Genomic DNA, 576,716 nt, shown 5'->3' with positions numbered 1-576,716 from the left:
TGTGTGGGCTAAGTAGAAAGACAATAGAGGTACAAGAAAAGTACGTGATAAGATTATATAAAATATATAATGAAATTGTATGTGTTCAGTTTTGTATTATGTAAAAACTTTATATAGAATTAATCAGAATCAGAATCCATAAATAAGTGCAAATGAGTAGAAGTTAAAGGTGATGGGGTGGTTGTGAAGAAAGACATTTTTAGGTAGGTCTTTTCCTGTTTCCAGCTTTAATGTCATGCTTACCTATTTGTTTTCTTTTAACATTTTTAGATATCTTCTTAAAAATAGTTCAATATTTAGTCCTTCTGAAGTTTATTTAGGAGGAGGAAGGGAAGAATCTAGAGTGATTTTTTTTTTCCTCTAAATGACTTGGTTGACTTACACTATTTATTGAACACCACCCAGTCTTCTCTCTGATTTAAAATTCTACCTTTATACTGTACTAAATTTCCATATATACTTTATTTTCTCTTCCATTGACTTGTTATTGGATAATAATATTATTGTTTTAATATACTTTTAAATTTTTTTAAACTGCTGGTAGGGTAAATCCATGCTTAATAGTCTTCTTTTTTGGAGTATATTTTTAAAGAATTGTTTTTTAAAAATATATTTGGTGTATATAAAAGAAAATTTTGTCATATATGTACATTAAAAAATATAATGTGAAACCATCGTAAGATCTATGAACTTGCATGAACTTGCATCAGTCTTTATATTCTTCCCATTCTACTTATGCCATCCTCTCCATAGATATTTCTTCCATAGTAACTTTAAAATTACTTTGTCAAATTTAAAGAGTTGTGATTTTGATTGGACTTGCATTAATTTTATAGATTAATTTAGGGGAGATGGGCATCTTTATAAAGATAATAAATAAGTAGTTTTTACTGAGTGCTTCCTTTGTGTTCATTCATTCAATCCCCACAGCAACCCTATTATCATCATCCTCATTTTACAGATGAGGAGACTGAAGCATAAAGAGATTGAATAACTTGTTGAAGGTCAAGCAACTAATTCAATTTAGTAAAGTCAAATGCAGGCAGTTTTGTCCCAGAGCCTGTGCTATTAACCCTTATGTTGTATTGCCTCTCCACAGTATGCAGTCTGCTCATCTATAAGGGACATGCTGTTCAATTTGCCTGCACCACTTCCTCATATTCCAGTCTGCATCTTTATCTTTTGTTAGTGAGCAGGTACCCAACTTCACCCTCTTCCCTCCCCTACAATAGCTGATTGGACCGGGAGTATGATTCAAACTGGTCCAATCAGATTCTCTCTTGAGAAATTTGCAATTAGTTTTACCTGGTGTCTTGACCTAGAAAGTGATGACACTAGTGCATAAGGGAGAGAGAGATGTCTGACCGACATGCAGGTGTATAGACCAAATAGGCCTGCAGAGAGCGACAGATAGACAGAGAGCGACAGATAGAGAGCAGAAGAGTTAGAAAGCTCTGGGTTCCCAGAAGTGAGTGGTAGGGAAGTTAGTTGCCTGGGGTTCTGGAAGTTTCCGGGTCCTGGTTTGCCCTACTAAGCCTATCTACACAAGGTACTACTCTTCAAATAAACTTCTCTTTCAGTTTAAAATCACCTAAATGATTCCTCCCTTTTGAAACCAAATATGCTGAATAGAAGTATGTGGCCGTCTGTTTACCCAAGTTTTCTTTTAATGTTTCCCAATGGCATTTTCTTCATAGATCCTATATGTTTTTTGTTCAGTTCATTCCTAAATATATTTAAGGTGTTTTTCCTCTTTACAGTGATAAATCTGTTATTGTTGTCCCCTTTTCATTTTAATCTACAAAAATTCTACTTTCATCAGTTGAGTCTGCCAAATGTCAATGACTTGTAAATGTGACATTAGCCTTTGAGATGCATTTCAAAATGATATGTTCCCACAAGACATTTTTTTTTAGTTCTATACTTTCAGTTGTGCTGGTGATGATTCATTTGAGGATGATGATGATTCATCTGATGGTAGTGAGCCACAAGGATCCCAAAGAAGTATAGAGTTTCCTTGATTTAAAAAGAAAGTATCATGTATGAATAGAAACTTTGAGTTCCCAACAGTATTTAGCTAATGTTAGATAAATGAAGAAACTTTCTTTGGCTGTTGCCATGCAGGTTGTGGGGTCTTAGTTCCCTGACCAGTGATTGAACATAGGCCCTCAGCAGTGAGACTCAGAGTCCTAACTGCTGGACCACCAGCAAATTCCTGAAAACTATTTTTCTTTTTTTTTTTTTAATTTATTTTAATTGGAGGCTAATTACTTTACAATATTGTGGTGGGTTTTGCCATACATTCATATGACTCAGCCATGGGTGTACATGTCCCCCGCATCCTGACCTTCCCGCCCACCTCCCTCCCCATCCCATCCCTCAGTGTCGTCCCAGTGCACCAGCCCTGAGCACCCTGTCTCATGCATCGAACCTGGACTGGTGATCTATTTCACATATGATAATATACATGTTTCAATGCTATTCTCTCAGATCATCCCACCCTTGCCTTCTCCCACAGAGTCTAAAAGTCTGTTTTTTACATCTGTATCTCTTTTGCTGTCTTGCATATAGTGTCATAGTTACCATCTTTCTAAATTCCATACACTTGCGTTGATATACTGTATTGGTATTTTTCTTTCTGACTTACTTCACTCTGTATAATAGGCTCCAGTTTCATCCACCTCATTAGAACTGATTCAAATGCGTTCCTTTTAATAGCTGAGTAATATTCCATTGTGTATATGTACCACAGCTCTAAAAACTATTTTTATTAAGACCAGTCTTTCAGATACAAAATGATAAAACAATCAGTTCAATTCAGTCACTCAGTCATGTTTGACTCTTTGAGAGCCCATGGACTGCAGCACGCCAGGCCTCCCTGTCCATCAGCAACTCGCAGAGTTTACTCAAACTCATGTCCATTGAGTCAGTGATGCCATCCAACCATCTCATCCCCTGTCGTCCCCTTCTCCTCCCATCTTCAATCTTTCTTAGCGTCAGGGTCTTTTCAAATTAGTCAGTTCTTCATATCAGGTGGCCAAAGTATTGGAGTTTCAGCTTCAGCATCAGCCCTTCCAATGAATGTTCAGGACTGATTTCCTTTAGGATTGACTATTTGGATGTCCTTGCTGTCCAAGGGACTCTCAAGAGTCTTTTCCAACACCACAGTTCAAAAGCATCAATTCTTGGCCACTCAACTTTCTTTATAGTCCAACTCTCACATCCATACATGACTACTGGAAAAACCAGAGCCTTGACTAGATGGACCTTTGTTGGCAAAGTAATGTCTCTGCTTTTTAATATACTGTCTAGGTTGGTCACAACTTTTCTTCCAAGGAGTAAGCGTCTTTTAATTTCATGGCTGCAATCACCATCTGCAGTGATTTTGGAGCTCAAAAAAATAAAGTCTATCACTGTGTCCACTGTTTCTCCATCTGTTTGCTATGAAGTGATGGGACAGATGCCATGTCTTAGTTTTCTGAATGTTGAGCTTTAAGCCAACTTTTCAGTCTCCTCTTTCATGTTAATCAAGAGGCTCTTTAGTTCTTTGCTTTCTGCCATAACGGCGGTGTCATCTGCATACCTGAGGTTATTGATATTTCTCCTGGCAATCTTGATTCTAGCTTGTGCTTCATCCAGCCCAGCATTTCTCATGATATACTCTGCATATAAGTTAAATAAGCAGGGTGACAATATACAGCCTTGACGTACTCCTTTTACTATTGGGAACCAGTCTGTTGTTCCATGTCCATTTCTAACTGTTGCTTCCTGACCTGCATACAGATTTCTCAGGAGGCAGGTCATGTGGTCTGGTATTGCCATCTCTTTCAGAATTTTCCAGTTTGTTGTGATCCACACAGTCAAAGGCTTTGGCCTAGATGTTTTTCTGGAACTCTCCTGCTTTTTCAATAATCCAACAGATGTTGGCAATTTGATCTCTGGTTCCTCTGCCTTTTCTAAATCCAGCTTGAACATCTGGAAGTTCACGGTTCATGTCCTGTTGAAGCCTGGCTTGGAGAATTTTGAGCATTACTTTACTAGCATGTGAGATGAGTGCAATTGTGCGGTAGCTTGAGCATTCTTTGGGGTTGGAATGAAAACTGACCTTTTCCAGTCCTGTGGCCACTGCTGAGTTTTCCAAATTTGCCGGCATATTGAGTGCAGCACTTTCACAGCATCATCATTTAAGATTTGAAATAGCTCAACTGGAATTCCATCACCTCCACTAGCTTTATTTGTAGTGATGTTTTCTAAGGCCCACTTGGCTTCACATTCCAGGTTGTCTGGCTCTGGGTGAGTGATCACACCATCATGAGCAGCGTGTGCATGGGACCTTTTGAAGGAGGTTGCCACTGCCATCATCTCATTACCTACATCATAGTTTGTTCCCAGATAAATAACAGGGAAGGAACACAGCCCCACCCATCAGCAGAAAATTGGATAAAACAATAGGGGACATTATTTGGATAAATATTTCAAATAGACAAAAATATAAGGGTTAGAGAAATTGACATCTCATTCTTAATACAGACATGTAAGTTTATCCAAACCCTCTGGGCCAAGTGTATTTCAGAACTCAAAATTGTTGGTATTTTAGACAGGAATATAGTGTATACCCCATATTTTCTGTAACATTTCAGTGGGGTCTGGAGTAGCATCTTAAACATAATCAAACATGCCACAAAAAATGCATTAGTATTAACTCTAATTTGGATAAAGTTATATAACCTATATAGTAACCACACATCTGTTCAGGTAAGATTTTGCTGCTAAATGATTTTGACTCAAACCTATGAAAAATTTTAGGTTTCTAGAGATTTTTTGGATTTTGGAATTTTAGTAATAGTCTATAGATCTGTACAAGTGAATATGTTCTGATTTCAACATCTGGTGAGCACTGGGGGTCAATTACAGCGTTCTTTGAAGTCCTGGCTGGGTTAGATAGTCTTGTGGTTTGGGTGTTTAGTCTGAATGCAAGAGAGTACACTTTTAGAAGAACAAAATACAGACTTTGAAGTAATTATTGAAAAAATAATGTTTAAAGTATCTTAACTTGCATTCTTAACCTTTGTCGTCAGTCATTATTTCAATGTGTGGTGTATTTTTTTGGTTGAAAAGGACTACAATAAACAACAATACTTTCTATAAAATCTTAATATTAAAAACTGCCTTAAAGGATCCTTGGTGTTTTCATCTTTTATTTCTAGCATATAGAAGCACTTCCTTCCAAATATCCTATGACTGTAAAGATACTGTTTCAGTTGAGTCTTTTAAGGTATCAAAATTAAGGAACCTATTCAGTCATCATATACATTAGTCTGAGTGCTTAGTCTGTATCAGACTGTACTAAGTGCTGAGGATATAATTTGGCAGAAGAGAAGCACACATAAATAGGACATTATACTGTCCTGTGATAAGTGATGTGATAGGGTAAGTACAGTGTACCATGAATACCATGTTCTAGGGTAATGGAAGGACTAAAAGTTAACCAAGAAATTAGGCACGTGAAATGGGGAGGGAAATTTAAAAATGTTTTAACACAGTGATTTTCCACATATAGTTCATCGACCAGCTGAATCAACATCACCTGGGAATTTGTCAGAAATGCAGATTCTCAGGACTTATTTCAGACTTCCTGAATTTAAAACTCTGAAGTTGGAGCCTAGCAGTCTGTTTTAATAAACCTGATCATCCCCATGATTCTGAGGTACACTACAGTTTGAGACCCACTGTTCTAAACAGTAAATGTGAAAAAAGTCAGCACATAAGTAGTCTGCTATAAATGGTAAGATGTTTAGTGTAATTGAATGGCATTATTCACTAGTGTATCTGGATGGGAGTGGTGTGGCAGCATGGAGGAGTCATGGAAATGAAAGATAAGCTTGGAAAGATAAGCATGCTTCATTTGGGTCTTATCAGTCATGTTAAAGAGTCTGGACTTAATTTATTCAACAAATATTTATTTTATATCTACACCATAGTAGAGTGTACAAAATAGCTTCTCTGCTCTCAAGAAACTTACCTTTGTTGTTCAGTCACTCAGTCATGTCTAATTCTTTGCAACCCCATGGACTACAGCATGCCAGGTTTCCCTGTCCTTCACTTAGCCTAATAAGCAAATAAAAATATATGTTTGTATATCAGGTGGTAAAAAAACGCCATGACACAACAACATGGATGAATCTCCAAGGAATAATGTTATGTGGAAGAGGCCAATCCCAAAAAGTTAATATGTATGGTTACATTTATATAACATTCTTGAAATAAACTAAAAATGAACAGGTTAGTGGTTGCTGAGGGTTAGAAGGGAGTAGAGGTTGGAGGGTCGTGGGTGTGGCTGTAAAAGAGCACCATGAATCCTTGATAGAACTGGAAATGTCCTCTATCTTGGCTGTATCAACGTCAGTATCTTAGTGGCAATATTGCACTGTAGTTTTGTAAAATGTGACCACTGGGGAAACTGAGTAACGGGTACATAGGATCTCTATTATTTCTTGCAAGTGCTTATGAATCTACAATTATTTCAAAATAAAAAAGGTTTTATGAATAATCAGGATAGAGTATCAAAAAGATGAGGGGATTTATTTTATATGGGATAGTTAGGAAAGGCCTAGGTGATGAAGGTAGAGCATTACATAGGAATACTTGGAGAATGTTAGAAATACAAAGACCCTGAGATAGAGTGTGCTCAGTGTGTGTGAGGAATAGCAAGGACAACATTGTGGATACGATAGGTGAGCAAGAGGGAGAGCAGTAAGAAATGAGATCAGAGTTGGTGGTGATGGTGGAAACATCATATAGGGGGTTATAGTCACAATTAAATACTTTTCATTCTGAGTAAAATGGGAAGCCATAGGAAAGTTTAAGCAAGAAAAGTAGCAATCCAACTTAACCTTCTAAATGCTTTGCTTCACAGGGTGAAAAATTGACCAAGTGAAGGGAACATGAGATTATCAAGGTTTGGTTCAAGGTGGCAGAGGAGGAGTGTAGTGAGAAGTAGTGAGACTGGTAGTGTGAATAAGTTTTGTAGTACACTTGACTGGGTGTTTAATGAATAGGATATGGGATGTGTGAGAAGGAGAGGAGTTAAGCGTGATTCCAAGGTTTGGGCCTGAGCGAGTGGAAGACTGCTGTTACTGTTTTATGAAGTGGAGAATTTGAAGGAAGAGCACTCTAGGGCAGAAGATTCGCAATTTAGTTTTGGGCTTGTTGAAATGCCTATAGACATCCAAATGGAGATGGGAAATAGCCTGTGGGATATGTAGTTTGCATAGAAGTTGGGCTCGATATATGGATTTGGGAGGCAGTAGCATGTAAATGGCATTTAAAGTCATGGATAGATGAAAACTTCAATGAGTGAGTGTGTAGATAAGGAAGAGAAGAAGTTTATGCAGTGAATCCTGGACACTCGAATTTTTAGAGGTTAGGAAGATAAAGGTGAATTCAGCAAAGAATGCCAAGAAAGAATGGCCATTGAGGTAGAAGGAGAACCAAAGAGGGAGGTGACTGGAAGATCTAGTGAAAAAACTATTTCAAGAAGAAGAAACCAACCAATAAATCAAATGCTAGTGTTAGGTGGTATGAGATATGAATTGAGATTTGTCCTTGAGATTTGACTGCATGGAGGTCATTGTTGAATTTGATAAGTGCTGTTTTTATGACACAATGGGAAGAAAATCTGATTGGAGTAGGCTCAAGAGAGAAAGGAGAGTCAGTAAAAATTAAGTATAGACAATTCTTTGGAAGTGCTTTGATCAGGGATAAGGAGGTGCAAAGAGAAGAGGCAGAAACTCTACCCTAAGAACATTGGGGAGTCTATGGAGAACTCTTGTTGTCTACCCTTTCAAGGACAATTTAAAATACTTGACATGACTGCTTTGTTAATGTGTTTTCATTAGTTATTACATGCAAGAAAAAGTGATTATGTTAGCTAACATCTTAATTTTATGTCCTATGAAACAATGCCATTGAAAGTGTGAAATTTGCTCAGCATTCAAATGTTCTTTTGATGAATTTGTAGGGGAGAAAGTGGTCTCCCCGTCCTATTCCTCCGCCATCTTGGCTCCTCCTCTGAAAGTGAATAACTCAAATTTTAAAGAATATTGGATATCAGGTTTGGATTGCTTTCAGTAATAAGAGATTTGTTCTATGCCTCTGTGTGTGTGTGTGTGTGTGTGTGTGTGTGTGCGCGCGCGCGCATGTGCAACTGTATATATACAGTTGATCCTTGAGCAACTTGGGACTGAACTGTGAAGGCAATTTAAACACATATTTTTTCCAAAAATATATTTGAAACTTTTTTAAAATTTGTGATAGTTTGAAAATAACTCAAAAATTGTGTAGCCTAGAAATATCAAAAAGAAGTAAGGTATGTCATGAATGCATAAAATATACATAGGTACTAGTGTATTTTATCATTTGCTGAAGCATCATTTACTGGATGGTAGTTCATAACATTGTGCAGGCGGTGGTGACCAAAACCATTCCCGAGAAAAAGAAATGTAAGAAGGTAAAGTGGTTGTATGAGGAGGTATTACAAATAGCTGAGAGAAGAAGAAAAGCAAAAGGCGAGGGAGAAAGGGAAAGATATACCTAACTGAATGTGGAATTCCAGAGAATAGCAAGGAGATATTAAAAAGTCTTCTTAAGTAAACAATGCAGAGAAATAGAGGAAAACAATAGAATGGGAAAGATTAGAGATCTCTTCAAGAAAAGTAGAGATACCAAGGGAATATTTCATGCAAAGATAGGCACAATAAAGGACAGAAACAGCAAGGACCTAATAGAAACATAAGACTTAAAGAAGAGGTGGCAAGACTACACAGAAGAACTGTACAAAAAAGGTCTTAATAACCGAGATAATCACGATGGTGTGATCACTTACCTAGAGCCAAACATTCTGGAATTCGAAGTCAAGTGGGCCTTAGGAAACATCACTACAAACAAAGCTAGTGGAGATAGTAGAATTCTAGCTGAGCTATTTCAAATCCTAAAAGATAATGCTGTGAAAGGGCTGCTCTCAATATGCCAGCAAATTTGGAGAACTCAACAGTGGCCATAATACAGGAGAAGGTCAGTTTTCATTCCAGTCCCCAAAAACAATGCCAAAGAATGTTCAGACTACCATACAACTGTGCTCATTACACATGCTTTCAAGGTAATGCTTAAAATCCTTCAAACTAGGCTTCAACAGTAAATGAATCGAGAAATTCCAGATGTTGAAGCTGGATTTATAAAAGGCAGAGTAACCAGAGATCAAATTGCCAGCATCCACTGGATCATAGAAAAAGCAAGAAAATTCCAAAAGAACATATGCTTCATTGACTATGCTAAAGACTTTGACTGTGTGGATCACAACAAACTGTAGAAAATTCTTAGAGAGATGGGAATACTGGACCACCTTACCTGTCTCCTGAGAAACCTGTATGCATGTCAAGAAGCAACAGTTAGAACTGGACATGGAACAACAGACTGGTTCAAAATTGGGAAAGGAGTACGTCAAGACTATATACTGTCACCTTGCTTATTTAACTCCTATTCAGAGAACATCAAGAGAAATGTCAGGCTGGATGAATCACAGGCTGGAATTAAGATTTCTGGGCGAAATACCAACAACCTCAGATATGCAGATGAAACCACTCTAATGGCAGAAAGCAAAGAGGAACTAAAGAGCCCTTTAATGAGGGTAAAAGAGGAGAGTGAATAAGCTGGTTTAAAACTCAACATTCAAAAAATTAAGATCATGCTATCTGGTCCCATCACTTCATGGCAAATAGATGGGGAAACAGTGGGAACCTGACAGACTATTTTCTTGGGCTCCAAAATCATTGTGGATGGTGACTGTAGCCATGAAATTAAAAGACGCTTGCTCTTTGGAAGAAAAACTTTGACAAACATAGACAGCGTATTAGAAAGCAGGGACATCACTTTGCTGACAAAGGTCTGTAGTCAAAACTGGTTTTTCCAGTAGTCATGTATGGATGTGAGAGTTGGACCATAAAAAAGGCTGAGCACCGAAGAATTGATGCTTTTGAATTGTGGTGCCAGAGAACACTCTAAGGAGTTCCTTGAGCGGCAAGGAGATCATCCAGTCAAAGCTAAAGGAAATCAACTCTGAATGTTCATTGGAAGTACTGATGCTGAAGCTGAAGCTCTGGTACTTTGGCCACCTGATGTGAAGAGCCAAATCATTGGAAAAGACCCTGATGCTGGGAAAGATTGATGGCAGGAGGAGAAAAGGGTGACAGAGGATGAGATGGCTGAATGATATCACTAACTCATGGACATGAGTTTGAGCAAACTCCGGAAGATAGTGAAGGACGGGTAGGCCTGGCATGCTGCAGTTCATGGAGTTGCAAAGAGTCACAGTTGACTTAGTGGCTGAACATACAACAACTATAAAACATATACAAATCTATTATAAAAAGTTCAAAATTTTTCAAAATTTACACAGACACTTACAGACCATACATGGCAATATTCCCAGTTAAGCAGAAGGTAAGCAAACATAGAGAGGCAGTATTAAATCATAACTGCATAAAATTAACTATGGCATATAGTTAGTGTACTACTTTAATAATTTCATAGCTACCTCCTGTTGCTATAATGATGAACTCTAGTGTTTCGTGTTTCGCAAATGCTATGTGACACTAAACATCTCATGTGAGCAGTTGTGTCTCTAGTAAATTCTATATTGCAGTAAAAAACAATCTCATGGTTTTTGAAGATTTTTCATCGTGTTTAGTGCAATGCCATAAACTTTGAATAACACCAGAGACCCATACAAGTGGTGCTAATGATCCTGGAAGTTCTTCCAAGAAGCAGAGTTATTATATTACAAGAAAAATTTGAACTGTTTGATATGCAGCATAGATTGATCTGTTTGATCTGCAGCTGTGGTTACCCACCATTTCAAGATACATAAATCCAGTGTAAAGACCATTGTCAGAAAAGGAAAATCATGAAACCATTGCTGCGCTATAGAAACTTGTAAATGTTGCAAAACTTTGCACTGTTGATGAAATGCCTTTTTATCTCATATTGAAAATGTAACCCTTTTGTGTGGGTGAAGTATTGCTATAAGAAAGACTTATCTATGGAGTCTAATATGATTCCAGAAAAAATGAAGTCATATGACAACTTTAAAGGAAAGTGAAAGACCTAAAGCTGGAAAAGTTAATGTCAGCAAAGAATAGTTTGATAATTTTAAAAAGAAGTTTGGCTTTAAAATGTCAAGGTAATAGGAGAAGAAGCTTCTGCTCAGCAACAGACAGCAGAAAAATTGTCATTAAAAGAATCGTTGAGGAGGAAGGATGTCTGCCTGAACAAGTTTTTAATGCAGACAAAAGTATTCTGTTCTGGCAGGGGGAGGGGTATGCCACAAAAGACATTTATTAGTAAGGAAGAGAAGTGAGCACCAGCATTTAAGGCAAGGATGACATAACTTTATTATTTTGTGCAAATGCAGTCCAGTTTATGATCAGGACTGCCCTTATCTATGAAGCTGCTAACTCCTAAACCCTGAAGGGAAAAGATAAACACCAGTCTTTTGGTTTTGCAATAAGAAGGTCTGTATTACCAGAACACTTTTTCTTGATTGGTTCCATCAATGTTTTGTCTCTAAAGTCAGGAAGTACCTTTGCCAGTAAGTAATTGCCTTTTAAATTTCTTCTGATACTGGACAATGCCTTTGGCCACTTCAGACCTCATGAGTGAAACACCAAAGGTGTTGAAGTGGTCGCTTGCCCCTAGACACAATGTCTGTAATTCAGCCTCTAGATCAGGGGTTCATGTGAAAGTGTTAGTTGCTCAGTCGTGTCTGACTTTCTGTGGCTCCATGGACTGTCATGGAGCATGCTAGGCTCCTCTGTCCATTGAATTCTCCAGGCAAGAATACTGGAGTGGGTAGCCATTCCTTTCTCCAATGGATCTTCCTGACCCATGGATCAAACCCATGTCTCCTGCATTGCAGGCAGATTCTTGACCATTGAGCCACCAGGGAAGCCCAGATCAGGGGGTCACAGGGACCTTTAAACCTCATTATGTATGGTACTTTATGGAAGAGATCGTCAGTGCTGTGGAAGAGAAACCCGATAGAACATCATAAAAGTCTGGAAGGATTAGACCATTAAATATATGCCATCACTGTTGTAGAAAAGCCCTGAAAGCCATAAAACCTGAAAGGATAAATTCCTGCTGGAGAAAACTGTGTCTAGGTACATGACTTCACAGAATTTACAACAGAACCAGTCAAGGTGATCATGAAAGAGATTATGGATATGGCAACAAAGGTAGCGAGGGAGAGTGAAGAGTTTCAAGATCTAGATCTTGGAGAAATTCAAGAGCTAGTAGACACCATATCAGAGGAATTAACAGAAGATGACTTGGTGGAAGAGTGCTTCTGAACCAAGACCAGAAAATGAAGAAGATGTAGAAGAAGCTGTGCCAGAAAACAAATTGACATAAGACAGTTTGGCAGAAAGGTTCCAATTATTTAAGACTACTTTCGACTTCTTTTATGGCCTCAGCACTTCTATGATATGGGCACTGAAACTAAAGCAAATAATGGTGGCTACCATATAGAAACATTTTTAGAGAAATGAAAAAGCAAAAAAGTCATTCAGAAATTACAGTAATTCCTTAAAGCTACACTGAGCATGCCTGTCTCTCTTGCTTCCCCTTCCATCTTCTCCACCTCTTCCACCCCTAAGACAACAAGAGCAACCCCTCCTCCTGCTCCTTCCCAGATTACTCAATGTGAAGACAAGGATGAAGATCTTTATGATTCACTCTTAGTGAGTGGTAAATCATCATGCTAATAGTATATCATCATTGAAGTAGTAAACTTATATATGTGTCTATGTGTGAAAATCTAAAAACTGGGGCAAGAACTGTATGATAGACTTTTTTTGTGTCTCCATCATTATTGCCTAAGTGTTCATTTTACAGAATATCATGTGTTTTGTGGTATATGAACATTTTTAGAGAAAGAAAAAAACAAAAAAGTCAGATAGAAACTGATGTATTTCCTTTGTGTTGCATTGAGTATTCCTGCCTCTCCTGCCTCCCCTTCTACCTCATCCACCTCTGCCACATAAGACAGCAAGACCAATGCATCCTCTTCCTCCTCAGCTTACTCAGTGTGGAGACATGAGGATTAAATGTAATAATGTACATTAAGGGTTTATTATAGAGCAGTAACAAAAGGTACATCTGATTGACTTTTTTTTTTTAGTGTATGTGCTGCCGAAGCAAGCGTGATTTGACTTTTTAAAAGCAAAACTACTAATTCTTTCGCAACTAGCTCAGTTCAGTTCAGTCGCTCAGTCGTGTCTGACTCTTTGCGACCCCATGAATCGCAGCATGCCAGGCCTCCCTGTCCATCACAAACTCCCAGAGTTTACCCAAACTTATGCCCATTGAGTCGGTGATGCCATCCAGCCATCTCATCCTCTGTCGTCCTCTTCTCCTCCCGCCCTCAATCCTTCCCAGCATCAGGGTCTTTTCCAATGAGTCAACTCTTCGCATGAGGTAGCCAAAATATTGGAGTTTCAGCTTCAACATCACTCCTTCCAGTGAAAACGCAGGACTGATCTGCTTTAGGATGGACTGGTTGGATCTCCTTTCAGTCCAAGGTACTCTCAAGAGTCTTCTCCAACACCACAGTTCAAAAGCATCAATTTTTCGGTCCTCGGCTTTCCTCACAGTCCAACTCTCACATCCATACATGACCACTGGAAAAACCAGAGCCTTGACCAAATGGACCTTTGTTGGCAAAGTAATGTCTCTGCTTTTTAATATGCTATCTAGGTTGGTCATAACTTTCCTTTCAAGGAGTAAGTGTCTTTTAATTTCATGGCTGCAATCACCATCTGCAGTGATTTTGGAGCCCCAAAAAATAAAGTCTGACACTGTTTCCACTGTTTCCTCATCTATTTCCCATGAAGTGATGGGACCAGATGCCATGATCTTAGTTTTCTGAATGTTGAGCTTTAAGCCAACTTTTTCACTCTCCTCTTTCACTTTCATCAAGAGGCTTTTTAGCAACTAACTGCTACTGCTGCTGCTGCTAAGTCGCTTCAGTCGTGTCCGACTCTGTGCGACCCCATAGACGGCAGCCCACCAGGCTCCCCCGTCCCTGGGATTCTCCAGGCAAGAACACTGGAGTGGGTTGCCATTTCCTTCTCCAATGCATGAAAGTGAAAAGTGAAAGTGAAGTTGCTCAGTTGTGTCTGACTCTTCACGACCCCATGGACTGCAGCCTACCAGGCTCCTCTGTCCATGGGATTTTCCAGGCAAGAACACTGGAGTGGGTTCCCATTGCCTTCTCTATAGCAACTAACTAGTTCACATCCAATGTTCCCATATATGTATATATCTCAAAAAGAAAACCTTTAATGTAGATTTACATGAAAATATTACTTAGTTCCAGAAAGAAATATAGAAGTAAAATCAGTTTTAGTAATTGTTTTCTAATTTAGAACATGGTGTTGGCTGTGATTCTGCTTTTAGTAAACTAGTCTCTTAAAGATACAGATGTAAAACCTAGAGATGGGGGAGGGGACGACCCTATGAGACAGGAGATTTGGACATCTCTGCCATGTGGGCTGAATAGTATATAAGCCAGTTTACAAGGAAAAAATTTGTATGGAACATTCACCAAGAATTTACTGTCAAACTACCAGGCTTTGCAGAGAGATAACCTGCCCAAAGCTCTGTAGTTTGTAAGTGAGAGAAGTGGGTTTTGAACCCAGACAGTTTACATTAGAAGCACAGGAACTTCACCACCACCCTCACAGAAAAAAAGGAAGAAAATTGAGATAAAGTGGAAGAAATAGAGATAACAAATGGCAAGAGTTCTGCTTAAAGTTGCATAAGCAGAGAGCAAAAAGGGAAGTTATTATGAAGACACAATAAACCTGGTTACCTCCCAGAATCCAAGGGCAAGTTCTCTGGAAGGACTTTGAATGATTCATCAGGAAGCAGGCAGGATGTCTCACTGAATGATAGACTTTATATGGTGTCTGTAGTATATGTTAGGGCTTCTATAAATAAAATCTTTTATTTTCAACTATGTTCTTTTCCATAAATGTGCAGTAGCATATAATATGGGTCAATAACACAAAAGCACAAATTTCCTTCAGGTATAAGAGAAGCAGCACCAGCCTAGGAGTCTGAAGATTTGGTTTTTGTTCATAAACGTTCATGGGACATAAATGTTCATGAAAACTTTGGGGAGTAATGGAGTACGCTTGATATGTTTAGTATCTTGGTGGCAGTGTTGGTTTCACAGGTATGTACATATGTCAAAACAGTGTACACTTTAAATGTGCAATTTATACCTCAAAATTGTTTACTCTTTTTTTTGAAATATAGTTGATTTACTATGTTGTGTTAGTTTCTGGTGTAGAGAAAAGTTATTTAGTTATATATATGTATATATTCTTTTTTCTTTTCCATTACGGTTTATTTCATGATATTGAATACAGCTCTCTATGCTATACATAAAACATTGTTATTTATCTATTTTATATATAGCAGTTTGTATTTGCTAATCCCAAACTCGTAATTTATCCTTCCCCCACCACCTTTCCCCTTTGCCAACCGAAAGTTTGTTTTCTATGTCCATGAGTCTGTTTCTATTTCATAAGTAAGTTCTTTTGTGTCATGTTTTAAATTCTACATACAAGTGACAATAATATGGTATTTTTCTTTCTTTCTGACTTACTTCACTTAGTATGAAAATCTCTAGAGCCATTCATGAATAATAATGCTGCAAATGGCATTATTTCATTATTTTCCATGGTTGAGTAGTATTTCATTATGTCTACATAGCACATCTTTATCTTTTCATCTGTCAATGGGCATTTAGGTTGTTCCCATGGCTTGGCTATTATAAATAGCTGCTGTAGTGAACTTAGCTGTGTATGTATCCTTCAAATTAGAGTTTTCTGCAGATATATGCCCAGGAGTGGAATCATATGGCATCTTTACTATTAACTTTTTAAGGAACCTGCATACTGTTTTCCATAGTAGCTGTGCCAATTTATATTACTATCAACAGTGCAAGAGAGTTCCCTTTTCTCCACACCCTCTCCAGCATTTGTAATTTGTAAACTTTTTATTGATGGCCATTCTAAGCAGTCTGAGATAGTACCTCAGTGTAGTTTTGATTTGCATTTCTCTTACAATCAGAGCACATCATGAGAAACTCTGGGCTAGATGAAGCACAAGCTGGAATCAAGATTGCCAGGAGAAATATCAATAATCTCAGATATGCAGATGATACCACCCTTATGGCAGAAGTGAAGATGAACTAAAAAGCCTCTTGATGAAAGTGAAAGAGAAGAGTGAAAAAACTGGCTTAAAGCTCAACATTCAGAAAACTAAGATCATGGCATCTGGTCCCATCACTTCATAGGAAATAGATGAGGAAACAGTGGAAACAGTGTCAGACTTTATTTTTTGGGGCTCCAAAATCACTGCAGATGGTGATTGCAGCCATGAAATTAAAAGACACTTACTCCTTGAAAGGAAAGTTATGACCAACCTAGATAGCATATTAAAAAGCAGAGACATTACTTTGCCAACAAAGGTTTGTCTAGTCAAGGCTCTGGTTTTTCCAGTGGTCATGTATGGATGTGAGAGTTGGACTGTGAAGAAAGCCGAGGACCGAAAAATTGATGCTTTTGAACTGTGGTGTTGGAGAAGACTCTTGAGAGTACCTTGGACTGAAAGGAGATCCAACCAGTCCATCCTAAAGCAGATCAGTCCTGGTTGTTCATTGGAAGGACTGATGTTGAAGCTGAAACTCCAATATTTTGGCCACCTCATGCGAAGAGTTGACTCATTGGAAAAGACCCTGATGCTGAGAGGGATGGGGGGCAGGAGGAGAAGGGGACGACAGAGGATGAGATGGTTGGATGGCATCACCGACTCGATGGACATGTGTTTGAGTAAACTCCAGGAGTCTGTGATGGACAGGGAGGCCTGGCATGCTGCGATTCATGGGGTCGCAAAGAGTCAGACACGACTGAGCGACTGAACCAAACTGAACTGCACTGAACAATTAGCAATGTTGAGCATCTTTTCATGTGCCTGTTGGCCATCTGTGTGTCTTCTTCAGAAAGTGAAAGTAAGAGTTGCTCAGTTGTGTCCAGCTCTTAGAGACCCCGTGAATTATGCAGTCCTTGGAATTTTCCAGGCCAGAATACTGTAGTAGGTCACCTTTCCCTTCTCCAGAGGATCTTCCCAACCCAGGGATCGAACCCAGGTCTCCTGAATTGCAGGCAGATTCTTTACCAGCTGAGCCACAAGGGAAGCCCAAGAATACTGGAGTGGATAGCCTATCCCTTCTCTAGTGGATCTTCCTGACCCAGGAATCAAACCGGGGTCTCCTGCATTGCAGGCGGAGTCTTTACCAACTGAGCTATCAAGGAAGCCCAGCTATTTAGGTCTTCTGTCCATTTTTTTTTTTAATTTGGTTTATTGTTGTTGTTCTTGAGTTATATGAGCTGTTTGTATTTTTTGGAAATTAAGCTTTCCCCGGTCACATCTTTTGCAAGTTTTTTTCCCATTCCATAGGTTGTCTTTTCATTTTCTTTTATGGTTTCATTTGCTGTGTAATAGCTTTTAAGTTTGGTTAGATCTTATTTGCTTATTTTTGCTTTTATTTGTATTGCCTTGGAAGACTAACTTAACAGAACATTTGTGCAATTTATGTCTGAGAATGCTTGCCTATTTTTTTCCTAGGAGTTTTATGGTATCATATCTTACATTTAAGTCTTTAAGTCATTTTCAGCTTATTTTTTGTGTGTGATGTGAGGATATGTTCTAAATTCATTGATTTATATGTCTGCCCAGTTTTCCCAATACCACTTGCTGTAGACACTGTGTTTTCTCCATTGTATATTCTTTTTCTTTTTTTTGGTTTTGAACCTTTAATGAGAAAAAAATATAATATCGAGCATAGTATGTTTGTTGTATCAATAGGCCAAGGATTAGGGATACACAGGATAGGACTAGCAAACAAGATACATGTAAACAAAGATACACATGATCATAGAGTGAAAAACTGGTGCCTGGCACAATTTTAAGTCTCAGTTTCCTCATCACAGGCTTCTCTGGTGGCTCAATTGGTAAAGAATCTGCTTGTAACACGGGAGACCCAGGTTCCATCCCTGGGTTGGGAAGATCCCCTGGAGAGGGGAATGGCAACCCACACCAATATTCTTTCCTGGAGAATTCCATGGAAAGAGGAGCCTGGCAGGCTACTGTCCAGGGGGTCACAAAGAGTCAAACATGACTGAGCAACTAACACACTTTCCTCACCATGCAGCCAACATTTTGGGGATCCTGTGGCTGATGGGGAATAGACATCCTGACTCTGGGCATTGCAGGATGCCCTCCAACACATTCACCTCCAGCAGCATATGGTGCCTCTTTCTCAGAAATTTCTTGTCATGCTTATATCCCTGAATCGTCTCTTTGGGCACCTCGATCAGATGCAGGCTGTTGGCAGCCTCCAGAAGCACTTCCCACTCCACTTTGAGTATCATACATGCTACGAAGTTTGGGTTGAACTCCACAGGGTTGATATAGACCTCAGTGGCCTGGAGATGCCGAGGGAAGCCACAGGGCCTCACTCCCCACACATGCAAGCTCAGCAGATTGTGGGTAAGCAGCTTCATGTTTATGTTACACGCTCCTGCAAAGCTGGAACCAGAAGCGCCATTGTATGTCCTTCCCTCCTATGTTGAAGATTAGTTGACCAAAAGGTGTGTGGGTTTATCTCTGGGCTCTCTATTCTGTTCCATTGATTCAGATGTATATTTTTATGCCAATACCACACTGTTTTGATTTCTGTAGCTTTGTAGCATTGTCTGAAGTCTGAGAGATTTATGCCTCCAGCTTTGTTGTTTTTCCTCTGTATTGTTTGAGCAATTCTGGGTCGTTTATGGCTCCACATAAAATTTTGAGTTATTTGTTCTAGTTCTGTGAAAAATGTCATGGGTAATTTGATAGAGATCACATTAAATCTATAGATTGCTTTGGGTAGTATAGCCATTTAAAAAATGTTAGTTTTTCCAATCCAAAAGTATAGGATCTTTCTGTTTGTTTGAATCATCTTCAGTTTCCTTTATCCATGTTTTGTAGTTCTCATCATATAAGCCTTTTACCTCCTTGGTCAAATTTGTTCCTAGTTTATCTTTTGATGTGATTTTAAAAGGGATTTTTTTTCTTTCCCTTTCTGATAGTTCATTGTTAGTGTAAATAAATGCAATAGGGTTCTGTATGTTAATCTTGTATCATGTTTTTGCTGAATTTGTTTATCAGTTCTAGTAGTTTTTGTGTGCAGTCCACATTTAGTACTGCAGAAACTGAGTGTCTGGGAAGTTAAGTACATTGTTCCAGGATATGTAGTAGGTAGTACAGTGAAGATTCAAACCCATGTCTTTGGATTCTGTGAATGGGGGTACTGTCTCCTTGTGCTTGTCCAGCCCCAGGCAGTCCCCGTACAAAGAAATACAAAGATGAGTGAGGCACAGTCCTTGCCCTCTAGAAGCTTAGAAGCTAACCGGTCAGTTAGAAATGTAAACAGATAGTTGAAGTAAGTTCTAACTCTGTGTACTAGAGAGTTATCCAGTCTCCTGGAGTAGCTGCAGCATAAGGTAGATGTCATATCCCAGGTCTCTTTTTTAGTCTGAAGAAGAAGTATTAGTCGCTCAGTTGTGTCTGATTCTTTGTGATCCCATAGACTGTAGCCTGCCAGGCTCCTCTGTCCATGGAATTATCCAGGCAAGAATACTGGAGTGGGTTGCCATGCCCTTCTCCAGAGGATCTTCCTGACCCAAGGATTGAACCTTGGTCTCCTGCATTGCAGAAAGATTTACCATCTGAGCCACTAGGGAAACCCTATTATTTTATTTTATAGTACTTGTAAGTTTTACTTTCTTTATAAAGATTAACTCACAATTCTCATTTAATAATGTTATGAGGTAGTCACTATTATGTTGCCATTTTACAAGTGAGAAAATAAGGTACAGGTAGGTTAAATAATTTATCCAAAGTCACACACTAGTAAATGGCAATGCTAGGATTCAAATTCAAGACGTCTAGCTCAAGAGTTTATATTTCCATCACTAGACTTCGTTGCCTCTAAACCTTTCTAGCTCAGAAAAATTAATGTTAGCATCCACCAAAGTCATCTGATTCTAGGGCGTTGACCCATTAGGTGCCATCTTGTTGCTTAACAATGAACAATGTAACTATCAAGGAGACTGGATACACTTGTTCTGTTTATTATGCTCTTTCTAGGCAGTTCTACCTAGGAAGGCAATTTACAATCAAAGGCTTGTTGGCTTGCTTGGAATCAGATCAAGGGGAATTACCTGGTTGATCTTAAGGACCTTCCGAGTCCATCTGCACCATAAGATTATGTCTGTGGCAACCATTTCCCTATACAATACTGAAGGCGTACTGCTTTTAAGATGTTTTCTAAACTTACAGTGATGACCAATCCTCCTCAAGGTTTGAAATACTCTTTATTTAGACATTGTGTTAGTCAGGCTTCCTCTGTTTGTAAGTGTGGACAGTCCCAACTCAAATAAATGTAAGCACAATGGAAATTTCTTGACTCATGTCCCTGGCAAGTTAAGAGATAGATATAGCTTCTCGTATTTTCACTCAAATGAAATCATCCTCCAGATTTCTTTTTTTATCTGTATCCCTCCCCCTCCACAACTCTTGGCTTTACTTAGCTCTGTGTGTTGACCTCATTCATTCCTAGATAAAGATACTACCATGATGAGTTACCTATCCTGTTTTGTATCAATCAATATGGTCAAGAGAATGAGATACTCTTGTTTAGTTTGGCTTGGTTTATTTGTCCATCTGTGTGGCCTTCAGGGTCTGAGTTTACTTGATAATCCCACCAGAAGAGCATGTTGGAGCGAAGAAGGCTACATTCCTCAAAGGAAGTAGGGATGATGTAAGACAAAAACAATAATATCAGTAAATCATATTGTAGCCTGAGACAAGAGAAGGAATTCATTAAAATAGATTCCGTCCTTATTTAAAATCTTGATAGGTTCATCATGGATTTTTTTGTATTAATTTTTATTTTTAAAATATTTCATTAAAAACTATTTATCTTGATTTTTCAGTTTTTTGGCATCACTTAAATTTTGCATTAAAGGCAGATGTCTCACTCGCCTGGCTTCCTGACCTTAGTCTTGACCCTGTTACGAGGAGTCAACTTACTTCAGAGGTTAACATGGTGTCTGGCTCAAAGTAAGTGCTCAATAAATGTTTCCAAAACAAATAGATTTATGAATAAATTGAAAAGCTTAGTCTCTGAGATATATGATGAAACTGCTTTCTTTCATTTTTTAATATCCAAAAGTACATGTTTTATAAAGTCATGTTAAGCAAACTCATAAGCAACTGAATGATAGAACATTAGCTTAAAAGTCTGCAATTAGAAATGTTTGAAAATAAACTTGGAGAGAAGGGTAGAGGAGTAGAAAGGTTACTAATGTTTGTTGTGCCCATGTACTATGCATTTTATTTATTTATTAGCCACTATATGAGGCATTTTGTGTATCATTACATTTAATACAAGTCTATGTGGCTGATATCTTTATATCGTTTAAATAAAGAAGCTGAGGCTCAGACAAACTTGCTCTATAACTAATAAGTGACAGAGAAAGGATTTTAACACATATCTTTCTGTGTGAAATGACCTTATTCTGGCTGCTGTGTATATTGGAGGCAAGATAAGCCAGAGTAGAAGAAAAAGAGAAAAACACAACTGTATCTGTCCACAGTGTCAAACCCATGTCTTACCTATAAACACTCAAAATATAATTATGAAACAAATGTGTAATAAGTAAAATAAAATTTGCAATTGGTCTAGATAAATTAGTTACTTTGGCTAGCTAAAGCATTATTCCCTTCTCAATTCTTTTTTTTTTTTTTTTCATTTAAACACAAAAAAGAAATAACTTACCTCTTCTCCACACACCCCAAGTCTTAAAGTAATTCACAGTTATGGATAGTAGTCTGAGAGTATTCATCTTATTCCTCTTACCTAAAATTCAGAAAGGTGTATGTGTGTGTGTTAAACACACTGAACACGTACATGCATTCATTCTTTAATGTATTTAAAATATACAGTATTTATTGGATACCTACTATTTCCACTGGACTGTTTTTCATTTCTACATGCTACACACACACACACACACACACACACACACACACGCACAGACACACATGTGCATGTCAACTTATAACAGCTTGGAAAAACAAGAAAGAGTTTTATCAGAAACATTGGGAAATTCCTACGAGATCTAAGACAGAATCACATATATATATATATATCTAGGAACAAAACTAAATGAAACCACAACCCAAAAACTTGCAGGAGAGGAGGGTTATAGAAATATGACTTTGGTGTCATACCAACTCTGGACTCAATGGATAAAACAAGTGAGATGGACAAGCCCTGGACATTCATTAAAGTGATTAATTGAGGGGATATATAAGTATTAACTAGGCTGGGGCTTCCCTGGTGGTCCAGTGACTAAGACTCTGCACTATCAATACAGGGAGTCCTGTTTCCATCCCTAGTCTGGGAACTAGATCCATTATGCTGCAACTGGGAGGTCTCAGGCTGTAACTAAAGATCCCAAGTGCTGCAACTGAGACCCTGCACAGCCAAACAAATAAGTAATGTAACTAGGCTGGTTTACCATCAACCTGTTTCCCACTCCTCCACTAAACAGCAAGTGGCAGCAATGCTTGTTTATTGGCTAAAGAAGTATGGACACTGAAGCTTAAGAGAGGGAGTGGTGCTCTCTGAGCCAGTTCCTACCCCCAAGAGAGACAGGAAATTCCTCAAAAGAGAAGTCATTAAGACACTCTTCCTAGTAGCATATCCCTTCCCTTTAGTTAAAAAAGGGCAGGTTATTATTACATATATCGAGCAGGAAATTAAGGATTAACAGGTACAAGATAAACATATAAAAGTCATCAAAATTTTGTAGAATATCAATTCTATGTAAGAAAACCACTGATTTCAACAAAGAGAAGAGCTAAACATTCAAGGAAAGAGTTTATTGATGATCTGTTAAAAGAAAAGAGGTAGTTGAAGGATAAATTAGTGAATGGAAGATAGAGGCTGATAAATTTTCCCTTTTTCATTTCAAAAGACAAAAGTTAAAAGATCTAGAAGATTCAATATACATGTTCAGTTCAGTTCAGTTGCTCAGTCATGTCCGACTCTTTGTGACCCCATGGACTACAGCATGCCAGTCTTCCCCGTCCATCACCAACTCCCAGAGTTTATTCAAACTCAGGTCCATTGAGTCAGTGATGCCATCCAACAGTCTCATCCCCTTCTCCTCCCGCCTTCAATCTTTCCCAGCATCAGGGTCTTTTCAAATTAGTCAGTTCTTCACATCAGGTGGCCAAAGTATTGGAGTTTCAGCTTCAACATCAGTCCTTCCAATGAATATTCAGGACTGATTTCCTTTAGGATTGACTGGTTAGATCTCCTTGCTGTCCAAGGGACACTCAAGAGTCTTCTCTAACACCACAGTTCAAAAGCATCAATTCTTTGGTGCTCAGCTTTCTTTATAGTCCAACTCTCACATCCATACATGACTACTGGAAAAACCATAGCTTTGACTAGCTGGACCTTTGTTGGCAAAGTAATGTCTCTGCTTTTTAATATGCTGTCCAGGTTAGTCATAACTTTTCTTCCAAGGAGGAAGCGTCTTTTAATTTCATTGCTGCAGTCACCATTTGCAGTGATTTTGGAGCTCAAAAAAATAAAGTCTATCACTGTGTCCACTGTTTCTCCATCTATTTCCCATGAAGTGATGGGACCAGATGCCATGATCTTAGTTTTCTAAATGTTGAGCTTTAAGCCAACTTTTTCACTCTCCTCTTTTCACTTTCATCAAGAGACTCTTTAGTTCTTCACTTTCTGCCATAAGAATGGTGTCATCTGCATATATGAGGTTATTGAAATTTCTCCCGGCAATCTTGATCCCAGCTTGTGCTTCTTCCAGCCCAGCATTTCTCATGATGTACTCTGCATATAAATTAAATAAACAAGTTGACAATATACTATACATCCTTGACGTATTCCTTTCCTGATTTGGAGCCAGTCTATTGTTCCATGTCCAGTTCTAACTGTTGCTTCTTGACCTGCATATAGATTTCTCAGGAGGCAGGTCAGGTGGTCTGGTAGTTCCATCTCTTAAGAATTTTCCACAGTTTGTTGTGATCCACACTGTCAAAGACTTTGGCATAGTCAATAAAGCAGAAGTAGATGTTTTTCTGGAACTCTCTTGCTTTTTTGATGATCCATTGGATGTTGGCAATTTGATCTCTGGTTCTTCTGCCTTTTCTAAATCCAGCTTGAACATCTGGAAGTTCACAGTTCACATACTGTTGAAGCCTGGCTTGGAGAATTTTGAGCATTACTTTGCTAACGTGTGAGATGAGTGCAATTGTGCAGTAGTTTTAGCATTCTTTGGCATTGCCTTTCCTTGGGATTGGAATGAAAACTGACCTTTTCCAGACCTGTGGCCACTGCTGAGTTTTCCAAATTTGCTGGCATATTGAGTGCAGCACTGTCACAGCATCATCTTTTCGGATTTGAAATAGCTCAACTGGAATTCCATCGCCTCCACTAGCTTTGTTTGTAGTCATGCTTCCTAAAGCCCACTTGACATTCAGTTTGTCAAGGACTTCACATTCCAGGATGTCTGGCTCTAGGTGAGTGATCACACCATTGTGATTACCTGGGTCATGAAGATCTTTTTTATATAGTTCTTCTGTGTATTCTTGCCACCTCTTCTTAATATCTTCTGCTTCTGTAAGGTCCATACAATTTCTGTCTTTTATTGTGCCCATTTTTACTTGAAAAGTTCCCTTGGTATCTCTAATTTTCTTGAAGACATCTCTAGTCTTTCCCATTCTATTGTTTTCCTCTGTTTCTTCACACTGATCGCTGAGGAAGGCTTTCTTATCTCTCCTTGCTATTCTTTGGAACTCTATTCAAATGGGTATATCTTTCCTTTTCTCCTTTGCCTTTCACTTCTCTTCTTTTTATAGCCATTTGTAAGACCTCCTCCGACCACCACTTTGCCTTTTTGCATTTCTTTTTCTTGAGGATGGTCTTGATCACTGCCTCCTGTACAATGTCATGAACCTCCGTCCATAGTTCTTCAGGCACTCTGTCAATCAGATCTAATTCCTTGAATCTATTTGTCACTTCCACTGTATAATCGTAAGGGATTTGATTTAGGTCATACTTGAATGGTCTAGTGGTTTCCCTACTTTCTTCAGTTTAAGAAGAGAGAAAAAGAGAATGCAGAGGAAAAAATAGTGGTAAAAGTGTATTTTTTGGAGTTTAAGAAAGATGCAAGTCTTTAAATTGAAAATATTAGCCAAGATGAAAGAAATAGAACCAAAACTTAGACTTGTCATGGTGAAATTTTAGAACACTCGGGATAAAGATAAAGTCCTAAAAGCTTCCAAAGGGATAAACAGGTTAAGCTCAAAGGAATGAGAATCAGTGTGGCATCAGATTCCTCACTGGCAACACTGCTGGAAGATATAATAGTGTCTTCTATGATCTGAGAAAAAACCAAGACAAACTAGCTTTCGAGTGAGAGTATAGAATATTTTTTCATACCCAAAGATTCAGAAATTTTACCCCTTGCCCCCCAGATCATTATTGAGATAAACATTTGGGTATGTACTCTAGCAAAATGAACAATAATCCAAGAAAAAGGAAAATGTAGGATTTAGTAACTAAAGTGAGGGGTAGACTGGGTAGGCTTGGGGTACAGTGTATTCTGGACTACTGCTAATGATCTTGTATCCTAGACCTCCAACACCACACCAAATAGGACCCACTCCAATTCTAGATGGTACTTCAGATTTTCATTACCAACAGGCTTCTCTTAAAGAAATATAATCATAAAATTTTGTTGGCTATAAATACCCAATAAAAAGTAACTTCAAAAAATTGGGCGGGGGGAGATGTAACAGAAAAGTTCTAGATAGAGGTGGACTTAGCTTCAAGCAAATAAGGCTTAAGTTTTAGGACCTTCAGTGACAAGGCTGCTAAAGGCTCAGTCAGGCTCCTTAGAGTGAGGGGAGGATGTTAGCAGCCCCAGCCCAGTGCAGGAATGCTGCCTTACCTGAAGTCACCTGCCTAGGCTATCTAATTCTCTTTCACCTCTTTATTTCTCTTTCTTCCCATTACAAAGGCTATTTTTAGATATTAGAAGAGAGCAGCCAGATTTCAGAACAAGGGTAAAAATTATTTCCATGGAAAGATCTCAGTATACTTCACAAGTAGGTAATTCCTGTTGTTCTGTTTTACTAGTGTTGAAATCAACACCCAGATATTATATGACTCCCTCAAGTCACAAAACAGCAGATAATAGCCACAGCAGCATACTAATAGAATCCCCAAGTCTTGTCTTACACTCCTGTGTCTAAGCACACTGGTATATCTCTTGGGCAGTTATGCAGGTCTGTGCTGGGTGATCATGCAGAAACTCCTGAGGATAGTGCCACTGACCGTGCAAAACTTGCCACATTCCTTTAGTAATGGATATGTCCTCAGGCCTTACCAGCTTGTGACCTCAGAACAAGGTCACACAGCTTAATATCCAGACTGCAGATGTGAGCCCCTGAAGTTGGGAAGTCTGTTCTTCTACTGGATCCACACGTTCCTCCCCTCCTCCCCCCAAATCCAAGGAGTATTTAGGAGTTACTTTTCATCTCCATCAGTCCCTCACTTGCATGAGTTTCCTCCAGGCCCCTGGGAGAAGCCCTGGCAGTGTTTTCAAAATGGGTGTATGTTTTTTATAAAATTTGTAAATATTTTTATAGCAGCCAGTTGACTTCTGTCTCTTTCTACTGCTTCCATTCCTTTACATTCTCCTGTTTATGGTGGTACTAGAGTAGCTGTGGGTCTTTTTATAGGATCTGGCTAAAAGGAGGCTAAATACTATATTATATATATATGTTCTTTAACATTTTTTAAAAAGAAAGATATGTTGGAAATATGCTATTTTTAGCAGATTTAATGTCAGATATTATTGACATACAATAAAGGCACATTTTTAAAGTGTACAGTTTGGTAAGTTTTGATTTATGGATAGCCTGAAAAATGATCACCAAATCAAGATAATGGATAAACCCATCACCTTTAAATGTTTCCTCATGCCTCTTTGTAATTCCTCCCTCCTGCCTTCACTCCCATCCCCAGGAAACCACTGATCTGCCTTCTGTCAGTATAAATTATTTTGCATTTTCTGTAATTTTTCTATAAGTGGAATCATACAGTATGTACTTTTTGTCTGGCTTTTTTCACTCAACCCAGTTATTTTGGGATTCATCCATGTTGTGTGTATAAATAAAATAGTACTCAATTTTATGGATATGCTGCAATTCTCTTATCCCTTCTACTGTTGAGAGACATTTGGATTGTTTCCAGTTTGGGGGTGTTACAAAGCTACACTGAACATTTATGTATAAGTCTTTGTATGAACATATGCTTTCATTTTTCTTGGCTGAATACCTGAGAATAGAATGACTGTGTCAGATGGTAGGTAAATATTTAATTTTTAAGAAATTTCCAAGTCTTCCCAAGTGGTTGTATCATTTTATATTCCCACTAGCATTGTATGAAAGTTTCAGTTGATCTATATCCTTGCTAATACTTATTATGGTCAGCCTTTTATTTTAGCCATTCTAATAAGGATAGTGGAATCTCACTATGATTTACTTTAATAGCTAATGATGTAAGTATCTTTTTATGTGCTTACTTGCCATCTTTATAGCTTCTCTATCAAGTATCTTTTCAAGTCTTTTGCCCATTTTTTAAATATTTGTTTGTTTAAATATTTGTTGTTTGTTTTCTTATTATTGAGTTTTGAGAGAGTCTTTATAGATTCTAGATAGTCTCAGATGTGGTCTGGTTCCATATAACCAGGATAAACCAATCACTATGGATGAGTGAATATTTCCCAAGCTGATTACTGAGTCTTAAATAATGTCACGTGTGGGACATTCTATTCCACCCTGCAATGTAGTCTTTACAGTACTGGGCCCGACCACTCTGTAGGGGAAAAACATTTGCTGTGTCTCCTTTCCTGTCACACTAGTGCCACACTTCACTTCTGCCACCAGGTGTGTAGCTTTTCCACATATCTAATAGTTCTTTGACACCAGCGGGGTGTCCCATAATTTAACTCAATTCTGACACTGTCTATTTGGAGATAGTATCATATGTCATAGGTTAAGGGCTCAGTCCCACAAGACATCTCCCCACCCCCAACACACACACCTTCAGATGCCAGATTGTCATCTGTGGTTCTGACTGATCAGATATAAAACTTATAGCCTACTCCTTAGGTTTTATTGTTTGCTAGAATGGTTCTCAGAACTAAAGGAGACATTTAACTCATGTTTACCAATTATTATAAAAGAATATGATGAAGGATACAGATGAATATCCATATGGTAGAGATATATAAGGCAATTTGTGGGGGGAAGGGCACAGAGTTTCCGTGTCCTTGTCAGTCATGCCACCCTCCTGGTATGTCCATCCTCCATGTGTTGACAATCTGGAAGTTCCCAGTACTTTGGGGATTTCTATGGCGGCTTCATCACATAGTGAAGACTGATCATTAACTCATTTTCTAGCCTCTCTCTCCTTCCTGAAGGGTTAGGGGGTAGAGGTGAAAGTTCCAAGTTTCTAATCATCACCAGATGGTCAACACCGAAATCAGACTGATTATATTCTTTGCAGCCAAAGATGGAGAAGCTCTGTATAGTCAGCAAAAACAAGACTGGAAGCTGACTGTGGCTCAGATCACGAACTCCTTATTGCCAAATTCAGACTGAAATTGAAAAAAGTAGGGAAAACCACTAGACCATTCAGGTATGACCTAAATCAAATCCCTTATGATTATATAGTGGAAGTGAGAAATAGATTTAAGGGACTAGATCTGATAGACAGACAGCCTGATGAACTATGGACGGAGGTTCATGACATTGTACAGGAGACAGGGATCAAGACCATCCCCATGGAAAAGAAATGCAAAAAAGGCAAGATGGTTGTCTGAGGAGGCCTTACAAATAGCTGTGAAAAGAAGAGAAGCAAAAAGCAAAGGAGAAAAGGGAAGATATTCCCATTTGAATGCAGAGTTCCAAATAATAGCAAGGAGAGATAAGAAAGCCTTACTCTGATCAATGCAAAGAAATAGAGAAAAACAACAGAATGGGAAAGACTAGAGATCTCTTCAAGAACAATTAGAAATACCAAGGGAACATTCCATGTGAAGATGGGTTCAATAAAGGACAGAAATGCTATGGATTTAACAGAAGCAGAAGATATTAAGAAGAGGTGGCAAGAATACACAGAAGAACTGTATAAAAAAGATCTTCATGACCCAGATAATCATGATGGTGTGATCACTCACCTAGAGCCAGACATCCTGGAATGTGAAGTCAGGTGGGCCTTAGGAAGCATCACTACGAACAAAGCTAGTGGAGGTGATGGAATTCCAGTTGAGCTATTTCAAATCCTGAAAGATAATGCTGTGTAAGTGCTGCACTCAATATGCCAGCAAATTTGGAAAACTCAGCAGTGGCCACAGGTCTGGAAAAGGTCAGTTTTCATTCCAATCCCTAAGAATGGCAGTCCCAAAGAATGCTCAAACTACTGCACAATTGCACTCATCTCACACGCTAGTAAAGTTATGCTCAAAATTCTCCAAGGCAGGCTTCAGCAATACATGAACCGTGAACTTCCAGATGTTCAAGCTGGATTTAGAAAAGGCAGAAGAATCAGAGATCAAATTGCCAACATCCACTGGATCATCAAAAAAGCAAGAGAGTTCCAGAAAAACATCTATTTCTGCTTTATTGACTATGCCAAAGCCTTTGACTGTGTGGGTCACAGTAAACTGTGGAAAATTCTGAAAGAGATGGGAATACCAGACCACCTGACCTGCCTCTTGAGAAACCTGTATGCAGGTCAGGAAGCAACAGTTAGAACTGGACATGGAAAAACAGACTGGTTCCAAATAGAAAAAGGATACATCAAGGCTGTATATTGTCACCCTGCTTATTTAATTTATATGCAGAGTACATCATGAGAAATGCTGGGCTGGAAGAAGCACAAGTTGGAATCAAGATTTCCGGGAGAAATATCAATAACTTCAGATATACAGATGACACCACACTTATGGCAGAAAGTGAAGAAGAACTAAAAAGCCTCTTGATGAAAGTGAAAGAGGAGAGTGAAAAAGTTGGCTTAAAGCTTAACATTCAGAAAACTAAGATCATGGCATCTGGTCCCATCACTTCATGGGAAATAGATGGGGAGACAATGGAAACCATGTCAGACAATTTTTTGGGCTCCAAAATCACTGCAGATGGTGATTGCAGTCATGAAATTAAAAGACGCTTACTCCTTGGAAGGAAAGTTATGACCAACCTAGATAGCATATTAAAAAGCAGAGACATTACTTTGCCAACAAAGGTCCATCTGGTCAAGGTTATTGTTTTTCCAGTGGTCATGTATGGATGTGAGAGTTGGACTGTGAAGAAAGCTGAACACTGAAGAATTGATGCTTTTGAACTGTGGTGTTGGAGAAGACTCTTTAGAGTCCCTTGGACTGCAAGGAGATCCAACCAGTCCATCCTAAAGGAGATCAGTCCTGGGTGTTCATTGGCAGGACTGATGCTGAAGCTGAAACTCCAGTACTTTGGCCACCTCATTCGAAGAGTTGACTCATTGGAAAAGACTGTGATACTGGGAAGGATTGAGGGCAGGAGGAGAAGGGGACGACAGAGAATGAGATGGTTGGATGGCATCACCGACTCGATGGACATGAGTAAACTCCAGGACTTGGTGATGGACAGGGAGGCCTGGCGTGCTGCGATTCATGGTGTCGCGAAGAGTTGGACACAACAGAGTGACTGAACTGAACTGAACTGAATCATGGTTTGGTCTTATGACTAGCCCCCATCCAGAAGCCGACCAGCCACTGTCTCAGAACATAGACACTCCTATCACTTAGAAAATTGCAAGAGTTTTAGGAGCTTTGTGCAGGGAATCAGGGGCAGAGACCAATAAATACATCTTCTATTATTTCATGCACTCTTGAATTCTTTTCACGGCTCTTTTTCTAGCATGAGAAGACAAGTTCAAACCTGCACAGTAACCTGCCTGCGGTCCAGCCTTAAAATCTCCCGAAAGCAAATGCTTTAACAAAAATACAAAAGAATCATCAGTTGCTGTAATTAGAAAAACAAAAAACAAAACCAGTTCTTTTACTGGAAAGCATATAGTCCTGCTAACATTTGCATCCCTGAATGACAGACTTAACATTTTAAGCTTTCACATGCTTTACAATTGCAAGCAGCAATCACAGCATCTCTAAGAGCAATTGATGGATTCCTGCTTGTCATTTCCATTTTTACAGCTTTTCCACAAAGCAACTCTCCCTTCTACAGAACTTCTATTATGGTGGGGGGTGAGGAGTCTCTGGATCAATGAATAAGCATTTTGGAGGTTTCTAATGCTCCCAAATGTGTGAGCCTAGCATCTAGTCATTTCCATACACTGTTAAAACTGATAGAAGAGTGAGAGTGTGACCCTAGATGGAGCCAAGAACTTTTCCCTGCTACTATAACCTTTAGTTATACAAAAACAAACAAAGATTTTATAGAGGGGCATGGAATAGTAAACCTCATGGAAATTAGAGCTAAAATTGTGCAAAGAACAGCTGTAGGTCACTAAAACTGATTGGAAGCCACAGAGCAGAAAAGGAGCTGAGGGAAGTCAGGAGTCTTGGAAAAAATTGGCAGTAGTATTAAAATTGGTTGTATTTCTGGATACCAGGAATATGAAAATATTTCCCAAAGTTTTACCATTTTTCTACCTTATCTCCCTTTTTGTTTGTGTTGCTTCTTGGTTTAAATGAGAAGATTCCTTAAGTCATCTTTAATCAGATTTTATTGCAGAATCTTGCAAAATTTTGGAAACTAAAACCAAGTCAACCAAAGGAATTTTTTTTAAATCACAGTTGTTTGGAAAGCATTTATTATGGGATCAAAAAGCATTATACCCCTCAACATCCTCTGACCACCTTATCATAGTCAATGTAGTCATCATCATCATCTTTACATAACTATTGTCTTAATTATTCAGTTCAGTTCAGTTGCTCAGTCATGTCGGACTCTTTGCAACCCCATGAACTGCAGCACGCCAGGGTTCCCTGTCCATCACCAACTCCCAGAGCTTGTTCAAACCCATGTCCATCGAGTTGGTGATGCCTTCCAACCATTTCACCTTCTGTTTTCCCCTTCTGCCTTCAACCTTTCCCAGCATCAGGGTCTTTACCAGTGGGTCAGTTCTTCACAATAGGTGGCCAAAGTGTTGGAGCTTCAGCTTCAGCATCAGTCCTTCTAATCATTATTCAGGACTAATTTCCTTTAGGATGACTGGTTGGATCTCCTTGTAGTCCAAGGGACTCTCAAGAGTCTTCTCCAACACCACAGTTCAAAAGCATCAATTCTTCGGCACTCAGCTTTCTTTATGGTCCAGCTCTCACATCCACACATGACTACTGGGAAAACCATAGCTTTGAGTAGATTGACCTTCATCAGTAAAGTAATGTCTCTGCTTTTTAATATGCTGTCCAGGTTGGTGACAGCTTTTCTTCCAAGGAGCAAGCATCTTTTAATTTCATGGCTGCATCATTATCTACAGTGATTTTGGAGCCCCCAAAAAATAAATTCTGTCACTGTTTCCATTGTTTCCCCATCTATTTGCCATGAAATGATGGGACTGGATGTCATGATCTTAGTTTTTTGAATGTTGAGTTCATAGTTAAGAATGTTGAGTCTTAACCATTAACCATCTGCCAGGCACCAAACCACATGCTTTGTACATAATATCTTTCAATATCTCAGAATAGTCCTATGTGTTAGATATTATCCCCTTTCCAATATTGAAAACCAGAGGCAAAGAGAAGTGACCCACTCACAGTCACAAACTAGTAAACAGTGAAGTTAAAAATCAAATGCCAACCCATTTAACCCCACTGTCAGGCTCGTAACTGGCTCATCATATTCACATTTTCACTCAGTGATTGGTACTTGATGGAAGCAGATTTACCATGATCTAGTGAAGCTTAGCTTTCAGGCCGTTTCATTTGTACAAGCACCTTCCAAAAATATGTCTTTGTAAAATGAACAGTCAGTTAAAACTGCTGTCTCTCAGTCCAACTCTTCCTCACATCATGGGGCATTGGAGTGGCTGTGGACATTTTTGGGATCCTGCTGAATTGGGAGCTGGAGGATATATTTAGTTTGCATTCTATGTGATATTTTATGTAGTTTACAGTCACTTTTGTGTACAGTTAAGCAACTGCTATCTATGTTGGTGTAGGAATGGCTTTTAGTAATTCTCTTACCACTGATTGTGCCAACTCACCAGGTGTTATGACAGTTAAACCAAGAGTTAAAAGGTGGTGGGAAGGAAGAAGAACAAAGAAGGGATTAGAGCAAATATTACATTTTTGACATTTTAAATTAAACCTGTTTAAGAATTCAAAAATCTTAAAGCTCCTTACTATTAGAATTAGCTAATTAAACCATTAATGAAATTAGGTACAGTATAATCTCTAATGCATTTTGGAGACATTTTATTAAGTGGTTTATATAAATGTTCATCATATTTTCTCAATAATGTGCTTGTATGAAGCAACTCATTTCCCTGTGGTACCTGATGAAGCATAAATTTGATGAGAAAGAGCCCTGGCATATGATCACATGTGGTGTGTGATAAATTTATAACATTGGCCCTCCCAGCTTGAGTTGTCAGATGAGCAGTGAGAGATCTACCTGAGACATAATCAATGAAGCATTTGTCAAGTGAATGAGCAAATGAATGTGTGAATGAATCATTAGATTTATGAGGTTTATATATTATCAGATTCACATATTATTCTCTAGATTGTGATCCCTGGGTTCAGAGAGGCTGAGTGATGTACCTCCTCACACTCAATGGCTTCCCAAGTGGTGCTGCTAGTGGTAAAGAATCTGCCTGCCAATGCAGGAGATACAAGAGACACTGGTTTGATTCCAGGGGTCAGGAAGATCCCCTGGAGTAGGAAATAGCAACCTGCTTCAGTATTCTTGCCTGGAAAATCCCACGGGCAAAGGAGCCTAGCGGGCTACAGTTCGTGGGGTCACAAAGAGTCGGACACAACTGAGCGACTGTGCAAACACACACAACACTCAATGGTAGAGTGAAGCAAGGACTCAGGTTGCCTAACTTTCAATCATGTGCACTGGAGAATCTGGCACACTAGGCACCTACTGAATTGTGGGGGACCCTAGAGGCAGTGGGGTGGGGCAGGCCAGAACTATACAATAGGACTAAGATGTCATCACTATTACCTATTTTATTCAGACTCCGTATACACGAAAGTTAAATATTTATAATACTGAAGTGCTATACCAAATAATATCCAAGTAGAATAATGAGTATAAAAGTGTTATATCCACCTTTTTATTAGCATTTCCCTACTGAATCTTTTCCCATTCCTTTATTTTTAACTTTGACAAGTTGTTTTAAGTGTGTCTCTTGTAAATAGAAAATAGTTATTTTGATTTGAGAACATATCAAAATGTAAAACAGTGTTTTGACTAGGAAGATGAGTAACTGTCAAGATTCTAATATGTTAAAGAAGCAATTATAAGAAAATACTAAAAAATATTAACTATATGACTGGATGGGTTAAAACAAATAGTTCACCAAGTAGCTTGAAATACAGCTCACTAAATCTGAATCTGTAAAATTGTAAGTGACCAGAAGAAAAAGAAAGGTGGGAGCATATAGTACTATCAGATCATATTGACCAATTCCAGATTATTTGGGATTTGACATACAGCTATTGTGGAAATTAAACAATGATTTTAAGAAAGATATGTGCTTCATCTATTTTAAAAGTCATTTGAGGCTTTGGGAAAAGGTCAGAATTTAGCTTGAAATTTTTATATAAGGAAAAATCTCTAATATCAATAACTCTACATCTTAACAAGATATTTGTCTTCTAGCTAGAAGAGTAAAAAATACTTTAGTCTTAAAATTCCTGAGAAAAATACTTGAACCATGTTTATTATATTTATATAAAAATACAGTATAATGGCTCCACTGTCAAGAATTCCAGGAATTGAGTGTAGTTTTGTTATTGTTTTCATTTATGTTATCCGGTAGCAGGATAGGTTTTGGTTGAAATGTTTGTGCTCTCTTACCTGATTTACTTTGTTAAGTCATAAAGAAGACTGGCAAAGGATCAAAACCAGGAAAGTCAACCTGCCCACACTGGTATCAAACTTTCAGGATTACAAGCATCTGGTAACTCTCTGAGTGGACCTACTACAAATAGCTGTGAAATATATTATGCATGCTGCCATTATTCAGGTGCTACATTTTCTGTTCTGATTATCTTTGCATAGGATAAATTTTTTCTGTTTCTGTGTTAACAGAAAGAGGGTTAAGATTGGATGGTTAGTGCGGTAAACATGGACTAACCCAACAGGGCCAACAGATATCAAGCAGAATCAGTTTCACTGCCAAGCTAAGCTAAAACTTAAAACAATCATTTTCTCAGGTAAGAGAGAAATACCCTGTGGACTATAGTTAGCTAATTTCAACAACAGCATTTGACAATGTATCAAAGCTCCCATACATCAGCCATAGTTAATTAGTATGAGGCAGCAATTATACTATTAATGTGGAAACACTGAGATACTATCTGAATGAAGTAGTAATTAGATTAGAAAGGATTTAAAAGATAACTCTTATTGGAAATCATGTTATCAAACTTATTGGAAAAATAATCATTGTTGAAACTAAGTTATACTTGGATGTTCTATTTTCTCTACTTTTGTATATCTTTGAAGATTTCCATTAAATAAGTGATAAGGAAACAAAAGTGTAAAAGAACCTGAATCACTTTTTTTTAACTCCTCTAGAAGTGAAAATAAAGTTTTAAGTGACAGGTTATGGAAAAAGTGAATGCTGCAATGAGTATAACTAGACCTTACCACAAATTGAAGGGCTTTGAAAAGACCAGACCACCTGACCTGCCTCTTGAGAAACCTGTACGCAGGTCAGGAAGCAACAGTTAGAACTGGACATAGAACAACAGACTGGTTCCAAATAGGAAAAGGAATACGTCAAGGCTGTATATTGTCACCCTGCTTATTTAACTTATATGCAGAGGGCATCATGGGAAACGCTGGGCTGGAGGAAGCACAAGCTGGAATCGAGATTGCTGGGAGAAATATCAATAACCTCAGATATGCAAATGACACCACCCTTATGGCAGAAAGTGAAGAACCACCAAAGAGCCTCTTGATGAAAGTGAAAGAGAAGAGTGAAAAAGTTGGCTTAAAGCTCAACACTCAGAAAACTAAGATCATGGCATCCAGTCCCATCCCTTCATGGCAGATAGATGGGGAAATAGTGGAAACAGTGGCTGACTTTATTTTTCTGGGCTCCAAAATCACTGCAGATGGTGATTGTAGCCATGAAATTAAAAGACGCTTACTCCTTGGAAGGAAAGTTATGACCAACCTAGACAGCATATTGAAAAGCAGAGACATTACTTTGCCAACAAAAGTCCGTCTAATCAAAGCTATGGTTTTTCCAGTGGTCATGTATGGATGTGAGAGTTGAACTATAAAGAAAGCTGAGCACCAAAGAATTAATACTTTTGAACTGTGGTGTTGGAGAAGACTCTTGAGAGTCGTTTGGACTGAAAGGATATCAAATCAGTCCATCCTAAAGGAGATCAGTCCTGGGTGTTCATTGGAAGGACTGATGTTGAAGCTGAAACTCCAATACTTTGGCCACGTGATGTGAAGAGCTGACTCATTGGAAAAGACCCTGATGCTGGGAAAGATTGAGGACAGGAGAAGGGGACGACAGAGGATAAGATGATTGGATGGCATCACCAACTCAATGGATATGCGTTTGGGTGGACTCTGGGAGTTGGTAATGGACAGGGAGTCCTGGCATGCTGCAGTCCATGGAGTCACAAAGAGTCGGACACGACTGAGCGACTGAACTGAACTGAACTGATGCTGGGAAAGATTGAGGGCAGAAGGAGAAGGGGATGACAGAGGATTAGATGGTTGGATGGTATCACTGACTCAATGGACATGAGTTTGGGTAAATTCCAGGAGTTGGTGATGGACAGGGAGGCCTGGCATGCTGTGGTTCATGGGGTCGCAAAGAGTCGGACACAACTGAGCAACTGAACTGAAGTGAACCACAAATTGAATTAATAGTTATTAAAAATTTTTGCATTGATTTTTGTGTGTATAAATGTGTCGGCTTCAGTGCTCATAATATATGTGGTAAAAGTGAAAGTGAAAGTCACTCAGTTGTGTCCAACTCTTTGTGACCAGACTACTGGAGTAGGTAGCCAGAATACTGGAGTGGGTAGCCGTTCCCTTCTCCAGGGGATCTTCCTAACCCAGGGATCGAACCCAGGTCTCCCTCAGAGACCTCAGAGACCTTGCAGGCTGATTCTTTACCAGCTGAGCCACCAGCGAAGCCCAATATATGTGGTAAGGTTGAGTAAAATGTTTTTTGTAAGTATTTTTGTAAGTCAAATTCATTCTGAAAATTACCAGTGGCCAATGTCACTGAAACTGATAGAGGGCAGCATGGTCTTGTGATTTTTAGCAATAGAGAAATGGGCTAAGATCCCAGTTTCGCTTACTAAAGAAGTAGACCAATTAAGTCATTAAGCATTAACATCATTAAGTGACATGAAATGTTCAGCACTGTACCAGAACACCGTGATGTAAGAGTTATGGCATAGTGGTAGGTTTGGAGTCACACATGGGCTAGTATCCTCATTTGGCCATTTACAGCCATGTGACGCTGGGCAAAATAACTTAAACTTACTGGACCAGGTTCAGCATCCTCTTCTCTGTAAATAGGAACAATAATAGCTAACTGAGAGGGCTGTTTTAAGGACAAGATGAAATATAACCCATTATGTATCTAGAACAGTGTCTGATGTGTATACAGTAAACAGTGGTTGTTATTATTACTGTCTGCTCTGTTGAGTATGATATAGTCTCTCCATAGTGATAGTAGAATATATTAATATAAATATCCTTAGTGCTAAGTAGAATATAGAGGTAGAAATATCTTATTGCACTATGCAGAGGTAGAAATATCTTACTGCACTATACATATGCAGGGTAGCCTAGCTCTTGGTTTGGGCAACATTATTCAGATGAAATTTTCTTGTATCAGTCTCTCAGGTTCCTTTACTTTAGGGGATCTAACATCTAGGTTTCTTGCCACCTCTCAAAGCTGATATTTTGAAGAATCAACCAAGAAGAAAGCAGGCCTGCTGAAACCTATTTCACCCTCTAACTTTGCACCCACTGTCTTCACAGCTAGACCTCTCTTCCAGGTGCCTTATTTCTAACTGATCTGACTCTAGGCACCATGGCTCTATGGCACCTGGCACCATGACACCTGCCTGGAACCCTGGCACCATGACAATTGCCTATCTTATCCTCAGATCAGACTGCCCCTTGCATGCCATTGCCTGGGTGGAGTTTAGCCACTCCCCCAGGCCTGAATGTTAAGACTTCTACGAACCTCCCCAGTTAAGAGTTTGTCCACCTTTTTAAGCAGTTGCTTTCTCACTGCTGCCCTCTCCCTGGCTCTATTTCTCACCCACCCCAACTTGTCCTAGCTTGCTGCATAACATGCATAAGTATCTAGTGTGTAAAGGATATTCACTCAATATTTTGTTGAATAAATGATGTTTACATTAATCATGGAAATGGGACTATAGTCAGCTAAGCATAGGCATGGGTGTGGGTAGTTCTGTAAATCATTGTATATTTAATACTCAACGCTGGGCCTTTTGTTGATGTCTTTCTATTCATTCTGATTGTCGGAAGCTCATTCTGTAACATACTTCTCAGGAAAGTCACATGGGAACAACATTTCCCTGATAGCAGTTTATTCGTGCCCTTTGTACTTGAGTCAGTTTTACCCTAAAACAGGTATTTCAAACTTTAACATCTCAAATTTCTCAAAACCCTGATCACTTCTTTCTGTCTTCTCATTGGCAATAGCAAACCTCACCTCCAACATTATAGAGGAAAGAGAAGCACCGTTTCTGAATATAAAGCAGATAAACCTACTTTCCTCCTTCCTGTTGTTAAAATTGAGAGCCTGTCCTTCCCTGGTGGCTCAGGCGGTAAACAATCTGCCTACAATGCAGGAGACCTGGGTTTGATCCCTGGGTTGGGAAGACCCCCTGGAGGAGGGCATGGCAGTATTCTTGCCTGGAGAATCCCCATGGACAGAGAAGCCTGGTGGGCTACAGTCCATTGGGTCGCAGAGAGTCGGACACGACTGAGCGATTAAGCATAGCACAGCACTTCTCATTTAGATTCCATTCCCTCCTTCTAAGGAACATTACACTGTCAGTTACAGTTTTTTGTTCTTGTATGTTTAAACTTTCTCTTTCTTGATTAGATCCTTCTTATCAAGTTTTAAATACATTCCAGTCATTCCCATTAAAAAAAAAAAGTCACTCAATTCCACATCCCCCCTCCAACTATCATCCTATGATCTTATTATCTCCTTCCCTTTGTGACACACTTTTTGAACACGTGATTTATGCATGCTCTGCAGCTGCAGTGGTTGCCTTCTCAACATCCTTCTCCCATTTTTCCCACAGAAGCTGATTCTGTCACGGCAGCAATGGGTCAAACTCAGTTCAGTTCAGTCGCTCAGTCGTGTCCAACTCTTTGCGACCCCATGGACTGCAGTACGCCAGGCCTCCATGTCCATTACCAACTCCCAGAGTTTACTCAAACTCATGTCCATTGAGTTGGTGATGCCATCCAACCATCTCATCCTCTGTCTTCCCCTTTTCCTCCTGCCTTCAATGTTTCCCAGCATCAGGGTCTTTTCCAATGAGTCAGTTCTTTGCATCAGGTGGCCAAAGTATTGGAGTTTCAGCTTCAGCATCAGTCCTTCCAATGAATATTCAGGACTGATTTCCTTTAGGATGGACTGGTTGGATCTCCTTGCAGTCCAAGGGACTCTCAAGATTCTTCTCCACCACCATTATTCAAGAGCATCAATTCTTTGGCACTCAGCTTCCTTTATAGTCCAACTGTCACATGACTACTGGAAAAACCATAGCCTTGACTAGAGGGACCTTTGTTGGCAAAGTAATGTCTCTGCTTTTTAATATGCTGTCTAGGTTGGTCATAACTTTTCTTCCAAGGAGTAAGCATCTTTTAATTTCATGGCTGCAGTCACCATCTGCAGTGATTTTGGAGCCCCCCAAGATAAAGTCTGCCACTGTTTCCACTGTTTTCTCATCTTATTTGCCATGAAGTGATGGGACTGGATGCCATAATCTTAGTTTTTTGAGTGTTGAGTTTTAAGCCAGTTTTTTCACTCTCCTCTTTCACTTTCATCAAGAGGCTCTTTAGTTCTTCACTTTCTGCCATAAGGGTGGTGTCATCTGTATATCTGAGGTTGTTGATATTTCTCCTGGCAATCTTGATTCCAGTTTTTGCTTCATCCAGCTCAGCATTTCTCATGATGTACTCTGCATATATGTATGTATAAGTACATGGGTCAAACTAAAGAGTTTTATTTCCTAGCCTCCCTTGCAGCTAGGAATGTCCACATGGCACAGCCCTGACAGATGATGTGAAGTCAGCTGTGGATTTACAGATGATGTTTGCTTTCCTGGTATAGGTATTAGACCTTTCCCCTGATGTTTCTTTCTTCCTTCTGTCTGTAGCAATGGCTTGATAGTGAGTAGCCATTTTGAATTCCTGATTGGAAAAAAAACAAAACAGAAAAAGCCACACACTGAGGATGACAGAACAGAAAGAAAGGTTCTAGGACATTAGTGACATCATGGAACCACTGCACCAGCCTGAATGTCACCCTCTGTCATTCTTGCTATGTGAGAAAAATAACTCTATTTAGTTAAGCTACTGTCATCAGGTTCCATTACATGTGACCAAATGTGATTCCTAATCTATACTCTTGCTCCCTACATTTCCTCACTGACCTTTGACTCACTCTCAAACCATTCCATTCTGGCTTCTGGCCCATCATTCCACTGGACTGACCAATGACCTGCAAGTTGTGAAATCCAGGGGACATTCTCAGTTCTCATATTACTTAACCTCTCAGCAACATTTGACTCTGTTGTCCATGATTTCCTTTTTGAAACGCTGTCTTCTCACGGCTTCTGTGGGTTAGTTCCTTCACCTCTAACTTCCCTCTCTGTCTCTTGCATGGATTAATCTTCATCTTCTAGACAAATTTAACATCTTTCAGCCTCTATAACACACCATGGCCTCAGCAACATGCTTTTCCCTCTATCTGAAATATTCTCCCCATCCCCCTCTTGCCAGCTAACTCTTCCTCATCTTTCAGTTCTCCATCCATCTTCACTTTTTCAGGAAGGCCTCCCTTGACCTCTTTGTGAGGTCAAATTTCCTTATTCTGTATTCCTTCATAGCTCTTACATAGTTATAACTTTACTATCTTAGTGTAACTCTAAGTTGCCTTTCTCTTCAGAACGTAGGCCCCATGATGGCAGAAACCAGTCTATTTTTGCTCATCATTATGTCTCCAGAACCCTAAATATTCCCCAACACAGAATATGTGCTCAAGAATTAGTTATTGGTACTCCCCTGGTGGTCCAGTGGTTAAGACTTCGCCTTCCAATGCAGGGGATGCAGGTTTGATCCCTGGTCAGGGAACTAAGATCCCACATGCCTTGGGGCCAAAAAACCAAAAAATAGAAAACAGAAGTAATATTGTAACAAGTTCAACAAAGACTTTAAAAATGATCTACATCAGAAAAAGTCTTAAAAGAATTAGTTCTTGGAGTAAATGGATGAATATGCAATTATATAGTGATATTTTATTGTCTGTGTTTTTCTAGCTCCATGAGAGAAGGAAACATCTATTTTATTCACAATTGGATATGCAATACCTAACATATACTACATGGCACATAGAAGGAAACATAATATATTAATTTTTAATGAATAAAAGAATTAATGGATGAGTATGGTTTCAAGATAGATATTTTAGTAGCTCCACCAGCAGCATGTCATTGTTTGGGTTTTTGTTTTTTGTTTTTTTTTACTATCTTTTGATTAAGTTTCTAGTTATGATAGAGCACCAAATATCTTTTTGTCTCTAGAGAACAGTCTTTTTGGAAAATATTATCTATTAACTTCAATATATCATGTCTAAAATAGGCTGTCTGTAAAGATCATGAATCTATACACTTCTCCCCCTCTTCACTGCTGTCACCCTCATCAAACTCACTATCATATTTCCCATGGACTAAATTGGACCACACACTTTTCCTTAAGCATGATTTATTAAGCTGTCCATAAACTTGAATAGTCCAGAGGTTTTATTATATCTCAGGACCAGAGATATATCTGTTTATGTTATCTCAAAAAAAAGTAGGCATGTATATACTTTTACCATAAAATATAGCATAATTTTTTTTTTTGTCCCAGAACAATGTGTTAATTTAATCAAAACTTCCAAGCTACTAGTTTAGCTTAAGGAAAAAAATCATATAACCTAACCAGCAAAGTCCTTAGCAAGCCACTTACATATTAATTTTTCAAATATACGTGTACATTTGACCCTTGAACAAAGCATTGGTTAGGGGCACCATCTCTTCAAAATCCTTATATAATTATGGAGTTAGCTTTTTGTATCTGTCTGTACTTTCACACTTGAGGATTCAACCAACTGTGGATCCTGTAGTATGTATTTACTGAAAACAAAACAACCCCCGCCCCCTGCAGTTAAACCCATGTTGTTAAAGGGTCAACTGTGTATTCCTAGCTGGGAACCCTCTAATTTCTGAATTCTGGAACAAATGAGCCATTGCCACACAGACTACAGCCTTTTCCCGGACTTTTTGCACAAAGTCCCCTCTTTCCCCTCCTGTGGGACTTCCACAAATTTCTACCAACACCTGGCATTCAGGGCATTGTCACCCCATAGAGCAATGTACCACAGAAAGATGAAGGCTGGGTGATTGGCTTAGCAGCAGATGAAGGTAGGCAAGTAAACTTGACAAGGTTAAGGACCTGAGTACAGATCCCCTTATGCTATTCAAGCTGTGGACTTTTATTAAAGTCTTCATGTTGCCACAGGGAAATGCACACCTTAGTCTAAGTCACTTCCTGATGCACTTCTCACTCTGCAAGTTTCCTCGCCTTTTTAAAGACACCAACTTAAGCCGTTTGCCAGGCTGAATTAATCAAACACAGATGTCCTAATTCCTCGCCCCCACCCCTAAGCTATGCAAACTGGGGAGACCAAGGACAGAAATAAGATGTACACAACCCCCACTCCATCTGGCAACATATATTCAACATGCTACATAAAGTATAATTTCCATTTTATTGTCTTTTCAGAGAAACCAATATTTCTTCAGTCTTTAAGGACTTGGATCCTTACATGAGCTTTGGTGGAGGACGTGGGGCAGCACCCGCAGGTCTAAATCCGGGTGGAGGTGTTCGCTCCTTCTGGGCTTCCCGAGAGCGATTCCTGACTGCCTTGCTGTGAATGGCACAACTCACGAAGTAATGTAGTTTCACATACAACTTGGGAAGTACATAGGCGTCGAAAACACTCACTTCAGAAATGTCCCTGACGGCTGCGGCCTCTACAATGTTCCGAATGACGAACTTCTTAATGGCCTTATCCTTGGGCACGCATCGGGCACAGTTAGTGCAGCGAATAGGCTGCACGTGGCCACGGCCCTTTTTGGCACGACCGTTCCTTCTTTTCTTGGTCATCTTGGAAGCATGGAGGCGAGAGAGCTAAAATATAGCATAATTTTTTGTTGTGGCAGAGGATTATTTCCATTTTTCATTCTGCAAAATATTTACTTAAGGAAAAGAAGTATTTTTAAGCTAGCAGCAAATCTTTGTTTTCAAATGACCAAACTGAAAACATTAAGTTTAAAAACAAAAACAGCCAAAGACCGTTTAACTGCCCCTACCTCCCTGCCCCATGAATTCTTAGCCTTTGAAGTGCCTGAGATGCTCAAGAAGATTGACAAGAAAAGTCAGTTAGGCAATTTTGACAGCCCTGAGAATACACCCAGTCTTGTAGTCAACCTATCTGGATCCTGCCTTTCCTCCAAGGTCAAGCTCCTGTCTTTCTTCCTCAACAAACCTTCCCTTCACCCACTCACAGCTGTGAGGCTCAACTTATTATTAATATCTGTTTAGTAAACATATGTGTATATGTATCCTTTTTCTCCGATCAGCCTGAGAAGGATGGAACACATATCTTACATACTTTTGTATTCTCAAAACTTAGTGCAAAATCTTCTAGGTAAAAGGTTTTTCTGCTGTTGCTTGTTATTATTGCTAATTAGATTTACCAAGCACTTGCTATTGTGCAAGGCACTGTGTTAGGCTAGTAGATCCTCTTATTGTTCCCTTTTAACACAGTGGGCTTCGCTGATAGCTCAGTTGGTAAAGAATCTGCCTACAATGCAGGAGACCTGGTTTGGTTCCTGGGTTGGGAAGAAGGGATAGGCTACCCACTCCAGTATTCTTGGGCTTTCCTTGTGGCTCATCTGGTAAAGAATCCACCAACCTGGGTTCAATCCCTGGGTTGGGAAGATCCCCTGGAGAAGGGAAAGGCTACCCACTCCAGTATTCTGGCCTGGAGAATTCGATGGACTGTATAGTCCGTGGGGTTGCAAAGAGTCAGACACAACTGAACAACTTTCACTACTTAACCAATGAGATTTTAATTAACTTGCACAAGTCATAACTAGTGAGCAGTGGACCCAGGATTCAAACCCAGTACATCAGATTTCAGAACTGGTGCCTTTAACCACTAGGATACCTTGCTCCTCATGAATATTCATAAGTATCAAACTCCAAGAAGGCTGCACATGCTCCTAAATTGATGCTTTTTAACTGTGGTGTTGGAGAAGACTCTTGAGAGTCCCTTGGACTGCAAGGAGATCCAACCAGTCCATCCTAAAGGAGATCAGTCCTGGGTGTTCATTGGAAGAACTGATGCTGAAGCTGAAACTCCAATACTTTGGCCACCTCATGTGAACAGTTGACTCATTGGAAAAGACCCCGATGCTGGGAGGGACTGGGGGCAGGAAGAGAAGGGGATGACAGAGGATGAGATGGATGGATGGCATCACCGACTCGATGGACATGAGTTTGAGTAAACTCCAGGAGTTGGTGATGGACAGGGAGGCTTGGCGTGCTGCAATTCATGGGGTCACAGAGAGTCAGACACGACTGAGCGACTGAACTGAACTGAATGTTGAGAGAGTACCCGATGACCAGCTTTGCTCATAACTGCATGTCTGCATCCTCACTCAGTCATGACCAACTCTTTGTGACCCCAGGGACTGTAGCCCACCAGACTCCTCTGTCCTTGGGACTTTCCAGGCAAGAATACTGGAGTGGATTGCCATTTCCTCCTCCAGGGGATCTTCCCAACATAAGGATCAACTCACATCTCTTTCATCTCCTTGAACTGACAGATTCTTTACCACTGAAACCCTTTACCACTGGGAAGCCCTTGCTCATAATTACTCAGAGACATTTCAAATTGTTTTCAAATAAGGTTGTTAGTCTGAAAATAATTAAGAAAGAAACCATTTTTAAAACAGCAGGAAGGGGTGATGTGTAGAGGTCCACTTTGACATTTTGATGTGCACTTAAACACATAGCTCAGGGCTATAAGAAGACGCTATGCTGGGAGAAGGAATGGCAACCCACTCCAGTGTTCTTGCCTGGGAAATCCCATGGACGGAGGAGCCTGGTGGCCTACAGTCCATGGGGTCACAAAGAGTCGGACACAACTGAGCGACTTCACTCACTTTATGGCTGATTCATGCTGAGGTTTGACAGAAAACAGCAAAATTCTGTAAAGCAGTTTTCCTTCAATAAAAAAAAAAAAAAAAAGACACTATGCTAAGACTGCAGAAGCATTAAATATCAAATTGCCTTATTAATTTTCTAGAGAACTGTAAATGACATCGTATCATCTCTGGGGAAATATTTCCCTAAAGCTCCAAGCCTCTTGGTGACCAGGATGAATAAATTGGTCTTCTTCCTTTTTGTTTCTGCATTTTCTGCTCTAGAGGGCCAAAAGGAAACCATCTCAATTTAAGATTTAAGCTTTATTTGTTGAAGTTACTAGCTAGTTAAACCGGAAGCAAGAAAAGCATTTTGTGTTGGCATGACAGTAGAAAGCCTTTAGCCACATTCCAATTTAATGATGGAAGATTAGCCAAGGTTGTTATTAAGTTTTAATCTCTTCATTTAACTAATAAGTTGGTTAACACCTTTCCTGTCAAAAAGCTTTACAAAGAGAGAAAAAAAAAAAAGCTTTACAAAGTCTTGACTGTTGATATTTTAACCAGCTTACCCTGTTGTATTTTGAGTAAAAGGCACTACATCACAGACCACAAAATTTCCTCAAAAGCTCCAGAGAAACAAATAGATGGAGAAAAAAAGTCCAAGGGTACAATAATCCAGAGACTTGAACCTGCAGCAAAATGGAGTTTTTCCAAATTAGGCAGCAGGAGAAGCAACAGATAAGATCCAACTGGCAACTGAAGATATCCTTGTTATTCCCTGGGCTAGAATCATGCTGGCAGAAGCTTTAACTAACTAAATTTACTTGCAAGTTCTCCGAAAGGAGTGATCATATTGCACCAGGGTCACTTTTTATAACACTGCTATTTTGCAAACAAGTTCCAAGGACCTTAACAAGTTCCTGGTAAAATATTTGACTTCTAAACCTCAATATAAGTATTAAAATGTCAGCATGTCCATTACATGTCCCAACTATAAAAGATGTGTGTTTAACTATCTACTGAAAATGGAAACTCCAGTAATTTTTATGACTTCTTAGAGCATACAGTCTTCATTTTGAAATACTAAAAGCCTCCAGGAGGTATTTATCCAAAATTAGCCTCCTTATGCAAAGAACTGACCCATTTGAAAAGACCCAGGGGAAGATTGAAGGCAGGAGGAGAAGGGGATAACAGAGGATGAGATGGTTGAATGGCATCACCAACTCAATGGACATGAGTTTGAGTAAACTCCGGGAGTTGGCGATGGACAGGGAGGGCTGGCATGCTGCAGTCCACGGGGTCGCAAAGAGTCGGACACGACTGAGCGACTGAACTGAACTGAACTGAACTGAATGACACCTTGGGATAGCCCTGTTCTGGCAGCACCTGTAGCCAGATCTGGTTACAGTTATTAAATCTAATGCTGGAGCTGCTGACCTCAGGAAGACAGGTGTCCTCTTCAACAGCAGGTCCCTATTCTGGTCAATAAAAAATATGCCCTATTTAATTGCCTTCAGGGCTGTTCTGTTTGCTCAGGTATCTGACGAGCATAGTAGCCTTGTCACAAAGTATTAATGGAGTTTTCATCTCTTCCCCAAATAAGTTGCTCTGTAGTTAATTAGCATTACATTTCCCAGAAGAAATACTCACTTGGCTTAATACACAATAACATTAATCAATTTATTGATTAACTAATCAAATATGTATTGAACATCTATTATATGCTAAACATTGCAACATTATGGAGATACAAAAATTAATGACAAGGAATGTCTTTCATCAATAAGCTCACTTTAGGAAAGGATCCAAATTAGATCCTCTATCTATATTTTATCCACTTAACCCAAACTTCAAAGCCTACTTCAGGACTTACCTCTTCATCCACTCATTTAGGAAAACTTTATTGGGTTCTTAAAATTGTGTTAGGTACTGGAATGATGAAGATGAAGAGAATATAATCCCCAACACCAGGAGCTCCCAGCCTTGCGGGGAGGTGGACAAAGTAGAAAGGACCAATTGTGGAAGATAGTGTAAGCCAAGGTAATCAAAGAGTGTGGGTTTTATGACAACAGTAAAGAGCTATTAGACAACCCTAAGGAAGAGAATTGTGATTAAATTTGCATTTTATTATAGAAAAATCAACTAAGCAATGACAGAGACAACGGATAATAAGGTAGAATGACCAGAGGGAAGAAACCAGAGGGGAGGAAAGTCCAAATTCCAAAATGATCTAAGAAGTAGAAATAACATTTTAATAACAAACTGAATGTGAAAACTTAGGGAGAAGATGAAGTCCAAGATGACTTCTATGATTCTGGCCTGAGTGGCATTAGCAGCAGGAGAAGGAAGAACAGGATTAGTGGGAAAATGAATTCAACCTTGAACATTGCAGTTGCCTTTGGAATAGCCAGGTGTCAGCATCAGGTTTGCTGTTATAAATATTTGTCTAAAACTCATGAAAGAAGTAAGTGTAGGAGGTAAGGATTCAGGAGTCATCACCTTATAGACTGGCTGAAACATGATTATGGATGATATTGCCAGTTCTGTAGACATCCCATACAATTCCCTAGTTCCAAATGCCTTTTACTCATCTGACATTCTTTTTTTTTTAATTGATCTATTATTCATTCATTAATTTCTTCAATACATATGGAACTTTGATATCATATTCCAGGTGATGCAAAAGACCCTGGGTGCATATAGATAAATAAGCTTTAAAAAAAAAAATAGCATATCTATTTGGCTGCATCGGGTCTTAGTTGTGGCATGTGGGATCTACTTCCCTGACCAGGGATCAAACCCAGCCCCCTGCACTGAGAGTGTGGACTCTTAGCCACTGGACCACTAGGGAAGTCCCAAAAGTTTTGATTCCCTACCCTAAAGGATAGGATCTCATAACCTGGCTGTCAACTATAAACTAACTCTCTAATTATGTGTGTGTCTGTCATGTCTCTAGGAAGAGAATAAACTCCCAAAGTTTATCCTCATAAAAAAAATTTAAAAAAAATTTTTTTTAATCTCTGTAAAAACCTAGCACAAAGTTCTGTTCATTGTAGATGCTCAGTGTGAGCCTTGAAAGATAGATTCATTACTTATTTTAAAACATAAACCAATTCATTTATTTTTAAATACTTTTTGGGGAAGAGATCTGACTAGAAAAGTATTAAATTTTCATTATAAAAATTTAGAAATGACATTAAAAAGATAAAACAATAATCATTAATATACTGTCCAAAGAGAACCACTATTAATATTTTATGTGAAATACCCATAATCCTTTCTCTAAGTATAAAAACATGCCTTATTACATTTTTGGTAAAAGGCATCATATTGAACATATTTTTGTGTCACTTTTTTAAATTAAAAAATGCTATATCACAAGCATACTTTAGTACCAGTAAATATAGATTTTCATCATAATTTTAAAACCATTTTATTATTCCATTGTATGACTGTCCTATAATTTATGTAGCAGGTCCTGCACCGATGGAAACTTAAGTTTCCTAAGAAAAGATACTTTTAAAAAATAGGATATAGCATATATTCATGAAAGTTCACAAATAAAAGCTGGGCTTGATAAAATTTTATAAAATGACCACACACATGAAATCCAGACTAAGAAACAGATCATTAGCAAAACCTCAGAAGTCCTCTTCTGTCCTCCAGTTACTACGCACCAGAGCCACTATCTCCAGGAAACTCCCAGTCTATTTCAGATAGGTGACTAAGCATGGCTTAGCTACGAGTGCCTGGACATTTCTGCCCAATGTTGGCCCACTCTGTGTGCTGGCCAAGATTTTGTCAAAGCCATACTTCAGTTTAAGACTCTTACTATTCTGTCCTTCTCCTTTCCAGGTGTCAGACCTGTATCACGCTTTAAAGTTTTATCCTGACTACTGCTCCTTTTCCCTTTTGTCCTTTAATAGATGCTATCAGCAATAAACCTCTTGAGTTTCTAACCCTGCCTTGATATCTGCTGTGCAGAGGACCCACCAACACAAGTGATTCTGGAAGTGGACTAAAATGACAAACTCAGTTTGAGGACTAGATCACATACCTCTGTGCTGTCAAGGAGGATTCCCCTGTCCAAGTGGTATGTGGTCATGGATAGTCTCAGCCACAAGTGGTAGCCCAGTTGCTAAAAATATTACCAGTAGTGACTTGAGAGACTGCCATCCCAGTGCAGAATGCCCTGGCTTGTGAGATGATTCAAGCCTTTTTAAATGCATGTGATCAAGCATAAGGGTAATGGAATTGGTCGGGCATTAGCAAGTTGCATTGACATCTTACAGAGGAATAATTGGAAATGGAGGGCAATTAACAAACAGTTACAGCTAAATACAAGAGCTAGAAGATCTCTTTGGTAGCTTAGAAAGTAGAAGAGCACACTGAGGAGTAAACTCAGGATCCAATAGTTAGGAGCCCCTCAAACAGTTGAATGCTCAGACATCGCAGGTCCATTATACTTGGTTGAGAAAACCTGCAGTCCTGAAACATGGAATGATAACATCTCAGTGGATGCCCTCAAAGACAGTGGCTCTGCAGAGTCTCCTGAGCCCCGCCTGTGGCCTGCACCTCCCTGTGTAGGATGGCACAGGCAACCGACACCTCCTCTGGCACTGTGCCACCTCCTCTTCTGGCTGCCAAATTGATAGTCGTGGTTAAATAACTTGACTGGGAGATCCTGGACCTACTAAGAGCAATAGTGTCCCTCCCTTAGCTCACCTCTGTGGCCAAGGGAACATCCAGTATGATCAGCTAAAGGAGGAGGAAAAAGGCCAATCTTGTTACAGATGGGTCAGCTCGATTGTAGGTGCAAGCTTTGTCGTTGGAGTTGGCACAATGGGCACATGAACAGAGTGGCCACGGTGGCAGAGACAGAAGCTACATATGGACCCGATGGCCTAGTGGGCTACAGTCCACTGGGTCATAAAGAGTTGGACACAACTGAAGTGACTTAGCACGCAGACATAGGACGGCCTCATAGTTACTGCCTCTGGATATCCAACCCATCAGAGGCCAAAGCCCAGCCTCTCATATGGCTTTCTTCTTTAAGGAGGCTGACCAGTTATAAGTAGAATGATCGGGCCCCTTGCATCCCAGAAGACAAGTTCATTCTCACATATATGGACATTCATTTGAATATGGATTTGCTTTTCCTAACATCAGAGTTGCAGCCATTACCACTGCCTAGGTATCCAGGGGCTTACAGAGTATTTGATCCACAAGCATAGAATCCCACACAACCTAAGATAAGACCAGGGCTCCAGTTTCATCCATCTCATTAGAACTGATTCAAATGAATTCTTTTTAATGGCTGAGTAATATTCCATGGTGTATATGTACCACAGCTTCCTCATCCATTCGTCTGCTGATGGGCATCTGGGTTGCTTCCATGTCCTGGCTATTATAAACAGTGCTGCGATGAACATTGGGGTGCACGTGTCTCTTTCAGATCTGGTTTCCTTGGTGTGTATGCCCAGAAGTGGGATTGCTGGGTCATATGGCAGTTCTATTTCCAGCTTTTTAAGAAATCTCCACACTGTTTTCCATAGTGGCTGTACTAATTTGCATTCCCACCAACAGTGTAAGAGGGTTCCCTTTTCTCCACACCCTCTCCAGCATTTATTGCTTGTAGACTTTTGGATAGCAGCCATCCTGACTGGCGTATAATGGTACCTCATTGTGGTTTTGATTTGTATTTCTCTGATAATGAGTGATGTTGAGCATCTTTTCATGTGTTTGTTAGCCATCTGTATGTCTTCCTTGGAGAAATGTCTGTTGAATTCTTTGGCCCATTTTTTGATTGGGTCATTTATTTTTACAGAGCGAAGTAAGCCAGAAAGATAAAGACCATTACAGTATACTAACACATATATATGGACTTTAGAAAGATGATAACGATAACCCTATATGCAAAACAGAAAAAGAGACTCTGATGTATAGAACAGACTTGTGGACTCTGGGAGAAGGCAAGGGTGGGATGTTTCAGGAGAACAGCATTGAAACATGTATATTACCTAGGGTGAAACAGATCACCAGCTCAGGTTGGGTATATGAGACAAGTGCTCGGGCCTGGTGCACTGGGAAGACCCAGAGGGATCGGGTGGAGAGGGAGGTGGGAGGGGGGACTGGGATGGGGAATACATGTAAATCCATGGCTAATTCATTTCAATGTATAACAAAAACTACTGTAATGATGTAAAGTAATTAGCCTCCAACTAATAAAAATAAAAAATAAGAAAAAAAAAAGAAAAAAAAATTAAACTACAAAAAAAAAAAAAGACCAGGGGACCCTGTTCTGAATAAAGGAGGTGTGGGTGTTTGGGCCAGGACCTTGTGGTTCATGGCAGCATCAGAAGCTGCTGAACTGATAGAGTGAAGGAATGGCCTGCTGAAAGCATAGCTGAAATGCTATGTTGGAGGCAAGGCTCTTAAGAACTGGGCATTGCTCCTGGATGCAGTATATGCACTGAACCAGAGGTCTCTATATAGTGCTGTGTCCCCAGTAGGAAGGACATCTGTGCCTAGGAACCAAGAAGTGGAAGCAGAAGTAGCTCCACTTACCTTCACCTCACTGGAGGATTTTCTGTTTCCCGTTCCAGCAACTCCGGACTCTGCAGGGTTGTAGGGCCTAGTCAGGGAGTGTACTATTGCCATTGAACATAGCGAATGACAGACTATGGATGCCGCCTGGGCACTTTGGATTCTTGTGTCTGAGGAGCAACAGACAGGAAGAAGAGTCACCATCTTGGGAGTGCTCATTGTCCCTGATCAGCAAGTGGAGGCAGGGCTCCCACTATACAATGGGAGAAAGGAGGACTATGTGTGGAAATCAGGGGACACACATGGGTGCCTCTTGGCAGTCTGTCATTGAACTTAACCTTAAGTGTTGCCCTAAAGGTCCGAGAGCGAGCAACAAGAATGGAAACAGAACACAAAATCTGGTGCAATGGGTCTCTGCAGCCTCTATTGGACTGAGGCGCAGAGTCCACTCAAGTCCAGCTTTTATTCCTGATTGCAGACTACAAAACTTTCTTTGACCTATCTTTCCCAAGACACTACATTGACATAGTCCAGATCTCCTTGTTTTTACCTCAGGCTCTTCCCTTCTGGGGTAGTCTCAGGAACAATCAGCAAGTGTGTAGGCAGTGCTCATACCTAATGCCGACCCGGAAGGTCCATGCTTTCACGATCCCAGTCATACTCCTTCTGGGTCTGGCCTTTGGGTTTGTAACAAGGCTATTATTCTAAGAAAAACATGAAAAATAATCATCAACACAGTTTCTTAATATATGCTGTTTTTCCAGGTGCTATTTCTGTGAAATTTCTCAAGGCTATGAAAGTACATTATTAGGAATTCCCACTACATCTCCCCCTTCTTGTTTTTGCAGTATTTACGCTATCTGAGCAACTTTTTTCTTCATCAGTTCTTGGATGGTTTTTCTTGTGCATCTGAGGACTAGACACAAAACAGTTAAAAATATACATCCTGATATTATAGTACCAAGTAATCCTCCCCCTAAAGTTTTAATCCACATCATGGGCTTAAGTTTATGTAAGCTTTCCCCAATTTCTTTAAATAAAACAGTTTCTGGAAGTAATTGTAAGTGAACATTTTCCTTATTAGAAATAGTAGCCTTGTAATATCTAAGGATAGATTATTACAAATGTTTCCTCTCAAATATTTAGATAATTGATCCCAAGTATATGTACTTTGATTTTGCTTATGTGTGACACAAAATGAGATATTTCAATCACACTTAAGATGAATCTGTAATTTTAAATTTTGCACTTTGTCCCCTAGTAGGAGAACTGTAATTTCTAAATCAAATCAGTCATCCATTAATTTTTTAGTCTATGTGGGTTTGACTTCCCCAGGCAGAACTTGCATTTTGGTGCCACTAATGTACAAGTGTAGTCGTTTGTATAGTTTGATGCAGTGCCACCCTAGCTCTGCTGCAGTCGTGGCTATAGTAATAATTCCCACCATAGCTGCTATAAGGAGTTCAATAAACCTTTTGGAATGTGGCAGTACTTTCTTTATAACCTTTAAAAGAGCATGTATTTCAGGGGAGCCTTCCCAAGGTCTGGTTTGATTTCCTGGAAGCCATATTCCCAATCTCCTTCTTTTTTTTTTTTTTCATTTATTTTTATTAGTTGGAGGCTAATTACTTTACATCATTGCAGTGGTTTTTGTCATACATTGAAATGAATTAGCCATGGATTTACATGTATTAAAAATATGGAACGCTTCACGAATTTGCGTGTCATCCTTGCGCAGGGGCCATGCTAATCTTCTCTGTATCGTTCCAATTTTAGTATATGTGCTGCCAAAGCGAGCACCCCAATCTCCTTCTTAATATAACTAATGAGTGATTAGAATTATAAAGTAAAGAATTTAAGCAAGTATATAATTTGCAATCCTGGTAAGAAAGTTCTTGTACACGTTCATTGATAGAAATTGTTCCTTTCAAGAGCACATAAGGATCTCTCACACAAGCCTAAATAGAAAATGTCCAATTTGTACTGGTGTTAAATATCAATGAATAATTAGTTTTATTGGAATAATGTCCATCCCAAATTTGGAATTTCTTAAGACTTAAAGTCAATTTCCAAATCTCCCTTTGCCCTCTTCCTTGATCCAGTTGTGGAAAAGTTGGGTGACATGTCATTACAATGCCATATAATTGGATGATCTGAATGAGTAGTAATATGGTAATATGGTCAAAGACTTTATGCACCTGCTAATGCAGCCTTTTGTGAGAATTGCAGGACTGATTTTGATGAGAGCAATTAGAGACTGCATACCCCTTAGAAGACCAGTCCCATACAATTCCATAGGAACCATAATCAAAATTACTCCCTCAGTCCCACGGCAATTATCCCACTGAATACGATCTTGTTTTTCAGTCCACAGCTTGTGATGCTCACATAAAGTTCTGTCTCATTTGCTGTCATTATTGGGTTCTAAGTCGTTGTAAGCAATCTTCAGGTCCTGGTATCCAGGAAGAGTCATTAACATAAACGGGGATCATAGAATGCCCCCAATCAATGGGTTTTAGTAATGGGGGGTTAATTATGTATGTCCAATAAGTATAATTCTTTGCTTTTGCCGAAACCAGGGGTATACTCACTGCGATGGTTATCAGGGCAAACAACCATGATGAGGTTGTCTGGAGTCACTGGTTGTTTCTGCCCAGTTTTACTCTACGAGCTGGAATCCACACAGGTTCTAGACCTTCTCCTGGGAAGATACAAGCAAACCCTCTTTCCCATGTAATTAGCTTTCCTGGTGATCAAGTATTTGTTAGTGGATCTTGCCACCAAATCACAGTCTTAATTGGATTTGTGGATGTAGACTGAAAATGTCCCTCAGTTGCAGTTTCCATAGTTTGTGTTGAAATATTCAAAAATTGAGAGTAAATAAAGCTTTATTCAATATTGTTTATTGTCCTATGTCATTTCCCCCTTTTTATTTTTGTATTATATGTTTAAGTGATTAATTAGCCCTCTCCATTATGGCCTGTCTTTGTGGGTTATAGGGAATGTCAGTAGAATGTTTTATAGATCAAATTTTAAGAAATTGTTGGAATGTTCTACTGGTATAAACAGGGCCGTTATCAGTTTTTATAGTTTTTGGTAATTTTATAACAGCAAGCATATAAATGTCTTCGTATATGTTTTGCAGTCTTGCTGGAGTGAGCAGTGGCCCATGTTAATTGAGAAAATGTATCAATAGTCATATGTACATAAGAGAGTTTACCAAAGGAAGATATATGAGTTACATCCATTGTAACTATGGATTTTATATGGAACTATATACCATCATTATGTCAGTGGCTCAATCACACATTTGATAATGTAAGGGACATTTCTTGAAACAGGCAATATAGAAAACAATATAGTTAACAGTAATAGTAAAATTACAAGTAAGAATTTAAGTCAAGAACTTTTATTAGGTATAGCCCAGTGACATCGTTAAGTCATCTGACTTAGTCTGTTAAATGACTATCAGTTCAGTTCAGTTCAGTCGCTCAGTCATGTCCGACTCTTTGCGACCCCATGAATCGCAGTACGCCAGGCCTCCCTGTCCATCACCAACTCCCGGAGTTTACCTAAACTCATGTCCATTGAGACGGTGATGCCATCCAGCCATCTCACCCTCTGTCGTCCCCTTCTCCTCCTGCCCTCAATCTTTCCCAGCATCAGGGTCTTTTCCAATGAGTCAACTCTTTGCATCAGGTGGCCGAAGTATTGGAGTTTCACCTTCCGCATCAGTCCTTCCTATGAACACCCAGGACTGATCTCCTTTAGGATGGACTGGTTGGATCTCCTTGCAGTCCCAGGGACTCTCAAGAGTTTTCTCCAACACCACAGTTCAAAAGCATCGATTTTTCGGCACTCAGCTTTCTTCACAGTCCAACTCTCACATCCATACATGACCACTGGAAAAACCATAGCCTTGACCAGACGGACCTTTGTTAGCAAAGTAATGTCTCTGCTTTTTAATATGCTGTCTAGGTTGGTCATAACTTTCCTTCCAAGGAGTAAGCGTCTTTTAATTTCATGGCTGCAGTCACCATCTGCAGTGATTTTGGAGCCCCCAAAATAAAGTCTGACACTGTTTCCACTGTTTACCCATCTATTGCCCATGAGGTGATGGGACCAGATGCCATGATCTTAGTTTTCTGAATGTTAAGCTTTAAGCCAACTTCTTCACTCTCCTCTTTCACTTTCATCAAGAGGCTTTTTAGTTCCTCTTCACTTTCTGCCATAAGGGTGGTGTCATCTGCATATCTGAGGTTATTTATATTTCTCCAGCAATCTTGATTCCAGCTTATGCTTCTTCCAGCCCAGCATTTCTCATGATGTACTCTGCATATAAGTTAAATAAGCAAGGTGACAATATACAGCCTTGATGTACTCCTTTTCCTATTTGGAACCAGTCTGTTGTTCCATGTCCAGTTCTAACTGTTGCTTCCTGACCTGCATACAGGTTTCTCAAGAGGCAGGTCAGGTGGTCTGGTATTCCCATCTCTTTCAGAATTTTCCACAGTTTATTGTGATCCACACAGTCGAAGGCTTTGGCGTAGTCAATAAAGCAGAAATAGATGTTTTTCTGGAACTCTCTTGCTTTTTCGATGATCCAGTGGATATTGGCAATTTGATCTCTGTTCCTCTGCCTTTTCTCCCATCCAAGTACTAACCAGGCCTGACCCTGCTTAGCTTCTGAGATCAGACGAGATCGGGCGCGTTCAGGGTGGTATGGCCGTAGACTCCTCTGCCTTTTCTAAATGACTATGGCTTGTTGTTAATTTCCTTGTTGTAGATCCTGGAGCATCTGATCTTTATTTAAAGACTGGTTACTGAGATAAGTTTTAGAAACAAACTTAGAGTGTCTTTTTTAATGAAGGGCCTTTTAAATTTAACTTAATGAATGTCCTTTTTAATTTAACTTAATGAGGCCTCTTAGCAATGTAACATAACCATAAGGAATTATCTAAGAAGTGAGTCTTAGTAAATACAGATCTTAATTAACAAAACTAGAACTTAAGATTCAGTGAAACATTAGATGTCATAGGCCTGACATCAGTTAGGTGGATATTTCTTTTAGAGCTCCCCAGTATACTCTTGAGATTTTTGTATATGTTTGGATGTATATTTTTTTTTCTTTTTTTTACTTTGATGAGACTGTTCAGAACCCAAATGTTTCCAATTTCTGGAGGGACGAGGCAGAGAGAAAAGAAAAATGTTTTAATTTTATCCACAGGTGTAAATCACTAATTTGTTTTAAACCATCAGTGACTTGAGGAGAAGAGCTTTTTTATATCTGAAAACGAAGATTATATGCCAGTAATATGTCAGACAAAAAGTTATGAAAATTGTAGTCATATTTGGCAATCTATTCAGTCTCATGTAATCAATCCCTTTGTTTTGAGGTCCTTGCCTGACGACCGAGGACGTAGGTAAAAACGATAGTCTCCAAGAAGTTTGTGAAGTTTTTTGTCAATGTCTATACGACCTATCCAGCAAAGTGGGTGTCCCAATCACTGGAGATCACGGAGAATGTATTTTAACCATTTTTTTTCATTGTGAGATGTTAACCCTACAGCCAGGAAAGGCTTTATCTTATCAAATAAAACAGGGTTGTCAGGGAGCCAGGAAAAGCCAAGGGGCCATCTTAGACTTTCCATAGCCCTGATTGTTTCATTTATAGCCATTATTTATCCATTTTAAATTTCCTGATGAGGAGCTAATTTTGCAGAAGCAGTATGAGTTTTGTCTATGTGTGTCATAGTCTCCAAAGATCACTGTGAAATAACACTCAGTAACAAAAGATTTTAAAAGCAAGTAGGAATCACTTAAAGACAAAGAAATTTATATAGTCTATTATCAAAAGCCATAGTCCAAGAAGACTTTGTTTTTTTTAACAGGAAGGAAAAATCAAATTTCAGATTGGTACCAGCTTATATTCATTGTGAAACAATAGCTATTAACTTAAAGTAACAGTAAAAGATTTCAAAGGCAGTTTAATGTCTTGGGAAACTTGTATCATGCATAAAACTCTCTTCCATTTGCCACAAACCTTTTTTACACTTTTGTATTCATCACTCTATTTGCCCATTCAGAGAACAGCCGCTTGTAAGTTTAGATGTACTTCCTTTTTCCTTAATAGAATGTAATTCTATTCCTTATACCTTTTTATTAAAAACACACATCTTACTTTTCTTTAGCAACCACAAACTGTCTCATATATTAGCATTTTATAGATTGGTGAACATAAATACCAGTTTAAATTTTTTAAAAAATTTGCTTTTTTGCTGTTTTTTTTTTAATAGAGAACATTTCAGGAGGCACCAAACATATTTATAAATAGTCCAAAATCTCTTTAGTTTCTCTGTAAGAAAAACTTCTGTAAGAGGAAGTTAGTGTTCAGTAATTAATGTTTTAAGATCTTACTTTATTTGGAAATGACCTAGCTATTCAATAAACTTTTATCATTTAGTTTAGTACAACTCTAGAAATTTAAGTTACCCCAATCCTAAGAAATTATTTTAGATAGACATTTCTAAAATATAATTACTTTTAATAGAGTTTATATAGATGTTTTCATCTTATTTATATACATTTATATATATAAAGAGTTACTTTTTTGTTGACTAATTTAGTTTACCTTAAACCTAGGCACAATAAAAGTATTACACAATGTTGATGACTTAAGACATGTCTTAATTAGATTAGCAAATAAACATTAATGTTAGATATTTAATATTGAATATTTTTCAGTTCATGTGAACCTGAATTTAAATAGAGCTCATTTATAAATTAACTTCATATTATCCAAAAACAAAGACACACACTAAGACACAGATAAATTTAGATAGATAGACATAGTTTTCCACTTGAAATTTAAAATATCTTTTTGCCCCATCTTCTTTTTTTGGTTTGAGTTCTACCAATTTGTTTATGACTGGAGTCCCAGATAGAGTGGGCTGTGTATCCCAAGGACATGATAAGAGTTAACTTCAGGCTTTTTCCCAGGCCTGTTTTTGTTTCCCAGGCAGAATTGGAGCTCCAAAAAAGTATTTTAACAAGTCAACTTTTTCCTAATTGCACGTGTAAGAAGAACCGGTTTTGCAATTTCAAAAAAAGATTTTATTTTAACCAGTTTTCTCCGGAGTCTAAAGAATATCATGGCCATTCAGTGTCAAAAATGTCATTTTTCTTTTTTTTAGTCACAGTATATCATTAATGATATATGCATGAGGGAATTGCTGTCACACTGGGTGTAAAGCCTTGGCTACAAAATTTTGACAAATAGTGGGACTCTTAGGCATACCTTGAGGTAACACAGTCCATTGAAATCTTTTATGTGGCTCCTTTAAATTCATAGAAGGAATTGAAAAGGCAAATATAGGTTGATCATCAGGGCATAAAGAAATAGTAAAAAACCAATCTTTGGGATCAATAACAAACAAATGCCAATTTCTTGGAATCATACTAAGATTAGGTAGACCAGGTTGTAAAGCACCCATTGGAACAATAACAGCATTAACAGCTCTCAAATCAGTAAGCATTTTCTATTTACCAGATTTCTTTCATATAACAAACACTGGAGAATTACAAGGGCTAAAGGACTCAATAATATGTCCCTTGCTAAGCTATTCATTAATTAATTTATGTAAAGCCTCCAGTTTTTCTTGTTTTAGAGGCCACTGCTCTATCTACACAGGCTGATCAGTTTTCCAATTAAGGGGTATAAGTGTGGGTGGAGGAAGATTAATAGGAGCAGTGGCCACTAGTGAAAAGGAAAAGTGAAAGAAAGTGAAAGTGAAGTCCCTTAGTCATGTAGGATTCTTTGCGACCCCATGGACTGTACCCTATCGGGCTCCTCCGACCATGGGATTTTCCAGGCAAGAATGCTGGAGTGGATTGCTATTTCCTTCTCCAGGGGATCTTCCCCACCCAGGGATCGAACCTACGTCTCCTGCATTGCAGGCAGACGCTTTACCATCTGAGCCACCAATTAAAAGGGGGGTGGGGAGATTCGAGATCTTGAGTATTCAAAGGATAAATTCTTGCTTGTTGATTTTTGCCCAGTCCCAATCTTGGTATATAACCTTGATTGAACATAATTTGGTGATTGGCCTCGCTATATTGATTTTGATGTTTTTCAAAAGAGTCATCATCACTTTCATCAAAAGAATCAGAAGTCTGCGAAGGTTCCAGTACTGACTTAATTAATGCCCATGTACTCCAAATATAAACAGGGAGTGGAGTTCCTTTTGTATGTTCTTTCTTTAACTGGGCTCCAACCTTTTCGCAGACTTTATTTTATTTTATTTTATTTTTTTTTTTTTTCGCAGACTTTAGAATCTAACTTCCCTATTGACGGGAACCAGCAGCAATATTTATCCACTGCTTGTAACAATTCTAATAATCGCCCTTCACTAAAAGACGTTCCTCTGGCTTTCAAGAGCTGTCTTAATAAACAAATATATGGGCAATAGTGTTCTGCACTCTCAACATTTCCCATTTTAACCCTGATTAAATGCCTGAAGACTTACCAGCCAGAATTTTCAGAGGCCTCTCCTTTGAGTCGCTGTATTTTCACTTTCTCTCCAGCCCCACGTTGGGCGCCCACTGTTGCCCCAAAGGTCCGGGAGCAAGCAACAAGAATGGAAACAGAACACGAAATCTGGGCAGTGGGTCAGGGCACCTACAGCCTCTATTGGGCTGAGGTGCAGAGTCCACTCTGAGTCCAGCTTTTATTTCTGATTGCAGACTACAAAACTTTCTTTGATCTATCTTTCCCAAGACACTACATTGACATAGGCCAGATCTCCTTGTTTTCACCCCAGGCCGTTCCCTTCTGGGATAGTCTCGGGAGCAATCTGCAAGTGCATAGGCAGTATTCATACCTAACCCCGACCCGGTGTTCCAAGGTCAGCACAAATGCAGTAATCCCACCCCGAGAAGGGTATGGTTAACAAAAGCTCAGACCCTACAGGATGGAGGAACATGGAGGAGCTACTCCCTGTTGTGTATAGAAGTAAATCCATGGCACAAGGGGTAAACTTTGGCAACCATGGATAGATAGGCTGTTTGAATGTCCCTTCAAGAAAACTTAGTGATGAGCTGCAATGGACGCAGTTAAATGACAGGCTCAATTTGCTGCAGTTTTTGAGCTGGGGCTAGTCTTTTCTGTGGAAGTCCCCAGCACACGTCTGAGTCTGGCAAGGGTGTGCTCAACAGTCTCCTTTATTTTGGGGAATTTCTGTACACAAACTCCAACCATTGGTTTTCCATGAGAGCAACTAGGCTCTTGTATGTCCTCGCTCCCACCACCAACATAGGCTGGTCTAAGGATGGGGACCTGACCTAAGCTAAGTCACCTATAGCGCTTTCCTTGAGTTATTTTTTTCAACTATAACTCAGAAGAAGCTCTCTCCAGTGGAAGAAATTGTAAGAGATAGTTTTGGGAGTTGTTGATTTCTGGCCATGTGAGGAAGCTCATCTACAGTTAGCAAGAATGAAATCAGAACATACAGAGGCACAGACAAGAGACAGAGAGTGCCTGCAGCATTCAAAGTTCTTGAGGTCCAGCTGTACACAGCTCCCTGGGGTCTGACTATTCTAACCTTTTCCTTCTGTTGGGTAAGATAGTCTAGTGTGCTTGCAATAATAACCAATTGGAATCAGATGTGATCACATATGACCACATAAGTTCTAGCACACAGTATGTGTGTGCTAGAAGAATCCTGTGCCTATTTTATATTAATAGTTAACATTGATTGAGTTGAGGGTTTATTATATTTCAGACGCTGGTCCAAGCACCTTGCATATATGAATTCATTTAGTCCTCTCAGCAACAATGTGAGTCTACCCAAATGCCCTCTCTCTATTGTTTTCCCCAAGGCTACATTGTTTTAAAATCAAAAATAAATAAGAGATTCTACTACATGTCCTTTTTTTTTTTTTTACTACATGTCCTTTTAATAGAGGCTCCAAAGAGCCAACTTTGGAGGTGTACATTTGTCAGTGTTTTATTCTGTCACCCAGAAATGCCAGCTATGATTTGGGGCTTTAGCAAAACAGGTTTGCAAGTACATGTATCCTGCAACTCCTCAGAAAAGCTCATTTTAAATAATAAAGTGGTATTATAGATAAGCAGAACATATAATTTCCCATAGATATGCATTTTGGAATTTTAAACTGGGATTCAAAGTTTGACAAGTGTGAATACTTACGTGGTCAGAACTTGTAAATCAGGACAATCTTGGAAATCCAAGAAGGATGCCACCAACACCTATCAACAGAGACTTTTAGAAGGCCAAATACCCCCTATCAGAGGCCTTAAATCCAAGTGAGCCACTTCTTTATGTGAAGCAGCTACATGACCTCTGCTGTCTTTTAAAATTAAATACTCTGTAGAGGTATGATTAGGTACCTAATCCCTTCCCTACCTCAAGGGTGTGAGAAATAAGAAGGATGGAGAGAAAAAACGAATGGAGACAACTAGAGTAGCAAAAGGTGGGGAAAGGCCTTCCAACCCCACCACTTGACTGAAGCTTCTGTTAGTACCAGGACCCTACACCTTCAGAGCAAAGCTGTCCAATGGAAATATAATACATACCACAGGCTCAATTAACATTTTTCTAGTAGCCACATTAAATTTTTTTCTATAATGAGGTGAAATTAATTTTAATATTGTACTTATTTAAACATATCAAAAATATTGGGGCTTCCCTGATGGCTCAGCAGGTGAAGAATCCACCTGCCAATGCAGGAAATATAGGAGATGCAGGTTTGGTCCCTGGGTCAGGAAGATCCTCTGGAGGAGGAAAATGGCAATCCACTCCAGTATTCTTGCCTGAAAAATCCCATGGACAGAGGAGTCTGGTGGGCTACAGTCCAAAGGGTCGAAAATAGTCAGACCCAACTGAGCAACTAAGCACAGCACAGTCGAGAATATTATCATTTCAACATGTAGCCAATTAAAATTTATGAATGAGCTACTTCACATTCATTTCTTTCATATGTCTTAGAAATCTAGTGTATATTACATGTACAACAAATATCAGTTTGAATGCTAACAAAATTTTTAATTGAAAAAGTAGTTTTATCCAAAGAATTGATGTTTTTGAACTGTGGTGCTGGAGAAGACTCTTGAGAGTCCCTTGGACTGCAGAGAGATCAAACCAGTCCATCCTAAAGAAAGTCAACCCTGAATATTCATTGGGAAAACTGAAGCTGAAGCTCCAGTATTTTAGCCACCTGATGTGAAGAGACAACCCAGTGAAAAAGACCCTCATGTTGGGAAATATTGAAGGCAGAAGGAAAAGGGGACAACTGAGGGTGTGATGGTTGGATGTCATCACTGACTCAATGGATATGAATTTGAGCAAACTCCGGGAAATACTGAAGGAGAGAGGAGCCTGGCATGCTGCAGTTCATGGGGTTGCAAAGAGTCGGACACAGCTTAGTGACTGAACAGCAACAAATACTGTTGTTCAAAATATACTTCAAAATTTTCAATAACTGAATCAGTTTTAAAATTTAAATTTAATTAAAATTAGGGACTACCATGGTGGTCCAGTGGTTTAGGAGCTGCACTTCCTATGCAAGGGGTGCCAGTTCCATGGGAACTAAGATCCTGCATGCCACGTGGTGTGGCTAAAAAATAGAAAATAAATAAAAAATTTTAAAAATAAACTAATTAAAATTAGCTAATAAACTAAATACAATTAAAAGTTCGATTCCTTGGTCACAGTAGCCTCATTTCAAGTGCTCAGTAGCCACATGTGGTTAATGGCTACTGTATTCGACAGCACAGATGGAGAACATTCTATGAGTGCAGAAATGTTGTGGGGCTATGCAACTCTAGATGTAGCCTTTGGTGTACAGTAAGCAACTTAGCAAGCATGCGTGCATGCAAACTTCACTCACGACTTGGCCAGCAGTGTCAGGGAAGTATGATATGTACATAAAACATCCCCTAACTATCCAGAAGCCTTGCCACACCTCTCCATTGACTCCCAGACTGACTTCTCCAGGTCCCCTCCCCCAAGCTGCCTCCCAGCAGGCCAAGGGCTGTGGAGTCATTTCATCACTTACTTCCAAAAAGTTAATTAACTTCTTTAAGCCTTAGTTTTCATATTAATGGACTGATGATATTTTAAAGGACTCTTGAGTAAAACAGGTGGGGAACATCCCTGCCATCTGGGCATTGGCTTCTGCCCCAACTCAGCCTTTATGAACAGTTTTTGCTGCTATTGTTGTCTTCAGCTCTTTTTTCCCTGCTTATCAGTTCGATGGCTTTTGCTATGGAACTCCAAGTCATACATGGCCCCCCTCATTCTGCTGTGAACTAGAACAAGTGATTAACCACACAAAACAGACACTGACAGTCTTTCCAAGGACATCAGTGACCTCATTAAGTTCAAGCCCACGGACACATTCTCCTCAACCTCTCTGCAACGTGTCACACTGTTGCTTCTCTCTGATTATTCCCGTTCTCCTCTAACATTCCTCAAAACATTTCTTCTTCCTTCTTTTGGGAAGGCAAACCTAGGCGCAAGCCTTCCCCAATGTATAGTCTCATTTACTCCTAGGCCTCAGGACTGAGCGCTGATGACTCCTAAACCTGTACCTCCAGCTCCCACTTCAGCTTCAGGCCCAACTCACTGCTCCCCACTGGCTTCTGCTCCTGCATGACCTACCCTGAATTCATCCTGTTGCCCTCAAACCAGGTTCTCAGGTTGCTCTGAGTTGGGTAAGGGAACACACACTTGACTCCAAGCTCCAACGTGCCACATCCTGTGTTAGGCACCTCATTTCATCTCCGCAACAGTTCTATGAGGAAAGAACTGTGATCTGCATCTTATAACTGAAAAAAACGAGAGGAGGAAACCAAAATCTAGGTCTGTCTGTATCCAGACCCCATGTTCTTTCTAATGCCTAGTACCACCTCCCATAATTCATTCAATGGGTGGATGCTGTCAGCCAGGAAAAATAATCTACTATCTACCCCCTACAGGTTTGCAGTTTTAGTGAGAGAAACAGGGAAGATACAGGTAGATGTGGTGGTGTGGTAAGTGCTATGATAGGGCCCTGTGCAAACACAGAACGAGCACCCAACACAGCCTTTGTGGTCAGAAAACACCTCTACCAAGGAGGAAACTGAATCAAGGAGGTATGCTGAATCAAGAAGTATTAATGGGAACTACAAAGAAGAGAATTGGGTAAGAGGGGTGATCTCAGGCAGAGGGGGCAGTGGCTGCAAATGCCTGAAAACAGGCGAGAAAGAGTTGGGAGTCTGTGAGCCGTTCCGTGTGGCAGGGGCCAGAGAGAGATGGCCTGAGATAGAGGTGAGCAGCCAGCAAGAATCCAGGTTGAGGGTGCATTGAACATTTTTAGCAGAGAAGAGGCTCGTTCCGATTTGCATATGAAAAAGAATCCCTCTGGAGGGCAGAGAGACCAATCAGCAGGCCATTGCCATAGTCCAAATAAAAGATGTCATGGAGCAAACTAAGGTAGTGGCCCCCTAGAAGAGGATAATGTCCATAATAGTCTCCATAATGGAGACTGTATAGAACTTAATGGATGCTTATATGTTGTTGGATGTGGAGGGCAGCTAAGGAATCAAGGATGATGTTCACATTTAGAAGTGGGCAACTGTGTGGATGGTGGTAGAATAAAGGGCAAGATGGAGGAATGTTGATGTATTTCACCTGGGATACATTGAGTTGAGATCCTAGAGGGACACACAAATCAGGATGTCAGGTAGACAGTGGTCTGTGGGTTTGTAGTTCAGGAGAAAGAACTGTTGGGATAGAAATGGAGGTTTGAGTGTCATCAGTGGTAACTTAAGCAGTATGAATCTATGAATACTCCAAAGGAATGTAAAGAGAGAGGAAAAGCAGACTGAAGAAAGAACTCTGAGGCGTACCTAACATTTAAGAGCTAAGTAGAAGAAAGTACCTTAAAGGAGGCTGACAAGAAACCAGAGAAGCAGGAAGAAAACCAAAACAGTGTGATCTTGTGGATGCAAAGGAGGAAAGGAGTGGCATTTAAGACACTGAAAGTGTAACCAGTTTCAGCAACAGGGAAATCATGGGTGTCCTTACTGAGAACTTTTGACTGTGGATCACAGCAAACTGGAGAATTCTCAAAGAGGTGGGAATACCAGACCACCTTAACCTGCCTCCTGAAAAATCTGTATATAGGTCAAGAAGCAACTGTTGGAACCAGACTTGGAACAATGGACTGTTTCCAAATTGGGAAAAGAGTACATCAGGCTGTATATTGTCACCTTGCTTATTTAATTTATATGCAGAGTACATCATGCAAAATGCCGGACTGGATGAAGCCCAAGCTGGAATTCAAGATTGCCAGAAGAAATATCAATAACCTCAGATATGCAGATAATACTACCTTTATGGCAGAAAGCAAAGAGGAACTTAAGAGCCTCTTGATAAAGGTGAAAGAGGAGAGTGAAAAAGCTGGCTGAAAATTCAACGTTCAAAAAACTAAGATCATGGCATCCAGTCCTATCACTTCATGGCAAACACATGGGGAAGCAATGGAAATAGTGACAGACTTTATTTTCTTGGACTCCAAAATCGCTGCAGATGGTGACTGCAGCCATAAAATTAATAGACACTTGCTCCTATCCTATGAAGAAAAGCTATCACCAACCTGAATAGCATATTAAAAAGCAGAGACATTACTTTGCCAACAAAGGTCCATCTAGTCAAAGCTATGGCTTTTCCAGTAGTCATGTATGGATGTGAGAGCTGGACCATAAAGAAAGCTGAAAGCCGAAGAATTGATGTTTTTGAACTGTGGTGTTGGAGAAGACTCTTGAGAGTCCCTTGGACTGCAAGGAGCTCCAACCAGTCCATCCTAGAGGAGATCAGTCCTGAGTGTTCATTGGAAGGACTGATGCTGAAGCTGAAACTCCAATACTTTGACTACCTGATGTGAAGAACTGACTTACTGGAAAAGACCTTGATGCTAGGAAGGACGGAAGGCAGGAGGAGAAGGGGACCAGAGAGGATGAGATGGTTGGATGGCATCACTGACTAAATGGGCATGAGTTTGAGCAAGCTCTGGGAGGAGGCCTGGTGTGCTGCAGTCCATGGGGTCGCAAAGAGTCGGACATGACTGATCAACTGAACTGAACTTACCCAGAGCAGTCTCAGCTGAGTTTGGGTGGCAAAAATCAGTTTGGAGTGGGTTGAAGAGAGATTGGATGGTAAACAAATGTGGATAGTGAACACAGACAACATTTTCAAGATGTCTAGGTACAACAAGTTGCCTGTGAAGATTAAATGAGATGATGAAAATAAAGCAGTGCTAACAATGATGGCACATAACAATGATTCAATAAATATTGGCTTTTATTACTACATATTAAGGAATATATTTTAAGGACGGAAAGAGCTAATGGTAACTATAACAAAATGTGAATTTATGGAGGGTTTTTAAAAGACCTCTATCTTTGTCATATTGAAGAAAAAAAGAAAAAACTTCAAAAACCATGTCAAGGACATCCCCACAAGTCCAGTGGTTAAGACTCCTCTTTCCAAAACAGGGGGTGCAGTTTCGATCCCTGGTCAGGGACCTAAGATCCCACATGCCGTATGGTGTGGTCAAAAAATTTTAAGAAAAGAAAGAAAACCACATCAAAAAATTACATGCAGTTGGTTCAAAAAAGCAACAATCCTCTGAGTTACCCTCCCCAGCCCAGAGACAACTACTTTGAACTACTTCTGTGTTGTGGTAACCTCCATATTGCTAATTAACCTCATAATATGACTATTTCTTGATTTACTTTAGACATTATCTATTAATTTCCTGATATGCTAAATAAAAATTTATTTCTCTTATACCCCTCTCATCCAAAGTGGTTGTATCACCATTCTATCTCTCTGCTGGCCACCTTCGCAACCTACTTATGCTCTATTTTTCATTCCTTTAATCATAGGATAGCTTGTGTTGGCCCCTTATATTTAAGGTGAGGATGTCAATAGCCTACTTTTCTCTCCGCCTCTCAAGGGGAAAGGTCTGTTTCTGTTTGCTTTATTTTGTTTTTAAAATATAGGAGACTCTTGAGTAGGCTTAAATGAATGTGAACAATTGAAGATAGATGACAAAACAGTTGTTGGCGTGAGAAGACGAGTTCAGAGCCCCGTATGGGACATCTCTGTAATGGCACCACCGGTTTCCTAACAGAAGCCTTGGAGTCTGGAACACGTGGAATTCCTTTGCACCCCGGATCCAATCAGCCATAAAATTCCATAGATTCTGCTTCTTCAGTTACCATCTTTTTATCCTTTTCTCTCCTGCACATGACTTTAGTTCAGACTTTCATTATTTCTGACTTAAACAATAGACCTCTAACCGATCTCTCTTTCTCCTCACTTTTCCCTTGCAAGTCTGTTTTACATTAATGCCAATTAATCTTAAAGCAGAGCTCTCATCATCTTGTTCCCTTGTTCAGAATGCATAGTCTGGCTTTCAAAGTCTTCCACAAGGTGATCTCCGCCCAACATGAGTTAAGGGAATATTCAATCAGTTAGGAGTGAAGTGGAGGTCGGAGGCAAGTGGAACATATTCCCAAGTAAGGCATAGTTTCTCAGGCCCACCAATTTAACATGAGCTTCAGAACCCTTCTGGAAGAGGTTGTTGTTGTTGTTCAGTGGCTAAGTCATGTCCAAGTCTTTGCGACCCTGGAAAAGTAAAGGCTGGTTAACCATCTCAGATGTGTCTATTGCAAAGCCATGTGCTCTGGTTCAGAAATTCTCCTAATATTTCCTTTGGAAGTTCACAAAAGAATAAATGCAAACAGCCAATAAACATTTAAAAGTTCAATGTCATTAATTAGAATATCAGCCATGAGAATAAGTTTGGGCCATTTTTTAAAAAGAGCTTATCCATTGTTACTAGTAGCTGGACAGCTTAGCTGGCATCTGTTCTCCCCTCCTCTCTGGTCTTAGTCCTTTAGGGAACTGGATAGGCCTGGCATGAGGCGCTAACTGCAGAGAGCATGTGAGGCATGTACCTCTGTGTCACGGAAGCTCTGACACTGAGCGAGGTTATTTTTAGAGGTGACCTTCTAGGTTCCAAGGAAAAGTAAACAGACATGCACATGATTTCCTCTGAGAGACTCGCGGTAAACAAATTGGCATGCACAGGCTCACTATTCTCCCCTGTTCTGAATCCAGGGCTCTTAAAGAGCAAGTTCAGGTGAAAAGCTTTACTTAAAGCTAGAACCAACCAGGATGAAGAAAGGGGTAAACTGAGTCAAAGTTCACAGCTTCTAGCTACTGGGTTAGAGAACTGCAGGTGAAACAACTTATCTATTTCAAATTCTTGGAAAACATGTTGTTTTAAATGAAGTTTCAGTAATCCCTCATGAAAATATTGCTAAAATGTTTTATTTATTGTCTCACCTCTCATTTTGTATTATTACATTTGTTTTATCTGTATTGTTTTTCCTATGTTATGTGTTTATTATTTTTAAGTGAATATTATAAAAAATGTAGAAAGAAAAAATCTCCATAATCCTGTCCCTTGTTTGCTGTGTATCCTTCAGGTATTTTTATGCATATTCTTTTTTTAATGCATATTCTTATATCTATATATCAACAACAGAAAAACATACTGTCATAAATTTATTTGTCATTTCATATTGTGTCTGTAGCATGTTTTCATGTTGGTATATATAGGTCTGTCTCATTCTATTGATGGATATTTAGGTCATTTCCTTTGTTTTACTATTACAAACAATGCATAAGTAAGCATCTTTGAACAGATATGTTGAGCACTTGCATGAAAGTTTCTGTTGAACAGTATCTGGGAAGAATTTCTGGATCAAAACATGTACATATTTTTGAAGACTTTTGTTTTGCTTTGTTTTTTGGCTGCACAGTGTGGCTTTGGCAGTAAAAGTCCTAACCACTGGACTGCCAAGGAATTCCCTAAAGTTTTAATTTGGTTATTACCAAATTGCTCTCCACCTGTTTCCTGGAAACATGAAAATAAATTAATTTCTCATGAAAACTTAGCAGCAAGCACAGTGCCTGACACATAGTAACTGTTAATTGCTAGTTAGATTAAAGCATCATAAATATTACTTATTGTTCTGGTTGTGACACAACTGAAGTTCATTGCCCTGCCTGCCTCACTCTTAATCATCCCAGACAACTGAGGTATTTAAGTGTAGTAACATAAATAGGTTCATATTGTAAATACACTAAAAAATAATAATATATACCATAATACATAGCACTTCTGATTTTCTCCTCTGTGACAAGATATTATCGTCATTTGAAATCATAGAATTCTAAAGTAGACAGGAACCTAGACATCAAATAGTCTGCATTTTTTTTATATGAAGAAGTGAAAGCCCAGAAAGTTAGTGATTATCCAAAGGTTTGAGAATTAATAGATTCTCCTGAAAACACCTCATATTTCTCACTTTCCTTTCTTGACTTGAATGCACAGATTTATTAATATTTTGTTTCATTTGACTATATAATATAAACAAGGCACATTGTTGACTGAGATATATTTCTTCAGGTCTTCTTAGTTCTGTCAATTTACCTGCCTAGAACTTTCCTTCTTGCTCTTCTAATTTTCTACTTGAAGTTGGCCAAGGTTTGAAAACAAGATAGCCAAGTTTATTAGAACTATACATCAAGTGATAAGATCTCAGAATGAGTCTAAGATTTTCCTATGAGTGAAACACAATAGTCTTAATAATTTTTTGTCAGTATTTTGGCTACTCAGGACAGCTTGTATGTGACTATGTGTATATGTATGTGTGTGTACATATGCATTTCCTAAGCTTTAGCTTAGGAACATGTTGCCATGTTGTGGATAGATGAGATGGTCCTATATATGTAAATAAACAGATATGTGTGTGTGTGTATATATATACACACACACATATGCTGTTGATCTTTGAACAACACAGAAGTTAGGGGCATTGATCGACTCTCCTCACAGTCAAAAATCTGAGGATAAGTTTCCAAGTCTGCCCTTGGAATCTGTGGTTCTGCATCTTCAGATACTACCAACCTCAGATTATATAGTTTTGTAGTAGTATTTATTGAAAATAATCAGTGTATAGGTGAACCTGCACAATTCAATCCCTATTGTTCAAAGGTCAACTGTATATAAAATATTGCTAAGACTGAAATCTTAAGGAAGGTATTCAGAACCTATTAGATTAAAAAATTTGCCCAATTCTAAGGAAACAAATAGTCAAAGGGTTTGTCTTTGATATGCTATCAACATTTGGCCAAGATCCATTTAAAGGACAGAGAAATAAGAATCCTATCTCCCTCCCTTTGCTGATATATAATGCCAACTTTGGTCTTATCATTAGTAATTTCAGGAACTTTCTGGGCAGGCAGAGTAACCGCTGCCCAAAGATGTCCACATCATAATTCCTGAAATCTGTGAGTGTGTTACCTTACATGGCAAAAGGGACTTTGCAGATATGATGGTGAGATTAGCCTGGCTCATCCAGGTGGGCCCAATGTAATTACAAAACTCCTTAAAAGTAAAAGAGGGAGGCAGGAGAGTCAGAGAAGGAGACAACAAGAGCAGAGGTCAGAGTGATTCAATTGTTTGAGGAACAAGCATGAGCCAAAGAATGTATGTAGCCTCTAGAGGCTGGAAAAGGCCAGGAAACAGATTCTGCCTTAGAGTCTTCAGAACGGAAAGCAGCCCACTGCTGATACTTTGATCCTAGTCCAGAGAGACAATTTTAGAATTTTCTCCAGAACTGTAAGATAATAAATTTGTGTTAAGTCACTAAATCTATGGTAATTTGTTATAACAGCAATAGGAAGCTAACAGTGTCTTACCAGAAGGCAGTGTAAGTTTGAGTTTTGGCTGAAGGACAGTTGTGTTTTTTTTTGCATTTTAATCAAGTATTTAAAGAATGTGAAATATTTAAAAGAAAAAAAATCTGAAAAAGTAACCACATAATAATAGTAGTTAACATCAATTGAGCACTTACTATATACCAGATGTTGTGATTTACATAATTTCATTCAAAGCTATGATGTAGAACTATAATCTGTTTATTAGCTAACAAAGCAAATATAAAAAAGGTGAAGAATTTAATAAGCAAAGAAATTAGCTGAACTCTCCTGTGGTGAGATGTAGAATATCATTCTCTCAAATCAAACAGGGAAAAGTTGAAGGAAGTTACTGTAAAAACTGGCTCCCCATTGGCTCAGCAGTAAAGAATCCGCTTGCAATGCAGGAGCTGCAGGAGATGCGAGTTGAATCCCTGGTCAGGAAGATCCCCTAGAGGAGGGCATGGCAACCCACCCCGGTATTCTTGCCTGGAGAATCCAATGGACAGAGGAGCCTGGTGGGCTGTAATCCATAGGGTCTCAAAGAGTCAAAGACACCACTGAAGCAATTTAGCACACGCATGTACTATAAAAATTAGGCAAAAGTGAATTTTGAATTCATAACCCCAATCTTGTCTTTGACTGAATACCTGACATCATATTACCAGTCCCAAACTACATCTGTTCCCCTCCATAAAAATGTCATTGGATAATAACTGCAGTCCCACATAATATAGACATGATGAAGCTAAAGGCAAAGAAGAAAAGGAAGGATATACCCATTTGAATTCAGAGTTCCAAAGAATAGCAAGGAGAGATAAAAAAGACTTCCTCAATGATCAATGCAAAGAAATAGAGGGAAACAATAGAATGGGAAAGACTAGAGATCTCTTCAAGAAAATTAGAGATACCAAGGAAACATTTCATGCAAAGATGGGCACAGTAAAGAACAGAAATGGTATGGACCTAACAGAAGCAGAAGATATTAAGAAGAGGTGGCAAGAATACACAGAAGAACTGTACAAAAAAGATCTTCACGACCCAGATAATACGATGGTGTGATCACTCACCTAGAGCCAGACATCCTGGAATTTGAAGTCAAGTGGGCCTTAGGAAGCATGACTATGAGCAAAGCTAGTGGAGGTGATGGAATTCCAGTTGAGCTATTTCAAATCCTAAAAGATGATGCTGTTAAAATGCTGCACTCAATATGCCAGCAAATTTGGAAAACTCAGCAGTGGCCACAGGACTGAAAAGGTCAGTTTTCATCCCAATCCCAAAGAAAGGCAATGCCAAAGAATGCTCAAAATACCTCATAATTGCACTCATCTCACACGCTAGTAAAGTAATGCTCAAAATTCTCCAAGCCAGGCTTCAACAGTATGTGAACTGTGAACTTTCAGGTGTTCAAGCTGGATTTAAAAAAGGCAGAGGAATCAGATCAAATTGCCAACATCCACTGGATCATCGAAAAAGCAAGAGAGTTCCAGAAAAACATCTGCTGTATTGACTATGCCAAAGCCTTTGACTGTGTGGATCACAACAAGCTGTGGAAAATTCTGAAAGAGATGGGAATACCAGACCACCTGACCTGCCTCCTGAGAAATCTGTATGCATGTCAGGAGGCAAGAGTTAGAACTGGACATGGAACACAGACTGTTTCCAAATTGGGAAAGGAATTCGTCAAGGCTGTATATTGTCACCTTGCTTATTTAACTTATATGCAGAGTCCATCATGCAAAATGCCAGGCTGGATGAAGAACAAGCTGGAATCAAGATTGCCAAGAGAAATATCAATAAGCTCAGGTATGCAGATGACACCACCCTTATGGCAGAAAGCAAAGAACTAAAGAGCCTCTTGATGAAAGGGAAGAGTGAAAAAGCTGGCTTAAAACTCAACCTTCAGAAAACTAAGATCATGGCATCGGGTCCCATCACTTCATGGCAAATAAATGGGAAAACAGTGACAGATTTTATCTTTTTGGCCTCCAAAATCACTGCAGATGGTGACTGCAGCCATGAAATTAAAAGAAGCTTGCTCCTTAGAAGAAAAACTATGACCAATATAGACAGCATATTAAAAAGTAGAGACATTACTCTGCCAACAAAGGTCTGTCTAGTAAAGCTTTGGTTTTTCCAGTAGTTGTGTATGGATGTGAGAGCTGGACCATAAATAAAGCTGAGCACCGAAGAGCTGATGCTTTTGAACTGTGGTGTTAGAGAAGACTCTTGAGAGTCCCTTGGACTGCAAGGAGATCCAACCAGGCCATCCTAAAGGAAATCAGTCCTGAATATTCATTGGAAGGACTGATATTGAAGCTGAAACTCCAGTACTTTGGCTACCTGATGTGAAGAACTGACTCATTTGAAAAGACCCTGATGCTGGGAAAGACTGAAGGCAGAAGGAGAAGGGGACAACAGAGGATGAGATGGTTGGATGGCATCACTGACTCAATGGAGAGGAGTTTGAGCAAGCTCCGGGAATTGGTGATAGACAGGAAAGCCTGGCATGCTGCAGTCCATGGGGTCGAAGACAGTTGGACAAGACTGAGTGACTGAACTGAACTGAACTGATAATATAGTTCAAATTATATATTTACAAGATATATTAACAGATTTTTAACTCACTGTGCTGTTTATGTGTTCTTTGTTTTTAAGATGTTTGAGATGTTTTAAAGAATCTTGCAAGTTGTATTAAAAATCTGACATTTTGAAGTGATTTTTCATTGAAATACTTGGGAGTTGACCAACTAAGGATACAGTGAATATTTTAACACTTGTGAATTTGATTTAATATATAGGTTTGATTTTTATGCTGTATAGATGCCTGAGAGAATATGACTTACTAGATTTACAATAACACATTTGTTGAGTGCTTATTACTTAGCAGGACTGTATTAAGTGCTTTGCATGTACTAACTCAGGTAAAGCTCATAACAACCCTATGAGTTTTTTATTATTGCTACTCCCACTTTCAGATGATAAAACAGAGGCACAAAGAGTTATGTGGCTTAACCAAGATCACACAGCCAGTTATTGGCACAGCAATCTAACCATTGCCCTTCCTCAGTGCTCAGGAAGACTCACAGAGATACTCTGTAAGTGCTCAGAACTGGGCAGAGAATGGGTTGAGACGATTTAGAGAGTGTAAATCTGCCTTGTTAGGAGTGTGAAGTACCTGAGACAATAAGGTACAGCAATTTGTGAATTTGACATATTTAAGGGAACTTAATAAATGAGATTTATTAACTGTGTAAATGTGCAAGAGAATTTGATTTGTTAGATTTGCATGCTTTTATGATGTTAATATGTAATGCCTAAGAAAATTCTATCCCATTGGTAAATGCATTTAAATGGGAAATTTAACACATCAAATTAATATGCTCACTGGGCATTAATCAAAGAACAGTTAAAGTGTTTTGTTTTAACATGAAATTGACAGATTTGTAAATGAATTTGAGATTTGTGTTTAAATACTTAATAATGACTAAATTTAAATTTTACAACTCAAGTAAATACCATTTAAAACACAAGAATTTGCAGAGAACAAACATACGAATACCAAGGGGGGAAAGGATGAGGTGGGATGAATTGGGAGATTGGGATTGACATGTATACACTATTGATGCCATGCATAAAATAGGTAAGTAAGAGAACCTACTGTATAGCACAGGGAGCTGTGCTCAGTGCTTTGTGTTGATCTAAATGGGAAGAATATCCAAAAAAAGAGGGGATATATGTAAACATATAGCTAATTGCTGTGCAGAAGAAACTAACAACATTGTAAAGTAACTATACTCCAATAAAAAATAAGTTAATTTGAAAAAAATAAAACAAGCAACTTTATGGGTTGCATGCACAAAGAATCCCCTCTGACATTTAAAATCTCAACTGATAATTGGTATAATTGTAGTCCTGTTTTGCAAAAGGAGAAACTGAGGGGAAGAGAAATAACTTCCCAAGGTGACAGAACTGGGAACTGATAGATGCTGCATTCCAGCCCAGGTGACACCAACCTGCCAAAGCCAGCATACTAACCACTTTCCTATACCATCTCCAGGTTCTGGAGATTCCATTTCTGTAGAATACAGTGTCAGTTGTTAATACATAACCTGGAGGAGTATACAACGTATAACAACACTAATCTTTCCTGGAATGGAAATTATGGAGGGCTGTTATTTATTTCTGTAACATTTAAGATTTGAGTAAAAGGAGTTTTCCCGCTTCACCCCATATTCCAACTAATTTCTCTGCCAACATTTTAAAATTAAGAGAATTCTGCACCACTCAATCAGTGTTTTGTAGTCATTTATTAATATCTATCTCATAAGCTTTTTTTCTTTTTTAAACATTCCTGCTTATGCTCAGATGTTTGTAATTCCTGGATGAAACCATTTATGCCCTCATCCCCACATGTCCCATAGAATTAGTCACTTCTTCAATGATGCTACTTTTGGATCTAGTATATGCTTTTATTAATTGTATGACACTGAATTATAATTGTTTTTCTATTAGTTATCTTCCCTATTAGAGTATCTATGTGATATATGACTTTCCCCAGGGTCCAGCACAGAATTTGGTTGGTTAAACCGAACATATTTTGCAGCTATGGAAGCTTAAGTATGTTTGGCATAGGCAATTATCATAGCTTTTCCTTTCTGTAAGAAGCTTATTTTCTGTCTTAACTCTTTGGTCTAGCACTGAGGTAGATGACACAATCAAGAGTCAAGTAGAAACCAAAGTGGAGGAATTCAGTTAAGTTATTGCAAAACTAGGAAAACTGAGTTCTCCGAAAACACGAATCATTTGCAAGGAGGAGTTGAGAGTGGAGCTATGTCACATATTAACAACTGGGAGGAAGGGAGAATCTTCTTTTGTTTCCCCTGAGGTGCTCGGTGTTCGGTTGCTCGCAGAGTAGCTAGGGCGCCACACCTGGTGTTTCTAAGAGTCCGGTTTTCTACTTTAAAAATAGAAGAAAAAGCAGTTAATCCCTTAATCAATAGAATAGTTTTAGATAGCTGTGGACCAGAAATACGTCAGTTATTTATCATGACCCCAGTACCTCTGCATTTTATCCTAGACTGCGTCTATTGCGGGAATCTCGGGGCATCATAACGTTCTGAATGGTGAGGCCCTGCAGACCACCTAACTCCTTGCCTGGGGTGGGGGCGGTGACACTGGGGCTGCCCCCCTTCCCCCACCCCCAGCCGCCCCCGCCTCCCCGCCACTTCCTCCCCTCCAAGACTGCGACCAGGGCGGGAAACGGAAAATGAAAACAGAAACTGCTCGGATTGCCTGCTCTCGGGCAGACGACCTGCGCTGGTCACGTAGGCTGTAAGAGGATGGGACGAGCCGCGAGATCTCGGCTGGCGACCCTGTTAAGAGTCTGCCTTCTCCGCTAGGGGAGGAGCGGGTTGGGGGGGGGGGGGGGGCGGTGCGGGGGGAGAGGGTGTGCCCTCCTTTCCTACCGCAAGCGGACTGGTGCAGCCCGACCCCCACTTGGAGGAGTCTCTGCTGCCCCGCCCCTCCTCTCTCGCGCACTTCCATGAGTCTCCGCCCCACGAAGCCCCGTCCTCCTTCCATCCCTAAGGCCACGCCTCCTGGGGCCTCAAGCCCCTGAGGTCCCACTAGGCTGGGTCAGCCTCGAAGAAGTTTCCTTTTCCTCTCCTGCTCCTCCTCCTCTTTCTAGTCCCTCCTCCTTCTCCGCGCTGCCTTGGGTCTTAGCATCCAGAAGTCCTGGCAGAGACTGGGCTGAGGCGAGGCCAGGGTGCTTTCTCCTTAGGGCTCTGGCCGTGCCTGGGGACCCCGCCGTGGCAGACGGCCTTGAGCCTGTCTTCTTTCAGCATCTTCTCTGCGTGAGACCCTGCTGGGGAGGGTGTATCCTGAAGATCTACTTCGGCTTTTCTTCCTCCTGGCTCACCTGTCCCAAGTCCCACAAATGAAAGAGATAGGAAGGGGAGCAGGTAGATTGTTGAAAGGTGAAGAATGCAGCCGAGTTACCAAGTGCCTGACCAAAGAAAAATCGCGGGCAATGACATGAGAGTACTAAAATTCGGGGCGTCGAATTTATTGTCAGTTAAAGAAAATACCAATGGCTAGAATCACCATCAAAGTATCACAAATTTCAAACTACCTTCTAATTAATTACAGTTCACAGGATATATCCTGTGAATATATGTCAATGACATCATCAAAGAATGATTTAAAGTCTACCTTCTGTATTTCTCTGTGTCTGACAGCAGATTGTAGTCAGGGAAAGTTATTCCCTGGCTGGTGTGAACTCTTGTGATTCAAATAAAGTCAGATGACTTAGCACATACAGTTGTTTGCCTGTGTTCTCAGACACTGAAGAACGTTGCTTTTACACTTGTAAGGAGTTTAAAGGGGGGTCGGGAAGGCTTCAAGTGCTTAGCATTGTACTTGAACAATTATAGATGCCATCACTTGACTTCTGTGAATTTTTGCCTAAGGAAATATGTAGTTGTGAGACATACTTTGTCACTACATAGTCCCAGTGAAACTTTGTCCTTTAGAAATTATTTAGCAGTGGTTGGTAGCAGAGTGAAAGGTACACACAATTATGTATGCCTGTCATTGCCGACAAGGACATACTGAAAATTCTGAGTTGTCAAACGAGATGTAAGTTCAGGGTGTTTATCCAGTGTTTCCTCTGCCTCTGACAAAGAATAAGTGAATGGTTAACAGTCAGAAGTAAGGAAGAAATGAATTCATAAATGTCTATTTTGAAGACCCCAGATAGAAATTTACAAATATGAAGTTTAAAAAAAAAAACTACCTAAAAACAAGAAAAAAAGATTTAAAAAAATTTTTAAGAGGAAGAAGAAAAAACAAATAAAAATCCTACCTAGTAGTGAAAGGTGAATTAAGAATAGGTTGTATGCTGGACACTTGCTCATTATTTCAGAGAACCTTCACAACTCTGCAATTACTACTATCCTCATTCCACAGAGAGAAGAATCTAGGCTTTGAGAAGTTAAGGTGACCTGCCCATGGTCATATGGCTAGTCAGTAACCAGTTTAAGATGGAACTCAGGTCACTATCTCTCCAAATTAAAAAAATCATGCAGAATGCATCAATAACCTCAGATACACAGATGACACCACCCTTATGGCAGAAAGCAAAGAAGAACTAAAGAGTCTCTTGATTAACGTGAAAGAGGAGAGTGAAAAAGTTGGCTTAAAACTCAGCATTCAGAAAACTAAGACATGGCATCTGGTCCCATCATTAATGGCAAATAGATGGGGAAACAATGGAAACAGTGACAGACTTTATTTTTTGGGGATCCAAAATCACTGCAGATGGTGATTGCAGCCATGAAATTAAAAGACGCTTACTCCTTGGAAGAAAAGTTATGACCAACCTAGACAGCATATTAAAAATCAGAGACATTACTCGGCCAACAAAGGTTCGTCTAGCCAAAGCTATGGTTTTTCCAGTAGTCATGTATGGATGTGAGAGCTGGACCATAAAGAAAGCTGAGAGCCAAAGAATTGATGCTTTTGAACTGTGATGTTGTAGAAGACTCTTGTGAGTCCTTTGGACTGCAGGAAGATCAAACCAGTCAATCCGAAAGGAAATCAGTGCTGAATATTCATTGGAAGGACTGATGCTGAAGCTGAAGCTCCAATACTTTGGCTACCTGATGTGAAGAACTGACTCATTGGAAAAGACCCGGATGCTGTGAAAGATTGAAGGCAGGAGGAGAAGGGGACAACAGAGGATGAGATGGTTGGATGGCATCAATGGGCATGAGTTTGAGCAAGCTCTGGAAGTTGGTAATGGACAGGGAAGCCTAGATTGCTGCAGTCCATGAGGTTACAAAGAGTTGGACATGACTGAGTGACTGAACTGAACTGAACTGAAGTGCATCATGATATACAGTTTAAACAAGGCTTTTTATCTATATCATACCTACCATAGTTAATTTTTAAAAACCATACAGGATGAGTGTGATGTTTTTATGATAAAATTCATCAAAGAAAGAACATTATTATCATTTCACATGACAGTTTTGGAGGAAAAAGATGACGCATGTATGCTATTAGGGTGCATACTGAAAGACTGGTGACACTACAGTCGAGAATTGTTCGTTCAGGTGACCTTCCCAAACTGAAGATACGGACATATAGAAACATCAACCAGGATGCTACCATGTTAAGAGGCATGCAAATCTCATGAAAATCAACCAAGCAAATGCAAAATTGAAAAAGACATTTAAAGTATATAATATCAAAATTGTCTAACAAAAATATGTCCCAAGTACTGGGCATTAAAAAGTCAGATACTTTTGCTAGTGGTATGCATTAAAGTCACATTTTCTGTGCATGAGATAGTATGTACTATATTAAGCATTGTGATTATAAGCTGTGCAGCAGAATTTACATGTTCTTTTCAATTAAAATTTGTTTGTACAGGTAGTCAATATATGCCAAGGCACCAATTGTCAATGCTTTTGTGTTTGAAGGCTGTATTTGGCTATTTAAAGATAATATATTGACTCCCTTTTCATTTTATTATGTTCCATTTTGAAATTTCACCTGTTTCAGAAACATTTTAAATTTAAAGCTTTAATTAAAAGTTCTTAAATATTTTGTGAATTGGGTATTCTGAATAATCATGGTTGCCCATATATATGTAGAAACAGGACACCAAATAGCTCAGGTCTTTTCACAAGTGCTCAAACTGGCTTTCTTAGAATGCTTAAACTGATGGTTGCTGTCCCCACCCAAAACAGATGTATCTGTATTGGTTGATTTAACAGCCCTAATAATGACAAACTCCACAAAGCCTTGTAATAAGATTTGACCAATGAGATTTCACTCTTAGGTGTTCTGCATAATCTTAAATTTTTCCAGAGAATATATTCTTCAGTGGTAATCATGAAGACATATATTGAGTGAAAAAGAAACCAACTGTGACAGAATTCATGAGTCTTAGGACAATTTGATCAGGATGAATACTTAGCATGCCTCTTGCAGTCCTAGAGGAAACTGACCCAGTGCTCCCTGTCAGGAGAGTCCTTTGCAAGTTTGAACATAACAACAGAAAACCACTACTCTTGGTAATTCCATGTAACCAGGATAGTGGGGAATAGCACAGAGTCTGAGATGAGATCTCTGAATAGGTACCTAACTTTCCTGCTGGTAGTTACTCTCTCTTCACTGTTTTACTTCTTTAGCATTTGTTTAATATTAGTGCAACTTGCTTGGCAATGAAAGCAGCTATTTCTTTTCAGACATGCATAAGGTTATAATTGACAGACTACTAAAAACATTTCCACTCCAACCAATTTCTAGTGTGGTTTTTTAATAATTTATTCTTTGAATTTATAATGATTCATTCCAGAAATAAACAATCTACTAGAAACTATTCTGAACCAGTGGAAGTAGTTTTATTATACATATCATGGATGTGTTATCCAGAATAAATGCACATTATTTCCTGTCCACAACTTATCACCTCTAGTCCTTCTATCTGCTTGATAAAAATTAAGATACAATTTCAAAACTATGTATCAAATTCTTAAGATACTTTTTGGGGAGGTATAGTAAGAAACTTTACAAAGTGTCATTTATAATGATAAAGATTGGAAAATCTAACCTAAATCAATCATAATAAAATCCTTTAGTAAATTGATATATTTATTTATGGGCTTCTGTGGTGGCTCAGTGGTAAAGAATCTGCCTGCCAATGCAGGAGATGAGAGTTTGATCCCTGGGTTGGGAAGATCCCCTGTAGAAGGAAATGACAACCCATTCCCGTATTCTTGCCTGGGAAATCAGATAGACAAAAGAGCCTGGCAGGCTGCAGTCCAAGGAGTCACTAACAGTCAGACATGACTTAGCAACTAAACAGCAACAACAACAATTTTATATATTTATATATATAGTAAAACTGTATGTGCATAGAAAAAAGACTAAAAGTAACTACTTAAAAATGTTAACTGTCATTATTACTGTCATTGTAGGATTATGGGCCATTTAAATTTTCTTTACATCTTTAAATTTTTTCATATTCTCTGTAATGAACATTACTTTTTTACTGTCAGGAAAACAAATGCTATTTTAAAAAATTCTTAGAGGACCTAGTAAACACTTGACTTCTCAACTCATAACTAGTAAAATGAAATATTAGTGCTAATACAGGGGAAATAGCCCAAAAATAACTCCAAACAATGATTACGATGGAAGTCAGCCAGTTTCACTCTGTCTCTTCCTTTCTTTCATTCTTATCCTTAACTAGTTGTTTAAAATGTTTCCTATGGTTGAAAGCCTATTTCTGCCAAAGGTGGATAGTATAAAATGAATTAAGTCTAAAAGCTTACACCTACATAAACCTAAAGTGGTAACATAATAATAAGAGGTTAAAATAATAATAATAAGAGGTTAGTAACACAAGTCCGAAAACAAATGTTAGGTATAATGACATATTTCTTTCTTCCCAAAAAAGCCAAAGAGCCCTAGGCCCTCTACTAAATACTTTAGACGTACTATAACTGGAGTTATTTTTCCTACTATGACAGTTTTATATATATGAGCATATATATATATATTGTCCTCGGAAAAGTCTGGAAGGCTACACCTTGATATTAAGATGTCAAGCTTCTGGGTTGGTAGAATTATTAACATTTCCAGATATCAGTATCTTTAGTGTATCTTTAGATTGTTCTAGAATGTACAAGCATAACCTTTTGTTAAAAAAAAAAAAAGAAAAGATGTTTTAATGTTATTTTGAAGAAAAAAAATGCTACCCAGAGCTGTCAGAATTATTCTCTCTGAGAACTTCCTAACTTAAAATAAGAACAAATTACCAATTACTCACAGTATGGAGTTTTTGTTTGTTTGTTTATTGGTTTTTATTTTTATTTTTTAACAGCAGGTCCTTGCTGGTTATCTGTGTACATGTCAATTCCAAACTCCTGATCTATCCCTCCCTGCCACAGTTCCTCTCCAGTAACCACAAGTTTATTCTCTAAGTCTGTGAGTCTGACTCTTGAGAAACCTATATGCAGGTCAGGAAGCAACAGTTAGAACTAGATATGAAACAACAGACTGGTTCCAAATAGGAAAAGGAGTACGTCAAGGCTGTATATTGTCACCCTGTTTATTTAACTTATATGCAGAATACATCATGAGAAACGCTGGGCTGGATGAAGCACAAGCTGGAATCAAAATTGCTGGGAGAAATATCAATAACCTCAGATATGCAGATGATACCACCCTTATGGCAGAAAGTGAAGAAGAACTAAAGAGCCTCTTGATCAAAGTGAAAGAGGAGGGTGAAAAAGTTGGCTTGAAGCTTAACATTCAGAAAACTAAGATCATAGCATCCAGTCCCATCACTTCATGGCAAATAGATGGGGAAGTAGTGGAAACAGTGGCTGACTTTATTTTGGGGGGCTCCAAAATCACTGCAGATGGTGATTGCAGCCATAAAATTAAAAGACACTCCTTGGAAGAAAAGTTATGACCAACCTAGACAGCATATTAAAAAGCAGAGACATTACTTTGCCAACAAAGGTCCATCTAGTCAAGGCTATGGTTTTTCCAGTGGTCATGTATGGATGTGAGAGCTGGACCATAAAGAAAGCTGAAAGCCGAAGAATTGATGCTTTTGAACTGTGATGTTGGAGAAGACTCTTGAGAGTTCCTTGGACTGCAAGGAGATCCAACCAGTCCATCCTAAAGGAGATCAGTCCTGGGTGTTCATTGGAAAGACTGATGTTGAAGTTGAAGCTCCAATACTTTGGCTACCTGATGCAAAGAGCTGACTCATTGGAAAAGACCCTGATGCTGGGAAAGATTGAGGGCAGGAGGAGAAAGGGACGACAGAGTATGAGATGGTCAGATGGCATCACCAACTCAATGGACATGGATTTGGGTAAACTCCGGCAGTTGGTGATGGATAGGGAGGCCTGGCATGCTGTGTTTCATGGGGTTGCAAAGAGTCAGACAGGACTGAGCCACTGAAATGATACAAAATATATGGTGCTAAGTTTTTTCTGGAAATTTGAGGAAAAACTTCCATTAATTCGAGTGCATATCTAACAAAATGAAACAAAACCATCTGATTGAGGCACTCTGATACACTAAAAAGCACTTTAAATACTGGAATGTACTCCCAACACTACTAGTAACTAGCTTGTAACTGTAGGGTTCATTGTCTTCTACTTTTAAATGAAATAATTAAACAGGATCATCTGTTGCCAAAATTTCTTCTGATTTTAAAGGTCTAAGCTCTGAAAAGAAACATAGGGAGATTCTAAAAGGTGGAGAAGAAGTCAACCAACTATGGATCTAAGGACCCAGGGCGCAACACAGGGATGAGTCCTCTAGGTCATCCTTCTGCCTCATCTATCCTAGACTCAGTATTGAAGAAACTGGCAACTAGAACAAATAAAGGAAGGTTCTAAAAAAAGCATACTCTCTTTAGTCAAAAGACTTGGAAAAGAGCAGCCTAGCAAGGCAGAACTTCAGGCAGTAAGTACTGTACTCTAGCCAAACACAGCAGATGAAAACTATGGCCCCAACCCCACCCACATGAGTAGAAGTCCAGTGGAGAGCTCATACTTCCACTTTTGTCAGGCTGTAATGAAGTGCCCCAACCCTCTCCCTAACTCCCACTACCACAGGTGTGGTATCAGAGGAAGCCTAGTGGTGAATCAGGACTTTGATGGCAACCTAGTAGTAATGAGGGCAGACAATATCTACCCTATGCTCGTGGCATTAGTGGAGTCCACCTGAGGAGCAATATTAAAGCACTCCTACCCTTCCGTACTAGGGAGATATCAGTGGAGGTATACTGAAGAACTGGAACTCCCATCTCCAACTATAATTAATGAAAAGCATCCACAGCTCAGGTGCCAACAGAGGCTGAGAAGAAGCTAAAAGAGTCCACTACCCATCTGGACTTCTACCCCCAACTGGCAATAATGAGGTAGACACTCTTCACCCATCCCCCTTCCTTCTCCTGCTGGGGCGATGTCAGAGGAAGCAAGCTAAACTAGGTTTAAATGAGATCCATATGGTCTCCTTTGAACACGAAAGGTTTTAATTTTGATGAAGTCCAATTTATTTGTTTTTTCTTCTGTTGCTTCGAGTTTTGGTGTCATATCTAAGAATCTTTTGTTAAATTCAAGGTCATGAAGATACGACCTTATGTTTTCCTATAAGAGTTTTATAGTTTTAGCTCTTACATTTAAGTCTTTGATCCACTTTGAGCTGATTTTTTTAATATGGCATAACATAGGGACTGAACTTCATTATTTTGCTTTTGGCTACTTATCCCTGCACTTGTTGGAGAAAAAAAAAATGATTGAGTGGTCTTGGTACTCTTGTCAAAAAATCATTTGACCAAAAAGAAAAAATCATTTGACCATAAATATATGAGTTTATTTCTGGGCTCTCAGATCTACTATACTGATCTATATATCTATCCTTGTGCCATTACCACACTGTCTTGACTACAGTTTCTTTGTAGTAAGTTTTGAAATCAATGTTATCTTCCATATAAACAAGCTAAAGAAGAAAAATTACATGATCATACCAATTAATGAAGGAGAGCATTCAACAAAATTCAACACTTGTTTATAATAAAAAAAACTGTCAGAAAACTAGCAATAGAGGGGAACTTTCTCAAATTAAGAAAGAGAATCTACAAAAAAAAAAGCCACTCTTAACATAATACTTAAATTTGGCCTTGGAGTACAGAATAAAGCAGGGCAAAGGCTAATAGACTTTTGCCAAGAGAACACAAACACCCTTTCCCAACAACACAAGAGAAGACTCAACACATGGATGTCACCAGATGGTAAATACCGAAATCAGATTGATTATATTCTTTGTAGCCAAAGGTGGAGAAACTCTATACAGTCAGCAAAAACAAGACCAGGAACTGACTGTGGCTCAGATCATGAACTGCTTATTGTCAAATTCAGACTTAAATAGAAGAAAGTAGGGAAAACCTCTGGACCATTCAGGTATGACCTAAATCAAATCCCTTATGATTATATAGTGGAAGTAACAAATAGATTGAAGGGATTAGATCTGATAAACAGAGGGCCTGAAGAACTATGGGTGGAGGTTCCTGACATTGTACAGGAGGCAGTGATCAAGACCATCCTCAAGAAAAAGAAATGCAAAAAGGCAAATGGTTGTCTGAGGAAGCCTTACAAATAGCTGTGAAAAGAAGAGAAGTGAAAGGTAAAGAAGAAAAGGAAAGATATACCCATTTGAATGCAGAGTTCCAAAGAATAGCAAGGAGAGATAAGAAAGCCTTCCTCAGTGATCAATGCAAAGAAATAGAGGGAAACAATAGAATGGGAAAGACTAGAGATCTCTTCAAGAAAGTTAGAGATATCAAGGAAACATTTCAAGCAAAGATGGGCACAATAAAGGAAAGAAATGGTATGGGCCTAACAGAAGCAGAAGATATTAAGAAGAGGTGGCAAGAATACACAGAAGAATGATACAAAAAAGATCTTCATGACCCAGATAATCATGATGGTGTGATCACTCACCTAGAGCCAGACATCACTCACCTAGAGCCAGACATCCTGGAGTGTGAAGTCAAGTGGGCCTTAGGAAGCTTGAATATGAAAAAATCTAGAGGAGGTGATGGAATTCCAGTTGAGCTATTTCAAATCTGAAAAGATGATGCTGTGAAAGTGCTGCACTCAATATGCCAGCAAATATGGAAAACTCAGCAGTGGCCACAGGACTGGAAAAGGTCAGTTTTCATTCCAATCCCCAAGAAAGGCAATGCCAAAGAATGCTCAAACTACCACACAATTGTACTCATCTCACACTCATCTCACACACATGCTCAAAATTCTCCAAGCCAGGCTTCAACAGTATGTGAACCATGAACTTCCAGATGTTCAAGCTGGATTTAGAAAAGGCAGAGGAAACAGATCAAATTGCCAACATCTGCTGGATCATCAAAAAAGCAAGAAAGTTCCAGAAAAACATCTACTTCCGTTTAATTGACTATGCCAAAGCCTTTGACTGTGTGGATCACAACAAACTGTGAAAAATTCTTAAAGAGATAGGAATACCAGACCACCTGACCTGGCTCCTAGAAATCTGTATGCAGGTCAAGAAGCAACGGTTAGAACTGGACATGGATCAACAAACTGTTTCCAAATCGGGAAAGGAGTACATTAAGGCTGTATATTGTCACCCTGCTTATTTAACTTATATGCAGAGTATATCATGAGAAACCCTGGACTGGATGAAGCACAAGCTGGAATCAAGATTGCTGGGTGAAATATCAATAACCTTATATATGCAGATGACACCACACTTATGGTAGAAAGCAAAGAAGAACTAAAGAGCCTCTTGATGAAAGTGAAAGAGGAGAGTGAAAAAGTTGGCTTAAAGCTCAACATTCAGAAAACTAAGATCATGGCATCCGGTCCCATCACTTCATGGCAAATGATTGGGGAAACAATGGAAATAGTGACAGACTTTATTTTCTTGGACTCCAAATCACTGCAGATGGTGACTGCAGCCATAAAATTAAAAGACACTTGCTTCTTGGAAGAAAAACTATGACCAACCTAGACAGCATATTAAAAAGCAGAGACATTACTTTGCCAACAAATGTCCATCTAGTCAAAGCTATGGTTTTTCCAGTAGTCATGTATGGATGTGAGAACTGGACCATAAAGAAAGCTGAAAGCCAAAGAATTGATGCTTTTCAACTGTGGTGTTGGAGAAGACTCTTGAGAGTTTGGACAGCAAAGGGATCCAACCAGGCCATCCTAAAGGAAATCAGTCCTGGGTGTTCATTGGAAGGACTGATGCTTAAGCTGAAACTGCAATACTTTGCCCACCTGATGTGAAGAACTGACTCATTTGAGAAGACCTTGATGCTGGGAAAGATTGAAAGCGGGAAGAGAAGGAAACGACAAAAGATGAGATGATTGGATGGCATCACCGACTCGATGGACATGAGTTTGAGCAAGCTGCTGGAGTTGGTGGTGGACAGAGAAGCCTGGCATGCTGCAGTTCATGGGGTCGCAAGAGTCGCACATGACTGAGCAACAGAACTGAACTGAAGTATTTTCCTCCTAGAATTCCAAACAAGGAAAGGTTGTTCAGTATTATTGCTCATTGATCACAGTGCTAGAAGTCCTAGCCAATTCAATAAAGCAAAAAAAAAGAAAGAAGGAAATAAGAAATAAAAAGTTTATAGATCAGAAAGAAAGGAATAAAATTCTCCCTATTTGCAGATGACATGATTGTCCACATATAAAATCCCAAGAAATCTACGAAAATAAAAACAAAAACCCTCTTAAAACTAATAAGTGAGTTCAGCAAGCTCACAGGATATAGGATAAACACAAAAATTAATTGCAGTTTTATATACTGGCAATAAATATGTAAACACCAAAATTTTCAACTCAGTACTACTCATAATTGATCCCTTAAAAATGAAATAAGATGTAAGTTTAACAAAACACATAGAGGATTTATTTGCTGAAAAGTGTTAAACACTGATAAAAGAAATCAAAAAGATTTAAATAATTGGAGAAATATACAGTGTTTATAGGTTGGAAGGCTCAACAAAGTAAAAATGTCAGTTCCCTCCTTAATTGATATATAAGTTCAGTGCAAGTCCTATCAAAATCCCTGCAAGGTTTTTTTGGTAACTAAACAAGATTATTTCAAAATTTATATGTAAATGCAAAGGATCTAGAATTGTTAAAACAATTTTGAAAAGAAAAATAAAATTGGAGGAATCAGTCTACTCTATTTCAAGACTTCATTACACAACTACAACAATCAATATTATGTATCTATTGATACATAGGTCAATAGAACAGAATAGAGAACCCAGAAATAGACACATAAATATGCTCAACTGAATTTTGGCAAAGTTGCAAAAGCAACTGAACTTAAAACAGATAGTCTTTCCAACAAAAGCTGGAATAATTGTACATCCATAGGAAAAGTACTAAATTTTTGTCTAAGTCTCACATTTTGTAAAAAATTAACTCAAAATAAATCTTGAACTTAAATGTAACACATAAAACAATAAAACTTTTAGAAAAAAAATAGAAGAAAATGTTTGGGATCTAAGTTGAGGCAAAGAGTTCTTAGCCATTCTATCAAAGAAAAAATTGGTGAATTGGATTTTGTATGTTAAAAACTTGTTTCCCCGCAAAAAGATATCCTGGTTCTCTAATTTTGCAAGAAGTTAACATTGGAGGAAACTGGGCAAAAAGGTCACAGGACCAATCTGTGTTATTTATTATAACCACATAAGGATCTACAATGACCTAAAAATTAAAAGTTTAATTCTGAAAAATCTATGGTCTGTTGTACAGATCAGTAAGAAAAGCTGAAATTATAATATTGTTGTTGTTTATATAAATAACTGCACTTTTCTGGTTATTGAAATTATGGTTTTTTTCCTTCATACTCTTCTGTGTTTATGATGTTTTCTTCATTGAGCATGCTTTACAGTTAAAATTAGTAAAGAAGAAGGAAGAATCAAGAAAAAAATTCTGTGACACACACTGTTACCTAGAGAGTCTGAAAAAGGAGATGGAGTATGGGTCGGAAACCGTCTTGAGCTAGAGTTCTTAGAATAAAGCAAAACTTTTTTGAATTAACAAATTCTATTCAATACTTGTGATAGTTCTGAAGCACAGATTCCTAAAAACATTATTTGCCACAAATTCTGTTTTTGCTATAGTTAGGAGGATCATATAATTTATTATTTAAATTGGAGTACTTTTGAAAGTAAAGGTGAATGTTATTAATTATTCTTGAAAAATTGGGTGAAAACTAGCACTCTCCCAAAACATCTGGTATGTATGCTTATCTTTGCTTTTCATCAGGCTTAATTCTTATAAATCCAGAATTTTTATATCAAAATTTAGCAGCCTCACTATATGGCATCATAGATTACATGTACATAACAATAGTGTTAAATACACAGGTAATCCTTCTCTCTTTGAAGAGCTACCTTCTTCACTTGGGTTCCAGGGCACCTATTATGATTCTCCTCCAGCTCCGAGTGTCCCAGGGTCCAGCTCTCAGCTCCCTTCTTGTCTCTTTGATGGTAACTTCTTCCACTCCTTCTCTAAGTAACTCCATCCTACCTTGTGGTTTTCTATGCCTTTGAAATACTGTTGACTTCAAAACTGGAACTTCAACCCACATCATTCCTCTGATTTATATATATAGGCTCTTATATCCAATTCCTACACAAACATCTCCACTTGAATATCTAATAAGAATCACAACTCTAACATGTCCTTTGAAGAATTCTCAATTCCCTGCACACCAAAATGTGTTCCATTACCAGTAGTCTCCATTTCAGTAAGTGGCATCACCATTCACCTAGTTATTTAGGCGAAAAACTCAAAGCCATCGTTTCCTGGCTTTTACTCACAGCCCACATCCAGGTCATCAGCAGGTCCTATTGTTTGTACATTCATAATCTATCATGAATCTGATTTCCCTTCCTAATCTCATCTTCCTTGTATGAGCCATCATCATCTCTAGGTTGCTTCCATATCTTGGCTATCATAAATAATGCTGTTATGAATACTGGAGTGCATTTATCTTTTCAAATTACTGTTTTTATTTTCTTTGGATATGTATCCTGGAGTGGAATTGCTGGTTGAATGTTCCTTTTTAAATTTAAATCAGTCATGTAGCTCCCCTACTCTCAAGCCTGAAACAGGTCCCTAGTGTTGTTATTGAGGTCTACAAGGCCTTCACCATCTGGTCTCCTGCTTTCCCCTCACCTTTTTTTATAACCTCCTTTCCCCATGAAGTTCCTCTGTACACTGGATTGCATACTGGCTTCCTTGCTATTGTTTATACACCAAGCATATTTGCATCTCAGAGCCTTTGTACTTATTGTTCCCTCTGTCCAGAATATCCTTCCCCTAGATATCTATAGTTTCCTCTTGCTTTCAGGTCTCTGATAAAATATGATGACTTCTGAGGGACCTGGTCACCCAACCACCCTAACAACCTAGTCACTCTCTAGCCCCTGACCCTTTCTATTATATATAGCACTTACCACCATTATTGCTATCTGTTTGCTTATCATTTGCTTCCATTTCTGGAACATAAAGTGTTTCACTGTTGGACTCCAAAACCACTGTAGATGGTGACTGCAGCCATGAAATTAAAAGACACTTACTCCTTGGAAGGAAAGCTATGATCAATCTAGCCAGCATATTAAAAAGCAGAGATACTACTTTGCCAACAAAGATCCATCTAGTCAAAGCTATGTTTTTTTCAGTAGTCATGTATGGATGTGAGAGCTGGACCGTAAAGAAAGCTGAGAGCCGAAGAATTGATGATTTTGAACTGTGGTGTTGCAGAAGACTCTTGAGAGTCCCTTGGACTGCAAGGAGATCAAACCATTCTATCCTAAAGGAAATCATTCCTGAATATTCATTGGAAGGACTTATGCTTAAGCTGAAATTCCAATACTTTGGCCACCTGATGCAAAGAACTGACTCACTAGAAAAGGCCCTGATACTGGGAAAGATTGAAGGTGGGAGGAGAAGGGGACGACAGAGGATGAGATGATTGGATGGCATCACCAACTCAATGGACATGAGTTTGAATAAGCTCTGGGAGTTGGTGATGGACAGGAAAGCCTGTCTATCAGGACTTAGTGCTGCAGTCCATGGGTTCGCAAAGAGTCGGACATGACTGGGTGATTGAACTGAATTGAACTAGGACATAAGCTCCATGAGGGCAGGGACTCTGTTCATTGCTTAATCCCCAGAGTCTAGGTCTGCATTTGGAACATTTTGTTGTTGTTCAGTTGCTAAGTCATGTCCAATTCCTTGAGACCCCATGGACTGCAGCACACCAGGCTCCTCTGTCCTTCAGTATCTTCCAGAATTTGCATCAGTAATGTCTATTGCATCAGTAATGCTACCTAACCATCTCATCCTCTGCCGCCCCCTTCTCCTTTTGTCTTCAATCTTTCCCAGCATTAGGGTCTTTTCCAACAAATTGGCTATTCACATCAGGTGGCCAAAGTATTAGAGCTTCAGCTTCAGCATCAGTCCTTCCAAAGAAGATTCAGGGCTGATTTCCTTTAGGATTGACTGATTTGATCTCCTTGCAGTCTCGAGAGTCTTCTCAAGTAGATGCTCAATAAACATTTGGCAAATGAATGAATTAAGATAATAGGGGAAATTGAACACTAGATTTTCCATAGTGATTACCAAGCAGAAAGATATAAGTAAGAATAATATGAAGGAAAAGTCATACTGACAGGCACTGAATGTGCTCCAAGGGAGTCTACTGCTGGCTGTGTATCAGAGTCTTGTTCCTGCTCTGCTGAAGATCTGGAATCACAGCCTGATAATATCTTTAAAAGAAGTAAGACAATGTACAGAAGTAAGATAATTTTGTGAGAAAAATATCTGTATTCATGTTTTTAATAAGTATTTATATGGAATTAAAAATAGAAAGGGATGGGGAGGAAGTTCATTTGGGGATCTTATAACATATAAGACAATTTGGGGTGATGCTTATGGCCATGATGTGCCATGAATTTTGGTCATTTTTTTCTGAGTAGCTTTGATTCCCTACTAAAGATTGTGAAAGCAAGTTTGACCTGGTTATTTGGGCTCAGCCAAATTTCCTGAGGCTACAGTAAGCTGCCCACTTCATAACCTACTTTCACTAATTTCTAGACAGGTAGATGTCTATTGCTGGTGATTCTTGGATATAGGATATTTATTCCAGCTCAGAACTATTGGATTACCCCACGGCCTTAATATTCATATTCAACCATGTAGTAAATGTCATAGAACCTGTGCCGAGTAGATTCAGAGCCAACCTGGTTTTATCTCAGCTGAGGAGTGTGGATAACACAGGTGGTTCAGCAGTATCTCTGTTTGGAAAGAGGAATTTAATCCTGTCCTTACTAGATTATGCAACTGTCCTTAACCTTCAATTGTCCATGACTGGTAAGGTCAAGTCTGAACTCCTCCAACATCAGGCTTGGTTGTACCTATCGTACCTATGCTTGGTAGAAGTCAGTGCATGTGTGCATGCTCAGTTGCTTCAGTTGTGTTTGACTCTTTGTGACCCTATGGACTGTAGGCTCCTCTATCCATAGGATTCTCCAGGCAAGGATCCTGGAGTGAGTTGCCATTTCCTTCTCCACAGGATCTTTCCTACCCAGGGATCAAACCTGTGTCTCCTATGTCTTCTGCATTGCAGGTGGATTCTTTACCCATGGAGCCACTGGGGGAGTCCCCTCTGGGGAGTGCATGAACAAATATATATGATAAGGTCTTGGCATTCAAAGAGCTTATTGTCTAATATAATATTTCCTAAAGTGTGTTCTTCAGAAGTCCTACAAGATGCAACTCAAAAAATAATGTTCTATTCTCTAAGACATGAGGGAGACACATTCATTCTGTAGGTGATTCATATTCTCATTGGCATATTAATTGCTCCAAGAAGGACCACTGTGGAGAAGCCCAGTGTTTACCCCAATGTTTTCCCTGAAGTATTTTACCACAGGACACTTTTAACACCTATTAACAACCCAAAGAACTTCTGTTGCATGGAACACCTTTTAGGAAACAGTGGTCTAGATAAAATGTATACCCAGGCTTCCCTGGTGGCTCACTGGTAAAGAACCTGCCAGCCAAGCAGGAGACAGGGTTCGATCCCTGGGCCTGGCAGATCCTACATGCCACTGAGCAGCTAAGCTCATGCCCCACAACTACTGAGCCTATGCTCTAGGGCCCATTAACCACAACCACCGAGTCCATGTGCTCTAACTACTGAAGCCAGTACACCCTAGAGCCCATGCTCCACAACAAGAAAAGCTACTGCAATGAGAAGCCTGCATGCTGTAACTTGAGAATAGCCCCGCTTGCTGCAACTAGAGAAAAGTTTGCGTTGCAACAAAGACCCAACACATTCAAAAACATATACATTTACTTTTTAAAAAAAAACATAACTTGGGTATATGGTATAGTACAAGTTAGAATGTCATATTTGAGAGCAAGTCCTTAAAACATGAGTAGGAAGGGGGAGGAAAGAATGGAAGAAAGGCAGAAGAGGAAACATAAATGAAGCATTTCAAGAAATAGAAAAGCAGAAGAGGTGGAGATAACAAGAGTTAAACTAAAGAAATAGAGAGCTGCCAACAATGTCAAGTGCTGCAGAGAGGTCAAAGAAACCAAGAAATGGCACTTGGGTTTCACAGCGTTGAAATCAGTGTCAACTTTCAGAACAATTCCAGGACAGTGATGGAAGCAGATAAGAAGGAAATAATGAGTAAGTAGAATAAGTATGTGACCTCCAAGGAAGCAGGGATTTTTGTCTCTTTTATTTACTGATGTTTCCCATCATGTAGAACCATGCCTGGTGTATGAAAGCTCTCCATAAATATTAATTAAATAAGTGAATAAATTAATGCATGCATAAGGGTGGTTACAAAAGAAAGGTCAGGTCAATGGGGGTAATAAAGGAGAGACTACAATAATGGTATAGTTGAGGAAAGGGGCAACTTGAACATGCTTTTAGGTATAGAACTCTAGTGGAAATCAAAAGTGCAAAAATAGGGGAAACTGATGGAACACTTACATAACTGGCAATTATGAGGATGAGAATAGAGTCATAGATAAAATAGAAGGAAGCAGGTCCCACTTAACATATAAAATGGAGTCATTCACAACTCTCTTCAAAAAAGTTACCCCTCATTATTGGATCCATATTCCCATTAACTGTATGTAAATCCACTCAAGCCCCCAAGCTAGAAATTCCAGTCTTCTTTATTACCTCCTTGTCTTCCATGTTGTATGCTCATTCACTCAGTCACGTTTAACTCTTTGTGGTCCCATGGACTGTAGCCCACCAGGCTCTTCTGCCCATGGGATTTCCCAGGCAAGAATACTGGAGTGGGTATTTTCCCCACCCAGGGATCGAACCTTCATCTCTTGCGTCTCCCGCATTGGCAGACAGATTCTTTACTACTAGTGCCACCTGGGAAGTCCTAAATGGAAAAAAGTCCTCAGTTCCACTCTTGTAATACTCTGTAGATTCATTTCCATTTTTCATCCCCATTGGCACTACCCTAGGTAAGGTGTTCATCATTTTCTTACCCAGAATGTTTTAATGATTTTCTAACTATACTCTGAATTTATTAGCTTTCTGCTCCTAGTCCATTCTCCATAATCCCGCCAGAACTGTGGTCTTAAAGCCTAGGTATGATTATACCATTTTTCTCTTCAAAAGAGCAGAAATGCATCATTCCTATTTACTACATGTCTTCATTTATTCAGTGCTTCATATGGCTAGGTACAGGAGATGCACTGGTGAGTTACGATAAAGGAAGCATTTCAAATTAGGGGCAAAAAAAAAAAAAAATCAAATGGCCAAAATAAAACGATGCTCAAGAATGAAATGTTTTGGTTTTTTTTCCTACCAGATTAGCAATAACCAATGTGAGAAAACAAGTGACCGCCTCCATTATTGGTGCAAGTATTCATAGATACAGACTTTTCAGAGGGCAACTTAGCAATACTTGTCAAGACTTTAATAATACCCATTTGCCCTAACAATGATTCTCTCTGGGGCTGTGGAATTATGAGAGGCTAACTTTCTATTTTTCACAGTGTTTTTCGTTACTTTTCACAGATTAATATTTATAATGATTTATTTTTATTTTTCAATTTGAAAAAGTGAAGACACCAAAATGGGGGGAAAAGTTATCTTTCTCTGATAGATTCACTTTTAGGTTAACATTCAAGACTGCTCAAAATGAGTCCCTAGCCCAGTTTCAGTCCCATCTTCTATCATTCCCATTCACCCAGGTAGTGCTTTTCACGCCTCTCTGCCTCTGATGTTCCTCTAACTGTAATGCCTCCTCTGCCTCCCACCTCTTCTATTAATCAGAAAAGTACTCATCTTCCTAGAAGAACTCAGAATCATTTCCCTGTCTCTGTGAAGCTTGTCCTCCCATCTGGTTTACATTGCCCATCCTTGATGCTAAGAGGGAAGTTTGTTTATACCTCTAGCAGGGCACAGTTGGCGTGCGTTGCTGTTACTTGTTTCTGGTGTCTGCCTTGCCATCATTTATTCTCAACTTCATCCGCTTTTTCTGTGAAATAAATGTTCATTTCAAAATATTTATTGAGAGTCTTGTATGTTCCATACCTAAATCCACACTTAAATTATACATTTCCTGAAGATACAAAGTTCAGGCTTGTGAACAATTACCTCCAAGTCACAAAATGTTATTTTGTATTAATTTGTATTTGAAGAGAGTGCAAGAATTAATTAAACATGTCTATGGATGCCTGGTGTTTATTCACTGACAATGAGCCGGAATTATTACCTCACTTTAAGCCTTTCTCTGGTGATTTGTTTACAGAGTTGTGCTAAATAGCTGAATTGTTGTCATGACCCTTTGCCTAGATCTTTTCAAAACAGTCATTAGACTTGAGTTTTACATAACAAAAACATGCACATAAAATCTCATAAACAGGAGAGATACTGAAAGCAATTCTTAGAATTTTAAGCTTGTACATGCTTTAAGATTGGGCTTACAGTGATGGGCATAGCCCACGATTTCGTAACTCAACAATAATTAAATCTGACCACTTGTAAGTGCTGAAGTGTGCATGGTTGCCAAACTATGATTATCTGTAAAATAAACTAATTACCTTAAATGAATTTGATCAATAGGGCTCCTTGCAGTAAATCAAATAATTTACCACTTTTTGCTGTTTCGGTGACTACATAGTTTCAGGTCCCCAAGGGGGAGTAGCTCTTAAAGCTAAAGTGGCAGCCCCATTATCATTTGTAAATTTCCACTAACAAGCCAGCCTGGCAGTGGCTGCTGGCTGCCAGGGCTGTGACCTTTCCAACAGCATAGTATTTGTAATTGTTTTGTTTATAAGCATCTATATATGCCATGGAAGTTCTGGGGAGAGGGTTTCAGAAAAAGAAAACTGAAACTAAAAAGGAAATCGAAAGCTAAAAGCCAGAAACTACTTCTTCAGCCCTTTCTTTGTGATCTCAGGATTTCAGGGACCTTGAAAGATTGATTCTGTCTCACTCAAGTTCCTTATAAAATTAGCTTTGGCTCATGCATCTGTAACACAGTAGTTAATTTTACAAGATAAGCAGTACAAGGGAAATGTGTCTGAGGGAAAATCCAGCGCTGGAAGCTCAAGAGACACTTACAAGGTCACAGGACAAAGCTGCCAAGTGAAGTGGTCCTACTAGAGACCTGCAAACAGCAACACTGCTTCAGGTTAATTTCAGTGTATCTTTCATCACATTTCACTTTTCTTCTCAGCCAGCATTAACCACAGGTGGGCCTTCCTCAGATCTATTCTGTGAGGGCCATTGGAATCCCTCAGCTGACTGTGATTTAAGTCATGAAATTTGAACATTGTTCGTTAGCATCTACTTCTCTGTAACGGCTCTGGAAGCTGTAGTAGCCACAGCAATGCCTGTATTAGCGAGTTCTTCCTGTTCACAGCTACTTATGCCATTCCTAGAGAACGAATGTGCTTTCAGATAAGCACCAAGGGCTCTCTGAGCAGGAAGGCAAATTACAGTCTTTTAAGTTCAATCTATCGCTTTATAGGAGGGTTCCCTGAGGCTCAGAAAGATCAAGCAGGTTCTTTAGGAGCAGAGCTGGAATTAGAACCAGGTGTCTCAACTAATCTAGATTCCTAATCTAGAGCTCTTTATACTCACAGTGACTCAACACCAGAATAATTTCTCACTTTTATAGTCAGAGAGTTTCTATGAATTAATTAATCTTTTTATTTGGATATGTTAATCTTTTAAAATATGCAGAAGACTCATTTAACTTCAGTATACATCGGTACTGGGAAAATGCTCACAAAGAAACTTCCCTACGAAGCATCTTGGAGATGTCTTCTAAAACAGTTTAATGGACTGGCTTGTAAAACTGCTCAATGACCCACAAGCTACGAATTTTCAAGAGAACACTAACCAGAACTATTAAACCTCCACCTGATTATCAAAGTGCTGTGGTAATCAACTTACTTCAACAAAACTCCCTTCAGGTCAGTCAAATCGTTAGGGCTCGTCTCTGTTGTGCTTCCTAGTGCTTGCAGCAGCTCAATAGGAGAGTTCAGAGGGGCACAAAATTCCTGTGGCATACACAGGGCTACTTCTCACCTCTTCTTGATACTTTTCCCTCGTACATAGACCTGGCATTTCCCAAGTGTGTACCTTTGAATGTTACCTTGGATTTGAAAAAAAATAGTTCCATGGTCAATTAAATTTAAGGAACATAGGTCACCTGGTTTGTTTTATTATGCTAATTCGATTATTATTCATTAAAAAACTTTTTTTCAGTACCTGTGTGTCAGGCACCATTTTGGCGGCTTAGGATATGTGGGTGAACAAAGTCACATATCTGTGCTCTCGTGGAACTTAATAGACAATACAATGAATGCAGCTTTCTCCTGTTGAATTAATTCTTAGGTTTGCTGTTGTTGCTGTCCAGTCACTAAAGTCGTGTCTGACTCTGCAACCCCATGGAACACAGACCACCAGGCTCCTCTCTCTGTGGGATTTCCCAGGCAAGAATACTGGAGCGATTGCCATTTCCTTCTCCAGTGGATTTTCCTGATCCAGGGATCAAACCCGCACCTCCAGCATCATAGGCAGCGTCTTTACTGCTGAGCCACCAGGGAAGCCTAATTCTTAGGGGAGTTCCCTCTTAAGAATTAATTCTTAAGTTAAATTTCCAGGAATGAGACAATGAATTGCATAATTAATAATTTGCAACAATAATAACCACTATGAAGAAAAAAATCCAAAGTGCTATAGGAGGATAAAAATAAGAGGATTTATTAGGAACTTGGTACCAGAATCTCTTGTGGAGGGTTGCTCACCTTGATGAGATTCTGAATCTGGCTTTGGGTAGGGAAAACTCGGTATGTTGAAATCCCCTCCTGATGCTTCCAGTTCCTTCCATTACCCTCTCTTTCTTTCATGAGAACCCTATACCATACCTCAGAGCTCCATTCCTGGGCAAAGAAAAACCCCACACAGCCAGGTACTGTGGCCTCAGGCTCTTCCTCCCTCCCTAGGAGTTCTAGATGAGCAGCAAGCCCCATTTGCCCTGAAAACAGAGCCAAGAGAGAGAAATTTAGTCAGGAGGAAGTGACTCAAGCCTCTCGCCATTAAAGACTATGATATTTCCTTTAAACTTGACAACTAAGTAAACTTTTTCTGAAATGTAAAAAAAATACATACTTTTGTACCAAAAACCATGAAAGTATTCATGATCTTTGATTCAACAATCCCCTTCCTGGGAATTCAACTTGAGAATTAATTCAACAGAAGAATAAGACTACATACACCAATTTGGTCACTGTAATGTTAAATACAATAAAAAGGGGAGGGGAAGCAAATAATCTAAATATTCTACAGTTGGTAAACTGTGGGGCTGTGGTATATTAACTTAGAATTATTAACTTGTGGCCATTTTGTCAGCTGTGGAGAAATATGAAGTATTGACAACAAGTGAAAAGGCAGAATACAAAGTTGTACACTGAAGAATACAATCTATATAAAAATAGGTATGCAAAACACAAATGACAAGATTAAATGGAAAAATGGAATCAATTTGCTAGGATGGTAAGAAACTAGGGTAGAAATCCATCATAAACTGGATTAATCAAAAAGGAAAAAATTCATTGGCTCCAATAACTGAGCCTTGGGTAGAACAGAGATGGCAAGGGATATCTTGAAAGAGAGACACAAATTACAGTCAGGACTTTGCTTCTGTCCTCACTTCTTTCTGCAGGGAGGTCTCTTTTCTCTCAAATTCTTTCCAAAATAAAATCTTCATCTCCATAAAGAGGAGTTTAGGACTTCCCTGGTGGTACAGTGGATGAGAACCTGTCTGCCAGTGCAGGGAACACAGCTTTGATCCCTGATCTGGGAAGAGCCCACAAGTCACAGAGCACATAAGCCCATGTGCCTCAACTACTGAACCCGTGTCGGGCAACTACTGAAGCCTGTGCACCTAGAGCCTGGGTTCCACAACGAGAGCAGCTACCACAATGAGTAACCTGCACACCCCAAGCAGAGAGTAGCCCCACTCACTGCAACTAGCCTGAGGGCAACAACAAAGACCCAGCACAGTCAAAAATATATTAAATAGTTTTTTTAATAAAGATGAGTTTAGATCCCTCTATATACAGATATAACATAGAGTCAAATTGTGCCCTCTAATGCAGTAGCTGCTAGTCACAGGAAATTTAAAATTTGTTTCTTGGGACTTCTCTGGTGGTCTGGTGGCTAACACTCCATGCTCCCAATTCAGGGGGCTTGGGTTCAATTCCTGGTCAGGGAACTAGATCCCACATGCAGCAACTGGAAAAAAAAAAGATCCCATATGTTGCAACAAAGATAGAACACCCCATGAGCCACAACTAAGATCTGGTACAGCCAAATAAATAAAAATAAATAAATATTTGAAAATTAATAAAAGAAAATTTTAAAAAATAAAATTTATTTCTTCAGTCACACTAGTTACATTTCAAGTGCTCTGTAGCCATATGTAGCTATTGGCCACCACGTTAAACTTTGGCAATACAAAACTTTCATCATAGTAGAAAGTTCTATTGAACATCACTGGTCTACACTGAATAGTTGTTTTCTTTTCCTCCATTCAATAAAAATCTATTTTACTCTCATGAATTTTGCTGCTCATTATTGTGACAGTGCTGGAAAGGGAGCCAAAAGTTTTAAAGGCTTGGATGAAGAGGATTGCCCTGTATCCAGGTTTCTTCTTGGAAATCCAAATAGTACAGGACAATCCTAAAATGGAATAAATATTTGTTGTCATTTCATACTGTTCCTGCCAGCTGGATCATCTGGTTGTAACCAGGACGGAAGGCCCTGGGCTTCTGAAGTGAACTCTGCCCCTAGCTTCCCACAGCCAGTGAGGCACAACTGTTCTTTTAAGCCTCCAGCTGTCAAGATTTAGACATTCAATAACCAGACTTTTCTTTTTAAAAATACCTCTGGGACTCCCCTGGTGGTCCAGTGGTTAAAACTCGGCACTCTATGCAGGGGGCCTGGGTTTGATTCTGATCTGGTAACTAGATCCCACAGGTTGCAGCTAAAGACCCCACATGCCACAACAAAGAACAAAGATCACATGTGCTGCAAATAAGGCCTGGTGCAGCCAAATTAATTACTTTATTCATTCATTCATTAAAATGCCTCCTACAATCTAGGCATTAACCCAGATATAATGTCTCTTTCTTTATCATTTTTTTTACCTGTTATTGTTATTGAAGTTTTTGAGCATATACAAAAGTAGCAGATTCATATAATGAATTCCCAAGAACTCACCAAGCAGTCTTAATAATGATCAACTCAGAGCCTGTCTTGTTTCATTTATTTCACTACTCACTGTCTCCATCAGGATTAACCCGAAACAAACTCCAGACACCGTATCATCTGTAAATATTTTCCTATGTATCTCTAAAAGATAAGGATGTTTTTATAAACTAATATTAACCACAATATCATTATAATGCCTAAAAAAATCCCCAACAATTCCTTAATATCTTCAAATACGCAGTCATCCAAAGAAGGTCCATACAATGCATTGGTTGATGTATCCTTGAAGTCTTTAAATCTGTAAGTGCTCTTCCATCTCTCTTTTTATTCCTCACAACATTTTGTAGAGGAAATCAAGTCTTCTGTTCTGAAAAGCCTTCCAGAGCCTGGACTTTGTTCATTGCATACCCATTGGGAATTTAACATGTGACTCTGTCCCCTTTACTTTCTGTAGTTGGGTAGTTGGACCTAGAAACTTGTGAGACATTTAAGAAACAATTATTTATTTATTTATTTATGGCTGTCCTTGGCCTTTTTGCCGTGAGGGCTTTTCTCTAGTTGTGGTACAGGGCTTCTCACTGTGGTAGCTTCTCTCGTTGTGGAGCACAGGGTCTAGGCATGTGGGTTTCAGAAGTTGCGTCTCCCTGGCTCTCGAGCGCAGGCTCAATAGCTGTGGTGCATAGGATTAGTTGCCCCATGGCATGTGGATCTTCTTAGATCAGGGACTGAATCCATCTGCTCCTTTAGTAGGGAGATTCTTTACCGCTGAGGCACCAGGGAAGCCCCAAAGGTATTTATAGATGTTGTGTTGTATCCTTCTATTCAGTTGAAGTATCAGAGAATGATGCTAATAATTGCCTAGAACCATTAATTCATCTTAGGCTATAAAACTGTGATATTCTATCATTTTCTTCTTTACTAGTTGGAATATATGCATTAAAAAATGGTACTACCTCTCATTAACTATTCAGTTATCCATAGGTAGAGGAAAGGCAGAATAAATGCTCAACTTTTTTTCTCTCTTTATTACCAGTTTTCAAAAGAGTGAACTGATTCCTTTCCATCCTCCAGGAAATTAACTGTGAGTTTTAATTTTTATTTTCTTAGCATCAGAAGAGGTAAACATATCTGATGTGTTTTAATCTATTGTAGTTATTTTTCTTACACAAATTATTCCATCTTTAGCCACTGGGAAAATCTTCAAAGTTGGTTCTGGAGCCCTCTAGTCATGATCTCAGTGGTCTTTGATAATTTCTTTACTCTCTAGTATAACAATATGTACTATGTACTCACTTTCTAATCTGTTTGCTTTGATATTATCCCATATTCTCCTGCAAATACACCAGTCTCAGGACCTGAGATATTTCTTATATAAGAACAGAGAGAGGCAATCCTTGTATCTTTAATACATTTTGAATAATTTATATTCATTTATTTACCTAACCAATAATTGTTGAGAAGTGGCAGTGCATTAGGCACTAGCATTATTCTCAATCCACCAGGAAAGACTGAAAATAAAGGTTCTATAAATAGTTATATGTAAATATGCTACAGTGAAAAGGATTGTAGAAGGAAAGGAGCGGGTGCGGTGAGAGTATGTTAGGTCTAACATGTTAGGGAAGGCTTTCCTGAGAAAGTCAGTGAGAAGTGCAAAATTCAAAGAGTAAGTAGGATGATGGAAGCAAAGGAGTAGAGACAGAGCAGGATGTGCAAAGTCTGCAGGTGGAAAATACTTATCACATTCAAGGAATTGAAAGGTCTGCATGAGCAGGACGGTGGTGAGGAAGAGAAGGTCCACAGTGAAGCTGGAAATGCATGAGTGGAGGTCAAATCATGCAGAGCCTTATGGGTCTCGTTCAGGACTTTAGGCTTTCTCCTAAAAGTGACAGGAAGCCACTGGAGTGTTTTAAGAGAGAAACAACACAATCAGATTTTTATATTTCAACTCTAGGTGTTGCGTAGAGAGTGAACTGGTCAAAGCAAGAATGAAAATGGAAATTGGGGGTTATTACAGGTGAAAAATTACAGTGTCTTGGACCAAGATAAACAGTAGAAATAGAGGGAAGTAGACAGATTCCAGAAATTTATGGACCACCAAAAAGCCAGCTTCCCCCTCAGTGGGGAAACAATGGAAGCATTCTTACTAGATGCAAGAGCAAGACAAGATGTCCACAGTCAACACACCTAATATATTCTAGATGTGTTAGTCAATGCATTGGAAGGAGGGAGTTAGTGACATCAAAACTGGAAAGGAGGAGTTATAAAGTATCACTGTTGGTAGATAAGATCATATATCTGGAAACCCCAAGAGTATCAAATGGCAAATCCATGATAAATAAAATAAGAATGCAATTAATGTATATGAATTAATAGCTTTTTTGTACACAAATAGCAATCAATTAGGTATAGTGGGAAAAACACTATTTATAGGGGCAACAAAAACAGATAAATTCCCAAGAACACTTACTAAGAAATACCCAAGACCTGTATGATGAGAAGTTTAAAATGTTCCTCAAGGACACAAAAGAAGACTTATGGAAAGGAAAATAGTGTTCTTGGATAGGAAGTCAGAAGACTCAATCACAAGATATCAATTCTCTCTACATTAGTCTCTGCATTTAGAAACAAGTACATATTTGATCACATTGGCAAACATAGTTTGGGTCACTCAATATGTGAAAACAGAAGCCAGGAGGTAGTGAGAGGCTGAAATGCAAAAGAGAAGTAGATAACATTAACTGAGTGTCTTTTTTTATCAGAGTACAGATGGCACATCACGTGCAAAGGTCTGGGGCTCCAAATACCTGTAATATTCAGGAACAGAAAGACCTGCACAAGCTGGACAGAGGGAGAATGAGAGCATGGGAAGAAGCTGGAAAGACAGTGAGTCCAGAAGGGTGACCAGAGAGTGAGGCAGTGGAGACCAGGGATGCAAGCAACTCTGTCAGAAGACTGGCTGCTCAAGAGGGCTGGTGCTGTTTCCTTTTCCAAGGAAGTATTCAGCCCCAACCTGGTTCTCTCCAAGTCAGAGGGCAGTACAGGGATTCTCCACTGTTACCTTCAGGGTAGTGCTGTATGCAAACCAGACCTCCGTAAATGCCTCCTGGGATCACTGGGCTGAGAGACCTGCCCCTTTCTCGCTCCTAGGCTCCTACTGGAAGGTGGTGACTTGGCAGTGCATTTTTCAGTCCTTCACTACATATACTGTTCTTTTCGCAAGACATCCCCGGACTTGACTTAATACCAGCAAGGGATGACCCTGGCAATCCAGGAATGGAACAGGGTTAAAACCTCTACTCTCTCCGGGCTTATCCTCCCATGGTGAGATCTGCAGTACACTGGCCTGAACGCCATTTTACCCCAGGGGTGTGGCTTATGGTGAGGAGCGGGGGAAAGCCAACCTGATATTTGAACAAGACCCTGACCCCATTTGCCCCTGTGTCCTGGCCAAGAGGGTTAACGAACGAACCACTAGGAAACACTATTTAACATATCGAACGAACCACTAGGAAACACTATTTAACATATCTGACTGATGCCTGATTTCCCAGAAGATAAATGTCCCAGAGAAGCTTGGGCCCTGGGAAGGTAACTTGAAGTCCATTTGCTGAACAAAGCCCCACAGCAGTCCTGCTTCATGAGCTGCCAAGTAAAACTGTCAGAATCTATTTAAGAAAACCAGGCCAGTCTGGCTGTGTTTATTGAGAATAGCTACATGAGACAAAGAGGAAAAGAGTTTTCATTCCATTCATTCACAGATATTTATTGAGTGCCTACCATTGGCCAAGTCTTGTTCTAGGTAGTGGGTATACAGAAAAGAGCCAACTAGATGAAAAACTCATCCATGAAAAGCTTACATTCTAGTGGCAGGAGATAGACGATAAAGATAAGAGACAAAATATGTATGTACTAGAGGGTGGTAAGTGCTACAGCTTCAGTTAGTGTAGAAAAATGTCTAGGACGTTTTTAGGACACAAATGGGTGTTGGTAGAGGGCAAGGGTAAGGTGGATATTAGTTATTATATTAGGTATTATGTAGAGTGAATATGGAAGAGCTTTCTGAGAAGGTGACATTTAAGCTGAATCATGAAAGATGAGGAGCCAGCCTTGTGAAGAGTGAGGGAGAGAGAAATGTTACAGAGGCCTGGTTAGGCAAGAACTTGGAATGTTCAAAAAGAAGAAAGAAGGTCCGTTTCTGCAGTGCGCTAAGCTAGGGGATAGATACTAAACACAGCTGGGGAGGCAGGCATGCCTTGATAAAGGATGTGGCTTTTTCCTAACTCACTGTGCTCATTACGGCACAATTATCTATTCCACTGTAACGCGCCCCACTCGGAACTCACTGAGTAACTCAGCTGCCTGGCTTTGATTCAGAGAGAGGACATCTTAAGAAACTCCCAAGAGTGGCCAGAACAGATATAATGAAGTCTATGCTCTCAAGCTCACACAACACCCTTCAGGGAACTTCTGGGATTTTCTCTCAGGTCCTTTGCTTTTATGTTAAATATCCTGTAAATAAGTTTCCTTAACTGGTTTTCAAGCCCATAGCAGGTTACAAGCAGTGGATTAGAAGGGAAGGGAAGGGCAGGCACTCTGTTCAGCTGACACTTTAATTCAGTGAGTCATTTTGCTTGGAAATCACCTTTCCTTGTGACTGTCTTCACCTGTACTGAAAGGACTCCAGGATTCCTCAGAACACCCTTACAACTCTTTTACTGTGTACCGTGATGAAGTGGCAAGAACACTGATACACAACAGTCCTGGATGCAAATCCTGACTCCAGCATTCACATTTCCATGTTTCCACTAGAATGACTATAAGGACATTGTGTCTTAGTCATCTCTGAATTCACTCACAATCTATGGCCCTGCTCCAAGCCGGGAATAATGCTAATCGTGTAATCATGCTTAATAAATGGATCTTGAATGAACAAATGAAAGCATGATCTTGGATAAATTACTCTGATTCTCAGTGGCTTCATCTGCAAAAGAAAATAGCATCACCACGTTAAGGGCTTGTTTGAAATGTTAAATAACACAATGAATGATACAGCACAATATACATGCAAGGTATTTTGCAACATGGGGCTGAATCAGAGGTGTCCTTCAAAGGGTCAAAGGATCCTTTAGGTCCTTGTGTCTACTACTAGAAATAGTTGCCACTAGATGGCAATGTTTTCTTAAGGCACATGAACGATTTTTCAGTTTACCCTTATGGGCCTTCAAACAGGATTCTCATACCACTGGGAGTTCAAAACTTTCCAAGACATGCTTAATTATGGATAGCCTTGAGGAAATCAATTTTCCCATCCTCAACTTGTATGTGACCTCTTTCCTAAAACTAACCTGCTTAGGAAAGTACCTGTGTTCACAATAATCCTTCTCTAACTTTTCAAAAAGAAAGGTGTACATATTATTCCTCCTAAATCTGATTTTATGGCACCACCAGGTGAATAATATCCTCTAGATCATCAAAGTCTCTGTCAATGATTAACAAGGAACCGATCTTTCCCTATCTTTTACATACCTCTGTGAAGAATGAAACGGCTTTAGAAATAGAGTATTTTGGCTCATGCTGTTATGGTCTGAATGTAATTTGAGGTACAGTGGGGTGGTGGGATAGCCTTCTTCTGTCTTCTAAGAATTAGCAAAGAAAGCATTTATTTTAAGGGGAAAAAGCACAGAATGCATCTTTTAAAAAATGCTAAACAGCAGTTTTTCAAATACTTTAATTATTTTTGCCTATTCTCAATCCCAAAGTCATGTCATTAGCAGGAAAGAAATATGTTGAAATGAAAAAAAAAAGACATATGTTGAAATGGCCAAAGTAGTTGATCATTTTAGATCAATTATAGTATTTTCTAGGATCACCAAATTTTTCATGACATACTAGCTAAATAAATCAAGTTTTTTACATGATCAAATTTCAGATTTGATATGTTATTCAATAAGATAGTTTAAAACTTTTTTATAAAATCATATAATAAAATATTTATTCCAGTTTTAATCAGTTCTCATCTTTCTTTCATCTTATTTTATTTAATATTGCAATTTATTTAATTTTATTTAATATTGCAATTGTATGTTACTTGCCAGATTAAATAGCTTTTACAGTCTATATCTTTCCATTTCATTAAATCATGGGGAAATTTTTATCATAATGTCTAATGTAATAATGGCACTACTTTTTTATATTTGAGACTTATTTATTGTCAAAAGCCGAACCTCAGAATTTGAAACAGACCTCAAAACACACATCTTTATAAATAGCTTATAATTTGGCTATTCATGACATTACATTATCACAAATTAGGTAATAAAGAATAACATATTAATTTATTACTTTGATTTCCTAACTTTAAAAATTGATTAATAGAAAAAAGAGAATTATATTAAATCTACCTTAAATTAATCTTGACCAATGTTATTATTATTATTATTATTTTGGCTGCAGCAAGTCTTCGCTGAGGCATGAGGAATCTTCAGCTGCAGCATGTGGGATCTAGTTCCCCAACCAGAGATCAAATCCAGATCCCCTGCACTGGGAGCACAAAATGCTAGCCACCAGACCACTAGGGAATTCCCAGTCTTGACCACTTTTAATCTTTACAGCAACCCTTGAAATAGGCCTTATTATTTCCCTCACAGAGAGGTTAAGTAATTTATTCACAGTCACAAAGGCCAAAAAAGGCTCCAAGTAAGCCAATATGAATGTCACCATGACCATGCAGTAAAACTTGGGCAAGTTAATCTTTATATGTCCAACTTTACACAATAAAATAAGCTTGATTATTTGATTTCCAAGTTCACAGCAGAAGAGAAGGAAACTAGAATGGAGAGCAGAATCTTAGAGGGACAAACATTTTGACACTAGTGTGAAATGATAGTCAACGATAGCTTAGAAAGCAATCCTCAAGATGAAAACTGGAACAGTTTTAGTGAAGGTGCTAAAAATCCTACCTTATATTGCTGTTTTTAATTAAATTAATATTTAACGTCAACATTATCACTGTAAATATTTTTGCTGAGTCACTCAGTATACAGTTATTTACCTTGGGCAACTTACTGTTTTCCCTGGAAGTAATAATTATCTCATTTTCTCTATTATTAGTTTTCCAGATACCTATTACTGATTAATTCTCAAGCTCTGACCTTACAGAAAAATGACTTCTCATGTTGTCACATATTGATACTTCAGATGCATTTTTTTCTTGGAGTCATCTTTCTGGAGCCTTTCATTCTCCTGCTTCAGTCTGGATAGTTCCTCTGTATGCCTGAGACTCATCTATCCTCCTAGTACTTTTCATCACTACTTTCCTACACATTGTTTTGTCTTCTGTGTTCAGCTCCTTGCTTCTTGGATTCCTTCTCTTTCTTGGTTTAATCCCTCAGTTTGGTGGGACACATTCTCTAATAACTTCCTGAGAAATGATAAGTGGGAGGTAACTTATTTGTAGCTTTCTATGTGTGAAAACAACTGTATTTTACCCTCAAACTTAGTTAATAGTTTAGCTGACTATAAAATTCTTCATAATTTTGATTGCATTTCTCAATTGGCTTCTAGATTCCAGTATGACTCTTAAATTTTAAAAGTCAGATGCTGTCCTGATTCTCAAGCCTTTAAATATTACCTGTTTTCTCTATGGAAGCCCCAGGGTTCTAAAGTTTCAGAATGGTGGGTCTTGTTTTATTGAGATATAATTTACATATTGTAAAATATACCCAATTTTAAGTATATAGTTAGATGAGTTTTAATGTATGTATATGATGCTGAAACCTCAGCTTCTCTCTATAGTGAAGTTGCTCAGTCGTGTCCGACTCTTTGCGACCCTTTGGACTGTAGCTTATCATGCTCCTCCATCCATGGGATTTTCCCGGCAAGAGTACTGGAGTTGCTTTTTCCTTCTCCAGAGGGTCTTCCCAACCCAGGGATTGAACCCGGGTCTCCTGCATTGTAGGCAGATGCTTTACCATCTGAGCCAGCCACCATACCGGTGCCAAAATCAAATCTCAGAGACAGAGTTTTGGGTGAAATAGAAAAAGATAGCTTTATTGCTTTGCCAGGCAAAGGAGGACACAAAGAGCTCATGCCCTCAAAACACTGTGTCCCAACTTGGGGAATATATAGAGACAAGTTTTATATTAATTGTCCAAATAGGCTGTGATCAGCTGGTTGACATTCTTCTGATAGGCTGGTGGTGAGGTAAGTAGAAGTCAGCATCATCAACCTTCAGGTCCAACTAGTCTGGGATCTACATGCTTTGGGGCAGCATAACCATTGTTAATTGTTAATTTCTCCCACATGGAGGGGGTTTCAGTATCTGCAAAATAGCTTAAAGATATTGTGTGTATCCCTTGATGGTGAAACAGGACCTTGTCTGACAGCTGCCCTTGTTCTCCCATCCCCTCCTTTCCCTAATTAACAACTGCTTGAATCTGCCCATTGGAACTCAGGGAAAGTCATGGGGACTGAATGAAGGCTGTTTCCTATAATCAAAGAAATGGGGGACACAAAGGCCTTGTGCTGAGGAGCCCCACGGTACCCTGCATAGTATCATATATAGTCATAATCTCTACCACATCATGATATAAAATATTTCCAGCATTCCAAATAGGTCCACCTTTGCCGATAACCTACTGCTCCCAACCTCTGGTGCCTGGAAACCACTGATTAGCTTTCCATCACTGTAGTTTTGCCTTTACTAGAATTCCATATAAATAGAATCATACCACATGTAGTCTTTGGTGTCTGGCTTCTTTCCCTTGGCATTAACTCTCTTGGGATTCATCCATTTGGTTGTGTATATCAGCAGTTTCTTTTGTTGTTGAGTAGTATTCCATTATATCAAATACAACAAATTTTTATCCATTCACCAAAAGATGGACACTTGGGGTATTTCCAACTGTTGGCTATTATGAATAAAACTGCTATTAACATTCATGCACAAATCTTTGTGTGAATCTGTTTTTATTTCTCTTGGATAAATGCTTAGGAATGGAGTTTCTAGGTCTCTGATAAGTGTGTATTTAGCTTTATAAGAAACTGCCAAACTGTTTTCCAAAGTAGTTATACCGTTTTGCATCCTCAGCAGTATTATTTGAGGGTTCCAGATGCTGCACATCCTCACCAATATGTGATGTTGCAATCTTTTAAGTTTTAGCCATTCAAGTGGGTGTATAGTGGTATCTCACTGCAGTTTTAATTTGCATTTCCCGGTTGACTAACACTAAGTAGCTTTTCACGAGCATTACTTGTCATCTGTATATCTTCTTTGGTAAAGTATTCAAATCTTTTACCCCCAGTTCTTATTGGGCTGTTTGTCTTGTTATTATAGGATTGTAAGAGTTCTTTATATATTTTGGATTCAAGTCCTTTGTTCCATAAATATTTTCTCCCAGTCTCTGGATTGCTATTTTTCCTTAGAAGTGTCTTTTGAAGAGCAAAAGTTTCCATTTTGTTGAGTTCCATGTAGGGGATTGAATACTGTTTCCTCAAAATTTATGCCCACCCAGAACTTGAGAAAATGACCTTATTTGGAAATAGGATCTTTGCAAATTTAATCAAGGTGAGGATTGAGATGAGACCCTATTGGATGGGATAGGCCCTAAGTCCAATGATTCTTATCCTTGTGAAAGAAGATCAGCAAAGACACAGAGAAGCCTTGTGTAGATGGAGATAGAGATCGTGATTATGCTGTAAATAGTTTCTGGTACCAGTCCATTGAGGGAGGGGTCCCACACCACCAGTTCTCCCACACCTGCTGGGTGTCCTACAATCAACTCAATTCTGACACTGTCTACCCAGAGATAACATCAGATTCTACCAGTTAAGGGCTCAGTACCACAAAACTGCCCTCCACCTCAGATGCTAATTACAAGCCCAGGTTATAACCTGTATTTCTATGGCTGTCTATAAATCTGAGGTCCCACAGATCAAACCCCTTCTTGGGTTTGATTAATTTGCTAGAACAGCACACAGAACTCAAGAAACCCATTTATTCACTAAATTACTGGCTTATTGCAAAGGATATTAAAGGATAAGGATCAATAGCCAGATGAAGAGATACATGGGATGAGGTCCCAAACAAAGGACTTTGCGGCCCAGCATGGTGGCTTGTGGAGGCATTCTGGTTCTCCTACCTAGAAGATCACTTTCTGTTTTTTTTGTGTGTGTGTGTGGAGGTTTCATTATACAGACATGATTGATTAACTCATTGGCCATTGGCAATTGATTTAACCTCAAGCTGCTCTTCTCTCCTTGGAGGTCAGGCAAGTGGGATTGAAAGATCCAACCCTCAAATCCTTGGTTCTCCTGGCAACCAGCCCCCTTGAGGGGGAGGCAGCATTCAAAAGCTACTTCATTAACATAACAAAAGATACCTTTGTCACTCTCTTTTCAGAAAGGAAATTCTAAGGGCATTAGGAGCTTCATGCCAAAAATGGGAAAGACCAAATATATATTTCTTATTATAAATCACGATATCATATGCTGCCACAAGCTGGGTGCCACCAGAAGCTAGACGAACCAAAGAAGGAGTGTTCTTTGGAGACTTCAAAGACTATACATGACCCTGCCACACATTTATTTTGGACTTCTGGCCACCAGAAGTGTGAGAAAACACACTGCTATTGTTGTGAGCCATCCTGTTTGGCAGCCTTAGAAATCTAATACAGTCTAATTTATCATTCGTTTCTTTATAGTTCTGCTTTTTTGTGTTCTATTTAAGAAATTTTTGCCTTATACAAGGTCACTAAGATTCTCTTTTTTTCTCTAAATTTTTATAGTTTTAATTCTTACATTATGATCAATTTCGCATTGATATTTTTATGCTATGAAGTAAGAATTGGGCTTAATTTTTTTTTATGTACATATCCAATTATTCCAGCACCAGTTGTTAAAAAAATTTATCCATTTGCCATTGAACTATTTAGGAATCTTGGTCAAAAATTAATTAGCCATATTTCTGTGGGCCTATGTCTGGACTCTTTATTTATTCTATTCCACTAATCATCATTCTTTAATCCAATTATCTGCTGATGGGTGGGGCTCTGGTCCCTCCCTGTTAGTTGTTTGTCCCGAGGTGACCCAGTCCTGTAATCTACAGGCACTATGGTAGGCAACTTGCAAGAAGACTTATGGCAACATGTGCCTTCCAGGACTGTTGCTACCTGTGCCCCGGTCTCTGAGGCAGACCACTGTCGACACAGGAAATCCTCAAACATTCAGAGGCAGGTCTGGCTCAGTGTCCTGTGGAGTCTCTGCTTCTTTCTCCTGAATTCTGGTGCACACAAGGTTTTATTTGTGCCCTCTAAGAGTCTCTGTTTCCCCTAGTTCTATGGAAATTCTGTAATCAAATCCCACTGGCCTTCAAGGTCAGATTCCCTGGGGATTCCCAGTCCCTTCGTTGGATCCCTAGAAAGTCCAATATGAAGCCTAGAACCTTTGCAACAGTGCAAGATACTTTGGCCACTTGATGTGAAAAGTCAACTCATTGGAAAAGACTCTGATGCTGGGAAATATTGAGAGCAAGAGGAGATGGGGGTGACAGAGGATGATTGGATGGCATCATTGACACAATGGACATGAGCTTGAGTAAACCCCAGGAGATAGTGAAGGACGGGTAAGTGTGACGTGCTGCAATTCATAGGGTTGCAAAGGGTCGGACATGAATTAGCAACTGAACAAATCATCATTCTACTGATATCACAATGTCCTGATTTCCACAACTTTATGATAAGTCTTGAAAATAGATACTGTAAGTCCTTCAACTATGTTCTTTTACAAAATTGTTTTGGGTTTTCTAGGTCTACTGTACTTTCATAAAAACTTTGGAATCACCTTGCCAATTTCCATAATTGAGATTTTGATTGGAATTGCATTGAATCATTGGGTCTTAACTGAAGTGTCTGGAGACATTTTGGTTGTCTCATCTAAGAGGTGCTATTGGAATCCAGTAGGCAGAGGCCAGAGGAGCTATTAAATATCTACCAGAGGAGCTATTAAATATCTTACAGTGCACAGGACAGCCTCTTACAACAAATGTCAGTTGTTCTGTGGCTAAGAAAACTTGCATTGAATATATAGGTCATTTTAGGAGAAAAGACATCTTAAATGGAATCTTTTGACCCATAAGACAGTATTTCTCTCTACTTCCTTAAGTCTTTAATTTCTCTTAGCAATATTTTGTAGTATTTGGTGTACAAGTCGTGAACATTTTATGTTAAATTTATCACCCTCAACCATCACCACTACCTAATTCAGAACGTTTACACCCAAAGCTGTACCTATTAGTCACTCCCCATCTCCCTTTCTCCTGCCTCTAATAACCACTAATCTGCTTTCTGTTTCTGTGGATTTGCCTCTTCTGGATATTTTATATAATGGAATCATATAATATGTGACTTTTTTTGTCTTACCCCTTTCACTTAGCATAACTTTTTTAAGGTTCATCCATGTTGTAGCATGTACCAGTACTACTTTACTCTTCTTTATTCTTTTAAGGCTGAATTATATATATATATATATATCACATTTTGTTTACCAGTTCATCAGATAATGGACATTTGGGTCATTTACACCTTTTGGTTATTTTGAATAGGGTTACTATTAACATTTATATATAAGTTTTTGTTTAAACAAAAACAAAACAGTTTTGCTTTTTAAGATTGTTTTGTCATTTCAGGGTTTCTTGCAATTGTATACAAATTTAAGAATTAACTTTTCCATTTCTGCCATTGGGATTTTTATAGGAATTGCACTGAATATGTAAAGTTCTTTGGATAATACTTCCATCTTAATGATATTAAGTCTTCTAAAGGGCTTTCGTGATAGCTCAGTTGGTAAAGAATCTGCCTGCATTGCAGGAGACCCTGGTTTAATTCCTGGGTTGGGAAGATCCTCTGGAGAAGGGATAGGCTACCCACTCCAGTGTTCTTGGGCTTTCCTTATCGCTCAGCTGGTAAAGAATCCACCTCCAGTGCAGAAGTCCTGGGTTTGATCCCTGGGTTGGGAAGATCCCCTGGAGAAGGGAAAGGCTACTGACTCCAGTATCCTGCCCTGAGTCACTGTATAGTCCATGGGGTGGCAAAGAGTCAGACATGACTGAGCAACTTTCATTTCAACTAATTCAGCTAATTCAAATCTGGGAACACAGGAAGTCTTTCTAATAATATATGTCTTCTTAAATTTCTCTCAGCAAAATTTTATACTTTTCAGTCTTGAAAATCTTGAACATTTTATATTAAATTTATCACCAAATAGTTCATTTTTTGATGTTGTTGTGATTTTTATTTTAATTCTTTGATTGTTGCTAGAAACAGATAGCTTTTTATACATTGGCTTGTATCCTGTGAACTTGCTAAATGCATTTAGCTTTTGGATTACTTTAAGATTTTACATAGATAATAATGTTGTACGTGAATAAAATGAGTTTTACTTAGTGGAAGAGAAATTTTTTAATTTGTATAATTAAAAAATTTTTAATTATTTTTATTTTTTCATTTTATATTTTTACCTTACTGCACTATGTAGGACCTCTAGCACAATGTTCAATAGAATTGGCTAAAGTGGACATCCTTGCCTTGTTCTTTATTTAAATTTTTTTTACATGATTTTATTTATTTATTTATTCTGGCTGTTCTGGGTCTTCATTGCTGTGCAGACTTTCTCCAGTTGTGGGGAGCAGGGGCTCCTCTTCATTGCAGTGTGTGGGTTTCTCATCGTGGTGGCTTCTGTTGTTGCAGAGCTCAGGCTTTAGGGCACGCACGCTTCAGTAGTTGAAGCACATGGGCTCAGTAGATGCATTTCCTGGGTTCCAGAGCACAGTTTTAATAGTTGTGATGCAATGGTTTAGTTGCTTCATGGCATGTGAGATCCTTCCAGACCAGGGATCAAACCCATGTGTCCTGCAGGCAGGCAGATTGTTTATCTCTGAGCCATCAGCTAAACCCCCTTGCCTTGTTCTTAATCTTAGGGGGAAAGCATGTTCTCTACACACAATGTCAAAGATCTTAACTGAAGACTGAACATTTCAATCTTCCAGGTATTTTCAAGTATCTATATTTTGTATTCAGATATATGTTTTAGCTTTAGAACATGAATGAAGATCTTGAGTCTCTGAATAAAATGACTTTTTGGTATTTGTTTCTCACCTGAGAATTAAAAATTAGCTCAAATAAATTTATTTTACTATACTGATATACAAATGTATTCTGAGAGGAAATGTGGTCCATGTTGCTCAATATCACTGAATATAATAAGCGTAAGTGGTTAGTAAGTGTGTAAAATTTGAGCCTCCTTAGAATCAGTCCCAAAGTTCTGTTCAAGAATATATTGAAATTAAATAGTTTTAGAGCTATTCGATGGAATACATACACTGTCAGTTTGGAATATTTTTAATATTGTACTAGGGATCATTATCAAACATCTGAATAAAATTATTGGCTTATTAAAAGTTGTCAACAGTATCAAAAAGCAAAGCAAAATAAAACAAGACAAATGAGAAAAGTGACCTGCTCCTCTGACAAAGCAGAGGGGAGTAACTGGAGGAAGCAGAGTTCTATCCTCCCTTTCTGTCCCCACAGCCAATATTTAATCTCTAATTTAGTTTGCCTTCTGTCCTTCAATGACTGGACACATTATGTGGTAAAGAGGGTACAGTGACAATAGGATTTTTATGTCATCAGGCCCCTGTGAAAACTGTTTCCTCCCACTGGGCTACCTGGGAATTTCAAGCCCTAGTTTTCAATATCTTCTCAATGTATGCTTGTAGGGCCCACATGCTTCATTCAGGCACAAGGCCTTTCCCTCGCAAACTGTAAATCTATATAGAAAACTGAGGGTTATAGCACCAGATTTCAGGAACCAATCATCAAATTTTGTTTCCCTCACCTCCCCGGGGAACTTTTGTTCTAAAATAACCACAGTTCTGGATGCACAAGACTAAATAAACTTCTAATTTATAATATCTCAATGATAATTCAACCGCTTGCATCTGGTGTTTTTTAAAATTAAATATTCTTGGCACATCATGATAAGCTTTATAAAAAAGACACAAAGAAAGTATTAGAACTTCAGTCTTATATTTAAGGCAGAGAAATGAAAGAAATATCCTTCATTTCTACCACAAACTTATGACAAGGTAGGCAGCGCTCTGCAGAAGAATTTTTCCTGAAGTTCCTTCATAATAATATATAGACCTGTTAGTGACTCCCTTCACATTCAATAATGTCACTTTGTGGACATGATTCAATGTGAAAAGAAGCACTCTATATATAACTCAAGAAGAATCATATATACATAATTCAAGAAACTTTTTTGTGAAAGGTAACGAAGTTAGGAACCAAGCCCCCACAAAGGGACCACTCCAGAGTGTCACTAAATTTTCCCCACCCTCACCAAGGCTAAGTAAGAAAGATCACCGACACAGGCTAAAAGGAGGAAACACAGAGATAAGAACATTGGGGAGGGAATCAGAAAATCTGAATGCTGGTTCTGGCTTTGACACTAACTTGTTGATTGAGTAGGAATTAAACTCCTTGTTCTTTTTGGTCTAGAGTTGCTCAGCTTTAAAGTTGGGAGATCGGATTGATAAACTCCAGCTTCCTGTGGCCTCCTCCCATCTGCTTCCATGTTTTCCATGGCTTTCCCCTGTCCATGTTCTCCTCTATCTCTGGTGTCTCTTTCTCCACCAGTTCTTAATCCTGTTGTCACATAAACGTAAGAGTCTCTTCAGTGAAGTGTCCTTGACTCTCTTTTTTATCTAATTTTCTCTTGAAATTTTTGTTATAATCCCTGCAGTGTTTACTGTTGTATCACTCCAATTCCCCCTACTGTACTGAAGCTTTATTTTCCCTAGCTGCTGGGAAGTTTGGAAGATAACAGCTCTCAGCTGAGTTCTTCTCTAGGCCTTGCTTTTATGCAAAGAAATCAGCCTCACCCAAGTTTACATCCCCTCCATGAGGAAAGCCCTCGTTCAATGTTTGTTCCATGTGGGAAAGAGAAGGGCCAGCCCTCTTGCCTCAAGGTGGGATATCTTTGAAGCACCAGTCATACCTGTTCTAGAATTCCCCTGGGTTGAGGGACTGGTTCACCCAGACCACAAAGGAAGCTGTTTAGACCAGCAGTGGTGCTGCCTGAGGGTAAGGGGACTCTGGAACGTGCAGTAGAAGAGCACAGTTGTGAATTTTATTTGCATCTGGAGACCACCTGCCATGGTGAGGGCTGAGTTCTTCCTCTTATAAGTTTTCCCCAGGAAAAGAGAGCAACCCAAATTCTGGGGAAACTAGATTTATCATAAGAAGCAAGTAGCTTTGAGTGGATAAGGGGCAGAGTGTCATGGATGCTGTGGTGTGCTGCCCTGTCCTCTGGTCTGGACCCAGGCACTCATTACCCCAGAGGCTGAGCATGTTGGTTACCAAAAACTCTTAGCTGAATCTTTCTCTAGGAATTACCCTCAGCTGATAAGTGCTGTGTGTGTGCTCACTCGGGTCTGATTCTTTGTGACTCCATAGACTATAGCCTGCCAGGTTCCGCTGTCCATGGAATTCTCCAGGCAAGAGTACTGGAGTGGGTTGCCATTTGCTCCTCCAGGGGATCTTCCCAAACCAGGGAGGGAACCTGCGTCTCTTATGTCTCCTGCATTGGCAGGCAGATTCTTTACCACTGTGCCTCCTGGGAAGCCTGCCCCAAATCCTTTTCCCTGCCTAGTTATAGAGTCCAGACCCCTTGCTCAAGATGGGACATCTCCAGGGGCCCATCCTGCTCCAGACCTCCCACTGGGTCAGCTGAGCACCACTGAGGCTCACTCAGTTCAGCTCCCTGGCTGCCCACTCCTCCTGCATTCACTCCCACACAGATGCTAATTCCCAAGGGTATTCCCCAACAAAATCCTGAGCACAGCGAAAATGGGATGTTTGTGTTTAATGGGTACAGAGTTTCAGTTCAAGAAGATGAAACATTTTTGAAGTAGTGGAGATGGTCACACAATAATGTGAATGCATTTAATTACATTGAGCTGAATATACAATTAAAAGTAGTTAAAATGGTAACATTTATATCATTTTTACCGCAATAGGAAAAATAACTCTGCAAGTGAATCTCCCAGTCTTTTTTTCCTAGGGAATTTAACCTAACAGCATCTATGAGCATGGCAAAGATTGCTAGCATCCACCAATATTCATTCTTTTTCTCCTTTATTATTGGCACTCAGCCTGAGACAGCCAGCAGTCTTGCAGCTGGCCATGGAATGCAAGACACGTGACTAAGTTTGGCCAGTCAGATGTGAGAATTTATATGCCTCACTTCCTGGTCATTCTCTTAAGGTAGTAGGCATGCCCTTCACTCCTCTTTGCTTGCTTCCTTTCTCCTATCTGGGATGCAGATGTGATGGCAGGAGCTGGAGCCAGAAGTAGAGGATGGCAGAGTCACCTTACCAACCCTAGACTAATTATCTCTGGCTGGTATGTGAGATAGAAATAAATTCCTATATTATTTAAGCCACTAAATTTATGATATCTTTGTCATAGCAGTTCAGCCTGTATTCTCACACATCAAATGACTCCAGGATCCATTTCTAATCCTAACAACTTTCACAAACAATTCATGTTTCACATTACCAGTTTTGAGATTTGGCATGCCCACAACACAATATATTAACATCCTAATGCTTTCTAGTTAGTTGCATCTGAGCCAGTGAAGAATCCGCCTGCAATGTAGGAGACTTCAGTTTGCCTTCTGGGTGGGGGAGATGTCCTGGAGAAGGAAATGGGAACCCACTGCAGTATTCTTGCCTGGAGAATTCCAAGGACAAAGGAGCCCAGCAAGCTACAGTCCACAGGGTCGCAAAGAGTGGGAAACTGAGTGACTAACACTTAACGCTTTCTAAAGCTTAAGCATCTTATTTCCAATAATACCCCAATTCTCCTATCTGTGAAAAAAGAGCCCTAAACATTCACACAGTGAGGTATCATTCAGCCATTAAAAGAAAAGAGGAAGAAACTCAAGATATACTGATATGGAACAATTACCAAGATCTGTTTTTAAGTAAATAAAGCCAGGAGCAGTACAGTGTCTGTAATGTAATGCTGTAGGTATGTAAGTTTTTGTATGTGCATAGAATATCTTGAAAAGGATAGTTAAAGACTGAGTCGCTGCCCTCAAATAGGATAGCCAGGGGGTAGGTCCCACCAGGGTATAGATAGCAGAGAAACTAATTTCTTACTATATACCTGTTTGAACCTTTGTGTACTGTACGCAGAGGGCCAACTGCTATTGTTGTTCACTATTCATATTCAATCTGGATAAATTGCACCCTTGGAGCTGTGCTGTGTGTGGCCTGGGCAGCTATACATATCCATCCTGCTGTACATGTTTTATGTACTAAAAAAAAAAGTTTAAGAAAATATATTTATTTCTGTAGCTTGGACAGAACAGTTATTCTCTGAAACGTCTCAGCTAAAATATCCCAAGATTTCATAGATATCTATATAGTCTGTTATTTGCATCTCAGTTGCCATCAATCAGAACTTTTCTTGTCATTTTAAAAGATTATTCACTCTTCAAACTTCCTTCGGTACTGAAATGACCAGTCAGCTTTGCCCTCCTAAGAATTCCACAATGAGATTGAGGGAGCCTCAACGGTGAAACATGCCCTTCTCCTGGGGTCTATCAATTATAATTTAATATGGACTGAGAACCTGAAAAGGTCCTTAATATTTGATCCTGCAAATTCTGCTGCTTGGATTTGCCACATTATCCTAAGGAAAGCATCGTAGCTAGATACCAAGGTATATATATCAGAACACTCACTGCAACTTATTACTCTTGCCCAAAAACATGGTCACAAACTAAAGAGTCATAAATATGGAACTAGCTCACCTAGTACAGTTCATCTAAGTGATGGAATTCCAAATGTTGGAAGAATAAAAAAATGGAGAAGTGACATCATGTTGATAAATTTAAAAAAGCAAGTTACAAAACAGTTCAGTTCAGTTGCTCAGTCGTGTCCGACTCTGCGACCCCATGATTCGCAGCACGCCAGGCCTCCCTATCCTTCACCAACTCCCAGAGTTTACTCAAACTCATGTCCATCGAGTGGGTGATGTCATCCAGCCATCTCATCCTCTGTCATCCCCTTCTCCTCCTGCCCCCAATCCCTGCCAGCATTAGGGTCTTTTCCAATGAGTCAACTCTTTGCATCAGGTGGCCAAAGTACTGGAGTTTCAGCTTCAGCGTCAGTCCTTCCAATGAACGCCCAGGACTGATCTCCTTTAGGATGGACTGGTTGGATCTCCTTGCAGTCCAAGAGACTCTCAAGAGTCTTCAACACCACAGTTCAAAAGCATCAATTTTTCGGCTCTCAGCTTTCTTCACAGTCCAACTCTCATGTCCATACATGACAACTGGAAAAACCATAGCCTTGACCAGATGGACCTTTGTTGGCAAAGCAATGTCTCTGCTTTTTAACGTGCTATCTGGGTTGGTCATAACTTTCCTTCCAAGGAGTAAGGGTCTTTTAATTTCATGGCTGCAATCACTATCTGCAGTGATTTTTGAAGCCCCCAAAAATAAAGTCTGTCACTGTTTCCACTGTTTACCCATCTATTTCCCATGAAGTGATGGGACCAGATGCCATGATCTTAGTTTTCTGAATGTTGAGCTTTAAGCCAACTTTTTCACTCTCCTCTTTCACTTTCATCAAGAGGCTTTTTAGTTCCTCTTCACTTTCTGCCATAAGGGTGGTATCATCTGCATATCTGAGGTTATTGATATTTCTCCTGGCAATCTCGATTCCAGCTTGTGCTTCTTTCAGCCCAGCGTTTCTCATGATGTACTCTGCATAAAAGTTAAACAAGCAAGGTGACAATATACAGTCTTGACGTACTCCTTTTCCTATTTGGAACATGTCTGTTGTTCCATGTCCAGTTCTAACTGTTGCTTCCTGACCTGCATATAGGTTTCTCAAGAGGCAGGTCAGGTGGTCTGGTATTCCCATCTCTTTCAGAATTTTCCACAGTTTATTGTGACCCACACAGTCAAAGGCTTGGGCATAGTCAATAAAGCAGAAATAGATGTTTTTCTGGAATTCTCTTGCTTTTTCGATGATCCAGCAGATGTTGGCAATTTGATCTCTGGTTCCTCTGCCTTTTCTAAAACCAGCTTGAACATCTGGATGTTCACGGTTCACATTTTGCTGAAGCCTGGCTTGGAGAATTTTGAGCATTACTTTACTAGTGAGTGAGATGAGTGCCATTGTGCGGCAGTTTGAGCATTCTTTGGCATTGCCTTTCTCAGGGATTGGAATGAAAACTGACCTTTTCCAGTCCTGTGGCCACTGCTGAGTTTTCCAAATTTGCTGGCATATTGAGTGCAACACTTTTACAGCATCATATTTTAGGATTTGAAATAGCTCAATGGGAATTCCATTACCTCCACTAGCTTTGTTTGTAGTGACAAAACAGTAGGTAAGGCATTATCCTTAGGCTTTCCCAGTTTGGTTTTTAAAGAAAATTGTATAACTGTTTCTGGAAAAGAGAATCACCATTATGTTAGTACTGCTTTTCTTTGAGAGTTGGGCTTATTACACATTGTTTTTATTTCCTTTTTTGTGGTTGCCTGTATTTTCCAAAGTTACTACAATTAACATGTTTTCTCTTAAGATTAAAAAAAATCACAACCCCCCCCCCCCCCCCCCCCCGCCCTGCCCTGAGTCAATGTGAGAGGTTCTATGGGTACTTCAGTTTGCTCCTCATTAGTCTCTGGTAGAACTCTGAGGCATGTACATGAATTTTAAATGAGAAACATCAATCCTGTGTTATGCAGAGAATTCTTCCAATTTCTACAAGAGGAGGTAAGAGTAGAAGGGTGGCAGATTGTCAGGGGAGAGTAAGACAATTTAAATAGCTTTGTTACCTTTGTTACAACTTTTCCTTCCAAAAAGAGTCATTTAAAGGTTTTCTAGCTAAATGAGCTATTTTACATTTGTAGAGATGAGAAACTTACTATCACCAGGGCCATATGCTTTTTGATATTCATAAAGGCTGTGAAGTCTAAAATATATGCTGTTTAGGAATGTTAGTCTAGACTAGAGAATAATAGCTCTCCGCTTAATAATACATAAGTACCTTTTAAAATTGGCCTTGGTGAGGGGAAGTTTTGAAAATAGAAGATGTGGGTCAAAATCAGTGTAGTCCTTGTAAAAGATTTATGGGTTTGCTTGAAGGGTTATTTTAGACACATTTGTGCACAGCACAAACACAAATTAATTATAAAAAAATTTAATAATGAAAAAGCCCTAAGAAGACCAGGTGGTGGCATAAATTATTTATTTAATCAAAACTGGCAAAATATGTATTGTAAAAGACGTTTTGCCCATGAAAAAAATTCTTGAATATTTAGACCAAAATTCCCAATTAAAGCATCACTGAAGAAGACAACTTAGTTATAAATAAAAAACTTCAAACTGCAGGAAAGATGGCTCTCAACCTGAAGCAAGATTATGAGCTGTATGCCCAGGACTATCATTAAACTGAAACACAAAAGACAACTTGTAATGAGAGCATCTAATCTCCATGCTCCACCCAGCGTCTTCAGCATCTCTGAGGTAGGAAGAGTGTGCTGACATCAGAGACTTAGGGAAATCATGTTTTCAAAAGTGATGTGAGTGTACACCTGTCCCATTAAACTCTACAAGAGCAACAGGAAGCCTCTCCTTCCTTCAATGCAACTGGAAGATTGGTCTCAACATTCAGTCTTTGCTGGGCCCTAGTAGGGCTCTACAGAGAAGGCAATGGCACTCCGCTCCAGTACTCTTGCCTGGAAAATCCCATGGACGGAGGAGCCTGGTAGGCTGCGGTCCATAAGGTCACTAAGAGTCGAACATGACTGAGAGACTTCACTTTGACTTTTCACTTTCATGCATTGGAGAAGGAAATGGCAACCTACTCCAGTGTTCTTGCCTGGAGAATCCCAGGGACGGGGGAGCCTGGTGGGCTGCCGTCTATGGGGTCGCACAGGGTTGGACACGACTGAAGCAACTCAGCAGCAGTAACAGCAGTAAAACTCTACGTAAGACATTAACCTATCAGATACCTGGTGGTTGCCTTGGATCTGAAATAAGATAGTTTCCCTGTTTACCAACATCCAACGAAATGGCAACAGGAAATGTGTGTTTTCACTTGCTTTTGTACCTGTTCCCACGGAAATAGCTCCCATCAAGAGATGTAGTTCCGCAGGTCTTGACTCTCAGTAGTGTATGGTGCAGACATAGAACTCTGTGAGGCCAAACGTGTCACCTAAGACATCTAGAGCAGCTTCCTGACCTGCACGCCTTAGCAGGAGAGCCAGGGACCATAGACTTCTCACCATGTGTTAGAATTTGGATATGTGTACCAAACAGAACAAACTGCACCAAGCTGTTTGTAATGCTTTCTCTGGATGGTGTGTTTATAGGAGCTTGTCTATTTTATGCTCACTGTTGTATCTTCAGTGGCTAGTCTAGGGTGTTATTGATGCTTTTGCCTTGTGGTGCTGGAGAAGACTCTTGAGAGTCCCTTAGACAGTAAGGAATCAAACCAGTCAATTCTAAAGGAAATCAACTCTGAATATTCATTGGAAGGAGCGATGCTGAAGCTGAAGCTATAAAACTATGTCCACCTGATATGAAGAGCCAACTTATTGGAAAATACTCTGATTCTGGGAAAGATTGAAGATAAAAGGAAAAGGAGGTAGCAGAGGATGAGATGGTTAAATAGTATCACCAGCTCAATGGAATGAGCAAACTCATGAATCTGAGCAAACTCCGGGAGATGGTGGAGGTCAGGGAAGCCTGGCATGCTGCAGTTCACAGGGTTGTAAAGAGTCAGATAAGACTTAGCAACTGAACAACAACAGCAAGAGTCTTATATATAGTAGGTGGTAAATAAATACTTTGTAATGTTTAAATTTTTTTGAAATGAGCCTGTTACTTTTGCAATCATAAGGAAAATAAAAGTTGTTTTTTTTTTTTCTGGCATTCTCATACTCAAAAGAGAATCATTCTTCTAGAGAATTTTCTCCTAGGTGAAAGCCTAATTGTTTTTCCTTCCAATCTTTATCTGAATGAATTTAATTCTTGAATGCAAATACATACAAGCTTGACAAAGCCCACCAAACTTAAGAGTATCTAAAACAGCTAACAATTATATAGATCACCAATGACTCATTTCAGACTTTCCAGGTATTCCACTATGTGTTTCAATAAACACACATTCCACTAAATCACTGCACTGTTTGCTTTCCTGTGAATGCCTTACACAGCTGCAATTCGATCCATTGCCTCTCGTAGTCCTAGTCGCTTCCCCAAGAAACAATACGGAAACTCAGCAGCTTTTTCTCAAGTGAGACAACCACTGTCCTGCTCTGTGCCTTGCAGATAATCCTCAGCTTGCATCCTAGGCCAGATAGTAATTGGAAGGCTACTGGGGTGGAGGGATGTAAAACAAAGCTTGCTTTAAAACCATGTGACAAATAATGGTTGGAGTCCAAGTCTACCCTACAAATTTGGATTCACACATAAGATAATTGAAACCATTCCAATTTTTGGTGTATAGATATAGTAGATACTTGATATGTATTTGTGGAATGAATGAATATTAATAGTGTTTCTTAGCAAGAGGAATTTACAGACTGAGACTCAATCTTACTCTGCATTGCCCAGGGAGGTACATTCTCTGCTTCAGTCACCTAGCAACTTACAAGTTGGGTGTTGGTAACTTGGGAAATGCTGCACAGGTATCTTAGGCAAAGATCTTCTGGTTGAAAGCCACTTGAGGGGCCTTACTTATTATAAGGGTACCAGCCTGTTGGGCTCATATCTTCTGGTGGGGCAGTTCTCAGAGAAGAAAAGCTGTCGGCTAGAAACAAAAGAGATAACTACTGTATTTGGTGTTTTAGCTTAGATTCATTTGGTTGCAGAGAATTGAGATTTGCTAAAAGTTAAAATAAAGGGGATTTACTATATAAGGCATGATAAAGGGTCTCTAGCATTAGTTCCAGAGGAGTCATCACCAGGCTTCCTATGGTTGGAAAAGAGGGTGGTTCTGGCTCAAAGCTGCTCAGGGGCCCTCAGCTGCAGAGCTTATTCATATGCTGTGACACATCCATGCTGTTCTAGCTGCCTCCCCGCAAACTGGCAGACTTACTGCATTGGGCAATAGGAGAAAGGTCATTGGTTAGCCTGAAGACTGACAAACCACCCTGGTGAATCAGCTGTGGCCCAGAAAGACAGGATACAGGGTCAATGGGGACAGATCATAGCTGTCTAGCAACAAGGACTAGATTTAGTAGATTTGGGTATCCAGTTTAAGAAACGTGGGTTCATTTCAGGCTACTATGGACTCAGGATTTCCCCTGAATAATATCTAAATAAGAAACTCCTTGGAAAAGGCAATGGCAACCCACTCCAGTACTCTGGCCTGGAAAATCCCATGGATGGAGGAGCCTGGTGGGCTGCAGTCCATGGGGTTGCTGAGTCAGACATGACTGAGCAACTTCACTTTCACTTTTCACTTTCATGCTTTGGAGAAGGAAATGGCAACCCACTCCAGTGTTCTTGCCTGGAGAATCCCAGAGACATGGGAGCCTGGTGGGCTGCCGTCTATGGGGTAGCACAGAGTGGGACACAACTGACGCGACTTAGCAGCAGCAGCAGCAGCAGAAGCAAGTTATGAAAAAAATTACTCAGGTCCAGGCAGCAGGCGGGAAGGCTGGCTGGCTTGCCGATAAGACACATGTTAACCTGCAGGTTCTGGAAGGTCAGGGTAAGGGTGGACACAGTAGCTTATTCCTTTCTGTACCTCCTGTGGTACTGAGCTCAGTGCCCCATACATACAAGCCAATACACATTTCCTGGAATACAGAACCTTTGACTCTGTGAAAATGGGGTTGTTCCTATAAAGAACACATTCCTGGGATTTCCCTGGTGGTGCAGTGGATAAGAGTTTGCCTGCCAATGTAGGGGACATGGGTTCAATCCCTGGTCTGGGACGATTCCACATGCCACTGAGCAACTAAGCCTGTGCACCGCAACTACTGAGTCTGCGTGCTGCAGCTACTGACACCCGAGGGCCCTAGAGCCAGTGCGCTGCGAAGAAGAGTAGCCCCCACTCACTGTGACTCAATGAGAGAAAGCCCACCTGCAGCAATGAAGACCCAGCATAATCAAAAATAAATAAATAAATAAACAATTTAAAAAAAAAGAAAGAAACTCCTTAGGTGAAATACATACCGTAGTGGGCAAAAGGACTTCCCGGGGCTAGTGGTAAAGAACCCACCTGCCAATGCAGGAGATGTAAGAGACTCGGGTTCAATCCCTGGGGTTGGGAAGATTTCCTGAAGAAGGGCATGGCAATCCACTCCAGTGTTCTTGCCTGGAGAATCCCATGGACCGAGGAGACTGGCGGGTTGCAGTCCATAAGGTCACAAAGAGTCAGGCATGACTGAAGTGACCTAGCATGAATGCATGCAATGGGCAAAAATTATGGAAGAATAAAAATTCCTATGGGGAGGGGACTGTGGTCAGGAAGGGTTCTGAGGAAGCAATTTCTCAGCTGAAACTGAAGGAGAAGCTGGAGTTAGCTAGAGGAGAACAAGGTGGGTAGAGGGGATAGCATGTACCAAAGCCCTGGGACAGCAAAGGGCTGGATGTAGTTAGGAAACTGGATGAAAGCTGTGTGCTGAGCAAGAGCACACAGCTCGGGATTCAGGATAAGGCAGTTGCTAATTCTTGTCTTTTTTCTGAAAGTATATTGTAAGGAATCCAGTCTGTTACTCTCCATGGGGAAAAAGTAAAAGTGTATTAAACAGATCTAACACTATACTATCCATATAGGCAGCTACTCTTTGCTATAGAATGTCTGGCTGATCCAAATTGAGATGGGCTATACATATAACATTGAGCATGGAAGAATTAATGCTTTCAAACTGTGGTGCTGGAGAAGACTCTTGAGAGTCCCTAGGACTGCAAGGAGATCAAACCAGTCAATTCAAAAAGAAATCAACCCTGAATATTCACTGGAAAGACTGTTGCTGAAGTTGAAGCCCCAATTCTTTGGTCATCAAATATGAAGAGCTGCCTCATTGGAAAAGATCCTGATTCTGGGAAAGATTGAAGACAAAAGGAGAAGGGAGTGGCTGAGGACAAAATGGTTAGATAGCAAAAAAAAAAAAAAAAATGGTTACATAACATCACTGACTTAACAGACATGAATTTGAGCAAACTCCAGGAGATAGTGGAGGACAGAGGAGCCTAGCATGGGGTCACAAAAAGTAGGACACAACTTAGCAACTGAACAACAACATAAATATAAAATACACTGGATTTCAAAGACTTGCTGTCAATAATTTTCATATTGATTACATATTGAAATGTTATTTTTGATATAGAGGAGTTAAACATTTCACTTTTTAATACGACTAGAAAGTTTAAAATTACATATATGGCCTGCATTACATTTCTGTTGGACAGCAGTGCTCTAAAATGTTTACTTAGATATGAAGAAAAACTACTTGACTATGATGGTGATTGGGTAATTTAGGAAGTGAAATTAAAGACTTCAATCTTAGGCTATCTTTAAAAACAGGGCAGCTAGCCAATTGCCTATGTTGAATGACTTAGGACTTTTGTTTTTATTGGCGGCAGGGAAGAGAAGAAATCAGAGACTCTTCAGGTGCCTTCCAAGGACAACAGAATCCACTTATTATCAGGTGTTAGTAGGCGTACAAAATTGTTGGGAGGGCTGGAGGAGCAGGTTCTAGGTGGAGCTTCTAGGAACAACCCTCAACCCCCAGAATCACACCGCTGCTTCTGTAGAGGGACAAGTTCTGCTGCCATCACAGGAAGCTGAGGACCACTGAGCACACTGTCTCCTTGGCTATATCCCTGCCAGAAATACACATGACTCTCTCCTGACTTTACTGAATTCCGAATTCAAAGTCTCACATTCGAGCAGCTGATTGGCAGAACATAAATTGGCGTCTAGCTGAAGGGAGCTCTGGGAAGTGCAATTCATCATATTCCAGCTTTTGCAAGAGACGGTGACACATTAGAAGGAAGTTGCAGTGGATACTGACTGAGCCAATCCACAGTAACTACCGTAAAGAGATAGCGATGTGAGAGAGCTGGCACATCCTGCCAAGTGGGAACACATCGAGTTAGTGAGAGAAATGGAAGAGGAATGACCATGAACACAGTGAACCTTGAAAACATTATGCTAAGTGAAAGAAGCCACTCTGAAAGAACTAAATATTGTAGGATTCCATTTGTATTAAACGTCCTGAGTGGACAAATATACGGACACAGAAAGTAGATAAATGGTTGTATAGGGCTGGGAAATGAACATTTCATAGAGCCTTTCAGCTGGACGAAAGACCTGTAAAGATCTCAGAGGTGTGCCTTGATTATCATAGCCCTAGAGTATTCAAGTCACACCCGCCCTGCCCCCCAGCATGGCAGTCTTCCCAGCTGAGGGCCCAGTTACCATGGAGCAGAGACAAGACATCTCTACTAGGCTCTACCCACATTTAACCCACAGAGTTTGAGAGCATAATAATGGCTATGGTTTTAGAGCACTAAATTTGGGGGTGTTTGATATACAGCAATAGAAACCAGAATAGGAAGCATGACACATTCAAAGAACCAAAGGAAGATGTTTCGGCAGATAAACGTGGGCTACTCCTAAGCACTTGAAGTAGCAATCATCTCTGTTGTCTCCACCATAAGAAATTGAAAGTCAGGTAAAAGAAGAAAAGGGGAGATTATCTGAGATAAGTGTGGTTGGGAAGATTATGGTGATGTGTCTTGTACCATTGTATAACCCCTAAACCAAGCAGAGCACATTACTCATTTTCAGTTTTTCCTGTTAATTACAGAGATAAACACAGAGGCCTCTAGCCTTACCTAGGTTTGCTTTTCATCAGGCTTCCTTGCAGAGCAGGGCCGAACCAGAGTGCTCTCACCTCACCCCAAGAAACAACCCTACAGACGTCTAAGCTGGCCCCCCACGTATCCCTGCTTTGCTCCTTGCTGAAGCCAGGCAACTGCTGCAAAACCTTGGGGTTGAAGCCATCCCACCTCCAGCAAAATCATCTTTCTGTTCAAGGCCCTAGTTGTTTGATCACTCGGTGGGGAAAAAAGCAAGAAATTCTATATAGTTTCTTTTGGCTCAGATATGATTCCCCTGTCCCCTGGACCATCTCCTACAATGGGCATCAGTTTCAAGGACACTGTGCCATGGCTCGCTTCATCCTATAGGATTGTGTAGCTTTACATGAATTCTAAATCAGAAAGCATTTGATCTTTAGGTCACTTGTGCATGGTTTTTGCTTTGGAATGCACTCAGGGTACAGGGTAAATGCCTGCTGACCCCATGTCTATTTTTTCAGCTGGTGATTGAAGTTCTGGTCCAGTTATAATAGATGGGAATGCTAATATTGTTTGTCCATTTTCAGCTTTATTGCAAATCTTGCATTGCATAAGGGTCATATTTCTACTCTCAGCATGTAAATAAAAGTAATTTTCATGTCTGTGTTTCCAAAGTAAATATCACTGTTTGCCACCCACCTCCACCCCACAGAACTATTTTAAAAGGAAAGACATGAGTATAGAAGAATAATATTCTAAGACTCTGGGGAAATATTATTAATATATGTGGTTTTTTTTTACATAGCCAGGACTTTTAAAAATATTTATAATCTATGACCACTATTCTGTCTGTAATATCTTACACCTCCTTAATGAATAACAGTACTCCTTTTCCTATGTTTATTTAATCATTTAATAAATACCAACTGAATGCCCACTGTGAGCCAGATATTGGGGATACAAGAGCAATCAAGATAGATAAAATGAGGTTCTCACCTTCATGGCACCTATATTCAGGCTCAGAGAGACAGTAAACAGATAAACAAATAAGTAAGGTAATTTCACATTGAGAAAAATGATTTGGAGAAAACAAGCAGGGGTAAGGAATAACTTAAGAGAAGTCATTCTAGGTAGAATGGTCAGGAAAGGCTTCTCTCGGTAGAACCTATGAAGGAGCCAGCCATGTCGAGGGCCTGGGAAAAGAGCTGTGGGCATACAGAACAGCAATGCAGAAGTTCATAGGTGGAAAGAGTTTGGAGGAAGTCGGAATGGAACTGAAGAGGGAGGCAAAGGCCAGATGGTACAGGACCCTATGGGTCTCCCCACTGAGGTTATTTTTACCAAAGGAGTCACATGATCACATCTATATTCTCTAAGTATCACAGCTTACTTTGGGTGATGTGAGGATTGGATGGGAGATGGGTTGGGGGTCAAGACAGGAAGCCAGAATCCAGTTAAAAGATTGCAACAAGGCTGCTGCTCTTGTGCCATCAGCAAAATGTATGTTTTAAATGTTTTTTTGGGGGGGGGAAATGTTCACAGATTTGCACTGGTTTATTCACATGCATTGTGATACAGTCAGCTGGTAGGTACTGAGAAGGTGTTACTTCCCTTCTCTTGACATCTTTGGTTCTGTGTCTCACTAGCTGAATGAATCACCATCTTCAATTTCTGAAAATGCAATAACATATTAGTTCAATGATACAAATGTTTTGAGCACCTAACATGTGTAAAGCACTGTATTAAGATCTGAATATTCAAAAATAAATGACACTTGGTCTCAACTCTCTAGGAAACTACAGTCTGAGAACAAGCAGGAAGTCTACCAGAAACAAGATGGTGCCGGGCTTATCTTATAGGAGTAGAATAAACCTCTCAGAGCCTTGGGAGCAGAATAATTCTACAGTCCTCTGGATAGGATTGGGAGAGAAGAATCAGAAAGACTTAGCTCACATCAGAAATGAAAAGAGAATTTGTATCCTCAACTTCATTTCATTTATGCAACCCTCCCTGGAGTGGAGCTTCTGCAACGGATTTGCTGGTATGATTTTCTTTTTACTTCCTGATATTTGGAATGATGGAGGCCCATGAGAAAAAGTGGCCCTCCGACTTCAAGGAAGGTTAGAATTATCTCATAAAAAGTGATTTCTCAATCAAGCAAAATATTTACCACAATATGTGTCCTTTCCTTGCCAAAAGACAACCAACAGGGACCTACCATATAGCACAGGGAACTCAGTTCAATATTATGTGGCAGTCTGGGTGATAGAGGAGTTTACGGGAGAATGGTTACATATATATGTATGGCTCAGTCCCTTTGCTGTCCACCTTCCACCTGAAACTATCACAACATTGTTAATCAGCTATACTCCAATATAAAATAAAAAGTTTTTTTTAAAAATGAAAACTTCTACAAATCATGACATTTAAAATTTACTTTCAATTTTAGGGAATTCCTTGGTGGTCCAGTGGTTAGGACTTGGTGCTTTTGCTGCCTGTGGCCCAGATTCAATCCCTCATTGGGGAAGTGACATCTCAGAAGCTGCACAGTGTAGCCAAAAAAAAAAAAATTTACTTTAAATTTTAAAATGTGTGGAAAAGTTCCTTTAGAAGAGAGCCGCCGCCCCCCCACCCCCCCCACCCCCCCAAGCCACAGCAGCAAGGTAGAAGCTGAGCTCTGTCATCTGATTTTGGTTAAAGCACTTCTATGTCCAAGTTTGTATGGCCAAACTGAACCTTGCAACACTTCTCAACCCCAATCACACACTGGATTCACCCAAGGAGCTTTAGAATATATTGATGTCTGGATCCAGTTGCAGAGATTCTTGTTTAATTGGTCTGTGCTATGTCCTGGGCGTCAGTATTTTTTTAAACTGCCTTCCAGATGATTCTAATGTGTAGTCAGGCTTGGGAACTACTTGTTTGCTAGCCCATTAAAGAGTTGCACTTGGGGTCAGGGACTTGATAGACTCAAAATATGGCAACTTGTTTCCATGGACTAGATCTAGTTTCACAACCATGCACTCCTATAGTTCCCTATGTTTTTCCTTCATGGGATTTAAATAGTTTGTAACTGTGTATGTGTATGTGTGTTAGCAAGAGAGAGAGAGAAATTGCTTGACTAATGTCAGTCATTTTGTTGAAATATAAGCTTCATGAGTGCAAGTCATCTTTGTATCAAGGTAATACAGCACTATGATTAAAAACACAAATTCTAGAGTCAATTTGCATTGGAATCCCAATTCTATCACTTGCCAGCTATGGGACCTTGGGTAAATTCCTTGACCATCTGTGGTTTCAGATGGTTTCCTCAGCTACAAAGTGGGACTGTTGCAAAATTAGGGTTGTTAGGAGATTATATGAGATGTGTGGTGGTTTTTTAATATGTCTGCAAATTCTTCAACACTTTTCCCTCCACGATATGCAGCTGAAGTTCTTTTCCCTTGAGTATGGGCAACTTAATGACTATCAAATAGAATATGACAAAGTGGTAGTGCCTTTGAGATTAGCACAGAAAAGGCATTGTGGCTTTGGATCATTCATCTAGGGGGAGTCAGCTACCTTGTTGTGAAAACAATCAGCTGATGGAGAAAGCAATGTGGGAGGAACTGAGGTTTCCTACCAACAGCCCTGTGAGGGAGCCAACTTGGAAGTGGATCCTCTAAGCCCCACTCAAGCTTTCAGATGATGGCAGTTCCTACCAATATCCTAACAGAAATCTCCTGAGAGATCCTGAACAAGAACCAACTTCCTAAACCACTCTGTAATTCCTTACCTGCAGGAATTGAGGTAATAAATTCTTGTTGTTTAAGCCATTACTTTTTAGGACAGTTTGTTACCCAGCAATGGAGAACTAAGGCAAGAGGATGATGTTAAAGCACTTAAAAGATACATAGTAAATCTCAGTAAATGTTAGTCACTGTTGTAACTGTTGTGTTCTCCTTTATGTCCTTAGCACCTAAGGCCTGCTACCTATTAACGGTCCAAGATATGCAGATGACACCACCCTTATGGCAGAGAGTGAAGAGGAACTAAAAAGCCTCTTGATGAAAGTGAAAGAGGAAAGTGAAAAAGTTGGCTTAAAGCTTAACATTCATAAAACTAAGATCATGGCATCTGGTCCCATCACCTCATGGGAAATAGATGGGGAGACAGTGAAAACAGTGTCAGAATTTATTTTTGGGGGCTCCAAAATCACTGCGGATGGTAAATGCAGCCATGAAATTAAAAGGCTCTTACTCCTTGGAAGGAAAGTTATGACCAACCTAGATAGCATATTAAAAAGCAGAGACATTACTTTGCCAACAAAGGCCCGTCTGGTCAAGGCTATGGTTTTTCCAGTGGTCATGTATGGATGTGAGAGTTGGACTGTGAAGAAAGCTGAGCACCGAAAAATTGATGCTTTTGAACTGTGGTGTTGGAGAAGACTCTTGAAAGTCCCTTGGACTGCAAGGAGATCCAACTAGTCCATCCTAAAGGAGATCAGTCCTGGGCGTTCATAGGAAGGACTGATGTTGAAGCTGAAACTCCAATACTTCGGCCACCTGATGCAAAAAGTTGACTCATTGGAAAAGACCCTAATGCCGGGAGGGATTGGGGGCAGGAGGAGAAGGGGACGACAGAGAATGAGATCGCTGGATGGCATCACCGACACAATGGGCATGAGTTTGAGTAAACTCTGGGAGTTGGTGAAGGACAGGGAGGCCTGGCGTGCTGCGATTCACGGGGTCACAAAGAGTCAGACACAACTGAGCGACTGAACTGAACTGAACTGATACAGCATTTGAGTGAATGAATAAATAAAATGGGCACAAAATAAAGGATTGTGGCAATCACCCATGGCCGTGGTTTCTGATGTTATTTGAACAAGTACACTTTCAAACAAAATCTTACCCATATTTTCAGTAAGGATTGAGCCAAAAAAAAAAGAAAAAAATAATTCCCCAAAATGACCTTAGGTATTTCAAAGAGAGGGAATCTAATACTGGTAATTGGTTACATAGGCAGTGGAAGAGCTTAGAAGCCAAACAGGAAAGAGTGAGGGAAAATGATAAAGCAAATGTAGTAAATATTAACATATAGGACATCTGGGGAAAGGGAATTATTTGTACTATTCTTGCAGTGTTTATGTAAGTCTGGAACTATTTCAACATAAAAAGTTAAAAATAAATGAAAATATCTTGGCTTTAAATTACATGTGATAGAGTTGGGGATGGTTTGGGAAAGAATAATTAATAAGCTAAGAAAGTAAAAGAAAGACAGATTTCTGGTCAAATCTGAAAGTGGGCCCTCATGATCTCTTTCGAGCTCTGACAAGTCATGTGGTGTCTGTAACTTGCAGCTGATGACCAGGAACCTTCCTGCAGGTGCTGACTTCTTCAGTCTCCACCCAGAAACCTGTGGAAGGTGAAGACAGAAATCAACAGCCTGGCAGGCTTTACAGAACATTCCAGTACTGTTAGCTCCCCTCCCTAATGGCAATCTCAAAATGAAAGATTCCAGACTGGGAGAAGAATTTTCAGAAATAAAGAATATTTGTAAATGTAAGAAGGTGAAGGAAATATGATTCACTTGGTAAGTGGGGGGTAAATATAAATTTTAAATGGCTTAGTAAATGTGTAAAAAGTGTGGAATGATGCTCAAAACTTCAGCACTAGTCTTCATTGAATTTCAAAGAGAACATCAGCATATTATAAATTAAATTTCCTAAGAGATCATCTGGGGTTAAATGAGTACCCTATATGTGAACTTCACGTAGGGGCAAAGAGTTGTAGATTTATGAGAATGATAACCCAGAAATTTTTCTCTAAAAATCAAGATTTAGTATTTGAGAGCAAGGCTCAAAAATTGTATCAAACACAATTTATCAGAAAATGATTGGCACCCAGGGGAAGATGTAAAAAGAAAATGAATGGCAATTTACTAAGAATAAATGCAAAATGCCAGAAAGATCTATATTTTTAAAACCTGCCTAATAAAAATAAATACAAATTTATGCAGCAATGAAGTATTATTTTTATCTATCAAATTGACAATTTTTTTTTTATTTTAATAGCAGTGTTAGTAAAGGTAGGACAAAGGAATGTATATATTTCTTACACCTATCACGGAGGATCATAAATGGTGCTTTCTAGAGTGTAATTTAGCAATCAATTTAAACAGACTTAAAAATACACATACTCTCTGACACAGAAATTCTGCTTCTAGGAGTTTACCTTATGGAAATAACCATATGGATCCCAAAAGATTTTGCCACGGGAATATTTATAAAATGGGAAAATTAGGAACAACCATATATCTACAGTTGGCTAAACCGAGGTGGATGCATAACACACAGAACTTTGCAGCCATGAGAAATGAAAAAAACAAATACTAGGTTTAAGAAAAGGAAAAATATTCTCATTATATTAAGTAGGAAAAAGTGGGTTATAAAACAGTAATGTCACATTTTTAAAAAAGCTTACTCGCGCCTAGTTGTAAGACAAAATGAATTGACACCAGAGTATTACTTTTCGTGATCAACAGGTGGTAGGATTATGGGCAATTTTAATTTTCTTCCTCTTGATTATCTATATCTTATAAATTTTCATCAATTAAAGGTATTTTCAAATGTAATTGGAGTATTTGTTTTTAGTTAGTCACACATGAAACTTACACAAAAAGTTTTTGGATGCTGTCAGAACTGTTAAGTGTCTACTCATTCTCATCCCTGTTCCCAAAGAGAAAGAACTAGGATGCTCCTAGGTAGTTTTAGGAAGCACAGGAGGGGGCCACTTGGGAAGCTCAGGTTCCAAATGAATAAAAGGATGTAGGGGATTCAGGGTTTGGACAATTGGGGAAATTCTGAGGACTTAGTGATTGGTAGAAGCAGGAAGTGCAGTGATCATAGAAATCCTGGGATGCTCCATGGTTTAAGAGAATGAAATACAGGTCGTGGCTTTTAAAACTGAAATCAGAGAAGAAAATGATCTTGAGTAAGCTGAGTTCAGATGTTTTCCTCTAAAATTTAGTTTTAAATGTGTTTTTCAGGAATTATGTTGATAAAGTCTGAAAATAAAGTGCTTTCAACCTAGGAGACTATTCACATGTTTAACCAAGAGATTATACTTAAGAAAATATAGTTTTTTTTTTAAGATTCATTTGAGTAAAATCAGATTTCAGGTAGTGCCTATTTATGGGGGGCTTCTAAAGGGCAGAGAGAAACAACATAATTCATCTATTCAGAACAGTTCTGTTGACCGTTCATTCTCTGTCTGGGCCTTTGGGAGACCCTAATTCCTCAAATTTCAGACTCTCTAGAAGCCATTCTTTCTCCAAATACTCAAAGGCAGGATGCTGAAGGCAGCACCTGTCTTACCCTCAGAACTTAGCCCCAGCACAAACCTCTGCTCAGAGTGAGAAATTCACATTCCAGTTTTGATAGAAAGATCTCCAACTTAAGTTATTTCTACATCCTGGAAGAGATATTTTGAATTTCCCAAAGAAATGCTTAAAGAAATCAATTTCTCAAAACTGAAATTGTTAACCCTCAAACTGGGAAATTTAATTTCATGCTTGCAATTGGAGATTACTGGCATTGCTTTGTTTTTCAGGACGTACATAGCTCTAATTATATGGAAACTGTGCACCAAGAAACCACATGGCAACCATCCTGCAGTTGGAGAGTAATTATCAGTTCCTTTCTGTTGTCTAAGCCTCAGCCACACAATAAAATATTAAAATGGTAAATAATATAGTAATGAATCTGTTAACTCTTTGGGCAGTGTAGTACTAGGTGTATATGCCTTGGGAGAGGGAAATGTTTAGTCATAAAAATGTCAAGTCTCAGTTTTCCCAAACAAAAGAACTTCAAAACAAAAAGAAAAAAAAACCGCTAAGACCCTACATAAGAATAAATAATAAAGGTTAATTTTTTTAAAAGGCTGAACTGCCTGTTTTTGCCTTAAGAAAACTGTAAAGTATTAGATATCCAGCTTTAGGAACAGTGGAGCCAGAATGTTAGTCAACCCCATTAATTTAACTAATTCATTCAAAATACAAAGGATCCTAACCTGTGAAATAGGATCAGTCAAAACTGATTTGACCATTGATGTGATTACCATTTAAGCCTGCCTCAGGAGGTTTTTCCTTAAATTACTTTCACAAGCCTCCAACTCTCTAGATCTTTGTTATTCAACAAACATTTGTATTAAGATCTTACTAAAATGTCAGGAAAGGAGACAAGAAAGGAGATTCTTTGATCCCTTCAATTGCCTAGTGCAGCACGAAGCACAGAATCAGGAGTCCACGGATGGGTCATGACGGGAGATTCTAAGATAACTGCGTAAGTTTCATGCTAGCTGTCCCAGGCTGATTGTATTAAGCAATCAGATTCCTACTGTGTGTGTCTCCCTGACCAAACACTGTGGACGACTGAGCCAGTTGAGTTGGCATGAGCTGTCTGGGATGTGGAGCTAAGAGAACCCTGATTTTGTGTTCCAGGGAGATAGCCTACAATTATAGGGCACCAAACTTTGCAGAAAGACCTGTACCACACACATTCAGGAGACTCAAGGGACTGAAATACATAATTCCAATGTTGTAAGAGATTATGTTTGAACTAGGGATTAAGAGTTTGGCTGCTGCTGTCAATTACATCTCAATTAGGGATTTTACAATTTTGCTCCTTTATTTCCTCATTTAATTTGGAGGAAATAATCTTGGAGATTCCATATCAGTATTTATGGGCCTTCCTCATTTTTAAAATTTAATTTTCTGATAAGAAATTAGTCACATATTTGAAAATTAATTTAATAATAAATTAAGTTTCTCTCTTACCCTTGTCTCCAATCACCAGGTCCTCACCTATGCCTAAGAACTAACCTTTATTATTTGTTCTTATATAACTTTCCAGAATTTCTTTGTTTATGCTTATAAGCCAGTGTATATTCTTTTATTTTCCTTATTTTTACACAAAGGCAGGTACTCTTCTAAACCTTCCATTTTTTTTTTTTTTTTTTTTTATTCAACAGTATGCCTTTGCAGAACTTTATATTTCCAGTTGTGGACAGTTTCTTCTTTTCTAATAGTTCACTAGAATTTGATGGCATACTGAATCATGATTTACTCGCTCTTACGAGTTGTCAGTAATCTTGTACTTAAGCAATTCTCTACATGTGCTAGTTATTTGTAGGTTAAATTCTCACAAGAGAAATTGGTGGATCAATGGTTATGTGTGCTTGTGATTTTGACTGACATTGTCAGATTGTCCTCTATATGGACTATACCAATTCAAGCTCCTAACAGTAGTGTATGAGACCCTGTTTCCTCATTCTCTGACCAATACAGGTTATTTAAACCAAATTTTTGATCCTTACCTATCTTATAAATCGAATATGATGATTTATTGAAGTTCTAGTTTCCATCTCTCTTAAGAGTGAGGATGAGTATCTTTTCATTTCTGTAGACATGATTTGTCTTTCTTTTCTGGGGGCTGTGTTTTTAAATTTTTGTTCATTTTCACATTATGTTGTTGGTCTTTTGATGATGATTTTGTGAGAGTTTTTACATGTTAGAGAAATGAGCCTTCATGCCATGCATTGCACACCTTTTATTCTTGGTTGTTGGTCATTGACTGTATTTATGATTTTTTCATGAATCATATTTTTATTTTCACATCATCAAATGTGTTAAATTTTTTAGAGATTCTGGGTTTCATGCTTTCACTAGAAAGGCCTTCTCCCCAGGAGCATATAACAGAATATCTCATATGCTTTCCTCTGTTACTTTCATGGTTTTATTTTTTTTATTTAAATCTTTGATCTAATTGGAACTTATTCTGATATTAAAAAGTTAAATTGAGATTAAACTTTTTCTTGAGATAGCCATCCCACTGGTCATAAAAATCCATTTTTTTCTCCCAGTTGAAGTGTTACTTTATCATATACAAAATTTCTATGTGTATTTGAACCCATTTCTGTACTTTCTATATTTACCCATTTATCTGTAGGTCTGCATGGGCATCAGTGCTATAGTTTTGATTATTGAAGTCTTGACCAGTCTCCCCTCAATATTCTTCCCGTTCAGAATTTCCTGTCTATTCTTGCCTGTTTATTTTCCCACATGAACTTTAGAATCAGCTTGTCAAGTTCCCAGGAAAATAATTCTCTTGGTATTTTTATTGGGATTGTGGTAAATATTTTTAGATTAACTTAGTTAGAACAGATATCTTTATGATGCTGAGCCCTTTGTTCCAAGAACATGGCAGAACTTTATGACTATCTGTTCATAAAATCTTTTGATTCTCTCAGGAGTGTTTTAAAGTTTTATTCAAATAAGTCTTGTACATTTATTGTTCAATTTTATTTTATTTTTTTGCTTGGGGAAATTATAAAATAATGACTTTTCTCCATAAGTACTAAATATTTAGGACACCTGCACATCTGGGTCAATATTTTCTAATATCAAATATCATATATTTCTGAGATAATGGGACATCAATGCCAAAGCACTCTAAGAATAAGCTGTAATTGAGTTTAACTTTTTAAAATCCCCACACAAAGACCTGTTGAGGATCTGGCTTTAAAACCTAGGTTGAAAAACAGCAACAAAACCCACTGTAGGTTAAAAGAATTAGTAAACTCAATGAAAACTTTCTTTTTTAAAATATGTTTTCACTACCATCCCTCCAGGCATTCCTGGAAGCAGGGATCTTCTTAAAATGTAAACTGGATCATCTGACTCCCATGCTTAAAACCGTCAGTGACTTCTGATTGCACTGTAAATAAAATCAACACCTAAACAGACAATCTGGACCAAAATCGGCAAGGAAGATCATTTCTGCTCCATGTGGCATCAGTTAGGCTGACTTTACTGAGGGGACTGGAAGGTACCCTTCAAGTTAGTAAGTTAATTCTGGCTGTCAGCTGGGGCTGTGGGCAGGCTCAGTTCTTCCCTACATGGACCTGTCCATAGGCTGCTTGGACTTCTTCAAGAGTGAATGTCTGAGACAGAAAGTAGAAGGTACCAGCTTCGTAAGGTCTGGGTCAAAAACTAGTGTGGCATCACTTTTACCATGTTCTTAATGGTTATGATTTGGGGAAGGGGATATGATCCTACTGCTTGACAGGAAAATTGCCAAAGAATTTATTACTAGCACATGTTTTAAAAGCATAGAATCCATCTAAATAGATTCTCTCTCTACTCCCTTTGCAGCCAATCTACCTGAAAGAGTGGTCTCCATCCACTGTCTCTTCTTCCTCTCCAGCTAATCTCTTCTCCACCAAAAGCAATCCAACTTCAGCCTCCACGATTGAATTTGCTCTCACCTGTCATCAGGCTTATCCAAGGACCCTTCTAGTTCATGGACTGAAGAATTTAAACCAGACTGGGAATTCTTAGCCTGAGGTCCAAGAACCTCTGAAACTGTATGTCTAATCAGGCACACCACTGCATTTTCCCCCTGGCAGTTGCCATTAAAAATTAGGATCATTGGGATTCCCTGGCAGTCCAGTGGTTGTGTTGTTCAGTCACTAAGTCGTGTTCGACTCTTTGTGACCCCATGAACTGTAGCACGCCAGGCCTTCCTGTCCCTCACTATTTCCCAGAGTCTGTCCAAGTTGATGTCCTTTGAATCAGTGATGCCAGTGGTTAGGACAAGGCATTTTCACTGCCATGGCCCAGGTTCAATCTCTGGTTGGGGAACTAAGATTTCGCAAGCTGTGCAGCACAGTAAAAAAAAAAAAAAAAAAAAATGTAGGATCATCTCAGCTTTTCAACAAGATCTGTATTTCAGAAAAGATTATTAGCCAGTTCGGGTTCTACAGGACCTCCGAACACCTTAGCTTAGGCTTCTTTGTTTATAACAATAGAGCCAGCATTTCTTTGGGAGCTTTCTAAGTGTCGGGTATTATTCTAGAAGGTTTATGTTCTTGATGTCATTTCATTCTCACAGTTACTCTCTGAAATAGGTATTATTACTATCCCCATTTTACAGATGATTAGACTGAAGCACAACTAGGGCTTCCCAGAGAGCTCATCCCCCTGCCAATGTAGGAGACACAATAGACATGGGTTTGATCCCTGGGGTCAGGAGGATCCTGTGGAGCAGGAAATGGCAACCCACTCCGGTGTTCCTGCCTGAAGAACCCCATGGACAGAGGAGCCGGAGGGCTCCAGTCTATAAAGTCGCAGAGTTGGACACGACTGAGAGACTGAACACACACACACAAACTGGAGCACAGAGATGTTGCTACAGGTTAACTGTGTCTTCCCCAAAACTTAAAATGTTGTGATCCCAGTGTGATAGTATTTGGAGGCAGGGCCTTTGGGACGTAATTAGGCCATAAGGATGGAGCTTTCAGGAACGGAATTAGTGCCTTTTAAGAAGCCAGAGAGCTAATTAGGTTTCTTTCCACCATGTGAGGATTCAGGTCGGCAGTCTGCCATTTGGAAGTGGGCTTTCACGGGAACTAGAGCCTGTTGGTACCCTGATCTCAACTTCCAGCCTCCAGAACTGTGAGAAATAAATTTCTGTAGTTTATAAGCCATCCAGTCCCTAGTATTTTGTTACAGCAGCCCAAACTGACTAAGGGTCAGCTCAGGGTTACGCATGCTGGTAAGGAGTAACACCAGGAATCAACCCAGGCAACCTGGCTTTGCAATCTGTATGCTTAACCCTACTCTGCACTGCCTCTCAATATATCTTGATTATTATTTTAATAGCTAAGTAGTATTCCAATGAGTTAATAGGCCACAATTTGGGTAACCAGCTCTCTATTATTTAAATCCCCTCATTTTACACATGAGAAAATTAGCTCTTATAGATGTTAACTAGCTTGTACCTGTAGACTGATGGTGAAGGATTCAACTCACAATAACAGCTAATGGCAGTAATTTATTAAGTGCCTTCTATATATGCCTGGCCTTTATTCTAGGCCCTTTGGATCCTTGCCCCTCTACGAGATTCAGTATTAGATATGAGGAAACAGAACCCAAAGGAGCTAAGTAATGCCTAAGAGCACTCAGCTGGCAAGCATCAGATCAAGGATTAAATTTCAGAACTGGTGCCCTTTCTCCTCTGCTACACCATCTCCAGTTAATCACAGGCACTTGCTTTTCAGTACTGTGTGAAGGGCCCTCTCTCACACATGCTGGTGAAAGTATAAATAGGTGCAATTGCCATGGAGGACAATTTGACAGTGTTTGCCAAACTGGCATATACATTCACGACAAAGCAAATATATGACACACTACTGAAGTGTACACTTGAGGATAGCTGAAATGGTAAATTTTATATGTTTTTTTTTACTACCGTTAAAAAAACCCCTTTAATCCAACAATATAATTAGAAATATGTCCTATTGATACACATATTTGTGGGAAATGAGGTGTCCTGAAGAATATTTATTACAACATTGTTTGTATTAACAAAAGATTAGATGCAAGTGACCATCAGAGGGAGACTAGTAAAATAAATTATGGTCCACTCTACAATGGAGTACCATGCCACCTTTAGAAAGGAATAGGGAGATATTTATTCTGATGGGGAAAGATTGCCACAATATATTGTAAAGTGAAAAAGGTGAGCAACTGTGTAAAAAAAAACAGGTGGTGGGAGGTTAGCGGATAGGACGGAGGGGGAAGATAACTTGTACCTGTTTGCTTATATACTGAGAGGCCATCTCTGAAAAGAAACACAAGAAACTTCCAACACTAGTTGCTTCTGAGATGGAGAGCTGGTGGCTAGGGACAGAGGATGGAGACTTTTAAACTTTTTGAATTTTGAAGTTTTGTGACCTTAAGAAATTAAATAAGGGAGTTCCCTGGTGGCTAGGATTTGGCACTTTCACTACCATGGCCTTAGGTTCAGTCCCTGGTCTGGGAACTGAGATCCATTAAGCCGCACAGCACAGTGTAAAAAAAAAAAAAAATTAATTAAATTTTAAATTCCATTGTTTTAGTATACGTGCTGCTAAAGTGAGCACTAAAATTTGGGTGGTTTTTTTTTTTAATATATTCAGAGAATTGAGAACTGGTAGAGATCTCAAGAAATCTAGCACTAGATATATCCAAGACAGCATCTGAAGCATTTGCTAGGCTCGTGATGAGACTCTGTGCCTCTCTTATTTACTGCTGTATACCCAAAGACAGCAGTTCTGGAGTCCTAGTGGGAAACAGAACAGCACTCTAAGAATGCTTATTAGGTGACTGAATGAATGAGTGAACAGATAGCTGGTGTTTACTTATCCTTTTACTTCTCTGTGATATAAGCTTTACACTCATAAACTCAAACATTTTTAGAGTCAATAACATTTTTCTTAGGCTTAACAAAGACCTATTTCATCTTGTTGCATCCTTTATAGAAATGACTAACAATTGGTTGCTGCTGCTGCTGCTAAGTCACTTCAATCATGTCCGACTCTGTGTGACCCCATAGACAGCAGCCCACCAGGCTCCCCTGTCCCTGGGATTCTCTAGGCAAGAACACTGGAGTGGGTTGTCATTTCCTTCTCCAATGCATGAAAGTGAAAAGTGAAAGTGAAGTTGCTCAGTTGTGTCCGACTCTTAGCGACCCCATGGACTGCAGCCTACTAGGCTCCTCCGTCCATGGGATTTTCCAGGCAAGAGTACTGGAGCGGGGTGCCATTGCCTTCGAGCAATTGGTTAGGGATCTCATTTTTAACCTTGTAAATGCTTGAGGTCATGTGTGACTTTTGGACTTCCCTTTAACCAATTCAATGGCTCCAATTCTTCTGGCAAAAACTAATTTGGCACCTGTTCAGTTATTCTATCTTCTCTGAGCTCTCCAAATCTTTCTTTAACTGCAGTTTTTCAGTTGGTTCAGGATACTCTAGTAAGGATCATACCTATCAAATATTGTGGATGGACTACTGACCAGGTTTTGCTATTTGTTTTGTTCAGTTGCTAAGTCATGTCCAACTCTTCGCGACCTCATGAACTACAGCCTGCCAGGCTCTTCTGTCCATGGGATTCTCCAGGCAAGGAAACTAAAGTGGGTTGCCATTTCCTTCTCTAGGTTTTGCCATTACCTTCCATTAACATTTGCCTGTGTTAGCTTTTGAAAGCAAATCTTTTTTCTCTCCAGAAGCAACATGGAGTTGAGAAAAGAGAACCAGGTTTCAAGCCAGGAGACCCAACTTTTGAATCTCTACCTCCACCATATACAGGCTGAGTGGCCTTTCATTCACTCATTTAACAAGTATTTATTGAGCCTGCTCATTGCAGGACATGGTTCTGGGCACTGGGGACTGAGTAATGAGCAAAACAAACAAAAACATCCCTACTCTTACGGACTTTACATTCTAGTGGGGAAAGACCACCAACAAACAAAATGAACAAGGAAAATGTATGTTATTTTAAATGGTAATAAGTGCTATGGAAAAAAATTAAAAAGGAAAAGAGGATAGGGAGTATGAGGGCCAGGGGGTACAATTTTAAATAGAGTCAGTAACATCTTTCTTGGCAAGGCCACACTGAGAAGGTGAGAATTGAGTCAAGACCCTAGGATTGTGAAGGCATGAGTAGTGTGGATTTCTGGAGGCAAATGAAAAGCAAATTTCATGGGCTTTTAGGTGGTCAGTGGGCTTGGTGAGGAACAGCCAGAAAGGGAAGTGAATAGACAGCAGAGCGGAGGCGGGGTTTGCCAGAGAGGGGCTGGGCAGTGACCTGTGACTGAGGAATTAATTTATGACAATTATAACAATACCTATTCTCTGAGCCTTATCTTTCGTATTATTTTTATATTTTTTGGCAGAGCCATGTGTCATGTGGGATCTTAGTTCCCCAACCAAGGATCAAATCCACGTTCCCAGCAGTTGAAACATGGAGTCTTAACCACTGAAGCACCAGGGCTGTTCCTTTCTGAGCTTTAAATAAAATAATATACATGAAAAGTGCCTGCCAAAATATGACATGAGTAGATGGAAGTAAGTTTAGTTGCAAGTCTGTGGATGTCTCTCCAGCTGCAGAATTGTTTTTTCTAACTGTTAGGTAGGTAGAATAGGAAAATGGAGTCCAGAGTAGTGGTGGCTAAAAGACAAGGAAGGGGAAAGCCCACAAAAATAGAACAAAGGAAGGTCCGAGGACCGGACTGAGGACTTAGGTAAAACAAACAGCACTCCTGGCTAGCCCAATTTACATAGGGCAGGCTCAGGGGGAAGAGAAAAAGAAACACAAAAAGAGGAGCCAAAACTGGGCCAGGGGGCCTCTTTTCTCTTTGCGTCTTTTGGGTCGGCATGCCCTCACACCTCCAGGATGTATTTTCCAAATAAAACTGAGCTGTAACATGGAGCTGTAACACTGATCCGACTGAGGGCTGTAATGCTGGTCCATCTACCACTTCAAATTTTTGTTGCAATGAGACAGAACCGAGGAAATTACACACTCCCCTGACATAATGATCTATACTCCCTGGGATTAGAGATATGTCTGTATTTTCTGAAACATCTCAAAAACAAAAAAACATGTGGTTAATGTCAGGTAAGGTGTTGGCTCACATCCTGGAGTTGATGATTTTTGTATCTAAAACATATCAGCAGATTACAAACCCACCCATTTGTGGCAGAGAAAAGGCTGCCAGGATACCTTCCTTTAACAGAAGCCGAAGGTGAGAGGCATCACTGGAGAATACAAACCAATTTAATTCAGCAGAACATTTATTCAATGCATGTATATGATGGATTTATTCTCTCTGCAAAGAGACTGAACACCTTTCCTGAGACTTGACTTTCCAGACAACATTATAGACTAACCAAAATGGGTTTTTCTCTGTGGGCCTTTCTGTTTCTTTACTGAGATACCAAGATTTTAAAGAAGGGGCATAGAGACAATATGACCCTTCAGCAGCTAATCTAGAGACATTTGTCTGAGAACAAAGGTGAAAGAAAACCAGTGGAGCTGCCTGTCCCCAGTTCCAGATTCTAGAGACCATAGTTCAGTTCAGTGCAGTTGCTCAGTCATATCCGACTCTTTGCAACCCCATGAACTGCAGCACGCCAGGCCTCCCTGTCCATCACCAACTCCCAGAGTTTATACAAACTCATGTCCTTTGAGTCGGTGATGCCATCTAGCCATCTCCTCTGTCATCCCCTTCTCCTTCTGCCTTCAATCTTTCCCAACATCAGAGTCTTTTCAAATGATTCAGCTCTTCGCATCAGGTGGCCAAAATACTGGAGTTTCAGCTTCAACATCAGTCCTTCCAATGAACACCCAGGACTGATTTCCTTTAGGATGGACTGGTTTGATCTCTTTGAAGTCCAAGGGACCCCTAAGAGTCTTCTCAACACCACAGTTCAAAAGCATCAATTGCTATCAATTCCTTCTTGTAGAGGTGCTTGCTTTCTGGTCAGTAGAATAGCATTGCTAATTCTGTTGACAGAATGAGACCTAGGTGGGTTGAGTTAATTTTGCTATCATCAATCCATATCATTCTCAGGTCTGTTAAATATTAATACCTCAGGCCAAGGTGACCTCATGTTCTCCAAGAGGTATCTAGGTAACACAGTTCAACTACATCAGCAACTAGAACTAACATAAACACATAGACACACAGAACTGTATTGACAGAGGATGAACTAAACTTAGTTGTATTAGGGAAATAAAATTATTTTATCCTATTTTTCAGTATAATACTTTTGAAATTTAAAAAACTACATATTGGGTTTTTGTAAATGTAGATCACCAAGAAGTATTTGATTAATTTGTGTCATAAAACCCTAAACAATATATCCTATAGAGGAGATTGCTTTTTTAAAAAAATTCAGTTCATCAATATAATATGTAGCCATTAAGATATGTTGTAGAGTCATTTGAATCAGTTCTAATGAGATGGATGAAACTGGAGCCCATTATACAGAGCGAAGTAAGCCAGAAAGATAAAGACCATTACAGTATACTAACATATATATATGAAATTTAGAAAGATGGTAACGATAACCCTATATGCAAAACAGAAAAAGAGACTCAGATGTATAGAAGAGACTTGTGGACTCTGTGGGAGAAGGCGAGGGTGGGATGTTTCAAGAGAACAGCATCGAAACATGTATATTATCTAAGGTGAAACAGATCACCAGCCCAGGTTGGATGCATGAGACAAGTGCTCAGGCCTGGTGCACTGGGAAGACCCAGAGGGATCGGGTGGAGAGGGAGGTGGGAGGGGGGACCAGGATGGGGAATACATGTAAATCCATGGCTAATTCATTTCAATGTATGACAAAAACCACTGCAATGTTGTAAAGTAATTAGCCTCCAACTAATAAAAATAAATGGAAAAAAAAAAAAGAAAACAAACAAACAAACAAAAAGATATGTTGTAGAGGACCAATGAGTGACTGAGAGAATGTTCAGGATACATTGTGAAGTAAAAAAACAATGAGTACTATACAGCAACATTAAATATTTTAATATATAAGGACAGAATGAGTATGAAAATGACTAACATATTAAGTATTTACTCTCAGAAGATAAAGTTACAGATGGTTTTAATTTTCTTTGCACTGATCTTTATTTTCAAAAACTTCTACAATGAATGTATATTATTTTTGTAATAAAAAATTATTTCAGTTTTGTGTTCATTAAAATTCAGGTGCCTAACAGTTCTAAAAGTCAAATTAAATTTTCTAATTAGGAACACAGATGAAGCAATTGAGAAATCTACTTTCTCTCCTGGAGAAAATGGCTTGAAAAAGGCACACAGTCATGAAGATTTGTGCCACTGCCATCTGACAATGACAAGCACTGATTCTGTGATAGGTAGAGTTGTGAGTGCATTGCTTGCATTGCCTCACCTTATCTGCACAACAACCCCATGAAGAAAGTCCCATTACGGAGCCCATTTTAGAGATGAGGAAACAAGAGCAGAAAGGATAAGTAAATTTCCCAAAACCAAAGTTAGGAAGAGGTACAGACCCCGGCAGTGTGGTTCCAAACCTGAGTCCTCACTGCTGTTGGCTGCTCACTACCCGTCTTTGCATCCAGGCAGCCCTCGTCACCTGTTTATCTAGTGGCCTCAACAGTTGCAGCAAGTCTAGCCCTCTCCTCAGAACCCCTGCTTCCCACCTTACGTCTCCCTTTCAGCATGTCAGGCGAGTTTATGCTCCTCGGCTCTTGTCTCTTCACACCAAGGATTTGGAGTGACGGACATTAAAGCCCCCTCGGCGTGTCACAGCTCTCGGGTCTTTGACAGACCGTATTATAGCTCTTAGACAAATCAGTGTTACAGCTCAGTGTTAGTTATATTTTAATTGGAAGATAGCAGGCCAATCCATCTTCAAGATGTGAGGGCACATCCATCCAAAGACGCGAAGAGAAGAGCGCCCCAGCACGGGGGATGGGGGGGCGGTGAAGAGCGCACGCGGGGGCAGGGAGGGAGCGAGAGTCCTTTGGCTCCTCTTTTATCTGTTTTTTTAATTCCCCCTGGGCCTGCCCTATGCAAACTGGGCTTAGTCAGGAGTGCTGTTCTACCTGAAGTCCTCACTCAGGTCCTGGCCCTTCCTTTGTTCTATTTTCGTGGGGTTTTCCCTTCCTTGTCTTTTAGCCACCGCCATTTTGGACTCCTTTTCCCTGTTCTAACTACCAAACAAGCAGCTGCTATCGTTTTAGAGAAGAGCAACTTCCTGGAATTTCCTGAGAAAGCACTAGATAAGAATCCACCTGCCAGCGCAGGGGACTCAGGTTCAATCCCTGGACTGGGGACGATTCCACAGGCCGCAGAGCAACTAAGCCTCGTGCCACAGCTACTAAGCCCGTGTGCTGCGACAACTGAAGCCCGCTTGCCTGGAGCCGATGTTCCAACAAGAGAAGCCATCACAGGGAGAAACCTAAGCACTGCAACAGAGCAGCCCCGCCTCGTCTCAACTAGAGAAAAGCCCACACAAAGCGATGAAGACCTAGTGCAGTCAAAAATAAAAGTAAATAAATAAGGAGCTTCCTGCATTCTCCCCTAAACTTATCTATTCTCTTTAAAAAGGAGCAACTATATGATTGCAATATTTGGAACATACTTAAAAAAAGCATTCATTATTTATCTGAAATTCAAATGTAACCGAGTGGCCTGTGTTTTGGGCAACCCTACTCAAAGATTCTCAACTATCTTTCCTCCAAAGAAAACACATCAAATCTTAATTCCTCATCCCTCTCCCAACAACCAATCACCAAGCCAGGAGATGCCTATCACATGTACCACACCCACGTCTCCCAAGGTAAGCTTTATGACAACAGACCACATCTGCCCTTGACCTCTGTGTTTGAAGCTGTCAGGATCTGGCCTTGTAGCTGATGGAGGCTGATCCAGGGGATTATTTCAACCTCCACTTCTGAACTCACAGCCTGTCTATTGTTCTAACCCAGTTGCAGCTGCCTTCTATTTGTGGCAGTGTCAATATCTCAGGAGACCTCTGGCCATAGGTTGCCCTTGGTTTCCTCTGGATATTTCAAACAAGGCCTCTGCCTGACTCAGTACTTCTCCACCATAACCCTGGCATTCCTTGCTGTTGTTCAATCGCTCAGTCATATCCGACTCTTTGCGACCCAGTAGACTGCAGCACACCAGGCTTCCCTGTCCTTCAACATCTCCCTGAGCTGGCTCAAACTCATGTCCATTGAGTTGGTGATGCCATTCAACCATCTCATCCTCTGTGGTCCCCTTCTCCTCCAGCCTGCAATCTTGCCCAGCATCAGGGTCTTTTCCGATGAGGCAGTTCAGACTGCCCTCCACCCAGCCCCACCTCCTTCCCGGGAGGTCACCTCTGCTGGTAATTTATTTGTATCTTTCATTTATGATTTTTGAAAGTATACATAAATCCTTTTGAGGTACTTGAATCTCTGTGTCTATTGTTAGTTGTAAAAGTCCCCACTGATCACATAAATACTCATTATGGGGAAAGGGAAGTTTTAAAATAGGGGAGCAATGGTATTTGTCATAAACTAGTCCAGCAGCAGGGAAAACCCCAGGCCATTTTTAGATTTCTGAGAGCAGGACAGGGATGACTTAAGGTAACTGGCCAGAGGCTGGGAGTGGACAAAGAAAGGAAGTCCAGAACAATAGGGTCACTCCACCTCTGCCCTTCTGGAGGTGGGGCTACTAGAGTCAGTGTAGAGTCAGCCTAATTAATGTAATTTAAGGATTAGAAAGTTACCAGGGTTAAAATATTAAGTCATTACCTTGAATTCTAAGAGAATATGGTGAAAAGAGTGGAAAAGTCTCTGTGTTGGATTCTTCTTTAGATCCAAACACTGAACTGGAGTTAGAAAAGGACAGAGAAGATGGTGCCACTTAAGTTATTTTGCTGCTTATAATTATAATAGTGATTAAAAACATATGGGCATCATAGAACCCTTTCATTTAGAAAGTTGCTTTCTGCATCATTTTTTATTATCAGCCTATTTTTCCAAAATATTAATTTATTCTCCTGATAGGGAAAAAAAAAGACTGAATTTTACCCTGTTCAAGCTAGGAGATGTATCTAGAGAGTTGGGAAATTCCTAATGTGGGCCTCTGATTTAATGGGGAAAGTCTGATACTGGGACTCTAGTCTTTACCGGCTGCTACATGATCTCTTACTTAATTGCTCAATGCTTCATTTGTCTCACCTGTAAAATGAGACTGTCGGTATAAGGGATTTCTATCATCCTATGGCTTGAAAATCTATTAGTTGAACCCATCTAGTTAATGTTAAGACTGTCAGCCTGAATCATACACTCAAAATGAAGTGGAAACTTGGATCAATTGTATGGATCATTCTGGGAAAAAATGAAAAGTAAATTGGACCTCAATTAGATATATTTCAGGCCAAATTGTTTATTCTGTTTTACTTTTCTGGGCCTATAAGACAGAATCCTACCAGATGGATCGAGGCAACCGGCTTTCTCAGATTCATTCTCAGCTCACCTAGGTGGGCCCCTCAGAGATTCAAACACTCATACCTAAAAATGCCAAGCATAGTTTTGCTCTCTAGGTGCTGGAAAAACAAAGATGTTCTTAAGATATCACACATAGTGTCTACCACCATTTAGCTAACCAGCCCATCTCTTACTTTATAAAGTGCCTAAAGAATCATGTGGAGACCTCTTAAAATGCAGCTTCTAACTCTTTAGGTCTGGGATGAGGCGCATGCATTTCTAACAAGCTCCAAGGTGATGCTGATGCTGCTGGTCTGTGTTTCAGACTTGAAGCAAGGGACTAAACCACTAGTCTCTTGCTGTCTTTCATGATCCTCTGTTTCAAATGCAAGCTATTTTTGATGAAAAATAACAAAAGCTTTAACTGACAAAACTAATGCTACTTTCAGATAGTATTTGTGAAATAAAGCCAGAATTAAAGTTATTCCTAAAATAAATGTGCTGGGTCTGGATGCCTAACACTTTGCTAATAGGTTAGGAAACTTGCAAGTGTGTTCCTTTTTCTTTCAATCTGTAGACAGACACTTTATACAAAGGCAAAGATTTATTAATAAATGTAAATCCCTTGACCCCCAAATCTTTTGACTCCCCTGGTGGCTCAGCTGATAAAGAATCTGCCTGCAATACGGGAGACGTGGGTTTGATCCTTGGGTTGGGAAGATCCCCTGGAGAAGGGATCAGCTACCCTTTCCAATATTCTGGCCCAGAGAATTCCATGGACTGGAGTCCATGGGGTCTCATAGGGTCGGACATGACTGAGCAACTTTCAATTTCACTTTCTGACCCCAAAAAAGATTTAAGGAAGTAAGTTGTGAGATAACCTGCATTAAAGTCCTTAGCCTCATATCTAGGACTTACAAGATACCTAACCAAAAGACACATAACCAAGCAAGGTAAAAGATACAAAGGTGCATTTCATGGATGGGAAATACTGAAAGATATAAATATTAGAAAAGATACATAACTTCATTGGTAATCTGAGAACTGAAAATTCAAACCACAGTGAAACACTACTTTGTAAATTTCAGATTGGTAAAAAGAAAAAATTATTTAATAGCACATGCTGGTGAGGATACATTTGTTATACACTGCTTACAGAGTTTAACCCCTTCATGGATCACAGCCTTGTTGTGGCAAAGAGGCTTGGGTAACTCAATGAAGCTATGAGCCATGCCATGCAGGGCCACTCCAAGATGGACAGGTCATAGTGAAGAGTTCTGACAAAATGTGGTCCGCTGGAGGGGGAAATGGGAACCCATTCCAATATTCCTACTTGGAGAACCCCATGAACAGTATGAAAAGGCAAAAAGATATGACACTGGAAGATGAACCCCCCAGGTTGGAAGAGGTCCTATATGCTTCTGGAGAAGAGTGGATGGCGATTATTAAGAGCTTCAGGAAGAATGAAGGGGCTGGGCCAAAACAGAAGCGATGCTCAGTTATGGATGTGTCTGGTGGTAAAAGTAAAGTCTGGTGCTATAAAGAAAAATATTGCATAGGAACTAGGGGTGTTAGGTCTATAAGTCAAGGTAAATTAGATGTGGTCAAACAGGAGATAGCAAGACTGAATATCGACATCCTAGGAATCAGTGAACTAAAATGGACAAGAATTGGCGAATTTAATTCAGATGACCATTACATCTACTACTGTGGGTAAAAATCCCTCAGAAGAAATGGAGCAGCCCTGATGAGAGAGTCTGAAATGCAGTGCATGCTAAGTCACTTCAGTCATCTCTGACTCTTTGCAACCCTATGGACCATAGACCACAAGGCTCCTGCGTCCATGGGATTCTCCAGGCAAGAATACTGGAGTGGGTTGCCATGCCCTCCTCCAGGGGATCTTCCCAACCCAGGGGTCAGTTGAATTCTCTTATGTTTCCTGAATTGGCAGGAGGGGTTCTTTACCATTAGTGCCATCTGGGGACTCCAGAAATACAGTATTTGGGTGCAATCTCAAAAATAACAGAATGATCTCAGTTCATTTCCAAGGTAAAACATTCAACATCACAGTAATCCAAGTCTATGGCCCAATCACTGATGCTGAAGAAGCTGAAGTTGACAGGTTCTATGAAGACCTACAAGACCTTCTAGAACTAACACCAAAAAAAGATATCCTTTTCATCATAGGGGAATGGAATGCAAAAGCAGAAAGTCAAGGGATACCCGAAGTAACAGCTTGGCCTTGGAGCACAAAAGGAAGCAGGGAAAAAGCTAACAAGAGTTTTGTCAAGAGAACATGCTGTTCATAGCAAACACCACTTTGCAACAACACAAGAGACAACTTTACACATGGACATCACCAGATGGTCAATAATGAAATCAGATTGATTTTGTTCTTTGCAGCCAAGGATGGAGAAGCTGAAGACAGTCAGCAAAAACGAGACATGGAGCTGACTGTACTTCAGATCATGAGGTCCTTATTGTAAAATTCAGGCTTAAATTGAAGAAAGTAGGGAAAACCACTAGGTCATTCAGATATGTCCTAAATCAAATCCCTTATGATACATAAATACAGTGGAGGTGACAAATAGACTCAAGGGATTAGATCTGTTAGAGTGCCTAAAGAACTATGGATGGAGGTTCTTAACATTGCACAGGAGACAGTGACCAAGATCTTCCCAAAGAAAAAGAAATGCAAGAAGTCAAAGTGGTTGTCTGAGGAGGATTTACAAAGGGCTGAGGAAAGAAGAGAAGAGAAAGGCAAGGGAGGAAGGGAAAGATACAGTCAACTGAATGCAGAGTTCCGGAGACTAGTGAGGAGAAATAAGAAAGCCCTCTTAAGTGTACAATGCAAAGAGTTAGAGGAAAACAGTAGAATGAGAAAGACTAGATCTCCTCAAGAAAATTGGAGATATCAAGGGAACATTTCATGCAAGGGTAGGCATGACAAAGGACAGAAACAGTAAGGACTTTACAGAAACAGAAGAGGTTAAGAAGGAGTGGCAAGAATTCACAGAAGAATTATACCAAAAGAATTTTTCTTAATGACCCAGATAACCTGATGGCGTGGTCACTCACCTAGAGCCAGACATTCTGGAGTGTGAACTCAAGTGGACCTTAGGAAATATTACTACAAACAGAGCTGGTGGAAGTGATGGAATTCCAGCTGAGCTACTTCAAATCAAAAAGATGATGCTGTTAAAGTGCTATACTCAATATGTCAGCAAATTTGGAAAACTCACCAGTGGCCACAGGACTGGAAAAAGCCAGTTTTCACTCCAATCCCAAAGAAAGGTTATGCCAAAGAATTTTCAAACTAACATACAACTGTGCTCATTTCACATGCAAGGAAGATTATGCTCAAAATTCTCCAAGTTAGGCTTCAGTTCAACTCATAACAATCACTCAGTCATGTCTAACTCTTTGTGACCCCATGGACTGCAGCATGCCAGGCTTCCCTGTCCATCTCCAACTCCCAGAGCATGCTCAAACTGATGTCCATTGAGATGGTAATGCCATCTAACCGTCTCACCCTCTGTCATCCCCTTCTTCTCCTGCCTTCAAACTTTCCCAGCATCAGGGTCTTTCCAATGAGTCAGTTTTTCACATCAGGTGGTCAAAATATTGGAGTTTCAGCTTCAGAATCAGTCTTTGCAATGAATATTCAGGACTGATTTCCTTTAGGATTGACTGGTTTGATCTTGCAGTCCAAGGGACTCTCAAGAGTCTTCACCAACATCACAGTTGAAAAGCATCAATTCTTCAGTGCTCAGCTTTCTTTATAGGCCAACTCTCACATCCATACATGAATACTGGAAAAACTATACCTTTGAGTAGATGAACCTTTGTCTCAAAGTAATATCTCTGCTTTTTAATATGCTATCTAGATTGGTCTTAGCTTTTCTTCCAAGGAGCAAGCATCTTTTAATTTTGTGGCTACAGTCACCATCTGCAGTGATTTTGGAACCCAAGAAAATAAAGTCTGTCACTGTTTCCGTTGTTTCACCATTCATTTGCCATGAAGTGATTGGACCAGATGCCATAATCTTAATTTTTGAATGTTGAGTTTTAAGCTGGCTTTTTCACTCTCCCTTTCACTTTCATCAAGAGGCTCTTTAGTTCTTTGCTTTCTGCCATAAGGGTGGTGTCATCTACATATCTGAGGTTATTGATATTTCTCCCAGCAATCTTGATTTCAACTTATGCTTCATCCAGCCCGGCATTTCTCATTATGTACTCCACAAGTTAAATAAGGTGATAATATACAGCCTTGACAAACTCCTTTTCCAGTTTGTAACCAGTCTGTTGTTCCATGTTCACTTCTAACTGTTGCTTCTTGACCTGCATACAGATTTCTCAGGAGGCAGATCAGGTGGTCTGGTATTCCTATCTCTTGAAAATTTTCCACAATTTGTTGTGATCCACACAAAGGTTTTGGTGTAGTCAATAAAGCAGAAGTAGATGTTTTTCTGGAATTCTGTAGCTTTTTCTATGATCCAACAAATGTTGGCAATTTGATCTCTGGTTCCCCTGCCTTTTCTAAATCCATGAACATCGGAAGTTCTCGGTTCACGTACTGTTGAAGCCTGGCTTGGAAAATTTTGAGCATTACTTTGCTAGTGTATGAGATGAGTGCAATTGTGTAGTAGTTTGAACAATCTTTGGTATTGCCTTTCTTTGGGATTGGAATGCAAGCTAACCTTTTCCAGTCCTGTGGCCACTGCTTAGTTTTCCAAATTTGCTAATGTATTGAGCACAGCACTTTCACAGCATCATCTTTTCAGATTTGAAATACCTCAACTGGAATTCCATCACCTCCACTAGCTTTGTTTGTATTCATGCTTCCTAAGGCCCACTTGAGTACACATTCCAGAATATCTGGCTCTAGGTGAGTGATCACACCATCATGATTATCTGGGTCATGAAGATTTTTTTGTATAGTTCTGTGTATTCTTGCCACCTTTTCTTAATATCTTCTGCTTCTGTTAGGTCCATACCATTTCTGTCCTTCGTTGTGCCCATCTTTGCTTGAAATGTTCCCTTTATACCTCTAATTTTCTTGAAGAGATGTCTAGTCTTTCCCATTCTATTGTTTTCCTCTATCTCTTTGCATTGATCACTGAAGGTGGCTTTCTTATCTCTCCTTGCTATTCTTTGGAACTCTGCATTCAGATGGGTATATCTTCCTTTTTCTCCTTTGCCTTTCATTTCGCTTCTTTTCTCAGCTATTTGTAAAGCCTCCTCAGACAACAATTTTCCTTTTTGCATTTCTTTTTCTTGGGGATAGTTTGATCACTGCCTCCTGTACAATATCATGAGCCTCCAGTCATAGTTCTTCATGCACTCTATCAGGTCTAATCTCTTGAATCTATTTGTCACTTCCACTGTATAATCATAAGGGATTTTATTTAGGTCATACCTGAATGGTCTAGTGGTTTTCTGTACTTTCTCCTACTTAAGTCTGAATTTGGCAATAAAGAGTTCATGATCTGAGCCACAGTCAGCTCCTGGTCTTGTTTTTGTTGACTGTATAGAGCTTCTCCATCTTCTGCTGCAAAGAATATAATCAATCTGATTTTGGTATTGACCATTTGGTGATGTCCATGTATAGAGTTGTCTCTCATGTTGTTGGAAGAGGGTGTTCGCTATGACCAGTGTGTTCTCTTGACAAAGCTGTTAGCCTTTGCCCTACTTCATTTTGTACTCCAAGGCCAAACTTGCCTATTACTCCACGTATCTCTTGACTTCCTACTTTTACATTCCAGTCCCCTATGATGAAAAAGACATCTTTTTGGGTGTTAGTTCTAGAAGATCTTGTAGGTCTTCATAGAACCATTCAACTTCAACTTCTTCGGCACTAGTGGTTGGGGCATAGACTTGGATTACTGTGATATTGAATGGTTTACCTTGGAAATTAATAGAGATCATTCTGTCATTTTTGAGATTGCACCCAAGTACTGCATTTCAGACTCTTTTGTTGACTATGAGGGCTACTCCATTTCTTTAAGGGATTCCTCCCCACAGTAGTAGATACAATGGTCATCTGAATTAAATCCATCTATTCCAGTCCATTTTGGTTCAATGATTCCTAAGATATTGCTGTTTACTTGCCATCTCCTGTTTGACCACTTCCAATTTACCTTGATTCATGGACCTAACATTCCAGGTTCCTATGCACTATTGTTCTTTACAGCATCAGACTTTACTTCCATCACCAGTCACATCCACAGCTGGGCACTACTTTTGCTTTGGCTCAGCGCCTTCATTCTTTCTGGAGTTATCCCTCCACTCTTCTCCAGTAGTATATTGGGCACCTACTGACCTGGGAAGTTCATCTCTTAGTGTCCTATCTTTTTGCCTTTTCATCCTGTTCATGGGGTTCTCAAGGCAAGAATACTGAAGCGGTTTGCCATTCCTTCTCCAGCAGACCACGTTCTGTCAGAACTCTCCACCATGATCCATCTGTCTTGGGTGGCCCTACATGTCATGGCTCATAGTTGCACTGAGTTAGACAAGGCTGTGATCCATGTGATCAGTTTGATTAGTTTTCTGTGATGGTAATTTTCATTCTGTCTCCTCTCTGATGATTAAGCTGTCTGGGTCCTGGTTTTGTCTGAACCCTCTGAGCATCTCTGGGGGGCATGGGGTATGATTGTATACTTGATTTCACCCCTCCTACCATCTTGCTGAGGCTTCTTTGCCATTGGACGTGGGGTATCTTTTTTTTTTTTGGAGGGGGTATCTTTTTTTGTGGGATCCAACATTCTCCTGTTGATGGTTGTTCAGCAGCAAGTTGCAATTTTGGAGTTCTCGCAGGAGAAGATGAGCGCACATCCTTCTACTCTGCCATCTAGGGCCCATTCTTCAACAGCATGCAAACCGAGAACTTCCAGATGCACAAGCTGGATTTAGAAAAGGCAGAGGACCCAGAGATCAAATTGCCAACATTTGCTGGATCATAGATAAAGATTGCCAGGAGAAATATCAACTACCTCACATATGCATGTGATAACACTCTAACGGCAGCAAGTGAAGAGGAAATAACGAACCTCCCGATGAGGGCAAAAGAGGACAGTGAAAAAGCTGGCTTGAAATCAACGTTCTGAAAACTAACATCGTGGCAACTTGTCCCATTACTTCATGGCAAATGGGGAAAAAATGGAAGCAGTGACAAATTTTATTTTCTTGGGCTCCAAAATCACTGTGGACAATGACAACAGCCATGAAATTAAAAGACACTTGCTCCTTGGAAGGAAAGGAGCAAACCTAGACAGCATATTAAAAAGCAGAGTCATAACTTTGCTGACAAAGATCCGTATAATCAAAGCTATGGTTTTGCCAGTAGTCATATACAGATGTGAGAGTTGGACCATTAAAAAGGCTGAGTAGGGAACAGTTGATGCTTTAGAATTGTCATGCTAGGGAAGATTCTTGAAGAGTTCCTTGGACTACAAGGAGATCGAACCAGTCAATCCTAAAGGAAATCAACTATATATTCATTGGAAGGACTGATGCTGAAGCTGAAGCTCCAATACTTTGGCCACCTGATTCAAAGAGCCAACTAATTGGAAAAGACCCTGATGCTGGGAAAGATTGAAGGCAAAAGTAGGTGGCAACAGAGGACGAGATGGTTAAATAACATCATTGATGCAATGAACATGAATTTTAGTAAACTCTGGAAGATAGTGGAGGACAAAAAAGTCTGGCATGATGCAGTCCACGGGGTTGCAATGAGGTGGACACGACTTAGTGACTGAACAACAACAACAAATAGAATTTAAGTTGGTATAATTAATTTGAAAACAATTAGGTATTATTTGAGAAAGTTGACAAATAATATCCAACCACCTAGTGATTCAAATCATAACTGGAAATCCGAGAAAAACTCTTCCACTATATACCAGTAGACATGCAATAAGTCCATGGTATCAATGCTCTTAAGAGTGAAAAATGGAAACAACCCAAATGCTCTTTCATAGTAGAATGGACAGGTAATTTTTTCCTGATGTGATGGAATACAGTGAAAATTAAGTACTATAGTTACATACATTATCATGGATGAATCTCACAATGTTGGGGTACATAAAATGTGAAAAATGCGATGAAAGCATGAGACATTTAATAACATATCTATGTGTCATAAAACTGGAGGAAAATAAGAGAGTGATGACTACAAAAATCAGAGTAATGATTATATTGAAATAAAGAGGAACAAAACTGAGATTGGGCACTATGAGAGCTTCAAATATTGACAAGGATTGATTTCTGTTTTTCAGCTCACTGATGAAATGTCAGTTATCCTCAAGGCTATCTAGGCAAGATCTCATTCCAGAATTCAGCTCCTAGTTACAGCACAATGACTCTCAAATCTCTGACTCTAGCACCTCTCTGTTGAGATCTAGATTTGTTTGCTTGGTTTTTCTTTGTTTTTTGCTTCTTCCTATCTTCATTATCAAAGGCAAAGTGTACAATATTAAAGTTACTACGGGATTTCCCTGGTGGTCCGGTTGTTAAGACTCTGCACTCCCAATGGAGGGGGCACAGATTTGATTCCTGTTTTGGGAAATAAGATCCTGTATGCTGCACGTCACGGCCAAAAAATTTTTTAAATAAAAGTTATTATCCTCACTTACCAATCTATGTTCCTTTCCTGTTGTCTGAGGCTGGACATTTAGTCATCCAACCTCTGTCTACATCATAATGATTTCTTGTGTTATCTGTCTCAGTTAAGGATGCCATTAATCCTATCACCCACACCAGAATTGTGAAGGTCATCTTTAATTCCTCAACCCTACCTCGACTCAAGTTCTCTCATCTAGACATCTCTCAGATCTCTGCCTTCATTTCCAAACTTATCACCACTAATATGTGTTATGTGCTCAATCTCAGACTATTGGCATCACTTCCTACTTTTTCTTCCCATCTCTAGTCTCTCTTTCTCCAATTTTCCCCTCTATCCTCTTTAGCCAATAACTTTTCTAAAATGAAATCCAATCTTGTTCCTTGCCTAGAAATCTTAAATAGCTCCTCCTTTTCAGGATGAAAAGCATACCCTTTGTCATTAAAGAGGGCATTTTAACCTTACAATCATTAATACTAGTAACTAATATTTAGTCAGTACTTACTATGGGTCAAGCACCAATCAAAATATTTTACATTTATTAACTTGTCCTCCCAGCAACCCTATTAGACAGGTATTTTTATTAAGTGCTTGGCCCATTGCAGCTGATCAACAAATACTATTGAATGAATGCATCCTTCTTTTACAGATGGGGTGACAAAGCTGAGGCTCAGGATGTTGAGTCATCCAAGATTTTATAGCTGCTGCTGCTGCTAAGTCGCTTCAGTTGTGTCCAACTCTGTGAAACCCCATAGACGACAGCCCACCAGGCTCCTCCATCCCTGGGATTCTCCAGGCAAGAACACTGGAGCGCATTGCCATTTCCTTTTCCAATGCATGCATGCATGCTAAGTCACTTCAATCATGTCTGACTCTGTGCAACCCCATGGACAGCAGCCCACCAGGCTCCTTTGTCCATGGGATTCTCTAGGCAAGAATACTGGAGTGGGTTGCCATTTCCTTCTGCAGATTTTATAGCTAGAAAATAGTAAATTAGTTACACAGGGCAGTCTGACTCCAGGGCCTAGATGTCATCCATTATGCCACAAGTATCTTTGAAATTGGGCTCTTTGGGTACAGACAGAGTGAGGGGAGGTGACAGGCAAGCACACAGCCCTAGCAGAGGCCCCACTGTCTTGTCTCTGGATTCCTTTGCTGGGAAGATGGGAGCTCTGCTTCACCAGGAAAGGGTAAGCGAGAACTCCAGGAAAACACACACACATAAAGTTCATTCCAACATTCATGTCTGTGCAGGCATTTGGTAAAGATCATCTGTAAGTTTCACAGTTCCTATATAGAGTCTTGCCTGTCAAAATCATAACAAGCAATACACAACCTTCACTTTGCAAAGAAAAAAAATTAATAATAAATAAATAAATAAAGTTGAGCCCTAACCTACTTTTCTGGCCTCATCTCAGGATACTTCCTAGTGTCCTTTTTCTATCCTAATGACTGTTCTCAGAATTTATGAATCCATGCTTGTCCAGCTTTATTCATTCAGCTCTTGGCTCTGGAAAACCTTTCTCTTCTCCCCCCTTGGTCAGGGTAGCCCTTCTCAACCTTCAATATCCGACTTCCTTCTGTTGTCCTGTGAGAAGCCCTCCTTTACCTGGAGGCTGAATTACTCGCTCTCTTTCTGCTTCCATAGCACTTTATTTGTGCTTTTAATTACAGACACTCTAACACTGTATTATGATTTATTTATGTGTATGTACCTTCCTAGGTTGCGTTCTCCTTCAGGGCAGGCACTGGGTTTCATTCGTGTTTGTATCCCTAGCCTGACATGTAATCAGGATTCAATAATATTTGTTAATGAATTAATGGATGTCTTTGATTTGACTTTACAAAAGATACAGGAAGTATTTCTTTGAAAAGACATTTCTTATAGTCACCTTTTTATAAAAGCTAAGAGTATAAGATTAAATCTTAATTTATCAAGGGCCCTTGGCAGGAAACTATTTCAATATCAACAACGTATCTTGCTTTTTGACATTACATAATATGAGAGTGCCAAGAAACAGTTACAAAGACAAATCATAAGTGTACTGTAATGGAGGGGGCTGAACAAATAAATAGGAATGAATTGCTGATACTTACAATCCAGGGAATGAAGCCTAAGGAAGTTAAAACCAAAAGAGTGTCAAATATTTTCACTTATTTTTTTTAAACTTTAGACAAAGGATTTAGGAATTAAGAAAACATATTACTGGGCACCCTGTGCTAAGTTTATTTTTATGATTTCCAGTTCAAAAGCCTTCTCAAAAACATTAAGGACTTCTAGTCCCTTGTGGATTATGTGTCATCTCTTCTTTGTCTATGAGGTGTAGATTACAGCGAGTTCAGTTTCTGAGACCAGTCATTTAGTAGGTTATTTGGATCCCTGGGTCTCTGAAAATTGTTAATTTCTGCTAACCTGTCTTACTAACTACTAGCTTCAAGAGAGATGCATCTGACTCATCAGCAGATCCAGAGGTTGGGCCATCCTTTTCATTGTTGTCCTGATATAATACTTGACAATTATTCCAATATTATTTTCAGTAATTATGTTAAGTCTTTTCACCTTCTCTCTCCCCACCTTTCTCTGTGTAACTAAAAGCATCAGTTATAAAAACTCTGAAAGGAACCTTCTCTCCATTCCATTTCACAAATGTGACCCAAAGCATAGTAATTTTAAAGTTTTTTTTTTAAAGCTCCAAAAGAACTATATGCATAGAGATTTCTTCTAGCTTTTTGTCCCTGCTTCTTTGGTAAATTTAAGTTGCTTGACAAAGGAGCCAGCATAAAGAAAAGAACATTTGGGTCCATGGGCCTAGGAGAGTCACAGAAGTGCCCACAAACAGACAGGAGACTTCATGGTGACTCAATCAAATTGTTGAGTTATAACTGACTGAATGAAAGGCTAGTAAGCCAGAGCAATTCAAGATTCAGAGAGAGAGGATGATTAATAGTGCAAAGCCCAAGACAACAGGAGTGGGGTGTGTGATCCACAGCATAGGTGGAAAAAATAGCCTTAATAGGTGGAAAGGAGGGGTGTTATTTTGGAGGCAGGAAGTTGGGGGAGTTCCTTTTAAAGCTTTCTGCTTTCACTAAAGTAGGAGGTGAGGTCATTCTTTAAGGGTGAGGCAGGAGGGTCAGAGATTTGTGGAGGTTTGAAAAGGCAGTTGTAGAGAATGGGAAACACTGCTTAGCCTGGCTGCCCAGAGGGCCCCTTTGCAGGTGGAACCACAAGAAGGCAAGGGAACTAAGAGCTCCAGGCTGAAACAGGGAGGAATGAAGGCAGAAAGAAATTGGCTCAAAGGGAGGGAGAGAAAGAAGAGGAGGTCAAAGGACTCACATCTGAGGAGCAACTGAGGAAAGGGCAGCGTGGGGGAAAGGCTTTGACCCAAAAGTGGGATCCAAATCATCATTATCATTTTAAGTGTAAGAAACACTATCAGATTGAAACAAAATTAAATACACTGTAATTTTATAATCCTGCATTTGAGCATTTGTTTTATTTGTAGATTGTGGTTTTCAAACATTTTTTTAAAAGAAATTTTATACAGACCCACTTGGTTGGATACAGAGTGGATGATCTAGAGCCCACCTGCCCTCTGCCAGCCTCATGCCCCCACAGCAGTCCCTGGGATGCTTTCACTGTCTCCCTGGACTCCTGAGACTATGGTTTAAATATCATTGTTATTCAAGTTTTAAGGCTGAAAAAATGTTTACATAGAATGAACACAATCCTGACCTCGTTCTGATAAGATGCTGGATCACATATTTACTGTCAAGTCATGATATCTTCTCAAGAGCACATTTCTATGTTTTCTGCAGTGGACGTGTGTTATACTTAGAGTTCATTTTAACTGGACTCAAATGGATTCTGGAACTTCCCTGGCAGGTCGGTGGTTAGGACTGCACGCTTCTACTGCAGGGGTTGTGGGTTCGATCCCTGGGCAGGGAACTAGGATCCTGCATGTGGCACTGCTTGGCCAAAAGAAAAAAAAGAATTCTGGATTCAATAAGGCATCAAAACCTACAAAAAGAATTAGTATTTGGGAAATCCTCCCCAGGTATGGAAAAATTCCTCCCCAGCTATGGGAAAGAAACAGGTAACTTCTATACTATTAAGTACTATCAAACAGAAAGTAAGTTTTCTGTCTGAACTATCTCCTTCTTATTTAAAATATTAGAAAATAAGACTAGTCCTTTACTTCCTATGTCCCAAATGTAAAATATGTTGCACACAGGTTAAAGAATTAAACATAAAAAGTTGTAATATATAATTAGGAAAAAAATGTGAGAAAAAATTTATATAAACTTATAGTTAGAAAGACCTAAAAACTTGGAAAAGTCAGAAGCCCAAAAAAGAAAATAACAGACATATATGACTACAGAAAAGGATGAATAATAACAATAATGAACAAGGCCCAAAGCCATAATCAAAATCCTGCTAAAAATATTTGCAACACTCATGGCAGCATTTTTGAACAATATTCTATCAATATCTATAAACTTTCTTAAATAATATTAAGTGCAAAAATATATTTTTTAATTTAAAAGTGATCAAATCTATAGAAAAGTTTCACAATTTCATTGCTAGCAAGATGTTTTGCCCTTGAATTAGAACAACAAAAAACACAGCAGTAAGGTGGGGGAGCAGACAAGTAAACAAACAAATAAGATGCTCTAATGGATTTAACCTAAGCAGGAAGTTATTATGAACACACAGAGGTGGAGAAGGTAAACCAGTTTGATCAATAAGGAAAGGCTACTCAAAGTAGGTAATAGTTAGGCTGCTCCTTACAGATGCGTAGAAGTTAGATAGATGGATAATATTCTAATCAGAGGAAGCAACATTTGTTCATTTATTTACTCATTCCAAGTTACAGGGCTTACTGTGTGCTAGTCAGTGGGCTCTGGAAATAGATCAGTAAACAGAGAGTCAAGTCTGTGCCCTCCTGGGGGGAAAGATAATTAACAAGTAGGCACATAAATGTATAAATGACAAACAGGATAAAGGATGAGAGAGGGTCTAGGGTGGTGTGTGCCGTTTTAGATAAGATGGTGAAGAGACGCACTCTAAGGAGATAACATTTGAGCAGAGACTTGAGTGAAGCAAGGGAGAAAGTGTGGAAGGAGGACAACAGCAAGTGCAAAGGCCCTGTGGCGGGCAGTGAGGACAGAACTGGGTGAGTGGGAGAGAAATACAGCAGAGGACTAAATTAGAGAAATATGCAAGGGGAGATCGTGTACAGCCTGGCATTCATCAGCATGGGACTTTGATGGGACCACCAAGGACATGAATCGAGTTAGAAGTCTCACAAGTGAGCTGGGAAATCCTAATATTTAGGGATCTGGAAAAGGAGAAAGACCCAGAAAAAGAAACTAAAATAAGAGAAAAACCAGAAATGAACGATGTTTCAGAAATTTAGTGGGTGTTTTAAGATAAAGTTATTTACTGTACCAAAATGTAAGGAGTGAGAAAGCCTAGAAAGTTCAAGGAACAGGGAGCAGATCAGGATAGAGGGACAAAATCTGGGCAGGGCAATGGCATGAGAGGATGGTCACAAAGCAACGTTCTCAGTCACTACTTTGACAGTAATATTAACAAGAAGGCCTTGAACATAATACAAAACAAATGTAGAGTAATCTTAAAAACGTGCTTTTACATACATAGGATGAGTTGGCTCTCTCAGCGACACTATGCAGGAAAACCTAAATTAATAGAGGAATTTGGGGCTCAAAGTCAAGGGAAATGTGACCATTTAAAAGATACAATGACCAATGACACAGTTAGGTCACCCCTTCTCTGATTCCACCTGTAGTGCCCTTTCTGCTACCGCTGCCTACCTCCTCTTAATGTTACAACATCCAAAGTAGGCATAAATCTGATAAACAACTTATTTTTCTAGATTTGTTTTTCTCATAAAAATTTCCTTAAACAATTCTATTTTTAAATCTATTAACAAATCAAGAATGAAATCAACCCATAAGAGTTCTGATACAGGTAAGACTGAAAGAGATGAATCTGTCACCATGAGGCTTTATTCATAGAGGCTAACTGGGATCAGAACCTAATAGATTCAGCAGATGGAGCTTTCTCTCTCTCAGATGTCATGGAAGTCAAAACACTCTACTTTTTCAGTGGGTTTTTACCATATATTTTACTGAGTTATTGAATGTTTTAGCAATCATAGACAGTGCTTAGAGACTTGAAAAAAAGTAAATTTGGGAATTCCCTGGGGGTCCAGTGGGTAGGACCCCATGCTTTCACTGCCAAGGATAGGGGTTCACTCCTTGGTCAGGAAACAAAGACCCCACAAGCCACCTGGTGAGGCCAAAACAAATAAATAAACAAAAATTTTAAAAATTAGAAAGCATGAATTTGATGTTCCCAAATATTTCCTCATTTATTGAAAATTGGATGAAGCACAAGCTGGAATCAAGATTGCTGGGAGACATATCAATAACCTCAGCTACGCAGATGACACCACCCTTATGGCAGAAAGTGAAGAGACGTTAAACAGCCTCTTGATGAAGGTGAAAGAGGAGAGTTAAAAAGCTGGCTTTAATCTCAACATTCAAAAAATGAAGATCATGGCATCTGGTCCCATCACTTCATGGCAAATAGATGGGGAAACAATGGAAACAGTGACAGAATTTCTTTTCTTGGGCTCCAAAATCACTGCAGATGGTGACCGCAGCCATGAAATTAAAAAGATGCTTGCTCCTTGAAAGAAAAGCTATGACCAACCTAGACAACGTATTAAAAAGCAGAGGCATTACTTTGCCTACAAAGGTCTGTCTAGTCAAAGCTATGGTTTTTCCAGTAGTCATATATGGATATGAGAGCTGGAAAATAAAAAAGGCTGAGTGCCAAAGAATCGATACCTTCAAACTGTGATCCTGGAGAAGACTCTTGAGACTCCATTGGACAGCAAGATCAAACCAGTCAATCCTAAAGGAAATCAACCTGAATATTCATTGGAAGGATTGACGCTAAAGCTGAAGTTACAATACTTTGACCACCAAATGCAAAGAGTCGACTCATTGGGAAAGAACCCAATGCTGGGAAAGATTGAAAGCAGGAGGAGAAGGGATGACAGAGGATGAGATGGCTGGATGGCACCACCAACTCAATGGACATGAGTTTGAGCAAACTCCAGGAGATGGTGAAGGACAGGGAAGTCTGGCGTGTTGCAGTCTATGGGGTTGCAAAGAGTCAGACATGACTGAGCAACTGAACAACCACCATCTCATACAGAATAAAAGTCCTGAGTATCACTTCTTTTCAGGCCATGCTGGGTCTTTGTTGTGGTGCGGGGGCTCGGTAGTTGTAGCATGCAGGGTTCTCTCGTTGTGGCTTAGTTGCTCTGGGGCATGTGGGATCTTAGAGCCCCGACCAATGATTGAAGACAGATCTCCCTTCATTGGAAGGTGGATTCTTTACCACTGGACCGCCAGAGAAGTCCCACTGATTATCTTTACTATTTCTGATTTTAACTAATGTACAAACCCACACCTAAGATCCTTAACAAAACTCTGAGTATGTTAGTGATGGGTTGGAGTTACTTTTTCAGCTTCGTAAATGCCTGGCTGTATATCCTTGTGAGAAAGGTGTTGTGGTAGGGATGTATGAGGAATATGTGTAGAAATTAAAAATAGATGAAAATTGCTGATATATAGATGTTAAGTTTACTAAAATAGTTTATATATATATAGTTTACAAAACAAAGTTTATGTGCTCATTACACTTTTCCTTTGGACAACCTTTATTTAATGCTATTGGCCAAACAGCCTGCTATTTTTAATAACTTCCACATGCCTGAGAATCTACATCTACATTGTCCCTAATTTACAGTACTTATCTTGTCCATTTTCACTCAGGGCAAACAGTAGGAGCTTAATAAATATGTTTTTAAGAAAAATAGATCATCAATGGCTGAAAGAAGAAAGAATAGATAATATATTATTTCAACTGGATAAACATGTGGGAAATAATTCATACATAGTCAAAAGATTTTTTTAAATTCAAAATATCCCATTTAATTTGTTCTTTTAATTATGAAAGTCTTATGCAGTTATAATTGCAAAAGACTTCAAACAAAACAAATGTAAAAGCAAAGCAAAGGAATCACTTGAGATAAACTGTATGATATTCTATAGCAGATTTTCCAACATGCATTATTAAAGTATTTTTGCTTATATTCTTATCATTTTACTTTTAATACATTGGTAGTTATCCTAGTTACAAATGATTGGGTCCACAGACTCTAAAGGCAAATTGTCTGGATTTAAGCCCTGCCCTGCCATTCTCTAGCTCTATGTATGGCCTTGAAAAAGTGACTGACCCTCCAGGTGTCTCAGTTTCCTCACCAGTTAAGTAGCATGGATCTAATAGGATTAAAAATAAAATTAACTGAATTGATATACATGAGGAATTTAGAAAATGCCAAGCAGAGAATATATACTACCTAAGCATTAATTCTTATTAAAATTATAATTTTTCTTCCCCAATTATGTTATGTGCCTCATGTTATTATACAGTCAGCCCTCTGTATCCATACACTCTGCATCTGTGGATGTATCATTTTATGTAAGAGACTTAAGCATTTGTGGATTTTGGTATGGGTCCTGAAACCATTAATCTCCCTGAAGTTATTGAAGGACCACTGTGTATCATCTACCTATTTCCAGCTGGATACGTTTCTGGATGACTGATTCATCTGTTTAATCTTGTCCTTACACCACACTGCTTTAATTAATATTGTACAATATATATTAACATCTGTTATAATATATGTTAACACAATGACTCCTTAGAATTAAAGCATATGTGTATATATATATATGATTTTTCATTTTTATACATGAAAATACTTTCTCAAATTTAAAATTATTTAGTTTTGTTTTAATGGTATTAAACCTATAAAATAATTCAGGTGACCTCTTTCAAATATGTAAGCTACTCATTCAATACATTAATCGGTGTTTTCATTTACTCAAGTTTTCTTTTTATAAAGAAAACAAATTAAATTTTATATTTTATTTTTATTCATATAGGTCATACTCTTTCTTTGCCAAAATTACTTCTAGGTACTTTCTATTTCTTATAGTTATTGTGAATTAATTCTCTTTTTTGTCATATTTTTATTATTCTTAGCATGTAGAAATGGTGTTAAGGTGTGTATATTCTCTTATATCTTCTTTTTGGATCCTCCAGCATTTTCAGCTTCCTGTATCAAAAGATATTCCATTAACTGTATTAATTTTTAAAGTTATCTAGCTATATAATCATGTTCAAATAATGATATATTGCCTTCTCTTTTTGCATATTTTTACATCACATCTAATACATGTTCTTTTGCATTGGTCAGAACTTCTAACACATTATTATAGGAAAGTGGCTAAAACTTAGATCACAGGTAAAAACTAATCTCCCTTATACAGAAAATGCTTCTGCCAAACCCAGAGAAAAAGACCAACCAAAGAAAAACAGATAAAGGATGTAGATAGTTCAGAAAAAAGGAGATATAAACTCATAAATGTTAAAAAAAAAACAACCCACTCAACTTCACATATAATGCAAAAAATGCTGTGCCATTTTCTACCCATTAGCCTGGCAAATAACCAGAACTTTGTTAACACTGTGTGTTGAGAGACCATGGGAAAACAGGTGCTCTCATTCACTGCTGGTGGGAATTTAAACTGATTTAATCCCTACAGAGGGCAATTTGGCAATATCTATCAAAATTACATGTGCATATGCACTTTGACCCAGCAGTACCACTCCCAGGAATTTATCCTGCAGATATAGTTGCACATGTGCTAACTGACCTATGTGCAAGGTTATTCATTGCAGCATTGTTTGTAATAGCAAAACATTGGAAACAGTCCAAATATCTATCAATAAGGAATCATTCAAATAAATAGCAGTATATACATGAAATGGAATGCTATGATGCCAAGAAAGAATGGTGTACTGACAATACAGAAGGATCTCCAAAATATAAATCACTAACTGAAAAAAACAAAGTGTGCAACAGCAAGTATGTATGCTATCTTTTGTGAGGGGAAAAATGGGGCAAATATTCTATAATAGCTATAAACAGAGTATAACCTTTAAAAATTGTACACCTATAACTTATATTATACATCAACTATACTTCAATTTTTTTTAATTGAAAATAAATTTAGGGAATTCTATAGCAGTCCAATGGTTAAGACATCACACTTCCTCTGCAGAGGGCAGAGGTTCAATCCCTAGTCCAGGAACTAAGATCCCACATGCTTTGCAGCAAGGCCAAAACAAATTAAAAAAATTTTTTTAATTTAAAAGCAAAATAAGAATATATATTTGTATCTGTATATTTATAAAGAGATTCTGGAATAATGCATAAAGTATAATAGGGATTAGTTTCGATAATCTAGGTTTGAGCTAATGGGAGATAGGATGGACAACTTTTTTATTTAAGTATAATTGATTTACAATGTTATTTTAATTTCTGCTGTACAGCAAAGTGATACAGTTATATATATATATGCATTCTTTTTTATATTATTTTCCATTATAGTTTATCACAGGATATTGAATATAGTTCCTTGTGCTATACAGTAGGATCTTATTGTTTATTTGTTCTATATATAATAATTTGCATCTGCTAATAAACTGTGGAAAATTCTGAAAGAGATGGGAATACCAGACCACCTGACCTGCCCCTTGAGAAACCTATACACAGGTCAGGAAGCAACAGTTAGAACTGGACATGGGACAACAGACCGATTCCAAATAGGAAAAGGAGTACGTCAAGGCTGTATATTGTCACCAGCTTCTTTAACTTATATGCAGAGTACATTGTGAGAAATGCTGGGCTGGAAGAAGCACAAGCTGGAATCAAGATTGCTGGGAGAAATATCAATAACCTCAGATATGCAGATGACACCACCCTTATGGCAGAAAGCAAAGAGGAACTAAAAAGTCTCTTGATGAAAGTGAAAGAGGAGAGTGAAAAAGTTGGCTTAAAGCTCAACATTCAGAAAACTAAGATCATGGCATCCGGTCCCATCACTTCATGGCAAATAGATGGGGAAACAGTGGAAACAGTGTCAGACTTTATTTTTCTGGGCTCCAAAATCACTGCAGATGGTGATTGCAGCCATGAAATTAAAGATGCTTACTCCTTAGAAGGAAAGTTATGACCAACCTAGATAGCATATTAAAAAGCAGAGACATTACTTTGCCAACAAATGTTCGTCTGGTCAAGGCTATGGTTTTTCCAGTGGTCATGTATGGATGTGAGAGTTGGACTGTGAAGGAAGCTGAGCGCAGAAGAATAGATTCTTTTGAACTGTGGTGTTGGAGAAGGCTCTTGGGAGTCCCTTGGACTGCAAGGAGAACCAACCAGTCCATCTTAAAGGAGATCAGTTCTGAGAGTTCACTGGAAGGACTGATGCTGAAGCCGGCCAAATACTTTGGCCACCTGATGCAAAGAGTTGACTCATTGGAAAAGACCCTGATGCTGGGAGGGATTGGAGGCAGGAGGAGAAGGGGGCGACAGAGGATGAGATGGTTGGATGGCATCACCGTCTCAATGGACACGAGTTTGGGTAAACTCCGGGAGTTGGTGATGGACAGGGAGGCCTGACGTGCTGCGATTCATGGGGTCACAAAGAGTCAGACACAACTGAGCAACTCAACTGAACTGAATCCCAAATTCCCAATCCATCCCTCCCAAACTCCCAACTCATCCGTCCCAACCTTCCTCCCCCGGTAACCATAACATTGTTCTCTATGTCTGTACTCTGTGTCTGTTTCATAGGTAGGTTCATTTGTGTTACATTTTAGATTACGCATGTGAGTGATATCATATGTTATTTGTCTTTCTCAGACTTCACTTAGTATGATATTCTCTAGGTCCGTCCATGTTGCTGCAAATGGCGTTATTTATTTTTATGGCTGAGTAATATTCCACTGTATATACATGTACCACGTCTTCATCCATTCATCTGCCAACGTCCATTTAGGTTGTTTCCATGTCTTGGCTATTGTGAATAGTGCTGCTATGAACACAGGGGTGCATGTATCTTTTTGAATTATAGTATTGTCTGTATACATGCCCAGGTGTAGGATTGCTCGAACATATGGCAACTTCATTTTAGTTTTTTGAGTAACCTCCATACTGTTTCCTTAGCAGCTGCACCAACTTACATGGAGTGGGAAACTTAACTAAATCTGCTTATTTTTTGATATGTTTGAATTACAAGAATGCACTGTCTATTCAGAAAAACATGTGGGAAAAACATGTGAATGTATTACATATTCAACATTTTAAAAATTTAAATCAATATTTAAACTGGCTATTATGGCCCCCTTTTAGATTGTTAACAGAGCGTGGTGAAGGGGCTGGACATATTCCCAGGGACTTATTGTGTCAGCTGTTGTGTTTCTATGTGTAGCTTTGTGCTTTGAAATTAGAAGACCTGGATAAGCTGGATTCAAATACTGGCTGTAGCCTTAGGCAAGCTATTTAACCACCATGTGGGGTTGTCATTAGAAATTGAATGAGGAATGTAACGTACAGGTTTTAGTTCAGAGCCCAGCATGTACTAAGTGGAAATGTTTGTTTTCATTTTTCTGAGAGTTGGTGCTTGTTCCTCCCTCCACCCAAGGCACCCAGTACCCACTTCCCTTCAAAGCGCTTATGCTCTGTGGTTACAGTTGTTTGCAAGTCTGATCCCTTGAAGACAAAAACCCTATTTTACTCAGCTCTGTCCCTGCAGTGTCCAACATACCGCCTGCCAGGTAATAGGCTGTAGTGAGCTCGTGTTCCTTCTTTCAGCAAAGATCTGTTGACCACCTACTATTTGGCCAGGTACTCTGCTTGCTGTTGAGCACTGAAGAGACCTGTGGTCCTGTTGACAGACATGCAATAGATACCGGACTGAAGTGGAGTGAGGATGAAGAAGAAACTGCACCTGAAGTGCAAGGAGACCCTCCATGGAGGGGTTGATCAGGGAGTGTCTTCCTCTGAAACTGGCTTTTAAAGTGAGAATTGAAGATAGATGGGATTTCTTTAGCCAAGATTATAAAGAATGTTGCAGGGGAGGGAACTGCCTCCTCAAAGAAGCGTTTTACGCCAATGGGGAGCCAAAAGATCAGCTGATCCCTAGGGAGGGAGGAAGAGAGAAACTTCTGCAGCAACCCTGGAGGTAGACTTGATAAGACTTGTTAACAATGGTGTGCTTCATGTTGAGAACAATGGGCTTCCAAAGAGGGTTTTAAGCAGGAGAAAGAATTGATTAGATTTGCATTTCTTCAAATCTTTCTGGTTGCTCTAGAAAAGTCAGGCAGAAGTGTGTGAATGAATGAGTGAAAAAGCTGGCTTAAAACTCAATAATCAAAAAACCAAGATCATGGCATCCTGTCCCAACACTTCATGGCAAGTAGATGGGGAAACAATGGAAACAGTGACAGACTATTTTTTGGGTTCCAAAATCACTATAGATGGTAACTGCAGCCATGAAATTAAAAAATGCTTGCTTCTTGGAAGAAAAGGTATGACCAACATAGACAGCATGTTAAAAAGCAGACATTACTTTGCCTACAAAGGTCCATCTAGTCAAAGCTATGGTTTTTCCAGTAGTCATGTATGGATGTGAGAGTTGGACCATAAACAAAGCTGAGTGCCAAAAAATCAATGCTTTTGAACTGTGGTATTGGGGAAGACTCTTGAGAGTTCCTTGGACTGCAAGGAGATCCAACCAGTCAATCCTGAAGGAAATCAGTCCTAAATATTCATTGGAAGGACTGATGCTGAAGCTGAAGCTCCAATACTTTGGCCACCTGATGTGAAGAACTGACTCATCCGTTCTTCACTCAACAGGAAAAGACCCTGATGGAAATACTGAAGGTGGGAGGAGAAGGGGATGACAGAGGATGAGATGGTTGGATGGCATCACCAACTTGATAGACATGAGTTTGAGCAAGCTCCAGGAGTTAGTGACGGACAGGGAAGCCTGGTGTGCTGCAATCCATGGGGTCGCAAAGAGTCAGACACGACTGAACGACTGCACTGAACTGAAACAATAATCCTTTGCTAATTATATTCAATAGACTATAATACAGATTTACTTGGTTTGCACATTCTTTTATATTTCACTGAAACTGTATCCTCTCTAGATCTAGGAATTCACAGATCTCTTTGAGCTATAGATTATTAACCATTTCTAGAGTGGTTTCCCAGGTAGGCCTAGTGGTAAAGAACTTGCCTGCCAATGCAAGACACATAGATACAGGTTGGATCTGCCATGCCCTGGAGGAGGGCATGGCAACCTACTCCAGTATTCATGCCTGGACATGGACCGAGGAGCCTGGCAGGCTATGGTCCGTAGGGCAGCAAAGAGTCCAGTGCAAATGAAGTGACTTAGCATGCACACAAGTGGTTACCGCTATAGATAGATTCTGCTATCTGTTTTTACTGTAGAGGATAATTCAACCTTGAAACTCTGAGGCGATCTCTTCTACTCCCGTGTAGGCAGGCCAACCCTTCCCCCTGCTCTACGTCAGGACAAACCTCAAGGAACTTGAGAAGAGAAATAGTTCTAGCAAAGAAGCAAAAGCAAATATGGAAACTAAGGAAAAGCAGAGTAAAGCCAGTTTGCCTCTTAATTAGTGTGATTTTTACAGTAACTCTGATTGCCTCAAGCATCTAGAAATGAATTTGGGTAACAGTTAAGGAAGTGGTGCTTGGAACTGTAGTATAATTAGGGAGCTTCTGGTCTAACAATAGCTAGCTAATATACTTGGCTAAAGTTAATCGATTAAAATGATGTAACAGAATACTCTGATTGTCTCATCAAAATAATAATAGTAATACATATAAATTGTATTATTGTATTACAGTTGTAATAATTGTAATACAATTTTAAAGTCGGGAATACTTTTATTTTGTTCTTCATCTTGTAAAGAATTTGACATTATTGCTTATATAGGTGCTAAGTGATAAAGTTCTGAATGTCTGTTTAGAGGGTTATGACCTTAGAGGAAATATATTTTCTTTTCCTCCTTTGCCATTTTTTAAAAAAGGGGAAAAAGCCATTGTTTTGTAATATAATTAATGATGTAGATATAAATTGTGGTGCTTTAAGCTTTTTAAATCTGAACGAATGAAAAGTCCAAGGACAACAAGCAAGATTTTAAATGTCTTGTAACAACACATTTCTTCAACAAAGGGAGAGAATACAAACACCATCTGAAAATGTATCTCAAACATTGGACTCTCTTTTCAGAGAGACTTGATGAGGTTGATAAGCACTCTCTGTGAGAAACTTATTCTTCAACTCTGAGGGGGTAGTTACTTGGTAATTATATAGAACATGATTTTTTTGTTTGTTTGTTTTAAGCCAAGGGAAACACTGTATTTTGAAGAAGTGACAGTTCTGTGTCTCACTGATACTTAAGTCAATTTGTCATGGTTACAATTTATCAATCAAATAAAAGATGAGTCATGAGAGCAGCGTGTCTTTGGAATACTTGAGAATGCCTGGTGCCATAGATTATACAGAGACATCAAGAAAACAGGTGACTAAAAAATAATAATAATAATGCGGTGGAACTGGATGCTTACCAAGTGGTAGGTACTTTATTCTCTCTTACAAGTACCATGCATATTAAAAACCAATTCTCACAACGATGTAGATCCTGCTCTTATCCTCAGTTTACTGGTGGAGAGGCTGGGTCAAAAGAGGATGGGAAACTTACACAAAATCCCAAAAGTAGAAGGCAGTGGAGCTGCCCCTAGACTCTTTAATTAACCATTATGGTTCCAAATAGGAAAAGGAGTATGTCAAGGTTGTATATTGTCACCCTGTTTATTTAACTTATATGCAGAGTACATCATGAGAAATGGTGGGCTGGAAGAAGCACAAGCTGGAATCAAGATTGCTGGGAGAAATATCAATAACCTCAGATATGCAGATGACACCACCCTTAGGGCAGAAACTGAAGAATTAAAGAGCCTCTTGACAAAAGTGAAAGAGGAGAGTGAAAAAGTTGGCTTAAAGCTTAACATTCAGAAAACTAAGATCATGGCATCCGGTCCCATCACTTCATGGCAAATAGATGGGAAAACAGTGGAAACAGTGGCTGACTTTATTTTTCTGGGTTCCAAAATCACTGCAGATGGTGACTGCAGCCATGAAATTAAAAGACACTTACTCTTTGGAAGGAAAGTTATGACCAACCTAGAGAACACATTAAAAAGCAGAGACATTACTGTGCCAACAAATGTTTATCTAGTCAAGGCTATGATTTTTCCAGTAGTCATGTATGGATGTGAGAGCTGGACCATAAAGAAAGCTGAGAGCCAAAGAATTGATGCTTTTGAACTGTGGTGTTAGAGAAGACTCTTGAGAGTCCTTTGGACTGCAAGGAGATCTAACCAGTCCATCTTAAAGGAAATCAGTCCTGAATATTCACTGGAAGGACCGATGCTGAAGCTGAAACTCCAATATTTTGGCCACCTGATGCGAAGAGCTGACTCATTTGAAAAGACCCTGATGTTAGGAAAGATTGAAGGCAGGGAGAAGGGGACGACAGAGGATGAGATGGTTAGATGGCATCACCGACTCAATGGACATAAATTTGGATAAACCCCCGGAGTTGGTGATGGACAGGGAGGCCTGGCGTGCTGCGGTTCATGAGGTCGCAAAGAGTCAGACACAACTGAGTGACTGAATTGAAGTGAATACTCTTTATAAAATGTGGGGTAACTAAAGCTGAGATTTTCAAACAGCAGGTCATAGCCTACTGTTTTAGCAAGTCCTTAAAACATAATTAGAATAGAACAGAAAATACCAGAGTGCATCGCAGTAATGTCTGGTAGGACTACTGTCCTGTTTCAGTCTTTTATGTACAGGCTTGTGGATTAGGTCATAATGTAAAATATATTTCTTACTGTGGGTTGAGGTTAAAAAAAATTTTTTGCAAGCCCACTAGCCTGAAATATAGTTGACAGTGTTTTGTTTTTTAATTATCAAATCAAAAGCATTGAATTAACTAGTCTTTTAAGTTCTCTTTATCAATTAAATTGTAAAAAAGTTGGAAAAAGGTCATTTAAATTTTATCTGTTATTTAAAAACTTGACCAACTAAAAGTTTTTAAAAACCTAGAAGTAAATGAAAATTTAAGGCAATAAAATTAATAGTATGAGGTCTTACGTGGTAAAACATCTATCTTTCAATTACAATTAAAATATGAACATCATAGTTCAAACTAGCCTCATCTTTGGTCCTCTTTATACTTTTCAATATTTTCAAATGGAACTTCCCTAGAGGTCTCAGTTCAGTTCAGTTCAGTTCAGTCGCGCAGTCGTGTGCAACTCTTTGCAACCCATGGACTGCAGCATGCCAGGCTTCCCTGTCCATCACTAATTCCTGGAGTTTGCTCAAACTTATATCCATTGAGTCAGTGATGGCATCCAACTATCTCAGCCTCTGTTGTCCCCTTCTCCTCCCACCTTCAATCTTCCAGCATCAGGGTCTTTTTCCAATGAGTGAGTTCATCACATCAGGTGGCCAAAGTATTGGAGCTTCAGCTTCAGCATCAGTCCTTCCAATGAATATTCAGGACTGATTTCCTTTAGGATGGACTGGTTGAATCTCCTTGCAGTCCAAGGAACTCTCAAGAGTCTTCTCCAACACCACAGTTCAAAAGCATCGTTTCTTCTGTGCTCAACTTTCTGAGAATTTTCAAACTCTCACATTCACACATGACTACTGGGAAAAACCATAGCTTTGACTAGATGGACCTTATGGACCTTTGTTGACAAAGTAATGTCTCTGCTTTTTAGTATGCTGTCTATGTTGGTCATAGCTTTTCTTCCAAGGAGCAAGCATCTTTTACTTTTATGGCTGCGGTCATCATCCGCAGTGATTTTGGAACCCAAGAAAATGAAGTCTGTTACTGTTTCTATTGTTTTCCCATCCATTTGCCATGAAGTGATGGGACCTATATTTGTTTTATGAATGTTGAGCTTTAAGCCAGGTTTTTCACTGTCCATTTTCACCTTCATCAAGAGGCTCTTTTGTTCCTCTTCGCTTTCTGCCATAAGGGTGGTGTCATCTGTGTATCTGAGGTTATTGATATTTTTCCCGCTAATCTTGATTCTGTAGTTTATGCTTTATCCAGCCAAGCATTTTGCATGATGTACTCTGCATATAAGTTAAATAAGCAATGTGACAATATGCAGCCTTGATGTACTCCTTTCCCAATTTGGAACCAGTCCGTTGTTCCATGTCCTGTTCTAACTGTTGCTTCTTGGCCTGCATACAGATTTCTCAGGAGGCAGGTAAAGGGGTCTGGTATTCCCATCTCTCTAAGAATTTTCCACAGTTGTTATGATCCACACAGTCAAAGGCTTTGACATAGTCTGTAAAGCAGAAGTAGATGTTTTTCTGCAATTCTCTTGCTTTTTCTCTATGATTCAGTGGATATTGGCAATTTGTTCTCTGGTTCCTATGCCTTTTCTAAATTCATCTTGAACATCTGGAAGTTCACGGTTCACATATTGTTAAAGGCTAGCTTGGAGAATTTTGACCATTACTTTGCTGGTGTGTGAGATGAGTACAATGGTATGGTAGTTTGAACATTTTTTGGCATTGCCTTTCTTTGGGATTGGATTGAAAACTGACCTATTCCAGTCCTGTGGCCACTGTTGAGTTTTCCAAATTTGCTGGCATATTGAGTGCAGCACTTTCACAGCATCATCTTTTCGGATTTGAAATAGCTCAGCTGGAACTCCATCACATCCACTAGCTTTGTTTGTAGTTATGCTTCCTAAGGCCTACTTGACTTCGCATTCCAGGATGTCTGGCTGTAGGTGAGTGATCACACCATTGTGGTTATCTGGGTCATTAAGTTCTTTTTTTGTATAGTTCTGTGTATCCTTGCCACTAGATCCTGGAGGTCTAGTGGTTGAGAAACCACCTACCAAAGCAGGGAACACAGGTTCCATCCCTGGTCATGGAAGATCCCACGTTTCCTGGAGCAACTATGCCGTTGGATAACAAGTACTGAGCCTGTACTCTAGAACTCTTGTGCCGAACTACTGAAGCTCGCATGAGCCCTAGGGCATGTGCTACACAACAAAAGAAGCCACATCAATGAGAAGCCCATGCACTGCAATAGAGAATAACCCCCCCACACACAGCAGTAAAGACCCAGCACAGCCAAAAATAAATAAATCTTAAAAATTTTCAAGCAAGTAGAGTTGGACTGATGTGTAGTTAGACTTAATCGTCTAGGTAAAAAAAAAAGATAACTGTGACACAGGCCAATAAATCAAAGAGGTATTGAGGCAAGGAATATGACTTTATTTGGAAAACTGGTTGAGAAGACTATTGTTCTTCGAGTTGCTAAGTCCTGTCCAACTCTTTGTAACCCCATCGATTGCATCATGCCAGGTTTCCCGGTCCTTCACTATCTCCTGGAGTTTGCTCAAACTCATGTCCATTGAGTCAGTGATGTTATCTAACCGTCTCATCCTCTGAAACCCTCTTCTCCTGCCCTCAAACTTGCCCATCATCAGGGTCTTTTCCAGTGAATTGGTTCTTCACATCAGGTGGCCAAAGTATTGTAGTTTCAGCTTCAGTGTCAGTCCTTCCAATGAAAGCAGACTAATGTCTCAAAATAATAATTTGTCAGGGTCTGGATGCCAGGTTCTTGTACAGAGATGGGGAGGAGTTGAGGAAGTAAAGACCATTATCTTGCAAATATCTCCTGGAGTAGGTGATGGACAGGGAATCCTGGGGTACTAGCGTCCATGGGGTTGCAAAGAGTCAGACATTACTGAGCAACTGAACTGAACTGAATAGCCCGGAATGACCAACCTCAGGGAGGGGATGTGTTAATCTCCTCAGCGGAGGGGCAGGGTTCCCTCAGGCAGCCCATTATGTATAATTATAATGACAAAAACAATGAAAAACAAAGGTTAAAGTCCAAGAAACAGATCCATCTTGGAGTCAGAATTGGCTTTTCCCTACAATAATACTGTCCCTTTTTGGAAAACTGATTCTGTTAGGTTCTTATCTATATTCAGGTATTGTAATGTACTTTTCCATTTGACATTTTCATGTTTTAAAAAATAATCTATGCTCCTTTCCCGGTTCATCACCAGGAGTATGAAAAAGATGGACTAGTCTTTGTGACTTTGTCTCTTATTTGTGTGTATGACTAATTAGGACCTGTTTGAAAATGTTTTTAACAGGATATTGAACTTGGAAACAAACTTTTGTCATCATTTCTTTGTGGAAATAAGTAAATGTTGACGATGAATCAAAGCATTCATTATGTAGGCTAAGTGTGTTTATTATGTTAATTATTAAGATTATTGCTAATTTCCAGTAATGGGTTATTGATTAATCCCCAACACATCTTTTTGTGAGCTGGTTTGCCCTATAACTTCTAGGATCATAGTTCAATATTTCATGAGTTACAAGAACATTTCTGAGGGAATCTGAAACGTATTCAGGATTTTTCTGTATGGAAAGCACAGAACATTGTTTCTGACATATCTTAAGTGACAAGATTTCTCCAAACAGGGGTAGCATATTATAACACACAATATACTTTTACATTGGTTGGACAAGGGATCTCTATATAATGTAATTCTAGGTGGCTAGTTGCACAGACTTTTCTCTTTGTACAAACTGTGTAAAATGAGATCGTTTTAAGCATTTGCTTTAGAATGAGTCTCCTTCCTTCGAGGAATAATAGAGGACTTTTTAAGCTTACTATATTTGTCTTTTTTGACAAGAGGAACAGTCCACTAAGCTAGCCTTTTCAGTTGTCTCTCAGTCTTTTGTATATCTAAGTTGTGTGAGTTATATATATGTTGGTTTGTTTTGAAGAGTAAGCATTTATCAGCTTAATCTTGTGTATAATTACAGTTTCATTCATTTATCTATCTATTAATTCAATAAATATTTATTGGACACTTAGTCCATAGGTAGGCACCATAGACAAATTTCAGTTCAGTTCAGTCACTCAGTTGTGTCTGACTCTTTGCAACCCTATGGACTGTAGCACACCTGGCCTCCCTGTCCATCACCAACTCCCGAAGCCTACTCAAACTCATGTCCATCACGTCGGTGATGCCATCCAACCATCTCATCTTCTGTTGTCCCCTTCTTCTGCCTTCAATCTTTCCCAGCATTAGGGTCTTTTCCAATGAGTCAGTTCTCCACATCAGGTGGCCAAAGTACTGGAGTTTCAGCTTCAGCATCGGTCCTTCCAGTGAATATTCAGGACTGATTTCTTTTAGGATGGACTGGTTGGATCTCCTTGCAGTCCAAGGGACTCACAAGAGTCTTCTCCAACACCACAGTTTAAAAGCATCAATTCTTCAGTGCTCAGCTTTCTTTATAGTCGAACTCTTACATCCACACATGACTACTGGAAAAACCGTATTTGACTAGACTAGACAGACCTTTATTGGTAAAGTAATGTCTCTGTTTTTTAACATGCTGTCTATGTTGGTCATAACTTTTCTTCCAAGGAGTAAGCGTCTTTTAATTTCATGGCTGCACATTGCTTGAATCTTTCCACTTCCTGTATCCTCAGTGCTGCTAAATTAGTTCAGGCCATCACCAGCTCCCCTTGGTTTTCTGCAATAGTCACTCTAACACATCTCCTCATCCCCTGTCTTGCTTCCTTCAAATCTATTCTTCACAAGTTTCTCTCTCAAACCGTAATCTAATTACTCCTTTTCCTAAGACCCCTTACATTACCGACTCAATGGACATGGGTTTGGGTGGACTCCGGGATTTGGTGATGGACAGGGAGGCCTGGCGTGCTGCAGTTCATGGTGTCGCAAAGAGTCGGACACGACTGAGTGACTGAACTGAACTGAACTGAACTTAATGACTCACTATTGTCAAATTATCAAACTGGCTGCATCTGTCCTTGCTTCTCTCTTTTGTCCCGTCTCTAGCCATTCATCTTCTACTATGTTTTCCATATACTCTGAATTCTTTCCAGAGACCCTAATGCACCATGCTCGTCTTTTCTCATGTTGTTCTCCCTGCTAGGAATGCCATCTGTAAATGTGTGCTCATTAATTCATCACTCAAAACTTTCATTAAGGGTATCTATGTGTCCAGCCCTGTACGTTGTCCTGAAATTTCCCTTTGTGGTCAGGAACTAGAAGTGTCAGTGGGCCGTTGTACTGTACTAGGTGAGTCCCAGGATGGGATGTAGGCACAGGAATTGTGGGGGTCATGGTGATAAGTGAAGGCACCAGAAGGAGGAAGAGGGTGAAGAGTAATCTTCATTGAAGGAGCAGCATGGATGAAGGCCCAGAGCAGAGAAACTGGGGAATGACAATCAGCATGCCCAGAGGGGACAGTGTGCAAGCCTCAGAACATGAACGGGACTGGGGGAGGCAAGGTCCAGTCACAAAGGGGATGTGCTGGAGAGCTGGGGTTTCTTTTCTTGTGAAGTAAAGGGTAGACACTGAAAGTTTTTTGTTTTGTTTTTAAGTGGAAGCAATGTATGGGGAGCTAGAGAGAAAGAAGAGTTAAATGGTCACAGATATTTTTTAAAATCAACTCGCTGGCAGCATTGCTAGAAAAAGTGACAGTTTGTCACAAATTGTCTAAATAAGAAAACACAGTCCTGAGTTGAAAAAAGAAAATCAGCTGAAAAATGTCAGGGGTACCTTATGAAGCTGGGGCAATTGACTAGTGTGATGAGAAAGTTTAAACTGCATGAGTGCAAACTAGTTTTAAGTTTTCATGCTTTTGTAGACCCAAGATTATGAGTCTTTGATGGCAAGACCTCTGCCTGTCTTGTTTTTACCATATTCTCACCACTTACAGCAAATCCAGCATGCACTAGATTATCAACAAATATTTCTGACTAAGTTATTATGAAATGTCTTTTTCTAAGATCATTCAGTGAAAATAGCTCCCAGGTATTAAAAGAAAGGCAACAGTGCTCCCCCAGTTGTTAAGGATAACATGTTCAAATTTATGAAGCAATATGTGATCACCTAGAATCTATTGTAGGCACAATTATAGGAAAAAATCACATTTGAAGAAAACATTTTTATCATTAGGTCTTTTTCTGTCCAGGGAAGTGAACAGTTTTTCCCATCACTGCATCCCCAGCCCCAGTACAGTACCTGTTTCATGACGGGGACTCAGAATATTAGCTAAATGAATGAATGTCTGAACAGGTATAGGGAATGTGTCTTTAAGGCACTTGTATTCACAAAATCGCTAGTAAAGATTTTTTTCTTCACTTTTCTTTATCAGCTTTAATCTTCCAGAAGAAAGCAATGCACAGAAGTTAGGGATTGTCTTTAGGCCAGAAAGGACTTTAGAACCTTTTAGCAGTAAGAATACTTCACGGATGGTGAAGAGCTCTGCCTGAGAACAGGGAGGAGAATTCAGCTCTCCAGATCCAAGACATTTTTCACTGTGTCATTTTGTAATTTCAATTTTAAAAGCTGTGACAACATTTATTAAAATACTGATTGATCTTGTGAAACTCACTTTTTTGGTACAGCTCTGACCTATCTCATTGGAGCTACTAGAAAGCCATGTATTTCCTGGAGGAGCAAAATTTTAAATACAGATGTGGAATTAAAAAATGAAGGTGTCTTTGTCCTTCAAGTATACCTCATGTGTTTTTCTCTATGCCAGTTATTTCCACAGTAAAAGTTGTTGGCTTCAGTCTTCAACAACCAAGGAAGTTTATGTTGTACACAAGACCTCAGGGATTTCATGTTTGCTGAAGCCAGTAAAAGAAATTCTCTCAATGCCCTCCTACCAAGAGTTCTTAATGACATTCTGCCAGTTGCCTTCTAGATTTGGTAGTGATTCCGGTTCTCTCTCTACATCCCAGGATGAAGCCCCATTTACTCTATCCTTTCTCACTGGGTTCCCATTTTGTCCCTTTAGTTTCCCTTGGTGGTCTTCTTTTCTTCCCTTAGCCACCGTGATCACACAAGAAATATGTTTTCAGATTTCTCACTCCCACTAGAGCTTTTTTTTTAATATCTATTTTTATTTATTTTTTTGGCTGTGCCAAGTCTTAATGGCAGCATGTGGGATCTAGTTCCCTAACTAGGGATTGAACCTGGGCCCTCTGCATTGGGAGAGCAGAGTCTAGTCATTGGACCACCGGGGAAGTCCCAGCTCCCACCAAAGCTTAAATGTCTGAAACCATTCTTCTACTCTCTCCACCCCGTGCCATTCGTTTGTGAGAAAAAACTAGAAGGGAGAAATAACACCTGCCGGTTCTTTGTCTCTAAAGGCAGGGACTAGAAGACAATTCTTTTAGGAGCTCCCCTGATGGCCTTAGGGCTGCCCACAGTCTTTTGGGTCCTCTCTGGAGAGGCCTGGTTGGAAAGTGAAGAAAAGCCCTGTTGGCCTATCTTCTTATCTTAGTTCCTGTCTGTGGAAGAGCATTCACATCTCCTGCCTTGAGGGTTCAGCCAGAGGGCCCAGAGGATCCTGCTCCTTAATAAGACTAGTAGGAGGCTGGAAGCTAAACAGGCTGCAGTCCACATTGTTGATAAGGTGTGGGTGATAGGTAAGTTCCTGTTGAAAAGATGATCTAGAGCTGTGTGAACTTCCAGCAGCCCCTTGTTTGTTTATCAGACGCTTACTTCAAGGACTAGCTTTTGTGTTTTCGTATTTTCTTTTAGCATCAGGGGTGACACCGACAAGACTGGACAAATTCTCCTGACACAATGAGTGACAAGCTCTACTGACTTGCCTCCAGTTTTCTCTAGCTGTACCAGAGGAAGCAAGGACTCCTCAGAAAAGTGAGGCCCTTTTGGGCCATCTTGGACTTTGAAAATGCTATAGTAGATACACCCTGGAGGGAGGCATGGCAACCCACTCCAGTAGTCTTGCCTGGAGAATCCCACGGACAGAGGAGCCTGGTGGGCTACAGTCCATGGGTCCCAGAGTTGGACACAACTGAAGTGACATACACAGTAAGTACAAGGCCTTGGGTGCTCTCCAAAACCCTGACTAATCTGGGTAAGGCATGAATTTCTTGGTCTCCTGACCCACTCTTTTTCTGACCAGAAAACTGAGACCTTTGCATGAAACAGGAAGATTTATATCCTAGTGATAAAAGATGAAGCTGTGGGACTTCCATGGCGGTCCAGCAGTTAAGATTCTGCACTTCCGGTGCAGGCGGCGTGAGTTTGATCTCTGGTTGGGGAACTAAGATCCCATATGATATGCAGAACGGCCAAAAAAAAAAAGATATTCTTGCCTGAAGAATCCCATGGACAGAGGAGCCTGGCGGGCTACAGTCCGTGGGGTCTCTGAGAGTCCAGCACAAGTGAAGCGACTTACCATGTGCACATACACTCGCCAGGAAACTAGATCCCTCAAGCCGTGTGGTGCAGCCCCCCACAAAATGCAGCTGAAACTGTTAATGCCCATATCCTTCATATGTCCCCCTCTTCCTTCCCCATAGCTTTCTTGAGTCTGTTGGTTTATTATTAAGATTATGCTTCTGCCACCTGGGTAATTAAGTCTGTGATCTTCACTGTCTCCTACCTCATTATCTCAGAAGGCCAACCCGCACTGATTTGTTGCTTCCTCAATCTGGCGAGGTTGTGGGCTTGTTTTGACTCAGCCTCATGGATAGCACATGGCTCCTGCTAAGGATGCACCTCCCAGCCTATGACTGCGCACCCACAGCCACCCTGCCAACCGCTGCAGCGGTCCCCTTGCTCCAGTTCCGCCACCCTGCTTCAGCCTCAGCTTCATGCACCTTTGTTCATTTTACTTGCTTACCCTGTGCTCGCCTTGTCTTTCTAAACTCATGCAAAACCCTCCTTGGGGAATTCTATTGTTACCCGGTAAAGAAAGAAGTGCTGCTGAGAAAAGGCTGTGTAGTGCATTAGTGATGAGCTCATCACTTTAGTTTCTACACAAAACCTATAGAAGAATTATTAGGAAAACCACATTCAGGGTGGCCTTTGGTATAATTTGACTTAGGTAGGAAAGACAAATATTTTCAAATACTTCAGTTTTCATAGATCTCAGAATAGATTCAAAACTTTTAAATATTAAAACACATTAAAATACTTCTTACAAAGTGTGTTCAATAGGCTACAGGTAAAAGATGTGTGAGATAATTATCTAGATAAATCAGGAAAAAATAATTTTACTTTGAATTTATAGTCATACATTTCCTGTGTTTATGGTGTTATGTTACAACCCAAATTTCACTGTATATAATGATTTTTAAATTTTGCTTTTTATTTTATTAAACATTCAAATATTTAGAAATTTGAATTTACTTATGTATTATTTCTAATTTATTTGTGACTTTCTACATGTACAAAGCATCTGGCAAATAGCAGATACTGATAAATGATCAAATTACCAAGGAATTTCTTTTCTTTCTCTCTTTTTTTTAACTGAAATATATTAATAGTTGATTTAAAATACTGTGTTTTATATATATATAACTAGTTATATATATATCTAGTTATATATATCTAGATACATGAAACTGAATATATATATATTCTTTTTCAGATTCTTTTTCATTATAGTTTATTACAAGATATTGAATATAATTCCCTGTGCTATACAGTAAATTCTTGTTGTTTATTTTATATATAGTAGTTTGTATCTTCTACTCCCAAACTCCTAATTTATCCCTCCCCATCCCTTTTGTAACTGTTAAGTTTGTTTTCTATGTCTGTGTGGGTGTGCATGCCAAGTTGCTTTGGTCGCGTCCAACTCTTTGTGAGCCCGTGGACTGAGCCTGACAGGCTCCTCTGTCCATGAAGTTCTCCAGGCAAGAATACTAGAGTGGGTTGCCATGCCCTCCTCTAGGGGATCTCCCCAACCCAAGGATCGAACCAGTGTCTCCTGTGGCTCCTGCATTGCAGGTGGATTCTTTACGACTGAGCCACCAGGGAAGCCCTCTATGTCTGTAAGTCTGTATCTATTTTGTAAATAAGTTCCGTTATATTATTTTGGTAGATTCCACATATAAGTGATATCATATGATATTTGTGTTTCTCTCTCTGACTTACTTAACTCAGTAGGAGGATCTCTAAGTTCATCCATGTTGCTACAGTGTTATTTCATTCTTCTTTATGGCAGAATATTATTTCATTATATATATCACATTTTCTATATCCATTCATCTGTTGATGGACATTTGGTTTGCTTCCAAGCCTTGGTTATTGTAAATAGTGCTGCTGCCAATATTGAGGTATCTTTTCAAATTCGAGTTTTCTCCAGATATATGCCCAGGTGTTGGGATTGCTCGATCATATGGTAACTCTATTTTAAGCTTTTTAAGGAAACTCCATACAGTTTTCCATAGTGGCTGCACCCATTTACCTTCCTACAACAGTGTAGGAGGGTACTACCAGGGAATTTTCTTATAAACAACTATTACTATTTAATTTCCAGTAAATTACTTTAACCAACTAGAAAAAACAGTTCAGTTCAGTTCAGTTCAGTTGCTCAGTTGTGTCCGACTCTTTGCGACCCCATGAACCACTGCATGCCAGGCCTCCCTGTCCATCACCAACTCCCAGAGTCCACCCAAACCCATGTTCACTGAGTTGGTGATGCCATCCAGCCATCTCATCCCCTATCATCCCTTTCTCCTCCTGCTCTCAATCTTTCCTAACATCAGGGTCTTTTCAAATGAGTCAGCTCTTCGCATCAGGTGGCCAAAGTATTGGAGTTTCAGCTTCAGCATCAGTCATTGGAGAAGGGAATGGCAAACTACTTCAGTAATCTTGCCTTGAGAACCCCATGAACAGTATGAAAAGTCTATGAGGCCAGGATAACTTCAAATATTTTATAATTACATCACAGTTTCTCAACCTCTGGACTATTGATATTTGGAACTGAATAATTCTTTGTTGTGGGGACCTGTTCTGTACATTGCAGAATGTTTAGCAGCATCCCTGGCTGTCACCCACTAGATATTAGTAGCACCCCAACAATGTCTTTGTGTTGTTAGGTTGGTGCAAGAGTAATTGTGGTTTTGTATTCTTGAACGTTGCCATTTGAAATTGGAATACATTCTTAAATAAATGTGTTATGTTATACATCATTTTAATGTACATTTCTCACTTTATATTTTTTTGTTAATGACATTACGTGCTGGGCTTCCCTTGTGGCTCAGCTGGTAAAGAATCTGCCTGCAATGCAGGAGACCGGGTTCGATCCCTGGCTTGGGAAGATCCCTTGGAGAAGGGGAAAGCTACCCACTCCAGTATTCTGGCCTGGAGAATTCCATGGACTGTATAGTCCATGGGGTCACAAAGAGTCGGACACGACTGAGCGACTTTCACTTTGACTTTATTACTTGCTATTTATTTTATATTTATTTTAGACTACAGAAATGAAAAAAAAAAGCAAATTTGATCAGTTTTTTTAATTTGAGTTAAAAATGGGTTGTACAGCAGTGGAGACAACTCAGAACATCAATGCATATGGCCTACGAATTGCTAATAAACATACAGTGCAGTGGTGGTTCAAGACATTTTGCAAAGGAGAGGATAACCTTGAAGATGAGGCGTGCAGCAGCCTGCCATCAGAAGTTGACAATGAGAAGAATCATCAAAGCCAATCTTACAACCACACGAGAAGTTACCAAAGAAATGAATGTCAGCCATTCTATGGTTCTTTGGCATTTGAAGCAAATTGGAAAGGTGAAAAAAGCTTGACAAACTGGTATGTCATGAGCTGACTGAAAATCAAAAAAATTGTCGTTTGAAGTGTTGTCGTCTCTTAGTCTATGCAGCAACAACAAACCATTTCTCAATCAGACTGTGACATGCAGCGAAAATACCATTCACCATTGCAACAAAAAGAATAAAATACTTAGGAGTATATCTACCTAAAGAAACAAAAGACCTATACACAGAAAACTATAAAACACTGATGAAAGAAATCAAAGAGGACACAAACAGCTGGAGAAACATACCGTGTTCATGGATTGGAAGAATCACTATTGTCAAAATGGCTATTCTACCCAAAGCAATCTATAGATTCAATGCAATCCCTATCAAGCTACCAATGGTATTTTTCACAGAACCAGAAAAAATAGTTTCACAATTTGTATGGAAATACAAAAAACCTCAAATAGCCAAAGTAATCTTGAGAAAGAAGAATGGAACTGCAGGAATCAACCTGCCTGACTTCAGGCTCTACTACAAAGCCACAGTCATCAAGACAGTATGGTACTGGCACAAAGACAGAAATATAGATCAATGGAACAGAATAGAAAGCCCAGAGATAAATCCACGAACCTATGGACACCTTATCTTCGACAAAGGAGGCAAGGATATACAGTGGAAAAAAGACAACCTCTTTAACAAGTGGTGCTGGGAAAACTAGTCAACCACTTGTAAAAGAATGAAACTAGAACACTTTCTAACACCATACACAAAAATAAACTCAAAGTGGATTAAAGATCTAAATGTAAGACCAGAAACTATAAAACTCCTAGAGGAGAACATAGGCAAAACACTCTCCGAAAAGTGAATTTTACATGATAACCAGTGACAACCAGCTCAATGGTTATTATTGAAGTCAGGTCAAGTCATCTTGTCTGATTTCAAACACTTGGCTCCCAAACTCACTGAGAAAACAAGTCAAAGCATTTTCAACAGCCTAGAGTAAGGCCCTATATCATCCAGACCCTTTGTTGCTATAACTGACTTCCATGGTATAAGTATTCCCATTATGGCCAATTTCAAGCTACCAGTGATTGTAACAGGTTATGAAGTTGTGAAGAGATTTGCCGTGGCACATCATTATACAGTATTTTCATTATGCAAATACCATTGATGTAGATAATCTCAAGAGCATGAAAGTGAAAGCTGAAAGTGTTAGCCATTCAATCGTGTCCGACTTTTTGTGATCCTATGGACTATAGCCTACCAGGCTCCTCTGTCCATGGGATTTTCCAGGCAAGAACACTGGAGTGGGTTGCCATTTCCTCCTTCAGAGGATCTTCCTGACCCAGGGATCCAACCCGGGTCTCCCACTTTGTAGGCAGAGGCTTTACTGTCTGAGGATAATACTAAAATGAAGTAATTAAGAAGTGATAAATTTTGAGTATTTATTACCTTTGTTTTTAATATAATTTATTTACTTAATAGTAAGTTTACATAATTTAACTTTTTAATAATGACTATGTTTGACAACCAGCTTGCAAAATTCTTGAAAAGTTAACAATTGGCCACCAGGAATCAGTTGAACTGGCTCTAACTCATAGTGTAAATAGAGTACCAAACCTGCACTTGCCTACAGGTCTTTATTTTTCCATTTTCTTATAAAGGTCATCTCCCAAAGACTTGCAAATACTTCCTCCTTCATTTCCTTCAGGTTTTTTATTGAATGTTACATTCTAGGTATCACCTTCCTCAATCACCCTATCTAAAATTGTACCATCCCTTGATTCCCTTCTCCAATATCCAGATTCATTTATTTTTATTTATTTATTTTTCTGTGCCAGGTTTTAGTTGTGGCATGTGGGATCTTTTAGTTGCAGCTGGTGAACTCTTAGCTGAAGCACATGGGATCTAGTTCCCTGACCAGGGATCAAACCCTGGCCCCCTGCATTGGGAGCATGGAGTCTTAGCCATTGGACCACCTGGAAAGTGCCCTAGATTAATTTTTAACCTTAGCACTTATCACTGTACTATATACCCTTTCTCTGACTTGTTATTTACTCCCAGTGTTCTGCATTAAATTCAAAGTTCTATAAAAGTAGACATTTTGGTAGAATTTGCTCCCTCTCAAATCATTAGCACTTAGGTCTGTGACCAGCAATTACTGGGACCTCAATATAATGTTGTTGAATGAATGGATCAGTATCAACTTTTCCTTTATTTTACTTCCTTTCCTGATTCTAACTGCCTAATAGTTAATGGTATGCTTTTATGTGAAAGAAATGGCGTCTTTCCAACCCATAGGTACCAACTTTACCTTCCCCTACACTGTTTGAGTTGTTAACCATAATCATGTTACTTTTTAAATTAAAAAAAATTTTAATAGAAATAAGTGACAAGTAGTGAAAAGGAATTTATGGGTTTCTGTTCCTCTTACTTTGGATGTGTTTTGTGATTCACTGTGAACCAGTAAAAAGAACACAAACATGGGTTCTAAATTGACTCAACTACTGTGGGGTCATATGTACGTGTGCATAAGTGTACTTGATAGAGGGAGCAAGAGTGGGATCTGAAAAAGACTCCTTCACAGGGTTGCTGTAAGAATTCAGTGAAATATTGTACGGAAAAGTCTCTAACTGCCTGCTACCTAGCAGGGAGACACTCAATACTAATTTACTTACACTTCCTTATTCATATCCCACTCCAAGGCTTGAAGCCTGTTTGATTCCAACAAATGAACACAATGAAAAAAGGATTAGAAATATGCCAAACCTTTGTTCTGAATTTGATTCTTAAAATACAGTGATCAAACATAATCATCTGCTCCTGTCCTTCTTGCACTTTTTGGCTAACTTTAGGCAAAAATAATGGGCTAAATATTTACATCTGATTCACTACTGTGAGACAAATATGACTTCCTAAGGGCTATGATTTAAACACGGGATTAAAACAGTCAAAGAAGGGGTCAGCAATAATTCGACCTTTACAATCCACAAAGTGCTTTATGGGTCGCACTGCTCCTTCACATCCGTTTTGATTCTTACATGGATGAGAGGCATGAATGGGTGAGAAAGAAACTGAGGCCCAAAGAAGTGAAGTGAGTTGCCCAAGATCACAATCTGAGCAAAGGCGGGTCTTAGGACCAGTCAGTTTTTATTCCTATTATTCTGTCATCTAAAAAAAAAAAAAAAAAAAAATCAGTGACCTGTTTGTGCTAAGAGCCGAAAACATGGAGGGAAAATTTTTTTTTAAGTTTTTATGGTAATAGAATGGAACTATTCCAAGTGATCAGTGTGTATATCATGTATATTATACAACTTGGTTTGATATGATTCAGTTAGGCAATGAATAAAAATTTTAGGTCTGAAAGGAATCCAGTATCATTTTGGTACATCTAGTGGAAGGCGAGGGAGTTATGTTTCAGTCCACTGTGAGAATTTGCTGAAGAAAATTGTGATTTAATAAACCATTTATCAACCTCTTGGTGGCACAATGGGCCTACTAAAATTTGGTGGGCTGCTTGCTATTTCTTCAGCAAAGAACAATCAGTAAAGTACTTGATGGGCACTTGGGGACAAGACAGGTAACCATGTGAAGGGTCACGTGCATGTGATATTTCATAGAAAGTACTATTTGGTGATAATGAAGTATGCAAAGGGCAGCTATACTGAAAGAAAAAACCTAGGGTAGGGGAAGATCAAGGGTGGTTGGCATGGAAGCTTACCCAGCAAAAACACGCGATGTTAAGCCAATTACAGGGATTACATAGTGTCTTAGTTTATAGGAAGGATTCCTTGTTGAAGAGACCATGTTCAGCCTGGGGAGACACCGAGGTAAATTTGAAAGACTTGGCCACGAACTATTTAGGTACCTTTTCTACATCTCTGAGAAAATTAGGAGGCGAAGAGTGCGCGCCCCACACCCCACCTCAAGTTCTCAACATTCTGGTCCCCAAACCAGGCATTTCAAATAGATTAGAGAGGTCTGGGGCCTACAGTTGGCCTCCACTGAGGTCTTTTTGCTCCTTTTTTCCACCCCACCCTTCCCCGATGAAAAACACAGTTGGGTGTGCCCTCTCTTTTAGGAGCGCAGCCCCCATCTGAGGGGGCGGGCCCGGATCTCGGCGGGCTCAGGCCCCGCAAGTTGGCGGGACCCAGCGGGGGCGGGCCAGCGCGGGTCTGAGAGAAGCCGAGAGAATGCTGGCTGGCGCGCGCCGCGCTCAAACTCGCGCCTCCACTAGCTCATGAGCTGCGCCCCACTCCCTCCGTCACCAAAGGCGCCCAGCCAATGAGCGGGCCGGAAAGGCCGGGCCTGCGGGCTAAGCAATGGGAGGGGGAGCTGCGGGAGGGGGCGGGAAGTTGAGGGCGGGCCAAGTTTGATTGACAGCTCGTTGGAACCAATCCTCCGCACGGCTTCTCTTCGCTCTCCTCTCTGCTCGGCTCAACTCTTCGTCCCACCTCCTTCTCCTCCACCCCCCTCCTCGTTCCTTTGCGACCCGCCCCACTTCCCCTCCCCCACTCTGCGGGCAAATCGCTGCTGGAAAGAGGCGGGGGCCGAAGCAGCGGGCTTGTGTGGCGCCTTGAAGTGGGATTGACAGGCAGCCTGGCCAATAGAAGGTACGCTGATGGCGCGGCTGTGGCTGGAACCGGCCAATGGGCGGGCGGGCTGGGGGCGGAGGCCCAGGTTCCAAACGCTCCGCGGCGCCATGGGCTGAAAACTCAACCGAGATGGAATCTCCCAGTCTGAACCGGTTTCAACCGGTTCCGAGTTTGAGGCACTAGGAGGAGGGGGAGAAGCGGCTGCAGCGGCCGCGGCAGGAGCAGCGGGAGCTACAGCATCAGCAAGAGCAACAGTAGCTACAGCCCGGGCGGCGGTGCCTGTTCCAGTCTTTGCTGCTGCAGTCCGTGCAACCACCCAGAGGGGGAGGGGGGAACCACCAGTCGCTGAGGAGCAGGAGAAGGGGGGAAAGTTTAGGCGAGCCTGGGTGGGGGGGGGCCAGCGCCGGAGCCGCGTGAGAGAGGGAGCCGTGTTTTGGTGGGGGGAAGTCGGACTGCAACTGGCAGCAGAGCGTCCCCCGGCCTTGTGGACTCTACAGCCCCTACTCCTGCCGCTCCTGCTGCCGCCTGTGGCTGGAGGGTCCCCCTGGGGCTGAATCTTTGGGACTTGACCCCGTTCCCCTCCCCCTTTCCTCACTCCCCAGCCAGGCGGGAGCATTTATCCGCAGATTAATTCCCCTTCTTTTTAGGGGGGGCGGGTGAGTGTGCGTGTCGGGGGGAGGTGTCCCTGAAATAGTAAATATTGTTGAGCTTTTTTTTTTTTTTTTGCCCTTATCCTCTTCGTTTGTAAATTTCTTTTTTAAGGTGGGAAAACTGTGAAACCCACCTTGATTTTCCTCCCCTCTTCCCCCTCCCCGTCCTCCCTTGCCCTAATACCCCGACAAGGAAGGAAGAAGCAGTTGGTTCAATCTCTGGGTAAGTCGACTGTGTCTTCGGGGCCGAGGGTCGGGCGGCGGCGCGGCTGGGCGGGAGGAGGCTGGCGTGGGGCGCGGCGGCGGCGGCCGCGGGAGGCGAGCCGGGGAGGCGGCGGCGGCGGCGGGCCCACAGCAGAGCTTGAGATTGAATGGAGCCGCTTCTGTTGCTGGGGGATGGAGGCGGGGAGGCGGCCGCGGGAGGGGAGCGCTGGCTGGGTCATTCGCGTGTGCGGGGAGCGGTGGAGGAAGGCAAGGAGCGAGATAGTGAGGTGGGGCCCGGCGCGGGGGTGGAAGGGCTTCCCCCAGCCCACTGGGCTGGGGAGAAGTTGGGGAGATTTCAGGAACATTTCTGTAAATTATTAGGAGTGGAAGTTTCCAGAAATATTTAGTGCAGCAGCATTGAAACGTCCGCCTGCATCACGTGGCCTTTCGGTGGAGAGCTTGGGATCGCGGGAGGGAGGGGCTGTGGAGTCCTTGCTCCTCCTGCAGGTAAACTCAGAATCTCTGGGGTTTTTACGAGTAGAATTAGAAGAAGGAAAGGTTAGTTGATTTTTCAGGGATCTGCAGATGAGCTTCCGTGCTGTAGTTTGTTTCGGGGGACTTGGGTGTGTTAAAAGTGATCGACTCATTTACTGCTCGCATTGTACGGTAGATAATACCCTGATTCTCCTTTATTCCGACGCCTGAGTTTGGGGTGGGTGGGAGGAGATGGTGTGCTGGAGGAAGTATTAAACGATTTGCCCATCGCGGACCTCCTCTGATCACGCAGAGGCCATGCTGCATAGAGAATGGGGCGGTGAACTTCAGGCGCCTGGTCTAAATGCCTCCTCCGAGTATGGGCGGGGTGAGAGCGTGCTCCAGTCTGCTATAGTTAGAAGTGCTGCACTTCGCTTCGGCTGGGAAGAGAGGGGGAGGGCGGGCCTTAGGTGTGTTTCTACTGAATGAAGCAGGCAGTTGCTCACACACCTAAAGTAGCAGTTTTTCCTTGTAGAGACTTGCTTTTTTGATCTACTATGTAGTTATCATAAAGCAGCGGTAATGATTTTCTGGTTTTGGGATGGGAACCCGCAATGTGTAGCTGTCTGCCTCTTCAGTTTGAAGTGGCAGTGGAGGTATTTTGGTAGTCACTTGTGGAGTCACCGCATGGCTGGTTAATACTTTATATTTACTATACTGTGAGTGGAATTTCGAATTGGATGTCTCACGAAGAAAAGGCTTTTGTGGTCTCTTACCTCTCCCTCTATGGCTTTTTGCTGTCTGCCTGATTGTACATCTTAAGCGTGTGGGACACTGCTGTTAGTGGAAAGAATGTTTTGGAAGCTATTTGATTTGGGAGACTAAATGTGCTTGGCATTGACCAGAAAGCCGCCATTTCTGTACTACTTACAGTTCAAGAATAGGTAGGTCATTTCGAAGATAGCACCTAGTTTTAAGGGTGGCATGCCCTGCTGTATTTAACACAGTCTTCTATTCTGAACCTGATTTTTTCACAGGAGTTTGTTTCAAAGGAATTTGTAAGGACAATGTACTTGAAAACTTTTTAAGAGTCACTTTTTTTTTTTGGTTTTGGCTATTGCATTGTGATAGGACCAAGGAGAATAAAAGTTCGTTCAGTATTTAACACCCCCCCCATCGAAAACTTTTGATGTGTAGAGATATCTTGGTTCTTTGTGGACTTTGCTTTTCAGCCTCAAATTTTTAAGATTGTTCTGATTTTTAAAATTGTATGGCACTCGAATGGGGGGAATTTACATTTGACATTTGTACAGTATATGTATTTTTATTAGTATTTAGATCAGATATTGTGTGTCCAGTATTTTGTATTTGAAATACATTTAATAACTACTGTAGAAATTTTTGAAATCTCACCACTGTCAATAGTAGATGGAAATACTTAATAATTCTTAAATTCATAATTCCTCAACTTCTACGTTATATCTAACCTAACTGATCCTTCAGACTTTTACTTTGTTGTAGCTGACATCATTAAATAAAACATTTGAGTTAAAAATTTAAATTGCTGCCGTTATTAAGAATGTTTTTAAACTGTTGTAAATTACCTAAGAAATAAGCCTTTTTCCTAACAAGCTAGTTTGTTCAGATACAGTGTAATCCGGTTAGCCACCCCGTTTCCTGGTCTTGGAAGGTTAAAAAGAGGGGGAGAAGTAGAGACGACCATATGACCTTGTTGGGTCTAAGTATTGTAAACCAGGAGTGCTTAACCCAAGGTTTCATGCGTGGCTTTCTGAGTATCCTGAATCGTCTGTCTGTGATTGTATACGAAGTTGTTTTTTTTCTTAATTGGCAAGAGCTGTCCTGTTCCGTTGATGTGAGGCATCTTGACCCAAAAAAGGTTGAGTACTGATTTAGCCAGACTTAAGCATCACTGACTTGGAAGAAAAGTAAAGGGAAAGATTTTTTGTAATGTTAGACAATAAAAATGTGCACGTGTGCCAGCCCCTTGGAATAGAATCCTCTTAAAAGGATACCATTGCATATGAACCAATAGATTTCAGCCAGTACATTATTTGAAGAAGCTGCTTTTTCTGTTATGATAGAATTTTTTTTTTTTTTTTTTTTGCAGGGTGGGTTGCCAGGGCATAGTTAGCAAGCTTTTTGCTTTGCTAGCGAATACCTGGAAATTTTTCTAAAAAATCTTTAGATATTACTATGAAGTTTTTTTTTTTCTAGACCATATATGTTCAAGGAGCTTGTGCACTTGTAATTTAAACCCCACGTTTATTCAAAGAAGAAACAAATGTGGATGGTTTCATTGTATGTAGAAGCTTAAATTCTACAGAAGTTAAGGGTGTGAGATCTGTTAGACTTGTGGTTCCTGCAAATCATTGCTATATATAGGAAAACTTCAATACTACATTTAGTTTTTAAGTGTCTTCGATATGTTTTGAAAATTAAAATAGCATGAAATAAGGAAAATTAACTTACTGAGCTAAAAGGCCCTGCTTAGGAAGGGGGGACATCCATTTGAACTTCGTCTCCATTTAAAAATTTGAAATCAAGACTTTCAATTGTATCAGGTTTTAGGGCCGTAAGTTCTTTAATAATGTTTTTTAAAAGTGTTAAGATAACTTTATATGCATGTTAATAGAACAGTACGATTTTTCTCAGGTCTAAAAGTAAATCCTAATAATCAATGCAGTTACAGAGTACCTAAGTAGCTTCAGGATTTGCTTTTACTATCTCAGTTGTTTAGGTAAAAATCTCCAAAATACAGAGTAAAGTATTTGTAAGAACATGGTGGAAGTGAAATAACTTGAGTAAAAACTTTTTGACTGATAATGTCATAGGTGCCTTAAACTTTTTTTCTTTATTTTCAGTAATCTATGCCAGCAATTATGACAATGTTAGCAGACCATGCAGCTCGTCAGCTGCTCGATTTCAGCCAAAAACTGGATATCAACCTTTTAGACAATGTGGTGAATTGCTTATACCACGGAGAAGGAGCCCAGGTAAAGTAGCTGACCAAAATATTATTGCAACGTAATAGTTGCTGCATTTAGAATAGAATTTGAAATAACCACCTTTTAAAGAAGCGTTCCATAGTTTGTATTAAGTTGGAATTATATGTTAACTCAGAGGTGGTCTGTAAAGTTGGAATTATATTAACTCAGAGGCGGTCTGTAAAAATAAATTGCATTATATTTTGAAACGGTTTAGAGTGGAATGTTTTGGAATATTGTTCTGTCCTTCAGCAACCTGTATCCCATTTACTAAAAGATCCCAATGTGTTAAATGTTTTGTAGATATCAAAGGTTGTATGTCCCCTATATATTGAAATTAATAGAGTCTTCTATTTTGAAACATTTAAATTGCGGAAGTACTTCACAGATAAAATTTATTTTAAAAATCCAACAATACCAAGTGTCTGAATTTTAGCACGTGTAAAAGTGCTACTGTTAAAGTAGGAGATTGTCTTAACATACAGTGTTTTGATAAGTTTAAGGCATTGGGTGTTTTTTTGGGGGGGGGGTGTTTAAACAGAAGTGTTTGTAAATTTAAACTTGTATATGTTATAAGAAACAGCAGTCTTGAGTCTTCACCCTGTGGACTTAATAATGTAAAATTTTATTTTATTTTTTTTAATAATGTAAAGTTTTAAATGAGTACAAGTTTTTGCTTTTGGGTTAAAAAGATCTTTTAAAGTGATGTGACAGATATCTTATTAGTAGAATTTTGTTGCCAGAAAGTACATTTCTGGGAGATAGTATATCTTTAAGATACTGAGTTATATTGAATATTTGCCTAATTAAACCCTGGCTACTTTCATAATTTTTAGAAACCTCTAAAAGGTGGACATAGTAGAAGATAGTCTAAAAAACATGGTACATAAATATTAGCAAGTATATAAGTAATTCTGTTCCATTCTGAAATCTAACATTGAAGACCATGTAAGTTGTATGAGTGGAAAAAATAACTCTTCAGTGATTTTTATAAGCTTGTTAGTGCAGTTTTACACCCTAGGGGCTTTTGATCAAGAGCATTCTGAAAAGTATTTCTGTTTACTACACATACCATGTAGTAGTTGTTTCCTGATGATTATATGTTCAACGTGAAGTTTTAAGCTCCATTTCATCCCAACATGAATGTATGGAAAACAGCTGCTTTGGGAAGAAAGTATGAAAGTAAGATTGAAATGCATGAAGTGAGGGGTATGGACTTCCTTGGTGGCTCAGTGGTAGAGAATCTGCCTGCCAATGTAGGAAACACAGGTTCCATCCCTGGGTCAGAAAGAACCCCTGGAGAAGGAAATGGCAACCCACTCCAGTATTCTTGCTCGGGAAATCCCATGGACACAGGGGCCTGGTGGGGCTACAGCCTGTGGGGTCACATGTTTATTGACTGAACAACAACAAGGTTGGGCTCAACTTTGTATTAGAAGCACAAGTCTGTAAGCCACTAGGAAGATTGGTGTTTAATTTTATCACATCATTAAGCTACCACTGCTGCTTAGTTTGTTTTTTTTTAACCTGTCTCACAGTGTCTAAAAGTATGATAACTAAATAGACCAGGGCTCTATGCTTATAATTGGAATAGTGATTATGAAGAATAGGGTGTAATACTATTAGTAATGTTTCATACTAATGTGTGGAGATACAGTGATTTGTTTTAAATTTGACTTCTGAATAAAGAGTACATTTAGAAAAGTTTTTACAAATATTTTCCCATTTATAAAAGCAAAATTACCTTTCCCCAAAGTAAAAATTTTATGTTTAGTTAGATCTCTCATAGGACAAATCAGTTGTATAAAGATAATCAGTAAATTGATAACTTGTTACATATTAGGAAACAGGCTTAGAGCCTAAAGGCAGCTAAGAACCCCTTTTCTGATTGGGGTGTCTTTAAACTTCCTTGTTCAGTCAGTTTTTTATATACCACATCTTTGGGGGGTTTTATTTGGGATAAAAAGTTTGGAAAGCATTGTTTTAGTGTTAGATGTCTTAATTTTATTCCAGTAAGGTTTCTGGTCATTCCTCTGGAGTCTCATCCACAAAGTGTTCCCTACGTTGGAAGAGACTAGAGGGTTAGTGATGAGGTTTTGTAAAGCACTTGTTACCAGTGACTGCTACTTTAAGGGTACTTTTGAAAGTGTAGTAAAGAAGATATGTGATGTAAATGCACATATGTGTGATGTGAACTCATTGTTTTAATATATGGTTTGATGGGGAGTGTTTGGTTTTGGTTTGTCAACTAGAAATTATGCTAATTAAGCTTCCAAACTCACCTTTATGTAGCCTAACTTTTAAAAAACGATTACGTAACTTTGGAGGGAAAGAAATTATTAGAAGGGTGTAGGTAGAACTTTTGCTTAGATGGGTAGTATAGTAAACTTTTAGCACTATAATATTAGGACTACCTTCTGTTACAAACATTTTTAGCCAAGTAAGCCGCCAGGAGAAAAAAAATGATAGAGTTGGGTATTTTCTTTAATTCTGTGTTAAGTGTCTTGAACTCTTTTATCTATTGCTTAGCAACTAAAATACTTTCACCATTCAGTTAGTAACACAGGGAGATGCCAGGTTTTCTCTTTGGTTTCCTTTTGTGTCTTTAACCCCTCCTGGGCTTTTAAATTAAGAAAAGAATGTTATATAAGGGGACAGTGGGATTAGGACAGTTTTTTTAAAGGATGCAAATACTAGAAGTAACTTTTGAGAGTAAAATTATGACAGAATGAATGACATAAAAGGAAGGAACATGATTTATGCAGAGTTTGAAATGGTAATACTGTGGAAAGTATTCATTTATAATATATAGAATGCTCATCACTTCAAAACAGATGAAGTTGTATCATGACCAAATAACTTGCTAGGCATGGATGTTTAATACACCTTATCCTCTTAATATGGGTTACTATATTACATTCAAGTCTTTATCTAGTTGGATATTCTTTCTAGTTAGATATTCTCAGGGGAAGAATCAAAACACTGCTAAAATGGGCTTTGACCCTAAATAACTCACATAACTATTTTTTCTACTTTTGTTGGTTGTTTATGATATAATACAGTTAGAACCCTTTAAAGCCATCAGTGCTTTAATGAAACCAAATTTTAAAATGTCTAGTTGTATTTCAAGACTTTACACTCTGGCTCTAACCCTGGACCCTTAGGGTGAAACCCAGGCACCTGATTTTTTCTTTCAAGTTCCACAGTGTTTCTGGTGTTATTGTCAGAGTACAGAACCGTTACCTAATTTAGTGAGTGTGTATTTGTCAGAGTTTTCTTTTAAACAGTTGTATTGCTAGTTGATTAATGAGAAAAAAATCAATGAATGTGATATCTGTTCCCTGAGGAAAAGACTTCTTTCTTAACATCAAAGCTACAAGAGAAAAACGATTTTTTTGTAAATTAAAATAAAAGCCAACTTAATATCATGAGGTGCCTCTGTCAGAGATGATTTAAATAAGAATACTTTTCTCCTCCCTTTTTGATGATTTCTTATTAACTACATAGAGTCAAACCCTTGATCAACTAAATGATATAATCGGAAGGATAACTGACTTTTTCTTTTTTTTTTTTTTTTGGTTATGACATGTGGTAGAAACAGGTAAAAGATAATTAGGATCCAGTTGAGCTACGGATCAGCCTTAAAGGTGAAACGGATTAACCTGTTGGCTTCTGGGGCGGGGAATCATTAGACTTCAGCCTTTGGTAAAGCATAGTGTTCATATCATATGAAAAACTAGCGGTTAAAATGAAGAAACTAGATATTGTCAACATGGCTGCATCTTTAAAACTGTCAGGTGTCAATCATAGCTCAGTAAAGCTGAGGGAAAAAACTGTCAAATGGAAAGAGCAAGTTGCAGAAGGATTTCCATAGTATACTATTAATATAAAATTCAGTAACCATACAATTATATTTATGAAATTCATACACATGCTGTGAAAATCAAGGAAAAGACACCAGATCATGAAAGTGATTGTCTAGAAAGAAGGAACAAAGAAAGGAAATGGCATTGAAGAAAGGTACAGAGTTCCATAAGTTTTAGATCTGATATTTAAAAGGAAAACATACAAGTGTACAGCAAAAATTGACAGGTTTTTTTTTTTAAGTTTTATTTATTTATTTTACTTTACAATATTGTATTGGTTTTTCCATACATTGACTTGAATCCACCATGGGTGTACATGTGTCCCCCATCCTGAACCCCCTCCCACCTCCCTCCCCATCCATCCCACTGGTCATCCCAGTGCACCAGCCCCGAGCACCCTGTCTCATGCATCAAACCTGGACTAGGGATTCGTCTCACATATGATAATTTACATGTTTCAATGCCATTCTCTCATATCATCCCGCCCTCGCCCTCTCCCACAGTCTGAAAGACTGTTCTATACATCTGTGTCTCTTTTGCTGTCTTGCATACAGGGTTATCATTACCATCTTTCTAAATTCCATATATATAGAATTGACAGATTTTAAAAACACTAATTTTATTAATGTTCTAGATGATGTTTTTGTAGGTTAAATTATTTCTGGGTTTGCATTTTAGAAATACAGAAGCAAAAAAGAAATCTCAAACTAGGAGTAAATATGTAAAATTAGAAGATTTTTCAGAGATAAAGCTGTGTTTACAATAAACTGAAGAGACTGTCTTAATGTTTTATATGTATCAACAGGTATTTGAGATTTGCAGACTTAGTTAGACTTAGCTTTTGTCTGTCTCCCGTGAAATGTAATTTTATAGATACTGTTGAAGGCATCTTGGTGACTCTTACAAACCAGAGTTTACCATTGCAGTTTATCTACGTAGATGTGAATTTTTCTGTGTTGCTTTTTTGTTTGTTTGTTTTTGGTTGATTGTGTGCTGAGAACCCCTTTATGTCAGTAGCTCTTTGTTAGAATTGATAGAATTTAAGTTCAGTTTTGAGAATACCAAATAAGGCAGATTAAGGGGAAAAAATGCTTCTGTGTTTCAGAGGTATATTTCCATTCTTAACTGAAGTTTTAAGACTGATCATGGACACATTTTTATTTCTGTGAGGAGTTTTTTTTCCCCCCAGTATTTCCAAAAGTTGATAAAATCATTCTCCTGTTTGGGCTTTTGTCTTGCTCGATACCTTTGAAAAGAACAAGTTAACTTAAAATTCTTTTTGTGTACTATTTTAGCAAAGAATGGCTCAAGAAGTACTGACACATTTAAAGGAGCATCCTGATGCGTGGACAAGAGTCGACACAATTTTGGAGTTTTCACAGAATATGAACACGAAAGTAAGCAAGCGGTGGTTTTAAAATCCATTATTTCTTCTTTTCTTCCAGTCATAAACTTTGAGGAAGGTATCTCATTTTTAGTATTAGCCTTTGTTATCTCAAATCATTTAATAATGTTGACTTATTTCAAAATTTAGTCTTAAACATAGAATTAATTCTTGCAAATAGTCCTAAGAATTATGAATGAAGTTTTGTAATTGGGACTAGTATGCAAGGTGGCTTTTTCTTTTTGTTGTTTCGGGGGTTTTTTTGTTTTTTTTTGTTTTTGTTTTTTTTTTTTTAGAATATGTGTACAGATCTCAGCATAAATTCTGAATGTTATTCTGAATGTTATTCAGAGATGAAACATCAGAAGAGTTATTTTGGGCAAGTGATCAATATAACACAGACTAGGCACCTCCAAAACCGAGTTTTGTGGGCAGCGTAAAACCCGACTCCATGGTACCAATGCTTTTAATGGGACAGCACTCAGTTTTTATTTGCAATTGAAAATGTTATCATTTGGGTCCTTTTTTCTTAAGTTTGAACAGAAAGGTTGATCAAAATGTGTTTTGACTGTTTAGGCTTGATGATTCACACTTCTCTTTAAACTGCCTTAAAGTAATAAAATACCATGCATGGCATTCTGTTTAAATACACACAAGGTTTCCACTTGGTATACATTGTGTTAAAACAGAAATTAGCCATGTTCACCTCTGTTTCTGAAATCAGACTGTGTTAATTAACAGTTTTAAAATATTAACTAGTTTTGACATCTTATAAATTTTAGGGCAAAAATACAGTCCAGAACTTCCTCAAAGTGCTAACCTTAAGTAACATAACAGTGTTTGCCTGTTTGCTTGCCTGGTAAATTTTGCTTTTTATACTGACAGACATTACTAATGTTTAAGTTGATTTATCAACAGTATTTTTAAAAACTCAAATTTGTCTTGTGAAAAATGAGATGATTAGAGGAACAGAAAGAAAGCAACAGGTAAAGAATTCTTCAATTTACATAAATTACAAATGATTTGGTGCTAAATTTATGCACTATGACATTTGGCTTTTATGCAATCATTTTTTTTTTCTTTAAAGATGTTAACACTACCTGATATTAATCATAATGTTCCATTATGTTGATTGCTTGTAATAGGAAGAAAAGGGGTGTCTTCCTGTGCAACTGACACAGCTAGGCTTTGACGGCAGGCCTCCACAAGGTCTACCCTTTTGATTCCCTTTAACTGAATTCTGTTCATCAATTGTTTTTGTTTCATGGGTGGTGGGAGGGGAAAGGGGAATTCAATGCATAAAATAAGTATTTCTAAGGGCTCAGTAGAAATTTCTACCATAGGGATCATTTCATGCATTTATTTTTTTTTCATTTAGTCTTTGCTGTTATCTGTCCCTCATCTTCATAACTCAGCAGTGGATTTCTCAAGTCCTGAGATGTAAAGCAGAAATGTAATACTTCAAAATGATATTTGGATTATTTATGTATATTTCCAAAGTAGTTGTTTATCATTGGCCCTCAGATTTGGCTGTCATGTCCAGATTTTTTCATTAAAATACTCCTTTTCAAAGAACTGAATTGTCATCATTTGTGAAGTCTCAGTGTCTAGGAGAGATTGGGTCTTAGGGTATTCTGAAAGTTATTTGTGTCTTCCTTTGAACAAACTTGTAAACAGATTTTATTGGGCTTCCTACTTCAGCCCTCCTAGCAGAAAGATGAAAATATGAATTGTATCTTCAACAAACTTGTGCTACTTTTTTATAGTTGAAGAAAGGACTAGAGGTCAGTAGATTGGTAATTTAGGTAACAAGTTGTCAGATATAAAGGCAGAAGTAAATGAATGCAGCAAAATAAAGGGGGGATATCCTTAGATTAAAAAGGGGGTAAGCTAAAAATATATTGGCTAAATATGGTGAAGTTGTTACGATTATTACTTAACTGGTGTATTTATGGTGGGTTTTGTTTCTTAGTTTCTTAAATATCTTTGTAATTGGTTGAAAATTGGCAAGAGGATGTATATTCCATATATAGGAAGTGCATTTGTTTTGACTTAGTAAAACTTTGACCACTCTTTACTTCATGACTACAAAATTAATTTAAAGCAAGTTTAGAGTAGTATGTTTTTAAAGTTGATTTAGAATTTAGTCAGTGAGAAACTTACCTTTGTTATTTACATGTGTCTTGAGAGCTAGACATTTAAAGAGAAGTAGATGAATAGGATAGAAAGCTTCACCATTTGCTGCTGATTATGAAAGTTTTAATAGTGTCAAATTTATAATCTCAGAATTTTGCTTTGGCCTTGTTTTTATTTATGAAGTCTTTTTAAGGAATGTTCTGCAAATGTAGGATTTGGGTTGAAATGGCAAAATTTCCCTTAAGTACAAAATGTTAAAAATGAAAGAAAACAGCAAAAACATTGTTTGAGCACAATGTAGTTTGGGACAGTCTATATTGTGCTTTGGATAAAGTGTGCATTCACATGATCCCTTTGGTTGAAATACTAATGCTCCTATTTTATTGTGTGGTGACTAACCATTTTAAAGATGAACTCTTATTCTCAGCCAAAACTTGCAATCTGAGGTTATATGTCTATATATGAATGAGTTTGCCTTTCAGGTATTATAGCTGATTCTTCCCTAGTTCAACCAGTTGAAACATACCACAACAGTTTTGACCCTTTTCTTCCTCCTGTCTATCCACACTAATTGGTCATGGTAATAATTTTGGGTAGTAACTCCTGTAGCCTTATAAATTGTTATAAATATTGTTGACTATTTAGAGTGAGTAATCAACAGGGGGGACAAAATGGCTTCAAAGTGGTATTTGTATTTATTAATTTACATTTTTAGTTATTTCTATACTTGGAAGAAATACCTGAAAGGTAGATACAGATTGCAACATGCATTTGTGTATTATTTTGACTGTGCACAAAAGTTTATCTTTAAATTAGTAGAAATAGCAACTATAAGGGTGGGGTTAAATTTTTAAATTAAACCCGTGGGCTGTCTTGCTGCTCCTTAAGTAACACACCAGTGATGTTTGTAAACACTTTCTATAGAAAGTATCTGTGACAATACTTTTAATACTTGGCCAAGAGTTTACAACTCCTAGAAGATGGTAGGAAGCTTGAGAGCATCCAAGCTGCTAAATTCTTAGGAGCCTGGTTTTGTTAAAGTACGTGAGCCTGTAAGCAGTCATTTATGCTGTGAATTCATATCTGGCTGCTACTTTTTCCTTCTGCAGACCAAGCCCATTTGGCTGCTAAGGGCTTTTTATTTGGTTCTTCCTCCTGGTGTGAGCATGTATAAACAGCAGGACGTTAAATAGAGTAGTAAACAATAAAATGAGGAAAATGCATGAAAACTCAGTATATGGGCGAATGAATAGATCCTTGTTTAATATATGTAATTAAAACTTGGTAGCATACTGTTTTTGAAACTTTAGATGTAAATGTGTGAATGTCTGTCCATTTGTGAATCCTGGAAATTGCCAGTCTTACAGCAATATATTCACATACTTTTATTCTCCAATTTTCAGTATTATGGACTACAGATTTTGGAAAATGTGATAAAAACAAGGTGGAAGATTCTTCCAAGGAACCAATGTGAAGGTAGGAAAATGTTTTACAGAATTGCAAATTCGGAATTTTATTATCCCTGGCATTTTTGTTAGTTGACTATTAGGAGGAATGCGTCAAATTTTTAATAGTTTATTATGCACTAATGGTTTGTTTCCTGCTTTCATCACGTTGCAAGGCAGATTCTGATTATATTTGGGGACAGGGGAAGGATAAAGTTTTATTTGGGAGAAAGCAGCAATCAGACTGGTTCAACTTTCTCCAGTAAATATTGTGAAAAATTTTTATCAACTCATAGTTAATCTGGACCATGTTTGAAGTGAATGAAATTTGAATATGTGCTCTTATGCTTTGTTTTAAATTCATCACATGGAAAAAAAATAAATTCATCACATGGTAACAAGTAATGAGTATTAGAATATAAGGAATAACACATAAACATAACAGCGCAGGAAAAACCAAGTTTTAAAAATCATAGGACTTTATCTTTTTAAATTCTAAGCATACCTTATAAAAGATTTGCTTCTAAAAATAGGAAAGATTTTAAAAAAATGAAGATTTGATGATGCCTGGTATTAATATTTTAACTTTTCCCTTTGTACTACCTTGATAAAAGTAGTCATGGTTTAAGAAACAAGGGGCAAAGTTAGTCTCTTGAAATTCTTTAATGTGGTTTTCACATACTGCCATAATATCTACTTTGTTACTTGTTTGTCTGGACTTTATAATAGGGTTACTCTACTTTTGATGGCGTTCTATTAAATCATGTTCCCTTTCTTGGACTATTGTTTTTTAAGATGTCGTCTTTGACCTGCTTTTTCATATCATCTTTATAATGGGATAGTGACCTGGATTTATGAAATCCTGACTTAAATCTTGACATCTTTATAGCGCATTTAGGGGTGAATGGGACAGTTTTTTAACAGCAATATCCCTAAAACATAAACTGAATTAAGAATGATAGTATGGAAGTATTTGAATACTGCCACCCAAAGAAGTTCTTTAATGTTTTATTTTGGTTTGAAACCATTTTAGATGATGTTCTGTGACTTCTTTAGAAATTAATAAGTACGGTTTGACTCCTGTCACAAATAGATCCTTTGTACTTCATCACTACTTTCAGGGACTTCAGTGAAGTCCTGGTTCCTATACTATTGTTGTTTTATACTTGTGGCTTGAGCCATGGCTTACCGTACCAGCAGAAAGTGTTTATTTTTTATTTCATTGCCATTGTACTCTGGTAAGTCCCTCTTTAATTTCTAAACACATAAACCTTTGCTTCTTATTACATAAGGATTATGTTTGATGATCCTCCCAAGTTATTTTCCAGCTGTAAAATTAAATGATTTGAAGTAATACGTGCTTATTAAAGTCATGGTGGTATTTGTTACTGAAAAAATCAGAGGTTACAGTTCTCTTTGAGAACTTGGTATTTTTTGCTTTCCACATGAATAAAGGGAGTGGCCTGTTTCGGCTTTTATCACACAGTCAAAAACTTCCATATATTTCTATGCATGTTCCAGGACATAAGATTTTTCAGTTTCGAAAGTCTTGTTTGGGAAAAAAAACTGGTGGAGGAGGATTCTTCATGTGTTCCTATTCTGTATTAATGAGACACTTCATTTTTCTGAAAGTTTATACTTACAAGAAAACATCTTATCAGAATCACCTTTCTTTTTACATTTCTGCTTAACCCTAGTGGTAAGATTGAGTGGGAGGTAAATCTTTTCTAAAAATACCTGAAGTTACTATCACCACATACATGGTTGTCACTGTCAGTGAAGTCATGGCATGGAGGGGCAAGTGTAGTGTAATTTCTAGGGTATTTCAGAGGTTCAATATCAGAAGAGGATGTAAAGTGGCTCTCAGAGAATGTTAGTGAACTTTAGGTCCACAACAACAACTTTGCATGATGAATTTAGTTTGTGTTTTTAAAGTAATTGTTCTAGTTTACAAAACATTGAGACATAAATTTATTCATTACTACTATATTTATGATTCTTTGTAATTTTGTCATTCCTGAGAGGCTTGTACCATCCTAAGATTTTATATCTCACCAAGTATACTGATATTTCCGAATGTTAATTTTTCTTCATCTTTAACTTTGACATTGGAAATAAATTAGTATAACCCCTGAAATACTGTGCATTCCTTTTGTTTATAATTGTCAATCTTTTAAGCTGTTACCTTCCTTTTGTTAGCTAGTAGCTAGTCTTAGTATATATGAGTGCTAGCATGTGGTGAAAGAAAAGGAAAATCTGGTTGTCCCCTTTAGACAGGCTTACTCACAAAAGTAGCAGTGCTTGATGTATTTTCAGGGAAGGATAGGTTTGGCTGTACAGCCAGCCAAAATAATTTTTTAATCATTTATTTCAGTCTAGTACATATTTTATCACCTTTCAGTTTCTTATCCATAAGCAGATATTAATTTCACATGTTTTTAGGGGAATGGCATTTTCAATTTAGGCCATTGTCTAAAGCACTTTGCCAGAAATACACCTGACAATTCTAGACTGAGTTAGATGTCTCTTGCCTTGGTTTCCCTTAGTGTGTCCTTACTGCTTGGTATATAGGTATTTGGTATCTAATTATTCAATTAATTGCTCAGTATTGAATTATTTCAGTGACTTTAACACCACTCCTTATTTGGAGTTCAGTCCTTTATTTAAGAGCCTAATGACTTTCCCAATATTTTTGCTTTTACATTTTTAAATTACATGTGTACATATTATATATAATTGATATCTTTGAGGTTAAGTTTTGAAGTGAATATTTGCATAGATCAGTTACTATAAGTCAAGACAAGTTTTTAAAGCTACTGAGTATAGTTCCTTGTGCTGTACAATAGGTCTTAGTTATCTATTTTATATATAGTATGTTTATTTTAATCCCAAATTCCTAATTTATCCCTCCTATCACCCTCCTTTTCTTTTGGTAACCATAAGTTTGTTGTTTGTTGTGAGTCTGTATCTATTGTATAAACTTCATTTGTATCATTTTAAAGATTCCAAATATAAGAGATATCATATGATACTTTGGTTTGCTTTACTTGGTATGATAATCTCTTGGTCCATCCATGTTGCTGCAAATGGCATTATTTCTTTCCTTTTTTTTGGCTGTCATTGTGTTTCACATCTTTATCCATTCATCTGTCACGGGCATTTAGATTGCTTCCATAGTTCTGTTTCATTTATTTATTTTGGGGTGCACTGGGCCTTTGTCGCTGCGAACAGGCTTTTTCTCGTTGTGGCAAGTGGATGCTACTCTAGTTGTGTTGGCTTCTTTTGTTGAAGAGCATGGGCTAATTCCCCCACCCCCCGCATGTGGAATCTTCCTGCACCAGGGATCACACTCCTGACATCTGTGTTGGTAGGTGAATTCTTAACCACTGGGCTACCAGAGAAGTTCACTTCCATAGTTTCTTAAGGAACCTCCATACTGATCTCCATGGTGGCTGTACCAATTTACATTCCCACTAACAGTGTAGGAGGTTTCATTTTTCTCCACACTCTCTCTAGCATTTATTATTTGTAGACTTTTTGATGGTTGGCCATTCTGGCCACTGTGAGGCGATACCTGATTGTAATTTTGATTTTCATTTCTGTAATAGTAATGTTGAGCATCTTTTCATGTGCCTTTTGGCCGTCTGTGTGTCTTTGGAGAAAATAATGGTTTAGATCTTTTGCCCATGTTTTGATTGTTTTTTGGTCTTTTGAGAAGGGGTTTTTTATATTAAGCTGTGTGATCTGTTTGTATATTTTGGAGATGAATCTCTTGTCAGTTGTGTTATTTGCAAATATTTTCTCCCATTCTGTAGAGTGTCTTTGTTTTGTTTATGGTTTTCTTTGCTGTGCAAAAACTTTGAAGTATTGTCTCAGTTGTTTATTTTTGTTTTTATTTAAGGTAATGGTTTCAACTACAGAGAAAGATTGAATTTTAATATATGAAGGGACGTAATTTCCAAATAGGGAGTAGTTCATTTAAACCAAAGGATTATATTTTAATCTGTTAGGACATGTAGCTTACAGATCATTACATTTTTATGAGATACATACAGACTTGCTGACATTGAAAAGAGCAGTGGTGAAGAAGAGTTCAAATTGATAAAGCCATACTATTTTAATTTTCTTGTATGGTTATTGGGACATGATATAATAAGTAATGTGTGTAAAACACTCTGCATATCTGGGTGCTCACTGTGGATAAACATGTGTGTTGTCAGCCCCTTTCCATAAAAAATACTCCCAACTTCTCTCCATTTTACCAAATGCTTGTATACTACTCTCAAGTTGCTTGAAATTTCTGCAGTAACATCCTAACTGGGCTCCTTAACACCCACTTATGTTCGTCCCTTGTGATATATTTTCAGTAAAGGGTTTAGTATATTTTAGAAACAGAACTAATCAGGTCATTCCTATGCATAAAATCGCCCATTGTACTGAATATCACGTTTAACTTGTTACCTTTAAGCAGTAGTGACTTTTTAAAAATTGTTTGCCTTTTTTTAATGGCTTTATTAAGGTATATTTAACATATACAATAAACTATACAAGTTCAAGTATACACTTTGGTGCATTTTGACTCCTGCCTGAAACCACTGGAATCGCGACCTTTTTCTGGAGACTGCCTTCTCCTTTACCCCCCCCCAGCCTCCAGGCTGCTTTCTTCACTCAGCTAATGAGCTGGGAGTAGAATGGCTAGGTCATATGGTAGTGTATACTGTTCTCCAAAATGACTGTGTCGCTTTACATTCTCAGTAGCAGTATGCTTCCCATCCTCACCAAAGCTTGGTGTGGTCAGTTTTTAAAAATTCTAGCCAGTGTAGCACACATATAATGGCTTCTCACTGTGACTTACACTGTTGAGCATCCTCACATACACATCATCTCTGTATGTATATTTAAGTTAACATTGTTATGCTCTATTGAACAGACAGTTGTTTCCGTTGTTGGCCATTTTGAAAAGAACTTCTAAGTGTTTGGACTCTTAAGGCAATAGTTTTTAAGCACATCCATGAGAAATTTCTCCCCCAACTCTGTGAACTACCAGTCTAATCTCAGATTAAACAAGCACTATTGGTGTATTTTTGCCAGTTTTATAACACGATGGGGTAATAAAGCAAAGATAATATTGATTACATTTTATTGAATAAAACATTTTTTACAATATTCTTTTGAACTTCAGCATCATATGTAATTGACAAAAACTGTTTTCCTACCATTTCTATTTAAGGTATAATGACAATGTGGTCCCCCCCCCCCCCTTCCCCAATATTTCCTAGTTATGTGGAACTTCATAAGCGGTCTTTACTTGAGACCTCACAATGCCTAATCCACACAGGAGGAGATCCCTATAGATTTTATTAAAGAGATTTGGAGAACTGGTGGTCCGGTGGTTGACTCCACACTTCCAATACAGGGGGCGTGAGCTTGATCCCTGGTTGGGAAACTAAGATCCCTTATGCTGCCAAAAAATTATTTAAATCCAAAAATTTTTTTTAAAGAGTTGTGTATTTTATTATGATTGTTCTTTTGTTATAGAAAAAAAAATGTTCAATTTTTAGTAAAATAAAAACAATTGTGATTAAATGTACATGTTTACCATTTTAAGTGTATATATGGTTCATTATCAGTAAGTAAATTCATAGTATTGTGCAACCATCCTTAATATTCATCTCTGGAATTTTTTGTCATCCCAGTTGAAATTACCCATTAAACATTAACTCTCTCTTATATACTCTTCCCAGTCCCTGTTAACCGTTACTGTACTTGTCTCTATGAATTTGCCTATTTGGTAACTCATACGTACAATCATTCTTGTGTCTGCCTTATTTCAATAGCATATGTTGCCAAGATTAATCCATGTTGCAGCATGTATCAATTTTATTCCTTTTTAACACTGAATATTTTAGTCTACTTTGTTTACCTACTTATGGGTTGTTTGCAAATTTTGTATATTATGAATTTAATAGGATTTTAATTGCTCTATCTCAGGAGTTCTTGTTCAGTACTATTTGCAGTTATAAACCCTTTTAAGCAGAATAAATAATAAAGATCCATTCCTGTTAAAACTACTGAACATATAGGCAATAAATTACAGTCTAATTCCAATTTATAATCTCTGGGGACTGTAGGTTAAGAACCTCTGCTTTTGAATTATTTTTTTCTATTTCTCAGTTTGCTGTTTGTTCCCATGAGTATTTCAGTGAAGGAGGAATAGGAACATTGTTCTGGATTCCTTTGGATGATAAAGTAAATAGGACAAATAGCTATATTTTAGTGACTCTTTGTGATTATTGGTGGTGGTTTAAGTGGACAGGTTTGTAATAAATGTATGACATGGGAAAAGTGCCTGCCTTTCTGGTCAACAGGCACATATAAAGATGCTCAGTATCACTAGTTATTAGAGAAATGAAAATTGAAACTACAATAAGGTATCACCACGCCATCATCAGAAAAGCCTACGAATAATAAATGCAGGAGAGGATGTGGAGAAAAAGGAACTCTCCTATACTGTTAGTAGGAGTGTAAATTGGTGCAGTCACTGTGGAGAACAGTATGGAGGGTTCTCAAAAAAGTAAAAGTAGAGTTACCATATGGGCCAGTAATCCCACTCCTGGTCATATACGCAGAAAAGATGAAAACTGATTTAAAAAAATATATGAAACCCAGTGTTCATAGTAGTACTGTTTACAATAGCTAAGACGTTGTTTTTGTTTAGTCACTAAGTCGTGTCTGACTATTTGCGACCCCATGGACTACAGCACACCAGGCTTCCTCTCCTGCACCATCTCTGGGAGCTTCCTTAAACTCCTGTCCTTTGAGTTGGTGACGCCATCCAATCGTCTCATCCTTTGTTGTCCCCTTTTCCTGCTTTCAATCTTTCCCAGCTTCATGGTCTTTTTAATGAGTTGGCTCTTTGCATCAGGTGGCTGAAATATTGGAGCTTCTGCTTCAGCATCAATTCTTCCAGTGAATGTTTGGGGTTGATTTCCTTTAGGATTGGCTGGTTTGATCTCCTTGGTATCCCAAGGGACTCCCAAAGAGTCTTCTAGCACTGCAATTCAAAAGCATCAAATCTTTTTCCAAGCCAAAAAAAATAAAGTCAGTTGTTGTTTCCCCATTTATTTGCCATGAAATGATGGGACTGAGTGCCATGACTTGTTTTTTTTTTTTTTGAATGTTGAGTTTTAAGCCAGCCTTTTCACTTTCCTCTTTCACCTTCGTCAAGAGGCCAAGAGCCAAAACATGGAAGTAGCCTAAATACTCATGGGCAGACGAGTGGGGAAAGAAGTGGGTTGTGCATGCACTCAGTGGAATATTACTCAGACATAAAAAAGAATGAAATAATGTCATTTGCAGCCACTTGGATAGACCTGGAGATTATCATACTAAGTGAAATAAGTCAGAGGACAGGTATATCCTATGTGGGACCTTTAAAAGTGATACAAATGAGCTCATTTAAACAGACATAGAAAACAAATTTATGGTTACCTAAGGGTTTGAAAGGGGAGGAGGGATACATTGGGGATATGTGATCAATAGAAGTACTACTATGTAAAATAAACATCAGAGACCTACTATATATATAGCACATATATTGTGGTATATTGAGTGTCAATAATCTTGTAATAAACTATAATGGAAGAGAATCTGAAAACATGTATGTTGTTGCTGTTGTCACTAGGTCAAGTCCAACTCTTTTGCAACCCCAGGAACAGTGTAACCCACCAAGCACTTCTATCCATGGGATTTTCCAGGCAGGAATATTGTAGTGGGTTGCCATTTCCTTTTCTAGGGTATATTCCCAGTCCTGGGATTGAACCTGTGTCTCCTGCACTGAGCCGCCAGGGAAGCCTGTGTGTATACAGGCACGTGTGTTATGTGTATATAACTGAATCACTTTGCTATGCATCTGAAAGTGACGTTTCTTTCTTTATTTCTTTTTTACGAAAAGGAGAAAGTTTCCGTTACACATGGCTTTTTGATGAAGGGATGTGATTATAGAGTACACATTTAAAGTGAGTTTAAGCATCACACAATGGTTTGGACCGGACTGAACTCAGTGTTGCCTGATTGTAGCTTCCTTTTGTGATAGTGTGTCAAGGTGCTCCATTTTCTGCGGTGTAAGAAAATTAGCCACTGTGAAAGCAAGGGATGTGATTCTGCAACTTTTTCACTCATATTTTTCTCTTAATGGGTAGAATTCTATACTTGGTTGAAAATATAATGATATTAATGATATAAAGATGGTCTGTATCACTGACTAGCTAAGATGCTCATGAACAAACTTAAAATTTAAATTTAGAAAGGGCATTTTGCCTCTATGGGAATATGGCACCACTGGTGTGTTGTAATCAGTAAGTTCTCGTTTTAAAGGGTTTTAATGAATCACATTCTGTTAATGTGTTTCTTTTACCTTGGTTAAATGTTTAATATTTGCAAGATGTTCCTGGGGTGGGGGGGTAAGAATGTTAATATTGCTGTGTAAATAACTTTCAAGATGATATATATAACTATTAAGTCTGATGGGAGTTCAGTTCAGTTGCTCAGTTGTGTCCAGCTCTTTGCGACTCCATGGACTGCAGCACCCCAGGCCTTCCTGTCCATCGCTAACTCCTGGAGTTGATTCAGACTCATGTCCATTGAGTCGGTTATCCCATCCAACCATCTCATCTTCTGTCATTCCCTTCTCCTGCCTTCAATCTTTCCCAGCATCAGGGTCTTTTCCAATGAGTCAGTTCTTCGCATCAGGCGGCCAAAGTATTGGAGTTTTCAGCTTCAGCATCAGTCCTTCCAATGAGTATTCAAGACTGATTTCCTTTTGGATGGACTGGTTGGATCTCCTTGCAGTCCAAGGGACTCCAAAGAGTCTTCTCCAACACCACAGTTTAAAAGCATCAATTCTTTGGTGCTCAGCTTTATAGTCCAACTTTCACATCCATACGATAGCCTTGACGAGACGGACCTTTGTTGGCAAAGTAATGTCTCTGCTTTTTAAAATGCTGTCTAGGTTCGTCATAACTTTTCTTCCAAGGAGCCAAGCGTCTTTTAATTTCATGGCTACAGTCACCATCTGCAGTGTTTTTGGAGCCCAAGAAAAGATAGTCTGTCATAGTTTCCATTGTTTCCCCATGTATTTGCCATGAAGTGATGGGAACAGATGCCATGATCTTAGTTTTCTGACTGTTGAGTTTTAAGCCAACTTTTTCACTCTCTCAAGAGGCTCTTTAGTTCTTCTTCACTTTCTGCCATAAGGGTGGTGTCATCTGCACATCTGAGGTTATTGATATTTCTCCTGGCAGTCTTGATTCGAGCTTGTGCTTCCTCCAGCCCAGCATGTCTCATGATGTACTCTGCATATAAGTTAAATAAGCAGGGTGACTATATACAGCCTTGATGTACTCCTTTTCCTATTTGGTACCAGTCTGTTGTTCCATGTCCAGTTCTAACTGTTGCTTCCTTACCTGCATACAGATTTCTCGAGGCAGGTCAGGTGGTCTGGTATTCCCATCTCTTTAAGAATTTTACAGAGTTTGTTGTGGTCCACACATTCAAAGACTTTGGCATAGTCAATAAAGTAGAAATAGATGTTTTTCTGGAACTCTTGCTTTTTCGATGATCTAGCAGATGTTGGCAATTTGATCTCTGGTTCCTCTGCCTTTTCTAAAACCAGCTTAAACATCTGGAAGTTCAGCGTTCACATACTGTTAAAGCTTGGCTTGAAGAATTTTGAGCATACTTTACTAGCATGTGAGAGGAGTGCAATGGTGTGGTAGTTTGAGCATTTCTTTGGGAACTACATGTACTTAAATCTCACCTTTTTAGTTAGCTACTGTTGTTATTATCTATTTATGAGATTGTGTGGATTATTTGGTGTTGCTTTGTTTTTATTAGAAATGAGACTGTCAAAGACATTTTTCTTGATATTGAGAAAAATAAGTTATAAAATATTATTAATACATAAACTCTTGGATAAGGAGCATTCATGTGACATAAGCCGCCTTCAAGTGAGTATTTGGACATTTTTATACTAGTGTACCATATTTTGAAGAAACTATGCATGGATGGTCCTTTTTTTAAAAAAAAGTAGTACTTTGAGTAAATGCTTTGAAGGTTTACTTTAAAAACTTTGGAGGTCAATTTTTTTGTTCCTATTTAGAAGAATGGGATGTGGGCGCTATTGATAAAAGTGTGCTGGATCATTGCAGAAGTTCTTTGAAAACCTTGGCATAGTAACCAGTAAGAGCATAATTGTGTTTGTCAGAGGCATACAACCTACATATGAGAACTCTTCAGTGAAATGTTTTTTGATATGTTTAATACATATATTTTACAAGTTTTCTTGGTTTCTAGAAAAGAGCTTAGAAGACTGCTGGAAGGAGTATCCTGGTCTCTCCACATATGCTTTCTGAATAATTGGAAAGAGATAATGTCTGATTAGTATGGTTTTTATTGGATATGAAGTCTTGTAAAGATAGTTCTTGTTTTAAGAAATCTGTTTTATTTATAAAACAACTGAAGAAACTGAAAAAAGTTTTTTTTCCCCCCAACTGGTAGATGAGTTAGCTCATTAGGCACAAAGAAAGAGATGCTGGGAATAAAGGGGTTTTGTTTTTGTCAAGTCTAGGATAGTTATCTGTTAAATCTCAGAAGCCGAGCTTTCTCTGTTACTTGTAAACATCTGACTTTTCTACCTTGATAATGTATGACACCATTTATTTATTTATTCTTTTGGCTAAGCCACATGGCTTGCAAAATTTTACCTCTCAAACAGGGATTGAACTGAAGCCATGGCAGTGAAAACCCCAAATCCTAACCACTAGGCAACCAGGGGATTCCCACCATTTCTTTTTTCAAAGATATAATTCACAATTTTAAAACTATTCTTAATTGACTCTTTTTACTTTTTTACTTTTGGTAAATAGTGGGAAGAAATTTGGGGAGGGCATTATGGTACTTAATCGTATAAGCTGCGTAGCAGGAGGAGATTCTAAACAGACACTGTGCAGCAGTACTTGATGGAAAACGTCTTCACATGCAGTTTCAGTGCTTTGAATGGGCACTGATCATTTTAGAGTGATAGTGATAACAAGTTGAGACTTAGTTTTGTCTCAGATCCTTACAGGTTGTGTGTGTATTTATTACTTGTTTCACATTTTTCCTATTTCATCTTTTGCTCTTTGCTCCCTCTTATAGATGTATTTCAGAAGTCTCTGAAAAGAAGTTATTTAGTTGCTCATAGAGTTGTAGACTCAGTCTGATTCTGTTTTCTTCTGAGGCTGAGAGAAGCCTCCAAACTCATATGGAGGTAGAAATTGTAGTTCCACTACTGTTGCATGTTTTTGCCTGAATTTAGAGGTTTCAGAGTGATGTTTTCTGTTTATTCAGAATGGCTCTTTTTCTTAATTTTTTAGGGGCCTTAATGACAGTAATTTCTCTAAAGAGCAGAAAGGTCAACAATACCAGAATTGTTTTGATATGATCTAGTGGATATTAAGGACATGAGATTGTTGTGTGGGTTATCCTAACTAAATGGTATGATTTAGCACTCATTTAAAAATAAAACTAGTTTCCCTAGTTCTGGGTGTTTCTTTTTTTTTTAAATCACTATTGAATCTAAACCTGGTTTTATTTTGGGTGTCCACAAAGCCTCTTTTTTTTTTTTTTTTTTTTTTTTTTTTAATAATTTTAGGCCACAGAAACACTGTCTAAAATGTTGCCCCCATAAGTACAAAATGTACTTACACCATTTAGTTTTTCCTACTAACAACTTAGTTTGTCCTGGAAGTTTTGCCCATTTGTTTTATCATTCAGTTCATTCATTGGGGCTTTCCTGGTGGCTCAGATGGTAAACAATCCACCTGCAATGAGAAAGACCTGGGTTCGATCCCTGGGTTGGGAACATCATCTGGAGGAGGGCATGGCAACCCACTCCAATATTCTTGCCTGGAGAAATCCCCATGAACAGAGGAGCCTGCTGGGCTACAGTCCATGGGCTCAGAAAGAGTCAGACACTGACTAATCACGCACAGCATGTTCATTGGTGGATCCTGTCTACAACAGTTATTACTGGTGCCTTTGCCTAGTGTAGAAGTTTTTAAAATGTCAGTAACAGTTTTCACTGGATTATATGTGTTTGTATATATATAGTTAAATCTTTGGTAACTGGCAGGCAGTTTTTCAAATGATTCTTATATTGTGAATATTGATAATACTTAAGGTTGCATTTTCAATTGATTAATAACCTTTACTATGTGTCTTTGTTTTACTTGTGAAATTTTTCATCAATTAGGAAAATATTTTTATAATTAATGCTGTTTAAAAGTTTTGTTTTTATTTGGAATGTTGAAATGGCCAGTTCCACCATTATTAATAAAAATTATTTTCAGTTGCCAGTGAAGGAACTGTGGGGTCAAAGAGTGAATTTAACACTTAACTCATGAAAATTGCTCTATTGGGGTAGTTTTACAATCAAATAGGCATTTTGTTTCCTAGGGTTGATTATATTTCTGGGTAGCTGTTTCTTATAAATTAGCATTGGTCAATGGATATTGAGTCCAATGTAGATTTGTTAGAAGAGAGTTGGGGCACAGTTTTATAAACTTTCATTTGTATTTCTGAAGTTCAGATAGTTTTGAAAATTTGAAAATCTTCATAAAGCATTTGGTGGCAAAGTAATTTATTTGCAAACTAAATTATTAAACAGATGCGAAATTAGTCTTTATTTTTCATAGGGAGAGATAATTTGTTGGATTAGGAAATCCTGTTTCAGATCCTTTCAGTCTATTAATTTAAGGTGAACTACATTACTTTAAAATTTTGAGGGGACGTATAGTAGATAGATGCCCAGTAAATTCTGAATGATGCAAATTAAAATCAAAGACATGAAATGTTAACTGTTGAAAGAATAGGTAATGCTATAAAAGTATCCTTAAGAATATAAATAAAAACTTTTTTCTTAACTCTTTTTTTCTACATTGTAGAACAAACAAGGTAAAATTACTTACAGGATTAGCTTAGTTCTGTAAATAAATTGACGGACTAGCATCTGACTTTGTGTTTCTTTAAAGGAATCATAAGTTTCCCGTTGCGGTTTTTTTGTTTTTTTGTTTTTTTTTTTTAATTTAAAAATCACAGCTTGGTATAGTTGGCTGTGTAGCATTAAAGAATATCTTAGAAGATAATAATTCATAGTTGTCAAACTGATATTTTGTCTTTGTTCACAAAACTGAAAAAGTAGTAGTACACATTTCCCCCATAACATCATAACTGGGATTGGATTCAGGTGTCTGATCTGATGTGATCTTTACTCTGCCCTCCCCCTACCCAATTTTATAGCATGCTATAAAGTTCTGAATAATTTTTTTTTTTTAATAGGGATTAAAAAATATGTTGTGGGCCTCATTATCAAGACATCATCTGACCCAACTTGTGTAGAGGTAAGAGCTTTTTTGGAAGCTACTGTGAGAGTATAAAATCATTTAAATATTGGATCTTGATCTTAAACCCACTTCTGTCACAGACATATAGACACATATGCAGATCATTTATGATAGATCTGCAGTCACTTTGTTCTTTCTGCCGGGCATGGGTAGGGGGCTGCCTGCATTTGTTATTTATTACATCAATTTTTTAAAGTCCTCGTTTAAACTTCTTTCTTTTCTTAGAAAGAAAAAGTATATATCGGGAAGTTAAATATGATTCTTGTCCAGGTAAGATTTTACTCGATGCATTGTTTTCCCTGAGAATTAGGCTGATAAATTGAACAAAGTATTCTATTCTACTTTTATTGATTAACTAAACATCTTGCAAAGTGGTGATAGTAGTCCTCACAGTGTTTACAATAGTTAGCCCATTGGCTAACATTTAAGGTTGTTAATATGCTGTGGTAGTATTTACAAAGAGTACTATAGTATTTACAAGTACTGTAAAAACTTCTTTGGCTCCAATATGGGTTGGACTCATTAAAAAATTTTTGCCTCATATTGTTTCTTTTCCATGTCAGCTATCTCAGTCTTACTGATGCATTTAAAAATTGCTTTGAATTCAAGCATCCGTTTAATTGATCTTTATACTTTACCTGTTTTTTAAACTTTATATATATCTAACTATAAAATTTTAATTTACGTAACTTTTAAAATATATACAAAAACCTTCCAGAGAATGGAGCATTTAAGACATAGGACTTTGTAGTTTCTACTCAGTATATTCTATATAGAGACTGGAACATTTCCTGTCTTGATAAAGGGGAACAAAATGAAGGGTGGTTGATAATTTGCTTCTGCTTTTGATATCACACAATTTCTATGAGGTTTGTTTATTTGTACTTGACAAGTGAAAAGAAATTAAGACTTTCTATTTTATTTTAGATACTTAAACAGGAGTGGCCAAAACACTGGCCAACTTTTATCAGTGACATTGTTGGAGCAAGTCGGACCAGTGAAAGTCTCTGTCAGAATAATATGGTGATTCTGAAACTCTTGAGTGAAGAAGTATTTGATTTTTCTAGTGGACAGATAACCCAAGTGAAAGCTAAGCATTTAAAAGACAGGCAAGTTAATTGCTTTAGAATTTTTAAGCAATTTTTCAAACAATTTCAAGAAATTGGAGGTAGATTATAAATATTTAAGAAACAAGTTAATACATTTTAAATTCTTTTTTACTCCAAATTTACATAATGCTTAAATGGCCTAATATTCTAAATTGGGGAGGCTTGAAAAAGATGTGTGGTATTACAGCAAAGTAACTTCATACATGTTATGTGGAAAGAATATAGATTAAGAATTCCCAGAAAGCTCTTGGGAGTCTGTTTTATATGGTGCCTAGTTAATTGCGGGTCCAAGGATATGACTTGTATCCAAGCGTCTACTGAATTCTGCTGTTCCTACATTTTATCCATTTTCCTATAGTTAACACCAGAAACATGGCAGATTTTATTTTCTTCAACATAGTAATAAAAATGTCTTTAGTCATTATGGAACAAATATTTTACTTTTGTGTGTTTAAACTAGCTTCAGAATTTAGAATTTTTATCTCTGGTTCGCTGTGCAAGCACAATGGATTAGGGATATCTAACACTGCTTCTTTCTATTTGGAGAGTTTTATTTCAACTGTCTGAATTTAAAAGATTAGATTGAGGGATATCCCTGGTGGCCCAGTGGTTAAGACTCAGAATTTCCACTTCAGGGAGCACTGGTTCATCCTTGGTTGGGTCATTAAGATCCTGCAAGCCATGCTGCATGACCAAACTAAAAAAATTTAGTAAAAGACTATGTTAATTGAAAATTTTCAAATAGATTAAGGATGACATAAAAACCAAACCTTTAAGAAAGGAAATTAACATGCCCTTTATAGGTGAATTTTAAAAGAACGATATTTACTCATAGTTTTAGTAACTAATTTATTTAAATATTTATTTATTTACCTGGTGGCTCAGACGGTAAAGAATCCGCCTGCAACGTTGGAGACTTGGGTTTGATCCCTGGGTTGGGAAGATCCTTGGAGGACACAGCAACCTATTTCAATATTCTTGCCTGGAGAATCCCTGTGGACAGAGGAGCCTGGCGGGCTCCAGTTCTTCAAGTTGCAAAGAGTCAGACACAAGCACGGCACATTTATTTATTTGGCTGTGCCATGTCTTAGTTGTGGCATGTGGGTTCTAGTTCCCTGACCCGGGATCAAAGCCAGAGTCTTAACCACTGGACCACCAGGAACGTCCCAACTTCATAACTTTCGATGAAATTATTGATACCTGTGTTTATAAAGAGAAGTAACTTGGGTTTTAATGGCTGCTGAAATGTTGTTACTCTGTAAATAGTTACAGCATTTCTTCTAAACTGATCACTTTTTTGTTTTTCTTCAGCATGTGCAACGAATTTTCACAAATTTTTCAGCTTTGTCAGTTTGTGATGGTAAGTGTTTTTAATTTCAGTTTTTAAAAAATACTATTATAGGAAGATGTTAATTGAAAAACATGTTTTTGTTGTAGGAAAATTCCCAAAATGCTCCACTTGTACATGCAACTTTAGAAACGTTGCTCAGATTTCTTAACTGGATTCCGCTTGGATATATTTTTGAGACCAAGTTAATCAGCACCTTAATTTATAAGGTATGTGAATGCATTTCAGTTATTTTCATATAAATAAAGTTTGCACAACTATGCTTTTGAATAGAAAAACCAACCTGCATTCATAACCATAATCAGCCTTATTTCTGAGATGAGAAAACTGCTGAGAACTTTTCTGCAGTTTCAGCTACTGATTTTTAAAAACAGTGTCAGAATCTTTTGATACTGTCACTTTACTAGGCAGTCTCTTATATTCTATGTGAGCAACTAATTGTTTGCAGTAGCATGTAATGTCTATATAAAGTCTTGTAATTGTTTATCCAGAGATATTCAATTACCAACTGGTTGTATTTTCAAATGTTTTCTAATCAAATGTAATGAATAAATTATGTATTTAATCAAGACCCTCTAAAAGCAGACTATTATAACTTATATTTGGGGCTTTGTAGTTCAGGACTTGATGGGGTCATGTTCTAATGTGAATTTACTATGTTGGAGCCACCACTTTATCAATAGAAAGTTTATTTTAAATTGCTTGCTGTTGTCAACAATACCACAGGAAATGTTGGGCATTTATGTACTTGTACAGATACTTACTTTGTGCAAATTTTAATACACATAAGTGTTGGTCAATAAGTATGTCCATTTTTAAGGCTTTTGATGCTCATCAAATTGGAGGCTACATTTATTCCTTCTCAACAATAAAATATGAAAGAGCCAGTTTTCCCTACATCTTTGTTAATCTTAGATATATTGCTGACCTCTAGAATCTTAAACAATTATAATATTTTCAGATTATACAGAAAGCATGTCTTTAAAAGTCATGTAGTAGATGATGAGAAAAGTTTCTAAGCAACTTCGTGTTTTTCAGATATCTAAAGACACATCAAAAAAAACACAGTTTGCTTTTAAATTTTACTGTCCATTGGATGGATAATTAAATTTCCTTAAAATATACGTACCAAAAACCTGTATCACCACCTATTTGCCGGATTTTTTCCCCCCGGTGTTCCCGATTTCTAAATCCTTCATTATTTTTTTAATTGTTAATTTTAAGTAAAGTGTTTCAGGCCATTTAATTTTATGCTCCCTCTCTCCCCCCGTTCTTATAATTAAAATAGTTCCTGAATGTTCCAATGTTTCGAAATGTCTCTCTGAAGTGCCTCACTGAGATTGCTGGCGTGAGTGTAAGCCAGTATGAGGAGCAATTTGTAACGCTATTTACACTGACAATGATGCAGCTAAAACAGGTAATGTAACACTCTTATTAAACTGACTAAACAATTTTAGTGCCTTAGAAAAAGTTGGATTTCAGTTGAAACATTTCACCACAGCTTAACTTTAATAGAGCAGTGCAATTCTGTGTTTATTATATAAAATGAAGGGTAAGCTAGAAATTTTGAGAATCCTTGAAATAAAAGTTCTGGGAATGTTTTGATAATTAATTTCTGCAGAATTTAAAGTTTTGGTCACTTGGGGTTTAATATTCTGCCTTTGACCTTCCATCTTTTAAATAAAGGAATCAGCTAAGTCCTAGTTTGATTAGGTATATATGAAATTATCTAGAAGGTTAATCATAAAACTACATTGCTACATGTTTGTAATCTGAATCAACTACATATTTGAACATTTTTAATAACACTAAGGTGGGAAAACTGATTTAGGAAAAATTTCAAAGGATCATCTTTAAGGAAATCTTACTATGCTTTTGATTTAAAAAAGAAAAGCTAGGACAGAGAGGTACAAAAATGGATATAATAGACCAAGGCATGTTTTTTAAAGATAGCTATTTAACTCCATATGTTTTAAAATTAATAAAATATGGGGGAAATTTCAAACTTAAATGCAATATCTTTGTTGTTATTTTGAAGTCTTATGATCCATATTTAAATTTGCAGATGCTTCCTCTAAATACTAATATTCGACTTGCATACTCAAATGGAAAGGATGATGAACAGAACTTTATTCAAAATCTCAGTTTGTTTCTCTGCACCTTTCTTAAAGAACATGGTCAACTTATAGAGAAAAGATTAAATCTCAGGGAAACACTCATGGAGGTAGGCTTTGTGGAGCTTTTGGCTTCTGAAATTAATAATAATTTAAACTATGCTTTTGTTCTAACATTCTTTTGACTTACTCTTTATCTTATTTATTTGTCTGCACAATACAAATACATTCTGTCAATTCTGAATTCTAGTCAGAAGCCAAGTGTCCTGATTTCTGTGTTATACTCAATGCCAGATCAGTAATTTATAATGAAAATTGAATTCCAATAAATGTGCGTATGGGTCATTTCTAAGATGAAAAGTTTAAGAACCTTATTTTATAATAGAGGTGTAACAAGATACAACTTTTAAATTGCGTGAGTGGTATTTAGTACATTCACAGATTGCACGACTGGCATTTAGTACATTCACAGTGTTGTCAACCATCTATCTATTCTAAAACATTTTTTCATTACCCACGAAGGATAAAGGTACCTATTGAAACAAGTCATTCCATTCTGCTCTTCTCTCTAGTCCCTAGCAACAAGTAATATGCTTTACAACTCAATGGATTTACCTATTCTAAAGCTTTCATATAACTGGAATTATAATGTATGGACTTTTGTTGTTACTGCTTTCTTGCACTTAACATATTACCATGTTATAGCATATGTCAGTACTTCATCCCTTTCATGCAGAATAGAATAATATCCCTTTATATGGATATACATCGTTTTTTGAGTCTGTTCATCTGTTGAACATTTTAATTATTTCTCCCTTTTGCTGTTACCAAATATCGTTTGATGTCCATATTTTTTTACAGTCATGTAAGTTTCTTAGCATGTTGTAGGGCATGTCAGAAGAAAGCACACTTTGCTCCTATACAATTTCTATTGTATATTTGGTAAATGATGAAACTTGAGAGTGTACAAAAAGCAATGTGAAATTTTATTTCCCATTAACATAGCAAATGGAAAGCAGTTTAAGGTTGATTAGTAATGTCTAAGGATTGTTTTAATAGTTTTGGTCTTCTGTGTAGGCCCTTCATTATATGTTGTTGGTATCTGAAGTAGAGGAAACTGAAATCTTTAAGATTTGTCTTGAGTACTGGAATCACCTGGCAGCTGAACTCTATAGAGAGAGCCCGTTCTCAACGTCTGCCTCTCCATTGCTATCTGGAAGTCAGCATTTTGATGTTCCTCCTAGGAGACAGCTATATTTGCCTGTATTGTCCAAGGTAACAACAGTGTGTGGTTGAGTGTGCTTTCTCTGATTTTGGAGAACCAAATGAAAATGCTGGCTTTTATTTTTTGGGTGAATCTATCCAAGCACAACCTGTGAGTTTGTTATGAGATGCAGGAAAGTTACAGTTGATTTTTGTCCATGTTTAGATTGAAAATTATTGTAGAGTTACATTTTAAGTATGTTTATTCTTTTATATATTGTGGGCATGATTTTGTTCGGTATGTTGGTGTTGAGTGCCATTTTTTGAGAGTGGGAGTTATATTTGATGTAACTGATTTCAGAGATCTAACATTTTTTTTTTTAATTGTTGAATAGGTCCGTTTATTAATGGTTAGTAGAATGGCTAAACCAGAGGAAGTATTAGTTGTAGAAAATGATCAGGGAGAAGTTGTAAGAGAATTCATGAAGGATACAGATTCCATAAATTTGTATAAGAATATGAGAGAAACATTAGGTAAGTTAATAAATACTATTAATTTAATCCTTATTTTTAAAAATTCTGTTCTTTTGTGGAAATACTGTTTAGGCAACAAGGCATGCTTAGTTTCTGAGTCTGTTAATAGCCATCCTTATTAGGGTGCTGTTGGTCTTAGTAAAAATCTTTTTTGCTCATTAAGTCTTGCATTTTAAAACGTGGAATTTTTTTCCTTCCTTGTAGTTTATCTTACTCATCTGGATTATGTAGATACGGAAAGAATAATGACCGAGAAGCTTCACAATCAGGTGAATGGTACGGAGTGGTCATGGAAGAATTTGAATACATTGTGTTGGGCAATAGGCTCCATTAGTGGAGCAATGCATGAAGAGGATGAAAAGCGATTTCTTGTTACTGTTATAAAGGTATGCAAGAGATAGGTGTGAACTGGAACCTTGATAGTGTATTTTACTATAAATGACTGAAAATTTTCTCACTTTACAGGATCTATTAGGATTATGTGAACAGAAAAGAGGCAAAGATAATAAAGCTATTATTGCATCAAATATCATGTACATAGTAGGTCAATATCCACGATTTTTAAGAGCTCACTGGAAATTTTTGAAGACAGTAGTTAACAAACTCTTCGAATTCATGCATGGTAAATCCTGTTTGCTTAATAGCTTTTATTTTTGCTTAATGGAAAAAGCAAAATTTTTTTGAATTTTTTTTTTTTATATTTGTTTTTGTTTTGTTAAGAGACCCACGATGGAGTCCAGGACATGGCTTGTGATACTTTCATTAAAATAGCGCAAAAGTGCCGCAGGCATTTCGTTCAGGTTCAGGTTGGAGAAGTAATGCCATTTATTGATGAGATTTTGAACAACATTAACACTATAATTTGTGATCTTCAGCCTCAACAGGTATGTGTATCAGTAAGCATATTTTTCTTTTTTTCAGTAAGCATATTTTTCTTAGAAAATAACTACTGCTTTAATGGGAATTCATTATTGGGGGTAGAACGCCACTAATGGATTAAATTCAAGTGTTTCTGTGTTCTAATTTTGATAGGCAGAAATTCAATCGGAAGTGTGTTAAACTGATTTACTGTTTATCACTGACTTGTTAACAGAATTAGCTTAAGTGTGTAAGTGAATTGTTTGTATGTGATTTTCCTTATTATGATGCATACAAGTGAAATGTCTGTCTTTTAACATAGGTCCATACATTTTACGAAGCTGTGGGGTACATGATTGGTGCACAAACAGACCAAACAGTACAAGAACATTTGATAGAAAAATATATGCTACTTCCTAATCAGGTTTGGGACAGCATAATCCAGCAAGCAACCAAAGTAAGTTTTAGTTACTTTTTGTAAAAGTTCTGATGGAATCTAAGAAAGGTACATTTACAAAAGTAGTAAATTTAGTACCTTGACATGTATATCTGATCCATAGTGCTTTGTGTGCTTTTGCACATTGAAAGAATGGTAACATTTTTATTCTGTTTGGATGATATTTTGGGAAATACTTTACTCCATTCTTTAATAATAAAGACTTTTGCAGTACTTTTACACTTTAGGATTATATATGGGATGGTGGTTTGTAGTAATGTGGGTAATTTTTTTTGCTTCAGCAAAAAGAATTCTGTTACAATAAATGGAGTTGTGGTTTGTTCTTACAGAATGTGGATATACTTAAAGATCCTGAAACAGTCAAGCAGCTTGGTAGCATACTGAAAACAAATGTGAGAGCTTGCAAAGCAGTTGGACATCCATTTGTGATTCAGCTTGGGAGAATTTATTTAGATATGCTTAATGTATACAAGTGCCTCAGTGAAAATATTTCTGCAGCTATTCAAGCTAATGGTAAGCAATTCTGAATTCTCATGGAATGATATATTAAGTCAGTTCTACATTCACTGCCTTAGCCATAAGCATTTAGCACTTGTGACAAAATACCTCCCATGCTGGCAATCTTCAACAATTTTTAAGGAGTCGCACTTGCCCCTTTCCCTTATAAAATGTCTGTTTTCCCAGGAAATTAATCTGTGTCCTCTCGTTTTTTGGGGCATTCTGGGTGGCTCAGTGGTAAAGAATCCGCCTGCCAGTGATCCGTGAGTCGGGAAGATCCCCTGGAGGAGGAAATGACAGCACACTCTAGTACTCTAGTCATCTTGCCTGGAAAAATCCCGGGAACAAAAGATTCTGGCAAGCTATAGTTCATAGGGTTGCAAAGAGTTGGACATCAATGAGCACTAGCACTCTTTGTCTTTAGGTTTTCTATTGGAGAGTGGAAACAAATATTATCTGAAGTACATGTAACTGCCAGTGTAGAATTTCAGTTGTCAAATTGGATTCCACCTGATTCTGTTTTTTAGGTGAGATGGTTACAAAGCAACCATTGATTAGAAGTATGCGAACAGTAAAAAGAGAAACTTTAAAGTTAATATCTGGTTGGGTGAGCCGGTCTAATGATCCACAGATGGTAAGTGAGATATCATTTTTGTTTTTTAAAGTTGATACTGCACTCTCTACAATGTGTGCATTTAGCTATTTAAAAGGTAATTTAGATGTTTACATTTGGTGTTTCTTTATAGCATTCTATTTATTGGAGTTCTGGAGTTTGTTAATAAGATCCTTTCTCCAGGGGATCTTCCCAACCCAGGAACCGAACACAGGTCTTCCGCGTTGCAGGCAGATTCTTTTACCCGCTGAGCCACCAGGGAAGCCCAAGATATATACCTTCTTCCAAAGAAATTTCTGTTGGTAGGGGGAGGGTGGTGATGTTTTTGGGTCATTTTTATTTTCCATGGATAGAGTTCAAATGAAATTTTTTTTCCTGATGGTTTTGGGAGTAATTTGTAAAGCTGTCATAAAAGCTGTTTACCTCCTTAGTGGGAATAAGCAGTTTCCTAGTTAAAGGTCTCTTTTGTTGTCTTATTCCTGTCAGTCTTAAATGGTTTTCAGAAACTAACTAGCTCCAAATGCTCTCTCCAAACTTGGGAGAGCTATTTATGTTTAGTTATTGTTAAACCTTTTGTTCTTTGGGTCCTTGGAACATTATGATAAATCCTTTCCTGTTCATCCCTATTGTGTGGAAGTAGCATTGAAAACTGTGCTACTTACTTTCATAAATTTGATATTTCATTATTGTTCCTATTGATACTGGAAAATTTTTTCAGGAAATTACCAAGGTATCAAACTAGTTTGCAGCTAAGATTTATGTTGAACTTTGGGGCTGTGAATTCAAAGATAGTCAAATAATTCAGATCCAGTGTGTAGGAAAATAAATTCAGTGTTAAGAGTGGAAATATGAGAATGGGCAAGGAAAGGATAAATGAGGCATGGGTATGAAGTATACAGTATGGGAAATAGTGTCTAATAGTCAAGAACTAATATCTTTTTAGTGACAGACCATAACTAGATTTAATGTGATATTTTAGAATGTATAAAAATATTAAATCACTAGACTGTGTTAATAAGTAATGTCATGTTGTAGGTCAAAAAAAGGATGAAATGTACAAACCTGGTATATAAAATTTACACTGCTGTATGTTTTATAAGAAAGTTGAGTAAATGTTAAAATATTTTTATCACAACTTTTTTTCTGTTTGTATCTATATGAGGTGTTATATATAAAATACCTATGATGATCACTAAACTTATCTTCTATAATCATTTCATGATGTGTGTAAGTAAACTTGTACAACTTAATCACTTCTGAGTAGAACTTAAAGGAAGAAAAAGAAGGGAGAATCGGTTCTAGTTTTTTTTTTTCCATTTATTTTTATTAGTTGGAGGCTAATTACTTTACATCATTGCAGTGGTTTTTGTCATACATTGAAATGAATTAGCCATGGATTTACATGTATTCCCCATCCCAGTCCCCCCTCCCACCTCCCTCTCCACCCGATCCCTCTGGGTCTTCCCAGTGCACCAGGCCCGAGCACTTGTCTCATGCATCCAACCTGGGCTGGTGATCTGTTTCACCCTAGATAATATACATGTTTCGATGCTGTTCTCTTGAAACATCCCACCTTCGCCTTCTCCCAGAGTCCACAAGTCTTCTATACATCTGAGTCTCTTTTTCTGTTTTGCATATAGGGTTATCGTTACCATCTTTCTAAATTCCATATATATGTGTTAGTATACTGTAATGGTCTTTATCTTTCTGGCTTACTTCGCTCTGTATAATGGGCTCCAGTTTCATCCATCTCATTAGAACTGATTCAAATGAATTCTTTTTAATGGCTGAGTAATATTCCATGGTGTATATGTACCACAGCTTCCTCATCCATTCGTCTGCTGATGGGCATCTAGGTTGCTTCCATGTCCTGGCTATTATAAACAGTGCTGCGATGAACATAGGGGTGCACGTGTCTCTTTCAGATCTGGTTTCCTCGGTGTGTATGCCCAGAAGTGGGATTGCTGGGTCATATGGCAGTTCTATTTCCAGCTTTTTAAGAAATCTCCACACTGTTTTCCATAGTGGCTGTACTAATTTGCATTCCCACCAACAGTGTAAGAGGGTTCCCTTTTCTCCACACCCTCTCCAGCATTTATTGCTTGTAGACTTTTGGATAGCAGCCATCCTGACTGGCGTGTAATGGTACCTCATTGCGGTTTTGATTTGCATTTCTCTGATATCGGTTCTAGTTAAGAGAAAACCTAGTAAGTAAAAGAAAAATAATTTTGTGCTTATCCTTCAAATCTTGCTAGGCCTGTTTTGTGTATTGGGACACTACTACTGTTTAGTTAAATGAAACATGATCATATTTATTGAGCACATCTTAATGGAGGATGTATTATAAAACATAAAGAATTTACACTTTAGACTGTTGATTGGGAATCTCAGAAAGTCTACCATGGTCTTTCTGGCATAGTGTAGTTCCTTTTTTGTGAGTAAGTAATGGTTATTTTTTCTGATTATCAAACTAAAGGTTCGCATTCATTAAATTTAAAAAAGCATTGATGGTGGATGTCTGATTTTGGTTAGATATGAATACTTTGGTCTACAGTTAGGCTTTACCCTCCCCACGCCTCCCACACAGACACAGAGTATCCCTAGAATCCTGGTCCTGCCATAATACTTAGAGCTAGTCACTTGCTTTCAGGCCCCAGCTTTCTTTAATAAGTATAGATTTAAACTACAATATCCATGGCCCTTTTCTGCCTATTTTGAGTTCTTGATTTTTCTTTGTAAAGTTCTGATACACCAGAATTAAAGCCATAAGAGTTTCCATTTTTCAGTAGATAATCAACCTAAATTAAGTCTTACGAGATGACATTGACCTCGCTGCTTAGTAAGAGTTAGCAAGTGCCTGGATTAAAATTAAAAGTTTTCTTATTTTTATTAAACAGGTAGCTGAAAATTTTGTTCCTCCTTTGTTGGATGCAGTTCTCATTGATTACCAGAGAAATGTCCCAGCTGCTAGAGAGCCAGAAGTACTTAGTACTATGGCTATTATTGTCAACAAGTTAGGAGGACATATAACAGCTGAAATACCTCAAATATTTGATGCTGTTTTTGAGTGCACATTGAATATGATAAATAAGGTATGCAATTTACATTTCAGTTACATAATGGCAAGTTCTACAGTTATTCATATAACTTTTAAAAGCGTAAATGATGGCTGTCTATGAGCATAGCATAAATTTTAGGCTCTGATGTTAAAACATTTGAACTTCTAGATAAGAAAAGTACTTTAGGAAAAGTACTTGTTTTTAAATTTGCCAAAGTTTTTTATTCAAATAGCAGCTAGCATTTATTTAAGACTTGAAACATTTTAGTCACTGGGTTTTTAGTAAAGTGTAGTATATGCTTATAAAGAATGGGGAAATGTATTAACCAAAAGAAAAGCATGTAAATAAACGTGTACACATTTTACACAGTAGACTTTTCTAATCTGTGTTACTGATCTCAAAGTCACTTTAAAGTGGTAGCACATCTTTAGCAAGTCTCAATGCTAATAGAAAATGTGACAGTCTTTGTGGGTTTTGTTAAGTTCTCTTTATAATAAGAAGACCTTGTATTCCTTCGTATTGACAATTCATTTGTGTAATGATAGTAATTTTGTTCTCCCTTACCAGGTGAATTGTATTATCTGTGAGTTCTACTTTCAGTAGGCCATATACCTTAGGTCCACTAACAACTCCAAATATTTATAATGAATTAGGGCTTGCTTTCCCTCTTCCATCTAATACAGTTTAAGGCATTGAAACTTCTATTTTGTTCCCACCATTTGTTTTTAGGACTTTGAAGAATATCCTGAACACAGAACGAACTTTTTCTTACTACTTCAGGCTGTCAATTCTCATTGTTTCCCAGCGTTCCTGGCTATTCCACCTGCACAGTTTAAACTTGTTTTGGATTCTATTATTTGGGCTTTCAAACATACCATGAGGAATGTAGCAGATACAGGTAAATAACATAAAAATGATGTTCTTTATTCATTTGCCTACCAACCCACAATCCACATACAGACACTTAAAGACAGACACCCATCTATGTATTCATAGTTGCAGACAAGAGGTATCACTTCACTTGTCATGGTTTTGTTTGAGTGCATCAGTAATGGATGTGGAGAGAATCAACTAAACCTTAAGAAATAATGGAAAGGTGGTAATGGTTAGATTAGTCTGTAAGTAAGCAGTCATTGATTCTAAGTTAACTCCATTACTGAGTCAAGATAATTTAGGCAAATGTCTTCAGTTTAAGGAAAAAAAAAAAAGAGGGACTTTGAATTGTTTAATAGCTATTATACTATTGTGAATGTTGTCAGTATGAAATAACTTGGTTGGCTTTGTATGTCTTTTAGGCTTACAGATACTTTTTACATTGTTACAAAATGTTGCACAAGAAGAAGCTGCGGCTCAGAGTTTTTATCAGACTTATTTTTGTGATATTCTTCAGCATATCTTCTCTGTTGTGACAGACACCTCACATACTGCTGGTAAGAATTTAAAGCTGTAAAAATTCTATGTTCCTTCTGATTGTTATTACATCTTAGAGTTTAATGATGTCCTTCTTATCAACAGGTTTAACAATGCATGCATCTATCCTTGCATATATGTTTAATTTGGTTGAAGAAGGAAAAATAAGTACACCATTAAATCCTGGAAATCCAGTTAACAACCAAATGTTTATTCAGGAATATGTGGCTAATCTTCTTAAGTCCGCATTCCCTCATCTACAAGAGTAAATATCCCTTTTTATAAACTTAAATTTTTTTCAGGGTTTTTTTTTTTAAGTGATTAATCATTGTGTTTTAACTTGCAGCGCTCAAGTAAAGCTCTTTGTGACAGGACTTTTCAGCTTAAATCAGGATATTCCTGCATTCAAGGAACATCTTCGGGATTTCCTGGTACAGATAAAGGTACGTATTTTATTTGCAGTTTCAGAAATATTGAGAGTAAATACTGATTGAATTCTTGCATCCAGAATTGACCACTTTTTGTAATGAGCAAAATAAGTGTGCTTTTAAAATATGTACAGTCTTACTCTTTTGAGATAGATTACAGAAAGGAAAACTTTAAATCAAGGCCAGAAGAGGAGATAGGTTTAAAATGTTCGTGGTGACTTATGTCTATTGCAACATTGTGATTGAATCCCATAGATATTTTTAAAGGAGTGGGGGGAAGGAAATACATTGATAGTTCCTCTTGGGATTTTCCACATTGTTAGTAAAGAATTCATTTTAGGGGGAACCATGATGATTAGCAGATACCAGCCTGTCTTTTTTTACTGCTGTTACAATGCTTTGTTGACTTAGGGGAAGAGGAATTTTTGTTGTATCACATCGTGTTTTAAAGAAATCAAAAAGAGTTGATGAATTCTTGTCCTTATCTATTAAATAAGAATTGATCACATAACATACGCAGGTTTTTTTCCCCCCTCCAAAATACAAAGTTTTTTTTTTAATTAAGTGTAAAAAAAAAGAGCTAATTCATAGAGTTATAAAGGATGAAAATTGATAACATAGCTATGAGGACAATGATAATATATTTAAACTTGATCATTAGTCTTTCTTATTATTGCTCTTGAAGTATGTTTTATATGGGGCATTATACTATCCCTCTTTTGTAATCTTTCCCTCCCAACTAACACATTTAGTTTTTAATTCAACTGTGTGGAATTATATATATAATTTAAGCCCAATGATTGATGGATAAATTACAATTGCTAAGTATGATGACAGTTAACTATCTTTTCACAGGAGTTTGCAGGTGAAGATACATCAGATCTCTTTTTGGAAGAACGAGAAACAGCCCTTCGACAGGCTCAGGAAGAGAAACACAAACTTCAGATGTCTGTCCCAGGCATCCTCAATCCACATGAGATTCCAGAAGAAATGTGTGATTAAAATCAGAAGTCATGCTGGGTTTTTTTTTTTTCCTTCTTTTTTTTCTTTTCCTCTGCAACTCTTGTTAGCAGATGAAAACAGCATCTGGATATTTGTCGACCAAAATGATGCCAATTTGTAAATTAAAATGTCACCTAGTGGCCCTTTTTCTTATGTGTTTTTTGTATAAGAAATTTTCTGTGAAATATCCTTCCATTGTTTAAGCTTTTGTTTTGGTCATCTTTATTTAGTTTGCATGAAGTTGAAAATTACGGCATTTTTAAAAATTTTAACTTCATCCCCATTTTGTGGCTGGGATGGGGGGAGGAGGCAAATCCAATTTGAACATATACTTGTAAATTCTGATGCAAAAGTATACAATTTTTTCCTGTAAACAATACCAGTTTTTAATTAGGGAGCATTTTCTTTCTAGCCTGTATTTCAGTCTAGAAGAAAAGATAATGAGTAAAACAGATTGCGTTGTTAAAAGGATTATAGTGCTGCATTGTCTGAAGTTAGCACCTCTTGGACTGAATTGTTTGTCTAGACTACATGTATTACAAGTCTGTATGGCAAGTTTGCAGCAAGATCATGTGCATATCATCCCATTGTAAACGACTTCAAAAAATATGGGAACACAGTTAGTTATTTTTACACAGTTCTTTTTGTTTTTGTGTGTGTGTGCTGTCGCTTGTCGACAACAGCTTTTTGTTTTCCTCAATGAGGAGTGTTGCTCATTTGTGAGCCTTCATTAACTCAAAGTGAAATGGTTAAAAATATTTATCCTGTTAGAATAGGCTGCATCTTTTTAACAACTCATTAAAAACAAACAAAACAGAACTCTGGCTTTTGAGATGACTTATACTAATTTACATTGTTTACCAAGCTGTAGTGCTTTAAGAACACTACTTAAAAAGCAAAATAAACTTGGTTTACATTTATTTTCCCTTTATTGGCTCAAACTTATTCCTGTATTAATGAAAGTGGTTATTTATGTTTAGGTATTAGGTAACATTTTTAAATGAATTTTGATAACTGTTGACTTCCAAGTATTATTTTTAAGGTTATTGAGTAAAGGCAGCACTTGTATAAAATGAACATGTTCCTGAGATACCTTCTGTTCCCAAGAAACAAATCCCTCCTGTGACAGCTTGGCGCACATTTTACCTTTACTTGCAGTTAAAAAGCATCTTTCTTCTGGTTAGGAGCTGGGGGTAACAAAGCTGTAGAGTCCCTACAAAATATGAAAAGGGAATAGAAAAAGGAAACCTGCTTGGGTGAGCCTATTTCCAGATGATTAAATTAGCTTTCTATACATCTAAACTAAAACCTAAGCATTTGAAGTGCCTCATGTTTGTGGAGAATCAGCAACTTCGTATAATTGCTATTCTCCTAACTTTTTATATAGGTCTTTGGCAAAGATTGGCATTATTTCAGTAGAATATAATCATGCATAAAAGTCTTTTTAAAACAACAAATAGTAAGATGTTTTAAATATACAGAGAGGAATATTGAAGTACTTTGTTTAATACTTTAGCTTTGTTAAAAGCTTTGATTTTCTTACTGGTGTTTGCCTATAAATAAGTTTTCTTGGAACAGTTAAAAGTTCAGTTTCAAATCATATGCTGTATTTGAAATCAGCTTTCCATCAGTGGTTATGTATAATGTTCTTACCCTACAGCCCCATTGCCTACCTTGATATGTTTTGAATGTTAAAGAAACCAAACTTTGGCCAAAATGAGAACATGCTAATAGAAAATTAAACCTATTGTGGGCATTTCTTGCTTGAATAAAAGTTAATCATATCAGGCCAGCCTCAACGTGTTTTACAAGAAAGCATACTGATAAACTGGCCTTTTGAAATGTTTGGCTCGGTGGTGTTTAACTCTTGCAACAAGGCAGCGTCTCAGTTGTTATAAATCGCGAGAGAGAACAGGAATTGTCTCTTAAGTATGTCTGAATCTTGGTTTAGACACCCATTAGAATCATAGGCAAGTCATTTGAACTGAAAATGGTATCACAAAAGCTAATTCCTGAGTCAGTTATGAGGATATCAACAGTAGGATGCAGTTCTATCATTTTAGCATGTCTGAAAATCTGTGGCACCTTAAAAACTGTGGTGGCTAGGCAGTACTGTTGATATATTTCCCTGCTTGTCCATGTGTGAACTCAATAATTGTATGCATTTATTGCTATTTAAAATTGTCTTACAAAAAAAGTGTCTTAGATTGGTCAGCAACAAAATGTTTACTTCTATGCAAAAAGGCATATGAAGGCAGAAGGATATAAACTTGATGAGGGGAGGAAATAAACATTGGAGGAATAATCATACTTCCATATTTTCTTCCATTAGTGGCAACCAAGTTTTTCTTGGGACCTAAGCAGGGAAACTGTCCATAAGCTATAATGCAAAGAATTGTTCACCAAATGCCAAGCAGTGCAATTTTATTTATAAGAAGTTGATACTGAAGTTTCAAAAAGGCTTCTGTAACCAATTTTTATTTTTAGTAAGGACTATTGTCATAGTTGAAAGTGTTTACTTGTTCTTGATGGTGCATAAAAGTACATCTTGCAGTTAATACCTTAAGAGTTGGGAAAAAAAGCAGAAAGTAATGAAAAAATGTGTGAATTCAAACTTCACTGGCTATCATCCCACATTGAATCAATGTGGCTTCACCCCACATTGAATCAGGTCTATGATAGGATCTAGGATGCAGATTTGATTCCAAAAGACATGGCAAGGATAGACTTGGTAAAAATGCAGTATTAGAATACTGCAAGATTAATTGGTCTGATGTGGTGTATGTATTGGATTTTCCTCCCAGAAAGTTTCCAGCAGAATTCCATTCTGTAATGTGTGAAGACTTAAGTCTATAGAAAAGTTTAAAAAGTTAATGTCACATAGCCTTTTTTGATGTTCTGATTAGAAGAAACTCAAGGACAAAATGTCTGGATTATAAACAGTTACATAAAAATATACCTACAAATAGTACTTTTGGTATTTAAAGTACTGTAGTAAAATGAACAGTAATTGATGGGAGGTGTAAAGTTTCTTACCACTTTTTGAGCTTTTCATCTCTGATACATTCTTGGCAAAGTTAACCATAATTCCATAATATATCTAGTCCATGTTTAGGTTTCCCCAACAGTTCCTAAGAACGTTTTTCATAGTTTGTGTTTTTCCCAAATGAGTACCCAATTTAGGTTCATGCTTTTTGCATTTGTAGTCTTTAATTTCAGTGATCATTATTCTCTTGAAAAATATTTGGTTACTATGCACATCTGTTTTTTAAAGTATATTCTCTTTTTTCATGTTTATCTAACCATAGTTTATATTCTGTATTGTCTGCTGTCCCAACTAACAAATCCCTCCTGTGTACCTTTTCCCCGATAACTTTGCTTTCAGAGTACACTTAACATTCTTATTTACTACTTTATTCTATAGTCCACAGGGAATAAGCCCCTATAGGTTGCAAACAGTTACATATTTAATAATATTTTTATAAATCAGCATTATAAGGTGTTTTTGCTCATGTTACAAGAAATTTAATATTTGTAGTTTATTTTGTGGTGCTCATATCAGTGATGTCTAGAGAACCAATACAGATCTTTGGGAAGTGTAGCTTTATGATAGAAGTTTTAGGCAATTTAGAAATTTTTTTCTATCCCCAGCACCTGATTATACCCCAAGGTCAAATATGGTTGTGGGAATTTCAGGTTTTATTCTTGGATCCTGGGCAACATGGAAAATAAAAAGGTTCTCTTTTTAAGATCCAGAAAAAGTTGCAGAACACTTTGGAATATTCCAATTTCCATAACCCCGCCCAATAAGAGAAGCTGAGAAATACCATGTTGAAGCTGTGTGCATTGCTGCTCTGAATAAAACTGGTGTTCTATTAATGAGAAAGCAGGAGAGTGAATTCAAAGTATTAACCATAAAAGTTGAGTGAAAAGGACAAAAAGCAGTTGACTCCATGAGAAAATAAGTCTCTAAGCTTTGAGGTATTGAAAATACCAAAGAAATTGCTCCTTACAGTGGCAATTGCTTTTGTCATTCACTGTACACAATTGAAAAAAAAAATCTGTACAGGGTGGCAAACAAAACCGTTACTCCTTGTCTTGGTTACTAATGGCCTTTGTCAATTTTCAAGATAAGTAAACTGCTGAAGCTAGTATCCTGACATTCCAAGATGAAGACTTGAAAACCTAAAGGAATGGAGGCATTACAGAAGTTGAGGGAGTTGGGCCATGCCTGGGAGTTGGGAAAGTTTATATGGGAAACCTATTATTTACTTTGTGAAAAAGGGTCAGAGCCATAGTTCCATGCTTATTTTTGTGCTCCAACAGGATTATCCATAAGAGATCCATTATGGGTGGACTGAATGTTAATTTTCTATACTTGCTATCCTAAACTGAAGTTCCTGACCCAGAACATCCTTTTTCTGCAACTGTGACAAGAAAAGAAACTAGGCCTTCCTCACTTTGATCTCAAAAGTTCTGAGATCAGACATTGAAAATGATACCAGACTTACTCTGCAAGGCTGCATCAGGTAAGAACCAACCATTCCTAAGTATTTTTGGCCTTTTTGTGATTCATCCAGCTCTTAGACACAGAAAGTAGTGGTGTGTTTTCCATCTTGTTCTTCAGACTATTGGCCTACAAGAAACCATATTCTTGAGTCCACCTCAAGTGTGAGTCTTAATCAAAGACATTTGAAAAGGTGGGACCAAGTCCTGAGCTTTGGCGTTGACAAGCCTGCCCTTTAGGTTACATTAAGCATTACAACTGGTGTGTTTGTTTGCTTATTTTAAAGTCTAAGAGCAGAAATGGTTAGTCTGTCTATCGGAAGAAAAATTTGCTTCTGAAGGTGTTTACAACTAGATCACAAGTGAGCTGTTAAGAGGCTACAACATTAAAAATAGACCATATAACAACTACTTAGATTTATCTAATTTGTGCATAACCACAAACAAAAATCATCCTGATTTTAGTAAGCTAGATTGCTCCCCCAGGATATTCCTCTTTATTCTGTGAGGTGATGTGCAATAAATCTCCACTTGCATAAATATTTACACATATTGTGCTCCATAGAGCCTTAGCTGACTACACATTGCTTTCACTGGGCTGGGTAGGCTCTGCTTGTCTCTTAATTTAAAATCTCTTATGCTTTCTGACCATCAGGATAAACAAAGGACTCCCTTAGAAACAATTCTTTTAGAAAACAGTTAATTAAAAAAAATTTTTTTTTCACCTTTCATTAATTCAAGCTCTCCAAAACTTGTATTAAAACATTTTGTTTATACAGCTACATATAGTTTTAATACATAACTAAGGTAGGAAATGGTGTTAATTCATAAATTGTACCTGTTAATACTCACCTAAGTTGTCAAGTTGTTAATCTGTAGTTCTTTTGTTATTTTGTTTATTTCTCATATTTTGTCTCCATGAAGCAGGTGTGTGAGTCTTCTATCATTTAAAAGAACTTCCAGAGTTTTTCTGAATTCAGTCGTCATGTCACAAAATAAATAGATGATTAATATTAATGAGTTTCCTAGATTCAAAGAAACCATAATCATTGAGTAGCTACAGGGTTCTTTAGATATAATAAAGTCACAACCTCAAGAAAGATTCACAGTTTTTGGCAAATCTGAGCTATTAAGTTTCTCAGGCTGCCTTTGCAAATAAATTTGAGAATGTGCCTGGATTTTTGGTCATCTACTTCATCAAGATGAATCATTTCAGAACATCTGTGGAATTTTGAGGATAAGAGTTTTAGAATAATCTTGGAAAAATTTGCATTCAAACACTGCATAGTCCAACTGAGGTTCTGTGAAAGCGTATTGTCTTTCATGAAACTTCTAAAATAGAAGCTGAAAGCTCTTAAGTTTGAAAAATACTGTTTCTCACTGATTCTTAGAAAAAGGCTTTCTAAGAAAATTCCAATAAATATGCATTCAAATATCAAGAAACCATGTATTCACAACTTTTTTCTGATTTTTGAATTCGAAGAAGAGGAAGAAAGAGACAAAGATGACTGTGAAACATCTTACCTGGAGTTTTACCAGCATGATGAAGTTACAGACCCCCTCTTCCAAAACCTTTATACTTTGCTCACAAGGAACTTGCGAGCTATGCCTTCTGGAATTGTCCCTTGGAAATTTTCACACTGTGAGCCAGTAGAATGAATGAGAGGTATATGACTTTTGTAAAGTGGGAGATAGAATATTTGAAAGAGAAATGAGTTAAACTGGCAAATGGCTGAAACATTTTGGGGCAGATCACTTCATAAAGTTCATATTGAGGTTGATTCCCCTTAAAAGTATTTAGAGGGTACCTTCAGACAAGCATTTGTGTACCTAAAAGAAGCAAGTAATCCACTGTGAAGACCTGATCTTCAATATGCAGTATGGTTCAGGCTATACCTGTTACACTTTCAAGTTTTGTACTTAGAGAATAATTAAACATGAGGTTTATGAAGTTTAGACTTCAGAGGCCCTGTCTCATAGGAGTCCTTTCCAAAGCCCTTCAGGGATCTTAGCTGTTCATAGTGATGGTCAATTTTTTTGATTTGTGATTTTTATGATTTCTGTTCTCAGAGTATTCACTTTTGTACATAATTTTGTTTGTAATTTTGTATTCTTGAATCACCTCCTCCCTCCCTTAATTATGTTAGCTTTTGGATAACTGCAGAACCTGGATCCACCACTGTTTACACCATTTGTTACTTGTTTTCCTTCAGTTCCACAGTTACTTTGGGGGGGGGGGGTTATTCTTTTGAAAACAGGAAAATTAAATGAACCAGTGCATCCTAGATACTGTGATTCTCAAGCCTTCTTTCTTGGTTCCCAGAAAAACTAGCAGTTAGACCCTCAGGCTTCTGACAGGCGACTCCAAGAAATGTCTGGGAATCTGACCAGCTCAGAGGGAAGGAACTAAACGTGCTGGCAGAAGTTCTCCAACTTTAATCTCAGTCAGACCACTCTCCAATGAAGATCACAACAGACAAGCCCCACGCAGGGACAAAGCCTTCCGGTTAATTTTTTTATTCTCATGCTTTAAGTATGAACAACTTAAGGATTACCAGGCATCTGAGGGCAGCCTCAATATGAAAGATAAAACAGGAAACAAATGGGAAAAAAATGAAAACAATGCACAGGCAAGTAAAGTATACAGACAAAAACTATTACCAATAACTTCAGTAGTTAAGCTATAGCAACCAAGAAATAAGAAAATAGTAATACATTAGAGATAAATTTAGAGAACAAAAAAGCTTAATTAACTGATTAACTTTTTTAAGATTTGGAGTTTATTTATTTTGACTGTACTTGGTCTCTGTTGCTTTGTGAGGGCCTTCTCTAGTTTGGGCAAATAGGGGCTACTCTTCATTACGGTGTGTGGGCCTCTTGTGGCCTCTCCTGTGGAGCACGGGCTATAGGTGTGCGGGCTTCCGTAGTTGTGGCGCACGGGCTTCGTTGCCCTGAGGCATGTGGAACCTTCTCAGACCCGGGATCGAACACAGGCTCCCTGCATTGGCAGATGGCTCCCTATCTCCTGTACCACCAGGGAGGTCCTGCTAATTAAATTTTAAATTTCTGCTATTCTGTAAAGGTTTAAGTTGAAGTCTCCCCAAAATAGAGTGAAAAGACAAATCACACAAAAGAGAGATAATGACACTTGCATACATAATGAAATGAATAGTGCTTTAAGTCTAGTAATCATCTGTCCCCATGCGAAGTTATTACAGTATTACCATATTCCTTATGCTGTATATTACATCCTCGTGGCTTATTTATTTTGTAACTGGAGGACTGTACGTCTTAATCCCTTCACCTATTTCACCCCAGTCTGTTTCTGTTTTATGTTTGTTTTGCTCTTCATTTTTATTTTATTATTTTTTGTCTGTGCTGGGTCTTCATGGCTGCTTGTGGGCTTTCTTTAGGTGCAGCGAGTGAGGGTTGCTTTTCATTGCAGCACACAGGTTTCTCATTGTGGTGGCTTCACTTGTTGCAGAGCATGGCTCTAGAGTTGTGGCATATGGGCTCAGTTGCCCCACAGCATGTAGAATCTTTCTGGACCCGGGATTGAACAAACGTCCCTTGCATTGCAAGGCGATTCTTAATGACTACATGACCAGGGAAGTCCCTGTTTCGCTTTTTAGATTCCACCTTTGTAATCATTTTAATAATTGGCCCACCTGGAATTTTAGTGTAAGATGTTATTATTCTACTGCATATATTTCATATTTTCCTATTCATATTTTTATAGATAGATGTAATCCTAGTATATATACAATTCATATATATTCCTTAGTCTGGAGAATCTTAAATCATTTTGGAAGAAAATGTAATGAAAGTTAGTAACCCTCCTTCCAGGCAAATGCATATGTCCCCTAAATTTTGTATATAATTTCAGGTCTAGTTTGATGGAGTTTTTACACAAACACTACCTGCTGTGTCACCTCGAGAGGTAACATATCTTGCCTGTTGTCCCATAACAGTATGGAAAGAGCTTCCTCTTCATTTTTTAGGGCTGTGTTATATTCCATTAGAAGAATATACCATCAATAATTTAATCATATAGTCTATAAATGGGACTAACACCCACCCATAAAGTACCTGCACATAATACCCATAAGGTTACACCTACCCATCTGTAAGATGGGAATAATACCTACATCATAAGGTTATGAGGATTAAATGCCATTATACATATAAAGCATTTAGAACAATGTTCAGTCCAGAAATAAGTGATAATTTCTTGCTACTACGCTAAAGAAGCTTATACATGTGTGACTATATACAAATGATAAATTTCCAGAAGTGAAATAGTTATATCAATGGGTTTGTGTGTTTGTAACTAATGGATATAGATATAGGCTGAAGTATGGCTTTAGTTGCTGCAATATGAAAAGTTATGTAAATTCTATAAGTGCATTAGTTCAAGCTAATTATTCTAAGATACCATGATCACTGATAAATGGGTCTCCTGTGATAGTGACATCTGAGAAACATTTGCAGCATTTCTGGCAGTTCATTTCATTTCACAACAGGAAACCTGCCGTTTAGAAGGATCTGTTTATCCTTATTTATTATGTATAATAGTTGCTGCTACTCCTAAATAAAATTTTTACTCTGGTTTTATTTTTGTTGTAATTTTTTATATGTATACACTGGATACCTTATAACAAAATATTAAAAACAAACACCCAGGATATTAAGACAGCAGAGTTGGAAAATTTTCATAACTGTCCTTTAAAATATAAAGTTGAACCTGCTGGAGGACAAAACGGAGATAGTACTACTGATGGACTGAAGCCTGAATTTGGGACACTGTACAAAATAAGAACAATCCAGAATGTCTTTTGATACTGTGGAAGAATTGGTACAATAATAAAGCATAGAATGAAAAATGACTATTATTTTAACAATCTATATTGTTACTATATATTGCTTATTGCAGGTTACCTAAATGTAGATACAATTTAGAATAGTTAAATGTATTATTAAAGGTTTAAAGTGCTAATAACTGCATATTCCATCTAAATGGCAATTGTTACAGGTTATGAGTATTAAAACAATATCATGTTTATATTCAGCAATAAAAGAAAAAATAGTAGTTATGTATGCAACAAAAGGGTACATCTCAAAAGCATTATGTAGATGAAAGAAGCCAGACACAAAGGAGTAAATAACCTCCAACTGCATTTTTATAAAATTAATGAGAAAACACAACTAATGTAAAATAATAGAAAGTGATTACATGGGTACTATACAACTTTCAAAACTCATCAAAATGAAGATTTAATATGTATATTTTTGTATTAGACATTAATTGAAAACAATAACAGTTAAGATATAATAGCATGTTTCTGTGCATGCCTTCTGTATGTTCAGTAAACGATTAGAAACCATAACTTTCAAGAGTTTTAAAAATCAAGATGGTGATAAAAGCAAGAAAAATTGCATGTATTTACATTTATGTTAATATGTAAAATATATTTAGACATATTTACAACCACCAACTGATTTTAATTCTATAGTTAAAATAACTGCAACAACATTTTCAGGTATAAAATATTTTTGAAGACTTGCAAAAAACAACATATACATATATATTATGATCTAGATAATGGTTGTGCTTTTTGCAAAACATACATCTACTGAATTGTGAAAACTTAGGAAAATATATATCAAAGTGGTAAAATTTTGTCATTGATGACATTTCAGGTGTTTTATAAGTAAATTGTAATAATTAGAACAAATAGAAAAAAAATCACTAAATTATTAAGTTTCAAAGATGTTAGTAGTTTTTACTGATTTTCTGGACATGATAGAAACACCTGAAATAACAGATTAAACTTTATTTGTTAGTATATTAAAAATAAGTTCAATAAGAAATCTTACATAAAATTCAAATTGAATTTAGTGCAGACTGGTTAGAAAGTTTGGACTTCTAACCAAAAGCTTAGAAAATTTTCTGGATATTTTAAACTAACACTAATTTACTGTATGCAACTATCTCTGGATGATGTGATTTAAAAATGTAAATCACTATAGATAGTTTGATTTTTCTATATCAAATCAAAAGATCAAAGAAATTATATGGTTGAAAGGTAGGGAATTGAAATAAAAATTGAATAATCAAAATAATTAAAAATTGGAAGAATATTTGGACTTCCACAGGCAACCTGTTGTAAAGAGCTGAAAAAGCAGTTTAGAAATTGAATCAAGCTTCATATATTTAGTTTAGAAATTTAGAAAATTTAGAAATTGTGGGGACTTCCCTGGTTGTCCAGTTGTTAGGACTCCATGCTTTCAATCCCTGATAGGGGAACTGAAATCCCATAAACTTCACAGTGCCACCAAGAAAGAAAGAAATGGAATTATGAAATTGGAGACTTTGGGAAATAAAATTTTTTAAAAGGTTTAACTTTAAAAAAATATTCTAATGTCAGGTTTTTTTGGCTTTATCAGAAGCCAGTTTGAGTTATTAAAGCTGATAGATTAGTTCAATAATTGATTTAAATGATTAAATGTATACAAATATAAAAAGTTAGGAAACTATGAAAGAGTGAAAGATAAATGAAATATTAAAAAATTATCAAAATTACATATATATAAACACGTTTGTTTGATCATTAAAGTGAAGTGAAAAATACAATGAGCAGTTCTTTCAACAGTGAGTCTGAAACCTTGGCCAGATTATTAGCATGTTCTTTAGACTGAAGCTGAGTGAAAAATAATATTACTAAGCTAAGTAATTAACTATGGGATTCCAATAAATTTATGACTTACTTGATAGAGAAATTAAACATACAAAATTTCAGTATTATAAAAGTTAGAAAATTTTCAAAGTAATTTTTAGGGTAGTTCAGCAGAAACAGAAATTCTCAACCTTTTTAATACAGCTACTGACTCTTAGTTTAATGGGGAAGACTTTGTTAAATCTCTGTAGGGCTGCATTTACTTAGCTAAGTGACAGTTATATCAAATAAAAACTAACATCAATAATTTCTTAAAATCAATCAAAGACTTGGTAATTATAAGGGCAATTTCATGATTGCGTCCTAAACTTGATACTATCTATAATTATGTATTTTTAGTTTATTTAGGGAATAAAATAATATATTTTAATTAAATTTATTAATTTTTGAATATCATTCCTGGCTTGCACAAATATTGTATTTTTTTCCCCTTCACAAGCATTTATGAGAATTACTATTTCTCTTTTTTTTTTTGAAAAAGTGTTTTGTTGCTTGGAGAGTTTTGAGAATTTTCAAGGACAGAAGGTAAGTACAGATTACCTTCCTTTCATTTAGTATTTTCTATCTGACTCAGCTACAAAGATAAAATTTTTTTCAAATAGTGCAATTTCACCTTTCATAAGCTTCTTTGCTATTATTTCAGTCTGATAGGGATCTTTCAGACGGATCTTTTAGCCTGCTAGGGCTTCCCTGGTGGCTCAGAGGGTAAAGAGTCTGCCTGCCATGCGGGAGACCCAGGTTTGATCTCTGGGTTGGGAAGATCCCCTGGAGAAGGAAATGGCAACACACTCCAGTATTCTTGCTTGGAGAATCCCCATGGACAGAGGAGCCTGGCGGACTACAGTCCATGGGGTTGTAAAGAGTGGGACATGACTGAGCGACCACTCAAGGATCTTTCTAATCCGTTGACTATCTAATAGTGGGCACACATTAGAAAGCAATTTCAGTGTCCCTTTATCTTCTAAACTTGTCTAACAGACTGCAAGTTGCTGTCATTCTCTATAACCCAAAAGTGGGTTGGTGGTCTTATGGCTGTAGCCAAGCCACCACGGCAACATCATGAGCCCCTGGTACTTCTGAGGTGAATTTCAGGAAAATGTTTAGTAAGTAAATGTTTTTCAGGTCTACAAATGCCGAGTCTGATTTTTGTGTACTGGGTCCTGTTAGTTGCTAAAGCTGCAATGATGAGTAAAATACCCAGGGCCCTGTGTGCCACCAAAGATAACAACAAAAAAAAAATAAAGTGTTCAGTGCTATGAAAGGAGTGTGTACAACTTGTGGTAAGGTATGAAAGCGGGGTACCTAATCCAGAATTGACGGCGTGATGGGGAAGGCAAGGGACACTTTTGAGTAGCCTTCGAGAACCAAGGAGTCCGCTTCGTGGAGAAGGCAAAAGAGGCAGAGGTAACAGCAAGAGTGAAGGCCCCAAAGCACAGAGTGGTGTGATGTGTCTCCAGTACCCAGAAGGGAACACATGGAGGCAGAGTGGCTCTTTCCCTCGTTAGCCATCCTCCTGTATAACAAGGGTGGGAGTTTTGGGGGATCTGTTGATGACTAATAATAAGCTGCTGTAACATTTAATCCTCTCAAGAAACTTGTCAGATGCCATCATCCTTGTTTTACAGATGAAAGGAATCTAAACAGGTCAGGTTTTCACTTGCCCATGGTGACAGAATGAAGGAATGACAGAACAGTTAGGATGCAAATCCTGGCCTTCTGGCTCCAGGTATTCTTTCCACCACTGTTAGGATGGCACAGTGCAGTCCAGTGGAGGAAGACAGGGATGTGTAAGCATCAAACAGGATAACAAATAAGGTGTGAAAATGATGCTTTGCTGTTGGAAAATTCTGTCTGAAAGTAATAGCATTAGGTCTTTTAAGAATGATCTGTTGCTCAATCTCAGTAGTAATCTTGAAAGTACAATTTAAAACAATGAGACAGCATTTCACACAAAGATTAAAGGTCTTACAAGACCAAGTTTGGTGAGGATATGAAAAAACAGGAAATCTCATGCTTGCTGCTGTGAGTATAATTAGCACATTCACAGTGGAGAGCAATTTAGCAATATCTAGAAAAGTTGAAGAGGTATATATTTCTGAGATTCTTTTGCACACATATCCAAGGAGTTGTACACGAATGTTTATTCCACTATTGTTTCTAACAGCAAAAACTGGAAATAAACTAGGTGTCCAACACAATAGACAAATTGTAATATAGTCATATACTGGGATACCATGCACAGTTAACAATGAATGGACTAAGATAAATTTCAAAAATTACTTGAGTGAAAAATTTCAATTTGCAAAATAGTATACCATCTACGTGGGCTTCCTAGGTGGCACTTGTGGTAAGAACCCACCTGCCAAAGCTGAAGAAATAAGATCCCCTGGAAGATCCCCTGGAGGAGGGCATGGCAACCCACTTCAGTGTTCTTGCCTGGAAAGTCCCATGGACAGAGGAGCCTGGCGGGCTACAGTCCATAGGGGCACACAGAGTCAAACACAACTGAAGTGGCTTAGCACGCACACATACTATCTACTTAAAGTTTGAAAAATACGCCAAATTGTTGTATGATATTTTTTAATTCATATAATGCTATGTATTGGTAATATAAAGACAAGTGTAGTTCTGGGAAAATACCAAATTTAGATAAGAGATTATGATTACTTGGGAGAATAAGGGTGTAAAAAGGTTGTTGGGAAGAGGGAGTTTGATGTTTTGATTCATCAAAAAAAAAAAAAAAAAAACAACCCAAATGTAGATAAAGGATTTAAAAGAGCAGAATAGTTGATAAATGGGTATTGTGTTACTGTCTACTGCAATATTTTACAGAAATTTTTGAAAAACAAGGAAACTGACAGTTTAATTATCTGCAAAGTGGGATTTTTTTTTTTTAACAAACTGACTTTTAAAACTTTTATTTATTTATTTATTTATGCTTTTTTTACTTGGCTATGCCAGGTCTTAGTTGCAGCATGCAGGATCTTGGTTGTGGCATTCCAGACCTTTAGTTGTGGCATACAGGTCCTAGTTCCCTGACCAGGAAAACCCGAGCCCCCTGCATTGGGAGTGCAGACCCACTGGACTGCCAGTGTAGTCCCAAGAGTGTTGTTTTGTTGGTGTTTTCAAAATTAGTTTGTAAAGAAAATACTGTAATGCATTAGAAGGTTGCTAAATCAAATTAGTATTTTTTAAATGACTAATTTTTTAATAACTTGACATATAACCATGTAAATTTAAAGCTTAAAACACACTGATTTGATACATCTGTGTACTGAAGTTTTACTGCCATTCTAGTGATAGCGAGCATCTTTATCATGTTACATGATTATGATTTCTTTTTTGTGGTTGAAATAATTAAGGTCTGGTCTCTTAGCAAGTTTGATGCTTATAATACAATGTCATTGTCTATCTTTACTATCCTGTGCATTAGATCTCCAGGATTTATTTACTACTAGTTGCAAGTTTGTATTCTTAAACAAATGTTTTCTATTCCCCACCCTCCCAGGCCCTGGTAATCACTATTTTACTGTTTTTTGAGGTTGGCTTTTTCAGGTTGCACATGTAAGCAGTGTCATGGTATTTGTCTTTCCCTGATTGAATTATCTGACTTTTGTGTCTTCAAGGTCCATTCATGTTGTTACAAATGGCAGGATTTCCCTCTTTGTCATGGGTGAATACTATTTCAGCGTGTATATGTATGTGTATACACATATGAATAAGGCTTTGAAAACATGAGCGTGCTTATATCTCCTTGACATCCTATTTTCATTTCCTTTGGGTTTATACCCAGAAGTGGAATTGCTGGATCATAGGTAGATCTATTTTTTTAATTTTTTAAGGAAGTCCGTACTGTTTTCCATAAGGGCTGAACCAATTTACATTCCCGCCAGCAGTATACAAAGTTTCCCTTTTCTCCACATCCTCACCAACACTTGTTAACTCTTCTCTCTCTCTTTTTTAAACACCCCATTCATTTCTGAGAGTTTACTTTTTAATAAATAATTTAATTCATTTATTTATTTATGACCGTGCTGGTTCTTCCTTGCTACACGGAATTTTTTGTCTCTAGTCGCAGGGTCCGGGAACTACTCTCTAGTGCAGTGCGCGGGCTTCTCACTTCAGTGGTTCCTGCTGCTGCCGACCACGCGCTCTCGAGTACAGGCTCAGTAGTTGTGGCAAATGGGCTTAGTTGCTCCATGGCATGTGGGCTCTGAGGACCAGGGATTGCACCCAAGTCTCCTATATGGGCGGGCGGATTCTTTACCACTGAGCCACCAGGGAAGCCCTCTTGTCTTCTTCACAATAACCATTCTAAGAAATCTGAAATGTTATCTCATTGCAGTTTTGATTTGCATTTCCCTGGTGATTTGGGATGTTGAGCATCTCTTCATTTATCTGTTGACTGGGTGCCTTCTTTGGAAAAAATATTTGTTTAGTTCTTCTTCCCATTTTTTAATCAAATGTTTAGTTTTTGTCACCTAGTTGGATGAGTTCTTTATATGTTTTGGGTACTAATCCCTTATCCAATATATGGTTTGTAAAAATTTTCTCGCATTCTGTAGGTTGCCTTTTCGTTTTATTGATTGTTTCTCTTGCGGTGCAGAAGTTTTAAGTTTGATGAAGCCAGCCTCACTTGCTGATTTGTTGTTCTTGTGCTTTTGATGTCATTTAAATGACTAATTTTTAAAATAAAGTAGAAATATCAGCTGCATTGTATATAGTAACGGTAAATATTTTCTCATGAAACATGTTGCAGTTATGCATAGATTATACATATAGATGGTCCCCAACTTAAAATGGCTACATTTATGATTTTTCAAATTTATGACAGTGCAAAAATTATATGCATTCAGTAGCAACCAGACTTCGAATTTTTAATCTTCGTCTTTTCTTGGGCTAGTGATTTATGCTTCGGTTCTCCTTCATGGTTCCGGGCCGCAGCAGGCAGCCATAGCTCCCAGTCAGCCATGTGACCATCAGGTAAACAGTCAATTTATAATCATCCTGTATCCACACAATCATTCTGTTTTACACATTGAGCACAGCATTCAGTAAACTACATGAGCTATTCAACATTTTATTATAAAATAGACTTGTTATAGATGATTTGCCCAGCTGTTGGCTAATGTAAGTATTCTCAGCACATTTAAGGTAGACTGGGCTTTGATGTTCACTAGATTAGGTACAATAAATGCCTATTTGATTTATGATATTTTCAACTTACAGTGGGTTTACTGGGATTTTAACCCCATCATACATAAGAGGAAAGGCTGTAGGTATGTTTGTGTGTGTGTTGTGTATGTGTGTAAGATGTGTGGAAGGGTAACCACATTTCCTAGTTTCTGTGGGAAATTCCTAGCGTATGCCTGTTAACCCAGGGTAATTTTCAACTGTACCCCTTTAAATCTAAAAATGTCCTCATTTAAGAATATAAATTATGTGATCATCCTGGTCTTAGGTCTTGTTATAAATTTACTATGAGTTGCAATTCTTTAAAAAGTATGAAAAATCCTGGCCTACATGATACCTGAAGCACCAGTCTTTTCACACACCTATGGGATCATATCAGTATCCCACTGACCAAAATCAGAGGAAGTCCACATATCGAAATGCTACCCAGAAGGGGAAAAACAATGCTATCCAGTGAAATCTCCTATATAATCACGATTTATATTTATATACATTCGTTATATATATGTTTTCTAACATAATATGTGCCATTTATTGAGCACTTGTATATGCTAATTATGTTAAGTTTTTTACATGTATTATCTCATTTAATTTCTAACAACTCCTGTAAAAGATGGATTCTATTATTATTTCCATTTTACAGATGAAGAAACTGACACAAATTAAAAAAAATTTTACTGGAATATAATTGCTGTACAATGTTGTGTTCATGAATTGGCCATATGTATACATATATCCCCTCCCTCCTGACACAAATTAAATAACTTGCCTCAAATCATACAGATGGTAATGTGGTGGAGTTGTATGCAATTCCTACAGTCTTCACCTAATTTTCATAATATTAACACAAAGAAGCTTAATAAAATATATTTGTTGTAAACTATTGTGTTGGAATATAGTAGAGGGGAAGTAAATACTTAGAAATGATCTTCCTTTGACATATTACAAGCACAACACTGTAAAAATTTACTCCCAAGTGCCCATTACCCTTACATGTTGTTTATTGGTTGGAATTGTTGAAAAAAGATCTGGTAAGATTTGGGGAGTGGAAGTGAGGCAGTAGTTAATGATCTCTGAAGGCCATATTGATTAGAGGTGATGAGAAACAAGGATTCTAGCTTGACCATCAATAAAGCTATGTTCTTTATTAGCGTACTTTATGATTAATAAGAACTTCTATTATTTAGAAACTATAATAATGATATCTTCATTGTAGAAAATGCCAAATGCAGATAAGCAAAAAGAAAATGTTATCTGTAACCCCTTCAATAAAAGTTAACTGTTAACCCAATTTTTCCCCTAGTCTTTTTAAATAAAAAGACTTTACCAGGCTTCCTGGTAGCTCATCTGGTAAAGAATCTGCCTGCAATGCAGGAGACCCTGGTTTGATCCCTGGGTCGGGAAGTTCCCCTGGAGAAGGGAAAGGCTACTCACTCCAGTATTCTTGGGCTTTCCTAGCAGCTCAGCTGGTAAAGAGTTCACCTGCAGTGCGGGAGACCTGGGTTTGATCCCTGGGTTGGGAAGATCCCCTGGAGAAGGAAACGGCTACCCACTCCAGTATTCTAGCCTGGAGAATTCCACAGACTATACAGTCCATATGGTTGCAAAGAGTCAGACATGACTGAGTGACTTTCACTTCTTTTTAAATAAAGTAGAACAATATAGTTCATACTGTTTGATAACTTTAAAAGAACTTATATGCCCATTTAAAAACTATTTTTTATTAATTTTTGGCCATACACATGGCTTGCGGGAACTTAGTTCCCTAACCAGAGATCAAACCCATGTCTCCTGCAGTGTAACTGCAGAGATCTACCTATTGGACCACCAGGGAATTCCCTATTTTAGTGACTACATCATATTTTCCTGCATGGACACATTATAATTTCTCCATTACTACTAGACTTTTAGATGGTTGCTGTTTCTTTTCCACTTGAACAAAACTTTGATGAGCATTCTTTTTTTTTTTTAAGCAAAAGCATACTTCTTTATTTACAGGTATTTATCATTTATAGTACAATAAGAGATAAGAAAATTACCAACAAATCAGGGGCTGCTGCTGCTGCTGCTGCTGAGTCGCTTCAGTCGTGTCCAACTCTGTACGACCCCATAGACGGCAGCCCACCAGGCTCCCCCATCCCTGGGATTCTCCAGGCAAGAACACTGGAGTGGGTTGCCATTTCCTTCTCTGATGAGCATTCTTGTAGCCAAGTCTTAACTTGCTAATTGTCCTTAGATAAATTATTAGATATGAATTTTTTAGGTCAAAGCATATATAAACATTAAATATTTTAATATAGTTTCTCTCCAGAAAAGCTGACCAATTTTGTGTTCCAACCAATAATACAGTTTGTGATTTCTCTCTACCTAGGCACAAGCTAGAAATTATTATTAAAATTTTTCCTTTCATAATATTGAACGAGGTTGAATTTTTTAACTTTTTAAAATATGCTTCCAACTTATGCCAACCTATTTTTGTTCCACTTGGTTTTTTATGTTTGTCATTTTCTATTTTATTTATGATAGTTATATAAAAATTTTAAAATGTAGTCAAATCAGATTATAGATTATACTTTTTACGTCATGCCTAGAGTAAAAGGCCTCTAACAACCTATAATTATATAATATTCCCCTAAATTTTCTTTTAGTACCTTTATATTAAGAGTCTAACTCTACATTTTTGATACATGAGGTGAGGTAGGGAACATTTTCCCCCCAAATGACTAAACATTTGTCCAAATATCACTTCAGCCATCTTTATAATAAAATCTTACATACACGTTCTGTTTCTGGATTTTCTACTTTACAACTTTTACTATTCCTGTGTAAATACTGCTGTTTTATGCTTTATTTTTCATCTTGCTATCTAATATGCCCTGGTCAATACAGGCACGTCTGTAGTGGGAAAATTTACTTGTGACACTGTTGAAAATTATTTATTTGGTTGCATCTGGTCTTAGTTACAACATGAAGTATCTTTAGTTGTGGCATATGAATTCTTAGTCATGGCATGTGGGATTTAGTTCCCTGACCAGGGATTGAACCTGGATCTCCTGCATTGGGAGTGTGGAGTCTTAGCCACTGGATCACCAGGGAAGTCCCTGCTTGTGATAATTTGAATATCGAATGACTCAGGAAGTACCCTTGACAGAAACTCTACCTTTATGTGGATTCTTACATGAATATTTTGTTATAACTTTCCTGGTGTTCTGCTTCCCATTTAACTTGCCTTGACTTCTTATACGAAAGAAAAAGAAATCTCCAAAAGTATGGTCTTGCTGAGTTCATTGACTGAAAGTGCCTGCCTCCTTTACTTCCATTAATCCACCCAGTCCCACACAAGTACAGGCAAGTGATGGCATTTGAGAAACACTTTTTGATGATTTTTTTTAAAGCTGTAGCTTAAAGGAATTTAAATTAAGCTTCCAATAAAATCAAAGGAAGAGAAAAAAGAGAAATAATTTCATATCTGTGGAAGCTCAAAAAAACTTTGGTTATGTTCACATGAAGAAAATAAGGCTTCAGTCAAGGAAAATAATATACTGGAATATGTGTGTGTAGGGGGAAGGCATAGAGTGAGCGCACGAAAGCTAAAAGGATAATTAAGACAAAAGGTGCAGGAATGAGGAGAGAGGTGAAAGGATAGGGAACCAAGTGGCACATTCCAGGGTGAGTGTTGGTTTGGTAAAGTTCAATTCATGGAACGTGCTCTGCTGTTAACTTGGGTTGTGGTAAATACGTTAATACCTGTCATAAATGGTCCTCAAAATGTTGTTCAGCAGTGAGATATACTTATTAAACTTTCAATTGTTTAATAGTCAAATTGAAAGAGCCATTATGTTTATCTTTTAATGGCTGGTGCCAGGGTAGTATCTCCGAGCAAAGTCAGATGAAATAAAACTGGTTTTATTTCTTGAATCATAGATGAATTTTGACTTATGAATCTGTCTTGGACATCAACCAAACAGAGTAATATCTGGAAGTACCTCACATAATAACCTAGTCTTGTAGAATGGATTGAGAGGCAGAATTACAGTTAGATACCACATCTTGATATAAAAGGGTAGTATGCTTTAATTTTATGTTCTGCCTTATTCTGAATTTGAGTTATCAAAGATATCTCTGCTTCTTAATGTACAAAGACCATGACTTTATAGAAAATAGGTATGATACATCAATGACTTCAGAACATTTATACTTTATAATTTAGAATCAGATTGTAAAGAAAATACCTAAGAAAGCATGTATCTCAATCTCCTTTCCAAGACATTTCAGCTCCAGGTCATTTACAGGTCATGTTGCATGTTTAGTGAATGCACTGACCTATAGGCATGGTATAGCAAGGGACAAGTGATGATCTTGATCACTGTTTTAAACTGGTGAGATTCCTGAGGCAGACATTTCCCATAGGCATGCATCATAAGTCACCTGGAAAGGGCAGGGAAAAATTATTATTTTACCTAGGGGAAGACAGGGTAGTGAATATTGAGAACAGTAATGTGATTTATAAATAGCAGTGTGTTGACACCAGTTTACTAAATGAACTTTCTTCAATATCCTATTGAATGGTATAGAGGTTTTTCAAAATAGTATTATATGTCTACCTACTACGTGTCAGACAGCTGAGAGATTAAATAAGATATACTTCTTGTCATTGATAAACTTACTTTTAATGAAGGCAGATATGGAAGAAGATAACATACAATAAGGAATATGAACAAAATATTCTGGGAGCCACATGAATTCCATAGGAGATACGCTTCCCAAAGGAAGTGATATATAACTATGTTATTAGCTTTCTATTTAAAATGAGGAAACATTTTTCATCACTACTAGAAAACTATCTCATGTTATTCTAATGGCAAGTTGATATAGTGAAGTTTAGCAATAGCCCTGGTACACTGAAAGTTCCTTGCTTGATTTAGAATTTAAGGTTTATTTTTCCCAGTTAGAAACTTGCCCTAAAACCATGTTTCATAGTAATCTTTTTTTTCTTTGTTTCATAGTAGTCTTATTATTCTACCATCAGATGATTACAAGTACTTGAAGTAAGAGTTGAACGATACACCTGAAGTTTCAAGAAAAAACATTCTGCTAGACAGAATGAGGAACAAAAATTTGAAATGACTATATAGACAGTATAGTCAAGATATAAGGGAATGGGAACTCTCATCATTGTTGATAAGAGTATAAAAATTAATGTATTCATTAATTCAACAGATATTTAATGAGTGCTTACAGTGTGCTCAAGATACAAGGAACAAAACAAAGGTCCACTCTCATAGAGCTTATTACATTACTCATAGAGGGAGGAGAAGACAGATAATCAAATGTATTCATAACATAGGTATAGTGGGTGACTGGTGGGGTGCTATCTTACATAGGGAAGGTGGTCAGGGAAGGCTTCTCTGATAAGGTGACTTTTTGAGCAGCAAGTAAGGAAGCCTGGCATGTGGTTACCCGGAGGAAGAACATTCAAGGTAGGGAGCAGTGAGAGCAAGATTTCTCATTCGCAGCACTAATGACATTTTGGACATGGTAGTTCTTTGTTAAGGGTGCCATCATGCACCTTGTAAGATATTTAGCCACATCCTTGGCCTCTATCCTGCTTCCCAGGTGGCACAGTGGTAGAGAACTGCTTGCCAATGCAGGAGATATAGGTTTTATCCTGTGGAACTGGGTGGGATCTCCTAGAAAGTAAATGAGAAGATTGAGGCTTGGGCACTCTGGTCTTCAGAGATGAAAGGAAGTCAATAAAGGAGATAGAAAACAAACACCCAGGACACAAAGGTTCTATCTGAAGATGGTTATAGGCAGTAACTCCATTTGTAAGAATTTATGCTAAGAGAATAAGTGAAACAGTACACAAAGATATACGTATCAGGGTCTTTGTTACAGTGTTGTCTTACGAGGGGAAACTTGGAGACAATTTATTAATAAATGTTCATAAAAAATGTTCATCAGCTGGGTTTAGTTTAATGAAATTACTGTGAAATCTATACAATAAAATGCCATGTTAAGGACAATAAAAGCATTATGTATCTATTGTTGTTTAATTGCTGTCATATCTGAATTTTTCGTGACCCCATGTACTGTAGCCTGCCAGGTTCCTCTGTCCATGGAATTTCTCAGGCAAGAATACTGGAGTGGGTTGCCATTTCCTACTCCTAGAGATCTTACCGACCCAGGGATCAAACCCAAGTCCCTAGCATTGGCAAATGATTCTTTACCATTGAGCCACCAGGAAGCCTATGTATCTATACATGTTAATAAAAAAAATACTTATTTAAACATTTTAGTCCCATTATGATAAAAAAGATCCATCCTATTTAAAGAATGAAAGGACACGTGCTTACATGTTGATAGTGCCTCTGATTGGATACTGGATAATGGTCAATATTTTGTTTCTTATTTCTCTGTTTAAATAAAAAAGTTATTATAAGAGATGCAAAATATTGCAAATAGGTTAAAAAAAATCACAATTGTACAAATACAGGGAGAGATTTGGCAGCAGGAAAGGTGAAAAAGACCTAGATATATTTTCATTAGGTGTGGTTTAGAGTTGCCAAATATTATTGCTGATTGTAGTGTTTCAAGTAGATAGGGTCAGACAAGAACCATCTGCATCTGAATTACCTCAAGTTTTTATTAAAATAGTTGATTTCTGGCCCCAACTCAGGCCAACAGAATCAGAATCTCTGAGAAACAGTCGAAGAATATGTTTCTTCTCCCCACCCTTCCACACCCCCCACCCCCCACCAAAAGCAAGGCACTCTAAGATCTCTTCTCATTAGAACCCAAGTTCAAGAATTACTGCATATAATTTGAGAGTAACTCACCAGACAACATTAATTCTTATGCATTTTTTTCTCTCTCAAATAATAGATCATTTAATTCTGTGCTTAGTGTGAGTCAAACACCACTCTACACATTTCATCTGCATTTATTCATTTAATCCTTCCAACCCTGAGGTAGCTACTATCATTAATCCTCATTGTATAGCTAAACAGAGGCATGGAAAGATTAAGTAACATGATCAAGAACACAAAGTGGTGGTTATACAAAACATTCTTAGATGGAATGAAAGTCCTCTGCTCTGTAACATCAGGACCATAAATTAAGGATCAAACCTGTGAATATTTGGAATCTTTATGCCTCAGCTAGGCAACAATGCAGAGACTTCAGAGCAGTGGTTTTCAGACTAGGGTGCACATACTGAGTTATATGGACACTTTCCAGAAGTGTCCATACACCACTTTCTAGGGGTGTATGGGTAACAAAATGACAATTCTAATTATTGGTTTTATTGGTTTTGGGGAAGTCTCCTTTAGGATTAGTTAAATCACTCCATGCTTTTATAGGATCTTTCTTCTCTGCTATACATATTTTATTAAAATGTCAGGCTCTGGCCTATGGTCAGGTAATACCACATCCATCAGAGATACTCTAAGTTGGGTCTCAGACTGCTGCAATGAACCTGACATTATAATTTTATTTATATTTGACTGTGCTGGGCCTTCGTTGCTGTGCAGGCTTTTCTGTAGTTGCAGCAAGTGGGGGCTACTATCCAGCTGCAGTGCATGGGCTTCTCTTTTGCAGAGCCTGGGCTCTAGGGCACCCGGGCTCTGGAGAACAGGCTCCATGGTTGTGGCACGTGGGACCCTCCTGGATCAGGGCTGAACAAAGCTGTGTCTCCTGAATTGGCAGGGAGAGTCTTTCCCACTGAGCCACTAGGGAAGCCCTAGTCCAGATATTATAATTAAATAAGTTACATGGATTTTCTGGTTTTCTAGTGCATCTAAAAAGTATGTTTAGAGAATTTTCTGGTGGTCCAGTGGTTAGGACTCCACACGCTCACAAAGGTCTGGTTTCAATCCCTGGTTGGCGAAATAAAATCCAGCAAGCCGTGTGGTGCAGCCAAAAAAAAGGTATGTTTACAGCATACTGTAGTGTGCAAAAGCATTGTCTTTAAAAATGTACATACCTTAATTAAAAAATATTTCATTGCTAAAAATAATAGTTTATTGTTGGAAAAAAATGCTGAGCATTCGGTGAGTGGTACTCTCTCTTCTGGTGGAAAGTCTTGTCTTGATGTTGATGGCTACTGACTGCTCTATCAGGTTGGTGGTTGTTCGAGGTTGGGGCAGCTGTGGAAATTTCTTAAAATAAGACAACAGTGAAGTTTGCTACATGGATCAACTCTTCATGAATAATTTCTCTGTAGCACATAATGCTGTTTGACAGCATTTTATCCACTGGAGAACTTCTTTCAAAACTGGAGTCAATCCTCTCAAACCTGGCTGCTGTTTAATAAACTCAATTTACATAATATCCTAATATTCTAAATCCTTTGTCATTTTAACAATTGGTTGTCTGCCACTTTACATGTGTGCTGTTAGTGACACCCCAAAACAAATAACAATAGCGACATCAAAGATCAGTGATCACAGATCACTGTAACAAATATAATACTAATGAAAAAGTATGGAATATTTTGCGAATTTCTACAATGGGACAGAAACATGAAGTGAGCAAGTGGCATTGGAACAATGTTGCTGATAGATTTGCTAGATGCAGGGTTGCCACAAACCTTCAATTCATAAAAAAAGGCAGTTATCTCAGAAGCTCAATAAAACTGAGATGTGCTTGTATGTAGATTGGTCTGGTCAGAGTGACTTGTCTCTTTCATTCCCAACAACAGTCAAGAAATAAATAGGTCTTGAGAGAGTGACCTTGTAGGCAAAAAAAGCCTCAAACACACCTAATGGCTCATCTCTATCCCATATGTAAAGGTAAACAAATCTTTTTTCAGCTATTCAATTATTTATTTCTTAGACATATCATTGGCTGGAAGGAAAATCATATTTGAATAGAAGCAGCAGTGTATTCACTGGTGATGGTGTTTCTTTTTAATTTGGGGAGGGGATTATTGGGTACAATAAATAAAATCGACTTCCCTGGTGGTCCAGTGATTAAGAATGTACTCCAATGCCAGGGGCCCAGGTTTGATCACTGTTCAGGGAACTAGATCCCACATACCACAACCAAAGATCCTGAATTCCGCAACTAAGACCCAGCACAGTCAAATAAATAAATATTCAAAAATAAATAAAATCAAAGTTAAATATTTTTATAGAATTTCTTTCAGGTATAAATTGATCAAGAAGGTAATTACAACTTATTTGTCAAATTATATAATATCTTTATTCAAATTAGTCAATTCTTGTCTTATTGTTTTATTTCCTACTCATTAAAAACATAAAATTATCTGCTAGTTATTAGGTCAATTAGAATGTAGCAACATATATTTTTGTTTCACTAAATACACAGGAGTTTGAACATGAGCTGCCAAAATAAATGTATTTATTTTTGATTTTTGCATGTATTTTTAATAGTTTGCAAAGTGCAATGCCAAAATATGATACATGTAAACATATACAGTAGTCTCCTCAATCCACCATTTTGCTTTCTGCAGTTTCAGTTACCTGGAGTGAACTCTGATCCAAAAACATTTAAGTATAAAATTAATAGAAATAAATAATTTTGCCTTTTATTTCAGGAAAAAACCCAAAAGTCATTTGATGGGAACTCCCTTGACTCCTAATCATCAAATGTACACATGTGGGTACCCCCAGTTTTCTTCCTTCCTATTATCAAAGGTCAGTCTTTCCCTCTGTGCAATGATACTGATTCCATCTCCTCTTACCTTCTTAGAAAACTTATAGGAAGGAACCACTCTGCCTTTTCTGTCCTAGTATCAACACCTTCTGTCTGTGGAACAAGTTACTTAACCTCCCTGTGCCTTATTATTCTCTTTTGGAAAACAGGGAGAATAGAACATTCCACATGCGTGGCTGTGAGAATTAAAGGAGTGCCGAAAACAGTGTCTGTCACACAGCATGTACAGTGAAATTTACCTATTATTTTCATGTTTCCATTAGCATTTATACATATTAGTCTTCTTCCTCATCTAGTTACCCTACTTTCTCTTTGGAGTCCCAAGTCTTAAAATAGTTTTCTATTTTAAAAGTTTCTATTATAAATGGTCTTCTGTCTACTGTAATGAGGCTTCAGCATCTAGAATCCCTCCTTCCATGACCTCCATGCACTAAATTTAATAAATCTAATGAATATTGGATAGATCTCATTTTAGTTGACTTTGCAGTACTCAACAAGTGTAATTTTCATCCTTTTTGAGTTCTATTCCCTTGGCTTAGTGAAAGTGAAGTCACTCAGTTGTGTCTGACTCTTTGCGACTCCACGGACTGTAGCCTACCACGTTCCTCCATCCATGGGATTTTCCAGGCAAGAGTACTGGAGTGGGTTGCCATTTCCTTCTCCAGAGGATCTTCCCAACCCAGGGATCGAACCTGGGTCTCCCGCATTGTACGCAGATGCTTTGGCTTAAATGGTACCAAAACCCCTCCTCCTTCTCCCACCATGTTCTTTCAAGTCTTTGGGGCATCCTCTCTTCTACCCAAATTTTAGACGTTAAGAGTTCTTCGAGGCTCTCTTCTAGGTATTCCCTCTCCCTGTACGACTCGTGGCTTCATTTACAACTTGCAGCAGATACTGTAAACTCACTACTCGCTGCCAGCTAGTTTTTCCTTCTTCCATCATGCAGGCTGTAAAGTGAAACACTGGATTTCCAAGCTTTCTTTGAGGCTTAAAGGAGGCCATGTGACAGAGTTTTGGGTAATAAGACCAAATGTAAAGTTAGAATTTCTGGAAAGTTTTTGCTTTCCTGATAAGAGAACAGTTGAGGGAACTGGTTTTTTCCTACTTCTTCATGCCTGAAACTTGTAATGCTAAATATCCAGCAGTTTTCTTTTCCCCATTAGGCAAAGAGCTAGCATACTAAGAATTGCTTTCATATTAGCACTTCCAGCCCAGAATGTTCTTCTGTGCTTTAGATTCAAACAACTGCTTAATTAACAACTCCTTTTGGTTACCTCTCAGGTACCTCAGGCTGAGCACTTCTAAAATAGTACCTGTGGGCTTCTCTGGTGGCTCAGTGGTTAAGAATCTGCCTGCCAATGCAGGCGACACGAGTTCAATCCCTGGTCTGGGAAGATCCCACATGCCTCAGGGCAACTAAGCTCATATGCTAGAGCTACTGAGCCCTGTGTTCTAGAGTCTGCACTTCGCAACAAGAGAAGCCACAATGAGAAGCTTGTGCACTGCAACAACGAGCAGCTTCTGCTCATGCCAACTAGAGAAAGCCTGTTAGCATCAACAAAGACGCAGCGCAGCAAAAAAAAAAAAAAACCCAACAAAAAACATAGTACCTGTCACTACTGACTACACTTAACTTCCCTCTGGCCTTCCTTTAAATGATCCCTGTCTTGGTGAATGGCACAGCACCACCGTTTACCCACTTGGGCAAGTCACAAATTTGGAGACAGCTCGAATACTATCTTCTCTCCCATACCCATCAACCAAGTATTTATTTATTTTTGGCTACGTTGGGTCTTAGCTGTGGCACTCAGGATCTTGTTGAGGTACGCAGGCTTTGTAGTTGTGGTGTGCAAGCTTAGTTGCCCCATGGCATGTGGAATCCTAGTTCCCTGACTAGGGATCAAACCCTCTGCCCTGCATTGGAGATTGGATTCTTAATCACTGGACCACCCAGGAAGTCCCTCAACCAGTCTTGTGTTTGTTTTCTTCTTTCTACCTCTAAACAATCTTAGAATGAGCTCTCCATTTCTTTCCTTTTACCTTTCTCCAAACTATCATCATCTTTCTGGATTAATATTAACAACCCTCAGCTGTCCCTATCACCAATCTGTTCTCTACAGATTAGTCAGAGTATTTTAAAATACAACCTGATTGTCTTGCTTCCCACACTTAGAAGCTCTCCATTGCTTTTGGGAAGATCTGCTGGAGAAGGGAATGGCTACCCACTCCAGTATTCTGGCCTAGAGAATTCTATACAGTCCACGGGGTCACAGAGAGTTGGACATGACTGAGCAACTTTTAGTTTCACACAATTTTTAACGACAGCATTGTGCCACAAAGCTCCATTAGTGGCCTTAGGGTTTAATTCTTTGTTGGACCATCAAATGTCTTATATAGTAACAAGTAGTTGCTAGCACTGATTCAGCTGCTCAACAATGCCACCAGGGACCCAGACCTTTTCTCTTTCTACTTTGTCATTTTCAATACCTTGGCTTTTGCTTTTTGCTTATAGATTTATTGTTTTGAAATCGGGGCTGCTTCTCCAGATACTGTCCCTGTACTGAAGGCAGACAGAAAAGAGAAGTGGGGCATATCACATACTGAGAGCTCTGCCCATATTCCCTAGATCTTATCACTTCATGCACAGAGGCCAAACTCCCAGCTGCTAGCACCTGCATTTCTGTGTCTGAGGCTGTTCTCTGCCTGCTTGAGCAAAGCCAAGCTGGCTTTGCGGCTCACACCCCTCCCTCCTAACAACAATCAATCAGTGACTAGATGGAGAGGATGTAAATACCCAGCTTCCTTGTCCCTCAGGTAGAATGATTTTAAGACATGTTTTATACTGGTTTGGTTTCCCAGTGGAATCAGGCTCCAGTTACCCTTGGGAGTAAAGAGCTTAATGTTAGTAATTCTTTACTGATTAGTATCCCCTCCTCCAAATTTCCTTCTCACTTTTCAGTATCCTGTGTTTCTTAGGATGACACCAAAATAAATTCTCTCCATTTGAGTCTTTGTTTCAGGGTCTGCTTTTGGGGGAATCCAATCCAAGACAGGACATCACCATCTTTCCTTCTTCTTCTTGTCTTTAAAGCAGACAGTCGGTGCTGTGGTGTCAAGTTGGTGCTACGGTGGCCATCTTACAACTAGATTACAAGTCAATATACAGAAGTTAGAATCAAAGAGCTTGGGTCCATACCCTTGGGCTACTGTATCGGCCTGAACCAGCTACTGTTCTCTGTTACAAGAGGAAAACAAGCCCTATTTGTTTAAGTGATTTATTCTGAAAAAAATTTTACTTGCAGTCTAATGCATCCTGATACAAATAAACAGAAATAAAATCATTATAGGAAGAGCTACAGTGGGAATAGTGCTGGGATAAAATATTACAGGGGAGTTTTCTAGATGGTCTGTAGGCTGAAACCTCGAGGATAAGAAGTTAGCCATTTCAGAATTAGAAAGCATGTCCTAGAAAGAAACATTCATCAAGAACCAGAGCAGGACATTTTTGTTAGAAAGCGCACTAGTGTGGTTGGAATGTAGCAAGTGATGTTAAAAACAGGATAGGTGGGGAAGGCCCAAGTAGAGTTTTTTCTAAATATAATAGGAAATACTGAAGAGATCTAAGTAGCGAGGTGATATAATCCAATTTATGATAGCAGTTTAAGAACCAAACAGCAATTTGCTGAGTTAATGTACAAAGCACTGATCTAGGTGCTGTGGAGAGAAAACAACAGCATACTTGCCTTCTAAGAATGGCCTTAAGTTTCATAAAATGACAATGAGTGTGGGTGTGAGGGAGAAGAATAAATTTTGTAATAACTGTTTTTGGATAGTAATACCAGGCTTTAGCCCCAAACTCCAGAGACAAAAATCCTGTGTTCAATAACTGCAATCAGAATGCTAAGAAGAGCAAATAATTTCCATGGCAATATTAGTTTTCCAAGGTGTTTATGTGGGCTGGCTTTCAGGCAAGTACCTAGGAATATACCACACATATACTACAAACTCAAGAATTAGAAATTTCAAAGTAGATTCTGAAAGCATAATTCTGCCACTAGATGGTGACATGTATACAAAATAATGAAGACAGTCATTTTTATCAATCTAGCTGTATAGGGTGTATGGTGGTTACTTATTATTGGTCTGAAAATTCAGATTTGCATGAGGAATTTAGGGGGTATTTTACCAGAGATTCAGCTTTATTCTTTTGGAATGCACGTCTTTCAAATATATTCAAAGGTCTCTCTTTAGGAGGCAGGCAACCCTGTTTTACTGGCTTCTAAGCTTTTCTCTCTTAAGCAACTGAAGTGGATAAAGGGATGGTGAACTACAGCCCATAGGCCAAATCTGGCCATTTTCACATTTTTGTATGGACTGTAGGCTAAGAATGGTTTTTACATTTTTTAAGTGGTTGAAAAAAATAAAAACTAAAATAGTATTTTGTAACACATGAAAATATTAATATCAATTTTCAGTGTCCATTATGTTAAAAATTTTTATTGGAACACAGCCACACTTATTCCATGGTGTATCATCTACGGCTGCTTTCGTGCTAACAGAGTTGAATAGTTGTGATGAGAGACTTGGAGTGCCTGTGATGCCTAAAATATTATTTGGCTCATCACAGAAAAATTTGTGAGCCCTAAAGTGATGACTGAAGCTCCATGATCATTCATGACAATAAATCTCTAGATTCTCAAAAGGATTTTAAACTAAGCATCATTTCACATAATTTCTTAAAGTAAGAAAATTGGGTGGCAATTGTTAAGAAGCTATTTCTTTAAAAATCAGAGTGTGTCTTGTATATATCCTGCATGTGCTAAGACTCTTCAGTCGTATCCAACTCTTTGCGACCCCATGGACTGTAGCCCGTCAGGCTCCTTTGTCCATGGGATTCTCCAGGCAAGAACACTGGAGTGGGTTGCCATTCCCTTCTCCAGGGGATCTTTCTGACTCAGGGATTGAACCCCCATCTCTTATGACTCCTGCATTGCTGGGCAAGTTCTTTAGCCCTCGAGGCACCTGGGATGTATTACATCCTAGTATTCTGCCTTTATATTAGTTGTCCTAATTTTCAAGAACTGTTATGGGTTCTCTCTGGTCTTAAACCATAGTGGACACACATGAAAATAACTGTATCAGTCAGCAATGTGTTTGGCTACAAGTAATGGAAATATAAGAGTTGGTTAAGGAAAAAGGGATTTATTTTTTCTTGCATGGTCAGTCTAGGGGTGGAGAGCTGCTCAAAGATGCCGCAGGGTCCTATACCTTATTATCAACTGTATGGTTGGCTTTTACCCTGCTGTGGTTTTGTTGTTTATAAAAATCACAAACTAGATGCTTTATTAGAGTATCAAGATCATGTTTCAGGCAGAAAGGGTTAAGGGGCAGGTCTGCTGAATTTGTCCTTTTCTTTTATTAGGAATGGGAAATTCTTTCTCAAAGACCTGTTAGGAGTCCAAGCTGGCTCTGCTCGCCACAAGACAGGCCAATAAAAAGGAGATGAGGTGTTTAGGCAAGGATTTTATTTGGAGAGCCACGGGCTGATGGATAAGATGGCAAACTAAAGTCTCAAATGACTATCTTGCCAAGTCTGGATGCTAGGATCTTTCCCAGATCAGAGATGGGGGTGGGTGAAGAAACAAAGTAAAAAGGGCATTAATCTTGCAAGTATCTCCTAGAATGGCAAGCTCTGGGGCAGTGTATGTGTTAATTTCTTCCTTCCTGCCATCTACAGGTGGACAGGGTTCTGAACAAAGGCACTTTAACAGTAAGGCGGAGAAGCAGGATTCTGTGAAGCAGGCCATTATGTATGATTAAGATAACAAAAGCAGAGAAAAGCAAGTCATCCAAACAGTTCCAGTGTGGAGTCAGAATTGCCTTTTCCCTGCAACAGAGCTGCTCTGCAGATTTCTGCTTATATTTCATTGGCAAGAACTCAAAACAACATGGGTAACCCTAGAGAAACAATTACATGATGTTTAAAAATTTTTATATTGCTGATTAACAATGTATTAGTTTCAGGTGTGATTCAATTATACATATACATGTATTTATTCTTTTGCAAATTCTTTCCCCACATGTGTTATTATAGCATACTGAGCAGTGTTCATGACATTTTAAAGCAAACATCAAGAATCCCTGGGGCTTTCCTTTCACGCATCAAGCTTCCTGAGTCTCAGCTGCCACCAGTAAAACAAACTAGGGTTTGATAAGCTTCCTTGTGGGAAGAGAAGAGGGATGGGTGGGAATGGATGTTGGATGGACAATGGCTGCTACAGGACCCAAAGTCTGCAGAAACCCAAGTTTTGTGGGAAAGCTGGGAAGAAGAGAAGACAATGGCAAAATAGTTACAGCTCCTAAGGATCACCTGCTCGGATGGAACAACTCAAAAGAGGTTTAACAGAAACTTTACAGCATCAACTGAAAGCGGCAGAAAGGCAAAACGGGCAAGGTGGTCCTCGAGTGAAGGGATGGTGTGATCTAACCGCGACAAAATCTGTTAAAGAACTCCCACAAGGCCTCCAAAGCTCTCTGGCTATGGATCTCAAAGATGCTACTATGTAAACTGGACTTCTCAGTCGTATCTCTAAAGGAACGTACTGGATATAGAAATCAGTGAGGACAGTATCAGTGCAGGCGAGGAAGATTTTCCCCAAGCTAGCTAGTTGTTACAACAACAAACTTCAGCTGAGTGGCCCCTTCCCTCCACCTGTTCTTCATTCTCCGCTCTCCGACTTAATTCCCGTATTATTTGCTCTTCGCGGAGAAGCATACTACGCTATTTCAGGTGAAGACTCTTAGGGTTAATTCGTAGGGGGCCCTCTTGCGGAAAAAAGAGGAGATGCCCTGGGACATTTCACTCCGCCATTTCTGATCACATCAGTGTTATCACTGCTCGCGGACAGACGAACTGTACAGAGGCGGGCGAACAACACGCCCGCAGGTTAAGCCAGCCCTGGGCTGTCCCATTCTTCCAAAACCCCGAGGGGAGAGGGCTGCGGCGTCGCTCCAGCCGGCTCCCCCGAACCCCAGCCTCCCGCAACCCCAAAAGCCTGAGTTCGGGTGAGGGGGACGGGACAAATGAGTACCAAGTCCCCCCGGGGGACCCAGAGTTAAAATGGCGAAGCGCAGGGGCGGGGGACAGGGCGGCGAGAGTGACCCGGCGCTTGCTGGGTTTCGGGGCCCGCGGAGCGGCCTCGGTGGGCGACGCCGCGCAACCGCGACCTGCTCGGAGCTCCGCCATCTTCTCCAACTCACCCGGACTCCCCCCGCGGCCGCGCTGGCTTCGCGCTTCCCTTCCGGCCGCTGACAGAGATCCGGGCTGGGCGGGGTGGGCGAGCGCGCAGAGGGGGTGGACCGAGGGCGGGGAGGCCCGACGGAAGAGGAAAGGGAGGGCGGCAAGCCGGCCGCGGCGGGGTGTGGGGCGTGCGGCGTGTGTGCGGAGGGAGAGGTGGGAGGCGAAGAGAGGGAGGGAGGCGCAGGAATGAGAGCGCGAGGCCCTTCTCGTCGGCTCCTTCGCCCGGACGGAAAAAGCCGAGCGCAGCCCGAACGCTCTATTAAAATGGCGGCGGCGTCGGCGGTGGCCGCGGCGTCTGGTCGGTGAAGTGACTCTGCTGCTTCGCTCCCCACCCGCCCCCTCCCTCCCTCTCCCCTCCCCCCGTCCTCCCCCCCACCTTCCCCGCCGCCGGCGCCTCGGCGCCCCTCCGGCCCGCGCACCTCCCCTCGCCCCCCTCCTCTCCCCCGCCCGCTCCGGGGACCGCCGGCCCCCTCCCCCATCCTCCAGCTCCCCGCCCCGTCCCCGCCGCCGCCCGCCCTCGTCGCCTCCCCGCCCCGCCGGCCGGCCGGCCCCCTCCTCCGCCTCTCTCCCCTCCCCCCCGCCGATCGGGATCAGTCAGTGCGATCCGAAGCGGGGGAGGGGGGGGGCGGCGGCCGAACGATGTGCGAGAACTGCGCAGACCTGGTGGAGGTGTTAAATGAAAGTAAGTAGCCGCGGCGGCGGCCTCTCGGGGTGTAGGGTTTGGGGTCCCCGCGCCGCTCTCCGGCCTCCCCGAGCTGCCGCGGCCTGCGGGAGACGGCGGCCGAGCCGGCCGGCGTGCGGGCCTAGCGCCCCGGGAAGGTGCGCGGTGGCGCGGCCGCCTCGGGCCCAGCCCGGCCCGGTTACCTGGGCGCCCGAGAGCGGCCCGCCGCGGAGCTCCGGCCAGGCCGGGCCTGAGCGGTGTCCGCTCTCGGAAAGTTTCCTCATTACAGGTGTCAATTAACGAAGGCACTAATGAGCCTTCGCCTCCTTCGCCCTGACGGGAAGGTGAGGCGAGGTGGGGTCCGAGTACCAGTCTGTCCTCTGCAGTCCGAACCCTTCGACCCTCCGGCCGCCCTCTTTTGATTTTCAGCGTGCGGCCGAGGCCTCTTACCTGCTAATTTTCATTAAACTCCTTGGGAGGTGGTTGGTGGTTTTCCCCTCCCTTGGGGGTGTGTAGGTGTATTAAACCTTTCTGCCTGTCCTTAAATAGCTGAAAATGAGCAGTGATAGTGATTATTGGAACCCTTATATCTATTTTTTTAAAAAAATTAGTTAATGATGTCTTAGTGTACCAATCGTCGTTTTAATGATCAATTCTCTTACATCAAGGAGAGCGCTGTGGTACAGATACCATCCTGGGATAGTCATGGCCTGTCTCCTGGAATGAAAGGCCTTATTCCGTATACTTTTGATTATTACAAAGCGTGCATTGCTCTTTTCTAGATAGATTCCTTCAATTTATTTCACTCCAGACTCTTGTAAGATGGTATCTTAGCTTTAAGAAGCAAGACATGTTGCAAGTTAACTATTTCTGGACTCAAAGGCCTAGTTAGGCGAGGTGAATTAGATAAAAGATTAATTTACAAAAAGTTGAGGGTTGAGAAAATGTTGATTTACGAACAGCTTTTGTGGATTTTGAATTTGTATTTTGTGTGTGGTATTCGAAAGACTGCCAAACTGTTTACTCTCTAATCTTTAAAACAACTTGATTATAAAATATATCGTCTAGTTTGTGTTTGAGTTTAGTGAGCAAAGGCACTAATAAAAGTGGAAGGGTTCTAGTTTACTTTCGCCTCTGTTTTCTTCCTGACAGGTGGAAGCAAGCTTTTGCATAAATTCAAACTATACTTTCCAGTATGTTTCATTCTAAATTTTCCTGAAATTTTAAGGTTATTTGTGTATATATATATTAAAATTTCATAATTGAAGGATAATTGCTTTATAGAATTTTGTGGTTTTCTGTCATACACCAACAAGAATCAACCACAGGTACACCTTTGAGGTTATTTGTATATATTTTAAGATACTGTTATTTTTGGTGCATGTGGTTTATGATATGATAAACTTAAGTCCTTAGTACTTATTTCAGTGAACTGTGTTTTATATATCTCAGATACAAGTTGTGGGACTATGGCTTGATAATTTTGAAACTGGAAACGATAGCTTTGTTATTTTATATATTAGAAGAACCTGCTTTTTAAATATTTTATTGAAGGATAATTGCTTTACAGAATTTTCTTGTAAGAATCTGCTTTTAATAGTTGTTTAAAAATGAAAAACTTTAGACGTGCTGTCTAGAGACACTAAAGTTTGTTACTCCTTATCTTTTGAAAAGAGACATAATGAAAGAACCCCTTAGAATTTAGCACTTTAGTGAAATCCTTAGAGCAGTTGATTTATGGAGAGTTAGAAACTTAGCTTTTGTTACCTTTAATTAAATATGGTTAGTTGAGCCAGTTTCACAAAACCTGGCAGTGCAGACCCTCTAAAACTTCAGTTTAAGAATTTGACTTTTAAACACTAATCTGACAAAGAAGCTTCCTTTAAAAAGAAAAAAAATTATTTCAGCAATTTCATTTGTTGGTATACCAAGCTTTGACATGTTGCTTCCCCCTGTTCCTCCTTCTCTTAGTTGTTTTACAATTGTTTTCATTTTTCCTTTGTTTAGTTACTGTACCTCAAACATAAGATGCTTAAGTTTCCTGAGAGCAGGGGGTATTAACTATATCTCATTATAGTAACATTTATCCATGACTGGGTTGGAGCATGATGGTTGGAACTTGATAAAACTTGTTGTAATTAAAGTAAGTTATAAGTCTTTCTTGTAACCTCATTCACAATAATTGTACATGAAATCTTTTTTATCCTCCATACAGTTCTGCAAAGATGAACATCAATTCATCCTAGATTAGAAATGCAGTTAAAGCCCCCAAATACTGTACTCAGATTTTTTCTTTCACTATAACTCCCTGAACAGTTTAACCAAAAGGAGAAATAAAATTAGTATATTTTTTAGGTGGTGTGTTGGGAAGATAGAATTAAAATAAACTAAAAACTTGCTTCTTGTTAAATTTGCAAACACTGATCAAACTTCAGTCTGTCTGGACATACTAGTAAATGTATAATGTAAAAATTTCGTGTTTTAAGTGAAAAGATAGACATGATGTGGATAGTAGAGCTTTATATCTAATATACTTACAGTTTTGATAAGGTTAAGGACTTGCAGTGAGGTGTTTATTTTAAAAATAACAAAATGTAATGTAGTTAAAAATAGATGACAAAATATAAAAGCTTCCTTTTGTCATCAGTTTTTGATGAGGGTATTAATATTGCCAGTTATACCTCCAGTCCTGCTGAGAATCTAAACCTCTCAACATAGAAATGTGTACAGTATACAGACAGAATTTTGTAGGTTAAGGGCCCACTGAAGTAATGCGTCTGTGGAACCAAGCTTAGGACTTGGGAATAAGGACCACCGCATTCCCTTTTTTCAGTATAGTCTTGACAGATATCCTGAAACTTGAAATTAATTTTCAAAATAACATTTGGCCTTAGTGTTAGAATAACCAGTTTCAACAATGCTAACATACTTGAGTTTTCATATTCTTTCCAGTGCGTTGTTTTTAATGAGGAAGATGTCTTAAAAGTTTGGAATGTATTGAGTGAATTTTGCTCGTGTCAGTTTGGGGAGTTTCGTTCAATTTAGGAAATAATTTTAAGAATATATTCCTTTACTGTTGAGTTTGTGTATTTTCTGCTTTTATAGCTACTTTTTTGAACTAGGTTAACTAACATTTGTGGATGTTGATGAGAAGTTATGCTTTGGGCCATTTGCATATAGCTAGCTCAACTAGTTAAGTGAGGTCACTGTCTTGGTGAAGTAAATTTCTCTATAGCAGAGTGAAAATGGCTTTAAGTGTACAGCCATCTTTTGAACCATTTGTTTGTTGTGGATTTTACTCTGTGTGTGTTTAGTGAGTTACACTTTGCCAGATGTTTTAACTGGGCAATTCATTTGTCTTTCCTAGCTGTCCTTTGTGATAGGCAGGAGTAGGTATTAGTATCACAGGTTTTTTTTTTGGCCTTGCCACGTGGCTTCCAGGATCTTAGTTTCCTGACCAGGAATGGAACCAAGGCCCACTGCAGTGAAAGCATGGAGTCCTAACTACTGGACCACCAGGAAACTCTAGTATCTCAATTTTAAAGGTGAAAAAGTTGAACCTCAGAAAGGCTAAGTGATTGGCTGAAGATCACCTGTCACCTGCTTAGTAGTCTTGTGGAAGTTAGAACTCAGGCTGCTCTGATACCAGTATTGGCAGAATAATTGTTTGCATTTTTTTTTCTTAATGGGTTTCCCTGAGAGCTCAGTTGGTAAAGAATCCACCTGCAATGCAGGAGACCCTGGTTTGATTCCTGGGTTGGGAAGATCCCCTGGAGAAGGGATAGGCTACCCACTCCAGTACTCTTGGGCTTCCCTGGAGGCTCAGCTGGTAAAGAATCCGCCTGCAGCATTGGAGACCTGGGTTCGATCCCTGGGTTGGGAAGATCCCCTGGGGAAGGGAAAGGCTACCCACTCCAGTATTCTGGCCTGGAGAATGCCATGGACTGTATAGTCCATGGGGTCACAAAGAGTATAAGGCTAAGTGATTGGCTGAAGATCACCTGTCACCTGCTTAGTAGTCTTATCTAAGCTAGAACTCAGGATACTCTGATGTCAGTATTTGCAGAATAATTCCATTTGCTTTTTTATTTTTAAAGAATATTAAGTCATTTGTGTTGGGAACTTTATCAGTTCTTTGAGGTAGGTACCTTATCACCCCTTTTTAGATAAGAGAACCAATGATTAGGGTCACTAGACTTTATTTGGTGGAGTCAGGATTTGTAGAGGACTTAATCTCAGGGCTTCCCTGGTGGCTCAGAGGTTAAAGCATCTGCCAGCAGTGCGGGAGACCTGGGTTTGATCCCTGGGTCGGGAAGATCCCCTGGAGAAGAAAATGGCACCCCACTCCAGTACTCTTGCCTGGAGAATCCCATGGACAGAGGAGCCTGGTGGGCTACAGTCCACGGGGTCACAAGGAGTTGGACACGACTGAGTGACTTTACTTTCTTTCACTTTCTAATCTCAGTTTGGGCTAAAAGCTCTCGCTCTTCAATAATTAGGCTATGCTGTAAAAACTTTATGATGATCTATTCAAATGGAAGAGATTATGAATACACTGATTGGGAAAATAAAAAATTACTAAATTTTTAAATGTTTTCACAAGTTTGGGCTTGATTCTGTGCTCACTGTAAAAAGAATTTATAAGTTGTGGTAAATGTAGCCGAATGGTAATCTGTCTTAATATATCTTAATATTTATCAGCAATGAGCTCTTTAATAAACTACACATTTCTAGGGTTTTAAAGATATAAGTGTATAGGCATGAAATAATTAGTAATTAACATTTTTTGGTAGACATTTAATTCTAAAACTTAAACTGATTGGAAATTTGGTTTTACTGCAATACAGTACCAAATTACTAAATTTTTTATTTCAGTAATAGTTACTATTTGAAGTATTATTTTTCAAAAATAGAGTTTCAACTCATGTATCTTTATAAAGTAACTTATAAATCATAAAGCACTAGTAGATTATTACTAGCCAACTATCTGCATTGTCAATGATAACTATTGATATCTAGCTTTAGCACTATTATTTATGAAATATTTTAATACTTTTTATATGTTTAATAATGACAGTATCTATATATCTACAAGTATTTATGTGTAGGTTGAATGTGTATTAATGAGAATTTTTATTTTTTTCAGAAAGTGTGAAACTTTTCAGGAATGACCAAGGTGTGATAGACTGTTGCCAAATGGGCTATGCTACCTTTCCCTTTTTCACTTACTCTTATTTTTCCTGATTGCAGGTTGCAGGGACTTCCCTGGCAGTCCAGTGGTTAAGGTCCATGCTTCCACTGCAGAGTTGTGGGTTACTTTCCTGGTGGGGGAACTAAGATCCCATGGCATGTCCCCTTCCTCCCACCCCCCCCCCCCCAAACTATTCTAGTTTAAGTCACCTGTAATCTTACTATCCAATGATGATTTCTGTTGATACTTGAAAGTATTTTTACATCATATTTTTTAGGTACATATTTACACTTTTTTTTTTCCGACTGCACCACTTGGTTTGTGGACTCTTAATTCCCCTGCCAAGAATTGAACCAGAGCCCTCAGCAGTGACTGGACCTCAGCCACTGGACCACCAGGGGGTTCCCAGCAGTTTACAAATTGCACACACACACACACACACACACACACACACACACACACACACACACACACACACACACACGACCACCAGGGGGTTCCCAGCAGTTTACAAATTGCACACACACACACACACACACACACACACACACACACACACACACACACACACACGACCACCAGGGGGTTCCCAGCAGTTTACAAATTGAGAATGAGACACACACACACACACACACACACACACACACACGACCACCAGGGGGTTCCCAGCAGTTTACAAATTGAGAATGAGACACACACACACACACACACACACACACGACCACCAGGGGGTTCCCAGCAGTTTACAAATTGAGAATGAGACACACACACACACACACACCCACACACACACACACACACACACCCACCCACCCACCAGGGGGTTCCCAGCAGTTTACAAATTGAGAATGAGACACACACACGACCACCAGGGGGTTCCCAGCAGTTTGCAAATTGAGAATGAGACACACACACACACACACACACACACACACACACTTAGTTTCACCTTGTTTCACCTAAGATTGTTTTTCCCTTAACTTTCTTAAAACATGTTTTTGTCTGTATGATGTTCTATTTTGTATGCAATTTAATTTTTCCCCATGGTATTCTTGTTTTCAGTTCTTCAATATTATAAATAAAGCTGCAAATGAACATCCTTGCATATAAATCTTTTAATCACTGGGTTTTTAAAAATAGATTCTTAGAAGTGGTTAAAAATACAGACTTTTAGAAGTGGTTTTAAAATTGTAAACTTCTTTGTTTTATATTGTCTAACTGCTTTCCAGAGAGGATATACTGATTTCTATTCTTTCAGTGGTGTTTTTGCAACTTAAGCACTCTCACTTTTGCTGAATATTTCAGCAAAAAATGTGATGACCAATTTTAAACACTCTTTTTTTATTGGCTGTTTGCATTTCTTATTTAATGTGTTGGTGGTGTTCTTTTCCTACTCTTTAAGTTTTAATGTTTTGTATTATAAGAGCTGTTCAGTTACTAAATGTATCAACCCCAGGTTTAGTTTATCATGTACTCCCCCTGCCTTTTTTGTGTGCTTTTTCACTTTGTTATTTTTAATGATGTGCTCAGTTGCTCCTCAGTCATGTCCAACTCTTTGCCACCCTTTGTAAACCGCTAGGCTCCTCTGTCCATGGAATTTCCCAGGCAAGAATACTGGAATGGATTGCTATTTCTTCCTCCAGGGGATATTCCTGACCCAGGGATCAAACCTGCATCTCCTGTGTCTCCTTCATTGCAAGCAGATTGTTTACCCACTGAGCCACATGAGAGCTCCATCACAGCACAGTTTGGTGCAAACTCATGTTTTTAGCCTCAATTCTCACTTTTTTTCTGTGAGGCTTTCTTAAACCTTTTCCAGTCTCTCTTAAGATGACAACATACACCTTTCCTTTAGAATATGCCCAGAAGTTACAGCCCACCCCCCTACCCCCACCTTTTTTTTTTTTTTTTAAAACAAGAGCCTTCCTTGCTGGATGCTGAATTCCTTAAAGTCAGGGATCATGTATTGTTTCTTTTCTTAGTACTTATAGGGCTTCCCTGGTGTCTCAGATGGTTGAGAATCTGCCTGCAATGCAGGAGACCCTGGTTCAGTCCCTAGGTTGGGAAGATCTTCTGGAGTAGAGAATGGTAATCCACCCCAGTATTCTTGCCTGCAATATCCCATGGACAAAGGAGCCTGGTGGGCTACAGTCCATGGGGTCACAGAGTCAGACATAAGTGAGCGACCATATTAGTAATAGTATAGTGCCCTGTAGAGAGTAGGTGCTTAGTGAACATTTTAGTTCATGAAAAGTTCTTGAAGAATATGATTGCCTAAGTAAACCAGTGTTCTTGGGCCTCTTGTGAGTAGTGATGTAGATATGAGAATTTGTGGAGGAATTATACAGATTGTATCATATATGTTATGTATTTATGCAAAATATCCACACCAAGCAGCTACATTCTAAATTAATAGGAAATGCAAAAAGGCTATATATATTTTTTCTATATAGACGGTGAGAGTTGAGTCTGGGATGAAAGTTTACTAAATTACATTTATTTAAAATTTTATATACCAGGAAAATAATTGGACTTTTAACTTTAAAGTGATTAACACTTGTTAATGTTATTTTTCTTTAAAATTCTGTAGAAATTAAAAATTCTGGAGAAGGAAATGGCAACCCACTCCAGGATTCTTGCCTGGAAAAGTCCATGGACAGAGGAGCCTGGCGGGCTGCAGTCCATGGGGTTACATGACTGAGCATGTGTGCATGAGGGTGGAGGGAGATGGGTTGGTAGCAATAAACTGGTAGAACTAAAAAAAAAAAAAAGTCTCCAAATGTAGGTTATTCAGTTAATTGGGATTTGATGTAGTTTACACCTGGCCTCCTCTTGCACTTTTTTTTTTTTTTTTTTTTAAAACCTGTGGTAGAGACAGCTTTCTCTTGTCCTGGCTATAACCTCTTCTAGAGAGAGACCTTATCTAGCTTATACCCCCTGAAAGGCCCTTCTCCTTAGCCATCGCTGATTGGATTCCAGATAGACTCCTGACCTGGTGGATTGGTGGGATCTATGTCCATAAGTCAGATAATTCCTGTCAGAATGTTTGAACTGAAGAACCGGGTAGCTGTGAGTAGCCAAACTAGAATTAGTGGTTTGGGTAGCTGACGTGAAGGAGCAGCAACATTGAGCAAGTGGAGGCAGCTATTTACAGAAGAGAATTGGGGCAAATTGTGAAAACAGTTGACATGGAAGCTCTATAAAGAGACAGAAGTTAATATCCTCATGGCTTGCTTTCTTTATATACATACACACATATATACATATATATATTTACACACACACACACACACATACATACATATATATATTTTGTTTCTTTTTAGGCTGTGCTGGGTCTTACCTTTGGCATGTGGGATCTTTAGCTGCAGCATGTGGTCTCTAGTTCCCCAACCGGGGATTGAACCTGGACCCCCTGTATTGGGACCATGGAGTCTTAGCCACTGTACCACCAGGGAAGCCCCCATTCCTGCCACCCCTTCCCCAGATGTGCCTTTCTAATACTGAAGCCAGAGCTCCTTCTTAGCTGTCTCCTCTGTACATACCATTTGAGTTAATGTGCAACCAAAAGAGTTTTGATTCCAGTGTTGCCACATGGTGAGCTTTCCAGTATTGGAGACTAGGTGTAATCTTTACCTGTGAGTGCTTCATTATAGTCTGGTTTACTTTCTTGGAACATGTTGAGCAAAGTGTCCTCTGTAATGTTTGGTGGCAGGAAAACATTTAGGAACCCGTATTGTTACTTACTTATCTCTCTACCAGGGTGCTTAGTCTTTGAAGAGAATGAAAGTAGCTTTGTTGCTTTTCTTTCTGAAAAGGATACCTGCTTTTTTAGAAAAAACCCAAATAGTGCAGAATATAAAGAAGAAAATTAGGATAACCTGAAACTCTGCTTTCATGTAAGAGATCATGTTTTAGTAAAAGTCTCTTAAGTCATTCTTTTTCTCTCTCTGCAGATACACTGTTTTATGTCGACAAATTACATGTTACTCTGTTACTTTCATTGATACGAAGTAGGTTCCTTTCCTTGTTAATATGTACTTACATTGTCATTTTTATGGTTTTAGTGTAGTAGTCCATTGTTTGGTCCTACACGAACTTAACCAGTCCTCTCTTGAGGCGCTTGGGTTGTTACATGACTTTGGAATTGTCTAGTTATTATCTTAAATGTAGTCTGTCAAATCAGATTGCTGAGTAGCTCACAGAGCATATCTGGAAGGAAATCTGGCAATATGATGAAACTTTATTTTTAAAAAAAATTTATTTAGATAAAACTTGAAAAATTATCCTTCCAGCGTTAGAGCATGAGTGTAAAGGCTTCGTAGTCTTTGAAGTGTTTATTCTGACTCTGTGGTTTGTGGGCTGTTTCAGTAGTGTATTGGTTCTAAATCACCACAAGACAAAATTGGAAGGGACTTTTTACTCTGGGTAACTTTGCTGCTAGACTCATGAACTTTATTCTGATTATTGAGAAAGGCTCAGTAACCAGTGATAAATGTAGGAGTTTAAGAGCAGTAGTAAGAAAACTAGCTCAGAATAAATTGAAAGTTAAGAAAATACTTAAGACAATAGAGCTTTTGCATTGTGTTCAGAGTAAGATAAATAAGGGGACAGTGGACCCACTGCTTGGTAGAGTGGTATAATAGAGGGTGGTGGTCAGCAGAATGTTCTTTTACTCTCATACTTTGTTTCCGTTTTCCCTTCTAAGAGGAATCCCCTAACTGTAAGGATAAGTCATATACTAAGAGGGAATCTAACCTCTAGATTGGTAAGGAATGATGAGAGCTTTCTTACAGTGTTAAGATAAAAAATTTTCAGGAATGGTACATTTCTTTCAGTGAAAGAGATAAAGCTGTGGTTCTGTGTGATTATTAACCTTTAGCTTATTAAGTTTCAAGAAAAGCAGAAAATGGCAAGTATTATCTTTGGTTATTCCTCCCACCACCTCCTCATTTTGGGAACTGTGAGAGAAACTTGCCACTATTAAATAATCACTCACTGAAGAGTGAAAGGATAGTGTAAAAATTGATGTGATACTAGTAATTTATGTTAAACGTATCATATTTTGATTACATCAAGTCACACAGAATCTGAAGCTATCCTTGTAAAAAAGATGAGGTTTGTTTGTGTTTTTTTTTTTTTTTTTAGTTGACTTGGAGAGACATCATTGGTGGTAAGCCATAGGGTCTCCTTAATTTTTTTCTTCTTCAAGATTTTCAGTAATGATCCTAGGTTTATGAACTGTTCTTGGAGTGGCATTGTTCCTGTTCCAGTGGAGTGAAGGTGACTTTGGAATCTCCTTTGTTTCAAAATGAAAAACTCATTTTGATCTATTTTGTAAATTGGAGTTACATTAAGATTTTGGGAGGAGAAAGAGGGGTAGAAGCTGCTTTATAAATAAGCTTGAAAACCATTAACAATATTGGTGCTCAAAAAGTCAACACAGTCTGAAACTCCAAGTATAATGGGTAGTAGTGCAGTGCTTATGAGTTGGAATATTGTGTTGAATTGTGTACAACACAATGACAATCTGCTTATGAAGCTATTTGAATAATGTGTAATTTCACATATCTTCATGGCACCTCAATCAAGAGAAATAGAATGATTTGGCCAAGATTACACAGCTAATAAGTAGCAGAGCTAGGACTAGAATTTAGTTCTTATTCCTTCAGTATACCTTTATCTAACCATGCTCTTTGTTTTTTTTTTTTAAAAGAGAAACTTACAATGGGAGTTGGAAGTGAATTGAAGTCGCTCAGTCGTGTCTGACTCTTTGTAACCCAATGGACTGTAGTCTACTAGGCTCCTCCATCCATGGCATTCTCCAGGCAAGGATACTGGAGTGGGTTGCCATTTCCTTCTCCAGGGGATCTTTCCAACCCAGGGACGGAACCGGGTCTCCCACATTGCAGGCAGACGTTTTGCCCTCTGAGCCACCAGGGAAGCACTTGAAAACCTGTTAAAGGAATTACAGACATTGCGCATGTGCGTGTTTAGTCGTGTCTGACTTTTTGCAACTCCATGGACTGTAGTCTGCTAGGCTCCTCTGTTCTTGGAATTTTCCAGGCAGGAATACTGGGGTGGGTCACCATTTCTTTCTCCAGGGGATCTTTCTAACCCGGGGGTCAAACCTGTGTCTTCTGCATTGGCAGGGGGATTCTTTACCCCTGGTCCACTTGGGAAGCTCATAGGCAGATTGTGACTAAAGTGGATTAGGCAAGGTTTCAAGGAAAGTGAAGGATGAGCTGATCCTTTAACTGGATGGGATAGTTACTACTGTTTGTGGATCTCTGCATGACACAGGCACTCTCATCTCATCCCCAAACCTGCTTTGTTTTTTTTTTTTCAGTGATGTTCTTTACTGCCATTGAGCCTTTCTTTTCCCCTGGAACTTAATCGCCTTTCTGTGCCTTTAATTTTCAGAGAGGCCTTTATTAAACATCCAGTCTGAAGTAGTTCTAGTTCTTACCCTTAGTAGCACTTACCATAGTTGAGAATTATGTACTTACTTTTATTTACTTGTGTAATGTCTTTTTATTTTTTATTTTTGGCTGCTCTGCCTGGCTTCCAGAATCTTAGTTCCCTACCAGGGATCAGACCTGCGCCCTCTGCAGTGAAAGCGCAGAGTCCTAACCATTGGGATTGCCAGAGAATTCTCTTCAGTGTCTTTTGTTATGTAGGGTTACAAGTTCTATGGTTGTGACTGTCTTAAATTAACTGTTTCGCAGTGCCTACACATACTGGGATCGATCCGTATCTATTAAAATATTTGAAAAATCTTAAGATCACTGTAGGTGGTTAATGGAAGATGAGGGTAGGCTGGATGTGGTGGTTTTTCCTGTTTTCTCAGTTTTGGAGGATATTTTAAAGTACTGTCAATTCTTTTGTGATGTCCTGCTTTGTACCCCAGCTTCATTAAAAGGTACTTCATTGATTAAAAAAAAAAAACTCTCATTTCGTCATCCCCCCCCCCCCCATCTTCCTTGACATTAGCACCTATGGAATAAAAGTCTAAGATTGGGAATTAGTTTTTGAAGCCAAGTTAGGACTCTGCATGGACCAGGAAGAACACCCTATTTAGCAGAAAGAAAAAGAATTTTTAAAAGCCAGTCAAGGTGTGTGCTGTGTTCTGGTGTGGTCTACTCTTTGTTTGATTTTGCTTTTTGTGTCATATTTTAGATTCCATATATTTTTTTCTAACTTACTTGATTTAGGGTGATAATCTCTGTGTCCATCCATTTTGCTGCAAATGGCATTATTTCATTCTTTTTTATGGCTAAGTAGTAGACCATTGTCTAGATATGCCACATTATCCATTCATCTGTCAATAATTATTTACAATATTCTGTGTCTTGATATTGTGAATAGTGCTGCTATGAATATAGAGGTGCATGTAGCTTTTTATAGTTTTGTCCAGATATGTGCCCTAAAGTGGGATTGCTGGGTCATTCGGCAGTTTTAGTTTTTTGAGGAACCTCTATACTGTTACCCATAGTGGCTGGACAATTTACATTCCTACCAACAATGAAGGAGAGTTTCCTTTTCTCCTGGTGTGGTCTACTCTTGATCTAAGATCCATATAATATTACAAAGACTCATTTCTCTGTGGCTTGCTTTGCTGTGCTTCCTTGGTTTGGCATTTCTCATAGTAGCAGAAATGGCAACTGCACACCGTCTTTATACCACACTGGAAGCCACATATTTATACTACACAAAGCAAAACAGAATGTTTTCTGAAACCTACTGTACAAGAACAAAGAAGCTACTTTTTCCGAAACCTTGCTAACAGATAATGCTTCGTAGATCATCGGCCTTATTTCTAAAGTAGAATTCAGAGAGGATGGATTTTGGTTGACTTAAACTGATGACCCATTCCTGAAGCTGATCCCAGCAAACCTCATAGATTTAAAAAAGGTGTTTTCCCCAAAGAAATTTGGCATCTTGTGATTATAAAGAAGGTGAAGTTGTTTTGGGACAGCAAGGACATAGATACCTAGTATACTATACTATGCTGAAAACTCCACTTTTTTAACTTTTGGAAGTTTTATAATTTTATTTGACAGTCAGTGGTTAGTTCTCATCTACATTGACTATAAAGTTTTGAAAGTGATGACAGGTACCTGAGTAACCAATGTATTGAGTTTGTTTATTGAATCTTCATCCTCATTGTGTTTTCTGGATAACCACACACAGATACAATATGGGACATTTCTTATTCCTTTGGCCCTTGCTGCTTTGTTGAGCCTAGGGTCAATGGGCCCATCTGGACATCCTGTCTCCTTAATGGCAAATTTTTGGATCTCTTGCAGTGCCTGAGGGGCACAGTTCTTGATGCTCACTCTATGGATGCACTCATGAGTGTTGGTGGTATATTTTCTCATCGCTAACTAGAATGGTTGAATGGTCTTATTCTCTTCACCCATCTTTGTGGGAGTCATTCTGCTGGGTCCAGGTTGGAAAATTGAAAATCACTTCTAAATATCCTGTTTACTGACTTGATTATTTTTTATGTGTCTTTATATTTAAATACTTTTTTCAATATATAACATATATTGAATATTTAACATTTGGAAAGCATTTGCTGGGTTATGTTATTCTGTCACTAAGTCATGTCCAATTATTTGCAACCCAGTGAACTTAAGAACGCCAAGCTTGCCTGTCCTTCTCTGTCTTCTGGAGTTTGCTCACACTCTTGTCCACTGTGAGTCACTGATGGCTATCTAACCAACCATCTCATTCTCTGCCTCCCCCTTCTCCTCTTGCTCTCAATATTTTCCAGCATCAGGGTCTTTTCTTGTGAGTTGGCTCTTTGAATCAGGTGGTCAGTGTATTGGAGCTTCAGCATCAATCCTTCCAGTGAAAATTCACGGTTAATTTCCTTTAGAATTGACTGGTTTGCTCTCCTTGCTGTCCAGGAGACCCTCAAGAGTCTTCTCCAGCACCACAGTTCAAAAGCATCAATTTTTCGGTGCTCAGCCTTCTTTATGGTTCAACTCTCACATCCAAACATGACTACTGGAAAAATCATAGCTTTGACCAGATGGACTTTTTTTTGGCAAAGTAATGTCTCTGCTTTTTAATACACTGTCTAGGTTTGTCACAGCTTTTTAAATTTCATGGCTCCAGTCACTGTCCGCGGTGATTTTGGAGCCTAAGAAAATAAAATCTGTCACTGTTGCCACTTTTTCCCCAATCTATTTGCCATGAAGTGATGGGTCTGGATGCTGTGATCTTAGTTTTTTTGAATGTTGAGTCTTACGCCAGCTTTTTTAGTCTCTCTTTCACCCTCATCAAGAGGCACTTTAGTTTCTCTTCACCTTCTGCCATTAGAGTGATATCATCTGCATATCTGAGGTTGCTGATATTTCTCTGGCAATCTTGATTCCAGCTTGTGATTCATCCAGCCTGGCATTTCACATAATGTTTTCTGCATATAAGTTAAATAAGCAGGGTGACAATATACAACCTTGGCATATACTCCTTTCCCAATTTTGAACCAGTCAGTTATTCCATGCCTGGTTTTAACTGTTTCTTCTTGTCCTGCATATGGATTTCTCAGGAGACAGGTTAAGTAGCCTGGTATTCCCATCTCCTTAAGAATGTTCTGCAGTTCATTGTGATCCACACAGTCAAAGGCTTTAGCATTGTCAATGAAGCAGAAGTAGATTTTTTGGGGGGAATTTCCTTGCATTTTCTATGATCCAGCAGATGTTGACAATTTGATTTTTGGTTCCTCTGCCTTGTCTAAATCCAGCTTGTACATCTGAAAGTTCTCAGTTCACATAATGTCTAAGTCTAGCTTGAAGGATACTGTGGTAGATAGAGAAATACATTTAGATACGTATCTACCCTTAAGGAAGATTAGAGAATAATACGGTTGAGGCAGTATGATAGTTGAGTGATCTCTATGACAGATTCAAGTCCTGTTTCTGTCATGTATTAGGTCTCTGGCTTTGGTTAAGTTCCTTAATCTCTTAGTGTCTTCTTATTTACTTGAAAATGAGGGTGATAACACCTAAATGCAGGGCTGTGTGAGGATTAAATAAGATAATGCATATCGATGCTTAACATAGTGCCAGTTTGTAAGAAATATACACATCTGGTTCTAGAAAAGGCAGAGGAAGCAGACATCAAATTGCCGCCAACTGCTGGATCATCAAAAAAGCGAGAGAGTTCCAGAAAAACATCTATTTCTGCTTTATTGACTCTGCCAAAGCCTTTGACTATGTGGATCACAATAAACTGTGGAAGATTCTGAAAAGAGATGGGAATACCAGACCACCTGACCTGCCTCTTGAGAAACCTGTATGCAGGTCAGGAAGCAACAGTTAAAACTGGATTGGAACAACAGACTGGTTCCAAATAGGAAAAGGTGTACGTCAAGGCTGTATATTGTCACCCTGCTTATTTAACTTATATGCAGAACACATCATGAGAAACGCTGGGTTGGAGGAAGCACAAGCTGGAATCAAGATTGCCGGAAGAAATATCAATAACCTCAGATATGCAGATGACACCACCCTTATGGCAGAAAGTGAAGAGGAACTAAAGAGCCTCTTGATGACAGTGAAAGAGGAGAGTGAAAAAGCTGGCTTCAAGCTCAACATTCAGAAAACTGAGATCATGGTATCTGGTACCATCACTTCATGTGAAACAGATGGGGAAACAGTGGAAACAGTGTCAGACTTTATTTTTTTGGGCTCCAAAATCACTGCAGATGGTGATTGCAGCCATGAAATTATAAGACCCTTACTCCTTGGAAGGAAAGTTATGACCAACCTAGATAGCATATTAAAAAGGAGAGACATTACTTTGCCAACAAAGGTCCGTCTAATCAAGGCTGTGGTTTTTCCAGTGGTCATGTATGGATGTGAGAGTTGGACTGTGAAGAAAGCTGAGTGCCGAAGAATTGATGTTTTGAACTGTGGTGTTGGAGAAGACGCTTGAGAGTCCCTTGGACTGCAAGAAGATCCACTCAGTCCATCCTAAAGGAGATCAGTCCTGGCTCTTCATTGGAAGGACTGATGCTGAAGCTGAAACTCCAATACCTTGGCCACCTCATGCGAAGAGTTGACTCATTGGAAAAGACCGTGATGCTGGGAGGGATTGGGGGCAGGAGGAGAAGGGGACGACAGAGGATGAGATGGCTGGATGGCATCACTGACTTGATGGACATGAATTTGGGTAAACTCTGGGAGTTTGTGACGGACAGGGAGGCCTGGCGTGCTGTGATTCATGGGGTTGCAAAGAGTCGGACACGACTGAGCGACTGAACTGATGCAAAAAACAATGGTGTGAGAGGAAAAGTGTTAAATTCCATTAATGTATATATAGCTAAAGTGCAGTGAAGGGAGTAACTTTGGTATATATTACTCCATCTAATTTTCTGTGAATACTTATAAAAAAAATTGAGTTCATTTGTACTCCTCTCTGTCTTATGAACATTTTCTCATATACTTATGCTTATTTGAGAACAGAACTTAATGGCATCCTACTTTTAGTCTTTTGAATGTAACACGTATTTAACTAGTGTTTTTCCTGTGAAGAAAAAAAAAATTAAAATATCCTTGAGCGTAGAAACCTAGGTCATGTGATCAATAGGTAAAAACTTCTAAGACTTTTATTGCTGAATTGCCTTCTAGAAGGGTTCTACTAATTTACATCCCAACAGCAGTGTTTGAGAGTGCCTGTTTATTTGCATTAGATATTTTTAAAATTTCATATAGTAGGGGGAAAACAGATATAGTTACTATCCTAAACTACTTGATTCCTGCAACAGTTCAGATATTAAGGTGTTATTGCATTGTTTGTAGTGATGTATTTGGTTCTTAAGTTTTAGTAATGAGTAGTCTATTATTTAGAAAGACTTTTCCCATTCTGAGATCATATATTCTTCACTATTTTTTCCAGTTTTTATGAATATTTTAGTTTTTAATCCATCTGGAAGTTATTTTGGTGTGTTATAAAGTGGATCTAATATTAGTTCTTTCAAACTGCTATTCATTGATTCTGGCATCCATCTGTTTTTTTCACTATTTTGATATGCCATCTCTGTGTTATGCAGAATTTTTGAGTGTATTCCTGGAGGTCTATTTTTAAGCTTTTTATTGTTTAATTGCTTGTTTTTACTTTAGTTAATCACGATATAGTGTAGCACCTGACAATATTAAACCACATTACTAGTGAAAAGTTTAGTTATTCCTTGAGATAAAACTTCAGAATTCTTTTGTTGTTGTGTTGCCCTCCTCCACCCACATTTTGTTGGTATTTCAAATTTTTTTTGTTGTAATTTTTATTGAAATTGCATAATGTTTATAAATAGCAGGAGTTGACATCTTACAATATTGATTCTGCCACTTCTGGAAGCATAATGTGCTTTCGCATTTATATACTCTTCTCTGTTTCTTTGTGAAATATTGTGGGATTTTCCCTTTATGTAGATTTTGTGCATTTCCTTTATAGTTATTCCTAGGTATTTTTGTTTCTTATTATTAATGGAATTTTTACACACTTTTATCATTATTTTTGGTAACAATTTTATTGAGTTACAAGTCACTCATTAAAACTGCACAACTTGATGGCTTTCAGTGTATTCACAGAATTGTGCAATCTTCGCCACAAGTTTAGCGCACTTTCATCACCTCAGAAAGAAACCCCATACCTTTTAACTATCACTGTAAATCCCCTGTCCTCCCAGCCCTAAGCACCAGTCTACTTCCTCTATGTATTTGCCTATTGTGAATCTTTCATACAAATGGAATTATAGTATATCTTGTGACTGACTTCTTTTACTTGGCATTTTCAAGATTCATCCTTATTGGAGAATGTATCAGATCTTCATTCCTTTCTGTGACTGATTAATATGCCGTTGTATGAACATACCACATTTTGTTGTTAATAATTCATTCATCAGTTGATGGACATTTGAGTTGTTTCTACCTTTTGGCTCTTATGAATAATGCTTCTGTGAACATACGTGTAAAAAGTTTTCCATGAAAAGCTAATATATTCCAACATAATTATTACAACTAGCTAAAGTGATCACATTTTAATTTATTTTAATGTAAATATTTTTATGTTACTGTTCTGAGCCAAATTCTAAAGAAAAAATAAATTATTTCCTTGTGGGGGAAAAAAAAAAAAGTTTTCCATGGACTTAGTTTTTATTTCCCACAGGTTATACCTGGGAGTGGAATTGTTTGGTAAAGTGGTAACTCAGTTTTACTTTTTCAAAAACTGCCACCCTGAGATGGAGGTTCGAGAGGAAGGGGACATATCTAATCTATGGCTGATTCATGTTGATACATGGCAGAAACCAGCATGACAATGTAAAGCAATTATCCTCCAATTAAATACATTTAAGTGGATTTATGGTAGGACAGTATTTGCAAAAAAAAAAATAACCACCAAAAACTGCCAAACTATTTTCCAAAATGCTGCAGCATTTTATATTCCCTTTAGCAGTGTATGAGGATTCCAGTTTCTGGACATCCTCACCAATACTTGTTATTTTGACTGTTCTAGCCATCCCAGTGATCTTACAGTGGTATCTCATTGTGGTTTTGATTTGCATTTCCCTGATGAATAATAATAAATATCTTTTCATATGCTTATTTGTCACTTGTGTATTGTTTTTGGAGAAATGTCCTTTGAGATCCTGGATGCTCACTTTTTAGTTGGGTTATTTATATTTTTATTATTGGGTTGTAAGGGTTTGCAGTTCCCCTCCCCCCATACTGTAGGTAGTTGTTTCACTTTATCAGTACTGTTCTTGGAAGCACAGTAGGTTTTAATGTTGAAGTTTAATTTATTTGTTTATTTTGTTGCTTATGCTTTTAGTATCTCATCTATTGCCAAATCCAAAGGCATGAAGACTTACCCTATGTTTTCTTCTAAGTTTTATAGTTTTGGCTCCTATATTTAGATCTTTTATCCATTTTGAGTCAGGTTTTTGTACATGATTTGGGATAAGGGTCCAACTTCATCTGTTTGCATGAGGCTGTCCAGTTGTTTTAGCACCATTTGTAGAAGAAGGCATTTTGCTTTGAATGGTCTTGGCAGCTTTGTTGGGATCCTGTGACCATGGATACATGGCTTTATTTTTGTATTCTCATTTTTGTTTTGTTGATTTGTATGTCTTGATTACTGTAGCTTTTTAGTAGTATTTGAAGTGGGAAAGTGTGAATCTTCTGTTTTGAAACTGTTTTTGGCTGTTCTGGGTCTGTTGAGTTTCCATATGAATTTTACAATTAGCGTCTCAGTTTCTACAAAGAAGCCAGCAGGGATTCTGATAGAGTGTGATAAATCTATAGATAAAGCTGAAGAGTATTACTATTTTAACAACAGTAAATCTTGTTACATGAACATGGGATGTCTTTGTATTAAATTTTTAAAAAACTTTTTTAAACTATCAGTATAAATTTTGCGCCTATTTTTATTAAATATATTCCCAAGAATTTTTTTTAATGCTATTGTAAATGGAATTGCTTTCTAAAGTTTCATCTTTTCATTGCTTGTTGCTAGCATATAGAAATACAGTTGATATTTGTATATTGATCTTGTTACTTGCAATCTTGTTAAAATTGTTTATTCCCTTTAGTGATTCTTTAGGACTTTCTTAGGATTTACATAAGATCATGTTGCCTATGACTAGAAACAGTTTTACTTCCTTCTTTTCAATTGGGATGTCTTTTGTTTCATAATATAACCCTTTATTATTAAATCTTACATCTTTGGCTGGCTCCATCAGTGGTTCTCAAAATTTGGTGTGTGGACCCTGGGGGTCCCAGAGAGCCTTTCAGGGGGTCTGAGAGGCAAGACATACTTGCCTTTTGGTTGATGTTTTCACTGGTAGTGCAAAGGCATGATGGATAAAACTCCTGGTTATGTTGCAGGAAATAAAGACAGTGGTGTTAAATGGTTAATGTAATCTTTGCTGCCAAGCACTTGCTGTTTAAAAAAAAATTCACTTGATGCCTTTGAAGTAATGGAAATTAATACTGTTAAATCTCAAAAGCTTGTGTGCATGTCTTTAATATTCTGTGATGAAATGAGAAATGCATATAAAGCATTTCTTATGTGTAGTGCAGTATACAGATGGTTGTTGTAGGGAAGTGCACTCATGTGATTGGGTTGTAAGCTGAAGTAGTAGCTTTTTCATGAAATACCATTTTTGTTTGAAAGAATGATTAGCTCAAGTTATCCAGATATGTGTGTGTGTTTGTATAATTCCTTGGGTGGCTCAGAGGTAAAGAACCCACCTGCCAAGCAGGAGATGCAGATTTGATTCCTGGGTTGGGAAGATTCCCTGGAGAGGGAAATGGCAGCCCGCGTCAGTGTTCTTGCCTGGAAAATTCCATGGACAGAGGAACCTGGCAGGCTACAGTCGATGGGGTCGCAGAGTCAAAGGACTGAATGACTGAACAGCAACAACAGTATGGTGTGCATTTTCTGGAATGAATGAAGCAAGCATGTCACTTCAGAGAAGGCTGAAAGTATTAGCTGTCAGTTATAAAATTGAGCTTTCAAGAAAAAAAACTTGGAGAACTTGTACCTGTCACTGTGAGTTTGACAGCTGCCCAAAACTTAGATTTATTATGAGATTGATGGAATTGTTAATGATGTATTTTTTGATATTGTAAAGTGAAATATGTGAACATTGGAAAGATAGGCATAACTTAGTGAACTGATCTTTTGCATATCTCTAGTGTGTGATGTTATATAGTCATTTATGGACCAAAGATCTATTCAAAGACCAAGATAGAGCAACAGATTTTCAGTTCAGTTCAGTTGCTCGGTCATGTCTGACTTTTTGTGACCCCATGGATTGCAGCACGCCAGGCTTCCCTGTCCCTCACAAACTCCCGGAGCTTGCTCAAACTCATATCCATCAAGTTGGTGATGCCCTCCAACCATCTCATTCTCTGTCATCCCCTGCTCCACTTGCCTTCAATCTTTCCCAGCATCAGGGTCTTTTCAAATGAGTCAGTTCTTCACATCAGGTGGCCAAAGTATTGGAGTTTTAGCTTCAGCATCAGTCTTTCCAGTGAATATTCAGGACTGATTTCCTTTAGGATGGACTGGTTGGATCTCCTTGCTGTCTAAGGGACTCTGAAGAGTCTTCTCTAACACCACAGTTCAAAAGCATCAGTTCTTTGGTGCTCAGCTTGCTTTATAGTCCAACTGTCACATCCACACATGACCACTGGGAAAACCATAGCTTTGACTAGGTGGACCCTTGTTGGCAAAGTAATGTCTCTGCTTTTTAATATGCTGTCTATGTTGGTCATAGCTTTTTTCCCAAGGAGCAAGCATCTTTTAATTTCATGGCTGCATTCGCCATCTGCAGTGATTTTGGAGCCCCCAGAAGTAAAGTCTGTTACCATTTCCATTGTTTCCCCATCTATTTGCCATGAAGTGATGGGACCGGATGCCATGATCTTAGTTTTTTGAGGCTCTTTAGTTCTTCACTTTCTGCCATAATGGTGGTGTCAGCTGTGTATCTGAGATTATTGATATTTCTCCCAGCAGTCTTGATTCCAGCTTGTGCTTCATCCAGCCCAGCATTTCTCATGATGTACTCTGCATAAGTTAAATAAGCAGGCTGACATTATACAGTCTTGATGTACTCCTTTCCCAGTTTGAAGCTGTTCTGTTGTTCCATGTTGGTTCTTGATGTGCATACAGATTTCTCAAGAGGAAGGTCAGGTGGTCTGGTATTCCCATCTCTTTAATAATTTTCCACAGTTTGTTGTGATCCACACAGTCAAAGGCTTTGGCATAGACAATAAAGCAGAAATAGATGTTTTTCTGGAACTCTCTTGCATGTTCAATGATGCAACAGATGTTGGCAATTTGATCTCTGGTTCCTCTGCCTTTACTAAATCCAGCTTGAACATCTGGAAGTGCACGGTTCATGTTCTGTTGAAGCCTGGCTTGGAGAATTTTGAGCATTACTTTGCTAGCATGTGAGAGGAGTGCAGTTGTGCAGTAGTTTGAGCATTCTTTGGCATTGCCTTTCTTTGGGATTGGAATGGAAACGGACCTTTTCCAGTCCCGTGGCCACTGCTGAGTTTTCCAGATTTGCTGGCAGCACTTTCACAACATCATCTTTTAGGATTTGAAATAGCTCAATGGATTTTAGTGTAACTGTAGTGCAACAGTACTAATAAGGTATTAGAGTTTACATTGCAGTTTATCTTTAAGAAGTTAACACTCATTGAGTTTTGGTATAACATTGAAGAAGAATATCCAAAATATCTGACAAGGCTATTGAAATAGTCGTCCTTTCTTGAGTTTCCATATTCACATACTCATAAGGAGGGATTTTCTTTATTTGCTTTACCAAAACTATGTGCAGCAATAAAATGCAGAAGCAGTTAATGAGAATCTAGCTGTTTTCTGTTAAGCCAGACCCTAAACATATTTTCAAACATTTAAAACAGCAGCATTTAAGTCACTGGTGTTTTAAACTGGAAAATGGTTAATGAATTTGTTGTTTCTAAATTAGTAAATATTCCTAAATTTTAGTTCAAAACACAATAAATGTTGATAAATATGAATCACCTATAGGTTCTTTTAAGTCTTCAGTTTTTAAGCAGGTAATGAAACCCTGAAAACGAAGTTTGTTTATGCTGGCCTGCATAGTCTTAAAAATTTTCTCCTCCTTATTTGGGACTTTGTTACTCTTCATCATGGAGATTACTCAGGGTTTAGTCCTTTGCTGTGTATATTATAAAGAGGTTGAAGCAAGGATTCAGTCTACTCCCATGACTTCATTATGTTTCAGAGTATATTTCTTACCCGGATTGATTTTCCAAGTGTCAGAAAAATGTCCTTAACTTAATGCTAGACATTTCTGTTTTAGTATCCTTTGTCTTCAAAAGGCTTCCCTTGTGGCTCAGTTGGTAAAGAATCCGCCTGCCATGCGGGAGACCTGGGTTTGATCCCTGGGTTGGAAAGATCCCCTGGAGAAGGGAAAGGCTACCCACTCCAGTATTCTGGAGAATTCCATGGACTGTATAATCTATGGGGTCACAAAGAGTTGGACACGACTGAGTGAGTTTCACTTTCACTTTGTCTTCAGATTCAGCAAAAGTGCAATTGAGTACTTCCATGTTGTACTCATACTCATTTTCTTGCTTGCTGCTTTATCTGTATCTTGCTTAACTATGAATTTCTCACACCGGAGTTTATTTTAGTACCTGTCCTCCCTTTCAGACTTTAGAATAGTGCTTCTGGAACTTTAATGTACATATGAATGACCGGGAGATTTTTTTTTTTACAACACAGATTAACTCAAGCATTCTGGAACTTTGCCTGAGATTCTTCATTCAGGCAAAGTTTGCAGATGATGCTGATCTCATTGGTTCTTGGAACATTCATTGAGTAGCAAGGCCTTAGAGTACATTAATGTCATTATTCTGCTCTTGTTTTTTAATACTGTTGTTGTATTTTGATTACATACATTTTTAAAGTGCCATAAGACGTTAATCAAGTCAATATTCAATTAGGTTTACCCACATTTATACTTTTAGTTGCTCTTCATTCTTTTTTGCATCTCTGGGCTTTCGTCTGGGATCATTTTTCTTTCAGCATTTTCTTTAATGTGGTTATGCTGTGGATGATCTTTCCTGTATTTGCTTGTCTTTTTTCTTAAATCTTAAGAAGTTTATTGTTTTTGCTGAGCTGGGTCTTCGTTGCTGTGCAGGCGTTTCTCCAGCTGCAGAGAGCAGGGGCTGCTGCTCTAGTTGTGGTGCTCAAACTTCCCCTCGTGGTGGCTTGTGTTTTGGAGCACAGATTCAGAAGTTGCATCTCCCAGGCTCTAGAGCACAGACTCAATAGTTGTGGCACACAGGCTTAACTGGTCAGATTCCTGTGGGATCCTCCTGGCTTGGGATTAAACCCATGTCTCTTGCATTGACAGATTTTTTTTTTTTTTAACCATTGAGCCACCAGGGAAGCTCCTGTTTATCTTTTAAAATGAAAACGAAATATATTTTCAGACAAGCAAACACTGAAATAGGGTATTGAATTACAAATTTGTGAATGCTACTGCTGCTTAAATAAGTCATTTTATTAAAAAAATTTTTTTTGGCTTGTCTGCGTCTTTGTATTTATTTGCTTGGGATTCATTCTTGAATCAGGTTTAAGTTTTAAAAAATTAGTTTTGTAGCCATTGTTTCTTCAGGTATATGTCCTGCCACATGATTTTGGCCTTTTGGAGCTTGTTTTATAAACTCTGCTTTTCAATCCTCTTCCTTGTCTCTTTTGCTCTGTTCTGTATTTTCCATCCTTTTGTCTTTTGTGTGTGTACTTCAGTCTAGATACTTTATTTAAAAAATATTTATTTACTTGATTTTATTTATGACTGCATCGGGTCATAGTTGTGGCAAGTGGGATCTTTGCTGCAGTTTGTAGACTTCTCTAGTTGTGGCGCTTGGGCTTAGTTACCCTCTGGCATGTGGGACCTGAATTCCCCAGCGAGGATCAAATCCGCGTTCCAGGCATTGGAAGGTGAATTCTTAACCACTGTTCCACCAAGGAAGTCCCTAGATACTGATTTATATTTGACCTTTCTTCCTTTTCCTAATCCTTCCTTAAATTGTATGTAATCTGGTATTAAGGCCATCTGTTGAGAGCTTAATTCCAGTTAGTGTACATTTAATTCTAAAGCTTTTGATTCTCTTTTAATAGATTTTAGAACTTTGTTGTAATTCTGTATCTTGATATTTTGAACATGCTGGTATTATAAAATTCAGGTCTGATAAATCTATCTCATTTTTTGTCTTAACTGTTTTTTTTTTCCCCTCTTTGTTTTGATTATGTGGTTTATGGTCTTTTTTTGGGTATACTTAGTGTGTGTGTGTTTTTTTTTTTTTTTTTAACTTTGTTATAGAAAGAGTTAAACAAACAAACAAAAAAAAGAGTTAAATAGTCATGTGTAGAAGTAGGAAGACTCATATTAATGATATTTATGAACCTCTCATCCAATCAGTAATTATTAATTCATAGGCAATTTGTTTTTATTTGTTACCTTTGTACATTTCAGTGTAGCTCTCTAAAAGACAAATACTTAAAAAATATGTATTCATAGTATCATTGGTACAGTTAAAAACTTAATATACAGAGTATCTAGTGAGCAAATTTCTCTCATAGTCTAAAGTTTTGTTGTTTAATTTTTCCTTTATTTTGAATCTAGATTCAGTTGAAGTCTATTGTAGTTGATAATTCTTCTTTTCTTTTTTTTTGGTGGCTGTGCTGCGTGGCTTTCAGGGTCTTAGTTCCCTGACCAGGGTTTGAACACATGCCCTTGATAGTGAAATTGTGGAGTCCTAACCACTGGACTGCCAGGGAGGTCCCAGATTTATTCCTCTTATAACTAGATGTTTGTACTCTTTGACTGACATCATCTCATTTATCCCGCCTCCACTCTGCTGGCAACCACCATTCTGCTGTCTTTTTCTCTTGAGTTGAGCTTTTTAAGATTCATGCATAAGTGAGACCAAGTAGTGTTTGTCTTTCTCTGACCTATTTCACTTAGCATAATGTCTTCAAGATTCCGTCCATGTTATCACAAATGGCTGAATTTATTCCATTGTATGTATGAACCACATCTTTCTTACCCATTCATCCATCAGTGAACATGTAGGTTACTTTGAGGCTTTTTGTTGTGAAAAATGCTGCATTGAACATGGGGGTATAGTATAGATGTCCTATTGAGGTAGTAATCCATTTCATTATGATAGGTACCCATAAGTGGGATTACTAGATTATGTTCTATTTTTGCATTTTTTTGAGAAACTGCCATACTGTTCTATACTGTGGCTGTACCAATTTATATTCCCATTTACTGTGCACCAAGGTTCCCTTTTCTCCAAATCATCACAAATTACTTGTTACCGTTTGTCTTTTTTTATAATGGTCTTTCTAACAGATGTGAGGTAATAGCTCATTGTAGTTCATTTGCATTCCCCTGATGAATAGTAATGTTGAACATCTTTTAAGTAACTGTTGGCTATTTGTATTAATATGTTGTCTTTGGAAGAATGTCTGTTCAGGTCATTTGTCATTTTTAATTGTTTATTTGATTTTTTTGCTTGTGAGTTTCTTGTATGTTTTAGATATTAACCATTTATAAAATAAATGGTTTGCACATACAGTCTCCCTTTCTGTAGGCTGATTGTTTCTTTTGCTGTGCAGAAGCTTCTTAGTTTGATTTAGTCCTACTTGTTTATTTTGTTGTTGCTGCTTGTGCTTTTGGTTGTGATAGCCAAAAAAATTGTTAACCAAGACCACTGTCAAATAACTTTTCCTTTATGATTTTGGTTTCAGATCTGATACATGAGTCTGTAATCCATTTTGAGTTAATTTTTGTGTCTGATGCAAGCTAAGGGTCCAATTTCATGCTGTTACAAGAGCTATTCAGTTTTCCCAGCACCCTGTGCTGAAGAGACTGTTCTTTCCCCATTGAATATTCTTGGCTTCCTTGCCAAATATTAGTTAACCATTTATGCATGGGTTTATTTCTGGCCTTTTCTTTCTGTTCCATTCATCTGTGTGTCTGTTTTTATGCCAGTGCTGTACTGTTTTGATTACCATAATTTTGTAATATAATTTGAAATAAGGAGTTGTGATGCCTCTAGCTTTGTTCTTTCTCAGAATTGCTCTGGCTATTTGGAGACTTGTGGTTTCATGCGAATTTTAGGAATGTTTTTTCTACTTCTTTGAAAATGCCTTTGAAAGTTTGAGGGATTGCATTGAATTTTTATTTTTTATTTTTTGCATTGAATTTTTAAATGGTTTTAGGTATTATGGACATTTTAACAATGTTAATTCTTCTGCTGTTTGAACACAAGAGTCTTTCCATTTATTTGTGTCTTCTTTAATTTCCTTCTTCCTTGTCTTATAGTTTACAGATTTTCCACCTTCTTTTTTTAAAAAATATGAATATTTTTACTTCTGAATATTTTATATGATGCTACTGTAAATGAGATTTTTTTTAAATGAGATTGTTTTCTTTTTCAGATAATTCATTGTTAGTATATTGGAAAATAGCTTATTTCTCTATGTTGATGTTGTATCCTGCTACTTCAGTGGATTTGTTCACTCTTAACAGTTTTTTGTTTGTTTTTGGTGGAGTCTTTAGAATTATTTTATTTTACTGTTTTTTATTTTGACTTGATCTTCATTGTGTCATGTGGGTTTTGCACTGTGGTGTTGGGGCTTCTCTTGTTGCAGTGTGTGGGCTTAGTTTCCCCCAGGGTATGTGGGCTCTTAATTCCCTGGCTAGAGATCGGACCTGTGTCCCTTGCATTGGAAGGCAAATTCTTAACCAGTGGACCACCAGGAAAGTTCTAGGATTTCTTTGTGTGTGAGAGGTGATCATGTCATCTGCAAACATGATACTCATAGCAGGGATGAATCCCACTTGATGATGATGTGTTGTTGTTCAGTCACCAAGCTGTATCCAACTCTTCTTGACCCCATCGACTGCAGCATGCCAGGCTTCCTGGTCCCTCACCATCTCCTAGAGTTTGCCTCAGTTCTTGTCCATTGAATTGATGATAATTGTGTACAATCCTTTTAAGGTGCTGTTGAATTTGGTTTGCTAGTTGTTTTTTTTTTTTTTTTTTTTTGGTTTGCTAGTATTTTGTTTAAGAGTTCTTGCATGTATGTTCATCAGAAGTATTGACCTGTAGCTTTCTTGTATCCTTATTGGACTTTGGTATCAGGGTGATGCTGACAGGTGATAACCGTAAAATGAGTTTGGGAATGTTCCCTCATTTTCAGTTTTTTCTTTTAAGGATCTGAAAAGGATTGGTGTTGATTATTCTTTAAGTATTTGGTAGACTTTGCCAGTAAAACTATCTGGTCCTTGGCTTTCATTGTTGGGAGGTTTTGATTACTAATTCCATTCCCCTGCTAATTATTGGTCTGTTCAGATTTTCTGTTTATGATTCAGTCTTTGTTGTATATTCTTAGATATTTGTCCGTTTTTGTAGGTTGTTTAACTTGTTGGCTTATATTGTTTATGTTCTTGTTGTTCAGTCACTCAGTTGTGTCCGACTCTTTGTGACCCTATGTTCTCCAGCATGCCAGGCTTCCCTGTCCGTCATCTCCTGGAGCTTGCTTGAACTCAGGAAAAATCAGGTTTACATCTTTTTATATTGGGTGCCCATTAACATTATCTTAGCTATATTTATTTTTAGCAGTTTTGCCACTTAACCTTGATGCTAAGAGTTAACTGATTGATACACCACCATATTATAGTAAAAGCCTTCGTTTCTGAAGGACAACTATTCTGGGTTTCTTGGTTGGCAGTTTTTTTCTTTCAGCACTTTGAATATATCATCCCATTCTTACTGGACTTGTAAGGTTTCTTCTGAGAAATCCACTGATAGCCTTATGGGGTTCCTTTGTGAGGAAACTCTTTTTTTTTCTCTTTCAGATAATTTCATTATAATGTGTATGGGGGGATCTTTTTGAGTTGAAATTTTGGGGGAATTATGAGCTTCATGAACCATGGAGGTCCAGATATGTTTACAGATTGGGAGAGTTCCCAGCCGTTATTTCTTTGTAAACTACTGCTCCTTCACCGCCTTTCCTTCTTGGACTTCAGTGATGCACACGTCATCTCTCGCGTTGTGTCCCCGTTTCTGTGGGCTTCCTCTGCTCTTGTTTCTTTCTTCTTCTCTGGTTGGATAATGTCAATTGAACTGTCTTCCACTTCCTAGTTTCTTAATCAAGTCTGCCATTGATGCTCGTCACATTTTATTTCACTCATTGTATTTTTTAGTCCTGGAGTTTTTGCTTGTTTCTGTATTATTATAATTTCTTTTTTTTTTTAACTTCTCATTTTGTTTGCATTATTTTCTGATTTCATTGAAATTGTCCTTTTGTGTTTTCTTGTAGCTCACCGACCTTCCTTAAAATAACTTCTTTGAATTATTTATTTGACAAAATTGCAGATCTCCATTTCCTTAGAGTTGGTTACTGGAAAATCATTGTGTTCCCTTGGTGGTTTAATGTTACCTTGATTTTTCATGTTCTGTGGTGCCTTGAGTTGCTGTTTTTGCCTGTAGGGACGCAGTAGTCTTCAGTTTTTTACTGACAGGCTTTGGGAGAGACATGTCTTTTGTCAGCCCTGTTAAGAATTGTGAGGCTTTCTCACACCTTTTAAAGTGGATGTGTCTGTTCCTCATTTCTTACTCTCTTTTGGAGCGTAATTCTAAGATTGTGTATCCTCTCCTGATCATGCAAATCCAGGTTGAGTGCTGACAGCCTCTCATTTGCTTTTCCTGCAGCTGTGCTGAATTCTCAAATTGGAGTACTTTCTCCCACTTCTGCAGAGTCTGGACAGCTTTTTGCTCATGCTCACTAATTGTCTGTGAAGGCTTGCTTTTGCTGCCCTTAGGGGTGCAGTCAAGGGACCAGCCACAGGGTGAGAGTGTGTGAGTGAGGTGCATGGAAAGTCCTGGGTGCTTATGTGGAGTTGAGGCATCTTCAGACAAGATTTCTCTTGGCACTGAGCTGTGCGACCTTGGGGGAAGGGTGTCACAGGTAAAGTGAAATTGTTCCTCTTAATCTCTTAAGTGTGTCCCAGTCTTGGATTTTTTTTTTTGCATCAGAACTTCTCTGCTGTACTCCCAGACATCCACAGAGGCACTGTTGTCTGTGGTGATTTCTCAAAATCAGTGTTCTTTGGAAGATGGTAGAAAGCTCCCATTTTGCTATTTTGGTCACATCACTATCTACTGATGTACTTATACAACTCAAGCTTAGATTTGTCTTTTGTATAATATTAATATAACTAATTAAAATGGAAATAAACTATGTTGTCTGTATCTGACATTTTTTTTCATTTAGTATTCATTGTAAGTTATCCATGTTGCTTATTGACATATCAGTAGTCTGTTTCTTTTCATTGTTGACTAGAAAACTATAATTTTTTTCTTCTTTGGACAGGTGGTTTGTTTCTAGTTTGAGGCTGCTTCAGTTCAGTTCAGTCACTCAGTTGTGTCCAGCTGTTTGCGACCCCATAGACTGCAGCATGCCAGGTCTCCCTGTCCTTCACCAACTCCCGGAGTCCACCCAAACCCGTATCCATTGGGTCGGTGATGCCATCCAACTCTCTCATCCTCTGTTGTCCCCTTCTCCTGCCCTCAATGTTTCCCAGCATCAGGGTCTTTTCCAATGAGTCAGTTCTTTGCATCAGGTGGCCAAAGTATTGGAGTTTCAGGTTGAGCATCAGTCCTTCCAATGAGTATTCAAGACTGATTTCCTTTAGGATGGACTGGTTGGATCTCCTTGCAGTCCAAGGGACTCTCAAGAGCCTTCTCCAACACCACAGTTCAAAAGCATCAATTCTTTGGTGCTCAGCTTTCTTCACAGTCCAACTCTCACATCCATACATGACCACTGGAAAAATTAAAGCTTTGACTAGACGGACCTTTGTTGGCAAAGTAATGTCTCTGCTTTTTAGTATGCTGTCTAGGTTGGTCATAACTTTCCTTCTAAGGAGTAAGCGTCTTTTAATTTCATGGTTGCAGTCACCATCTGCAGTGATTTTGGAGCCCAAAAAAATAAAGTCAGCCACTGTTTCCACTGTTTTCCCATCAATTTGCCATGAAGTGATGGGACCGGATGCCATGATCTTAGTTTTCTGAATGTTGAGCTTTAAGCCAACTTTTTCACTGTCCTCTTTCACTTTCATCAACAGGCTTTTTATTTCTTCTTCACTTTCTGCCATAAGGGTGGTATCATCTGCATATCTGAGGTTATTGATATTTCTCCCGGCAGTCTTGATTCCAGCTTGTGCTTCTTCCAGCCCAGCATTTCTCATGATGTACTCTGCATATAAGTTAAATAAACAGGGTGACAATATACAGCCTTGACATACTCCTTTTCCTATTTGGAACCAGTCTGTTGTTCCATGTCCAGTTCTAACTGTTGCTTCCTGACCTGCATACAGGTTTCTCAAGAGGCAGGTCAGGTGGTCTGATGTTCCAGTCTCTGAGTATTTCCCACAGTTTGAGGCTGCTTCAATGGTTTTTATTTATTTTGCTTTTTTGTGTTGTTGTTGCTTCATTGGCTACCTGTCCGGACTAATTCTGTAGATTCTGGTTGCCCTGCTGTTTTTTGTCACTGATGTGTGTGTACAGACAGACAGACCAAGACAGCTTTCTGTGAGTCCTTCCTCACTCAGGATAGCTTAGTGGTTTTGCTTATTTGTTTCTTGAAACCATTTTAGTTTCCTGGTACCCTTGTTAACCTTTTTTTGGTTTGTTTATTCTTGCTGTTTATCTGTTGAAGAAACTACTGATTACATGGATCATTCCACGCATAAAGGTTTTTCATTTTGGATCTTGCTGTTGTATACTTGTGGAATTATTGAACATTTTTCCTGTCTCCTGTATTTTTATAATTTGATTATTAGATTTAGAGGCTGGATCAGATTTAGATTAGATTTCTTGGGAAAACTTTTTATAGAATGTGTTGTATTCTGTCAGAAGGCAGATAATGTCATGTTGTTTTTTTTTATAATGCCAGCAGCCATTGCCTAGGTCTTTTACTTCGTTATTAGTTGCGAAATAGTGATATTCTTTTTAAAAAATAATTTTACTTCTTATTTTTGGCTGTGCTGGGTCTTCGTTGCTGCATAGGTTTTTCTCTAATTGCAGAGAGTGGGCGCTGCTCTCTAGTTGTGGTGTGTGGGCTTCTCATTGCAGTGGTTTCCCTCGTGGAGCACAGGCTCTCGTGTCAGGGGTTCAGTGGTTGTGGCACGTGGACTCAGTAGTTGTGGCTCCTGAGCACAGGCTCTGTAGTTGGGGCGCATAGGCTCAGTTGCTCCGCCAATGTGGGATCTTCCAGGATCAGGGATCAAACCTGTGTCCCCTGCAGAAGCAGGTGGATTCTTTGCTAATGAGCCACCAGGGAAGCCCCTGAATGGTGATATTCTAACCCTGTCTTTTGTTTGTTTTTTATTAGCTGGGCTATCTGTATAAATAGAAACTTCCTGTTAGTACCTGTTACTCTGAATTACTGTTTGTACAGAAAGGATACATTTCTCAGTTTTCTTCTTTTATTTTCCAGTTTCAGTGAGTTCTTTAAAACTTTTAATATCTGATTGAAATTGGTCCCTTTTTTTTTTCAGGATTATTATAACATTATGTCATTAAAAAGTAATGTTTTTAGTTTTATTCACCTAACTTTTGGAGAGTTATTTTATATCAGTTTATAAAGAGAACCCTCTTTTTTCGTAATGCATAGTTTTTCATGGTCAGGATGACTTTAACTTGTATTGGTAGACTTTTAGGTTATTTCCAGTCTTTTGGTATTCAGAACAGTGTTAAGTTGAGTATCACTGGGTGCTATTTTAGATGAGAAAAAGTGTGTTAGAAAAAGAGGATTAAAATAGTACTCGGGATCAGTGTATTTTTCATTTTAATAAATACTGTCTAATTTTTACTGATCTATGAAAGCATAAGTATATATGTAGGAGGAGAAGGGGATGACAGAGGATTAGATGGTTGGATGGCATCACCATCTCAATGGATATGAGTTTGAGTAAGCTCAGGGAGATGGTGAAGGACAGGGAAGCTTGGCATGCTGCAGCCTGTGGGGTCACAAAGAGTTGGACCTGACTGAGCAACTGAACAACAACAAATGTTTTCTTTTGAGTTTATCAATGCTAAGTGTTATTTAAACTTTTTGCAATCTATTTGTGAGAAAACATTGTACTTGAGTGGTATGTTTGAACCTGATGTGTATCATTTTTTCTTTTTTAATCCTATTTACTCAGTTTTTCTAATGTTTTCTAATGTTTATTTGAGCTCAGAGAGGTTACTGTTTTGTAAAGACTTTTCCTGGTTTGTGGTTCCTTTGAGGTTTTGCTTTTTGTTGTTTTTATCTATAATTAAACTTTTTATGTGCTCAGTTGTATCAATTCAGAACAGTTTAAAAATACCACTGCCATCTTCTATGATATCTAGTATTTCAGTTGACTTTAAAGACTCCCAAACTACAGATAGGACCTGACTTGCAACTTTGTGATGGTGAGAAAGTGATATACATTCAGTGGAAACTGTACTTTGAATTTTGGTCTTTTCCTGAGCTAGCAATATGTATGATACTCTTTTATGAGGATGGACAGCAACAGTAAGCCCCATAGCTTGCAGTCAAGCTTGCTTCCAGTCAGCTTTGCAGTCTGGAGGGTAAACAGCTGATATACTTACCATTCTGTACCCTTAGAGCCACTCTGATTTTAACTTTAAATACATTTATTAGATAAATTGCATGAGAGGTTCAGCAGTTTACTGTAAAACAGGCTTTGTGTTAGATGATTTTGCCCAGCTGTAGGCTAATATAAGTGTTCTGTGCATATTTAAGGTAGGTGAAGCTAAGCTATGATGCTTGGTAGATTAGATGTAATAAGTGAATTTTCACGATTTATAGTATTTTCAACTTACAATGGGTTTATAGTTATGTAATCACATTGTAAGTCAAGAATAGTCTGTAATAAGTATTTGTTAAGTATTCATGAGTTTGCTCATTTAGGTTTACCCATGTGTTTATTTCCTTCTTAGGGATTTTTTTTTTTTTTTTGCTTTTTGCTTTTTGCTCTTAGATTCTTTTCCTTTTCCCCCCTTCTTCCCCCTTTGGAAGTACCTCTTAATCTTTTTTAAAATTTGATTTTCTATTCATGACCAGTCAGTGATAAACATATAATACATTTGTCCAAAGTTTTGTTTCACCCTTCCCCTTGAGGTCTGCCCTTGGTATCAAATTCGAGATTGAGGCTTACTTGGGTGTAAAGTTGTAAATTAACCATTATTTTAACATTGTTTTAATGTTTTAAAGAACAGTTTTTTCTTTTGGTCAGAAGTCTGCCTCTCAATCCGTGTTGTCATTACTCTATCTAGTCTTTTTCTCTGAAGATTTTACTAAAATTTTCTTTGGAAAATTTCTAATATGTGCAAAAGAATAATACACTTACTGTATTAAAAGGTAAAATTTGTCAGTAGTTCATCCAAGTTCATAACTATGTAGTACCTTTCTTTAATTGGCTTGTATTCACTTAATTGGCCCCTTGAATGGTCTTTTAAATGTGTTTGTAACTAAATTTATGAAATGATTGTTGATAGAATTTTCTGATAGCATCTTGTTCATTATTTAGTGAATCAAGCCTTAGACATATTAGCTGCCTCAACAGCTTTATCTTCACATTCCTTTATTGAGCTGTTACCTAGTACATTATGTTTCTCGTAATTGTCTCTTCCTTTGCACATAATGATCCTTCTGACTAGGATCCCTTCGCCTGTGAGCTTCTTTGTCATCACTCCTCCTTCTTATTCCTTTTCCACTGTCGTCCTTGCTTCCCTTTTTACTAATTCCTATCTTTCAGTTATTTCTTTTAGGGAACTTTCCTTAATCTTTTCCAAGACTTTGTTTCCACTTCCTGCTTGTTAGGTTAAGAAAAAAAAGTTGGCATTAATGATGATGAATTGTACTAAAAAAGTTCTCTTGAACTAGGTATTGTTCAAATAGGATTGGGAAATTTTTTAAAAGTGTAGAAAGTATTCTGTATTTGATTGAGTGTTTAAACTGCTGTGATGGCTGAAGTGGAAATGACAACCAGTGTCCTGCTTTTATTCTTTTGAAATACAAGATGCAGAACTCCTGTCAGTGGACCAAAATCCTAAGAAAAGGTCCTGTGTCAAAAGATCAGTGAATATGTATTATTCCAAGTTTTAAATGATGCATTAGTAGTAATTTCTATATACCCAAGGAACACCTCAGGCTAGGTGTGCTAGCTGGTTCTGGTCTCCTGGGTTGTTCATACTTATTTTAACCGTTTTACCCACCTGCATAGGTCTCTGTGGCTAACCTTGGTGCTGGCTAGGGTTCTGGATAGGGCCCAGCTTCTTGCATGTACCATTCTTTTGGGACTTTGCTGAGAGTATGCCGTCTCCTACATACAAATGAGTTTCATTCCAAGAGTGTGTTTTTAAGTCCAATGAAAACTAGGTACCCTAGGTACCCTACTAGGTACCCTAGGTACCCTACTAATACAATCAGCTATATAGTACTGTACTATAATAGATTTGACACTTTTCACAGAAATAATACATATAAGACAAAAATGAAAACATTTTTAATCTTTTAAATTTTAATTTCAAGTACAATACCTTGAAGAGTACAGTAGTATAGTACAACAGCTGGTATACAGGGTCTGGCATCGAGTGAATAGAGAGTTGCTGACTGTAGGAGGGAGAGGAGATGAGAGATGGTAGAGACTACTGTATTCTGTGCAGTACTGTACAGTCAAGTACACATGCACAGCCACTTGGAGAGGATGCTTGCATGTCATTATTTGTGAGGCATGTGAATTAGGTGATTGGGCATGCAAACACAGGTTCACATCTTTGAAAGTTTGCAACTTGAAGGTTCATATGTAGGGGACTTTTGTACCCTTCTTACTGGCTTGTAAAAAGTATATGAGGTTGTGTTCAGCACTTTTGGCCTGGTCAGTGGTCATGAAATTTTTCATCTGATAATTGTGAGATTGTGTATGGGAATACTTACCCTTTGCTTGGGGTAAGATCTTGGTCATATCTACTAATGGTTTCTTACTAGACTTGTGGGTTTATGCCTCCTATCCTCATATGTTTCCTTTTGGGATTGTGCTTGCCATCATATCATCATAATGTCCACTTGTGGTTTTGAGGTTTTCATGAGCATTTTCTTTTTAAATCTTAAGTGATGAGAACCATTTACTTTTCACCTTATTTCGATCCTGCTACCTCACGCATTGTGTTGGGTATATCTCTTTCAGATACTGAACTTTCTTGCTTTTGAGGGATGTCTGATTACCCAGCCTTAATGTTTCCAATTCCACTTTGATCTCTTCTCTTGGGCTATTATTTTTGGTGTTCTTTAGCTCTTGCCTGGAAAATTCCATGGACTGAGGAGCCTGGTAGGCTACCGTCCATGGGATCGCAGAGTCGGACATGACTGAGCAACTTTACTTTAGATCTGTGTGACAATCCTCCCACCGTTCCCTCTTATCTGTCTGGGTGGTTGGCCCTTTAGAGTTGGAATACAGTTTCTCTTCTATAGGAAATGGTGGAAGGTTTTCTTAAAGTTGCCTCTCTTCTTTCCTTTATTTATTATATTGTGGACTTTAATGGATCTTTGATTTGTAAAGATCAGTGGCTTCTTTTAAACTGAAATTTGGGCTTCTCTTTTTTTTTTAATTGATTTTTAATTGTAAAAACATAACAAATTTTTTCAGCTATTTTTTTTTTTTTAAATATTGGAGCGTAGTTAATTTATAATGTGTTAGTTCCTGGTGTACAGCAAAGTGACTTGTTTATATATATATATATTTTCATGATAGGTTATTCCAAGATATTGAATACAGTTCCCTGTGCTGTACAGTAGGAATTTGTTTATTTCATCTTAACCATTTCTAAGTGTACGGTTTAGTGTTAAGAATATTCACATCGTTAAAGAATATTCACATTGTTAGGCAACAGATCTTCAGAACTTTTTCATCTTAAAAACTGAAACTCTGTACCCGTTAAACAATTCCTCACTTCCATCTCCCACTGACAGCCACCTTTCTACTTTGTTTTTGGTGGATTTGTTTACTCAAGATCTTTTATAAGTAGAATCATAACAGTATTTTGTTTTTTTGTGCCTGGCTTATTTACTTAGCATGATGTCCTCAAGGCTCATTCATGTTGTAGCATGTGATGGGATTTTCATCTTTTTCAAGGCAAAATAACATTCTTCTGTATGTATGTAGCACTTTTTGTTTATTCATCTGTTTGTATACATTTGAGTTACTTCTCTCTCTTGCCTATTGTGAATAATGCTGCTAGGAACATAGGTGTACAAATATTTCTTTGAGGTTCAGTTTTCAATTCTTTTTCATATATATACCCAGAAGTGGAATTTCTGAATCACATGGTAATTCTTTTTGAAATCTTTTGAGGAAGTACTGTATTCTTTTCCATAGTAGTCACACCATTTAGTATTCCCACCAGCATTGCTCAAGGGTTTCAGTTTCTCCGCATCCTCATCTATATCTGTTATTTTATGATATTTTAATAGTAGCTATCTTTAAAAAAAATATTTAATGGTTGTGCTGGGTCTTCGTTGCTCTTGGCTTTTCTCTAGTGGCAAGCAGAGGCTACTCTCTAGTGGCCATGCATGGTCTTCTCAGTGCAGTGGCTTCTCTTGTTGAAGAGCATGAACTCTAGGATGCGTGGGCTTCAGTAGTTGCAGCACTTGGGCTCAGTAGTTGTGGCTCCGAGGCTCTAGAGCACAGGCTCAGTATTGTGGTGCATGGGCTTAGTTGCTCTGTGGCATGTGGGATCTTCCTTGACCAGGGATTGAACCTGTGTCTCCTGCATTGTCAGGCAGTTCTTTACCGCTAAGCCACCGGGGAAGTGGGGAAGGCAGTGGCACCCCACTCCAGTTCTCTTGCCTGGAAAATCCCATGGATGGAGGAGGCTGGTGAGCTGCAGTCCATGGGGTTGCTAAGAGTCGGACATGACTGAGCGACTTCCCTTTCACTTTTCACTTTCATGCATTGGAGAAGGAAATGGCAACCCACTCCAGTGTTCTTGCCTGGAGAATCCCAGGGATGGGGGAGCCTGGTGGTCTGCCGTCTATGGGGTCGCACAGAGTCGGACACAACTGAGGTGGCTTAGCAGCAGCAGCAGGCAGGGAGGCCCAGTAGTAGCCATCTTAACAGGTGTGAAGGGATAGCTCATTGTGGTTTTTTATTTGTGTACTTCGTTTTGAAATCATGAGGTTTGAGCCTTCCATCTTTGTTCTTGTTTTAAAAAATTGTTTTGGTTATTTGGGATCCTTTGAAATTGTATATAAATCTAAGGGTAGAATTTTGTATTTCTGCAAAAACATTGTTGGGATTTTGGTAGGGATTGTATTGACTGTATAGATCATTTTGGACTGTGTTGACACTTAATGATGTTAAAAGTTCCATGGATATGAGACTTCTATTTATTTGTATCTAATTTGTGGAACTCCATGGTCTGCAGCATGCCAGGCTTCCCTGTCCATTACCAACTCCCAAAGTTTACTCAAACTCATGTCCATTGAGTCGGTGATGCCATCCAACCATCTGATCATTCTCTGTTGTCCTGTTCTCCTCCTGCCTTCAGTCTTTTCTGGCATCAGATTGTTTTCAAGTGGAGTTCATTCTTTGCATCAGGTGGCCAAAGTATTGGAGTTTCAGGTTCAGCATCAGTCCTTCCAATGAGTATTCAAGACTGATTTCCTTTAGGATGGACTGGTTTGATCTCCTTGCTGTCCAAGGGACTCTCAAGAGTCTTCTCCAACACCACAGTTCAAAAACATCAGTTCTTTGGCGCTCAGCTTTCTTGATAGTCCAACTCTCACATCCTTACATGACTACTGGAAAAACCATAGCTTTGACTAGATGGACCTTTGTTGGCAAAGTAATGTCTCTGCTTTTTAATATGCTGTCTAGGTTGGTCATAACTTTTCTTCCAAGGAGCAGGCGTCTTAATTTCATTGCTGCAGTCACCATCTGCAGGGATTTTGGAGCCCCCCAAAATAAAGTCTGTCACTGTTTCTAGTGTTTCCCCATCTATTTGCCATGAAGTGATGGGACCGGATGCCATGATCTTAGTTTTCTGAATGTTGAGTTTTAAGCCAACTTTTTCACTCTCCTCTCTCACTTTCATCAAGAGGTTCTTTAGTTCTTCTTCACTTTCTGCTATAAGGGTGGTATCATTTGCATATCTGAGATTATTGATATTTCATCCGGCAATCTTGATTCCAGCTTGTGCTTCTTTGGGCCCAGCGTTTCTCGTGATGTACTCTGCATATAGGTTAAATAAGCAGGGTGACAATATACAGCCTTGACGTACTCCTTTCCTGACTTGGAACCAGTCTGTTGTTCCATGTCCAGTTCTAACTGTTGCTTCTTGACCTGCTTACAGATTTCTCAGAAGGCAGGTCAGGTGGTCTATATTTATTTGTTTATTGTTTATTGTGATCCACACAGTTTATTGTGACCCATACAGCCAGCGGTATATAGTCCGATCTAGAACAGGGAAAGGTTTTTATTTCTACAAACGAAAGTTAAGCCATACACAGTTGGTAAGTAGTGGAAGGATGTTAGTATAATGGAACATCTTACTAGTTCATATGAGATTTTTCACCATCACATTGTTTTATAGTGATTCATGCAAGTTTTCTTGTGATTAAAGACAAGACTCTAGTAGTATATGAAAAAAGAGTAACAAAGCTGACATTCCTCAAAAATGCCTTCTTGTGCATGTGATTGCTTTATTGCCTTCAAGAACTCCTGTATTTTCTACTTTGTAGAGCTGTCTGGCGATGCAAAGTCATAAAAAAATGATAGATTCATGAGAATGATTACATTCGATCTTTAATTTTTTGGAAATGATCTTTGTTAGAATTGAATGCCCTCAAGCACCTTCATATCAAAAGATGAAGCATGAACCTCATGGTTTAAAGCTGAAGATTTTTGTAAAAAATCTTAAATCAGACTAGTTACTGGTTTTATCAGTGCTCTGGTTATGGTTTCACAGGTTGTGAGTAGTCTGCTAGTAACATTTTATTGTTAGTCTCATTTTCTTTATTGCAAGATTTTATATTATGTGAGGATTCATAGCAGTGTTTACATGACACAATAGGGAATGCCTGTACAGAGAGATTAAATGTTTTCAATATGATACTCTTGGCCTTCAGCTATCTGAATGTTCAAAACCCAGCTCTCTCTGGTTCAGCATCTCCAGAGAAACTTTTGGAGGTCCTGTGTGTGTGTGCGCGCGCGCGTGTGCGCCACAAAGGTGGGTGGGGTGGGAGGGCAGTCAAGGGTATGGGGGTTTGTCTAACTGCTTCTTAATAAGACTCTACTATTTTTTAACCTCATTTATATTCCCCCTTTTAGAAGTACTCAGTGTTTCTAACTTCTGAATTTTTCTGAGACTTTGTGGACAAAGTATCATATTAGTCATTAATTAAACAGATCTATTTTCTTTAGTGAAAGCAAAAACAGATTACGTGAAATATTTGTAAGTCTAGTTTTTTTTTTTTTTTTTGTTAAGTATTGGCTATTGGCTTTTTTTTTTTTTTTGGCTACTGGGTGTAGCATGCAGGATCTTAGTTCCCCAACCAGGGATTGAACCTGTGTACCCTGCAGTTGGAGCATGGAGTCTTAGCCATTGGACTGCCAGGGAAGTACCTGTTGACTTTAATATTGGTTTAGCATTGTTTATTCATAATTTAAAAGTTACTTTTTCTACTTTCTTTCAGTATCCGATATAGAAGGTGGTGATGGACTGCAGCTCAGAAAGGAACATACTCTCAAAATATTTGCTTATATCAATTCCTGGACACAGAGGTATGCGTCTTTAAGTACTTTGGGAAGACTAACTTTGTGAGTTGTATTTTACTTTATATTTTAATTTTTTGTTTTTTTGGTCACACCCACGTGGCTTATATTATCTTAGTTCCCCAACCAGGGATTGACTTTCACTCTTGGCAGTGAAAGCATGGAGTTCTAACCACTGGGTCACCAGGGAATTTTTAGTTACATTCTTGTTTTTTTGAAAAACTTCATTTATTCATTTAGGCCATGTCACAGGGCTTATGGAATCTTAGTTCCCTGACCAGGGATTGAACCTATACTCCTGCTTTGGAAGCTCAAGTACTAGACCACCGGGGAATTCCCCCTTGTTGTATTTTAAATTAACATTGTCATCAAATTTTTTCTTTAGGGTTTTGGTTACCTTTTGTCATTAAATCACAGTTTATCAATATTAAATCTTCTCCAGTTATTCTTGGGATCATTCATGGTTTTGTTTTTAAAACATGAATTGTTTAGAAATATGGGAATGATTCTGTCATTACTTAGAAACATGGAATTGACTGAAGTGGTAAAAAAATAGTTATTTTGAGAGATTGAACAATCATTATGTCATAGCTAGAGATCTATAACACGCTTAATCTTTTAAAGCAGTATTATAGTAGAGGACGCTTTAACCATTCTGGAAGCTATTTTCTATTTGTTCCTTCCATAATAATTATGTATATTAGGTTAATTTTTAAATTTCATATATATATAGAGAGAGAATAAAATTTTACAGAACAGTCATTAATATAACCACAGTGTTTAGCAGGGATTTGCAAATTACTGTTCCTCGACATGAGTTTAGCTGGTCATGGCTAAAAAATTTGTTTACTTATGTACATATTTGTTTAAAGATCCTTAGCTCTTCTGAAATTTTCTGGCAAAAGAAAATGTTTGAAGCATTGTGTGCAGTGATTAATGAACACGTTAAATACAGTAATAACAGGTGAATGTCATGAGGTAACAGATTGATCATGGAGTTTATCAGAATAGTTTAATTTCAAATAGCATTTGCTCTACAGTAACATCCCTTTATCCTGTGTTTTCTCTTTCTCTCTTGTCAATAAAGTGGTGCTTGTATTTGTTTCAAAAAGATTGTAGATTTTAAAACATAAGTGCCGTTTTTATTGGGCATTTCTTTTCTGAGTCTCATTGACCTGAGTTTCTTTTGACTTAAGTTTATCTGTGCTTGCTGTTTGTCCCTTTCATTATGGGTAGGATAGATGATTGGATATTTTGTAATACTAATATGTTAATGATTTAAAATTAACATTAACCATCTAAAGTTTTTGCTGAGAAATGATGCATTTGAGTCATAATTTTGAATTTATTGGAACTACAGCTCGGTAGCAACATGTTCTTTACTGGGATAAAATCTTATTCCTGATTTCAGGATTTATAAGTGTGCCACTAAATAAAATGAAATTCAGAGAATTACCATTTTCCTGGCACCTCACCACTAGTTATCAGTGGAGCTGAATGAGTCCTTTCCTAGTTCACATTTATCCTGGATGTATACTCTTAATCCTTTTATCAGGAAACTTTAACTTGGAGTCTGTGGATTGGGAAGGAAAATATAAATGAAATTTTGATATGTACAGTTCTAGGCAGTAATTTGTAGCTTTCACTGTAGAGACTCTGCCTTTTATCTGATGCTGTTTCAGAATATAGTGGTTAAGAGTGTGGCCTTGGAGCTGTGTAGATGTGGCTTCCAGTCCTCCATCACCTGTGTACTAGGTGATTATGACAAATTAGCTAACTTCTGTAAACTCTTACTTCCTTACTTGTGAAATGAATAATAATAAAGCTACTACTGTCTTCATGAGTTTGAAGAAACAAGATACTTAGCACAGTAGCTAAACAAAGGAACTTAATTAAACACCTATTTTAATTAAAATTGTTAAAACTTATTTTAGAAAGTGAAATGTATGTTGAAGGGGTACATAAGCTAAAGAATGAAGTGTCAAATTGGAAAACAGTTTGTCATATCTATAATGCTGTTCACATGTTGATAAGTAGCGATAGTTTTTAGCTGATAGTAAAAAGTACCAAAAAGTAGAATATTACACTTTTCATCGTTCATACTGATAGAAGAGAGAAGTGACAGTAAAATATCCAGTTGGATTGCAGTGCTGTATAGTAAAAGTTGTTGCCTATTCCCTTGCTCTGCCCTCCTGCTCCTGTTTCTCTCTAGGGCATCAAAAAATATTGTTGCTTAGGTTAAGATTATGGTTCTTGTAGGGGATAATTGGTTACTAATAAGACACAGTTAATTTACAAAAGAAATTCTTAACTTGGTGGCTCATGACCAAGAAAGGTCCATCAGTGTACCTTAGTGCACAGACGGATCCATGACATCTCATACAAAATGTTTTTTATAGGTTTTCTGGGAGAAACGTGTTAACTTTCATAAGATTATCAGTGATGAAGAATCATTTTTCTGGTATATTGATTGGCCAGGAAATAGGTGAAGGAGAATGTTCACTTGAAAACGCAGTATGTTAAAAGTTTAATATTTATAGAAATTGCTAAGCCTTTAACCTCCTGTTTAAAGGATATATTTACTGTGAAAATCTTTTTAGAAAATACAGAAGGTCAAAGTTTAAAAGAAAAATATGCCATCACCCAGCTTAACAACTGGTAAATTTTTTTGGCATAACCTTGGTGTAAGATTGGAAACAGTACAGTTTAAAGTTTTAAAAAAAGTGATTATAAAACTGTATCTTTTATAATCTGATTTTTTTCATGTGAACTGTGATCAGTCTCATCATTTTTTTTAAACTGTTTTATATTGGAATATAATCAGTTAACAATGTTCTGGTAGTTTTAGGTAGTTTTAGGTGCACAGCAGAATGACTGTGTCATCCTTATTTCATCATCATTTTTAATTGCTTTATCACAGTAATATAGCTGTCGCTTCTTTGTAAGATTTAAGAAGTTATGTATGTTACTTTAACAGATTATCATTATTTTATCACTATTGGAATGGGAAATTGGAATGAAATGGGCAATAAAATGAATTCTCTGAGAAAGGGGAGAGAATATTAGAATAAATTTAAGAATATAAATTTGGAAAAGAGCATATATGAATCTGAAAGGAAATGTCATTAATGATGAAGACATTTGCTCCTACAAGGCAAAGTCCTTCTTGTTCGAATTACTCCCAGTTGTTTTTTTTTTTTGACTCGTTTAAAGCCTATTATAAAATAGGCTTATTATGTTTATATCTTGCAGATGCTTTAGTAGCCATTCAGGTTTCCTCATTGTCTCCTGCCTGTCTACTTTCTAATCTTATTTCTCCCCTGAAAGAGTTTTGAGTGCTGCTGCTAAGTCACTTTAGTCATGTCCGACTCTGTGCGACCCCATAGACGGAAGCCCACCAGGCTCCCCCATCCCTGGGATTCTCCAGACAAGAACACTGGAGTGGGTTGCCATTTCCTTCTCCGATGCATGAAAATGAAAAGTGAAAGGGAAGTCGCTCAGTCATGTCCGACTCTTAGCGACCCCATGGACTGCAGCCTACTAGGCTCCTCCATCCATGGGATTTTCCAGGCAAAAGTACTGGAGTGGGGTGCCATTGCCTTCTTCCGTTCTGAGTGCTAGGTAGGGGGTGATTCTTTGTATTTTCAGGCTAAAAACTGTACCTTTCTTACTTTTCATTTGTTAGTTAATAAATATTTGAGGCTGTTGCTTATTTTCATTGTTTTAATCAGCTTTATTTTAAAACTGTTTTAGAATGGTGTTAGATACTACTGCTTTTGAATAGGTTCATGTATATTCTCCACTGTTTTAAGAGTTTAGTCCTTATTTTGGTATTAAGAAATGTGGCCAGTGGGATATTGATATTGACCACTATTCGAAATAGTGCTTTTCAGAAATTAGCTCATAAATAAGCTTTTGCTAAGGTTGAATACTGTGGATGAACAGTTCTTTCTCATGTTTAGCAGTACCAGGCCAGGAAAATGTTAGATCCGTTGGAATATTTGTTAGATCAAATTATGGAATTCAGGTTGAAATAATTTAATTTTGACATATAGCTTCCTCATGAATGTGTAGTTAGTATTTTTATTATATTAATTAATGCTACATATTTTATGTTGTGGGCTTCCCAAGTGGCTTAGTGGATAAAGAATCCACTTGTAATGCAGGAGACATGGGTTCGATCCCTGGGTTGGGAAGATTCCCTGGAGTAAGAAATGGCAGCCCACTCCAGGATTCTTACCTGGAGAATCCCATGGATAGAGGAAGCCACAAAGATTCAGATATGATTGAAGTGACTAAGCACACATGCATTTTATGTTATCATTTAGAAATTTTTATCATAGTGTGTTCTTAAGTGTAAGCGTACTCCACTCACATAGGCAGCTCAAAACTCTACTTAAGTAATAAAGTCTTTATCAGGCTGGTAGTAATAGGGGTAGGACTGAGAAGAAAATAGGTTAAGCTCAGGTAGTCAAAGGTAATGTATGATTTTGGTATACAAATACAAAGCAATATTTGTAGAGTTTAAAAAATAAAATGGGAGGAAAAGGCCTATAAAAAAGTCCATTGTCTCCTGTCTCCTCAGTCCCATTTCTGTTTTCAATTCTTTAAAATGTTGGTTTTGATATTACCTTATAAATAGTAATTATATTTCAGTTATGTTAAAAAATCATATTGCTATTGCTTTATTAATTTTAGATATAATTTGTGAACTTCCTTTTCTGATGCATAACGGTTTCACCCACTTAACCTTCCCCATCCTCTCAATATAGTTACGTCAGTTCTTGAGGTAGTTTTAAAAATGAAAATAATTGCTCAGTGATCGCCAAAAAAGAGTCTGTGATTCACTTTATATCTTAAAAGATAGAACTTGTTTTTCTTTTGTTATTGTTTGTTTCATAGAGTTTAGTGGCTTGTTTTTCATTTGATTAATTTTCTGGGTGGGAATTGTTTAATCTTACCCCGAATCTACAGCCCTACCCCAGTACTGGTTTTTACATTTTACACATCATTAAGTGATCTGTTATTTCTTTCCTTCCCTTCATCTCCTTTGGACTTCATCTTCCTACTCCAGTCTGTATTGATTTCTCATTAGGGTTACTGAAACAGCTATCTTCTCTTTAGATCATCCTTGAAACTTCTTATGCTTTTCTATTGTATTGGATCGCTAGTTTCATGGATTGCATGCCATCTTTATTAGTTTATTTCTTTGTTTTGTTTGGATGATGTGTTTTCTGAGAAAAATTACATGGGAGATAAATGATTTTTAGGCCTTTGTGACCTAAAAAAGAAATGTCTCTTCTGCCCTTTTATTTATTTATTTTTTTCCATTTATTTTTATTAGTTGGAGGCTAATTACTTTACATCATTACAGTAGTTTTTGTCATACATTGAAATGAATTAGCCATGGATTTACATGTATTCCCCATCCCAGTCCCCCCTCCCACCTCCCTCTCCACCCGATCCCTCTGGGTCTTCCCAGTGCACCAGGCCCGAGCACTTGTCTCATGCACCCAACCTGGGGTGATCTGTTTCACCCTAGATAATATACATGTTTCAATGCTGTTCTCTTGAAACATCCCACCCTCGCCTTCTCCCAGAGTCCACAAGTCTGTTCTATATATCTGAGTTGCTTTTTCTGTTTTGCATATAGGGTTATCGTTACCATCTTTCTAAAGTCCATATATATGTGTTAGTATACTGTAATGGTCTTTATCTTTCTGGCTTACTTCGCTCTGTATAATGGGCTCCAGTTTCATCCATCTCATTAGAACTGATTCAAATGAATTCTTTTTAATGGCTGAGTAATATTCCATGGTGTATATGTACCACAGCTTCCTCATCCATTCGTCTGCTGATGGGCATCTAGGTTGCTTCCATGTCCTGGCTATTATAAACAGTGCTGCGATGAACATTGGGGTGCACGTGTCTCTTTCAGATCTGGTTTCCTTGGTGTGTATGCCCAGAAATGGGATTGCTGGGTCATATGGCAGTTCTATTTCCAGCTTTTTAAGAAATCTCCACACTGTTTTCCATAGTGGCTGTACTAATTTGCATTCCCACCAACAGTGTAAGAGGGTTCCCTTTTCTCCACACCCTCTCCAGCATTTATTGCTTGTAGACTTTTGGATAGCAGCCATCCTGACTGGCGTGTAATGGTACCTCATTGTGGTTTTGATTTGCATTTCTCTGATCATGAGTGATGTTGAGCATCTTTTCATGTGTTTTTGTGCCATCTGTACGTCTTCCTTGGAGAAATGTCTGTTTAGTTCTTTGGCCCATTTTTTGATTGGGTCATTTATTTTTCTGGAGTTGAGCTGGAGGAGTTGCTTGTATATTTTTGAGATTAATCCTTTGTCTGTTGCTTCGTTTGCTATTATTTTCTCCCAATCTGAGCTGCCCTTACTTTTATTGATAACTTTTGTTGGATACAGAATATTAGGTAGAAAATTATTATCTGTCAGAATATTGAAAGTGTTATTCCATTGCGTTTTATCTCCTAGTATTACTTTTGAGGAAGTATGCACTGTTTTTATTCCTGAGCTTGTTCATGTTACTCTTTTCACTCCTCCTGCAAGCTTTTAGGATCTTTATCCCTCCTTGGCTTGAGAAGTTTCATGATGATACGTGTTCTGGTGGGTTTTCAGTTCTGAATTTTATTTTTATTTCATAGTTTCCTTAGCTCTGTATTTTCTGCTGTCTTCTTGCAAATATCAGTTAGAAATTGTACCTCCTTGATTGATAGTTTTTCTTTTTCTCCCCATTATTTTTCTTTGTCTAGTCTACTTTTTGGGAGGTTTCTTCAGTTATACCTCTGGATCTTCTATTGAATTTTACAAATTGATGTAATTTTAATTTCTTTTTAAATTGCGAATGGTATATAAGCAAAAGCTATATAGTGCACATCTGTACACGTTAAAAGGCTCTGTTTTGTAACTGGAATGCGTCTTTTAACAGTGTTCTGTTGTTTCAGTAATCGAGTATCTTTTGTTTCTCTAAGAATATTAATTAAAACCTTTTTTCTTGCTGCATTTTACCTACTGCCTCTAAATTTCTTTTAATTTTTTGCTTTGATCTGTTTTTAGTGACACAGTTTTTCCTGGAAAGTCTTATTATCCTTGGCTATCTTTTCATGGTTAAGAGAGGGCCACTGAAAAATAGATTGCAATTCTGTGTGAATGGGGCATCTCAGATTTTGGCTTGTACTGTATGATGTGGTAAAATGTCGAGCAGACTTTATTATAGGCATTTTCTCTTGCATTGTTCACATTTTCTAAGTCTTTCCCCTTGAGATACATTAATCTGATGGTTGGGCAGAGAAGGATACTTGAGGGAGGTTCACCATTCAGTCTTAATTTTACATAAGTCTCTCACTTTCAGTTACTTATATCCCTACCTTTTTCAGTATCTTATGTTCCTGAGTTGATCTTGTTCATTTTATGTACAGTAAGAATTTCTTCTTTTCTAGGGTCAAGTAGGGGTAGTATTCCTGCTGTCTGGAGTGGGAGCCTGCAGGTTTTAACAGTACCTTTCATTTAGTTCTGTTTCCTCTTATGCTTCATTTCTGCCTTCTGAGGTGTCTGAAGCTCAGACACCTGAGCTCAAAGTCCTGAGCTTTTCCAGCATTCTGTGGGGTGAATCTTTTTGCTGCTAGTTTTCTCCTGTGGCCCCTTCTAAGTTTGTTTATTTGGAACACAGTTACTTATTTTTCCTCCCTTTCTATCATCCAGAATTTTTTGCTGTCATCTTTTCTTCCATTATCTCTTTAATGATTTTTTTCCTTATGTATATTTGTAGTGTGATTTACAACATAGAAGAAATAAATTTATTTGTAAAATCAGATTGGGCTTAACTGAAAAAGTGATGTTTTTGTTTTAAAAAACTAAATTTCTTTCCCTTCTTGTATTGTGGGTGTGGATACAGAGAGACATGCTGAATTGAGAATTCAGATACCTAGACTTCTCAGAATTGAGTAGACAGTACAGTGTATAATTTATGTAGCATATAATTATCTTAAAGATGTGTTTGTGTGTGTATTCACTTAGATCCTCAGCTCTTCTTGAATGTGTATATTTTACATCTGTAAGGACCTAGATCCAGTTTGTTACTGTGTTCATATATCAATTTAGTATTTTAAGATTAGTTTCCTAGTCAGTTATTAAATGATTTAATGCTTATATCATGATAGTGAATTTAAATTTTATTTTTTTATTTCTTAATTTTATTTTATACTGGAGTATAGTTGATCTACAATATTGTATTAGTTTCAGGTGTATAGCAAAGTGTCTCAGTCACACATACATCTATCCCTTTTCAGGTTCTTTTCTTCTGTAGGTTATTACAGAGTATTGAGTAGAGTTCGCTGTGCTGTATAGTGTGGGTCTTTGTTGGTAATCTCTTTCATATGTAGTAGTTTATATATGTTAATACCAGGTTCCGAAATTATCCCTCCCCCCTACCTTTCCTTTTTGGTGACCATAAATTCGGTTTTGAAGTCTGTGTTTTGTAAATAAGTTCATTTGTATCTTTTTTTTTTTTTAAGTTTCACATATAAGACATTATCATATGATATTTGACTTTCTCTGTCAGATTTACTTCACTTAGTATGATAATCTCTAGGTCCATCCCTGACGGTGAATTTTTAAAGTAAATTTGACGAACTGTTTGGCTTTACTGATCCGAAATCTGACCTTAAGTTTGTTTTTTTGAGGAGAAACTCAAGATGCCATTTACACTAAAGATAGTCAAATGTATGATTCTTCCCTTTGACCTTGGTTTTTCCTAAACCTAAAGAAAGAAGCTATTCAGAAAAATGTTGATTAATGTGTTTATTTTTCTTCTTGTAGGAATTGTAATATTATAGAACTTAAATATGGAGGAGGCCTAAGAGATAAAATCCCTTTCATTTTGCCATCTAGAAAATAGTCCTGATGTATCATTTATGTATTTCTATGTAACAGAGTACTCCTAAATTAGTGTTTTAAAAACAGCAATAGGGAATTCTCTGGTGGTCCAGTGGCTAAGACTTTGTGCTCCCAACGCAGGGGCCTGGGTTTGATCCCTGGTCATGGAACTACATCCCGCATGCTGCAACTAAGTCCTGGCACAGCCAATAAATAACTGAAAAAAAACAAAAAACCCCACACACAAGCTTTTGTTATCCTGAGAGGTGCATTTATTATCCTGAGAGATACATTTATTATCTCAATTATAAACATTTATCATCAATCACTGTATGAAAAAGAGTTTGGAGGTGGTTTAGTTGGTTGGTTCCGGTTGTAGTCATGACCTTACATGAGACTGGAGGATCTGTTTCCAAGTTGACTCACTTTCATGGTTGGCAAATTGGGTGGTTAGTGGAAGGCTAGTTTTTTTCTCATGTGGACCTTGCTGTGGACTCCTCGAGTGTCTTACGTGTTAGCTGGCTTCCTTCAGAGTGAGTGATCCAAAAGAGCAAGGCAGAAGCAAGGTCTTTTATGACCTAGTCTTAGATGTCACACATTGTCATTTCTGCCACATTCTGTTCATTAGTCATTAAGTCCGGTCCACATTCAAGAGGAGGAAAATTGGGCTTCCCTTTTTAAAGGGAAGAGTGTTAAAGAATTTGTGGCCATACTTTAAATCTTCCACACCTAGAGAAAATGAAGTAATTCTTACATGGCCATACAGGAAGTTGGTGATCTTTTTGATACAATAAGAGTTTTGATTTGTTTTGATAAATAGATGCAAATTGTGATAGTCGCTTAACTGTCATCTGTCTTTGGATACATTATAACCTGGTACTTGTGTATCATTTACTTATTGATTCACCAGACCCCTTTGATTATCTATAAAATGCTAGGCATTGTGCTAAGTGAACATGTCTAAGAGAACTATAATTTTGTGTAATAATTAGACTCTTACTTTATTCTTGTTTTTCACTGGAACTGAAGTAAGTGTGTGTGTTATTCCTAGACACTTTTATCTGCCGGATAGGGCGGGAATGTCCTTCTAAGTAACCTTCAAGTAAATTGTTAGTTTTGGCCACTGCACAGCTGGCATGTGGAATCTTCCTTCCCTGACCAGAGTGGAAGCAGAGTCTTAACCATTGGGCTGCCAGGAGAGTCCCAAGAAAATGATTTTTATTTACTTATTTTTATTAAAAAAATTTTTTTTTGACAGTGCTGTGTCTTTGTTGTGGTGCAGGGGCTTCTTGTTGTGGCATGTAGGATCTTAGTTCCCCAACCAGGGATTGAACCTGCATCCTCCCTTTTGAAGGCAGATTCTTAACTACCATACTACCAGGGTAGTCCCCTGCAAATTTTTTTTAAATGTAATTAAAAAAAAAAAAAGCTTTTATTGGGGTGTAGCTGATTAACAAACAGTGTTGTGATAGTTGCAGGTGAACACCTAAGGGATTCAGCCATACATACACATTTATCCATTCTCCACCCAAAATGTAAATTTTTTTATTAGTTGACAGCAAAATCCCTTATGTAAGATAATGAGTCAAGTTTACTAACAAGGTATTCTATTATAGTCAGTTTCCTCATAACTTATTAAACATGCATTAAGTACTTAGTACTTAGAGAAGAAAGATACAGCCATAATTTCTTGTTCTTAAATAGTTCTTTGGAAGGATAAGTAGGTAAGTATTAGTCGCTCAGTCATGCCTGACTGTTTGCAGTCCCATGGACTGCAGCCCACCAGGCTCCTCTGTCCATGAGATTTTCCAGGCAATGATACATACTGGAGTGGGTTGCCATTTCCCTCTCCAGGGTATCTTCCCAATCCAAGGAATGAACCCGAGTCTCCTGCACTGCAGGCAGATTCTTACCGACTGAGCTACAAGGGAAGGGAAGTCTGGAGGGATAGATAAAATATAAAACTGAAGATGATAGCTGTCAATCTAATCTAATGACTTTTTACTGGTACCAGTTTTTCGTGTGATGCTATCTTTTAAAGTTTTTATAATGCTACTCTATCAGAAGGGAGGAAATACAATTATTTGAAAAAAAATTTGAGTATTTACTTTTTTAGTACTGTTTTTTAATAAGGATACAATTGTTGCCTCTTTAGGAAGCATTGGTTAAAGATTTTTTTTTTTTCTCTTGTAGGCAATGTCTATGCTGCTTCAAAGAGTATAAGCATTTGGAGATTTTTAACCTTTTTTTTTTTTTCTCTTGTAGGCAATGTCTATGCTGCTTCAAAGAGTATAAGCATTTGGAGATTTTTAACCAAGTAGTGTGTGCACTTATTAACTTAGTGATTGCCCAAGTTCAAGTGCTCCGAGATCAGCTTTGTAAACATTGTACAACTATCAACATAGATTCCACGTGGCAAGATGAGAGTAATCAAGCGGAAGAACCACAGAATATAGAAAGAGAATGTAATGAAGGAAGTACAGAAAGACAAAAATCAATAGAAAAAAAATCAAACTCTTCAAGAATTTGTAATCTGACTGAGGAAGAATCTTCGAAGAACTCTGATCCTTTTAGTTTGTGGAGTACAGATGAGAAGGAAAAACTCTTACTGTGTGTGGCAAAAATTTTTCAGATTCAGTTTCCCTTATATACTGCTTACAAGCATAATACTCATCCTACTATAGAGGTATGTAAATATAGGTATTGTGAATTTTAAGTAATACCAAGTCATGGTTATGTTGGTAATTTCTCACTTATGAATATATATGAAGATAGTCATTATTGATGGAAAATTATAAAAACCACTATTGTTATAAAAATTATTTTGGATTTCTTCAGAGCATTTCTGTAGCGACTTATGTTGAACATTTGCTCAGTGTAATTCTAATAAGGAAAAATTTATAAATTGAACTCATAAAAGTTAGATATTTTGCTAATTATATCTATGCTCTACTTACCGTGACTTTCAAAAACTAGTAATTGAGGAAAAAGAGGAAGATGGAATTTCATTCTTAGAAATGTAGGTTAACAGAATTTGGAATTCCTTTTATAAAGAAAAAATGCTTAACAAATTATCTGTAATTACTAGTTTTAAATAATAGTATTTTCTTTTGCACTCAAGATGCTTTACTTATTCCACTAGTGATTTTTTTTCTCTCCTTCCCTCCCTTCTTCCCTCCTCCACTAGTAATATTTATACAAGCCTTTCCATCTTAGGTTTAGATAATGGCATTTATTTCTCCAGATAGTAGGAATTGAAAAGTTATGTGATAATGTATTATAATAATGGCTTAAAAACAATAGTGATTATTTCTCATGATTCCATGGCTTGCCTGGGCAATTCCTTTGCTAGTTTCTGTATGGCCTCACTTAATGCAGTTGCCTTTATTTTGGGAGTTGGTTGGGTTTGAAAGTCCAAGATGGTCTCATTCACATGTCTGATCGTGCTGGCTGCTCCTGAGGGCTCCTTGGATTTTTCTCTGCGTGGCCTCTCATTCTTTACTAGGGTAGCCTGGCTTCCTTACATGATAGTCTTCTCATTGATCCAGGAAGGCAAAAGTGGAAGCTGTAAGGCCTGTTATAAAAGTTCAGCCTCGGAAATCACACAGTATCAAGTTTGCCATATTCTGTTGATTGAAGCAGTTCACAGGGTAGTTCAGATCAAAGGGGTGTGAAGTAGATTCTATATGTGAATGGGAGGAGAGGTAAAGTTTCATTTTAAACTTTAAGTACATTGTGTTTTTCTCTACATCCACGAATAGGTAGAGTTGTGGCCATTAACAAATCTACCACATGCCTTTTTATTTTTTTTTAAGCCTGTTTTCTCCAGCTTATTTTTTCTATAACCTCCATACTGACTTCTCTAACTTTCTTCCTTCATCTGGAAAAAAATTGTTCTTTACTGACAATGTTTTCATCACTGAATTGAGACTAAAAATATAGCCCAGGAGGTGGGTCTTTTCCCTATTAGAATTCTTCATAAAAATACTTTAAATCAGATTGTACTCTGTCTTCTAGTATTCTTAATTGTTATCTTCCCATAGAGAAACTGGAGAAGGAAATGGCAACTCTCTCCAGTGTTCTTGCCTGGAGGGAGAATCCCAGGGACGGCGGAGCCTGGTGGGCTGCCGTCTATGGGGTTGCACAGAGTCGGACACGACTGAAGCGACTTAGCAGCAGCAGCAGCAGCAGCATAGAGAAACCTTTTAATAAATCTTCTCTATTGACATCATATGTTTCTTAATCATTCTAAAAAATGTTAACCTTGGTCAACAAAAAGGGGATCAGTTTATGCAAAACTGCAAAATTTAGTCTTGAGAACACCACATGAATAGTGAGTGTTTTTAATGCCTTACATTGATAATTGAAAGATATTAAAAATCATTTGGTTAGGGATGTAAATATGTGAAATTTATTCAAAATGTTTCAGAAATATTTTTTGTCCAGTTAAAAAAAAATCTTGATAAGAATTATAGCAATACTAAAAATGTCATTTTGTTCTTAAAATCAGTTTTCTCGTCATTATTTTTTAAAATGATTTTCAAAGATTATCTCCAAGTAATAGGAATAGTCACCCTTCCCTGTACTTTTCCTTGTGGATTGAAATGCCTTATTACCATTTTTTTTTCTCCTTATTACCATTTTTGAGGATTATTCCATGTAACTACTTGGTTGAAAACAATGACTTTATGATCTTTAGGTAAAATTCTAATAAACACCACCCTTGGATAAAATAAAGGAGGACTTTCCTTTTACAGAATTCTATATCTTATACAGAATTCTCATCTCTTTATATTGAATTTATATGTGCATCTTTAATATTCTGTTTATAATAGCTGTTTCCCAAGTTTCTGTTATCTTAATGAGATGTTACCAGTATTCTCAAATTTCTAGTTTCTGTCCAATGGCCATGTTATTAAATATGTTAAGGGCCAGCTGTTTCAAAGGGTCTTTGATATAGTGTACCTATGTATTATAAAATTATATGTATTTGTTTCTATATACATATAAATGTCATAAAGCTAATATTTAATATGCAGTACTGTAGAGTTTGCTAATGGTTTAATTCCACCTTTTATAAGGAGGTAGTTCATCTAGTCTTTTCCTCATACAGCTCTATGCATCCTTTCCTGATAAGGCCTTTTACTTTATTTATTTAAGAGGAACAAATTGACCAAGACTCTGAGAAGATGCAGTGCTCCTCTGTTGGTGTTTTGACACCTTTAGAAACTTAGTAAATGTTCTTGTTGCATATAAGAGAAGACTGACTTAGGTTAAAAGTTCTGGTTAGGCTTGCATAGCATAGTGCTGAGAGAATTCTATAATTCAGGTCTTAATTCTTCATTGCTTCTCAAATGTTTCAGACCTAATCACTGTAACTATTGTAACTTACTTTCAATAGTGAATAAGATGGGAACTTGGAGTATCTCTTCCTTCTCCCTTTCTTTCTGCATCCTTCTTCCCTCCTATAAAAGTTGAAAATATTTTGAAAGATGTAGTCATTTAAAATAAGTAGTAATAATTCTTAGGGTGAAGGAGGGGAGTGAAACAGCCGGCTAAAAGCTAAATATTAAAAAAAGTTAAGATCGTGGCATCCGGCCCCATTACTTCATAGCAAATAGAGGGCGGAAAGGTGGAAGTAGTGACGTATTTCCTCTTCTTTGGGCCCTAAAGTCACTGTGGATGGTGACTGCAGCCGTGAAATCAGAAGACATTTGCTTCTTGGCAGGAAAGCATGACAAACCTAGACAGTGTGTTGAAAAGCAGAGACATTACTCTGCTGACAAAGGCCCGCATAGTCAAGGCTGTGGTCTTCCCAGTCTCGTACAGTTGTGAGAGCTGGACCATGAAAAAGGCAGAGCGCTGAGGCATTGATGCCTTCAGACTGTGGTGCTGGAGAAGACTCCTGAGAGTCCCTTGGACAGCAAGGAGATCAAACCAGTCAATCCTCAGGGAAATCAACCCCGCGTACTCGTTGAAAGGACTGATGCTGAAGCTAAAACTCCAGTATTGTGGTCAAAAGATGCGAATAGCTGACTCATTGGAAAAGTCCCTGAGGCTGGGAAAGATTGAGGTCAGAAGGAGCAAAGGGCATCAGAGGATGATGAGGTGGCTGGGTGGCATCACCGACTCAATAGACATGAACTTTGAGTAAGGGAGATGGTGAGGGACAGAGAGGCCTGATATGCTGTAGTTCATGGGGCTGCAAAGAGTCAGACACGACTGGGCAACTGAAAAACAACAATTCACAGAAAAAGTTTGTGGAGGCCAGTGACATTGTTTTCCTAATCCTGAATGATATAGGTAATTCTAGCAGATGAATTACTGCTCTAATGTTTTTTTCTCAGTGTGAAATGAGTATAAAAATTATAGAGAGAAGAGAGATCATGCCCTCTGTTGTTGTTCAGTCACCAAGTCATGTCTGGCTCTGTGACTCCATGTACTGTAGCACACTAGGCCTCCCTGTGTTTCACCATCTCCTGGAAGTTCGCCCAAGTTCATGTCCATTGAATTGGTGATGCTGTCCAACCATCTCATCCTCTGCTGCCCTATGCTGCTTTTGCCTTCAGTCTTTCCCAGCATCAGGGTTTTTTCCAACGAGTTGGGTGTTGGCATCAGGTGGTCAAAGTATTGGCCCTTAAGCTTCCCCATCAGTCCTTCCAATGAATAGTCAGAGTTGATTTCCTTTAGGATTGACTGGTTTGATCTCTTTGCTGTCCAAGGGACTCTCAAGAGTCTTTTCCAACACCACAATTTAAAAGCATCAGTTCTTTGGCGCTTGGCCGCCTTCACGAAGGTCCAGCTCTCACATTTGAACATGACTGCTTGAAAAGCCGTAGCTTTGGCTATATGGAATTTTGTTAACTTTGTTAACCCATGTTAACTCTACATAATACTTAAAATGAGATGATAACATCACTTTAGGGTAGTGGCTTTGTGTGTCCAGAGTAGAAATATGAAATGGTAAAACAGATCTTTTGAGGAGCCAAAATACTTGTAACCAAGTCCATGAGTAACACTGTGCACACCAGCATAGAATTCTGTTATGAGAATTTCTCACTTGGTCCATGATAGGTGCTAGAAATCTTATTCCAATCTGATATTCCAGCATGGTTCATCTGGTCCATGAATTATATTTAGTAATACCACAGGAGTTCTTATATTCTGAATTTTTTTAAGGACAAAAGTTTTCTTAAGAATAACTTAAAACTTTAACCGTGGCCCTGGTAGTAGAGGCTTGCTAATTCTTTGGTACAGTTATTTTGACGTGTTTTTGCCTCTCTGAGAACTCTTTAGATTGTTGTCAGTGTTCTGAGGGTTTTATGCATGCCTCAGTCAGTTGTTTTCAAACTTGATTTCAGCAGTTGAACTTAAAATGGGTAACAGCAATGAATTGAACAGGTTCCTTTAGCTAACTTTTCAGCTGAAAATATCTTTCTGATTATGAAAGTAGCAGCTTCAGTATGACTAAAACACAGACTATACAAAATAGTGTTTAAAAAGCTTTGACTCTTCCAATTTCTCCATCTTTTCCTAAAAAAAAATTGTTATGAAATTAGTACAGATTTTTTCAGGCTTTTAAAAAATTATGAAAATCAGATCATGTTTATAAATTCTATTTTTAACAAATATATTCTCTTTTTATGGATGTGTATATGGAATTCAGTTTTTTTGGATTCACCTTATTTTAACAGTATTTTAGAGATAAACTTTAATCACCCTAAAAATTAGTTCCTTAAAGTATATATTGTTTCATAAACTTATGGAGTTGTATAACCATTACCACATTTCAATTTGAGAACATTTTCATCATTCCAAAAAGATCATCTCTCATGCCATTTTGCCTTACTGTTTCTGAAGACTGTGTAAGACCCTTGATGGTTATGTCACCATTTATTTAGCCATCCTATTGATGGATAGTAAAGTTGTTTCTAATTTTGAGATGTTATAAATAATTGCCTTGAGCATCATTATGCATACTCTTTACTAGTTGTTTAGGATAAATAACCAAAAGATGAATTGCTAGGTCAAAGGGAATGTGCATTTTAAATGTTGTTAGGTAACTGCAACATCATCATTCAGAAAGATCATACCAGCTTTTATTCACACCACAAGTGGATGAGATGCTTTCAGATAGTTTAAATCTTAATTTGTGGAGACACCTTGTGAAACTTTCGAGTATACCTCTAGAGAATTACAGTTTCAAAACCACTTAACTAAGTTAAACATGTATAAAAAATTACCCCAATTATTTAAGGAAAGGTTTTTGTTTAAGAATGCAAAATGATGTGTAGCATGTAGTATAGAACAATTTCTTTAGAGAAGAGTTAAAATATACTTTAGAATTGAATCATATTAACTTCAGTTGGAATACTACTGTTCATGAAGAGTAGAAGTTGTAAAATCTGAGTTTTTATAAAATCGGTTTTTAAAAAATTGTAGTTTTAAAAGATGGTCATGTAATAGTGTGATGCAATTTTATTTACCTTTTTTTTCTTCTTCTTAATCAGGATATATCAACCCAAGAAAGCAACATTTTAGGGGCATTCTGTGATATGAATGTAAGTGTTTACCTTTTTTCATTTTTAGATTTATGGAAATTTTTATTATTTTGTTCATACATGTCTGAGTTTATGTCTGACCAGTATCTTTCCAGTACTGGTAATAAAATGAAAATTACCCCAGATAAGTTTTAAAATAATTTTCTTTTTTTCTTCAGGATGTAGAAGTACCATTGCATTTGCTTCGTTATGTATGTTTGTTTTGTGGGAAAAATGGCCTTTCTCTTATGAAGGACTGCTTTGAATATGGAACTCCTGAAACTTTACCATTTCTGATAGCACATGCATTTATTACAGTTGTATCTAATGTAAGTATTGTTTGAAATTGATTTTAATCTTGGGAACAAAGCACATTATATTAATCACATGCATTTTTATGTCCAGAAAAAGGTTATGAGTGATTTGTTATGTACAATATTCTTTTTTTTTTTTCTGGATTATACTTTGAAAAAGTTGAGTATAGAAATCTTTTTTTTTTCAGTCTTCACTAAAGTAAAATTAGAATTTGTGTCAGTGGTTATGACTCAGTGCTTTCACTGCAGGGCCTGGGTTCAGTTCCTGGTCAGAGAAGTAAGATCTTACAAGCTGTGTGGCATCGCCAGAAAAAATTAATTAATATGAGTAAAAAATGTAAATTTATCTACCTCTTTTGTTTGAAAGATAAGATGGATAGCTTTGCACAGTCTTATGCTGATTTTTAGCTTTCCTTGTCTGGAATTTTGTACTGGCAAATTTTTGACTTCTTAGGGTTTTTGGTTACTTAAATAATGGTTAGCCTAGCCCAGGACTTCATTACAGTGTGTCTGACTTCCCTCTGTATTACAGGTGAAAAGCTAACATTTCTTTTTGCCTTTGTAAAGGAGATAATTCTTTTGTATGTTGATGTCAGTTACTGTGAAGCACAGTATGTGCGGAAACAGAGAAATATTTTTTATTGTCTGTATATTAAAATTTAACCTGAAATAACCTTTTATTCTGGACATCATTTAAAAAAATGGTACAGTAAAACTTAAATCTAACTTTGCCAAAGCCAGAATTCTTGTGTTAACTGACTCACCTTAAGTACTGTGAAATATTTCAAGTGTGTATGTAAAATAAAAATACAAGGTGAAAAAAAGACCGAACAAAATAACTTTGTTTCATTGTTTCCAGTGTAGAAATAAACTGGAAAGGACACTGACTTTCTAAAATTTTTTGAATACCTGGATTTCCATATTTGAACCATTTTTAGCCCCCAGATTCCTTGGTTCCTTGGTTAAGTTGAAAATACTACCTGTAATGGCAATGTAGCTTTGTAGGTTAGGAATATATGCTTTGAATTCATAGTTGGCATTTGGATTAACAATTGTGCTTGAATTCTGAATCTGACTTCAATTTTTTAGTTTGTAGAATGGGAATGATAAGTATGGTGATCTGCCTTTAAAGATGGTAGTGAGGTTTTAAGATAGCTCTTAAATTCTTTTTAATAGTACTTGACAAATAGTAAGTACTTAGTGACTGATAGCTGTTATTTATTATAGCTGTTATTAACACTTAATTCTATTAGTCTGATTGACTTTGTTTGAAAGGAAGTTCTATTCAGTTTGGCTTCCTTTGATAGAAAAAGGAAAAAATAAATTTTTGAGTGAATCCTATGTTGACATTTTAATTTTAAGCAGTATTAAATTTAGACAAGATATATAACTGAGTTTGAAATTGAAAATTCACAAAATAATTTATTAACAATTTTCCTTAGGAATATTACCTGAGTTAAAATTTATTTCTTGAATTAATTTTACCAATTCTTGGTTAAAGTCTGTTACGGAAGCCTTATTAAAGACTAATTTATTACTCTCTCTTGAAAAGGAATCATTTACTAGAGAAAAAATTTGGATTCTGTTTCAGTTTTCTGTTCCCAGCCTTTTTGTGACTGCTAACTATGGGCTGTTGTCAGTTTGCATAATGTTATCTTGTAGCTCAACTGAGACCATTAAACCAAAGTTAAAATTAGTCATACTGTTTTAATTAATAATATAATTGTTTGGATACTAAAATGATGTGTTTTTTTTTTCTGAGAGTATAACATAATGTACTTTCCAACTAAAGATTTTATAACTTGATTGGGTAATGATCATTTGGCACTGTTTTCCTCATAAAAAAATATTTTTTGATTTTTCCCTTTTTATTCTGTTTTTCCAAATACAGTTAATACCTTGGTGCAATTAAGAACTTAAATTGCCGGAGTTTTTTGGTAATTAAGTTTTCTGCAGACCCTGTAGTTAATTTTTTTCAGTGTTTGGACATTTAAAGCAGCATGAGTTTTGGCATGATTTCTGACCTATCTTGGGGTTTTGACCACTCTGCCTAAAGTTTGTATGAAAGCACTTAGTGATCAGTTTAAGCAATTGAAATAGACATCCCTTTTTAGGCCTTTAAATTTCAGGATTTTCTAGTCACATACAAATTGATTTAGAGCAGAATAGTTTTCCTTTAGTGGAGCATTGCAAATTATAAACCCTGGTGGTTTCTTTATGTCTCTATTTATTTATTTATCTATTTTCGGCTGCACTAACAGGAGAGAAAAAGGACCTATATTATATGATTAATAGTGTATGGAATTTGATTCTTGTAATGTTTTGCATTATAGTAGTATTAAAGAATGTAGATTTTACAGAGAAATAATTCTGGGCTTGAATTGTAGTTCTGTTGTACTATCTTTTTGGTATTGTTTGCTTAATATTATTTAATGCTTTTTATTTATTTTAAAAATTTATTTACTTTTTAATTTTTGGCTGTGTTGGGTCTTTGTTGCTGTGTGGGCTTTTCTTTAGCTGTGGCGAGTGGAGGCTACTCTTTAGTTGCAGTTCCCATGCTTCTCATTGCAGTGGTTTCTCTTGGCACATGGGCTCAGTTGCTCCACAGCATGTGGGATCTTCCTGGGCTCAGGATCGAACGTGTGTCTCATGCATTGGCAGGCGGATTCTTTACTACTGAGCCACCAGGGAAGCCCACTTTTTATTGATGTACTATCTAATTTTGATTACATTGTAAACTTCACTTTTTTCATCTATCAGAATGAGAATATTAAGGCATCAGCAAATGGTAGCTCTTGCTATTAAAAATTTCTTTCCAATGTTGACATTTTTCCCTTGTCATTTTTATTCGTTGATGTCTTTATCTGCAAATAAATGGTATCGCTGTACCTATTTTCATTTTCACCATCTCTAATGTGCATAATTGAATGTGTTAACCTTTTAAAAATATATGAAATACACATTCAAACAGAAGAGTACACAGAACAAGGTTTATGATTTATCAAAGTGAATACCCCTTCTAATCACTACCCTTCTAACCACTACTGTTCCAAGAAACAAAACACTGTTAACTCCCCAGAAGCCTCCTTTATGATTCCTCTAAGTCACTATTCCATCTCTTTGCCCTTAAAGGTAAACACAATTCATATTTTTATTTCTTGCTTTTCTTTACTGTTTTATGACTTAAGCTTATAGCCTTAAATACTGTAGTTTAGTTTTGTCCTTTATTAACCATGTATGGTTAACCATGATTGCCGGGAGAAATACCAGTAACCTCAGATATGCAGATGACACCACCCTTATGGCAGAAAGTGAAGAAGAACTAAAGAGCCTGTTGATGAAAGTGAAAGAGGAGAGTGAAAAAGTTGGCTTAAAGCTCAACACTCAAAAAACTAAGATCATGGCATCTGGTTCCATGACTTCATATGAAATAGATGGGGAAACAATGGAAACAGTGACAGACTTTATTTTTGGGGGCTCAAAAATCACTGCAGATGGTGACTGCAGCCATAAAATTAAAAGACACTTGCTTCTTGGAAGAAAAGCTATGACCAACCTAGATAGCATATTAAAAAGCAGAGACATTACTTTGCTGACAAAGGTCCATCTGGTCAAAGCTTTGGTTTTTCTAGTAGTCATGTATGGATGACTTGTAGTCATGTAAGGGCTTCCCTTGTGACTCAGCTGGTAAAGAATTCTCCTGCAATGCGGGAGAGCTGGATTTGATCCCTGGGTTGGGATGATCCCTTGGAGAAGGGAAGGGCTACCCACTCCAGAATCCTGGCCTGGAGAATTCTGTGGACTTTATAGTCCATGGGGTTGCAAAGAGTTAGACATGACTGAGCGACTTTCACGTCACTTCATGTATGGATGAGAGAGTTGGACTATAAAGAAAGCTGAGTGCCAAAGAATTGATGCTTTTGAACTGTGGTGTTGGAGAAGACTCTTGCGAGTCCCTTGGACTGCAAGGAAATCAAACCGGTCAATCCTAAAGGAAATCAGTACTGAATATTCATTGGAAGGACCGATGCTGAAGCTGAAACTCCAATACTTTGGTCACCTGGTGCAAAGAACTGACTCATTTGAAAAGACCCTGGTGCTGGGAAAATTGTAGGCAGAGGATGAGATGGTTGGTTGGCATCACTGACTCAGTGGACATGAGTTTGATCAAGCTCTGAGGAGTTGGTGATGGACAGGGAAGCCTGATGTGCTGCAGTCCATGGGGTCACAAAGAGTCGGGCTTAACTGAGTGGCTGAACTGAACTGAACCATGTATGTGAAATCACACATAATGCATCATGTATGGCCAGTTTTATTTAAAATTGAGATTGCATGTAGGTGAAGTAGCTCAATTTCATTGCTGTATAATCCTCCCTTAAAATACACTTCCATTGATCTGTTTTACTGGTGTTGGACATTTAGATTATTCAGAGTTATGTGGTGTCAGCAACCTCTTACATGTCTTTTGGTGCATATGTGCATGTGTTTTATTGATATATATCTAGTAGTGGAATTTGCTGATGACAAGTTATGCATAAAATCACTCTTACAGACCAGAAACTATAAAACTCCTAGAGGAGAACATAGGCAAAACAGTCTCCGACATAAATCACAGCAGGATCCTCTATGACCCACATCCCAGAATTTTAGAAACAAAAGCAAAAATAAACAAATGGGACCTAATGAAACTTAAAAGCTTTTGCACAACAAAGGAAACTATAAGCAAGGTGAAAAGACAGCCCTCAGATTGGGAGAAAATAATAGCAAACGAAGCAACAGACAAAGGATTAATCTCAAAAATATACAAGCAACTCCTCCAGCTCAACTCCAGAAAAATAAATGACCCAATCAAAAAATGGGCCAAAGAACTAAACAGACATTTCTCCAAGGAAGACGTACAGATGGCACAAAAACACATGAAAAGATGCTCAACATCACTCATGATCAGAGAAATGCAAATCAAAACCACAATGAGGTACCATTACACGCCAGTCAGGATGGCTGCTATCCAAAAGTCTACAAGCAATAAATGCTGGAGAGGGTGTGGAGAAAAGGGAACCCTCTTACACTGTTGGTGGGAATGCAAATTAGTACAGCCACTATGGAAAACAGTGTGGAGATTTCTTAAAAAGCTGGAAATAGAACTGCCATATGACCCAGCAATCCCACTTCTGGGCATACACACTGAGGAAACCAGATCTGAAAGAGACACGTGCACCCCAGTGTTCATCGCAGCACTTTATAATAGCCAGGACATGGAAGCAACCTAGATGCCCATCAGCAGACGAATGGATGAGGAAGCTGTGGTACATACACACCACGGAATATTACTCAGCCATTAAAAAGAATTCATTTGAATCAGTTCTAATGAGATGGATGAAACTGGAGTCCATTATACAGAGCGAAGTAAGCCAGAAAGATAAAGACCATTACAGTATACTAACACATATATATGGAATTTAGAAAGATGGTAACGATAACCCTATATGCAAAACAGAAAAAGAGACTCAGATGTATAGAATAGACTTGTGGACTCTGTGGGAGAAGGCGAGGGTGGGCTGTTTCAAGAGAACAGCATCGAAACATGTATATTATCTAGGGTGAAACAGATCACCAGCCCAGGTTGGATGCATGAGACAAGTGCTCGGGCCTGGTGCACTGGGAAGACCCAGAGGGATCAGGTGGAGAGGGAGGTGGGAGGGGGGACCGGGGTGGGGAATACATGTAAATCCATGGCTAATTCATTTCAATGTATGACAAAAACCACTGCAATGTTGTGAAGTAATTAGCCTCCAACAACAACAACAAAAAAAATCACTCTTACACATTAATGTTAAGGTTTCCCTAAGTGATTGTATTAGTTTATACTCCTACCAGGAAAGAGGTTTCCCATTGCTCTATATCCAAGTAAACATTTAGTGTTCTTACTCCTGATGGATGAATAGTGGTATCTCATTATGGTCTCCTTTTGTATTTTAAAATGACTAAAGAAGTTGAACCCAATTTTATGGGCGATTAGCCATTTGAATATTTTTTGAGAAGTGTCAGTTCAGGTTTATTAAATTCATTTAAAAAATCAAATTGTTTGCCTTTTCCTTACTGATATATGGAGATTCCTTATATGTTTTTTATACAAGTCTTTTGCCTGACATCCATGGATTACTAATATCTTCTTCAGCTCTGGTTTTGCTTTCCGTTCTCTTGTATCTTTTAAAGATGATTATTTTTAATATAACTGGCTCAGTGGTAAAGAGTTCATCTGTAATGAAGGAGACGCAGCAGTAGTAGTGGATTTGGTCCCTAGGCTGAGAAGATCCCGCAGAGAAGGAAATGGCAACCCATTCGAGTATTTTTGCCTGAGAAATCCCATGGACAGGAGCCTGGCGGGTACAGCCCATGGGGTTGCAAAGAGTCAGATACAACTTAGCAACTGAAACAACAACAAATAGTTGATTTACAGTATTATGCTAGTTTTAGGTATACAGCTTCATTTTCACTATAGGTTAGTACAAGATCCTGAACATTGTCCCATGTGCTGTACAGTAAATCCTTGTTGTTTATTTTTAAAAAATTTTGTTTATTTATATTTTTGGGTGTGCCGGGTCTTTGTTGTTGCATGCACTTTTCTGCAGTCACAGTGAGTTGGGCCTGGCTTCTCGTTGTGGTGTGTTCTCTTGTTGTGAAACACAGGCTTTAGGGTGAGTGTGCTGCAGTGGAACATGGGCTCAGTAGTTGTGACATAAGGGCGGGCTTATTTGCTCTCCAGCCTGTGGGATCTTCCTAGACCAGAGATCTAACCCATGTCTTCTGCACTGGCAGGCAGATTCTTTACTACAGAGCCACAAGGGAAGCCCTTATTGTTTATATCTAAGGTGTGATATGTATCTATAATCTCATTGTTGTAGTTCAGTTGCTCAGTCGTGTCTGACTCTTTGTGACCCTGTGGACAGCAGCATTCCAGCCTTCCCTGTCCTTCACTGTGTCCCAAAGTTTGCTCAAATTCATGTCCATTCTTTGGTGCTCAGACTTTCTTATGGTCCAACTCTCACGTCTGTACATGACTCCTGGAAAGGCCATAGCTTTGATTATGCAAACCTTTGTCAGCAAAGTGATATCTTTGCTTTTTAATATGCTCTCTAGGTTTGTCATAGCTTTCCTTCCAAGGAGGAAGCATCTTTTAGTTTCATGGCTGCAGTCAGAGTCTGCAGTGATTTGGAGCCCCCCAAAATAAAAGTCTGTCACTGCTTTCATAGTTTACCTTTCTATTTGCATGAAGTGATGGGACCAGGTGCCATGATCTTAGTTTTTTTAAATGTTGAGTTTTAAGCCAGCTTTTTCACTCTCCTCTTTCACCTTGATCCAGAGGCTCTTTAGTTCCTCCTCACAGTCTGCCATTAGGGTGGTATCATTTGCGTATCTGAGGATGTTGGTACTTCTTCTGGCATTCTTCATTCCAGCTTGTGATTCATCCAGTCTGGCATTTTGCATGATGTATTCTGCATAGAAGTTGCATAAACAGAGAGACAATATACAGCCTTTTTGTACTCCTTTCCTAATTTTCAACCAGTCAGTTCCATGTAGGATTCTAACTATTGCTTCTTGACCCACATATAGATTTCTCAGGAAACAGATAATGTTGTCTGGTATTCCTCTCTCTTAAAGAACTTTCCAGTTTGTTGTGATCCACGTAGTCAGTGAAGCTGAAGTAGATGTTAATCTTATACTCCCAGTTTATCCCTCCCTCTCACCTTTCCCTTTGGCAACCGTAAGGGTTCTGTTTTGTACAGAAGTTGATTTGTATTATTTTTTTGGATTCCATGTATGAGTGATATAGAATTTGTCTATCTCTGCCTGACTTTCTTCACTATGTATGATAATATCCGGGTCCATTCCCATGTTGCTGCAAATGGCAAGTGTTTTTTTTTTTTTTTTTTTTTAATGGTTTAGTAATATTCTATCACACACACACCCCACCCCCCCACACTTAATGGATCATAGTCTTGTGGTAAAGGGGCTTGTGTAAATCAATGAAGTTACGAGCCACACTGTGCAGGGCCACCAGGGATGGACGGATCATAGTGAAGAGTTCAAAGAAAATGTGGTCCATTGGAGGAGGAAATGGGAATCCACTTCAGTATTCTTGCCTGGAGAACCCCTGAACAGGACGAAAAGGCAAAAAGATATGACACCAGAAGCTGAGCCCCCTAGTTTAGAATGTCCAGTGTGCTACTGGGGAAGAGCGAAGGACAACTACCCAGAGTTCAGAAAGAGTGAAGGGGTTAGGTCAAAGCAGAAATGATGCTCAGTTGTGGATGCGTCTGGTGGTGAAAGTAAAGTCTGCTGCCATAAAGAAGTGTATTGCATAGGAACCTGGAATATTAGGTCCTTGAATTAAGGTAAACTGGATGTGGTCAAGGAGGAATTGGCAAGATTGAACATTGACATCTTAGGAATTAATGAACTGAAATGGATGGGAATGGTCAAATTTATTCAAATGACCATTATATCTCCTGCTGTAGGTAAGAATCTGTTGAAAGAAATGGAATAACCCTCATAGTCAATAAGAGTCCAAAATGCAGTACTTGGTTGCAGTCTCAAAAATGACAGAATGGTCTCAATTTGTTTCAAAGGCAAACCATTCAACATTACAGGAATCCAAGTCTGTGCCACAACTACTGATGCTGAAGAAATTGAAGTTGACTGGTTCTGTGAAGACCTACAAGACCTTTTGGAACACACACCAAAAAAAGGTGTCCTTTTTATCATAGGGATTAGGAAGTAGGATTACAAGTAGGAAGTCAGGAGTTTAACAGGCAAGTTTGGCCTTGGAGTACAAAATGAACAGCGCAGAGTCTGAGTTTTTTGTCAAGAGAACATGCTGGTCATAGCAAAAACCCTTTTCCAACAACCCAAGAGACTCTACACATGGGCATTACCAGATGGTCAGTACTGAAATTAGATTGATTATGTTATTTGCAGCCAAAGAGAGAAGCTCAGTACAGTCAGCAAACACGACCTGGAGCTGACTGTGGCTCAGATCATGGATTCCTTATAAAATTCAGGCTTAAATTGAAGAGAGTAGGGAAAATCCCTAGATTGTTGAGGTATGACCTAACTCAAATTCTTTATGATTGTACAGTTGAGGTGACAAATAGATTCAAGGGAGTAGATGTGATAGAGTGCCTGAAGAACTATGGATGGAGATTTGTAACATTGTACAGCAGGCAGTGACCAAAACCATCCCAAAGAAAAAGAAATGCAGGAAGGCTGTTTGTCTGTTTGAGGAGGCTTTACAAATAGCTTAGGAAAGAGAAGCCAAAAGCAAGGGAGAAAGGGAAAGATACACCCAACTGAATGCAGGGTTCCAGAGAATGGCAAGAAGAGATGAGAAGGCCTTCTTAAATGAAAAATGCAAGGAAAGAGAGGAAAGCAATTAGGTGGGGAAAAACTAGAGATCACTTCAAGAAAATTAGATCAAGGATGCATTTCATGCAAGGATGGGCCTGATAAAGGACAGAAATGGTAAAGACCTATCAGAAGCAGAAGAGATAAAGAGGAGGAGGCAAGAATACATAGAACTATGCAAGAAGTCTTAATCACCTGGCTAACGATGATGGTTTGGCCACTCACTCAGAGCCAGACATCCTGGAGAGAGAGATCAAGTAGGCCTGAGGACGCTTTACTATGAACAAAGTTAGTGGGGGTGACAGATTCCAGCTGAGCTATTTCAAATCCTAAATGATTGTGTTAAAGTGCTGTGATCAGAGGAATTCCAGAAAAATACTACTTTTGCTTCATTGATTACGCTAAAGCTTTTGACTTGTGGATCACAACAAACTGTGAAAAAGTCTGAGAAGAATAACAGACCACATTACCTTTCTCCTGAGAAACCTGAATGAGGGTCAAGAAGCAACAGGACATGAAACAAAGGACTGGTTTAGAATTGGAAAAGGAATATGAAAAGGCTGTATATTGTCACTGTGTTTATTTAATTCCTGTGCAAAGTACATTATACTAAATGCTGGGCTGGATGAATGACAAGCTCAAATCAAGATTGCCAGGAGAAATATCAACAGTCTCAATATGCAGATATCATTCTAATGTCAAAGTGAAGAGTAACTGAAGAGCTTCTTGATGAAGGTGCAAGAGAAGAATGAAAAAGTTGGCTTGAAATTCGATGGTAAAAAATCTAAGATCATGGTACCTGGTCCCATCACTTCATGGCAAATAGAAGGGGAAAAGTGGAAGTGGAAACAAATTTTATCTTCTTGGGCTCCCGAATCACTGTGGCTGGTGACTAGTCCCATGAAATTGAAAGATGCTTGCTCCTTGGAAGGAAGGCTATGATAAACCTAGAGAGTGTATTAAAGAGCAGATATATCACTTTGCCGACAAAGGTTTGCATAGTCAAAGATACGGTTTTTCCAGTAGTCTCTAGGTGTGAGAGTTGGACAGGAAAGAAGGCTGAGCACTGAAGAATTGATGCTTTCAAATTGTGATGGAGAAGACCTTGGACAGCAAGAGATCAAACCAGTCAATCCTAAAGGAGATCAACCCTGAATTTTCATTGGAAGGACTGATGCTGAAACTGAAGCTCCAGTACTTTGGCCATCTGATGCAAAGAGCCAACTCTTTGGAAAAGTCCCTGATACTGGTACAGATTTAAGGCAAAATGAGAAGGGTACAGCAAAGGATGAGATGGTTAGATAGCCTCATCAACTCAGTGGACATGAATTTGAGGAAACTCTGGGAGATAGTGGAGGATAGGGGAACCTGGCGTGCTGCAATTCATGAGGTCACAAAGAGTTGCACTTGGCAACTGAACAACAGCAACAAATGTGTATACCCCATTTTCTTTCTTCATTCATCTGTCGATGGGCATTTAGATTACTTCCATGTCTTCACTGTTGTGAATAGTGTTCTTATGAACATTGGGGATGGACGTTTCTTTTTGAATTAGAGGTTTTTTTTTTTTTTCTTTCTTTTTAGAATATATGCCTAGAAGTGGGATTGCTGGATCATATGGTAACTCTGTTTTTAGTTTTTATCAGAATCTCTAGACTTTTTTGTTGTGGCTTCACTAATTTACATTGCCACCTATGCTGCAGGAACGTTCCCTTTTCTCTCTGTCCTCTCCAGCATTTGTTATCTGTAGTCTTTTTGATGATGGCCATTCTGAATTATGTGAGGTGATAGCTCATTGTAATTTTGGTTTTCAGTAAGGATTGCTTTTAATCTTAATGAGTATAATGTATAAGAAATTTTTTCTTATGGTTAATATTTTCATTAATGGTTAAAAAAATCTTATTCTCAGGTTATGAAGATATTTTTCCATTTTCTGGAAGTTTTGTTATGTTACTTTGTCATTTTGACCTGTAATTCCATGGTAATTGACTGTGTGTGGTGTATGTGAGGGATTAGGATTCATTTTCTTTTTCATATAGACAACTACTGGTCCTGTCACTATTTGTAGCGAAGACAGTTCTTTCCTCTTTGTTTTGCAGCATCATTTTGTCATAAATCAAATATCTTTATGTGTCTTCTTGAGCATGGTCTCAGATTTCTATTATGTTCCATTTGTCTATTTGATTAGTCTTGTGCTGTTTTTTATACTATCTTAATTTTTGCTTTTTAAGAAGTCTTGTTATGCGGTAAAGCAAGTTTTACCTCCTTGTCATTTAAAAAAAACGATTTAAGATGTAATTGACATTTAGGGCTTTCCAGGTGGCTCAGTAGTTAATAATCCATCTGCCAGCACAGGAGACATGGGTTTGATCCCTGGTCGAGGAACTAAGATGCCGCATGCCCTGGGGAAACTCATCCGCACTCTACAACTCTGAGCCTGTGTGCCACAACCAGAGAGAAGCTGGAGTGCCGCAGCGAAGACCCAACATAGCCTAATAAATATATACATAATTAAAAAGCTAAGATGATTTATGAAAAAATTATATAGTTCTATTGTATCTGGGTTGCTACCATGCAAAGAGGTATAGAATAGCAGGTAGTAAGGTACTTCTTAGATCGATGGTTCTCCCTTTTTATCAAGATGCTGATGGTAATTCTTCGGGTTGATTTTAGGTATATGTATTAGAAATGTATAGGTTAAACTACTTGTATGTGTTCAGTCATATTTCTTAGTTTATCCTTTACAAAATAGATACTTAGGTTTTAGATGTAGCAAAATACTAAATGTTCTTGTTCTTAAAGACATGTACTTCACATATTCATTATACATTAATATTGCTTTTATGTTTATTTATAGATTAGAATATGGCTGCATATCCCTGCTGTCATGCAGCACATTATTCCTTTTAGGACATATGTTATCAGGTAAGTTTATAAAACTTTTCTCCCCTTGTTGTCAATATAGTAGTGTTTAACCTGTTCATATAATAGTACAGAATTATATTGTTTGAAAGTCCTTTGTATTCACATTCTCCAGAGAAAATTTTAATTGAAAATTTATATTTTTTAATGAACATATGTATTTTTATATTTAATGTTTACTTTTAAGCAATTCATGTTGGAATTTTTTTTCCATGAGTATAAATAATGAGAGATTAACAGTGGTTGCATGATATTCTGCTATATTTATTCAGTAAGCAAATATATACTAAGTTTTATAGGCACAGGGAATATAGCAGAAAAGAAAAATTACCTCCTTTTGTGTAGTCTGTGTACAAATAGAGTCCATTAGAAAGTCATGAGTACCAGCTATTAAAAAGAATGCATTTGAATCAGTTCTAATGAGGTGGATGAAACTGGAGCCTATTATACAGAGTGAAGTAAGTCAGAAAAACACTGATACTGTATATTAACGCATATATATGGAATTTAGAAATATGGTAACGAAGACCCTATATGCGAGACAGCAAAAGAGACACAGATGTGAAGAACAGTCTTTTGGACTCTGTGGGAGAAGGCGAGGGTGGGATGATTTGACAGAATAGCATTGAAACATGTGTATTATCATATGTGAAATAGATCACCAGTCCAGGTTGGATGCATGAGACAGGGTGCTCAGGGCTGGTGCACTGGGATGACACTGAGGGATGGGATGGGGAGGGAAGTGGGAGGGGGCTTCAGGATGGGGAACACATGTACACCCATGGCTGATTCATGTCAATGTATGGCAAAAACAACTACAATATTGTAAAGTAATTAGTCTCCAATTAAATAAATTAATTAAAAAATTAAAAAGAAATTAATGAGTACTACAGAGAAAAATAATGGCAGGGGTGGGTTGAGAGTTCTAGAAGGTGGGTCACGATTAGTAACTGTGGGTATGGAGAAGGTCTCATTGAGGAGCAAGTGATACTTGTGTTTTGTAAGTCCCAACCTATGAAGAAAACCTATGACGAAGATAGAGAAAGAATTGTATTGTTTAAATGTAGGGTGTAAGCCGTTGGTGTTCTCAGAGTGTGTTTCTTGATAATATTTAAGAGTTCTTTATAATTTTTCTTATTCTTGCATTTGCAAAAATTTAGTGCCTACTATTTTCCAGTTACTGTGTAAGTTATTGGAGAAAGTACCAGGAAAAGAATCAGATAATGCTGAATCCTGTGCAAGTAAAGATATAAGGTAATAGAGAATATGAGGCCTTTCAGAAAGGTGACATCTGAAGAACATGAATCTGCTCATCAGATATTAATTAGAAGGACATATTTCAGGTAGAAGAAACATAAAGGCGTAGGCTTTGAAGTTGGAAAGAATATGACATTAAAAAACTAGAAGTAGATTGACAGAGAATAATGTACAGGGAAGTTCGATTATGATATGATTGATAAATTATTTAGGACCTTCAAGCTGTTGCAAGGAATTTGAATTTACTTTTAGCAGTGGGGTCTGTTGAAGGGTTTTAAGTAGATGAATCCTGATGGTTTTTTTTTTTTTTTAAATAGCTTAATTTTCTAAAAAGATTTGGTTGTTTTGTTTATGGCTGTGCTGGGTCTTCACCGATTCAAGCCCATGGGCTCTGTCCGGTTGTGGAGAGTAGGGGCTTCTCTTGTTGCAGAGCACAGGCTTCAATAGTTGTGGCACACAGGACTCAGTTGCCCTGTGGCATGGGATCGTCCTGGACCGGGGATTGAAAGTGTGTCCATTGCATTGGGAGATGAATTCTTTACCACTGGATCACCAGGGAAGCCCTCATAGTGGTTTTTAAAAGATCAGGTTGGCCTTTCAGTAGCTTGGAAATTGCCTCATAAATTATAGGAGGGTTGAAGGAGAGGCTGGGAGACCGACTGAAAATGCAGTAGTCCTGGAAAGAAGTTACAGATACTTGTACAAGGATTGTTGATAAGCAATAAACTTGTACAAGATTATTGTTATGTTTTGCAGATTCATTGGATATAGTTGAGAATGAAAGCAACAAGATTGGTGATTGTGGAGTTTAAGAAAAAGGGATAGCATAGTGGATGACACTTAACCCTCTTCTCCTTGATTTTTCTTTTTGCAGTTGGTATCATTAATTGAGATGGGAAAGACTGGGAGAGTTTAAAGACTTCATTTTTACATGCCTGTGGGGCATTTAAGTGACAGTAGGAAATTGGGAGTAAAAGCATGTAATTTAGAACAGTAGCATTAATTTAGGAGTTGTCAGCATAAAGAATCTCTCTTAGAATCTTCTGGAGGAAATGAACTCATCTAGGGAGAGAATGTAGAAAGAGAATAGAAATGAATCTAGGATGGAGGCCTGTATCAGGTTGCTTTTGCTGTGTAAGAAAACATCCAGCACTAGTAACTTAAAATAATAGCCATTTGTCATTTCTCACAGGTCCCTGGTTGGTTAGCTCTTCCAGTTTGTGTTGACTTGGCTGGACCTGGATGCTCTAGGATAGATCATTCATTAGTCTTGTGGTTGGCAGGTGGGTTGGTCTCGACTGGAGAGAGGTGCTCATATATTTTTTGGCAGTTGGCTGGATGTTATTTGGGGCATTAGCCATGTGTCTCTCATCCAGTAGGCTTTCCTGAGTCCATTTTCTTGGTAGTTGAAGAGTTCCCAGCAATAGAGAGCAAGCCCAAATGCTTTTTAAGCTTCTGCTGCGTCACATCTCTTTGTGCCATTGGCCAGAGGTACTTTCATGGCAAAGTTCAGGAGCAAGGAAGTAGAGAAATGACACTTTTGATAGGAAGAGTGGCGAAGTCACATTGCAGAGACTGCTGTATGAAGTGATGGGAGGGATATGGAGTCTTTTTGCAATCCATTATGAGCCCTGAGGACCAGTAATGTTGAAAGGTTGGGTAGAGGAGGAGGAACCAACCAAATAATATAGGAAGGGCCTGAGAGGAAAACCAGTGGATTGTGATTTTTGAAACCCAAATAATGCTGTTTAAAATGTACACATTTTGAAGGATTTTGGCTGTGTCAGGAAGTAGATATGTTTGTATGACGTTAACTGAAACTTACTAAAAACAAGAGCTATATACATGACAGGTATTAGAGAATAGAAAGCTTTACTGGAGGTGCGGGTACAGAATCTGATGTTAAACCACTTGTCTCTGTATAGTTTCTTCCTTCCTCCGCCTACCTTCTATGTTGTGTTAGACTTTGCATTTTCTGATTCATGTTGAACTCTCAGCAAAGGACACATTGCCACAGGTCACAATCCTTGAAGCATCACTTAGAAGTAGTTTAAATTGGGGATATTAATCCCAGGATGTCAGGTTCTATTGTACTAAACATTTCGAAGTTAGGGAGAAAGGAATATTATTGAATTTTTAAGTGGGATTAAGAAATAGTTTGCAAGTTTTTGTGTATGTTGTATTTCTGAATCATTTCAGGTATTTATGCAAGCTCTCTGATCAGGAGTTAAGGCAGAGTGCGGCTCGCAACATGGCTGACTTAATGTGGAGCACAGTGAAAGAACCATTGGACACGACGTTATGCTTTGATAAAGAAAGCCTAGATCTTGCATTTAAGTACTTTATGTCACCTACGTTGACTATGAGGTTGGCTGGACTAAGTCAGATAACTGTAAGCTATTTTTGTTTTATTTTTGGTAATTTTTTGTTTGCCTTCTCAGGCTATCATCATAATCATCATAATACCTACTGCTTATGGAGCCACCTATGCCATGCTCGGCATTGTGCTAAGGACTTTAGGTGCATTACTTTGTGTGGTCCTTACAAATCATTTCTTATGTGTTCTCTTTTCTCCTATTTTAAATGTGAAGATGCAGGGACTTAGAAGGATTTATACCTTAGGTCTTTCTGATTTCCAGGTCCAACTCCTTCAGTTTTATATATATGTATATATTTATTTATTTATTTTTGGTAAATTTTCCCCCTTTTTTTTTTAAAAAAAAATATTATTATTTATTTCATTGTGCCAAATCTTATTTGCAGCATGTGAGATCTAGTTCCCTGACCAGGAGTTGAACCCAGGCTCCCTGCATTTGTAGCATGGAGTCTTAACCACTGAACCACCAGGAAAGTCCTAACTGTTCAGCTTTTTACATTTAGAAAGCAATGTTTTCAGGGAGAAAAAGAATTGAAGATTATAAGTAACTAATTCATTTCAGGTAGAAGCTGCAGATTATTGGGCCATAGGCCAAATTTGACTAACAGAAATGTTTGGTTTGCACAGTAGCAAATACTGTTTTAAGTGGTGAGAAATACATATTATTAGCTTCTTTCAGAGGGGCAGGTGGCAGGAATCTGGTGTTCTTGAATCTGTCTTCTTGCATGACAGTTTGCTAGAGCTAAGTAGTTAGCTGCATTTTTCAGGATGGATATGCTTACTCTGGTTTACAAAGGTCTGTATTAGATTTACTCCTTTGTATTTACTACCTATTTTTATAGTGTAGTTATTCTGAAGCGGCTAGATTTTGCCCATGTATCAGACTGTAAATGTAGAAAACCATGGCAGTTTCCTAAATCAAATCTTAAAAAGTATAGGTCTGGGAAGCCTTTCTCAAAATTTACTGGGCTTCCGAGGTGGCGCTAGTGGTAAAGAACCTGTCTGCCAGTGCAGGAGACATGAGAGACGGGGTTTGGTCCCTGAGTTGGGAAGATCCCCTGGAGGAGGGCATGGCAATCTACTCCAGTATTCTTGCTTGGAGAATCCCCATGGCAGAGGAGCCTGGCAGGCTACAATCCACGGGGTCTCAAAGAATCTGACACTACTGAAGTGACTTGGCATGCATGCAATGACATGTTACTTGCCGCTTTGCATTAAATTTTTGTGATTTCCCCCTTATTTAGCTTTTTTCTAACATTCTCAGTGAAATAAAGCTGAAGTATTGCTTGTAGAATGAATTCATGTTTAAAAATTAAAAATGAAATAGGAAGTATATATGTATATTTGATGATCTTATATTTTATAATTTTGATCTGATTATTGCTTTCTGATCTACATATCAAATAAATCAAACTGTGTTTCTTGCCAGTTGCTAACATGGAAGAATAATTTTGGAAAAATATGTTTCTTTTCTGTATAGAATCAGCTTCACACCTTCAATGATGTGTGCAATAATGAATCATTGGTATCAGACACAGAAACGTAAGTAATTTATGCATAAATACACCATTTCAATGTGTAGCTGTTTATAAGATAAATACAACTGTGACTTTATTTGATTTGAAGTGTTCACTGGAAATATTTTGCCCTGTGGTATAGCCTTTAATAAGCTTTCAGAGGAATATATTGTAACACTTAAAACATATAGTGTTATTTTTCACAAAATACAAAGAGAGACTATACAGGAGAACTTAATAGTAAAGAATATGGTACTGATAGTTTTCAGAAACCGCACTTGATGTGGGAAAAGCTCTCATTTAACAGATTTATTTTGGGGAAAAACCAAGTTCATGATGCTCATGTGTGAAAAGAAGTAGTTTTAATAACCCACAGCTTTTTAAAGTACTTAGAAATGCTTATTTTTCTAATATTCTATTTAGTTGTCCATCCAGCATAGAAATAATTTTTTAAAATCTCAGTACTATTTTCTGCTTTAACAGAGTTCATTAGTTTTATTTTTGCTGTGCCACTGCACGGCTTGCAGAATCTTCGTTGCCTGTGGTGGTTTTAGTGGCTGAGTTGTGTGGGACTCTTTTGTGACCCCATGGACTGTAGTCCACCAGACTCCTCTGTCCATGGCATTTCCCAGGCAAGAATACTGGAGGGGGTTGCCATTTCCTTCTCTAGTGGATTCTCCAGAACCTAGGGATTGAAGTCTCTGCTTGTCAGGCAGATTCTTTACTTCTGAGCCACTGACTAGGGATCAGACCCACACTCTTGGTCGTGAAAGTGTGGAATCCTAACCACTGTATCGCCAGAGAATTCCTCAGGGTTACATAGTTTTGAGGTGTTGGAAAATTAGTAATTTATGAATGAGTCATATTTTTGGTTTACTGTAACTTTTATGCATTGATCTTTGTTCTGCTCTATGGAGCTAATTTCAGTTGAATTCATCCCTCCATGAGTTTGGAAACCAGAGACTATGCCTGTACTTCTTTTCCTCACATATTACAGTTATTAGATATATGGCCTGGCAGGTCATTCACTTTTGGCAACATTTTTTGTCAGTTTAAGTCACCTTAAAATGTGTGGCCCAGAATTGGTGGTAGCTTTATAAATTCTGGTTCATACTAGGAGTTGTATTTCACACAGTCAAGATAGTAAGTAGGTGATATCCAATGTATATTAAACTACATGTCTGTATTTCCCTTCTGACACCTCAGTGCATCCCCTTGCACCCCTTCAGACTGCCTTTAAGAGAATTTTAAGATTACGAATGAAGTAATCACTCCCCATCCCTGCATAAAGACAGAAATTAAAAGTCTTGGACTCAACAGTGCAGTAACCCCACATGTACAGGCTAGGTTTTTATGTTCCTGCGGATAGAGAGTAAGAAGGAATTCCATTAAAAAAAGTGTGAAGTTTATACATACTAAAGACATGCTTAAGAGGGAGGGGATTAAAAGTTTTGAGAAATAGTAGAGATACTTTAAGTTTGGAAGAGAAGAGTTTGTACAGTGTGAAAAGATTGGAGCAAATACAAAAAGTGTGATAAACATTGTTGGAGCCAGTGAATTGTGTCTGTCTTTTTAAGCACTTTTATTAAGGTATAGATAATGCCCATATCATAAAACTCACCTGTTTTTATAATGAATTTTAGCAAATTTACAGAGTTGTACAGCTTACATCACAGTCCAATTGTAGAACATTTATATCACTCCAGAAAGATCCCTTTTGCCCATTTGTAGTCAGTTGTATCCCCCCCACCCGTCCTGTACCATGGCATGTGGAATCTTAGTTCCCTGGACAGGGATTGCACCCATGGCCCCTGCAGTGGAAGGTCAGAGCCTTACCCACTGGACTGCCAGGGAATTATATCAATCCCCATTCTTTGCTTGTTTTTTTAAATTAGTTAATTTATTTTAATTGGAGGCTAATTACTTTATAATATTGTAGTGGTTTTTGCCATACATTGACATGAATCAGCCATGGGTGTACATGTGTTCCCCATCCTGAACCCCACCCCACCTCTCTCCCCACCTCATCCCTCAGGATCATCCCAGTGTACCAGCCCTGAGCACCCTGTCTCATGCATCGAACTTGGTCTGGCAGTCTGTTTCACATATGATAATATACATGTTTCAATGCTATTCTGTCAAATCATCCCACCCTCGCCTTCTCCCACAGAGTCCAAAAGACTGTTCTTTACATCTGTGTCTCTTGCTGTCTCGCATATAGGGTCTTCGTTAACAATCTTTCTAAATTCCATATATATGTGTTAATACACAGTATCAGTGTTTTTCTGACTTACTTCACTCTGTATAATAGGCTCCAGTTTCATCCACCTCATTAGAACTGATTCAAATGCATTCTTTTTAATGGCTGAGTAATACTCCATTGTGTACATGTACCACAGCTTTCTTATCCATTTGTCTGCCGATGGACATCTCTAGGTTGCTTCCATGTCCTGGCTATTGTAAACAGTGCTGTGATGAACACTGGGGTACCCGTGTCTCTTTCAGTTCTGATTTCCTCGGTGTGTATGCCCAGCAGTGGGTCAATCCCCATTCTTATCCCCAGCCCCATTAATCATCTTTGTCTATAGATTTGCCCATTTTGGGGATTTGCTATAAATGGAATCATATGATAGTGTTTATTTTCAATTGCCACCTTTCACTTACACGGTTTATTTTGCGGTTCATTCATGTTGTGGTGTGAATCAGTGCTTCATTCCTTTTTATTGGTGAATAGTGTTACATTATGTAGCTTTATCACATTTTGTTTATCCTTTTACCAAATTGATGGATATTTTGATTGTTTCTGCTTTTTGGTTAGTATGAATAATGTTACTTTAAACATTTGTGTACAAGTTTTTTCGTGGACATATGTTTTCATTCCTCTTGGTAGATAAGTAGGAATATGATCAGCTGGTTTGTAAGGTCATTTTGTTTTTAACTTTTAAAGAAACTGTCAAAATATTTTCCAACATTCCTGTATTATATTTCCACTAGCATATATGAAAGTTTCAGTTTTTCCCCAATCTCATCAACACTTGTTTTTACCTGTATTTTTGATTATAGCCATTATAGTGGGTGTTAGTGTCATTTCATTATGACTTTAATTTGTATTTGCCTAATTACCAGTGATGTTGAGCATCTTTTTATATGGTTATTTGCCATTCTATTTCTTCTTTGGTGAATTGTTTGTTCACTTTTTGCCTTAGTTTTTAGTTGGGTTATTTGTCTTGTGTTACAGATTAACATACAGTCTGTACCACAGAATGTTCATGTGTGCTTAAGAAGACTTTATTCAGCTGTTGTGTGGAGTATTCTATAGGTATCTCTTAGGTCTAGAGAATTTGTAATGTTTGTCTTCAGTATCCTTGTTGATTTTTTATCTACTTGTTCCAGTCTGTTATTAAAAGTAGGACATTGAAGTCTCTGATTGCAATTTATTCTCATTTTGTGGATTCTGTTTTTATTAATTTGCCTGTGTGCTACAGTTTGTTTGTAACCCCCAAGTCAATACTTGTGGTTCTTCACAGTCTTGCTGAAATGCATAGAGCAATAAGAAAGTCTCCCAACATGCACATTCCCAGCTGAAGTCATACACGGTGATGCTCTGTTTTCTTGTTTTAGCACTGGTTCAGAAAGGACCAGGGGATGGAAGTGGTAGGAGGCCATGCAGTATAGTGCAAGAAGCTGTGACTCTGGGCCAGTTGGAGGGATATGAGTCCCACGTCTAGTACTTAATAGTGGGGCAATAGTCATGTGTGGATGTGAGAGTTGGACTATAAAGAAAGCCGAACACCAAAGAATTGATGCTATTGAACTGTGGTGTTGGAGACTTTTGAGAGTCCCTTGGACTGCAAGGAGATTCAACCAGTACATCCTAAAGAAAATCATTCCTGAATATTCATTGGAAGGACTAATGCTGAAGCTGAAACTCCAATACTTTGGCCACCTGATGGGAAGAGCTGACTCATTTGAAAAGACCCTGATGCTGGGAAAGATTGAAGTCAGGGGGAGAAGGGGACGACAGAGGATGAGATTATTGGATGGCATCCCCGATTTGATGGACATGAGTTTGAGTAAACTCCGGGAGTTGGTGATTGACAGGGAGGCCTGGTGTGCTGCAGTCCACGGGGTCGCAAAGAGTCAGACACGACTGAGTAGCTGAACTGAACTGAGCCCTGTGACTGAACACTTCTGAAGCTTATTTTCTCTTTTGTAAAATGAAAATAGAATCTGAAAAGAAGTTCTTTTTTTTTAGAATTTGATATTCAGGAGTTCAATATGAGTTTATTCAGTGCAGGTATTTTATAGCACTGAGTTGCCGTGAGTAAAAAATGAGAATTGACTGTTTTTATTTGTTCTTTCAGTTCTGTGGTGAAATAGAATATACAATGGAATACTATTCACCCATAAAAAGAATGAAATTTTGCCATTTATGGTAACATGGATGGGCCTTGAGGGCATTATACTAAGTGAAATAAGTCAGAAAGATATCATATGGTCTCATTTATATACAGACTGTAAAAACCAAAAACCGTAAGCTCAAAGATAGAATATATTGGTAGTTGTTAGAGGTGTGGAGGTCAGAGGAGGGCAGAAGAGGCGAGGGAGGTCAAAAGGTACAAATGTCTAGTCACAAAATAAGTAAGTTATGGGAGTGGTAATGTATAGCATGGCAGCTATAGTTAATAATATTGTATTGCATATTTGAAAATTGTTAGAGTAGATCTTAAAAGTCCTCATCAGAAAGGAAAAAAAATTTTTGTAACACTATCATAGTGGATGTTAACTAGATTTACAAAACAGTCATTTAGCTATATATACAAATATTGAATCATCATGTTGTGCATTTGGAACTAATAATGTTATTTGTCAGTTTTACCTCAATTATAAAAAGTTTTAAGAAAAAGAGGATCAAAGAAAACAACACGGTGACACTTAAATGAGAGCCATGTCTCTTTTTCCGGAGGGAATGGGGAAGGGGAAGGATGTTGATGAACTTTTTATGATGACAGTTTTACATAAAGGGAAAAGTCTCCCTTGCATTGTTCTGACTGAAATGGAAACTTCAAAACAAATATTAGTTTTGTGAAACAATATTTCTTTGAAGAAGTTCTGCAAAGGAACTGTAGACCAAATTGTGTACTTAATGTTACTATGTGAAATTTGCATTTAATCAGAGTCCTGTCATCTTTCAGTCAGTCTAACCAGTGAGGCACATTATTGCACTGAGTCATTCTTTTAAAGAGAACCCACTCTAGGAAGCACTTGATGCTAATAACATGTTCTTTTTATTCATTAAAGCAGTGGGTAATAGTAATCTAAAAAAACATTCAGGGGTTCAGTATTAGCTAACTCAGTGCAGTGACATTGTAAGATACAACTCCCAGGGGTGATGAGAATTGGCTGTTCTGTCTGTTTTTGTTGGTTTTGGCTGCATGTACTTTAGAACATTTTGTTGGGTACACTCTGTTTATAGTTACTATGTTATGTTGATAATTTCATACTTTCATCATCCTAAAATGTCCCTCTTCATCTCTTTAAAACAGTATTTGGAAAAAACAACAACAACATTTGGCTTAGTTCGTTTCGTTTGATGTTAGTATAGCCAGTGTAACTTTATTATGTTTACTCTTTTTCCATCCTCTTACTTTCAACCTGTTTGTATTTTTGGATCTGACATACATCTCTTGATGGTTGGGAAAAAAAGCCAACCAAATGTACTCTTAACAGTACTCTCTTAGGATTGTATTATTTAATACAGTCACTGTATAGTTGGAGTTATGCCTGCCATTTTGCTTTTGGTTTTTTTATGTCTTAATTAAAAATTTTTTTTCTGTTTCTCCTTTACTGCCTTATTTTGTAGTGTATATAGTAGTATAGTTGTCTCTTGGTATGTGTTGGGAATTGGTTCTAGACCACCTGAGGATACCAAAATGTAAGTGTTATGTAAATAATTGTCAGCATGTGGCAAATTAAACTTTTGCGTTTTGGAACTTCCTGGAATTTTTTTAAGAAATATTTTTGATCCTCTTTTGTTTGCATCTATGGATGCAGAATCTATGGATACAGAGAGCCAACTGTATACCATTTTAATTCTGTTTTTTTATACTTTAAAAATTAGTGGTTGCTTTATGGGTTACAGTATGCATCTTTATTACTGTCTACTTCAGATTAATAATTCTATAAAATATAGGAACATTGCTTCAGTATAGCTGTATTTTCTGATAAAAAGTCTGCTGCTAATCTTATTGTAGTACTTCTGTACGTGTTTTTTTGTTTTTTTTGCTGTTTTTAAGATTTTTCTGCTTGTCGTTGGCTTTTAAAAATTTGATTGTGGTGTCTCTGGGTGTTGATATCCTTGTGTTTATCGTAAGTAAGTAAGTAAGTTGCTCAGTCGTGCTCGACTCTTTGTGACCCCATGGACTGCAGCCTGCCAGGCTCCTCTGTCCATGAGATTTTCCAGGCAAGGATACTGGAATGGGTTGCCATTTCCTTCTCCAGGGGATCTCCCCAACCCAGGGATCGAACCTGGGTCTCCTGTACTGCAGGCAGATTCTTTACCAACTGAGCTACAAGGTTTACTATGGTTCTTGAATGTGTAGATGAACATTTTTCTTCAAATTTGGGATGTTTGACCATAATTTCTTCAAATTTTCTTTCTGCTCCCCTTAGTCCTTATGGGAGTCCCAGTTGTGTGTATGTTTCCAGGGTCCTGAATGGTTGTTATTAATAATGTTGTCCAATTTTACACTTACTTTGAATGTTTTTCAAGAAACTGAAAGAATTATTTTTAGTTGTTGAATTATCTTTTTCTATGTTAAATCATGAAGTTGATTTGTGGATCATAGCTTCTGTCAGCCTACTCAGAAATAGGTAAAATATACCATTAGTAGTTTTATTTTAATGTTTTACCCTTTGAGGCCATACGTCTAATTCATAGCTTCTTTTAAAAATATTTATAATAATTTTTAAATTAAAAATAATTCTTTTGTGGATAAACAAGAAAAGGAATTGTTCATTTCTTCCCAGTTTTTCTGTGTATAATTTATGTTGCTGAAAGAACTTGGAATCTTTTCATTACACATCCTATTTTGAAAACTATTTTCTTCTACCCACAGTATATGTAACACTACTTTTTTCATTAGGTGTTCTTCTGTGGTAACCATTTAAAAATTTTTTAAAACAATCTGAAAGGGCCTGGATCAATTAAAGTGAATCAACAATTAATAACTTGCCAAAACAAGTACCAGGCCCAGGTGGGTTCACTAGTAAAATTAACCAAATATTTAAGGAAGAAATTATACCAGTTCTCTATAGTTTCTCTCATGAGAGAGCAGAAGGAAGCCTTTCTCATTGAGGCCAGCATTACCCTAATAGCAAAATCAGACAAAAACATCATAAGAAAAGGAAACTACAGACCAGTATTTCTCATAAACATACATGTAAAAACCCTTAGAAAATATTAGCAAATTGAACCCAGCAAGGTGTAAAAAGAATGATACACCATAGCCAAGTGAGATTTATCTCAGGTGTTCAAAGCTGGTGCAGCATTTCAAAGTCAATTAATGTAAAGTCAAAATTTGACAAAGTCAGGCTTTACCATTCATGGTAAAAACTCTCAGTAAATTAGGCACAGAAGGGAACTTAATCAGCCTGATAAAGGACATCTGCAAAACCTCCTGCTGTTGACACCATACTTAATGATGTGAAGGTCAAAGTTTTTCCACTAAGATCAGGAACAAAGAAAGGGTATCCCTTCTCACCACTGCTTTTCAGCATTGTATTGGAAGGTTGGAGGACTGACATTACCCACCTTAAAGTTAGTCTAAATTTACAGTGATCAAAACAGTGCAGTTTTGGTGATAGAACAGATAGATCAGTGGAACAGAATACATGCTCATAAATAGGCCCATATAAATACAGTCAGCTGATATTTGACAAAGGTGGCAAGACAGTACAATGGAGCAGAGATAGAATTTCCAACAAATATTACTGAAATAATTATGGACAACCATGTGGAAAAAAAAATCTAGATGTAGATCTCACACTCTACAAAAGTTAATTCAAAATGCATCACATGCCTAAACATAGGATGCAAAACTAGAAAACTCCTAAAAGATAACATAGGAAAAAACCTAAATGACCCTAGGCTATGGTGGTGACCTTTTGAATACAATGCCATGATCCATGAATTGATAAGCTGGACTTCTTTAAAAACACTTCTGCTCTGCGAAAGACAGTGTCAAGAGAAGAAGACAAGCCATAGACAGGGGAAAACATTTGCAAAAGACATCTGATAAAGATTTGTTATCCAAAATATACAAAGAACTCTTAACAATTTAACAGTAAGAAAATGAGCAATCAGATTAAAAATAGGCTGACTTTAGCAGACAACTACACCAAGGAAGATATATAGATAGCACATGAGCACATGCATACATCAGGGAGACGCAAGTGAAAACAACAATGAGATTCTACTACCCACCTATTGAAATAGTCAAAATCCACAACACTGATAACACCAGATGCTGACAAAGAGTAAAGCAGCAGGAACACTCATTCATCACTGGTGGGAATGCAAAAAGGTACAGCTACTTTGGAAGACAGTTTCATGGTTTCTTACAAAACTCAGCATAACCATACGATCCAGCAGTCTTGTTCCCTGGCATTTACCCAAAGAATTTGAAGACTTATATCCACACAAAAACTTGCACATGGGTGCTTATAGCAGCTTTAATCATAATTGCCCAAAGTTGAAAGAAACCAATGGGTTAATGACAGTGAAGGAAAATGGATTATGCTGAGTGAAAAAAAAAAATCTAAGTTATAAAAAGTTACATACTGTATGTTCTTTTTACATGAAATTCTGGAAAATGAAAACTAATAACAAAGCAGATCACTGATTGTCTGGGCAGTGGGTGTGGGAGGTGAGAAAAGATTAAGTGGCATAAAGAAACTTTTTGGGTTGATGGGTTTGTTATCCTGCCAGTGCTAATGGATTCATAGATGTATATGTAAGCTTGAGTTCCCTGAACTATTTACTTTAATTATGTTCAGTTTATTATGTTTCACACATATCTTAAAGCTGTAAAAGACAAATTAACTGATAAACTGACACTATGTATTGTTGGGCTTCCGTGGTGGCTCAGTCAGGAAAGAATCTGCCTACAATGCAAGAGACTTGGGATCGATTCCTGGGTTGAGGAGATCCCCTGGAGAAGCGAGTGGCTGCCCACTCCAATATTCTTGTCTGGAGAATCCGTGGATAGAGGAACTAGGCCGGCTACATAATAGTTTAATTTCTGTGCCAGTGATTTATTACTCTAAAAGAGAGTTGATAGCTCTTTTCCAAAAATGAAGGAAAATCTAAACCTGTTTAGAAATAAAAAGTTCACATTTTGAAATGAAGGGTGAATTGTTCATGATAAGTGTAGCCAAGTGTTCTGAACAGTCAGTTGATACCCGACTCTTTAGCAGAACCTTTTTGAGTATCAGGCAGGGGAGTTACAGTTTGTCTTGGATAGTCTTCTTTTACCACCCACCCACCCTTTGGTAACCTACTTTTATGATATCTACTCATAGTGGCTCGTGCTTGATCACTCATACGTGTCTGACTTTTTGTGACTACATGGACTGTGTAGCCCACCAGGCTTCTCTGTCCATGGGATTTCCCAGGCAAGAATAATGGAGTGGATTGCCATTTCCTTCTCCAGGGGAATCTTCCCAACCCAGGGATTGAATAAGCATCTCCTGCATTGGCGGGCGAATTCTTTATCACTGAGCCACCAGGGAAGCCCAGCTATAGCAGACCTACGGGAAAACCTTCCCTGAATGCTTCAGTGCCTGCTGTGGAAATAATGGGAAGGCATGATCTTTGAGTCAGAAAATGCATTGCTTTCTGGGTGTTACCCTTGGTATTCTCCCCTATATACCTGGTATTAGTTAGCCTAACTTCTCAGAAATTTTTTTTTTGTTTGTTCATAAATTTAGGTAGTATAATTTCTTGACTTCTGTTTCAGTTACTCTTTGTAGTACTATTAACAGTTAATTGTATATAGTCACTTCTTTATACTCCAGTATCTTTGCCTGGAAAATCTTATGGACACAGGAGCCTGGTGAGCTGCAGTCCATGGGGTCGCAAAGGGTTGGGCATGACTGAGCGACTAACACACTAACACTTATAATTTGTATGTGACCAGTTTTGGGTTTTCACCTGAGTTTGCTTTTAGACATGGGACAGAATGATACCAATAGTTTTTGAAATGTATAAACTGTTTTTTTATTTGACTTTAGGTCCATTGCAAAAGAACTTGCAGACTGGCTTATAAGCAACAATGTGGTAGAGCATATATTTGGACCAAATTTACATATTGAGGTTTGTGGACTTTTATATGACTTATCTGCTCTGTTAAGAGAGAAAGTTTTTAAAAATTAACTATAATAAGGTTTTCTTTCCCAGATTATCAAACAGTGCCAAGTGATTTTGAATTTTTTGGCAGCTGAAGGGCGACTGAGTACTCAGCATATTGACTGCATTTGGGCTGCTGCACAGGTAATATCAACAGCTTACATTTATTAAACACTTCCTTATTATATGTTCTAAGTGCTTATTCCCTTATAAGGTGAATTCTGTTACCATTTTGTAGCTAAAGAAACCAAGGCATGGGAAGAATTGGGGATCAAATCTGTGAATCCGTGTCTTATCTTACTGTACAAGTGGTATAATTAAAGGAAGTGAGAGGTAGTCAGTTATAGGTTCTTGGTTTATTAAGAGACATTTTCCTATTATTACCATTTATACAATCAGTGCTTCTGTCCTTAACATTGTATTCTTATGTTAATTTTCTATTATATTATCTTCTTTTTTAATTTAATTTTTGAATAGGCTCATATCCATATGGTTTAAATTTCAAAAAATTGATATCTTTTCAAAAAAGATATGCTATACATTTTCCCCTTTCTTCCAGTCTCTCATGCATGCAGTTCCTTACCTCTCAGGTGCATCATAAATTTTCTGTATAAATTTCTAATAGTAAACAGTAAACATTTTTCTTTCCTTGTTCTCTTTTCCACAGATGTATCATACTAAATGGACTTGATTTTTTTTCACTTAACATTTTGTCCTGGAGATTATTATTCCACATAAGTAACATAAAGCACTTAATTTTTTAAGGACTGTATAGTGTTTCATTATGTGCATGTACCATAGTTTATTTAACCAATTCTTGTTCATAGGCACTATCTTTTTCTAATCTTTTCCATTACAAAGAGTGCCACAACAGGTAACCTATTTACAGTTATTTCGTCCAAGTGCAAAACCATTATGTAGGATAAATTCCTACTTGTAAGTAGAACTGTCATGTTAAAGTTTATGTGTGGTTTACTTATGGTAGCTCATGGTGTGATAGTGCCACTTTGACCTTTCGCTGTTAAGTTGCTAAGTCGTGTCTGACTCTTTGCAATCCCATGGACTGAGGCATGCCAGGCTTCACTCTCCTCTGTCTCCCAGAGTTTGCTCAAATACATGCATGTCCATTGAGTTGGTGATGCTATCTAATCATCTCATCCTCTGCCATGCTTTTCTCCTTTTGTCTTCAATCTTTTGCAGCATCAAGGTCTTTTCCAGTGAGTGGGCTCTTTGAGACAAATGTTCAAAGTATTGGAGCTTCAACTTCAGCATCGTTCCTTATCTTTTCACGTTTAAGTGAAAGGAAGTCTTTATCCTTACCTTCCTCAATTAGTTGTATTCTTAAACTCCTTTTTATTTGCTAAACTAGTGAATGAAAAGTGTTATCATTGATGTTTTTAATTTGGATTTCTTTAGTGTGAATCAGGTTGAAAATCTTGTATTTAAGAACCCTTTTTGTTTCCTTTTTTGGGAATGTTTATGTTCTTTGCCATTTATCAGTTGCTTTACTTTTTTTTTGTAGAAGATCTTTATATATCAATGAAATTGGACTTCTTGTCTGTTAGGAGTTATGACTACATTCTGCTTTGATGTCTCCTTGCTTAAATCAGGTGGTTTTTGCAGTTGAGTTTCAAGTATGTGGTTTCAGACTTGTGGTTGAAGTTTTTGTGGCCTGTGGCTTTTGTGTTATGGTTTGAAATGCATTTCAAGATTACAGCAAAATTCACTTTTAGTTACTTTCTGTACATTTTGTTTCAATTTTGTTTTTTAATCTTCGATCTGTTAGGAATTTATCATATACATACCCAATATTTCCCCTCTCAATTTTTGGTTGTGTTATCCCCATTCCATTTGTTAAGTAATTCTTCTCCTCTCTGATTTGAGACACTAGTTTTATCTTGACTGGGTCAATTTCTGAACTTTGTAACTGACCTATTTGTGTATATAGTCATGATCTGTATACCAGGGATTGGTAAAGTTATAGCCTGTGGGCTTGTAAATAGTTTGTTTGCCCCATGGCTTTGCCTGTTCATTTTCATATTGTCTGTGGCTGCTTCCACACTGCAGTGGCAGAATATAGTATCTGTTACAGAGAATGTATTACCTGTAATCCTAAAATATTTACTGTCTGATGCATCGAGAAAACATTTGTTAGTCCCTGCTTTTATACTCATATCTTTTCTTTTTTCACCTTGTGTCTGTGTAACATTTCTTAATATCTGGAAAAGCTGATCCTTTATATATTTTTTAAAGAATCTGTGTCTCATTTATTTTTTCATGTGGGTTTTAGTATTGACCTACTCTTTAAAAATATTATTTTCATTGTTTATTTCAATGATTATTTTATAAAGTAGTGTCTTATCCAAGTTGTGATACGCCATTTGTTTTATTTTGTATCTTTCAGCATTTTAGAGTTACTTGTATATAGATTTTACCATATGTTAAGCTCATTCTTAAGGGTTTTAATTTTGTATATTATTGCTATTAAAATGGCCATTTCTCCCCTTATACTTGCTTTCATCCATTATATTTTTGTTTAATCCATATTCTTAATGATCACAACATATATACATAAACTTTTGATATACTTAAGCTTTTTCAAATTTTTTATTTTTAATTTTTATTTTATTCATAGCAAGACAAAATATGAGAACAATGATATATTAAGTAATACAGAAAAAGTAACTAGGAGTAGTGAAGCATTGTTTATTGAAACTGAAGTTCATCACATTTTAATTGATACTATGTATTAAGACTTCTAGCATTTTATCCTGGCAAAAATTTGAATTTACCTAATAAGGAAATTATTAAAAAATTCTGGCGTAATCTGTAATATAGTCAGAAATAACTTTAAATATATTTGAAAGATCATTTTATTTGAGTATTTCTGTGATTTGTTACTGTTTAACTTTTGGCTGTACCACAGATTTCAAATTATCAGGAATTTTTACATTTTGAGTTCTTCTGTTTGAGCACCAACTATAACAGACATCAGGTTACAGGTTGTCTAGGGTTGGTTGGTTGTTTTCGTAGGGTCTTGCCTGAGTCTTTTTTCCTTCCTTCTGGAGTAAGTTTTTGAAAACACTTTGCACACGTGATACGCATACATACACACACTTCACCCAGTAACAATTGGATTGACTGCTAATTTTTTTCATTATTTGTATCAAAACTCTTCTGTTGGAATCCAAGGAGAAAAGAAATAAGGGTGACATATGGGAAATAGAAAAAAAGTGTAAAGTGCTTTATAAATATTTGAAAAATGCTTATCTTTGATTATAATTAAATGTAAATTCAGCTAACATTTTACCATTTTCACCTACTAGGTAGTTCTCATTATGTTTGACAATACACTCTGTTGACCAGAGTGTGGTGTAACTTCAGGAGAACAACATAGCAGTTCTCTTTCTAGTTATTTGTCTTCTAAATACATGTACATGAAAATGTTTGATATACCATTGACTGCGATAGTAGACCATGAATGCCTGTCACTGTGGGACTAAATGAGTTTTGGGAAAGCCATCTAGTAGAATGTTTGGTGGCCATGAGAAGAACTGAACTTGATATATTTTGCTCATGTGGAATGACCTCCAAGATATATTTTTATTAAATAATATGGTAGTAAATCTTTTATTAAGAGAAATAGCAAGTACCCAGTGTATTCTCCCACTGTGTATTAAAACAGTGGTTAAAAGAGAATGTACATACATGTATATGTACTCTTTCTACTTGTGAGTGTCTGGAACAATTTTGGAAAAACACACAAGAAATTTTAATACGTTTGCTTTTGGGGAAGTGGCCTTATTAGGTGGGAGGTTTTGCCCACGTTTATGTAAACTTGAAAAATTTTACATGTGTTTACTAATTTTTCAGTAAATATAAAAAGTTGTATATAAAGTTCCGGTAAACATTTTGACATTTAAGTGACTTTCTGTACCATTTAAAATTACTTACTATTCTGATTTGAGTTACCTCTCTACGTCTCTATTCATATCCTTTCATATAAAATCTTTTAGTCATAGGACATAAAAAGGTAAACTTCAGAATCTTTCTACTGTGTTGGAATTTATCATTAAATGCTTTCCATATTTGAAGAACTTATATATAGATTTATGTAACTTTTATATAGATTTATATAACTTTTGTATAGATGTATGTAACTTACTGAGATGATAATTTTGTCTTAAAATGCAGCTAATAGCTTTTTGGGGATAGATTTGTATGTCTCAGTGACAGAAGTAACATTTTTTAGGTCTTAGAATTTAAATATCATCTGATTCAGTTGTGCAGTATGTACATTTTGAAGGGCAATAGTTCATACTTCTCATCAGGTTCTCAAAGGGAATATGTGATGACTAATTTTAGAAACACTGATATATACTCCATTGGTTATTATCTTCTGCTTGTATATTTGTATACATATTTAAACTACAGCTTTTTCAGGCTCTGCATACTGTTAGCATGTGGAGTTATGATTGTACTTCAGTTATAATCTGGCCACTGCAATATCTGTCATTGTGTTACATCTTATGATTTGAATTCTGTTCATTTATGCCTATTTTAGGAGCTGTTTATATGAATAATGATTCCTTCTTGTACTATATATTCAAACCTCTTGTCTCTACTAAATTCTTTTTTTATGTTGTTGGATATTTCCTTTGTTGTTTATATTTAAGGTAGACGACTGGTAAGAGATCTTAGCACTTTCAGGTGTTGTGAAGTATTTTTCCATTAGAACTCTTAAATGGACTTTTGGAAATGGGAAAACAGGATTTAATGTCAATGTATCATTCCTGCTGTCCATCAAATCTGGTGCTCAAATAAACTCAAATTTTTCCAGTTACATTGCAGAGATAGACCCATCTCCTCTGCAGCTCACTTACAAATATTCTGAGCTGTAGCTTTCTCTCTCTACCTTGATTCTCACTCAGTTTTGTCCGACTCTTTGCAAACCTATGGACTGTAGCCCACCAGGCTCCTCTGTCCATGAGATTTCGCAGTAAGAATATTGGAGCAGGTTGCCATTTCCTTCTCCAGGGGTTCTTCTCAACCCAGGGATCGAACCCTCATCTCTTGCATTGGCAGGCAGATTCTTTACCACTGAGCTACCGGGGAAGCCCCTCTTATCTGTTACTGATTCTCATTTCTTTGTGGGTTTGTTTCTTTTCATTCTAAAATACAGTAATGAATGAGTTTCCTTTATGGAAGATGAGGAAATTCTCATCATTTTTCTCTTCTCATTTTCCACTTTGTAGTTTTTATTATGTTATTTATATTTAATCAAGTTATGCAACTTTAAAGTGAACCATAATTTCCACAGTTGTTTCGTGTTAATTTTGTATTTAGATATATGATTTACCACAAATCCTTTTTCCTCATTCCTGTTTTTCTTGTTCCTTTTTATTTATTCAAGTTAATTTGGGCTTATTTTTGTGGCTTTCACAGAGTAGACTTTTGTTTTACTTTGTTGGTTTATAAACTGGCCTTTATACACAGTGGTCTGGGAGAACGAAAGAGGTGGAGATCACTCCAGATTGGTATGTGGCAGATTTAAAAGCAAGGGAAGTTAAGAGGCATGTCTTCAGTGGCTGCAAGATGAGTAGATCTCGGCACTCGCCTGCCAAATCTTACAAGCTTATAAGTGAGGTCTTAACTGGGTTTAGGCACGATTACTATAACCTTGGAATAGTTCCCACTTAAGGAGTAGCAGGCAGGCAGAGTGTATATTCCAGTGACAGGGGAGGAAGGGAGGTACCTCTCTCTGCTCAGTTTCAGCTCAGAAGTCAACTGGCAGTTATGTCCTCTCAATTATTTTCTCCAACATCTCTGAAGAGGAACTTGTGGGTATTTTATTCTTGGTTTCCACATACTTGAGATGTCTGATCTCTGGACTTGAAGCGTTTGATTGAATATCATATACTGAGCCACTCTAGCTTTCTGTAAGAACTGTGTAGTATATATGAAAAGTAGTCCTTTGTTTTCTGAACAACTTTTATTTTTAATATTAAAAAGAATATTTACTATATATCCCATCATTCTTTGTTGGCAGAATTTTTCTCATGTTGTCTTGTAGGTGTTCATTAATCCCGTGAGGGTTTTCCTTTTTTTTTTTCTTCAAATATTTTTTCATTTATTCATTTGACTGAACTGTGTCTTAGTTGAGACACTTTAAATCTTTGATCTTGCTGCAACATGTGGGATCTTTTTTAGTTGCAGCATGCAAACTTTTAGTTGTGGCATGTGGGATCTAGTTCTCTGACCAGGGATCGAACCTGGGACCCCTATGGGGAGTGCAAAGTTTTAGCCATTGGACCATCAGGGAAGTCCCAGAGGGTTTTTTTCTTTTTAACTTGTTTTGAATTTTTGGTTGATGGCCTTTAACAAGTATTTTATTTAAAGTTTTTTTATTGTGGTACAAATATGTACAACATAACAAACCATTAATTTACCATTTTAGCCATTTGTAAATGTACAGTTCAGTGGCATTGAATACACTCAAAATATTTTTTAACCATCACTTAACCTGTATACAAAACTTTGACATCACCTCCAATGAAGACTCTGTACATATTAAACAATAACTCTCCATTCCTTCTTCCCATCTCTCAGGGAACTTCTGATTTCCTTTCTTCTACATTATGTCTTTATGAATTTGACTATTCTAGGTACCTCATTTTGGTGGAATCATACAGTATTTGTCTGTGGCAGCTTATTTTACCAAATAGAGCTTTATAGGGTTCATCATGTTACCAGTTCAGTTCTGTTCATTCAGTCGTGTCCAGCTCTTTGGGACCCCATGGACTGTAGCTCGCCAGGCCTCCTTGTCCATCACCAACTTTTGGAGTTTACTTAAACTCGTATCCATCAAATCGGTGATGCCATCCAATCATCTCATCCTCTGTCATCCCCTTCTCCTCCAGCATTCAGTCTTTCCCAGCATCAGGGTCTTTTCCAGTGAGTCAGTTCTTCGCTTCAGGTAGCCAAAGTGTTGGAGTTTCAGCTTCAGCATTAGTCCTTCCAATGAATATTCAGAATTGATTTCCTTTAGGATGGATTGGTTGGATCTCCTTGCAGTCCAAGGGACTCTCAAGAGTCTTCTCCAACACCACAATTCAAAAGCATCAGTTCTTCAGTGCTCAGCTTTCTTTATGGTCCAACTCTCCCATTCATACATGACTACTGGAAAAAAACGTAGCTTTGACTAGACAGACCTTTGTTGGCAAAGTAATGTCTCTGCTTTTTATTTACCATGAAGTGATGGAACCAGATGCCATGATCTTAGTTTTCTGAATGTTGAGTTATAAGCCAACTTTTTCACTCTCCCCTTTCACTTTAATCAAGAGGCTGTTTAGTTATTCTTCACTTTTCTGCCACAAGGTGGTGTCATTTGCATATCTGAGGTTGTTGATATTTCTCCCAGCAGTTTGATTCCAGCTTGTGCTTCATCCAGCCCAGCATTTCTCATGATGTACTCTGCATATAAGTTAAATAAGCACAGTGACAATATACAGCCTTGGCATACTCCTTTCCCTGTTTGGAACCAGTCTGTTGTTCCATGTCCAGTTCTAACTGTTGCTTCCTGACCTGCATACAGATTTCTCAAGAGGCAGGTCAGGTGGTCTGGTATTCCCATCTCTTTAAGAATTTTCCACAGTTTACATATGTAAAATTGATTGCTGTTGCAGAGAAATAGCTGAATTTTGCTTGTTGAGCTTGTACTCAGTTCAGTGTAGTGTGTAACTTTGAATCTGCTTTTAGCACTACTTCCTTTTCTCTATATAAAATCATGTCATTATGAGTAGTTTTACATCTTCTTTCCAATGTATTTTCATTTCTTAATTGATTTATTTATTTTTGTGGTCTGATATCTGTGGCTAGTATTTCTATGTACTGTTGAGTGGCTATGGTGTATGTGAGTGTCATTGTCTTGTTCCTGATCGTAGGGGAAATTTTTTTCAGTCATTGGGTACTGGGTATGATGTTAGTTGTGGAATTTATAAATAACCCCTTTATCATGTTCAGGAGTTTTTCTTCTCAAAACCGGGAGAAGGCAATGGCAGCCCACTCCAGTGTTCTTGCCTGAAGAATCCCAGGGATGGAGGAGCCTGGTAGGCTGCCGTCTATGGGGTTGCATAGAGTCAGACACGACTGAAGCAACTTAGCAGCAGCAGCAGCTTCTTAAAAGTCCTGAGAGTTTTTATCATGAGAGGGTGTTGGATTTTTGTCAGATGCCTTTTCTGTGTCAGTTGAGATTATGTGGCTTTTTTCCTTCTTTCTATTAATATGTTGTATTACAGTAATTAATTTTATTTTTGAACTAGCCTTGTATTTCTGAAGTAAATCTCATTTGGTCCTGGTAAAAGTTTTTTTACTATGTGGTTGTATTTGATTTGCTAGTATTTTGTGAAGCACTTTTTGTATTATTAAAAGACATACTGCTCTGTCATTTTCTGTTCTTAAGAAAGTTTTGGTATTGGGTTAGTGCTAGTCTCATAGAATGAGGAAAGTATTTAATTGTCTTCAGTTTAGGGGAAGTGTTTGAGAAGGATTGGTGATAATTTTTCTTTAAATGTTTAGTAGAATTCACTAGTTAAACTGTATATTTTAAAATGTACTTTGGGAGATTGATTACTGACCCATTCTCTTGTTAAAAGAGACATTTTTCATTGCTTCTTGAGTCAGTTTGGGTAATTTGTAAGCAGTTTTTTGGCATACAGTGTCCATGGTATTTTCTTACAATTTTTTTCTAACCTTTAAATTTGGTAGTAATACTCCACTTTCAGATTTTAGCTATTTACATTTCTCCTCTTTTTATTTTTAAAAATTATTTTTAATTTAGCAAAAAGTTTATTGTTTAGAAGAACCAGCTCTTGGTTTTGTTAATTTAAAAAATATATATATTTGTTTGGCTGCATGGATCTTAGTTGCAGCATGTGAGATCCTTAGTTGCAGCATGTGAGCCTGCGGGATATAGTTCCCTGACCGGGGATTGAACCTGTGTCCCCTGCATTGGAAGACAGATTCTTAACCACTGGACCACCAGGGAAGTTCTGGTTTTATTTATTTTTAAAAGTTGTTTTCCTAATCTGTATTTTATTATCTTTGTCCTAGTCTTTGTTATTTTCCTTCTTTTAGTTTTGGGTTTAGTTTATTATTTTTCTAGCTCCTAAGTGGTAAAGTTAGGTTGTTGATAATGAGATCTTTTAAAGTTTACATTTAATAAATTTCCTTCTGTGCAGTGGAATGTCAGCATTTCCTTTTCTTGGTTTCATGATTATTTTATTGTCTTTGGCTTTTAGCAGTTTGATTATAATAATATGTCTTGGGGTAACTCAGCTCTTACTAGGAGTTTGTTGAAAATTTTGAATTTGCCAACTTGTGTCAAGTTGAGAAGCTTTTTGCCATTAGTCTTTAAATATACATTGTGTACTTTTTTTTTTCTTTCTGTGAGAGTTCTACAATAATTATATTGGCAGACTGGATGGTGTTCCACAGGTCCCTTAGACTCTGTTCACTCTTCTTCATTCTTTTGCTATTCTTTAGACTCAGTAATTTCAGTTTTCCTTTTTTCAAGTTTGTTTATTGTTCTGCTTGCTCAGATCTGCTTTTGAGATTCTGTAGTATATTTTTTATTTCAGTTATTTTACTTTTTAGCATTTCTCTTTTGGCTCCTTTTTATGATTTATGTCTTTAATATTCTCATTTTGTTCAGGCAATATTTTCCTGTCTTCACCCTTTTCCTTTAACTCTTTTAACATTAAAATGTTTCAGGATCTTTTGTCTAGTAATTTGTATTTGCTTTCTATGAATGATGGTAGTTTTGTGTTGATTTATTTTATTCATTTGAACGTGCCATCTTTTCCTGTTTCTTTTTATATTTTGTGTTGGTTTTCTTTTCTTTTTTTTTTTCTTTTGGTTGTAAACAGTGTGAATTTTACAATATGGTAACTTTGGAAAAGAGATTCTCTTCCTTTTTCAGAGTTTCTTCTCTGCTGGTTGTTTTTGGACTAATGATCCGTCTAACGTGAATCTTTATGGCCTTTTCAGGTTTTCTTCTGAGCCTGTGTCTTTCCCTGACAATGTGTAGTACCTCTCTAAATTCTTCTACACATTCCTTCTTTGTTGAACATCAAAAAGGAAAAAAAAACATCCTGGTGTGACTCCTTTAATTCTTCCAGTAGACCCTTCAACTTATTTGGGTTGAAACAATGGCAGTTAACGTACACCTCAGCCATACGATGTAGTGATCCAAGTTCAGAACACAGAAATTTATTATTTGGAGCACAAGATCATTATTGCCCACCCATGGCTCCAACAAACTGTACCAGTGTCACATTGCTGTCCCCACAGCTTCTTGCCATAGCATCAAGGACTGGGAAATATCACTCTGAAGGCTGAAAATGGCCAGCATTAACAACAGTTTAGCAGCCGAGTTTTCCTTTGGGAATGTAAGAGTTCAGATTGGCAGCTCCAGAGTTTCGGAATAGTTATATCAGAGTTTTCTGTAGTACAGTTGCTTTTTAGGTACAGAGATGGATTCCTGGCACTTTCTGCCCTCCCCATCTTCCATGACATCCTTTTCCTCTCTTTTCTTTTCAATAACTAGTGAAGAGTCTGTGAACCAACTCCACACTGCTATTTTTACCAGTAACTAAAGCTGTCAATCTTAATATTTTCTCCTCACTTTTTGGATGTGTTTTCATAATGTGCATCTTGTAAAGAGCCTTATATGTCTTTTGCCTCAGCTACAGGGCTATATAATTATCTTTTAAGGGTCTTTATTATTTAAAAATAATCAAAATTATATGTATTATGAAAATCCCATTTTATTAATCATTTAAGTTGTCACAAATCATGTTTATTACACAGAATGTTTTTAAATCACATTTTAATTAGGAACGGTATAAATCTAACAGTTACTTGTTGACATAAAGCAAGTATAAACTGTTAGTACAGTATTAATTACAATGTTAATATATTAAAACTCATATTCTTAGGTAAAATCTGTAAAATGGGCAGACTTATAACTGATGATTCACTTCTAAAAATCTAATGATGTTTTGGTCTTAAAGTATTGAAATTGTGTAAGTAAACACTGTTGAATCAAATAGTATATTGAAGTAAATAGAGTAATTTATTAAAAGTCACCTCACCATAGAGGACTTTTTCCAATGTTATTTTATTTTACCTCTGTTTCAGCCTTAGGTTGTACATATTTACCTTGATAAGACGATGCAGTATAGGAAAGCTACATGATTTACACCTGGAAAATATGAAAGTCAGTGTTTAAGAATAGAAGAATCTACATTTTCTAATAGACTTTCAGTGTATTGAAGATAAATAGAATATGTTTTACTTTTGGAGTCCTGAAATTGAGTATTTCTGGCCTAGTCATATTTGTGGCATATCTTGATTTAGCAGTTAGCAGCCTTGTAGCTATATAACATGCTTATTTTACTGACATTGTAATATTTAGTAGTCATATCTTTTTAAAAATTATATTTTCTCTCATATTTACCTAATTCTGTTTAGTGTAACAAAGGAGACTTTCCTAGTTTATATTACATAGTCTTTGACTATAAAGGGGCTTCTGTTTTGTACTCTCTTTTATTTTTTTTTAAATGTATTATTTTTAAAGTATTTTATTATATTTTGACAAAGGCCATATTTACAGTCATAAAAAAGGCTCCTGAGAACACTTCAAGAAATATAAAAATAATCTATAGTAAAAAGAAAATAATCTATATTAACAAGTTTGCTATTCATACACACTGCAGAGTCACTAACTTCACTGGAAGCTTTGAAACCCCTGTATATTGTTGGAGTTTCTGATGCAAAACTCAAAGGAGATTATGGCAGTATAGAAGGAAAAAATTAATCTAGCCAACATCCCTGTTTCCCTGTAAAGCCTCAGTTATAGGCTTTTATTTTAAAAAGGAAAAGGTTTTTCCAATATTTACAGGTGACTTAAAAGCTTTGAAATGACAGCCTCTAACTGCAGACTGCCAGCTGCCACAGGTATGTACAGATGCCGTGTGGTGGTAGGGGCACTGACCCTCAAGTTTCTGAACACGGCATTTGTACTCTCTTTTAATAATGAACATGCTATAGAAATACTTTATAACCACTTAATATAAGAAATATAATCCAGTTGATCTTTGATCAACATGAGGTTTAGAGGTGTCAGCTCTCTGCACAGTCAAAAGTGTATGTATAACTTTACAGTCAACCTTCCACAGTATCTGTAGTTCTGTATCTGTGGAACATAGCATTAATAGTGGGGAAAAAACCAACCTTGTATAACCACACAGTTCAAACCTGTGTTGTTCAAGGGCCCACTGTACACTTAAAAAATAATATTTATTTGGTTTTCTCTCCTAATAGTAATTGATTTTGTTTTTTTATTTCCTGCATTTAAATTTTCTATTTGTTTGTATATTAGTGATACATTTCTAAATTGGAATTCTTTTTATACTTGGAAATTACAAATCACTTATTGTGGGCTTCCCTCTTGAGGTTAAAAAGTTGTGTTTGTGGTTTGCTTGGATAAGGTGAAGTTCTGCCAAAGTGTAATTTTATTTTCACGGTTTTATGTACTGTAACTTATAATATTTGTTAATTTGGTAATTAATATTTTCTAGTATTGAACATCTTAGCATACCAGCCACTTTGTTCGCTTTTAAACTTATACAACTTTTTTGCTATCAGCTTATTTATTTATGCAGTATCATTTTATTTGACTATTGTTGCTACTTTTATTTTCTAGTTGAAACATTGTAGTCGATATATACATGACTTATTTCCTTCACTCATCAAGAATTTGGATCCAGTACCACTTAGACATCTTCTTAATCTGGTCTCAGCTCTTGAGCCAAGTGTTCATACCGAACAGGTAATTGATTCAAACCATAATGAAATTTTTTTTTTGTTAAGTTTCTTAAGTGAAAATTTGTTATTCACATAATTTAACTTATAGTTTATTACTGTTGGTATTTCGTTTAAGCAAAAGGGTATTAGATTTGTTACAATGTTTCCTAAAACCTATAATTTCAACTTCTCTCTTTTTTTTTAAGACATTGTACTTGGCATCGATGTTAATCAAAGCACTATGGAATAATGCGCTAGCAGCTAAGGCCCAGCTATCTAAACAGAGTTCTTTTGCATCTTTATTAAACACTAATCTTCCCATCGGAAATAAGAAAGGTTCGTAAAGTATAATGTAATTTGAAGTGAGTTGTCCCTAGTTTTTAACTCAAATGTGAAGTAGTTCCTGCAAATTAGTTTAAGTTTAATCTCAATTTTGGAATGAGAGCTGTTGGTGTTGTGAAAAGGTTAATAAATTGGAGTGAGCTCATGCTTTTGGTATACTGTTCAAGTAATAGCAATGAAGTTTAAGTAGTTATTGGATCTTCTTTCATTGATATTCTTCCCTTAAAAGAACTGTTTCATAAAATCTCTAGAAATTTAAGTTAGAAAACAGGCAACATGCTTTGTTTTAGATATAATTTTGAGAATAGAACATAATGATACATTTATCTTTTCATGTTTTCTACTTTACACTTTTCTGTCATTTTAGGTGTTTTGTGTGTGCTTTTACACGTATAGCTTTCTAGGGTTTTCTAAAACTTTACCAACATTACCCTCTTTTTTGTCTCCTGACATCATATACTACTCTTTCCTTAGGCTTTCCTGTGCAGCCTCCCACAGCTACTGTGGCAAATGGTGGGGTCTTATATTATTGCAGGTTTCCCTACCTATATCTTGTTGTTTATGTAATAAGAACAACTGATACATGTCCCAAAGAAATTCAGTCACTTAGAGTATCTCCGTCCTGTTTTTCCTTTTCCTTCAGAGGAAGAAGAGCTCAGAAGAGCTGCACCATCACCTTGTAAGTTGAGTCTTAGAAATGTATGGCAAGATGACTTGTAGTTTTATTTTGATGATTGAGTTAATTGATTTTATATATGTGTATCAGAGTCATGAAGTTCATTTTGTGCAGGAGATGTAAATCCTTGCTAGTTATCGGTCTTACCCTTTTTGTTTAAATCATTAGTGTCTTGACTTCTAATTGAAATCATGTATATTTTCTTTAGAAATAATTGGCAAGTGTTAACATATTTCCAGATTATGTTTTTGGCTACTTGGCATGAAGCTTTGGTATGTCAGAGAATCAAAGGATTATGACATTCTGATAGATCCATATTAATACAAGTAAGAAGTAAAAAAAAAAAAACATCATTTTAATATAGGGTCACCTGCAGCCAGTCCTCAAAGCAGTGATAACAGTGATACCCATCAGAGTGGAGGCAGTGACATTGAAATGGATGAGCAACTTATTAATAGAACCAAACATGTGCAACAACGACTTTCAGATACAGAGGTATGAAAAACCTTTTTGCCTCCCCCCATAAAGAGTTTTTTGGGTTTGTGCCATGTTTATTCTTTGAACTGGGAATATAAACTTGAGACCTGTTAAGGCCTCTCCTATCTTATTAGTATCATTTAAGTTCTTTACTTTTCTTTGAGTTTTTAATTCCATTTTATATTGTTCAAGGAAATATGTCAGTACTGTGGCAGTCTTTTTAAAAAGTATAGTGTGTTAATGTCATTTCTTACTGCCTTAAATATTTATTTAAATCTTCATTTCTAAATGTAGGAATCCATGCAGGGAAGTTCTGATGAAACTGCCAACAGTGGTGAAGATGGAAGTAGTGGTCCTGGTAGCAGCAGTGGACATAGTGATGGATCTAGCAATGAGGTGAATTCTAGCCATGCAAGCCAGTCAGCAGGGAGCCCTGGCAGTGAGTTACAGTCAGAAGACATTGCAGATATTGAAGCCCTGAAAGAAGAAGATGAAGATGATGATCATGGTCATAATCCTCCTAAAAGCAGTTGTGGTACGGATCTTCGGAACAGGAAGTTAGAAAGTCAAGCAGGCATTTGCTTAGGGGATTCCCAAGGCCCATCAGAAAGAAGTGGGACAAACAATGGAACAGGAAAGGACCTGGTTTTTAATACTGAGTCAATGCCATCAGTAGATAATCGAATACGAATGCTAGATGCCTGCTCACACTCTGAAGACCCGGAACATGATATTTCGGGGGAAATGAATGCTGCTCATATAGCACAAGCATCTCAGGAATCTTGTATTACACGTACTGGGGACTTTCTTGGGGAGGCTATTGGGAATGAATTATTTAATTGTCGGCAGTTTATAGGTCCACAGCACCACCACCACCACCACCACCACCACCACCACCACCACCATGATGGGTAAGTCTGCCTAAAAATAAAACAGCTTACGTTTTCTTCAGGGAGTTAATTATAGCCTCCATTTATTCAGTTCTGATAAATTCTAGATCAGTGCTGTCCAATAGGAATATAATGTAAGCTACAAATGCATGTTTCAGATATGTAATTTTTAATGTTCTTTATTTTTCTTTCCTTAATGATTTATGGCTGCATTGTGCAGCTTGAGGGATCTTAGTTTCCCAATTGGGGATCAGACCTGTGATCCCCTGTGGTGGAAGCATGGAGTCTTAACCACTGGACTGCCAGGAAAGTCCTAATTTTTAACTTTCCAATGGACACATATAAAAAAGCAATATAAAACAGAAAAGATTGATTTTTAATTGTAAATTTTATTTAAAGCAGTAATATCCACGTCATCAGTGTAAAATTATTAACAAACATTCTTTTTTTGTAATGCTAAATTTTCAATAATCTGTGTATATTTACTACTGCTAACATATTCTGTTTAAACCAGCCACTTTTTCCATGTGCAGGGGCCACAGATGGCTAGTGACTGTTGTATGGGAAGTACAGATTTAGATCTTCAACTCCTTGTTATACTTGCCTAAAAGCAGTAAAAAAATTTCTTGTGGAAACTTCATTAAAGTATGATCATGAAAAGGGGAATTTTATGCACATTCCCTTTTTAGGATATCAGTAAGGTTAAAGCCTCAGCATAAAGCTTTTTGATTATCTGTGAAATATACCCATTGTGTTTAATAGTGACTCTGTCACTTAGTAGTGTTATAGTATTAGGCAGAGTAGTCAATTGTTCTTTCAACATCTTTTTCTTGTGTATGCAATAGGAACAGTAATACCTGTCTCATGGGCTTTATTGTGAGCTTTATTGTGCTAATATGATTGGCACATAATCAGAGCTTAATAAATATTAGCGACTATTTTTTATTGTCATTACAAATAGTAATATTTGAGTTAATGATGAAATAGGGATGAGTGGTTTATCAGAATTTTTCTTAGACCTGACTATTTGCCAGGGCTTTCAGAACTTAAGATGGTTGTTTGGGAGAATTACATATGCATACATATTCCTACTTTATTTTCTTTGCTTTTTGGTTCTTGAATCTTTATCCCATATGAGTATATGGTAATGTTTCTTCTTTATTTTATTCATATATTTATTTTTGGCTGTGCTGGGTCTTTGTTGCTGTGCAGACTTTCTCCCTAACCCTAGTTAGGGTTAGGGTTAAGGTTGGGGAGAAGTTAGGGTTAGTTGGGTTAGTTGTGGTGTGCAGGCTTCTCATTGCAGTGGTTTCTCTTTATTGTGGAGCACAGGCTCTCGGGCGTGCTGGCTTCAGTAGTTGTGGCATATGGGCTCAATAGTTGCAGCTCCTGGCCTGGAGCACAGGCTCAATTGTTGTGGTACATGGGCTAGTTGCTCCATAGAATGTGGGATCTTCCTGAAGCAGGGATTGAACCCTTAACCCCTGCATTGGCAGGTAGAATCCTTACCACTTAGTCACCAGGGAAGCCCTGATAATGTTTCTTAATCTTCACAGTATGGATGGTTTGGGCCACGTAGTTTTGTGTTTTGGATTTACAGCAGTGTGAATGCTGTCCAGTGCGTTGTAGCATGGATGTTTAGCAGCATCCCTAGCATGTGTCCCTGTATACTAGAGACATCTCTTATATTGTGATTACCAGAAATTGTTTCTAGACATTCCTGGATGCCCCCTTGGCCTTCTGACTCAAAACCACTGGTTTATGGTCTGACATTACAGAATGCACGTTCGTGAGTCTCCCCAGGACATACTGAAGACAAAACAGTTAGTTCATAAAACCAATGCGGGTAGCATATTCAGTTTGGCACATTTTAAATCTCTTTTAGTGTTCACACCAACCCTCACCTGAAAAGACCTAATGATTTAATTTTTTTATGTTAGCCATTTCCATATTCTCTGTGTGTGGTAACCACTTGTGAAAGTCCCCCAGTTAATACCAACCAAATCTGGATTGCAGCTTTAAATTGAAATTTTTGTTTCCTGGTAGTTATTTGATTCTGCAGTTTGATGAACAAAAGTAAATAAAATTTGAGGTTTCACTTTAAGATCTGAGTTTATAAAATAATTATCTAACAATAAGTTTTACTGATTTTTCTCTAAAATTATTCCCTTTGAAGTTGTTTTAGTGAAGTGTTGATCAGCCAGATAATATGTGGGTATACTGTAAAGTTAATACATAGTGCTGACTTTGTGGGCTTTTATATTTTGTAAAGCTGTCAGTATCCCATAGTGTTAACAAACAAAATGTAGCTTCATTCTTGAGTATGTTGTAACTTGTGCTAAATGTTTTGAGAGAGATTTTTTGTGAATCACAATGTGTGTTTAAATTGTAATTGCTAACTTTGTGCTGCTCTTCTCTGTTACAGTCATATGGTTGATGATATGCTCAGTGCAGATGATGTCAGTTGTAGTAGCTCCCAGGTCAGTGCAAAATCAGAAAAAAATATGGCTGATTTTGATGGTGAAGAATCTGGGTGTGAAGAGGAGCTAGTTCAGATTAATTCACATGCAGAGCTAACATCTCATCTCCAACAACATCTTCCCAATTTAGCATCTATTTACCATGAACATCTTAGTCAAGGTAAGGTTCTATATTAAGTAAAATGTATCCCTTTATTTAAAATGAATATAACATATTGTTAAAAGGGATCAACAGTTAATGTTTTTATATTTCATTGTTTTTGCCAAATAACTTCATATTACAGTTTTTTTTACAAAGAAATGAAATTATTATGAATGCTCCATCATGAGTATGAAGGCAAGAGTTCCATCAAGAGATATTTAATAAGAAAAGGAAATAAAAAAATAACATGTAAAATTATAGCTTTGTATTTGAGAAAATGTATGGCTATATTAGATTTTATTTTCTGGAAACTTACGACTTAAAAGTAGGTGATTACACAGAATTTCATATTGTATGATTCCATTTATATCAAATAACTAAGATATGTGGTTAGTGGTTCCCTGTGGCTAGGGGAAATTGGAGGACATAAGAGGGGGGGTGACTGATAAAGGGTAAGGTGTTTCTTTCGTCTGGGGTGATAAAAATGTTCAAGAAATGATGTTCTGGTCACTTTAAAATTAATCTTAAAAAAAGTGATATGACACGACCAAACTTGAATGAATAGAGATTAGAGGACGTTTAAGAATAGTGGAAGATGAAGGAAGAAAAAGGAGAAGTTAGGATGGAAAAAACAGTTAAAGAATTGGCAGTGTCAAGGTCAGTATTCAACCTCTTGCTTGGTTACACACCATCAACACTTGCTAGGCTAGGAAATAGGTTTTGGGATGCTAGTAAATGATAAACTAAGTACAACCTGATAGATTAGGTATATGCTGTTAATGCCGTGAGTAGACTTGGAGAGCAGTTTGTGAATCTTGGAAACAACTTTCTGATTTCAGATGTTACTTGTATAGAATCTAGATAAGGTTACTTTGGGATTTTGGGGGAGTTACTTTGGAATTTTGGGGGATGGGGGATGTGGGAGGCATGCCTCATAGCCTGTGGGATCTGTTACCTGTCCAGGGACCAAACCTGGGCTCTCAGCAGTGAGAGTGCAGAGTCCTAACCACTGGACAGCGAGGGAATTCCCTGTTCTGACATTTTTGTTTTTGTGTTATTGTGGTTGTTGAGAAATGAATGGATTAAGATTGAGCTCAGTTGCATTAGATACCATATTTATTAGATTTTTTGCCATTCTTCTTCTATTATAAAGAATTCTTCCAACACAGAAAGACAAATAATTTAAAATGGGTGAAAGATGTGAGTAGTTAATTTTGTTAATACATAAATGAAGATATAGAAATGGTCAGTAAGTACATGAAAAGATACTCAATATTGATAGTCATCTGGGAAATGTAAATGAAAACCACAATGAGATACTTCTACTCACTTGGAATGGGTAAAAAATTAAGGACTTAATGCTATCAAATGATGCTAAAGATGCAAAGCAACACTCTTATACAATGCTGTCAAGGAACATAAAATAGGACAGCCAGTGTAGAGTACTGTTTTATTAGTTTCTTACAAAGCTAAATTTGTACTTACCATGTGACCCTGGAATTCCTGTTCTACATATTTTACCCAAGATAAATGAAAAGATATGTCCACAAAAAGAGTTGTACATGAATGATAACTAGTTCATTTATGAACCTCAACTGGAATTAACTGGTAGATAAACAAATTGTTGTATATTCACACAGTGGAATAAAGAGGAAGCAGCTACTGATACATTCAACACCATAGATGAATGTAAAAAGCATTCTAAGTGAATAAAGCTAGACAGAAGAGTACATACTATGTATTATTTATATGCACTTCTAAAATTTCCTGAAGTGATTTGCAATGGTTGACATCTACCCAGTGGTTGGTGGTGGGGACTGATTGTAAAGGGACAAAAGAGAACTTTTGAGGGTGGTAGAAGTGTTCTGTATCTGATTATATATTTAAATTGTATTTTAATAAAATTAATTTTAAAAAAGCAAATACCAGAACAGACAAACCAAAAAAAACTCCACAAACTTAAAAAGTCAGGCTACAAACTGGGAGAATACTTGCAAATCATGTATCTGTGGCTTGTATCCAGACCATATAAGAACTGTTACCTTACAACTCAGTAGTAAGACAACCTAATTAAAAATTGGGAGCTGATTTATTTCACCATAGTAGGTACACAAGTGGCTTAATAAGCACATGAAAAGATACTTAGCATCATTAGTCATTAGAGAAATTCAAATAAAAACAGATCCTACTGCATACCTATGAGAATGGCTAAAATTAAAAAGAAGGACCATAGCTATGTATTGGGAAGAAATTGGAGGAACAGTAACTGGTGGTACAACCACTTTGGAAAACAATTTGACAGTTTCTTCAAATTGTAAACGTATATGTGTTTATGTCTTTACCTTATGATCCCACAATTCTAAATATTTACCCGAAAGAAAAGAAGGCATATGTCTGTACAAAGACTGGTTGCATCAATGTTATGGTAGCACTATTCATATTAGACAAAAATTGGAAACTTCAAATTTTCATTAATTGGTAGATACATAAGCAAAATAATATTTTCATATGGTGGAATATTGTTCTGTATTTAAAAGGACCACACTACTGATAGGTACTTAACAATGTGGACAAACCTCTAAAAACATTCTGCTAAGTGAACAAAGTCAGACATAAGACTATACATGCGTATTGTATAATTTCATTTATATGAAATTTCTAGAAAATGTTAATTTGTGGGAATAGAAAAACAGACTAGGGCTTGGGAATGGGCTCAGGGATTAAATATAATTAATTAGGTATGAGGGAATGTTTTAAGGTGGTAAAAGTGTTCTAAAACCCTATTCTAGTAGTGGTTGCATAATTCTCATTTTTATGAAATCAATGTATGTGTACAGTTTAAGAGGAAAATTTCATGTAAAGCTGCTAAAAAAGACAAGCATTTTTGCTTAATATAACAGAGCTAGGGAGAATTATTTACTAGAATTTTTGAATTTAATTGAATGTTTTGAGTAAATTGTCTGCCCACAATGTGGGAGAACCGGGTTCAATCCCTGGGTTGGGACGATTTCCTGGAGAAAGAAATGGCAACCCACCTCAGTATTCTTGCCTGGAAAACCCCATGGATGGAGGAGCCGGGTAGGCTACAGTCCCTGGGGTCGCAAAGTGTCGGGCATGACTGCGCGACTTAACTTTCACTTTCACAGTTCAAAAAAGTGTTTAGATATAAGACACTTAACAGAGTTATATCCCATGGCTACATAGTTAATTAATTAGTGTTAGTTGCTCAGTCGTGTCTTAACTCTTTGCAACCTATAGACTATAGCTGTTAAGCTCCTCTTTCCATGGAATTCTCCAGGCGAGAATATTGGTGTGGGTAGCCATACCCTTCTCCAGGGCGTCTTTCTGACCCGAGGATCAAACCCTCTCCTGTATTGCAGGCAGACTCTTTACCATCTGAGCCATCAATAGTCATTTTTATGTTTAATTTGGGTTTCAGGTATTTGTATATAGTTCTTTTGACATGAAGAAAACATTAAATAATAATACTTAATAGAACAGAGGCTATTATTTCGAAATAGAGAAGAGGCTATGAAAACTCTTCACTTTAGTAGTATCAAACTAAACAATACTATTCTCTCACTTATAAAGCAACTATTATAATAATCTTGTTATGTAAGAAGAGATTTATCGTTATACTTCACTTTGAATTTGTTGTTGTTATGAATGTTGTAATTCATTTTACAATTTCAGTCAGCTGCATTCCTCTATAGTGTGGTATATTTTGCCCCTCAGGACCTGCAGTTCATAAACATCAATTCAACAGTAATGCTGTGACAGACATTAATTTGGATAACGTTTGCAAGAAAGGAAACACTTTGTTGTGGGATATAGTCCAGGATGACGATGCAGTAAGTTATTTAATAATGCCAAAAGACTACAATTACAGCAGGATGCAATCAGTATAAGTAGTAACTTAATGTGTGTACATTCTTTTTTGTAGGTTAATCTTTCTGAAGGATTAATAAATGAAGCAGAGAAACTTCTCTGTTCCTTAGTATGTTGGTTTACAGATAGACAGATTCGAATGAGATTCATCGAAGGTTGCCTTGAAAATTTAGGAAACAACAGGTAAATAGGAATTGAAAGTTTTTTACATGGTAATCATATTCATAATTTATACCATTATTAGCCTTAAAATTTTTTTTTTAAGTAATCATGGTTTTTGTATTAGTTTTAAACTCTTTCCCCCCATAGTGTTCATATGTTATCACTTGGTCTTGGTTATTTCAACACTTTTTGGCAGTCTTGATTAGATCCTCTCTAACAAAAATAAAGGAATACTACTACTGTCTTCTTGATTCTGGGAATGGTGGTGATTATTTTCAGATTGCAGTTAAATATTCTTGAACTATATATATAAAGGAAGCTAAATATGGTAAGTAAAGTTAAACAACTAAGCTGAAATACATTTTGATAACGGCATTTTTCTTGCTTCTGAGTGGATTTTTTGATTCTGTAGTGCATAGAGAATTAGATAAGTTTTTTTTTATCTGGTTTGAATTCTTCTGTTTATTTGTGTACTTCTTATTGGGGCTCAGATTATTACAGATTTCTTGATTTTCAGTTCTGCTTATTGATACATTTTCCAGTTTCCCTTGTCTTATACTGCTTCGATAATATTGTTTCATTCTCTTTCATAGTGAATTCAGTTATTAATTGAATATATTTTCATCTTACCTCTGCTCAGGCTCTATCTAAATGTCTAATTTTATTGAATATTTAACTATATAAAAATTTTTTTTGACCTAATTGAATTAGAAAAAATATGTTCAGTATTTTATTTTCTACTTTTGGTCTTTAAAGGTCTATAATTTGAACGATCACAGTAGAAAAATTGCTTATTCATGCAGGTATAAGAAACTACTAATAGGTTCCTGTTAGTGGATCAGTTGCCTCATTCAACATGTATTCTTTAAAAGGAACACTTTTAATGGCTGGATGATATTTCATCATTTATATACGTATTACAGAAGTTAATTTTAAAATGTTAATTGTCTTTTAATAGTCTTCTTGAAGCTACTGAACTTTTTAAAGTTGTATCAATTTTTATTCCCCATATGTGTATCTGCATATGTATGGCCCAGCAATTCCACTGCAAAGTATGTGCCTTACAAAAGTACATCCAGCTGGTCACCAAAAGACACATTAAAGGATGTTCTTAAAAACATTATTCAAAATAACTCTTCTTTGTACTGCAGTCCACATGCCAAAAACAGAATAAGAAGGAAAAATTAAATTGTGGAGTGTTTGTTAAATAAAATGTTTGTAACAGTAGTAATGAAAGAACTAGAACTGTGCAAGGAATAGTGTGGTTGAATCTCACAAACATAATGTTGAGTGAAGGAAGCCATATATAAAAAGGCTTATTTCTGTTATTTTTGTTGTGTAGAGTTTAAAGACAGGAAAGCTATTTAATAGTTGGGATAATGGTTACTCTTGGGTTGTCAGTGACTGGAAAGGGGGGTCTTCCCAAGGCTTCTGGGATGCTGGTGAGGATTTCTTTCTTAATGTGGGTACATATTACACACGTATGTTCACCATCTCATTTTGAATTGTCACTTAGGTTTATACATGTTTTTACATGAATGTTACACTTAAATATAAAAAGCTATGTGAAAGAGGAAATATCATGTAGCCTTTGAGTCATATATTTTCAAAAGTTGTATAATAATATGGGCATATGCTCACAGGCCCATTTGTTTTTAATAAAAAGATTACAAGCAATATTTGAGGCTGTAGAGTAGTTACTCCTAGAAGGATTCAGCTATTTTTTTGTCTTCTTTATGCTTTTCTATTTTCTAATTTTTCCATATTGAGCACTTATTTCTCTAAGGGTATCTTAACAGAGATAGAAGGAAAACTGTATATAAAACTGTATAGAAAATTGCCAACTTGAATTTTTAGTAAGTTTTTAATTTGCTCAATCCCAAATAACTTGAAAAGATGAAGCATTTTCATTTGTTGGAGGCAGTCCTATACCCCAGTTATAGTTACTCAATGGTGTATTGAAAATATAGTAAATATAACTATTGGGGTTAAATTTGTCCTAGAATTTACTCCTTAGAGGGTTGTTGTGTTTATTATTTTAGTCTTACTATTAATGTATCATATGTACCAATGCTTAGAGCATAGTAGCATTTTTTAGCCTGGACGTATACAACATATCCAGTGTATACCAACTGAACTTCCTGAAGTTACGTGAATTAAAAAATTAGTTTTGAACATCTTTTTAGAAAACCATTATTAGTTTCAGTTTCCTGATGAATCAATGGTTTTTAACTGAAGTGATTGTTTTCTCCCTTGGCAGTATCAGTACTTGGAGATATCTTTGGTTGTCATATTGATGAGTGGAATTGGAGATGTTACTTTCAGCCAGGGGTACTACTAAACATCCTTCAATACAGAGGATAGGCTTTCACAACAGAGAATTGTGTGAAATGTCAGTAGTGACATCAGAGTCTGAGAAATCCTAAACACAAGAATACTTTCTCCAAGCCTAGCCCCCTGTGTTTGTCATCTCCTAGGAAAGGAATGTTGCGAAAGGGTGTTAATAGGAAAGCTCTTCCTTATGTTGAAACAGATGGACCACTGCAACCTTTACTCATACACCATTTTCTGACATGTGACCCCAAAATCCCCACAGATGTCTACTTCTTGACAATGTCAATTTTTTATATACTTTACAGAGGTTTTATTTTTAAAAAATTTTCTCTGTGCTGATTTTGATTTTCTTTCTAGCTCCTCACTTGTCGTGGTTTACAGACCTGTCAGCAATTTTTGTTTTTGCTTTTCTATGATGGTATTACAATTTATTTTACAGAATGAACTTAGCTTTCTTTTGAATAGCAATATGGCCTCATTACTTCTAAGGGGGCTTAGAGATCTGAAAAAGAAAAAGTCTTCCATAAATTATCCATAATTCTACCATTTATATGGAACCCACCATAAACACTTTAAAACATGCAGCATGTGCCTTATGCACTTTTAGCTTTAGGCAGATTGTTTTATAAGGTGTATAATGACATTTCAGTGGTGCAGGAAGTTTAAAGTTACATACAGAAACACTTAGTAGACTAGTTTGCAGAATGTTGTAATAAAGTGAGAGCATGAGGTGGACAGTAACTCCCACAATGAAAAGTCCATGACTTTCCAGCTTAGTATTTGTTACTTTGGGTCAGTGAGATAACGATTGCTGTCCAGTGAGTAGGGTGGAAGTAGGGGTTGAGTTGTAATCAGCCCCTTTGATGTTTTATGTTTATTAGAAGACAGGTGTTCACATCCTGTGCTAGGTACTCTCTGAAGTTTTGTGGGTTCTCAAGAATTGATTTGAGACTCTGAGAACCTGTCCATTTTGTGCTTTCTTTTTTTTCTATTCTTTTGCACTGGATAGTTTAATCCATTTGTTAATTTTTTTGCCTTTGAATATGTAAGTGAAAATACTTGTACATATTAAGGATTCTTTTAGAGGTTCATATAATTAAGAAATGGTACTGTGTACGTTTATTTGGTTTTGTTTTCTCTCTGTAAAGATAGTATTATATATAGCATTTCATTTCAACTGTTGGCATATACTATAATTTAAAATGACTGAATAGCATTTTGTAGAACACACCAGTCTTTTTCAAATATGGAGTCTAGGGAAAAATCCATCCAAATGTGACTTTTTAAACTGTGAAGCCCACCAGCAAATGTGTTCATTCTTCTAAGGCAATGTAAAGTTGCATGGGTAATTCTTAGAGTCATACCACACTGTTGTTTAGTAATAAGCTTCTGGTTACAACAAAAACTTGAAAGCAAGCAAAGAACCAGAGCAGTTTTAAGATGATAGCAATTTTCCTGATTCTAAACTTAGTGCAGTGGTCCCTGGGTATCTGTGGGGCACTGGTTCCTGGATTCCTCTGCAGATACCCAAATCTACAAGTGCTCAGGTCCTTCATATAAAGTAGTGTAGGACAGTCAGCTGTCTGTATCCCCAGATAAGGAACCTGTGGATATGGAGAGCTAACTATATCTTGTTATTCAGTACCGTTGTTCCTTTTTATCTTAAACCTGTTGTTGCCCAGGGTTGTATGTTTTGATGTTTAAAATTTTCACTCTTGGAAGAATTTGTGAAATATGAGTATGAATATAACAGTATTTTCTGTTTTTGTAAGCATATCAGCAATGAAGACTATTTGGGCAAAAAAGTTGATAAGTCAAGGTAACATAGTTCTTACAGGAGAAGTGCTATAACATTTTTAAAAAATTGGGAAAAGTTTTATTAGAGTGTGGTTGATACACAGTGTTGTGTTAGTTTTTGCTGTATAGCACAATATGATTTTAATTGGAACAAGTTGATATATGTATTCTTGTGAAGTTTCCATAAACATTGAAATATAAAACATTGCTGTCACCAAGCAAGTTAATTATCTTCCACTGTTACCCACTCAGAGCCTGGCATCCTATTCTCTAATGTCAAGCTTCATGTGCTTGCTTCTACATTACATTGTATAAAATGAAATCATGTTCATTGTAGAAAACTTGGAAAGTAAATTTAAACAATTTAGACTCTTAACAGCATTGAATGGAAAAGAGGAAATAAGATTTTCAGAAAATATACAACTGTTGCACAGTTTAAGACTTGCTTTAATGAGCTATGGTATCTCTTGTCTGTTTGTATATTTTAAAACTATTGAAATTACACTAGGCAAATAATTTGGAACTTGCTTCTTTGATTTTAGGTGAAATTTTCCTGCGTCCTTTTTTTCGTTGTGTTATCTCACTGATTTTGTGCTTATAGAGTCAAAATAATGTATATGTATACATTCTAGTTTTTTATGTCTTCAGTTCAGTTCAGTCACTCAGTCGTGTCCGACTCTTGCGACCCATGAATCGCAGAACGCCAGGCCTTCCTGTCCATGACAAACTCCCGGAGTTTACTCAAACTCATGCCTATAAAGTCGGTGATGCCATCCAGCCATCTCATCCTCTGTCGTCCCCTTCTCCTCCTGCCCCCAGTCCCTCCCAGCATCAGGGTCTTCTCCAATGAGTCACCTCTTCACATGAGGTGGCCAAAGTACTGGAGTTTCAGCTTCAGCATCAGTCCTTCCAATGAACAGCTAGGACTGATCTCCTTTAGGATGGACTAGTTGGATCTCCTTGCAGTCCAAGGGACTCTCAAGAGTCTTCTCCAACACCATAGTCCAAAAGCATCAATTTTTCGGTGCTCAACTTTTTATGTCTTAAATTTTGGGAAAACTCTGCTAATGTTTCCAAAATTTTGATAAAAGATTTTAGATAAATAATCTAAAATTGAAACTGATTTCTCCTGATCCTCTTATCTTCCCAAGTACCACTACTGTGCAACTTGTTGAGGAATATTAAAAATTTTAATATTTAAAAATATACTAAACATTTTAAGTGTTTTTTAATATTTAAAGAATCTTTACTTTGCACTTACTAGATATCAGGCATTTACTCTCTTTATTTCTTCACTGTATGCTTATTATTATTGGACATACCTTGAGACATGGGGACCTTCTCCCTCCAGAGATTGAATCTGTGCCCCTGCAGTGGAAGCCCAGTCTTAACTATTGGACCACTGGGGAAGTCCACTTTATGTTCTTTTTTTTTTTTTTTTTTCTTCTTCTTTTTTTTTTTTAAATTTTTATTAGTTGGAGGCTAATTACTTTACATCATTACAGTAGTTTTTGTTATACATTGATATGAATTAGCCATGGATTTATATGTACTCCCCATCCCAGTCCCCCCTCCCACCTCCCTCTCCACCCGATCCCTCTGGGTCTTCCCAGTGCATATTTATATTCTTAAATATATATATACTAATGTTGTTTTGATCTTCTGACATTTTCCTAGCATGCTGTCTTCACGTAGTATTTTCTTTGTACTTCAGAACTGTAATATAACATTGTACATTGTTGTTTTTCTTCTTCCTTGAAAATCTTGCCTTTAAGTTCTTTGCTGGTTTGTTGTTTGAAGAAATATATACTCAGCACTCACGATATGCAGGGATTTTTAGTGAATAAGACAGTCTGCTCACATAGAGCATATTCTAGTGGTAGCATTAAATAAAGGAATATTCATTAAGTGATGATGATTGAATAAAAATTGTAAAGGAGTCAATAAAGAGGTTCGTGGAGCAGTGGGAAGGTGTTACTTAATTATTGAGTTGTCAGGGTTATCGTTTCTGTTGACAGTTGAGGGAACCTTAATACAGTGGGGGAAGGAGTCCTTCAAGTAGATATTTAGGTAAAGAGCATTCCAAGCATGCGCAATAGCAAAGGCCCTGAGGCAGGAATGTGCTTGTGTGTGCTGATGGAATAGCTCAAGGAGGATGGGAAGGAAAATAGGTTACACTGATAGAAGAAATGGGGACAGATCACATATGGCTTTGTAATCAAATTTAAGTACTTTGGATTTTATTTAGAAACATGGAATTTTGTAGTTTATCCTGCTTAGTGTTCGCCATGGTTTTCCTCCTATTCAGAAGTGTAGCCCTGTATACTAATATTCCTGGTACTCATCTCGAAAAGAGTAGGCATTTTTGAGGACTTACTTGTACTCCATCTATGGTTAGTAGGGTGCCAAATTAAAAAAAAAAAAAATCTTTCATGAAGCAGTACTGCTCCTAAGCTTAAAAATAAATTCAGTAACTTATTAGAGTTTGTTGTGCTTCTTTCAGGGCTCATGGAAACAGCCTTCTTGCCTACTAGGAATTCTGGGATTTGTATGTCAGTGTGTTCCCTGTCCCCCTTTTCTTCCAGAAGATAGACATACTCAGATCTTCTTGAGGTCTTTGAGTGATTTCATGTTGCCTTTTGGCTCCTTTATTCTTGAGGTTTATGGTGTGTTTCCATTATTAACATTGCTCATAATGCAGTGATTGTCAGTTCAGATGTAGTTTATATTAAGCGAGAAATAGGGAGAAAGTGATAACTTATGTAGTTTGAAAAGTGTTCTCTACATTTACTGTTTGTGGTCCACAAACCAGCAGTTGAGTATCACTTGTGAGCTTATTAGAAATGCAATCCGGAACCTACCCCAGACCTACTGGATCAGAGTTTGCGTTTTAAGTCTAAACTTTGAGAAACTCTGCTCTAGATAATTGACTCAGCCTGCTGCTTTTTGTTTTCCTTGATTAAATCCTGAGAAATACCTATGACTGTTAAAGAAAACTTGCATTAAAGAATTTTATGTTTAAAAGTGCTTCACTTTTCTTTTATACTCAAATATTCATATAGTATATTTTAATTTAAAAGTTTTGGATTAAATTTTTTAAAACTTGGATTTCTTGCCACAGTGGATAATAAGCTGAGACTTTAGAGAAAAAAACCCCTAATGTTTGCATAAAAGCATCTGTAAAATTCATTAACTCTTTTTGTGTTTGATTTTAAATAACTGAATTTCTGTTAAGAGCTAGAATCACTGATTGTAGTTAAAATTATTTTATTCTATAAATACCTGTTTTTGTTATTTCAGATCAGTAGTAATTTCACTTCGTCTTCTTCCAAAACTCTTTGGTACCTTTCAGCAGTTTGGGAGCAGTTATGATACACATTGGATTACAATGTAAGTAAATAAAAGAAAATATTCATTTTTAAGACTTTTTCCAATCGTAATTCTCAAACAAGGTTTTTGAGTAACTTACTAGCTGTTAATTTGTACCAGGAAAATTTGAATTTTGCATAATTCAAGTGTTTTCTTAGATTTCTGAGGTGCTTTCTCTGCCACTTAGCACCATGGAGATTATATATACCCCTGTCAGTAGGAAATCTGACCTTTGTATTCATTGTAGCTTGAGAAAAATAGTGTAGCAATTAATGCCTTAATTTTCAGGTAAAGATTTTTAGTGTGTTTGATCATGGCAAAAGACTCCTGAAGAAGATCCACATGTTAAGTGTTCTAGGATGCTTTTAATTTTTACCCATTATTGGAATTGGTTTTAGACATTACATCATGTTAGGAATAATTTTGAAACCACTGTGTTAATCTTATGTATATAGAGAACTTATGATTAATGTTAAACATTTCTTGCAACGATAGGCTGCTGATGTGATATTGATCTAATATTTGAGAAAATTCTGGAGAAAGTTCACTATCATGAGCACTTCATTAACCTCTGAGAATGTGTTACTTGCTTTATTCAAAATAGCCTTTTTGGAGAGATTTCAGAAACTTAAAATTTAGGAAAAATTAGACCTGTTGAAGCATTTATTTATGAAATCATGTAGGATGGGATTTTATCTAATTCCTTCTCAAATCTAAGATTAGTTGGTAGGAATACTTTCTTTCAAAATGAGTATGATTTTAAAAATTCTTTGACATCTAAATAAGACTTGAAGCTCCTCTGGAGAAGGGAATGGCAATCCACTCCAGTATTCTTGCCTGGAGAATTCCATGGACAGAGAAACCTGGCGGTCTACGGTCCGTGGGGTTGCAGAGAGTCTGACACAAGTGAGTGACTAATACACACACAAATAAGATGGAATTAGTTCTTCTGAGTTACAGCCCTTACTGTTTATTTTTCTTTTAATAGGGGATCTATTTAACCTGAACCTCTATTACTGTTTTTTAAAAAGCATCTTAGAAAAGCTTTTTCTTTGATTAGTTTTTACAGTGTGATCCTAGTGACAGTTCTATTTGTGAGTGCAAGGAGGGTCTTTGAGATGCTGGACAGAGCAGTAGGGGAAAGCATTTAGTATCCTTTAAGTACAAGAGTAGCATGAGTTTTATTTCATTTACTCTTCTCTTAGTTTTTAAATGGCCAGATTACAAAATTCAAAAGCATTAAAGTGATTCAGTTGTAGCTTACCTGGGCAAGTTGGTATTGCAGTCATTTGAGGAGGTTTATATTAAGGAGTAACAGAGGCTAACATTCTTATGGAAGTGGGAAGCTCTGAATATTCAGTTACTTATCTGTATATTGGGGCTCCCTGGTAACTCAGATGGTAAAGAATTGCCTGGGTTGGGAAGATCCCCTGGAGAAGGGAATGGCAACCCACTCCAGTATTCTTGCCTGGAGAATTCCATGGACAGAAGAGCCTAGTGGGCTATAGTTCATGGGGTTGCAAAGGGTTGGACACAGCTGAGTGACTAACACTACTTACTTACTTAGCAAGTATATTGAGTTGAAAGCCTTTGAGCTGGTTCCTTGTGTACTGTGTGCTCAGTCACTATTTCTTCCTCCAGGGGATCTTCCCAACCCAGGGACTGAACTGGAGTCTCCTGTTCTTCTGCATTGACCGGTGGATTTTTAACCACTGAGCCACCTAGAAAGCCCCTAGCTTGTTCCTTATTTAAATGTAGATAAGCTCTGTTAATTCCAATGTGAGACTGGTGACCTTAATCTTACTAGGTGGATCACTTAAAAGAACTCTGAGCTCCTGCAGTTAATTGGCATTGATAATAGCAAAAACTTGCACTTGGTGTGAGTCTGTTATATGCATTAGCACTCAACACTTTATTTGATATGTATTATCTCTTAAACTCTTAGGGTCCCTATTTTAAAATTGGAAATTATCTCTGATCATCTTAGTAAATCTTCAGGTAACCTACAAACTGACAGGCTGGCATGGACTGTATTGTACTGTTTTTTAAAATATTAACTCATATTAGTCATTTATTTAGCATTTGACCAGACATTTTATCCCCTTCACAGAGATTGAGTGATCCTATAACTTGATAAAAATGAAGGCTGACTATGGTGTTTTTTCCTCTTCTAGAATAGATTTATCTTACCCTGTGCCTCTGAAATTATTTTTTCTTTTAATTGGTTCAGGTGGGCAGAAAAAGAACTGAACATGATGAAGCTTTTCTTTGATAATTTGGTATACTATATTCAAGCTGTAAGAGAAGGCAGACAAAAGCATGCACTGTAAGTATACTTTAACTCGGTAAGGTATGTGTAAGTGTTGATTGTCTTTCCTTTGAAAGGTAAGATAATTTTTCAGTTTTCTGTTCCTTTTTTTTCATATAATAAATATAATGAAAAATTTAGTTATAAGAGGAAATTTCTTTTTTAATTTGATGAGTTTTATAAGATAATTTTTATAATGCTTAACCTTAGGGAAAGACAAACTATATAACTTTAGGGGTTGATTAACCTTCACTATTGAGTTCTGTTCATAAGGTAGTGTTTTCAGGAATCATATTTTTTTTTCAGGGGTCACCAGTATCCTTGTATTAGGGCATTGTAAATATAATATAATTTAATATTATTTTAAATAATCCAGTTGAGCATATGACTGGTGATAGAAGAAAAGTGCGATGCTGTAAAGAGCAAAATTGCATAGGAACCTGGAATGTTCATGGGGTCGTAAAGAATCGGACACGACTGAGTGACTGAACTGAATATTATTTAATGATTTATAATAATATTTAATATTTAATAATATAAATGTTTATTTCTGAAAAAGTGTTTTATCATGAGTTAATTTAAAACATTTCCCTTCATTATTATAGTTATATACTAGTATCAGAAAGTTTATTACGTGAAAATGGAAATTGTGATGGTATAGATGATTAATATTTTATCATCAAAAATATTGTCTGGATGTATTGAAGTGAGTTTGTGTAAGAATTGGTAGAAGTTGGTTAGTTGTATGGCTGTGTTTAGTTTCTTATAAAGGGAGATTTCTGCATAGATGAAAACATATAGAATTCAGAAAGCTTCTACTTGTGAGTCAGTGGAAACTGATAGTTATGGAAACCAGCTAAATGTCAATATAGCATGTCTGTAAATAAGAGAAATATATACAGTATTTTTGAGAAAACATGTACATAGAAAACTTTCATGTAGATAACTGATCAGATTGTAGAAATTTTCAGAAAAGCCATGGATCTTTAAGGCATGCTTGTTCACCTCCAAAAATGATATCATGTCTACCCTCTTCCTCCCACCACTCCCCATCAGTTATTTCTCCAAAATTTACTTTCCTCTTCAGTGTACTGCCATCCTCCAAGTCATCTAAAACTTGGGGCCCTTTTTGTATATGTGTGTTTCCAAACATGAATAATGGCGGTGGTGGTAATAAAAATAGCCAGTATTCATTGATACTTGCTATGTGCCAGATACATTTTAAGTAATAATTTCAAGGTACACAACAACTAATTTGAAGTAGGAATCCTCATTTTAAAAGTTAGAAGAGGAACTTTCCTGGCAGTTCAGTGGTTAAGACTCTGCACTTTACAAGTGGACATGCCCACAAACACTGTTACAGTTCTTTAAGCATCCTTTGGATCAATTTTCTTCCCTCAGCCTCCTTCATAATTGTTAATTACTCATCCTTATGAATTGCAGAAGGCATTAATGATATTGGTAGAAAGCACATGGGCCTGAGAATCACACAGATCTGGGTTTAGGTTATGAATCTATTGTTTCACCTTATTTCAGTTACTTAATGCTCTAATAAGTTCTAATTATTTAGTGTATGAGTTTTTTTTTAAGAATTAAATAAGTTAGTAAGCTGTATCTGGCATATAGTAGGTCATCTATAAATTGTAGTTACATCACTAAAATAAACTATGTTATATAACAGGCAAGAAACTTGCCTCCTACCCTCATTTAGATTCTTCGCTGAATAAAAAATAAATTGCAGTTTATTTTGTCTAGTATTCTGGGCCCTCTCCACTAACCTTTCCTGTTTTATTGTTCAGTGATTTTTTTTTCTTTTAGACATTGTTCTTTATGCTTGTTAAATTATTTCTGAGATACTTCCTTAAATTTATTCTTTTTTGTGTCTTGGCTTACAAACTTACCTCTGTAAAGGTGCATTCTCTTTAAATCTTTTAAAAATTCTAAGTATTCTTCATAGTCTGTCCTCTTTCATTTTTTCTTCTTGAAGCATAGGTAAAGATTATTGCCTTCTGAATCTGTATCTCCATACATTTTCTATAATAGCCTTAAAATGAACAAGGAGCAGGAATAAAACCATACTGACCAGCATTTTTAGGAGGCAGAATTCAAATTACCTGTCAACAGAGAAATACTTAAATTGCAAGAGAGCTCCCATCAGAACCACAGCCGGTGGGCTTGAAGAGCAGGGGTGCGAACTTAAGAGAGGGGCATGGCAGACTCAGATAAGTCATACTCAGAAAGAAAAAGTCCAACATTAAGTGCCAGAAAATGAACACATGTCTGACACTTGGTTATTGACAGCATTGGCAACAGTGAAGTTGCTTATTTTGTTAGTGGAGCCAGAAGTAGAGCCTCATGGCACTGATGCCTACTTTTTTTGTTTGTTCTTTTAAAGAAGCATTGCTTATGTGGTAGTCTTTGGAGATGAGTATAAGTTTTACACTTTTCCTAGGGTATGTCAGAGTATCCTTCCAGTCCTCTAGTCTGCTTTGTTACTTGAGATTTTAAGAGAATAAAATCTTAGGAGAGAGCTGTCTGGACTAATTTGGCGTAATCTGCTTGTTTCTTCAGGCTGAAAACTGAGTTGTACATTTGTTACTCTTTGATAAAGCATACTCATTTCATAAGTTTGTGGCACATTACTTTCCATTTGTTCAATGGAGATTATAGTAGGCAAGTTCTAAGATTTTTACGTAGGACAAAAAGATTGTTGTGTTAAAGATAACATTTCATTTCATAAATAGACATAGTATGTATTCCTTGAATACAGTTGCTTCTAGAGAAAACTCTGTGCCAACATTTAGGCTATAAAGAGATTAATTTTTTTAGGGTGGCCGTTTTTCACTAGAGTTTCATGCCTGTGGCGAGACTGTTTTTGTCCTATCTTTTCTGTAATATTGGGAGCCATGGACAAGCCCAGGAGAGTTTATCAGTATTGATAACACTTTTGGTTTGCATCCCAGGAAATTTCCTGGCTGGTGATTTCATCAGCCAGTGGGATCCTGACAGAGCAGGCAAGAGTCCTTTGAAATGTGGAGCCAGCGGCACTACGGTGGAAGTGGAAGAAGGAAGGACAGAGGGACTTGATCCATACCTTCTAAGGTTATAGGTCCCTTTACTCTCAGGGAAGGAAGGGAAGGAAGTATTCAGAAAGTAAAGGCACTTTGTAAAGGACAAGGCATTATTCCTCTTTTATTCCCTACACTCAGGCTCAGATAAGTGCAGTAACTTACTTAAAATTCCAGAACTGATGTATGATAGAACTTGTATTTGAACCTATACTCCAAGGTCTCTGCTACAAAATCTGCCCTTTTAGTAAAAGGATGAAAACTGTTAAGAGAAGGTCTTGCATTTCATCTGAATAGTGTTCTAGTTGTGAGTTGCTTACAGTATTCCACCCCACCACACCCCCAATTCCCAGCCAGCTTGGCACAAGTACTTTGAACTTCAGAAAGGACACTGCAACAGTAATGAAGCAAATATTCATCCTTTCTTTGCCAGTGTTAATATGAGACAGTAAAGAAAAATTAAGCTGTATCAAGCAAACTCAATCTTTAGGAAAGCTTAACTTTAAACTTCAGTAGCAAATCTAGTGTAATTTTTGAAACCAGCTAACTTTAGGAAGCTTTTAGAATTTTGCACCTGCTTATGGATATTTAGAAATTGAATTAAGAGACTCTATCTGCAGACTGGGATGTAGATCATAGCTCAGAGTGGCTACTCTCTTTTGTTGGCATGGTAATTTGGGTAATTCATCCCCAGCCAGCATTTTGATTTGTAACATAAAAACTCATCATTGATTCAGTCTCGTTGATTGGGTACTCAAGTGTTTGTGAGCCAGCTGTAGCTCAGATGGTAAAGCGTCTACCTGCAATGCAGGAGACCTGGGTTCGATCCCTGGATTGGGAAGCTCCCCTGGAGAAGGAAATGGCAACCCACTCCAGTACTCTTGCCTGGAAAATCCTATGGACGGAGGAACCTGGTAGGCTGCAGTCTACGGGGTTGCAGAGAGTGGGACATGATTGAGCGACTTCATTTCAAGTGCTTGTGGGAACTAGAATGTTGTGATATCACAGTCACAGTTCAGTGTGCAGTGCACAGAGCTGCTAAAGGAATCCTGAAATGCAAATCTGATCATTACCCCTTTTCTTTCCCCAGCATCCTTCACCAGATAAGTGACGTTCTTATCTGTCTGTAACAGTGTCAAACTCTTGTGACATTCAGGCTGACAGCAGTTTGGCCCCTGCTTACTTCTTCAGACCCGTCTCCTACCTTTTCTGTACCACAGACCCACGCTTGATTCTTAAAATGCTTTCCTTTGCAAATGCTGACAAACTGATTCCCAGAGAACCATGTGAAATTACCTACTTAACAAACTTTCAAAGCAACTTTTACATTATACATTGAATTTTGTACACATGAATTAGTTACTTAGATTTGAAATAGCATTCAGAAATGCTTATTTTGTATCAGCTGTTTTCTTTATGAATTATATTTATGGAAATGATACATCATTAACATTTCTTGTTTAAGGAATATAGTAGTATCCCTGGAGGAACAGTGACAGTGAAACATGGTATTTCTAGATGGAAATGTATTAAATATTAAAATTAATGTATGTATTGCATATTTTAAAGTAACATTTCTTCCACTGTTGTTCTTACCTACTTATCTAATTTGAAAGTTTGTTTTCTAATAATTTGTAGATTTTTATAATATTAAATAACAATTCTTTCATGTAACATTTGGCTTTGGCCATTTTTTGTGTGTGTAGCCAAAGATATAATTTCAAATGCTTGATAATTGAGTTCTTAAATGGAATTTTATTTATTTGGTACAATTTAAGATTAGGACCATTAGATCTTTAAAAATAATTAAAAAATAGGATCTCTCAGCTAATTATTTTAACGATTTTTTAAATGCAGGTATAGCCATAGTGCCGAAGTTCAGGTACGACTTCAGTTCTTAACTTGTGTCTTTTCAACTCTGGGATCACCTGATCATTTCAGTAAGTTTTTTAATCAATATTTTAATAAGTTTTTAGATCTTCATTGATTCTTGAAAGAGTCCAGTTAAATGTACTCATACCTTTAGATTTCTGTGGTGATCAAATTATTCTCAGTACTAAACATCCTATCTGTATGTATGGTAATAGTAACTTGTCCCTGACATGTTCTTGTTTCAGTCTCTGAATGTGTTGGTTTCTTAGTGAATGAATGACTCATTGCATGAACAAAATATTTGGAATAGGAGAACATATAATGTTAGAGTGACTGCATTTTTCTTTTTTTTAACCTCTGGTTAATAGAGTATTCCTTTCACTCCAGTTGGAAACAGCCACTGTCTGTATATTATTATCAGGGCTAATCTTATCCCAGATTGGTTGGCTTCATAGGTGACAGAAATTTAGAGACACGTTTAATTTAGATGAATCTCAAACTCAATTTCATTAATAATTAATCTTAAAAAACAGAGAGATTGGTCTGGTATATTAAGATTGTGGACCATTTCTAAATTCACATGCAAGATACCCTCACAAGAAAGGAGGAAGGTTGATTTCTTTTGGCCAGATCACCTTTCCTCTTGCTAGACTGACTTTTCTTTCACATTCCACATGCCTCGTATTCTGTATATCTGTGTCAACAACCTCATTTGTTAGTAGGACATTCTTGTTTTTAGCTATGGTTAATGTCAAACTGCTGGGTGAGTGTTTTGCTAGCCTGAGAGATGTCTTCATGACTCTTTAAGTCCGTATCTATGCTTGAGGTATGCCATGTGTTTATTTTACAGTTGTAAGTCTGTAATTTCTTTAAGTCAAGGTGTTTGTAACAAATGTCACTAACATTATGATACCAGTAGATTTCAAAATGAAGGCACCGGTTTTTGATAGGAAACCCCTGTTTCATGTTACTGGGTCATTTATTATACCCATTATGATTCAGAATATATAAGAAATAATATAAAATATTAAAAAATCTTTATACATGGAGAAATTAAACCCAAACAAATATTTTCAGTATAAATAATTTCACATGACCATTGTTTCATGTTTGTTGAATATAGATTTTCATTGGAAAAAGTTAATCATTTTTTTCAGTATTTGAATAACGAGTTATTTATTTTGCTGTTCCCGTTCCATTAAACACAGAATATGTTCTTTCCGTGTGGGATTTCAATAGCTACTGTACATTTAGAATCCTATTTGAACTTATCCCACATCATAATTATACTTCTCTAACTGGCACAGTATCTTTCAAGTATAATATGGTTACTCCAAAGTTATAGATTTTTTAAAAAGATTCTTACCTATCTTCATTTATCTCTTCTTAACTGCTTACTGTGTTTAATTTATACACTAAAGGTTGTTCCTAGTTTTTTTATGTTGGCTCTCAGGGGCACAGATTGTTAGAATGAAGAAGACATGTATTAACTATGTCTATGGTGATCTGATTGGATACATTTTGTATACATTTTTCAGATCAATCTCTTAGACTGATACTGCTACTAGGTAAATATTTTCTGAGGTGGTTTTGGATCTCATCTACTTTTTGAAGTAGGGGGAGGGTCGCGAGTGGTTTCTTTTTTTTTGGAAGGAATAATATTTCTTTTTATTCTTGGTTCCACATTTCAAAAATTTCATTATCTGCATTTTGAATTAAGTGAAAGAGTTGAGAAAGGTCACTTTTTTTCCTTTATATCTCAAACCAACTTTTAATTTCAGATGCAAAACAAGAGGTATACAACATTTATTTTAACAACGTTATTTACCATTCCCTCTTTCTTAAAAGAGTTCTAGGAATCAGTGGGCGACTATGAGCTAACACCATCTTTATCAAGTATTGGCAGAGTTTGTAGAGGGGAAAGCCTTTGCTTGTTGAATGGAAAAGGTATCACAGAACTGAGTAACTGATAATATTTCGATCTTACATTTGGTTGGGACTTGATCTGCTTCTAGCCAGTTGATCTCTTGGAATATGTGGACTGTGCAATAAGTTTTTGGTTCTTAAAATTTTCTTCTTGCGTCTGGATTTCACATATTCTTAATTTGTTTTACAGATTAGTCTTTTTTCTTTGGAATAAACCAGTGTGGATAAGGAAGACCAAAAGGGAATTAATAAGTGTTAAGATTGGTTAAGATTAGTTTTAAGGTTTTGGTGCCAATTTTGAAGACATTTTCACAGAACATATTGCTCTAAAGTTAGGGTTAAAGCAAAACTTTCCAATAGGAGAATGCAGAGGATAACATTCTCTCAGGAGAAAGTAAGCATCCGAAGCTTTCCTCTCCCAGGCATCTTCCCTCAGACACTGAGACTGCAGCCATCCAATCCATGGGGACAGGCAGAAAGAGGGGATTACAAAAGTCAAATATATTTCAACAGCTAATTTTTGGCAGGTCTGGCAATGAGATCTTTCCATTCTTCTCTATTCTTTGTGATGTATCCATTCTTCTCTATTCTTTGTGATGTATGTAAGAGTGAGTAGCTGCAATAGTGATTCTGGCTGTTGTCTAAAGAAGTTCTGACACAAGGCCTCAGTGTTACATACCATGTATATCCCAAGTTATAGCTGTTTTGTTGAGCACTTTCTCTTCCACAGAGGCCAGTTTGTTTCCTTTTCTGCCTGAGAGAGCCTCTAGTTTCATTGCTACCTGCTTTACATGGAATTAGTTGCTACTACCATAAGAATCATAATGAATAAAGCCATTTTTGTCTTGGAGATAAACCAACAAGCTCCAATGGATTCCCCTAGCTGTGTGGTTAGAATTATCATTGATGGCTAAAAATAATAGCTCTTTATTGCAGAGGTCCAAGGGTTCAGGCAACATGGTGATCCCTGCTGGGTTGCCAGTGCAGTTGATAAACTGAGTGACTTCGGGGCCCATGAAGCAGACATGGTCAGAGCAGTCATGAAACTGACTATTGGCAAAGTACTCAAAGGCAAACCCAGTCACATGGATGTTGAGCTAGCTTGGAGGATCCAGTATGAGACAAATGACTGCCACAGAAGACTGTCCATGTAACTCAAGACTACTGGGCCCATCTTGTACCAGGGCTGCTCAGAATTTCCAGAAGCTGCTTCAGACCTCACCACCTCAACCAGCCTCCAAGCAGCTCCATACTGGCTGGAAAAAGGATGGGGGTGGTGGTTACTTAAGATTCTTTTTTTTTTTTTTTCTTCCATTTATTTGTATTTGTTGGAGGCTAATTACTTTACAACATTGCAGTGGTTTTTGTCATACATTGAAATGAATTAGCCATGGATTTACATGTATTCCCCATCCCCGGTCCCCCCTCCCACCTCCCTCTCCACCCCATCCCTCTGGGTCTTCCCAGTGCACCAGGCCTGAGCACTTGTCTCATGCATCCAACCTGGGCTGGTGATCTGTTTCACCCTAGGTATACATGTTTCGATGCTGTTCTCTTGAGACATCCCGCCCTCGCCTTCTCCCACAGAGTCCACAAGTCTGTTCTATACATCTGAGTCTCTTTTTCTTTTTTTGCATATAAGGTTATCGTTACCATCTTTCTAAATTCCATATATATGTGTTAGTATACTGTAATGGTCTTTATCTTTCTGGCTTACTTCGCTCTGTATAATGGGTTCCAGTTTCACCCATCTCATTAGAACTGATTCAAATGAATTCTTTTTAATGGCTGAGTAATATTCCATGGTGTATATGTACCACAGCTTCCTCATCCATTCGTCTGCTGATGGGCATCTAGGTTGCTTCCATGACCTGGCTATTATAAACAGTGCTGCGATGAACATTGAGGTGCACGTGTCTCTTTCGGATCTGGTTTCCTCAGTGTGTATGCCTAGAAGTGGTATTGCTGGGTCATATGGCAGATCTATTTCCAGCTTTTTAAGGAATCTCCACACTGTTTTCCATAGTGGCTGTACTAATTTGCATTCCCACCAACAGTGTAAGAGGGTTCCCTTTTCTCCAAAAAATATGGAACGCTTCACGAATTTGCGTGTCATCCTTGCGCAGGGGCCATGCTAATCTTCTCTGTATCGTTCCAATTTTAGTATATGTGCTGCCGAAGCGAGCACGTTACTTAAGATTCTATCATCTTCTCAATGCCTTCTGATTCTGAGGAATAAGCCCTTGCCCTTGAATCCCTTATGATATACTTTAGAAATCCCTGTGATGATTTTATTCTACACTTTTGGATTGTCTCACTTATCAGAGTTGTGATTGCCCTAATGCCTTTTCTTTGATTCTGAATAGTTCTGATTCCTTCTGACACACTTTAGAATTATCTAATACTTGGGTCAAAGTATTAATACCATACAGATTTTGTCTGATTACAGTGGCTTCTTAGCTAATTGTTTCCTGTGATGTGTTTCTGTTCTGTTTTAGGTAGTCAGTTCCTTTTTGTTTTATTAATCATAAGGATCCCTTTTTTCATAATTTACAAAAATGATGCTTCTTTGTATTTATTGTTTATCTCCTATTTGCATAGAATGAGCTTTGAATATGGTATCCACTGTATTCTTTACCCTTAAACCTTAGAACTGACTTAACTTTTTGGGGATTACTTCTTTTTAATCATGTTTGCTATAATACAATGATTGTTCATGTCTTAAAGAAAAGGACTTTCCAGAACAAATGTCTCTTCTAGGATACTATTCTATGTAAGTCTTGTTTTTAAAGATAGTTTATCTGTGGAGTACATTTAACTACTTTTGAAAGCATAAATTATATAAAGTCTCTTATGAAATAATTTTTATAAAATGCTATGAAATATCTCTTTAATTTTTCTGTATATATTGGTGCTTCTAGTATATTTAATTAGGATGAAAGTGTTGTATGTACCAGGATTTAAAATATGTAATTTTATCTAGGGTTAAGTTTGGAGCAAGTTGATATTTTATGGCATTGTTTAGTAGAAGATTCTGAGTGCTACGATGATGCACTCCATTGGTTTTTAAATCAAGTTCGAAGTAAAGATCAACATGCTATGGGAATGGAAACCTACAAACATCTTTTCCTGGAGAAGGTAATTTTGTTTCTTGACTATATGTATTATTTTTCTATATTTCCTTTTTCTCTCTTGAAATGTAAACTATAATGTCCATGTTTTTCCTCTTTTGAAATATTTTAATTTTTAGAAAAAGTTTGTTAATATTTATTTATTTTAGTTGGGTCTTCACTGCTGCCTGGGGCTTTCTCTCGTTGTGATGAGCGGGGTTACTCTGCAGGTCCAGTGCCAGGGCTTCTCACTGCAGGGGCTTCTCTTGGTGCAAAGCATGTGTAACCAAGTGGGCTCAGTTGCCTTGCGGCATGTGGAATCTTCCTAAGTCAGGGATTGAACCTGTTGCATTGCAAGGCAGATTCTTAGCCACTGGACCACCAGAGAAGCCCTGGAATACTTTTCAAAAACGATGAATATACTTCTTCTCTGCAGTCCTTGTATAATTTTTGCCACTTAGATGTTGTTTTAGTTTTGTGCTCTACAGTGTTAATATATTTAAATGAATACTTAGTTTAGATTTACAAAAATGTTATGTTCCTTAGCTAAAGTACTTAAACTAACAGTAAGTAGAATAACTCTTGGTGAACAGTAACAAGAGGTGTGTGTGTGGGTTTATTATGTATTTTTTAAAATCATTGGTAACATTGGGTTTCAATTTTTGAGGGGTGGTGCCACACCTACTAGTGTGAGAACCCTATTCTGCAATTTTTAATTAAATGGTATGGTTTTAGCCAGTCTTTTGGCAGATACAAGCTAATGTTCAGATTTGTCGATTTCTGGGGGGGAAGGGCATTTGTAGGAAGGGCTGTCATGATATTAAAGACACACATCTATCCAGTTTTTATATTTATTTATAAGATGCCACATTTGGTTCAGTAGATAATTTTCCATTTAAATTTTAAAACTTTGATAATAAACCAATACACTTTATTTTTTATTTGCTGATTTTTGAGATTATAAAGGCTCTAGAAAGTCTCTGTGGTAGCCTTGAGTTCATATGAATGAGTTTTGGTGATAGAAACCAAATCACTTAATAGATTTAAGACAAAGCTACAAACAAGTCTTCAGTTATCTTAATTTCAAACTCTAACTTATACCAAAGCTGTATTTATCTATATGTTGTAAGTGTGTCTGGTGTAAGTATATAATAACTAATAAAATTTTAAAATTTCCTCTGGTTTGGGTCTATAGCACATCTCAAAAATTGAAGCATGTATCAGGTTTCAACTTTGTGATTAAAATTTTTTATGAAGTTATTTTGTTATCACTAAAAGTCTCAGTTGTTACATTTTCCTCTTCAGTGTTTTCAGTAAAACTAGGTTTGTTAACTTAAATTGTGTTACATTAAATATAATAAAATGAAATCTGCTAAATAATTACACCTAAACTACCTTGACAACTTTTTTTTTTTAAGATGCCGCAGCTAAAACCTGAAACAATTAGCATGACTGGCTTAAATCTGTTTCAGCATCTGTGTAACTTGGCTCGACTTGCTACCAGTGCCTATGATGGTGGTTCAAACTCTGAGGTATGAATTGAGATTTGTCCTTTTATTGGGTCAGCTTGTGGAATTTCTTTGTTGTTCCTCAAATTAGATTACTACCAAGCATTGAATTTACTGACTCGGCAGACTTATTCTGAAGTCTTAAGAAGCTTTATCTTCTGGGTTTTAAAAGTTCTATAAAGCAAATATGATAATTTTTATTACTGAAAATAATCTTGGTTGTGCATAATGGAAACTTGTGATACACACTTCAAGCTGTGAAACAAATAAGTCACAAAGATGTAATGTCCACATAGGGCATATAATCAATAATTTTGTAACAACTTCATATGGTGCTGGATGGTAATTGATCTTATTTATAGTAATCATTTCATCGTGTATAAAAATATTGCATCACTGTGCTATATACCTGAAACTAATAGACTATTGTGTGTTAATATAACTGAAGTAACATAATTTACTGTATGTTCCTTGGTTAATAAAGGATTTTGCTGAGTAGAAGTTTGATTTATCTAAAATCTGTTTTTCAGGCCATTTTTGTGGCCAAACTTTTAGTTGCTCTTGGGCAACTTCAGAGTTCCTATCAGTAACCTCTCTTCTGGAGTGGAATATGCCTAAATCATTAGTGACCATGAGGCATGATGATCAGATCATTAGCTGAAGACTGTCACAGAGTGCTAGTCTTATTTCTGGCTCTTATTTGGCTAGGTTGGATGACTGCGAGTTTTTGTTGAATGTGTTATTTTCCTAGACTCACCTAACATAGACTGTTCTTTGAAAGTCTTGCATATCGGACATTTCAGTTTATTAATGACAGCTCTGATTCATGCCATCTGCACTCCCACCTTTATTTTTCATTAATTTTCTTTAGCGATTGAGTTGTGTTATAGAGAGAAAAGTAAACTGTTGTAAAATCTATGTGGTAAAGATAACTGTAATTGTATTTAGAGCAAGCAGTTGTATATTGCTTTCATAGTATCTTCCTACCTTCTTTCCTTGTTTGAGTAGTATTTCATTTACTTATTTTTGTTTTTAATGTTTTGGTTCAAGCTCTTACTTTGATAGCACTATGAAAAGTTTCAATTCGGTGATTTCAGACAGTTGGACAGATCTGATTTACCTAAAACGTCACACTCTAATTTTGAGATAATACTGCTTTTTAAGTAGATGACATGAACACTAAAGCTATTCTGTCACTTATCAGGTGGTTATCTTTTCTTCACCCTAGTTACAGTTTTTGAGAACTTCCACTGTTTACTTTTTCTGTAATTTTCACTGAAAACTTTTTTCATCTCATAGTTTAAGTCATAAATTATCAGTTTCAGTTAGTGAATCTTTTAAATTTTTTGTGAATACCTGAAATCAGTGACTTTCAGAATAAGTTGGATGACAGCATTAACATGTTATGGTAATAATTATATCAGTTATTATTCCTTTGTAGCATGTTTTGAGGACTTGACTTTTTCTCACTGTGTAGTCATAACTTTTGAGTTAAATGTTACACACATACATAGATGATTTGTAAGTAGGTATTTTTATAACTAGTGCAGGTATATTTCAGAAATTAAAGAAATTTCCAAGGTTTTTATCATTATTATTTAAAATTAGTTAATACTAAGTAATTAGGAATTGCCTTTTAAATACTTTATAAAGTTTTAAAACTCTTCGATATTGAATGCCTTTTAAATTTGTAAATTTGGTCTTTAATTAAACATTGTTTGACAATTAACATTTATAGATGGCATATTTTTGTTTCTTAGCTTTGTGGTATGGACCAATTTTGGGGCATTGCTTTAAGAGCACAATCTGGTGATGTCAGTCGAGCAGCTATCCAGTATATTAACTCCTATTATATTAATGGTGAGTGATTTGAAATACTGTCTGATAGGTAATTTTTATGTAAGTATTTTTCTTAGCTATAATTCATTTACTTTAACACAGCTAAATAAGAGTATAAGGTTGATAATACATATCTAAACATCTGACTTTTTAGGTAAAACGGGTTTGGAGAAGGAGCAAGAATTTATTAGTAAGTGTATGGAGAGTCTTATGATAGCTTCTAGCAGTCTTGAACAGGAATCACACTCAAGTCTCACTGTTATAGAAAGAGGACTCCTTATGCTGAAGACACATCTGGAAGCATTTAGGAGAAGGTAATTTTTTTAAACCACATTATTAGAATGAATTTTAGGCTTTTTAAAAAAATTGCTGATGTGTCCGAAAGTATTCCTAAAACTAAAGGTTTTCTTGGGGACAGCTAGAAAACATAACTTACAAAAGTGAAGAGTTAGTAATGGAAATAATTTTTATTCATGATATGTACCATTTCATCGTGGAATCAGCAATATAGGTTCCTGGTAAATACTGCAGAGCTTTAAATATCATGACTCTGAGAAGATGTGCATGAATAAAAAATCTCTAGGCGGAATTCCATCTTTTAGAAAGTATTACTATGATTGAAATGGCAGAACACCACTACCAAAAAAGTTTTCACTAAAACTCTCACCAAGAACATCAGATAATCTCTCATAGTTGAATCAAGTTGAGTCATTTGTTTCATTTGCTGTTTTTTTTTCTTCCTGGACTAGGAGACAGTATTTTAATTTTGAATTTCCATTTACCATGGAAACATGATCAAAAAATTCTGTGTTAATGAATATCTATATAATTAATTTAGACATACCCTGTGTAATACAGAAATAAAGCAAATTAACATTTATGAATATATCGACTGAATTAAAAGGTGAGTAGATAGTTTTAATTAAGAAATTCTGTTTGTTAAAAATCATGAGTAAATGTAAAAGTACAAAGAACTGTTGAACAAAATTGTTAAAACTTATTTCAACTTCCGAGCTCAGTTTGATAATGAAAACCTATACCATTTATATATATTGACCTTTGTTTAAAATGTCAGAAAATACTGAATAAAGATTTTCTACACATTCCTTATAAATAACATGGCTCTGTGATTTAAAACATTTAGGCTTTGCAAAATTCCTTATTTTGATTACGATTGTAAATTGTGGAAATTCTACTTAAATAATTCCTTGTGTTTTTAAAGAATGTGTAAGGGAACTCTTGAGTCTTTTTCAACAGAAACTTCACACTGCCTCATAATTTTTATCACTTTAAAAGCTAAAAATAAAAAGCAAATGTGGTATGTCTTATTCAAATTAATAAAAAATTAATACATACTCATTATAAAATTCAGATATTACACTAAGATAATACTAAAGAAAATCAAGAGTCTCTTTAGTCTACCTTTTCCTCTCAGATATTTATTGTTAATGATAACAGTAGATGGTCTTCTAAAATTTTCTCTGTGCTGCAGGGTCTACAAACAGCAAACCAAAACAGTCCTGTTGGTTCGGGCCCTTATACAGCGTTAACCCATGTTTTTAAAATAGGCACTTATTTAAAAGTCTTTTCAAACAAGTTTTTCCTAGGATTCCAGTGGTGCATTTTATAAGTTGAATGAATTTTAGTTCAGAAGTTCCTGCTCAGGTGTACAAACTTTTTCAAACTCAAGAAAATTGTTTATAATATCCTTAATAGAAACCTTTGTATTTATGTTTTCCTCTAAAAGTTAATGTTGGCGCTAAATAATTTATATAAATACTTTTTGGATGGCAAGTAAAGAATCTAGGAAACAATTGAATATTCAAAAACTGAGAGCTGGTTTAAAAAAAATTATATAGGAATTTTCAAGCAAATCCTTGTGTAGTATCATATAGTTTCACGTGCTTAATGTGCTTAGTGCTATTCCTAATAAAAATTGCCTAACATTTATAAAATGAAAACATAAAGTAATTATTGTGTTTATTCCTTATCTTAAAAGAGTAAATAAAAATGTCATTTTCAAAGATTGCTGTTTCTAATTTAAATTTGCCTAAACATTTATAAAATGAAAATATAAAGTAATTATTGCACTTATATATTCCTTATATTAAAAGAGTAAATAAAAATGTCTTTTTCAAAGGATTTTCTTTTTAAAAAGAGATAAGGATATAATCTTAACAGTGGTTCTCAACCAGAAATGATTTTGTTTCCCAGAGAACATTAGGTAATTCCTGGAGACATTTTTGATTATAACAGCTTAAGGGAGAAGGCAATGTTATTGGCATATAGTAGGTAGAAGACTGCCAGATATCAGTAGTGCACCAGATAACCCCCTCATTACTTAAGAATTATCAGGCTCCCAAAGATAGATTACTCTTTTGCTCATAGAAGGTGGACATTGGATCACATCTTGGAAATCAAGTACATTTATTTGCTTACTTGCCCTTTTATTCCAGAATTGCTGATTAGTTTAACATTGATTTTTTTTTTTCTTAAGTAAATTGAGGTACCCTGGATCCTGTCTTCAACTGAAAATCAGTTAGAAAATTAATATTTAGTATCATGCTTAATTCCCTGTCTCCTTTGACATATTAATCTTTATTATTCATTTTATGATTTTAGCAGTCATGGAATCGGCTTTCAAAATTGTTAGGCTGGTTTACATATATTTACTGCAATACAGTTCTTTCTTTGAAAAGTCTTTCCTAATATCTTTTTTCTTCCTTTGAAAATAGGATTGACAGCTTGCCATTTCACTTACCAGATTAATTTATCTCTTTAAATTCCTCCTGTCTCTGCTACTCCCCAGTCCTCCCTCTGTCTTGTTAAAAACAAACAAACAAACTCTATAATATTCTAAATGGGCCTTTTTTTTTTTTTTTTGGTAATTTTTCTTGGAAACTAATTATTAAGGCACTCTGAACTATATTTACACATTTGAGTTTGATTCAGTATCATGAATCCAAACTTAAATTTAATGTTGTAGAGTAAATTGTAATGTATTGGACCCTTTTGTGGGCTCTTTCATTTTGTAAAATAGCAAAAACTTCTGTAGCATTAAAATAGTTTAAAATGATATCCTTCCTGTATGTGGTTTTTGTGTTTTAGGTTTGCATATCATCTCAGACAATGGCAAATTGAAGGCACGGGTATTAGTAGTCATTTGAAAGCACTGAGTGACAAACAGTCCCTGCCACTAAGGGTTGTGTGCCAGCCAGCTGGACTTCCTGACAAGGTAGTTACATAGTTTTAGTTTCCAAATTAATAAATTTCCCAGTTCAAATATATGTTCTTTTTGTATTTTTAAATTGGTTGCATCTCATATTTCAGATGACTATTGAAATGTATCCTAGTGACCAGGTAGCAGATCTTAGGGCTGAAGTAACTCATTGGTATGAAAATTTACAGAAAGAACAAATAAGTCAACAAGCTCAGCTTCAGGAGTTTGGTCAAAGCAGCCGAAAGGGAGAGTTTCCCGGTAAGTCCATCAGTTCAAATTTTTCTGTTTTCTAGGTTCTATCATATATTGACTTCAAACCTTTACTTGTTTAAATAAAGACTACGAGCCGTGTTCATGACTCCTCCCCTCCCACCCTTGGTATGGAGCCATCGATTCCTAGGCAAGAGTTAATAGTTCTCTTTTTCCTTTTTCTTTAAGATGTTATTTCCAAACACTTGTACTCATTTTTCTCAAAAAAAAAAAAAAAAAAAAAATCTCCTTTTGTAGGTTATTTGATAAACAGTGTGGAAATTAATAAGTTTGTGTCCATACACTACCTAGAACCCAACTTTGAAAGTGAAAGTGTTAGTCACTTTAAGTGTCTGACTCTTGGCAACTCCATGGACTGTAGCCCTTCAGTCTGCCCTGTCCTTGGGGTTTCCCAGGCAAGAATACTGGAGTGGGTTGCGTCTCCAGGTACCCAGTTTTACTGGGGAGTTTTACTCAGTAGTTTCGTTTTTTTTTTTTTTTTTTTTTTGCTATTTTGACATATTTTTTGAAGCATATGAAAACAATACATCATTGAGTTCCCACCTATGTATCTCCCCTTCCCTCCAAAATAGTATCATATTAAGGAATTTTCATGTGGGCCTGAAAGGTATATTTGATTACTCCTTTTTAGTGTCTTTACATAGCACATAAAATAGGGCCTATTCAGAGGAGCAACCAGAAAAGCTGTTGTATTTTACTTACAGGTTAAAGGTCTGAATTATAACAGGCTAAATATATATTTTAAAATGCTTACCTGGTCATGTCACTTTGATTGATAACATTAGCAGAAAAAAATCTTAAAGTTTTAAAAACTTCTTTTAAAGACTTTTAACTTGCCTGTGTGCAGAGTGATAATTCTTTGGTATTTTTTAGTAAGGAGCCAACAGTTTTACTATACTGTGCTTAAGATGAAAGCACATGTACATTTAAAATATATCAGATCCAAAAGCCTGCATATAAATATGATTCTGCACAGTTCAAACCTGTGTTGTTTAGAGGTCAACTATGTAGTTAAAACGCAAGTATAGTAGCATTCCGTTTATACTCTTCTATCTCTTGTTCATTGTGCTTATTAGAGAACATTCCATATAGTTAAATATAGAAAGTTACATCAATATTGTCTGTAATATGGTGGTACCATGATTTATTTTACCTGTTTGCTATTAAGGGATATTTAAGTAGTTTCCCTTATTTTGATTTTATAGTGCTGTGCTATGACTGTGACTACGAAGTCAGTCATGTCTGACTCTTTGTGACCCCATGGACTACATAGCCCACCAGGCTCCTCTGTCCATGGAATTTTCTAGGCAAGAATACTAGAGTGGGTTGCCATTCCCTTCTTCAGGGGATTTTCCTGATCCACAGATCAAACCTATGTCCTGCATCGTTTATTGTCTTGTCTTTCCTTCTAGAATATAAGCCCGACAAGGGCATCGACTTTGTATTTTTCTTGTTCACTGTTATACAGAGTATCCTTAATACATACATTATCTGACAGGAGTTGGCCAAATACCTAGTTATGGAGTTTTCAGATCAAAAAGTATATTTTCATTACATTGCAATATATATATAAAGAGAATATGAAATGAGTAATAATAAAATGAACCACCAATGCACCTACCACCCAGAATAAGGACTGGAATATTATTAGAAGCTAGTTGTTTGTCCCTCCCTGATATCATCATTTCCTCTTCCTCTTAACACTATCTTGATTTTTTTTTTTATATTCTTTATAGTTTTACCTCCAATATATCTAGTGCTAAAGGATGTATTTAGTTCTGTGAAACATAAGCACAGAGAAACTTGATGGATTAAGAAAAAAGGGAGTATGGTCTTGTTAGGCAAAGGGTCACAGAAGAATGCAAGCTAAAGAAGGTATACTGTTATCTCTTTAGTAAGAAGTGAAAGTATTAGTCACTCAGTCGTGTCTGACTCTTTGCAACCCCATGGACTGTAGCCTGCCAGGCTTCTCTGTCCATGGAATTCTCCAGGCAAGAATACTGGAGTGGGTAGCCATTCCCTTCTCTAGGGGACCTTTCCAACCCAGGAATTGAATCCAGATCTCCTAAATTGCAGGCAGATTCTTCACTGTCTGGAGCCACCAGGAAATCCCAAAAGATGTATTATAAAGCCTCATTGAAGGTTAATGGGAAAGTTCTCATGTTTAGGTCTTGGCACAGTGAAGACATATCTTAGAGCTATGATGTTGACAAGATGCTGAAATACTCAACAGAATAGGCTTTTCTTTTTCTGATCTTTTCATTCAAAATGAAATTTCTTCTCTGAGATGATAGGACTTGAAGGTGAGAGTAGAAACTTGATAGTCTGGGTAGAGATAAAGATTCTGGGCCCAGTTCACTTTTGCATTCCTTTCTTAGAGAAGGTATTGTGAAGGTAGCAGAGATTTTGGTCTCTTGGCCCTCAGGAATACATTTTTTAGTCACACTGATCCTATCGATTGTTTTCCACATCTGACTCCCAGTAGTTGGCTTTCCTTTATCATCCTCCTTGTAATTCTTTGTCTTTCTCATGTGTTGACTATTCTGTTTTCAATATCCCATACCTTCCTTATTGGTTCACTTTTTTTTTATTTGACTGGAATGTAGTGCAAATTGTCCAGTAACTTCTTGAGAGATTCTTTAAATGATCAAAAATATATTTCTGATACTTTAAATGGTAACTTGGCTGAGTATAGAATTCTAGGTCAGAAATAATCTTGTTTCAGAATTTGAGAGATATTAATGAACTTCATGGTTTTGTTGCTGTTTCAAATTTTGAAGCCATTTTGATTTCTGGTAGCTTTTACACATCCTGTTAATATTTTTTCCCGGTTTCCAGGGATTATTGAACCTTCTTGTGCCTGTTTTACAATAGTATGCCTGAGTATGGATCTATTTTCAACATCTGTAATGGGTACTTTATAGTCAGAGGTCCCTTTTAGTTTGACAACTTGTATCTTTTAGTTTGGGGAAATTTTCTTTAATTACTGATTTTCTGTGTCCTATTTTATCATTTCTTTCTAGAAATTCTTTACATGTTTCATCTCTTGGACTATTTCTAATTTATTTATCTTTTCTTTCCTATGTTTCATTTCTTTGAGTCTTAGCTCTGAGATATGTTCTCAACTTTATTTTGCAGTTTTTTTGAGTTTTGCAGTGGTGCTTTTAATACTTAACATTTTTTTTTTTTTTTTTTTTCGGTCCTCAGGATACTCCTGTTATCTTAAAGTATTTTTTTGAGAATATTGATGTGTTTTCCCTTAATCGTTGGATCTTTAAAAATCCAAAGTGACAGTGTGTGCATTTTAATCAGAGTGCTTAGCTAATTACCTAATTATTTTCTGTTAACCTTATCTCATCTTTTACCTTATATATATATACTATTCTGGCATTCTTCATTCCTTTTGTGTAGATTGAGAAATTTCCATTTATCTTTTTTCTTCTTTCTAATTTCGCTTAAAAATGTTTATATAGCAGATCTAGTGATGAATTTTTTCAAGCTTTTATTGTTTGAATAAAAAGTTTGTTTTGCCTTCATTTTTGAAAGAAATTTTCACTGGATATAGATTTCTAGGTAAAGAAATTATTTCTTTTCAGAACTTTGTGAAAAATTTCCAATTATTATTTGGCTTGCAGAATTTGTAACTGAAAGTCTCTCATTTTTCTTATCTTTTATCTTTTATATACAGTATGTCTTTCTAACTGTGCTTGGTTTTAAATATACTTCTTTAACATTGATTTTCAGCAGTATGATTATTAATGTGCCTTGTTGTATTTATGCAGTTTGAATTTACTTCAGCTTCTTAGGCCTGTGTATTTGTAACATTTATCAAATTTGAAAAAGATTAGCAATTATATGTTTTTAAGAAAAATTTCCCCCTTAGTCTCACCATAATTTCTGGACCTCTGATGAAATTTAGCAGTGTTAGTGCCTCATAGACCACTGAGGCGCTGTTCTTTTCATTTTTCCTTTCCCTTTTCTTGTTCTTTTCGTTCTCTTTTACCTCTTACTTCACTCTTCTCTTTTCCTTCTTTGTCAGGTGTTGATCTTGTTACTCTGCCAGATCAGTGTAAATAAGATTATAGATGATAATTTTGTGTCTGCTTTAGGATTTATCTTTTTCAGATCTTGATGGTTACTGTAAGTTCATTTGATTGCCAGCTTGCAAACCTGTATTATCTATTCCCTTTTTTCTCTGGCAGATAGTTGTAGAATTGTAAAAGTTTACTTCATTGCAGTTCCAGAGGCTAAAAAGTAGATGAGTGTTGTTTAACATAGCATCATAACCTAAGAATTTTTAAGATTTCCTTTTCTTGTTCCTTCCTTGTTTGTTGTTTTCAATTCGTTGCATTAAGATATTGAATTTTTAAAAGATAGCAACTTTTTTCAGAACTGTTAAGGAATAAGCAATTAGGTTAAAAATCCTCTCAAAAGTAGTAGAAGATAGAAAGCTGCTCAGTTAACTCTAAAAACCAATTTACCAATTATAATTAAAGGGAGTACACAATGTATAAGCCTAACTCACATGTCAGGTAGAAACCTGAATCCTAAATAAAGTACTAGCCATCTTGGTTGTATTTTGGAGCAAAGTCATGCATGCTTAGGGTATTTAGAAGGAAACAGGAAGCAAGTCAACTCTATATTGTCTTACAAATCCAACACAACTAAGGATATTTTATCAACTGTTGTAAAAAGATCATTATAGATTGTATTAGATTATCTCAATAACATAGAAATTTAATAAAAATCTACCAAAGTATTGAAGGTTTAGTATAGAATTTCTGTTCCATGTAGAGTAGCTCGGGTTTTTCTTGAGGATTTACTTTCTGCTAAATAACTGATTTAGATAAAACAGTATCAGAAGAAGGAACTCAGTGATAATTTGCGGGTAATATAATGATGAGTAGGAAGCTAAAGATATCAAGTACTTGGTAACAATTTTTTAAAACATTATTTAGGGTGCTGTTTTTTTTTTTTTTTTTTGGTCATGTGGCTTGTGGAATGTCTCCAAACAGAAATTGAACCCAGGGCCACAGCAGTGAAAGCACTGGATGCTAGCCACTAAAGTCCTTAGTGGGTACTCTTCATTACTGTGTTTGTGTAATATATGAGAATAATACTTTGTGAGTATATGAATGAACACCTGAATAAGTGGTTATACCTAGCATTTCTGTGTGCAAAATATGGTAGAGATGCCAAATTAATTTCTTTCTTAATATATTTTACCAAAATCTGATTGAAGTTTTACTTTAAATAGGATGAAACTACTCCAAATAATAAACTGTGTGAAGAAACAAAACAATATCTATTGTAAGTTCTGAGAGGTTAAAAAGATAATAGATGAATTTTAATATTAGCTAATATACATTTAAAAACTACAACATTATGATCTCTTGAAGAGTTGTGAAGTAAATCACAATAGGTAACAAAGAAATAGTCTTCAGGCAGAAAGAAAAACCCTGTTTCTTTCTAATAATCATCATGAATTTAAAGTCTTTTTTTACACACACGTGTGTTTGCACACACCCAATAAACTACAGGAATATTCAAAAGATACAGGGTTGAATATTCATCAAACCACTGGGAGGACCAAGGTTTCTAGGTTTAGAAATGGCAAGAAGGGTAAGAATCATAGATTTAGCTCCACAACAATTAGCAGTTTTGCTGCACAGCAGTTATACTTAAGGAAAATAATTGAAATGGATCTTTTTGTTGTTGTTGTTTTTGTTTTAGCAAGTAAAATTTTATTAAACATGTAGTTTCATCATACCTCTAATTCAGAATGACAAGTCATGTTACTAGCAAAAATATTGATGATCCATCAAGAGTTACAGTGCATTTCTCTCCTAAGTATTAGGTCACAATACCATTATGAAGGCTTCAAAAGGAAAATTCTCTCATGGGCTGAATTCTAGATTCCGTATTTTTCTATTAGTTCTTTTGCTTTAGAAATATAGGCACTCATGGCATCTTCCTTTGATAATCCTTTTTGAAGGTTCCAGGCTTCCCACTTAGCCTTTCCTTTCAGATCTAACAGTGCTGGACACTCAATATCTATGTCTCCAGTTACAGACTGTTTGTAGAGTCCATAGATCTCTTTTAGTTCCTCATCATCTGGCCTGGTTTTCGGCTTCCTCACGTCTTTGGCCGCCTTGTCAAAATCAGCCTGCAGGGACATGGCGGCTAAACCTAGACGATGCCCGTCTCTAAGCGCCGGGTTCCCGGGACCCCGCGCCCAGGAACTCCTTTGAAATGGATCTTACTAGAGGAACCCATTTTCCTCACCAGAAATATTTTGATAGAATTTTCTTGAGTGGAAGGAAAATGTGTTTTTAAAATGTTGTATGTCATTATGGAAAGCAGTAGTCCTGCTTCACTCATTACTGAAAGTAGTTGTTTTTGTGCCTATCCAATGGAATTTTCCTACATTAAGTTAATAAAATTTAACAATACTTAAGTTTATTCATCAGCTCTTTCATCATTTTACTTAATTTTCTTCTGTCAAGCATTTTCTTTAAATTTCTTTCATGGATTAAACAGTAATTTGAATACCTGCTGTTCTAATGTTGGGAATACATATGTGCCTTGTGGAACTGTTTTTTTTTTTTTAATGAGAGACAACTTTAATATCATATCAGATACTAATAAGTGCTATGAAGAATGATAAAGCAGAGTAAGGGGTTAAGAGTGAGATGCAGCTCTTTAGATTTAGGATGAAGGCCTTTTAGAGCTCACATTTGGTGAAAAACTTGAATTATGGAAATGATCCATATGAATTTCTGGGGTGGAGCATCTTAGACCTGAGATAGGAACATACCAGTGCTTTAAAGAAAGAACATGCTTGGGCAAATAAAGCATATTTTGGTACGGATGATGGTGGGAAATGAAGATGTAGGCAGCAAAGAGGACTTATGCATTCTAGAAATGAATTGCCTCAATCTATTGAGGTCATTGAATTTACTGTAATGTAGAATGTTGTAGCTCATCTTTTTTCATTTCATGGCAGAACTTTATACTGTCCTATATTCTATTTTATTTTGTTTTGATGGGTAATAATCATGAGGAGAGAACTGGATCATTTTAAATACATGCTGATTACTTGTGAACTAAATCATTAATGAATCTGAGTCTCACATATTGCTGAGGGGAAATGCTGTAGGTTCTCAGAGAGCTCTGTAGTGTTTTTTTTATTGTAAATTTTTCATATTATTAAGCAAGCAGAAATTGATCTAATTAGACTGGTGCTAAAGGAGGATTTTCTTAGAATTTCTAACTGCCTAAGGCTAACCTCGGACAAGCAAATTATGCAGGAAGCATGCTTAGCGCCATTTCCACTTTGCTCGAGAATTATATTTAAGCTTAATATCCAGTGGAATTAATTGCTATAACCATGTATTCATGTTGGCAGATAAATTAACTCTTACAAAAAGTTGACTTTCATTTTCTGCTGTTTTTAAGGAGGCCTTATGGGACCTGTCAGGATGATTTCTTCTGGACATGAATTAACAACAGATTATGATGAAAAAGCACTTCATGAGCTTGGTTTTAAGGATATGCAGGTAAACATAAATGTGGTTTGAGTTTTAATCATCTTTTGACTTACAGTCAGTAGTTGTTTAGTTGTAGTACAAAATCAGTTCTTAACTGCTTTTGTTAAAATTGTAAGGGGAGTTATTTTCTATATCACAGATTTATTAAACCAAAAACTTACATGTCTAACTCTATGTTGATTTCCCCCCCCTCCCCTGTTGCTCCTGTTTTTATAGATGGTATTTGTATCTTTGGGTGCACCACGGAGAGAACGGAAAGGGGAAGGTGTTCAGCTGCCAGCATCTTGCCTACCACCCCCTCAAAAGGACAACATTCCAATGCTTTTGCTCTTACAAGAACCTCATTTAACTACTCTTTTTGATTTGTTAGAGATGCTTGCATCATTTAAACCACCCTCAGGAAAAATGGCAGTCGAAGATAGTGAGGTGACTATATCATTTTATTTTCACAAAGTCTTGTTTTGTCTTTGTTGAGTGGAAAATAATTTGCTCAGTAATCTCTTAAATATCAATAAAACCAAGGAATCCATTTATTGATTCATTATGTATTTAAGTGCCTAATATCCCAGGCGTGCTGTTTTAAGTACTGTTATACAAGGATAAAAATAGACACAGTTTCAGCCTTCATTGAATCCAGTGGGGAGGACAGATAATTGCCATGCCTAACAGTTTCAAGTAAACTAACAGATAAACAGTTTTAGGTAGACATAGTTGCCATGACTTGACATTAAGAGACTGGTGATAGACAAAGACCCATGAAATTAAAAGATGGCTTGCTCCTTGGAAGAAAAGCTATGACAAACTAGTTAGCACATTAAAAAGCAGAGACATCACTTTGCCAACAAAGGTCCATATAGTCAAAGTTACAGTTTTTCCAGTTAGTCATGTATGGGTGTGAGAGTTGGACCATAAAGAAAGCTGAGCACTGAAGACTTCCTTCTTTTGAACTGTGGTGCTGCAGAAGAGTCTTGAGAGTCCCTCAAACAGCAAGGAGATCAAACCAGTCAATCCTAAAGGAAATGAACCCTGAATATTCGTTGAAAGGACTGATGCTGAAGCTCCGGTACTTTGGCCACCTGATATGAAGAGCTGACTGATTGGAAAAGACCCTGATGCTGGGAAAGATTGGGGGCAGGAGGAGAAGGGGGCAACTGAGGATGAGGTGGTTGGATGACATCACTGCCTCAGTGGACATGAGTTTTGGCAGACTCTGGAGGATTGTGGAGGACGAGGAAGCCTGGTTTGCTCTAGCCCACGGGGTCGCAAAAAGTCTGATACAACTGAGCAACTGAACAACAACAACATTTATATGTTATTAATGTTGGTCAAGGAAGGTTTCTCTGAGGGAGACCATATAAACCTCAGCTTTCAAGATGAAAAGGAGGCTACTAAATGAAGAGAATGGAATAACTTGGATAGAGTAGACTGATTCCTGAAGTTGTTGATAATAAGAAGGAGTTAGGCAGGTCTGGGAATTGTTTGGGAGCTAGTAAGTAGAGTGAGGAGGGTAGTGGCAGAGTGAAATGAGGGAAATGAAATGAAAAGGTAAACAGCCAAGCTGGCCATTGTAAGCTGTTTCCAGTTCACTGAAAATGGACAGCATTGGAATGGTTTGTTTTGTTTTCAAATTTTATTAATTATCTATATTTATTTAGAGTCTTTGTTGGTGAGCATGGGCTTTCTCTAGTTGCAGCAAGTAGCTGGGCTGGTCCCTAGTTACAGTGCATGGGCTTCTCATTTCAGTGACTTCTCATTTTGTGCAGCTTGGGCTCTAGGGCCCTTGGGCTTCAGTAGTTTGATACACAGGCTTAGTTGCCCTGAGGCATGTGGAATCTTCCCGGACCAGGGATGGAACCCATGTCCCTTGCATTTGCAGGAGGATTGTTAATCCCTGGTCCACCAGGAAAGTCCACCATTGAAGTATTTTAAGCAGAGGGAGAGACATATATCTTAATTTTCCTTAAAGGTAATAGTTTTGTTTGACAGGGATAGAAAAACAGTAAGGAACCTCACGTACTAGCATGGAAATAGTACATGGAGGAAGAATTGACTTTATTTGGGTAGAAACCAAGACAATACTGTAAAGCAATTATCCTTCAATTAAAAATAAATAATTAAAAAAAATTTGATTTTAGTGACAACTCTCAAACTCACTTCTCTAGACCAAACCTGTTCTCTGATTCCAAACTTAAACATTCAGTTGCTTACTTAACACTTCCGCTTAATGTCCCATAGGCATCCATTCTCCTTCATTGAAATGGCATCCACCCAGTTCCTCAAGTCAGAAACCTGGACTCCATCTCTTCTCTTCTCCTTCCTGAACCCGAGTCTATCCCTCCTCCTGATCCTGTCTGCCACACCTGATGTTTTGGCCTGTTGTCCTCTTAATTTATTTTCACTGCCACCATTCTATTTCAGGGGACCATCTTTCTTGGAAGAATCATCATTTTGAGATTGGCAGATAAAATAGTGGTGCCTTATGACTTTTCTATGTTAGGCTAACAAAGTTCTTTCCTGAGAATGTTAAGTGGCTTCTTTCTACATTTCCAGGATGTATTTGCTCATGAATTACCAAATTGAGTCATCTGTTCCCCATAATCTGGTTTCTCTTGTGGTGGCACACTCTTAAATTCCCAAGAAATCCCCTTTTTATTCAAGCAGAATAATCTTGATAATAATAGATGTCCATAAACCTCCATTTCCTTACCTTTAAATTTTATGCCATATTTAATGACCTTTTACTTCCTGTCAGTGTTGTATTGCTAGTTTAAAAGTAAAAGATGATTATAAGAACTTCCTGCCTTTTTGAGGAGGTGCTAGTAATCTATGAAGTGTGTTATGGGAGCATAACATAAGGAGGAAACAAAAATTTGAAAAACTGGGAGCATGATTATAATGTAATTCAAATATAAGGACAGAAAGACAGATTGTAACCCATACTACAAAAGACCTTAAGAGGTTTTTATTTATATTAAAATGGATTGTTACTATCATGGAAGATTTTTAAGCAACAAAAAGTCACAAAGTTTAGATGTTAGTTTGGAAGATTATGTTAAGAGAAAACCAGAGGTAGGCGACCAGTTAGTAGCCTGTTGTAATTGACGATGTGAGGCCTAAACCAGAGAGAAAGCATTCACTTTTGGACAGATAAATTATTGAACATGGTGACCAGTATGCAGTTGATGGTGTGGGGTTTCTTTGTTGCACTAGATTGGTTCAGTTTTGAAGAGGATTACCAAAAACAATGGATTTTTACTATGTGTGACATTGTGTGGCCTTCTAGTCACAATGTAGGTCATAGTCATGTACACTTGGGGATTTTTTTTCCCCTCTAGATCAAGTGTTGCAGTTTAGTCCCTTCCTTGTTTCCCTCCCTCTCCCCTTCCTTCTCTTTTTTGAACTGGGTGTTTAAAAGGAATGAATTCTAAATTACTAAAGAACGGTCAGTGCCTTGCCTTCAACTAAACTAACAGTATTAACTTGGGTTGCTTCTCTTTTTCATTAGGTCTGTGTAAAACAAAGTTTACCTTGAAATTCCATCTCTAAAATTCTCTTACCTTCCAAGTATATTAGCTTTATACCATTATACAGAAAGAACTGAATTATTTTTTGTAGATGTGTAAGTGTATTCCTTTGGCATGTGTTAGGCTAGGTGAATACCTCAAAATCATTATGTGACAGCAGCTAATAGTAGAATAATGAGTACAAACACATACTCTGGAAAATTCCAGAAGTGTACATTTTAGCTTTCATTGCTTGTTTACCTCATAGGGTTGTTCTTTAATTAAAAAACAAAACACAAAACCCCCCAAACTTGCCTGTTTCTTACATTGTTGTTTTTGTTCAGTTGTTGAGTCGTGTCGGCTCTTTTTTTTCTTAATACTTTCTGTAATATTATTTAGCTTACTGTTATCTCAGTACCTTAGAGAATTCAAATTTAACAAGTGGTAATAGAAAAAAGTAGGTTTTTAAAAGTGTTTGCTTTTCTTTTATCTCTGCTTGTCTGAGATTGAAATATAAGGTATGGATTAGGAAAATAAGAGAAACAGGTGTACTCTTTCCCCAAATTAAATATTAACCAGCTATTTATCATTCTTGGAATAGTGGCCTGCAAAGAGGAGATAGGTGATAGTCTGATTGAAATTTACTTGGGTGACTTCATAAAACATTTTCACTTCTGTTTGAAAAGTTTTTCTGAGGAAAGTGGCCAGAGTTGCAGGTCACTTTTTCCTAGAAAAGTGTTCAGCAAGTTGAAAAACCACTGCTTTGACATAACTAACTTTACTGTGTAATAAATGGTTTATTCTCAGTTTAAAGGAAGATTTTAATATATTATAAAAGTTGATAGTGATTCTATGCAGATCGAAATTAAGTTTAGATTTAACAAAAACTGATCTGTTTTGATAAGCAGTTGTTCTTATTTTTATAGAGCTTAAGATGTGAAGAACTTCATCTTCATGCAGAAAACCTTTCCAGGCGTGTATGGGAGCTACTGATGCTTCTTCCTACATGTCCTAACATGTTGATGGCATTCCAGAATATCTCAGATGAACAGGTAAATTCACAAAATATTTTTACTTCCCTGGAGGATGATACCAGTTTACATTTCTACTGGTAGTATATGAGATTGGTTATTAGCCTGTAACCTCAGTAAAATTTTGCCCATTTAATAGGTTAAAAAGTGCCACTTCATGTTAATGTTCATATATTTAATTATTAGTGAGCTTGAGTAATATGGGCTTAGTACAAGGCAAGGATGGTCTCTAAAATTATCTCTGTAAACAGTAAATTTGCCTTTATATTAGTGTTTTTTCATATTACTGTATGTTCTGAATATTGCTTTGTTTTTGACAACAAAGAATAACGTTTAGAGAAAATACATATGGTTTAATGATATTTGTATCAGTGCTTGTTTTGGCTGCTTATACACGGCACTGGTAGAAATAGAAAAAAAGGGAGGCAAAGAAATTTAATATACATTAATATTTCCAGAGGCATGACCTCACATGTATTAAGTATTAATATATCTTTGTAAAGATGTCTGTTAAAATTAAAGATTATTTTTAAAAGTTACATATATAATAAGGGGTTACTTAGTGGAGTACCAACAGAACACCTATTGAACTAACGGAAAGACAATGTCCTAATGTTATACTAATGGTTATCTGTGATTTGGGATGTTGTTAGGTGATTTTTCAAGACTCTGTATTTTGAATGCCTTAAAAGTGAAGAAATTGGATCCAGAAAATGGGAGTTGATGACTCAATTGTAGCTTTGTGAATAACGTTGTCCAGGGTGCACATTAAGTGTGAATAGCACTTATAAATTGAGAGTAAAAAATAATATTTTAAAGTTTGTGTATTTGTATATGACTTTTTAAATGGGTAGGTGTCACATAAATATTAAATACACACTGTACTACTGTATCCTTAAAAGTTGACACATTCAATTAAGCTGTGTGTTTTTCATTCAGAAGATGGTAAATTAGCTCAACTGTTTTGGAGGATAACAGATATATTTTTTTCCTATGCTGCTATTACATACATTTGAGAAACCTGTATTTTTCTTTCCTAATTTAAGAGTAATGATGGACTTAATTGGAAAGAACTGCTCAAAATTAAAAGTGCTCACAAGCTGTTATATGCCCTGGAAATTATTGAAGCACTGGGAAAACCTAACCGAAGAATAAGGAGAGAGTCAACGGTGATTGCATTTCCATTATTATCATCAAATGTTTGTTTTCTCTCTGGAGCAAAATTCCAGAGTACATTATCTTTTAATCCCCCTGCCACCCTTCCTTATTTATTTTTGCCATTCCCACAGGGAAGTTATAGTGATCTTTATCCAGATTCAGATGATTCAAGTGAGGATCAAGTGGAAAACAGTAAAAATTCCTGGAGTTGCAAGGTTTGATTATACATGTTTTGCAGTGTCTTGGTAAAAATAATTGATCTCATGTACCAAAAGTAGGTATCTTAATTATTGTTTTAAAGTAACGTACCATTTAAATAAAGCATGATTTTTAAATTATATATTACTTTAATCACATTAATTAAACAGATTATTTAAGGCCCTGGTGCTTCTGTTTTTAGCACTTATTTTTTTCCTTCATTAGAATACTGTGTTAGGACATCCCAGTGCCTGAAATTAAATGGTTAATGGAATACAAAGATATGTATATAGATTTTTGTAAGAATCTTTTCAAAAAGTTCTTGAAAATTAGCTGGCTGTTGTTACTTTATTGGTTTATATTGGTTATTTAAGCCAAAGAATAATTTCCTAAATGAAAGATATGTAGTATTTTACTTACACACACAGACATACACACACATCCAGTCACTGAATCAAAAATCAGATTTTACTGCATTATATAGCTGCTTTCCTCTTACTATACTCTTGCAATTGCTTACAGTTTGTTGCTGCTGGAGGACTTCAACAGTTGTTAGAAATTTTTAATTCTGGAATTCTAGAGCCCAAAGAGCAGGAATCCTGGACTGTGGTAAGTGAAAATTCACCCTTTGAACCAGTTACCGTGGCTGATTGCCACTTCCATAAGCCAAATCCATGAGCCACTTGCAAGTGTAACTTTTGCTGCAAACTTTATTGTAGTAAAGGAGTGTGGTATACAGTAGAAATAAATGTAAGGAAAAACAAGGAATCTGGTGAGCTAATTATGAGTAAGAGTTCTCAGTGTATAAATTTTAAGTGCTAATATTAATGGTGCTGAACTATTATTCATGAACATTTTTTCATTAGCTTGGTAATTTATATATTAATGTTTATATAGTCTTAAAATTTGGGATGCTTTTTAAGAAACTTGGTTTGTCTTTAGTTTTTTGAAAATATTTTTTTTCTTTGTTTTGTTTTGACCATTTTTTTTCCTTTAAGCAGCACTACTCCAAATGTATTTCCAGACCATTTGTGACTGGTCTGCAATGAAATAGGTACAGAATTTGAGAGTAAGCCTTTAGAAATTTTTATAGCAATTGGACATTGATGCAGTATTTCTTAAATAGTATTTTACAAAATTATTGATCTTTAACAAAATGGAAGTTTTAGGAAATAGTACTTATTGCTGTTAACTTGAAGAAGCACTGTCCTATAATATTAGGAAAATAAAATTGCTTACTTGTGGAATATTTTAAAATTCATAATGATGGACCAAACTGCGTAATCCAGTTTTGTATGAAATGGAAAGTATGCTCGTTTCCTGACCTCCAGCAAAGCAGAATAGCATTATGAAACATTGCATTCAAAAATTAATTTCTTAGTACTTGTTTTATAGAATTATTTTAGAGTCTAGGAGTCAGATGTTCTTGATTTACTATTGAATGCTACTGCATCCAGTATATTAAAGAAAATACACTTTTTAAGACATGTATTGCTTTCTGTTAAGATTTTGTTAATCTTACCATTGGTTTCAATACTTCTTTGCCATTTTTATTTTACATATTTTGCTACAGATATTTTCCTTTTTAGATACCTCTGCAATAGTAATTGTTGTTTTTTGACTTTTAAAACTCAAATGTCTTTTGTTGTGTTTTATTATTGTGTTTTTGTTTTCTCACTACTCTTTCAGAATTATAAGGTGCCTTTTAGTTCTCAGGCAAAGTGAGAGAATTTAAAATTTTTAATGAGTAAGTTATGTGTTGTTCATAGGACTTTTGCTTAAAAATTGTTCTGTTTGCTTTGAATAAAGTTTACAGATAATCATGTGCTAAAGATTTTCTCTGTTGTGCTTTTTAAAATTATGGATACTTTTATGAAGTATTAAGAAAAATTTACTGCCATATGGCACACACTGTAGCTTGGCAACGCTTTAGGTGGCTAGTTTGCCTGATACATAGATTGCTTTCAGATTGACTGAGATCCACTATTTATCATGTATCTCTCAATATATTAAAGAATACTGTGAATAGTCTTACGATTCACAAACTAAATTTTCGTGAAGTCCAATTTTTCTGTTTTTTCTTTTGTTACTTGAGTTTTTGGTATACTCTCCAAGACATCATTGCTAAATACAGTGTCATGACCCTTTAGTTTTGTGTTTTCTTTCAAGATTTTTATTGTTTTTTAGGTCTTATTCTTTGGTCTTAGATCCTTGATTCACTTTGAGTTAATTGTTGTATATGGTATTAGGTAAAGATTCAACTTCATTCTTTTGCATGTGGAGATGCAGATTTTCCAGCATCTTTCCTTGAAAAGACTCCTTTTGCCACAGTGAATGTTCATGGCATCCTTATCAAAAATCATTTAACCATATAGATGAGGGTTTATTTTTGGGCTCTAAGTTCCATTCCTTTTTTTTTTTTCCCCATTTATTTTTATTAGTTGGAGGCTAATTACTTTACAACATTGTAGTGATTTTTGCCATACATTGACATGAATCAGCCATGGATTTACATGTATTCTCCATCCCGATCCCCCCCTCCCTCCTCCCTCCCCATCCCATCCCTCTGGGTCTTCCCAGTGCACCAGCCCTGAGCACTTGTCTCATGCATCCAACCTGGGCTGGTGATCTGTTTCACCCTTGATAGTATACTTGTTACAATGCTGTTCTCTCAGAACATCCCACCCTCGCCTTCTCCCACAGAGTCTAAAAGTCTGTTCTGTACATCTGTATCTCTTTCTTTTTTGCATATAAGGTTATCATTACATTCTTTTTAAATTCCATATATATGTGTTAGTATACTGTAATGGTCTTTGTCTTTCTGGGTTTCTTCATTCTGTATAATGGGCTCCAGTTTCATCCATCTCATTAGAACTGATTCAAATGAATTCTGTTTAATGGCTGAGTAATATTCCATAGTGTATATGTACCACAGCTTCCTTATCCATTCATCTGCTGATGGGCATCTAGGTTGCTTCCATGTCCTGGCTATTATCAACAGTGCTGCAGTGAACATTGGGGTACACGTGTCTCTTTCAGATCACCATTCCTTTTTTTAAAGCTATCTTTATGCCAATTCTTCACTGGTATCAGTTACTGTAGCTTTGTGCTAAGTTTTTAAATCAGAAAGTGTGAGTCCTCCAGGTTTGTCATTTTCTTTCAAGATTGTCTGTTTGGAGTCCCTTGAGATTCCTTGTGAATTTTAGAATGAATTTTTCTGTTTCTTCAAAAGTCATCATTAGGATTTTATTAGGGATTGCATTGACTCTGTAGGTCACTTTGCGTGGTATTGATATTTTAATAATAAGTCTTCCAGTCCATAAATGCAGGATATGTTTCCTGCATTATTTGTCTTTAATTTCTTTGAGCAAGTTTTTTTAGCTTTCATTGTAGAAGTCTTTCAGCTCCTTGGTTAAGTTCCTTCCTAGGTATTTTATTCTTTTTGATGCTATTTTTAAAAGCTTTTATATGGAGTCTTTAGGGTTTTCTGCATCAGTAACAAACATAAATTTATTGCTTCCTTTCCAATTTTGATGCCTTTTATTTTTCTTGTGTATTGCTCAGGCCAAAACTTAACACTGCAGTGTTGAATAGAAGTAGTGAAAGCAGTTGTCCTTGCATTGCTCCTGATCTTAGAAGAAAAGCTTTTAGTCTTTAACCATTGAGTATGATTTTCACTGAGTTTTTCATACATGACTTTTATTTATTATGTTGCACAAGTTTCCTTCTGCTCCTGTTTCATTGAGTGTTTTTATCATAAAAGGGTGTTGAATTTTGTCAAATGCTTTTTCAGCAATAATCAAGATAATGTAGTATTTTCCTTCATTTTGTTAATATGGAGTATTTACATTGATCAGTGCTCATATGTCAAACTATCCGTGCATTCTAAGAATAAATCCCAGTTGGTCATCCTTTTAATATGTTGCTGAATTCTGTTTACTAATATTTTGTTGAGGACTTTTACATGAATATTCATAAAGAATGTTAGCCTGTAATTTTCTTGTAGTGTCTTTGGTCTAGCTTTGGTTATGCTTGCTTCATCAAATGAGTTACGGAGTTCCCTCTTCATTTTTTTGGGAAAGTTTGAGGATTGGCGTTCATTCAGTTCAGTTGCTCAGTTGTGTCCGACTCTTTGCGACCCTGTGAATTGCAGCACGCCAGGCCTTCCTGTCCATCACCAACTTCCGGAGTTTACTCAAACTCATGTCCATTGACTTGGTGATGCCATCCAGCCATCTCAGCTTCTGTCGCCCCTTCTCCTCCTGCCCCCAACCCCTCCCAACATCAGGGTCTTTTCCAGTGAGTCAGCTCTTCGCATGAGGTGGCCAGAGTATTGGAGTTTCAGCTTCAGCATCAGTCCTTTCAATGATCACCCAGGACTGATCTCCTTTAGGATGGACTGGTTGGATCTCCTTGCAGTCCAACGGACACTCAAGAGTCTTCGCCAACACCACAGGTCAAAAGCATCAATTTTTTGGAGCTCAGCTTTCTTCACAGTCCAACTCTCACATCCATACATGACCATGGGAAAAACCATAGCCTTGACTAGATGGACCTTTGTTGGCAAAGTTATGTCTCTGCTTTTAAATATGCTATCTAGGTTGGTCATAACTTTCCTTCCAAGGAGTAAGGGTCTTTTAATTTCATGGCTGCAATCACCATCTGCAGTGATTTTGGATCCCAAAAAAATAGAGTCAGCCACTATATCCACTGTTTCCCCATCAATTTTCCATGAAGTGATGGGACCAGATGCCATGATCTTAGTTTTCTGAATGTTGAGCTTTAAGCCAACTTTTTCACTCTCCTCTTTAATGAAGAGGCTTTTTGGTTCCTCTTCACTTTCTGCCATAAGGGTGGTTGTATCTGCATATCTGAGGTTATTGATATTTCTCCCAGCAATCTTGATTCCAGCTTGTGCTTCCTCCAGCCCAGCATTTCTCATGATGTACTCTGCATATAAGTTAAATAAGCAGGGTGACAATATACAGCTTTGACGTACTCCTTTTCCTATTTGGAACCAGTCTATTGGTCCATGTCCAGTTCTAACTGTTGCTTCCTGACCTGCATATAAGTTTCTCATTGGCATTAGTTCTTTATGTTTGTTAGACTTTACTAGTGAAGCTAGTCAAGTTCAGGACTTCTCTTTTTTGGGAGATTTTTGATAACTGAATCTATCTCCTCACTAGTTATAAGTCTGTTTAGATTTTCTGTTTCTTTTTGATTGAATCTTTATAAGTTTTGTGTTTCTAGGAATTTGTGAATTTTGTATAGCGTATTGAGTTTGGGGACATAACAGTTGTTTGTAGTACTCTTAAAATCTTTTTTATTTCTGTAGAATTAGTTGAAATGTTCCCACTTCTATTTCTGATTTTAGTAATTTGGCTCTTCTTGTTTCTTAGTCCTCCTAGCTAAAGGTTTGTCAATTTCGTTCTTTTCTAAGAACCAGCTTTGATTTTCAGTGATTTTTTTTTTCTTTAGGTTTTTCTATTCCCTATTTTATTTATCTCTGTTTTGATTTTTATTATTTCCTTTTTGCAACTACTAGCCTTGGGTATAGTTTGTTCTTCTTTTTGTAGTTTGTTAACCTCTAAAGTTAGATTAATGAGATCCTTCTTGTTTTTTAATGTAAACATAGTTATAAATTTCCCCATTAACATTTCATTTGGGCCGTGTTTTTTATCTTCTTTTGTAAAGTGTCTGTAAATATCTTGGGGATTTTTGTTTTGCTTTCTTTGGGGTTTTTCTTTTGTTTTTTTTCTGTTAGTAAAGAGCTGTAAGACTTTTTCCTTAATGAATTTGGACAAGTTTTTTTGGTCAGGTATATGTATTAAGAACATTTGCATTTAATCTGTAGTTTGTCTTTTCTTTATGTTTACAATGTCTTTTAAGCAGAGAAGTTTTCAATTTTAATCCTAGCTAAGAAATCTTTTTTCTAAGGTCACAAAGATATTCTCCTATGTGTTCTTCTTTAAATTTTATAGTTACCTTTTATGTTTAGATCTGTGATACATTTTGAGTTAACTTTTGTATATGTAGAATGAAGTTGAGGTTTTATTTTTCCATATGGCTATCCAATTTTTCTAGCACTGTTTATTGTGAAGACTTTTTTTTCTCACTGAAATTTTGTGATACTTTCTTGAAAAATCACTTACATAGTATTGCTGTGTTTCATGGTATATTGGTATAGTTGTAACACTTAGTAGCAGTATTATGAAGAGAAGAGAAAAAGGACCATTGAAGAGAAAGCTCTCATACATAGATGATGTTCTTATTTATTTGAGGGAATTACTTTATTTAAAAATTTTTAATGTAGAGCTTTAAATCACTTAGGAGTTTTACTTTCCATACTAAGCACTATTTTGTTAATGAAATAAAGCTCTCATACATAGATGATGTTCTTATTTATTTGAGGGAATTGCTTTATTTAAAAATTTTTAATGTAGAGCTTTAAATCACTTAGGAGTTTTACTTTCCATACTAAGCACTATTTTGTTAATGAAATACTTGTTTTATTTTACATGTACACTTGTAAATGCAAATTTCCAATTGAAAGTTATCAAATTATTGAGAATAGTTTTCACTTCCAAATATTAGAGTATATGCCACTTAATGTGGAGAGACAGCTTCTAATATTTTTGCCCTTAATGCTAATTTTGTAGGTAATTTAATAATTTCAATATTTCAGTTTATTTCAAGCAGTATTTTGTTATATCTTGTTATTATATACATTTGTGTGATTATTTCATGATAGAAATACAAATATCATTTTCATTTCATTGAATACACTTTCTAGTTATCTAGTGTCTATTTTTTAAGATTGGGTTGTTATTAACTGTAATACATGAACAGGAAAAATTTCATTATCTCATGGATTAAGTACTAGCTATAATTATTTTCATTTTCTAGTCTTTAATTTCAGTTTGTATAGTGGCCATGTGAAATTAATGGAAATTAAGTAAATGACATTTTCTTCTTATCCACAGTGGCAGTTAGACTGTCTTGCTTGCTTGCTGAAGTTAATATGCCAGTTTGCAGTAGATCCATCTGATTTGGATTTAGCTTATCATGATGTCTTTGCCTGGTCTGGTATAGCAGAAAGCCATAGGAAAAGAACATGGCCTGGCAAGTCAAGAAAGGCTGCTGGTGATCATGCTAAGGGTCTTCATATACCAAGATTAACAGAGGTAAAGTAGAAACATTACCATTAAACTGTAGTAATACACTTGTCTTTTAAGAGAATTTGTTTATTTTTGTTTTTACAAAGTGAATAGCTGATATCTATGAAATGCTATCCTAGATCACCACAGTATGACCTCACAGCAGAAGTCATGCCTTCATTTTAAAGCAGTAGCAATTACGAAGGAGTAAAACTTTTCAGTTCATCATCCAAACTGCAGGGTGAATTTTATGCCATTTTATATGTTATCTAACTGTAGGGTTGAATTCATTAGTTGGTCTCAGTAACTTTTATGCTGAATGGAGGGTCCATTCAGAAAAACAAACTACACTAGGTATTCCAACAGAGTAAATTTAAAATTGAGAACTAATGTTATTCATATGTTTCAGAGTTGTTTAGTTGCTAAGTCATGTCCGATTCTTTTGTGACTCCATGGACTGTAACCCTATCTGGGATTTTTCCCAGACAAGAATACTCGAGTGGGTTTCCATTTCCTTCTCCAGGGGATCTTCCCGACCCAGGAATTGAACCCGTGACTTCTGCATTGGCAGGTGGATTCTTTTCCACTGAGCCACCAGAGAATCCTATGTTTTGGAGGGCTATAAATTAAAAAGGGAATGTTAAGGTAATGCAGGCAATTTCACATATTTTTGAGGAATATATGTAAAAGATTATAGTTACCAGAAGTGAGAAGCTTATAGATGGGATCTTGCTGAACTGGAGTTTAGGGCTCTGAGGAACTCATTCTGGTACTGATTCTGAAACCAGTTTCCTCATCTGGTTAAAATACTTCTGGAACAGTGTTAACAGAAAAAGCAAGAATTCCCTGGTGGTTCAGTGGTTAGAGCTCCATGCTTTCACCATTGGGGGCCCAGGTTTGATCCTTGGTCAGGAACTAAGATCCCACAAGCTGCGTGGCACAACCAAAAAAACCTCCCAAACCAAAACAAAAAAGAAAAGGCCCGTAAGTTATCTCTTGAGTATCCCAGCTTGACAAACTTAAAGTCAGCTGGCAGAGGAGAAATTTAGCAGCCATTATAATGGCAGAGCAAGTTCACAGTATGGTGGGTTTGGAGTGAACAAAAGTGGCACGATAGCCAGCACATCCAGCAATAAAATTAAGTCTTTTTGACTGTGGATTCTGTTGTTCATACAATATTTGCCCTTCTACTGTTTCTGTCAGTGAACTAAACCGGCGGGAGGTTGAAGATAAGTTTTTACTCAGTCTGTTCCTTATTTTGTAATCATTTGAGGACAGCAGCTTACCCTAATACCTATTCAAGAACCTTCAGAGCAATGAGTTGTTACTGGTAGAGAAATAAAATACATATACTCATATATGGGATTTTTAAGTAATTGGCTTAAAATTTGTTCAAGTACATAATTACTAAAAATATTTAGAATGTACAATTGAGGAAATTCCCTAATGGCTCAGTGATTAGGACTCTGCACTTTCACTGCTGAGCGCTCAGGTTCTGCCCCTGGTCAGGGAGCTAAGATCCTGCAAGCTGTGGTGTGGCAAAAAAGAATATACAAATGAACCTTCCCCAGAGGCACGGGTTATTTACCATGGGTTCTCTTTTTATGTGCATATTTTTTTCTATGCATATGCAACTATTATAGTTTTAGTCTAGAAAAAGCATATATTTTTTCTTTTGTTTATCATAATAATTAGAGCATAGTATGTAAATCTAAGCTATTTGAGGGGAAATTTTTGTTACCCTTTTTCTCGAGACAAAGTCATCTAGTAGAAAGAAACACTAATTCTTTTACTAATTTATTGTCATGGAATATTTCATTTATTCCCCTTCAGTAGCCTTTTAGAAGTTTCAGATTCCAAATTTAACTTTCAAATTCCAGCCTAAGTATAGCTTGTCTTTTTTTAAACTTTTTATTTTGTGTTGGATATAGCCAATCAACAATATTGTGATAAGAGTCAGGCGAACTGGAAAGGGACTCAACCATACATATACGTGTATCCATTCACCTCCAAACTTAAATACAGTTTTTCTTAAAGCTCTCCTTATTTTGTCAGGGACAGCTTTAGTTGCCTCTCTGTTCTATTGATCCTTTGGCACATTGCATATACTTGTGTTTCATTCCTTTTTTTTTTTTTTAATACTGTATTTTTGTCTGCTCTGGGTCTTCGTTGCTGCAAGGGCTTTTCTCTAGTTGTAGCGAGCAGGAGCTACTCTTTAGTTGCAGTGTGCAGGCTTGTCATTGCCGTCGCCTGCCTTGTTGTGCAGCACAGGCTGTAGGGCACGCAGGCTTCAGTAGTTGCGGCACATGGGCTCAGTAGTTGCAGCTCCTAGGCTCTAGAATGTGCATTCAATAGTTGTGGCTTATGGGCTTAATTCCATGGCATGTGGGACCCTCCCAGGTCAGGGATCAAGCCTGTGTCTTCTGTATTGGCTGGCAAACTCTTCGCCACTGAGCCACCAGGGAAGCTCCTGCAACACTTTGTATGTTGTCTGCTGCCTTGAACTAATTTCCCCAGGATAGGAACAGTGCTTTTATAGAGTTTAGTGCCCAGAATGAGTTTGGGCTTGCAGAAGAAATTTAATAATTCTTTATTAAGATAGCAAATATTTTTTCTGTTATATAGATTAAGAACTGAGAAATCCAGTATTAGAGTCATACAGCTTGAAAATAAGTAAACAAATGTTGAACCTCAGGATTTTTAATCTGGATTCCAAGCTTGGTTAACTGTAGTATTTATTTCACAAGTGAAAAATGTTACTTCATCTACTGCCTCCCAAAATCACTGCATGTATAATATATAATTTTTTTCTCGCTCTGTTGGGTGACATGCAGATAATCTGTGGACCAAATGGAATTTGCCTGTGTATTTTCTAAATTTGTATTATTTTCTTTTTAAAGTTGCTATTCTTATATTTGTTTATGAAAATCTGTTTTTCTAGTATTTAATACTTTTGTAGTATTTTCCAATCACCAGTTTTAGAGTATTCTTTATATTTTTATAAATAAAAATCAAAGTAATATAGAGTCTGTTTAAAATGCAGTTTTGTGCTTTAGTGTATTTACAGATTTTTTTTTTTTAATGTTTTTATTTTAAAGGTATTTCTTGTTCTTGTCCAAGGAACCAGTTTGATTCAGCGACTTATGTCTGTTGCTTATACATATGATAATCTGGCTCCTAGGTATGATGTTTTTACATTATGTATGTATGTGTTTTAAAATTTTAATTTGGAAAAACTTGAAATCTAACAGATTAGGGTATTTTAGTGAACTTTCATATCATTCGTTTAGACTTGCATATTGTTACCAACGTTTTGCAAGTTTTTATAGCATTTTCTATGGGTGTCCCCGTGCACACGTTTATTTACATGTTACCCTAAATTCTGTAAGAGTTCAGATATTACGGTCACTTACCCATAAATAGTTAGATGTGTTTCCTAAGACCAAGGACAATTTCCTGACGACTGTAGTGAAATACTCAAATTTTGGACTCCATTAATATTCTTTATAGCAATTTTTTCTTCATCCAGGATCACATACTGTGTAATAGTCGTATTTCTTCCATTTCCTTTAATAGGGTATATTTCTTATCCTTTCTTTCATGAAATGGACATTTTTGAGCATCCCAGGCCAGTTCTTTTATAACACCTTTCAGTTTAGGTTTTCCTGATTGTTCCTTATAGTTTAACTGATAAAAGTTAAACTTGAAATATGACCAGATCTTGATTTACAAGTTTTAACTTTTCAGTACCTTTTACTTTAACTCAGTTATGTAGATTTTGAAATTTTCAAAGGCGTTTTTTATTATAACAATTTATTATAACAAAGTAGGTATCTAGAGATCAGTGCTTTTCTTAAGGGGAAAAAACCCAGCAATTTATTTGTAAGGTGAATACTAAATTCCTGTGTAATAGTGTTATTAAATTGAAAATTTTTACAGTTTAGTTTTCTTTAAATTGAGGTAATACATTTTCCACTGAAGTTACTAAAAGTATCATGGGGAAAAAATAGAACTGAAGCAATATAGAATTAAATTAGTTATTTTTCTCTACTTTTCAGTAATTTACTTTTAACTATTCCCGATGAAAATTGAACTTACCCATACAAAAAGAAGGGCATTTTATGCCAGTTTGTGATTTTTTTCCTTTTAGGAGTCTTATATTTAGATTCTAAACTGTTACAACCTTTCTCTTTGTAATCCATATCACTTCAGTAACCAAATTTTTAGGCACTGTGAGAGTGCACTTAAGACAATATGGGATTCACTCAGATTTTATTTATTAAATGTGAAGACATTTAGTGTTTGTTATAGTAAGATTTTGCCAGTGATTCTTTAAGCAAAAATGAAGACCATGGAAAAATAAATTAGTATCTTTCATAAAGATCCATAATCTTTTGGGAAAGTTAAATGATAAATATAGTAAGAAATAGAGTTATTTTTTAATTCATTGCTGAATTTAACTATTCCTGGTGGTATGTTTTTACTTTACAGAGTTTTGAAAGCTCAATCTGATCACAGGTCTAGACATGAAGGTAAGGGTTCCACAGAGCTGATTTTTAATAGATAAAGATTTGGATGGCTGGAAACATGTACATATAATACCTTTCTTTAATAACGAACATTTTGTTTTCTTTATAGTACAAGCCTTTATAATAATTTTTATAGTAACTTTTTCCCAATTTTTCTTTAGTTTCACATTATTCTATGTGGCTCTTGGTGAGTTGGGCTCATTGCTGTTCTTTAGTGAAATCTAGCCTTGCTGATAGTGATCATTTACAAGATTGGCTAAAGAAATTGACTCTCCTTATTCCTGAGGTAAGCTAAAGATTGAAGATTAGTACTACTCTTCATATTTTTTCATATTATTAGCATTGATAATAAAAAGAGCTAATGGAAACAAAGAATGTGATTCCATGAATATATCCTGGAAAGTACTTATTAATCCTTTAATATCTAGAGTATTTTGAACTATGTACACTTAAGTGTGAATGTTACTGTGTAGCATTCATATTTTTCTTTTTTCTGTAGTGTTTGTTTACAGAGTGGTTCTTTTGGGGTTTTTTTGTTTTCTGACGGTTTAGAAAGATTTGAGCCTTTATTTTTGTAATTTATATTTTAGTGAAATTTATTTTGCTTTATCTAGTTGAGTGTATCCTTAGATGCAAGAGAGACCAACGATAAGTTATATATATTTCCTTTTGAGTTCATTGTTGACACTGAAGTCAATATAATTTTTACCAATCGTATCTTGATGTTACTCACATCATATCCTAAATGAAATAGTAGAAACACTTACTAGTACACTTAGCCACAATATTCACATCTTTTTTAGAGAACATTTTCTAGAATAGCTATGATTGAATGCATATGTGTTCTTGTTCTGGCTCTGTACCAGGTAACTATTCTAACATTTGAACAAGATTCTAAAATCCGTAAAATATTTTAGTTTAGATACTTTCTAAGTTGCTTCTAGTTCTGAAAATATTTTTCTTGTTACTTAGTAATGTAAATAAATTATTATGAATATTCTCTTCTCAATCCTTTCTGTATTTATCTGTTCTTGTATTTATTTGGTTTGTTTTTATGGCCATGTTCGGGAATTTCCAAAATGTTTTTACATATTACTCTATATACTTTGGGGTACTTCATTTGATCATGTATTATTTACATGCCTGAGTATGTGATCAGGACATTGTGTTTTAAAATATGTTATTAAAGAAGCCATCTAACATGTTATTTCTGGCAACATATCAACTTTAAGATTAATTTCTTAACACTGACTCAGATTATCTTTGGAACTTGCTTTTTCATTTAGACTGCAGTCCGTCATGAGTCTTGCAATGGTCTTTATAAGTTATCTCTATCAGGGCTGGATGGAGGAGACTCAATCAATCGCTCTTTTCTGCTACTGGCTGCCTCAACATTGTTGAAGTTCCTTCCAGATGCTCAAGCACTCAAACCTATCAGGGTAAGATTTTCCTGTGTTCAACAGCAGTTTCTGTTTCTGCGTTTTCATTTGCCCCACGTTTATCATTGTATTATTCTTGCAAGTAATTTTGAATACCTGTTTATAGTTTTCACCAGGAGGATGATAGTTATATAGTTCTTAAAATAACAGCATTGTGACATATTGTGTCCATGTTACACTTTAAGGATAGATTCTTTGTGCTTTGGTTTCAGCTCTGTGGGATCTCTCATGGGTATTCTGTTTTGGAAATAGCATTCGTCCTTATAGATTTTGAGACTTGTGTTGATAAGTTGAATGATAGAAACATCATAAATGTAGCACTCTCTTTACTCAATCACAGTTGTTTTATCTTTGTGATACACTTTATTCATAGTTCCCATGTATGTACTAGCCTTGTAAACCCCTTCTCCCACATAATAAATTCAGGGCCCATTAATGAATAAATTGTACTAATCTCAGAAATATGCATTGTAGGATTTTTCTTCTCCATATTTACTGTCTCATTGACTGTGTAAGAAATGTAATGTTCTTTATTTTTCAGATTTGAAAACTATAATAGACCATTACATGTGGGTAGATTTATAGATACTCATTTTCTGTAGGTTTCTTGTGTTTTCACCTTGTCATTGAATTTTTAGTTGACACTACATTATTTAGTATTATACATTATTCATATCTTTTCCACTTCTCATCATTCACTTATGTACATAGTAGTTTTAATTTTAAAGAAACCAGGGGTGTCTTCTTCAGAATTTTCTAGTTAAATTTTGAATACTGTTTAGTTTGTAGGGATTTAATTTTTTTTATAAACCCTAATAGTTTTAAAAATATAATTTTAAGTTCATTTTCCCCTTTTAAACTATTTTCACAAAGTTTAAATTTTTTTTAATAGATAGATGATTATGAAGAAGAGCCAATGTTAAAACCTGGATGTAAAGAATATTTTTGGTTGTTGTGCAAATTAGTTGACAACATACATATAAAGGATGCTAGTCAGGTATGTTCAGAAAATTTTACATTAACTTGTTAATAGAGCTGAATTATGTACATGTATCTTCATGAATTTATATGTCCTTATCTTTAAGGGCATTTTTATCAGTCTGTAATGAATTGAAAATGTCATAGTTTTTCTACTTCATTTGTACCTTTGTGTTTTGCTCTCATTCCTTCATTTTATTTTGACTTTAGTTGATATGTCTTTACTTGGTACTTATCAGTAGTTTTCTATGTCTTCCGAGTAAGATCTGTGGGTATAAAATCTTATTTGGAGTATGAAATTTAGACTTTAAATATACAGATTTCTGTAAGAGTAAATGGATTTTGAGTATATAAAATAAAGTTGCAGTTAATAGCAATCACTTTAAGCTAAAGAGCACTATCAATTTTCTGATCTTCTAATTTTGTTATATGAGACTACAGTGATACTCCTGTCTAACCAAAGGCATTTAAAACAAGTCCATTTTGAAGAAAATCTTGGCCACATAAAACTTTTTTTTCCTTTTTATAAATTTAGTAAGCTAAAATAAATCTAATTGATCTCAAGAAAAGTGAGAAACACTTGAAAAATTTACATGTAAATATTTAGGAAACCTTTTCTGTCAATTTTTTTCAAGTATTTCAATCAAGGTCCAATATATACACTATATATTTTAAAAATCCTTTAACATTTGAGCTTTCTACTTTTAAGGAACAGTAGTCTACTTTACATTTGAGAAATTTAAAAATCAATATTGAACCTATTTTAATTTTTTCTTTCAGTTTTACTGAGTTATAATTGGCATACAGCACTGTGTTAGTTTAAAGTATACAGCATAATGACTTATATACATCATGAAATGATTACCACAATAAGTATAGTTGGAGATTATCATTTCATACTGATATAAAATTAAAGAAATAGAGATTTTATTTCCTTGTAAGGAGCACTTTACTCTTTCAACAACTTTATATAATAGCAGTGTTAACGACATTTACCATGTTGTACATTACATCCCTAGTATTTACTTATCTTACTTCCTTTGATGACCACTTCTAGGTCTTCCTCTTAAAACATATTTTAATTTATTTGACTTTATCCATAAAATACTAATGCCAGATAGATGTGGAATTTTTTTTTTTAAACCTATGGTTTCCCATTTAAAGTAGGAATCTGGTATTTCTTGCTTGGTAGTCAAAGTAATTTTCCTTCTTGTGATCTGAGTTTCTTTTTTTTTTTTTTTTTTTCATTTATTTTTATTAGTTGGAGGCTAATTACTTTACAATATTTGATCTGAGTTTCTTTGAGAATCTTCTTTTTTTTTTTGTTGATGGCTGTGCCACATGGCTTTCAAGATTTTATGGCCCCAATCAGGTACTGAACCCACACCCTCTGCACTGAAAGCGTGGAGTCCTAACCACTGTACTGCTAGAGAATTCCTGTGAATCCTCTTAAATTAGATTCTGTTTTATGAAATCTGTTTTAATTTCTTTCCTCTGTTATAATGATAATACAGATTTCTGAAGTGAACTGTACATTTAAGTTTATTTCAAAAGGTGCTTTTAGAAGCAAATCTTGGTAAATATTATGGTATGTGAATTATATCTTAGTAAAATTGTTAAAAAATAAGTCAAACCTAGTGTTTTCTCATTAAATTACTATGGCTATCATAATTTATTGCCAATATTTCATTTTTATTTGAAGGACTATTAATGATGTGTTTACAACTATAATTTTATTGATATTATGTATAAGGAAAGAGTAGTTATATATTATTTATAATTTAATTGGCATGTTAATGAATTTGAAGAATTCTTGTTACTTAAAAGGATTTTTTTGTTTTGTTTTTAATAAATACTTAAATACTAAATGTAAAAATCTGTATTTGAATTTTGTATTTTCTTTTTGTATTAAGACAACACTGCTTGACCTGGATGCTTTGGCACGGCATTTGGCCGACTGTATTCGAAGGTAAAATTTGATGTGAAATTGATGGTTTTGTTGTATAAAGATAAAGGACGTAATTGCATGACCTATCTTGTTTTGCTTGTATTTTTTTGTAGCCGGGAGATCCTCGATCATCAAGATGGTAATATAGAAGATGATGGGCTTACAGGACTCCTAAGGCTTGCAACAAGCGTTATTAAACACAAACCACCCTTTAAATTTTCAAGGGAAGGACAGGTTGGTAATGACACATCCAAGTATTTGTATGAAATAAGACTAAGTTTTTTAATATTGTTTCCTTGTATGTGGATATGTTAAATCTTCTTAAACATACAAATATAAAGTTTGTCAGAACTTCATTACTGGTAGAAACAGTGAACTTTGAATAAGATGAATCCTAGAAGTATAGATTTTAGGCTTGTTTTTAGAATGCAGAACAAGTATTAATTACTGTGACTGAATATGAAGAGGCAATCTGCACTTAATAGATTTTTATAAAATTGAATATTTTGAACTAATAGCACATGGCATTAATGTGGTCATTGTAGAATGCTTATTGATTTATACCTTAAAGGCCCATTTGACACAAATTCTATAATTGACTGTTTGATAACACCTAATAACTCTATACCAACAAATGTCTAATTTCTCTTTAGATTGTGTTATTTACTGTCACTGGCACTTTTGTCAGTGCTTTCATTAGGGAAAGTAAGTTATGGTTTGGAGGATTGCTTTCCTGAGGTTACTGATCGTCTTAGGAAACAGGAATAACCAACAGAATGGAAGATTGTCTGTCTCCCATGAACATGGGCTAAGGGATTCTTAAGATAAACTAAAAGTGATAGTCTTACCTGTCTTAAATCTGTGCTACTACCCCTATTGCACAAAGCCCTGTTTTGTGGGTTTTCGCCTGAATCTTTTAAAATTTTTCTATCATTCTCACTGGGAATAACTTGACTTATTTAGTCTTGCTTGGTGGAAGTCTTACGTTATATTTAAAGCAATGTGTAATTTTTATTCCAGAGTGTAAATTATTAGTTGATCTTTCTGATAGCGTATCATTATAAAGCAAAACATCATTTTAAAGAAAAAGGAATTTTTAGGTAGTGCTAATAAAGGTAAGATTCTTATAGATTTTAATTTCAAGTGATATTTTGATAATGGCCTTCCAGAACTTTCTGTGGCTGTATTAAATACAAAGGTATATGTTATGTAAATACGATTCTGTGATTTGTGTTCATCATTTAAAATGAATCCAAAAAAAGAGAGAAAATACATTAAAAACTTTAATACATAAAAAGAGAAATTATTTTATTATTGACATTGATGTTTATATTTTTTTAAAAAAGAACTGCAGTGAACATCTTTGTATACTTGTTCCATTGTATATTCATACTTGTTTTCATGTGTTTGAAAGCCATTTACTTGTATTATTTTTTCTCTGAGTTGCTCAAATCCTATCCTCATTTTCCTTTTATGTATGTATGTGGTCCATTTCTTGATAATTTGTAGAATTTTTGTATGAAGGAAAGTGCCATGTATATTTGGGGATGTTTCTGGTCTTTCTGTTTCATCTATGGATCTGTTCATTCTCCAGTGTTGTATTCTAATTAAGTAGAGTTACAGTTTTCAGTTAGTGTCTTATGGAAATTATCCATCTTCATTATTAGTCCTTTTCAGAATTGTCTTGGTTGTTTATTTTTCCACAACAAACTTTAGAATCAGTGTGTCTCATTCTTTCAAAATTAAAATTCTGATACTTTTCAAATTGGGGTTGTGTTAAATTTATGGCTTGATATAGAAAATATTAAAATTATAGTAAATTGCCTGTATAAGAACAGTATTTGTCTTCTTATTTATGAAGACCAGTCTTTTTGTGTTTTCCAATTTAATGTTGTCATTTAGAATTTGAATTTTAGGAATTTTTAATTAAGATTCTTCTTCAGAATTTTCTTTCTTAGGTATCATAAATGGACTCTTCTTCACTTTTGTTTTCTAATTAGCTGTTTATGTAGAATAAGGATTTGTGTATATGAATTTGTCCACCTTAAATTAACTTATTATTTGTAGATTTTCTGTTCCTACTTTATTTTTCTAGAGATATAAATTGTGAGAAACCTTGTTTGCATGTTGTTTACAGTAGGAATGGAAGGAGTTTTAACAATGTTATTTAACTCTTCGAATTTCTTCTAAATTACATGTCAAACATTACACTAAGACCTATTCTCTCAGGTATCTGTTTGAGATTCTTCTTTCTGTGTAGTATACCGAAATGGCTGTACCATTATAATGGTACATTACAATTTTTGAGGTTCTTCTTTTTGTGAAGTGGACAGGAATGGCTGTACTGTTACAATGGTACATTATAATTTTTGATCTAGATAGGTCAAAAAGTATCATCTTTGACACATAATTCAGAAGAAATTCAAAGAAATAGCATGGTTAAAACTCCTTCCATTCCTACTGTTAATATGGGCTTTAGATGGTAAAGAAGTTGCTTGCAATGTAGGAGACACAGGTATGATCCCTGGGTTGGGAAGATCTTTGGAGAAGGGAATGACAGCCTACTCCAGTATTCTTGCCTGGAGAATTCCATGGACTGAGAAGCCTGATGGGCTACAGTCCATGGGGTCACAAAGAGTCAGACATGACTGAGCTACTAACACATGTTAATGTATGTGTTCCTCTTTGACTTAAGGTCACCTGCTTTCCTGGTAAACTCAGAGTGAGGAAAAAAAAGTTGTTCATTTCAGCCTGGTTTTACCAACCCTAATATTTAATTAAAATACTTTTATCACAGGCCTTAAGTATATTTTGTCAAAACTTTGAAGCTATGGATATTTAGCTTTTTTAGTTTCTATATTTAAACTATCAAAGATAGTTCATTGTTAAACTAGTTACTAGCCAATTCTATTTCTGTTTGGGTGAGTGATTTATATTTTCCAGTTCATGTGAACATGCCACTCTGTGTCTCCAAGACAGTCTTCGCCTTCTCAATTATAGAATAGATGAGACATAACCTCATTGTCAGTGTATCAGCTATATAAAATAAGCCTCTGTTCACCTTCCATATTTCTTAGCCAGATTTAGTTTTCTTTGCCAAGTCAGGAACTATGCACTGTACTCTCTTTGACAACAGTGAGATGGAGGACGTGAGATCATTAATGGGAAAATAGTCTAAATTGTCCTTCATTTGGTACCTGTGTCAGAGGGTCCCAAGGCCACTCCCAGATTTGGTGATTCACTAGAAGGACTCAGAGGACTCAGCATGTAATTGTATTCATGACAAAACTGTTACTCAGCAAAGAAAAAGTATGGGGCCAGATGTGGTGGAAACCTGGTATGCCCTTCTAAGAGTCCCCTTCCAGAGGAGTTGCATAGGATGTGCTTAATTCCCCCAGCAGTGATTGTGACATTGAGGTGCTGTCTGCCTGGGATGCTCTCTTCAGCCAAGCAGTTCAGGGGTTTTATCAGGGGTTGGGTCATGTAGGCACATAATACCCTGCATAACTGACCGCAGTTATTGAAATTCCAGACTCTCAGATGAAAACCAAGTATTCTGCATAAACCAAATACAGATAGCTATAGTGGGCCACTTTTATCAACTTCAGGAAACTTTTATAACAGAGGAGGGAACTGTTCAGCATTCAAGTGTTCAGACAACAGCCAAGAGCCAGCCTTAAAATGAAGCCTTTTCTAAGGATAGCAGTTTCAGTCTTTAACAATATTACCTCTTTTCTACTTAGTAGCCCAGGAGGTTTCATACCCCAGAGCAGTATACCATTATACTACTTGAGATGGTGAGGGAGATAACTTTCTTTGGAATGGTAGGAAAGGACCAATTAAAGAGCAGGTGGGAAAAGTGACCCTTTCTCAGGCAGATTAGGGAAAAACACCTGTAGGATGTATTTTATGTGGTTAAGCCTTGCACCTCAGTTTGAACTTCACTGTTAGTGAAGTTAAGAGCTTGGTGTTTTAATTCCTGACTACAGCACCTTCCTGGTCTAACCTGTTTTGTGCTTTGTTTGTTTTGAGGCTTCTGAATAGTATCTGGCATTTGTAAGTGCACATTATGAGTGAGTTGCTGCTGTTGCTACTTCTACTATAATTATTAGAGTGAAATAAGGAGAAACTTAAGTAAATACAGAGAAAGTCAAGATAGGGAGTAATGAGTCCTAAGTTAAAATGTTTGATCACTGAATGGTATGGAAAACAATATACTGTTGTTGGGACTCGAAACGATCAAGTATTAGGAGGGAGAGAAAAGTAAAGTTGAGCGCCTTCTTCCATTTTACTTTCTCTAAGAGAAATGAGGTTTGGGAATACTTTCAGATGATGGTATGTGATGTTCCTTTAAGTTTTACAACAGTCTTTTAGTAAACTTTTGATTGTCATATAGTCCAGTTTACTCTATAGAACTTACTATATTTGGGATATTATTAATTTCCAAGTTTGGATAATATACTTGGTCTTTCTCCCCCCCCCCCCCCCCCCAGGAATTTTTAAGAGATATCTTCAATCTCCTGTTTTTGTTGCCTAGTCTAAAAGATAGACAACAACCAAAGTGCAAATCACATTCTTCAAGAGCTGCTGCTTATGACTTGTTAGTGGAGATGGTAAAGGGATCTGTTGAAAACTACAGATTAATACATAACTGGGTTATGGCACAACACATGCAGTGTAAGCATTCTTCTTTTCCTTTAACCTTTGTCAATTTTGTTCATGGAAATAAGATTTTGGAGGGCATGATTTAAAGACAGAATTCACCATTCATACGGTAAAGACAGAATTCACCATTCATATGTTTTAACATTGTAAACTATTGATGCTAGGATCTGTGAAGTTAAAAAGGAAATACTGATTTTTGAATTTAAAACAAAAGTTGTGATGAACTTTTTCAGAGGTATGTGAAATACGTTGGCATTTTTGGGTTAAATAATTTAGTGCCAAGTAAAGTCAAGTTCTGACAGTCTTTTGAATATTTAGGAATGAGTTAGTTTTACTGTGTGTTTAAAATGTACCAAATATCTTAGGTATGTGAACTAAATATGTATATGAACTAAATGAGTAATACAAACTAAATAATATGTATATGAATTAAATAAGTAACAGGTGTAGTGGCTGTTAGTGAAAGCAGAATACATTATGTTTCATAGTTTGTTTGGGGGTGTCTTTTTCTCCCTCCTTTTCTCAGCAGCTCATGCACCTTATAAATGGGACTACTGGCCTCATGAAGATGTCCGTGCTGAGTGTAGATTTGTTGGCCTGACTAACCTCGGAGCTACTTGTTACTTGGCTTCTACTATTCAGCAACTTTATATGATACCTGAGGCAAGACAGGCTGTTTTCACTGCGAAGGTATAGTTTTCTGTACTTTAAAAGTTAAAACTTTAAAACAGAATTTTAAAACTTCATTGATAGATCCTGATTCAGTTTAGTAAATATTGTTTGAGAAAATAATTTTAATTAAAATTGACAAAATTGGATATTACTAGCTAACATATATATTTGAATTATTTTAATATTTCAATTGATTATTCCAAACACCACAGTATAATTTATTTAGCAAAGGAAAATACATTTGTGGAATATACACACTCAGTGTATTGAATGAACACGGTATTTTCAGTAAAAATAAATATAAATTTTACTTACATAGAAAATAAGCAAAGCCTAAAACAAAGTAGGAAATTATTATTGGAATCACTGAACTTGTTATTTTTTAATATTCTAGGGTAAATTTGATTGTGGCCTAGTTTATTTGAGTAAGCTCTACTTTAAGTTCTTTTTGTTAATTTTTTCTTTGTAGTTTTCATTCTTTGTTTGCCATGGGCTGTTTTTTAGTTTGCCTTCTGGACTGCTTTTATAAGTTTTTTCAGACTTTCTTTTTGCTTGAGTTTTTGTTTTCTTCCACATATCATCTTGATGTCTTTGCATTCCCACCCCCACCCCACCCCCCATCACCACAAAGTATTGAAATTCTTTTTATATCTTCAGTGAATACTTACTATGTTTAAGGTGTCCTTCAGAGTCTCCAAATTTACAATATACTCATATGGGTTTCTTTTTTTGTTGTTGGCTTTAGTTAAATTGATGTCTTTATCATCTAACTGATTATAATTACAAATTGATTTCATTAGGCATGTGTAAAGTTTTGTGACTAAATTTGGTTGTCCCCATTTGTATAACTTTATAGAACCACTTATTAAGGAAGCATGTTTTCAGTGATTTTCTTTTTAGGAGATGACTTAACCACACTTTATAGTTTATCTTCTTCATATTAACAATCACCTTTTAGCCATTAGCATTGTCAGGAATTAGTATGTAGAAACAGAACAATCACATGTGTTAACTATGAATGAATGTCAGAAATGGTAATTTTGGATAAAAACTAAATTTAGACTTGTCTCTACATAAGGAATTCTTACAGAATAGAAATTTGACATGATTTTGGAAAGTGCTTTCGTCAAATGAGCACTTGAATTTACATGAAAATGTCATTTTTATTATTTCCTTTTCAGATTTGCACGGAAAGATTAAAGAAAACTGCATGTATTTTAATTGTGGCTGAATATACACAGTATAAAGTTTATCCTATTAACCATTTATAAGTGTACAGTTGTGTGGTATTAGGTATATTCACACTGTAATCATTAACACATCAAACTCCAGAATTTTTTCACCTACCCCAAGTGAAACTCTGTATCCATTAAATACTTTGCTCCCCATTCTTTTTTCACCCATATCCCTTGCAACCACTGTTCTACTTCTGTCTCTATGAATTTGACTACTCTCAGTACCTCATAAGTGGAATCATGCAATATTAGCCCTTTTGTGACTGACTTATTTCACTTAGCATAATGTCTTCAAGATTCATCTGCTTCTTCAAAATTATGACAGGTAATAATTTGTAAAGAGAATATTAACTACTTTATTGGTTATTTAAAAATTTTAACGAGATAGAGTATATCTAACAAGTGCCTAGCATGAATGTGAGACGCTCCTATAAGGCTGGTGTTCTGAACCAAGTCTCTAGTAAATGAGTGTAGCCAGATTCCTAAATCTCAGTTAATGTACTTGAAAATTTAGAGGATTTTCAAAGAAATTGGCCAGTATTACCCTGCAGTGTTAAGGATCTAGTAGTGTTCTAGAAAAAAAATGAAGGTATGACTAGATGAGTGTATTTTTTAATGTGTGGATTTGTTTCTGGAAAAGATATTTTCTGTTCTTGCAAAACTGCCAACTTGTAAACCAACATTGAACCAAATAAGTACTGATAAGTAAAGTAGTTTTAAGATTTCCTTATTTAGTTTTCTTACATAATAATGATGGCTGTATTTGTATAATGAACAAAATACTTCAATTTTTAAAATGCTAAAATTGCTAAAGAAAACAGACTGTGTGTTTTTCCTACCTATGGCTAAGAGAATGAAAACAGTGTTGAGCACATTTTAATGCTTTCTTTTCTAAAATATCTAATTTACCATCATCATCAGTATGTTTTAATGGAAGGATTTTTCTTTTTTTACAGTATTCTGAAGATATGAAGCATAAGACCACTCTTCTGGAGCTTCAAAAAATGTTTACATATTTAATGGTATGTTTGAGAATCAGATATGGAAACTAGTTAGATATACCCTTTGACCAAAGAAAGCTTTAATTGGAGTTCAAGTGTATTGGCCTATCATGACTATATACTCTGATTTTTCAAATTGACTTTGCCAGTTGCTGATGTTCTTTATCATAGTGAATTTTAACTGTCATATTTCAGTCATCTGCATTTTTGTTAATTTATCCTTTGAAGAATTTATTATATCCGATCCATTTTTCATCACAAGGTCACCCCCACCCTTTAGTCTTAGGATTTTCTGACTGGTTTTTCTTTGTCTTTCTTAGTTTCTGCCCGTAAAACTATAAAATTAATCGTTAAAAAATAGCAAATATTAAAATACTACTCCTCTAGTTAAAATTCCTCAGTGGTTCTTTATTGTGAAATTAATTTTGGTGTTCAGGTCCAGCCAGGATGTCATGTATTCCCTTCCCTTCAACCTCCTTTTTTATATCCCCCCGCCACTGCCCACATCCAGCCTCACCCTGTAGTAACTGGAAGCCAGAGCAGTGCGTCACTTTTTGCTTCCTCGCTTGTGCAGTTATTCATGCTGCTCCTACTGCCTGCAGCTCTCCTCCACAAGCCCTCTTCTCCATTTTCTTCCCTTTCTCATCCTTCAGGAAGCAACTTGGTTTTCTTGAGAAAGTGTCCCCTGAGTGACCAAGTTCCAGAGTATTTCCTTGTCACCATACTTTTGTTATACAAGTACTTGTATTGAAAGTTACTTGTCTCACCTACTAGAATTTTGAGGAAAGAGGTCTTATTTTATTTATTCCTGTGTATTTCATCTTCTGAGACTTAATGAAAACTCAGTAAATGAGATTTTTGAAACAAAATTTAAAAATTTGTTAGTTATCCCTTGATTCCACTTATAATCTTTTAACAGAGTTGGAACATGCTATTTGAACTGACAAAGCAGTTTTACTACTTTTTATTGTTTTTTTAAATCATGGTTTTCACAATTTATTACCTGGGGTAAAAAGCTGCCACATGACATCTGGTTGATTCTTTGTAACACAGTAATAATCATCTGATACTAGTTACATAATTGATTTCTTTGAGTATTAGTGAGCTGTATTATTGATGTGTAAACTTGAAAAAGCAGAAACAGCTTTTAGGTAGCAAATTTGGGGGCTGTAGGAAAATAAGACAATAAAAGATAACTTCTGCTGATTCATTGTATCTTGTTTGGTTAAAGACATACGTGCTATGATAGGGGTTTACCAGAGGAAAATACTTCCTTTTTTTCCCCCCTCTTGACAAACATCAATTGTTGATAGGCTTGCTGAAATCACGTTTATTGATTTCTCTTCGCTGTGGGAGAATTTTATTGAATTAGAAAGAGTCACAGATGCAGGCTTTGAGTATTACTGCTGTTTTAAAGCACTACTAAACCAAAGTTCAGATAGGAAAGTTTATTCACCCTTTAAAGGCTTTGATTTTATGCTTCACAATATAAGTCTGCATCCCAAATTCCTTCCTAGAAATTCCTAGACTTAAAAAAAAATGAAAATTTCTTAGCTTATGGTACTTTAAGCATCTTCTGGCACCAAGACTATTAAACTGAAAATGCCATGTGCTGTGCTTAGTTGCTCAGTTGTGTCCGACTCTTCGCGACCCCTTGGATAGTAGCCTGCCAGGCTCCTCTGTCCATGGGATTTCCCAGGCCAAGAATACTGGAGTGGGTTGCTATGCCCTCCTCCAGGGGAGCTTCCCAACCCAGGGATTGAACCCAGGTCTCCTGTTTTGCAGGTGGATTCTTTACTGCTGAGTCACCAGGGAAGTCCATGAATATTAGAGTGAGAATCAAAAATGAAATAGAGTATATAGTTCTTTCTTTGTAGATTTACAAAGATTTTATTTACCTGTTTTATTGTTTTTATTCAAGAATCTTGTGATACCTTTTTTTATTGTTATTTGAGAGGTAAATTTATTTGATTGCTTGATAATCCTCCTCCTTACACAAAAACCCTTTTCTTTCACAGGAGAGTGAATGCAAGGCATATAATCCTAGACCTTTCTGTAAAACATATACCATGGATAAGCAGCCTTTGAACACTGGGGAGCAGAAAGATATGACAGAATTTTTTACTGATCTGATTACTAAAATTGAAGAAATGTCTCCAGAACTGGTTAGTACTGTAATGTTTCTTTGAAATTTTTAGAGATATGCTCAGTTCTAAATTACTGAATTTTGTTTGTTTTTTTTTTTTTTAAAGAAAAATACTGTCAAAAGTTTGTTTGGAGGTGTAATTACAAACAATGTTGTATCCTTGGTAAGTATTCTTCCTGTTTTTTGCTTTTTGAAAATTTTTATGTATCTTTTAGCTTATTATGAAAATTTACCAATTTTTGGCTATTGATTGACTAGGATTGTGAACATGTTAGTCAGACAGCCGAAGAGTTTTATACTGTGAGGTGCCAGGTGGCTGATATGAAGAATATTTATGTGAGTAATGTATATATTTTTAAATTTTTTTCCTGCTTTTCAACTATTTGTGTATACACACACACACACATATTTTTATATACAGAGAGAGAGCAGGCTTCTGTTTGTTACTTTGGGGAGAAAATTTTCATGTTTTTACCTATTTTCTTCTTTCGATGTTACTCAAATAAGAATTAAAGATAGACCACAGAACTGATTTTTTCTAATCAGAATTTAAATAGTTGAGTTTTAAAAATATTTAGTAAGATTCAGAGCACCTTGTCAATTTTTTACTAAATTTAAGAGTTCATTTTTAAAAATAAAAACTTTGTTTTTCTCTGTGCATTCTGTTCAAATTGTAATGAATGCTTCTTGTGTTTTTTGTTGCAAATAATAATATGAAACTCTTAAATGTGTAAACAGGAATCTCTTGATGAAGTTACTATTAAAGATACTTTAGAAGGTGACAACATGTATACTTGTTCTCATTGTGGGAAGAAAGTACGAGCTGAAAAAAGGTATGCTTTTTTGAAACCTAATTTTTGTCATTTTGATAAATCATCAAATAGAAGTAAAACACAAACTTAGGATAAATTAATGTTATACTTTTATGAAAATTACATGATTACATGATAAAATCAGCTGCTTGGAGCTCATTCTTACACAGCAAATTTTTGTTCAATTATTCAAGTAAACATTTAAACACTCAATTTTTTTTTTTATTAATAAATATTTAACAAGGTGTGTATGATTGCTTAGTCTTTCCCCATGCACTCAGTGGAACATGGTAAAGAATCTGCTCATGAGCTGAGATTTCCTATGAATTTCTAAAGTGAGATTTTTTTTCTGTAGAGCCAGCCACGAGATGGTTGGTTTAGGACAGAGAGTAGTTTCGGTAAAGATGTTTCAGTCTTACCCTTGAACACTGAATAGAAATTAGATTGAAAGATTATGTAGTTCATTACTAGGAACAAAGGCAGAGAAATAGTAATGACCTTATAAGTACTAAAAGTCTGAGATTTGACCACCTTGCCTTAAATAGAGGATTTGTATTTATGGTAATAGAAAATAAGATTGCTAATGTACAGTGACACCAAATGATTAACATCTGGATTTGAGGATTATCTGCATAGTTGATTGAAGCCATCAGAACATTTGCCTGAGAAAGAACATAACTGATGCAAAGAACTCAGACCTTTGCCAACCTAAAAATAAAAAAGAAAAAGTGACAGAATGAAAGTCAGGAAGGGAAAAGAATCAGGATATTATGGTAACTCAGAATCTGGGGAAGAGAATTTCAAGAAGGTATTCATTCAATTGACATAGTCCGCCGAGATGAGGAAAAAAATAACAGCTAAATAAAATCATTGAATTTTTCAAAAAGATAGTTTAGTGATGTTTCTGTCAGGTTGTAGCAATAGAAGCAGAGTCATCAGAGAACATGACACAAAGTATAGATCATCATTTTAGAAGTTTGGCAGTAAGAAACAGAAAGAAAGATGGACTTTAGAAAGAACTTTGAAATCAAGCAGAGGAGTTTTCTACGTGAAGTAGATCTGAGCATGTTTGAAGACAGTGAATGAAAAGCTTTCTTTTCAAATTGCTTAATAGAAGACTTTTCCCATATAAATATGCACTTGAAAAGAATGGTATTCTTTTTCTCAGTCTCCAGAAGTCAAGTTGGTTGCAAAAGAGAAAAGTTATAAATGAATACACTCAAAGCATAACTCTGCAGGCAGTTACATGTAGAAGACAAACTCATGTAGTTACATGTAGAAGACGAGAGGTTAGGCCAGAAGTTAAGGAGTTAAAACAGACTGGAGTCAGGCAAAAGTTTATTACTGTGGAGAAATGTAATTAGGAGTCCATGAAAGATAATTGAGAGGCTCCATTCTTATAGAATCTCTTATTTATTCATTAAGTTTGGAATAAGCTTATTGAATAAATCTATTGTTCTTGATAACTTTCCTTTTGAATCATTCCTTTAATTTGGCTAATACGATTCTACTGTGTTCTTTAAATATTGTCAAATTATCTCCCAAGAAGAGTATTATTCAGTCCTTTTGTACTATTATCATACTTCTAGATGTCTATAATAACATAATAAGTATTCAACCGATCATACTCTGTTCTGTCTTCAAGTACTGGTTTTCTCAGTTTACTCATTCTTTGCCGAAAAATTTTATCTACTACCATGCCACTCTCTACTGATATGCTAATGGTTCCCAAATAATCTTATCTAACTCAGAAGACTGCTTTGCTCTCCCATCCTCATCATGGCATATTCTATAGTCTACTGTAGTTTTTCATTTGTTTTTCCTATCTAGACATGGGGAAGTTGTTTCAGAATAGAAAATCTCATAAGAAGGGGATAGATTGATAGAGTTAATAAGATCATGATTGAGTACCATTATTACTCTGAATAGAATATGGAAATAAGTGTAGTATAAATGTAATTGATAATAGCTAGAATACTTTAACAACTTTTGTTTTTATCTTTCAGAGCATGTTTTAAGAAATTGCCTCGGATTCTGAGTTTCAATACTATGAGGTACACATTTAATATGGTCACAATGATGAAAGAAAAAGTGAATACACACTTTTCCTTCCCATTACGTTTGGATATGACACCCTATACAGAAGATTTCCTTATGGGAAAGAGTGACAGGAAAGAAGGTAATGCAAAATTTCTTTCTCTTGCCTATGTTTACTATAAATCACCATGACAATATAGTCCTAATTACAACATTGTAATTAAATATACATTTAAGAAAATTAAATTGAATCTTCAAAAAATGTTTCTAAAGACAATATGGTATATTCAGACAGTTGGCCAATAAACATTTTGTATCTACTAGGACCGTGTTGCAGACACCTTTCTAGGCATTGGGGACACAATAGTGGATGAGATAAACATGGTTCCTGGTCTTGAAGAGCTTAAGTCTATTGGGCATGGCATATTTTAAACAGGGAATTATTAACATGAATTGTTGTCAGATTGGTTGAGGGGAATCACAGGGTTGCTTTTAAGGGAAGGTGACATTTAAGCAGAGCCTGAGTATCAAAAGCTAGATTTGAGAGGAGCGAATAGTCTTGTTGGAGGGTAGGGGGTTAGTTAGGGGGTTGGTGAAATAGGCAAAAGAGTGGCAGTCAGATTAATCTTTTGTAGGTCAAGTTAATGATTTTGATCTTTATTTCAATATGAAGCTATTGGAACATTTTAAGCAGGAAACCAAGATAACCAGGTGAGATCTTGAGGAAGTTATTCTAACTATAGTAATAGAAATGGATTAGAGGCTGAATAAAAGGAGTGTGGGGAGGCTATAAGGCAAAGTCCAGGAATAGAAGCGACTAGTAGGTAGGAGGGAAGTGTATGGCAGTAGAGTTAATAAAACTCAATGACTGAGTGAAAAAATGAAAGTTCCTGAACATCTGTCCACTATTTAGCTTGCTATCATAATGAGAATATAATGACAACAAGAAGGTGTCTACCCCTCTGAAGCTTATAGTTTAGTCAGTCTACTCCTAGAGGAAGGAAAAGTTGAGAAAGGTTTCTGCTTGATCAGTTAGGTGAATAGTGGGATCAGTACTTCAAGAGCTCAAGAAAGAGGGAATGTGGTCAGAAGTATTGAATGCTAAAGAAAAGGAACAGTTCCAGTAAGACCATAAAGGTGGTTGAACATGTTGAAGATCTTTGGTTATCACAGCACGTTAATATGGGTATTGTGGTAGGAACGCAGTTTGCAGTGAATTTAAAATGGCACTTGAGTTACCTACAAATTGCTGTTCTTTCCATAAGACCAGTGATTTTCAAACATCTGTGTACATGGCCTAAGAACCATGATGAGGAATGGGAATAGATGAGGAGAGAGAAGAAAGCAGAACTGGTTTAGCCCTTACCTTTTCCATTCTTCTTTGGCAGAGAGAAATTCTGTTTGGCCTGGTGGTATTTTGTTTGTATAGAAAGTTATACAGATTTAAATTCTTGAGATTTGAAGAGTTACCATATTATAAGATTTAGGAAAAAGAACCATATTTTAATCTTCATACTGTATTGCCAGGCAGTTAATGAGCATCCAATGAATGTTTTACTCTTCACTAAATGGGAAATGAGAGATACAAGCAATGAGTGAGCGCTATTATTTCAAGAGAATAACATATCTTTTTGAAAAGAGAGGATGGTGATTGTAACTATGAAGGGATACAGGGTTAAGGGAGGGAACTTTGTAATAAAGTTGAGTACAGTTTAGGAATTTCAGGGAGTGACCAAAAAGAGGTAAGTTTGAAAATACAGACAGAGTTAAGAAGTTGACATTGTATATATATGTCCTACTTTTCAGAATGCTTTCAAACCATTTGTAAAATTATAGCAAGACTGCATAGTAACTGTGCTTCACTGTGTTTTTCATGATGCCACCATGCGAGAAAATAACAAAAATGCCAAGATAAAGGAGTTTATTAGGTTGCAGAATCAGATCCTAGTATACCCAAACTCCTCAGCCACTGCTTTGACACTGTCAGCCATTTCCTCCTCTTCAGCTAATTGTTGCTTAACTTTTCATGTTAGATTGTGCACTCAGGTGAAACAAATCTGCTCTTTCTTACTTGCTTTTAATTACACCTTTCTTTCTTTTGATGGTGGAAATACAGATTGTAAATCATACATCTTCTGGAGTTTTTTCCTTAGTATCTATTATAATAACCTTTCAAATTGAAATCTCTATGGTTGGAAGTAAATTTTATTTTATTTCTTTGTACATAAAGCTTCTAATACATAGTGTTTTTTATTAATTAATAAAACAGTTGGAAGCACGCTACCAGTGCAGTGCTTCATTTTCCTTAACATGAGACTAACAGGCATAAATATGTTAATATCTTTCAGATCTTGTGTTTGCCTGTTCCTAGTAAAGATAATATACACTGTTTCATTCAAGTTTATCTATTTCAAAAGGAATAGCCAGGTTAAACCAAAGGGGGAAAAAAACATATTTTACATTTACTTGTTATGTTGAGATTGTCCCTAGTTATGCACTAACAACATAGTTGTTTTTCCAGTAATGTGTATAAAAGTTCCTTAAAATTGTATGCTATAAATAGTGAGTGACAGCAAATAGAGTTGTTTTGTGCCTGTTTGAATATATAAAGTATATATGCCTATTTCTGTGCATGAAGTATGGTCTATCAAGTGATTCTAAGATGTCACTGTTTGCTGTTTTCAAAATTATTGCCATTTTATGTAAATCATTTCAGGTTTTAAGGAAGTCAGTGATCATTCAAAAGACACGGAGAGCTATGAGTATGACTTGATAGGAGTGACTGTACATACAGGAACAGCAGACGGTGGACACTATTACAGCTTCATTAGAGATATAGTCAACCCACATGCTTATAAAAACAATAAATGGTGAGTTTTAAATATTTTTTTCTTGGGATTTTTAAAAAAAATCTTTTTTTGTTTCTAAAGTATAAGTTTGATAGTTTTTTTTCCTGAGATATGTTTTCAGATTTTTGTTTTCTAAACTTTATCTATGTCTGGAAAGGAGGCACATAAAATGTTTACATGAGAGCAGCTTTCAAAAGATAACATGAATCCATTGTTCTTAAGCTTTATAGATTTCCACACTTTTTTGAGAACTTGATAAATGCTTACTCAAGAAAAATGAAGACCCTCAAGAGTTTTGCTCACAGCTTAAGATTCATAGACAATATTGAACCTTCTGAATCTTACCTGTGTTCAGTATAGGATGGCCACAAAGTCCTTATATATTCCAGTTAGAAATTACCTGCATACTCCATTTTCTTCACTTTACTTTTCCCCTCTAAGCACATTCTTTTTTATCATCCTTTATCAAGTTAATGGCTGGAAGTCATTCAATCAGTCCTTAATAGCTGGTTTTTGGCCTTCGAATGTTGTTGGGTAAATTATCATATGTAGAGACTGTTGCTGTTCTAGGCATTGTTCTAAGTGTTGGGGATATTGCTTTGAACAAAGTGTACATTGGTAAGTTGATCTGTGCTTAGCAGAACTCTTGCCTGAAAAATTGCATGGACGGAGGAACCTGGTGCGCTACAGTGCATGGGATTACAAACAGTCGCACACAACTGAGCATCTTCACTTTTTTAGCAGAATAGTTTTGTTCAACTGTTTCTCTTTAAGCCATCATGTCTATGGTATCTTACTTTTTCTGGTCCATTTGAATATAAATTTTGAAATGGTACCTTTATCTTTGTAAGTTTTCCAGGCTCTTAATATTTTCTGTCCAATAGCTTTACATGTTATATTTATACAAACTTTTCATTCCTTGCTTATATGAACTCTTTTGTTACTCCTAGACTATAAATAGATCTATGAGATTTTAAGATGATTATGACTGTTGTGAAAATATATTCCCAATTTCTAGTGGATTAAAATTGTCAAAACAAGAGCTTAGTTAGAATTGATTGCATGTTAATGTTTGATCAATATTTTTAATATATTAGAATGTAATCTAAATATTTACAAAACAGGCACAACACAGATAAAGTACATATTGTTGTTTAGTCACTAAGTCCTGTCCCATGAACTGTAGCATGCCAGGCTTCTCTGTCCATCGCTGCTCCCAGAGTTTGCTCAAATACATGCATGTCCTTTGGGTTGGTGATGCTATCTAACCACCTCATTCTCTGCCGTTCTCTTTTCCTTTTGCCTTCAATTTTTCCAAGCATCAGGGTCTTTTCCAATGAGTCGACTCTTCTCATCAGGTGACTGAAGTATTGGTACTTCACCATCAGTCCTTGCAATGAATATTCAGGGTTGATTTCCTTCTTTTCTTTTTAATACACTGTCTAGGTTTGTCATAGCTTTCCTGCTAAGAAGCAGCTATCTTCTAAGTTCATGGCTGCAGTCACCATCTGCAGTGATTTTGGAGCCCAAGAAAATAAAATCTGTCTTTTTCCACTTTTTACCCTTCTGTTTGCCATGAAGTGATGGGACCAGATGCCATAATCTTAGAGGTTTTTGAATGTTGAGTTTTAAACCAGCTTTTTCACTCTCTTCCACTGTCATCAAGAAGTTCTTTAATTCCTCTTCATTTTCTGCCATAAGTGTGGTGTCATCAGCATATCTGAGGTTGTTGATATTTCTCCCAGCAATCTTGATTCCAGCTTGTGGTTCATCCAGCCCAACATTTTACATGATGTACTATGCATATAAGTTAAATAAACAGGTTGACAATAGACAGCCTTGTCATACTCCTTTCCCAATTTTGATCCAGTCATATATACATATATTTATATGTAGTACATATATACTTGATCAATACATATATGCTCTGCTTTAGGTATCTTTTTAATGATGCTGAGGTAAAACCTTTTGATTCTGCTCAACTTGCCTCTGAATGTTTTGGTGGAGAGATGACGGTAAGTTTTACTCAAAAATTTTTAAGTGGTTTGTGACTTTCCAAGTACTTTATAGTATAATAAAACCCAAAAACAGTCATTGAACTTTCCTTTAGTTCCTAATTAAATCTAAAATTTGTTACTTGTTTAGTATAGTTACTAAGTTTGGAGCAGATACCAGACATGGCAGTTTTTAAAAAATATATATATATATTTTAACTTTTTTTCATTTATTTTTATTAGTTGGAGGCTAATTACTTTACAATATTGTAGTGGTTTTTAAAATGATTTCTTCAACTGATTAAGAAGGTTGACTTACAATTGAAAAATAAAAGTATAAGAGTTGAATTACACTGACACAAAGACATTATTGAATAAGTTGTTTACTTAAATGCTTTGGGATTAGAGCAGGAAGAAATTGCTCTTTATTGACTAATTATGAGAAATCTTTGACCAAGAAGTTGGCTTAAGCTGAACTTTAGATTGTTCCTTGGTGCTTTCTGTAACAGTAGCAGCTGTTACTACTAACACTACTAGTGACAGGATAGAAAAGGGTTATCTGTTACATAATTAGCAGTTAAGATGTAAAAAAGACAGATTGGAGTAGTCTTAACATAATTTCACTTCTTCATATGCATTTTACCCTGGTAGCAATTTTCTGAAAATTTAAAATTTTCCCTGTTGATTTTCTAAATCAGATATTAAAAAGTAATTTATATTTCACAGGTAAGCCCAGATAAAGTTATATTTTCCTTTAGTAACTATGTTTATTGTGAATAACTGGTCACTATTCTGGATTTTAATGAAAAGGCTTTCTTATTGCTCTTTGATGTTCTTATGTACTATTCTGAATTGAAAAGAAGAAGTAGACAAATTCTTAACACTTCGAAAATGAGTAGAAGAAGGAAGTAAATAATGTGTTACCATTGAAGGCATAGCTAAACCTATTGCATCTCTAGGTGTTATTCCTAGAGTAGTTCCTTAAAAAAAGATTAAAAAGAAAACAAACTTCGCAAAACTCTCTTCTTAAAAGGTAGTTTTTCAGATTGCAATCCATTTTATTAAACTTTATATATTGGTGGTAAAGTTTAAAAATATTTTGATCTTTCCTTTGCCAAAAATTTCTGTCAAAGATTTTTATGCAATAATGCTATTTGAGAACTGTTTACAAAATTACTATAAAGTTTTAAATATGTTAGTAAAATATTTTGTATATAAATACAGCTGAGTGTACCCATTTCTTAAAGAAGGAAAACTTTCATTGTTTTATACAGACCAAGACCTATGATTCTGTTACAGATAAGTTTATGGATTTCTCCTTTGAAAAGGTAACCATTTCTTTCTTATATTTTACATTGTTTTCTGACTCCCATATTATCTACTTGTATAGTTAAACTATGTCAAAATGAAAATATACTATTTTTTCCCTCTTGAAGACCCACAGTGCATATATGCTGTTTTACAAACGCATGGAACCAGAGGAAGAAAGTGGCAAAGAGTACAAATTTGATGTTTCATCCGAATTGCTAGAGGTATGAGTTAATTTAAGTTTAGCAACAATTTAAAAGCATGATAAGTATTTATGCAAGTATTGTATAATATAAAAGCAGGCTCAAACATCATTAGTATCTGTAATCCAAAGTAGACTGTAACACTATTTATTTTACAAATAGTCTTGGTAATACTCACATATGACAGGTGAACATAAAGTGAATGAGATTAAAGGGAGTGGAAAACAATTATTAGTAACACTGAAGAAAAGAGAGGTAAAAGGTTTGTGGAATTAGTGCAAGCTCACAATTAACTTGTATGATCGGTGATACATTTGGATTGGGTGATAGGACTGGGAGTATTCCTTTTCTTATGCTTCATATTATACACAAGTGTATTTTAAATGCATTTAAAATGTTTGTATATATATATATATTTTAAAATGTGTCTCATTTGTAGTAATGAAACTCTCTTCATTTAATAATATATTAAGTGATATTGTTAGGGATTTATAAAAAATACTCATGCTGAGTATGTTATATCAGTGTTATAAGCTGACTCAGCCAAAAGTACAGAATGTAAATCTGCAGGAAGGTTTACCTGGTAAACATGTAATCTTCCATCAAGACAATTAAACTTTACTTGTTTGAATGACTGGTATTTTGCACTGTTTTGGTCAAGTCTTAAAGCTGAGGAGATTTTGTGCCCCACTCTCATTTTTTTTTTTCCCCATTTATTTTTATTAGTTGGAGGCTAATTACTTTACAACATTGCAGTGGTTTTTGTCATACATTGAAATGAATTAGCCATGGATTTACATGTATTCCCCATCCCGGTCCCCCCTCCCACCTCCCTCTCCACCCCATCCCTCTGGGTCTTCCCAGTGCACCAGGCCCGAGCACTTGTCTCATGCATCCAACCTGGGCTGGTGATCTGTTTCACCCTAGATAATATACATGTTTCGATGCTGTTCTCTTGAAACATCCCACCCTCGCCTTCTCCCAGAGTCCACAAGTCTGTTCTATACATCTGAGTCACTTTTTCTGTTTTGCATATAGGGTTATCATTACCATCTTTCTAAATTCCATATATATGTGTTAGTATACTGTAATGGTCTTTATCTTTCTGGCTTACTTCGCTCAGTATAATGGGCTCCAGTTTCATCCATCTCATTAGAACTGATTCAAATGAATTCTTTTTAATGGCTGAGTAATATTCCATGGTGTATATGTACCACAGCTTCCTCATCCATTCGTCTGCTAACGGGCATCTAGGTTGCTTCCATGTCCTGGCTATTATAAACAGTGCTGCGATGAACATTGGGGTGCACGTGTCTCTTTCAGATCTGGTTTCCTTGGTGTGTATGCCCAGAAGTGGGATTGCTGGGTCATGTGGCAGTTCTATTTCCAGCTTTTTAAGAAATCTCCACACTGTTTTCCATAGTGGCTGTACTAATTTGCATTCCCACCAACAGTGTAAGAGGGTTCCCTTTTCTCCACACCCTCTCCAGCATTTATTGCTTGTAGACTTTTGGATAGCAGCCATCCTGACTGGCGTGTAATGGTACCTCATTGTGGTTTTGATTTGCATTTCTCTGATCATGAGTGATGTTGAGCATCTTTTCATGTGTTTTTTTGGCATCTGTATGTCTGTCTTGGAGAAATGTCTGTTTAATTCTTTGGCCCATTTTTTGATTGGGTCATTTATTTTTCTGGAGTTGAGCTGGAGGAGTTGCTTGTATATTTTTGAGATTAATCCTTTGTCTGTTGCTTCGTTTGCTATTATTTTCTCCCAATCTGAGGGCTGTCTTTTCACCTTGCTTATAGTTTCCTTTGTTGTGCAAAAGCTTTTAAGTTTCATTAGGTCCCATTTGTTTATTTTTGCTTTTGTTTCTAAAATTCTGGGATGTGGGTCATAGAGGATCCTGCTGTGATTTATGTCGGAGAGTGTTTTGCCTATGTTCTCCTCTAGGAGTTTTATAGTTTCTGGTCTTACATTTAAATCTTTAATCCATTTTGAGTTTATTTTTGTGCATGGTATTAGAAAGTGTTCTAGTTTCATTCTTCTACAGGTGGTTGACCAGTTTTCCCAGCACCACTTGTTAAAGAGGTTGTCTTTTTTCCATTGTATATCCTTGCCTCCTTTGTCGAAGATAAGGTGACCATAGGTTCGTGGATTTATCTCTGGGCTTTCTATTCTGTTCCATTGATCTATATTTCTGTCTTTGTGCCAGTACCATACTGTCTTGATGACTGTGGCTTTGTAGTAGAGTCTGAAGTCAGGCAGGTTGATTCCTCCGGTTCCATTCTTCTTTCTCAAGATTACTTTGGCTATTTGAGGTTTTTTGTATTTCCATACAAATTGTGAAATTATTTGTTCTAGTTCTGTGAAAAATACCGTTGGTAGTTTGATAGGGATTGCATTGAATCTATAGATTGCTTTGGGTAGTATAGCCATTTTGACAATATTGATTCTTCCAATCCATGAACACGGTATATTTCTCCATCCGTTTGTGTCCTCTTTGATTTCTTTCATCAGTGTTTTATAGTTTTCTATGTATAGGTCTTTTGTTTCTTTAGGTAGATATATTCCTAAGTATTTTATTCTTTTTGTTGCAATGGTGGATGGTATCGTTTCCTTAATTTCTCTTTCTGTTTTCTTATTGTTAGTGTATAGGAATGCAAGAGATTTCTGTGTGTTAATTTTATATCTTGCAACTTAACTGTATTCGTTGATTAGCTCTAGTAATTTTCTGGTAGAGTCTTTATGTGCCCCACTCTTAATGGTATCTTGCCTACCTATAATTTTCTGATGCTGTGCCAAGAATATTACTTTCTCCCAAACCCCTTAATTGGGTTTACCATCAGAACTAGAAATCAAACTATGAAACTCACCTGTTTATACAAAAATTTATTTCAACTTCTATCATAATAGCAAAATTATTAGATTATCATCATCATTATGTGCAAGACTTTGTGTTCCCAAGGTATTCAGGTAAATGTAGACTATGTTCTAGATGAGGCCCTAACAATATTTTATGATAGTCAACCCACTTATTGAAGTAAAGTAAAATTTTAAATAAAATCTTAATGATGTACAGTTGACGTATGAACAGCACAGGCTTGAACTGCAAATTTCTACTTATATGTGTGTTTTTTTTCTTTTTAATAAATGCAGGATGTATAAGTAAATATGAATTTATTTTTCATGTTCTTTTTTCATGTTTGATGTGTAGTTTTCACAATACATATAATATCTACAGTGTTTTGTATAAGACTATTGAGGGGACTTCCTTGATGGTCCAGTGATTAAGACTCCAGGCTCCCAATGCAGAGGGCCAGGTTTGATCCTTGATCAGGGACCTGGATCTTATATGCTGCAACTAAAAAAGATGCTGCATGCCAGAACTAAACATCCCACATGCTGCAGCCGAGATGAAAGACTTTGCCTCCCACAGCTAAGACCAAGTGCAGTCAAGTAGATATATATTTTAAAAAAAAACCCAAAAGCTATTGATGCAGGTATTGAGAGTTCATCTCGTAAGCAGACAACATAAACATACCAATATAGATGAATATAATACAGTACTGTAAATATATTTTCTATAGCTTATTTTGTTGTAAGAATACAGTATATAACACACAATATGTATTAATCAACTGTTTATGTCTCAGTCCAAGGGCTTCCAGTCAATACAAGTAGGCTATCAGTAGTTAAATTTTGGAGAGAAAAGTTATATACAGATATTTAATGCAAGACTTTGGCAATCCTGACTCCCTCATTGTTCAAGGGTCAGTTAGCTGTAGGGACTTCCCTGGTGGTCTAGAGGTTAAGACCCTGCCCTTCCACTGCAGGGAATTTCATCTGTGGTCCAGGAACCAAGGTCTCGCATGCCACACAGCACAACAAGGGTCAACTGAATATTGCTTATTTATGTCTCAAACTTCCTGGTCTCAGGACTTGTTTATATTCTTAATATTGAGAACCTTAGAGTTTTAACTCTTCATTTTTATGTGGTTATATGTATCAATATTTACCATATTAAAATTATAGCAAATTTAAAAAAATTATTTTAAAAAATAACCCATGACATGCTGGTATAAATAATTTTTTTTAAATGTCCTTCAGAACAAAACAGTTCAGTGAGGAAAGTGTCCCTGTTTTGCTTTTTTTTTTTTTTTTTTACAAATCTCTCAATACCTAATTTAATGAAAGACAGCGGGAGTCTCATAACAGCTTCTGCATTTGGTCTCTTGTGATCTCATTCATCATTGAGCCTCTGGAAAGCTCCATTGTACACTCAGAAGAGAATGAGGTGTTTTTTTTTTTTGTTGTTGTTTTTTAAGGCTGATAACATTTTAGTGTTACTAATAAAATTGTTTGAATCCTTTTTTAAAAAATTTATTTTGATTGGAGGCTAATTACTTTGCAATATTGTGGTGGTGGTTTTTGCCATACATTGATATGAATCAGCCATGGGTATACATGTGTCCCCCTCTCCTGAACCCTGCTCCCCGCTCCCTCCCCACCCCTCTGGGTTGTCCCAGTGCACTGGCTTTGAGTGCCCTGTTTCATGCATCAAACTTGGACTGGTTGTCTGTTTCACATATGGTAATATACATGTTTCAGTGGTATTCTCTCAGATCATCCCACCCTTGCCTTCTCCCAGAGTCCAAAAGTCTGTTCTTTACATCTGTGTCTCTTTTGCTGTCTTGCATATAGTGTTGTTGTTACCATCTTTCTAAATTCCATATATGTGCTTTAGTATACTGTATTGGTGCTTCTCTTTCTGACTTACTTCACCGTGTATAATAGGCTTCAGTTTCATCCACCTCATTAGAACTGATTCAAATGCATTCTTTTTTATAGCTGAGTAATATCCATTCATCTGCCGATGGACATCTAAGTTTTTCCATGTCCTGGCTATTATAAACAGTGCTGCAATGAACATTGGGGTGCACGTGTCTCTTTCACTTCTGGTTTCCTCAGTGTGTATGCCCAGCAGTGGGATTGCTGGGTCATATGGCAGTTCTAGTTCCAGTTTTTTAAGGAATCTCCACACTGTTCTCCATAGTGGTTGTACTAGTTTGCATTCCCACCAACAGTGTAAGAGGGTTCCCTTTTCTCCACACCCTCTCCAGCATTTATTGTTTGTAGACTTTTTGATGGCAGCCATTCTGACCTGCACGAGATGGTACCTCATTGTGGTTTTGATTTGCTTTTCTCTGATAATGAATGATGTTGAGCATCTTTTCATGTGTTTGTTAGCCATCTGCATGTCTTCTTTGGAGTAATGTCTGTTTAGTTCTTTGGATCATTTTTTCATTGGGTCATTTATTTTTCTGGTATTGAGCTGCATGAGCTGCTTATATAAAGTTGTTTGAATTTTACAGACACCCTATGAAGGTCACTGTACCTACATGCCACCCCCACTCCCTGCTCCTCCCCTCCCTAAACCATTCTTTGAGGACCACTGATCTACATTGTGACAAAAGAGAATCCCAGACTTTTACTACAATAGAAAAATAAGCTGAACCGCATTACTCTTTTAAAAAATAATAATTTTATTTATATATTTTCATCTGTGTTTGGTGTTTGTTGTGACGTGGGCATTTCTCTATAGTTTCAGAGAGTGGGGGCTACTCTCTAGGCTTCTCATTGTGCTTCTGTTTTGGAGCACAGGCTCTAGGGCATTCAGGCTTTCAGTAGTTGTGGCATACAGGCCCGTAATTGTGGCTCCCAGGGTCTAGGGCACAGGCTCAGTGGTTGTGGCACACGGGCTTAGTGGCTCTGCAGCATGTTGGATCTTCCTGCTTCAAGGATTGAACCCCTATCTCCTGCATTGGCAGGCGAATTCTTTACCACTGAGCCACCAGGGACACACCAGCATTATTTTTGATTGCAGAGCTAAATGAAACATTTTCTCCTATCATTGTTGTAGCTTATTAATTTAAAATGTTTGGCTACATATATGTTTTACTAAAAATTAAATAAAATATAATATTTTTATTGTATTATTTAACATTAACATAGATTTGAGACATAAGCTAGAATCTGGTCCTTTAGATTGCTTCAGTTGAAATATAGCTGGGAACAGACTTTCTCAAAGGGAAAATAGACAATTTTAGAACCCTAAAATATATTAAGTAAACAAACATGGTAAATTGTAGTGATTGTTACAGATAGAACAAGCAGAGTGCTCAGAAATGGAACGGAGTTGATCAGGATTGCTGGAGGGGGCAGGTAATCTGGATATGTTTTAAGTTAACCTTAAACTGAGACTTGAAAGTCAGTAAGGAATTAATCATGTGGTAAGTTCTTCAGGCAAACAGAACATTATGTATAAATCTCTTGAAGAAGGATGGAGCTCATTGGCATGTTTCAGAAGCTGAATGATGATCTCTGTGGCTGTGGTGTTTAATAAGTGCAAGGAGGAATGGCCCAAGGTGAAGTTGGACAGATACATATAAAATACCCAGGAATGTTCTCATCAGTGTAGTGCAGTAATCTAGTACTTAGACATACTCAGTGGCTCCACATACATTGTATGGATACAACGTAAAAAGGGCCATCAAAAAACCAAATGAATATTTCTGTAGGACAGAAATTGTGCCCAGTTGCTCAGTTGTGTCTGACTCTGCAACACCATGGACTATAGCCTGCCAGGCTCCTCTGGCCATGGAATTTTCCAGGCAAAAATGGAATAGAATGAAAGCATTGAGCCTGGTGGAAACCAGGGTCTCCCAGTCTCTAAGACCAAAGCAGTAGTGGTTCAGAGTTAAGTTCTTGTGGGGTAAAGGGTGACAAACATTATGACACAGGAGCTGAGCTTGTGGCTAAAAGCAGGAAGCCTTAATGGGGCTCTATTGCTGTGAAAAGGCACTGAGTTGGGATAGGTAAATGCTGTCAGTCTCTCCCCGGGGCTATAAGAAAGCTGCAGTGGTTAGAAATGCTAGAGGAACAAGAACTCTGAAGCAGGCCAAATCAGGTCTGTGATTTTTCCAAATATTGATAACATGGAGCAGGAGCCCTAATTAGTGATTTTAAGACCTGATTCTGAACTACAGTAGTGGACAGGGAAGGCAGGTAGAGGTGGTTTCAAATCTTCAGAGGGATGAAGAGAGTATTGCCTATAACCAAAATATAGGTGGTGGTAGAGTGGTTAAGAACCTGCCTGCTAGTGCAAGGGACACGGGTTTGATCTGGCCCAGGAAGATCCCACATGTCACAAAACAGTTAAACTGGGCAACATAACTACTGAGCCCTTGCCCTAGAGTCTGTGCTCTGCAACAAGAGAAGCTACTACAATGAGAAGCCTGTGCACCCCAAGGAAGAATAGTCCCGCCCTCTGCAGCGATGTGCAGCCATGAAGACCCCAGCACAGCCAAAAATAAGTAAAACTTAACAATAATCAAAACATAAATTTATTCCAGATAAAAGTAATTTTATGGAACTGTCAGTTACTTAGATCATGTTTAGGGTATTCAGAAAGGGAAAAGACACAAAAAATAAAGTCAGCAAAGCAATTCTGTAGGACAGATGTCAGAAATATTTTTTCATGATTATTATAAACAAAGAAATTACCTCTCACTAGATCTGCGAACCTGAATAACTTTTTTTCCAATTTTTAAACATAAACCTTTATAAAAATATCAAGCTGCCATCATTTTCCTGTGTTATCAACATAACATAGTTTTGTTTATTATATGTTATCTCATCAGACAGGTGGAATTTCAGAGTTCATACTTCAAAAATTTTCATAAATTTAAAATTATTTATTTATTTATTTATTTATTTCATAAATTTAGAAAAAAAGTTTATTTTTATCACCACCAGTGTGGTGGCTTGAGTTAGCCAGATAAGTAATGATAAATTGGATCAGGTTTAGTGACTCTTCCATATTCCATTTACCTGGAAAAAAGTCAACATGAATTTTAAGTGCATGTATTTTTTTGTTTTGTTTTGGTTCCTTCTAGAACAAGTCTTATTTTGTCTAATAAAAATATTGGTAAAATGTTATGAAACATGCTTTCTGATACCTCATGTTAACATTTTTTTCTTCAGTGGATTTGGCATGATAACATGCAGTTTCTTCAAGACAAAAACATTTTTGAACATACATATTTTGGGTAAGTTTGGTAGATTTTAATAAGAGATCTTTTATTACACATTTTAAGAAAGTCTTACTTCGTGAGAATTTTAACCTGTTATTTTCAAATTCTAGGTTTATGTGGCAGTTGTGTAGTTGTATCCCCAGTACATTACCAGATCCTAAAGCTGTGTCTTTAATGACAGCAAAGGTAATAATATGTATAACCTTAGATAATTTCTTCAAAATTGATGACTTTAAAATAATTAAATCTTTTTTGCTTTAATTTGTCCTTTCTTGCAGTTAAGCACTTCCTTTGTCCTAGAGACATTTATTCATTCAAAAGAAAAGGTGCATATTTTATTTTTTAAACTTTTGTGCTATTTGTCATTTATCAGATAGCTCTTAAAACCTCCAGTGACTTCTTTTTCTTTTTTAGCCCACAATGCTTCAGTGGATTGAACTGTTGACCAAGCAGTTTAATAATAGTCAAGCAGCTTGTGAGGTGAGGTGAACAATTCAACAAAACAATGCGTAGCTTAAAATTCACTTTCTTGTTTTCTTTTATTCTTAACTTAGATGCTACAGCAAAATTATTTTATCTATTATAAATCATAGCCCAGTGTTGGTTATTCCTAAAATTACTTGATAGCCAAGAGAAATTTATAATTATGTATCAGCTTCATTACACTGAGTAAATAATTGATCTTTAAGTTACTTAAAAGTTCTTGTGTTCTCCCTGTCATGTATCAGAAGGAAAAAGTGTAGAAGATTTAGGACTGTACCAGGTATTTCTTAAATACTTCTGCATGTTACCAGAAAATACTAAAAAATACATACCTCCCTTACACCCTGAGGAAAATAGTAGATCCCTTACCCCCTGAGGAAAATAGGAAAATCTATCCCAGTAGATCAATTTATGTCCTATTTTATCTTTTCCAGAATTGCCTTATAAGAGAAACATATCCCTTAGGATAATATGCACACTGGTAATAATCACTTAGCCATATTGTCATCTTACTATTGATTATCATGTTTATGGTCTTGCAGAGTGGTATGTATCTTTCTAGGAATGGAAGTCTTATAAATTTCCAGAAATGGGAGACAGCAGCATAGTGTACAATGAGATTAGTTGAAGATTTTTTTCATATATAGGTTTTTAGAGAGATTTTGAGTTTTTTTCAGTTGGTTTGTTTGAATTAGCATTCAAACAAAATCCTTCCCACATTTTGCTTTTGTCTTATAAATCTTTGTTCACCTATAATACAGTTGACCCTTGGACAACAGGGGTTTGAACTGTTTGTCCTTTCATGCATAGATTTTTTTCAATGGATGTGTACAGTACTGTACAATCTGTGGTTAGTTAAATCTGAGAATGCAGGGGAATCTCAGATACAGAAGGTCAGCTATGGGACTTGAATATTTGCAGATTTTTTTATATGCTGGGACTCCATATCAAGGAGCAGCTGTAGTTATCTTTTTTCCCCACTCCGTACCACTTTGTCATTCTGCCGGATTTTCCACATGCTGGTTTTGACCTGTTGCATCTTTTGGGTATTCTTTGACATACTCCTCTATTTCCCTTTCCTCTTCATGATTTTTAAGAAACTGGTAGATGCTGAAGCTATATTAGGTCATAAATTTGTTTTGTTTTTGTTGTTTTTTAATAAAGTTGTCACTTCAGTTTTTTCACTAAGGATTGGCCCCTAGAACTCTCTCAAGGAGTAAAAATTTTCTTCAGTTGTCAGCAATTATGTGTATGCATTAATGAGCAGTACAGTTCAGTAAAGGAGTTAAATATATGATTAAGAGAGATCTTGAAATTAATGGGAAATTGTCTAAGCTAAATAAGTGTCAAATGTTTTGTGTTATCAAGAGAACATAAATTGGTTTTAAACAGAGGAAAAGTGAATCATCAGATCCTATCTTATTAATAGCAGCAAAAGATTCTACACTATGACATTTAAGAAGTCTAAGAGGAAAATAGTATTCCACTTTGTTAAGCACTGCCAGTTGTTATTATGTGGGTTGTACACTGTAATGTAAATGGCATCCATGGAATTCTGTATTGAGAAGACTTTGATTATGACTTTAGGCATTTTAGATTTTAAACTTTCTACCAGTTGAAAAATCTGTTTTGGTAAGAACTTAAAATAATTCAAATGTCAGTTAAAATTAAAATCCTTATGTAATGTTTATCCCCAAGTGTTGGTTGAATATTAAAATCACATGATTTTCTTACAGTGGTTTTTGGATCGCATGGCTGATGATGATTGGTGGCCAATGCAGATACTAATTAAGTGCCCTAATCAAATTGTGAGACAGGTAAGAAAAATTTTCTTTGAAAAAGAAGTAGTTTTCAAGTTGATTACTCTGAATTTGCCCATGAATATACTTTAACCCAGCATTGAAAGCATTGAAAAGATTGAGCTCTTACCACAAAAGTCACTTTGCTGTTATTTTCACCAGCCTCTTTGCATATCAGCTATCATTCCATTCAAGTGATTAAAATAATTCACATTTCCTGGTTATGGGAAGATAGCTATAACTGCCTGTTTTCTCAGTTATGTGTATTGTACTCTGGGGACACAGGATTGATGTGTGACATGTGAATTGTACTAATACTTTTTCAGTTCCTTAGATGCTCTATCCATGGTAGGGTACGGTAATAGCATTGAAAGTTAAATGAATAGTATATAACATTTCTGTGACAGATTCTGAAATGTCACATGAATCAATTTATTTTTCTTAAACCAATGGAAAAATTAACAAGGAAGAAAACACACATATATCCACTTACAATACAAAACCAAAAATTTAATCTGAAATATGTTACTTTAAGTTATTCTTGATATATAATTCTTATAAAACCTTTTGATGTGTAAAATTTAGTGGTTTTTAGTCCTGTTCCCAAACATGCAACTATTATCTGTGTATAGTTTTATAATACCCTGAAAAGAAACCCCATACCTATGAGCAGTCACTTCCATTTTATCCTTTTCCTTCTCTTCAGCCCCTGGCCACCATTCATCTACTTTCTATCTCTATGGATTTGCCTATTTTCACCATTTCACTTGAAGAAAATCACACGTTATGTGTTTTTTTGTGACTGGCATGTTGTGGCTTATATCCGTAATTTGTTTCTTCTTACTGCCAAATAATATTCCATATATGAGATTTTGTTTCTCTCTTAAGCAGTTGATGAACGTTTGTGATGTTTCCACTTCTTTGCTAGCTTGAATAATACTTCCGTGAACATTCATGTACAGATATTTGTGTGGACATATGTTATCAGTTGTTTTGGATATATACATAGAAGTGAATTGCAGGGTTGTATGGTCACTATGTTTGACATTTTTAGAAACTATCAGATTTTTTATCATGGAGTCTGCACCTGTTTACATTCCCAGCAGCAATCTATGAAGGTTCTAGTTTTGCTACATCTTCTTCAACATTTGTTATCATCTTGATTTTAGCCATCCTAATGGGTATGAAGTAGTATATCATGGTTTTGGTTTGCATTTCCTTTGTAATTAATGATATTGAACATCTTTTCATGTGCTTATTGGCTATTTGTATGTCTTATTTAGCGAATTCTTAGACTTTATTTTTTAGCTGCACTGGCTGTTCATTGCGGCACATGGGACTTCTCTAGTTGTGGTGTGCCGGCTCAGTATCCCGGCAGCATATGGAGTCTTAGTTCCCCAACAAGGGATCAAACCTGTGTCCCCTGCATTGGAAGGTATATTCTTACTATTGGACCACCAAGGAAGTCCCACCTCAGACATTTTTAATCCGTAATTTTTTGGGTAAACTTAAATTGTTTTCTCCTCGTCATTGAGGTTCTGATAAGCAACTACCCTTCCCCACTCCACTTTTCTGAAAGAAGTGGACGCCAGGTTTCTTTCTACTGTATCTCCATTAGTAAAGGTTTCATGATGCTTTGTAGTTAGTAATCTCTACTACTAATACCTATAGTTTATTGTTGCTTTTTCCATTATAAAACTGAACATTGCTTTTCAGGCTAACTCTACCTTTTGTCCTCAGTCTGTAGTGGAGACTCCAGGAAAGCTTTAGAATGTCAAAAGATAATCTGTGAGAAAAATATAAATGAGCAACAGAATTTTTGATCATGTTCATTTTTCAGTATCTTTGTTACCTGACATGACTTGTCTCTTAGGTTGTCATATCTTTTCACTTGTAGATGTTTCAGCGTTTGTGTATCCATGTAATTCAGAGACTTAGACCTGTGCACGCTCATCTCTATCTACAGCCAGGGATGGAAGATGGGTAAGAAGTATACCTTTTGAACTGAACATTTTAAGCTTTTTGATTACTTGCCTGCAAAGTATTTTTAAATATCCACACTGAAATATTTAGGTTCTCCTGTTTTAAAAAGTCTATAATAATCAAGAAGGGAAATTTTTGTTTTATTTTTATTTAATTGCATTTTTGAAATCCTCTACAGGGAACTTTGATTTAGTCTTTTTGTTTTGATTTCAGTGAGAGAGAACTGGAATCCAACTGTTTGTATTGCTATAATTACAAAGATGATAAATTCAGATTTTTAATATTTCTCCTCCCAGAATATCTATCCCCAGACTTCATAGTTTCTCTAAGATACATAAAATTATGTTTTCAGGTCTGATGATATGGATGCTTCAGTAGAAGATATAGGTGGTCGTTCGTGTGTCACTCGATTTGTGAGAACTCTGTTATTAATTATGGAACATGGTGTAAAGCCTCACAGTAAACATCTTACAGAATATTTTGCTTTCCTTTATGAATTTGCCAAAATGGGTGAAGAAGAGGTGAGGCTGTATCTTGTTTATTTTTGGTATTATATACTTATTTTCAGTATTTAAAACATAATTTATATTTTTAAATCAATATTTTTATTTTTAGAGCCAGTTTTTGCTTTCATTGCAAGCCATATCTACAATGGTACATTTTTACATGGGAACCAAAGGGCCTGAAAATGTAAGTACAGTTCTGCCTCATATCAGGGATATTTAGAGGTCACAGTTTCAAGTTGCACCATGGAAAGATAGTGGATTTCCTTTCAAGTCCCCTCTAGCCCTGATATTAAATGATTTTAGGAGTCTGTTCGGTTGATATCTTTAATGGATCTAGTAAGAGAAGAAACAATCAAGCAATACATTTCACTGGTATGGCCTGGGATCAAAACCAATAAATTTAGCAAAATGACTATCACCTGCTTTAGTTTCCTATTGGCATATTGTGTTTCGGTGAACATTCTTTCTGACCATATTTTTAAAGCCCTTTGCTGTATTAAATTTTTAAGTCTTCTAAAAATTCAGGTAGCTAGTCTGTTCATATTATTGAAAGTATTTCATCAATTTTATATTGTTTGTAATGGCCACATTGGATTGAATGCTCTATTTGTTCTATCTTATTAAATTCTTGTTGCAACACTAAGAGGTAAGTACTATTGTTATCTCCATTTTACAGACGGGGAACTTGAGGCATAAAGAAGTTAACTTATTTTACATAACAGTGAGTTAGCATTTGATCCTTGATTAGACTCCTGAGCAAAACTATTAGCGACTATGCGGTCATGGTTCTCCAAATACATACTGTTATTATCTAATTCCAGCCTATGTGGCTACTTACTCAGTATTGCATTTCAAACTCCTGATGAATTTCTCTTTGAAATGCCTACTGTTTGGATTTTCTGAAAATTGCAAATATAGATTCCTTTATTTGTGTGACTGACATTTTTATTAAATATTTTATCATATTCATATGAACTTTGATCCTGATTTATCTTCCAAAGAACTTACCTATAAGAAAAAGTTACTATTAAAGAATTTATCTCTCTAGGTAAGGTAAATACTCACAGTATTGGGAATTATTGTTCTTTACAGCTCTGCCTGTTAAATCTAAAATTGTCCTGAGTATCATTTAGACTTTTAAAGTTAGAGTTAGGCCTTTGAATGTTATTTTTCCTGCTACCATCTACCCACCATCTACCCTGTATAAAATAATCAAGCTATTTGCTGTCAACCTAATGTTAAAAAACAAGTATATTAAAAATGAATTGTGTTTATGTTCTAGCCTCAAGTTGAAGTGTTGTCAGAGGAAGAAGGAGAAGAGGAGGAGGAGGAAGAAGATATACTTTCTCTGGCAGAAGAGAAATACAGGCCAGCTGCCCTTGAAAAAATGATAGCTTTAGTTGCTCTTTTGGTTGAACAGTCTCGCTCAGAAAGGTGAAATGTTTCAACATTCAAAATGCTTAAAGCATGTTTGGTTTTATTCTTTTTACATATTCGTTTTATCATTCTTAATTCGGTGGCTTTTGTTACTTAATTCTTTTTAAATAATAACATGATTCATTAACTCTTGTAGCATAAGTATTTCAGTCCTTTGTACCAAACTTTTGCTTTGCCTCTGAGTCATGTTAGAAATATACATTGAAGAAATATACAGTAAAATATCTAGCAAAATTATATGTGCATTCATCTTTTAACCTAGCAACCCCACTTCTGGGATTCTGTTCCCAAAATACAGAAAGATGTATATTTATTGAAGCAGTGTTTATAAACAGCAAAAGACTGAAAATGTCCACAAAGATGGGACTAGTTGAAGAAACAGCATCCCCTCTATAAGAGTACTCCATTGCAGAAAAAAGAAGAATATGGAATCTGTATATTACCATGAAGAGATCTTCAGGATAGATATTACTAAGGTGAAAAAAATGAAGGTGGACAAAAGTATATATAGAATACTATAAATTTTTTTTTTTTTTTTTTGGGCTGCATGGTTTGGCTTGCAGGATCCCGAGTCCTAACCATTGGACTGCCAAAAAATTCCCTATAGTATACTACTTTTGAAGACAGGGGAGGCTGAGAGAGACAAAATGAGTGAAAGAGTGTGTGTGTGTGTGTATGCGTGTGCGCGTTCGTTTGTGTGTGCGCACGCACATGCATGCGCACATAACCAAGCCTCATTATACATGGATCTCTAATTTGCAAATTTGCCTACTTAGCTGAAATTTATTTGTAATCCCCAAATCAATACTTGTGAAGCTTTTATATTCATTTGTGGATTACCAGAATGTACCAAAAATTTGGACTTGATGTGACAACACACTTCCCCAGCTGAGGTCAGATGTGGTGACACTATGCCTTCTTGTTTCAATTCTCATATTGTAAACAAACTTTTTTGCAGTATGTGCCACATTTTTCACATTTATGCTCTTTATTTGGTCATTTGGCTGTTTAAAAGTGGTCCCAAGCATGGTGCCAGGTGCTATCTAGTTTGTTCCAAAGTTCAAGAATGTACTAATGGTCACCATTAAATCAGGTGTCTTGAAACAGAAGCACACATATGAAACAAGGTAACATATTGATTTATCAATGACAATGTTATGACCCAGAGGGTCACAGGAACCAACTGTGTGTTTTCCCTATGAGCAATGATTCAGTGTTCACTAATTCAGTGTTTGCATCTCCGTATAGAACATAGTACTGCAAATGACAGGAATTGAGGTGTTTTTTTTTAATTGAAGACTAAGTTTTTAAAAATAAACTTTAAAAACAAGTTTCCAGTGGTTGGGGGGAGGAGAAAACAGACTGGAGGGGACAGGAATGGAAGTTTGACTTCTTTGAATGTAGTACATTGTTTTGTTTTTTAGATTTATTTTTGGAATCATGTGAATGTTTTATATAATTATAAATTTAATAAAATGCAGTCCCTAAAAATCAAAAGCAGACTGAAATAAATGAGACTAACTGTATATTGAGTTGGTGACATAAACATTGGAGAAGAATTAATTAAAGTGACTTTAGAACATGTTGATTTAACTGTAATTTTTAGTGGTATGTACCTGAAAGACAAAAATTGTAAAATTATCTTAAAGTGTTTTGCTAATTATATTGTTAGTATTAATATAACTAGAATTATTATTTTGAAACTATGTTATAGAATAAAGTAAATAGATAATTGTTAACATCATTAGAAACCAAGATTTTCAGAAAAAGAAAAGAGGAGAAATATTAATATAAAATTGTAGGATGTTTATTTAACTTCTTTAACACTAAATTTGAATTTGGCAATATCAGTAGAGTTCATGGTATATTTTGTCTTAAGCAAGCAAAAAATGTATTATGTATCTCCATTTTCTGAAAACATCTAGAAACTCTGTCCAACCCAAAATCAATGAGTGCCACTGGCATCTAGATATCATTTACCACTGAAAAAAATCAAGGTTCCTTAGGAAAATGGCCAGTTCCAGGTTTGGGGCAAGAAATGAATGGGAAGCTTGAACATTTTGTCGTTTTGGAAAGCAGGGAGGCTATCAAAGACTGCTGGGATCATGTTAAAAGGTCCCAAGAGTCAACTTGAGGAGGTTTCTACTGGTCACAGACTGGACAACTTGAACATCAATAATAACAAGAAGTAACTGCAAGTGGACTAAGACATTTCACAGATGTTTACATCCATGAGTTCATAATGATACCTAAAAGCAAAATTTTTAAAATTATTGGCAACCTTTGGAGTATATTAAGAAACCAAACAATAATTTTGAAAGCATATTAATAAAGGAACAGCATCAAGTATTTATCTTACCTGCAAGAATTATACTTCATGGCAACCAGATTGTAAATGAGAGATGCTCGTCGTCATAGAGGTATTTGAGCTAATAAATGAGCAAGTAGTGCTGGAATTGGGATACTAGTATTTTGCATCCCAAATAAAATAATGGATCTAGGAAATGATCATTGTGGGCTGAAAACATTAGAAAAAGAGGGACAGCTTTTCATTGTGCCTCAATGATGAAAGTTCATACCACTGCTTACAAGGTATTCTTAATTAAAGGGTCAAACCTAGATCTGATCAAGTTTCTGGGTTTAACTAGCAGTTTACAGGAAATACGGGGACAGAAGAATACGTTAAAACAACACAATGAGGATATAATCAGCAAGATGGAAATGTGGGAAATTCTATACGACAAACTACCTCCTCTTCAGCAGATTAAATTGCAAGATAAAAAGAAAATCGGAGGGGAAACCAGTTGTCTAAAAGAGATTTAAAAGACATTTCAACCAGTGGCAACAGAGGACTTTATTTGGATCCTGATTCAAACAGATTATAACTTTTTTTTTTTTTTTTTAGAAACTTGAGGAAATTGTACATTGACTGGATCTTGTATGATAATAAGGAATTTTAATTTAGGTGTGAATAACGGTAGTGTGTTACATTTTTTAAGCTTATGTTTGAGATATATATTGATTTATGGGCTCAGTGATACAGTATCTGGAGTTGTTTCAGAATAGTTCAGGTTGATAAGTAGGAGGTACAAATGAAACAACACTGACCATGAGTTGGTAATTTGACTGTTGGGATGCTTACACTCTTTTTTGTATGTGTTTGAAATTTTCTTTACTAAGTTGAAGAAATATGCAGTAATTTTAAACTTGAAAGTGAAATTCTTTATTTCTTCAAAGTTTGGTTTGTTTTAAAGCTCCTCATGTCAGAAAAGCTCTCTAAATTAGATCCATCCTCGTGCACGAACATACTGAGTTAACTGAATGGAAAAAAAGTAGATTTGGACTTCCATATATAACTCTTGGAATTTTGAGAAATTGTTCAGAAGGTGTCTGGTGAACAGGTCTAGCTGGCGGAAAGTTCAGAAACCGTTCTATGACGGCGTCTTGGTGTCCTTGTCACTGAGTCAGCAGTGTTGTCACGTACCGTGACTCAGATGGCTCTGAAGTAGTACAGAGCAGAGAAAGACTGACTTCTACCGATGTTTTCTTTCAGGCACTTGACATTGTCACAGACTGACATGGCGGCATTAACAGGAGGAAAGGTAATGCCTTCTTAATATTAGACCACTTGATAATCCCAAAAATAACAAAATGGTTCTTAAATGAACAACTTTTGTTTTTGACAGGGATTTCCCTTCTTGTTTCAACATATTCGCGATGGCATCAATATAAGACAAACTTGTAATCTGATTTTCAGCCTTTGTCGATACAATAATCGACTTGCAGAACATGTAAGTACTGAGAAACAGTCAAAGTTTTTTGGTAATTTTTGGAAGAATATTCTGAAATTCTCCCCCCCCATTCTTGTTTCAGATTGTATCTATGCTTTTCACATCAATAGCAAAATTGACTCCTGAGGTATGTAGGCATTTGTTAATTCATGTTTTTCAAATTACTGTGAGCACTGACAATGCTTTCAGGTGAACCTTTCTAACTGTTCTTGAGGAAAAGTTTATCAAGACTTCCCCCATAATACAGTAACCTATTTTTAACTATATAACTTGAATAAATTGAATTACCTCTTCATGTCTTATCACAAATGTCATTTTCCCGATTAACATATAATTTGAACATATCAGTGTGTCACCTAGGTACTAAGCTTTAAAGTTGTTTGGTTTGAAGCATATATCATATTGTACCTTAGAAGAAAGTGAACTAACTAAAATTCTGCTTAGGTGGATAAGTGTGTATTTTTTAAAAAACGAAAATGTTATAGCTACTTTGAGAATACATTTAAAATATTAATATGAATTATACCTCAGCAAAAGTTGCTGCAAGAAACTTTTAATCTAAATTTTTCTATAAACATGGTTGTCTCTTCTCATTAACTAGAGTTTTTTCACCCCCCCCCCCCCACCAGTTGACATCCAGAAAACTATGTTTTCTATTACATGTGGCTCCTGCACAATTGACACTGTATCCTGAGCTCATCCTGCTGCTTTATGATAGTTAAGGTTCATACATATGAGTACTAATCTCTCTAACCTAATACAACAGATTTAAATGTGATCTGTAGAAGAGTTACATTTGTTTTCTAGCGAAAGTGATTGGTTCACCAAATCTAAATATGCAGTCATATATGTGTCTTATAGGCAGCCAATCCTTTCTTTAAGTTGTTGACTATGCTAATGGAGTTTGCCGGTGGACCTCCAGGAATGCCTCCCTTTGCATCTTACATTCTGCAGAGGATATGGGAGGTAAGTCTTGTAGATGTTCTAGTATTTATTTTTCTAACACAGTCACTCCCATTTTAAGTACTAGTTTCTTCTTGCTTGGGTAACTCAATATGGTTTTAGTAAGTCATGGGTCGGGAGAAGAAAAGATACTTAGTCAGAAGATCTAGAGGAAGAAGATTTCCTGGCCAGTTAGTGTCCCAGATGTTTAAAGACTTTCTTGTAGAATCATAAATAACCTTTACTCCGTATGAGGTTCTCATTCCTCTACTCTCAAAGATTCCATGAAGTGGTAGAAGCCCTAGAAATAAAAACTAGTTGCTTTCAGTAGTTGAGAGAAAATACAGAGGAAGCACTAACCACTACCTGTCTTCCAGAATTACTGCTGAGGTTACAGAACTTCTTAGTGTTGGAAATGCCCACTCGCTGGGCCAGGGGCTTGGTGGACTTTTTCTCTTGATAGGCCAGATAGTAAATATTTTAGGTTTTGTGGGCCATATGGTCTCTGTCAGAACCACTCAACTGCTGTTTTACCATAAAATCAGCCATAGATAAAATATAAATGAGTGGGCATGGCTGTGTTCCAATACAAACTCAAAAACAGGCAAACCACAGAATTTGTCCTGCGATCCATAATTTTCCAACTGCTGCTCTAGATTCCTGAGATTTCCTTTTTCCATGAAAAAAATCTTTCCAGCAGTATAGTGAGCTAGTTTTCATTCTCAATTACAGTAGCAGATTGGTCAAACAATAAGAAAAATAAAGATGGAAACATCAGGGAATTAAAGCACTTTTAATGTATACTTTTTTAACATTAATTTTATTTATTTTTGTCTGTGCTGGGTTCTTGTTGCTGCACAGGCTTTTCTCTAGTTGTGGCAAGCAGGGGCTACTCTCTAATTGTGGTGTGAGGGCTTCTCATTGCGGTGGCTTCTCTTTTTGCTGAGCATAGGCTCTAGAACATCTGGACTTTGGTAGTTGCAACATGTGAGCTCAACAGTTGCAGCTTCCAGGCTCTAGAGCACAAAGTGTCAGTAGTTGTGGTGCACAGGCTTAGTTGCTCTGTGGCATGTGTGATCTTCCTGGACCAGGGATTGAACCCATGTCATCTGCACTGTCAGGCGGCGTAGTTGTAAACTTAAGACCTAAAAGTCATTGGGTTTCTCTTATTGGTCCTTTGCTAGAATCCTTGGTTAATATAATTTGATTTTGTAACTATTGAGAAATACTCTTTGAACATATTTCTGTTAATAAAAATAAATTGCTTTAAAAGTGGGAGAAAAAAACATGAGTGTGAAACTTCTTTCAGGTTCCAGTTTTCAGGAAACTGTTTTAGCTTTCAAGTGTCTAATGTATATACCAAAAGTAAGTTTGAAAGAGTAACTGTTTATTCACCTAGACTTATATTCTGTTCTTGTCATTTTACTTGTAGGTGATTGAATACAATCCTTCTCAGTGTCTGGATTGGTTGGCAGTGCAGACACCCCGAAACAAACTGGCACACAGCTGGGTTCTACAGAATATGGAAAACTGGGTTGAGCGGTTTCTTTTGGCTCACAATTATCCTAGAGTCAGGACTTGTAAGTCAAATATTCAGAATTTAACAAACCATTTGTTGTTCCAAGTTTTGTTTTTAAGGTGATTACAGTATGCTCATTGTATGTAATGCAAAAAAACTCTTAGAGATACAGTTTGTTTTATTTGTATTTGAAAACCTATGACAGTATTTTACAAATATCTGTAATTGTTTTTTTTTTTTTAAAGGATAGGAAACTGTCTTTTCTTGGGTTACATCACCACCACTATCATTTTTGTTTCCTTTTTTGGTAGAGTCACAAAGCATGATCAGCATTAGTGAAGAGAGTAAAGGGTCAGAAAATCTTGTCTTAAAAATAACTTGAGAAGGCCAAGAGTAAAAGTAGCAATAAAAACACAATACAAGCTGAGAGAAAATATTCTCTATAGTATGGAAGTTAAATGATGACTATCTTTATTGTATTCAGGCCAGAAGGGAATAAGCAAAGATCTTGGAAGACAGATGGACAAATAGCAAAAATAGGTATTTCACATAATAGGAAACTGCTTGTAAATACACACAGAGTGTTTTCTTTTGATAGTATTAAATAAAAATCATAGTGGTTAATTCTTAAAAATTCTTTAATCATTCAATTTAGTCATTAAAATTGTATTTCCTAGTTTTCTGTTGAGAGCGCAGTGAGTGACACTCCAATAGCAGCACTTCCTAGTTTTCTGTTGAGAGCGCAAACAATGAGTGACACTCCAATAGCAGCAAGCACATCGAATACACAGATCCATGTTTTTGAATAACATTTCCAGCAAAATGAATCACAGTTCCTGGGAGAAATGGCTGATTATAGGACTGGGGCAGGGAATAAACAAGATGAGCCTGGAGCAACTTGTAGAACCAGAAAGTAATGAAGTGCTCCAAAAACAATGATGAGGATATGTTGAAGGGACATAGAACCAACCTGAAGAGGTCCCAGTCTCCAAACCTAGAACAATTTGAGTCAAAAAATAATTAACATAGCACTGAATCGTAATCCAAAGTATAAAATAAATGTCCATGAGTCCATGCTAATATAAATGAATGATTGAATAAACAAATAAATGAAGAGGCACATCCCCCACACAGAAGAATTCCAAATCATTTTTGTGTATCTTTCCCCTCCAAAGGTGGAGTGTAATTCCATACCCTTTGAGAATCAGCTTTAGTGTCTTGCTTTCAAAGAACAGAGTATTAGGGATAGAGAAAGTAACTTTTTAAGTGGAAAAACTTGACAAACATTAACTCTGGCAGGTAATTAAGGTTCAAAGTGTCACTGATAAGTCCTATTGATAGTATGTGCCCTTGGTATAATGTGATATAAGGGGCACTTCATAATGTGGTTTTCCTCCCCAAATCCTATAACCTGAGTCTACTCATGATAGACGTCAGTAAACTCAGTTTGAAGGACATTCTACAAAAATACTGAACCACTACTCAAAACTACTGTGGTCTTCAAAAGAAAGTCTGACAAAGTGTCAGTCAAGAGGAGGTTAAGGAGACATGGCATCTGAATCGGGTGTATCCTAAATGAGATCCTAGAAGCAGAAGAACGTTAGGACAAAACTATTGAAATCTAAAGTTTGGAGTTGAGTAAATAGTAATGTGCCAGTGTTGGTACACTGCAAGTGTCCTGTAGTAGTAATGTCCCAGTAGGAGTGGGAGAACATGTGTCAGTCATGGGTACACCTGGCTTGGCAGTGGAGCTCTGCTCGTAGGCCTTTTTTACTGTCAGCTTAATAAGCAACACCACAGTAATGGAATATTTGTAAGAGTGGACACATATGCTAGTTGGTATTTATGTCCTGACTCCAGACCATAAAACAATTAAAAAACCTATGTTGAACCACCTTTCCTCCTCCGCCACCAAAAAAAGGGAAGGAAAAGCTTTTCAGCTAGCTGGTACACCTAACATACATAATAGTGCTGAAGAAAGCATCTCATACATTGCAGTGACTTTGTAAGTTAATATTATCCTTATGAAATGCAGTTTAGCAGTACATACCAAGATCCTTAATTTTTTTTTTCCCTTTTTAAACTCCGTAATACCATTTCAGGGATTCCAGTATAAGTAAGTCATCCAATATATGAATGTCCAATAGCATTATTTATAATTGTGAAAAATTAAAACTAGATGTTTAGATAGGAAATAGTTACACATCATTTAAAAATTAAAATAATGAAGCCTGTAGAAATACGAAAGCATGCTTTTGAATGTTTTAGAAATACGAAAGCATGCTTTTGAATGTTTTGAACATAGCCAAAGATTTAAATAGAGTCAATATAACTCAATAAGAATTAGGGTAACATGTATAGAAGAAAAGCTACAGAGAAATACTTTTAAACCCTACAAAATTTTAAGGAATAACTGTTTAAAATGTTTAGAGAAAAGAAAAATGGTGACATGATAGATGGCTTAGAATAGTTGAGTTACCTCGTAGAAATGGAAGTTTCTAAGTTCTCTACAACTGGGAATTCCTAAGTTATATTCTAGCAGGGCAGCTTTTAGAAAGATGGTCTGTTCTTTCACATTGACCTTCATGTTTGTTCTCAAAGATAGATATAACTTAAAAGTTGTGTTTTTCTCCCTAGCAGAACTTACCTTTTTATTTAAAAGCACAGAGCTTTTATAGAAATAAGTAGATGGTTAAGTATCTGATAAAGCAAAACAAAATGTTAATTATAGAATTTATGTGGTGGGTCCATGGGTTGTTATTTGGTAGAGTGTTTTCAACCTTTTAGGGTATTTGAGATTTTTTTTCACAATAAAATGTTGGGTTAAAAGTATTTAACTTAAACGGAATAATTTCTTGAATCAAAAATTTTTTTCTCAATTGCAGTTTTATACAAAATTATTCAAGATGACACCTACATGCCAAGTTTTTATATTTGAAACACATACCAAATTGAGCCTAACTGAAACAGACTAACCAGAGCAGTGTATAGTTAGGGATAAATACATAGAAAATGGAGTGTTGTGCAAAAGTAAAGTCTAATTTGAAGTAAAGCTGTAAAAGTTTACAGTTAATTTAGAAACCCTAACATCAATTGCTTTGGCCGTACAAAGGAAGTTATCAAATTATAGGTAGAATAGTGGGAGACAGAATTAGTAGGTATATTGGAAAGGGTTGTGCTAAGCCGTTAGATGCCTTGAGAAGGCTCTGTAGTGAGTGTTGATAAGAAGATTAACTGATAGGTCTGACAATCAGTGTTTGAATTCCATTTCTGCCATAACTGTGTAAAATGGGGTAGTCTTAATATTTTAAGTCTGAGTAAAAGTGGAGATAATAAAAGTAATACCAAGTACATAAAGCTGTGTTGTTTAAATTTAAGCATTTGATAAATTTTAGCAGTTCTTGTTTTTGTTACCATTATCATTGTCATCATCACCATCATTTCTCAAGGTCAGAATCTGGGCCCCCCTCTTTTTATCTGTGTGATACTGGTCTTTGCTTCTCCAGGATTCAAATTTTCCAATGTATCATCACTTACATCCAGAATTATTGTGTGGCTTAAATGAGATAATATTTATAAAGTACCTAGCTCATACTAACTCCTTTTACAGATGGACTCAACTAATGAGTCATCCTCTCAGAATTATACCATAGGCTTAATAACATTTTTCAGATATGTTGAAGGAAGGGATTCTTTCTTTGCATGCAGGATTAGTCTAGAAGACTTCTAAAGGTTTTCCAAAGTTGGTGTTCTCTAATTGGCATATGTATATATAATCTTTATACTACTTTTAGATAAATCTCATTCTGTTTTTATAATGTAAGTTTACCATTATCTACAAAATAATACTATTTTGTAATAATTGATAAGGAAGAAGAAAACTAAGGCCTTAAAGATTTGACCCTGTCAGACAGCATAGGTCTTCTGGCCCCAAAGCTGTGTTCTTCCTGTTAAACTGTGTTATTCCCTGAGAAGAAATAAAATGATAAAACAAATGGGAAAATTCTGTATCTTGGGAAAGCTAAACAAAAGAGGTTTAAAACTTTCTGTTACTGTAGTCATTGTCACCACTTAGAAATAGTAGTGACAGAATGGAAAGCGTCTGTTTTTGTCACTCCTTGGGATCTTTCTCTGGTACCAATGGTAGAGCAGAAAGATATTAAAAGAGATGTTCATGTCTCTTTAATTTTTATTCATTTTGATTTTTACAGGGAAGAGTGGCTTTGTGTTTAATGACTGCTCTTCAGTCTATTTCATATCTTATAAACATCTGACAGTTTTGTTTTACATTTTATAGCTGCAGCTTATCTTCTGGTGTCCCTTATACCAAGCAATTCATTCCGCCAGATGTTCCGGTCAACAAGGTCTTTGCACATCCCAACCCGTGACCTTCCACTCAGTCCAGACACAACAGTAGTCCTACATCAGGTCTACAACGTGCTCCTTGGTTTGCTCTCAAGAGCCAAACTTTATGTTGATGCTGCTGTTCATGGCACTACAAAGCTAGTGCCCTATTTTAGCTTTATGACTTACTGTTTAATTTCCAAAACTGAGAAGCTGATGTTTTCCACATATTTCATGGATTTGTGGAACCTTTTCCAGCCTAAACTTTCTGAGCCAGCAATAGCTACAAATCACAATAAACAGGCTTTGCTTTCGTTTTGGTACAATGTGTGTGCTGACTGTCCAGAGAATATCCGCCTTATTGTTCAGAACCCAGTGGTAACCAAGAACATTGCCTTCAATTACATCCTTGCTGACCATGATGATCAGGATGTGGTGCTTTTTAACCGTGGGATGCTGCCTGCCTACTATGGCATTCTGAGGCTCTGCTGTGAGCAGTCTCCTGCATTTACACGACAACTGGCTTCTCACCAGAACATTCAGTGGGCCTTTAAGAATCTTACACCACATGCCAGCCAATACCCTGGAGTGAGTAAAATGATAACTCTTGTATCTGTATCCTCAAATTAATTGGAAATGCCTGTTTTTCCCCTTGTGGGGTGTGGTGACAAAATATGGGAGTATAGTCTAATTAACTGTTCTTAAAGAGTTAAGGTGTATTTGTTTTCTTGATTATATTTGTAAAATGTTATAAAATTGATAAGTGGGGAAAAAATTGATAAGTGCTTAGATAATTTTTTTAGTTTGATTGAAATTTTATCTCTAATGGAACCTATCTATGTTACTTTGTGGCTTTGTTAATGAGTCTTTCATATATACCTACTCAGAAAATTCGGCTTTGTGGTGTAGTTTTAAGGAAGTGAGTATTTACTATTGAGATATTTATTATCAAGATCTGCATGCTTTGCTAAGCTGTGAGCTAGACAATATTTTCTTAGCTGTAATGTTCCCTAGGGTTTTTTGTTTTTTTGGTTTCTTTGTTCATGTTTGCTTGCTGGGTTGCTCAGTTGTGTCTGGCTCTTTGCAACCTCATGGACAATTCTCCAGGCAAGAATACTAGAGTGGATTGCCATTCCCTTCTGTAGGGGATCTTCCCGATCCAGGGATCAAACCCAGGTTTCCTGCATTGCAGGCAGATTCATTATCATCTGAGCCAGTAGGGAAGCCCATTCACTTATTCACACTATGTTCAGGTAAATGAAATGGTTAAGAGGTGGGCCTGTCAGAATACAAATATGTACCATCTAAGTCTGATTCCTTTTTCTTTGCAGACTGTAGGTTTTATATTAAAAGTTCCCTCTGTCCATGTTAGGTTGTCATTCTTGGATATTTCTTTCCATTATTGCTTCTTACTCTTTGTTGTAAACTCAAGTTTACACCAAGAGGGTATAAATCTGGGAAGGAGGTTGGAAGCAGAGTGCAGAACCCTTTTTCAAGCTGTTGTCAACCCAGAGGCCATAAACTGCTAATAGAAAGTCTTTGCTAAATGGGAGGTGATGGGAGGGTAGAAAAGGAACTTTTTAAGACATTCAAGGTTTACTTAAAAGCCCAGTCAAATGACTATAGTAAATGGTATTTTAAATATTGGTGTCCTTGAATTGGGTGCTATACTTTTTTCCTGTTGAAGGAATAAAGGACCTTAACTGTCCTTTAGATGTAATGTAGTGAATTGTTTTTCTCACCCAGAAAGAATAACCTAATTTTTTGTCAAGAAAGTTAGAATGCCTATAATAAGGAAAGTGAGTATATTAAGTACCAAAAGTGGTTCATCATCAGGTGACTTGAACTGGATCATCTGTCAGTCTGGAAAGACCACTCTAAATATTGCCACAGAGAGTTTCTCAAAAATAGTATTAATTCAGGTGTAATTGAGGTGTGTCAAATCTTTGTGACAAAGTAATAATTTCTCATTTAAAAGGGACAAAAGATTATTGGCATTGCGTCTCTGGAACATACATTTGACATTACAAAACTAATAATTTAAATAGTTTTAGGACTAAAGATTTGAACTGTATTTACTTGTACTTTTTAATCTTGAAAGTCTATTTTAAGATAATTTTCTTCTAGTGAGTAATATATTAAATTTTTTAAATAGAATTCATTGCTGATTTTTTAATTGTTTATGAATGCCACTGCAATTTAAGTTAATTTGTATAACTTTAAGAGCTAGCTAAAGGAGCACAGTACTTACAAATGAGAAACAGATACTATAAAATATTATAGGGCTAAAAGGTCATCACAATGCTTTTTACCCTTTTCAGGCAGTAGAAGAACTATTTAACCTGATGCAACTGTTCATAGCTCAGAGGCCAGATATGAGAGAAGAAGAATTAGAAGATATTAAACAGTTTAAGAAAACAACCATAAGTTGTTACTTACGTTGCTTAGATGGCCGCTCCTGCTGGACTACTTTAATAAGGTAAAAAGATATTTTTTGGTGTTTTTGTTTTGTTTTTCCAAGTGAGGGCATATCATTTTGACACTTAAAAAGGAATAATTTAAATTATTTATAAATGAAAGTTTACCAGTTCTTTAAGGTTATTGGGAAAGCATTTAAACCTTTTGACACTTAGGCAGACTTTGTATTTTGAGAGTTAATTAGCTACTTTTGAATAGTTTTTATTTTGAATTGGATTGTCTGTGTGTGTTTTATCATAATCGTTAAGGTTGGAAGGAACCTTAATGTATGATCTTCCACCTAAAGCTTGAATTCTTCTCTCTTGGCAGTTCATCCTAACTTAACCCTTGGACAGTTCAATTCTAGAGGCCTCTAGATAGCTTACTCCATCTCTGAATAAGTTTCACTGTTAAGATACTTTTATTTAGCCCAAATCTATCTATCTTTTTTAACTATAGGAATTAGCCAAAATAACAAAACATCATCTTTACAGTTAATTGTTCAGAGCTATAGAAATTACTGAATAGATATAAAGGAACTGCTACAAATTACACTTAATTCCCTTTAACTGTAGAAATAAAGTCTAGATTAACTTCTTTTCTGTGTATTGCATCAGAGACGTGGGACTGATGTCTTTTATTAGACACACATTTCTTTGGCATACTCTCTTGAACACTGTAGAATCTTAAGGTAATCAACCTACAATAGATAAGGTTATCTTCTTCAGAAAACTTTAAAATTTGAATCTTTGTTAGTACATAAGATGAAATTAACTGCTTTTGCCAAGACTTTTTAAAGAAACTTTCAAAATTTGAGCATTAATTTTGAAACATTGTTTTCCCAAGATTTGCTACTTAAAAGCTTATTTTCAAAAGAAGATTTGAAGTTTTCCTGAGTACTGTTTTTAAAAAGGAAAGAACATCTCAGTAAAGTAGAATTTCCGACTGTACTATATAATAGCAGTTTCCAGTACTAATATTGAAAGTCTGTTAATAAGAGTAATAAACCTACTTACGGATGATGATTATGTAGATTATTTTCAGCACCAACAGAAGGTTTGGGGTTCTCCCCCACCCCCCCAGGTTGCATTGAGTATTTCTTTTTAAATATTATCTTTTTATTAAATTACTGAGAACTAGATGTAGCTGTCTTTTTTCTAGGTAAGAAAGTAGAGAACCAAAATGACAGTTTATGTAGTCGTCCCCCCCCCCCCCACGTAAGTGTTCTGTTCTAATTCAGAGTTCTCAAACTGGACTTTATGTATTTTTCTAGTGCCTTCAGAATACTATTAGAATCTGATGAAGACAGACTTCTTGTTGTATTTAATCGAGGGTTAATCCTGATGACTGAGGTAAATGCTTTATTGTGTTTAACTATAGATTTACTCCAATTCAATGTTCTCACCAGAACTTTTTTTGTGTATATTTAGAGTTTATTATAGGTTGTTTTATAGGTGTCTGGATTTTAAATATGCAAATCAGTAAATGCTAATTTATATTCTAAGAATAACTGCATCATGGTACTAAGGGTGCTATTTTCTTTTTCCACAACAATTACATACATTGATTTCATTTGGAGGACTAGAATGAAATTTGTAGGATTTAATTGAGGACACACAGTTTCTCAAGAGTGCACTTATTTGAGTTCCTCCTTAGAGGAAGCTAGCGAGGCTGCTGTAGGTGGTTAAAAATCAACTGTTCATTCTTCCCATAATTACTGAACATCCACAACTCTAAGATGATTTTAAGTCCACAGAGGTGCATCGTACCCTTTACACTAATAACGGAGGTAAGGTTAAAGAGTACATACCAAGGGCACTGTGAAAATTAAGAGGTAGGATAGTTTTTTCAGTTGATGGTATTATAGAATAAGAATACAGTGTATGAAACTGTGCTTTGAAGAATCTGAACCTGCAGAGACAAAATAGGAAAAGATTAACATAAATGATTTAATCAACACAAAAGTAAGAAAGTATTGGTTGCATTCAACAAAAGCAAAGTCTGTCTGGCTAAAACAAAAGTATGTGAAGAAGAGAAATGAGAACTTAATTCTTCAACAGCTGTTTGAATGTCTACTCTGTCAGGCATTGTGCTAGGCACGGGGGATATAGCAATGAACAAGATAGTCATGGTTTCTGTCCTCACAACTAACAGGTTAAATGTCACCTGAGTACATTGTTCAGATTATGTACTGTCATAGATTCTAGGTTATGAATTTTCACCTGTGAATTGCGAGAAGTGTATAGGCTATGGGGAACTGATTTGACAAGATTAGGAAGATGATGCATTGGTGTACAATGAAATAGAAAGAAACCAAGGGTTTCATTAGCTAGTACAGTTAAAGGAATCGAAAGGTTTAACAAGCCAATATGATTAAAGGAATTTTACCTTTGGAGTTCTTTTACCTCTTTTAGACCGACCATTTTACTGCTACTCTTTTAGACCTACTGTGACTGACAGCAGTTTCACCATTGTCTTTCATAGAAACTCTGGAAAGTTAGTTAAAGCAGTAGCCTATTCTCCTCTGTCTTCCTGTTATTACTGCTGCTTTGTAATCTTTGAAACTTGCAGTCTTAGAAATGTATACTTAGAGCAAACAGTAAACCACCACCCCCTCCCCTGTAAAAATCTAATTAAATAAATTATTCGTTCAAAGTAAAATGTAAACACAAAATATCAGACTGAGAGTGAGGACTGTTGTGTGCTTTAAAAGAGCTGAATGGGAGACTTCGACTTGTAGGTAGAAAGCAGATACATTTGCTTTGTGCACACTCATAGTCTGAGTCTGAAAACATGTCGTAGAGGATGAGCGGTACTATTTTGTGGCTCCATAAAGTAAAAGTGGAATGAAGTTTTTCATTTTTTTAAATCACTTATAGTCTTTCAACACACTGCACATGATGTATCATGAAGCCACAGCTTGCCATGTGACTGGAGACTTAGTAGAACTTCTGTCAATATTCCTTTCAGTTTTGAAGTCTACACGGCCATATCTTCAGAGAAAAGGTTTGCTTAATCCTACTTATTTTTATTAGTTTAACAGTTAAAGAGTGAAATACGACTTTTTAAACCACATGCTTCAGAGAATTTGTCTTTACATGGCTGATGTTAGCTAACCATTAGGAAAATGTGACCTGATGTAAAGCTGGAATGTTCTTATTTTCTTTATTCGTGCCTAAAAAATAGGCAAGCATGCTAGTGGCTGATTCAGGTTGATGTATGGCAGGAACCAGCACAATATTATAAAGCAATTATCCTCCAATAAAATATTAAAAAAAAGATTTAGGAGACTGGAAAATATTTCCAAGCACAGTAACAACATGAGTATTTGTGAAGGTTCACCAGCTGGAAACTGTCATGGCTAAGATTAAATTATTTATTTTCAAGAGAAATAACTACAAAACAATTATGTCTTGTGTCCCTGTAAAATCATGTAAACTTTGAAATGTACGTAAATTTCTAGAAAATGGGACATACAATCACTAAAATATGTGTTTTAAGAAATCTAGCAAGTTTAACAATAGTAGCTATCTTATAAAAATAATCACTTAGCTTTTACTAAAGATGTTTGTGTAATAAATTTGAATGTTTTAGTGTTAGCATTCTGTAGTTTACAATAGAAAATAATTGTGAAGAAGTTTGATTTCAGATGGCATATTTACGTATGCTTTTGTGTTTGCAGACGTGAAGCAAGCGTTAATCCAGTGGCAGGAGCGAATTGAATTTGCCCATAAACTGTTAACTCTTCTTAATTCCTATAGCCCTCCAGAACTTAGAAATGCCTGTATAGGTAAGTTACCTGGAAAATATACCTATGTAAAAGCCTAATGGAAGAACATTTTTGTGGGATCCTGTGTGTGTATGTGTGTGTATATAAGATGTAATGTTCTGTAGAGTTTGGAAGACATTCGTACTTTTTATGAGTGATTTACACTGGCCAGCAGACTGTTAAGAAAGTAGAATTCTGTTTCTTAACATATCAGTAATTAACTCTTGTCATCATAGGCCAGGTCACTTCATATATCTGGGCATGCTGACCTAAGGTTAGATCTCTTCCAGCTCTGAAATCTTCTGATCTGTATAAACAGGGTAGAATCATGCAGATGTTTACAGATTAGAATTGACAATTGTAAAGAGTTGGAGTGATTATTTCAGTGAGTCTTTTTGCCTAAAGATACTTCCTAGTAGCTGTTCTTGGACTCCTGAGTATTTTAGCTTTTTATTAATTGCATATTTATAGTAAAATGATAATTTATATCTATTAAAGGAAAACCTTGGTTTAAATTCATACTGCATTTTTTTATTGCCTTATAAGCCTTTTAAGTCATCTTTAGAGACTATAGCTATTTGTTTACAGTTTCTCAAAATGATAGATATATATAAGCAGTTAATCTTGGCAGGTTGCCTGATGTTCTGTAGAATTACTGGCCTGTACTGCTTCATCAAGAAGAGAGGGTTACTTCAAAGTTGATTAAGGATTCCCAGATCCAAAGAATTTCAAACCTTGGATTTCTTAACTGCTTTGGTTGATTTTATGAAGAAACATAATCAGTGTACATTAAATATTTCCTTCATTGTACTTGTCCCTGATGCTTCTCTTAAGTTTTAAACTTTGGTTTCTTAATGATGCCCTGTTGTGGTTAATAACTCTGTAGATCCATTTTTGGTTAAGCACCAGACAGTTTGTCCCGGAGCTGAGAGCTCAGACAGTCTGAGACTCATTAAAACTTATTAGCTGCCACACTACCATCAGTTACCCTAGTAGGACTGGTGAATTTGAAGATAGCAGGTCCACACTCCAGTTTTTAATGCCCACATTGTGTTTTTATTTTCAGATGTCCTCAAGGAACTTGTGCTTTTGAGTCCCCATGACTTTCTTCATACTCTGGTTCCATTTCTACAGCACAACCATTGTACTTATCATCACAGTAATATACCAAGTATGTATTCATCTAGCACAGTACTTGAACATGGTTGGCATTTAATCTTTCTGCACACTGAAACATGGAGATTTATTTTTTCCATTTATTCTTATTGTACACTTTTAATGTCTTAGTGTCTCTTGGACCTTATTTCCCTTGTCGAGAAAATATCAAGCTAATAGGAGGGAAAAGCAATATTCGGCCTCCGCGCCCTGAACTCAATATGTGCCTCTTGCCCACAATGGTGGAAACCAGTAAGGTATGTTGGGATGCCAGGAAAACCATGTTTCTCTAGTACACAGTAATTTAGAGCTTCCCCTCTGGCCATTATCAGTATATTAGACTTAAATGATCATTTTCTGGATCCTGAGGAGATTAGACTCATTTGGATTTTTTCCTGCTCTGAAATGTTGGTTGAATATTTGCAAAATCAATAATAAGCACAAGTAGTAAGTTTTTTTTTGCCCCTCAAAAAATATCCTAACAGAAAGTCTCATTAGTATTTGTCACTAGGCTAAATTATAAATGGGTCATATATCTAAATCTGAAAGGTCAAGTTAGGTACTGACTACTGTTTATATTTCGCCATATAATCAATGACTTCTTTTACTGCCCTTTAATTATAATTCTTTGACCTAAGTCTAATTATCACTGATTGATGGATTTATCATCATTTGTAGCCTGATTCTGGTTCTCTAATACTTATTCTAAAATAGTGCTAATTCTAAACTATAGAGAGAAGGAACATCGATACAGGATAATTTATCTTAGTTCCAAGACTTTTCTAAAAAATTTTTTCACTAATTTATCTTTCCTCACCCACTTGACTCACATTCTCTCTTGCCCACTATCTTTGGATCTTAAATGCATTTAAGAAGTTTGTATAAAATAAAATATTTAAAATAATTAATACAGTAGAAACCATTTCAGAAATAATCTGAAATTTATTTCAAAAATCAAATTTAATTCACTCTTCTTGATGATATGTCTGTAGAACTCAAGTGTCACATTTTAAAATCCTGCAGTAGTTTTACTTTATTAAAGTATATAGAAATAAGGGGTAATTTTAATGGACAGCATTTGCACACTGAAAATAAACTTGTGACAGTTAAGATCTTAATAACATTAATAGAAACTTGGAATTTAAAACTAGGTTCTTACAGAATTTAAATATTTAATCAGCTTTTTAGTTAAATTTATTACATTTGCACAAAATATGCTCTTTAATTTATTATACAATTTAAGTGCAACCATTTTATCATCTTTAACCTTCAGGGCAAAGATGACGTTTATGATCGTATGCTGCTAGACTACTTCTTTTCTTATCATCAATTCATCCATCTATTATGCCGAGTTGCAATCAACTGTGAAAAATTTACTGAAACATTAGTTAAGCTGAGTAAGTATAAAAGATGAGCAGTAAATTCCACTGAATTATTTTAAGCCCCTAGCCATTTAGGAAGGGGAGGAATAAAATGAGCCAATCCTTTTTTTCTTTTTTAAAGTGAATGTTGAAAAATATTAATTATTCTCGGGAACACTTTTATTTTTATTAAGAAAACACCAACTTACTGGTTTCCATTGAATAGTTCTGCCCAGAGTTTCAGCTGGCTTATAAAGGAGTGTGGAATAGGCTCATCACTTTTGTACATAGAAGGCCAAGTCCTCCTCCATCTGCCCAGCAGAATTTAAAAACCAAAAACTGCTCTGTTTAGGGAGGCAGGCTTAGAGAGATGGACTTCCCCAGCCCTGATCTTGAGGATAAGATAAGATCAATAGTGCCAGCTGTGCTTTGGAGCTGGAAACACCAAGAGCAAGCTAAGTGGGCTTGCCAGAGTGAAGCAGAGGTGCATATATGAGTGAATTAGGAGGTAAGTCTCATAAAGTAGAGGCATGAGTGAGAGGGGAAGTTTGAAAAGGAAGATATGAGAAATAGAAAAAAAAAATCAGTGACTTATAAAAGGGGGAAAACCTTGAATTATTTTTATGTAATATTGTCTGTCTGCAGATGCAGCTGAGAGCTCTTAGAAGACTGCTCCCTTTGGGTGACTTTTTCTAGCTGATAAGTCTTTAGAAGAAATGTAGCCCTCCAGATGTCCCCTGTCTCAGAATCTCCAGAGTTCTTGGACTCTGTGTGTCGTATGAGTCTATTACCTTTAGGGATGGCCCAGGATCCTCTCCAGTGTACTATAGTTTTTATGTCAACAGCATGGCAGGTGAAATACTCATGGAACCACCATCCAGGTCAAGAAGTAGACAATTACTGCACCCTGGAAGTTAGGCATTGTGCTCCTTCTCAGTCACAGTCCCCTCCTTCCTTTGGAAAAGGTTTTGATCCATTATAGATAGGGCCAAAGATGTGAATATACCTTAGGTTTTGTTATCCAAGAAGGAAGTGGTAACAACTGTCAGGGATAATTTCTCTTCAGAAAAACCAGCTTGTTGGTAAGTGATTAGAATGTCTTCAGATTTGAAAGGGTGTTCCTTCCACCTGCTACCATTAGCTAATTTTTTATATATGTGGCTGACGATTGGCAAGTGGGCAGATGAGGATATGTTCATATCGGCCATTTCATGATTATATAATTGGGTTGTGGCACTTGGCTATAAAAAGCTGAAATCTAGCAGTGGCAACGATCAAGTGTAGAGAAATACCCAGGAGTTCTAATAAGACAGTCTTGCTCCCAGATAAGGAGGAAGACTTATAAAGATGTTAACCTCAAGAAAAGTTCTTAGTAATTGTGTCAATGTGATTTATACCAAAAGTTATGTGAGGACCTGTCTTATCTACTTGAAACAATGAATGTTTCACCCTGTGAGACTGTCTTCCTCACTAACACAAATAGACAGTCTGAGAGATTAAACACAGGAGAGGGAGGAAAAGAAAGGACACACATACCTAGCCATCCCCATTAGCTGACTCAACTTTCATCATATTTTATGCTCCTCATCACTTACACTCAGGAAGCACATTTATGCTGGCTCACAGTGTTTAGTTCTCTACATAGGACTGTTCTTTAGAATTTTCTAGCAGGATGGAAGTATTCTCCAACTGCATCACCATCCCCAGTATGATAGCCACTGACCGTGTGAGTGTTGAGAACTTGAAATGTGATTAAGGAACTGAATTTTTTATTTTAACCAAATTAATTTTAAATAGCAGGTGTGACTTGTGGCTACTGTATTGCATAGGACAGCTCTGGATATATATAAACTGAAACCTTTAACAAATTGAGCAGGAAAAGAAATTTTTCATGGTTATATCTTAATGAAGAAAATTGAACATTATTTTGGATATGAAGTAAAACAAAGAACTAAAAGCATTACAAATGGAGAGATTATGTCCCAGTCTTCTAGCTGAAATGACTATTTCCAGGGAGAGGCAACTAGGAGAGAGTGTGAGAAAGCAAAGCCCACATTAACAACTGGGATGGGAAGCAGAGAGTTGATAAGGAGTTTTAATTGTATAGTTTCTTCAAGAAACTATATTTGACAACAAGAGGGGAGGGTTGAAGTGCTGTTGAAGTGAGGACAGTCAGGCATGGGGATAGAAGAGACAAAGTTGGGAGAGGATTCAGGGAATATGAACAAAGCTGCCGATTGCCAAGTGAAATAATACTAGTTTGTCTGAGACCTCAGAATTTTGATATGTAAAAATTTTATTTTTTTTTTTTTTTTTTTTTACATAAAAACAGCAAGTATAGGTTTATTTTCTCCTCTTTCTTACGTAAATAGGCTTCCCTGGTGGCTCAGAGAGAGGGTAAAGAATATGCCTGCAATGCGGGAGATCTGGGTTCTATCCCTGAGTTGGGAAGATCCTCTGGAGAAGGGCATGGCAACCCACTCCAGTATTCTTGCCTGGAGAATCCCCATGGACAGAGGAGCCTGGCGGGCTACAGTCCGTGGGGTCACAAAGGGTCAGACACAACTGAGCGACGAAGCACAGCAGCACCTGTGTAAAATATCCTCCATATCCTCAGAAGGCCAACTGTGGACTGAAATTTCCACTGTAATCATTGTACTACCATTTCACATAAGGGTCTTAAGCATTATATAAATGCTTATATTAATGGGGACTTCTGGAACCAGTCCCCCATTAATACCCAAGGAATGACTAAACTGATTAAAACCATACAGTGCAGCTATGGAAACACATGCATGGAACAGCAGAAAAACAGCCCCAAAACAAACATAAGGATACACAAGGATTTGGTAGATAATAAAGATGACATACCAGATTAGTCGAAAATGGGTAGTATTGAGATATTGGGTAGCCTTCTGGGAGAGGAGAGGCGAGATTTTAATACCATCTTTGCTCCTTCGACCAAAATACATCCTAGAAGGATTAAGTATTTAATTGTGAAAAATAAAATCCTAGAAATATTAAATAAAAAACATAGGATCATATGAATACCATCTTGGGATTTGAAGGACCATGTAAGCAGGACACAGAGCCCAGAAACAATAAATAAGAAATTGAAAATACTACATGTTGAAAATGCCATGAATTGAATTAAAATACATACAGCTAATGAGTGAAATACTTGCCTTCTTATCAGATAAATGGCTAGGAATACAGTATACAAAGAGTTTTTAGGGTTCAGTAAGATGGTAAAGAATATTAAAGAAAGTAAACAGTTATTTCTACTCCCACCCTCCCAACTGTGAGGTAAGGTTTGGATGATACTACAGTTTGGGCAAAAAGGAGATCTATTAATGGGGTTGGTTTGGAGAGGCAGTTTAGATTGTTCATGCCCTTTGCCCCAGCAGTACCAAATCTGGGGATCCACCCTAAATCTACTCATTAATATATAGTAACATACATAGGATGTTTATTTTACCTTGGTTTGTATTGGGTAAACTGTAAAAAACCCAAATGTCTGTCAGTAGAAACTTAGTTAAGTTCATTTATATAGTATAGTCTTTAAAATAAAATGATAGGAAATAACTTTGGATCACATGAAAAAGCAAATTGGAAAATAACAGAATATGACCACATTCTTATGAACAAGGGGGAAGATCGGTACATGTTAAAAAAGAGCATTATATTCTGAACTGTCATAGGATAAAATTATGGGATGCTTTCATTTTCTAGGTTAAATATAAATTATTTGTAATGATCATGCATTGATCTTATATTTGAGGAAAATTTTTTCCAAACCAGAAAATTGGTAATGCAAACCCTAATCATACCAAGTTTTTTAGGTACCTTAGTAGTGCACATGTAGATTAATAAGATATTCAAGTAAAATTAAACTAGCAAATCCCTAGATTTCAGAATTTAATTTTCATTTTTACACACAAAGGAAAAATCACCTTGACATTAGTTTTTGAAAGCTTTCTTAATACTTTAATAAGTGAAAGGTGGTTTAAAATACTTTTTGCAAGTAACATAATATACCTAGAAAATCCATTATCTTCAAAGTTTCTAGAAATAAATTAATATAGTTGATGTAAGTAAACAGATTCAAATTATGAAAGCACAACTGTTGATTATGTTTCAGCTTTTTTGATATCAAGGTACTCCAATACTGATTGGAGAAACAGCTCATTTAGCTGTTTCCCCTAAGATTTCTTAGGATGAATGTACTTGAAACAAGTGCCAGTCATTCAGAAGCCAGCTTTATCCATCCAAGGGCAGATCCACCTATGTGAGGTCATATAGAATCATTACATTTAATAGACATATGTATAATTTAGGGGCTGGTTACCAGTCTGTTAATTTACAAAGAAGAATGAGCGCAGCAATCTGAATGTTACATGGTAGGACCAGCAGATATTTTCCAGTAACCTGCATGGGAAGCCAAGTAAACAACAATAGTTTGCTTAGTGGGTATGAGGTCAGAAATAGGAGAATTAGAAGAATCAAATATGGTATTCTCAGGCTAAGATGCCTTGATTCAGTCTTGCAGTGGAGCATTATCTGTGGGCTTCCATCCCTTGGCCAGAGTTCCCACTTCCCATGAGTAATGCTTGGATGGGATAAATACTCCTATAGAAAGCTGGACAGAGAATCATAACACGGTTCAGATAGGAGAAACCCTAACTAGTAAATATACATATAAAGTATTTTATCCTTACAGCAACCATATGTATTACTATTTTACCTACAAAGGCTGTCTTTAAAAGATTTATTTTCTTTTAAATAACATACCCAATAGCTTCTACAGTATAAGGTGCCACTATTGAGGAAAAAATATGTTTGGAACAGCTTTTCATTTTTGAACATGTTTCCTTCATGAGTGGGAATGGGGTGGGATAAGGACCCTTGTTAAGGATGCCGAAAGTCACAGGATTAAGAAAGATGAGTGATAATACTGGAACCCGTGTGTTTTAGGTCTGCCCATCCTGTTTGCTGAGGTAAGGCTTGGAAACGTGCCTGTGAATGCTGGTGATTGCATCTCCCTGTGCTTTGCACCCAGTGAGTGAGATACCCCTGTTGGAGGAGGATGGACTAGGATGCGTGGACTAGGATGGCATTGGCCTCTACCTTAAATTAGTAGAGACTAGATACACCTTATCCTCCGTGCACTGTGAAATGCTGTAAAGAAACTGGGCTCCTGCTCTGAAGGGATGGCCTTCCTTCTGGAGGTGCAGCTCAGTAGGGGTTAGGTAGGGTGTGAAAGAGGTGTCTTTAGCTCACTGTGGGTGGCAGTGTTTTCCAGAATGTAGTGTACAAGATGGCCCAGAGAAAATAATTTTCATGTTAAGAAATAGATCCTACTGTATTACAAAGTAAATAATTCCTACCAAATGCATGATTTTCCTGAATGTTACATTGCTTAGGATAAGGACAGCATAGGATTAGCTTCTCTGAATGAATCTAAAGCACAGTTATCAAGTAAACAGAGATGATGGACAGATATGAAAACAGTGATGAAAATTATACATGAATGACTAAAGCTTGGGAAACTGATTATTGGAAAGATGGTGGGCTTTAGACTCAGATAAGTCTGGGATAGATAAAACTGCATCACTCACTGGCTTTGGGGATGAAATTGAGATTATTGATTTCTCTGAGCCTCGTTTCCTCATTCAAAACAGTGGGGAACATGAGGGTAACATAACGCCTCCCAAAGTTGATGAGAAAATTAAATGTGATTATCTGACATACCCAGCACAATAGATGTTGGTATGTTTATTCCATTCTTCACTTGTAAAATAAACATTTGAATCAGTATTATTTGAAAACAATCTTAGATCATAGAAGTCCGCTGTGTTTTTTTGTTGTTGTTGTGGTAGTGCTAGCTTTTTAGTAGTTGTGGAAAGTAGGAATAAAGTCTAAAGGATCTTAAATTGTAGTTAAAGCCTGCTTTCACAGAGGGTTTAGGTCAGGGCAGCCTCTAGTTCAGGGGTTGGCAGACTCTGCGAAGGGGCCAGAAAAAATGAGCTGTGGGCCTATTGCCAACCCCTGTTGTACTTTTATGAATAATTATAATGCTGAAACATGGGAACATGGGAACTTTCTTCTCTGTAGCCATCAGTATTGATGACATGCCTTTGTTTCTGTGTATTATGATGTTATGATTGGTAAATGCCTCCAGTCCCAACCACATTAGGTTAGGATAATGGAGAAAGGTGAGAGTTTCCTTGGGTCTTTAAAACGGAATTAATCTTGACAGGAAAATGAAAGAAGATAGGCTTTCCCACAAAAGGAGTCTAGGCATCCTTTGATGATTAAACTGAATGACTGATCTGGTTTCTCTAAGATTTTCTCAGACTCGTAGTCTAATACAGAGGTTGCCAAACAGAAACTTGTGTGCTGCCTGTTTTGGACAACCAGTGAGCTGCCTGCAAGCTAAGAAGAGCTTTTACAATTTTTAATTTATTTTTCCTGAGATTCTGAGTATGTTCTGATATGCATGAAAATTACATAATACTCAAATTTCAGTGTCTTAAATAACATTTTATTGAAAGACCAGCCACACCCATTCATTTAGTGCTGTCTGTGGAGCAGTTGTAACAGTTAAATAGCCTACAAAGACTAAAATACTGGTATTCCCAAAATTTTGAAAGTTTGCTTTATGCCACTTCACTTTTCTAAAATATCTATGTTAGTACCTCTTTTTGCTAACCAAAAGAAATGCAAAGGGGATTTTTGCTTTTATGGAAAAAGGTAAATTGCTTTTTCATTTTATGTTGTTTAAGCTTATGAAAGGTTTCATAATTGGGGGAAACCTGTAATTCCTATTTGGCCCTGTACTGAAAATGTTTGCCATCTTCAGCTGTTACTCATAATTTTTTTAACTGTAGGAAGATAATTTGTGTTATATTTCTCTTCCATGATTTCCCTGGGGGATGGGAGTGTTGGAGGATGGAAAATTTACTTATGACTGACTGTGGCATTACAACTTCTATGTTTTGAGAGAGGTAGGATAGCAGGGGCTAGGTGAACTAATTTCTTAAGGAAACATTTGATATCTGGAATAGTCAAGTGAAGGAAAGGTTAAAACCTTGGATGTTTCAAATAAGATGCTGACATACAGCAGCTAAGTGTGATCCACCCGAAGGGTCCTGGGGACAAGGCTAGGGGCTGTTAAGAGCAGAATTTACCTAAATCTACTACAAAGGCATTCATCTTATCCTTGGAGAAACAAGATAAAAGGGGAGAGAATGATGTGTTTCCTACTACTTCACATCCTCTGTTTGAACTTGTACCCCCTTATCCCCACTGGACTCTAGCAATTCCATGTAATATGATCTTTTAAGTGGAGTGGTACCTTAACCCAAGAAAGCTTTGGACCACTTGCAGTAAATTTTATTGTCCCAGATAAAAGTTCTAATTCTCAAAAACCTGAATTGGTTTAAGTTGTCCTTAAGTGGTCCTTCTAGGAATGAGGTATGGGAGATAAATGAAGTCAAAGTATACTGAACTCTAAAAATTATTTCACTGGTTAAAACATTGTAATGAATTCTTCCCCTTTAAATATTTTATGTATTTCTAAAACATAGAAAATATGCAGTTATGACTAGAAATAGCCATACTATTGTACCTGCAGAGTTTAATATCTCAGTAGTGTAATTTATAATTATAACCTATTCTGGTTTCTTTTCAAATATTAGGTGTCCTAGTTGCCTATGAAGGTTTGCCACTTCATCTTGCACTGTTCCCCAAACTTTGGACTGAGCTATGCCAGACTCAGGTAAAGAAAATGAGTTTTAGATGACTTGGTATTTAATCGCATCCAACCAGGTGGTCAGTAATTTTAGGAACACTGGGTTGAAAATTGGCTAGAAATTGGGGATGTTTTCAAACCTTGGTAGGTAAGACACTGTTAATAGAAAAAATAACTTTTAAGCAATGGACATCTAATTTGCCCTGTGAAATTTTTTTTTCCCATACATTTGTTGTTACAAAGGATATTTCAGACAAGCTGTTTCTAGTTGAATCCCTCATTTAAAGGTCAATATAAATAGTTGTGGTGAAAGTCTGAGACAGGGAGCTATTAGGGCAAGAGCCATGTGCCACTTCTTGGTCTTGCTTACTTCTCCTATTTCTTCTCCCTGCCACAATTCCAAAACCTCTAACAGAAAACCTTTCAGCAGACTGTTCATTATCTCTCTCTTATCTATTACCTCAGAGCAGTTTTTGAAGTCTGGTACACTTGTTTTCTTATCAGCAATCTCATTGAGAACACTGTACCCTTCTTAAGAGCCAACCCCTTAATGTGGGCACGTAAATAATGCTTGTTAAATTGTGGAGGAAGAATGGTGGGGAAAGAGGAGGAAATCAGATTGATTCTAAGGTTTGGCTCATCACTCATAAAGGACCCCACAGTTTAGACCCTGAAAAAGCTTCGTTTCTTGCCTGAGTGCATTTGCCTATTTCTAGATGTGAGTGGATTAATTCCTTTGGCATGGACTTTTACCCACATTTAGCCAGAATATTTTTGTCTGGTCCAGCCTCCTGTATGCTTTCCTAGTGGATACATGTCACATGGTACTGTAATTGTTGATTCTCTGCCTCCCTGTCCCAAACTGTGAATTTCACAAGTATAAAGACTACCTGATTCATCTGTATTCCTAAAGAAATGTCATTTTTGTTTTGTATACTAGGAATGTTTGATAGGCTAGTCATATGAAATAGTACATAGTAAATACACAGAAAACAACTTGCTGGTTGACTTCTGAGCTGAGTGGTTTATTCAGTAAATTGGAACATATATCTCCCCCCTGCCCCAAACTCTGCCACTTGCTGCTGCTTTTTTCATTTTTCTTGATTTTGGTGGTTGCTTTCTTTGGTTTCTGTGTTCTGCCACTGCCTGTTGCTTCCCTATTGCTTTATCTGCTGCTGCACTGCACTACTCTCTTGGCTTTTCTCCCACAGAATTCATCACCCCTGTCCCGCAACTTCCTTTAAAACAAAGTTACCACCTCAAGCTTCCAAAGCCCGGAGCACCCCTATAGAAAAAGCCATTGTGCTGTGCAGGAGTCATAGGCAGAGACTATTACTGGTAGAGTAAGGCAGATTTTCCTGACACCAAGGATCTGAAAACCTGGGTGCCAGTTGTACTTGACTCCTAATTTCTTGGGTTGACCTTAAGAAGTTTACTTACAACAAGTATATGCATGTACAGTATTATCTAAACTTTGTCCTATTTTTAAAAAATAATCCAGTTTTTCTTCCATGTAAATTATCTGTTATTAAAACACACATAAATAATCTAGGGAATATACTTAAAGACATACTACTTGTGTTTAAGAGCCATGACCATTTGAAAATAGGAAAACCAAATTTTAGTACAATTTCTATATATTTTGGGACCCATTGATTTCTGTGTGAAACAATTAGGAAAAGAGGTTTGCTGTTTACCATTGCAATATTTAGGAAGGTGTGGGGGAAAGGGATTTACCAAACAAATTACTATTGTTATGACATTATAATAGTGCAAGTTTTAACTAATTTTAGGGAATAAAATTATTTCTTAAAATTTATCTTTTCTCTGTGGGTGGTTTGGTTATCTCTTTTCCCCTGAAAACATCATCCTATATGTTAGTCTTATTTTTCCAGTCCTTATTAACTCTTAATGCTATGTAATAAGGCTGCATTTCTTTTAGAATATATTTGTTCAGTTTTGCCTTTCAGACTTTTTACAAGTCTCTTTTTAACACTTACCCATTTAACTTATTGGGAGTATAGTTGTAACCAAGAGTTGAGTAGATTAAAGTATTGGGCTTGCCAAAAACTTTGTTCAGGTTTTTCTATAACATCTTACACGAAAACCTGAATGAACTTTTTGACTAACCCAGTAGAAGTGGCTTTTCTGGGAATTCCCGTGGTGGTCTAGTGGTTAGGACACTGTGCTTTCATTGCCGGGGGCCCAGCTTCAATCCCTGATTTGGGAACTAGGATTCCACAAGCCACACGGCATGGCCAAAGAGAGGTGGTTTTTCCAATAGCATGTTCAGTGACTGTGAATGTGTATCTATCAACAGTGTATTTAAGACTTGCACTTATTTCAGTGCTCAACCAATCAGTGCTTTTTTCCCCCACTTTAGTCTGCTATGTCAAAAAACTGCATCAAGCTTTTGTGTGAAGATCCTGTTTTTGCAGAATATATAAAATGCATCTTAATGGATGAAAGAACTTTCCTAAATAACAACATTGTCTACACATTCATGACACATTTTCTCCTAAAGGTACGTCACAAGTTGGAAACTCAACTTGTCACTTCCAGTTAGTTAATGGTTGTGTTTTCATTGTGTTGGGTCTTTTGGAGATTTTTTTTTTTTTAAATCATCTTTTTCAGGTTCAAGGTCAAGTGTTTTCTGAAGCAAATTGTGCCAATTTGATCAGCACCCTTATTACAAACTTGATAAATCAGTATCAGAACCTGCAGTCTGATTTCACCAACAGAGTTGAAATTTCCAAAGCAAGTGCTGCTTTAAATGGGGTAAGAACTATACAAGGCAGTAGTCATGTACTTTCAAACTTTCCTTATTATATCAACTCTAAATCTGGCCTTGGTATATACATAATTTTAACTTCTTATTCAAACTGTAGAAGTCATATATGATGAAAACCTAACCAAATGAAAATGTGTTCCCTCTGCCTTTTATGTATGTAGCATACCTTCTGTCACCTTAAAAACATGAGCCAATGTCATAAAATGCTAAGGGTAGTAAAACCACTAAGAGGAGACATTCCCTTTACTTGTTCAAATTTTTTAAAATGTTACTTGTTATGTTTCTATTAGTGCCTGTGACTTATAAGGGACTGAAAATCAAGTTAATAATCTGCCTATAAAGCCAGTTAAAGCTGGGGAATTGGTTGCTCATATAGACTTCATGAAAGCCATGTTACAGAAAAATGAAATACCCACCAGCATGTGTAGGCACACCTCCAGCAGCTGCCTTCTAGGTAACAAAATGCTTAGAGGCCAGGGTAGATTACAGCGCTACGTGAAGACGACCTGTGGTACCCACTAGAAATCAAGCATCTTTGAAAACTGACTCCTAGATTAATGAGGCCTAAATTGTTCATGGATCATTCATGGTTTGTTTTTAAAATTCCTGTATAAGTTTTATTACTGATTTTTTTTTCCATTTTCAGAAAACACTGTTTAGGTCTTCAGTCAAGTGGTGTGGTGCAAAGAACAATGGTTTTAGTGACTTAGAACCAATGAAATACAAAGACAGTAGTATCATAACGCTGGCTTTCTAGTTTTAGCATTCTTCTAAAAATACCAGAGGAACCAGGATGGATTCCTGGAAGAGTAATAAACATGTGCATTTAAACTACTAACAGTGTGTTAAAATGTTGGCTTTGGAATTTAAAATGTTTCTGTTTGGATTTTTGTAGGACTTACGGGCACTTGCTTTGCTCCTGTCGGTACATACTCCCAAACAATTAAACCCGGCTCTGATTCCAACTCTGCAAGAGCTTTTAAGCAAATGCAGGACTTGTCTGCAGCAGAGAAACTCACTCCAAGAGCAAGAAGCCAAAGAAAGAAAAACTAAAGGTTAGCTTTGCAGACTAATAAAATATTGACTTTAGGGGGTGGAAGAAGGGACAAATACACTCTCTGCTACTGATTTTACAGTAGTTGTGTGAGCCTCCTGAATATAAATGCTAAAAAATGCAAATACCCCCAATATGATCTTAATGACTCTCTTCAGAGAAATTTTCATGTTCGTTTTCACAGATGATGAAGGGGCAACTCCTGTTAAAAGGCGGCGCGTTAGCAGTGATGAGGAGCACACTGTCGACAGCTGCATCAGTGACATGAAGACAGAAACCAGGGAGGTCCTGACACCAACTAGCACTTCAGACAATGAGACAAGAGACTCCTCGATCATCGACCCAGGCACCGAGCAAGATCTTCCTTCCCCTGAAAACAGTTCTGTTAAAGAATACCGAGTGGAAGTTCCATCTTCGTTTTCAGAAGACACATCAAATATCAGGTCACAGCATGCAGAAGAACAGTCCAACAATGGTAGGTTTGAAGACTGTAAGGAATTGAAAGACCTCCACTGTTCCAAGGATTCTAACCTCGCTGAGGAAGAATCTGAGTTCCCTTCTACTTCGCTTTCTGCAGTTCTGTCTGACTTAGCTGACTTGAGAAGCTGTGACGGTCAAGCTTTGCCCTCCCAGGACCCTGAGGCGGCTTTATCACTCAGCTGTGGCCATTCCAGAGGACTCTTTAGTCACATGCAGCAGCACGACATTCTAGATACCCTGTGTAGGACCATTGAATCTACAATCCATGTGGTCACAAGGATATCTGGCAAAGGAAACCAAGCTGCTTCTTGACATTAGATGTAGCATGTCTACTTTTAAGGTCACCCCTCCCCCAACCCAATGCTGTTTGTATAAGTTTTGCTTATTTCTGTTTTCGTGCTTCAGTTCGTCCAGTGCTCTCTGCTTGAATGGCAAGATAGATTTATAGGCTTAATTCTTGGCCAGGCAGAAACTTCAGATGAAAAAATTTGCATCTTCAGTATACTTTCTAAAGGGCAATCAGATAATGAATATGTTTTACGTAATTAAGAGTTCACTGTAGTGGCTTTCATTTAATATGGCTGTCTGGGAGGCACAGGGTTCTCTGGCCCTGTACAATGTAATTTAAACTTACAGCATTTTTACTGTGTATAATATGGTGTCCTCTGTGCCAGTTTTGTACCTTATAATAGAGGCAGATTGCCTCCGATCGCTGTGGTTCTTATTATCAAAATTAAGTTTACTTGTATACGGAACAACCACAAGAAATTTGATTCTGTAAAGAATCCTCTTTAGCTGTGGCCTGGCAGTATATAAATGGTGCTTTATTTAACAGAATACCTGTGGAGGAAATAAAGCACACTTGATGTAAAAATAATTGTTTTATTTTTATTGACATGACTGATTGCTATTCTATGCACTTAATTAAACTGATTGTGATGACTTTTTAATTGTTTACATACCTTGCTTCAGTCTTCTCAGATGAAAGTAATGAGAAAACTGTGAATTTGGAGATGTACTTGTCCAATGTATACTTCATCAGAAGTATAGTGGCAGGCCAAAAAGTACCTTTTTCCATAGACTTTTCAGTCCTCGCCACTCCAAAGCGCATAACTGCTGCAGGGAGAAGCATACCAATACAGCCCGCTCGCCCTCACATCAACATGCTTCTGAATGCAACATGCCACTGTTTCACGACCTAAGAGCTACACACCTTAAAAACCCTGAAGTAAAATAAAGGAAGTACCAACATGCCATTTGTCTTTTCCTGAATTAAAAATTACAGCTAAAAGTAGGTTTGCTAAGACAAGCTTTAGCTTGGGACACTTCAACTATCCATACTTGGGGACGCAGTCTATCCCCAGAGGAGCATCTATGGATGGTAACGTTAACAATCTAATTTCACATTGCTTGCTTTTAGCTCAGTGCAGAGTCTAGTCATAGTAAATAAAGATTCAAACAATGCTTTCAATTCTGTATTAGTTTGTGGATTTCATCTAGTATAAATTAGAGTATTTTTTTTTAAAGGAACAATAGAGGAAGAGGTAAACATGATACTTTCTGCTTACAAAAAGTAATGCCCTTATAAAGTCTCCTAACTAACTCAACCATTTAAGGTGGTCAATTGCAGTAAACCTTTTATTTCTTCAAAATGCTGCTTCTGCCAACAAAATTTCATGTTCTCTTCTTCACAGACAGGAACTCCTTTACAGTCCAATTGTAATTCTGTTTGCTCTAGCGTAGGCACAAAATTCAGTGCAACTATTGCATAGTGTTCTGGAAGAAAAAAAGGAAAGTTCATTACAAAAAGGAAAGTTTATTACTGTACTATGAAAAGAATTTATCCATACAGTACCACTATTTGCTTTTCACAGTAGGGGGTAGAATACTTGAAGTGTTTTTGGACTTAAAAGGTGCTAATAACATACCTTCTGGCCAGTTCCTACGTCTCCATTTCATGACGATCTTTTTATTTGTTAACTGAAAACAAAGGGGAAATTCCACTGAAAACATCTTTTAAAACTTTGTACAATACTACAACAAAGAAAAACACCAAAGAAACCCCTATGGGAGAAATACAAGAAGTAATCAATGAACATACACTCTCAACTTGGTTTATGTGCCAGCACCATTGAGGATTCACTGTCCCTAGTGCCAAAATGTGACAGCAGTAACACCAGACAGAAGTGTGGTAGCCAGTACAGAGCTGCTGTTAAGAGGAAGGCACCTGACATCTGGCAACACACATACTAGCGGCAGAGACCAGAAACTTCTAGACCCAAGAGTTGGGAGGAATTGTACTTGCATCTTCTAAAAGTCATAAATAGTGTACAATTACTGTGAAACTAAGGCTTCATCTTTATTATTACTTAGTAAATATAAATCTTTTATTTGCCCTATAACCAACTTTATAAAGCGTTCAAGTTTCTGTGAGCTCAGATAAAAACCAAAGCGCTTTTAAAAACAGCATGAATAAAGCATTTAACTGAAGAGTCTAGCTTACTTTCCTTTAACCTAAGATTACTTACCAGTTCTGTATATTCACCAGAGATGTTTCCATCAAACATTTGGAATTTCCCTCCCTTTTCAGCTTCTAATACAGCAGGAGATTTAGAAAATTTTTGCACCAACTAACCAAGCAAAACATACAATAGACATGTTATTTTGGCATGTTGCTATGTTTTCAACCTAAATGTGTAACATAACAGTTACTGTGGTTGGGTTCGTTTTTAATTGTGAATACAGAGCTTTTAAATTATAGCCTCAGTAGATTGTTCCAAATCTCAATGCTGATAAACTCCTCCACCCCAGCTCCCAAACACCCATCTTTTCTGCCCTTAAATCCTTAGGATAGCTTACCCCTCCTCGAGCTGTCCTAAAGATTACTAGATCCCTTCAATCAGAAAAACATAGTCATGTAGGAAACCAAAAACCAGCTTCAGTTCTTAGTGGCATATTCTCTCCCAGTGTCAGCATTTCTGATTCCAGATACTGAGATGTCACTTACATCTTTCACAGTGAAGATTCTGTACAGCTGCTCGATAGCTGCGTCAAAGAGTTCCGTCATGTGCAGGGCCACGGTGGGGATCCTTACGCCCAGTGCCACCGGAGAGGAGGCCTGACTCTCAAAAGGTTCCAGAGCGTAATTAGCGTGACAAAGATCTTAGAAATTCAGTCTTACTGTCTCAGTAAAATACCATAATGTCCCAAACACTATCCTTCCACTAAAAAGCCTTTTTAGGCACCACCAATTCTAGTCTTTATTTTGGAAACAGAGCTTCTTTGCTCTGTTCCACTCCCAGACTAGGGCTTCACAGCCCAAATCCTACTTGGATATGTAACTATGGCCCAGGGGGCATAAAGATAAACAGGTGAAGGACACAGCACTTAAGGCCAAAAGGGGTCAAACTCCCCATCACCATAGTCCAAGAACAAGATCTAAAACCTCCCAATCCTCCAAAAAGGGAGAGATGCTCCTTCCATTGTGGTATGTGAACTTCAAAGTCACTTTTGTGACTCTGTAGTGTAACGAGGATAAAACAGCACTGTCCTGAACTAAATTAAATATTTCCAATCCCTTCTATCAAGGATGAAAGTCTCATTTCATCATTTCCCCCCACAATGGCAGAAGATGCAAAGGTGGATTAACTGGCCCTCCTCAGTATCTTGTATAGTGCTCCATCGTCACAGGCTTTTCAAGCTTTGAAGCCTTCGAGCCTGGCGGGCTACAGCCCATGGGGTCGCACAGAGTAGGACATGGCTGAGCTTGCACGCATCCACACACCAAGCACTTCCTTTCCCCCCTCCCTACATGTGGTCCACCAGAGATCACACCTGCAAGGTATTCTCACTCAGTTTCCTTTTAACTGTCAATTCCTGGGCTGCCATAGCTTTGGTTGGTAAAATCATTCCCAATGTAAATTCTATAAAGGAAACATATGAGAAATAACTTTAATAACAAACCTTTTCCCTTCCAGCACAAATAGGCAGAAAACTGAAAACAGTATATAAGAATATAAAGAAACATTTATAGAAGGAATTCCTATAGCCATTTTGAGAATTTCAAGACCATTCTGTATCCTTACATATAAAACTAATCATTAATATGAGTTCCACAGCAACAAATGTCTTTTATCCTTTTTACTGAATGCCTCACTTTTATCTAGTTCTTGATAAAAACAGCATTTTCAAATGCTGTTTTCCAAAAAGCTCCACTTAATACACTTAACTACTAATAGCTTTATGACCGTCACTTACTATCAAAGCCAGACACTTGGCTCACTGCTTCACCACCACCAACTCACAAAGCTTGGTCTCCATTCAAGCCTGTGGCAGCAGCATGTGTGATCTCGTGAGAAAAGTAAACCCCAAACCCATCTATGCCAACACTGAGATACTCAGCAGAGTCCAAGGATGAGGTGCAGACATTCAAGCCCTGCTGGCTATTTTACCTGGCAGGGAGCTTCTCTAATTTAGCAAAGAAGACAATAACCTCAGTTCCACTCAGTGCAGGGATTATCTGAGTAAGTTTCCAACTACACCTGCAATACCTATAGTCACTTTCATTCGCTCATTCAACAAAGATTTATTAAGCATCTATTATATACATCAGGCATTGCGCTAGACATTGGAGATAGCAGTAAACAGGACAGAGTCCTTCCATGCCCTCATGAAGCTTATAGTCTAGCAGGGAAGACAGACATTAGACAGATAATTATAAAAACAGTTGATTAAATAATTATCATTCCAGGAACTATCAACAATTCTGTAGGCAAAATGGTTCAGGCTGTATAAAATACTGATAAGCACTAATTATGGTCTAATTCATGACTAGATCTCAACCTCCAAACTACAGTTTATCATGCAGCATAAAGAGCTGTCTCTGGAACCTGGGACATTGACCTAAACTGGGAATCCAGACTACAGTGCAGAGCATTATTTGGGTAAATGGAAAAGGGACCCTCTAGTTCACAAGGATGCCTTCTTTACCCGTCTTAAGTGCCTTCAGGTAATCTCCAAGGGCTTCCCTGACCTTGGCGGTGCCTGCAGTTTTCATAAGATCCTTCAGAATATCCCCATCTCCTTTCTTTTTACTCACGTTCACCTACAAATCAGAAAAATACAAACCGAAGAAAAATCTGGTTTGACGTATTCTTACAATACTGAAACAAATGGATGAGGGAACTGTGATGGCAAAGGACGGGAAAGAAGTGATGTGAGAGAGACGTGACAGGTTTTTTCATATAGTTTGAGAAGATGTAAGAGTTTTTTATCAAGTGTCTACTGAAACGGTGGCCAAAACTTGAAGGGACTTCTTAGAATGTGAACCCCTAATCTGCATATATTTTATGTGTATATGTATCATACTGATGATGTAGTCCACAGCATTCGGAGTCTAGAAACGTGCTGTTCAATATGGCAGCCACTTGGCCACATGTGGCGACTGAGCACCCACTGAGATGCGTTCAAAGTGTAAAATCACACATATACCAGACTTTAATGACTTAGCACCAAAGGAATATAAAATAATCTCATGAATAACCTTGATACTAATTACATGTTAAAATGGTATTTTTATATTTTGGGTAAAATAAAAAGTATTAAAACTAATTTTATCTGTTTCTCTTAAATATTTCTAAAACGGCTGCTAGAAAATTTTAAGTTCTTTATGTGGCTTCCATTATGTATCTATTGAACAGTGCTTGTCTAGAGTCCCAAATTCCATTAATTAGGAAAATCAGGTCCCCACATATCCTGGTCTTGGGCTACATTTTTTTTTTTTTTGGCAAGGGGGAGAGGTGGGAAAGAGAGAAAGCGGGGGAGAAAAGGAGGGAAGGCCAGAACAAGAGGAGGGAGAGGGAAACGTCAAAATGCTGCTCTGGGGGTGCCCCTGGTATTCTCAGAAAGAAGTGGTACTGGTTTGAAACTCCCTTCATGTCCCTGTGATTCAGTTGAGGTGGGCCTGCTCCCAGGGCCCAGTTCTACATTAGAGAGTTTGTTCTGCAGTACTACCAAGGGCTGAATTGAAAAGACCAATTTAATATCCTGCTAAAACACTTCTGAGCTGATGGATATGGACAGAGCAAAGTGAAGTCACAGGCCCTGAGTGCACTGACCACACATTTGAAGCTACCACTTTTAAGGCAGTTCATAGCCTTTAAGAAAGGCAACTCCTGGTAGTTCTTACTATCCTGAAGTAACTTACTATCCTGAAGGCCTTCACACTAAATATGTTCACAAATCAAAAAAGACCCTGTCAGACTGTCATCTGGAAAATATAGCTATCATACAAAAGTTTTCGCCCCACAACCAAGCTTTTAGCTTATAAGTGGACACTGATGCAAACCAAGCAGGAGTTACACAGGCTCTCCCCACTGACGATGAGAAGAGCCAGTCAAAACCAACACACGTACTAACTTATGTCCAAAAAATGTGATACAACCAAGGGAGATCATGGTGAAAAGCCGAGAATTTTCACCATTAAAGGGAAAGAGTAAAGATGCAGAGAAGGGAGATACAAAATCCCATTCACCAAGCAGTGCACGATAACCTGAGCACTTCCCAGTATACATACAGTTGCATGCATCTGATGACACCTTTGAAAGGTGATGAGGAGGCCACGGAGGGTGCAGTCCATGGCTTCCCAGGCATGCCCTTCCTATCACATCACTGCCCAGACCTCACCCTGCCTCCCCACAGCGCAGCTTCCTTCTCAGCAAACGAGCCCTTCACTGCTCACCAGAGCTACCGCACAGGCACAGGTTGTCAGCTGCCCAATATGTATAGCAGAAACGATTTAAAAACAAAGAAAAGAAAGAAATTCCATCAGATACCTCACCTCAGTGTCATCTACTTCATTTTCTTCAGACAGGCTGGGTATTTCAATCAACCCCTTGTGCTTCGCACCAGATTCTCTAATGATACCTAAAATGAGCAAAATGTCTTCTTTAATTACAAAGTAACAACTAGTCTATGGAAAACTGCCCTGCCTAACTGAACAGCCCACCCTCCTCATAGGGTGCAGCCTTCACCAACAAACGCCCATCACATGCCTGTCCAAACCAACTCTGCTCTCCCGGCCCGCATCAAAGGTTAAGTTCCTAAGAAAGCTGGGTTGGGGGGGGGGGGCAATTAAAGTCCAGACAAGGGAATTCCCTGGTGGTCCAGTGGTTAAAAATCGGTGCTTCCACTGCAGGGGGCAAGGGTTTGATCCCTAGTCAGGAAACTAAGATCCCATGGGCCGCATGGCAGGGCCAGAAAATTAAAAAAAGAAGAACAGTGCCATTATTAGGCTTTTTTTTTTTTAAGTGCACATGAAATCAGGGTCCACATGGAAGCATGAGAGTGAAGTAAGTAGGTCTGTTAACCAGTGTTTCTTTTTTCATCCCCCAATATTCTTTAACAAGTCAAAGCATGATAAAGGACTATCCTGAAGAAAAGTCACAAAAGGCACAGGAAGGCAAAGAGGGACACTGAGTTCTGATCACAGAAGGAGGGAAAGGAAGGAGGTGGGGACGTCTGTGTGGAGCCGCTATGCAGCTAATGTCTTTCAACACCAGGTGTCGACTTCAGTGACATCGAGATGGTGACACAGGTCATTCTCAACTTCAGCCCCCTCACAAGAAGAGCAACTAGCAACTATGCAGGGAAAGGACACCACTGAAAATCCCAAACCCAGAGGTGAGGCTGATGCACGCTTCTGGACCAAAGAGAAGAGGACTGCAGTAGCGGGTATGAGGAGTGGTGACGCTCTGACCAAACTGCCCGAGGCCAGCACAGAGCAGCACTGAGAGGCCCCCACTGCAGTTTTCCAGCAGCAAAGAGGGCAGGCTTCCCAGCATTGTTGGATGCTTCCTCGGAGGCCAACAGGGGTCTCAACATGTGGGAGCCACAGGGATTCGGGCTTTCAGCAGCCAATGCTCAAACCTGGATGGACCGTGTTCCTGCTTGAGGCAGTATACGAGCAGAGCTCAGCTGGCAATTCTGCTTGATGTGGGTCCCCATGCAACAGGCCAAGGCCAGCTGGGGAGTCTCACAAAGGTGGGGAAGCAAATTCACAGCTCCACTCAACTGCTGAGTGTGGCTTCCCAGCCAGACCATCCAGGAAGCCGGACCGTCCAGGAAGCCGGACCAGAGAACCCAGGCAGCCCTGGAGCCCATCCACACTGCCCCCTTGGGCAGGGAGCCACACCAGCAGTCTTGCCCAACTACAGAGTATAGCCTCCGGCCCTGCGTAGCCAGGGAGCCAGAACAGTGACCCCAAGTGGCCTCGAAGCGGAGCCTACAGCCCTGCCAAATTGCTTAACATAGCTTGGGGCTTGTCCAGACAAGAAGCTCAGCAGCGACCCTATCCGACAGAGAACAGCCTCTAGCCCCTCAACTGCAGGAAACAGGTAGAAGCCTCTCTTGACCAGAGAGCCCAGCCAGCAACTTTGTTCAATAGCAGAGCATACCCAGCGGCCTATGGATGCTGACGCCAACCCTGCAGCCCTGCCCAACTTCAAGGCACAATCTGTGTCTCCATCTGATCACAGAACGCAATGGAGGTTAAGGTCCTACCAAGAATTCTGCCTGCAGTTCTGCCTCAACAGAGTCCAGCCAGGAGCACCACCTGCCAGGGAGCAGAGCCTAAGACCCCACTCAGCCAGAGCCCTGCCCAGTCACGGAATCCAACCAGTGGCATCAGCCTGCCAAGGAGCACAGCCAGCGACTCGGCTGACGGAGTAACTGCAGAGCTGATGCCCCGTGCAACCGTGGAGCAGAGCCAGCAACCCTGCCTGGTCAAGGAGCCCACTGAGCAGCCCCGCGTGAACATGGAGTTGGCTGACTCACCCCACCATCAAGGCCAGCCATTGGTAACCCCCACCCCGACCTCAGAGCACACTCAACTGGAGACCCTGGCAGCAAGTCTTGCCCACCCATGGACATTACAAGCTGACACATCCAATAACCCAAGCTAAAAGGTGATGGATTTTCCCTGCCAAAGCAAACCTGTAAAACACGGAAGAAGAGACCAATTACTTACACATGCAGCTACTAATGCGAGGAAACAAGGTTCAAGAAAAAAATCAGGCAAACATGAGACCACCAAAAAACCTAGTAAAGCTCCATAACTGATAAATGGAGATGCATGAACTATATGACCTGGAATTCAGAATAAATCTGTTAAAGAATTCAGCAAACTATAAGAACACACAGACAACTAAACGAAATTAGGAAAACAATGCATGAACAAAACAAGTTCAAAAAAGAAAGAGAAAGTGTTAAAAAAAAAAATCCCACAAACTGTTGGAGCAAAAGAATACAATGACTCTACTGAAGAATTCAATAGAGAGCTTCCACAGCTAACTCGACCTAGCAGAAGAAAACAATGAGTACACTTGAAGACGGGTTATTCGAAATTGTCCAGTCAAAGAAACAAACAAAAAGAAAGAAAAAGAGTGAAGAAAGAACAGGAGACTCATGTGATACCATCAAATGAAACAACACGTTCATTAAGGAAGTTCCAGAAGGAGAAGAGAAAGAAAGGGCCAGAAAGTCTATTTAAAATAATAATGGTTGAAAACTTCCCAAACCTGGGAAGAGAAATGCACATCCAGATTCATAAGGCCAAACGGTCCAAGTAGGCTGAACTCAAAAAAAAAAAAAAAAAAGGCTACATCAAGACACATAAGAATTGAACTGTCAGAAGTCAAAAACAAAAAATTTTGAAAGCAGGAGAAAAGTGACTCTTCACAAACAAGCGAGCTTCCATAAGGCTACAGGTGGATTTCATAGCAGGAACTTGACAGACCAGCAGTTGGATGATATACTCACAATACTGAAAGAAACAGTATGTCAACCAAGAATACTACACCCAGAAAAGCTGCCTTTCAAGAAGTAAAAGAGAGACAAAGATATTCCCAAACAAATAAAAGCTGATGGGGGTTCAATGTCACTAAATCTGCCTTATATGAGATGCTAAAGAACATTCATCAAGCTGAAATAAAAGGATGCTAATTAGCATGATAAAAACATATGCATGTGTAAAACTCACTGGTAATGGTAAATATACAGTCAAAATCAAATTATCTAAAATTGCAGTGGTAATATGTAGTTCTCTTACAAGTCTGCATTAAAAGTTAAAAAACAAATGTACTTAAATAACCATAACTATGAGAATTTATAACTATGAAAACTTCTACAATGTAAAAATATGTAAACTGTAACATAACAACCTAAAATGTGAGAGGTGAAAAAGTATAAATTTCTGTATGCTATCAAAATTAAGTTGTTATCAGTATAAATAGGATGTTATAAATATATTTTATATACACCTCAGGTTAACCACAAAGGAAAACCACAAAAGATGGTAAGAGTCAAAGCACATCACCTCAAAAAAGTATCAAAGGACTGTGGAGCTGTTGAGAGAGGTGTTAAGTCCTTACCTATCAATCATTACTTTAAACATAAACATTAAATTCCTCAATCAAAAGGCACAGAATGGCTTAATGGATTAAAAAATCAAGATCCAACAACGTGACAGTCTCTTTACGATAGACAGTCTCTCTACAAGACTCACTTTAGCTTTAAGGATACACATAAACCAAGAGCAGAGGGATGGAAAAAGAAATTTCAAGAAAATGTTAACCAAAAGAAAGTAGGAGTAGCTATACTTATGTTAGACAAATAGATTTTCAGCTAAAATGAACAAAAGAAAGAAGGTCATTATATAAAGCTAAAGGTGTCAATTCATCAATGATATAACAATTATATTTAAGCATCTAATAGCACCTAAATAAAGCAATTACTAACAACTTAAAAGGAGAAATAAACAGCAATACAATAATAGTTGGGGACATTAATACCCTACTCTCAACAATGGATATATATCATCCAGACAGAAAACCAGTAAGGAAATACCAGATCTGAACACTACAGACCAAATACACCTAACAAATGTATACTGAACAGTCCATTGACAGCAACAGAATATACATTTTTCTCAAGCACTCACAGAACATTTTCTACAATAAATCATAGGTTAGGCCACAAAACCAGTCTGAACAATTTTTTAAAAAATAAATTATAACAAATATCTTTTCCAATCAAAATGATATGAAACTAGAAAACTCACAAGTACATGCAAATTAAAATACTCCTAAACAACTAATGGCTTAAAGAAATCAAAGGCAAAATTTTAATATATCTTGGTACAAATAAAAATGGAAATACAAACACTATGAGATGCAGCAAAAGCAGTTCTAAGAGGGAAGTTGGTAGCTGTAAACTCATACAACAAGAAATAATCTCACATAAAGAGCCTAACTTTACACATCAAGGAACTAGAAAAAGAAGAAAAAAGTAAGCCCAAAGTCAGCAGAAGAAAATAAATAACAAGCAATCTACAGATTCAATGCAATGCCTGGTAAAATTCCAACTACATTTTTCACAGAAATAGAACAAAAAAAATCCTAAAATTGGTAGGGAACTACAAAGACCCCAAATAGCCTAAGCAATCTTAAGAAACAACAAAGCTAATGGCATCACACTTCTTGATTTCAAACTATATTATAAAGATATAGTAATCAAAACAGTATAGTACTGTCATAGAAACAGGCACATAGATCAACAGAACTATAATAGAGAATAGAATAGACAGAATAAAGAGCCCCCAAATAAGCCCATGCTTATGTGGTCAATTAAGCTAAGACAAAGGAGTCAAGCATATACAGTAAGGAAAGTATTGTCTCCTCAGCAAATGTGGAGAAAACTGGCATCATAAGCTAAACAACGATACTGGAACACTACCTCACACCGTACACACAGAAAAATTAATCAAAGTGAACTGAAGACTTGAACCTAAGGCCTGAAACAAAAAAAAAAGTCCTAGAAGAAAACACAGATGATAAGCTCCTGGACACTGATCTTGGTGATGATTTTGGGACTTAACATCAAAAGCAAAAATAAACAAGGAGGATTAGTCAAACCAAAAAGCTTCTGCACAGCAAAGTGAATAAAGTAAACCTAATGAATGGGAGAAAATGTTTGCAAATCATGTAACTGATAAGGGATTAATATCCAAAGAACTTGTAAGACTCAATAACAAAAAACAATCTGGTTAGAAAATCTAAGAGACGTTTTTCCAGAGAAGACATACATACAAATTCCTCTGAGACACTTTGATTCCACTTGTTTGACTTAGTAGGAATAGAATGCTAGATTTCTAATTAAAAACAATAGCTATGCAACAAACAACAAAGGTCTACTGTATAGCACAGGGAACTATAGTCAGTAACATATAATAACCTATAATGGAAAATAATTTCAAAAATAATATATGTGTATTTATGTATAACTGAATCACCCTGCTATGCATCTGAAACACTATAAGTCAACTATATATCAACAAAATACACATAGTAAGGAAAAAAAGAGATACAAATGGCCAACAGGTACATGAAATTGTGCTCAACAATGATCATCAGGGAATTATGACTTTACACCTGTTATACTGTCTGTTATTAAAAAGTGGAGAAATAATAAGTGTTGGCAAGGACGTGGAGAAAAAGGAACACTTGTGCACTGTTGGTAGAAATGTAACTGGTGTAACTGCTATGGAAAACAGAATGAAGGTTCCTCCGAAAATTAAAAATAGAACTACCATATGATCCAGCAATTTGACTTCTTGGTATATACCCAAAGGAAACAAAAACACTAATCCAAAAAGATTCCTTCATCCCAGTGTTCATGTAGTATTATTTACAACAGTGAAGACATGGAAGAAACCTAAGTGTCCACCAATAGATGCATGGATAAAGAAAATGTAATGTATACACACAACAGAATATTATTTAGCTATAAAAAAGAAAAATAAATTTTGTCATTTGCAGCAATCTGGACCGAACTTGAAGTCATTAAGTAAAGTAAGCGAAAGCAAAGTAAATACTATTTGATCTCACTTATTTGTGGAATCTAAAAGAAAACAAAAAAGTCATAGATACAGAGAACAGATCAGTGATTGCAAGAAACAGGGAGTGGCAGAATGGGTAAAATGGGTGAATGTGGTCAAAAGTACAAATTTCCAGTTACAAAAAATGAGAGAGATGGAATACACAGTATGGGAACTATAATAAGACTATTTTACATATTTGAAAGGCAAATCCTAAAAATTCTCATAAGAAAAAAGAAAAACTTCGAACTGTATGGTGATAAATATTAACTAGACTTATTGTGGTCACCATTTCTTGATGTGTACAAATATAAAGTATTTATAACCCCAAATGAATATAATATTTGTCAATTATATCTCAATAAAAAAGGGAATAAAGATTAGATCAAAAATAAATGAAACAGAGAATAAGAAAACAATGGAAAAGATTAATAAAGAGCTGGCTTTTTGAAAAGACAAAAATATTGACAAAACTTTAGCTACACTAACCAAGGGGAGAAAAAGAGGACTCAAATAAAATTAAAAATGAAAGATGAGACATTACAACTGATACCACACAAACACAAAGGATAAGAGACCACTGTTAACAATTAAATGCTGTAAAACTGGACAACCTAAAAGAAATGGATAAATTCCTAGAAATATATTTCCTACCAAGCCTGAACCATTCAGGAGTAGAAAGTCTGAACAGACCAATTACAATTAAGAAAACTAAATCAGTAATAAAAAAAAAAAAACTCCTGACAAAGAAAAGCCCAGGACCAGATGATTTCAATGGAGAATTCTACCAAACATTTAAACAGCTAACATCAATTATTTTCAAACTCTTCCCAAAAACTGAAGAGTGGAAACATTCTCAGACTCATTTTAAGAGGCTGGTATTACCAGGATACCAAAGTGAGTTAAGGATGCTACAAGAAAAAATTACAAATATCCCTCATAAATAGAGATGCAAAAATTCTCAACAAAATACTGGCAAGTTGAATTCAACAGCACATTAAAAGGATCATATACTATCAGCAAATGGGATTAATCCCTGAAATGCAAGGATGGCTTAATGCCCAAGTCAAATCATGCATCACATTAAAACAATGAATAATAAAGATCATATGATCATCTCAATCCAGGCAGAAAAAGCTTTTGAGAAAATTCAATGTCCTCTGATAATAAGAACTACCAATAAACTGGGTATAACAGAAACATATCTCTGTTATAATAAAGACAATATAGGTAACAACCCCACAGCTGACCTTATACTCATCATATGAAATGTTGGAAGCTTTTCCGCTAATATCAGGAACAAGACAAGGGTACCCACTCTCACCACTCCTATTGAATAGTATTGTAAGTCCTAGCCAGAGCAAACAAGCAAGAAAAAGAAATAAAAGCATCCAAATTGGAAAGGAAAAGGTAAGATTACTTCTATTTGTGTAGGACATGATCATATATACAAAAAATCCAAGAGACTGTTAGACTAAATAAATTCAGTAAAGCTTTCAGGATACAAAATCAACATAAAAAAATCAGTTGCTTTTCTATGCACTAACTTAATGAACTATCTGAAAAAGAAACAAATATTCCATTTACAATAGCAGCAAAAATGGTATAATACTTAGGAATAAATTTAATCTAGGAGGTAAAAGATCTGTAGATGGAAAACTGTAAGACAATGATGAAAGATAACACATGTTCATGTCTTGAAAGAATACTGTTAAAATGTTCCCACTACACAAAGGCATCTGTACATTCAATGTAATCTCTATGAAGATTCCAGTGGCATTTACAGAATTAGAAAAAAAATCCTAAAATTCACACAGAATCACAAAATACTCTTGATAGTCAAAGCAATCCTGAGAAAGAACAAAGCTGAAGACATCACAATTCCTGATTTCAAAGTTTACTACAAAGCAATAGTGGTAAAACATTATGGTACTGGTGTAAAAAAAGACACATACCAATGGAAAAGAATCAAGAGGCCAGAAATAAACCCTTGCAAACATGGTCAACTAATATATGACATGGGAAACAAAACTACTCCATGGCTATAAGCTACTATCCTCAGTAAACGGTGCTGGGAAAACTGAATATTCACATGAAAAGGATGAAAATGAATCCCTCTCTTACACCATACGTAAAAATTTACTTGAAATGGATTAAAAACTTAAATGAAAGACCTGAATCCATCAAACTCCTAGGGAAAAACGGAAAAAGCTCCTTGATGTCAGTCTTGCAATGATTTTTGGATATGATACCAAAAGCACAAATAACAAAAGCAAAAATAAACAAGAGGGACTAGTCAGGCTAAAAAGCTTCTGCATGGCAAAACAAAAAACAAAATGAAAAGACAGCTAACAGAGTGGGAGAAAATAGTTGTAAACTGTATCTGATTAGAAGTTAATATCTAAGGAACTCATACAACTCAAAAAAAAAAATACCATTAAGACGGGCAAAAGACCTGAATATCTATGCAAATAAAATATTCAAATGCCCAACAGGCATATGAAAAGGTGTCCAATATCGCTAATCATCAGGGAAATATAAATCCAAACCACAAAGAGACACCGCTGCACCCCTGTTAGAATGGCCACTATCAAAAAGCGGTAACAAGTGCTGATGAGAATGTGGAGAAAAGAGACCCCTCATGCACTACTGGTGGGAAAGTAAACTGGTGCAGCCAACTATGGGAAACAGTAGAGGTTCCTCAAAAAATTAAAAACAGAATTACCATATGATGTAGCAATTCCACTTATAGCCAAAGAAAATGGAATCACTATCTCAAAGAGATATCTTCACCGCAATGTACAAAATGGCATTATTTATGGTAGTCAAAACATGGAAACCTAAGTGTCCATCCATGGATGAATAAAAAGAACATGACATATTTACACAATGGAATATTATTCAGCCACAAAAAAGAAGGGAAATCTTGCCATTTGTGACAACATGGATGGACCTTGAGGGCATTATGCTAAGTGAAATAAGTCAGAGAAAACCAAATACTGTATGATCTCATTTATATGTGTAATCTAGACAAACCAAACTCATAGAAACAGTAGACTGGTGTTTGCAAGGTGGAGGAGGGAAGGGCGGTGAAGGTGGTCAAAAGATACAAAGTGTACAAACTTCAGTTTATTTGATGAGTAAGTTCTGAGGACGGTAATGTAAAGCATGGTGAGCAGTACAGTATTATTCACTTGAAAACTGCTGAGAGCCGAACTTAAAGGTTCTCATCATACACACAAAGGAAACGACAACTCTATGAGGTGATGGATGTTTTAACTAACCTTACTGTAGAATCACTTTGCAATATATGCATATAGTAAATCATCACACTGTACACTTTTCACTCATACAATGTTATAAATCAGCTATATCTCAATAAAGCTGAAAAAAGCTAAATTTAATATAACTAAAGTTCAATTTAAAAAAAAAAAGCAAGACCAGAGTACTGCCTCCTCCCCAGCGGGTCCCACTAGCCACCTCTAGGACTCACTATTAGAAAAGAAAGCACATGGGGTCAGGGAAGCACTGGTGTGCCTGCCCTCTGGCTCCTGCCAGGGACTTATTCAGCAAAGGAGCTGGTTGCTGCTTTGAGCCAAGGGAGATGGAAGCGACACAAGATCAAAAGCTTCCTTGGGGCTCTCAGAGCCCTGTCTTGGGGAGCTGGAATGTATAAGGAACCAGACCCTGCTATGATCCAGCCAGCAGAAGCCACTGAGGGAGCAACTGATAGGCAACCTCCAGCCAGAATATTCCAAGGCAGGAGTGGGGCTGTTTTTGATGCTCACTAAACACCTCCCTGGGCTCTGGCCTGGCTCAAGTCAGCAAGACAGTCACTAGGACAGAGGCCCAAGGCCACTAACTGGGCAGCTCTCAAGAATGGAGATGACTCAAGCTGAGGTCCAAACTTTAACACAGCACAATCCTCCAGAACCAAATCTTACCCTTGCTCCTCGTTTTTTCAACAAGGATTTACTGAATATAGGCTGTCTACCCAGCAAAGAGCTAGGTACCATGGGAGAAATGCATTCATTCAACAAATACACAACCTTTCAGGCAGTAATCTGTAAGCAAAACTAATCAGTCCCTGACCCAAAGACCCAAAGAGTGAAAACAACCAAAATGTCTATCAACTGATGAACAGATAATCAAAATGTGCTACATCTATACAACAGAACATCAGTCAACCATGAAAAAGAATGAAATGTGCTACAAGACAGATGAACCTTGACAATATTATGCCAAATAAAAGTCGCCAAAGACCAAAAACTGTGCAATAACATTCATAAGAAATATCCAGAATAGGCAAATCTGTGGAGACAGAACATAGATCTGGTTGCCAAGGACTGGGCGAGTGACAGGGGAGATGAAAATGCTCTATAACTGACTGTAGGGATGGCTGCATATTCTGTGGATATACTGAAAACCACAGAATTGTATACTTTAGACAGGTGAACCGTGTGGTATGTGATTATATCTCAATAAAGATGTTATTTTTAAAAATCTCTGCCCCAATGCATGGGGAGAAAAGGGGGATCCAGAACAATAATAATATAACTGCATGTAGTGTGCCAAGGATAAGTGCTTTCAGGAGAAACAAAGCAGAGAAGGGAAACAGTCCAAGAAAAGGATCTGATATTTTTATAGAATGAAGACAGGTGACATTTTTATAGAATGTACTCAGGATGAAAACCTGAAGGAGCCAAAGGAACCAGCATGCACCAACCCAGGGGAAGAGTGGTCCAGGCGGCAGCTCCAGGAAATACTAAGGCTCACAAGTGCCTGACCGACTGAGTCCTGCTGAGAACAACCAACCAATTCAATGGACATGAGTTTGAGCAAATGAGATGGTGAAGGACAGGGAAGCCTGGCTTGCTGAAGTTCACAGGGTCGCAAAGAGTTGGGCACGACTGAGTGACTGAACAAGAAGCTCCGAAGGCTGGGAGAGAGGGAAGCCCATAGCAGGTGGGGCAAGAACTCCACATGTACTATGTGTGTCTGCAACCACAAACACCAATTTAGGGGCCCACGCAGGAGTTCTAAAAATATCTGCTGGCCTTCTCTGGTGGCCCAGAGGATAAGAATTCACCTGCCAGTGAAGGGGACACAGGTTCGATCCCTGGTACAGTAAGAATCCCCACGCCAGCTGAACCACTAAGCCTGTGACCCACGACCACTAAGGCCACGAGCTGCAACTACTGAAACCCACGTGCCTAAGGCCTGTGCCAGGCAAAAAGAGAAGCAACCACAGTGAGAAGCCGGTGCACCACAACGAAGAGTGGCCCTGGCTTGCAGCAACTAGAAAAAGCCCACGCAGAGGAAGACTCAGTGCAACCAAAAATAAAAATATCTGTTGAATGAATGACTAATGAGTCAACCGTATCTGCTGAATGAATGAATAATGAGTCAACCAACTCTGCTCCACCAACACTGCACTCTACCCTACCAGTACCTGGAGGCCCCTGTTACCTTTCCAGCCCAGCTTGATGTTCCACTCATAGAAGAAAATCAGCTTTCCTTTGCGGCTGCTGCAGGAAGCCTCGCCTTCCACCTGCTTCAGCTCACTGATCTCGCAGCGGCCAGCCTCATTCTCCACGGTGATACCCACCAGGAGTTCACGAAGCCTCCCCTTGGACCAGCTGGTGGCATCCCGCTCTGTCCTGCCAGGACCAGAAGAAGGGCAGAGCCGTGAATGAACGCCCTTGCTGGTATCCACACGCCCGTCTCCGGCCCAGTCCAGATCTGCCCAATTCCTCTCAACCACGTGAGAGGCCTGCCACCCACGAACTTACAAGCACATTGTCAGACCAGTTTTCTACCAAACATCTTCTAAGTCTCATCAGTGCTTTAAGATATGTTGGGAGGCATGGCTTATTTGGGAGAAAGGAGGTCTAGAAATTTCACCTGTTGGAAATGGAGGGGCAAAGCATGGGCCACATGAAAAAGTAGTTATAACTGAGAAAATTTTTATCATAATAAGACAAATTATTAAGTATTTTCACACGTATATTATCTCACACAATCTTCCCAAATAATGTCCCCATTTTAGGGGAGTGAAAATAAGCTGAGATAAGTCTATTAAGTGTTCATGGTGGCAAGGCTGGGAAAGAAGAGGTCAGCCCTTCCCATCCTCAGGCCAGGACGTCCCCCCCCACCCCCACCCCGACCCTTCCGGGACAGGATGCCCTCACAGGCTAAAGCCTTGCTCTGCCCTGGACCTGCCTCAGCATCACCTTGATGGGCCCGAGGTAGCATAGCCCTAGCCTTCAGAGAAAAGGAGCACAGAACATCACTTCCTGAAAGCTCAGGTGGAAGGGGGAGGGGGGCAGAAATTGGCCCATACTCTAGATGAGATTGAAAAAGGATGAGTAACTAGTTCCAACTTCTAGAAGGCAGGCTCACTAGAGACCCATCAAGTTAGATGTGGAGTTCAGATCCAAATTCCTGTTTTCCTGTTCTTTCCACTATAGACATGAAACACACACACGCAAACTTTTCAGCTTCATTTTAATTCCCCCCCAAGACTTCAAGGGTCTGGAGCGGAGGGCCACGGAGGGTAGCTCCTGAAGTCACAGACTGCCAAAGCTGAAGGGGTAAGTCAGGAATGACTGCTACTCCTGGGGCCCAACCCAACTTTCAAAGAGCAAAGTCAAGTCCCAGAGCCAGTGTGGGTAAGACCCCAGGTCTCCAGTCTCCAGGCTCCAAGGGCTCCCCAAGCCCCGAGGCTAAAGACAAGCATCTGCACCTGTGCAGCCCCACAACCCTCCCCGCTCCTCCCGCCCGGGGCTCGCCGCGGCCAGGGGAGAGCCCTGAGACCCGCGGCCGCCCCGCCACCCGGGAACCGGGCGCTCGCTGAGGGCCCCTCCCGTCCCTCCCGGCAGCTTGCGAGCGAGGAGGCCCGCCCGGAAGCCGCGGCCCCGGCCCCGCCCGGCCGCACCAGTGCCAGTTGTTCACGTTGGTCCCATCCTCCCGCTCCTCCACGATCCAGCGCGGGTCCCCGTGTCCCCACTTGGCCATGTCAGCGCGGCGGCGCGGCCTCGGCGGAGAACAAGGAACGGCCGCGGCGGCGGTGCGGCTCCGTCGCCGACGTTTCCGGCCGGCGAACCCAGGAGCACAGCGTTCGCGGCGCCCAGAAAGTGCCAGAAATCCCCGCCCCCTGCGCCAGCCTGCCCCGCCCGCCCCGCTGCGGAGCGCCCGGGGAGAGCGAGCCGGGCCCGAGCCAAGGGGCGGGGGCGCGGGCAGGGGCTCGAGCGGCGGCGGGCGTCTGGGCCCAGGAGGCCGGCGCGCGGGAGGGGACCGGGCCGGAGGTGGATTCGGCCGGGGAGGGGAGAGGTCACGGCCTGGGAGACCCGGGGGGCGGCGGCGGCTGCGGGTGGGAGAGAGGTCCGAGCCGCGGCGCTGCGGAGAGGCGACCCAAGAGGCCGGGGCTGGGCCCTGGAGGCCGGGTGGGGTCTGCGGAGGCTCTGGGCCCCGCCGCGGGACTTGCGAGTGCAGTGGCTGGGAAGAGGGAACCTCCGCCGCCTCCGGAAGGCCGGACGCCTCTCCACGACTCACTGTTATTACCGCAGTGATTGCCTCCAGTGTTGGCAGAGGGGGGCGCTGAGTAAAGGGGCGCCTGAGAGCAGCACCAGGCTGCAGGCGGGAACCGCCCGCGCTGACGGCCTTCGGTCCTCCCGGGGTCCCTGCCCGAGCACTTGTTGGCTGTACGACCGACTTGCCGAGGTCGGAGCGCGCCGTCTCTACACCACTGCTCTGTTGTGTGGAAAGTTCTCAGGGGTTGGTGCCCTCTGGCTCTCCCCTGGACGCCACCTCTCACGCCTTTCCAACACTTGTCCAAGTAGCACGGGCCACCAAGGTCCTAGTTACTTCAGGAATGTTTACATTTTATTCATGTCATGATCCTTTGGAGATGACAAAAGAAGGAGATTGCAAGAGTGTATTATTGCAGCCTGATGCAATTTTACAGAACTTAATGATTCCTGCAAGGAATTTCCACTTTCCAGCAAGAACTTTGCGTCAGCTGTTTGGAAAATGTTGCCGACAGGTCTGAGGATGTTTATGTTTAGTTAGAAGGCAGAACACGTATGAACGTTGGAAGTCTGCAGGTACTTCTATGTCCGATCCACTGTGATGACCTGTCCTCTCCCTGTGGTCTGTTCTTCTCAGAACTGGTGGAGGATATTTTTCTCCATTTGCTTACTGGAGATACTATGTTCCAACTTCATTTCCACAACCTACCACAATTTTGTAAACAGACTGCCTCAGAGTGTTTTGACCCCCCAAACAAAATGGCATTTTGATTTCACCTTTTACACTTTGTCAAGAGCACGGAGAGCTAACACAAGGTATCTAGTAGAAAAGAATTGGATTAGCAATACAATGAAATACTATTCCATTCTTAAAAAGGGAGGAAATTCTTACATAAACCACAACACAGGTGAAATGTGAGATTCACATTATGCTCTTAATGTGAACTTAGCATCTTAATATTATATTAAGTGAAGTAGGCCAGTAACAAAAAGACTAATACTGCACGATTAGACTTATATGAAGTATTGAGAGCAGCAAAAATCATAGGGACAGAAAGAACAGTGGTTGCCAGGAGTTGAAGGGAGAGTGGGGCATTATAACTTAGTGGATATAGAGTTTCAATTTTACAAGATGAAATGAATTCTGAAGATGGACAGTGGTAATGGTAGCACATTATGAATGTACTTAACACCACTGAACTGTAAACATAATGGTTACAGTTTTAACTTTTATGTGTGTTTTACTAGAATAAAAAAATTTTGGATAAAAAGCACCTAAATCAATGAATAAAAAATTGTTAGGGAAGAAGATAATCATGCAATATAAAGATAAACATACCCACACTTAGCTTACTAACTACATTGTAAAGGGAAAAGTAAACTTTACAGGGGAGAAATCTGTAACTCATCACCTTAACCAAATGATCAAACTCAGCATCACCAATAATGGAGCAAAGACATGATAGGTGTACACCATCACCTACCTAGTATGTCTGCCAAAAATGCTTATTCTGAATCTAATCATGAGGAAACAATCACCTAAAAGAGCTTCTGGGTCCAAACAAACAATTTAAAAGGACATAATTGGGGAAATATAAATTTCATTTCAGACTACATACTAGGTAATATTGTGTCAACGGTTACATTTTCTGAATGTTAATCTGGTTACAAAGAAGAGCATTCTTTATTTATTATAGAAGAGCATTCTCAATCTTGGGAGACATGCTGAAATATATGTGGGTTAATTGTCATGATGTCTGCAATGAACTCGGTGCAGAGAAAAGACAAATGAGGCAAGTGTGGGGGCAAGGGTGACACCTGCTGAACCCAGGTGAAGTGTATCTGATGTTCCTTAAACTATTCTTGCAATACTTCTGTAAGTTTGAGATTATTAAAAAAAATTTGGCGGGAGTGAGTCAGGCTATCTTCAGGGTCAATGCATGGGTTCTAGCCTTTTGTAACCATCTAGTACTAGGTGGCTAAACATTACGCCACATTTATCGAGCATCTACTGTGTGTCCAGTTCTGCTGTATGCTCAAGTCATCAGAAAAATGAGTAAGACATGGGGGCTCAGTCACTAGTGAAGAGCCCAGTGTGAATTCACCTTCAGGGTAAACCCAGTGTGCCTTGGGAGCACAGAAAAGAAAGTGCCTCTCCCTCAGGGAGTGTGCTGCTCGCAGAGTTCTTTTCTCAGAGGAGGCCTGTAAAGTTAGGGCTTTTTTTAGCTGCCTCAGGTCTTAATTGCAGGACTCAGGATCTTCACTGCATCATGCAGGACTTTTATGTGGTGCAGGGACTCCCTAGTTGTGGTGCACAGACTTAGTTGCTCCACAGCAGGTGGGATTTTAGTTCCCCAACTACAGATCGAACCCTCATTCCCTGCATTGCAAGGAAGATTCTTTTTGTTTGTTTTTGCTTTCTTTGCATTTTGCAAGGCAGATTCTTAACCATTGGTCCACCAGTGGAGTCCTTGTGAGGGCTTTGTGTTCAATAGAGGAAAGGAGACACTAGGCAGGAAGAACAGCAAGTGTCCACCCAGGCACAGAAGCCTGGAGAAGCACGCTGCCCAAGGGGGCTCTAAGCGAGACAGGGAGTGGGGGCTGCAGGAGATGAGTCTGCAGTGGGGCAAATGCCACCTCATAACAAGCCCCATTTGCTCTGCTGAGGATCACAGACTTTGTAGGCAACAAGAGACCACCGAGGTGATATAAATGGAGAAATGACACGTGGTCAGACTTGTGTTTTAGAATCATTGTTATGACAGTTTGACAGGAGTGGGTAAAAACTGGAAGGAGGGAATATTTGTCCAAGTGAAGAGGAGACGAGATATGAGAAGCATTTGGAAATGGAAACTAGGAGTGAATCAGATACTGGGTGTATTTGAGGAAGTGTTTTTAAGAGACTGAGACTTTCAGCTTGGTTAGACACCATCATTCTGAGAGACTAGAATGAAAAGAGGCTAGAGGAGGACTTAGGTGATTACCTCTGGAGACCAGCATGCAGGGGATTGGCAGAGAAGATGGAGCTGAAAAGGGAAACCGAAAGAAACAGGAAGAAAACAAAGATATTTGATCATGGAAGCCAAGGGCTGAGATGGAGGGAGTGGTCACAGTGTTAGTTTTGGAAGATGGCAAGTAGGATAATAGACAAATTGTTCTTTGGATTTGACAGGACGGCCCTTGGGCTCTTTACAGGGGGCAATTTTGATGAATGACTGGGCAGAAGTCAGGTCACTGTACAGAGGAATGAATGGGAGGTGAGAATATTGAGACCATGCTTTTAAAATGTTTGACAGGATGGCTAAGACTAGTGGGCAGTAGCTGTGTAGAGATACGTGGAGAAGGGAGATTTTGCCTTTTCTGTTTAAATGTTTTCACGTGTTGATGGGGATTAGCTTGTGAAAAGTGGGTCAGGTGGTGGAGCAGAGAGTCCCAGAAACAATCGAAGGAGATGAGCACAAAGGCAGGTGGGGCTCAGCAACTGCTCTCTGAGCTGTGTCCAGCACACAGTAGGCACCAGTAAATGTTTGTTTGGATAACTGAATGGAAGAGGGAATGAATAGTTCTCAAACCTGTATTTCCAACCTGTGAGTAGGCTGTAAAATCAATTTAACAGGCATTCATCATCATTTTTGCTTTAATGAAATAGAATAGAGTTTAAATATCAGAGTGATTACCTGTGGTAAAGGTAAACATTGCTTCTTAAGTGAAAGTCACTCAGTTGTGTCCGATTCTTTGCGACCCTATGAACTATACAGTCCGTGGAATTCTCCAGCCCAGGATACTGCAGTGGATAGCCTCTCCTCTCCAGCAGATCTCCCCAACCAAGGAATCGAACCGGGGTCTCCTGCATTGCAAGTGGATTCTTTACCAACTGAGCTATCAGGGAAGGCCTGATATATTTAAGAAGAAACATTGCTTCTTAAATCTTCCCATATATGAAAATATGCTATGGTCACATTGAGATTGTTGTTTTTATTTTGTTTAATGTTTGAAAGTCACTGCTGTGGCAAACACAAAGATAAATACACTATAACTTATCTATAACTAACTTATCTGTTTTGCACATAGTAGAATCCCCAGTGCTTTGCACACAGCAGATCTCAATAAATTTTGGTTGAATGAGTGGGGGCAAAGGTAACAGAAGAAGTTAAGGGGATTTATTTTAACATGGTTCCCATAGATTAGTTTATATAATAACATGAGAGGCTGTTTAGCACAGGAATTTCCTGTCTTTAGCTTTTCCATATGCTGTAGATTGAGCAAGTCATTTATACTGACTTCAGTTTGCATGTCTGTTATTAGCCTTTCTCAACTGGAGCTCCTCGTATGAACTATAGAACACAGAAAATAATTTCAGTGACTATTTTCTTGATTCTTGCCAGGATGATATATAAGTAGTGTCATTCTTAACACATAGGGGAAAAAATATTGGTTGAAGGAATCATTTCATAGGAGTAAAAGAAGATGGGGTTGACAGCAATCCCACTGCTGGGCATACACACCGAGGAAATCAGAATTGAAAGAGACAAGTGTACCCCAAATGTTCATCGCAGCATTGTTCATATTAGCCAGGACATGGAAGCAACCTAGATGCCCATCAGCAGACGAATGGGTAAGAAAGCTGTGATACATATAGACAATGGAATATTACTCAGCAATTAAAAAGAATACATTTGAATCAGTTCTAATGAGGTGGATGAAACTGGAGCCTATTATACAGAGTGAAGTAGGCCAAAAAGAAAAACACGAGTACAGTATACTAACACATATATATGGAATTTAGAAAGATGATAATGATAACCCTGTATGTGAGACAGCAAAAGAGACACAGATGTATTGAACAGTCTTTTGGACTCTGTGGAAGAGGACGAGGGTATGATGATTTGGGACAACAGCGCTGAATCATGTATATTATCATATGTGAAATGAATCGCCAGTCCAGGTTCGATGCATGATACAGGGTGCTCAGGGCTGGTGCACTGTCATGACCCAGAGGGATGGGATGAGCAGGGAGGTGGGAGGTGGTTTCAGGATGGGGAACACATGTACACCCATGGCTGATTCATGTCAATGTATGGCAAAGCCAATACAATATTGTAAAGTAATTAACCTCCAATTAAAATAAATAAATTTTTTTTAAAATTAAAAAAAATTTTAAAAAGAAGATGGGATTGAAGAGATATGAAAGTGCCTTGAAGACAGAAATGGGAGAGGTCAGTCCAGACCAAGAGAAAAAGCATTAGCAAAGATGGGGAAGTAACTGGGGGGAAGTTGTCTGGACACAAGCAGAATGGGCACTAAGACTTCAATGAGGACATTTGGAGGAGGGTGTGAAAGCCAGTGTGAGGAGTCTCTGTACCAACGTGAAAAACTGTGTACTGAGCTGTATCTGCCATAGCAGAATCAGACCCTGCTGGCAGGCTCTGCTGCAGCCCAGTGCCTGGATGCAAGTCTCAGCTTTCACTTAGCAGCCAGGTGACCTTAGGCAAATTCCCTAACCTCCTTGTTCTTCATCACCTCTTTGTACTTTGTAACATGGGGATAGTATCACCACCTGTCTGTGTTATCATCAGATTCAACTGCTAGTAGCAAAGTAGCAATAACAAAATAATACTAAACAAGATAGCCCTTTCCTTTCACATAAAAATGGGCAGTCCATGGTGAGTGTGAAAGATACACAATCATCAGGGCCCCAAGTTTACATCAGCAATCCCCAAAATATGGCTTCCATATCAGGGTCTGACTCCAATCAGTATAACCACATTCTAACCAGAAGGAAGAAGAAAGAGCAATAGCACATCCTCAACCTGTAAGACACGGCCCAGCACTTCTGCTTTGATCCTATTGGTCAGAACAGTTCACATGGCAACACCTAGCAAGGGAAGCTGGGAAGCATCATTATTCTAGTCAGCTACATGGCTGGCCAACGCCTGGGAGTTCTGTCCCCAAGAAAGAATAGATATTGGGGGAGAACTAGCAGTATCTGCCCCCAACCTCATAGGCAGTGTGAAGTTAAACGAAATGAATACAACTGAAGCTCTTAGAACAGTTTCAAGCATGAACAAATCACTTAAAAATGTTTTTTTTGGTCTTATCCTCACCTTCCCCTATACATAGCACCTGTACACCACCAAACTCCAAACAATCCTAAATTGACACTTCTATTACAGTTCATGGGGTCACAAGAGTTGGACATGACTTAGCTACTAAACCACCACCAGTCTAGATTTCCCAACCACACCAATGGCAGCATCTACAGCCAGTGTTCCTATTGAAGGAGTCCTGAATCTTGCCAGTAATCCTTGCCAGTTCAGACATTGGTTAGGAGCACCCCAAGGGTGGTCTTAGCACAATTGCATAAAAAGGGCAAAAAGGGAAATTCCCTCGTGGTCCAGTGCTTAGTATTCAGTGCTTTCACTGCCAGGGCCTGGGTTCAATCCCTGGTCGGGGAACTAAGATCTTGCATGCCTCATGGTGTGGCCAAAAACAAATTAATTGAAATAGGCAAAGATAATATATGTAGGCATAAAAGTAAACAGCCAAATGTTTAAATGCTCACCCTGACTTCATAATTTTACAAAAATTACCATTTTAAGTAATTTACATTTTTCTTATTTCTATTGGTGAAATAATTCTTATGCTTCTGAGTGCTCTTAACAGTTTCTTTATAAATATGGAAATCATCCTTTTGTCCCAAATGTTCTTAAACATAGGCTTTTCCACAGAACTAGAAGAAGAAATTTTAAATTTGTATGGAAATGCAAATTTTGACCCCAAACAGCCAAAGTGGTGTTGGAGAAGATTCTTGACAGTCCCTTGGGCTGCAAGGAGATCCAACCAGTTCATCGTAAAGGAGATCAGTCCTGGGTGTTCATTGGAAGGACTGATGTTGAAGCTGAAACTCCAATACTTTGGCCACCTGATGTGAAGAGCTGACTCATTTGAAAGACCCTGATGCTGGGAAAGATTGAGGGCAGGAAGACAAGGGAATGACAGAGGATGAGATGGTTGGATGGCATGACCAACTCAATGGACATGGGTTTGGGTGGACTCCGGGAGTTGGTGATGGACAGGGAGGCCTGGCATGCTGCGGTTCACGGAGTCGCAAAGAGTCGGACATGACTGAGCAACTGAACTGAACTGAGGCAAAGCAATTCTGAGAAAGAAAAACAGAGCTTGAGGAACCAGATTCCCTGGCTTCAGACTACTGCAAAGCCACAGTAAACAAAACAGTATGACACTATAACAAAACAAAAAATATAGATCAATGCAATAGAAGAGAAAACCCAGAAATAAACCCATGCACCTATGATCAATTAATCTATGGTAAAGGGGGAAAAACTATATAATGGAGGAAAGTCAGGCTCTTCAATAAGTGGTGTTGGGAAAACTGGGCAACTTCATGTAAAAAAAGAAACTATAACATTCTCTAACACCGTACACAAAAATAATCTCTAAATGAGTTAAAGACCTATATGTGAGACCATATACTATAAAACTCTTAGAGGAAAACATAAGCAATATCTTTTTTGATTCATCTGCTGGAGTAATGAAAATAAAAACAAAAATAGACAAATGGGACTTAGTTAAAAGCTCTTGCATAGTAAAGGAAACCATAAACAAAACAAAGACAACCCACAGAATGGAAAAAAGTATTAGCAAATTAAGCAACTGACAAGGGATTAATCTCCAAACCATACAAGCATCTCATGCAGCTAAATATAAAAAAACAACAACAACAAAAACAAACAGCCCAATCAAAATCTGGGCAGATGATCTAAATATACATTTCTCCAAAGAAGACATATCAAAAAGCACAAGAAAAGATGCTAAACCGCTAATTATTAGAGAAATACAAATCAAAACTATAATGAGAGGGCTTCCCTGGTAGTTCAGTGGTAGAGAATCTTCCTGCTAATGCAGGAGACACAGGTTTGATCCCTAATCTGGGAAGATCCTACATGCTGTGGAGCAACTAAGCCTGTGAGCCACAACTATTGAGCCCATTCTCTAGAGCCTGGAAGCCACAACTAGGTACTGAAGCCCGTACGCCTTCGTGCCCTTACTCCGCAACAAGAGAAACCACTGCAGTGAGAAGCCAGTGCACTGCAACTAGAGAGGAGCCCCCATTTGCCACAACTAGAGAAAAACTTACACAAAGACCCAGCACAGACAAAAATAAACAAGTTTTAAAAATTGTCCACATCAAAAATAAATAAATGAAATAATTTAAAAAACTACAATGAGATACCATCTTACATCAATCAGAACAGCCATCATCAAAAAGTCTACAAACAATAAACACTGGAGAGGTTGTGCAGAAAAGGGAATCCTCTAACACCATGGGTAAGGATGGAAATTGGTACAAGCACTATGGAGAACTCTGTGGGGGTTTCCTAAACTAATCAAATAAGAACTACCATGTGATCCAGCAATCCCACTCCTGGGCATATGTCTCACAAAGAACATAATTCAAAAAGATACACAAACCCAATGTTCATTATAGCACTTTTTACAATAGCCAAGATATGGAAGCAGCCTAAATGTCCATCAGCAGATGAATGGATAAAGAAGATGTGGTACATATACACAGTGGAATAGCTACTTAGCCATGAAAAATAAAATAATGCCATTTGTAGCAACATGGATGGATCTAGAGATTATCATACTAAGTGAAGTAAGTCAGACAGATAAATATCATGAAATCACTCATATGTGGATTCTAAAAAGATGATACAAATGAACTTATTTACAAAACAGAAACAGACTCATAGACTCCAAAAATGAAATTATGGTTACCAAAGGGAAAAGGTGAAGGGGAGGGATAAATTAGTTTGGGGCTAACATACAGCTACCCCTTCCAGTATCCTTGCCTAGAGTATTCCATGGACAGAGGAGCCTGACAAGCTACAGTCCATGGGGTTGCAAAGAGTCAGACATGACTGAGAAATTAACGTTTACCATTTTTAAACATATACACACTATTATATATAAAATAGATAATTAATAAGGACCTAATGTATAACTGGGGTACTCAACTCAATATTGTATAATAACCTGTATAGGAAAAGAATATGGAGAAGAATGGATATATGTATATTATAACTGAATTGGTTTGCTCGGTACCTGAAACTAACATTGTAAATCAGCTATATCACCAATATAAAATAAAAATCAAATTAAAAAAATAGACTTTCAAAAAAATAAACTTTTCCAGTATAATAATCACCAAAATCAGTGAAGCCAGGGATATGTGGCCCTGTGTTTGCTGAATAGTGACATACAGAAATAAATATGAAAATACAGAAATAAATTGAGTGTAAAGGGATCCAGGTTTCTCACTATCAGGGAAGGAAATTATGGAGCAGGGGAAGCTAGACTAGACCTTGCTGGATTGGAATTGAAAGTTTGGTATAAGCTCATGATCTTTTGTAAGGATAGCTATAGTTATTGATACTGTGGTGGTTTTAAAGTAGGTCCACATTTTGGTGGCTTTTTAAAAAATTCTTTTCCCTCAAAAGGTAGAGTATAATCTCCTTGTCCTTGAATGTGGGCTGAACTTAATGTCTCACCCAGTTCAGTTGCTCAGTCTGACTCTTTGTGACCCCATGGACTGCAGCACACCAGGCTTCCCTGCCTTTCACCAACTCCTGGAGCTTGCTCAAACTCACGTCCATCGAGTTGGTGATGCCGTCCAACCATCTCATCTTCTGTTGTCTCCTTCTCCTCCTGCCTTAATCTTTCCCAACATCAGGGTCTTTTCCAGGGAGTGAGTTCTTCCATCAGGTGGCCAAAGTATTGGAGTTTCAGCTTCAGCATCAGTTCTTTCAATGAATATTCATGACTGATTTCCTTTAGGATGGACTGGTTGGATCACCTTGCAGCCCAAGGGACTCTCAAGAGTCTTCTCCAACACCACAGTTCAAAAGCATCAAATCTTCAGTGCTCAGCTTTTTATAGTCCAAATCTCATGTCCATACATGATTACTGGAAAAACACTAGTTTTGACTAGTTGGACCTTTGTCAGCAAAGTAACGTCTCTGCTTTTTAATATGCTGTCTAGGTTGGTCATAGCTTTTCTTCCAAGAAGCAAGCATTTTTTAATTTCATGGCTGCCATCACCATCTGCAGTGATTTTGGAGCCCAAGGAAATAAAGCCTGTCACTGTTTCCATTGTTTCCCCATCTATTTCCCATGAAGTGATGGGACCAGATGCCATGATCTTAGTTTTTTGAATGTTGAGTTCTAAGCCAGCTTTTTCACTCTTCTCTTTCACTTTAATTAGGAGGCTTTTTAGTTCCTCTTTACTTTCTGCCATAAGGGTAGTATTATCTATGTATATGAGGTTATTGATATTTCTCCTGGCAATCTTGATTCCAGCTTGTGCTTCCTCCAGCCCAGCGTTTCTCATGATATATTCTGCATATGAGTTTAATAAGCAGGGTGACAATATATAGCCTTGACAAACTCCTTTTCCTATTTGGAACCAGTCTACTGTTTGATGTCTGGTTCTAACTGTTGCCTCTTGACCTGCATACAGATTTCTCATGAGGCTGGTAAGGTGGTCTGGTATTCTCATCTCTTGAGGAATTTTCCATAGTTTGTTGTGATCTACACAGTCAAAGGCTTTAGCGTAATCAGTAAGGCAGAAGTAGATGTTTTTCTGGAATTCTCTTGCTTTTTCTATGAGCCAATGGATGTTGGCAATTTGATCTCTGGTTCCTCTGCCTTTTCTAAAACCAGCTTGAACATCTGGAAGTTCAGTTCACATACTGCTGAAGCCTGGCTTGGAGAATTTTGAGCATTATTTTGCTAGTGTGTGAGACAAGTACAATTGTGCGGTAGTTTGAACATTCTTTGGCACTGCCCTTCTTTGGGATTGGAATGCAAACTGACCTTTTCCAGTCCTGTGGCCACTGCTGAGTTTTCCAAATGTGCTGGCATACTGAGTGCAGCACTTTAGCAGCATTATCTTTTAGGATTTGAAATAGCTCAAATGGAATTCCAAAACCTCCACTAACTTTGTTCATAGTGATGCTTCCTAAGGCCCACTTGACTTCGCATTCCAAGATGTTTGGCTGTAGGTGAGTGATCACACCATCGTGTTTATCTGGGTCATGAAGATCTTTTTTGTGTATTCTTGCCACCTTTTCTTAATATCTTCTGCTTCTGTTAGGTCCATACCATTTCTGTCCTTTATTGTGTCCATCGTTGCATGAAATGTTCCCATGGTATCTCTAATTTTCTTGAAAAGATTCCTAGTCTAGAACTTAATGTCCAGGCGACCTCCAATGCTAGGTTATACGAAGGACATAAGAATTCACCTTCTTTCTCTCTTTCTTTCTCCCTCGCAGTGCTTCACTTTGGAATCCAGTCACCAATTTGTGAGGAAGCCAGGGGCCCATGGCAGGCCATACACAGGTGTCCCAGTGACAGCTCCTGACCTGACGGCCAGCAGCAAGTGCCACACGTGTGAATGAACAACCTGTGGACGATTCCAGCCCCAGGGACTCAAACATCATGGCTCAGAAACTAGTCATTCCCCATTGTACACACTTTGAATTCCTGGCCCTCATAAACCATGAGAGATAATACAGAATTATTATTTAAGCCACTAAGTTTGAGGATAATTTGTAGATAATTAATATGTATTATAGGTCTGCATATGTGTGCATTATGTGTTTGTGCATACATATATTTCCTACCTCTGTCCGCTGAAAAATTCTAGAAACAATGATAACCCAGGAGCTATGAGCATACCTAGCATGCAGATCTTGTTTTTGGAATAGCATTCTCCTCTAAAGAAATAGCTGATTCCAGGGCTGGGAGAGGAAGTACAAGATGAGCTTGGAACATCTTATACAACAGAGTGCTCAAGTATGTCTAAAGGACCAAGAGCCAACTGGAAGGGGCTCCCATGGCCATATCTGGGGACATGTGAATATCCAAATAAATAATGATCGTAAAGGATTATAACCCACTGAACAAAACAGGAATCTAAAAGTTCATACTGATATATTGAATAAGTGATTGAATAGGAGGGAAGAGAAAGCTTTCCTTTCTGTAGGCTGTCAACTAATATTGTTTATTAATAAGTAAAAGCCACTTATTAATTTATAGGGGAGAAATCTGACAAAACCAAGTGGTAAAAATTAAATTACATCAATACATATGATAGCACATGCCTCCTGATACGATGCACTGAGATCACAGGATCACCTCTTGAATATTCTTGCTAAAGGCACATGACCTGAACCTAATGATGAAGTTACATCAGGCAAGTCCAGCAGTGAGGGACATGCTACAAAGTAATTGATCTGCAGTCTTCAAACGTGTCAAGGTCAGAAAAGTCAAAGAAAGTCTGAGGAACAGGTCCAAACTGAAGAGACTAAAGAGACACGATGGCTAAACAGAAAGTGTTATCCTGAACTGGACCCTGAGCCTACAGAGAATATAACTGGGACACCCAGCAAATTTTGAGTGAGGCCTGTGAATTAGACGGCAAGTGTATCAATGTTAATTGATGGCTGATTATGTGAGACGATGTCCCAGTTTGTTGGAAATTCGTGCTGAAGTGCTAAGGCTGAATGATACAGTATGTTTGCATCTGACTCTCAAATGCTTAAAACATATGAATTTTATGGAGAGAGAGAATGGTAATACAAATATGGTAAACAGTTAACTGGGGAATCTGAGTGAGAGCGTACATAGTTCTCTGTACTACTTATGCAACTTTTCCTGTAAATTTTTTTAATGGAAGGATAACTGCTTTACAATGTCTGTTAGTTTCTGCTGTACAACAATGCGAATCCACTCTAAGTAAACAAATGTCTCCTCCCTGTTGAGCCTCCCACCTCCCCATCTCACCCCCTAGGTCCTCCCAGAGCACCGGTCTGAGCTCCCGTCCACTACAGCAGCTTGTCACCAGCTATCTGTTTTACAAACACGTGTATATACGTCAATCCTACTCTCTCAGTTCATTCCACCATCTCCTTCCCTCGCTGTTCCACAGGTCCATTCTCTACGTCTGTGTCTCTATTTCTGCCCCGCAAATAGTTCACCAGTGCCATTTTTCTATATTCCATATTTACGTGTTAAAATGCAATATTTTTCTCTTTTAGACTCACTTCACTCTGTATGACAGTAAAAGGTTGTTCCCCCCCTCCCCAAAAATAGGCCTTCCTGGTTTTGTTGTTGGTCTTTTGACTTTAAAAGCTTTTCTAAAAATACTTCAATTTATCTAGCTTTTCCCTCTTGGCTTTCGGGTGATGTGTCTTGCTTGGGGTAGTCATTTGAAGAGGGTCCCTGAGTCCACAGCTAATTAAAGAGGAAAGGTGGTAAGTTTGACCCCACTTCTACAAGAGAAATACCAACGGCACTTTTAAACAGCAGCTTTTAACAGGAGCCACAGCTTAACAGATGGAAATGGGGAGTCCCACAGCTTTGGTGCCCCAGGCATCTTCAGCTGAATTTCTGGCAAACATCTCAAATTCAGCAGAGCTAAAATCTAGCTAATCATTTGCTTCCAACCAGTCACTTCTTTGGACTTCCCTATTTCTGACAGTCAGGTGTCCAAACTCAGGAGTCACTGTTGTGTCCTCTCTTTTTCCACATCTAACCAGAAACTGACATTCTTTACTCTTGGTGTTTTACCACCTCTCTATTCCAGACCCTCATCCTTAAACCCTGAATTGTCACTAGAGTCATCTCCATTTATCGCCCAGGTGCTGCTCATCAGTAACCTAATCCTGTAATAGAATTCTCAAGGACTTACCTCCCAAAACACACACACAATGACCTTGAATTATTCATTAAATATAGTGTTACTTTAAACTGTATTGAAACATAAAACTGAATATCAACTCCTTAGTGCTCTCATTCAATTCTAAAATCAAAACAAGGACTTCCCTGGTGGTCCAGTGGCTGGGACTGCATGCTCCCAAAGCAAGGGGCCCAGGTTCCATCCCTGGTCAGGGAACTGGGTCCCATATGCTGCCACAAAAGACCCCTGTGTGCCAACAACAAAGATCAAAGATCCTGAGTCCCCCAACTAAGACCTGGTGCAGCCAAACTAATTAATTAATTAACATTTTTCAAAAAATTCAGAGCTGTCTTGAACATTTTTCATCAGGTGTCTTTAAAAAAAAATCAAATCAGAACAAATTTACTAACAAAATACAAACAGAAGCATAAAAACTAATAAAATTCAAGTAACATTGAATTTGACTCACCCCATAGCGGTGGCATATTGATTGGTCTTTTTGGAATTTCGGGTGTCTGTACTATCAGAGGCACTGATGACCCATTTTTCTACCATTGTCTTCTACTGAAAGTTTTACAAAACTTCAGCTAGTACAGTCCACACACGAGGAAACTGGCCTTCACTTTGACATAGATGCGTCATTTATGGATTCATTCCTTTAATACTCTTGTCAGTTTGTGAAAAAGTAACTTGGTTTTATAAATTCAGATACAGATATAGGCAATGAAATCATGGCATCATATGGAAATGAGAAGAGAAAGTGAAAGTGTTAGTAGTCACTCAGTCTGACTCTTTGCGAGCCCATGTGCAACCCCATGCAGGCTCCTCTGTCCTTGGAATTCTCCAGGCAAGAATACTGGAGTGGGTTGCCATTTCCTTCTCCAAGGTATCTTCCCAAGCCAGGTGTCGAACCTGGGCGCCACAGGCAGATTCTTCACCATCTGAGCCACCAGGGAAGCCCTCATATGGAAATACTCATATGGAAATAAATGGTCATCTAGGTCTGAAATTTCATATATTAGAATTTGAAACATTCAGAGCAGCATTATTTACAGTAGACAAAAAGTGAAGCAACCCAAAGTGTTCATTAATGGATAAGTGTATAAACATTTGAAATGTGCAAAAAAAAAAAAAAAAAAGGAATACTATTCAGGCTTTAAAAGAAAGGAAATTCTGACACATGGATAAACCTTGAGGACATTATGCTGGGTGAAAGAACCTGGTCACAGAAGGATAAATACTGTAATTCCACTTGTATGAGGTACTTAGTCAAATTCATAGAGATAGAAAGTAGGTTGGTGGTTACCAGAGGCTGGGGTGCTGGGAAATGAGGAGTTAGTGTTTAATGGGTAGAGTTAAAGTTTGGCAAAATGAGGAGTACTGTGGAATGTAGGTGATGACTGTACAATGTGAGTGTACTTAGTATTACTTAACTGTGAACTTAAGATCGTTAAGATGGTAGATTTTATGTGTATTTTACAATAATTAAATTTAAAAAAATTTAATGTTGGGACTTCCTTGGCAGTCCAGTGGTTAAGACTGTGCTTCCACTGCAGGGGACACAGGTTCCATCCCTGACAGGGTAAGTTGGATCCCACATGCTGTGGGATGCAGTAAAAAAAATTTAATGTTACCGTCAGATGAAAGATCATTATTTTTCAGTGCTTGTAGACAGTTTCTGGACTCTAGGGCTCTGGATGGATATATATATATATATATATATATATTTAAATTAGAAAAAAAAAGCAGTTGTCAGGACAAGAAAGATTTCAGGACTGAATTCAAAGGGAACTATCTTGTAGGAGACCCTAGTCCTACTTACTGGAAGTTTCCATGATGATAGCAGTAATGTTATTTGATTGTAAATGCCTATGATCAAAGCACCAAGAACCTGGGCTGTTTCCAAAATCCTGCTTGAATATGACTTACCTAAAAGACATGTGCACAAACACAAATAACTTTATTCACATGGTACAACAGTGTCTGAGTAGACAGTTTCAAGGACACTTAATACAATCGATTTCTTGAACTCACATTTGAGTTGCCCTGGGTATTTTACTTACAGAATTTTGCACATAGTCCACCTTTCCTGCACAAAGGTAAAATATTATCCATATTTGCTTAATTCCCCATTATTTTGCTGTTTCAACATGATTTCGTACCCCCAGTCATTTCATTGTTAGTCTAAGATTACATTTCTTTTGCTCTCAGCCTTTTTGGAGCTTCACTTTCTCTCTTTATGTAATCGAGTATAGCTTCGAGCTATAGGATTGTCCTTTCCAAGGTCCACAACGATTACCTCCCTAGAAAATGTTACTCCTTTTAAGGGTCTTTTATGGTTATCAACAACTGAAGGACTTCCAGTGACAGGTATGAGTGGTTTTTGCAAATAGTCATCCTGTAAGAGAATGTAACAAATAGTATCAATGATAAATTTATGAATACAACAAGCCCTGCTTTTAAAAAATATGAGTTATATATACATTGTTAGTAAGAAACAGAAAAAGGATTTCTAAATGATACAGAAAAGCAGTAATAATCCATAAAGATAAAATTTTCATATTTCTATGGTTATAAAAGCACACACTGCTATATTCAAATAGAGTCTGGCAACATGTGTTATTTTCTCTACAAAGGAGTTAAACCCAAGAGCCACCTGGATCACCATTCTGTCTCCGAGTGGTTATGGGTCTCATGTTAGGAGGACATGTGAGTTGTTGTTATTAGGCAGCCCCAAATATGGAGTTCAAGAAGACCCTGGCAATGTTTACAGGCTATTGTAGAAGGAACCCAGAAGTAGAGCAGATGTTTGGCATCTGGTCCTGAGCCTGGCCATGGAGGAATGACTTCAACAATTCATCTTATTTTCTCATTCGTAACTTGAGAGTGCTGGCTCCCTAAATGATCTCCTCCAGCTCTAACATTTTAGGATTCTGAATAAAGCAAAATGAAAGGGAATTATTAAGAAAACCATAAATGTAAGGATGAAGATGGAGCAAGTGTCCAGGCATGGCATGTGAAATTGGTTTAATAAAAAATGAACCAATAAGCTAAGAAGAGTGGTTTAAATGATTGTCAACACTGCACTCCTTCCAGATACAAACCTAAGTTACAAACAAGACCATCCTTCAATATACCTAGCCAAGAAATTTACCTCTTCTTTAAACACTAAATGCCTCTTAAGAGTAGAAAAGCCTATCACCTCTTGACCATTTTCTCCAGCATTCTCAGGCTTTTGTTTCTCTTTTGTTTTGTTCTCTTCTTCACCCTCCACATCCTCTCTATTTCCTAAGGGTGTGGTCATCGCTTCTTTACTCCGTCTCTGGACAAGAATGCCATGCCTTGCAGGTGCAGGAGTCCTAGAAAATCAATCAGCAATGTTTTAAAAATTTATGCATCTTAGCCCTCATGGTCACACACAAAAATGGCATTCCACCACATCCTAAGGTGCAGACTTACTTTTCTTGGTCGTCTAAATCATTCATCCCTGTATTAGCAGCTGGACAATCTTCACCTTCATTTCCTGTACAAGGACCTTTTTCTGTCTCTTCATCTGTCCTGCTTTGGGAACTATAATCACAAAGGAGAAAGTGTGGAAAAGAAAGAAAGGTCTTGATGTTAAGACTTGGAAAGGAATTTCACTTTTAAGCAGGAAATTTGCATTTCTAAAACCCTGAAATAGAAAAAACAGATAGTTACAGCATTATTATTTGGTCTATTTTAAATTGCTTTATATTATTACTAGATACATTTGCTAGTGTGACTTAAAATCTGATCCCAATTTATCAGCATGGATTTATACCATTTATATAAAAAAACCACCAATAAAAGGAAGATGCAACTGAGGCAAATTAGAAGGATGATGAAGAAAGTGAATGCTGTGGTTTCAAAGTTCATATGGTTAACTAGAAGACTCATCTACTCTCACAATCACAGATTGTCCAAATATGTTTTCCAGCTCAGTGTGAATGTAGTTCTCTTGTTCTTTAAGTTTTCTAGAAACAGAAGAATAAAAGGATGTTTTTATTGTTGTTCTTTTGATCAGCTTCATAAAAGATGCTCGGCTTGTTCTGGTGGTGTGGACTCACCCTGGTTAATTTCTCTCCATAAATGTGGTGGGGGCTGAGGTTGGCTAGAGGGGAGACTGAGCTGGGACACGTGGGATTCAGCTCATCTCCCCTCATCCCAAAAACTGTCAAAATCCAGAGGACGGAGGAATTGGAGTAGCTGGAGCCGAGCCCAGCTCCCCATTCTTCCCTCTTCAGTGACATCATAGAATCATGGAACTGTTGAGTTAGGGGGATCGTAGCACCAGCCCAACCCTGCCCATCACCTGAAATCAGAAGAACCACAAAAACCCTCCCCTGGGCTGCAGGCCGTCTATCCTCTCTGGCTATCTATTTTACACAGGTAATGTAGATGTTTCAATGCTACTCTCTCAATTCATCCCACTTTCTGCTTCCCCCGCTGTGTCCACAAGTCCGTTCTCTCTGTCTGTGTCTCTATTCCTGCCCTGCAAATAGGTTCATCAGTAACATTTTTCTAGATTTTATGTATTTGCATTAATATATGATATTTGTTTTTCTCTTTTTGACTTACTTTATTCTGTATAACAGGTTCTAGTTTCATCCACCTCACTAGAATGGATTCAAATTCATTCCTTTTTATGGCTAATATTCCATTGTATATATGTGCCACAGCTTCTTTATCCATTCATCTGTCAATGGACATCTAGGTTGCTTCCATGTTTGGCTATTGTAAACAGTGCTGCAATCAACACTGGGGTACATGGGTCTTTTAGAATCATCCTTACTTCTTTTTTCCTCTACCCTTCCTTTAATCTTCTTTATTCCAGACATGTGGTTAATTAGCTGTGTGTCCTAGAGCATGTACCTCTCTTTGCCTCAAAATGTTCATTGTTAAAACTAGAAAAAGAGGAACTTACTAGTTACTTACTAGCTTTACTGTATGGATTTAGTGAGTTAATCTGAGTAAAGCTTTAAATGGTAACTTCTAAGTATTCCCTAAGTATGTTACTACATTTAAAATTTTCTATGAATAGTCTCTGAATGATATGTTAGCTTTACATAATTAAATATTGCATTCGGGGACTTCTGTGGTGGCACAGTGGGTAAGAATCTGCTTGCCGATGCAGGGGACATGGGTTTGATCTCTGGTCTGGGAAGATTCCACACACCCCTGAGCAACTAAGCTCATGCACCACAACTACTGAGCCCGCGCTCTCGAGCCCGCGAGCCACAAATACTGAGCTTGTGTGCGGCAGCTACTGATTATGCATGCCTAGAATCTTTTGTCTAACAGTTATCAAGAACTCTACTAAGTATTAAATTCATATTACAGCTGCCTCCTTCACATCTCACATTGCTATTTAATGGGCATCACAAATTTAACATATATACAGAGGAACCCTTATGTTTCAAACTCCCACCACCAAGCAAACGTGACTATCCTTTCTAATTTTCCTGATTTGGTAAATAGTGTCTATACCTCTCCTGGTATATTTCAGAAATATGAAGGTTTCCTTGACATTCTTTTTCATTCACCTATGCAACCCTCAACACAATGCAAGATTCTGTCAGTTCTACCTCCCCCAAATATCTTAAATTTATGCATCTCTTTTCAAGTCCACTGCTGTCACCATTATACAAACCATCACCAATACTTCTTCACACTATATCTACTTGTTACTCTATTCATAGCACATTTGTGCTACCCCTGAAATTTCATACAGCTAATGAGGTGATATTTTATTTGTTACTACAAATACCTCGTATCTCTACTTTAAAAATAACTTGATTGAATTATAATCTAATTTAGAATAAAATAGAATCATTTTGGGATTCCCAGGTGGTTCAGTGGTAAAGAATCTGCCTACCAAGCAGGAGATGTGGGTTCAATCCTTGGGTAGTAAAGATCTCCTGGAGAAGGAAAGGGCAACTGACTCCAGTATTCTTGCCTGGAGAACCCCATGGACAGAGGAGCCTGGCAGGCTATCGTTGATGGGGTCATGAAAGAGTTGAACAAGACTTAGCAACTAAACAATGACTCTTTTACCTCCTGTTGCTCTATATGATTTTCCTTTCCTTTCAAAAACCATTCCAAATCATTTTATTTTTTTCTGGCATTCATTGTACTTCAGCCATATGAAGTCGCTTAGTCACGTCTGACTCTTTGCGACCCCATGGACTGTAGCCTACCAGGATCCTCCGTCCGTGGAATTTTCCAGGCAAAGTACTGGAGTGGGTTGCCATTTCCTTCTCCAGGGGATCTTTCTGACCCAGGGATTGAACCCAGGTCTCCTGCATTGCAGGCAGACGCTTTACCATCTGAGCCACCACTGTCTTTTGGTTCTTCAAACACCAATTATTTTCCCAGTGCAGAGAGAGACAAGCTATTTCCTCTATATGCAGTTTGTCCCAGTGATTTCCCACTAACTCTTCACCTGATTAACTCAACAGTTACTTCACAGCTTAACTATCACTTCTACTGAGAACTCTTTCCTGACTACCTGGTGTAAATTAGGACCCCCTATATCACTATGGGCTTCCCTCATAGCTCAGTTGGTAAAGAATCCACCTGCAGTGCAGCAGACCCTGGTTCAATTCCTGGGTCGTGAAGGTCCCCTGGAGAGGGGATAGGCTACCCACTCCAGTATTCCTGGACTTAACCTTATGGCTTAGCTGGTAAAGAATCTGCCTGCAAAGCGGGAGACCTGGGTTCCATCTCTGGGTTGGGAAGATCCCCTGGAGAAGGGAAAGGCTACCCACTTCAGTATTCTGGCCTGGAGAATTCCAGGGACTAGACAGTCCATGGGGCCCCAAAGAGTTGGACATGACTGAGCAACTTTCACTTTCTATATCACTATTAAAGTTTTTTTTGTTCCTTGCACCATTTCTCAAGATTTGTAATTTTATAATGTTTTTCCATATATTGCTTAATGACAATCTCCCTTAATATATGGGAAATAATATATGCAATGAGAAATAATAGGTAATATAGAGGGAAGAAGAAAATATGAAGGAAGTTTAATGTAGAGAGAGATAAAGTTGAACAGACAAGTGTAATTTGTTTTGATGAAGTCAAGAAGTCAACCAATGGGAAAGAAAACAATGAATTAAAGGTGGTCATGAAGAAACGTTCTTCTGAAATAAAGGGAAGTTATTCTCAATATGAAAAGAGCATTATGCTATTTAAAAAAAAAATCAGTCCAGAAAATTGACATTTAAGTTCTAGGAAGAGAGAGAAATTCATACATATTCAGGGAAAATGACAAATTATCTGCAAGGGTGAAAAGCTCTGTTTGACTTCAGCCTTTTCCACTGTAACATATGAGCCAGAAGACAAAGAAATTATGTTTATAAAATTAAATGAAAAATAAATGTGACTAAATTATAAATTATCCAGCTGATATGAGTTTCAACTATGAAGGCAATTAACAGACATCCTCAAACATCAGAAGACACAAGGAAATAACATTTAGTGACTCTTCTTGGAAAATTTTCCCAGTGGTCAAATGCAGCTAATTGAATATGGAATCAGAATGCAGAAACTTGAAAAGAATAAGTTGTGGTAAAGGGAATGATGATGAGCATTTAATTAATTTTCATATAAAATTAAGGCTAAGGACTTGTTGGAACTGAGAATAGAACAAAACATAGTTGTAGTAAGAGTGTAAAAGAGAGTGTAAAAGAGTAATAAAAATAATAATATTTGGCAGGGGGAGGTAGAAGGAAGTATAAGGGCACCAATTATCTCATCTTTTATGGTTACACAGTCAATAAATGCTTAGCATCTAAAAACGGTGTTATAAAGATTCTGTCTTCAGAAATATTACATTCTAGTGAAGGAAAATGTAAATAAATAATTTAACTTAGTCATACATGCTTAAGGGAATCAAATGAGGTTACTTAGATAGAGACTTCCCTGGTGGTTCAGGGAAGTATCTGCCTACAATGCAGGAGACCCGGGTTCAATCCCTGGGGTCAGGAAGATCTCTTGGAGAAGGAACTGGCAGCCCACTCCAGTATTCTTGCCTGGAAAATCCCATGGATGGAGGAGCCTGGTGGGCTGCAGTCCGTGGGGTCGCAAAGTGTTGGACACAATTGAGTGACTTTACTTTCACTTTCACTTAGATAGCAACAAATGTGGGAAGGAAGAGAAAAATTAGCTAGAGTTTCGAAAAAGGACTCTTTGGGAAAATAATTTAATTTTCTGAGTATCTAACATACTGTTGCTGACACTACCATCTTGATGTTTCAAGATTAAGTTTATGTATCAGTTCAGTTTAGTCACTCAGTCGTCCAACTCTTTGTGAATCCATGGACTACAGCACGCCAGGATTCCCTGTCCATCACCAACTCCCGGAGCTTGCTCAACTCATGTCCATCCAGGCAGTGATGCCATCCAACCAGTTCATCCTCTGTCATCCCCTTCTCTTCCTGACTTCAATCTTTCCCAGCATCAATGTCTTTTCCAGTGAATCAGTTCTTAACATCAGGTGGCCAAAGTATTGGAGCTTCAGCTTCAGCATCAGTCCTTCCAGTGAATATTCAAGACTGATTTCTTTTAGGATTGACTGGTTTGATCTTGCTGTCCAAGGGACTCTCAAGAGTCTTCTCCAACACCATAGTTCTCTTTGGTTATACAAGTGTAAATGATTTTTTATATTTTCTTTTTCTCATAGTTCATTATTAATGCAGATAAATATATATAATTTTGCCTATTGATTTTTTGTCTTGCAATTTTACTAAATTTCTTTATTCTAATAAATTTTGGGTGGAGTCTTTAGGGTTTTTATTTATAAGATCATGTCATCTGTAAATAGGGATAATTTCACTTCTTCCTTTGCAATTTGGATGCCTTTTGCTTTGTTTTCTTTTCCAATTGTTCTAGCTAGGACTTTCAGTACTGTGTTTAATAAAAGTGATAAAGTGGGCACACTTGTCTTGTTCTTGATGTTAAAGGAAAAATCTTTCAGAATTTCACTGTTGGGGACATTAAATGTGGGCTTGTCCTATATGACCTTTATTATGTTGAGGTATGTTCTCTTTATGCTTAAATCATTGAGAGTCTTTTTCATGACAGGATGTTGAATTTTATCAAGTACCTTTTCTGTGTTTATTGGGATGATCATAAGGCTTTTATTCTTCAATTTTTTAAATGTGGTATATCTCATTGACTTATTTGCCTATATTGAACCATTCTTGCATCCAAGGACTATATCTCGCTTTTTCATGGTGTACAATCCTCTTACTCTACTGTTGAATTCAGTTTGCAAATATTTCTGAGGACTTTTTGTATATCTATGTTCACTAGGGTTATTGGCCTGTACTTTTCTTTTCTTGTGTTCTTGTCTGTCTTTGGTATCAAGGTAACACTGGTCTCCTGTAATGAGTTTGGAAGCATTTCTTTCCAGAGAGAAACCAGAAGATGGCCATTTTTGCCCACTCCCTCTGAACTGAACCCAGAGGTCATAGCTGCAGAAAATGCTGTGTGCCTGTTTCAAAACTACTTGTTTACTATGGCTCTATGGACTTATGGGGGCTTCCCTTGCGGCTCAGCTGGTAAACAATCCACCTGCAATGTGGGAGACCTGGGTTCGATCCCTGGGTTGGGAAGATCTCCTGGAGAGGGGAAAGGCTACCCACTCCAGTATTCTGGCCTGGAGAATTCCATGGGCTGTATAGTCCATGGGGTTGCAAAGAGTCAGACATGACTGAGTGACTTTCACATGGACTTGTGAATTCTAAACCTACAGACTTTGTTAATAGACCTACGTGATTTGAAGGTCCGTCAGTTGTGTGGACCTTGAAGGGCTAAAAGTTGAAGTGCTAAATGTGTGGACGAGCTCGTTCCAAGGAGAAGCTGGAGACTTGGTTTTATTGTTGAGGCCATGCAGAGGGAAAATTTGAGGGTGATGCCTGGTGGCTCTTTGGGTCTTCCAGGAGGATCCCAGTCAGCACCTAGATGCAGGCTTATTAGAAACTAGACCCTGGGGCAGAAGCTGGGAATTTGTTTGGTCAACTCCTTCCAGGGAGAAACTGGGAAATGAATGTTTATTTTTCCTGCTCCCTCTGCACTGAGCCTAACATAGAACCATAGCGAGTGCTCAAGTAGCAGTTTTAAAACAGAGTTTGTTTGCTATAGTACTGTGGGACTAATGAATGCAAACCCTGTTAACTATCAGAACGAGATGATTCAGGGAATGTCCCTTGTGTAGCAACCACAAAAGTTGGTGTGCAGGATGTATGAATAAGCTCCTTCCAGGGAGATGCTGCTGACTTGCCTTTATTGTTGGAGTGAGCTGGAGAGAGAAGGCTGGGGAAGTACCCACTGATTCTTTCAGGCTCTGTTGAGGATCCTAGTCCATACCTAGACACAGGCTGGTATGTGGGTATTTGATGTGGATATTTTCTCAGTCACCTGAATATGCAGGAAATCACTTAACTACTTTTTGGATTTCTGTCGGAGGGAATTGATCTGTATATTAATGCGTATCTGTGGGAAAGAGAAAGTTAGAGACCTCTTGTGTAACCATCTCAGTGACAAACTTAGGGCATGTGACTACTTGTGTGAAAGTGGAGACATTGCTACCAGCATCTGTGGAACTTAATATTACTTGTTATGACACCTACATGAACTGTCTGCTAAGTTTCTACATTATTATGTTATTTTAAAATGTATTTATATGTTAGGTTTATTTGCAAATATATATTTTATAACTGATGTATATTTGTTGTGAATTGTAACACATTATACTCACTCTTTGCAGTTTTCCTTTTTAAATGTTATTTATTCAATGGCAACACACTCCAGCGTTCTTGCCTGGAGAATCTCAGGGACAGAGGAGCCTGGTGGGCTGCTGTCTATGGGGTCACACAGAGTCGGACACAACTGAAGTGACTTAGCAGCAGCATTCAATCTTGCCGTTGTGTCTAAGACATTTTCTGTTGCATTAATTTTATTTTGTTGTTAGTATTACTTTTAAAGTGGCATTCTCTGTAGTGTTGATTTTTCTTTCAATTCTTTAACTTGGTCAATTTGGTTCCTTTTTTTTTCTGTTTAATGAAATCCTTTGCTTTGACTTGTACTCTTTTTTAAAAAAATTTTTGTTTGTAATAAGAGTTCATGTTCTATGATATCTCTTAGAGAATGAAGAATAGTTCTTTTAATTCTTAGGTTTCCAAGGGTAAACATTGTACATTCTTTTTTTAAGGTGGCTACAATTATTTTCTTTTTATATTTAAAAAAGAAATTTGCAAATGGCATTATTTCATTCTTTTTAATTGATGACTAATATTCCATTATATATATACACACACACATATATATGTGATACCTTCTTTATCCATTCATCTGCTGATGGATATTTAGGATGCTTTCATGTCTTGGGTATTGTGAAACAGTGTTGAAATGAACAGTGGAGTGTATATAAACATTGAGGCAACACTGACTCAATGGACATGGGTTTGAGCCGACTCAGGGAGATAATGAAGGACAGGGAAGCTTGGCGTGCTATAGTTCATGGGTTCACGAAGAGTCAAAGACAACTGAGCGACTGAACAATGGTAACAATAAACACTGTATAGGCTTTTAATTTGCCTTTACTTATATTTTGTCCCCTATGTTTTCTTTTTTATTTTACAAATTTTATTAAAATTATAAAAGCATGTAGTATAAAAAGCCAAATAATGCTATCATATAAGGAAAAAAGCTACCTGAATCACCACCACAAATTCTTCATACTAGAGGCAATCCCCTTTAATAATTGTAAAGTGCTCCTTCTGTTATATTCTTCCATATTTTTGTACAAATTTCATCTCTCTGATACTTTTAAACTATTTATTTTCAATGTTTTAGATTACATATGACATACTGCATATGTTGCATATGTTGTAAACCCATATATACTCCTTTCACTTTATGTAATATATCCCTTTAACTATAACCAGTGTCCCTTTCTTTTCTTGAGGCTAACTTACTCTGCAGATGGTTAAGCTATGGCTGCACCCAGGGTAAGAATGAAATACTTTAGGAAGCTTTTTTTTCTGCTTATCTCTTTACTTCTGTGGATCTTCTGACATTGGACACTTCACTCCTGTGCAGCAGATTAAAGTCAGTAATATTAGGCTGAAGATATTGAACTCCCTCCATGCTGTGATTTAAACAGCTTTATTCCTAAAAAAATTGGATTTTACATATATTTATATAGAAAGTATATTATATAAATATTATAGGCTTGTATATAATATTTAATATTATATGTAAATATATAGACACGTATATGTGTATCTCCTTCCATACTCACCACCAATTATTTTTTTCCAATTACCTCAGTATATTTATAACACAATTTTGTTAAATTATCATATGATATTTAATATTATTATGGTTATATAAGCTTTAAAGTGTACTAGGAGCATGTTGCCTTTCTTGTACAGTCCCTTTTCTGCCACTTGGACCTAAAAACCCTGGACCTTTAATTTAAAAAATATTGTCTTGGTTCCTATGTTTTATTATTAATTCAACCTATAATTTTCCAAAATAGCAAATAAAACAAAAAATAATACCAAGCACACCAGATTAGTCCTCCATTTGTTGTTGTTTAATCGCTAGGTCATGTTTGACTCTTTGTGACTCCATGGACTATATAGCACACCAGGCTTCCTTGTCCTTCACCATCTCCCAGACCTTGCTCAAACTCATGTCCATTGAGGAAGTGATGCCATCCAACCATTTTGTCCTCTGTCATCCCTTTCTCCTCCTGCATCAATCTCCTCCAGCATCAGGGTCTTTTCTTATGAGTCAGCTCTTCCCATCAGGTGGCCAAAGTGTGGGAGCTTCAGCTTCAGCATCAGTCCTTCCAATGAATACTCACGACTGACTTATTTTACCATTGACTGGTTTGATCTCCTTGCAGTCCAAGGGATTCTGAAGAGTCTTCTCCAACACCACAGTTCAAAAGCACCAATTCTTCAGTGCTCAGCTTTCATTATGGTCCAACTCTCACATCCATACATGACTACAGGAAAAACTATAGCTTTGACTCTACAGACTTTGTTGGCTTTACGATACGCTATTTAGGCTTTTCATAGCTTTTCTTCCAAAGGGCAAGTGTTTTTTAATTTCATGGCTGCCGTCACCATCTGCAGTGATTTTGAAGCCCAAGAAAATAAAGTCTGTGTCTATTTCCATTGTTTCCCCATCTATTTGCATGAGGTGATGGGACTGGATGCCATGATCTTTTTTTTTTTGAAAGTTGAGTTTTAAGCCAGCTTTTCACTTGCTTCTTTCATCTTCATCGAGAGGATCTTTAGTTCCTCTTCACTTTCTGCTATAAGGGTGGTGTCATCTGCATATCTTTATTGATATTAGCTATTATTGAAATTTCTCCTAGCAATCTTGATTCCAGCTTGTGCTTCATCCAGCCTAGCGTTTCGTATTATGTACTCTGCATATAAGTTAAATAAGCAGGGTGACAATATACAGACTTGATGTACTCTTTTCCTAAATATGATCCAGTCCATTGTTCCATGTCCAGTTTTAACTGTTGCTTCTTGATGTGCATACATATTTCTCAGGAGGCAGGAAAGGTGGTCAGGTATTCCCATCTCTTGAAGAATTTTACACAGTTTGTTGTGATCTGCACAGTCAAAGGCCTTAGTGTATTCAATGAAGCAGAAGTAGATTTTTTTTTCTGGAATTCTTTTGCTTTTTCTATGATCCAGTGGATGTTGGCAATTTGATATCTGTTCCTCTGCTTTTTTAAAATCCTGCTTGAATATCTGTAAGTTCTTGGTCACATACTGTTGAAGCCTAGCTTGAAAGATTTTGAGTATGACCTTGCTAGCATGTGAAATGAGTGTAATAGTGCAGTAGTTTGAACGTTCTTTGGCATGGCTCTTCTTCATGACTGGAATGAAAACTGACCTTTTCCAGTCCTGCGGCCACTACTGAGTTTTCCAAATTTGCTTTGGAATGCAGCACTTTAACAGCATCATCTTTTAGGATTTGAAATAGCTCAGCTGGGATTCCATCACCTCCACTAGCTTTGTTCATAGTGATGCTTCCTAAGGCCCACTTTACTTCGCACTCCAAGATGTGATGTGAGTGATCACATCATTGTGGTTATCTGGGTCATTAAGATCTTTTTTTGTGTGTAGTTCTTCTGTTTATTCCTGCCACCTCTTCTTAATATCTTGTGCTTCTCTTAGGTCATACCGTTTCTGTCCTTTAATATGCCCATTTTTGCATGAAATGTTCCCTTGGTATCTCTAATTTTCTTGCAGAGAGCTCTCGTCTTTCCCATTCCATTGTTTTCCTCTATTTGTTTGCATTTTTCATTAGGAAGGTTTTCTTATCTCTCCTTGGTATTCTCTGGAACTTTGCATTCAGATGTGTATATGTTTCCTTTTCTCCTTTGCCTTTAATTAGGTGAGAGGAAGAAAGAGAGGCATACTATACAGTAATGGGTAATGTAATTCTTTGAAATCAAAGTTGTAAAAGAGAAAACTAACACATTATTCATTTTATATTAAATATAGCTCACTTTATGCCTATCTAAGGCTAGGCATAGTATCCTTATACATTTTATGCACCCCTAGCTCCCCTTTTTATTAATTTTTTTTTCCATGTTTCTAGTCTACAGAGTTTATCTGCAAGTTTTTCAAACTGTCATACATCTCCAAACATTTTTCCAATGTAGTTATTGAAAAAAATCCACATATATGTGGACCTACACAGTCTAATCCAATGTTGTTCAAGTGTCAACTGTATGTTAAACTGTGGGGCCTTCAGTTCCTATGCAGGAAAGAATTCACTGCAAGCATTTGAAAGGCCTATTTCCAGGTGAGATAAAAAGAGGTGCTTTGCTCGGAGTGAAAAAGATGATTTTGTCTCCTTGTATCTTATTTTTAAAAGTCTTGTTTTATGTGGTGAGGCAGAAAATGTTGTACCTATTAAAACTTTTATTTTTATTAGGTCATTAGATAGAACAAAGCCTCAAGCAGCAAAGATTCTATTTTCATGCAAATTTTCTTCTAATAAAAGGTGACCAAGAAGAAACTAAAGAAAATATCTGTAAGGAGTCACCTCCAAACTTAATAACATTTAAACAATTCTCATCACAGTTAACAAAAGAGTCTGAAATGCAGTACTTGGGTGATATCTCAAAATTGACAGAATGATCTCTGTTCATTTCCAAGGCAAACCATTCAATATCACAGCAATCCAAGTCTATGCCCCAACCAGTAATGCCAAAGAAGCTGAAGTTGAACAGTTCTATGAAGACCTACAAGACCTTCTAGAACTAACACCCAAAAGAGATGTCCTTTTCATTATAGGGGACTGGAATGCAAAAGTAGGAAGTCAAGAAACACCTGGAGTAACAGGCAAATTTGGGCTTGAAGTACAGAATGAAGCAGGTCAAAGGCTAACAGAGTTTTGCCAAGAGAACACACTGCCATAGCAAACACCCTCTTCCAACAACACAAGAGATGACTCTACACATGGCATCACCAGATGGTCAACACCAAAATCAGATTGATTATATTCTTTGCAGCCAAAGATGGAGAAGCGCTATACAGTCAGAAAAAACAAGACCGGGAGCTGACTGTGGCTCAGATCATGAAATTCTTACTGCCAAATCAGACTGAAATTGAAAAAGGTAGGGAAAACCACTAGACCATCAGGTATGACCTAAATCAAATCTCTTATGATTATACAGTGGAAGTCACAAATAGATTCAAGGTATTAGATCTGATGAATAGAGTGTCTGAAGAAGTATGGTTGGAGGTTCATGACATTGTATAGGAGGCAGGGATCAAGATCATCCCCAAGGAAAAGAAATGCAAACAGGCAAAATGGTTGTCTGAGGAGGCCTACAAATAGCTGTAAATAAAAGAGAAGCTAAAGGCAAAGGAGAGAAGGAAAGATATATGCATTTGGATACACAATTTCAAAGAATAGCAAGGAGAGATAAGAAAGCCTTCCCCAGTGATCAATGCAAAGAAATAGAGGAAAGAAATAGAATAGGAAAGACTAGAGATCTCTTCAAGAAACTTAGAGTTACCAAGGGAACATTTCATGCAAAGATGGGCACAATAAAAGACAGAAATGGTATGGACCTAACAGAAGCAGAAAATATTAAGACGAGGTGGCAAGTATACACAGGAGAGCTATACCAAAAAAGATCTTCATGACCCAGATAATCACGATGGTGTGATCATCAACCTAAAGTCAGACATTCTGGAATGCAAAGTCAAGTGGGCCTTAGGAAGCATCACTATGAACAAAGCTAGTGGAGGTGATGGAATTCCAGTTGAACTGTTTCAAATGCTGAAAGACAATGCTGTGGAAGTGCTGCACTCAATATGTCAGCAAATTTGGAAAACTCAGCAGTGGCCACAGGACTGGAAAAGGTCAGTTTTCATTCCAATCCCAAAGAATAGCAATGCCAAAGAATGCTCAAACTACTGCACAATTGCACTCATCTCTCACGCTAGTAAAGTAATGCTCAAAATTCTCTTAGCCAGGCTTCAACAGTACATGAACCATGAACTTCCAGATGTTCAAGCTGGTTTTAGAAAAGGCAGAGGAACCAGAGATCAAATTGCCAACATCCGCATTGAAAAAGCAACAGAGTTCCAGAAAAACATCTATTCTGCTTTATTGGCTATACCAAAGCCTTTGACTGTGTGGATCACAACAAACTGGAAAATTCTGAAAGAGATGGGAATACCAGACCACCTGATCTGCCTCTTGAGAAATCTGTATGCACGTCAAGAAGCAACAGTTAGAACTGCACATGGAACAATAGACTGGTGCAAATTGGGAGAGGAGTACGTCAAGGCTGTATATTGTCACCCTGCTTATTTAACTTATACACAGAGTACATCATGAGAAACGCTGGGCTGGAGGAAGCACAAGCTGGAATCAAGACTGCCGGGAGAAATATCAATAACCTCAGATATGCAGATGACACCACCCTTATGGCAGAAAGCGAAGAAGAACTAAAGAGCCTCTTGAAAGTGAAAGAGGAGAGTTAAAAAGTTGGCTTAAAGCTCAACTTTCAGAAAACTAAGATCATGGCATCTGGTCTCATCACTTCATGGCAAAAAGATGGGTAAACAGTTGAGCCAGTGACAGACTTAATTTTTTTGGACTCCAAGGTCACTGCAGGTGGTGGCTGCAACCATGAAATTAAAAGATGCTTGCTTCTTGGAAGAAAAGTTATGACCAAACTAGACAGCATATTAAGAAGCAGAGACATTACTTTGCCAACAAAGGTCTGTCTAGTTAAAGCTGTGGTTTTTCCAGTAGTCACGTATGGATGTGAGATTTGGACTATAAAGAAAGCTGAGCACTGATGAATTGATGCTTTTGAACTGTGGTGTTGGAGAAGATTCTTGAGTGTCCCTTGGACTGCAAGGAGATCCAACCAGTCCATCCTAAAGGAAATCAGTCCTGAATATTCACTGGAACAACTGATGCTGAAGCTGTAGCTCCAATTCTCTGGCCACCTGATGGGAAGAGCTGACTCATTTGAAAAGACCCTGATGCTGGGAAAGATGGAAGTCAGGAGGAAAAGGGGATGACAGACGATGAGATGGTTGGATGGCATCATTGAGTCAATGGACATGAGTTTGAGTAAACTCTGGGAGTTGGTTATGGACAGGGAAGCCTGGTGTGCAGCAGTCCATGGGGTCGCAGAGTCGGACACAACTGAGCAACTGAATTGAACTGAACTGATCTGAAATTATTCTCATCAACTCTGAAATCTTTTACATTTGATCTTCAATTTTCTGAAATATGTGTGGTTGCTCTTTCTTTCAGTTGCTCTATCTTTTTGACTTGACACAAAGAAAGACTTTTAAAATTGCAAAGAATGTTGATTTTTAATTAGGATATTGGCAATTAGTTTACTCATTTATATCTCATTTCTTACCTTTACCGGGTTTAAATTCTGTGTCTTCAAATTAATATTCTTCCAAAGTAAAAAAAAGTGCATGGTTTCCTATTCTCTTATAATATCTTCTCACATAATTATGTTAGTATAGTGGAATAATTTTCATTATAATTGTAAAGAAATTTTAATCCTGCCACAGAAGGAGAACTCAAATTTTAATTGTGAAGTTTGCTGAATAAACTATTGCCAAAGACTGATTTATGTGTTCTATCAGTAGAAATTGATATTTTCTTATGGTCTTATTTGTCAGAGTAGTAGAACATCTTAATGGTTAACTAATAAGAGGTTATAAGAAAGAGGCTACAGTAACTTATGTATTATAAGAAAAGAGGCTACAGTAACTTATTTATGTTTGAAATGTAAAAATTATAGAATATAGAAAATAAAATCATACTCCTAAAAAGAAACGCCTGTTCCAGACCTGTCACCAAAGCAGCCCAACAGCAGTAGCAGGAGCAGCAATGCCATTTGCTTACCAGGAGCTCTGGTGATTTCTCCAGGCCCTGACGAGGGGTCTCTGACATACTTCCTTCCACTGAGAGTAGCTGACTCTATGTCCTGCCACAGGGGAATAACACAGTGGACTTGGGACTATCCTCATGATGCCAGAAGCAAGTATAATTATAAGATTAGAGCAAGCAATGCTGAAATGTATAGGACCAACTTGTGGACAGCCTTAAAGACATGTTTTGACCATTTTAGCAGCATATGATTATTGAAAATGTGAGCAATTTAAATCTCTGAAAGGACCTAATGATACTCCAAAAATAAGTTTAGATGAAGGATACAAAGTGGTCATTTATATCACTGGGGCATTCTCCACTTAGACTCTCATTAAATATTCCTTCCAAATATGTACAGTGTTGAACTGCAAAGTTTCCTGTTTAAGGTTTTGTTTTTGTTTTTAATCACATTTCCACTGATAGTTTGTTTCTTTGGATACATTTCAATGTATCTTATAGAAAGGCTGCCTGGGCAACTGTCTTTCTGACTATTCCTTTCATTATGCTCTAGTTCTCAAATTACATCTTATATTTTATTAAATACTAAATAATTACTCATTTATATATTTTATTTATTAAGTAAATATAAATTAATTAAGTAAATACTTTATTAAATCATTAAAAATTAAACAAATATTTAATTAAATATTAAATAATAAATACTATTAAATACAATTTAAATTGAGGCACAGCCATACGATATATACCTAAAACTTATACTTGACAGACATGAACTGCAACCCATGACAATACATGAGATAAAGGACAAAATGCTCCTCAACTTCATCATTTCCATGCAGATTCCAAAACAATTCTATATACATTATAAGATCTGACTGGAACACTCTGGAAAAGGGATAAGAAATGATAGTTTACTTATCCCCATATATAGCTAAGTAAAATAAAAATCAAAGAGTTAAACACTAAATCTCAGAACCTTGTATGATTCAAGAATGATTTAATTCTGGTACATTGGTGTGAAAAGTCTGTTTCCACTACACAATGCAAAATGCTAAGTGATTTTCCAACAAATACTTTTTTTAAAGTCAGTGAGAGAAACAGGATTAAAAAAAAAATCTGTCATTCCTAATCCCGAACAAATCACCATCATGGTTCCCTTAACACAAACCTGGTACCAAATTACTGAGACCTTGAGCTAATCTGTTTATCTCTGTATCTACTAGTTTATCACAAGAGTGGAATCAACTACATGGATGAGACTATTTCACCCAGCTCTAAAACAAATTGCATCTCTTGAGGTAGTTTGAGACCAAAATATACAAATTCAGGAAACTGAATTAACTTTAAACAGGATAAAGCTGAAGAAATCCATATACACAATTAAACTTCTAAAAGCTAAAGACACACACACAAAAGTCTAACATTCAGAAAAACAGGACATTTTACCTATATGGGGAAAAGTTCAAATTATAATGAATTTCTCATTAGAAACCACAGAAGCCAGGAGGAAATAACACAATATATATTAAGTGATGAAAGAAAATGATGGATAACCCAGAATTATATACATAGCAAAAAGTATTCTTCAAGAATTAAGGAGAAATAAAACATTCTTAAATGAAGGAAACTTAAGAAAATATGTTATCAGTAGCAGTCCACTTACACACACACAGTCGGAAGCTCTTTAAACAAAGGGAAATGATAAAAGAAGGAATCTTAGAATGTAAGGAAGAAAGAAAAAATATAGTAAGCAAAAATATGGATGACTATAATGGACTTTTTTTCTTCTTTAATTTTCCTGTTTGGTGATTGAATAGAAGAATGAACTCTGTCTGATGTGATTCTAAACCAGAGGAAATATTTAAGGCAATTATATTGCCTTATATAGAACATAAAAAGATGTAAAGAAAGGTAAGGCTTCTATTATTCATGCAAACTAGTAAGTAGCAGCACAAGTAGACTAATATGTTATCAGTACTTAGTATATTAACTATAGAAACCAATATAAAACATATTCAAATAGATAGACTCACTCAGTTCAGTTCAGTTGCTCAGTCGTGTCCAACTCTTTGCGACCCCATGAATTGCAGCACTCCAGGCCTCCCTGTCCATCACCAACTCCCGGAGTTTACTCAAACTCATGTCCATCGAGTCGGTGATGCCATCCAGCCATCTCATCCTCTGTCATCCCCTTCTCCTCCTGACCCCAATCCCTCCCAGCATCAGGGTCTTTTCCAATGAATCAACTCTTTGCATGAGGTGACCAAAGTATTGGAGTTTCAGTTTCAGCATCAGTCCTTCCAATGAACACCCAGGACTGATCTCCTTTAGGATGGACTGGTTGGATCTCCTTGCTGTCCAAGGGACTCTCAAGAGTCTCATAGATAAACCTAAATAGAGTTTTTTAAAATGTTCTGGCGATTCACAGAAAGTTATGTATGAAAAATAGAAATAAAAGATAGAGATAACAGAAAACAAAAATGAATTGACTGGCTTAAGCCCTTAACAAAGATATAACAACACAATGCAAGTGTTCTAAATATACCAATTAAAGCAAAAATACTGGTGGAGAGAATTAAACATGGCCTAACTATATTCACAAGAAATTTATTTCAAGTATAATTATACAGGTAGACTGAAAGAAAGATGAAACAAAATGTATAAAAAAATAGTAATCAATAATCAACAATAAATAAGAAAACAGGAGTGACTATAATAATAATAAAATAAGTTTGAAGCAAAAAATTATGAGAGACAGAAATGAACATTATATATTGATAAAATGGTCAATCAGTTAAGAAGACACAGTTATCCTAAATGTGCATGCACCGAACAATGAAGCTAGAGAATATGTGAAGCAAAAACTAACTGAATTAAAAGAAGCAAACAAACTCACAACTAAAGTTGGTGACTGCAACATCCCTCTCTTAATAACTGATAGAAGAAATAGAAAATCAGCAAGAATACAGAACTCAGTAATATCAATACATTTAACCAACAGAATCTGATCGATATTTGTAGAATACCCTATCTAACAACAAAGGAGTATGCATTCTTTTTCAAGTGTCAATAGACCATATCAGTCAGTCAGTTTAGTCGCTCAGTCGTGTCCGACTCTTTGTGACCCCATGAACCACAGCACACCAGGCTCCCTGTCCATCACCAACTCTTGGAGTCCACCCAAACTCATGTCCATTGAGTCGGTGATGCCATCCAACCATCTCATCCTCTGTCATCCCCTTCTCCTCTTGCCCTCAGTCTTTCCCAGATCAGGGTCTTTTCAAATGAGTCAGCTCTTCACATCAGGTGGGCAAAGTATTGGAGTTTCAGCTTCAACATCAGTCCTTCCAATGAACACCCAGGACTGATCTCATTTAGGATGGGCTGGTTGGATCTCCTTGTAGTCCAAGGATTCTCAAGTGTCTTCTCCAACACCACAGTTCAAAAGCATCAATTCTTCGGTGCTCAGCTTTCTTCACAGTCCAACTCTCACATCCATACATGACTACTGGAAAAACCATAGCCTAACTAGACGGACCTTTGTTGGCAAAGTAATGTCTCTGCTTTTTAATATGCTCTCTAGGTTGGTCATAACTTTCCTTCCAAGGAGTAAGCGTCTTTTAATTTCATGGCTGCAATCACCATCTGCAGTGATTTTGGAGCCCAGAAAAATAAAGTCCGCCACTGTTTCCACTGTTTCCCCACTTATTTCCCATGAAGTGATGGGACCGGATGCCATGATTTTAGTTTTCTGAAAGTGGGGCTTTAAGCCAACTTTTTCACTCTCCTCTTTCACTTTCATCGAGAGGCTCTTTAGTTCCTCTTCACTTTCTTCCATAAGGGTGGTGTCATCTGCATATCTGAGGTTATTGATGTTTCTCCTGGCAATCTTGATTCCAGCTTGTTCTTTTTCCAACCCAGTGTTTCTCATGATGTGCTCTGCATATAAGTTAAATAAGCAGGGTGACAATATACAGCCTTGATGTACTCCTTTCCCTATTTGGAACCAATCTGTTATTCCATGTCCAATTCTAACTCTTGCTTCCTGACCTGCATATTGGTTTCTCAAGAGGCGGTCAGGTGGTCTGGTATGCTCATCTCTTTCAGAATTTTCCACAGTTTATTGTGATCCACACAGTCAAAGGCTTTGGTATAGTCAATAAAGCAAAAACAGATGTTTTTCTGGAACTCTCTTGCTTCTTCAATGATCGAGCGGATGTTGGCAATTTGATCTCTGATTCCTCTGCCTTTTCTAAAACCAGCTTGAACATTTGGAAGTTCATGGTTCACATATTTCTGAAGCCTGATTGGAGAATTTTAAGCATTACTTTACTAGACCATATAATAACATATATAGTCCCAGGATTATAACTGGTAATTAAGAATAGACATTATCAAATTTAAAAGAATTTAATTTAATAATAAACATAAAAGGAAAATCATCTAGCACTTGGGAACCAAGCAACATTTCTAAATAATTCATAGGTCAAGGATGAAATGTCACGGTGAATATATTTATAAATTTAAATTTAAAAGTTTTGTGTGTGTGTGTGTATATGTATATATATATATATGAAAATACAAGATAAAAAATTGTGAGATACAGCTAGAGCAATGTTTGTTTTTGTTCAGTTGCTAAGACATGTCTGACTCTTTGTAACCCCATGGACTGTATAGCACACCAGGCCTCTCTGTACCTCGCTATCTCTAGGAGTTTGTCCAAATTCATGTCCATTGAATTGGTGACGCCATCCTACCATTTCATCCTCTGTTACTCTCTTCTCCTTCTGCCTTCAATCTTTCCCAGCAGCAGAGTCTTTTACAATGAGTTGCCTGTTTGCATCAGGTGGTCAAAGTATTGGAGCTTCAGCTTCAGCATCAGTCCTTCCAATGAGTATTCAGGGTTGATTTCCTTTATGACTGACTGGTTTGATAAGAGGGAAATTTATAGCACTAAGTTACAAATGACACAAAAAAGAAAAGCCTGACAACAATAATCTAAATTCTACATCAAGAACATAGAAAAAGAAATCCAAAGCAAAGAGAAGGAAGGAAATAAAGGTCATAAATGATTGAAACTGTGAAAGAAAAGTGAGAGCTTGTTCTTTGGAAATTTGAATGAAACATACAAGTATCTAGTAAGATTAACAAGAAAAAAAAAAGAAAATACAGATATTTAATATCAGGAATGAAATAAAGGCTATCACTACAGAGCCTGACAACCTAAAAAAGATAAGGAAATAGTATAAACAACTCTATATGCATATATTTGACAACTAAGATGAAATGAACCATTTCTTTAAAACCATAAACCACTCATTCATTATGAAGTAAATTGAGTAACCCTATTAAATAAATTAAATTTATAATATAAAAATTTCCATGAAAGAAATTCCTAGACCCAGCTTGTTTCAATGAACAATTCTACCAAACATAAACAAACAAAACACTAATTCACCACAATTTCCTCCTAAAAACTGAATTCATTTTATGAAGAACCCTATTCCCTTGACTCCCAAAACATAAAAATAAAATGAGAAAACCAATTAGCTGCATCTTTCATAAATATAGATGCAAAAATCCTTAACAAAATATGAATAAGCAGAATTATACAATTGTACAATGTACATACCCTGTGACCAAATGGGATTTATAGCAGGGATGCATGGTCATTTTAATATTTGAAAGGTAATACAACCAAATCATATTGAAAAGCTCTAGAAGAAAAATAGCACGATCTTATTAGTGCAGAAAAAGCATTTAAGAAAATTCAACACACATTCATGATAAAAACTCTTAGAAAATTAGGAATAGAAGAGAACCTCAATTTGTATAAGAAAATATACAAGGACTTCTGCAAAGACCATGTAAGACACTACAGTCTCTTAAAGACTATCTAAAAGTGAGACAATACATTCTAAGACTAGGAACAAGAAAAAGATATTCACTTTCACCACTCTTACTCAACATAATGCTGGAATTTCTACCAACGCAATAAAATAAAAGCAAATAGATTGTATATATACAGTCATACAAATTGTAAAGGAATGGATAAAACTTTCCCCATGGCAGATGACATGACTGTCTACACAGAAAATGCCAAGGATCTACAAAAACACCCCAAAACCAACCAAACAAAAAACTAACAAAACAGCATCCTTTTACTACAGAATTCAGAAATATCACTAATATAAAAATGCAAAAATAAATTATATTTCTATATACTAGTAGTTAGCATGTACTCAGTAAACTTAAAAGGACAATCATTCCCTTTTTTAGTATCTTCATTTAATTCTTATACTTGGCACTTACACTTTGAGTAAGTGATCTCACTGTTTTTCTGTTCTATTTTTCTATGAATACGTTTGTTCATTTGTTTTGAATTCCAGATATAAGTGAGATCACAATGGATTTATTTTTCTCTGTCTAGCTTTTTTTATTTAGCATAACGCCCTTAAGGTCCACCTATATTGTCACAGATGGCAAGATTTTTTTCTTTTTATGGCTTAACTGTATTCCATTTTTACTGAATAGTGTCCTATTCCATTATACATGTCTAATAACCAGACATGAGTTTGAGTAAACTCTGGGAATTGATGATGAACAGGGAGACCTGGTGTGCTGCAGTCCATGGGGTCTCAAAGAGTTGGACAAAACTGAATGACTGAACTGTACTGAATAACCAGAAGTGGAATTTCTAGGTCATATGGTAGTTTTGTTCTTCATTTTTTGAGAAAACTCCATAATGTTTTCCTTAGTGGCTATACCAATTTATGTTCCCACCAACAGTGTTCCCTTTTCTCCACATCATTACCAACAGTTTTAACTTGTCTTTTTGATAATATACATCCTAACAGATGTGAAATGATATCCTACGTGGCTTCAATTTGTATTTCCCTGATGATAAGTGATGTTGAACATCTTTTCATGTACCTATTGGGAATTTAAATATCATCTTTGGAAAAATGTCTTTCCCAGGTCCTTTGCAAAATTTTAAAATTGAATTGTTTATTTTTCTGCTATTGAGTTTTATGAGTTTCTTAAATATTTTGCATATTAACTCCATATCAGATGCATAATTTGCAAATATTTTCTTCCATTTACAGTTTTCTTTTTCATTTTATTGATCATTACTTTTGTTGTGCATGAACTTCTACAATGTGCTCCATCAATTCCATTTCTAGGCATATATCCAAAGGAAACAAAATCACTGTGTCAAAGCGGTATCTGCACCCCTATGCTCTCTGTAGTGTTATTTGCAATAGCCATGGCATAGAAATAACTTACAGGTTCACGGACAGATGAATGGATAAGATGGAGGCAGGGACATGTTATATATCTATTAAATGTATATTATATCTACAATATATGTACATATATATTTCCACATGTATATGGAATATCCATTAAAAATGAGCAATATCCTATCATTTGTGGTAACATGGATGAACCTTGAAGGTATTATGCTAAGTGAACTAAGTCAGATAAAGAAAGACAAATGCATGATCTCACTTATAAATAAATCAAAAAATGAAAACAAAACCAAAAAATCTTGTAGAAAAAGGAGAAGAGATTTGTGGTTTTAAGATATGATAGGTCTTGGATGGAGGAATTGAATAAATATGGTCAAAATGTACAAATTTCTAGTTATAAGATAAACAAGAACTGGGATATAATGGATAATATGGTGACTATAGTTAATATTTCTGTATGGTGTTTTTAAAAGTTTCTAATAAATAGGGCCTAAAACTAGTTATCACAAGGGGGAAAAACATTTTTTTGTAAATGTATGAGGTGACGGATGTTAATTAAATTTATATTAATAATTTCAGACTACCATATGTATATCAGTCATTAAATTGTACACCTTAAACTTATAAGTGCTGTATGTCCATTATATTTCAATAAAAATGAAAAAAAGTGGGAAAAATGCAATCATTTTAAAAGAAATGTTTACATGTTAGTCTATCAAAACATTTTAGATTTGCATTCTGAAAACTACAAAATACTGAAAGAATTTAAAGCTCTATATAAGTGGAGAGACATACGTTCTTCATGGATTAGAAGACAACCTATTAAAGATATCAATTCACTCAAGATTAATATCCATGTTTAATACAATTCTTGTAACCGGCCAATTGCATGTTTAATGCAATTCTTATAACCCTTGGACTGCAAGGAGATCAAACTAGTCAATCCTGAAGGAAATCAATATTCATTGTAAGTATTGATGCTGAAGCTGAAGCTCTAATACTTTGGCTACCTGATGCAAAGAGCTGACTCATTAGAAAAGACTCTGATGTTGGCAAAGATTGAAGGTAGAAGGAGAACAGAGGATGAGATGGTTGGATGGCATCACCGACTTGATGGACATGAATTTGAGAAAGCTCTGGGAGTTGGTTTTGGACAGGGAAGCCAGATGTGCTGCAGTCCATGGGGTCATGACTGACTGAACTGAACTGATGCATTACTGTCATTATCTTGTTGCATAAAGAAAGATAAATTCATCTCATTTTATTTGCTTTAGAAAAACAGTTGTATTTGGAGGTCCGTATTAGATTTCTACAGCCACTATAACATTTCCCCACCTTTAGGAGGTTGAAACAACATATTATATCTCTGTAGGTCTCAAGTCTCCAATACAGTTCTCACTGGGCTAAAATCAAGGTGTTAGCAGGTTATATTCCTTTTTGAAGACTCTAGTGGAGAATCTGTTCCCTTGCTCACTTTGGTTGGTGGAATCCAGTACCTTGCAGTCACAGAACTGACATCCATGTGCTTGCTGGGAAAGATTGAAGGCAGGAGGAGAAGGGTATGACAGAAGATGAGATGTTTGGATGGCATCACCGACTCAATGGATGTGAGTTGAGGAGTATCCAGGAGATGGTAAAGGCCAGGGAAGCCAGGCGTGCTGCAGTCCATGGGGTCACAGAGAGTCAGACACAACTGAGTAACTGAACAACAACAAATAACCTGCCCAGCAAAAACATTTTGCAGATATAGATAATATTATTCTAAAAATTTATATGAAAGGCAAAACAACTATAATACCTAACAATCTTGAAAAAGGAGAATAAAGTAGGAAGAATGAACATTATGTAGCTAGTGTAATCAAGACTGTATAAAGTAGGTAAAGAGATAGACACATCAGTGAAATAAAATAGAGAAGCTAGTATAACAGACATAAGTAAATTTTTGATGAAAGTACAAAAGAAATTAAAAGGAAAAATAATAGTCTTTTCAAAAAATCATGCTGGAATAATTAAACAATCATATGCAAAAAAAGAAAGAAGAAGAAAAGAAAGAACCCCAATCTAAGTCTCAAAACTTACATAAAAAATAATTCTAACTGGGTTATGGATTTAAATGTAAAATTCAAAATTATAATTTTGAAAAGGTTGCATAGATCCACACAAAACTCAGTAGGATGAAGGAAGAAGGGGAAAAAAGAGGAGAGTGAACAGAACGGACCTCCATCCAGGAGGTAAGAGAACTGAAGCAGAGGTCAGTCCCCACATCAGGGAAATTGTTTGGGACAGTGGAGGAGCATTTGAAGCTGTGGGAGAGTGCAGAAGCTGACCTGTGACAGGCTGAATGGAGTAAGAACCACACAGACAATACCTGCTGTAGCTCTACATACCCTGGACAGGGACACAAGTACCCTGGCATGCTTGGTGGCTGGGAGCTGGATCATAGAGATTGGAGAACAATCCCAGGGCAAGGTCTGCTGTTGACTGTGGGGAGACAGTATGAGGGGACATGCATGAGGAGATCATGGTAGGAAATGCCTTTGCAGGAAAGCAGAGCAGCCATAGAGACAAGGCAATAATGCTGAATCATGTACACAGGATGAACCATCACTGTAGCCTCTTTCTCCCTACACGCCAGATTGGGCAGTTGACGAGTAGAGAAAGACTCATAGTGAGTGGCCCCTCAAGTGCCTGAAGCACTGAGAAACAGAGAATGACTCCAGCCACAGTGCACATTAAGTGCCTGATGCACCAGGGAGCAGATAAGGAGCAGTCAAAGAGGTCCTTTGAATGCCAGCTTCCAGAGTCTAGAAAAGGACTAATAGTGCCACAGCTCCTGTGGCTGAGATGGCCAGCATTCCTACACACTTGGCACTGCCTGGATACCAAGCAGCTACCTCCATACCCACTCTTTGGGAGAGAGCGGCCCAAGGCTGGAAAACAACACTAGTAACACCATATCTACACATGGACATCACCAGATGGTCAATACTGAAATCAGGTTATCTTCTTTGCAGCCAAAGATGGAGAAGCTCTATACAGTGAGCAAAAACAAGACTGGAAGCTGACTGTGGCTCAGATCATGAACTCCTTATTGCCAAATTCATACTTAAATTGAAGAAAGTAGGGAAAACCACTAGACCATTCAGGTATGACCTAAAACAAATCCCTTACAATTATACAGTGGAAGTGAGAAATAGGTTTAAGGGACTAGATCTGATAGAGTGCCTGATGAACTATGGATGGAGGTTTGTGACATTGTACAGGAGACAGGGATCAAGACCATCCCCAAGAAAAGGAAATGCAAAAAAGCAAAATGGCTATCTGAGGAGGCCTTACAAATAGCTGTGAAAAGAAGAAAAGCCAAAAGCAAAGGAGAAAAGGAAATTAATACCCCTTTGAATGCAGAGTTCCAAAGAATAGCAGGGAGAGATAAGAAAGCCTTTCTCAATGATTGGTGCAAAGAAATAGAGGAAAAGAATAGAATGGGAAAGACTAGCGATCTCTTTAGAAAATTAGACATACCAAGAGAACATTTCATGCAAAGCTGGGCTCAGTAAAGGGCAGAGATGGTATGAACCTAACAGAAGCAGAAGATATTAAGAAGAGGTGGGAAGAATACACAGAAGAACTGTACAAAAAATATCATCACGACCCAGATAATCACGATGGTGTGATCACTCACCTAGAGCCAGATATCCTGGAATGTGTAGTCAAGTGGGCCTTAGGAAGCATGATTATGAACAAAGCTAGTGGAGGTGATGGAATTCCAGTTGAGCTATTTCAAATCCTAAAAGATGATGCTGTGAAAGTGCTGCATTCAATATGCCAGCAAATTTGGAAAACTCAGCAATGGCCATGGGACTGGAAAAGGTCAGTTTTCACTCTAATTCCAAAGAAAGGCAATGCCAAAGAATGCTCAAACTACCACACAGTTGCACTCATCTCACACTAGCAAACTAATGCTCAAAATTCTCCAAGCCAGGCTTCAACAGTACATGAACTGTGAACTTCCAGATGCTCAAGCTGGTTTTAGAAAAGGCAGAGGAATTGCCAACATCTGCCTGGTCATTGAAAAAGCAAGAGAGCTCGAGAAAAACATCTGTGTCTGTTTTATCGACTATGCCAAAGCCTTTGACTGTGTGGATCATAATAAACTGGAAAATTCTGAAAGAGATGGGAATACCAGACCACCTGACCTACCTCCTGAAAAATCTGTATGCAGGTCAGGAAGCAACAGTTAGAACTGGACATGGAGCAACAGTCTGGTTCCAAATAGGGAAAGTAGTATGTCAAGACTGTATATTGTCACCGTGCTTGTTTAACTTATATGCAGAGTACATCATGAGAAACGCTGGGCTGGAGGAAGCACAAGCTGGAATCAAGATTGCTGGGAGAAATATCAATAACCTCAGATATGCAGATGACACCACCCTTATGGCAGACAGTGAAGAAGAACTAAAGGGCCTCTTGATGAAAGTGAAAGAGGAGAGTGAAAAAGTTGGCTTAAAGCTCAACATTCAGAAAACAAAGATCATGGCATCTGGTCCCATCACTTCATGGCAAATAGATGGAGAAACTGTGGAAACAGTGACAGACTTAATTTTTTGGGCTCCAAAATCACTGCAGATGGTGATTGCAGCCATGAAATTAAATGACGCTTATTCCTTGGAAGAAAAGTTATGACAAAGATAGACAGTATATTAAAAAGCAGAGACATAACTTTGCCAACAAAGGTCCATCTAGTCAAGGCTATGGTTTTTCCACTAGTCATGTATGGATGTGAGAGTTGGACTATGAAGAAAACTGAACGCCTAAGAATTGATGCTTTTGAAGTGTAGTTCTCTAGAAGACTCTTGAGAGTCTGTTGGACTGCAAGGAGATCCAACCAGTTCACCCTACAGAAAATCAGTCCTGAATATTCATTGGAAAACCTGATGCTGAAGTTGAAACTCCAATATTTTGGCTACCTGATGTGCAGAACTGACTCATTTGAAAAAAGCCTCATGCTGGGAAAGATTGAAGGTGGGAGGAGAAGGGGACAACAGGGGATGAGATGGTTGGATGGCATCACTGGCTCAATGGACATGGGTTTGAGTAAACTCCAGAAGTTGGTGATGGACAGGGAGGCCTGGCATGTGCTGCAGTCCATGGAGTCACAAAGAGTTGGACAAGACTGAGCGACAGAACTGAACTGAACACCATATCTCCTAGGCCACTGGCTGCTGGCTCCCCTGCCTATGGGGCATTGCCAGGGTCCCTGTGATTCAAGCAGCTGTACCACCTACTTGCTTGATCCCCATTGGAACAGATCTGCGAGAGGCTAGAAAAACCCTAATGGCATCATATCTCCTGCTCCCCCGGCTGCAGGATCCCCTCTGTACCTGGTGCTGCCAGGGTCATTGTGATCCAAGCAGCTGCGCCTCATCCATATCCAGCCCTCACTGAGACAGACCCAAATCCTCCAGGGCAGCCTTGGGAGCAAACTCCTGTGGATGACCCACATAGAGAGGTGGAGATAAAACCACAGTTGAATCCCAGGGGCAATGTGGCGAAGGAAGAGCATCAAAAACCTTCCTGCAAGCTGTACAAGCTGCAGATTAAATCCACATGATCAAGTAGGCAGACTCTGTGTCTATATGATATATAAATTGACAATGAGAGCTCCCACAAAGGAAAATTTACTGATTCTGTCAGCTGTGGACTGCGGAGAGGCAAGAACACACAGGAGCAAGGCCAGATGAGACTCAGGGCCGTCCCCACAGCAGGTCCAGAGAAAAGCCCAGTATTGGAGGGCATATAGGGAGACGGAAGTGACCTGTGACTCAGAGAAGAAAAGGACACTTACAACTGATATTTGAGAAAAAACATTATTATTCTTATGTTTTGATTGGTTCTGTAGTTGGTTCTGGAGTTTTTTTCTTCTTTTCCTTCCCCTCTGTTGCTGAGGTTGTTTTTATTATTACTATTAGCTCTATTTAAGCTTTTGAGGATTTATTTAATCATGCTTTTTATTTCCTTTATAAACTTCAACCTCTATTTGGCCTTTTGTGGTTCTGTGGGTTTTTTGTTTGTTTGTTTTTGTTCAATTATTTTTTTTATTGTTCTTTTCCTGCTGTTCTTTTGTTTATTTATTTATTTTTTTCCACATTCAAAAAGCACGCAAAGGATTTATTTGCTAGTCAAAGCTGTTCACAGAACCAAACAAGGACTATAAGTTAAGTTTTTCCAAGGAGCTTCGCCTTAGTGAAATTAGTTGACTCTGTAGGCAGAAACAGGTTAACAGAGGACGTTTACACCTTGGGAAAATATATCACTGACGAGGCGTCCCTATATTTAATTATTTTAATGAGCATGTGACACTGTTAAGAAATAACCACAGAATTCTTCAAAACTTGTACACATCCATGCGTGTGTGCTCAGTTGCTAAGTTGTGTCCGACTCTTTTGCAGCCCCATGGACTGTAGCCCACCACGCTCCTCTGTCCATGGGATTTTCCAGGCAAGAATACTGGAGTGGGTTGCCATTTCCTTCTCCACCTGCTGTTTTTTTAATATATATAAATCTGTTTTATGTAATTCTGTTTAACTTTGTTTTTCTATGATTTTTTCTTTTCTTCTTTTTCTTTCTTTTTTCAACATGTTTGTTAGTTTGGTTTTTTTCCTTTGCTTTATTCCCCAGTTGGCATTCTGCTTTGGTTTTATTTTCCAGTTTGCATTTAGTTAGTTTTCTTTTAATTAGTTGATATAATTTCTGATTTCCTTTGCTTGCTGGGTCACTCTCTTACTTTCTTTATTTGGACTGCTGTGATTTCATTTGTATGTGTGTATGTGTGTGTGTGGATATGTTTCATTGTTTTTGTTATTGTCTTGTTTCATTGTTTTGTTATTATTTGTCTTATTTTGTCTTTACCATTTATGTGGGATCATCTTTTTTTTTTTCCATTTATTTTTATTAGTTGGAGGCTAATTACTTTACAATATTGCAGTGGTTTTTGTCATACATTGAAATGAATTATCCATGGATTTACATGTATTCCCCATCCCGGTCCCCCCTCCCACCTCCCTCTCCGCCCTATCCCTCTGGGTCTTCCCAGTGCACCAGGCCCGAGCACTTGTCTCATGCATGGGATCATCTTTTGTTTCTTTTTATGTTTTGTTTATTTGTGTGTTTGTTTTATTCCCCCTTTAATGTCATAACAAATGACTTATGGAATTTTGGATCTCCAACCAGAGATTGGGCCTGAGCCTTTGGAGTGGAAGCCCTGAGTCCAGGACCCTAGGCTGTCAGAAAACTCCTAAATTCAGGGAGTATTAATTAGCGAGAACTCCCACAAAGGCCTCCACCTGCGTAAAAGACCCAGTATCACTCAACTGCTTGCAGCACCCAGTGCAGGATTCTTCACTCAAACAACAAGCAAGACAAAAATACAAATCCAATCATCAGCATACATGATTCACCCTCAAAACATACTACTTTACATATCCCACTAGAGAGAGAGAGGAAAAAAAAAAAAACCAACCAAACTCAACTCTTCCCCCAGAACATGAGCACAAGTCACTCTCAACATGAAGCCTACACAAGTAACCAGACCAGCCTTATCTACCAAGGGCAGAAACCAGAAGGAAGAAGGAATACAATCCTAAAACCTAGGAAAAGGAGACCTCAGACAGAGTAAGTTAGAAAAAAATGAAAAGACAGAGAAATATCATGCAAATAAAAGAACAAAGAACTCACAAGACCAAGTAAATGAAGAGGAAATAGGCAAACTTCCTAAAAAAGATTTCAGCGTAAAGATAGAAAAGATGATTCAAAACCTCAAAAACAGAATGAATAAAATGCAACAACCAAATAACACATTCATCAAGGACCTAGAAGAAATAAAGAATAAAAGACAGGGATGAATAGCATATTTACTGTAATTAAAAATACCCCAGAAGTAATCAATAGCAGAATAACTGAAATAGAAGAAGAGATAAGTGAGCTGGAAGACAGAATGGTGGAAATAACTGTTGAAGAACTGAATAAAGGGAAAAGGAAAAAAATTGAGGGTAGTCTCAGAGACCTCTGTGACAATATAAAACTGACCAACATTCAAACTATAAGGATCTCAGAAGAAAAAGAGAAAAACAAAAGGTCTTAGAAGATTTTGGAAGAGATTATAATCAAAAGCTTCCACAATGTGGGAAAGGAAATTAACAATCAAGTCCATGAAGCACAGAGTGTCCCAACAGGATAAACCCCAGGAGAAACTTGCCAAGGCACATGCTAATCAAACTAAGGAAGATTAAACACAAAGAAAAACTATTAAAGCAGCAAGGGAAAAGCAACAAGTAACATACAAGGGAAACCCCATACAATTAAGAGCTGATCTTTCAGCAGAAACTCTACAGGTCAGAAGGAATCACCAGATATATTTAAAGTACAGAAAGGAAAAAAATATCGACAACCAAGATTACTCTACCTGGCAAGGATCTCATTCAAAATTGATTGAAAAATCAAAAGTTTTACAGACAAACAAAAGTTAAGAGAATTTAGCAACACCAAAACAGCTCTACAACAAATGGCAAAAGGACTTCTATAGGCAGGAAGCACAAGAGCAGGAAGAGACCTACAAAAACAAACCCAAAGCAATTAAGAAAACGCCAATAGGAACATATATATCAATATTTACTTTAAAGGTAAATGGACCAAATGCTCCCAACAAAAGACACAGACAGGTTGAATGGATACAAAAAGCAAAACCCGTATATATGCTGTCTCTGGTTACAAGAGACCCACATCAGACCTAGAGACACATACAGACTGAAAGTAAAAGGGTGGAAAAAGATACTGCATGCAAATGGAAAGCGAATAAAGCTGGAGTGGCAATTCTCATATCAGACAAAATAGGCCTTAAAAGAATATTATAAGTGATAAAGAAGGACAATACATAATGATAAAGGATTAATACAAGAAGAACTATAATAATTAAAAACATTTATGCACCCAACAAAGGAGCACCCCAATGTAAAAGCAAACACTAACAGATATAGAGAAGAAAATTGACAGTAACACAATAATAGTAGGGGACATAAAAAACCCCACTTACACCAATGAACAGATCATCAAAACAGAAAATTGATAGGGAATCGCAAGCCTTAAATTAACTTTAAACCTGATGGACCTAGTTGATATCTTCAGGACATTCCATCCAAATGCAGAAGTATATACTTTCTTCTCCAGTGCACAGGGAATATTCTCCAGGATAGGTCACAAATCAAGCTTCAGTAAGTAAGAAGATTGAAATCATATCAAGTATGTTTTCAGACCACAATTTTGTGAGACTAGATCAATTACAGGAAAAGACACTGTAAAAAAGACAGATACATGGAAATTATACAATCAGTTCATTCAGTTCAGTCAGTCAGTTGTGTCTTTGTGACACCATGAACTGCAGTATGCCAGACTTCCTTGTCCATCACCAACTCCCGCAGTTTACTCAAACTCATGTCCATTGAGTTGGTGATGCCATCCAACCATCTCATCCTCTGTCGTCCCCTTCTCCTCCTACCTTCAATCTTTCCCAGCACCAGGGTGAGTTTTCTAAATTTGCTGTCATATTGAGTGCAGCACTTTCACAGCATCATTTTTAAGGATTTGAAATAGTTCAACTGGAATTCCATTACCTCTGCTAGCTTTGTTCGTAGTGATGCTTCCTAAGGCCCACTTGACTTTGCATTCCAGAATGTCTGGCTGTAGGTGAGTGATCATACCATCGTGATTATCTGTTTTTTTTTTTTTTTATATTTTTTGTTTAGTTCTTCTGTGTATTCTTGCCACATCTTCTTAATATCTTTGGCTTCTGTTTGGTCTATACCATTTCTGTCCTTTATTGAGCCCATCTTTGCATGAAATGTTCTCTTGGTATGTCTAATTTTCTTGAAGAGATCTCTAGTCTTTCCCATTCTATTGTTTTCCTCTCTTTCTTTGCGTTGATCACTGAGGAAGGTTTTCTTAGCTCTCCTTGCATTCTTTTGAATTCTGCATTCAAATGGGTATATCTATCCTTTTCTCCTTTTCTTTTCGCTTCTCTTCTTTTCACAGCTATTTGTTAGAAAATGATAAAGGCCAAGAATATAATGACAGAGTAGAACAGCATTTGACATAGTGAGGCCTAGGAAGGGGAGGGCAGGATTAACTTTCAGAGTTTAATGGAGCGTTCAGGAGAGGCCACATCAAGAGGGTGAGGATTGAGAAAAACCTTGAAAGAAGTGAGTAGGGGAACTAGGCATGTATCTAGAGAAAGAATATACCAGGCTTCTAAAGCAGGCCCTAAGGAGCAGGTGCAGCATCCAAGCTGACAAAGTCAAGTCTGCTGATTTAAAAAGTTTTATCATTGTCATTAGTATGCTCCGCTGATTACTTTGAGTTTTACTGTTTTTCATATTGGCATGGATTGTTAGACACGACTCATGTGCATAGAAACAAAATTTTCCCTTTTAAATATCTAATTTGTAATTTAATATTTTATATCCGTTATGTATGGTCCTAAAATAAGAATAAATTGAGATCACACTATGGGTTCAACTCACAGAAATATCAGGAAACACTTAAGCAAAAGGATGATTTACAGAGATTTAAAGCCTTTCCCATCTTTCTTATCATGGGACACTTGTAAAACCCACTTCTTTCCAAAAGTTGAATGCATTAAATCCTGAGTAAAGGAAATAGAAAAAGCGATGTTGCTTAAACCTGGATCATGCTTTCTCTAGTGTATTTCTAAAACAATATTGGGAAGCTTTCTCTAAAACCCCCTCTTTTCTAGGAGAGTTACTCGAAGAAAAACATGTTTTCTGGCTTTTAAAAATGTAATGTATCTGTAAAGAAAGAAGGGGGGAAAAAGCCAGTATTTTAAAATGTAGTATGACATTAAAAGAGAAGAAAAACCAGACCAGAGTCCACCTAGGGGATTTGTAGAGGAAAAAGGGAAAAGAACAAGCATTGCAACTGTTATCCTCCAAAAGTATGCTGCCATAAGGACTTAAGTTGCTTTAATCTTCTCTCTATGTATCATGAGACCTTGCAAAGTCACTCAGTATTTGTTCATGTATCTGTGAAAACAAGGGCAATGATCCCTTTTCTTTGTGAATCCTTCAGGATAACTTAGTCACTTTAATATCTAATACCAACTATTATTATTCCCATTGGCTTTGTTCTCAAAACTCACACCACTGACCTAGTAATGAGCAAAATGACAGTCACGTCTGTAGCTACTTGTAACAAAAGACTCTCAGTAGTGTTGTATTGCAGTTTAATGAAGAAAGATTACAAATGTGTAGAAAGCAGCAACTACCCAGAGACAATTTGAGGATGGAATGAAAAGAACAGTCTTGATGGTGTCCTTATAAATGTGCCACCAGGCTAACGAGAGAGAAAGCATGATTTCTAGTTAATTTTCCATATTAGTGTAATGAGAAGAAATAGACAAACTGCCACAGGGTTCATTTGTCTAATGTTTCAACCAGCAGACACAGCACAGCTTCTACTAAAATAGGACAAAGGTGGAGGAAAAAAAAAAATTCTAAACTGCTTCTTTTAGCCTTATAAAATAACAAAGCAGGGCCACTATGGATTGTGGTTTGAGGATGACACCAATCATTTATAGCTCATTTTTTCTGCCCAAATCTGACTTTTACAAAACATTTATTTTAATAAGCTGCTGGCTTAATTACACCTAGAGCATCAAGGTTAGCCTCATATGTCCCATTACTATGAATATCTCCCTGGGCAGTCAAATACCTTTTTTGTTTGTGGATACTTATTCTGTTGCTTTTTGAGTAGTGAGTATTCATTGTACAAACCACATAGCAGCTATTCAACCTAAAGAACAACTTCTATTGAATTTTGACAAGGAACAAATAAATATTAGTATGTAGTAAATATTTTGGTTACACACTAGAAAAAGTGCTGATTCCTCGCACAAATGCCTCATATTGTAGCCATAGAACAACTGGTTAAAGAATTGTCCTTTTAGGTCTAAACATTGTAGATCCACTGGGAATACAATAGTTGTCTTGTTTATATGGCACAGTTTACTAAAATGCTTTGCAATCATTGACTATTTCTGATAACACTTCCATTGAAACAGCTCTATGTGGTACTATCTGCTCAGTGCCACTTTGGGAAGTAAGGTATAGATAGTATCTCTGAAAATTACAGAGCAATCAATAATGGAAGGAACTGGGTTGACATAAAGATTTACTGTTACTATCAGTTCAGTTCAGTTGCTCAGTCATGTCTGACTCTGCGACCCCATGGACTGCAGCACGCCAGGCTTCCCTGTCCATCACCAACTCCCAGAGTTTACTCAAATTCATGTCCATTGAGTTGGTGATGCCATCCAACCATCTCATCCTCTGTCATCCCCTTCTCCTCCTGCCTTCACTTTCCCAGCATCACGGTTTTTTCTAATGAGTCAGCTCTTTGATTCAGATGGCCGAAATGTTGGAGTTTCAGCTTTAGCATCAGTCCTTCCAATGAATATTCAGGACCGATTTCCTTTAGGATTGACTGGTTTGATCTCTTTGCTGTCCAAGGGACCTCAAGAGTCTTCTCCAACACCACAGTTCAAAAGCATCAATTCCTTGGCGCTCAACTTTCTTTATAGTCCAACTTTCACATCCATATATGACTACTGGAAAAACCATAGCTTAGACTAGATGGATTTTTGTGGGTAAAGTAATGTCTCTGCCTTTTAATATGCTGTCTAGGTTGATCATAGCTTATCTTCCAAGGAGCAAGTGTCTTTTAATTTCATGGCTGCAGTTACCATTTGCAGTGATTTTGGAGCTACATAAATACAGTCTCTTACTGTTTCCATTATTTCCCTATCTATTTGCCATGAAGTAATGGGACTGGATGCCATGATCTTCGTTTTTTGAATGTTGAGTTTTAAGCCAACTTTTTCACTCTCCTCTTCCACTTTCATCAAGAGGCTCTTTAGGTTCTTTTTGCTTACTGCCAAAAGGGTGGTATAATCTGCATATCTGAGGTTATTGATACTTCTCCCTGAAATCTTGATTCCAGCTTGCACTTCATCCAGTCTGGCATTTTGCATAAGGTACTTTGCATATATGTTAAATAAGCAGGGTGACAATTTATAGCCTTGATGTACTCCTTTTACAATCTGAAACCAGTTCGTTGTTCCATGTCTGGTTCTAACTATTGCTTCTTGACCTGCATACAGATTTCTCAAGAGGCAGGTAAGGTGGTCTGGTATTCTCATCTCTTTAAGAGTTTTCCACACGGTCAAAGGCTTTAATGTAGTCAATGAAGCAGAAGTAGATGTTTTTCTGGAGTTCTGTTGCTTTTTCTGTGATCCAGCGGATTCTGGTAATTTGATCTCTGGTTCCTCTGCCTTTTCTAAATCCAGTTTGAACATCTGGAAGTTCTTGGTTCATGCATTGGTGAAGCTTAACTTGGAGAATTTTGAGCATTACTTTGCTAGCTTGTGAGATAAATGCAATTGTGTGGTAGTTTGAATATTCTTTGGCCTTGCCTTTCTTTGGGATTGGAGTGAAAACTGACCTTTTCCAGTATGACCTCCTCAGACGACCATTTTGCCTTTTTCATGTCTTCTTGGAGATGGTTTTTATCAACGCCTCCTATACAATGTTATGAACCTCTGTCCATAGTTCTTCAGGCACTCCATCTATCAGATCTAATCCCTTGAATATATTTGTCACTTCCACTGTATAACTGTAAGGGATATGATTTAGGGCATACCTGAATGGTCTAGTGGTTTTCTCCACTTTCTTCAATTTAAGTCTGAATTTGGCAATAAGGAGTTCATGATCTGAGGCACTGTCAGCTCCCAGTCTTGTTTTTGCTGCAAAGAATATAATCAATCTGATTTCAGTATTGACCATCTGGTGATGTCTATGTGTAGAGTCACAATCCAACAACTGTGTTGTTTGAAGAAGGTGTTTGCTATGAGCAGTGTGTTCTCTTGGCAAAACTCTGTAAGCATTTGTCCTGCTTCATTTTGTACTCCAAGGCAACTCCAAACTTGCCCGTTACTCCAAGTATCTCTTGACATCCTTCTTTGGCATTCCAGTCCCCTATGATGAAAAGGACATCTTTCTTTTGTGTTAGTTCTGGAAGGTCTTGTAGGTCTTCATAGAACTGTTCAACTTCAGCTTCTTTGGCATTAGTGGTTGGGGCATAGACTTCGATTGCTGTCATATTGAATGGTTTGCTTTGGAAATGAACAGAGATCATTCTGTCATTTTTGAGGCTGCACCCAAGTACTGCATTTTGGACTCTTTTTTTGACTAAGAGGGCTACTCATTTTCTCTAAGAGGTTCTTTTCCACATTAGTAGACATAATAGTCATCTGAATTAAATTCACCCATTCCAGTACATTTTAGTTCACTGATTCGTAAAATCAATGAAGAGTTCTGACAAACTCTTCTGGAGAGTTCTGACAAAACGTGATCCACTGGAGAAGGGAATGGCAAACCACTTCAGTAGTCTTGCCTTCAGAACCTCATGAACAGTATGAAAAGGCAAAAAGATATGACACTGAAAGATGAACTTTCTGGGTTGGTAGGTGCCCAATATGCTCTTGTAGGAGAGTGGAGAAATATCTCCAGAAAGAATGAAGAGGCTGAGCCAAAGCAAAAGCAACACCCAGTTGTGGATGTGACTGGTGATGGAAGTAATGTCCATTGCTCTAAAGAACAGTATTGCATAGGAACCTGGAATGTTAGATCCATGAATCAAGGTAAATTGGAACTGGTCAAATAGGAGATGGCAAGAGTGAACATTGACATTTTAGGAATCAGTGAACTAAAATGGACCAGAATGGATGAATTTAATTCAGAAGACCATTATATCTACTACTGTTACTATATCCACAGTTAAATCATTGCCCAAGCTCCTCGTTTGAGAAAGCAGTTATTGCTTCATGTTCATTTTGTCTTTTAAAACACTGAACGCCCAAGACTATTTTAGATAACTTTCTTTTTGTAAGAATCATAAGAATTTAAAGATACTGATTATATATAACTAGATTACCTTTTATTGATTATCCACAATGATCATGACTAATATGATTGGCGTAATGGAAAGAAGAGAGTATTTAGAATAAAGCCTAGCTCTGCCATTAATTAAATTCCATCAAATAACTTCACTTCCTTTTGTTCACTTGAAAGCTTAAAGATTTTGAACAACTGATTTCTAAGATCCTTTCTAGCATTAAAAGTCAGTCATTTTATATCCTTATGTTCATATAATGGTGAATTCTATAACTGAATTCTTTTTCCATGCTTATCTTCTGGAAGAAAATCTAATACTATCTAATACTTTAAGCTATATTTCAGTGACTGCCTTTTTTGGAAGATGATTATGTGTGAGCTGACAAAGTACTTGATCTTAACTGACTCTGGGTTAATGTAACAAATTCATATCAACAGGAGAGATGAATTAGAGGTACAGGTAAATGACAAGGAATTGTAATTAAATGCAGGACTCATTGTGCATGTTAATAAAATCTATCAAGTTTATCCTCAGAGGAAGATAACTGGAGAAATACTCCTACATTAATTACATTCCTAAACCATACATAAATAGTCCAAAATTGTTTTCAGCTCACTTTAAGATAAACAATTGTAATGTGGTCATGCTAAAACATCACTTTTCTTTGGATGTCTAACAACCCTGAAATAATTCAAACTAATTTGATGGTGTGAGCTGTTGCTAAGCTTTCAAGCTACAGAGGTAAAATGCTGAAATCTTTGAGCAAGGTATTATAAGTTTTAATTGGTCATTAACACTTGAGAGAGAATTAATTTCTGTGATTTGCTAATCAGACTGTAAAGGAATGGGACATAAACAAGTGACAGTGTAGTAGACAATACAGTACAATGTTTACAACTAGAGCCTAATTGAAGAAGGGCAGGAATAGATAAGGGCTTCCCTGGTGGCTCAGATGGTAAAGGATCTGCCTGCAATGCGGGAGACCTGGGTTCGATCCCTAGGTTGGGAAGATCCCCTGGAGGAGGACAAATAACCAAGAATAGGTACTGCTGCTGAGGAAGTGATTCCAGAATCCTCAGATTGATTCCAAAAGAAGAGAGGAGTATAGAAAGATAGAGCAATTTTGGGCATCCTTGTGTCTTTTTCATTTTGCCTCTGGTTGATTTTGGCTTTATCAAACCTTTTATGGAAAATCAAATTATTGGTACTGATTTTCAACTTTCCTTGTTGAAAGTGGGCATCCACGTTCTTATCATGTCATCATGGTGAAATTCCACATATTTTTCCTTTGGGCTTGGCTATGTGATTTGCTTTGGTTAATGGAATATTAGTGGATGTGATGCTAACAGAGGCTTGAATTATGATTTCTCATTTTCATTTGTACTTTCTACTTGATAATTTGCCTTAAGGAAAACATACACCAGATAGGAACTGACCAAAGGAGAATGAGAGGCATATAGACACTAGCTTCAGCTTTCAGTTAAGTTCAGCTAAGCCATAGTATGAAGCAGTGCCATAAAGCTGCACAGTGAATGCAGGTTGTGTTACCAGCAGGGAGGCAGTTGGCCGATAAACCCAGGGTAAAAAATTCTTACTGTTGTAAAACACTGAGTACTGGCATCTTTGTTTCACAGTATGTTCAACAACCATAGTAAATTATACTTTAGTGATGCCTTCTTATGCATAAGCTTTTTTCTTGAATATCAAAACAATACTTATTGCAAAAAATTTATATAGTAATTTTGTATATTCTGTTTTACCAAATATATGTACATATCTAAGCTTATAGCTGTTTGTACTTGAATACATATCAAAAGCAAATAAAATAAACATTGTGTCTATAAAAGAAGTCCATATTAAATAATCCTACTTTCATGAATAATGGCACATGTATTGTAGATCTACAAGAGATATTAGAGTTGAAGCTAGTCTTAAGCAGAAATAAAAATTCCTTGCATGTGAACTAATTTCAAATAGGTAATAAGCAAAACTTTGTTACAGAATTTTTAATGAAAGTAAATAATCAGGCTACTTTAAACTATATATTGACAGAGTCTGTATATATCTGAAAATACAAACTTCTGGAAAATTCCTGATAGTTGAAGAGACAGATTTGTTACACACTCTCAAAAATGAGATCCAATAGTTATACATACTTTTCTTATTAATTGTATTTAAAACTGTAATTTTAATTGACACTCCATTTTAATTTTACTCAGGGGTCCAAATATCCTTAATTAAAAAATTTTTTTAGATAATTTAATTTTATATTGCACTATAGTCAGTTAACCATGTTGTGATAGTTTCAGGTGCATGGCAGAGAGTCTCAGCCATACATATACATTCATTCATTCATTCATGTGGCAACCTGCCATCCGATTGCCACATAGCATTGAGCAGAGTTCCTTGACGTATAGAGTAGGTCTTTTTTGATTATCCATTTTAAAAACAGCAATGTATATGTATGGATCTCAGACTCCCTAACTATCCCTTCTCCCCTACCTCCCCCCGCCATAATCAAAATTTCATTCCTTAAGTCTATGACTCTGTTTCTGTTTTATAAATAAGTTGAATTGTATCATTTCTTTATAGTTTTCACATGTAGGGGATGTCATATGATATTTCTCTGATTTTACTAAGTATGACAATCTCTAAGTCCATCCATGTTGCTGCAAATGGCATTATTTTGTTCTCAGTTATAATTAGTATTCCATTGTATATATGTATCATATCTTCTTCATCAATTCCTCTATTGATGGACATTTAGGTTGCATCCATATCTGGGCTATTGTAAATAGAACTACAATAAAAATTGGACTGTGAGTATCTTTTTGAATTAGGATTTTCTCTGACATATGCCCAGGAGTGGGATTGCAGGGTGATATGGCAACTCTTTTTATTTTTTAAGGAACCTTTGTATTGTTCTCTATAGTGGCTATACCAATTTACATTCCCACCAATGCTGTAGGAAAGTTCTCTTCTCTCTGTACCCTCTCCAGCATTTATTGTTTGTAGAATTATTTTATGTTTTAGTTGGGGGATAAGTGCTTTACAATACTGTGTTGTGTTCTTCCATACATCAACATGAATCAGCCACCCATCCCCCTTTGAAACTCCCTCCCGTTTCCTACACGATACCATCCCGCTAGGTTGTTACAGAGCACCGAGTTTGAGCACCCTGCCTCATACAGCAAATACCCACTGGCTATCAATTTTACATACAGAGAAGTATAAATTCCAGTGCCACTCCTAATTTACCCCACCCTTTCCTTCCCCAACTATGTCCACAAGACTGTTCTCTATGTTTGCATCTCCATTGCTTCCCAGGAAAATAGGCTCCTCAGTACCATCATTCTAGATTCAATGCATACTTGTGTGCCAAGTCGCTTTAGTCACTAAATTCCATATATATGCATTTGTGGTCTGTCATTCAGTCGTGTCCGACTCTGCAACCACAGGGACTGCAGCATGTCAGGCTTCCCTGTCTTTCACTATCTTCCAGGGTTTATTAAAAGTCATGTCTATTGAGTCAGTGATGCCATCCAACCATCTCATCCTCTATTGCCCTCCTTCTTCTCCTGCCCTCAATCTTTCCCAGCATCAAGATCTTATCCAATGAGTCAGATCTTCACATCAGGTGGCCAAATTACTGGAGCTTCATCTTCGGTATGTCTTCAATGAGTATTCTGGGTTGATTTCCTTTGGGATTGACTGGTTTGATCTCCTTGCTGTTCAAGGGAGTCTCAAGAATCTTCTCCAGCAACATAGTTTGAAAGCAACAATTCTTAGGCACTCAGCCTTCTTTATGGTCCAACTCTCACATCTGTATATGACTACTGGAAAAACCACAGCTTTGACTAGATAGACCTTTGCTGACAAAGTGATGTCTATGTTTTTTAATATACTGTCTAGGTTTGTCATATCTTTTCTTCCAAAGAACCAGTGTCTTTTAATTTCATGGCTGCAGTCACTGTCTGCAGTGAGTTTGGAGCCCAAGAAAATAAGAGCTTCCACTTTCCCCCCATCTATTTGCCATGAAGTAATGGAACTGGATGCCATTATCTTTGTTTTTTGAATGTTGAGTTTTAAGCCAGCTTTTTCACTCTC

At 37.4% G+C, this 576,716-nt stretch overlaps 4 protein-coding genes, 1 long non-coding RNA gene, 2 other non-coding genes and 3 pseudogenes across 17 annotated transcripts; 2 read left to right on the top strand and 8 right to left on the bottom strand.

Moving 5' to 3' along the window:
• Positions 1-43,563: 43,563 nt before the first annotated feature.
• Positions 43,564-43,998, bottom strand: LOC110136137 (small ribosomal subunit protein eS26 pseudogene; annotated as a pseudogene).
• A 10,269-nt stretch (positions 43,999-54,267) lies between these two features.
• Positions 54,268-54,374, bottom strand: LOC139031797 (U6 spliceosomal RNA). The gene has a single exon (XR_011484307.1). It is a non-coding gene; the product is annotated as a U6 spliceosomal RNA (small nuclear RNA).
• Positions 54,375-193,812: 139,438 nt separating this feature from the next.
• Positions 193,813-236,446, top strand: XPO1 (exportin 1). Of its 3 annotated transcripts, XM_070479913.1 has the most exons (26): positions 193,813-194,293; positions 194,656-194,781; positions 197,631-197,762; positions 202,915-203,016; positions 206,543-206,615; positions 219,962-220,023; positions 220,252-220,296; positions 220,954-221,135; positions 222,447-222,495; positions 222,573-222,692; positions 223,772-223,900; positions 224,549-224,707; positions 225,675-225,872; positions 226,196-226,334; positions 226,539-226,720; positions 226,800-226,956; positions 227,055-227,218; positions 227,515-227,649; positions 227,979-228,162; positions 228,675-228,781; positions 231,658-231,852; positions 232,549-232,717; positions 233,115-233,249; positions 233,335-233,494; positions 233,576-233,672; positions 234,513-236,446. In XM_070479913.1, exons 3-26 carry the CDS (start codon positions 197,637-197,639, stop codon positions 234,657-234,659), a joined length of 3,216 nt encoding a protein of 1,071 aa, XP_070336014.1. In that variant the 5' UTR covers positions 193,813-194,293; positions 194,656-194,781; positions 197,631-197,636; the 3' UTR covers positions 234,660-236,446. The 3 variants fall into 3 exon arrangements, with proteins under 3 accessions (XP_070336014.1, XP_020747297.1, XP_020747298.1); XM_020891638.2 differs by lacking the exon at positions 194,656-194,781; XM_020891639.2 differs by lacking the exons at positions 193,813-194,293; positions 194,656-194,781 and adding an exon at positions 195,233-195,692.
• Positions 230,325-268,419, bottom strand: LOC139039185 (uncharacterized). Its single transcript, XR_011492466.1, has 3 exons — positions 268,034-268,419; positions 240,018-240,135; positions 230,325-230,964 (listed from the first exon to the last, which is right to left on the bottom strand). It is a non-coding gene; the product is annotated as an uncharacterized lncRNA (long non-coding RNA).
• USP34 (ubiquitin specific peptidase 34) lies at positions 268,417-498,540 on the top strand. 5 transcript variants are annotated; one of them, XM_020891634.2, is made up of 80 exons: positions 268,417-268,755; positions 309,266-309,353; positions 320,513-320,933; positions 326,758-326,808; positions 326,967-327,116; positions 339,364-339,431; positions 342,885-343,077; positions 344,543-344,604; positions 354,873-354,954; positions 355,039-355,131; positions 367,754-367,879; positions 368,061-368,190; positions 368,840-368,875; positions 369,237-369,367; positions 369,644-370,260; positions 372,665-372,879; positions 376,597-376,712; positions 376,805-376,932; positions 384,343-384,432; positions 386,642-386,737; positions 391,645-391,727; positions 396,569-396,723; positions 398,114-398,227; positions 399,964-400,063; positions 400,197-400,356; positions 403,151-403,277; positions 403,373-403,520; positions 410,991-411,091; positions 411,299-411,508; positions 415,512-415,637; positions 416,663-416,785; positions 416,906-416,989; positions 417,495-417,581; positions 423,956-424,156; positions 427,228-427,310; positions 428,621-428,661; positions 428,820-428,944; positions 429,945-430,097; positions 430,990-431,094; positions 432,989-433,044; positions 433,137-433,257; positions 437,517-437,700; positions 438,218-438,378; positions 440,552-440,617; positions 442,615-442,761; positions 442,849-442,905; positions 443,001-443,078; positions 443,481-443,575; positions 445,561-445,733; positions 448,308-448,461; positions 450,377-450,455; positions 451,709-451,762; positions 451,871-451,966; positions 459,990-460,054; positions 460,150-460,225; positions 460,318-460,365; positions 460,454-460,519; positions 462,259-462,339; positions 464,219-464,304; positions 464,657-464,825; positions 464,920-464,994; positions 466,093-466,244; positions 469,801-469,849; positions 469,934-470,038; positions 470,121-470,165; positions 470,900-471,004; positions 472,413-472,560; positions 476,797-477,431; positions 479,165-479,322; positions 480,574-480,652; positions 482,180-482,306; positions 482,983-483,090; positions 484,136-484,240; positions 484,357-484,481; positions 485,498-485,621; positions 493,286-493,365; positions 495,722-495,862; positions 495,973-496,116; positions 497,025-497,184; positions 497,368-498,540. In XM_020891634.2, exons 1-80 carry the CDS (start codon positions 268,713-268,715, stop codon positions 497,973-497,975), a joined length of 10,647 nt encoding a protein of 3,548 aa, XP_020747293.1. In that variant the 5' UTR covers positions 268,417-268,712; the 3' UTR covers positions 497,976-498,540. The 5 variants fall into 5 exon arrangements, with proteins under 5 accessions (XP_020747293.1, XP_020747294.1, XP_020747295.1 ...); XM_020891635.2 differs by lacking the exon at positions 368,840-368,875; XM_020891636.2 differs by lacking the exons at positions 484,357-484,481; positions 485,498-485,621.
• LOC110136136 (sentrin-specific protease 8-like) lies at positions 394,142-394,759 on the bottom strand (annotated as a pseudogene).
• On the bottom strand, positions 395,667-395,773 carry LOC139031794 (U6 spliceosomal RNA). The gene has a single exon (XR_011484299.1). It is a non-coding gene; the product is annotated as a U6 spliceosomal RNA (small nuclear RNA).
• Positions 409,254-409,774, bottom strand: LOC110136135 (acyl-CoA-binding domain-containing protein 7 pseudogene; annotated as a pseudogene).
• AHSA2 (Putative activator of 90 kDa heat shock protein ATPase homolog 2) lies at positions 498,532-518,129 on the bottom strand. 4 transcript variants are annotated; one of them, XM_020891642.2, is made up of 9 exons: positions 517,532-518,128; positions 516,064-516,254; positions 504,502-504,587; positions 502,653-502,767; positions 501,498-501,586; positions 500,671-500,787; positions 500,192-500,293; positions 499,592-499,643; positions 498,532-499,439 (listed from the first exon to the last, which is right to left on the bottom strand). In XM_020891642.2, exons 1-9 carry the CDS (start codon positions 517,609-517,611, stop codon positions 499,267-499,269), a joined length of 1,005 nt encoding a protein of 334 aa, XP_020747301.2. In that variant the 5' UTR covers positions 517,612-518,128; the 3' UTR covers positions 498,532-499,266. The 4 variants fall into 4 exon arrangements, with proteins under 4 accessions (XP_020747301.2, XP_020747302.2, XP_020747303.1 ...); XM_020891643.2 differs by having other exon boundaries at positions 500,671-500,781; positions 517,532-518,123; XM_020891644.2 differs by lacking the exon at positions 517,532-518,128 and adding an exon at positions 516,387-516,498.
• Positions 518,130-533,829: 15,700 nt separating this feature from the next.
• Positions 533,830-536,136, bottom strand: C2H2orf74 (chromosome 2 C2orf74 homolog). 2 transcript variants are annotated; one of them, XM_020891649.1, is made up of 5 exons: positions 535,977-536,136; positions 535,691-535,883; positions 535,348-535,458; positions 535,043-535,247; positions 533,830-534,286 (listed from the first exon to the last, which is right to left on the bottom strand). In XM_020891649.1, the coding sequence occupies exons 2-5, from the start codon at positions 535,804-535,806 to the stop codon at positions 534,113-534,115; spliced, it is 606 nt and encodes a 201-aa protein (XP_020747308.1). In that variant the 5' UTR covers positions 535,807-535,883; positions 535,977-536,136; the 3' UTR covers positions 533,830-534,112. The 2 variants fall into 2 exon arrangements, with proteins under 2 accessions (XP_020747308.1, XP_020747309.1); XM_020891650.1 differs by having other exon boundaries at positions 535,091-535,247.
• Positions 536,137-576,716: the final 40,580 nt, after the last annotated feature.

The sequence above is a fragment of the Odocoileus virginianus genome, chromosome 2, assembly GCF_023699985.2.
Source record: "Odocoileus virginianus isolate 20LAN1187 ecotype Illinois chromosome 2, Ovbor_1.2, whole genome shotgun sequence".
Lineage (NCBI taxonomy): Eukaryota > Metazoa > Chordata > Mammalia > Artiodactyla > Cervidae > Odocoileus > Odocoileus virginianus.
This window is presented reverse-complemented; position numbering and strand designations above follow the sequence as displayed.

Excerpts from the sequence above, each read along its gene's own strand:
- USP34 (XM_020891634.2), top strand. The coding sequence starts at position 268,713 with ATGTGCGAGAACTGCGCAGACCTGGTGGAGGTGTTAAATGAAA. Across the intron at positions 268,756-309,265 it reads GGTGGAGGTGTTAAATGAAA|TATCCGATATAGAAGGTGGT; the intron begins GTAAGTAGCCGC and ends ACTTTCTTTCAG. Across the intron at positions 497,185-497,367 it reads CAAAGAAAGAAAAACTAAAG|ATGATGAAGGGGCAACTCCT; the intron begins GTTAGCTTTGCA and ends TCGTTTTCACAG.
- C2H2orf74 (XM_020891649.1), bottom strand. The coding sequence starts at position 535,806 with ATGAGTCTTCTAGTTAACCATATGAACTTTGAAACCACAGCATTCACT. Across the intron at positions 535,248-535,347 it reads GATTTAGACGACCAAGAAAA|GACTCCTGCACCTGCAAGGC; the intron begins GTAAGTCTGCAC and ends TTGATTTTCTAG. Across the intron at positions 534,287-535,042 it reads ATTTAGTGTTTAAAGAAGAG|GATGACTATTTGCAAAAACC; the intron begins GTAAATTTCTTG and ends ATTCTCTTACAG.
- XPO1 (XM_020891638.2), top strand. The coding sequence starts at position 197,637 with ATGCCAGCAATTATGACAATGTTAGCAGACCATGCAGCTCGTCAGCTG. Across the intron at positions 223,901-224,548 it reads CAATGATGCAGCTAAAACAG|ATGCTTCCTCTAAATACTAA; the intron begins GTAATGTAACAC and ends TTAAATTTGCAG. Across the intron at positions 232,718-233,114 it reads GAGGAATGTAGCAGATACAG|GCTTACAGATACTTTTTACA; the intron begins GTAAATAACATA and ends TATGTCTTTTAG.
- AHSA2 (XM_020891642.2), bottom strand. The coding sequence starts at position 517,611 with ATGGCCAAGTGGGGACACGGGGACCCGCGCTGGATCGTGGAGGAGCGG. Across the intron at positions 504,588-516,063 it reads CATCAAGCTGGGCTGGAAAG|GTATCATTAGAGAATCTGGT; the intron begins GTAACAGGGGCC and ends TGCTCATTTTAG. Across the intron at positions 502,768-504,501 it reads ATGAAGTAGATGACACTGAG|GTGAACGTGAGTAAAAAGAA; the intron begins GTGAGGTATCTG and ends TCTGATTTGTAG.